The sequence below is a fragment of the Lepidochelys kempii genome, chromosome 4, assembly GCF_965140265.1.
Source record: "Lepidochelys kempii isolate rLepKem1 chromosome 4, rLepKem1.hap2, whole genome shotgun sequence".
Taxonomy (NCBI): domain Eukaryota; kingdom Metazoa; phylum Chordata; order Testudines; family Cheloniidae; genus Lepidochelys; species Lepidochelys kempii.
Genome location: NC_133259.1, coordinates 120,773,277 through 121,295,936, shown reverse-complemented (window position 1 = coordinate 121,295,936; position 522,660 = coordinate 120,773,277). Strand labels below are relative to the sequence as shown.

The window sequence follows — 522,660 nt, the reverse complement described above, 5'->3', positions numbered from 1 at the left end:
AAAAATTACCTAATTAAAAAATAAATTGAGACAACCCTTTAAATAGCATATCTTGAAATGCTTTTTTTCTTTAATTTTTACTTTTAAAATAAGTGTTAAGGGATTTTTGTCTCCTTTATTGCTAAGGGTCTCTTCAGCAAGTGAGAAACAAAGTACATAGGGAAAATGTTGAGCCTGTCTAACTATGTGGTGCTGTCAAATGCACAGAAAAATGAACTGCTAATAGACTTATTTGAGTTTCAGAAATCTCTGGTGTTACATGTAACAATAAGTACAAAGGTTTGGGGGTGGAAATGATATTCTAGTTGATAGTGTCTCTGTAGACATTTATTTTAATTCCTTTTCTGATTCTGTTACCACTGAAGAAGTGTATGAGTTAAGTGCTCTTGTAAATGAATAGAATGTAACCATTGATTCAGTTTTCTGCATTTATATATAACGCATGATCAATTGTTGCATAAATTTGCTGCTATTAATGTTCCTTGCCAATACAGCAATTCTGACTATTGAACTGTTCTTGGCATTGCAGTGGACTAAAGAGGATGGACATAGAACTTCCACCTCTGCTGTCCCTAACCTGTTTGTTCCATTGAACACTAACCCAAAGGAGGTCCAAGAAATGAGGAACAAGGTTTGTAACTGTTGTTAAATAATTTAATTTGCCATCACTTTTGTTTAAATTGCATACTTGTAAAAAGCTAATAATTTTGTTGTGATGAGGTCTTGCAGAAATCAAAAGCATGGCTTCTGCATTGTCCTCTCCATGATAACTAGAGGCAGAAACAGTTGCTATATATTCTTGAACTAAGCTCAGTAATCATTTGTCACCTGCTCCTTTTGACCCAAGGAGGGCTTTAAACTAGGTTCAAAGGGGGCATGTGATAAAAGCCCACAGGTAAGTGTATATATATATATATAAAAAAAAAGTGACAATACCACAGGGTTAGATGTTGGGGGGTGGGAGGACATGGAAAATTACAAGAGAGAAATTAGAGGGGGAATCTGCCCAACATCCGTAGATGTCTGTACTCAGATGTAAGAAGTATGGGGAATGAACAGGAAATATTAGTACATAAGCTAAATTATGACTTAATTGGCATCACAGGAACTTGGTGTGATAAGTTCCATGACTGGAATATTGGTATAGAGGGGTATAGCTTGATCAGGAAGGACAGGCAGGGTGAAAAGGGAGGAGGCTTTGCATTATACATCAAGAATATATAAGCTTGTTCTGTAGTCCAGAAGGAGGTGGGAGGCAGACAAGCTGAAAGCTTCTCGGTTAAGATAAAGGGGGTTAAAAATACGGGTGACATTCTGGTAATGGTCCACCATAGACCACCAGATCAGAAAGAGGAAGTGGATGAGGCATTTCTAGAACAAATAACAAAAATATCCAAAATACAAAACCTGGTACTAATGGGAGACTGTAAGTACCCTGACATCTGTTGAAAGAGTAATATGGCAAAAAATAAACTTTCCAATAAGTTCTTGGAATGCATTGGGGAACAACTTTTTGTTCCAGAAAGGAATTAACCAGGGAGCTAGACATTTTAGACTTGATTCTGACCAATAGGTCAGAATTGGCTGCGAATCTGAAGGTGGAAGGCAATTTGGGTGAAAGTTATCATTTCATAGTTCTAAAGAAAGAAAAGAGTGAGAGCAGCAGAATAAGGACAGGGGACTTTAAAAAAGGCAGACTTTAACAAATTCAGATAAATGGTAGGTAAGGTCCCATGAGAAGAAAATCTAATAGAAAAAGGAGTTCAGGAGAGCTGGCAGTTTCTCAAGGAGACAATATTAAACGCGCAACTGCAAACTGTTCCAATGTGAAGAAAAGATAGGAAGGATAATAAGAATCTAATATTGCTCCACCAGGAACTCTTTAATGACTTGAAAATCCAAAAAGGAATCCCACACAACGTGGAAACATGGACAAATTGATGAGGAGTACAAAAGTATAGCACAGCATGTAGGAACAAGATCAGAAAGGCTAAGGCACAAAATGAGGTACAACTAGAAAGGGACATAAAAGGCAATTAAGAAGACATTCTTTAAATACACTAGGAACAAGAGAAAGATGAAACAGTGTGTGTCTCTTCTACTCATTGGGGAAGGAGAGCTAATAACTTATGACATCAAGAAAAATGAGGTCTTTAATTCCTGTTTGCTTCAGTCTTTAGTAAAAAAAAAATTCATGGTGGCTAGATGCTCAGTACAGTTAATATTAAGAACAAGAGGGGAAGGAATGCAAGCCAAAATAAGGAAAGGTTAAAGAATATTTAAATAAGTTAGATGTGTTCAAGCTGATAGGATCTGATGAAATTCATCCCAGGTTACTTATTTAACTAGCTGAAGCCATCTTGGAACCATTAGCAATTATCTTTGAGAACTCCTGGAGGATGGGTGGGTTCCCAGAGGACTGGAGAAGGGCAAACGTAGTACCTATCTTTAAGAAGGGAGAAAAAGAGGCCATGGGGAATTACAAACTAATCAGCCTAACTTCAATACCTGGAAAGATACTGGAATAATTTATTAAACAATTGGTGTGTAAACACCTGGAGTTAGAATAGGGTTATAAGGAATAGCCAGCATTGCTCAGTTGGCGGGGGGGAGGGAGGTGCAGCGGCTAGGGCAGGCTCCCTACCCGGCTCCAGGGAAGTGGCAACCCCAGCTCCTAGCTCTATGTGCTGCCTCCGCTACGCCCTGCCCCACCCCAAGCCCTGGTTCTTCAGCTCCCATTAGCTGGGAACCGTGGCCAGTGGGAGCCACAGGGGCGGTGCGTCAGGGCGGTGGCAGCAGCAGCACATGGAGCTAGGAGCTGAGGGAGGGGAGTTGCTGTCTCCCTTCCAGGGATACCCCCACCCCCCCACGGTAAGCACCACCCCACACCCCCAGCCCTGAATCCACCCATACTCCTGCTGCTGGGGGGCGGAAGGGCCCGAGACTGTCGCAGCAGCGGCCAGTGCGCCTGGCATAGGGGCTGCATTAACTGCTCTGGCAACCCCCAGGCCAGGTGCACCAGCCTGTGCAGAAGTCACGGAAAGTCACAGAATCCGTGACCTCCGTGACAAACACAGAGCCTTACTTATTACTGCTTGGCCAGCTTCTATGTCTGATATTACGTTATACAGTTCCAGGCAGACTTTTTCAGGAGGTAGGGTCCAGAATTGAGCCACATACATGATGTGGCTGATTATTGTTAATTGTGATAGGGCCTGAGGGTGAACCAAGAACTTGAGCTAAGCAGTGTACAGTCCCTGCCCTGAAGAGTTCACAATTTAAATAGACAAGACAGAAAGAGTCAGGGGAAATGATCAATCATCATGGTAGTGCTGTGATTTTTTTGTTTTGAGGAATTTTTATTTAGATTTTAGGGATGGGATTAGCTAAATATGTATTCTAAAATGGCTTCTGCTCCTAATTAAAATTCTTTGCAAAATATCTCCAAACCTTTGTCAATTTAAAATTAAAGCACAGAAATATGGATCCACCAGTCTATGGACGTTGCTTTATAATTGGGCTGTGATTAGGCAAGGTGTGGTTCTCCCCCACTTCCCAGATCTGTTGAGCCAGATATTAACCATTTTAAAGTGGTTCAGTGGTTTGAATTCCAGTCTGTGTGAAATTAACTTTAGATGTTACCACTGATCTTCTGTGAGGAAGTAGTTGGATCATCTTATTTAGCTTCCATTCTTGCAAAAGTATAAACCATGTGTTGGCAACCTGTTAGCTAAAATTAGTAATGGCCTAACTTCCCTCCGATTGCTGCTGCTGGTGCTGTTAGTTGATGCCACTATCGGAAAAAGAGGAGTTTGTGCAGGTAAAATCTTTTAAAAGGTTGCTGGCATGAGCACTGTTTAGTGCTACGGGAGAGTCTGTCTGTTTTAAGGTTAAGGATAGAGCCATCATCTTTGTCCCAGCGGTGTTGTGAAATGGTCACTGTTTAATATGGAAAGTTCAGTGCAATTTAACCAATCCAAAAGGCAAAGATCTTGAAACTGAAATCTACACATGTGAAAGGTTCAAGTAGGCAGATGTTGATCCTTGTTATGTTGAGTTACTCACATTGATGGTATGTTGTTTTCTGTGTGAACATGCCTTCTTTTGAAAGCCCTGGGCTTGTTAAATGATAGCTGAACTTATCATGTAGAGTCCTTCACATACTTGCCTTTCCAGTTTTTATAATGTGCTCTTCCTGTGGGAGCTGCGTGGATTTTATTGGGTTTGGTATTTGGCTGCAATCTAGTCATCAAAAAATTGTACTTTAAGAACAATAATAAACATTTTTGTGTAGCAACATAGATGGTAGATTTGTTTGTCTTGTCCAAAACAAATAATTTATGGAAAGCCTGGTTTTGGGAGCAGTATTTCAGACAGAGGTAAAGGTCAGATGTAGACTAGATCGCACAGACAAAACTTTATTTAAGGAGCTCCAAATATCCCTGGCTCTTTTGAAGTATCTGCTCTGTAATGGTTCCCGTTCTACTAAATAATACAAAGAACTGTCAACACAAAGTTCAAGTAACTAGATGTCCGGTGCCAAACAAATTATATTCTAGCTTTTTTTTATAGCTTATACGATAAAATATATTTGGAGAAATAAAATTGCTAATAAACTTGCAACTGACAATAGAAAGGGTATGTTGAATAAGACTCATTCTTACCTTTTTGCAAAAACTGTCACGAGGAAACTGTCAACTTAAACTTGGTTTAAATTTATTTTTTTTATAAAAATTTTTTTTATAAAACCTAAGATCAGTAGAAGTGGAAAACAGTTGTTAAATAAACATTTCCACTGTGGTGCTAAAAGCCTGAAAGTGAAACCAACCAAAAACAGAAATAAAACTGATTTCAGGGGTTTTCATTGCCCCAGTCAAGATAAACGCAAGGAGTAAACCCAGAGTATAGAGTTGTGGGAATAAGATTTTTAATTTTTTCAGTTTTAATAATCTTAGGTGTTTGATAGTAAGATGGGTAGCTTCGTTTGTTTACAACATAATTTTAAGATGAATAGCCCTTTGCCATCCATGCAGCCACAAGTGAATCCCTCTAAATGCATCCTCTTCTGCAGCTTTAGAAACAGCGCTCCAAACTACTTTGAAATGTTGCATGCTGGGTCAGCAATTATGGTTTCATTGCCCTCTCAAGACATCCAGGTTCAGGAATTACTTTATTTCTATTCCCACATTGTGGAATGAGGAAAGAGTTTGCAAACATTGAAGACATAAAAGAGAACATTTGTGTTTAGATACACAGATGGATACTTCTTTATGCAGTTAACTGATTTTTGCATTCAAAAATATCCATTTGTGCACATGCAAATGAGGTATTTTGCATTCTCAAACAAATGTACTCATTAGCATCCACTTCAAAAGTATCGCCACCACTGTCAAAGTTTGGATGGTAAATTGAGGTGGTAAAGAGTATTGTTATTAAATAATCAATTTGTAAGTATCTAGAGGTTAGTAGAATTATAAGTAATAGCCACATGGATTTGTCAAGAACAAATCATGCCAAACCAATCTAATTTCCTTCTTTAACAGGGTTACTAGCCTATTGGATGGGGGAAAACTATAGATGTGATGTATCTTGATTTTAGTAACACTTTTGACATAATCCCACAACATTCTCATAAGTAAATTTGGGAAATGTGGTCTAGATTAAATTACTATCAGGTAAGTTCAAAACTGCTTGAAAGACCAAAGAGTAGTTATCAATGGTTTGCAGTCAAATGGGTGGGGAAAACATCTCTAGTGGGATCCAGCAGGGGTTTGTTCTGGGTCTGATACTGGTCAATATTTCCATTAATGACTTGAAAAGTGGAGTGGAGAGCGTGGTTACGGAATTTGTAGATAGCACCAAACTGGGACTGGCCGCAAGCACTTTGAAAGACAGTATCAAAATTCAAAACAACCTTGACAAATTTTAGAACTGCTCTGAAATCAACAAGATGAAATTCAGTGAGGACAAGTGTAAAGTACTACATCTAGGAAGGAAAAATGAAATTCACAACTACAAATGGGAAATAACTGGCTAAGTATTAGTACATCAGAAAAGGATCTGGGGATGATAATAGATCAGAAATTGAATGAGTCAATGTGATGCAGTTGCGAAAAAGGCTAATATCAATCTGGGGTATTAATATTAAAGGAATGTTGTATATAAGACATGGAAGGTAATTATCCCGGTCTACTCAGCCTCTGTGAGGCCTCAGCCAGAGTAGTGTGTCCACTTCTGGGCACCACGCTTTAGGAAAGGTGGATAACTTGGAGAGAGTTTAGAGGAGAGCAACAAAAATGATGAAAGGTTTAAAAAACCTGACATACGAGGAAATGTTTAGTCTAGAGAAAAGAAGATTGAGGAAGGAGCTAATAAGTCTTCCAACGTGTTACTGGCCATTATAAAGAGGATGGTGATCAGTTGTCTTTCATGTCCACTGAATATAGGACAAGATGTAATGGGCTTAATCTGCAGCGAGGGAGATTTAGGTTAGATTTTTTTATTTTTTTTTAGTGTTCATGCACACATACTTTCGAGCTACAAAGGTTAGTTAAGCCCTGCTTTAGGCTTCCAAGTAAGGTTGTGCATTCCCCGTCACTGGAGGATTTTAAGAACAGATCAGTGGTTCTTAACCTTTACTGCAGCCTGCACCCCTTTGGTTCTCAAAATATGTTCTCACACCCCTTATCAAAAATCGTGGAAGTAGGTCAGTTCTTTAAACCTAGATGTATTATTTGTGTATTATAGTCATCGTTTAAAATGTATAATGTTAATAAATACATAGATTTGATTAAACGTGCCTGTGCTTAATTTGTGTTTTCGATGATTTACCTTCTAAAAAAAATCTGGCACCCCCAGAAAGGGCATCTTGCATCCCGGGATAAGAACCACTGGGTTAGACGAACACCAGTCAGGAGATGGTCAAGGTTTACTTGGTTCTGCCTCAGCTGGACAAGATGACCTCTCAAGGTCCCTTCCGGCTCTACATTTCTATTATTCTATTTTAGTAGCACTTCCTGTTGGTTTTGGAATTACTCTCTGTGGGAGTGTGGTTATGGAATTTGTGGATGCTAAAAGGTTGAACATGGTAAAAGACTGATCTGGAATGTTCTGATGTCCCTCTGAAGTGGCTTTCTCTGCTACCTGATCAATCTACTTTTACAATGTAAAAGGAAAGCAAATGCATGCTGTGGTACCTGGATACCAAACTGATTGGCATGTAAGAAATAATCTGTATCAAATAGAATCCTGGGGGTACATCTTCAGCTAGTGTAAACTGTCACAGCTCCATTGACATCCATGGAGCTCTGATAATTTATACCAACTCAGGACCTGTCCTAAAACCTAACCAAAAAAGGGTTTGGTTTGGTTTGTCTCTTCCCCCTTCCCCCCCGGCCCCCCCAACTGAGTGGATAAAATGGGTTTGTCTACTGTTCACATGTATTTATCTTGCTGTTTTCTTCACAGATCCGGGAGCAAAACTTACAGGATATTAAAACCGCTGGTCCTCAGTCACAGGTTCTTTGTGGGGTAGTAGTGGACAGGAATCTTGTACAGGTGAGAACACAGAGTGCCATAAAACATAATCTTGAAGTTAATGTCTGGTGTCCTCTACTTTCACCTAATATGTCACTATAACATTATTCTTTAATTGGCAGAGAGTAACTATTTATAAGGTAAGTGTTAGAGATAACACACCATTGTCTTTGTGAGAGTGCTCAGGGTCAGAAATGTAAGAGGCTTTAGTAGTGCAGCTGAAGCATGTCTGTGAGAGATGCTCCTTGATTTATTTCTGAATGTAGTGCATGAAAATTTGAAAAGGCTATTTATATGGGTTAGAATCCTGCTCAAAACTAGTCAGGCTTTGTGACAACTTGGATATTTTTCAAGTTATTGTACTTTTAAAATATAAGATATTGGAAACAGAGTCAATGTTGTGTAATAGTGTGTATTGAATATATTCTGATAACTTGACAGTCATTTATTTGGAGATCAATTAAAAAATAAAAGGAAACTATTGGTTTTGTGCATCAACAATAAAATCATTAAGCTAAAAATACTGTATTTGGTGCACTAAGAAAATAGACTTCCTTTGAATTATTGTTCAAAATAAGAGTTTTAAGTGCTGTCTATACAGTTGCTCAGCCAAGTGCACACACTAGTAACTTAAAAACTTACATCTCGGTAAATGTGAGTGATATAATTGGCAGTAGATAAGTATTTTCTGATGCACTTTATGAAGTTTGACTAGTCATATCATGAACATAGCATTTTTCAGTCTGGGTGTGATATTTGTGTGCATGTCAATTCATTATCATTGCTACTTTATCTACCACTTACTGTTTCTCTGCATGTTTATAACTAGTGTCACATAATGCTCATGGTTGATGTGTTAAAGCCTGGGCTTGGTTTGCTCTGTTTACTCAATTTACTGTTGCAGGATGCTCCCCTGTCAGACTGTACGGAAACTATTGAAGGGCTCGATCTCACAGAGCAGGCCTTTAGTCCCGCTAAATCTCTCTCTGTTAGAAAGGTACTTACTGCCCTGTCATACTGCTCTAAATACTGTTGTTCACCCTTCACTTCTACCTCTCCCTACTCTGCCCTATTACCTGTAATAGCTAAAGAGTTGGCTTTAATGGAAAGACTAGATGGATGTACAAATTATGTATGTGCCATTCTACAAGCTGTTAAATTACCCTTCTAAAGTACCTCTTAAAGAAACTCAACATCTTTTTATATATTCAAACTGGTGAATAATATGAAAATGTGTGTGAAGTTAAGGGGCTCATCAGGAGTTCTGCATGTGGTGTTTGGTTTGTGCATGTCATCGGTGTTAAATAATCCTAATTTGAGATCCATTTTGAGCTAGCCTATTCTCAGCCCAATTGCTTCAGTGTAATTCCAAAGATAACCACAGGTCTAAGGTTTACCAAGCTGTTTAAAAAAAAACAAAAAAAAAACACCATCTTCTAATTTTAAGGCTCCTAAGATGCAAGGATGCCAGATGCCTCCTTCTGTATTCCTGAAATAAGAGTTGAGATGCAGGAGCTGCTCAGCACTCCACAGGGCTGAGTCCTAAATATACTAATTCTCAAATGGTTATGAATAAGCAATATCTATGGCATTTTATGCAGTATAATTAAGGCACAAGATAAATCTAAAATGTGTTTTGGGTTTGCTTGGAAGGCTAATTAAAATTGGAGTAATTTGCACAATGGAAATTCTTCAGTCTGCCCTTTGATGGAGTTCTTTGGTGGGAGTTCAATATGGAACTTCAGCAGGTAGATATGTATGACTCCCTTTCTTCTCTGTCCCTCACCTCCTCCATCAAATTCTCAAATCAACTGGAAGATAAATAAATTGTGCCTCAAATCTCCTTTCTCCATCACCATCTTTATCCTGTCAAGAATTGAGAACAATTTGAAATGTACAGTTGTTGCAAGTCCTGTGACTTTTTTTAGCATGCCATCTGTGATCAGCCAATCTGAATTGTAGATATATCATACACCATAATATTGTGAGCGTGGTAAACGCTGGTTTTCAGGCCAAGACTCATGTTCTTTTCAAAAGGTATCCATATTCTAAAGGGAAGGGTAATGAATTATTCTTTTCAGATTTAAGGCTAGAATATATAAACCCAAAAGCACACACTTCAAAAGAAGTGTCTGTCCTTCACTTTTCTATTTTCTTTGCTCAGTTATCATAATTTCAGCAGGGGGATTGGTGGTTTTAAATAATGTGTCATCACAATATACAGTAATAATTTTTACCAGTGAAATGCAAGATTTCATTTCAATTCTTATAAAGTGTTTGAATAATTGCAGTATGCTTGTAATGAAAGTATTCACACATATTTTACAAGGAATTTAAAGGTAGCAGAGGCCAGAAGTATGGGCAAAAGTATGTAATATGTTTTTAACAGTATATAATGTCAGAGAAAACCATCCAAATGAAGTGTTTTTTCCCCTCTTATTGGTGTCATTAAAATCCTAGGTTAACAGTGAAATGATGTCAAATTAGCTATCTTGACACAGAGTAGTAACCACCTACCTCATTATCTTTGTATAAAATGTGAATTGGGAATTTGGGACAGGAATATTTTGAAGAGTGAGGAATGACTGTATTGTGAAAAATGGCATTGATGGGATGGGTAAGCAAGTGATACAGGTAGATTGTGCTGAAAATCCAAACACAAATTATATATTTTCCTTTCCATTTAAGATTTTTTCAAAGCAAAAAAACCTATGGGAAATATAATGCACAACCAATCAGACTTTTTAAAATCAATTCCATTGTTAGGATTCTATAGAAACTCCTCTATATTGGAGCACTAGAGATTCTTCTGTTTTCAATTTCTTAGAAATTTGCACTCAAATATAGTAATAGCAAGAAATTGCTATCTGAATAGGATTTAAAATAAATAAATAAATTAACATTGGGATATACATCAATTAGTAACACATTCATTTAAGAGAGAAAATTCCAGTGTTACATACAAAATATGTAGGATAGCTCAGTGGTTTGAGCATTGGCCTGCTGAACCCTGGGTTGTGAGTTCAATCCTTGAAGGGGCCATTTGAGATCTTGGGCAAAAAAAATTGGGGATTGTGCCTGCTTTGAGCAGGGGGTTGGACTTAGATGATCTCCTGAGGTCCCTTCCAACCCTGATATTCTATGATTCTGTGATTTGAGTCCAGTCTTGCCTAGAGCTGCATCGATAAATTATCTATTTTGCCTCATCAAATGCTTTGATGCTCTGAGAAATTCTGGCCATGTTCCATCACAAGGTCCTCATGCATCACATAATTGTAATGACGTGAACCATATTAACTAAGTTTCTGCTGCAATCCTAACCAAATAGGGAATTTGGGTGGGTTTTTTTCATTGACATTCTGTGATGTAATAAAATTAACAAGATATGGGCCATTTCCCTATTCTTGAAATGGAGTAGCTATTCATGTCTCTTCCTAAAAACTGCTCCATAGCTTTGCTTTTGCTGAGTAAATTCTATGTTCTGCCCTATAAATGGCTGCATTTCAGTGGTGACCTCTGGCTGTTAAACACCTTGAGACCTGGTTCTTTTGGATAAAAAGCACAATATAAGCACAACATGTTAATGTGTATTATTATCTTCCTAAACTTTTAAATGAGTCAGTTATCTGTTAGCAAGACAAAGTGGGTAAGGTAATATCTTTTATTGGGCCAACTTCTGTTGGTGAGAGAGACAAGCTTTCAAGCTATCAGTTATCTATCGTATTTCATGCGCTTCATAAAGGGAAGACAGATGCTCATATTAGGTGCCAGTACTGTTCATGTTTACCCCTAAGATTAAGATGTGTTCTCAATTTACATTTATGAAAGCAAAATACAGTAGAAAGCTTACAAAGTGAGTTCATTTTGACCAGAATTTCTATACAGGAAATGTATAGAATCATAGAATATCAGGGTTGGAAGGGACCTCAGGAGGTCATCTAGTCCAACCCCCCTGCTCAAAGCAGGACCAATCCCCAACTAAATCATCCCAGCCAGGGCTTTGTCAAGCCTGACCTTAAAAACCTCTAAGGAAGGAGATTCTACCACTTCCCTAGGTAACGCATTCCAGTGTTTCACCACCCTCCTAGTGGAAAAAGTTTTTCCTAATATCCAACCTAAACCTCCCCCACTGCAACTTGAGACCATTACTCCTCGTTCTGTCATCTGCTACCACTGAGAACAGTCTAGATCCATCCTCTTTGGAACCCCCTTTCAGGTAGTTGAAAGCACCTACCAAATCCTCCCTCATTCTTCTTTTCCACAGACTAAACAATCCCAGTTCCCTCAGCCCTTCCTCATAAGTCATGTGTTCCAGTCCCCTAATCATTTTTGTTGCCCTCCGCTGGACTCTTTCCAATTTTTCCACATCCTTCTTGTAGTGTGGGGCCCAAAACTGAACACAGTACTCCAGATGAGACCTCACCAATGTCGAATAGAGGGGAACGATCACGTCCCTCAGTCTGCTGGCAGTGCCCCTACTTATACATCCCAAAATGCCATTGGCCTTCTTGGCAACAAGGGCACACTGTTGACTCCTATCCAGCTTCTCGTCCACTGTAACCCCTAGGTTCTTTTCTGCAGAACTGCTGCCTAGCCATTCGGTCCCTAGTCTGTAGCGGTGCATTGGATTCTTCCGTCCTAAGTGCAGGACTCTGCACTTGTCCTTGTTGAACCTCATCAGATTTCTTTTGGCCCAATCCTCTAATTTGTCTAGAGCCCTATGTATCCTATCCCTACCCTCCAGCGTATCTACCTCTCCTCCCAGTTTAGTGTCATCTGCAAACTTGCTGAGGGTGCAATCCACACCATCCTCCAGATCATTTATGAAGATATTGAACAAAACCAGCCCCAGGACCGACCCTTGGGGCACTCCACTTGATACCGGCTGCCAACTAGACATGGAGCCATTGATCACTACCTGTTGAGCCCGACAATCTAGCCAGCTTTCTGTCCACCTTATAGTCCATTCATCCAGCCCATACTTCTTTAACTTGCTGGCAAGAATACTGTGGGAGACCGTGTCTAAAGCTTTGCTAAAGTCAAGGAAAAACACGTCCACCGCTTTCCCCTCATCCACCGAGCCAGTTATCTCGACATAGAAGGCAATTAGATTAGTCAGGCCTTGGTGAATCCATGCTGACTGTTCCTGATCACTTTCCTCTCCTCTAAGTGCTTCAGAATTGATTCCTTGAGGACCTGCTCCATGATTTTTCCAGGGACTGAGGTGAGGCTGACTGGCCTGTAGTTCCCAGGATCCTCCTTCTTCCCTTTTTTAAAGATGGGCACGACATTAGCCTTTTTCCAGTCGTCTGGGACTTCCCCTGATCGCCATGAGTTTTCAAAGATAATGGCCAATGGCTCTGCAGTCACATCCACCAACTGCTTTAGCACTCTTGGATGCAGCGCATTCGGCCCCATGGACTTGTGGTCGTCCAGCTTTTCTAAATAGTCCCGAACCACTTCTTTCTCCACAGAGGGCTGGTCACCTCCTCCCCATGCTGCGCTGCCCAGTGCAGTAGTCTGGGAGCTGACTTTGTTCGTGAAGACAGAGGCAAAAAAAGCATTGAGTACATTAGCTTTTTCTACATCCTCTGTCACTAGGTTGCCTCCCTCATTCAGTAAGGGGCCCACATTTTCCTTGACTTTCTTCTTGTTGCTAACATACCTTCTTGTTACTCTTAATATCTCTTGCTAGCTGCAACTCCAGGTGTGATTTGGCCTTCGTAATTTCACTCCTGCATCCCCGAGCAATATTTTTATACTGTTCCCTGGTCATTTGTCCAATCTTCCACTTCTTGTAAGCTTCTTTTTTGTGTTCAAGATCAGCAAGGATTTCACTGTTAAGCCAAGCTGGTCGCCTGCCATATTTACTATTCTTTCTACACATCGGGATGGTTTGTCCCTGTAACCTCAATAAGGATCCTTTAAAATACAGCCAGCTCTCCTGGACTCCTTTCCCCCTCATGTTATTCTCCCAGGGGATCCTGCCCATCAGTTCCCTGAGGGAGTCAAAGTTTGCTTTTCTGAAGTCCAGGGTCCATATTCTGCTGCTCTCCTTTCTTACCTGTGTCAGGATCCTGAACTTGACCATCTCATGGTCACTGCCTCCCAGGTTCCCATCCACTTTAGCTTCCCCTACTAATTCTTCCTGATTTGTGAGCAGCAGGTCAAGAAGAGGTCTGCCCCTAGTTGGTTCCTCCAGCAGTTGCACCAGGAAATTGTCCCCTACACTTTCCAAAAACTTCCTGGATCGTCTGTGCACCGCTGTATTGCTCTCCCAGCAGATATCAGGGTGATTGAAGTCTCCCATGAGAACCAGGGCCTGCGATCTAGTAACTTCCGTGAGTTGGCAGAAGAAAGCCTCGTCCACCTCATCCCCCTGGTCCGGTGGTCTATAGCAGACTCCCACCACAACATCACCCTCGTTGCTCACACTTCTAAACTTAATCCAGAGACACTCAGGTTTTTCTGCAGTTTCATACCAGAGCTCTGAGCAGTCATACTGCTCTCTTACATACAATGCAACTCCCCCACCTTTTCTGCCCTGCCTGTCCTTCCTGAACAGTTTATATCCATCCATGGCAGTACTCCAGTCATGTGAGTTATCCCACCAAGTCTCTGTTATTCCAATCACATCATAATTCCTTGACTGTGCTAGGACTTCCAGTTCTCCTTACTTGTTTCCCAGGCTTCTTGCATTTGTGTATAGGCACTTGAGATAACTCGCTGATAGTCCCTCTTTCTCAGTATGAGGCAGGACCCCTGCCCTCTCGCGCGCTCCTGCTCGTGCTTCCTCCCGGTATCCCACTTCCCCATTTACCTCAGGGCTTTGCTCTCCTTCCCCCGGTGAACCTAGTTTAAAGCCCTCCTCACTAGGTTAGCTAGCCTACTCGCGAAGATGCTCTTCCCTCTCTTCGTTAGGTGGAGCCCGTCTCTGCCTAGCACTCCTCCTTCTTGGAACACCATCCCATGGTCAAAGAATCCAAAGCCTTCTCTCCGACACCACCTGCATAGCCATTCATTGACTTCCACAATTCAACGGTCTCTACCCAGGCCTTTTCCTTCTACGGGGAGGATGGACGAGAAGACCACTTGCGCCTCAAACTCCTTTATCCTTCTTCCCAGAGCCACGTAGTCCTCAGTGATCCGCTCAGGGTCATTCTTGGCAGTATCATTGGTGCCCACGTGGAGAAGCAGGAAGGGGTAGCGATCCGAGGGCTTGATGAGTCTCGGCAATCTCTCCGACACATCGTGAATCCTAGCTCCTGGCAAGCAGTAGACTTCTCGGTTTTCCCGGTTAGGGCGGCAGATAGATGACTCAGTCCCCCTGAGGAGAGAGACCACGACCACCGCCTCCTTCTCTTGGGAGCAGTGGTCATGGAACCCCCAACCCTAGGACAGTGCATCTCATGCCTTCCAATCGGTGGAGTCTCCTTCTGTTCCCTTCCCTCAGATGTATCCTCTAGTCCACTTTCCGCATTAGTACCTGTGGAGAGAACATGAAAACTGTTATCTCTATCTGCGTTGCTGGTACATGGACGCTCCCCTTTTTTCTTCTGGAGGTCACATGCTGCCAAATTGCTTCACCATCCTCCTGTCCCTGCTGCGCAGCCTGCTCTGAATCTTCAGAACATTGTGCCTGTAGAAGCATATCCTGACGTCTGTCCAGGAAATCTTCAGTTTCTCTTGTGCAATGCAGGGTCGATACCTGTTGTCCAGACCTTGAACCTTCTCTTCCAATATGGAGACCAGCTTGCACTTTGTACAGACAGTCACTTCTGACCTATGGAAGAATTATAGCATTATCCAGAGTTGGACATTTCTCTTGTTCATCCTCTGTGTGGGAGAAACTTACCCCTCAGACTTCTCAAGGGTGGAAAGAAATTGCATTAACGGTTACCAGTCTCTCCCATTGCTGTTTTGTTGTTAATATAGTAAAGAAAGCAGTCCTAATGCACAAGTCAGTCACACGTAGAGTCAGACAACCCTCAAATACTCTATTATAGCCTACTATAGCTATTATAGTCTATTATAGCTAAAAATAATATTAAATAATATTAAAATCAGATAATGGTCCAAGTGAAGGTTTCAGAGTAACAGCCGTGTTAGTCTGTATTCGCAAAAAGAAAAGGAGTACTTGTGGCACCTTAGAGACTAACCAATTTATTTGAGCATAAGCTTTCGTGAGCTACAGCTCACTTCATCGGATGCATACTGTGGAAAGTGTAGAAGATCTTTTTATATACACGCAAAGCATGAAAAAATACCTCCTCCCACCCCACTCTCCTGCTGGTAATAGCTTATCTAAAGTGATCACTCTTCTTACAATGTGTATGATAATCAAGTTGGGCCATTTCCAGCACAAATCCAGGTTTTCTCACCCTCCCCCCCCCACACACACAAACCCACTCTCCTGCTGGTAATAGCTTATCTAAAGTGACCACTCTCCTTTCAATGTGTATGATAATCAAGGTGGGCCATTTCCAGCACAAATCCAGGGTTTAACAAGAACGTCGGGGGGGCGGGGTAGGAAAAAACAAGGGGAAATAGGTTACCTTGCATAATGACTTAGCCACTCCCAATCTCTATTCAAGCCTAAGTTAATTGTATCCAATTTGCAAATGAATTCCAATTCAACAGTTTCTCTCTGGAGTCTGGATTTGAAGTGTTTTTGTTGTAATATAGCAACTTTCATGTCTGTAATCGCGTGACCAGAGAGATTGAAGTGTTCTCCAACTGGTTTATGAATGTTATAATTCTTGACATCTGATTTGTTCTTTTACGTAGAGACTGTCCAGTTTGACCAATGTACATGGCAGAGGGGCATTGCTGGCACATGATGGCATATATCACATTGGTGGATGTGCAGGTGAACGAGCCTCTGATAGTGTGGCTGATGTTATTAGGCCCTGTGATGGTGTCCCCTGAATAGATATGTGGGCACAGTTGGCAACGGGCTTTGTTGCAAGGATAGGTTCCTGGGTTAGTGGGTCTGTTGTGTGGTGTGTGGTTCCTGGTGAGTATTTGCTTCAGGTTGGGGGGCTGTCTGTAGGCAAGGACTGGCCTGTCTCCCAAGATTTGTGAGAGTGTTGGGTCATCCTTCAGGATAGGTTGTAAATCTTTAATAATGCGTTGGAGGGGTTTTAGTTGGGGGCTGAAGGTGACGGCTAGTGGCGTTCTGTTATTTTCTTTGTTAGGCCTGTCCTGTAGTAGGTGACTTCTGGGAACTCTTCTGGCTCTATCAATCTGTTTCTTCACTTCCGCAGGTGGGTACTGTAGTTCTAAGAATGCTTGATAGAGATCTTGTAGGTGTTGGTCTCGGTCTGAGGGGTTGGAGCAAATGCGGTTGTATCGCAGAGCTTGGCTGTAGACAATGGATCGTGTGGTGTGGTCAGGGTGAAAGCTGGAGGCATGTAGGTAGGAATAGCGGTCAGTAGGTTTCCAGTATAGGGTGGTGTTTATGTGACCATCGTTTATTTGCACTGTAGTGTCCAGGAAGTGGATCTCTTGTGTGGACTGGACCAGGCTGAGGTTGATGGTGGGATGAAAATTGTTGAAATCATGGTGGAATTCCTCAAGGGCTTCTTTTCCATGGGTCCAGATGATGAAGATGTCATCAATATAGCGCGAGTAGAGTAGAGGCGTTAGGGGACAAGAGCTGAGGAAGCGTTGTTCTAAGTCAGCCATAAGAATGTTGGCATACTGTGGGGCCATGCGGGTACCCATAGCAGTGCCGCTGATTTGAAGGTATACATTGTCCCCAAGTGTAAAATAGTTATGGGTAAGGACAAAGTCACAAAGTTCAGCCACCACGTTAGCCGTGACATTATCGGGGATAGTGTTTTTGACGGCTTGTAGTCCATCTTTGTGTGGAATGTTGGTGTAGAGGGCTTCTGCATCCATAACGGCCAGGATGGTGTTATCAGGAAGATCACCGATGGATTGTAGTTTCCTCAGGAAGTCAGTGGTGTCTCGAAGGTAGCTGGGAGTGCTGGTAGTGTAGGGCCTGAGGAGGGAGTCTACATAGCCAGACAATCCTGCTGTCAGGGTGCCAATGCCTGAGATGATGGGGCGCCCAGGATTTCCAGGTTTATGGCTCTTGGGTAGTAGATAGAATATCCCAGGTTGGGGTTCCAGGGGTGTGTCTGTGCGGATTTGATCTTGTGCTTTTTCAGGGAGTTTCTTGAGCAAATGCTGTAGTTTCTTTTGGTAATTCTCAGTGGGATCAGAGGGTAATGGTTTGTAGAAAGTGGTGTTGGAGAGCTGCCGAGCAGCCTCTTGTTCATATTCCGACCTATTCATGATGACAACAGCACCTCCTTTGAAGTGAAGACAATCAGTTTCTTCTATATCATCATATCGAGAGATCTCTTCCTTAAGGTCCTCGCTCAGTCTAGATGAAAACACAATAAATTACTGGATTCCGAGTTGATGCATAATCTCAAAAATATTTTGTGCCGTCTACTCTTTTTTTAAAACTATGTTATAGAAAACAAAAGTAAGATTTTTTTTTTTAAATTGGGGATCACATACGTGGTTTAGTGAAAGAACCCTGACTTCCTTCTGAAACATCAAAAACGTAGTGAAGAAATAGGGTGGTGGACCCTTCCTCTTGAATGTGCTGTTTATTAAAGTGTGTCCAGAATGAAGCAATTAGTAGCATATCTTCAGTAATTTCAACTCATTTGCGGTTTCTAATATGGCTACTATTATCAGTTAGGAAAGTCTGCTTCCTACTCTGAATTCAAGATAGTTTCATACTTGCATGTTTTGGAGACCTCATGAAGATTTTTATAAATTCCTGCCTTTTCATTGCAACCATATCTTTGGTCCTGATAATGCAGGTCTCCACCTAGTCTAATTATTTACCAAAAACTTACATTTTTTGTTTCATAATACCCATAGTAATTAAATCACATGTGTCTAAATGGACACACTTTACACTGTTCTTTTTTGGAGAAGGAAAGCAAAATAACTCCTGATCGAGTCAGCAGTACTGTCCTACTTCCAGTGGCCGTTCTTTAATTGTGGTGCATTTCATGCTGGGATCATCCAGGTTTTTAAGGCCGCAGGAGACTCTGGTGGAGATTTAAGCCTTTGTGAAATTTCTGTTTTTAATTTCTCTTCCAACTCCAATGAAGAGCTTTAGTTCTTGATGGGACAGAGCATCAGGCCTCTTACATGGGGATCTTCAGTCCCTTCCTATAGACTCTTACGAAGAACATCTTTCCTGTCAGGTAAACAGGGAGTGAAATCACACACAAACCTCCAAGTGGCAAGAGCTCCCTCTGCAATGCACCCAGTCTATATCTGCCTCAAGGAATAAGCATTTCGTGAGGTCCATGATATCAGATCATGGAAGTTTGAAGATGTAAAAGCTCATCAAGTCCTTCATGAATCCTGCTGCTCTCCTCCCCACGAGTCCATGTTGTTTATTTTTAGTGAAGTCTATAATGTTAATGTCTATCATGAGGTTTCCTCTCCTTCCACTGGGAGACTGTTCTACGGCCTAATCCGTTGGAATATTTCTTGATCAGCCTAATAAAATTTCCGTTCCTTAACTTTACCCCATCACTGCTAGTTATGTATCCCCTTCTGCTACAAGAGAAGCAATTCTTCTCTTTTCTTTGATTTTAAATCCTTTAGATGATTCACATTCCCAGTCCCCTAAATTATTTATCCAACCCTTTTACTTTTCTCTTTCCTTACACAGGAAGTCAATCCTTTCAACCCCCTAATTACTTACATTGCTCCTCTCTGAATTGTCTCCAGTTTTACATCTCTCTGGTATTGTCCAGATTGGTTGCAGTATTCCAGGTGTGGTTTCAGCGGAGCATGACTATCACCTTTCTAATCTGTGACATAATGCCTTTGCTTATGCAGCCCAAAACCTCATATCATATTTCTTTTGTTTTCCGCTATAGCCTGCGGTCTCTTTCAGTATTACTTCTCTCCAGGGGACAGATCTTCAGTGGATGTAAATTATTGTAGCTCCATTGAAGTCAAGGTGTTTCCCTTCAGACTGAATATCAGATTATTTTCCCACAGAAATATTAACTTGCGTTTTTTTAAGATGACACATCTCTCTCCATTTCCTGCCCAAATTTCCAAGTCCCTTTGTGTTATTTCCCTGGCCTCACTGTTTTACTTGCTAGATGATATGAGTCATGAACTTGATGTGCTTGTTTTACCCTCTTTTCCCGGTAAACAATAAAGATGTCCTCCAAAATAAGACAAAACAAAATACTGATCCATTACTCATCCCGCTCCAAACTGAATGTCTTGCTGTTTTTTGCTACCATTTGCTTACAATATTTTAGTCAACTTTCAATTCATGTGACAGTGCTCATATCAAATCATTGTGAATTACAAGTAAGGGTTAGAGACACATAATCATACTCTTCAGTGAAATCAATGTGCATTACATCTATTGCATTCCCTTTGTCTGCTAATTTTGTAATCCTATAAAAAACCACAAGCTTTGCCTGGCATGATTTCCTACTTTGCAAGCCTATACAGTGTATAGCTAATGCTTCAGTTATTCACTACATGTTTAGTTTGTAACCTTTTTGTAAGAAGACTCCAAAGTAGTTTTGGGCTTTGATTGTTTTTGCCCCTGCCCATCTTTTTTAGTGAAGTTCTAAGACTTGGGAGCTCACAAATCTCTGTTTTAAAAAAATGATTTCATGGCTCTTATGAAATGCTATTAAATTGCTTTTTGTGGTGTTCTTTTGTAGCCTTTAGTTGTCAAACTACATCAAATTTGAGGCCATCTGATGATAAAGCAGCTAACATCTTGTGGAAAACTTTAAAAACATCCTTTTTAGATATAATTATGCTATGTATTTATTCTGCAACTGGGAAAAGGGTTATTCTTATTTTACTGGTGACAATAAGACAGCGTCTTAGCTTCTTTGAAAGTTCATCTCCTGTTGTTTGTTCCCCACCAAAGGTTATAATCCTCTATCAAAGTCACTTCCAAAGAAATCAGTTGTGATGCTTGTAAATAGAAGTTTATGGATTCAGATGGGGGACCAAGCAACCAGAGCTCATTAGTTTTTAAAAACTGATATCCTGTTTTCATGCAAATATCTCTAGTGTTAGATTACAAAGAAATAATTAGAAAGCTTTAAAATCTGCGTTTTTTTTTAAATTTTAAGGGAAAAGTACTCAGATTGTCAATTAAAACTCAGAAGCAACTTTTCTACATACTGTGCTAGAAAATTAATATAGTCCCTGATCAGCAATGACAACATTAATTTCACTTGGTTTTATTTTTCATGTGGACATTTTTTCTCTAATGTAAAGATACAAATTGAATTTTGTGATGCTAGTCTTTCCTTTTTAAGGGACTTTGCTACTTTCTCCATTTGGAGGGGGAAGGGCCAAGAATATATTTCTATTAAAATATTTCCAGGGTGTTTTTTAGACTTAATTGTCTACAGGAGGACTTGCTTGCCAAAATCTGCTAAGGCAGTTTGTGAAGGATTTCAGTGGGTATTTTTTTTCATAGTAAGTATTTCATTTGGGCCAGAATGAGAGGGCTATGTATGCTTCTCCAGGCTTTTCAGAGGTGAGTGCATACAAAGTATGAGACATTACATTGGGCCACCATACAGTTTAACTACTAAATTGAGTTAGGAAAATCAGATTCTACTGAGCATTGGATAACTGGATGACTAGGAAAGAGGACACTTGATATGAATTCATCTCTAAACACTAGATTTTTTCAGTTTGTATTAAGTTCCTGAGGAGAGTACTTTCATTAATATCTTTGATTTCAATCACTACGAATCTACACTTACACAAGGGAAAGAGCCTGTTCAAATGGTTTTGAGGGCTTTTCACTTTAAGTGCCAGATATAATCTTCCTTCCTGTTGCTACTCTTTGGAGATGAAGCTGTATTTTTGTGGCAAACTTACATTAATTCAAATGGGATAACATTTTGAAACAAGTTGAGTTTAGTTTTAGTTCAGGAAAACAGAGACAACTTTCCTGTATGTAGCCTGGGCACCACCTTGCTGCTAATGTTGGCTGCTTGAGCTGGATGAAGACTGAGACGTTTAGCTACTCTGTGTCCCCTATGCAGGTGTCTGGAACTTTTCTGACGTTGTTTGACACCTGTATAACTGTGCTTCTCTGTCTCCGGTGGCTCATCCTCTACCGAGAGCTTCCTTTCTGTCCCTTAATGCAGTCTGGCTGAAGTCTTCTCCTCATCAGCTCCTTCTGTCCAGAACAATATTTCCGTCTCATCTATGCCAGTTTTTTTTAAATTTGCAGGAAAAACCCTTTTTGCCTGTAGCTCTTAATTTCTCTCTCTGGTTCTACTAATCATTTCCATTCTCTACACTTGACTTATATTTAGGCTTTTGATTATTAATACAAATAACAATTCAACGTGAAAAAAAGTTAGAGAAACAATCCAACATTTACAGCCACTCATACACTATACTTAATATCTTGCAGAATCTGATGACCTTTTCACATGGAATGCAGCTGTAATGTACCACTTCAATGCTTTCTGGATCACATGTGTACTCTTGTGAGGAATCTCTGATCATACGTAAGGCTTCTCGATTTATTCACAGGTAGTATAAGTCATGGACAGGTCACAAGCCGTGAATTTTTGTTTATTGCCTGTGACCTGTCCATGACTTTTACTAAAAATACCTGTGATTAAATCTTGGGAAGGGTTAAGGGGGCCACTGCTGGGGAGGGTGGCATCTACGGCAAGCAGCACCAGCTGCTAGGGGCTGCGGACCACGGCTGCTCCGGCTGGCCAGGGACCGCGGCCTGGGGCTCCTCCGGCCATCCACCTGGAGACTGCTGCTGGGACTGCCAGAGCAGCGGCTGGTGTGGCTGTCCCCAGGGCCACTCCAGCAGCGGCTGGTGTGGCTGTCCCAGGAGCCACCTGAGCAGCTGGCCCCAGAGCCAGCTGATTGAGCGGCCCTGGGGTCAGCCACACTGGCCCCTGCAAAGGTCATGGAAAGTCACAGAATCCGTGACTTCCACAATCTCCATGACAGACACAGATCCCTAATCATACGGAAGCACTTACGGCAAAGGCAGTTAATGCATCACAAACCCTTAACTAAAATCATCTTGAGGATCAGAGAATAATTTGTAGATATCTGTGCTGATAAGTGGTTCAGATCGGGCATCAGAGTAACTTTTAAACTAATGCTGTACGTCAGACCAATTAACAGAGAAACTCTTAAACAGACAAATGACCTGAAAGATCTGATCCATAACAGACAACCCAGGGAAGCATCTTCCATCTCAAAGGCAATATGAAGCCATTAGCTTCAATCCCCAGAAGGTGATAAGAAAATCTGCCATTAGTGGAGAGAGAGAGAGCCTCTTCCCTGTTCATCAGCAAGTTCTGTTCTTGTCCTTTGGACACAGAATATTAGCCGTGCTAATTATAATACTTAACTACATATAACATTTTGAATCCAGTTTGTATGAAAGACACTGTCTGAAAAGACATGGTAAAGTCTTTTTTAAGCTGTATTATTAAGCATTTTAATATAGTAAACAGATGAACACTTAATCTCATGTACATATAATATGTATAATAAACCATTTAGCATCTGTTAGATATTATATAACTGCTGGAAATCGCTTTTCCCCCTGAGCATTGAGTGTTTATAAATATTGAACCTGATCCTGGGAGTGTTCTGTGTAATAATACCAGGGATTTCTACTGCAGTTCTGCACGCAGAGCACTTACAGAATCAGGCCACAATATTCGATTTTCCCTATGGAAATAAGGAAACTTGCTACTTTCTTGAGAGCAAATGTATTCCAATAAAGCCTGTTTGGCTGCTGCTATTTGATATGGTGCTTGATAGTGGATGCGCCCTTGTAAAAACAGTGATGTCTATATAGCCATTTGCTCATGAGGGCTATTTTTTCTTTAATATAAAATATCCTGTAAATTAAAGTTTTTAAAGATTCCAAAATTGGGACTGTTGCTTATTTAACCTAAGAAAATAAAAGAATTTTTCCAGATTAATTTTTAATCAAACTTCTGTTTTGTTTTGGCTGCTTGTAGCCTCAGCCATTGTCAGAATTCTGTGAATTATTGTTTAGTGGCACACACATCTTAATTGTTTGTTTTGCCAGGGAGAACTGGTGACTGCATCGAAGGCAATCATTGAGAAGGAATATCAGCCACGAGTTATAGTAAGCACAGCAGGACCAAACCCGTTCAATAAACTCACTGATCGAGAACTGGAAGAGTATCGCAAAGAAGTGGAAAGGAAGCAGAAAGGTTCTGAAGGTTGGTTTGGTTTTAATCTGTAACCACATACATTGCTGTCATATACATCAAGGCTATGACCAAGCTGATATGAGCATAGGACTGGGAACCAGGATCTTGTGCGTTCTTAATCCTAGCTCTGACAATGATTCCTTCTGTGGCCATGGGCCAGTTACTTAACCTCTTGTTTCAATTTTTACAACTGTAAATTGAGGAAAATATTTGCAAAGCAATTTGGAGATAAAAACCGCCATTGAAATGCTAAGCAATATTAGGTCAAAATCTTGGTTCTTAATCAAACAAAACTTCACTGGAGTCAAAAGGGAATTGTGCTTAATTGCCAACCACAGAATTTGGCCAGTTTTTGTTGTCACATGAAGTTTCATATTTTATTGAACTTGGTATATTACAGATTGTTCAGTATTGTTTCATTTTAATACTGTGTAGGATAGCCCAGTGAATAAAAATCTGACATTGCTTTTAGGCAGTGAAATTTGCTTACTCACTGTTGCAAGTTGTAGATCTGGTAAGTATTTTGAGCTGGGAAAATGCAGATAAAAAATTATCAGTTGGTGCTTTGGAAAGGAATCACAAGGTAAGCAGAGACACGATTAGGGCACATCTCAGAATTCTCCCCAGGAACCACCAACCTATCAGAAAATGTAGTGAGAGCATCACGCTGCAATAAAGGAGAATTCACCCCAGCATTTGAAGAATCTCTTCTATGTGATTGTCATATTAAGTTTTACAGTGTAGCACCTATGATACATCCACTAAGCAGATGGTATTGTTTACGCTGGAATATTGCTGGCACAGTTTTACTAGTCTTTGCAAGAGTCTGGTCCAGTGGGTAGGGCACTGGACTGGGACTAAGGAGATGTGGTTCTATTCCTGACTTAGACTCTGCTGCATGACCTTGGGCAAGTCATGGCCTCTTTCTGTGCCTCTGATTCCCCGCTAAACCTTTGACTGTCTTGTCTGTTTAGATCGGGGTGGGTAAACTTTTTGGCCCGAGGGCCACATCGGGGTTGCGAAACGGTATGGAGGGCCAGGTAGGGAAGGCTGTGCCTCCCCAAACAGCCTGCCCCCTCCCACTTTCCACCCCCTGACTTCCCCCCTCAGAACCACCAACCCATCCAACCCCCCCTGCTCCTCGTCCCCTGACCACCCCTCTCGGGACCCCCTGCCCCTATCCAACGCCCCCGGGACCCCACACCCCCTGACAAACCCCCTGGGACCCCCAACCCATCCATCCCTCCCCCGCTTCTTGTCCCCTGACTGCCTCCTTCCAGGACCCCTGTCCCTAACTGCCCCACCCCAGGACCCCACCTCCATCCAACACCCCTCCCTGCTCCCTGTCCCCCCCGGGATCCCACCCCATATCCAACCCCCCTGCTCCCTGTCTCCTGACCGCGCCCCCCCACCCCATGCAACCATCCGCTGTCCCTTGACTGCCCCTCAGGACCTCCTGCCCTCCCCCCATCCCTTTACTCTTACCATGCCACTCAGAGCGGCAGGACAGGCTTATTTGAAAGCCTGGGAGGTGGGCAGGTGCAAGCTGTGCTGCCTGCACGGCAGCGTGGCTGCCGGGGAGGGGCCGGGGGCTCGCCTCCCGGCCAGGAGCTCAGGGGCTGGGTAGGACGGTCCTGTGGGCCGTAGTTTGTCCACCCCTGATTTAGATTATAAATCCTTTAGGGCATGTGTTTTCACAGCACATAGGGACCCCAGTCTCAGTTAGAGCTTCTAGGCAGCATAGGCGCTGACTTCCCTTTTACCCAGGGGATGCTCAACTCCTCCCTCCACCCAGATCCTGTCCCCACTCTATCCCTTCCCTCAAGCTTCCGGCCCTTACCCCCCCTTCCAGAGCTGACACTGCAAAACAGCTGTTCGCAGCGGGCAGAAGGCACTGGGAGGGAGGGGGAGGAGTGATCAGCGGGGCCACCAGTGCGGGACAGGCGCTGGGAGGGAGAGTTGGGAGCTTGGCTGCTGGCGGATGCTGAGCACCCACTAATTTTTCTCCATGTGTGCTCCAGCCCTGTACTAAGCGCTATTGTAATAAAAATAATAATTTACAGGGTGATGTACTAATTACATTTCCTCTAAAAACTGTATGGTGATTCGTCCCTTATTAGTGTGCATTGCTTTTGCTGTACCTTCTGATATCTTGACGTATGAAGAGTCACAAATTCTGCCTTTTTCATGTGTGACTTTCTCTGTACAGGTTTTAAAGCATTTTGTGGGACTGAGCTATTACGTTACTGTGTCTATGTAATTGCATACCCCTTTATTTTCTCTGTAACATTGCTACATCCTACATAGATAAGCTATCAAAATATGGAGAGACTGTGGTATTGAGACAGAAACCAGCTGGGAAGCCAAATGTTTTATTTAAAAGTCAGAGCTACAGGGAACAAAGTGCTTCTGGAAAAAAAACTCTGGAGTTGCAGAGCAGGTCAAAAACCTTTCAAGGAGCAGTGAAAGAAGCTGATCTGAAGATTTTGCAGACTCATGAAGGATCAACGCTATCTAAATCTTTAGATAATTCTGAGTTCTCTGCTGCACAAGTTTCTTGTCAGACCATGCAGCAAATCATCACAAATCTTAATCAGGAGGAGCCAGATGAGCAGAAGTCTCCACACGAGGAATTTCATACAGCAGTCATCAAAGCATTAAGCTCCAGTCCTGACCTTTTGGCTGAGGCCTCAGGTACTAATGAATATGGTACCGCTGAGTTTTCAATCTAGGGGAAGCCATCTCTTGCTTAATCTGCACTTACAGAGTCTCTGCTATCTCTGGACATCTTTCGTTGGCTTGGCTTATTACCTTGGGGGCTGATTTAATTTAATTGGTGGATTTTTCTCTTGTCTGGGTGAACTGTGTAGAACAGTGCTCTGGTACTGAGGAGATCTCTGTTCTAAATATTGAGGTGGCTTTTTGTTTTACATTAACATCTGCTCCTTTAGTATGCAAATATTGTTGAAGCTGGAAGGGAGTAGGGGGGATCCTTTTTAATTTGAAAAAAAATCAAAAACCACTGCAGAATCAGTTTGGAATAATTGCAGTTTATTGCATGTTACATTGTGATTATCTGTGCAACTTTTTCATTCTTTGCTTCGAGTAATGTACATTTTGTTTACACCAATGTTCTGCAAATAAACTCAAAGCAAGCAAAATAACTTTGTGTAACTTTAGTTTTGGTGCCCTTCTTCCATACGGTTATTTTTTCCTTTGGCTCTTCCCCAGCAAATTCCCCTCCCTTTAGATCAGTGTTTTCCAATGCTGGGCCCCAAACTAGTTTGCAAACTGTTGTATAATCATTTCAGTCCATTTTACTCAGAAATGTTTTGAGTTCAAATAGTTGGGTAACATAACTTCTGTGACAGGTAAGATCACAACAGTGTTGGTCTGCACCTTACTTTTGCTTGCTTTTGGAATTATTTGGCATTCAGACAGAATTTTCATTCAGAAAAACAATTTATTCAAAGATTTTTATGTGTGTAGCGGGATGTCTGTTTCCCTGCATCCCTACAGAAGAATCTTGTGTGCTGTTTTTAATTCCCATACTGATTCATCTGTAGAACCTTCAGAAGATGCCAGACAACAGAAAGAAAAGAGTGCTCCTGATCATACTTCAGCCCGTACTCCTCCCAGCACACCAGTTAAGCTAGAAGAAGGTATGTTACATTGAACTGGGGTGGGGAAGACTCCTGTAGCTGCACCTGTCTTGACTGAAGCATGAAAAAATAAGATTTAGTGAAGTAAAGAGGAATTATTTTGGTTTTTATTTTTTTACAATCTGTAGAACTGTGTAACTGAATGTAATAGTGGTTATGTTCACAATAATAAAGAAATGTGCATTGTCATTAGCCAGATTATCACCATTTCAAAATTGCTTAGTCATCTTGAGTTTCTGAATTGACTCACCCCTTTGAGCACTCTGAGCAAGATGTGGCTGCTGTTTTGTAGTGAAATGTTTTTTCTAATGATGGCACAGAGCTTCACTGAACTGAACATGAATAGATAGTTTGTTAAATCCTGCTCACTGGTTGCACATTTCTTAAACATTATTGTATTTGGATTACACCCCTGGGAATATGTTTCTCTCCCAGTTTAGATCTTAGTTTGATTTGTTAACGTGATGATGTAAAATTATCAGAAAAATGAGAAAAGGGCCGAGAAAATCTGTTATCCCTTTGGAGAAAAAGGATAAAAGTAACAGTCTATCTGTTAAACTGGTGTAATCTAATTTCTGTTTTGTGTTTCCTTTACCTTGTTCATTGGGATATATCACTTGTCTGTTATGAAGTCTTCCACGCACTATTTCATCTCATTCTGTTTTCTATAAGAATGGTTCCAACCATTCTTTTAATTTAACACAGTGGCTGTGATGAATGCATATATTCTCTACTTGTGCTTTTCTCTTCTTGTGGCTGCGTTACAAACAGGAGATGGATATGCTAAAGAGTACCTGTTACCATAGTAAGTATCATCCCATACTCTGACCTGTTTCTGCTGCTTTCCTGGAGTTCTCTGGGCTTTGCTTCATTCTCTTGCATCTTTGTTGTTTACTGAGTTTTGTTTTCTGTTTGTGGTTTGTTTATTTTATTTTTTTAAGACATTTTTACAGTCAGTGACAGACACTAATTCCTTCCATTGTTGCTTTCTTGGAATTCTAGGTCAGTTACATAAACTTTATGTTAAAGTGTGCTATACTGTTGAAAGGGACTGTGAACGTGTCGTTGTGGGTTCCATGTTCGTCTGTCTTTCAGTAACTCTGTAGCCAGCTGCCTCAATTTATGAGTAATAAGATGTTTGTCCAAAAGCCAGTGGTTCGTATTCCTCCTAGAACATGAAAATTGAGCTCTGTTCTGTGTGGCTCCGACACCACCAAGATTCTAAGACTGGAACTTAGTTTGAAATTGTGTTGCATGAGCTAGCTACGAATGAGCTCCCTCTTCAAGCTTTGTTGGCTTTACAGGGCTAACAAAAGTAAACTTCATGTATGTGTGTGTATTTCCCTAACCTAAGCAGCTGTGACTGAATGCGATGAGAGCTATGACTGACAGAGAGAGCCATTGAACGAAGGTGCCGTTCTTCTTAGAGTGCTTGCTCATGTCCGTTTCATATTAGGTGTGTGCGCTCGCCACATGCACCGGTGCTGGAAGTTTTTCCCTCAGCAGTATCCATAGGGGTCTGGCTCTGGCGCCCCCTAGAGTGGTGCCCGCATGGTACAGTATCAGTTCCTCCTTGCCACCAGTGACCGTGCTGGAACATCTGCTGCTTTGGCTGGGGTTGTTTCGTTTTCTGTTCTTGTGAACTTTGAAAAACTGTATTATAGTTAGTAGTTTCTTGGTTACCCTTAGAAGTAGTTCTCAACTTTTCATTACTCCCAAACAGGACTCAGCCGGGGGACAGGGCATGCCCTGGTCCCCAGACTTTAAGCCCTGCGGTCACTGTAAACAGCATATGCCTGTCAGTGATCCACATACCAGCTGCCTAAGGTGCTTAGGCGAAGGGCACATAAGTGACAAGTGCCGTATCTGCAAGTCCTTTAAACCTAGGATGAAGAAGGAGCACGATTTCCGTCAGAAAGTGCTCCTAATGGAGTCGGCACTCACTCTAGCACCGGAGCAGCAGTCTGACTACGCACCGACCACCACAGCCTCCGTGCACAGTGCTCCAGCGGTGCCGTCCACGAGCCGGCACTGGTCTCCCTCTGCAGCTCCGGTCATGAATCCGAGAAAGATCGGGAGGGGAAGATCTCCTACCTCCCATAAGGGAAAGGAGAGGTCTGGGGGCAAGCCATGACCCGTGCCGGGCAGCTCAACACCCCATTCGGGAAGTTGGGCCTCAGCTCAGCCCATCCCATGCTTTGTCTGCAACCCTGGATAGCAGTGCAGGCCCTAGCCAGCTTCAGGTGCCATTGCCACCCAAAGCACTTCGAGCAACTCAAAAGATCCTGACACTCCTGGTGCCACCTACATTGGCTCCCACAGTACCCCGATCTCGAGGAAAACCCTTGTTGGGACCTGTGCGTGAGTCCCCGCCTCAGCAGCACTGTTCCCCATCGAGAGGGACGTCCTGCCAGCGTTCACCCGCCCACAGCCATCATGCCTCAGGACTGGAGAGGCAGGATCAGTGGAGCCCTCTTCGGTCCCCTCACCGGGGGCACCAATTGAGGGACTCGATATGTACCACACCGGTTGATTGGCGCAGACCCTCTGAGGCATGCGCCCTCCAGCAAGAACTCCGGGACCAGCCCCAACCATCTCCAAGGCCCAGGACCGATCGGACACCAGAGACTGCCGATCACTGCGCCGTCATCGCCTGTCTCCAAGGAGGAGGTCATCCTACTCAGGACAATCTTCCCAGCAACCGGCCTGTAATAGCTCCCGGTCCTGTTCAACATCCCAGTATCGGTCGAGTAGCATGAGGCGAGGATCAAGCCCCTGTACCAGTGGTGCCGTCTACATTATCAGCACCAAAACCTGTCCCAGGGCCCCAAGCTCAGTGGCCGGCACCATGGTATCCATGGAACCCTTGGGGGTTCACCCAACCTTCCCAGGCTGCCCGATTGGTGTTGGGATCCTTGGAGAGGCCAGCGGCCTCAGTATCCCGTCCCCCCCTGGTGCTGGAGACTTCGGGGGATAAGACCCCACAGGTCCAGGAGGACCCAGGGGAGCAAGATGCGGGACCACCAATGGACATGGAGGTTCTCGCGGCACCGGCATTGTCGTCGCTGGACGAGGCTATCACTGGGCCCCCTCACCCAGTTCCTTAGGATGACGCCAAGGTGCACCAGGAACTTTTGAAGAGGGTCGATTCTAACCTGGGGCTTCAGGCAGAAGAATTGGAAGAGCCCTTCTGGTTGAGGCGGTTAACCACAAGCAGAGGCAAGGACAACCTGGGGCCACCCCCAAAAATAAAGACTCGAGGAGGCTGGATCTCTTTGGACATAAAGTTTATTCGTCTTCAGCCTTTAGCTGAGAGTGGCCAACCACCAAGCCCTCCTTGGCCGATATGTGGCAAGCCACGGCCAAGTTTGAAGGGTTGCTCCCCAAGATTTCCAAGAAGGTGTTCTAAGCTATCCTCGATGAGGGCACTACTGCGCCCTCCAGGCGGCGTCAGATGCTACTGACCGCACCATGACTTCTGCTATCTCCATGTGGCGAGTCTCCTGGTTGCTCCTCTCTGGGTGTCCATCGAGGCTCAGCAGTCATTGGAGGACCAGCCTTTCAACAGCGGGGCCCTATTTGCGGAGCAAACAGACAACAAGTTGCATGGCCTCAAAGACTCCTGCACCACCCTGAAAACCCTGGGTCTCTACGTCCCAGCCCCAACACGTAAGCAGTTCAAACTGCAGCAGCCTCAGGGCCAGGGGAGCCAGCCTTGGAGGGATCAGCCCCATAAACGAGCCACGAGTTACAAGCGCCGCCCAAGCCACCCACCTCCACTCTTGGCCCTGTCGGGCTCGACCCATAATAAGCAGGGGGCCAAATGGTCATTTTGAGGGTGCGCCTGAGGGGAACCTACCAGACTATTCCCTGGATCCATCTTTCCCAGTAGTCTCTGACCGCTATAACTTGCGACCGCTGGGTTCTCAGCACAGTGGAACAGGGTTATACCCTCCAGTTCCTTTCTACCCCCCTGTAGCGGGGAGTTTTGGAGGAACTGCCAGCAGGATGGGAAGTGGAGTGCCAATGCCAGGAAGCCTGTGGATGGGCGCAGGACTTGCTACGCCTGCGGATGGGTGGGGCATTTAAAACAAGACTGTCCCTATCGGAGTGGGGGCAAGGATCCGCAGCCCCAGAAGGGAGAAGAGGTCCCGTGTGTGGCTTGCCAGGTGAAGAAACCCAGGCGGCGGCTAAGTTGTTGGGCCTGTGGCCGATTGGGCCACGTGTGGAGGATATGTCCAGGCCCAACACAAGAGGTCCATGTTGGTCCTGGCAAGGGGATGGGACCCCAAAGGAACCATAGGATGCCCCGGGCAGCAAGGAGGCGGGGAGCCTGCTTTGGCTGCTGGGAGAGGGGCCACCTAAAGAAGGACTGCCCCCTTGGCAGTGGGCAAATGCAGAGGGAAATGCCTGCGAGCTTGGATGGGCTAAAAGTGGCGGCAGCATCCAGGGCGGGGGGAACCCCGTGAGGAGTCAGGACCCAGACCGTCGCCAGGCCAGTTGTCCACCAGGAGACCCAGATGGACTGGACCCCACAGGAGGCTGGGACCCAGGTGGGGGCAGAGAAGGTGGCCGTGGGAACCCAGACCCTAAAGGTAGAGGGCCTGGGGTACCCGGACCTGCAGGTCCGGCTAGAGGCCACGGAGCAGGCCTGCAGACAGGCTGAGGCCAAGACCCGGGAGATGACCTGTGGCTGGGAGGCTTCGGAGGTGAGACGGGTGACCCTGGAAGGGTGGCCCTGGAGGGGTGGCTCTGGGGGCCTGAAGACACGAGTGCCCCCTTGCCCCAAGCGGGGGATTTTGAGGGGGGGGTGTAGCGGGGTGGTTACCTGATCCAAGGACAGATGATGATCTCCCATAACATGATGGTCAGATTCTTGAGAGGGCTGGAGAGACTAGTCCCACAGTGGGATGTTAACTTAGTCCTCTCTAAGTCCACTGGCGAGCTCTTTGAGCCGCTGGGCTCCTGCTTCCTTTCCCATCCATCACGGAAGGTCATGTTCCTGGTGGTGGTGACGTCAGCAAGACAGATCTCAGAAATTAAAGCCTTGACCTCAGAACCACCATACATGGTCTTTTACAAAGATAAGGTTCAATTGCAGCCTGGCCTTCCTGCCAAAGGTGTCTCCACCTTCCATATGAATCAGGACATCTTCCTCCGAGTGTTCCATCCCAAACTGCACGAGACCAGTGAAAGGGAGGCATCTTCATGTTCTGGACATCCGGAGGGCCTTGGCTTTTTCCTTAGAACGTACCAAGCCTTTCCATAAATCCACTCAACTCTTCATTGCTACAGCAGATAGGATGAAGGGTCAGCTGGTGTCCTCGCAGAGGGTTTCCAATTGGATCACCTCATGCATAAGGACCTCTTACAATCTGGCAGGGGTTCTGCCACCACTGCCAATTGTCAGAGCCCACTTAATGAGAGCTCAGGCGTCTTCGGCAGCCATCCGGGCGCACATCCCTATCCAGGACATCTGTAGAGCTGCAACGTGATCCTCTGTCCACACATTTACCACTCATTACGCCATCACTCAGCAGGCCAGGGACAACGCTGGGTTTGGCAGAGCTGTGCTGCAACCTACATGTCCATGAACTGCTATCCACCTCCAGGGGTACTGCTTTGGAGTCACCTAATATGAAATGGACATGAGCAAGCACTAGAAGAAGAAAAGACAGTTACCTTTTCCATAACAGGTGTTCTTCAAGATGTGTTGCTCATGTCCATTCCATGACCCACCCTCCTTCCCCACTGTCGGAGTTTCCAGCAAGAAGGAACTGAGGGTGGGGGAGCTGGTGGCGCCCCTTATACTATGTCATGCTGGTGCAACTCCAGGAGGCACCAGAGCGAGTTCCCTACATATTCTGCTGGGGGGAAAACTTCCTGCACTGGTGCATATGGTGAGCGCACACACCTAATATGGAATGGACATGAGCAACATATCTCGAAGAACACCAGTTACAGAAAAGGTAACTGTCTATTTTTTACTTAGTCAATTTTCTGACTACAACCATACTTAAAGAATATAATTTTGAAAAGTGTATTTCCATGGTGGTAACTCTCTAGCATCTGTGTGTATAAAAAACCCCACTTTACCTCCAGAGTTCCATTCAGGCCAAAGCTGCAGACAGAAGGTTTCATGGTATTACTGCACATAGTATGTGTTTGTGCTATTAGTTCTAGAATAGATCTTTAAATTTCCAAGTATTGTCGTGTTGTTGTCTCTGAAATTGTTTTTGGTAGAAGATATAATTTGGAAAACCTCACCGATGGATGTACTAAAATCACTGAGCAAAATAACAAGTCTCTTACACGTTGTGTGATGTTCTCCTTTATCTGATGTAGAATTTGAGGAGTTCTCTATTCTGATTAAAAACTTGCCCATCCTTGAGCTAAATTCAGAGATCCATGTTTCATTCCAGTGTACAGTGATTCCATCTTACTAAACGATGTAGTGACAATTTCAGAGGCTGGATGGGATAACTGTCTTGGACAAACAGTTAAAATTATTTTTATGTAGCTGTAATGCTTCGTAGAGTGCCAGAGGCTGTTTAAATGCCAGTAGCTTCCTATGCTTTTGTTTCAGGAATAATCCAAACTATTGATGGTCCTTCCTTTTTTTTTTTTTTTTTTAATAAATAAAAGTCCAACTACATGAAAATCAGGTGCGGTACATGCACTAAGAAATTAGTCTGATTAATGCCTTCCACTTTAATCCCTGAAGAAATAAAAATCATGACTAGAAAGGTGGTAATGATGAAAAGAGCAATGCTGGTGATGGACTGTAAATGAACTTCTGTAAAATGGTCATAAAGGGTTAATCAGACTAACGCCTCATGAGGCAGCTCATAACATACCTAATGGCTTTGTCATTTACCCTGCTTTTAAATCCTGTCTGCATCATAACACAATTTCAAACTTCTAACTTTACCATTCTGAGCATTTGGCTTGATACTGAGTATTAAGTGGTTATTGTGGGTCTAACATAACAGAAGTTCACACTATTCTAGGCAAATATATATCACACATTCACAGAACAATGTCTTCTAAGACACAATGTGAGGAATTTCCAGTACAATCCTGCAGGAATAAAGGACACAATCTCATTAAAGAGACACTCGTACTTTCTGTAGATTGTTGTAATCACCTCTCAAAGCCTTGAACATAAAACTAATCCTCTGACCCAAATTGTTCTCTTGACTGTAACAGATCTTCAATTTTTGAATTTTTAAAAATTAAAAATTGTTGCCTCTGTTTTCTCGCAGCTCGCAAACCTCAATATGGTATATTTAAATATTTAATATTTAAAAGGAGAGTGTCACTAAATCTCACCAATGACTGAGGTCCACTGTAGATTAGCGAGTAATGTGGACAGGGCCATAGCAAGGCCTATGTACCACTTTAGCCCCATTTAAGCTATGGCTCATGCTTTGCACAGAGATGAATTCACCGAAAGTGAACCTATGTGATATAAAAGGCTGCATCACAAAACGTGCTTAGCTAATTTAATTTGACAGGTTATATTGATTTTATTTATAAGACCTCATAACACACTAATAAATCTGGTCAAGATAATGAAAACATTACAATAGCAGACCTCACTATGAAGCTGTCTCTTGTTAAATCTTCTCTGAGAAGCTCCATGGAAATACTGGGATTATTATAAGGCCTGGCAATATGAGAATTAGTGAGATTCTCATACATCAAGCCATAGGTCTGATGTTTATGTAATTTGCTCCATCCCAACAAATTAAAACTTTTAAAAATTGGCAGCCTAGTGACAATAGCTCATTAATGCCAATGAAAATTGTAGGTTTAATTCCCTGCTCACTGTGCTAAAAATCCTCAGCATCATTTTCAAATGTAGTTACATTACTGTTTTATTTATGAAGCCTTGATATTTATTCTCTTGGCACTTTAGACCATTATGGTTGGATTCAACTTTATCTGCTGTCTGGCAGGAAGTTGAAAATAACCTTTTGAATATTCCACCTACATCTCTGTGCCCAAAGGTAAAGTAGAATGGACAGATTCCAAAAGCATTACATAAGTTAAATGAGCTAGATTTTCACACAGAGCACTCACTGTACAGTAGCTTCACCTTAATGTGTCTGAGACAAGCACACTATTTAACTAAATATTTCATATCAATCCATCCATTAGAGACACTCCAGGAGCAGACTTACAAAGATGACAGTGATGCTGCAACTTTCAAGCAAACCCTCCCAGACCTCACCCCTGATGAGCCTTCAGAAGCACTCGGGTTCCCAACCTTCGGAAAGGAGGAGGAGGAAGAAGAAAGGTGCAGCGAAGATCTGACCAAAAGTCAGACTGAGTCACCTGCAACAGAAAATCAAGAGCTCCAGTCCCAACCTGCTGAAGAGGCAACAACACCAACAACTGAGGAGGGGACAGCAGCCGACCCAGGTAGTGACGAATCTCCAGGGAAATCCCCATCCAAAAAGAAAAAGAAGTTCCGCACTCCTTCCTTCCTGAAGAAGAACAAAAAGAAGAGTGACTCCTGAAGGCCTGATGCGCTGCAGAAACACTGTCATATTTTAAAATCTAAATTCATTAACCACTAGAATGTACCAGATTGTACTGAGTGTTTTGTCTTATGTAAAGGAATGCAACAAATCAACCAACCAACCCCTCAAGTTATAGCTTGATTGTTTAAGGTTATAACAGGAAATTAACGTGCAGAAAGGTGCTAAACCTCTGCTCTCAGCAGCAAATCATAGATTTGATCCTTAATTTGTAAACAAAATTAAATGGTTTCCATGTGGAAGACATTGAACCACTGTTTTTAATTTAAAGCCCACACTGCTTTATGTATGAACACAAGTATTTTTGACCAGACCACGTTCACAATGCAGTATCTGCTCACTCCAGAACGTGCTCTTTTCCAATGTTGTACTCATCGGTCACAAGTGGATTCTTTTTTAAATATTGCATTTTAGAGAGGATGCTTGTTTACATTTTAGAGGGGGCACATTCTTGAACTGAGCTGTATGCTTCTGCAATCTGTGCTTACAGATCACGTTATAGTAAGGCTTTGAGACTATCCATACCTTACCCCTCCTGTCTTCTCCCTGCCACCCCCACCCCTCCCAATAACAACAACAAGAAAAGCTGTCTTTCACCCATATTCTGTTTTGTGATATAGCTGGAACTTAAACTTAACCTTGTGGTTTCTGAGGACTGAACTGGTGATGGTGTTTCCTGCTGATACTGTGCATTCAGTTTTTCTAATAAATGCAGTATTGTGAAATATATGTTACAGACCCCAACCAAAATCAGAGACCATCAGAAATCACTTGCATAGCAGTTTGGTCTTTAGATACAGGTTGAAAACAATTGTGTGTTAGACTTTTGGGAAACTTTTAATTGGTGATCTAGAGCATGGACAGTTTTGGATTGGGTCTTCAGCGCACATTTCATTGTTTTGATAAAACTTCCCTGGGTGCAGATACGAATCTGTTGCATATAAGCCACATTTGCATCTTCACTCCCTCCCCTTATAAAAATGTAAACACATTACACTGAACGCTTAACATATGTTTTTATATTAACTCTTTTTGTTTTCACTTACTGTAGCTTGTGTTTCTTGCTTTGTGTTGCCAGCAGTAGTTAAGTCGGGAACAGAAATCCCTCCCAGAGTCCTTAGAGGTACTTTTACTACAGATTTCCATAAGCATTTAGCATGTAGCAAAGTCAGAAAAATCACTTTCACTTTTTATTTGCCATCCTCTTTTAGTTACGGTCATGATTCTCTGTCACTGAGCACATGTAGAGATCCACCTTCAGTTTATCTTTTTGAAAGCCAAAACATCTTCATTTGTTGCACATGTGAACTTTCCAGAAACCTTAATGAATTTTCACCCCAGTTATAAACCAAGATGCTCCAAGTGTCACTGTTCAAATGACACATTTCTATTTGTAACAGCAGAAAATATTCAAAGATTTCTCCATGAAAGGAAAAAGTTGGCTTACATGCAATGACTATAACTAAAATGAAATTCAATAATGGATGTATTGTTATAAGATTATATAAAATACCTGTTTTATAGTGAGAAAAATAGCAGACAGTGAATGCCTTGCAATTTGTGCAGTATGAAAGCATTGAGTAGCACAGTAGTCTCCAAAGTTTTTGGATCGCGCACCCTCACGGTGCTGCTGAAGAAAGGAGAGGGGAAGCCTCACCGCAGGCATGCTGCCGAAGAAAGAAGGGGGAAAGACCTGCCACAGGCGTGCAGAGCTGCTGCTGAAGAAAAAAAATGGTGGAGTGCCGTACAGTGGCGCTCCTCCTGCTGTGCACTCCCTGGGATCCTCTGGCGCACCCCTCTTTGGAGACCACTGGAGTAGTAGAACAGGTTCAGCTTTAATGCAAAAATAAAGCCTATATTAGGCCTCAGATGCATTGAAAACTTGGACCAAATTCAAGTGGTAAAAGGAAAACAAATTTACAAGATATGACAATAGCACTGTCAGGTAAGGAGGAAAAGGTTTAGTGGCAGTAATTAACACACCAGAAATGAGACTTCTGTTTTGGAATACATAGAGTAGGGTGGAATTAGATGCAACAGCAAATCACTGCTTCAGAGTGACACCTAAACAATAATGTCTAGTAAGGACTGCATGGCGCTAACGGCTTTGAGCTTGTATTCTAACCTTTTATGTCCTCTGTATACTAGGAAGCATCCAGTACTTATCTTACTTTGCTAAATTGTGTTTTATTGCCAGGGTCATAATTACATTACTAAGCAATTGCTACATGTTTCAGTTAATAATGGAGTCCTCCCTTTTATCTTTGACTATATATGCAATGATTTTGATTCTAATTTTGTAGTTTGTTCTTTCAATTCTTTGTATTACACTATGAAATCTAGCTGTGTAAGGTATGGTTACACACTGTGGGGGGAAAACAGTCATGTATTTTTCTTTCTTTGTTGTATCATTAAGTTTTACTCACAAATAAAATTCTTCTTTAAAAGAGTAAGTTTTTTTCCGTCTGTTTTGAAAGCTGTTGTACAGTTTTAGTTTCCAGAATCTCTTAGGGAATAGTGTTGAAACCCTTTTAATTGAATGGGTAAAAAAAAAATTCTTGAGAAAAGTACCTAGGATTTTGTTATAGTAAACTGGTTGCTGTTAAAGTTCCAGACCAGACTGTGATGTCTAATGTTCTGGCCAGAGACTGTAACAGTAAGCAGCGGAGACAAGCATTAAAAGCGATCCGTGTCTGAACATTAATTGCGGGAACATGTAGACAGAATACAAAAAGCCTCCTTCATGTTGCAGTTAGTGTCCTTCTGGAGGATTTGGTGTAGCTGAGAGAGCAACAGGAGGATCACTGGTCACTTCCAGGTTGGCATAATTCTGCCTGCTTTAATAACCTACTAGATTAACCTTGTTCATTAAACAGTTGTCCTTAAAGTGATAAAGCTAGGGTGGAATATGTGCTCAGGTGAAAAAGCTAAGAATCCTCATTTGAAGTCTCATTCATTAAATAGGGGATCACTGCTTAGTTCATTCTTTATATGAAGTTCATGCTCAATCTATATGCAGTAGTTTGGAGGTTTGAAATCTCTGAACAAATGCCACATAGTTTGCTGAAATGCCAGGGGGAGGGTACAGCTGCTTTTCACTCTTGTAAATTTACATTTTCTACTTTCTGAGTAGATTCACAAGCAACATAGTATCCTCATGTCCTTTAGAATTTGTTATTTTCCAAGGCAGGGGGAAAATGTTCTGCCTTTATCAATCACTCTTTAGGCTTTACCAGGAATACTATTTTAGTGAAAGTCACTAATTCTGTTTTTAACCAAGGCTCTAGGAATACAAAATAAAATTTTGGGACAAACAAGAAGCTGCAGAAACCTTTTTCTGGGGCTGTTAAAAAAAAAAATGGAATAAAACCTGCATAATAGGAAATGATAAAAAAAAAAAAAAGCTCAAATTGAGACATTTAATAAAAATGAGTCTTAAAACACTTACAAGAACTCTCTGGATTAGTTTTGTTTCCTATATTACATAAGAGTGTAAAACCTACCAAAAGATTCATTTTGGTACCCAAAGTTCTGTTCCTTGAGCAGATGCAATATGTGTTTGGGGCACCTCTCATATTGGTTTGGGTTCACATATTCATTTACTGGTTCAAGTTTTATGTCTGCAATAGCACCGCTTCAGGCTATGATCTTGTCAGAAGTCAAGCTAAGCACTGTCAGGCCTTGGATGGGAGACAGTTGAGAATAACTCAAGTGTGTTAGGATGTAATGTAGGCAGCACTCTTTCCTCTGAAACTGTATTGAACCAATTTCCTGCTATGGGTCAGTGTGTTTCTGAAGATCTTCTTGAAGAAAGACTGGCCATCACTGCTTATTGTCATCAAAATTCCCTTAACACTACTTATGAGTAGGGATGTTAGTTCTGTTATGTTACCCAAATTCTCAATTGGGTAACATTTAGCCAATCTAAATGTTCCCTTGCCTCCACTGACCAAGCTGTTCTTCACATCCCCTACTAAAAATGGTTGTGTAGTGTTAAGGAAGTAACTAGCTGGCAGTCTTCTCCCTGGTGGCTGTATTCCAAAGATCCTTCTATATGCAGTCTGAAGTGCTTCAGTTTCCTTCAGAATGAAAGATATGCATGTTATATTACTTACAGAGAGATCTACCATGTTTTTTCATTAATCTATGTGTTTAAAGCCAAGCAGACTGCACAGTGATGTGCAAGAGGAAGTAGAAACTACTCCACTGATAAGGAATTAGGTCCTCACTGTCCCACTCCCATGCTAAAGCAATCCCACTCTTCCCATGAGTTGTTTGAGGGTGAGCAAAATAGGGCAAAACAAGAGCCTAATAGACCCAAATCTTTAAGATACAAATAAGTACACCACCTCCACCCAAGCACTTGTGTGTCTCAGGTTTTTCTACTTTGATATCCTTTAGGAGTGAGCTTCTCTACCGTCAAACTTAGGGAACTATGGACTTCTGAGTCACAGATGAGCCCAGAATACACTGTATACCACAGAAACCTTCATTGCCTACAACATTTTAAGATCAGTTAGTTTTACCATATAGCCTGGGCTCCCATTGGGTTTAACAAAAACTAAGGTATCTGATGGGGAAGTAGGGTTAGGAAACCATCTCTGAAGTGACTGTACTTGGACAGAGTGACCCACTAGGTCTCTTTCATCCCATCTCCTGTGCAAGACAAGCAGAAGATGACAAAGACCTATTCGCGGATAGCTCTGGTTGCAGTGATTGAGATGGTACATGGAGAAGCGAGAAAGACACACTTTCTAAACCTCTGGTTACTTTCCTAAATGGATGGGGTTGTTCTACACTGCAAAGTTTTCCCTTGTTTGAACAATTAAGTTAACTAACGTGCGGCTGACCATAACACGGAAGCCCATGTAGACAAGGGCAAATCATGGTCAGCATTGTGCCAGTTAATCAGGTTCTTTACAATAGTGACCAATGAGTATAATTTTGCAGTGGAAACAAGCCCTAATTAAACCTTTTGGGGTTACCTAAGCAACAGGCTAAGAACTGTGAGTTAAGACTAAACAAAAAGGTCTCACTTCTCCTTTATTAATGGCTTTAGCATATTGCATGCCAACATGAAGTTGAACATAGGGAGACCCCTCCCCTCCCCCCCCCGCATTCCTGTGCAGTCAGCTAGAGCTTTATGTAGGGCAATGATTGACTAACAAAAGGACAATCTAAAAATATGCATCTTATTATGGTGCATCTTACTAACCACACTAACTGCAGTAGACCAGTTTGCAATGAACTGTTTGTAGTGCAAAATACAAATATTTGGTAAATGCTCAGTATTGAAATACCTGTTACACAAAATATTAGGCGTATAAAATGTAGCTAACACACTTTTCCAATGCTATTGTATATAACAGTCAGGCCACCTGTTCATTTATGCTCCCTCAGCAAAACCATAGGAATAGAGTCAAGATTGATAGCGGGCTCTCTCAGGTCTTATGAAACTCAGGATACTAACTCCTCCCCCCCCCCAAAAAAAACCACCCATAGCTTAAGGCACTAGATACAAATTCCACTAAAGGGGGCTGTGCAAAGGGTTTGGCAAAATAATCTCAATATGACCCTCACAAAATGGGGGAGGGGTTGTATTTTCTCACCATGAACCAATTCAGGTGGCTAGGGTCTTGATCAATTTCCCCATTATGTAGCTGCCTGAAAACTCTGCTAATCCATGTTCTGTCAGAGCAGCAGAATGAGCAGCCAGTGATTAAAATGAAAAGGGCACAGCAAGGAGATGTAAAAAAACATTATACTGTGCACATGAGTCTGTGAGAAATGATGGTGTTTTACATGCTGCATCTGATTGGGAACTGTAGTTAATTAAAGCACGAAATTCTGTTGTGGAGTGAGTCTCAGCTTGCTGAATTCAACCTTTTTCTGCCCATATAGCTGGTATGATCTCACCATTTGATGTAGCAGGAATACAATTTACTGAATGACACACACTTGCATCAGATATTTCTGATCTCAAACCTCGTCAAACTGGCTCACAGGCAGTGCTGGAGAGAATAACTTCAGCTGGGTCTCCATCTCCTTGAGAATTAAGGGGTGTGTGTAAGAAAAAATTTTGTGACAATGGTGTATATGCTGGTGAGTATTGCATAATGGAATTTGAGTTGGCCTTCCAGCAAATCAAAACACAGTGTTGTTCCATTTTAAATTGCTTCTTGCCAGCTGACTCTCCACCATTTTAGAAGTCCCTTGGACATGAGTAGTTCTGTAATAGCCATAATGTTGCTCCACTCTTTGGTTATTCCTCCTTTGTTTGCTGCTTCATGTAACCAAGAAGAATGAGGGGAAGCAGGAACAAAACTGCACAAACAGTGAAGCAAACCTCAGCTCCTGCCAGCCAATAAACTGCAAAACAAATAAGATATTTAGTTTTTGGGGGGCTATCTTTATTGTACACATTAAAAAGGTTTTTTCAAAGTGACTTCCTGTGCAGCCTTGGTACAAATTTGAGTAGTTGCATGTTATAGGTCATAAGACAGGGATGGATCACTTCAACTGCCCTGTTCTGTACATACCATCAGATGATTGGGCTAGATCTACCATTGGTCTGACCCAGTGTGGCCGTTCTTATGTAACTATGTTACACTATCTAGACAAACAATGATTTTCAAAAGGAAAGTTTTAAAATTAGGTAGATTCTTTTCACTTTCTACAGCCACAGACAATTGTTCTGCTGTTACCCAACCCACCCTCCCTTACTGTGTCTTGTTTAGATTTCACTGGAAGCCAATTAGTTAACTCAGTTCCAAACCATTTAATTCCACAGTCGGAGCTACCTCCACTCCTGCTGCACTTAGCAGGAACTTGAGGCTGGCAGATAGCCAGCAGCTGAGAGCCAGAAGGAACACATCAGCAAGAGCGTGAGGGGGTGCAGAAAGACATCAGTTATGAAAGAAGGCAATGGGGCCCATGTGAGAGAAGCAGGATCCATACATGCAAGCTGCTACTGTCAGCTTCTTCCTAACGAGCATCTGCTCCTAAACTCGTTTCTTCCCTTCACTATACACAGTCTGTATTTGTACCTGCATCCGAATCCCATCCTCCACCACTTGTTCCTGCTATCCCCTTCTCTCCACAACAACTGACCCTCAATTGCCACCACTTCAAGCCTTTACAATACCTATGTTTTAAGCTGAGATCAAGTAAGTATTAAATCTTCTACCTTCATGGTATCAGATGGTATATATGGATCTAGCCAGAACTGACTGATTTCCTTCTCCCTACTCTCCCACGGCCCCCGTCCCTCCCAAGGAAAAAATCTGAACATGGCAGAAGGGGATGAAAACTGCATGATTAGTAGCAAAGCACAGCTATACTTGCCCCAGTCACATCTCCGCCCTTCCCTTTGGGCTTTGACAGATGAGACACACTGTTTCTCGGTGGAAGCAAATGGAAGTACGCAATTGATACACTTAAGAAATTTGGAGCCGTACCATTCAAATAATTAGCTTGTCTGCTATTTGCTAAGTGCTCCTGTCAACTAAGGTGCCCCACACAGGATGTTCTTAGTCAAGCACCAGCCTAATTACTTATAGTAAGCAATATCTGTGGCCTCACTGCTTTTCCATATCTTATTCTTTTAGCCCTCAAGAGGTCATTGAGTCCAGGCCCCTGCACTCATGGAAGGACTCAGTATTAAATGTCACAAAGCCCAACGTTGAGGCTGGTAGAAAATCACAGGAACAACATGGCATTCCACGAAGCTGAGCTAGGCCCTGAGGCTCCCTGTACAATAACTAGGAAGAGACAGGCACTACAGACTATGATTCACAAGCACCAGCATGTCAGGTGGGGAGCTGCCTAAGCTAGCCAGTAGGAGATGCTGATTGGGGACATAGGTCACATAAAAACTTTTCTGTGCATTTAAACACTGGATGGGCGGAATCTGTCGTAGCCAGGCTTAGACCCAAGGCGCCTCTGCCTCCTACTCTGGACCTGTTAGACCTCCCTATACATTGACACTGCAGCTGGAAGCAAAAAACCCACAGCAGCGAGTCCAAACCACAGCTTAACTGACTCTGGCTCTTGCTTGCTCAGTGGGGCTAGGAGTAGCAGTGTTGACAGTCTTGCTTGGGCAGGACCCAGGGCTCTGCGACTAAGGTTACCATATCTCTGGGTTTCTTTTTGGGAGCTTAAATATGGGAACCCCTACGACCCTCTCCCCTCATTGGGTTTCAGACACCAGGTTCCACCCCAAGTGGCTGCACTGCATAGCCCAACCCTTAGTCAGCTGAACTTAGGGTTGCCAGGCATCTGGTTTTTCAACCGGAATGCCTGGTCGAAAATGGATCCTGACAGCTCTGGTCAGCACAGCTGACCGAGCCGTTAAAAGACTATCTTGAGTAGCTTGATCCATGTGTGAGCGATTCCTGTTAAAGTCAATGGGAGACCCCCATGTGGGGGTAACTTGGCCCTTAACTTGCAACAGTTAGGGATGTTCAGACATGCAATTTACTACTCAGTCATCTCGACATTCCCATTGTCATGTCCCACCTGTTTCTCCCTATGGCCCCTTCCCTGGAACTTTCTAAATGTTGCCAGGCTGAAAGAGCCAGAGAATTACATGTTATATTGCTTAGGGTGGTGCAGGAGCATGTACTGCTTACCTGCTGCTGACAAGATTGGTCCCAGAGCTCTTGCTAGGGCCCCCAGGCTCCTCAGAATTCCCATTACTGTTCCCTTCTGGCTGGCTGAGCCTGTGCAAGGAAAAGTGTCACACCAATTAGTTAGTTCTTTGAATAAGACCTTTTTTTCCCCTGCACTTGAATCCTGGTTTTTGTGCATGTCAGATTTGCTGTTTTATACCACTCACAGCCCACTCACTCCCCATCCACTGAGCACTCTGCTTCCTTAGTAGTTTTTCCTCGCCACTGAGGAGGTGACAGTAGTTGCTGAACATGACTTCTTCGTTGGGAAAATATAATTAATCGCTCTTGCTGTGAGTGCTTGTTCATCAGCTTTCACATACTGCAGCTCAGTGCCAAAACAGCATTTCATTGCACAGAGAATCTCACAGAAGCTAATACTGCTCTTCACTGTTCTCAACAGCTTCATGTTCTCCTTCTTAGAGAATGAATTTTTACATCTTCTTTGTTTTTAACAGATTTAGGTAGAGAAATTATAGGGATCAGTAAATATAAAAGACGAGGTTTTAAAAAGAAAGGTTAATGATACATGCACATGTCAATATGTAGATACACAGATATGAGTATAAACTGCACCAAGTCAATATAATAAGAAACAGCATTTTCTGTCTTATTATTATCCCTAAGCAACCATTACTAATACTGGAGGCTGTAATGGAACGAAGGGGTCAGTCTTCAGTGCGTGATACGGCAGCTATGGTTTCTTTGTGTATTTTGTGCAAGAGTATTATGAAACAAACAACCAGTGCTTTGAACCCATGTTTTTCCTTGCTGATCAAACCAGCGTGAAAGAACTCGTTCCACTGCTGGCAGAGATGGTCAGTGCTTCTCTTTAGAGAGATCAGCAGCCTGCTCTCCTTAAGGAGGCTTTTGTGCAGCCTTAGTTCAAGAAACCAACAATCAATTGTCCTCTTCCTGATCTTCTATTTTGGATTAGGATTAGAGAGAAGGTGGTGGTGAGTGAACTCTGCGGGAACCTAGATGCCTCAGATATCTTTAACCCTATCAATTTGGGTACAAGCCTGAGTACGCAGAAGATACAGCAATAGTGATGTTGGTAGGTGATTTCCTTGCAATGGATGAAGATGCCAGGAGTGTTAGATCTGACATCGCTGCTCACAAAGTGTTTGCGATTTGCCTACAGTAGAAGTGGGCAGACTTGCTCTCAGGTGACTTTGTTCCTTCCTTGCTCACTGTTTCCAGAGTTCCCAGTGTTGGGCATTTTCTCTTCCTGCTTGAGGGTGGTGTTCCATACTGTTCCATCTAGTATCCTCTTTATGCAATGAGTCCATGAGGCCTGCAGGGTGGTACGGGCAGAGGCACATTCAGCATGCCATTTGATAGCTAGGTTTGTATCTCTATCTCACCTGACCGAACCAGTGCTGTCAAACACCTGCACCAGGGTCTGAGAGGGAACAGGGCATGGATGAGAGCTAGCTAGCTGATGTTCAAGCCTGATAAGACCAAGGCAATGCTGGCAGGTTGAAGGAAGCAACCAAAAGATATGGAGTCCTTCTTACTTGATTGTCCCACCTGTTACAAGATACTGCATTTGAGGGTACCCGGATTGTTGGGTCCCCAGCTGCAGTTAAATTGTCACAGAGCATCAGTGTCTAGAAAGCCCCCCCCCAGGAGTTTGTAACCTTGCTACTGCTATTCATGCCTTTGTCACTTCGAGTAGATGAGAGCAGCATGGCTTGTGGGGATGCATTAGCTAATGCCTTTACTTTTAATTGATAGTATTTAGCTTTTGTCAAATGCACTTAGAGCTGAGGACAGGCTTTTGGTACATTATAAATCTAACTCGTGTAACCCCATGTCAGTTCTGAAAGTCCAGGTTCCAGCACCAAATGCATATTTTTGCAGCAGCAAATGGCTGTTAAGTGGAACTGAATTTTGTATTTGCACCGTTTCAGTTAAAGATAGCTTTGTACAGACAAGTGCTACCCCTCAGACAAGTGAGGAGCCACTTACCATAGCCTGACACCACTGCTGACAAACAAGGAACAACAATGGCAGCAGCTGGAAAAGATGGAAGAGTTGGTTAGAATAGCACTAAACAGCAGAGAGCTCAAAGCAGCAAGGATAGCTAGAAATGCAGCCACACTGGTTACTACTTCACAGAAAAATGTGGAGCCCTAGAGCATTATACCAACAATGAATCATAAGTTTTCATTCAATTTAATAATAAAAACACCCCCACAAAGCCAACCTACACAAACAACTCTTGAAGCCGTAAAGGCTATGAGCACTCAGCAGCTGTTTTATATTACAGTCTTTCTTCCTGAGAGCCCTAGAGGGAAGGGGCATAAAGGTCACAGTTACATTCTATTCAGCTAACTAGCAGTTTTCCAGATATCTATCATCTTGTCAGGTGTAGTGGGAGAGGGAATCTTTCATACATCACATGCACAGTGAGATTGCCATGTGTGGAATCATGAAGAGTCCTCTGAGACATATAAGTGTATAGTACTTGTGTATAAAGTTGATAAAAGCAACCATATTGTTCTACAATGCAGTATGCAGATGCCAAGTCTAGTGAGAAAATATGCTAGCTCACAGAGCCCAAACTACACACAACAGCCAAGATCTAACAATGAGAACTGCCCTCTTACTGAAACAGACTGTTTTTCTCCCAACAAGGAAGAGCTGTAGCATACAAAATACTTCCCAGCAAGGAAAGGACAATCAGATGGCAGAAGCTAGGCATCCTCCAGTGAATCTGAATGATTTGTTAATTTTTCATATACACTTGTCTCTAGACAAGCAAGCTGGCAAACAGACTCTTCCTAAAACAGGAAACCTTTTGTTTTAATTCAGGGATTTAAAATTTTGTACCCATTATAAAATGTATCCCTTCCACTCAAAAGAGAATATCCTGTTGTTGTAATAATGTTAACTCTTTTGGGAACATCTTATGGTGCCTGTCCAAGAAAAGATTTAAGGTGCTTAAGTCCCACTGAAGTCAAGCACGTGCTTACGTGCTTTTCCAAATAGGGACAGACCTAAGCTCATGCTTAATTGCTTTCCTGAATGGAGGCCTGAATCTGCAAAAATTACTTCCTTTTAAACATATATATGTCCATGCACACACACTTCTGCACTTTTCTTCATAAATGACAGATTGAGTTGTCCCAACCTTCCTCACCTGTGGTTAGCAAGGCAGTCAATAGTATAATTTTCTGCTCTTCTAAGTCCTCCCTTGACTGTGTTGTAGCATAAATCAGAGTGTTTATATACAGCGCTTCTCATTCCTGCTCCGACAGACAGTTATGCAGCTCTCCTCAGCCCAGCCTCCAAGGTGTAATAAATAATGCAGCTGTTGCAGTTCTGAACAGCAAAACTGCCTGCCTTTTACTAAGCTGGGGTATTTTTATTTAATGTACAAGTTGTCTCTAGGTCTGGGAGAGAAAAAGAATCTGAAATGCTCCCCAGTCAGCTGAGACAAGATGAGTGCTGGTGACATTTACAGACGGCACCATGACAACTTCTAGGGGTACAATTAGCATCAGAATAACCCAGAGCTGCGATTCCTTCCAGGTTTTATAAGCAAGAAAGTCAACTTTTATTACCTATTCCATGAAGCCTGAAGTACATCTTTATTAAACAGGGTGAGGAAATCTATGAAGTTGATTTGCCATACTTAGGCTTCAATATCTATTGGGAACTATCTGAATAGCTCACCAAAAGAATAGAGCAACAGTCCAGCGCTCAGCACCATCGCGTTACCAGCCCATCCAATTAACATGAAAGCAGGAATCAGCAGCATTATAGCCTAAAAAAAAATGCAAAATGAGTGTGTCTCTATTATATCTACAGCCATATTCATCAAAAGCCTAATCCTAGGTTTCTTGGCACTGCGCTGCTGCTGAGAGGGGCAATATTTAAGTTAAGGAGACTGTTCCCACGTTACCACGTTTCCCTTTCTAGGTTGGTCTGTTGTTTTTACTCATGGGAGATTTATTTCCTTTTCGGTGTTGGGGAAGTGGAGATTGTGTCACTGAGGATGCAGAGGTAGAGAATGCCCAGGCAAGATTGGCAGAACTGGGAAAGAAGCGTGTGTAGAATAGAGCAATAGGAGCATTTGTTCCCCTTCTCCTGGTAGTGCTGATGGATGCTAGGAGATGCTGCATCCACCCCTCATCAACTGGAGGGTTAGTCACCATGGTGCAGGGGAAGAAGATCCTTAGAGTTCAAAGAACACCATCCACCCCAAGGTAAAAAGAAACAGAACATGATTCTCCTCTTCCTGTTGTGCAGTAGATCTTTGTTCCCATATTGTCCTCTCTCCCTTCCTATTTGAAAGCACACTATCAGAGCCGGGCTCCACCATGTGATTCACAAAGGAGGACTTTAATTTTTCCCCAACTCTCACATTTTTACAATTCAAGGACAGCTGAATTGCTGCTTTCACTCTACTAAAGAGGAACCACACCCACAATACTGACCCAGATTCACGTCTGAGCTACTAGAGTTAACCATGACGGAAGGAAACACTCCCACCAGAGCCAGCAAAGTAGAATATTGAGTAAACATGGTACATGCAGGGCCAGTCAGTACTCTGTGTAGTGAAGGCAGGAGTGTTTACTGTACCTGAGTGGTCCATGCTAACTAAATAGGGTGCCCTGACTGCACACTATACATGCACCTGTGGTTGAGGATGAAGGGGCATAAAGATTAATGGGGTGTGTGACAGCAGATGTACTGCAATGAGCTTAAGTCAGTCACAGTAGGTGAGACAGGGAAGGAATGGGAGGAGAAGGTGGTCAGTATAAAGGACAGAGCAGTGCAAATACAGAGCACTGCCATGCAAAGACTTCTAAAACTCCTTGCACTGCTGTCTTTGGTACAGCAGAGGAACCATTCACATTCTCTTGCCAGGAAACATGATGGAGTTGGTTTCACCAGCAGAAATAGCATTTAAGAAAAGCTGAGTTAAACTTAACTAGTGTGAAGTGGAGCTTGTTAATCCTTCTGCTCTGTCATGATTCTATACTATGCTGGACTGGAAATTACATACAATAAATTGTCGGGCTCAACGGGTAGTGATCAATGGCTCCATGTCTAGTTGGCAGCCGGTGTCAAGTGGAGTGCCCCAGGGGTCGGTCCTGGGGCCGGTTTTGTTCAATATCTTCATAAATGATCTGGAGGATGGTGTGGATTGCACTCTCAGCAAATTTGCGGATGATACTAAACTGGGAGGAGTGGTAGATACGCTGGAGGGCAGGGATAGGATACAGAGGGACCTAGACAAATTGGAGGATTGGGCCAAAAGAAATCTGATGAGGTTCAATAAGGATAAGTGCAGGGTCCTGCACTTAGGACGGAAGAACCCAATGCACAGCTACAGACTAGGGACCGAATGGCTAGGCAGCAGTTCTGCGGAAAAGGACCTAGGGATGACAGTGGACGAGAAGCTGGATATGAGTCAGCAGTGTGCCCTTGTTGCCAAGAAGGCCAATGGCATTTTGGGATGTATAAGTAGGGGCATAGCGAGCAGATCGAGGGATGTAATCGTCCCCCTCTATTCGACATTGGTGAGGCCTCATCTGGAGTACTGTGTCCAGTTTTGGGCCCCACACTACAAGAAGGATGTGGATAAATTGGAAAGAGTCCAGCGAAGAGCAACAAAAATGATTAGGGGTCTGGAACACATGACTTATGAGGAGAGGCTGAGGGAACTGGGATTGTTTAGTCTGCAGAAGAGAAGAATGAGGGGGGATTTGATAGCTGCTTTCAACTACCTGAGAGGTGGTTCCAGAGAGGATGGTTCTGGACTATTCTCAGTGGTGGAAGAGGACAGGACAAGGAGTAATGGTCTCAAGTTGCAGTGGGGGAGGTTTAGGTTGGATATTAGGAAAAGCTTTTTCACTAAGAGGATGGTGAAACACTGGAATGCGTTGCCTAGGGAGGTGGTAGAATCTCCTTCCTTAGAAGTTTTTAAGGTCAGGCTTGACAAAGCCCTGGCTGGGATGATTTAATTGGGGATGGGTCCTGCTTTTGAGCAGGGGGTTGGACTAGATGACCTCCTGAGGTCCCTTCCAACCCTGATATTCTATGATTCTATGATAGTGGCTTAACAGTCCAAGTATACAGTATGTCACTGAGCAACCATGCAAAGAAATAATGCAAAACAGAAGAGACTATCACCAGGGAAAAGCAAGGATTCTAGAAACACTGAAAAGCTGTTTGGTCTAGTTTTGCACATTACAATGTACGAGGCAGCAATTTTCCTGGTCCAAATGCTTCACAAGCGTTAGGCAACATTCTCCCATCACACGCATGGAATTGCAGCTATTATCATCCCCATTCTATAGACGGGTAAAGAAAGGTAAAGAGATGTATGGGACGCTATCAACTTTAAAAAAATAACACGCCTTTGTCTGAACACTGAAGAGCACTATAATTGAAGGAGATTAGAGAAAAAGATTCTCTATTTTTCCCACATTGTTTAACTTATGCATTTGACAGCACTTGCTGTACAGTAAGTTTCACCGTTTCCCCATTTGCGCTTATTTTCATAGAAAGGAAAGCACCTTTGGAAAAAAACTTATATGATTATAAAACCCACCAATATTGGCAAGGGGATACAGGAGCAGGTGTAGTATCTGAAACTAATTAATTGTATTTTTATTGCACTAGGTGCTGTACAAACATACTTACTCTTTTTAATACTGACTAGATTTCAAAATTGATAGCATCCCTTAAAATGATTTACCCAGTGCCAGAAAGGCAGTCAGAGATGGGATTACAGGAGTTCTTGCCTCTTAGTCCTGCGTTCGCACCACTAAACCATACCAGAAATCACTGGAAAATATACTCCTCACATCACGTAGACTTGAGGCTGTGTGTGAACTGGGCTAACTCTCAGAAGTGTCAGCAGCTATGAAGAACTTAGATTACAGAAATTTTAAATAATATATTAGAGGGAAAGAAGCTACAGTATTGTGGGAGATGGTTCATATGTTTTAATGTTTTGTCTGCTTGAAAAATGTCACTACAGTGTTAATAGATAAAATATGCCCATTCAATTAGAAGCATGAGGAAATGGCCTAGAGAAGTCACTTAGATGTTCTGATAAAATCAAAACAAAGCTTACTCCATCCCTCTGATTTTAATCCCAGTACAGTTATATCCATAAAATGCCCTCTGGTTGCTTTATTAATTAAAAAGTAGCATGTCAGAGTCAAGAGGAAATGGAATAAATACAAATAATATATGTTTGAAAGAGAAATATACCCTTTTTACGGCTTTGATTTCACATCCTGGTCTGATTCGGCGAGTGTAGCCTCCCTGGATCACAGCCATTGTCATCCCAATAAAGAAAAACATCTTGCCCTGCTGCATACTAGAAGGGATTGGAGAGAGGGGAAAGCACAAATTAGACATGGCTAACACTCACACACAAGGTCTTCTCCTTGGATCTAGATTACTATTTCCTAAATTAAAGAGATGGATATTTTAGGTGCCCACATGGCAATAAAGGGGTCTTAACAGTCAGACAGAATTAGGCACCACCACCACCAGTCAAAATAAAAAAATAAAGGTAGATTGGGTTGCTCAGAAATATAGAGCTCTTCACTTTAGCCTGCTGCTATCTAAGGCATTCCTAGGGCAGCCCAAGGGTAGGCATTCAAGGACATTACTGACCAAAATAGCTTACTGTCTGATGGCTTTCTGGTGACCTATGTGAAATGAGTTGTTGGTTTCCAGTGTACAAGGTGTTTCACATCCTAGAAACCAACACCCCCATCAGCAGTCTCAGCAGAGAGGGGAAGGAAACTGAACAATTAACCCTGGCAGTGGCCCCTTGAGATGAGGGTAAAGGTACATTGATGGGGAATGTACTGCCGTTGCCCATGCTATTCCTCCTCTGTAGAAAATACAGCATCTTTAATAAACCACTTACAAATTTTAAATTAAAAAGATATAAATTTGGGCAAAACATAATTCCTGGACTGATCTTCTCTCATCACTATTGGCTACCAAAGTATTTGAATTGTATCAACTCTTACCTACATAACTAGCTTGTCCTCCTGGCCAGTTCATTCAAGGACGTCATAACACAGTCATAATCATGGTCATAAGAGGGACATATCCAAACAGCAGATAGTTATTATATTACTGAATGAATTGCGCAGAAGAAGCAGGATTATCACAAAGGAAAAGGCTTCCAGTGACGTACAAAGATCTTTAGAGACTAACAAATTTATTTGAGCATAAGCTTTCGTGAGCTACAGCGTCCGATGAAGTGAGCTGTAGCTCACAAAAGCTTATGCTCAAATAAATTTGTTAGTCTCTAAGGTGCCACAAGTACTCCTTTTCTTTTTGCGGATACAGACTAACACGGCTGCTACTCTGAAACATGTCACAAAGATCTTTGTAAATCATATTATGATGAGGGAAAGACAGAAATAGAAAGAATATCCAGAAACAAAACCAACCAGAGATAAGGACTACTCACAGGAGTAAATGCTGCTAGATCTGGTCCCAAGCTGGGACTCTCTCTACAAGCCAGCAATTAAACTGCTTTCAAGAAGAGAATAACAATATGAAAGAGTATGACAGGGTTTGATTAGAGGAATTCAGCGAACCAGAAGTTGCATTACATAAGGGTTTGCACACTGTATATAATACAGAACTCTGCTGAGCAAATATAATCACATAGCTAAACCCTATATCCATTCTGCTTTATTTAAGCCTTAAGATACATGCTGACACAGAAAAGCTCTTTGGGTAGCTTTACATGAATCAATACAGCCAGGCCAGTTAAGCACAAATTCACAGTACATTTTCCATTTGTTTTGATTCCATCAGAGTATTTGCTTTCCTGATAGATGTGTCTGTAGTCAACTATTCTTCCTGGCTTATAAAGAGAAAACTTGGAGCATTAGAAATCAATTTGTAACAGAATGCAGTTTTGTAGCACGTTAACATTTGTCATTAAAAGGCACCCTTGAAAATTAGGAGAAGCCTTGAGAGGGTCTCTTGGGAAAACAATGAGCAAAGAAACACTAGAGAGTACACAGTACATCTCTTCTAAGCACACTTTACCTGCTGAACTGGAATCGCTGATGGGTGAGAAAACTCAATGTGTATTCAAGACCAGAAAACAGGAAGAGATAGAGGAAATAAACTAGGCCCAGGACCTTGAGATTCTGAAGGTCTAAATAAAAAAAAAAAGAGAGAGAAGGAGACACTACACCATAAGTACCATTTTAAAAAAAGATAACAAAAGCAACATTTAGTACCACTGAAATAAAAAGGGTCCAGAACTTATTTCCGATGCTTCTGTATACTTCTGTGACTAGAGCATAACACTAGAGCAGTAACACTACTGTGCTACATTGGTGCAGACTGCACTGTTGTAGCATGTCTGGTGAAGACGCACTATGCTAATAGGAGGGCGCTCTCCCATCGGCATAATTACTCCACCTCTGCATGAGCCGGAAGCTATGTCGGCAGGAGAGCATCTCCCTCTGACATTGCACTGTGTGGACACCGCTTTAAGTCAATGTAACTTACATTGCTCGGGGGGTGTTGTTTTCACACCCCTGAGCAACGTATACATTACATCAATTTAAGTGATAGTGTAGACCAGCCCTTAGGAATTAAAGTGAAAAATAAAAGCAATAACTTCCAAGGAAGTGAACACTCAGTCACATCATTAAGGTTCTCTTCCTACTGGAAGGAAGCCAATGGGTAAAGACTTTCCCTCCACTACCCCCCAACATTTAGCCCTCAATGTTTTCTTTCATTTAATACCTCTGTTTTATAGGACGAATATGGATGCAAATGTTGTTGGTCTATCTCTTAGGCATTAGTGGAAGTGGTCAATTATAGAATGTAGGTGGTTTGTAATTGGCCTTGAAAATGGAGTCCTATGCTTTACAGAAGTAGATGGAGATGATTTTATATGGTTTTATGCTACACAGTTCAGAATAAGATGTTTCATGTGTCTAACACTATTCCTTTCCACCATTACAGTAGCTGGAAGGACAGATTAACTCACTGGTATGACTGGCAAATTCCAAATACCTTTACTCAGAGAAAGTCTCAGCCAAAGCCCTGTGTCTGAAAATCCCCAAACTTTGAGAGGGGAAGTTTGAAATCAAAATTCCAAATTCTCCAATTAGAGGAAAAATGCCTTAGACATAAGCACTGACTTCTAGTTTTTTCCTAGGGGTGCTCCATCCCCACTCTGCCCTTCCCCCTGAACCCCTGCCCTCACCTGCCTCTTCCTGCCCCTGCCACGCCCCCTCCCTGCCCCACCCCTGCTCTACCTCCTCCCTGAGGCCCCCGCCCACCACTGTCTCCCAAACTCCTCCCTGAGCTGCCAAACAGCTGTTTGGTAGTGTGGCCAAACAGCAGTGGCTGGTGGGTGCTTAGCACCCACTATTTTTTCCCATGGGTGCTCCAAGGCCAACAGAGTCTGCACCTATGCCTCAGGATCTGGCATTCCTGGTTTCCAGCCTGGCACTGTGGAAACAAGATTACCTAACTCATGGCTTGATCTGTCTCTTTAGGTCATTTAATTTGCTGTGACGTACCTACAGCTAATGCCCACGCAGAACGGAGAAGGAATGATGGAAAGGAGAGTGGCTCTAGACCCCTGACATAAACCTCAAAGCCATCCCTTGGAGATAACAAAGCCCTGGTCAACACCCAATGCAGCTTGCAACTCCCATTTTGTAAATAGTTAACATAGGTCTGAAAGATCAAGGGGAGGGGTGGGGTTGCTTCTGAAATGGTCAAGATAAAGGGAGAAAAAGTGTATTTAGAAATCACCGCCAGATCAAGGGAACACATATGGCATAACATGAAAAAACAAGCAGCACTTACTCTCCCTCGAAGGTGAGTCCTTTCCTCTGGTGACTGCAGAGAACTGAAACAAAGCCAGCGGACTAAGCAAGTCAATCCCTGCCTGAAATCCACACATCATGGAGGATACCTAAGAAGAGAGAGGCAACTGTGGCTAGCTTGTATGAACTAGAGCAGGATGAATTAGGTTTGCACAACCCACTGCCAACAATCCTAATGTTTTGAATGCATATAAATGTGCTTCAAAACTGGCCCTTGGTAGCCAAAAGGTGGAACATTTCTAACAAAAACAAAAAATACCAAAACCTTTCACAGAAAGCAGAATGCAAGGTTTTTACCTCTAACCAGACTTGACACCGGCCACATGAGCAAATGTTCTCCATACACAGGTGCATACACAAACTCTGCAATCAGCTAATGGCATGTCTACCAGATACACACATATAAACAACGGGTTTGTGTGCACAATTTTACCCCAAGCACCTACAGACTGATTTTGGCTGTTGGTTAGCTTATACCCATATCACCCTGAAGCCAGGATATGTCAGGGACCAAATAAAAATAACCAGCAGATAACAGCATTTCTCCGCTTTTACTTTACCTCTCTTAGTTTTGTTATTAAGAATGGACAGGACAAGTTTGCCTCTATTCCATTCACCAATCTTCACTTCCCTGTTGTCCAGATGGGCTCCACAGGCCTTGCATATTTATAAGGTATACATTATTATTTGTTTGTATTACACTAGCACATAGAAGCCCCAAAGATCAGGTCCCCTAGGGCTACTGAAATACATGCAACATGTGCAATCAGCTACACGATCTGTATCACATCCAATGACCCAATGTGTAGCATATAAGCAACTTCTTTGTTGTTTGCATTTGCAACCCTTTTAACCAGCCACTGACACCTACTGGGAAACCATGAGAAAAAAAAAATCCTTTCTAGAAACATTGTGCTAATGTGGTCTGTATTTTTTATCTGCTAATTTTTCACTGAGGGGAATCTCTGCTTTTTAAGAAAAGGAGTACTTGTGGCACCTTAGAGACTAACCAATTTACACACACAAACCCATACACACACAAACTCACTCTCCTGCATTACCAGCAGGAGATATGGGGGTGGGGGGGATGTGAGAAAACCTGGATTTGTGCAGGAAATAGCCCAACTTGATTGTCATGCACATTGTGTAAAGAGTTGTCACTTTGGATGGGCTATCACCAGCAGGAGAGTGAATCTGTGTGGGGGGGTGGAGGGTGAGAAAACCTGGATTTGTGCTGGAAATGGCCCACCTGATGATCACTTTAGATAAGCTATTACCAGCAGGACAGTGGGGTAGGAGGAGGTATTGTTTCATATTCTCTGTGTATATATAAAGCCTGCTGCAGTTTCCACGATATGCATCTGAAGAAGTGAGCTGTAGCTCACGAAAGCTTATGCTCTAATAAATTGGTTAGTCTCTAAGGTGCCACAAGTACTCCTTTTCTTTTTGCGAATACAGACTAACACGGCTGTTACTCTGAAACCTGCTTTTTAAGACTTCATCTACCCTTGCTGCTTATGCCTCACCTTAGCCAGAGCCTTCTGTGATCCCACAATAGATTGCTCTGTGGAGTCAATTACTATCTCACCATCAAAGCATTTGGATTTAAAAATCAAGGTGGGGCGAATTAGAGAAAACTATTAAATATATGAAATCACCATTGCTAAATGGAGTGGTTTCTTTAAGGCAGGTCTGAATCATAATTTCATGAGGCAGGCATGGGGGAGCCACAAGATGGATTGAAGATCCCTACATAATAATACGGATGCACTTTATATCTTCAAAGCACTGTCCAGACCTTAGCTAATGAACTCTCACACCATCTCTGTCTACAAAGAGAGTCCATAGCCCTAACAGACTGCCATAAACATGCAAAAGGAATAGTTTGAATTTTTAAAAGTACACAGGGAAAAAGTGTCAAAGTCTTTAGCTAGGATTTCAGACGACATGATGCATGAAAGAGCCATAAAAAATCACAGCGGGGGAATAAAGGAACCGCCATTTCACACAACACACCCTGCTGGCATCACTTAGGGAAGGTCTAAAGTTTTTGCCATGGCTGGAATAGCACAGGCAAACTTTCCTATGCTATTCTAAATGCCCAAATATAGAGACAGAGGGTTCTCCATTCCACAAGTGCCTTGTAAATGGAGGGTATGTTTGAAGGGCTGGGTGCTACTTAGCGGGAGGGACAGAGACAATGACACTGCATAAGCCCTGCTGCAAGCCCTAAAGTCAATGGAGTTTTACCTACTTACACCCAGGGCTGAATTTGGTCCAATGCTACAAGTTTCTGTCTCCAGGGACTTACAGAGGAACCTGTTTCAGGGCCGTCCTTAGGCATATGCAGCATACATGGCTGTGTAGGGCACCCAAAAATTTGGGGCATCATTGGGACCATAGGCGCTGACTTCTCATATTGCCAGGGGTGCTCGACTTCCCCACACTTCACTCCAGGCCTGTACCCACTCCACCCCTTCCCCCAAGCCCCGCCCTGCCTCTTCCCACCCCTGCTCCACCCTCACCCCTCCTCTTCCCCGCCTCCTCCCCTGAGCACGCCCCATGCCCGCTCCTCTCCCTCCCTCCTGGAGCTTGAACACAGGAAGCGCTGGAAGGGAAGGGGAGGAGTTGGTAAGTGCGGGGCCGCCGGCACACAAGAGGCACAGGGGGAGGGGGTCAGAGGGGAGGAGCTTGGTGCCAGCAGGTGCTCTGCACCCACTAAATTTTCCCCATGGCTGCTGTTGGTGCAGCAGTAATGGAGAATTAATAATGCACTCAAAGTTGGAGTTCTTGTTCATAGTTCGAGTGAGACACAGAAATTTCAATCCTTCCCACACCAAGTAGAGCATTCATGGTATTTTTAGTCCGGTACATTGCTTAGGTACTACAATGATGAGCACATTATAAATATTGACAATTAGAAAGAGATTCCCAGACTGTTATTGACAGCTGTATCCTGATTAGTTTAGATTAGACAACCAATTTATGGCCTGCTTTGGCTAATTGAAGAAATCATGTCTTAAAGAAATTTCACTGTATTTTCATGATTGAGTTAGAATGTTGTCTGAAATTTTCAAATTAGATTGGACCAGCTCAGGGTGACATAGTATTCTAGGGTTTATCTATTGGCCCCATCAGTTTCTGAAGAATTTGAAGTTTAGTGTAGCCAACAGAAATTCAGTGGTAACTATCTAAGCATTTTTGATGCAGTGCAGTACCTAGGACATGATTGCTAATCGCAATTGCTACTTTCTGTCATTGCCAGTTTAGGTGGGTTTAACTTCTGGTCTAAGGACTGAACCAAATCCCTGAGTTTGTGTCCCTCCCCATACATTTCCACTGTTTCAATAATTTTCAAGTCCTGCCCTTGCCTGTAGGAAATATGGATTTTCAGAGCCACTTTCAGCATATTTTACCCGTTTTTCTTTGGGGAGTGTCTCCGGAAGCAGGAAGAAGATGAAAATTAAGTCAGTAACAGCAAACATGAGCGCAAGCAAAGCTGACCGAAGATAGAAGACTTCTCCTTTCCCTGTTTCCATGGCAAGGTAAGCTCCAATCATAGGCCCCACGGTAAATCCAAGTGAGAAAGCAACACCAATCATTGCCTGTTGAGATATAGTAAACTTGCAGTTTTAGACATAGGTTTATTCATGACCAAGATTTTTTCTTTTTTCTTTTGTAAAACTGGATAACTGTTAAGTCTGTCATACTCTAATAGAAGCTAAATTGTAGTGCCAAATGCTAACACAACATCAAGCGTGATCAATTATGCAGGTAATGGAATTAAACACCTTTTGATCCATTTCAGAAAGACAGTTCTAAAGCGATTCTGTCTCTTGCTAAACATCCATGAAGCAAATGCCAAAAAACTCCACAACCACCTTGAGGGAAGGGGCAAGTGTGTGGCAAACAGCAATGAATGGCAAGGCAGAGATAACAGCAACAGAGCTGAAGCTTGTGAATTATGTGCTTATGCAGTTCAGGACTTATTCACCCTGTGATGTGCTTTTAGATTGTAAAGCTGCTCAGTGTAGGATGGTGTCAGGGCATCATGTGTACCACCTTGGTGGTAATAATGTTGTTTCTCATCCCTCATGGTTCTTTTGCAATTCCCAGCTACTGCCCTATAAATACAAGTTAGATAAAGGTGAGCAGGCTTGGGCCAGGGCAGAATTAGGATTGGTGGATTCTAAGAAAAACCCATGATGGTGCAGGAAATAGTAAAGGTGCCCCATAGGGGGAGGGATAGCTCAGTGGTTTGAGCATTGGCCTGCTAAACCCAGGGTTGTGAGTTCAATCCTTGAGGGGGCCATTTGGGATCTGTGGCAAAAATTGGGGATTGGTCCTGCTTTGAGCAGGAGGTTGGACTAGATGACCTCCTCAGGTCCCTTCCAACCCTGATATTCTATTCTGTGATTCATTAGGTAGCTGTCTTCTCTCCGGTTCAGCATTAAATCAATGCACCAGATTGGGGCTATAATGCTGGAGGAAGGAGGCTAAATACTGTGACGATTTATACCCTGTGCACGCATTCTGGCTTCAATAGAATTTAGCACAGAATTTAGTGCAGGGTCTTTAAGAGGAAACATTAAAAAAAAAAAAATCTAGGGCTTGACCACTTGCTGTCTGAATACAGGACTGAAACAGGAACACCAGAGTTCTAACCCTGTTTGCAATTGAATCCACCTTGGGCCTGAGACCAGCCTCTTAGTATTTCTGCCTCAAGTTCATAATCTGTAAAATAAGAATAGTATTACTGACTTGCTTACCACACAGAAGTATAGTGAGGATTATGGTGTGGAAAGTGCTTTGAAAATGAAAAGCACTGTATCAGCACTCAATATTATTGTTGAATTTAAAAATCTCCACATATTATCCCCATGTGCAAGTTAGCCAGAATACAGAGATTATAACATTCTGCCTACCAAAAATTCACCCTATAGTTTCAGTTAGATAAACATTATAGTACAGGAAGTGTACTGACACTTTAACAGTTGCTACAATGCTATACAAGTATTGCTTTCCACACCAGAGTTGGTTGCATTTCACCAGCGAGTGAAATGACTCCTAAATAAAGTTGGTAAGTCAATTTGTAAAGTGCTTTAGCATCCTTCTGGAAGAAAGACACTCTACAAATGTAAGTCATCATTATCACTTGATCAGTGAAAATATATCAGAACTAACAAAACATGCAACTCTTATGAAAAATTAACAAGAAATCCCATCCGTATAGCCAGCATTTGTAACTCACCATGCCCTTGCTCCTAGTTTTTGGAGAGTGCAGGTCAGCAATTACAGCAGTGGACAGGCTGACATTCCCTTTACTTATTCCACCTAGGACTCTGGAGAGAAGAAAAATACCAAAACTCCTAGAGATAGCCCAGAGTGCATACGATGCTATCAACCCCACCTGCAGAGAGAAGAGGAGATTTCTCTTACATAAAACAGTAAAATCAGCATCATTTTAGGATTATTTTCTAGCTAGACTAGTGTTTGAAAAGCAAAATCAATGTCTGCTCCATTAGTCATGAAACAACAAATGCTTTCTTGAATAAACTGGCATTTCACCAGACATGTACTACTCTGAATGTCAGACAGTAAAAATCCGATAAGGAGAACCCATCTGTAATCATTTCATATAATCCACTATTGTACATTATGTTAAGAGGAAGTTTGTCCGATACAAAATCTATTCTTTTTATGCATTGAAAGGTGTTTAGAACACCTTTGTACAACTTGCTCCATTTTGTTTACAAGACAGCCACTGAAATGGTTTCCAGTATAATTAAAATATTTAAATAAAATCTGCAACCCAGAAACATTCTAAGACAAAAAGAAGAGACAAAATCCACTGATCTGAAAGTCAATTTTAGCCCTCAGTTTTGGTGAATAATAATTGAACTCACACATGCTTAATGCATTAATCTGCAAAGACTTTATTGGATGATGGGTTGTGTATGTCGTTTGCTGCCGAGATCCCTTATGCATGTTCATACTTGCGCTGTATTATACCTATAATCAGAGCCCTAAATTTGAATTTGTAACAGCTACCAAAGAGAGAAACTGTTTGGTGAATGTTCATTAATACAATAAATAAATGATATGTTGCACTTCCATCAAATACTTTCCAGTCAAAGATCCCAAGGTACTTTACAAGGGGCTGGAGTACATAATATTATTATCCCTGTTATACAGATGGAGAACTCAGGGACAAAAAGATTAAGTCCAACATTTTCAGACTGAGTGCCTAAAGCCAAGCACCTAAATCCACATGTAGGCACTTGTACAGGTGGTGTGATCTTACATGTTAGAATGTCAATGGTATTGAGTTGCCTAAATAAGCGCTTTTGAAAATCCCACTAGGTGCCTATTTGCACCTTTAGGCACCTAAATACCTTTTAAAATCTGGCCCTAAGTACCTAATGTTAGACCCCCAAGTTTGATCAAGTGACTTGGCCAGAGGAGGCAGCAATGGCCAGGAGTAGTGCTGTGCACTAATCACACTGGCCTCCCTCTGTACATCTGATTTATGCTGATTCTAGTCAGGCTGCCAGACATACCACTGTCAACAACATGATCGGCCTTCTCCCCAAGCAGTCAGACGCAGCACCCGTGAGCGGAGAGGAAAAAAACTGCAGGATGGAAAAGATGGAGCCAATCAGACCTAGAAAAGATGATCATTAGACTTAATCATAAGACATGCTGCCTCAGTCTTAAACACAAAGGCAGCCTAACTGCTTAAGGCCTATCACTTCACTATGGCCCTTAAAAAAACCAACAACTCAAACACATATAAAAGATACGCAATTATAATGTCAGACTGTGGCCATGAACAGCAGTTATCTCCCTGGAATGCAAACACCCCCAAAATATTGGGGCTAAGTTCTTATTTAACTGAATTTAACTGGGTTTTCAAGGGAAACGGAAATGCAGACAAACCAGAACAAGATGGGAAAGCTCTGAGACTTATGGGGGAAGAAGGGGTGTGTCAGTAAAATGCAAATTCTCTGATATTTTCTATCTCTGACTGCAAACTCTTCCTGTTCATGGAGAGAGGATAATATAGGATTTAACAGCCAGTCAGTATAACACACCATTCTTTTAAGTAATTTTTTGATTAACTGAACTTGGATCTGTCACATTTAATTAGCTTATCTTTTCTGCCCTTGGTATCAAAGGCAGCAGTGAGACATATCGGGGATATGTGACTCCCTCACATAAATGGCAGTGAGTCTACATATCTGAGGAGATTCCTTGAAACCTACATTCTGTCCCTGTGATCTTCGGTTCCTCTCTTCTCTTGCCATCTCTAACTCAGTGCCCTCATTAATTTGTAATACCTTTGTGACAGACTGCCAAGAAAATGCTTTGTTGTTATAGCTTTTTTCTTTAAAGGAGAGAGCTGGCTTATATGTCTTACTTAGAGAACCTATCAAGGCTGAAAATGCACAGAGACCATGGGTTAAATTTTGTACCACTGAATAGTAAAACTGTAAAACTCCCCTTGACTTTAAAGTAGTCAGGATTTCACATCAAGTATTTGGGTATCTGGGGGAGAATAATTTCTTTGTGGTTGCTCAACAACAAAAAAGTAAAAAAATGAAACAAAAAAACAAAACAAAACAAAAGCCATACACCTACTTACAGCTTTAGCTCACAAATGAAGGCAGCAAGGTTAATTCTCATTTGGATGGACATTAATTATTAATTATTATTACTTGCATTGAAGGAGCAACTATGAGCTTCAATTCCATTATGCTAAGCACTGTACAAACATATTTCAAACAGTTGGTTCCTATCCTGAAGAGATTTACAATCCAAGTATGAGACAAGAGACAACAGGTGGGTACGAGGCAGGTGCAGGATGGAAGTACGAAGCAATAAGGAGATGATTACATTTGCTATGATAAGCAGTGGTCTCCACAGATGGCTGCCAACATCAGCTGTGGCAGCTGGTGCCCAAAATGATTGCTGTGCCTACAAGTGTGCCCCTTCCTCACTACCTCTGTCTCATACAGGGAAGGGAGGAAGAAGGCAGGGGAAAACAGTTGCTCCCCCTTCTCAGCCAGAATCCTGAAATGTTCACTCGTGTCTCTTGGATGTATGAAGTGTGAAGCATTAGTGAAGGGTACCGTAATGCAGATGGTGCAGCTTAAACCACAACATCATAGCCTATGCCAAGAATGTAAACTTGGTTGTTTACACATCTGGCCCAACACACAGGCCTCTTGCCTTCCCTTGCTCACTATTAACAAATCTGAATTAGCCTTTCACAGTCCTTGATTCACTGCTTTGCTGCCTGCAATGACTTATGGAGGAGCTGGAGAAGACCCAGTCACAACAGAAAAGGAGTCCTTGTGGCACCTTAGAGACTAACCAATTTATTTGAGCATAAAGCTTTCGTGAGCTACAGCTCACTTCATCGGATGCATTCATCGGAGTATACATCCAATGAAGTGAGCTGTAGCTCACGAAAGCTTATGCTCAAATAAATTGGTTAGTCTCTAAGGTGCCACAAGTACTCCTTTTTTTTTTTTTTGCAAATACAGACTAACACAGCTGATACTCTGAAACCAGTCACAACAGAAGTGCCTTGGTGGCAACAAAGAGTACTGCACTCTGCAGAACAGCTGCCACGTCCCTTCCATAGACACTGGAGTGTGGCTGCCGGCTGAGGTATAAATGGTGAGCCTCTAGTCACTCAACACCCCCTGCTGATTTGTCTCCATTCCTGGGAAACTCAGTGCTAAAGTAGTAAAGCACAGCAGGCCTGGCCTAGGAAGCATGACTGAGGAATAGGTTGAACTGCTTGCCTGACTAGTCAGAGCTATCAGTTCCATATAAGCAGTATCATTTACCAAATATTTATAATCTGCTTCTCTTGGGTACTTCTAGGGCATCTTTTACTGTGGTATCTAAGTCCAAATTTAATAATGGTGACATATGTTTACAAATAAAAATATTACCATAGAAGAGAGCCGGAAAACGACACTAGATTGCAGGTTCATTCATACCTCCAAACAAGACAGTGTTGTACTTCCTCTCCAGAGGTACCCCAACCACTGCAGCAAACCAGTCCACACCATGCTGAAGTGATAGATAGAAACCATCCTACAAAAGAGAGTCATAAGTCATACAGTTAATGGTTCTTAGGGAACAAACTCTCTCTTGCAGGCTTTGACTTTATTTGCAAAAATGTAGCATTGCTTTGTCTCTGAAATGCCACTTGAGACAACTTCCTTCCCCAGGTGTATGTATGGGGTATATGCCTGATGGATCAGTGTAGTCACAGATATATTTACTCTGCCCTTGACCTTTCCTCTCTCTCTCAAAATCTCTTCCACGGTGGCACAGACAGACTCCCATAGACCAATGCAGGGTTCTGAAGCATGAATGGGATGCAAAGCCCATGTGCTGGCTCCTAGCATCCAGTCCCTCCCTACACAGCAGAGCCAGGCTGGTTCCACTCCAGGTAGAGTCCTTGGCAACCATACAGCAGGGGTAGAATTTGCCCCATCATGCCCTATGGAAACATATGACTGGAACACAGAGCAGAAGATGGTGAATAAATGCTACTGAGCTAGGCACTAACTCTTACACTTGCTAAGCCTGGATTTTATACATAATAAAGCCGCAATTTGAGTTACAAACTCATATCTCATCCCGGCCAGGTCTTCTACATTCCTGTTAGAGTCCTGAGACTCTCCCTGTTTATCTTCCACATTGTACACCCACCCTAGAAACCATGTGTCTCCATCACCAGCCTCCTACCAAAGAGAAAGGGGCTATGAACAGCTTCACAGCCCCTCATTAAAGAGACTCAGTTAACCGGGAGGGATGCTGATGAACAACAGAACAGGCTCTGTGTCTCCTTCCCACCTCCTAGACTCAGGGACCAATAGACTGGGAGTAGGAAGGAGACCCAAGGTTTACACTTCACTATTCAAAGCACTAGGCCACCAGCCCAGCCCAAATTCCTCATATTTTACTTGAGTGAGGAACATGTTGCGACAAAGTAGGAACTTTTTGTAATATTTTTATGAGGCTTTGTGTGCCTCCGTTTTCTCCCATAATTTGCTTTGCTGCCCAATAGAGGGAAAAGGGATTAAGTTTGTTCTCAGGGAAGATTAAGAGACATGGGTCTGCGCGTCACCTTGCTGTCTGGGTGAACAGAACAGAGTTGTTAAGAAACTGACTGAAACTGACCCAGATCAACAGGGGGTCCAGAGAGACAATGCAAGCTCTACTCCCGGGGGAATTCTATGCCACTGCACATGCGCAGAATTCATGTGTCCCCCAGACTTTTTTTTCTCCTCAGAAAATACATTCTGCTGAAGAAGACCTGCAGTTACACCTTTTGGCTACCAGGGGCTGCTGTGGTGCCAGAACAGAGGCAGATGGCTCACTGCTCCCCAGCCATAGCAGTCAGCATCTGATAGGGAGAGAGCAGAGACTGTGTTCCTGACAGCACCCTGCCCATGGGGCCAGGTGAGAGAGCACTGGATGTGGAGAGGACAGAGAGAGCAGGACACACGGGGCTGCTGCGGGGTCACATACACTGGGGTTCAGAAGGGCTAGATAGACTGGAGTGGGGACTGAAAGGGAGTGGGTGTGCATGGCCACATGGGGATGGGTGTTGTTCAGTGGCGGTGCAGAGACACGTAGGAATGGAGGGTGGGGTGGCTGAAAGGTGCTTCAGGGACACATGGGGATGGGGGTGCATGGGGGGGGTTCAGAAACACATGGGGACAGGGAAGGGGGTGGCTGAGTAGGGGTACAGGGATACATGGGGATGGGGGAGGGATAGCTGAATGGGAGTGAAGAGACACATGGCGGAGAGGGGGCTGAGTGGGGGTGCAGGGACACATGGGGATGGAGAGAAGGGGGAGCAGGAACACATGGGGGCAGGAGGAGGAGGGGTGGCTGAGTGGGGGTGCAGGGATACATGGGGATAGGGGACAAGGGGTGGCTGAGTGGGAGTGTAAGGACACGGACATATGGGGAAAGGAGCAGATGTGCCTGACTGATTGGGAGAGGCTAGGAGTCAGCCACAGTCTGCATGGGGAAGATTCCCCAACTCCCTAACAATCCCCCCCCCCGCCCAAAAAAAAAACTGTTTCGTACTTCTCCCATCCACACCCAACAACCTTCCAGGTTCAATCCCAGGTGCCTTTGCAGCAATTATTTCCCTTTTCCTTGGCTCCTGCATTACCCCTGGCTCTCCCAGGCCTTTGTACTGCTTCTGAGGGATGTGGGAAATATGTTTCTATATTGTAGTTTAAATGAATTATTACTCAAAGTTCTATATGAATAAAATATGCCTAGTAAATAATCTATTTGTCAAAAAACATTTCCTGAATCTTTTTTTGTTGTCTGTATTGTTACAGACATACTTGTTGACAGGTAGTTTGAAATAAATTACCAAAATAATTGAAACTGGCATGATTATAATGTGTTATTTTGACAAATAAAATACGCAGAATTTTGCAGAATTTTAAAATATTGTGCACAGAATTTTTTTTGGTGCAGAATTCCCCACAGGAGTAAAGCGCCAATGACTCATGAATTGACATTCTCAGCAGAGAAGCTGAGCAGAGACCTGACCTTGAGAACAAAGGACAGAGACAGAGAATAAGTGTGGGCTTCTGGTTCTGAAGGAGGTGGGCTCTCCACTGGGACTGAGTGAGGAAATTAGAGAGAGTGAGCTGGAAAATGAAGTTCACTACAGTTTGGCCTGGTGAATTGCTCTGGCTTGATCAGAATGGACTATGCTTTAACCTTTATTTCTCCATGATAACCTAAGGAATTCCAGTGCTGTGTTCCAGTTGACTAATAACGCTTATCCTGTTTTGAAAATGTTGCTTAGGTGTCACTGCAAATACTTGCAAGGGTGTATTAGACCCTGAAGAGCGTACAAGTCTATTTCAATTGCACTTACTGGGCAGAGCTCAGTATAAAGCAGGAGTGCTGTAGGCCAGAGACTACAGTCTAGGAGGCAGTAAGACTGCAGGACCTCCCCTGAAGGAAAAGTGGGACTCCCTGGGGTCAGCCATGCTGAAGGAGTTCTTCCAAGAGACTGTTTAAAAGCTGGGGTGTAGCACAGATCCTGTGAATCTGTGACATGTTTCTTCATGACTCTGTCAATCAAGGCGTTGGTTTTTGACAGGTACAGACTGTCTAGCCATAGATGGCTTTGGGGGTTCATGAATCCTTCCTTCGGAGTGAGGGTGGGGGGAAGCAAAGCTTCAAGAGGGTCCCCAGTTTACACAAACAGTACCAAATTTGACATGGAATCATGGTGTTCAGTGCTACCTCAGCAGCATGCTGACTGGCATTTTGCTAGCTGTATCCAGATGCTCATTGCTCCATCAATGTGCTTTCTGCTAATCTGCTCTGAAGAAGACCCAGTAGTGGGGACTTCTCCCTCCTGCTGATCATAAGTGTGTGAGTGCTTGGGGACCAGGAGCACATGTCCCATCTCCACCCAAACAGCGCAGGGTAAGAGGGCAGCCACAGGAAAGGGAATTAGAATGGTGGAGATAGAGTAAGAGGGCTTAAGGCAATGACAGAATGAGGTGGGGGGACTATCTCAAAAAAAAGATCACCAGAAGAGCTAGCTCTGTGTATTGCTTTAATCAGAGGCATCTACTTACCCATAAAACCTACTGCCAACAAAGAATTCAATATTTTCCATTACAACCTAGTTGCTGGCACTGGTAATCGAGTAGTCATGTAAATAGATTTGAACATTGGGGAAGAGAGGAGAGTATAGCCGAGAGAGAAATGGCAAGTCAGCCAGACAGGTCGCAAGAGACGGAGGAGGAACAATGGATGCACAGCACCACACCTCGATGGGTTTGTGCTGTAAAGGACACTTAAGGCTGGATTAAGAAGCCAAAGTAAAGCTCCTTCTACCCTACAGAGCTTGAGAGACAGTTCTGGCCCCCTCACTCACACAGCCAAGAGAGACAGGGTAGAGACTGCAGACTTTGTTACCAAGAGATGGGCTTCACGCCTCATGGAGATTCACTCAGCTGGCTGAGCCACACAGCAGCAGGAAGCCCAGCGTTAGATCTGACTACTCATCACTGGAGACCAGGCAGCCACAGCCACATGTTAGTAAAAGAACAGCAAGGCGGAGGGCAAATTCAGGACAATTACAAGAAGTAGCCACTCAGTAATCTCTGGATTTCCCCAAACATAGACACCTGACTCAGTGGCAAAGGTGAGAAAGTCTTACTGAGCAGAGCAAAACAAACCAATCAAATCCATAAGAACAATCTAAATACACCCCAGATTTGCGGGTGGGGTTTATTCTGCATGTAGCTTTTGAGCTATGTCAGGGGAACGGGAACCCCACACATCCCCCCTCCCTCTGTATCCCCTTTTTTGAGATCACCTTGTGTCCAGATTGTATTTTCAGCAGGTAGAGTTTAGTTCTTACTTACATCATTCTTGCTGTAATACTCAAGGATTGAAGGAAGGAGTGGCAAAATGAGAGTGAATCCCAGCAGGTCTATAAGGAGTGCCAGGAAGACAATGGTGATCACCTGACCAGAGCTATCTTCAGCCTCTGACTTGCCCTTGGTGGGGCAGCTACTTTCCCCCGTTTCTGTGGCCATGTTGTCAGGCGTTGCACTTCTGAAACAGAATAACAGCACTCACTCTGAAGCATTTCAGGCACTGACGTTATTTCACCCAAAGGGGAAGAACTTGCTGACTCATTCTTACTCCATTTCCCCCAGTGCAACAATATAGCAATTGCTAGTTTAGAATCCTGGTTCACTAGGGAGGGGGCTGTTTTGTAAAACAGAACAGGCCCCCGGCCTCACAATTTCTGGTCCTTAGTCACGCAGCTCATTTGTTCTGGTAAAAGTGGGACATGATGGCAAGAACCACTGTTCAAAGAAAAACTTCAAGCATTCGGTACAATCAGTCCCAGATAAATGAATCTGTGTCTTAACAGGATAAAAGGTGCTAAGTCATAGTGTCACTAACTATACCTCTTTCATGTTTAAATACAAACAATTTTTCTGGACTTGTTTTGTAAAAATGTTTTCAATCCAGCATTAAAGTATAACCATGGAATGGAAATGTCTCCTCAGGCAGGTATCTAACAGCATTTATGTCTACAGTAGATACCACAGTGATTAGTGCTGTATAAACACCTACAACAGCATGACTCACTGATCACTTCAGGGAGGGTGTTATGCTCAGCAATGGCAGCTCAAGAAACACTGTAAAACAAAGTTCAATTTGAAATTACTAGTATGTCTTTAAATCTATACAAAACCATAGGAGGGGCATAACTGTAAGGCAACTGACACTTTTCAAGGATCTTATTTTAATTTCTTGTACTGCTAGCATAACTATCAGCAAAATATTTTTATTATTTGTATTCTGGGAGCACCTAAAGACCCCAGCCAGGGTTGGGGCCCCATTATGCTTGGTACTATAAAAACACAGAAGACCCTCCATGTCCTAAAGAATTTACAGTCTGTCTATATGTCTGTCTGCGATATAATACAAAAAGTTAGCAGTTTGTCAAACAAGGTGGAGTGTTTTAAATTAAAGCGTTTTAAATCAGCAAGCATGAAACATCAATTTAAATAATTGTTTTTAAACTTGTTTTGTATTTGTACTTTAGTTATTTCCCTAAAGTAAGTTTTTCTCATTAGTTGGTATAACCATTTAATTATGTTGATTTGCAAACAAATATAGTCTTTACACTAAATTTGGCACTTCTTTTTGGTAATGAGGAAAATATTGTGCATCTATATACATTCATTTAAGCAATTACATAGTTTTGCTTACATTTATTCATATTCTTAATGTTTACATTTATTCAGATTTTTAATATTTTAATATTAGAAAATGGTGACTAATGCATTTCTTATTTACTAGATAATAATTTTTTATTTGGGATTTGTGTCAAGCTGCATTTGGATGAAAATTGGGAATCAATAAAAATGTACAACAACATTTCAAAATTGTCTTTCTTAGTTAAATTACACTACCTTAAATGTGCTGAATATAAAATAATTAAAATGTATCATAACATGTTTTGCATTTAAATTATTTATTAAATAAAGATAGTATTAACTGATGTTAGTGAATTGACGGATTGTTTCTGGTAACTATGGACCAGATTTTTAAAAGGTATTTAGATGCATAAAGATGCAGATGGTCCCAAGTAGGATTTCAAGAGTACCAAAGCACTAGGTGCCTACTGGCATCTTTAGACACCTGGATATCTTTGAATATCTGACCGCATGTCTTTCAAGATATTAGAATGAACAGATCTCATCCTCTCGCACCTGGTTTTTCTTCAGAGGTTAGAAGAGGAAAACAAGCATTCCAGCTTTTTCAATTCCCAATCAGGGTTTTCAACTTTGCCTAAACTGATCCAAATGAAGAAAATATTCTCTCTGCTAGCTAAACTGAAATCAAACACAATTAAGGCAGAAGCTTTTCTGCACAACAGAAATGGAAAGTACTCACATTTGTGAAAATGCAAATACCATCATTCAATTGTAAAGGCTGAAAATAACATATACACTTAATACAGTTAATGACATTGTGACACATTTATAAAGCCTGAGTTGACCTCAAAAATTAAATAGGCTTCCTCTTATCCTGTAAATTTAAAGATATTCCCCTTGATTCTGTACATAGTTAAAAATGCAGCCCCTTTTAACATCTTTAAAATTTTAGGAGGCCTCATTGATGTAGCATTTTATTATTTTTATTTTAGTGAGTTTAATGGATTATAGTATGTTTAGGCCTTACCATAGGCTGCCACAATTTCAAATTTAATTTTAAAACAGGTTCATTTTTAAAAGGAAAAATGTATTTAATTTAAATAAGAAAAATTGTTAAATTAAGATATCCTTTAAAAAAATCTATTTTTATCCATGGTGTTGTCAAAACACTGCAGCACAATTTCTCTACACTCACATAACAATCTTCCCTCCCAAGGTCCCGACAACCCCAAAAAAAAAAAAAAAAAAAAAAACAAATTTAAATTCAGATTCTGTGTTTACTGAATCAAGCAGTAAAAATGGGAAAAACTACCTCTTTATCCTCCTTCAGTTAATAGCCAAACTACGATTGACTTCCATTGCTTAGGATCAGGCCCACTGAATAATGTCTGGCATAAATTCTATATTAAGGAGATAATCTGTATTCCAGGTACAAACCACTGGAGATATAAAATTGTGCTAAACCAAGTAACACTCACTGGAGATTTTAAAACTATTTGTGTTCACAGATAGATATTTTCTCTACAATTCTTTAGTACTGCGTTATTGATTATTGCAGCTAAATTAAAGAACTAACATTCTCGGGTAAACAAAAGAGGACACTTACAATCCATTTATTGTAACAACAATTGTTGCCATAATGCAGCTGAACCTATTGCTACATGTAACAGTTTATTTCTTTATGTATAAGAGTATATGACACTTTTTTAAAAAAATTGCAAGTCACTCTAATTATAAACTTTTAGCATTATTTGTAGGGGCTCTGTTTTCCCAGGTTTTTTATTCGCAACTTTTGAGTTTTGTGTAGATGAACAAAAAATCATAGGATTTATGGCTCTTTGAATATATTGTAACAAGTAATATATATATTGTAATGAGTAATCTCTTTGTAATGTTCTCTAGTGCACTTTAATGTAGCATTGTTTCAAATACTACTACACTTTAGGGAACACCGGCAGTGTTATCATGGACCAATTAATGTGCCACATTAGTGCACTTTAGAAATCACACCCCAGCAGTCCACATACTACTCCCCAAAGACAAACCCTTAGATACAAGTAACCATTACTGGTGTTTATTGGATAAATGCCAGTTTCAGGGTTTTTTTTTAAACAGGGATGTTTATCACATAAAGACAAAAATCAGGAGCCCTGATTATTTGTTTACCTAAAAGATAGCCGGGTAGTTGAAGTCAACTGTGAGCATTAGTTTAGGCCTTGAAACTTGGGCCAGGAATTTTTCATTCTCATTCTTCTCTGGTTAGTGGTCAGGAGAGGTTGTTGTTCAAGCCTTCACCTTCTTCTCCACAAGCAAGCCAAACTGCACTTTATAATACATAAACATACTGGCCTTCTTCATTCAATACAAGCAACACTGCATCTCTGCCATGGCAGCCCACCTTGCTTCCTGCAATGGCCATTCTATAGTAGAGGATATTTTAGTTCAAGGAAATAGTGATGGATGCAATGCTCTAGAAGCAAGGAACATTCAAAGACTGTTATGCGGAGATGTGACAGATAATATGAACACATGGAATAGTCAAAGACAATTGTATCAGCTTTTTATAAATGTTATATGTATCTTTATGGGCTAGCTAGTGATTGCATTTCTGGCTCCATGCAGGAACTCAAATCACTGAGGGGTAATCAGAGCCATAACCAGGGCAGCCAAACTGCAGGAGCGAAATAATGGGGCAGAAATAGAGGCATGCTGAGGGCTTGGTCGGGGGGGAAGGGACACCACCTCCACCCTCTGACTCACCTCAGCAGACCACCCAGCATGTCTGGGTTGAGGGGGGGGAAGGGGCGAAGCAACCAAAAAATCTGGGGGCGAAGGGCACGTAACCCTGCATTTCCCCCCCCCCATACATACATGTGTCACCTCTGGGTGGAAAAATGAAAAAAAAATGGTAGAGGACGCAAATATACTTGCTCGCCCCTGGCGCCACTATGCCTAGTTACAGCACTGGGGGTAATTAATGCAAATCTCTCATGCAGGTAAGAAGTCTGTGGAAGTTTTACCCCCTGAGGAAAGAGCATATAACGGTTCAAGAGGCCTGGCAAACAAAGAACTGAAAACTGTATAAAGAAACAACTCTGACCCGGGAGAGAGGTCAGTCACCCTTGATCCACAAATGGACATGAGACTGTGTGACCAAGAGGTACAGATCCTGTGCAGGACTAGAAGTACTTTGGAACTTGCCAGGGTCTTCATGGGGAAGATGGGTGACACCCGATAAGCTAGGCATGCCTATAAACTTTTTCTTTTCTTTAAAATATGCTTCCTCTATAAAGCCTTTGTTCTAAATAAACACTACTTCACTTTATGAGAGTAGGCTGGTCACTGTTCTTGTCTGAAGTGGGGGTGCTGAACTGAAGTCAGACCTGCTGAGAGAATCACAGTGAAGCAGGAGGAACTGCAGCTTGAGTCCCCTGTCTGGAGGGAACAGATGGTGGGATGCTGCCCCAAGAAAGGTGATGGCTAGAGGTCTCAGATCTCAGAGGCCTCCCCCATGAAGGGGTCCGAGGTGCAATTCCCTCAAGAACTGTGACAGAAATCTCTGCACTTACTGGAACCAATTTGTGTGCAGCCCACCTGAACCTCTCCCTCTTTGAGTTTCCTCACAAATCCCCTCTGTCTTCCCCTCTTTGTTGCTTGCTTCCTCCTTCCCTTTCCAGCCCTCATTACACCTATTCAGTCCCCTGCCAGGGACGCCAGCCTCCCGGGTCCAGTCAAAGAACTGACTTGGAAGCTGACCCGGTCCATCACTCACACCTAGGGCCTCAGTCATTTGTTAGCGGCCAGCCTCAATCTCACACCTCAGTGCCTTGCTGGGCTTCTGCTGGAGGAGGAAACCCCATATTTCCCACCTCAGGATTTGCCTGCCAGTCTGGAGAAGGCTTTTGGGACTCATTAAGAGACTGGGTTTGATTCTGGAGAGAGGAAGAGCAGCGGGGCCAGTTTCACAAACTACTTAACCTCCTCTGAGCCCCAGAGTGAAAAGAAAAGGAGGACTTGTGGCACCTTAGAGACTAACCCACTTATTTGCGCATAGATGCTAGCCAGCCCATACAGGCTCAAATAAATGGGTTAGTCTCTAAGGTGCCACAAGTCCTCCTTTTCTTTTTGCGCACACAGACTAACACGGCTGCTCCTCTGAAACCTGTCAGAGTGAAAAGAGACACAGGAGGGAAGGGAGCAGGGGGTCCGGGGGGGCGAGGGGAGGGGGACGCAGAGCCCGAAGCATCACTTACGGGGAAGTTATTCTGGCTTGGGCTGCTGGAGGCTGCGGTACTCGTCACTGTCCCCGACCCCAGGTGTGAGCGGTAGCCACCCCCACGTCCGGGACACACCCTCGGCAAACGGCCCCCCGCCCCATCCGAGGCAGCCCCACAGCCTGCTCGCTGTGCCCAGCCCGGATCCGCCCCGCGCGCGCGCCCCACCCACCCGGCACAGAGCCCTCCCCTGTCCCAGTCCCTCCGTCCCGCCCCGGCGCGCTCCTACCCGCCGCTTCCTCCCCGCGCGAGGCCGGCCGGCGAAGCGAGGGGGCGCCGCGAGCCGCCCGGGGCAGAGGGACCAGCGGCTGCTCAGCCGAAGAGCGCGCCACAGGGCCGCGGCGCTTCCTCTTCCGGGCTGCGGCGGCGGCGGCTGGGCTGGAGGGGGCTGAGTCCTGCTGAGGGAACATCTTCCATGGGTGCCACTGGGCCCCCAGCCTCACTCCCCGGGGAGGGAAACGCCCTCAGAGGAGAACTCTGCGGAGGGACGAGTTGGCAGTGTGTCAAGTCCCCCTCAGCAGCTCTTTTTTAGAGCCCCCGATTCATTCAGATAACCCCCCCCAAAAAAAACAAACAAAAAAAAGGAGACGCCCCACAAATTGCCCCAGCCTGTTAACTCACCAGCCAAACCCAAGACATCCACAAACTGGCCCCCAAAGCCGGGACAGCCCCACAAATTGCCCCAGCCTGTTAACTCACCAGCCAAACCCAAGACATCCACAAACTGGCCCCCAAAGCCGGGACAGCCCCACAAATTGCCCCAGCCTGTTAACTCACCAGCCAAACCCAAGACATCCACAAACTGGCCCCCAAAGCCGGGACAGCCCCACAAATTGCCCCAGCCTGTTAACTGCTCCTCCCCTGAGACGGCGGGGTAAACTGCCCTACCTTAAGCTTGAGACTGTAGCTTCAATCTAAGGTTAACGTTGGCCAAACATTTCAACATCCAGCAAAGAATTTATAAAGGTCTTGGTTAAAAATGTTGAGGTTACATCCTTATCTAAAAGGAAATGTTTCGATTTTTCATGTATGACTCACTGAGGGTATTAGGGTTGCCATACAACGTCAGCTGTACAAACACGTGAGTTATAGATGCCAAATGTAATGCAGGTCATATGAAAACCAATGATAATATAAAATCCCTGTAAGATAATTATTTTATCTCCTTTTTACAGCAGGAAAAACTGAGGCAGACAGTACCCTCAAGGCCATAGAGTTAGTATTAGAGCTGGAATACAAACAGAAGTTTCTGACTTCTAATTCTGTGCTCAGGCACATTTCTCTCTTGCAGTAGGCTTGTCTACATTAGGGAAAGTTTGCAGACATTTCCCTTTGTTGCCCACCAGTTCAGCTCCAACACCAGTAGCAATCTTGGAAGCCCTGGTATAAATGGGTCAGGGGCTGATGCTGGTGTTGGTGTTTAAGACACAGTACTTAAAATAACAACCTCCTGTCTACACAAGCCCTTCTGTTGCTACCACCCCTGTTAGCTTCAGCAGGAAATATTTGCAAAATTTCCCTAGTGTAATCAAGGCTAACAGAATGTGACTTTTTAGTGTGCGCACATGCTTGTTTTTATTAAGAAAAAGTTTAATCTCTTACAAATAAACTCTGGATTCTTGTGACAGAAAACCACAAGGAAAAAGAAATAAAATGAAGGTGGCTGAGTAACAGCAGCTCTTCAGCTGGTGTAATATAGCATAGCTGAATTGACTTCATTCACTGGAGCTGTGCTGGTTTACAGCAGCTGAAGATCTGGCCCAGTGTCCATTTCAGGGTTACATTTTAAATTTTTATATTTAATGTCTAGGAAAGTGAGAGAATTTTGGAACATAATTTTTCATATCTATACTGTCACAGCCAGCTCACTCAGCCTGTTCTCCATCAGTACATATTGTTACCAAACTTTGGCACCACTGCAGTGGTTCAGTCTATCTTCTGACCTAACATCTTACTCCCTTGCCCATTCATATAAATGCTGTGTGTCATTTGGTATTCGTATGGATAGTGGCTTTAAAAATTAGATTATGGATGGTCATGTGGTTAAAGCACAAGACTGAAAGTCAGGACTCCTGGATTCTATTTTCAGTTCTGCCTCAGACTTCCTGTGTGACCTTTGGCAAGTCACTTATTCTGTGTGTGTCTCCGTATCTCCTATTTGAAAAATGAAGATAATACCTACCTTAGGATGCTGTAAGATTTAATTCATTAATACTAATAAAGCACTTTGTGATCCTCAGACCAAGAAAAATTGGGCTTTCTACCACACCCTAGATTAGTTTCTGTTTTTGTTTCTCAGCATAAATTTCAGAATTCCCCATTCTCTTTTCAGAAGCACTTTTGTACCTCCATGTCAAACTGAGTTTCTCACAGGTAAATGAAAGTTGTACTGCTCCACCACTCAGCCTATAGGACACAGGAAAGTTACATAGCACAAGTCTTGCAGAAATGCACCTTGTTTAAATAAGAGAAAATAAAATAAGTGTAAGTTAGCAACATGCTAAAAACCAGCAGCAAGAAATTTTGATTTTATAGTAGCAATGTAAATTTAGCATGTTTTTAAGAAAGATGTTTTTAATTATTATTTTTGACTGACAACAAGTTTTAACACGATTTATTTTAAAGAAAACAGCAATAACAGCAGCACAGCAAAGTAGAGCCTGAGTTGCATTCTGCTTATCTGTATTTGAATGGAGACATCATAACTTGCAATTGGTACCTGAACTACATATTTCATAGCCCCTAAATCAGTGATACTCAGACTGAGGCACCTGCACCACAAGTGCCTCTTTAATGTGTCTCCTGCAACACATGATATTAACATTATTAACCAATCAGGATGTTATTACCCAATTAAGTTATCAATTTGCACTAAGTTATTAACATATGTGCTGTGAGAATAATATATATTATAAACTAAATATTTCACCTATCATACTGTTTAAATATGAATAGTACTATAGTAAATGAAAGAATGAAGTCGCACAACTGTGACTCTTTTGGATAATGTGAATCGCCAATTTGGCTCCTGAACCAGTGAGGTCTGCATATCACTGCCCTAAATTATATGAAGAGAATGCTAAGTTTTAGACAAACACCTTCCCCACACAGCATCCCCTCTGCCCATAGCTGGGCATTTGGAGAGCTGTAGCTCAGATTTCAGCCTTAAGTTATGATGTCACCATCCTGGTTCTCCAAAGTTTGCCAAAATCCTCAACGAAAGGAGGGAAGTTCTGGCCTGTAAGGTAAAAATAAGAAATTATATTTTAAATGTACAATTTATGAAGCTGTGGATGTAATCAATTATTTTTCATTGTTCATCATAATTATTACAGTAGAGCTTAGGGGTCCACCAAGAATAGAGCCTCATTGTGCTAGGGACAATAAGAGACAGCCCCTGCCCCCAAATCTTACCTTCTAACTAGACAAGACACATACAAGGTAGGAGAAATGGATAGACCATACAAGCAATATGAACAGTGCGATGACTCAATGGGCTCATGAGTCCAGGACTAAGCTCCAAATGTCATGTTGGTTGGTTTGGTTATTTAAATTCTTTCAGTGTGATTATGTCAGGAGGGAATTAGCTAGAAAGGGGGAAGGAAAGAAGGGGACTGGAGGAGGAGACAGGAGGGACTGGAGTAAACTGCCAAGCAGCACAGGCGTGAGAGAATGCTCTGAGTTCATGCTGCAGAAAGCACTCTGATGCTATCACCAGTGTCCATTGGACCCTGCTTGCACTGCTTTCTTCACCTGCTGTGCCAGCTTCCAGCAGTGTCTTTCCAAAAGGCCGCATTGCAGGGGAGAAGGTGGTATATCATATGGTTTCTGTTATCCCAGAGGGGGTCTCCCCAACAGAGTTCTGGGTCTGAAGAGTGCTGGATCAGAGGGGCAGCCGCAGCTGGGTCCCATTTTACCCTATCCCGCCCAGTGCAGCAGTAGTAGTAAAGAACGCAAACAGAAATGTTTATGATGGACAGTTCCTTTGAGAAGAAGGGAACTGTGGATCACTGATTGCTACACAACTTGCTGTGCTATGAGTTTGCTGCATAGCAGCAGTTAGTTGTGGCTTTAATAAACCAATCTCTCTCAGAGTCTGACGGACACCAGTACAAACATAAAAAGGTCCTTGTGAAAGACCAGTAAGCACCTGTCATAACATGCTCCTTTCTTTGAAAACGTTAAGTTATTGCTCCATTTCAGACTGAGAGGGTTTGGATAGGCTGATATCTACACCAGCTTGTTTAATCCTTGACAAAATCCAGCTATAGTATTTGGCCTGCCAAAATCAAACTGGGAGTGTGCAATTATGAATAGGCTTATAATGGTTTCTCATAGCATGGGCGATTTTAAATAAGAAGGGACTCAGGCACAAAGTGGAAGTCTAAATCAAGTCTAGCCGTATAGCCTTTGAAAGGATTTTTGTTCTCTTCAAAGGTAATACAATACCCTCTGTGGTCTGGATTTATGCCCATCAGAACTCTGGCAAGGTTTTCACATTCTCCCAACAATCGTATGCCTGGCATTTATTCCCCAGAAGATTAGTTTTGGAGGAATTAGTCTAAACATCAGGATTAATCTGTCAGGATATCACTGTCTCACACAGCATCTTGAGATTCAGTTGTTGAGATGCGTGGTTCATTACCAGGTTCAGTGTGTGTGAAAGAAAAAAGAGTGGACTTGCAAACCGCTATTGATCGTGGATATGGTTCCTTATTTTTGTTATTTATATTGGGTTAGCTCCTAAGACCCTAGTCATTGACCGGTACCCCATTGTACTAGGCAATGTACAGATGCAGAACAAAAAGATGGTCCCTGCCCCAAAAAGCTGACACTTAAAGACAAGAGACAAATGGATACAGACAAGTAGATGGGGAGCACAAGGAAACAAGGTCCTTCTAGGTTATTAGAGAATGAGGGGTACTGTGTAGAATAATTCTACAGGACCAAGCCCCAAGACATGAATTTCCCTTATTCATTTCAATGGAGTGTTCAGTTTGAAGCTAATCCAGTTCAAAGACCCTCTTGACAGAAATCTAATCAGAATCCAAATGATTCAGTGGGATTTGAATTCTATATCATTGCAAGTGTGTTACCTTGGGTAGCAAGATAAGGAGACATGATCCTACCTGTGACCCTGTTTGCTACTGGCTTCATAAACCTCCAAATCAATATAATCTGCAGTCCTGTTCTGCTGCTTGCAGCACTGCCTCTGTTCCTACAGTCTGGAACTTCTGGCCTGGTTCAGTTCCAACCCACCCTATATCCTACAGTGGCTTTTTCTTAAGTCCTGACCACTCCATTCAACACTCTTCTTGAATATTTCATTATTTCAGAGGAACTCCAGAACAATGCATGAGAATTTCCTCATGAGCAGAACCATCTATTCTAACAACTTAAATGTTAATTTTTGAGAGAAAAAAATTTTTTTACACAAAATGTTTAAATAGCTTCACTATACCACCAAACCTGGCCTCACTGCCATAGGTATTCAGATACTATGATGAAAATTTGGTATAATAGCCTAGATAGAATAGTATTCTAAAAATACCCCACCCTAACTACACATTGGTTGTTTCAATTTCTGTCCATGTTTGCTGAGCTCTGATAATACAATAGCGTTTACACTCTTGGATGGAGGTCAGGACTCCAGGGTTCTATTCCTGTCACTGTCACACTTGCCAGCAAGAGGCTGTTCTAAGAGTTAAACTTTTTAGTTAAAAAAGCTCTGAGACCTTAACTGAGGATGATCATGGAGAATTAAGTGTCATTGTGGTGAGTCAGATTCTGGGAGCCATCACAGGAATCTCACTGAAGGACTTCACTGATATGTATGCAAATAATCACTCAAAATGAACTACATTGGGGGAACATTAATCTTGCAACAGAGAATAAGAAAAACAAGGCAGTTCACAGCTTAATATGAAGCTCTCTGCATTGGCTGCAGCACACCATCCCCCCCAGCCCAAAAAAGCAGGCAAAGGGTTGATGTACAGTAGGTAATCCCCTTTCTCATTTTTTAAACAAAAGAGTAGCTGCATCAGTACTACCAATAATATAAGCTCTGGTGTAGATCAGGAGTAGGCATTTTGACTATGGTTTCATCTAGTTCTGTTCAAATGTTAGCAAAGGAATGCAGGGTCTGTGGGTCCTGTTGTACTGTCAGTTTGCAATAATGACCGCAGAACAACTCTGCTGTTGCTCCATAGCCTATGTGGCGTGCAGGAGGGGAATATTTGTCCCTCTCTAACCTCTGCTAAGCATAAAGCACAGAAATTGCATAGGGGAGCAGGTTTCACAGCATGGAGCACATTAACATATATTCTACTTGCACACGTTTCATAGCTGTCCAATGTGTTTTTCCCGCACTCATCAAATATATTTGAGTTTTTAAAAGGACTTGAGCCATTCATCCCATTTTTGCTTCCTCTCTGATCCTAAGGTGAAGTCACATTACCAAACTGTATTCTTTCCTCTGTGCATGAGGCTGCCATTGAAACAAATGCATTCAAATTCAGAATTTGGCCAGAAACATCCAGCATTCGCATGGTGACAAGATGCTGTCACAAAATCTTAGGAGTTTTCTGTAGAATCTGGTGAAAGAGAGGAGAAATCTCTTATTCACCCAGAGTTGTTGTAATATCAAAGGCATCACACAAAATGTCTGTCCCAGTAAACTGCTTTCTATAGAAATGTTCTGGTTCTGCAAGTATGTCCCCTCTTTAAATGTGCACTTCCTTCCTTCTATTGTTTTCTGCCTCAGCCTTAACTCTGGTTTAATCTGCATTTCTCAGCACTGTTCATACTGTGATAGAATTGCTTTAACCTAATCCAAATGTTGTCCCTGTTGAATGAATATTTACATGGTTCACAACAGAATCCAGTGAGGCTGCCAAACTCTGACTCATAAAAGTCCTCCCCCAGCGGTTCCTCCAACTCTCTGAACAACCCCTCCTGCTCTTCCTCAGAAACCTTTTCTTTTCTCACTGTCTCGGCAGCTCCTCCTGCTTCCCTTTAGTAACTTCCCGCTCCCCCACACTTAACTTCCTATATTTCTGCCTTCTTTCCTCACATCTCTACAGTTGATCTTGGTACAAGTTTGCCAACAAAACAAACACAACAACAACAAAAAGACCTGTGGCAGCAAGTCTCAGAGCACAGGTCAACTGACTTGGGTTTACACTATGGGGCTAAAAATAGCAGTGTACGTGTTTGCTGAAACCTAGGCTTTAGCCAGAGCCCAGACATCTACAGGTCAGTTGACTAGGGCTCTGAGACTGGCTTTGGGTTTTGCTTTTTTTTTTTTTTTGGCTGTATAAATGGACCCATATTTCAGAGTAGCAGCCGTGTTAGTTGTATTTGCAAAAAGAAAAGGAGTACTAGTGGCACCTTAGGGTATGTCTACACTACGGAATAAGGTCTAATTTATAGAAGTCGTTTTTTTAGAAATCAGTTTTATATATTCGAGTGTGTGTGTCCCCACAGAAAATGCTCTAAGTGCATTAACTCGGCGGAGCGCTTCCACAGTACCGAGGCTAGAGTCGACTTCCGGAGCATTGCACTGTGGATAGCTATCCCACAGTTCCCGCAGTCTCCGCTGCCCATTGGAATTCTGGGTTGAGATCCCAATGCCTGATGGGGCTAAAACATTGTTGCGGGTGGTTCTGGGTACATATCGTCAGGCCCCCCTTCCCTCCCTTCCTCCGTGAAAGCAAGAGCAGACAATCGTTTTGCGCCTTTTTTCCTGAGTTACCTGTGCAGACGCCATACCACGGCAAGCATGGAGCCCGCTCAGGTAACCATCACCCTATGTCTCCTGGATGCTGGCAGACGTGGTACTGCATTGCTACACAGCAGCAGCAACCCCTTGCCTTGTGGCAGCAGACGGTACAATACAACTGGTAGCTGTCATCGTCATGTCCGAGGTGCTCCTGGCCACGTTGGCTGGGAGTGCCTGGGCAGACATGGGCGCAGGGACTAAATTTGGAGTGACTTGACCAGGTCATTCTCTTTAGTCCTGCAATCAGTCCTATTGAACCGTCTTATGGTGAGCAGGCAGGCGATACGGATTGCTAGCAGTCGTACTGTACCATCTTCTGCCGGGCAGGCAAGAGATGAGGATGGCTAGCAGTCGTACTGTACCATCTTCTGCCGAGCAGCCATGAGATGTGGATGGCATGCAGTCCTTCTGTACCGTCTGCTGCTAGCCAAAGATGTACAAGATAGATGGAGTGGATCAAAACAAGAAATAGACCAGATTTGTTTTGTACTCATTTGCCTCCTCCCCTGTCTAGGGGAATCATTCCTGTAGGTCACACTGCAGTCACTCACAGAGAAGGTGCAGCGAGGTAAATCTAGCCATGTATCAATCAGAGGCCAGGCTAACCTCCTTGTTCCAATAAGAACAATAACTTAGGTGCACCATTTCTTATTGGAACCCTCCATGAAGTCCTGCCTGAAATACTCCTTGATGTAAAGCCACCCCCTTTGTTGATTTTAGCTCCCTGAAGCCAACCCTGTAAGCCGTGTCGTCAGTCGCCCCTCCCTCCGTCAGAGCAACGGCAGACAATCATTCCGCGCCTTTTTTCTGTGCGGACGCCATACCAAGGCAAGCATGGAGGCCGCTCAGTTCACTTTGGCAATTAGGAGCACATTAAACACCACACGCATTATCCAGCAGCATATGCAGCACCAGAACCTGGCAAAGCGATACCGGGCGAGGAGGCGACGTCAGCGTGGTCACATGAGTGATCAGGACATGGACACAGATTTCTCTGAAAGCATGGGCCCTGACAATGCATGCATCATGGTGCTAATGGGGCAGGTTCATGCTGTGGAACGCCTATTCTGGGCTCGGGAAACAAGCACAGACTGGTGGGACCGCATAGTGTTGCAGGTCTGGGACGATTCCCAGTGGCTACGAAACTTTCGCATGCCTAAGGGCACTTTCATGGAACTTTGTGACTTGCTTTCCCCTGCCCTGAGGCGCATAAATACCAAGCTGACAGCAGCCCTCACAGTTGAGAAGCGAGTGGCGATAGCCCTGTGGAAGCTTGCAACGCCAGACAGCTACCGGTCAGTTGGGAATCAATTTGGAGTGGGCAAATCTACTGTGGGGGCTGCTGTGATTCAAGTAGCCCACGCAATCAAAGATCTGCTGATATCAAGGGTAGTGACCCTGGGAAATGTGCAGGTCATAGTGGATGGCTTTGCTGCAATGGGATTCCCTAACTGTGGTGGGGCCATAGACGGAACCCATATCCCTATTTTGGCACCGGAGCACCAAGCCGCCGAGTACATAAACCGCAAGGGGTACTTTTCAATAGTGCTGCAAGCTCTGGTGGATCACAAGGGACGTTTCACCAACATCAACGTGGGATGGCCGGGAAAGGTACATGACGCTCGCATCTTCAGGAACTCTGGTCTGTTTCAAAAGCTGCAGGAAGGGACTTTATTCCCAGACCAGAAAATAACTGTTGGGGATGTTGAAATGCCTATATGTATCCTTGGGGATCCAGCCTACCCCTTAATGCCATGGCTCATGAAGCCGTACACAGGCAGCCTGGACAGTAGTCAGGAACTGTTCAACTACAGGCTGAGCAAGTGCAGAATGGTGGTAGAATGTGAATTTGGACATTTAAAGGCACGCTGGCGCAGTTTACTGACTCGCTTAGACCTCAGCGAAACCAATATTCCCACTGTTATTACTGCTTGCTGTGTGCTCCACAATATCTGTGAGAGTAAGGGGGAGACGTTTATGGCGGGGTGGGAGGTTGAGGCAAATCGCCTGGCTGCTGGTTACACGCAGCCAGACACCAAGGCAGTTAGAAGAGCACAGGAGGGCACGGTACGCATCAGAGAAGCTTTGAAAACCAGTTTCATGACTGGCCAGGCTACAGTGTGAAAGTTCTGTTTGTTTCTCCTTGATGAAATCCCCCACCCCTTGGTTCACTCTACTTCCCTGTAAGCTAACCACCCTCCCCTCCTCCCTTCAATCACCGCTTGCAGAGGCAATAAAGTTATTGTTGCTTCACATTCATGCATTCTTTATTCATTCATCACACAAATAGGGGGATGACTACCAAGGTAGCCCAGGAGGGGTGGTGGAGGAGGGAAGGAAAATGCCACACAACACTTTAAAAGATTACAACTTTAAAATTTATTGAATGACAGCCTTCTTTTTTTTGGGCAATCCTCTGTGGTGGAGTGGCGGGTTGGCTGGAGGCCCCCCCACCGCGTTCTTGGGCGTCTGGGTGTGGAGGCTATGGAACTTGGGGAGGAGGGTGGTTGGTTACACAGGGGCTATAGTGGCAGTCTGTGCTCTGGAGGGTGAGATGTGAAGAACCACCGGCACTGAAAGGTAAGGGAAATGTTCAGGCAATTCAGCATCCTTAGGGTTAGTGTTGCAAAATGCAGATAAGAAGTTCCCCTAAACTCAGAGGAAGGATCGAATGATTTGATTTGGGAATCATATTATTGTTTGCATAACAGTAATGGACAGAGGCCCCAATCAGAGCGCATGGCCTCATCAAAGTAGGTACTGGGCAGATATAGTAAAAATTTCTCTACTAAGGATATTACACAAATCACAATATGCACGGAGAGTATAGCTAGCCAAATTCTGCACCAGCTTTCATCTTCCCACTCTTGCTGAAGTCAATGAGGATGCCTGGGGTCAAAGGCAGCAAACTTTTAGACACTGTGATAAATGATAATGTGGTGCATAGGATCAAAACGGATTTCAAGCATTATCTCCAGCTCAAAGGGGTTTTATTTGTTGCTTACGGCCTCCATACGTGTGTGGTGGCTAATATCAAAGTCCTTCTGATGAATGGAGAACACACTTTATGAACTTCAATCTCAATGTGTAACAAAACATTTATTTATTTTCTGGGATGGGTTGACTTTGAGGGATGAACATTCAGCTGAACAAAGGGAAAGATTAGTTGTAACTCTGTTATTTTCCTTCCTGGAATCTCTCACACCAAGTTAGAAAACTAAAATGAATTGACCTTGTGTTAAGTGAATAATAGTCTGTCACTTAAGCCAGACTGTAATTTACATATTACAGCTAATATCTTCCATAACAGATAAGGCTGACAGGACCCCGAGAGAGTTCTGCCAGGATGTAGACAATGCACAGTGCAGAAACTTGACCTGGAGAGAGGGTGCAGCTGTTGGTGGATGAGACTGCATTTCTTAAGAAACTTCATGAGGATGAGATCACTGACCTTCAGAAACAGATCCAGGGATCCAAACTCTCTGTAGACCTGGAGTCCATCTGCCCAGACCATGCTGTTGCCCTGCATGATATCAGAGCCCAAATCAAGGAGCCCAAATCACAACCAACTCTAAAGCAGAGAAATGATATAAAGCAAAGTATGACACACTCAAGAGTCAAGCTTCCAAATATGAAGATATTAAGATCATGAGAAGAGGTCAACAAGTATTCATTTCCGGTAACTGACCTGGAAAACCACATTGTTTCTCCAAAGCTTCATTCTGGGCCCTCAGAGCATCAAACAACTTGAGGAGAAAGAGGCTCGTCACTTGGAGAAGGTGGCTGGGTTCCAGGCAATCACTGTCCAGTTAGAATGTGAGCTACTAGAGACCAAAACTCATTTGTCCATGTATCTGTAAGACTACCAGACCCTACTGAGTATCAAGCTGTAGTTGGATGCAGAGGTTGCAGTCTACAGGAAATTCCTGGAGAAGCAGCAGCAGAGACTGGATATTCCTGCTGACTGTGGTGATAGGTCCCATTAGAAATAAGATACCTATGAATACGATCCTGGCAGGTATTTAATGTATTCCCTAATAAGAGAAACAATCACTCTGCACAAGAAATTAGGTACTCATTTGTTACATTAGGACTATTCACACCAAGTTCTGCAGCCTAAAAATAACACTACTGTGGAGTAGTTTGCCTTAGATACATAGACGTGGAAGAAACTTTCCACAACTCAACTGCCCAAAACTGAGTGCACCCAAGAACACACCCCAACTTGATCTCTGTCCTCAGAGATCTGTGTTTTTAAACCATTGTTTACATATTATATTTTGTATGGTGTCTGGAGCTTTTTGGCAAATAGGTCCCAGACAGATACAATTTATGAGGAATTCTTCTACTGTACAGATGCCCTGTGGTGCAAAGGATATGACCAGGCAAGACAATTTTTCAGGAAACACTGCTTTATAATGGTTTAATGACCAAAGTAACTAAACAAACTCAACCTCAAGAGCCTGAAGGACAGACCGCAAATATAATACAGTATATTGTCAGTATAGTGTTGTACATGCATTATAATATCAGTGTAACAAGCAACAGTTTGAAACCTCCTGAATCTGGCATGCTTGGTCTGTGAAAGAGGACAACCTAAGAAAGTTATATGAACATGCTGACATTACAAGCTGCTTTTCTAAGCAGATGTATAGTCAACACTAATGTAAGAATATACAATGTATGTATAGCTTGCCCTGGAATGGTAATAAAGAGGACATGAATTCCTACTTGCTTGAGGAGCGGTACTGGACAAGTCACTTCTACACTGTTTCCTTGTCTGTAAAATGAGGGTATTTACTAGCCACTATCACAGTGTGTCCTGAGGATTGTTTAATGTCTGTACAGTGCTCTGTACATGTAAAGTGCCATATATATGTTGTGCTATTATTACTGACAGGTTTAAAATATTAGAATAATATAGTTATAACAGCACTGGTTGCTCCCTCTTACAAAATGACAAATCTGATCAGGGTTTAAAACAGCGTATTTTAATAAGAGCTAGTGCAGTGGTTACCATCCCAGCCTCTGCCTGTCAAGCACAATCTCCGGCCGCTAAATGTCCAGCGGTGCAGCAGGGTTAAGGCAAGCAAGTTAGTATGAAAAAAATTGTTCATTTTTAATTTTTTGCTGTCTTATACAAAATGTCTTGTTTTTAAAGATCAGGAGAATACAAAAAAGGAGAATTTCCATGATGCATCTGGTGGAAACACAAACATGTACACCAACTGCTTAAAATGCCTTTGAAGACTGCAGCCCTTGTTGATTCTTGGAATGGTTAACTAAACATTGACATTTCAAACAATGAAAAACTATTTCACATCAGGAAATCTTCATCTTTTATGCAGCATGAGTGCATGTACATATTATGCACTGGATTTTTAACACCGAATAAACTTTTTTAAATGCAGAAAATTGATGCATCATTATGCTACTTATATTATACTTATACTCATCAGTTATATTGCAACATTAATTTTGAGATTTAGTAAAAATTAACTTTCCCAAATAAGGTGACATCTCTTTTGTATCAGAAATCTTGATACACAAAAAAGTCTCATTTTGCAAAAATGAAGTATGCTTTTCTTGGCGTTAAAGGGAAAAATATAAGTATCATCACAGTTTTTCATTTGTACCCTGATATTTCAGGGTCTATTGGTGCTTTCATTGTAAATCTAATTCGAGAAGGTAAAAAGAAAACATTGTGGCTAGTTTGAAGCAGCTTAGTATAAATTTTGCATCTGGATTGATTGGAGTTACTTTGTTTTTCAAGAAAAAGTTAAAGTCAAAACCACCATTTTTCATTCACAAATTGGCCAAATTATAAAATGACAGTTCTCCAGAACTCTGTTTAAAAATGAACATGTGATTCCATTTCTAATTTGCGTGTACACTGTACACTTACACAATCACAGAAGTGAAGAGTTAGGAACTATATAGATGCACAATCATGGTAAATACATGTGCATATTAAAACTCTTGTTTTGACTATGCAATTACACAGTTCAGAAAACTATGTATTCAACTTTGAAATGGAAATTTAAATATGGCATTGTGAAGTTCTGTGTTTATATATCAAATCAAATCATCTTACTTTAAAAGTAAAAAGTTGTTTATTCTAACCACTAGCCTGGCAAACTCAACTTGGCATTTAAGGATAAGCTGTATTTTTTCTGGCTCATGGACGTCACCACCATTAATAAAAATCCTGCAGGACCGATGTTGACATCACCTGTGCAACACTGTCCTTATGTACAGGTATAGCTGAGTGCAGAATATTGGAAAAAATTAGTTTTCAGGTTTTTAAAAGGGGAGAAGAAAGTAGACTGTATATTTATGTGTAGGGAGATCCATCCTGGATTCTATATACCACTGTGACAACCGTTGTGACAAGCATGGTATAAATATGTAGACAGAAAAGAATGGGATTGCATAGAGGGATCTGAGGCTAGAATCCGTCCTTCGTACTGGAATTTAAACCCTGATCCAGCAAAAGCATTGCACATATGAGTAACTTCTCACATGAGTGGTCCTAGAGGAACAATTCTATGAATGATACATATAGAAAAGAATCCAACTCACTCTCCCACAGCTCTGCTGTCTCTGTAAGGCTACTAGTAAGTACAGTGTAAAACAGTAAATATTTAAAAAAAAAGGAGTACTTGTGGCACCTTAGAGACTAAAATTTATTTGAGCATAAGCTTTCGTGAGCTACAGCTCACTTCATCGGAGTGAGCTGTAGCTCACGAAAGCTGATGCTCAAATAAATTTGTTAGTCGCTAAGGTGCCACAAGTACTCCTTTTCTTTTTGCAGATACAGACTAACATGGCTGCTACTCTGAAACCAGTATATATTTACTGTCTCTGAAGTCATTAACTACACATGAGGAGCAGCAGGTTGAGGAAAAAGTTGCCATTTTTACATAGCTACTTTTCAAAGTAGAGCTGCACTTTAAGGGTTTTGTGTTTGTGCAGCTGTGAAGTAAAAATGGTTTCATTTTGCAGAGGTTCTTTAGAACCCTTATTAGCCTCTTCTTTAGAACAACTTTAAGCATTTTGAAACTGGAAAGTAATTATAGAGGGTATGTAGTTAAAAAGAAAATAGTTTTTGCGGGAAAAGTTACAATTATTTCTTCACTGCACATATAATTAGCCATGGATGGATTTAGGATATAGGCAGATTGGGATGAATGTTGGGATGTTGATCCAATTCAAGTGACCAACTTTACACAGTAAAGTGTTTCTCCACAAATGTAGCGGATGGAACATAGAGTACAAATATTTTCCAATGGTCATTCAGGTACCCATTGTCAGTAACTGAACTTGTTTTATGATGAAATATGTAAATATGATTTAAAGCTGGGAGAGTAATCAGATAGTTATGAAGGTGCTGAGCTAGTCTGTTTAACTGACCCATGTTACACAGAGTGTTAGAACAGTAAATTGAGGTCAACATTAAGATTCAGTACATATGAAGCAAATGTCAAGTTATTGAATTGATAAATGGATGTTGAGCTTTAACCAGGCACCAACTGTCAATAAACTAGTTCCATTAAGCCCTAGAGTACAGGAATCCTACTTTCCTGAAGCTAAATCCTAATTAAAACATTACTGCTTGAACTCCAAGTATTATATAGTTGTGATGCTAATTCAACGTCAGCAATTTTGCAATATCAAAAATACACAAAAAAGTCTATGCCTGTTACTTGATTTTTAGAATACCCATACAGTGCACCATAATATGGACACTCAGAATTGGTCAGAAGTTCCTGTCAAGAACGCACAATCTGTACAGTTTTCTGAACACCTATTCACCAAAATATTTCTCATGAATATGACAATAAGTACAACAAATACAAAAGGATGTTATCTTTATTTTTCACACGAAAAAAATACAGCCAGCTAACCAACTTATCAGAATCCTTTTTCAGACCGTTCTTGAAGGCACTTGTTTTCCACAAAAGGAATGCACCTAGATATAATGTCTCCTCGAAACCCATCAGTTTATATTTTACCTGAAAGTAAAAGTATAATGTCCCAGGGTTTCCTGTTGTAGAATGTCAATGTCTAATTTTTAAACTTCTTCCGCTTCATTGCCTTCCATTCACCTTCCTGTGTAGCAAGGCTATTGAAAAGATTTTTCACTTTTCTTTTTCTGTCAGAATCCCTATAAAAACAAACACATGTTTAAATCTTTATTCTGACATCAGATAAAATAGCAAAACAATATGTATTTTAATATTTATAAAAAGCTACATTTTTGAAACACTGCCTCTGCTACAGTTTAAATTACAAATATTATAGATATGATACTTAGAAATATACATTATGTGACTATATGAATGAAACAGCAACATTCAAACACATGCAAAATATATAGAGGTTGATGAGCAATACACATCAGGTAACTTTCATTGCAAGTCTTGTAGTGGTTGCTCCCAAGTTGTCAGACAACTGTTTGGACCTCAAAATATGGTTGACCAACATGCCAGTCCTGATAGGGACTAAGAGTGAACACTGGCCAGCATAGAGAGTAACTCAACTACCAGTAAGCATATATTATTACCTTTCCATAATTTCTGAAAGCTGCATTCTAGCCAGGAACTGGTTATCTTTGCGGATCTCCCGAACAGCTCCTTTAAATTCACGTTTGTGTTTGTGAATCAGCCTCTTTCTTTCCTGCTCCTCCTTGCTGCCTCCCTGTTTCCTCCCAAACTCCAGGCTGAAATTAGAATGCATGTATGAACAAGCATAAATTATTATGTCAAGCATACTCTTTTATACTTCACAGGAACTAGCTTTTATATAGATGTTACTTCTTGATATTCTACATCTTTGCACACTCCTATGGCAACTCTCAATACCAAGGGTTAACAGTCTCACTTATAATTACATATTTATAGGATACCATAGAAAAAAGTAACTGACTATATTACATAATTTAGATAAAGAGCAGACAACATTTTCCAGAGAGCAACCTTCCACATGTAGCACTATACTCAGAAGTATAGAGGCTGAGAAAACCATACTAGCTGGCTAAATCCAGTTGTCAGCATCTGTAGTTAGTGGGAAACCTGGACAAAAATGAAAAGGAGTACTTGTGGCACCTTAGAGACTAACCAATTTATTAGAGCATAAGCTTTCGTGAGCTACAGCTCACTTCATCAGCTGTAGCTCACGAAAGCTTATGCTCTAATAAATTGGTTAGTCTCTAAGGTGCCACAAGTACTCCTTTTCTTTTTGCGAATACAGACTAACACGGCTGTTACTCTGAAACTGGACAAAAATGGATTCTCACAATGTGTTCTAAGGTTAATATTTCTCACGATAAATTCTAAGGGGGGCGAGGGGGGGGGGGGGAAGAGGAGAGATGTGTCTGTGTGTGGGGGGGAACGGCGGATACCTGATTTGTTTCACCATTTCGGCAAATAGCCAGAGGGAATTTAGTATGAATGCAAATGGTGAAGCAAATGCAGTATCTTAACGGAGACCAACAAGTAAGATAATTTATGATAGTAACTAGTGCCTCTGTCTGGAAATGAAGCAGCAGCCAGTGAAGAGTATGTGTGTAATATGCCCTTGCCAGTCTACCTGAGTCAGAGTGTAACTGCATTCGGTATTAGTAAAAGCTACCAAATACCTTTCAAAGTTAATCCCATGTTGCTATAATCTAACCCAGAACACAAAAAGATACACATGATGTGTATATGGAAAGGTCTATATCTGATAGGAAGGGGTGATATTTCTTGGTCAGCCAAAGATAAAAAACGTGTTTCTGGCCATTGTGACAATCTGGGAATCTAGGAAAGCTGAGAAGTCTAGACAGACCCCCAAAATTAAGAACCAGTTTAAACAGATACCCAGATTGTGTTTTATGTTGTGCTGGAGGTCAGATCAAATGCTCATAATGGTCCTTTCTGGTGTTAAAGATCTATGAATCTATTATTGAGGGAGAAATGAATAAGAGAGTAGGAATAGCCTCCAGATCCCCTGATTTCCAGTCCTATACTCTAGCCATAAAACAAGACAATCCACCCTTAATTTCTCAGGATTCCTCCTTCCCTTTCTCTGGGTAGTCAATCCTTTGCAGTGTGTGCACCTAATGTAGGAGATGGCAATTCCATTCCCTACTCTGCTTGGAAATTTAGGAAAGAATGACCAAGAGCCTTTAGCTGAAGCCTCTCTCTATGCTCCTCAAAGCCTAACCTGCAGTTTTGCTTTCTTCACTTCTATAAGGATTACTGTACTTACACTTTCACTATTTTGGGTGTGTACAATTTCAATGGCACAGGCTTCTTTTTCTCACACACCAAGGGGGTATAGTGTTTTCCTTTGTCCTCTATCTCTTTCAGAGCATTTTGATGCAACTCCTGAAAATGCAGAGGTGGTTAGGATTTTAAAAGCTAATCAAAGATATCACGTTTTACAAACCAGTTATCGGCTGTCTCAGGAATAATGTTTTCCTGGCTAAGGCATCCTGAACAAGCTACTTTCTCTCTTAGTAAGATCACAATTAACCTTTAGGATATTTGCTAGTCCTGAAGAGTTTTAAACCTTCAGGTCTGGCTAGTTTCAAAAGGCTTTCCAAGGTCTATAGGGGGTGCTGCGATGGACAGCAGGAAGGGTCTGTGGCCAAAGAGAAAAGAGGCCAGGTTGGCATGACTGACAATTGATAAAACCTAGTTTAACTCAGCTCCTGTTTCTCAACTTAAAACTCTAAGGCTGAATATTCATTGCTCATTTTGTGACTAACATGGCCTTTCCATGCCATCTACATTACATCTTATTCTTTAACATATTTCATCCTGCCTCTTCTGCTAGAGAGGATGCTACTGCTAAATAGGAGGGTCCATCCTCATTGAATGCAAAAGAGAGTCAGGCTACACTCAGATCATCTTATTCTTCCATCTCTAGAAAAGAAAGAGCTAACTAACTTTAACTGGTGAAGCTGACAATACATATTTATACTGGTTTTATTAAGGCGCCCATGCCCATGGTATCTGTTACTTTATTTGATACATTTGTTTGACTGTACCAGTGACTTACAGATTCATACAAGATCCTCAGGAACAGCACTGCCAGAATGCTATTCCTATAAAACGAGCTACTTAAAGAGTTACCACAATGGAGATGCCTTAAATGTTACCCTCTCCACTTAAGTTCCCTCTAAGCTGTGCGACCGCGCAGCAGGCTATCAAGAGCTGTGTAGGCAGGGAGAGATGCCTCTCCCGCAGCCCCAGGCTTCTGCAGCAAGAGAGGGCTGGGGGGAGTCCCCTCCCCCTGCTGCAGCCCCGGGGCAGCCTGCACCCCAAAACCCTCATCCCCAGACCCACCCCAGAGCCCTCACCCCCCCATCCCCGCATCCCAACCCTCTGTCCTAGCCCTGAGCCCCCTCCTGCACCCTGAACCTCTCATCCCCGGCCCCACCTCAGAGCCTGCATCCCCCAAGCCAGAGCCCTCACCGCCCCCCAACCCTCTGATCTAGCCCTGAGCCCCCTCCAGTACCCTGAACCTCTCATCCCCGGCCCCACCCCAGAGCCCGGCCCTACACCCCCTTCTACACTTCAAAGCCCTCGGCCCTCACCCCTGCCACACATCACCTCCATATTGGTGCACATAACAAAATTCATTCTGCACATGGATGTAAAAAATTAGAGGTAACATTGCTCTTAAAAAGGTGGGTTTGGCTGCATCATGAAAAATGTCCATCCAAAACATTATGTACACATTCCAACTTTTCCACAGAAACACTCATCTAGTCTTCAAATTGTCTAAGGGCTTGTCTATACACCAACTTAGTGCACAGCAAGCTGAGGTTAGGATTTATAGTATAACAGTAGTAGATAATGTGCCTCACAGAATTTTTAGTGTGCAGCAGCAGCAACCTTAGGGCACTTAGGATGCGGCAGGCTAGTGCATCATAGATTCATACTCCAGATATCTGCACACCAAATCCTAAAAAGAGAACATGCTTGACCTTTGAAAAAATATTTCACTTTGTTTTTATTTTTAATTAGCTTTACGTTTTTTGTTAGCACATATTGAGATCCCAGAATTTACTAACTTTTACATCAGCAATTAGGTTTTTGGGGAACATTTACCTGCAGTTGTTTAGGGTATTCACTCACTGGTATATGTTCTGTAAGAAGTGCTCTGATAGGTTGCATTATTTCATGGAAGGATGACAAAGATTCATACAGAGCTGCACATTTCTTAATGAGATCCAAACACACAGCTAGACATGATAACCTGTTAGAGAGATATATACAGCCATGTTAAATTCGTATCTGCAATAATTTTACTGCATAATTAGAATATGCAGATGAAAGTTTCAAGAGTTTCAAACTAAACAAATTATAGGCAGTGTCGATAGTGCCACCTATTTTAATGCGAAGCGTAAGGCAACCTTAATCAGAAAACCTTGTTTTCTGCTGCTTATAACTTTGCCAAACTAACTGTTTGGGCTGAAATTTTCTCTTCTCATTTCTGCCTGCTTCAGGCTGATTTTTTTTTTATTTTGGAAAATTCTGGCCAAATATGTTCAGTCATTTTCACGACTAAGGCTAGAAAAAATAGCTTGTTTTGCCCATGGTAAAATATTCTTGCAACCTTTTATTTGAAGAGCTCTAGTGTCCTCATGTTTTGGAGGAGGCACTTAAAATTTAGCAGAGGTTGGCTTTTGTGTCAGGGTTGTGCTATTTGACATCTTTGTGAAAATCCACTCAAAACTGGCCAAGTTATAAGCCTCTGAACAATTTCAGTTTGCACATGCTCAGTAGAGACTTCAATTGTAGTAGCTAAATTTCTGAACATTCCGTCTTGACTGAGCATGGCCCAAGCTTCCTAGAACTGCTAGTGCTGACTACACTATGCACATACCATCCTCACACAGAGCAGGCTCCATCCCCTTACATCTTCTAATGCTGACAGGACTCCACATGTGCCATCCCCACAGAGTGGATGGGCATGCTCCAGCCTAGGGCTGTAAGTGGCAAAGCCCAACTTTCCCTACAATGACTGCTCCCAACCAGAGGGATGGCAAGGGCTGGAAGTGAGAGCAGAGAGTGTCTCTCTCCTAAACTCTCAATGTTCCCTAGCTCTCAGGCAGCTTGGAAGAGAAATCTGTCTAATTTGAATGCAGAGGGGACAACAACAGGACTGAGGGGAAGGAAAGAACTAGATAGGGGATAAGAGGTCTGGTGAGACAAGGACTGGAGAAATGGGGGAGGCTGGAACTGGTTGGCCAAGAAGACTGGTATTGGAAGTCAGAGAAGGAAAAATGGTGGCGGGCGGGGAGGAAGGGAGACAGATCCAACCAGGAGCCAGGTAAGAACTAAGACTTGCTGTGCAAAGAGACTGGGACAGGGAGACAGTGATGGGGGGGAGACATGGCCAAGGGGATGGTATGATGGGATACTAGATGGGGAGGCCTCTGAGTTACTACAGAGAATTATTTCCCAGGTATCTGCCTAGTAGGTCTTGCCCACATCTTCAGGGTCTAACTGACTGCCATATTTGGGGTTGGGAAGGAATTTCACCCAAGGTCAGATTGGCAGAGACCCTGTGGGTTTTTCACCTTCCTCTGTAGCATTAGGCACTTGCAGGTTTAAACTAGTGTAAATGGTGGATTCTCTGTAACAAAGTCTTTAAACCACTATTTGAGAACTTCAGTAACTCAGCCAGAGGTTAGGGCTCTAATTACAGAAGTGGGTGGGTGAGGTTCTGTGGCCTGCAATGTGCAGGTCAGACTAGATCAGTGATTTTCAAACTGTGAGTCGCAACCCTGTGAGACGCATACTGTGTCACAGAATGTAAGGCACTGGGTCACGGCAGCTCTGATCTATTCTGAGCCCTCACAGCTGCAACTGAAGTCAATAGGAGCTATGCTTTGAATATATAAAGTACTATAACTTACTCCAAACAGTCAGGTCCCAGGAATCTCAAATTGGCACAGAAAATTAGTGGAAGCTTTTGACCATAATCTCCGTGCCTTAGTTCCCTGCCTGTAAAATGGGGGTAATATCACTCCCTCACTTCACAAGGATTTTGTGAAGATACATTCATTGATGTTTGTGAAGCACTCAGATATAATAGTGATGAGTGTCACAGAAAAGCACAGGAGGAAATTAATAATTCTGTCTTCAGAGCAGGATTTGAATAATGTGCAGTAAATAAGGCCTATGGCCACACAAAGAACAACGAGGAGAAACTATTCAGTAGCTGCTCATTACATAAATATCATCCATTCTGTGCACTGAACGAGGCTCGGACTCTGTGGAAAAACAGAATGTGATCATGTAACTGAACACTGAATCACAATGCATACCCACAACTGGGTCAAATTAAGGTTCCACAGGCTCTCTTAACTCTCGTAACTTCTGAGCGCTTGACTTTGCAATCCTAATAATGTTCTTTTGATGTGGTTATTTTTTCATGTAATCAAGATTTATTTGCTGCTTAAGGATCTGACCCGTCAAAATGTTTAACAACTCCTGTGGGGTGCTGAGCATCCTCAAATCTCACTTAAGCCAAAAAGAGTTGGGGGTGCTTAGCCCCCACAGAAAGTGCTCTGCACTTTGCAGCATCAGACCCTAAGAATGGTATATTTCGTTATTTAATATGTTACAAGAACCATATGATGAAAATAATTTATTACACTTGTCCACCCTCAGCTTTTGTCCTAGAAGGTAACATGCTTGACAGAACATTGTCACCGAAGTTACACAAGAAATAACTTGGAGTTTCCCCTTACATATTCTTCACATACCTGAAATGATTCATTTCTGTTTTGCTGCTTTCCTTTAATTTAGTCATAATATTGAGTGGCAGATTTTGCTTTTGCCATGTCTCCATATCCTTCTTATCACAGACCAAGAGTAATTCTGAATTTTTTCCTGCTGGTCTGAAAGGATGCACTGGAGTATAGCCTAAAAACACAGTTACAACAGTTATATACAGATTAGTTCTCACAATTAAAACTTAGTCTTAAAACATGAAAAAGTTGATTTATAGAAAATTTATAGTTTTATAAAGATCCTTTATTAAAATTAGGCTATTTCAAATATACACAACGCTAATCTTTTTTACAGAAACATTAGCCCAGTAATCAAGTCAGCGGGGGGTAGGGGAGAAAGATGGTGGTACCTGTAGGGACCAGAATAAGAGATCAGCTGGACGAGGGAACTTGCAAAGCAGTAGGGACAGTGACGTCAGGAAAAGTTTCACAGCACCCTGTCCTAAACTAATTCTCCCTGGGAAATTGCCAACCCTGATAAAGAAAAATAAATCTGTGCAATGAACAGGTTTTTAAGCCCTGCAGGCTTAGAAAGGAGCTCATTTCAAAACCTTTTAGCAATGAAAATAAAAATAATTCTATTAAGTTATTTATATATTATATTGACATTGATGCAAATGGCTCTTTATATGTATGCAAGAAGAGTCTGTGCCCTGAAAGTACAAAGACGACTCGGGGGTAAAGACAGATGAGGTTTTGGCTTTAAGGCCCCAATGCTCATGCTTAACTTTACTACTGTAAGTAGTACCAGTAAGTCAATCTGACTACTCATGGTAGTGAAGTAAAGCATGTGCATAACTGTCCACAGGATCAGGGCCTGAATGTTTAAATTATACTCATCTGCTCTACTTCTAACAGAATGGCAGACAGTATTTATTCTACTCGTATGTTTGATCAATATATTACCAAAGGTTACCTGCCTAATAATGACATTTCTCCTACAAAGGAAGAACAATGGACTTTTTTTTTTTTTTTTTTTTTTTTTAAAAAAGGGGAACAATTTTTTCTAAAGCCTTAAGTACATCTGAATCTGCATTTGAGACATACTCTCTCAATCTTTTCTTAGGATCTGTTCCACATCTCTTCCTCACATGAAAGGCAGATGGATCAGGCCCTCAATGTTAAAATAATGGAGTTATATTAAATTATGTTACCAGCTGTTAAAAATAAATATCAAGGAATTTATTGGTATGATAGCATATCAATATGTATCACAAAATTAGGTGTGAACTCATTTTTAAATATCCTGTGTTAACAGACAACCAAGCTGCCAGGACAATCATATGAAGGAAGTATTTGGCAGGTACGTGTCAAAGCCATATTAAATTGCACAGCAAATATGTCAATAGTTCTAATGTGAATTTCTAAAATATGACTGGATTTTTATACATGCTTCAAATACCAAAGCTTTAAAATATCTCACACAAAAATGTTGATATTCTATGTGGAAGTAATTAATATCTATATAGATTAGTGTTGCTATACCACTAACAGACATTTTATTTAACTTTCCCTCACCACACACATAATTAGAAACCAGCACTACTTGTTGGGAAGTTTCACACTGGTAACAATTTACAGACCTATCGGCGATAAATCATATCAAAGTTTGAACAATGGAGAAAGTTTTGCAAGCAAGCATTTGATTTCCATGATTCGGCAACAACTCTCCTCTTCCCCTTATTGGTGAATTACTGTCACTAAATTCCCTGACAAAGAAAAAAACGTGTCATCTTTGCACTTCGAAATGGGGCACTGAGGAAGAGTGCCCAGAAAAAGAGAGAGGCTGGCACGGAAATCATGAGCAAGTAGAAAAGGCCAAATTAAAGAGACAGTCAGAGATGATGTGGTCGCAAAGTGTTAAATATGAAGATTGCTCTACATTACAGGCCAGATTTCTCACTCTGTTACTATGAGTGCAAGGGGAGGCAAATCCAGGCAGGTATGCAAGGAGGCAGAATCTCAGCTTTGTGGCATACACCTTTCTTGTATCCTGATTGCATGGAAGTCCCACTGCAGTTCTTCTGGCATTCTGGTTAACAGGTGAGGAGTGGGTAGCATCAGCTGCAGTCTGCAGCATCAATTGCTACACCCACAACTCCACAGAAATTAACTTTATCAGCATTAACTCACACTGGTTTCCTCACTACACCATGGTGCCCAAAGGGGAAGGAGCTGTTTTTCTATGGGGGCTGGGAAGCAGTGTGGAAGAAGGCGGTTTCCACACAGATGGCGCTTGTGTCTGGAGGATCTCCTGGGAACTGCAGCATTTGAGAGCTTAGTTTCCTGGTCAGCTCAGGAGATCTATCTAGGAGATGACTTGGCCTTTCATTTGTAACATGAAGCTCTGAAGGTGGAATTTTTAATTGCAAGGAAGCTTGAGGTATAAAAACAAATGCACATTCATATTTATCATTCCAAGCAAACTTACTCTGTAGTCGTTTTTGGGGTATAGCTATGTGAAGCATTCCAACGAGGAAATTGATAAGTTCTGGTATGAATCTTTGAGACAGTGATACATATTCCAGGAACAAACAGCACACAAACAATCCTTTAACAACATCTTGTAGTGTCATGACTTGGCACTAACAAAAAATAAAAAAAACCCTGCATTAACATATTAGTATGAAAATTAAGGCTTTATGCCATGAGCAAAAATAACCTCTGATAGATTTTAATAAGTTTCACAAAAAATGTATGATCTAAACCACCAGTCATTTTTAGCAGCTTTTAAAAAAGCTAGCTAATACATTTTTAACTGGGGTCATTTTTAATACATGTTGTGCCTCCCTAGGAAAATTTGACACCTTACCTCATTGAAGGGAGGATGTGCAGAATTCAGTAGAAACCTTGCCAAAACTACTTTAACCACTTTTAACCACTAGAGGGCACTAAAGCGCAACAAGAATTACTTCCATTTTATATCTTGCCTTGTTTCTGTGATACTTATTCTATTATTTGCTCGTCTGTTAAATTTCGGTCCTACAGTTTGCATCGCAAGGCTGTGATGTCCACTTTTAGAAAGGAACTAAAGAACAACCAGATTTCAAAGTAACTCTGCACTTCCTATGAGACAGGAGCAACTGAAACTGGACATTTCAATTATATAAATAGGGCTTTAAGATTGAAAAATGAGACACTTCTGTTCAATATATTTTAATGTAGTTAGGCAAGTTCTGGAGGGACAGAATAGATATTTTATAAATAAAATCAACTATCCCTCTTAAATAAGAGCTATTAGCATATATGGAAGATAGTATCACTAATGAATTGGATCATGTACCCACTATATTCCATGACTCTCACAGACTTTATATACTAACAGAAGAATGGCTTTAAACTGAATTGTTTGGGTAACTCCATTTAAAGTAGCCAACTGTTGGATATTGTTCTGTCATGAGGCAACAGACCTAAAATTTCTGAACTGTCCAGGAAAGAGCTGGACAAAGCACAACACACATTTTGGGGAAAAATTCAGGACTGGAAGTGTGTTGCAGTCACTCTATAAATGATAATCAAGACTGGTAAAGCCACAGCGTAACTGGAGCGTGCTGTGGCTATACATAGGCACTCAGGGTATGACCTCCGAGCTGTTTGGATGTTTGAGGGACCCAGGTTGCAAGCTACAATAGCAAATCACTGTGATGCATCGGAGGTTGCAGGGCAGGTGGGGAGACAACCTCCGACTGGTCTGGATTGTACCCTGAAATGTCATAGGGGTGTACATTTAGTTTGAGCATCTATTATGATGTTCTTAAATGGTTTCCATTCAGTTTGCAGGCATTTCACTCTTGTGACTGTTTCTTTTAATTTCCTTTTAACTAGCTTCCTCATCTTTGTGTAGTTACCTTTTTGAAATTAAATGCTATTTTGGTGGGTTTCTTTGGTATTTTCCCCCCTACAAAGAGGTTCAATTTAATTACATTATGGTCGCTTTTACCGAGTGGTTCAGCTATATTCACCTTGGACCAGATCCTGTGCTACACTTAGGACTAAATTAAGAATTGCCTCTCCTTGTAGGTTCCAAGACAAGCTGCTGCAAGAAGCAGTCATTAGTGATGTCTAGAAATTTTATCTCTGCATCCGTCTGGAGGTCATGTGCCTAGTCAATATGGGGATAGTAGAAATCCCCCATTATTACTGGGTTTTCTGTTTTTGTAGCCTCCCTAATCTTCCTGAGCATTTCATAATCACCATCCCGGTCAAGAGGTTGATATTATTCAAGTATGGAATTTCAAGCCATAACAGATTCTATGGTACAGTTTGATTCATTTGTGATTTTTCTATATTTAACTCTATACTTCCTTTCACACACAGTGCCACTCCCCCAAAAGCACGAACTATTCTGTCATATATATTTTGTTCCCGGCTTTACCGTGTCCCACTAATTATCATTGTTCCACCAAGTTTCTATGATGCCTGTTATAGCAACATCCTCATTTAATACCAGGCACTCAAGTTCAAGGGTGGAGTTTTTGTATGACAACTCAATGGATGTGATCTTGTCAGAGTAAGGCTTTACTCTAAGTGGGACTTTACTCCTCAACTAAAAATATTTTCCTGACAGTTACTGATATAACACACTACCAAAACATATTCCTAGCTATTCTTTCAAAAAAGTTCTAAATATCTCTCTTAATCTCATTGCATTTTAAATTGGAGTATAAGACAGAAATGGAAGGATTGAACTTTATACTGAAGTAAAATATTACAGACATACCTTAGTAAGTAACTGACTCATATATACCAATGCAGGTGTTACTACTGGGTGCCAGAAGTCAGAGGTAGGAAATAGTATTGCAGTAATTTTCAAATAAATGAGCTGAAAAAAGGATAAAACAGATTAAGAAGTTAGAATACAGTAAATAACTTTCTGAGTATCTTAATTGGTTTTACATATAATGTGACTCTTGACATGGACCTGCTATGTAGTAATCTCAAGAATACTGAGAAGTAATAATTGATATGTAACCTAGTTACCGAGAGACTGTACAACATACTGGAGCAGTAGAATGTTTATTGTGTGTCTATACTGCTTTACTTCAATGGGAGCTGTTGGAAGAATGAACAGGCAATACAATGGCTCCCCAGATAAGGACATCATGGCACAAATTTGAAAGACAATGTGGGTGATCAAAAGGACTAAACAGCTTTTAATGAGCACTCTCCTTGTAGCTGGACAGAGACCTGGTTGGTGAGTTAAGAGAAGAGACCACCACCCTGTTGGTCTTTGAAGGTTTGGAAGCTCAGACCTACCAGGATTCCTATATGGAAAATGGATAGTTTTCTCTATAATGCTTTTGTTCTAAATAAATAATACTTTGCTCTAATAAGGCTGTTTGGTTACTGGATCTCAGAGTAAAATGAACTGCAAGCACTGAAGATAAGTCAGGCCTGCTGAGGCAATGATGGTTGATCAGAGAGGACTTCAGCCTATGGCCCAGTCTAAGAATTCCATCCCAAAAGATGAGAAGAGGTCAGTGGTTCAGTTAACCTGGCAATTGTGACAGTGACATAGTAAACGTAGAAGCTAGAAGTGGACACAGTCTTCCTTGATGCATCCACAAGCACTGCCCAAACCACACTGGAATAACGACTCAAGTAAAACCAACCTACCCAATCTTAAAAATCTCTTGCGTCTGCTAATTGTCTCCTCTTAGTCTGTTTTACTCCAGTACACTAATTACAGTCTTCACTCTTATACTACTCCATTAAGCCTGGAGAGATGAGGCAAGCAGTTCCCTCTGAATCAAACATTGACTTATAGCTTGTCCTTTTAGCACGTTATCAAACAATAAGTTGTCACTATTTTAAATGCATCCCATCCTGAATTCCCAAATATCCAACTGCCTATAGTTGAAGAGTCTATTCATAGATTTAGAATAGCCAATAGAACTGTGAAGCACTAGTAAAGAGCGATGATCAACTATTTCATTCCAAGGTCCCTAGTTTATTGTCTATCATATCTACATCTCAAAATATTATTGTATTACATCCATAGTTCTGTTTCTTAATTATGCAGAAAAGTTTTTGCACTGTAGAATACTAAATCTCTGTGGAGACTTTTTATTTTAAACAGTTTATTTAACTGAGAAAAAAAATATTCATTGATCAAAGATAGGAAGGACAACCTTGCCTTGCTCTAGGTGGCAGTAATTTTAGCAATGTTATTAAGTGTTGCATGGAACACGCAGAATCCTACGCTCAAGTCTCAGGCAAAACAATGTTCAGTTATTTTAAGACTGGATAAGAAACCTGCAAATCAGTTCATTTAGAATCAAACAGGGTTTTCTCCTCTCAATATTTCTGCTGCCATGCTTCTGTTCTGTAATATTAATTTATTTCAGGACAGGCAATTCAGGGCATAGAAAACCCACAGAAGCTGCAATGTGTCATATCTTGAATTATAAGCTGTGAAATGCAAAACAAGATTTAATGTCACCCTGGTATTTTACACTAACAGAAAAGGCAACAGACTTTTTAAAACAAAAATGTGTTAATTACCATGTCTAGCCCTGGAAAAGTTGCACGGCCTTTGACTTCAATCATTTCTTCCATGTCATGTGCAGCATCTTGGAGGACAAACTTAACGCAGTTACTTGCAGCTTCAGGAAACATCTGGCAAAGACTGTACAACGGCCTATTAACAAGAAAACACAAGTCACCAGGAAAAGTTACACCATTTATATTAATAAAGAACTATGATTTTTATGCATCTTTGGAAATGTTATTTGTGCGAGGCTAAACACAAAATGTCAATTAATACTCTGAATTAAATTATTTCTGCAGAAGACAATTAATGGGTGCACACATGTGGCTGCTAGGCTTTTGATTTACTAGATTGACATTTTTCATTAGGGCTTGTGAAATATACCCTCACTTATAGGCTTGTGGGTTTTTAAATATGAATTTCTAATGCATAAATATACTGTTTTATTAAAAAACTATGTTAAGGTAGCATGATCTGAAGACTTATTTCTGAATTTCAGGACCCTTAGAGTTATTGTGTCTAGATATTGAAGTAAATGGAATGTGTGTTCAGAATGCTCTGATGCTTAGACTCTGCTCAATAGGCAATGGGACAGTTTCATCAGCTTTTTGTGTTTTCCCAGATGTGGCATTTTAAGGTCATATTGTTATAAGGAGAAGGTGATAGCAACCCTTGTATTTAGGTTGCCTTACACCTTCCATTACAAAAGATTTCTCCCCCCCAAAAAGCTTTAACTCCACCATTGTTTGCAGCAGGGTTTTGGAACTGAGTAGGGACAAAGTCCTCAGGCTAGAGAAGTGCTTTTTTTGTCCCATGAAATTCCATTCAGGTTAAGCGGAGATGTAAATTGCTAATAATCATCATTTCTTCTCTCTTGCTGGCATGCCTCAGGAAAAATTTGTAGCATGCCAAAACAACACTAAACATTCTAAATAGTCTAGCCCATGCCACCACCAAAGTGATGCCAGCAGCATGTATGCTGTACAGGAAGCATCTGGGAGTGCTCAGATCAACGGAGGTGGTGAGGTGACAGGAGAGCAGAGCCAGGCTCCCCCTTCCCTGACCACAAACTCCAGACCAAGAACATGGCTCTAGAATCCCATCTCTATCTTCTAGGGGCAGGAGCCCTCCATCTCCCAGGGAGAAGAGTGCTAGACCAGGCCAGGATTCTGCCACCATCGCCAGGACATGCACATGGTGCTAGAGGCCCACCCTCCCCTCTGCGATAACAACCTTCTCCTGCTGCAAGCTAACACACATAGTACTGTAGCTCAAGTCTGCACTGCAATGCTGACAGTTCAAGGTTCAAATCCTGCTTATGATGCATGATGGGGAGATTGTTTCAGCTGAATAAAATTTTTACTCTTTCCTTAAAAAAAAAAAAAAAAATAAAAGCACACACCAGGAAATTACGTACACAAAACCCACCTCTATGTTGAAAGAAAATTATTCAAGTTGAAAGATCAATCACTCAAAAGTTAGGTCATGCCAGATTTACATGAATGCATTATGATACAGTCTCTAATTACCTGATCACATTTTGCACTTGGTCCCCCGCCTCATTGAGTGCATAGAATGAACACAGGACAAAACTAATGTTGCATGGGCAACCATAAATCTGGCATTGCCTAACTTTCAAATGCTTGACTTAGTAATCTAAATAACTTTCCTTTACAATAGTTTGTGTGTGTGTAATTACATAATTCTATAGCTCTAATACCTATGGAAGGTCTCATGCAAACTGAGAATTCTATTAATTTCCTTCTGGAATGTTTGAAGCTTTTTAATACAATTAATGACTAAGGCACTAAAAGAAACAACGTTAAAACACAATGAAGTAAATAGAAAGCCAGTAGCTTTCAATGTTAGTAGGATAATTTAAATTAAGTAACGCACTATGTGTTTTATTACCAGGCAACTATTTTTTCCCTTCGGACCACCATGAAGGGGCCACAGTCAACATGTTTTATTACTTACAGAACCAATTTGTCAATTGTTCTGAGCTCTGGTGGCTCCACAGTTGCTAATTCCCCAATGTACTCCAGAAGGAAGCCAAACAGTTTCTGCAAGAAACATACCATTTTAAAACCATTACAGTTTTTTTTCTTTGTATGTGTGCAGATATGTATTTAAATATAGATATTTTTAAAAGCATAGAAAAATAATGAGACAGAACATAGCAAACAAACACTGTCTAGGTTCTCCCATATGTACAGTTTGGATAAAGTTTTCTTCAAATAATGTGAATACAAAACCAATATATTTCAAATGGCTCCTTAAATACTTAGCAAATTCACTTTAGCATTCAAAGTTCATTTAAAAACTCAAACATACTTCTAACTTTGCTTTGTTTCCCACTGCAAGACTTGGATGATTGCACTTCTGAATCCTCTCTAGAATAACTAGTTGTTCTTCTATTATTCTTCCAAACAGTAAAGATTTAAGTTTCTCATAGGATTCTGGAACTATGATAAAAATAAAAACAAAAATCAACCAATTGAACTTAAATATAAATTAGAAAATATTTACTATGTTAACAAACTTTTGGAAAATAATTATTTCAAATCAGAACAGAACAATAAAACTGCTGGAAACATTTTTAAGTTAACATATTTAAAACATTAATAAAAAATTAACATTCTGTTATTTGAGACATAGTATGCAAGCATATAGTTAAAGACTGGATTGCACCACACACACACACACACGAGCAGAGCTAAAGCTCAGTGTCCTTTTACCCATAATTCTATATATTCTGACTTGTGTTTTTATAATAGCACTAACTGTGTAATTTTAAAGTCACAATAACCAAGCATTCTCTATGGAACATATAAGAAATATAAGAGCCTACTCACTAATGGAAAAAAAAAATACACATATGCCAGTTATAGTGTTTTATAAAACCTTAACCATTTTATTTCCTTAGAGTTCTTTGCTGGATTCAATTTAAACTACTATATTCAATGTATGTTATTGTTTCACCTGCCATCAAATGGAAACTGCAAACACTCTGGCAAAGTGGTGTGAATGGTTGTCTAATTTCAGCATAGCTTGTTTAAATACTGTACTTCAGTATTCCCTACTGGCATACTAATTTGGTGAAATATTCAGTTAACAAGAATGAATATCCTGTACAGCATGCAGAATAGTTTCCTTTCTCCACAACCACAGATCTATTCTAAAGATAAGCCCCACAGTGTTCTATTACAGACACTATACGTTAAGAATGGGCAGCATACCACTTCTGTGAGCTTCTTCTGAGACGAGCAGACTTTATTTCAGACACAAAGCACACCTGTTCCTAGCTTTCAATACATACTAGAAAATTATTGTCTATTCTTTTCTGCAAGACAACACCACTCTGTGCAGGCTGTACGTTTGGTCTTGAGGCAACACTGGGCACAATCTTACATGAAACTTGATTTCAGTCAAGGCTTTTTGTCTTTCACTTCTAGGGATGAAAGGGGCAGTAGAAATAGCCTACTCAGCTCCTGGACAGAAAAGGATTTTCTCATGCTACTCAGAGAAATTCTGCTTGCTGACAACAAATCACGTTTTCAAGACATGAAGAGTCATGTCCAGTACTCGTTGGCCAGAAGGAGTACAATTAAGATGTGGAGCCTCAGATACATAATATCAGGGGTAGCTGTGTTAGTCTGTATCCACAAAAACAACAAGGAGTCTGATGGCACCAGATACATAGGGCTCCAACAAATTGACTGAACAGGTAGAGGGGGATTTTGTTTGTCGGAATCTTACCAGTAAATGTGTAAGGAAGCTCAGATCTGGCCGCTTCTATCTTAGCATTTTCTTCTTCCTCACTTTGCAATTTCTTTTCATTTCCTTTGTGTTTCTTCTTCTGTTCTTCATTTGCAGTGACCTCTTCCTCACTCCCCATGTCAGATTCAAGGTCAGAGGGACTATCTGTAGCATCATCTTCCTCAACAATTGCTTCTTCCTCATCTTCTCTACCAGGTTCTCCCTCATTTTCTTCTTCACACTCTCCCTCCTCTTCTTCATTCCCACCCTCTTCCTCTTCATTTCCAACATTTAGTTTTCCACCCTATTAACAGAGAAAAGAAACCATACAATAGCTTACAGGAATACCGTTGGGTTTAAAATTATAATTTAAAATAACGTCCTTACTTGTGTTACTAGAAATACATCAGATTATGACCCTCTCATCTCTGAATTTGATACAAGTTGAACCTTATTTAAAATCCACTGGTATATCAGGTGGATCAGTTGGTTATAGAAGGAAGTTTGGCTCAGACAGTACACAGAAGACAGGGTACCAGTTGTAGAGGGAAGATGGATCAGTAGAAACCAAGAGGAAGAAAGCTGGGGTGGATTGGGAGCAATTGAGCGACAAGCAGTCAGGTGACATGCAGGAAAAGCAGCGCTGGGGATGGAAAAGTTGGAAGATGGGCATCCAGGGAGCAGTGTGTGTAGCCGAAGAGTTGCACCACAAATGGAAGACTTCAACTCTACTTAAAAAGTGCCTTCTGTGGGACTTTTGTATGAATAGGACAAGGGGGATTTTGCCCTTAATATGGGTTTGATCCCAAGATGTCAGAAGCCCCAACAACTTGACCTGAATAAGAGCTGAGGGTGGGCCAAATTCTGTTCTGACTTGCACATTTTGTAACTCAACTGTTCTCAATGAGATTACAAAGGATGTAAGACAAGGAAAACTTTGCCCCTAGAATAAAGTTTTACTACCTTTTATTCCTGTTGGAAGTGTAGAACTAATATTGACCCTGGAGATGAATCTCTTTATAGTCTGCCTCATACACCATACCTAGTTACAGGATCTTTACTCCTGGTGATTATACATGAGGGTGTTTGTCAGATGCCATGTATAATTTGCAGCAACCGAGCCCTTTTTTTTTCTTGTTAACCAAGTATATTTGATGTTGAGAAAACGAAAGACAAACATGAAACGCCACTATGCTGTTTTTACAGGGTCATTTTTCAGAGAGTATAATCATTCAGCTAAACCAATGCACTCAAAACACAGTGATCCCTCCATATGAAGGACAAAGGTGACTTTATGAAAGCTCTGATCCTCTGCTGCAGCTAAGAGATACACAGCACAACTCAGGGGAAGGAGGAGGCGGCATTTAATAAAGTTTGCGTTGTCACTTTTATGATCTCCCAGAACTGTTGTGTACCAGTCCGTTCCTTCTGGGTGAAGGGAAACCACATCTATAGCCCTTATGCTGGTTGCATAGAAGTGGATGATATAGGAGCTACAATGCTGATTACACCACCAGATGACCTCCCTACACAGGGGTGGTTCTCTATGCTGGCCTTAGGCTGCTTTACATTGCCAGCATGACCAAACCAGCCCTACTTCAGGGAATGAAGTTCAGGTGGAAAGTGCAGCACCTAGATAAAAATAATAAAAAGTGAACAGAAAAGGGTTCTGTTTCATCTGAAATGATTTTCTCTTCATTTCAGTGATTTTGAAAGTCACTATAAAACAATCAAATTCTTACTTTATAAGAAAGTAAACGTCTGTCATCTTTATCCAGGATGAAGCCATCTGCTAAATCGTCAGCTGACATATGCTTGGGTTTCTTTTTGTTCTCCTGTTCATCTTTTCCATGCATTCGACGCAGTCTATCAGCCTGTGATTTAAAATAAATTCAGGGGAGGGACAATATAGTACACGACCTAAATTACTTTGTATGAAAATTTTGGAGAAAATACAGATAATTAAGAAAAGAAAATCAAAGAGAAAATAAATTCTTAACTACCACTATTCACCTAGCAGAAGGGAGGAAGGAACAATAAAAAGCAGAGACATGATAACATATTAGCCTGAACTCTTGAGTTTCCTTGTTTTGGTGGGTGGGACTAGTAAATTAGTCTGACTGTATATATTCTAAATTGTACTTGGAAGGTGTTGAAATAGATCATTTATCAAAAGCCTTGTGTATCTTTGGTAATGAAATATTTATTTATCTACATATATTATCTTAAATACATATTTCTGTTAATATATTATTTACCAGAAAATAGTAGCTTCTTTAGAGTTTTATGTTTCTGCAGTGTGCATGAGTATTTCCTGTATTTAAAATGGGTTTGAACAAAATATAAGCTTTGAAAGGAATTTTAACTCTCTGGGAAACTGATGCACAGGGAGCACTGAGCTCCATATTGTGTAAGGAACATGCAAACCTTCCCAAGCAAATCCTACCCCTCCACAGAGCAGAATCACGTCAGCGCAATTGCCAGGGGACCCTTTGCAGCTACAGGAGGGAAGCGTGCAGGATTTGCCCAGAAGTTAACTCAGCTCCTGTGCACCAAACAGGCTCATCTAACAAAGTTTAAGCACATCTTTGGTCTGAATGATATATAAAAGATAGTCAATGTGCTACTTGTTTTTAACTGGGGGGAAGGGGGAGGGAATTAGTTCTCTTGCTATGTAATCTCACAAGCAAAGTATTCAGCCCATTTTTTTTTAATAGTCAAATTAAAAATCCATGAAAAAAAGAAAGGGTAAATCACGAGATCAGTGTAGTGATGCAAATAGTGCCATTAGAATAGGGGACTTATTCTCAGATTTGTCTCCTGCAATTTTTAGTATGACTGCTTTCAAATTGAGGTTAAGCAATGTCAAAAAACTATAAGAGGTCACTAGCAATGGGAGGGCTACAATACAATCTGAAACACTCTGGTACCTCTAATTTCTGGAGTCTTTCTTGCTCCTCTTTCGCCAACTCTTCCTCGGTCTTCATCCTGTCAGAGGGTTGCGCCTTCATCTCAAACCCAAGTTCTCGAACAATCATATCATACTCATCAGGCTAAAGAAATACACAATTTCATAATTAATAAATATATTACTTTCTGTGCTTCTCCACAGAAAGCCCTCTGGCTCGTTCAGAAATGACTATGATTGGCTCTGGAGAAGGCAGGAAGGAAGGCCAACACAATACAAGGTTAAGGGAAAGACTAATGGGTGGCAATTGAAATTCATGAAGACTTCCCCCTCCAGGAAAATTCTCATTCTACAAAACATACATACTTCTCAAAATATGAAGTCATAAGAAAATATATCCCTTAAAAAATACAGACAAGATTTTTTAAATACAATTATAACTTACATAGCACTTTATATCTTCAAAGCATTGTACAAAACATGAGTTACATCTCTGTTATGAAGGCATTAACCTCATTTGACAGATAGGAAAACTGAGGTACAATTAATCAACATGCCTAAAGCCACACTGCAAAATCAGTGATAGAGATGAAACTGGAATTCAAAAATTCCTAGTTCCCAGTCACACTTGTAACCCACTGGACCATGCCACTTGTCTAAAAAATTAGAGAAATAAGTCTGACAAAATTTTCCTCTTATACTAAACCAGATTATGAATTATCTCCCAAACTGCATACGAATGCAACAGAACACCACTGATTTACATTTTCTCTAGATCCAACAGATCTCAAAACAAAATCCACAGGGGTCTCACATCTCAATTTAACACCCATTATGCCGGTCCCTAGCAAAAAACCTGATCAGTTATTCATGGAATAATAGATTTGTCTACCTGTTAGAATTTCTGGGTTCACTTTCACAATGAATCTACCCAAATCACTAGTATTTTCACCCTTTTTAAAGTCTCAAGAGGGATTTCATAGGCCAACTGAGGCAGAAGTGAAGTTACTGCCACAGAAAGCTATTGCTAAGTTAGAGAATTTGTGTATAAAAGACATATCAAAGGCATTTACAAAGTCAGCCAATGTCCTTTTCAAACAGATGTTAACTTGTCAGGAAAATGTTGGTCTTAAAAATAAACCAGAATATTGTTCGCCTTTTTATCCAACAAGGAATCTCTCTCAAATTCAACAGCTAATGAAAAAGGACAAAGGGCAGCCAGAGTTATGATGCACTTACTGGGAGTATAAGTCTTAAAATACTTAATATGAATCCTTTTATTTTTCTCTAAAATTAGTATCTACTAAGATCCTTCCCACCTCATAATTCTGACATGAAACTCCCTCAAAGGCTGTAGAATTCTTTCAATTTAACTAAAACACAGGGCATTTACACCTCTACCCTGATATAACACGGTCCTCGGGAGCCAAAAAAAACTTACCATGTTATAGGTGAAACTGCGTTATATCAAACTTGCTTTACCTCCTGAGACCCTCTGCCCCATATCCAACCCCTCGGCCCCGACCCGGCACCCATAACACACTGCTCAGAGCAGCGTGTGGGAGCCAGACATTCTAACGCGCTGATCCACCGGAGCGTGCAGCCCCGCCCCCCCAGAGCGCTGCTTTACAGTGTTATACCCAAATTCATGTTATATTGAGGCGTGTTATATCGGGGTAGAGGTGTATTTTTAATATTTTAAAAAGAAATGATCAGCTACAAATAACTAGTGATCAACTTCCCCCTTCACTCTCAATCACTACTTTGGTTCCAGTACTGGTGTCAAATCAGTTGCAACAAAACAAGCTGTATTGCCAAAACCTTACCTTGGGTTTCTCCTCTTTATCTTTCCTCTCTGACTTGGGGGTTTTGTGGGAGAGAAGGGTTTGGATTTCTTTCCAGTCAGTGTCAAGTTTTTCTGTGAGTTCCAAGGCATTCTCTCTCTGAGTTTGTCTCTCTCTCTAGAAAAATAAAAATATGTATACAACATAATTATTGTTCAATTGGTAATGTATGTAACTGAACAAGGAATACTCCTGAGGGCATTCTGCGCCAAAATAATTAAAAATTTTGCACACAATATTTTAAAATTCTGCAAATTTTATTTGTCAAATAAATGTGGAGGCTCCAGCATAGTATTGGGAAGCACAGGCCACTGGCTGCACAGAGGTGGGAGATCACTGTTCAGCTCCCCTCTGGCACACAGACTCAGCAATGAGGCTGCACCCAACCTAGACACAGTGCAAGCGCAAGGCCTGCCCCAGAAATACCCCAGGGCCCTGCCCCTCCGTGCCAGGTGCATCAGTTGTGGACAGGGAGGCTCAGCAAGGCAGGCTCCAAGTACGGAGGGGCTTAGTGTGGGGGGATCCAGGTGTGGGTTGAGAGGGTTCTGTATGGGGCAATCTGGGTCTGGGCAGGATCTGGATGCACAGGGGCTTGCTGGAGGTGTTCTGGGTGCAATGGTAATGCAACTCTGCATGGGGGTCCAAGTTAAGGTAATTGGGGCTCAGCGGGTGGGGGAAGGGTCTGAGTGGGGGAAGATAGAGTTCGGCAGGAGGGTCTTGGTGAGGGGGTCCAGATGCTGGGGGAGTGGGGCTCAGTGGGGCGGGAATCCAGGTGGCTGGGGCTCGGTAGGGTGTGGATCCAGGTGCGGGTGGCTCGCTGGCGTGGTCCAGGTGCAGGGGGAGTGAGGCTCAGCAGGAGGGTCTAGGTATGAGGGGGGTCTGGATGCATGGGGGTTGGGCGGATGGGGGAGCAGCTCCCTATACAGTGATCCTCCTGCAGCTGAAGAACAATGGGCGCAGGAAGCAAGAGAGTTTGCAGACCTTCCTACAGCCAGAGTAGAAATCTGGGGGTGGGTCTCACACGGCCCCAGATGCCGTGCAGGGGAAGAGGAAGTCCTGTCCTCCCCAGCCCAGCCAGGACTAACAGGTGAGCCTGGTGTAGGGTAGGGGTCTTCCTCAGTCCCACCCCATGCCCCACAGTGATTTACCCTTCTGCTGACTGCCCTGGGCACCCGAAACCTTACTGCTGGGGAGGGTTTCATGACCGCTCTTGGGGCTTTCCTTTGCTTCCCTGTCAGAAAGTCATTTTTCTGCGGGGAAGCAAAGAAACCTGCAGGGGACATAATTCTGTGCAAGTGCAGTGGCGCAGAATTCCTCTAAGAGTAAAGGAAGATCACCTGCAGCATCAAGAGCAAATGAGGTCCATATATAGTCAAAACCTACTATATAATAAAAAATTAGTTCATATCAACTCCTACTTTGCAGCGTTAAGCACCCTTGGCAAAGGAAGTAGCACAAACAGGCAATGGGTGACTCAAGGGCAGAGTATGGCAAACAAATCAGCCACACTAACAGAGTTCATCGGTGGAGGATTTGGGAACCTACAGAGAGGCAGACGCTCTATACAGTTTTCGCAAGGTAAACAGTGTCAGGTATATGATCTTTTGGCTATATATTTAAAAAGCCATATCCCCTCTGCTTACTGTGCCACCAATATTCTTCTCCTGTGAAGAGAGAGGAGTGGGTGGTTTCCAGGTCCTAAAGCGGATAATGGTTTTATTGAATGTTTTTTGTCTTCTGTAAGTTTTCACATGGAAAATGATGTGGTACTTAATGTTGTCTGTCCAGATTTTTTTATTCAAAGGCTATAAACTCACCTTCTCTTGCTTGGATTTGGCAATCAGCTCTTCAATGAGCTCCTTGCGAGATTTAGGTTTTTCCTCCTCTTCATCTTCTTCCCCAGTGAGTGCTTTCCTACGAAGAAGACCTCCACCCCCTCCAAAGTGAGCAGCAGTTAGCTCAGCTGAAAAAAAGAGAATTGAAAGGATTAATGAATCTATAGATTTATGCTCTCCTTAAGTTATTGGGTTGCTATTTCCTTATTATTAAAGGCACAGGAGCAAATGATGGATTCCATGTAAGAATAAAATAGCTAGTTAACCAAGGTTTAAACCCCATTTCTGCTGATAAAGCTTGATGTTTGGCCTAAGTTAAGATAAGACTTTTCAGAAAAGGATTCCCACCATGACCTTGGATTTCCAAACTTTGTTAAGTTTCCTTTCAAATACACACAGGCAAAAGATACTTTTTGATTTAAGACAACGATATAGCACTTTTTATCTGATGGCCTCAAAGCACTTTAATATATTAAATTAAACCACACAACACTAATTTTAAGATAAGCATTATTATTCCTATTTTACAGACAGAGCACAGAGAAGTCAAGTGACTTGACCAACATTCCAGAAAAGGGCTATACCAAGAATAGAATGTGCTTTAATCACCAGACATTGACTGTGTTTAATTTGTAAGAGCACATGAACTTAGGCTCCAGTCCCGCAGATATTTAGAAACAATTAATTTTAAGAACATGGGTAGTTCCACTGGACTACAAACAGGCAGACCAAGGCTTCAGCTATCACAAGGACATAAGCCCTATGAGAGGAACCTAGGATAGTATGTTAGTCTCAGCAATGGATTTTTTTGCTTGTGTTCACTGTCCTAACTTTCATGTAAGACAATTTGTGTGTTCAGTGGTTTTACTCAACGACTACCCCAAAAAGAAATAACCTGAAAACCTGTTTAAAACAAAAATTTTTATGTAACATGTTTATAATCTAGTGGGCTACAGAATTAAATATCTATTTTTTTCTTTAAAGCTATCTTTCATCAAGTTAAAAAGAAATCAGCTACTGTTTTAACACAACTAAGGCCATGATCCTGCAATTTGCTTTGCTCAGGTGCAGTAGTCCAATAGGGCCTACACTGCATGAACTCCTACCACTTACTCATTAGCATAACATTCACAAACACTATTGCAAGAGGTGTGCACATTTCTATTGATATTAAAGACATAGATAAACTAAAGGAAGTAAACAAAAAGCAGCCAGGTTGGCTTTTACCTATCTATCTAGTGAAACATAGCTGCAAACAACCTTTATTCAGTGAGCAATATTTATTGATATATGTAGACCTCTCCAAGTCAAGGGAGATACTTGCATAAATATAGATTACTCACATGACTAAGAGTTGCAGAAACTAGCTCTAGATTTGCCAAATAGAAAAGATAAAAATCAGTTTGGAAAGAATTTTAATTTACATTACCTATGAACAGCTATACCCAAATGACCAGATTGCAAACCCCTTTCTCACATTAGTGAGCACTTATTGACACAAGAAATCCCACTGACTATCTGTGTGAGTAACTGCTCACTATTGTAAGTAGAGGGTTCATAATCTGGTCCAAAGAAATGTAAGAAACAAAATGTTATTTGTTTTAACATGGACAAAACAATCTATTTTCCCCTAACTTTGTTCTGAGAAATGGCTGCCCTGTTTGTGCTGAAATTTCCCCCCAAAAACCAATTCAGCCCCAGGTGTGTGTGTGTAAAGTTATAAAGCAACTGAAAACATGGTCTTCTTATAATGGAATATATCAGGCAGCCTCAACTCCGGGTGTTCCTATTGGTGCCACCTATAATGTACCATACTTGCAAGCATCCTGGCATCTCTAAATAGTTGATTTTAAACCAGAGTTTATTTTAATTCTGAATGCACTTACTTTAAGGATAATCCATATGTGAAAAGTCAATTATGATGTGATGAAATATTATACACATTTCTTAAAATCGTGAATGGTTAAAAATTTCAACAATATTGGCACTTATCCAGTTCTAATCACCATTTTCTATCAGACTAAAGAAAACAGAAGGCTGATTTAAATCTGAACCTTTTCTTTACATTATTTTTCAATGAAAGCAGGGTACACAACAATTCACACAGCTATATTAACAATGAAAATTACATTGGATAAAAATGTATTAAGGTATCAGTTTGATTTTTCTTACCTGACAATATTCCTCTTTCTTCATTATCACTGTCGCTATCAATAACATCATTAAGTTTTTCAATATCTGCTAAAGATTGGCCATAATGGGTCAATTCTTCATCTTCATTGAGATTATAGATACTTTTCTTTTCATGAGTTTGCTGTGAAAAATAAACCAACCAATTTAGTAATGAGACATTTTTCAGATTAATATCAGTTAACGACAGCTAGTCAACAAAGATTTATTCCCCCCAAAAGCTAATATTTTCAGTTTAGACTAGAAGAACCCTATTTCATTTCTCTGTTACTTTAACAACATTAACAAGCCTTCAATTTCATTCAGATACATTAAAGCGAGTAACTGTGAGCATCTCACACCAGTTTTTACTCTCCATTAAATCCACCGTAGAAACTACAGAATTAAACCAGTGTAAGTAAGTGGTGAATCAGGCACAGTATTCTGGGGAAGGGCTTATTTTATTAGTTAAAAAATGGTAAAATTACTACAAAAGCAAGCTTAGATTTTGTATATGTTAAAAAAAACCACTTTTTTTAAAATAAAACATTTCAGACTTAATAACCACTAAAAAATTAGTTAACCTTTCCAATAACAATCTTATTCCTAGATTTTTCTGCACATGGAACCATGCTGCATAATTCAGGAGTCCAAACACGATATAGATGGAAGTAGTATTCCAAACCGATTCCACTTCTTAGAGCAGAGGTCCCCAAACTGTGGGGTGTGCTCCCAGAGGGGGGCACGGAGGAATGTTCAGGGGGTGCGGCTGAGGCCTGGGCCAGCCCCCACAGGGGGCAGGGAGGGAGCACCACTGAGCTTTGCTCCTGGCCCCAGCTGCTGGCCTTGGCTCCACTGTCGGCCCCGCCCTCAGCTGTGGCCCCAGTCTTAGCCCCCTTACCCTGTTCACGTCCTCCCCTCCCGGAGCACTGGCCCCACTCCTGGCGAGGGGGGAGAACAAGGGGAAGGGGGGAGCACGAGGTAAAAAGTTTGGGGATCACTGTCTTAGAGTGGTAAGATCATAAAATGAGCTTCATAGGCCATCAAGGGAAATGGCCTTTTTCAGGAGTGTCGGTAAGAACATGAAATAGTGTTTAATGACAATGAAAGAATTTACATTTTGTGGGAATGAAATTGAATTTTGTCTAGTTTAACCCCCCCCAAAAATCACAATTTTGTAAATGTTAAAATAATTCAGCTTTAAAATCTTTATTTTGGATTGGGCTGGTCAAAAATTTTCTGGGCAAAAACCTTTTTAATACAAAAATTGATTTTTGACAAAATATTTTTTTCCATGAAAAATGTCTCCTTTACATATGAAAAATCAAAATTTTCTAAAAGTCCCCAAATCCCCGACAACCAAACTTTTTCTTATTTCCACCAAAAATTCTGAAATTTTCTATAATTTTTTTTATGAGCTCTAATTCTGGAATTAATTTAGATCGAATAAAAGGTGCAGATAGGCTTTCAGAAAACAGAATGTATTGGAGTAAAAAAAATGAAAGTTAGGTATGGTTGACAGGTTATAGGTTTTGGTATAATCCTTAGGGGCCAAACAATGTATTATTTACAGAAAACTTTGTTTGGCAAATTAAAAATTTCTACATCTACTTTTTACAAATTATTTTTCATTCCTATACTTTACCTGTCGTTCCAAAGAGAACCTCTTCATCATCTTCTCCTCTGGGCTTATTTTGGTATTATATTCACCAAAACGCTTATCTTTAAATACATTGGACTTTTCCCGTTCTTTGTATTCTTTCAGCAAAGTTTGTGTACGCTGAAAAAGAGATCAAAGCATTAACTTAACAAAAGCACACCTGAAGCCAATGAATTAAGGCCTAATTTATTCAAACACAAACACATATACACACTGAATATGAGAACACTACTGTTGACTATAAAAAGACCAATTCTAATCAATCCTGTAAAATTATTTTTTTTACCCTTATTTAATTCAATGATTAGTATACTTTATTATACTCCTAAAACAACTATAAACAATACCAATGAAGAACAGTCATCTCAGTCCAGCTCATCGTGTAAAAGAAAGAATCTATCTATATATAAAAAACCTCAAGCAGAGTACTAGCTGCAACCATTGTCGGCAGCCTCAGAGGAGAGCTCAGTAATCGAACGGGTACAGATACTGAGCTACCTATTTCACCCTGAAAACAGACCCTCTAGGTCAGCAGTGAGGTATATTTGGCAGGTCAGAGGAGGGAAATTTGGCAAGCCGGTGTGGGGATGTCTATATTGTATCTGTTTTGCAGATAAACAGAGAGCTACACCTCTTTCTAGTGCTTTTAATACAGTATCTTATATTAGGACTTGATTTGTCTTTTTTCTTAAAGGAAAAAAAACCCACAAGTGCTTACTAAACAAGACATTTAGTTTACCAATATTAACCATTTTAAAGTTTTGTAAAACCCAGGCCAATATTAAAGGAGGTGGGAAACTAATTTACCATCTCTTGCTCTCACATTGCAATATCACAACCGATACATTTTCATCATCAAGCTGGTTACCTTCAATATTAGGTTCAAAAAGGTCAGTGGCAATATAAAACATTAAAAAAAAGTTTAGCTGATTCCTGGGGAGAAATACGATTGTTAATTATTATTATTATTGTGAACTCTCAAACTATTATGGGCAGCAAAATAGCTGAAGTTTCTAGCTACAGCCTTTTACGCTCATGTCACAGGTGCAGAATCTGCTGATGTAAGGATTACTAAATAATGAAAGTCTTACTTCATATGAGATACTGTAGAATTTATGTTCCCTTTCCATCCATTTATTTTATGTACATGTATATAATTTTCAAGGAATTTTTAACATGATGCAGTTTCTCTTTGTAATATTTTTGGCCAAAACCCCACACTTCTCCATCTTGACACATATTAGAATCATAGAATATCAGGGTTGGAAGGGACCTCAGGAGGTCATCTAGTCCAACCCCCGCTCAAAGCAGGAGCAATCCCCAATTAAATCATCCCAGCCAGGGCTTTGTCAAGCCTGACCTTAAAAACGTCTAAGGAAGGAGATTCTATCACCTCCCTAGGTAACGCATTCCAGTGTTTCACCACCCTCCTAGTGAAAAAGTTTTTCCTAATATCCAACCTAAACCTCCCCCGCTGCAACTTGAGACCATTACTCCTTGTCCTGTCACCTTCTACCACTGAGAATAGTCTAGAACCATCCTCTTTGGAACCACCTCTCAGGTAGCTGAAAGCAGCTATCAAATCCCCCCTCATTCTTCTCTTCCGCAGACTAAACAATCCCAGTTTTCTCAGCCTCTCCTCATAAGTCATGTGTTCCAGACCCCAAATCATTTTTGTTGCCCTTTGCTGGACTCCAATTTTTCCACATCCTTCTTGTAGTGTGGGGCCCAAAACTGGACACAGTACTCCAGATGAGGCCTCACCAATGTCGAATAGAGGGGAACGATTACGTCCCTTGATCTGCTGGCTATGCCCTTACTTATACATCCCAAAATGCCATTGGCCTTCTTGGCAACAAGGGCGCACTGTTGACTCATATCCAGCTTCTCATCCACTGTCACCCCTAGGTCCTTTTCCGCAGAACTGGTCCCTAGTCTGTAGCGGTGCATTAGGCACCCTTTCATTGATTACCTTTATTCACAGTAACTTTATCTCATACAGGGCTTCTCAAGGGTTTTCAAAGTATACACGATGATAAATTAAACAACAGTTTCCCTTGTGCTGAAGTATTTCTCAGATAGATTTGTTTTTCTTTTGAAGGAGATCTCTAAATTCTGTTTGCTGATGGATGGTATATACCAGGGGTGGCCAAACTTACTGACTCTTTGAGCTGCATACAACAATCATCAGAAGTTCAAAAGCTGGGGTGCACCTGCCGGGGTTCAGGGCTTCAGCGCTGCGCCTGCTGAAGCCCCAAGCTCTAGCAGGTGCCTCCTCCAGAACTGAAGTCCTGAGACCACCCCCATCCCTGATGGTGAGAAGCCTCTAGCCCAGGGGTGGGGAAACTACAGCCCGGGGGCCACATCTGGCCCTTGAGCTCCTGCTAGGGAGCAGGGTCGATGGCTTGCCCTGCTCCCGGAAACAGAAGCATGTCCCCGCTCCAGCTCCTACGCGTAGGGGCAGCCAGGGGGATCCGTATGTTGCCCCCACTCCAAGTGCCGCCCCCGCAGCTCCCATTGGCCTGAAACCACAGCCAATGGGAGCTGCAGGGGAAGCGCATGACGGGGCAGCATGCGGACCCGCCTGGCCACGTGTCCGCGTAGGATCCAGAGAGGGGGAAATGCCGCTGCTTCTGGGAGCTGCTTGAAGTAAGCACCGCCTAGACCCTGCACCCCGATACCCTCCAACACCCTAACCCCCAGCCCTGATCCCCCTCCCATCCTCTGAACTCCTTGGTCCCAGCCCAGCGCACCTTCCTGCACCCTGAACTCCTCATTTCTGGCCCCACTCCAGAGCCTGCATCCCCCAGCTGGAGCCCTCACCCCCTCCTGCACCCCAACCCCCAATTTCAGGAGCATTCATGGCCCACCATACAATTTCCATACCCAGATGTGGCCCTCGGGCCAAAAAACTGCCCATCCCTGCTCTAGCCCCATCACCCCTCACCGCAGGGCAGAAGCCCTGAGCTCCCCCAGTCTGGTAGGTGGAGAATGGGAGAGGGTGTGCAGGTTCCGCGAACCACACTTTAACTTTAAGAGAGCCATATGTGGCTCATGAGCTGTGGTTTGGCCACCACTGGTATATACATAGCAGTGAGAATGTGAAGAAAAAGAAATTTATTTTTTAACACAGCTTTAATACAATCCAGTACTGCACTTACGTCACTCATGCTGTATTTGCAGAGGCAGATTGGGAAGTACTTCTGGTGCCTTCAGTAAGGGATGCATCAGATTACTGGGCTCCCAGATATACAGTACGTATGTAGTCAAGATGCTCTCTAATGTGGTGGTGCTTATGGCTATGGACTTGGTGTCAAGTCAGAATAACCACTCTGATGCTGCAGTCGGTGATCTGTTATTTACATTACAATAGCACCATGGAATCCTAATCAAGGAACAGCACAATACAAAGAAGTAACAAAGACCATAGTCCCTTCCCCCAGAGCTCTCAATCTAGGATACAGAGAGTAGAGGATGCAGTTGACAGATGAAATAGACAAATTGGGTAAGGGTAGTTTGATAGATGAGATAACACAGAGTTTAAAAGAAAAGCAGAAGTCTTATCTCAGCACTTGCCTAACAATTTCCTTTCCAATGACGGGAAACTTTAAAGTAATATTTAAAAAAAACCCACAAAATACCAACGTTCACTTTGAGTACAGGTCCTTCGTAATTCAGGCTTATTCCTCTTGGTCTTCTCAGATAACTGTTTCCCATAAAGTAAAAAATGTCTAAGGCCCCGTAGCGCAAAGACTTAAGCACATCCTTAAACTGAAATCAAAGAGACTATAAATATTAATGAAGTTAACATTTGACAGGCTTGGGGCCTAAACTCCCACTACGACATAAACCAGTGTTTCTCAACCTTTTTGATACCAGGTACTGGCTATTACCAGCAGGAGAGTGGGGTGGGAGGAGGTATTGTTTCATGGTCTCTGTGTATATAATGTCTTCTGCAGTTTCCACAGTATGCATCCGATGAAGTGAGCTGTAGCTCACGAAAGCTTATGCTCAAATAAATTGGTTAGTCTCTAAGGTGCCACAAGTACTCCTTTTCTTTTTGTAGTAAGTGTCTACACTACACTGGCATAGCTGAATCTGTGGCACTGTAGCACAGACATACCCTCATCTGTACGTCCAGCAAGCTACAGTATTACTTTTCTTGGACAGTAAGCCCGAATCACTTATGAAGGAGTTTGGGGGCATTTATGTTACATCTCCCACACTTATTAGATGCTGACTATGATCCTTAGCAAGGTGAAAGGAAATGAAGGCTCATGTATTTTCACCATTCAACTAATGTGGCTGTAGTTTTCGGTGATTACTAAGTCACCTTATCCTGAAGGCAGAGCTCTGACCTTGATATCAACAGCAGGGACAGTCACTAACAGTGTTAGGAGCCAGTTTCAGAGATGGTCTCAGGGTGTGGGACATACAGAACTCACTGAGACATTCTGAGTTTTCATGAACACCCTTAAAGGGGCATTTTGAGGCATCATCACATTGCATCCTGACATTGTCTACTCCATACCACCAGTTCGACCAGTGTAGCTTGGATCAACATCATAATAATCACAAAAAAGTATTTTATATTTAAGAACAGTCATACTGGGTCAGATCAATGGTCCATCTAGCCCACTATCCTGTCTTCCAACAGTGGCTAATGCCAAGTGCTTCAGTGGAAATGAACAAAACAGGCAATCATCAAGTGACCCATCTCCTGTCGTTCACCCCCAGCTTCTGGCAGAAGCTAGGGACACTCAGAGCATGGTGTTGCATCCCTGCCCATCCTGGCTAATAGTCATTGAGAGACCTATCCTCCAGAAATTCTTTTTGAACCCTGCTATACTTTTGGCCTTCACAACATCCCCTGGCATGAAGTTCCACAGGTTGACTGTGCATTATGTGAAGAACTTCTGTTTGTTTTAAACCTGCTGCATTAATTTGAGTGATGCCAATTTCTTGTGTTATGTGAAGGAGTAAAATTTCTTATTCACCTACTCCACACCAGTCAAGATTTTATAGACTTCTATCATATTCCCACTTGTCATCTCTTTTCCAAGCTGAATAGTCCCTAGTCTTTTTGCTCTCTTCTCATACAGAAGTTGTTCCATACCCCTAATCATTTTTGTTGCCCTTCTCTGTACATTTTCCAATTCCAATATATCCTTTTTTGAAATGGGGGGGGGCGAACGGGGGACACAACAGAGCCGCATGTAGCATTCAAGATGTTAATGTATAAGATGTATAGTTCTTTAGACTATAGCATTTTTCATCTGGGGGGGTCTCAAAGGGCTTTATAACATTAAGTCTCACAATCCTTGAGTGAGGTAAATGCCATTTTCAAGTCAGATAAATCAAGGTACAGAACAATCGTTTTGCTTGACAATTTTCCAGAGCAGGGATGGTTTATCAACGTTTATCAACTAACCAAAATAGGCCTCCAGTCCTCTCTGGGCCCCTTAGATAATGTTCATTGTTATCAGAATAAAGTAGCTTATCAAAAGTCACAGAGCAAGTAAATAACAAAGGCTGGAAAAAAAATCCCTGCTCACTGGCCTATACTCTATTCCGGGGCTATAGAGTTTGAGACTGGGGTTGTACCCCAACATGACATAAGGGCAGCCTTGGTGAGGTTTGTACCATCAAACCCTTTGAGCCACGCTATAGAATCCTGAGTTAAGACAGTTCACGTGCCATCATTTGCACACTCTGTGGGTGTGCAACACCACTGCCCCCATCTGGCAGCGGGGGCTTGCTCCAGAGTGGTAGGATCCACGCACCTTGTCCTCATCTGATGAGTGGCCTCCCCCCAGTCTTACCTTCTTGACAGCCTTGGACCGCGACACGCCCGGCAGCCCCACGTCATGTTTGGTTCTCCTCCCCAAGATATTAAACTTCTGCTTGTTGACCTTCACCTCGAAAGGGTTGTTCTTGACCAACGCCATCCCTGCCCCACTCGAGCCCGTGGCCCTGGCAGCCACTTGGCCCTTTCTTCTCTGCTTAGTTGGTTTCCCCATCGTAACGCGCGGGTGGGATCAATACTCAGTCAGCAGCATAAAGAACCAGGGACCACAGTCTTGTACAGGCTCCTGGGAGGGTGGGGGAAGCCACGCTAAACAAAATGGCGACCAAGGGCGCCCGACCTTAAACGGCCCCAAGCTGCCCCCTGCTGTCTGGACGCACCACCTCGCGCGAGAGCTTCTAAGTAGCGTGAGATCTAAAGGGGCGACCGGGGTCCCTCACCTGCCTGTCCAGCTGCTCTACTGATTACCTCTCACATTACGTACAGAGCAAGCTAAGCAGGAACGCGGCCACACCTCTCGCGAGAGTTGACCCCGACATCCCGCGGGATTTAGTGGTAGTAGCGGCTAGGCTCTGTAGGAGAAGAGATCGGAGCGGTAGGAACTACATGACTATATATCCCGGCATGCAATGCTCCACCCTCGCAGGTGAGAGGCGAGGAATCCTCTGTCAATCCTAGCAGGGAACACTCCACCGAGCGCGCGTGCTTACTACTCTTAGCGACCAACGATCCAGCTTTGACGCAAGTTGCCGCCGGCCGGGGGAGTGCATTGCCTGCTGGGAGTTGTAGTCTTCGGGGCGGAGCTGTAAGGGCGAGAGGCGGGGGAGCGCGGCATAGTCCTGCCCAGTGTGGGCAGGCCTCGGCCCGCCCGTCCCCTTTCTCCGCCCCCCTGAGCAGAAGAGGGAGAGGGCGGTGAGTGAGGGACGGGTGGTAGGGGAGAGGCGAGCCCAGCACTAGCCCTCGGGGCCGGATGAGTGGAGTCCGGGTGTCCCGGCGGTGGCGGGGCAGGAGGAGGGGGCGAAGGAGGTGGTGGCTCTGAGGGGGCGGCTCTGAGGGGGCAGCGGGGTTGGAGCCCTGATCATGGAGATCGAGAACATCGTGGCCAACACGGTACTGCTGAAAGCCAGGGAAGGTGAGCGCAGGGGAGGGGACGAAGGAGGGATGTGCGTGCCGACGAGGGGCTCTGAGGGGACGGGGTGCTGGGGGAGGAGGGGGACACGAGGGGAGGACTTAGGGTGAGAAGAGAGGTGGGGGCGCGAGAGGGAGGCGGCAGAGGGGAGCACAGTGCCAGGGAAGGAGGAGAGATGGGGACTGAGGCGAGAGGGTTTGGGGAAGGGGGGACTCGAAGGGGGCAGGGAGCGGTGGGGTTGTAAAGAGAAGCAGGGGCTGCTGCTGGCTGGGTGCAAATGACTTTGCCGGCTGCTTCAGAAAGATATTTACCCTTATTTTTAATTCAAAAAGTGATTATGGGAAGGTGGGTTACTAGCAGGAGGACGCTATCTATTCATCTGAAATAGGGTCTAACTTTGTCAAAAACTTTAAGAAACTTTTGCCTTGTCCTCAAGATCCCTGACAACCTCAAAAGTAACTGACGAATGCCGCCTGCAGTTTCAGGTTGAGTGTCTTACATTGCTTGGTATGAAAGTGTCTGACTGTATAATTGCAGAGAGTCTCCTAACTTTGAGATGGCCTCTCCAATGAGCAACCGTATTTTAAAGAAGTCTGAAATATTGTTCTCTCAAAAAGTTTTTTTTTTTTTCCTGGATGCACGGTTGCATAAGTGGCTACATGAAAGCTTCCCCAGACTTGCATAAGTGGCTATGTGAAAGCTTTCAGACTACCCTCTTTGCCCTTAGTAGATCCTGGCTCTGAGCTCCACTGTTCTTGTTCTCTTTGGACCTGATCCTCCTACTTTTAATTGGGTAGCTTACTGAGTAGTCCCACTGATTTCAGTGGGATGAGTCAAAGTGAGTAAGGGTGGAGGAATCTGGCCCTATAAGTTTTGCAAGTCACTCCCACTCCAAATGGGTTTGGCATGTATACTGTATGTGTATCCGGTGAAATTTGTCTTAAGCAGCCTGAACCAAAAAAAAAAATAAATCAGTCTTCAGCTTTGAAATTGAGCTTAGAAAGTAGAATAATGATTACAATGTTGATACATCTCCCAATGTTAGTTAAAAAGACTGCCTCAGCCTAGATGAGTGATTAGTTCCTCTGAAAATGTACATCTGTGGTGTTGCAGCCTGGGTTTGGAGTTTGCATTGGAATGATCTAAGAAATGGGGAGCATGTGGACAGCACGTGGTCAGAGTAGAGCTTGGAGCCAGGTCCCACTAAGGATAGAGTGGTAACTGGGAATACTTTCAAGTGGCTGCTTAACATAGGGTTGCCTCCTTAGTTTAGATTCCACTAAATATAGAATAAATTATGATGGTATGACTGACCAGAATGAGAGTTTTTACTGTACTCTCAGATTTATAGTTCGACAGCAGCTGGCTTGATATGACCAGTCCTATCCAAGATTAAATTTATTGTGAGTAGTAATGACTGTGGGTAAACATTATGTTTGTATTTTTCTCCCTTTCCCCCTTATATAGAGATGAGCAAGCACAACATATTTTGGCTTGGAATCCTGATCACTGATCACTTATCTTCAGTCTCTTAGGTCTTTGTCCTGGAGGCATCCTGATGTGTCGTACATTTTTCAAAGTGCTGCTCAAACAGTAATGTATTTGCCACATGTGGAGTGCACTCATTGGTCCTGGGAAGATCTCTTTTGTTGCTTTCATCAGGAACACCCCACATTAGCTTAGTTGCTGTCCCCTTTATCCTGAGTTGGTGTGAGGGCTGCCAGTGCATGAAACTGACTCGGATACTGTGGTGATGGATGCATAAGAAATAGAGTAACTTTTCACTTGGAGAGAGCTGGACAGGTGGGGCAAAAACCATCCAGATCTCTGAGACATCTCCTCCTCCGGCTGTGGTTTGTCTCATCTCTCATTGCATAGTGTGAAGGGGCAGGAGAGACTAGGGACGTGCATAGTTGCTGCTTTTTACATAAAAGGTCAAATCCTCAGTTGGTCTAAAGTGGCATAGCTCCAACGATCTTTCAGATAATGTTGGAGTACATCAATAATTCATGCTATGAAATGGGGAAATTGCATGAAGTTGGATAGGAGCAGGTTACATTACTTTTATTAGAGCATAAATATTTCACTTGAATTTGCTAATTACTTTTCCTACTCTACTGTGCTCTTGCGAAAAGTTAAACCCATTTCCACTTCCCAAAGCCATGATAGAGGAAAAGGGACTATGTTCTTAATTATGGACTGCACAACTCTTCTAACTTGAGACTTTCTCATGACAGATAGGGATAGGCAAAACATTAATCTTAAAAGCACTTTATAGACACTAATCCTTCACACCCTTGTGAGGTAGATGGCTATTATCTGTGTTTCACAGATAAAGAAATTGAAACAGAGGTGTTGCATGTCTTGGTCAAATCCATAGAAAAGGTCTACTTCAAAGTATTTGTTAAAATTCAGGAGTTCCTGACTCTCAGGCTGTGTCTATACTAGCACTTTTGTCAGTCAGCGGTGTGAAGAAAACACACCCCTGACTGACACAAGTTTCATTGACAAAAGCACTGGTGTGGACATCACTATATCGGTGGGAGAGCATTTCCTGCAGACATAGCCACCACTGCTTGTTGGGGATGGTTCAGTTATGCTGGTGGGAATGATCTCTCCTGCTGGCATAGAGCGGCTGCACAGGAGACCCTACAGCGGTGCAGCTGCAGTGGTACAGCGGTGCCGCTGTAGGGTCCGTAGCATAGACATAGCCTTAGACTCTAAATCAGATCACTCGACCATGCTTCATGCTGGCTTGAAACTATCAGATTTTGCAAAAAGAAAAGGAGTACTTGTGGCACCTTAGAGACTAACCAATTTATTTGAGCATAAGCTTTCGTGAGCTACAGCTCACTTCATCGGATGAAGTGAGCTGTAGCTCACGAAAGCTTATGCTCAAATAAATTGGTTAGTCTCTAAGGTGCCACAAGTACTCCTTTTCTTTTTGCAAATACAGGCTAACATGGCTGTTACTCTGAAACCTATCAGATTTTGTGACTTCTAAGAATGACTTCAAACAAAATAACTTTTGAATTCTTTCCTCTTTTTTGTTTGGCTGGCTCTAATGATGTTCGCAGTTGATAGTACAAAAGTACTGCCAGTTGTTTGTCAAAATAAGTGTAAAGTGTTTCTGATGCTATGTTGACAATCTAGAAGAGATGTGTGGGTATGGAAACACTTGCTGCTTAAAGTATGGTTTGCTTTAGTGAATCAGAAGGAATAATTTAAAATATAAAATCAAATTAACTGAATTTTAGTTAAACTCACAATTATCCCAGTCACTGAATATCTAAAGACTTTGATTGTCTCCCGAGATCTTTGCATAATATGCCTTTACGTGTATCGCTAAATTTATAATTCAGTCTGCTTGACAATGATGCCAGTCTTTATTAATCCACTAGTCCAATTTTCCCCCTAGCACCTTCATGTTTTCACATTATATCCAAAAACAGCAGAGTCTAGAAACTCCAAATTTGTCTTCCAAATTTGTCATTGAGGACGAGTACCTTGGAACAGCATGGATCACATTTTAATAAAATATGGTCATGTGGACCACCTCTTCTGCATTCAGGATTATTTAACATCCCTGTAGCAACTACAGCAATTCCTTATATGGGGAAATTTTCACTGTAGTTTTTAACTTCTTTTAACATAACTTACAAGATGAGCTATTGCCTAGCTGCTATGTCTGGCCATTATGTCCAGATGGGACTTCCTATTACTCTACAGCACACAGTCAACCTGTGGAACTCCTTGCCTGAGGAGGTTGTGAAGGCTAGGACTATAACAGGGTTTAAAAGAGAACTGGATAAATTCATGGAGGCTAAGTCCATTAATGGCTATTAGCCAGGATGGGTAAGGAAAGGGGTCCCTAGCCTCTGTTTGTTGGAGGGTGGAGATGGATGGCAGGAGAGAGATCACTTGATCATTACACATTAGATCATTGTTAGGTTCACTGTCTCTGGGGCACCTGGCATTGGCCACTCTCTGTAGACTGGATATTGGTCTGGATGGACCTTTTGTCTGACCCAGTATGGCCATTCTTATGTTCTTTGGTCCTACCTCACATTCTGCCTGGCTTATATCTGTGTCAGTGATACTTATATTTATTTCTTTTAAAAATCAAACTGGGGTGTCATGGCTTTATACGTATGTGGGAGGGTAAGGAGATTTCCCCCCCAACCTCCCCCCTTTCACCCCCCCCCCCACATTAAGAATACTTAAATGATCATCAGAAGAAATAGAAATAACACTTCAGATATTTAGGGTTTGAGTTGTTTTTTTTTTCTGGAAAAAAAACCCCTTGTTTGGTGGAAGTAATGGGCTATTGAAAAGAGAAATTATAAAGAAAGTTGCTTTGAATGTAGTGGGCACTGCATTATGTACTATATAAGCAACTGAGGTAAAAGGCTGTACAAGTGTAAAATCAATTATGGGAGCTATGAGAGCAAAGCCAGAATGCTTGTAATTTCATGAGAAATTGTACATTTTTATACATAACTTTCCTATAGGGATTTTAATATTTAAAAGAAAAAAATAGTTGGATTACTTCTACCTTTACAATAAAGTGGGGAAATGAATACTTACACTTACACTGCTTTTTCTAGCAAAAATGTTTCATGAAATATTAGGTTTCCTGGAAGACGTGAAGAGGGAATCCAAGGGGGGGAAAATAATTTATCAAATATAAACTGATTATTCTGAAAGAATTTTGTAGAAGTTCAGAAAAGCCATTAGCTCTTGTTCTGTTACTGCTTTTTGTGTCGATAATTTGTTAGTTTTATGGGTCTTTCACTAGCTTGCTACATTTTTAAATATAAATATGTAGGCCTCGGATTCATTTCAGTCTCCCAAAAGGCAAATAAAAAGAAATGCTTTCCTTCATGACACTAATGTATATCTTCATCTTGCTCCTCTTTTCATTGCTTAAAGTAATATGGTGTATAAATACTCCAGAGGAGCAGATCCTCAGGTGGTGTAAATGGTCATAGCTCCATTGAAATCAATATCCATTTACACCAGCTGAGGTTCTGGCCCCCAGAGTGCCTCTTAAATGCATTGGGCCCATTTACACTCACTTCATACAGCCAAAGCAGTATGAAGAAAACTTAGATGTCTAAGGTGTTATCTACACTTGAAACGCTACAGTGGCACAGCAGCAGCCAGGGGTGGCAGGTTTATATAATTTTTGGTGGTGCCCAGAACGGGTCCAAGTCCCGCCCCCACCCCCACCTGCCTACGGCTCTGGGAGGGAGTTTGGGTGCAGGCTCTGGGCTGAGGCAGGGGGTTGGGGAACAGGAGGAGGTGCGGGGTGCAGGCTTTGGGAGGGAGTTTGGGTATGTGAGGGGATTTGGGGTGCGGGCTCTGGGCTGGGGCAGGGTTTTGGTGTGCGGGAGGGGGTGAGGGGTACAGGCTCTGGGAGGGAATTTGTGTGAGGGGTGTGGGCTCTGGGCTGGGGCAGGGGGTTCGCTTACCTCTAGTGGCTCCCGATAGTGACCTGCACACCCCTCTGGTAGCAGCTCCTAGGTGTGAGGGCCGGGGGGGGGGTCTCTGCTTACCGCTGCCAGCAGGCACTGCCCCTGGAGCTCCCATTGGCAGCAGTTGTAGAGTCGGCGCTTGGGGTGGGGGCAGTGCATGGAGACACTACTCCCCTCCAGGGTCTGCAGGGACGTGCCAGCTGCTTCTGGGAGTGGCGCGGAGCGATGGTGGTGGCGGTGGCCCCCAGGCCCTTTTAAATTGCCTGGGGGCAGCAGGCAGGGCCAGGAGATGCTCCAGGTCAGGCGCATGGGGGCGGCAGGCAGGGCCGGGGGAGAGACATTGGAGGAGGCCCTGAACATTGGTGGAGGCGTGCCCACAGGCTCTGAATATTCCTGGAGCACAGGCACCGCGGGCCCATATAACTCACCGCTCCGGCAGCAGTGTTGCAGCTGCGGTGCTGTAGTGCTTCAGTGTAGACGTTACCTATGCTGATGGGAGGTTATTGGCCTCTGAAGAGGCAGTAGCTAAGTCGATGGAAGAATTCTTCCCTCGATGTAGCGTTGTCTATGCAGGGATTTAGGTTGGCTTAATTATGTCATTCAGAAATGTGAATTTTTCACACCTGTCTTGAGCAACATAGCTGGTCAATCTAAGTATTGACCAGCTCTAAGTCTGACTGAACATAAGGCCAATTGTTAGGAAAGTATTAGTGTAGGAAGAGGTTAAAGGCTGTGCATTTCCTTGTTTTGATGTTGGAATTCTACCAGTTTAGGTGCTCTATTTCTGAAGACTAAATGACCTTCCTCCCTCCCCTGCCCCAGAGTACACATTTGATCTCCTATGCAAAAAGTGTCTTTGAAGTCAATTGGGCTACTCCTGTATTTAAGGCAAGCAGGATTTTGTCTCAGGTAAGCAGGTATTTCTTATTATCTCGAGATACTATAGGTGGTGATACCTGGGCAGACATCTTCTGACATGTACACACTACTAGACCTTGCAAGTAGGAAACAAATTCCAATGGGGAGGGTTTCTTCTAAGCCCCAATAACTGACAGAAAAATGAACAAAACCTTTCATATTATTTCTTGAGAGCATATGGGCAGGTGAGACTGGGGTATACACAAATTTGTGCTTTCAGGGACTGTAAATAAAGATTCATACACTCTAATCATCTGTATTATAAAAACATACAGGTCTTGAAAATCCACTTATCAGTGGTGAATTTCATCAGTTTCTGCAGAATCTAGTCTTTCATTTAAAAAAGACATTTTTAGCTCTTGTAAATACTGCTACCTTTTCCCTTTCCCCTTTTCCTTCTATAGTTTGGGGTATCCTAAGCTACCAAGTGCATCCCTCAGGTGATGGATGAGGATACTTGATACATAAAGTGGGCAGCTCTGAATATATTGAATAAGAACCTGTGGTCCCATGGTTGTGAGTCAGGCCATCTTATCCAAAGTATAATCTTCCTGAATAGAGTACTGAGATACCATCAGAAAGGTGTCTTCCAGACCCAGCCCATCTCAAGGTTATTTCCATAACTGACACATACATACATATTTTAAAATGTATATATGTCAGTTATGGAAATAACTGTAAGATGGGCTGGATGTGGAAGACTCCTTTCTGATGGTATCTCAGTACTCTATTCAGGAAGATTATACTCTCATAGAGGAGGTTAGCAGTGCTTCTCAAACTATCTGATGTGGCGGACTGCAATTTTTTTTCCAATGTGTCAGGGACTGTTACCATATTTGTGCCATATTATTATTGTATTTGGATAGGCACGTAGCACATCAGATCAGAAAAACTAACATTCTTCACTGTATGAATTGGAATGAGAGTGTGGCGTACTCGCAGAGATGTTCCCATTTAAATATATTGAAGACTGACTGAAAGGCGGTATGTCTGTGCGGATAGTATAAAATGACCATTATTCGTTTACGATCCAAGAAAATATTATTTGAGCATTCGTAGTAATATTAATTTATATTGGAAACAATATAATGAATATAATAAAAGTTTGCGGACATTTTTTAGGGGGCTTATCCGCTCCACCCGACAACCTGTCACAGTGTCTTTTTACTCCACCAGCTCCGCTGATCAGTGCAAATGCTGTCAAATTTCACGGAACAACAACACCACCAACAATAATAATTAATCCTCCTCTCCCCAAACCTGCACTAAACTGTCTTTCAGCATCAAGGGGCTACTTTATTTTATTATTTATTTATTTTATTTTTTGGAGTGGGGTGGAGGGGGTAAGGAAAGAGAGGGGGTGGCAGCCAAGCCCAAGAAATTGCTAGAGATTAACAAGTCTTCTCCTTATTTGTGTGTCCGTGGGCTTTGTCTGCTCGGGGCTGGGCGGGGGCAGCGTGAATGGATGGCACAGTGTGCAGGAAACACGCACCTACATTACACATGTTGCAGCTTAGGCAGCGCCTATTCCTCTCTGCGGCGTAAGGGTGAGAGAAAGGGGGTGACCCCGTCAATGGCAGCGGCCGCAGCAGAGTCGCTGGCAGCTGCTGCTGTGGTGGCTGGGGTCAAACTAGCATGAGCTGGGGCAGCGCGTGGGGAGCGGAGCCGGCGCAAGCAGAACGTGCTGCCTCGGGTCCCAGGCGCTGCAGACCACGACTTTGAGTAGCTAGCACTGGGTTAGAGTACTTCTCAACAAAAAGGCAGCACAAGCTCTACAAGAATGGGAACAAGTTGGCTCACAAATTATAAGAGCAAGCTATTGTGATACCCATATTGTTATGTTTCTGAAACTTGGCAAATGTTAGGAAACCCACAACAGAAAACTTAATGCATTCTATCTGAGATGCTTGTAAAGAAACCTTGGTGTCAGCTGGTGGGATAAAATAACCAATGCTGATATGTTATAAAGGACCGGCCAGTAGACTGCAGAGACAATGATTCAAGAAAGAAGGCTGAAGTGATTCGGACATGTGTAAATGTCAGAAAACTGCATTCCTAGGCAAGTACTTGATTGGCTATCACCTGGTGGAAGATGAGGGAAGCAGGGAAAGGACAACAGATGACATATAAGAAAACCATTGAGTAAGATGGAGCTGTCTATAAGTAAGAAACTTGGCATTTGACAGAAGGAGGTGGAAAGACTGGGTTGCCTTGTGTCAGAAGGCATAAGAGCATCTAATAATAATTGTTATACTCCCTTATTTGCATCTTATTTTAAAATAGACTGTAAGCTCTTTGTGGCAGAGAACCTGTCTTCCTGTGTTTGTACAGCACTATGCACAATGGGGCTGTCTTTACTTTTGCCCTTTTTTATGACAATAAGAGTAAGAAGAAATTACAAGGGCATAGTGGGGTCCAAATAAATATGTTTACTAAATATACACAATATACAAGGCCCAGTTACCTATGCACATTGCTGCTCTGGGTGTTCTCGTGGTGCTCACTGTGCTATATGTTTCAGAGAAGTCTCCCAATCTATTTAAAGAGATACTACCTTATTCTCTAAATCAGTGGTTTTCAACCAGGGGTTCATGTACCCCTGGGGGTATGCAGAGACCTTCCAGGGGTACAATAACTCATCTAGATATTTGCCTAGTTTTACAACAGGCTGTATAAAAAGCACTAGCGAAGTTACTACAAACTAAAATTTCTACTTGTTTATACTGCTCTACATACTATACACTGAAATGTAAGTACTTATATTTATATTGATTTTTTTAGAATCTGTATTCTATATTCTAATTTATTTTATAACTATATGGTAAAAATGAGGAAATAAGCAATTTTTCAGTAATAGTGTGCTGTGATACTTTTGTATTTTTATGTCTGATTTTGTAAGCAAGTGGTTTTGAAGTGAGGTGAAACTTAGGGTACACAAGACAAATCAGATTCCTGAAAGGGCTACTGTAGTCTGGAAAGCTTGAGAGCCATTGCTCTACATGACTGGCTCTAAGCCTGCTTGGGGCCTGCAATACTAGCATAATATAAATTATTATAAATGCCTGAGAGCGTAGGTACAGAATCAGATTTGGGATTTTAAAACACTTTTAAAAAAATAATTGGGAGGGTGAGAGATTATCTATATAAAGTTGAAATTGCGTCTGTTTTGTTCCACTTCATCCTGTTAATTAAATATCTCTACTGGATGCATTACAATAGAATGTGGTCCAAAGTTACGTTAGTTTATATCCTATTGTAAAATAACAATACTAAATTCTAGGTCAGATCAGCTAACCCTAGTTTCAACTTAAGTAAATTTACTGGATGAGCAGGTCTGAGGGAATATGGGAGAGTTGTAAATTATGTATAGTGGTTGCACAAACTAAAATGTTTATGCATTAGCATATCTAACTGTTCACATGATTAGTGAGATTGGACATGCAGTTGATGTAAAGGACCAATTACTTGTTCTCACGGCTTCAGCTGTGGGTTCTGTGAGTTATTGTGCACATCATTTTATACAAATTTTTTTGAAAATCTAATGCACTAAGTCTCTACAATCCAGATCGAAGATGGGATAAATTTTTTCTAGTTCTTTGTTTAAAAAAAAAAAAAATCAAATACAGCAGCCTTTCTACAGGCTGTCCCAAAAAGTTTGAGCCTAAAAAGGTCACTTCCTGATTTTTTTCTTTTTTTTTTTTTTTTCCCTTTCTGGCTTTTGTAAGGAAGTATCCGATTCACACAACTATTCCATCCTGTCAGTTCATCAAAGACCATACCGAGTAATGTGAAATAGAAAGAGAGAAATTAACTTGCCTTCCCTGATGCTTCTGTTTCTTTGGTGTTGGTTTCATTATTGCTTTTAACATATTCTGCTTCTAGCACACATTTTGCTTATACAAGAGGGACTGGTACATCTGCCAGTTTTTTGCCGTTCTTAACACTCAAATAGTCTCAAACTTGACGTCTACAAACAGAATAATTCTACAGTGTCTGTCTTAAATTGTGGCCTTGGTCATACTGTGGATTATCTCTATAGCTTCACAGCCTGCAGAAATCTTCTGGTCAAGGCAAGTGAATACCTATTGAATATTCTGAGATAAAAGATGTTAGAAAGTTTGATCAGTTGGAAAAAGCAATTTCACTCTCTTCTTTCTGTCCTTGTAAGGCAGGGGTGGGCAAACTACGGCCTGTGGGCCGGATCCGGTCCCTCAGGACTTTGGATCCGGCCCGCGGGATTGCCACCACCGTGGCACTGCGCCACTCTGGGAAGCGGCCACACCATGTCCCTGCAGCCCGTGGGAGTGGGGGGACAGAGAGTTCCGCATGCTGCTCTTGCCTGTGGGTACCTCCCCTAAAAGTTCCCATTGGCCAGGAACGGGTTACCGTGGCCAATGGGAGCTTCGGGGAGGTACCCACAGGCGAGGGAAACACGTGGAGCTCTCCGTGCTGCTCCCCCCACCCCCACCAGGGGCCGCGCAAGGACGTGGTGCTGGCCGCTTCCCAGAGTGGTGTGGTGCGGGGCCGGGGCAGGCAGGGAGCTGGCCCTGGCCGCAGTGCGCGCTGCTGCCACCCCGGAGTTGCTCTAGGTAAGCGGTGCTGGGCCGGAGCCTGAACCCCTCCTGCACCCTGCACCCCAACTCCCTGCCCTGAGTCCCCTGCCGCATCCCGCACCTCTCCTTCACGCCAACCCCCTGACCTGAGCCCCCTCATACCTCCTGCACCCCTCCTCTGTCCCAACCTCTTGCCCTAAGCCCCTTCTTGCACACCGCACCCGCACACCGCCCCCGCACCCCAACCTCCTGCCCTGGCCCTGCAATCAATTTTCTCACCCACATGTGGCCCTTGGGCCAAAAAGTTTGCCCACCCCTGTTGTAAGGGATTGTTGGGAGAAGTAGCTATTTCTCCGTTCTGAGGGGATAATAAGGAATTGATGTGTGAGATGAGTAAATTAATGTTAATCTAGGGCAGTGGTTTTCAAACTTTTTTTCTGGCGACCCAGTTGAAGAAAATTGTTGATGCCCGTGATGCAACGGAGCTGGGGATGAGGGGCTTGGGGTGTGGGAGGGGCTCAGGGCTGGGGCAGAGGGTTGGGGTGAGGGCTGTGGGGTGGGGCCAGGGATGAGGGCTTAGGGTGCAGGAGGGGGCTCTGGGTTGGGGGGGCTCAGGGCTGGGGCAGGGGGTTGGGGTGCAGGAGGGGGTCAGGGCTCTGAGTTGGCTTTGCAGGCTCTGGGGTGGGGATGAGAATGCGGTGTTTGGAGTACCGGAAGGGGCTCAGGGCTGGGGCAGGGGCAGGGGATTGGGGCGTAGGGTTGCAGCATAGTTTTACCTCGGGTGGCTCCTGGTCAGTGGCGCAGCGGGGGTGCTAAGGCAGGCTTCCTGCCTGTCCTGGCACTGTGGACCATGCTGTGCCCTGGAAGCAGCCAGTAGCAGGTCCGTCTCCTAGGCGGAAGTACGCAAGCGGCTCCACACGGCTCTTGTCTGCAGGCATCGCCCCCCGCACACACAAAAAAAGCGCGAAATGATTGTCTGCCATTGCTTTCACAGAGGAAGGGGCGACTGATGACATGTACCCAAAACCATCTGCGACAATGTTTTTGCCCCATCAGGCATTGGGAGCTTAACCCAGAATTCCAATAGGAGGTGGAGACTGCTGGAACTGTGGCATAGCTACCCACAGTGCAACGCTCTGAAAGTCGATGCTAGCCACGGTACTGTGGATGCACTCCACCGACTTAATGTGCTTAGTGGGGGGACACACAATCGACTGTATAAAATTGCTTGTATAAAAGTCGACTTCTGTAAATTGGACCTAATTTTGTAGTGTAGACATACCTTTAGAGACTAATAAATTTATTTGGGCATACGCTTTCGTGGGCTAAAACCCACTTCATCAGATGCATGGAGTGGAAAATACAGTAGGAAGATATATATACACAGTACATGAAAAGATGGGAGTTGCCTTACCAACTGGGGGGTAAGTTCTAAGGAGACAATTCAATTAAAGTGAGCTATTTTCAATAGGAGGAAAAATCTCTTTTGTAGTGGTAATCAGGGCGGCCCATTTCAAACAGTTGACAAGAAAGTGTGAGTAACAGTAGGGGGAAATTAGCATGGTGAAATTCGTTTTTAGTTTTTGAAGTGACCCATCCACTCCCAGTCTTTATTCAGGCCTAATTTGATGGTGTCCAGTTTGGAAATTAATTCCAGTTCTGCAGTTTCTCGTTGGAGTCTATTTTTGAAGTTTTTTTGTTGAAGAGTTGCCTCTTTCAAATCTGTTGTTGAGTGTCCACGGAGGATGAAGTGTTCTCTGACTGTTTTTTGAATGTTATAATTCTTGATGTCTGATTTGTGTCCATTTATTCTTTTGCGTAGAGAAAAATACGTACATGGCAGAGGGGCATTGCTGGCACATGATGGCATATATCACATCCATAGATGTGCAGGTGAATGAGTCCCTCATGGTGTGGCAGATGTGGTTAGGTCCTATTATGGTGTGCCTTGAATAGATATGTGGACAGAGTTGGCAACAGGGTTTGTTGCAGGGATAGGTTCCTAGGTTAGTGTTTTTGTTGTGTGATGTGTAGTTGCTGGTGAGTATTTGCTTCAGGTTGGGGGGCTGCCTGTATGCAATGACTGGCCTGTCTCCCAAGGTCTGTGAGAGTGAGGGATTGTTCTTCAGGATAGGTTGTAGATCCTTGATGATGTGCTGGAGAGGTTTTAGTTGGGGACTGAAGGTGATAGCTAGTGGTGTTCTGTTTTCTTTGTTGGGCCTGTCCTGTGGTAGGTGACTTCTCGGAACCCTTCTGGCTCTGTCAATCTGTTTCTTCACTTCAGCAGGTGGGTATTGTAGTTTTAAGAACGCTTGATAGAGATCCTGTAGGTGTTTGTCTCTCTCTGAGGGATTGGAACAAATGCGGTTGTATCTTTGACCTTGGCTGTAGACAATTAATCATGTGATGTAGTCTGGATGAAAGCTGGAGGCATGTAGGTAAGTATAGTGATCAGTAGGTTTCCAGTTTAGGGTGGTGTTTATGTGACCATCACTTATTTGCACTGTAGTGTCCAGGAAGTGGATCTCTTGTGTGGACTGGTCCAGGCTGAGGTTGATGGTGGGGTGGAAATTGTTGACATCCTGGTGGACTTCCTCAAGGGCCTCTTTCCCATGGATGATGAGGATGATGAAGATGTCATCAATATAGCGCAAGTAGAGTAGGGGCGTTAGGGGACGAGAGCTGAGGAAGCGTTGTTCTAAGTCAGCCATTAAATGTTGGCATGCTGTGGGGCCATGTGGGTACCCAAAGTGCTGTGTATTACTATATACTCTTGGGTTTGAGCCTGTAAATCATGTACTATGCAAGTTTATGGCTGATGGAGGGGAATTGTAACTCTGTATCTGTGTTCTCCTTATATCTCCTGTCACTGAACTTTTTCAAAAATGATGAAGACCAAGCCTTCGATCACATTCAGATAAAGGCACGTAGTGTGTTTTTGATACAGTTGTGTGCTTTCAGAGCTCTGCTGGGTGGGGCTGACTTGGCTTTCTCATCTAATGTTATCTGATTGTTTGGCTTTTGGAGTTAGTTGTGCAAGTATTTCTGTGGAAGCAAACATGAACCCATAGTATTGCACTTCCTGAGTGCTCTTGAACCATAGAGTTCAAGTATTTTTCAAAGGTGGATAGGATCTTTATCTGCAATATACAGGTGGCGAAACTAAGAGAGAAATAGATATTGTGACTTGCCCAAAGTCTTCTAGTGCTGTAATCCAGGGGTGGCCAACCTGTGGCTCCTGAGCTGCATGTGACTCTTCATAGGTTAATCTGTGGCTCCTTACCTAGGCAGTGATTCTGGGGCTGGAGCTATAGATGCTAACTTTCCAATGTGCTGAAGGGTGCTCGCTGTTCAACCCCCTGCTCTGCCCCAAGCCCTGCCCCTACTCTGCCCCTTCCCCTGAGCCTGCAATGCCCTCACTCCTCTCCCCTCCCTCCCCTTAGCCTCCTGCGCACGTGAAACAGCTGATTGTGGGGGGAGTAGGCGCTGATTGGTAGGGGCTGCCCGCAGGTGGGAGGTGCTGGGGGTTGGGAAGTGGATGTGGAGCTGCTGACGTATTACTGTGGCTCTTTGGCAATGTACATTGGTAAATTCTGGCACCTTCTCAGGCTTAGGTTGGCCACCCCTGCGCTAGTCACTGGATCCTATCGCATAGATCTTATGGATTTACTTAGGAGCATCTTACCATTACTTTGCTAATAAAGACTTTGATCATATAGTACAGAGTCCAATTTCTTTACTTCTGCCTATCACCAGAAAGGAGTAGTGTAATCACTGAAATAAATGCACATTAATGTGACCACCTTCTGGCTGACTATATAGAGGAAAATCATCTGCTGCTTTGAAAAATATGCTCAGCTTCCTAAACTTTATTTCCAAACAAGATTTCTTCATTGTCACATATAAGACTTCTTTGCAACAAACATGTTTGTTTTTTCACTGAGGACTCATATAAGGTAGGCAAAAAAACCAGCCATCTTTTCTTCAAAAAATGATTAGTTGAATGTTTAAAAAAACAGCTGGAAACATTTAATGTATCATGCCTTGATAACTCAAAAATGATCTAATGCAAGGGTGGGCAAACTGTGGCCCGGGGGCCGCATCTGGCCCTCCAGATGTTTTAATCCAGCTTTCAAGCTCCAGCTGGGGAGTAGGATTGGGGGCTTGCCCACTCCATGCAGCTTCTGGAAGCCGTGGCATGTCCCTCCTCCAGCTCCTATGCATGGGGGCAGTCAAGGGGCTCTGCACACTGCCCCCACCCCAAGTGGCACCCCCACAGCTCCCATTGGCTGGGAACCACAGCCAATGGGAGCTGCAGGGGCAACACCTGCGGACAGGGCAGCGCGCAGAGCTGCCTGGCTGCGCCTCTGTGTAGGAGCCGGAGGGGGGAGATGCCACTGCTTCTGGGAGCTGCTTGAGTTAAACACCGCCCAGAGCTTGCACCCCTGACCCCCTCCTGCACCCTGACCCCCCGCCCCAGCCCTGATCCCCCTCCCGCCTTCGGTTCCAACCCAAAGCACCCTCCTGTACCCACAACCCTTCAGCCCCAGCCGGAGCCCTCACCCCCCCCGCGACAACCCAACCCACTGCCCCAGCCTGGAGCCCCCTCCTGCACCCTGAACTCCTCATTTTTGGCCCCACCCCAGAGTCTGCACCCCCCTCTCTGCCTCTTTACGCTGAAAGTAAACATGAGAAATTTCATCCCAAGGGGTAATGTTTTTTGGGAAACTCTTAAGTGCTTGAAAACTTGTTCTTATTAAAGTGCCTTTTCAGTCATAACCATAGTGTCATTCTCACAACAGTTTCTCCCCTCTTTCCCCCCCATATGAAGGTGTATCACTTGCTGTTGGAGACCTATCTAGCCCATAGATACATCTGAGGGAGGCTAAACTAGTGGCTAATTAGAACAGAAGAATGGACATATTGGGTCAAACCAATAGTCCATGTAGCCCAGTATCCTGTCTTCTGACAGTGGCCAATGACAGGTGCTTCTGAGGCAATGAAAAGAACAGGGCAACTATTGAGTGAACAATTCCCCTGTCATCCAGTCTCAGCTTGTAGCAGTTGGAGGTTTAGGGGGAGACAGAGTGTGGGGTTGCGTCCCTGACCGTCTTGGTTAATAGCCATTGATGGACCTATCTTCCATGAATTTCTCATTCTTTTTTTAACCCAGTTATACTCTTCGCCTTCACAACATCCCTGGCAAATGCATTCCACGGGTTAATGGTATGATGTGTGGAATACTTCCACATGTTTGTTTTAAAACTGCTGCCTATTAATTTCCTTGGGTGACCTCTGGTTTGTGTTTTGTGTGAAGGGGTGAATAACACTTCCTTATCACTTTCTCCACTTCCTACTTCTGATATATTGAAAAAGTTTTGCTGTTAGTTTTTGTGTCCTTAGCTGGTTGGTCTTCATATTCTTTCCTGGCCTGCCTTTTTATACTTGACTTGCTAGAGTTTATGATCTTCTCTATTTTCCTCACTAGGATTTGACTTCCAATTTTTAAAGGATGCCTTTTTGCCTCTAACCATTTCTTTACTCTGTTTTGCCATTATGGCTTTTTTTTGTGGTCCTCTGACTCTGTGTATGCTTGTGTGTGTGGTGCTGGGTGGTTTTTTTTCTTTTTTCTTTTTGTGTGTGTGTGTGTGTGTGGTTTTTGTTTCATTGGGGCATACATAAGAACTGCCATACTGTGTCAGACCAAAGGTCCATCTAGTCCGGTATGCCGTCTTTTGACAGTGGCCAGTGCCAGGTGCTCCAGAGGGAATGAACAGAACAGGTTATCATGAAGTGATCCATTCACTGTCGCTCATTCCCAGCTTCTGGAAAACTGAGTCGGGGGACACCATCCCTGTCCATCCTGGCTAATAGCCATTAATGGACCTATCTTCCATGAATTTATCTAGTTTTTTTTTTTAACACTGTTATAGTCTTGGCCTTCACAACATCCTCTGGCAAAGAGTTCCACAGGTTGACTGCGTTGTGTGAAAAAATACTTTCTTTTGTTCATTTTAAATCTGCTGCCAATTAATTTCATTTGGTGACCCCTAGTTCTTGTGTTATGAGAAGGAGTAAATAACACTTCCTTATTTAATTTCTCCACAGCAGTCATGATTTTATAGACCTCAATCATATCCCCCCTTTGTTGTCTCTTTTCCAAGCTGAAAAGTCCCAGTCTTATTAATCTCTTCTCATATAGTAGCCATTCCATACCCCTAATAATTTTTGTTGCCCTTTTCTGAACCTTTTCCAAGTCCAATATATCTTTTTTGAGATGCGGCTACCACATCTGCATGCAGTATTCAAGATATGGGCATACCATGGATTTATATAGAGGCAATATGATATTTTCTGTCTTATCTATCCCTTTCTTAATGATTTCCAACATTCTGTTTATTTTTTTGACTGCCACTGCACATTGAGTGGATGTTTTCAGAGAACTAACCACGATGACTCCAACATCTTTCTTGAGTGGTGACAGCCAATTTAGACCCCATCATTGTATATGTATAGTTGGGATTATGTTTTCCAATGTGCATTACTTTGCATTTATCAACATTGAATTTCATCTCCTATTTTGTTGCCCTGACACCTAGCTTTGAGAGATCCTTTTGTAGTTCTTCGCAGACTGCCTCAGACTTAACTATCTTGAGTAGTTTTGTATCATCTGCAAATTTTGTCACTTCACTGTTTACCCCTTTTTCCAGATCATTTATGAATATGTTGAATAGGACTAGTCCCAGTATAGAGCCTAAGGGGACACCACTATTTACCTCTCTCCATTCTGAAAACTGACCATTTATTTCCTATCTTTTAACTAGTTACCGATCCATGAGAGGACCTTCCCTCTTATCCCATGACAGCTTACTTTGCTGAAGAAGCTTTGGTGAGGGACCTTGTCAAGGCTTTCTGAAAATCTAAGTACTCGATAGCCACTGGATGACCCTTGTCCACATGCTTGTTGACCCACCCCCTCAAAGAATTCTAGTAGACTGGTGAGGCACAATTTCCCTTTACACAAACGATGTTGACTTTTCCCCAACAAATTATGTTCATCTATATGTCTGACAATTTTGTTCTTTACTGTTGTTTCAACCAGTTTGCCCAATACTGAAGTCAGGTTTACCGGCCTGTAATTGCGGGATTACCTCTGGAGCCCTTTTAAAAAAATTGGCGTCACGTTAGCTATCCTCCAGTCATTTTGGTGCAGAAGCTGATTTAAATGATAGGTTACAGACTACAGTTAGTAGTTATTCAATTTCACATTTGAGTTCCTTCAGAACTTCTGGGTGAATACCATCTGGTCCTAGTGACTTATTACTGTTTAGTTTATCAATTTGTTCCAAAATCTCCTCTGACACTTCAATCTGGGACAGTTCCTCAGATGTGTCACCTAAAAGAATGGCTCAGGTTTGGGAATCTCCCTCATATCCTCAGTTGTGAAGACCAATGCAATTTCATTTCATTTGGGTCTCTAAGATATTTTTAAATAGTCTCCATACTATTGCAGGCATTTCACCGTTGTGACTGTTCCTTTTAATTTCCATTTAACCAGCTTTCTCATATTTGTGTGGTTTCCCTTTTTGAAGTTAAATGCTACTGTGATGGGCTTCTTTGGAATTTTTTGCCCCTACAAAGATGTTAAATTCAATTACATTACAGGTGAACTGCTCAGTAACAGCGATCATAGTCACCTCTTGTACCAGATCCTGTGCTACACTTAGGACTAGATCAAGAATGGCCTCTCTCCTTGTGGGTTGCAGGCAAAGCTTCTCCAAGAAGCTGTCACTTATTGTGTCTAGAAACCTTATTTCTGCATTCCATCCTGAGATGACACACATCCAGTTAATATGGGGTTATTTTGAAATCCTCCATTAGAGTGGCTACAAAGGCAGAAAATGCAATAATAATCTTGAGCATTTCACAGTCTCTGTCACAGTACTGGTCGTATCTGCAGTAGAATATTTCTACTGCTATCCTCTTATTGTTCAGGCATGGAATTTCTATCTGTAGAAATTCTGTGGTACTGTTGGATTCACTGAAGATGTTTTACTTATTTGACTCTGCTTTCTTTCACATATGGTGCCACTCTGTCATTCCTGTGTATTTTGTATCCTGGTATTACCATGCACCATTAATTATCCTCATTCCACCAAGTTTCCTTAATGCCTATTCTATCAATGTTCTCATTTAATGCCAGGCATTCTAGTTCGCCCATCTTAGTATTTAGACTCTGTATATAAGCACTTGCACATTTTGTCAGTATTCAGTTGCTTCCTTCATGTGTTATGTTTAACTAGGACTCTCTTACATTTGAAGCCTGTTGCTCAGCCATAAAGCAGAGATTTCAGAACCTGTCAGTTTCATCATTTCTGTTTGGCAAAGCAGAGCACATGTCTTTCTATAAGAATTTATCTGAAGCACCTCTCAGTGAGATTTCAGGGCAGGAGCTCTGGAATCAATAGATATTGTCACACACCATAATCATTGCAGCCTCAGTTATAGCTGGTTTTGAATTGCTACAGAAGTGTAACAAGATGCACAATAAGATGAGTCTTCAGCTGAAAAGTAAATTACTCTCCTGCACAATTTTTAACAGAAACAGCGTATTTAAGAGAGTTGTTTTTAAAAAATAAAACCAAAAAACCTTGTTGGATCCTCTGTTGATGCATTCGGCATTCTCAACACTGGATAGCCTGACTTGTTCTTTTCATGTTATTATAGATATGTTCCTAATTATAATAGGAACCAGAGCACATAGAACCAGGCTGGTTGCAGTGAATCAAATAAGCTGTTGACTGTAGTATATCATGAACAAGATATTCAACTTTATAAAAGAGGATGAATGTGACTGGATGGTGATCTTTAAAAAATTCCCTTTTTTGTAAACTGAGGAACAAAGGACTTACAAATTTCTCACAATATTTGGGGCAAAGTACCAGTAGGCATTCTTGATTATTTACCAGTATTGAGGCCTGAACTACGGTGATCAGTGCAATGGTCTTATTGGTCTTCTTTTTGCGGATACAGACTAACACTGCTGCTACTCTGAAACCTTACTTTTTTGTGTCTTTAGAAGCTGGTTTATTTAGCATACGTCCTAGATCAGAAGTTTTCTGCAACAAAATGTTGCAGTCACAAAGCATGTCTCCTCCCCATTTGCTATAGGTGGACAGTGTGCCATCAAACACACTAACTGGGTTGTTTGATACCTCATACAACATTGCCTGTTCAAAACTGCAATTGCAGTATCTTTGTCTTGTCAGTCCCACTTTAGAAAATTAACAATAGAATGCCAACAGAGAACTAGTTCAGCAGGACCCAAGACCAACGGGGCATTTGGGAACCTAGCGCATGCATGGCTGTTAGGGTTCCTAGACATGTTACTATACATAGTCTTGCCCCACTTGGCCCTTTTTTCTTCAAAGTTGACCTCCCCTGGATTCACAGGCCCCCCACTTCTCCCACTAGAGATGGGTCTCTTTCAAAGATCAGATTACACAGACAGACAGACATGTTAAACTTTTTTTACTGGAGCATTGAAGATATCCTCCTAAACTGGGATGGTTGGTAGGGAAGATACTTGTAAATATTGCACCTTTTTGTGGTGAATTTTGAGGCTGGGCAGAGCTAGAGAAAAACAGAACACTGCGGTAAATCTAATGCATCCTGTAACTGTGTTGTGCGCAGCTACCCTTCCTGTCTCCTCCCAAGTGTGGTTAATGGTATCTTGTGATATTTTCATTGCTAAAGGATATGGCTTCGAAAATGTCTCACTGTCTGCTTCTGCTCTGTCATGCGGATACACATTTGTATTGGTTCAGTATGTAAAATTAAATGCTTTTTAAAAACCTCTGTGAAGCATGAAATTTAATATCTGTGAAATATTTTGATATACCTAAACTGATACATTTCATAACAATCTTTTAAAATGATCATATCTATTGATCACTCAGCCTCTCCACAAAATGTATACATATACACATCTTCACTGTGTTAAGAAAATAGACATCTTAAGGTCTAAGTGTAGAGAAGTTAAAATCTCTTATATTGTTACCTTCATCTTACAATAAGTGAATTAAATATACCTTCATGAGATAATTAATAAAGAAATCCTGTTTGTATCTATGAAACATGAAAAACTACTCTTGATACAACAACAAAGTTGATAGCCTTCAAAAGGATCAGTTTCTACAGCGGTTAATTCTATCATGTTGGTTACCCTGTATATTATATAGTCTGTACGATAAAACATACAGTATGTATTTGTACAGTGGTGAACGAGATCCTGGTCCATGACTTGGGCCCCTGTGTGCTGTCATAATAGTGATAGTAGTAATGCTTATTCTTACATGGAAAATGGAATAGAAAAGGCTATTCATGTACAATTTGTTTTTTTAACATTGCAGTAAAACCTGAGTTTTGTGTGCTTAATTCCTTAACTTTAATGGTCATAATTTCTTGACTCCTTCAGTCTTGCATTGTTTCCTTATTCTGTAACTTTTTTGCTTCCTTTTTTTTAAAAAAAACAAAACAAAAATAAAACCAAAAACCATTTGGGAGGTAAAGGGAGCCAGATGCATTTGAGGACCCTTTGAAATTGCACCTTCAAGATGTTGATTGAACTCTGTATGGCATCAGAATATACATGTGGGATTATATTTACTTTAAAGATTAATGATAGAAACACACTTGTTAATATGATATTGAAATTGTGATGCTAATAAAGGAAGGAAATTCACTATAGACTTCTGGCCTATCCTAAACCTGCTGGATATACCTAGATATTTTCAGATTCTCCAAAGCTGTGAATTTTCTTATAAAATATGCACAGCTGGATAGATGGAAGTTTTTCTGATCTTGTGGGTGGGTCACAATCCTATGTCTAATTTTAAGAGTTAATTTGAATTATGGGTTCAGAAGGATGATGTTCTGCATGCAAGTACAAAGTGCCTGGATGCTAAACATTTTTGCACATTGTAGAAAATTGGAATACACCAGAGATATTAAAGACAATGAGGGAATTGTTATGAGACTCACATTTGCTTGTTTAAATCATCTTGCTTGCAGGAAAAAATAGTCCAATCCACTTGCAAAATATCTGGCACCTCTCTGTAGAAATGAGAATGACCCAAGATCACAATATATGCTCTGCAGAGGAAAGAGAGCATATTGTAGCATTGGATCGACCTGTAGACCACTCTTGTTTACATAGGGCTTTGTTTTCCTTTTAGGAGGGTGTGGCAAATGGAATGGACGCAGTAAGAAATGGAAGGAAATGCTAAAGTTACCACATCTCAGTTTCTGTGAAGATCTTAGACATTCAATCGGTAGGTGTGTGTGTGTGTGTGTGTGTGTATAATACACAAGTCTGATTTTTTGTGGGAGTATGTCATTATCCAATGAAGGTGTTTCTTCTTGCTTCTGAGTAGATATTTTGCTAGTTTGTAATCTTACCTCAAGTCCTCTAATTTAATTGAGAATTCTTGAGGGGAAACCAAACGTCACAGCTACTGTTGATTTGTGCCCAAGAAAACTGTTCCTGAAATCTCATTAACTTGTGATTTAAAGACATTGTTATGTTCTGGTTTAAATCACAAAAACGAAGCATCTTCATCAGAATGTTAAAATTGCAGATGCTAACGAGTTACTAGCAACAATGTTAGAGTGGCCTGTTCAAGGAAATCTGGGTATACTGCTGTGACTGTGACAACATGCCTTTCTGAAGCAATAACCTATAATTGCCTCAGATTGGATATTTCTTTTGTTTATGTTTTTAAAGCCTCTTTAAATCAGCTCTGAAGAACTGAAATTAAAATGTAAACCCCTTCAGTGGGAAACCTTTTGAACTGGAAAGCTTCTGTGTAAGCATCAAGCTACCATGAAAGTGCATTAATTCTTTCTTTGGACACAGATGTTGCAAATAAAACTATCAAGACAAAACTTCTTAATCAGCTTTGGCATCTGTAAGACAAACAGGAACTATCAGCTTTCTTTCCCCACCCACAAAATTTAACTATACTGTTTAATACTGTAATCCACATTTTCCCCCCCTCTTGTTCTGCTTTTGGTCTTTCTCTCTTTCCTTCTCTTGTCCTCCCTGCCTCCCTTTTCTCTCTTTGGTCTTTATTCCCTTGCCCACCAGAAAAACATACCAAACCCACTTTGGCAGGCTCCCAAATTCAAGATCCAGTTGTCCTTGGACATGCCTATTTAAAAAAACACACCCTTTTCCTTAATGTGCATCATTAGTGTGCATACACTCTGAAGGAAGGGTAGAGATGCTGATTTCGTATTTGTTCCAGGATGTTGGCCAACTGCTTGGTTTAGGAAGAAGCTTTCCGATGGACTTGTTGTTCATAATAGTTCATTATGGGGGTTTTTACACTTTCCTCCAAGCATTACTAAGAGTGTAAGACTGTTTTGACAGAGAAAATCTTTCTGTTCATTGATTGTACAGCACCTTGCACAATGGGGCCCTGGTCCATGGCTAGTGTTTCTAGCTGCTACAATAATACAAATAATTGTTGTTGATGATTTACTAATCCTATCTGATGTTGAATATATGGACCACAGGTATTTTGGTCAAATGATTATAGTGGAATTCAATAGGGAAGCTGATCCCACAGTACGTGGTCACATGAGTAGTGCTGTTTATGGTAATGAGACTCTTCATGTGAGTAAGGTCTACAGAATCAGCTTGCTTTTGTTTGCATTGTGGCTGGCACTCCACTATGTAATATACAGGACCTTAGTAAGTGTTTTTCCTTAATATATAGGCAACTAGCAGCTAATTTAATATAAAAGTGTTACACTATTTTGTGTGTGTGTGGTGGGATGTTGGAGGCAGCGGTGGTGGTAAGCAAGTCTCTGTCACTTTCCTTTGTGACCTTACAGGTGGTTTAGCCCTGCTCCTTTGACATGTTAATGATGATTGCATGAAATCTTGGTGGTCCTACCTGAATGGGAAGCTGCAATATAAATGCTCTAAATCAGTGTTTCTCAAACTTTTGTACTGGTGACCCCTTTTACATAGCAAGGCCCTGAGTGCGACCCCCTGCCCCTTATAAATTAAAAACACCGTTTTATATATTTATTTAACACCATTATAAATGCTGGAGGCAAAGCAGGGTTTGGGGTGGAGGCTGACAAGAACAGCACTCTGGCTTGTAATGATGTCATTTGTTTAATCTCTTCTTTTACCCAGAAAAAAACTATAACCAGCTCTGTGACAAGCAGCCAATAGGGAGACTTCTCTTCAGACAGTTCTGTGACACTAGGCCAGATCTGAAGACATGCATTGAATTCCTGGATGCGGTGGTAAGCAGTAGACTCTGCCAGAAGGCCTCCAGCCTTGTTCTTCTGAGGATTTAGGAACTGGTGCAAGTAGGGAATTTTTAAGTTTTATAAAATGTGCCTGCCACATTCTCTAGCTCCAAATGCATACTAATACCACAGCCATTAAAATGTAGCAAAACTTATTCAGTGTCAACTAAAGAGAGCTCAGCAAAAGAAACTCATTGCCCTTAAGGGCTACAACTTCTGAAAAAATCTGGAGTAAATTTGTACGTCTTGTAGTGTGCCTTAGAAGTCAATACATTTGGGCTCCATTGGGGGAAACCTTAAGTTCACTGAAAATGCTCTTCCTGTTTATGTACAGATCTAGGTTTCAGTATCTCACTTGATATCAGTTGAATTAGGTGCTCTCTGAAAGCTGATCAGCACTAAAAACTTACATTGACATATGCTTCTCTAAGGAGCGTGAAAAGTCCACACCTCTGAGAGACATATCTTAGCTGACCTAATCCCCAGCATAGACAGCGCTACGTCGATGGAAGAATTCTTCCGGTGACCTAGCTACTGCCTCTCAGGAAGATGGATTAACTGTGATAGGAGAATGCTTCCCATTGCTGTCGTGTCTACAGTTTAGCACTACAATTGCACAGCTGTATGTGTAGACATAGCCTAAAGGTAAGTCTACACTACAAACTTTTGCCGACCCCAGTTACCTTGACATAAAGCTTCCGCAGTTAGTATATTGCTGTGCGCACTTGTCTTCTTGCATTGGTACTGCATGTAGTCCCCAGGAATGATTGTGCTGATGCACAGTGCAATGCACCATGCCTAGGTAGCCCAGTGTTCAGCTCACTGTTCTCCAACACCGTGTCTTTCAGGAAGTTTTGGCAATGCATAGTGGAGCAGAAATGAGTCACACGGGGTGACTGGGACTGTGGGGGACAAGCTCCTATTATGCAACTTTCTCCACTGCATAATGTCATCTCTATCCTATAATTTTCATGCCTATTTTGAAAATCCCTCAAACCCATGTGGGACTTTTCACTCTCCACCATCACTGATAAAAGCAAGGAGCCTGCAGAGCTCTGAACTATTGCCATGAGTATTGCAAACACAGGACATTCAATTACTCTGGTATTTGCAGAGCTGCAAGAAGAGATGAGGGAACATGATAATTTCTTGAAGGGCAGATTGCTGTGGGACATAGCAAGAACCAATTCAAGATTGTTGGAGGCATTCATGGAGCAGCTGTAAATGATGGAGTGCCATTTCTGGGCCTGAGAAATGAGTACTGATTGGTGAGATTGTATTATAATGCAGGTTTGGGATGATAAGCAGTGGCTGCAGAACTTTTGGATGTGCAAGCCCACAGTCCTGGATCTGTATACTGAGTTTGCCCCAGAGCTGGAACACCAGAATGAGAGCTGTACTGACAGCTATTGTCGTTTACTTCTCCGCTGTGGAAACTTGCAATGCCAGGTTGCTACCGGTCAGTAGGAAGTCATTTTGGAGTTGCAAAATCCACTGTGGGGGGCCGTTGTGATGCAAGTGTGCAGGGCCATTAATCATCTCCTGCTATGTAGGATGGTGATTATTGGCAATGTGTGGGATATAGTGGATGGATTTGCAGCAGTGGGATTTCCAAACTGCGTGAAGTGATAGATGGCATGCATATTCCTATTTTGGCACCAGACCACGTTGCCACAAGAGTACAACAACAAAATGGCTACTTTTCTATGACTATTGAGAACTAGTGGATTTCTAGGGATGCTTCATCAACATCAAAGGTGGCTGGTCAAGCAAAGTGCATGACGCTTATATCTTTAAGAACACAGGACAGTTCAGAAAGCTACAAGCATGGACTTCCTTTCCCGACCGATAGATTACTGTTGGCGATGTTGAAATGCCAATAGTGATCTTGGGGGACCCAGTCTACCCCTTATTCCTCTAGCTCACGAAGCTGTATACTAGCACCTCAACAGCACCAAGGAAATATTCAACTGCTGGCTTAGCAGATGCAGAATGTTAAACATGCTTTTGATAGATTGAAGAGGTGCTGACGTTATTTACTCACAAGGTTGACTCGGATTGAGAAAAATCTCCCAACAGTTATAGCTGCTTGTTGTGTCCTGCATAATGTCCGTGAAGCAAAGGGGGGAAAGTTGCCATGAGGTTGAGGTGGAGTGGCTGTCCACTGAGTTTGAATAGGCACACAAGGGCTATTAGACATGCTCAACACAGAGCTATATGGCTCAGGGAGGCTTTGAAAGAACACTTTAACAGCGAGCCACAGTAATGTGTTGTGGTGTACTGTGCTGTATGTGGCCCTGCTGTTTGGGGGCCTGTTATGAATTGTGTGGTGCTTGAAGTACATCCTAAGCATATGACCTTGACAATGCACCTATTAATTTTGTGGTGCTTGGTGTACATTTATGATTATTACATGGTTCTGTCACTGATCCTATGAGTTCTCACATTGTACAGTAGCAAGAAAGTAAGTGGATTCGCTACTGCTAAGCATTCTGCAGCATATGTTGAGAACTAATGCCATGAATTATTTCCCAAACAATAGAATTTCATTGAGTAACATAAACACTTAAAAAAAAAATTCGGTGCAAGTTAAAAGCAGATACTTTAGAACCTTCATAAATATATGGAACTGAAGTTAAAGAAGGGGAAGGAACATTCATATCCATTTTAGCTACACATACATAAACTGTGGCTCTCACAGGTCAGTATATGTAAAGCTGTGATTGTCCTTAGTGCTCCCCTGAGTGTAGTGGCAGGGGTAGGAATGTAGTGCCTGATCCCACATGGAAGGTTGAGGTGGGGTGTAGTGAGGTGCTATACTGGAGTTCTCCATGGACTGCAAAGGAATGCTAGCCCATGATTGCTGAACCTGTAAATCCACAAGAATCTGTAGCATCTGTATTTTCTGCCAAAGAAGCCCATTATGTCTTGTTGCATCTCCCTCTCATTTTTCTGCTGGTACTCCTGTCCACTCTTTCCTCCTTTCCTCCTCCATACAGTATTCATCCTCCAGGCGCTCTGGTCATGGTCTGATGCATCACTGACTTGCAGAATCTTGCCGACTAAGTCATCCCAAATCGTTCTCTTCTTCAGGCATTCCACAGGTGTGGAGGGGAAACTCCTCAAGGCCGCAATGGCAGCAGCTATGGATAAAACATACAGAGGTATCATTGTCGGTATAGTTGCTATGGAAAATGGAAGTTAAGTTTCAGAACTCCCTTCCCTTGTTCCCCTAAAGGTTTAAGCAAGACATGCTTATTGGCACTTCTACTTTGGAGTGCTTGTACTTGGTGCCACTAATAGCACTAACTATGGCGAGGATGGCCTGCCGCGGGTGAGGGAGCTGAGGTGGGAATTGCTCAGTTGCATGAAACTATGAGAACAGGGCAATGGCACTGAAAATGGGCGCCATTTTACACAGGCAGTGGTAATTTTAGCTGATGTCATTCCTGAGGGTAACAAAGGCACAGAGAACACAGCTGCTGCTGACATCCTGGGGCCTCTGAGTAGGTAACAGCATATTGTAATTGTGCCTGCCGAAGTTCTCCAACTGATGTGGAAAAGCCTCCTACTGAGGAGAAAGAAAGAAGGGTGCCATCTCTAGAAACCTTCGGGAGAGGATTGCAGTGTACCTCATGAAAGTTTCATCAAGATATCTCAGGAAGATTCAAGGGCCATCCCTGTGTACATAAAGAAACTGCTCCTCATGGCCACTGTGCTTAACTCTACAAGGGAGTGAAAAGTAGATAGCTACTCTACCTCTTTTAGTATGAGTAAATTAACAAAAAATCAATAGCTGTTTCCTGCTAAATTGTGGGGCACCATCACTAATGGGAAATAAATGTACATTTGTTTTCCTGAGGTTTCTTGCCTTGCATTGGGCTCACCCATGTTCAACTGCTGGGACTGACTGGGCTGTGGTAGAGCCTCAAACAGGTCTTGGATCAGAGCCCCTCACCCCCCATTGGTCACATGTCCTACATCCTCCTCCTCTATCTCCTCCTTGCTGTTCATGCCAGGGGCCTGTGACTCGGAGGTGTGTGTGTGGGGGGGAGGGGTGTCTGTAAGTATGGCATGCAGCTCTTTGTAAATGTGGCAGCTCTGCAGCTCGGCACCAGATCAATCGTTGGCCTCCCTGGCCTTCTGATATGCCTGCCATAGTTCCTTTGCTTTCAAGTGGCACTGCTGCTGATTGCTGTCATACCCTTCTCCTACATCCCGTGTGCAATCTGCTCATAGTTGTACATGTTTCTATGTCTGGTCCGTAGCTGTGCTCGGAACAGCCTTTTCTCCCTCCAGGCCGAGAGCCAATATCTCCTGTCTACTCCAGGCTGGAGCGCATCTGGAGCGTGTAGTTGGTACAGCCAGCTGTGCAGTTGCATACAACAATGGAGAGTTGCCAGTTGTGTTCATCTTGATGAACACTTAGAAAAGGAAAGGAGGACTTGTGGCACCTTAGAGACTAACAAATTTATCTGACGAAGTGAGCTGTAGCTCATGAAAGCTTATGCTCAAATACATTTGTTAGTCTCTAAGGTGCCACAAGTCCTCCTTTTCATTTTGCAGATATAGACTAACATGGCTGCTACTCTGAAACCTGCAATTAGGAAAGGGCATTTCAAGAAAATGCAGGCTTTTAAAGGGGGTGGGTTGGGCTTCCAGTCTCCGTGTCTCCTGTGCAGTGGAGTTCACAATTGTGACCAGAGTGGTCAGTGTTGGGCGTTGTAGGACAGCTGCTGGAGGACTGTTAGGGTTGACATAGGTAATGCAGTGTCTACATTGGGCTTGTTGACCTCAGTAGATTGACCATGGCTCAATGCTGCTTGGGGAGGTGGTGTTACTTTGTCTGTGTAATGGAGAACTTACATCGATGGGAGACAAATTTGAAGTGTAGACACATGGATTCAAGGCAGTTTGTGTTGACCTAACTTTGTAGTATAGACGATACCTAAGATAACAGGAACAAAACCAATTCCTAGAAACTAACACTTTAAGGCAGTGCTGTCTTTGCCACACATGTCATCCTTCATGTGAGACCCATGCTGCTAATTAAGCACTAGCCATTTTCAGCACTAGCTGTATCTTCTGAGTGGTCTCGAAGTATATTTGTATAGCTTTGTATATATTGTTCCTATTAAATTAGTCTGGATCTCACAAAGGCATGGATAGCTGTTGTGAGCCCCTGATCTGAGGAGAGAGTTGGCAATTTTTTCCCCCAGTCGAAAAGTGGTGGAGAGGAAGTATTCTTGAGACTTGCTGTTGCCAGATAAAACCAGAAGCATCTCAGAATCTAACATGACCCCCAAATTATGAATCTTACAGTCTAAGGGCTGTCATATCTTCTTAGTCAAAGGGGTCAGTTATGATATCTTCCATCTCTTCCAGGGATTGAGCTTCAGCCAGCTAACTCAAGTTCTTAAAACAGACAAAAGTAATGGTATGAAGTAGACAAGCCAGTTCTCTTGTAGTCAAATAATGGCCTAATTTTCTATAAACTTTCTCCTTTGGCATATCATAATTACACAGAGTCCTGAGAACACAAGCTGTATCAAAGTTTTTCAGCATATGCTGTCCAGCATAGGATTTTAATTTTTCCTCATATTCAGGCAGGTACTACTTTTGAGACACAGAAATACAGTATAGAGTCAGGGAAGGAGGATCCTTGTTCAAAAAGAAAAAAAAAACTCTAAGAGCCTAATGCATCTCTCAATTTAGTGTATTCTCTGTTGTTATCCTAGGGACAACTTGATTTCTACAACATAAATATGTTGGGAGGATGAAATGGCAAGTACAAGGTAGTATTAAGCCATGCTACATAGTTTATGTATTGTTACAGTTTTAAGATGGATAATAGTCTGAAAAATCTTCAGGCAGTTGCAGGGGTGCTGGGACAGTTTTTACAGTGGGGATGCTGAGAGCCATTGAACCAAACTGTAAACCCTGCATATAATGGAAACCACTTCAAGCCAGGGGGTGCTACAGCATCCCTCGCACCCCTAGTTCCAGCACCTATGGCAGTTGTATGGCTTTAGAAAAGGAAGAGTTGAGAAAATGATTGAATAGGTTTTAGTCACCTCAAAAGTAGTCCTCACCTTACCATAAATCCATTCCAATATCCGGAGTGGGGGTTACTAAAGTGTGAAGAAATTGTACTTTGGGGTAGTGACTCAAACTTCCTTCTGAACTTTTTTGTTATGCAGAATATTTGAAATTAGATGACATTGAAGAAAGCTTTATTTAACTTCCTCTAAATTAAATGTAATGCTTGTCCCTGATTAGTGGAAATAAAATCATAAGGCTAAAAGTTTATGTGACTAACTTCTTTGGCATAATATAAAAATGTTAAGATACCAAATATGTTGCTGTAGTTGATCAATCATTGCTGCAGAATTTATTTCCACTCTAGGTATTATTTTAATTTCATGCAAAAGTACTGACTTACTTGTTTAATGGTTGAACTTTTTTGAAGTGATCAAGATCAAAATATTCAAGCAGAAAAGCTATGTCTTGAGGATAATTTATTAGATTGTTAATGGGACTGGATTCCAGGGAGTCTGGATTTCCAGTCCTGCTTGTGCTGCTGATTGTGACTTTAGATAAGTCATTTAGAACCAAATTTTAAAAAATAGCTTATAATTTTGGGTGTCTTAATATTTGGGTGCTCAACTTGAGACACTGAAGATCCTGGTGTATATTTATTCCAGAGAAGTGTAGCGCCTGTACACACTGACTTCATTTGAAGTCATAGGTATTAGTGCTTCTGAAAATGAGCCACCTAGATATTTCAAGTTAAGTGCACACAATTCAAACTTCCTTTGAAAATGTGACCCTTAGAGATACCACTGAACATGAAATAACACTTGTTTGAAAATGTACCTGCTATAGTCATTAATAACACCTAAGCTTTCAGTAACTGTATTGTTAGCAATTTTTTTTCTTTCCATGTTTTACCTTGTGCTTTTTAACTGCATTTTATATGTAGTCTTGATGTTTCCCTCACTCATTCACTCAGTTTCTCTTTTGCTGAATAGACCCTCATAAATGTCAACAGGAGAGCAGAAAATTATTTCAGAGATATTCATTTAGATATTAATTTGTTTTTAAATTCAAGATCTACTATTTAGTGGGTGCTGTATCAGAAATCTGAATTCTCTATTGTTGTTGTAGCCATATCGGTCCCAAGATATTACCTCACCCACCTTGTCTCTTTAATACCTTTTATTGGACCAACTTTTGTTGGTGAGAGAGACGAGAAGTTGGTCCAATAAAAGATATTACCTCACGCGGCTTGTTTCTCTATCATTAGTCAGTTGAACAAGATTCTTGTTGTGTGTCCCTTTAACTTTTATCTTGAGAAGTCCGTCTCTGTGTACGGTAGGGATAATACCTTCTTGTCTTACATGGAGTGATACCAGTTATCTTTGAACTGATTAAGCTCTGTATTCATAGTTTGGGGGAGGAGAGGTTTAAATGTCAAAAAGGACCATTAGCTCCTCTAGTCTGACCTTCTGTATATCACATGCCATTACATTTCTCCAAGTTACTCCAGTAACTTGTTTGACTAAAGAATACCTTCCAGAAAGCTATCCAGTCTAGATTTGCAGACCTCAAAAGAAGGGGAATCTACAAGTTCCTTTGGTAGTTGGTTCCAAGGAGTAATCATACTCCTTTTTTATAAAATTGTGCCGAGTATCTAGCATCAACTTTCAGCTACTGGTTCTTGTTAGGCCTTTCTCTGCTAGATTAAAGACTCCTTTATTACCTAATATTTTCTCCCCATGAAGGTACTGTAATGAAGTCACTTCTTATCTTTTTTGATAAACCAAACAGATTGAGAGATTTAAGCTCCCCATGTGAAAGACATTTTCTCTAGCCCTTGAATCAATTTTTTGTGGCTCTTTTCTGTACTCTCTCTCTCCAATTTTTCCCCATCCTTTTAAAAATGGGGACACCAGAACTGCATGCATTATTCTAGTATGTGTCCTCAGTGCTGTATACAGAGGTAAAGTCACCTCCCTATGCCTACTCATTATTCTCCTGTTTATACATCCAAGGATTGTGGTAGCTCTTTTTGCCATAGCATCACTCTGGGAGCTCATGTTCAATTGCTTGTCCATTGTCACCCCTAAATCTTTTTTTCAGAGTTATTGTTTTCCGGAATAGAGTCAACCATTCTGTAGGTATGTCCTATATATATATCTATATATATAGATTGGTTCCTATATGTGTGATCTTGCATTTGTCTGTATTAAAATACACTTTGTTTGAATGGAACTAATTTACTATGGAATCTTGATCACTTTGTATGATTGCCTTGTCCTAGCTAATATTTACCACTCCACCAATCTTTGTGTCAACCACAAATTTTATTGGCAGTGATTCTTATGTTTGCTTCTTGATTGCTGATCAAACATGTTGGGCCTAAGACCAATCTTGCAGAATCTCACTAGAAACATCTCCATTCAATGAGGTTGACGACTACCTTTTTAGATCCATCACTAAGCCAGTTTTTATTCCATTTAACATGTGCTTGGTTGATACTGCATAGTGCTAATTTTCCGTCAAAATGTTGTTGTGCAGTACTAAGTCAAATGCCTTACATAGTCTTATTATCTGTATGCAGTTACCTTTTATCAACCAAATTTGTAATCTCAAAAAGTGAAATCCGGTTGAAAACCTATTATCCATAAAACAGTGTTGACTGGTGTTGATTATAGTCCCATCCTTTAATTCTTTCTTAATTGAATCCCATATCAGCTTTTCCATTATTTTGCCCAGAAGTGATGTCAGACTAACCAGCCTAAGATTATGCATATCTTCCTCCTGCTGTGTAAGGCTTCCTATTATGTGAAATATAATTTCAGTGTAATTATGCATACTTCTAAGACACAGCTTCTGGGATTTTACAAATCAAATCTCCAGTTTCAGTATGTTTTAGGAAAGGTACAGTTTTGGCATACTTACCTTTTTATAAAATGGTGTGGATAATTATCCGTTTCAGTATGCATCCTAAAAAATCCCAAAATTCTTGAACTCCATAGATGAGAACATTTTATAATCCATAGGTGAGATGCCTCCCAATATTTGTGATAGAAATCACATGGCATCACAGTTACTATTGCAGTACTAGGTAACAATGGATCTAATTTAATTTTCATTCCTTTTCCCTAGGCCGAGTATGAAGTGTCTTCAGATGAAAAGCGTAAAGATTGTGGTCTGAAAGTTTTAGACGCATACTTCACTAACGGGGTAAATATATCCTGTTGCAAAATATTTTGTCAAACTGCATTGTAAGAGCTGACCAAATTAGAGCTCAAAACTGCAACAATTTCAGATGCTGTTTTCGTTTTCTATATACTAAGAAGTAAATCTCTTTCAAAATGAGAAACTCTAACAAAATTTTGCAAGTCATTCTGGAATGTGGACTAGCGCTTCCTTTCAAGATTGTTGTGAAACTTCATTAACTCAAGCACAAAGCCTGACTGCCCTCTACCATTATTTTTTCATTAGCACTATGACATTTAACGTTTCTCTATGTATGGTAATTTTTTTTTTTTTTTTAGATCACTAGTCCTGGGCAAGCAGAATTTTGTGAGATTGGACTAAAACCCATTGACATCTAAATGTCAAAAAGTAGCTAAATTGCTGTTTTAGCATATTACTTTAAAGTAGTGTGGTTTAGAGACATGAGAATCATCAGAATGCAAGGAGCTCTTGAGTTCTAGATCTGGCTTTGCAGCTGACATGTTGTGTGGCCTTGAGAAATTAGGTCTAAATTTTCAAAAGTGTTTCAGGTTTTGTCTGCCCAGCTTCAGAAACATAGGAGTTGATTTTTCAGAAGATGCTGGGCACCCACAGCTCCTACTGAGTTTATTAATATCTGATTACTGCCCTGGTAAATTAGATCTGCCTAGAGATGTCCCCAGTAGAATTCAAGGAGTCTCTGTTCTTCTCCCTATTCTGTCTATTGGAAGTTCTGCCCGGGATATAACTTGCATCCTCTTTTCTCCCTATCCCCTCCAGTTGTTCTGGTTATGTTGAGGAAGCTTTATCTTAAGGAAGATCTGGATCTTGCAGGTGTCCTAAAAATGCTCAGGCTCTGGATTAGTCTCATCTTCTCTGGAAACTTATTTAACAGCTGGCATGGTCTTTAAACCAGTGAAAACTGGTCAGGCCTCTTAAGCCACTTAACCACCATGTCCCTAACTGGTTTTAAAATTTATTTAGCTGAAGTTATTTGTTTTTTAAACCAGTTAGAAAACTTCCTCTGATGAAGAGAGCAGTATTGGTTTCGAATCTGAAGGTGAAAGGCAATTTGGGTGAAAATGATCATGAAATGATAGATTTAATGAACTCTAAGGAGAGGAAGGAATGAGAACAGCAGAATAAGCACAATGGACTTCAGAAAACATACTTTAACAAACTCAGAGCACTGGTAGGCAAGGTCCCATGGGAAGAAAATCTAAGGGATTAAGTAGATCAGGAAAGCTGGCAGTTTCTCAAAGAGAGAATATTGAAAGTACAACTGCAAACTATCCCAATTCAAAGAAAAGATAGGAAGAATAGTTAGAAGCCAATATGGCTGCATCAGGAACTCTTTAATAACCTGAAAGTGAAAAACTGTCTCACAAAAGTAGAAATATGGGTGAATTGCTAAGGAGTACAGAAAAAATGGCACAAGCATGAAGGGACAAAATCAGAAAAGCTAAGGCACAAAATGAGTTGTGCCTGGCAAGGGACATAAAAGGCCAATAAGAAGAGGTTCTTTAAATACATTAGGAATGAGAGAAAGATGAAGGAAAGTGTAGGTCCTCTGCTTAGCAGAAAAGGAGAGCTACAGATGATATCAAGAAGGCTGAGGTGTTTAATGCCTGTTTTGCTTCAGTCTTCGCTAAAAGGTTAATTGTGACCAGATGCATAACACAATTAATATTAACAACAAAGGGGAAGAAACCCAGCCAGATTAGGGAAAGATAAAGTTAAAGAATATTATTTAGATAAGTTAGATGTAGTCAAGTTGACAGGGCCTGATGAAATTCACCCTAGGGTACTTAGGAAACTAGCTGCAGCAGTCTCGTAACTCTTAGCAATTATCTTTGAGAACTTGTGGAGGATGGGTGAGGACTGGAGAAAGGCAAACACAGCACATCTCTTGTTCCCCTTTTTAAAGATGACTGGGGAATTATGGGCCAGTCAGCTTAACTTCAATTCCTGGAAAGATAGTGGAACAAATTATTAAACAATTCTCTACGTGCCTACAAAATGATAATAGGATAATAAGTAATAGCCAACATGAATTTGTCAAGAACAAATCATGCCAAACAAACCTGATACGGTTACCGGCCTAGTGGATGGGGGGAAGCAGCAGGCGTAATATATATTGATTTTTGGTAAGGCCTTTGACACAGTCCAACATGACATACTCATAAGCAAACTGGGGAAATGAGGTCTGGATGAAATAAATATAAGGTGGGTGCAAAACTGGTTGAAAGACCATACTGTTCTGGCATCCTGTCTGTACTCAACTCATCTAAGCAGTGCCTCACTTTCTACACTGCTATTTGTACCTGTGCTCAAGGGCATGCCGTGTATGTACACTGCACACTGTTGTAAATATAGACATAGCCTTAAGAAACAAAAATCAAATGTGCAAATAGAAAATGGAGAATAATTGGCTGGGAGGTACAGTAAAAGCTGTTTTATCCGGCACTTCACCAACTAGAAAGCTCTCTGAACCAGTGTGACCGGATTTCCAGGGGAGCCAACTGAGGTCATTCAATTAGGATGAACTGCAAAGAATGAGGGTGCTCCAACCCTCACCGCACCCCCTCCTGCACCCGAACTCCCTCCCTTTTTGTTAACTGGTATTTTTCACTTACTGGCACCCCCCATTTCCCCAACATTCCAGATAAAACAGCTTTTACTGTAGTCTACTGAAAAAGATCAGGGGAGTATAGTGTATCACAAATAAAACATGAGCCAACAATGTGATGCAGCTGGGGAAAAAAAAAACAACCTAATACCATGTATTAATAGGAGTGTCATGTGTAAGACATGGGTGGTAAATGTCCTGGCTATACTCAGCATTAGTGAGACCTTTGCTGGAATACTGTGTCCAGTTTTGGGTCCCACATGTTAGGAAGGATGTGGACAAATTGGAGATAGTCCAGAGCAACAAAAATGATATTATTAAAAACAAGTCTATGAGGAAAGGTTAAAAAAACTGGGCATATTTTACTCTTGAGGAAAGAAGACTGATTGGGGGACCTGATAAGCCTTCAAGTATTGTAAGGCCTGTTTATAAAGAGGATGGTGATCCATTGTTCTCCATGTCCACTGGAGACGGGCCAAGAAGCAATGGGCTTAATCTGTAGCAAAGGAGATATTAGGTTAGATATTAGGAAGAACTTTCTAATTATAAAGGCTAATTACCTACTGGGCTAGGTTACCAAAGGAGGTTGTGGAATCCCCATCAGTGAAGGTTTTTAAGAACCTGTTGGACAAAGACCTCAGGGATCGTCTATATATACTTGATCCTGCCTGGGTGCAGGGGGATGGACTAGTTGACCTCTGGAGGGTCCCTTAAAGCCCTACATTTTTATGATTCTTTATCTTTGTTAGATTACTAATTGTTTTTATTACTGTTTTTGGTTTGTATCATGTAAAGTCTGCAGCCCACTTACCAGAAATACCTCAGGATGCAGTGAATGAATGTAAAACAAGACTGGAGCAGAACCCTTGCAAAGATCTTTTTAATGACTGCACTAGGTACGTGATGAATGTTGACTAAAAATGTTGGCAAAAAGTACACTGAAAATTTGTATTTCCAGGGAGGTCACAGGGAAAGTTTAAAGGGACATATCAGATGAAATTCTGGTGAGGACACAACCAGCAATCTAGTGCTCTTTGTTTTCCTGTGTAGTGTATTCAGCACTCATGTTGCTCTTAGAATTGCTTTTGTGCTGTAACAGAAGTGAGATTATTACTGTGCCTTTGACTTTGATGGGAGTTGCACAAATGTGTCCAAAGACATAATCTGGGACACTAATACAATGCGAGAGCAGAATACATACAGACCAAAAACATATTTATCAAGCTAAAACTAGGTTTTTTGGTTTCTGGAAGTTCTGCAACTGTTGTTGTTTGCAGCCCCCTTTTAGTATTTATTGAGGATTCAGTAATGATTCCACTTTTAAAACTGATGAAATTCGCACTTAAAAACAGAGTTAAATCCCCTCTTTCGTTTTTTAAATTAGGAGTCATTTTTGGAGTCTCCATAATGACTTAGCACACTACGCTACCAGGCAAGTATTTTCACAAGTTCAAAAAGCTGAGTGTGGGAGAACTGTATATTTTTCCTCTTACAAGTCAGGATTTTAGATGTACAGAGACGTGTTGAGGGCAGTTTCCTTGTCTTGTTTTTAGACTGTGCTAGGAAATCCTTTATTGGAGCAGCCTGTTTATGAAAGAATTGCAGGCCCAATGCTTACACAGCAGGATGGTCCTACAATTTTCAGGACAGATGGCAATACTAATTACATTGCTAGCTCAAGAGTCATTAGGTTGTCCTTGAAGTGCTCTGATCTCAAGATAGCAGACAAATAGGACAAGATATGATTCTGGAAGCTGAGATTGTCACTTCAAGAACAGTAAAAACTATTGCTTCTTAAGAACCCACTAGTGCAGGGGTGGCCAACCTGTGGCTCCGGAGCCACATGCAGCTCTTCAGAAGTTAATATGCGGCTCCTTGTATAGGCACTGACTCCGGGTCTGGAGCTACAGGCACCAACTTTCCAATGTGCCGAGGGATGCTTACTGCTCAACCCCTGGCTCTGCCACAGGCTCTGCCCCCACTCCACCCCTTCCTGTCCCCTCCCCTGAGTCTGCTATGCCCTTGCTCCTCTCCCTCCCCATCCAAGCCTCCTGCATGCCACAAAACAGCTGATTGGGAGGTGCTGATTGGCAGCTGCCAGTGGGTGGAAGGTGCTGGGAGCAGGGTGGGGGAGCTGATCGGGGGCTGTTGACGTGTTACTGTGCCTCTTTGGCAATGTCCATTAGTAAATTCTGGCTCCTTCTCAGGCTCAGGTTGGCCACTCCTGCACTAGTGGCTGGCTGTGGGAAATGGTGGCAACTTACACCTCTATTGAAACAAAGCAGTATATCAGAATAAATTGGCTGGTGGAAGCTAGAAGACCTTTACCTAGGCAAATGTTCCTTTTGCAGACACAGTTGGTGAGGATCGAAGGCCTCCTCACTGTGCATCATGACTTGGGATCTGTCTGAGTTGCTGGTGGAAGGGGAGTCTGGAGGGGATGGAGTGCTCATCATTTAAAATAAAAAAAATCCTAAACATTTAAATGTGGTTTAGGACAAATTTCTTTGAACTTCAGGGGATGAATAACTACGTTTCTGGAATTTAGCTGTATGAATCCCATATATTTGTGGAAAAGGTGGGAAGGGATAAAGGCTCCTGTTCTTTAAAGTGATCTAATGGAGGCAGAGCATTCTGATTGCACAATGTCCAACTGAAGTCTTTAGGGCTGTTCATGGCAGCAGAGTTAACCTGCCTTTCTATTTCTCTTAATTCTTTTGTTCTTGTGAACCAATCAAATTGATAGGGAAATATTCTGATTTACTGCATTTAAAAAACCTCAGATTAAGAAAAAAATCACACTACTTCCTGAAATTTTGTACCCAAATGTTAATGGTAACAGCTAAGATTTTATATCTGAAATAGATGAGAAAAATATTTCTCTTTATTCCAGTTTTACTTTGTGTATAGTTTCATTTTCCGTCCCCCCCCCATTTGTAGGGGACTATTTTTTACTTCAGTAAAGGAGAGAAACTATTTTTCCTTTCCTTTAAAAAAAAAAAAGTATAAAATCATAAATCAAGACTTGTGTAATACCCAAACTTCTATTAAGTAATTTTTTTGGAAACTGTCTAGACTTCAAGTTGGCAGTGTCCAGGGATAAACAAAGGGATACCTATTTAGAATCCATGTGACTGTGGCCAACAACAGTATTTCAACATTGGGGTTGAAAATCCGTTTTAAATGAGCAATCATGATTAATATTACTGACTATTTACCACAACTTGTTTTGTTCTCAAGTAATACAGTGACACTGCAGATACCTACACCAGGCAAAGGACTCTTCTTGAAAGGATTGTACATATTTACAAATGTTCGGTCTCCTAGAGCCCTTACACTTCTAATATTACTGGTTCTTCTATGCATGCTTGATCATGTCTGCCTGAAAGCCTGCAACATTTGAGTCACAGCTTATGCAACTGAAAACTAAATACTCTACAAAATTTGAGAATAAAAAAAGACACAGAATACACACTACTAAGAAGTTAAACAGATGACCACCTCTTTTTTTGGACTTTGAGTGAATGTCTGTGTTCAGCAAGGAAGATGAAGCTTTCTCACCTTTTATCTTGTCTTGCATTGTGTTGCTTAGTTTGAGGGAAGTGGTGTAGAGGCCTAACCATCTGGTTTGGAAGGGTGGTTTTAATGATCCAAGTTCAAATCCCAGAAAAGGGTCCACTCAGCTCTATATTCTTCTGAGGCAGATAATTTGTATGCTAGGCAATTACTTTGTATTGGTCTTTAAAAATTGAGATCCTGTCTGCTCTGCATAGACACAGAGGGGCTTTTATTTTTTTCCCCGCCACGCAAAGGCATTTACTTCAGTGGGCACAATTACATGCATTCTGTAAATGAAAGATGTGGATGCAAAACTGTGCATTGCAACCCTGTCACCTTAGCAATGGAACTTGTATTCCAAAACCACTTAACAGTTTTGATAAAACCCATCTGAAACAATTGTCTAGTATTAATAAGTAACATTCTCAGCACACCCACTGCCTAGCAGGATTATTCTGGAAAAGAATTCGGGAAAAATCATTGAGTACTTAATCACATTTTAAAGATAATTTCTCTCTGTAATGTGGCAAACTGATCTTAAAAGGAGAATTTTGCCTTAAATCCATGTTTAAACTATTAACAATTAGTCCTTTAAGTGTACTTGTTTTGAATCAGTTAACTATGTCAAACCAGAGTCTGTGCTTTAAAGAGTGTTTCATCTCAAGGCACAAAATACTTTTGTTCCGTTTGAATCATTGACCTGCATCTGGGAATTCAAAGGCCTTGTTAACTGTGCTGCTTATAACTCTGATTTAAAAGGTGTTTGTCAGTTGTCCTGTGAGTCTTCAGAGATCTAATTTTGCAATGAAGTTTTTTGGCAGTTGTAATGTAACCTGATAGACTGTGTGTGTTTTTTTTTGTTATTCCCCCCCCCCCCCCTCCTGCTGGTAATAGCTCACCTTAACTGACCACTCTCATTATAGTGTGTATGGTAACACCCATTGTTTCATGTTCTCTGTGTATATAAAATGGTCCTACTGTATTTTCCACTGCATGCATTCGATGAAGTGGGCTGTAGCCCACGAAAGCTTATGCTCAAATAAATTTGTTAGTCTCTTAAGGTGCCACAAGTACTCCTGTTCTTTTTAATGTTGATGCTATCTCTGGTAAAGGTATAGGTGATGGAGACTTTCTGGGAAAGGAATGCATGTGGGTAAAAAATAGAAGCACAGTGGGAGCTCTTCAAGGATTTTTGATCTAGCTAAATTGCAATCTCATCCCTCTTTCAATAGTACCATGCTGTTGATGTACAGACATCTTTTAAAATCACTGCATCTGTACTCATGATAGGACAATGATACCAGCTCTCAGGGTGAGCCACATCCTCTGATCAGGCTTGCCTTGGAAAGCTGATCAGAAGTGCTTCTGTTTTTGTCTCCACACCTGACACCCTCACCTCTTGTCCCAAAATTGGATCTCCTTATGGTCAACGGGAAGGGAGTGCAGGCCTCTACGTGCAATCCCCAAACAGGACATGCTTATGCGGGGATGTCTCACCTCCCGTGCCACCTTAAAATTAGATCTACTGGTGCATCAGTCATTTTGATCTCTAATTCCTCAAGAATTATTTTAAATTTTCCTGCTAAAATAAGCAAGATCTGTTACTCTGCACTCACTAGTGACCCTACAGGCATAGTTCTCAATGGAATTGTACTAACTGCTCACTCTCTCTGAGGCAGGACCAGTAAACTCATTGTGTAGTGCAGTAATATGTTCACTCCACCTTCCTCCAGACTAATTGATACATCTAAATTGGTGTCTAATGAAGTGGTTAGCTTCTCATCCCTGATAGCGCCAGTCTACCAACATAAACATGGATTGTTTTTGCAGGGTTATCCAGGATTATTTAAGTGGAGCACCATTTGAAGCTTACCAACAAAGCATCTATTTCTCCCATTTTTTACAGTGGAAATGGTTGGAAAGGTAAGGTATTTTTATACGTAACACTTATTGCAGTAGTACGCAAAAGCTAGCCAACTTGGGGCCCCATTGTACAAATATAGTAAATGACAATCTCTGCCTCAAAGAACATACAGTGTAAAAGACAAGGTGTAATGGGCTGATGAGATGACAAACAAGTGGAGCTGTAGTAGACATTGTATTAATAATTAAAGCATCTGTTTAATGACCTCAAAGCATTTTACATTTAACTACTCTAAACTTTTAAAAATCTTTCTATGTGTTTGTATAGTGATAGCCCCCAATGGGGTTCTGAGCTTGATTGGTGCCTTGGGTGCTATTCTAATACAATTATATTAATCATTACAGACAACTGTACGATCAAATAATTAGCTGGTTTTACAGGTGGGTTAATTGAGGCACAGGTTAAGTGACTTGCCCAACCAAGATTTTTAAAAGAGGGGCCTATGTTTAGGATCCTATATCCATATTTTAAGCTATTAAATAAGTGGCCTGAATTTTTTCAGAAGAGCTGTCACCTAGAAGCTCCAGGGAGGTCAGTGGCAGTTGCTGAATGTCAAAAGTAGTGAACAATCAAGCCTGCTCCTTTAGGCTCCTAGGTGCCTAATCATAATTTTCACTGTAGGCTTCTATTACTGGAAAAACCTTAAGCAAGCTAGACGTAGATGCAGGAGGAAAACTAGACCAAATACCTCTGAAACATAGAACAAGCAAGGTGGTAAAAATTGTATTGGCTTCAGTGGGAACAGAATTGAGTCGGTGAACACTTGAAAATCCCAGCTTGAAACATTGTCTCCTCACAAACCATGCATGAGAAGAACAACTAACATGCATGGCGGTGGGGTGGCATAGATCCTAAATTTTCGTTCATTCTGCTTGTAGTGACTGCTTGCTTCCCACAAGGGGGAGCTAGTGTCCATGAGCAAAAGTACCTTTCCTTTGGTATTCAGTTTGTATTCTAATCCTTTCATCCACTCAGCTGAAGGAAAGGCATTGGGTAGTCTGGTGGTCATGGAAGTTATATAGGAAAAGAGGGAAGAAACAGAAACAAACAGGGCTCTGAAAGAAAAACAAAAAGAAATATAATTGGAAGTGAGACCAGTAATTATTCCATTCTGTCAATTAGGCAACCAGTAACCAAGAACACATTTAGACATTACCGAGTACTAGGCAAAGGAGGATTTGGAGAGGTGAGTACTGTGAGATCTCTACTTGTGTTTGCAACTCCTTGAACACGGGGAAAAGGTGACTTACACTCTTCGTTCCTTGAATAAATAACAGATTTGATTAGATCATTTGTAATTTGTCAATTTACCAAACCGAACAGGCAGCATTTTTACTTTTAAACACTTGCACCTAACAAGACAGTTGGTTTGTGTAGCAATTCTTTTTTCATGGTTATTACAAAAAAAACCCCCAAAAAACAAACAACCCAGTGTGTCCACCCATGAAACAGTTTAGTTGATTCTCCTGTATTTTACTTGTCCTCTGGCTCCAGAGGGGGTTTAGAAAAGAGAAAACTGTTTTTGTTCCAGTATTAAAATCTGATACATCTGACATATCTTTCCTCTTTCCATTAGGTATGTGCTTGCCAAGTGCGGGCAACAGGAAAAATGTATGCTTGTAAAAAGCTAGAAAAAAAGAGAATAAAGAAGAGAAAGGGAGAATCGATGGCATTAAATGAAAAAAGAATTTTAGAAAAAGTGAATAGTAGATTTGTAGTAAGTATATATTTCTGGCCTTGTGAAATATACAAGTTTGTCTCTCATAGGCCTGACTATATTCATATCTCTTCCAGTGGCAGCTGGTCAGCAATACTCTTCCATAATTAAAATCGGCTCAACTGTGCTTAATAGTTCAGTTACACAATTATCTTTGCAATGTTACCCTGTACCTTTTAGGTCTGCGTGGGATGTATGTGTTATTTCTGGCCTATCAGTTTTGTCTAGTCTACAGCCACGGTGCTTTGTCTTATGTTAATGTATATAATTCTGGTAAATTTCTCCCTATTTAAAAGAGGGCCAGACTGTGATCTGAATGAGGAATGTGATCCTACTTTTGCTGCAGCCAATGGTTGCTAATATGGCCACTCAATTTAGTAATGTTCTCCTTAGTCTTATTGCTCCACACCTCTCCCCAAATCTATACTTGCTTCTTCTGAATCCTACTGCTATTCCTGAGCAACTTGGGAGGTTAGACCTTTATTTTGACTTTCATTGGAATCATGGTTTCCATTCTATCAGTTTTTTCCCCAACAAAAATACACAACTTTTAACTTCTTAAGACTTTTGAATGCTGTGGGTGAATAGTATGGTAAGTGGATGAATACTGAGAGGTCATAATGGAGAGCTGCAGAGTTCAACCATAGACTGCATGGGAACCAGGAGGTCAATGACAACACAGTGGTAGTACAATATACTATACTAATGAGAACTATAATTCCCCGAAGGTCTATAAGATCACCTATTTAAGTTTTTAAATGTATATATTTGTTTCTTATATCTGTAGCTATTTCAATCACATTCATCACTATAATGCCATATACATGCTAAGAGAATTATGAAAAGTAGCTGCTCTACAGCAGTTTCGATGTCAGAAAGTTCTCACTGCCTATGCAATACAGTTGAAAGGGAGGTAAATTGAAAAGCTGCTGTGGGTATAAAATAAAAAGTATGAGTGCTGATGGTTTTTAACTCAACATCATTTCCATGTCTCAACTCTTTCACCATGACATTTCCCAATAAATTATGATCAACTCACAGCCCTGATCACTAAATAACAGATGTGATGGCCTAAAATACAAGGAATACATATGCTAAGAAAACTGTTTTTCCAGCTAGGATCATCTATCTTTATTAGTGAATTGCTATTATTTAAAGATTAGCTATCGGTAAATGTCTAGTTAAAATCCATTAATAGATGTATTTTGTTTTATGTTTCAGAGAGAGTTGTAAAGTGCTTGAGCTTCTAAGTTTTTGCTTTTATAGATTCTGCATAGGAGAAGATAAACTTTATTCTAAACAAACATAGAATTCTGGTAGCTTAGAGAAGGGAAACCAGGCTGGCCAAAGAAATCTCATTAGCATCTTAAGCCATGCGTAAATAGATTCCTGTATAAAGGATAATATTTTTCCGCCTGTGAAGACAAGGCTCACAATCCACAATCATTTTCCCGCAAGTATAAGTTATAAGGCTGCACTGGTTTCAGAGTAACAGCCGTGTTAGTCTGTATTCGCAAAAAGAAAAGGAGTACTTGTGGCACCTTAGAGACTAACCAATTTATTTGAGCATGAGCTTTCGTGAGCTGTGAGCTGTAGCTCACGAAAGCTCATGCTCAAATAAATTGGTTAGTCTCTAAGGTGCCACAAGGCTGCACTGGATATTAAAACTGAAACTTTATTTGATCTTGCTACATCCACCTATACCGTAACACTCTTCCCTGTATGAAAGTTTTAAAATGCTAATGTGACTTTAATTCATATAATCCTAGGACTGGAAGGGACCTCAAGAGGTCATCTAGTCCAGTCCCCTGCACTCATGGCAGGACTAAGTATTCTCTAGATCATCCCTGAGAGATGTTTATCTAACCTGTTCTCAAAAATCTCCAATGATGGAGATTCCACAACCTCCCTGGGCAATTTATTCCAGTGCTCAGCCACACTGACAGTTAAGAAGTTTTTCCTAATGTCCAACCTAAACCTTCCTTGCTGCAATTTAAGCTCATTGCTTCTTGTCCTATCCTCAGCAGTTAAGAAGAATGATTTTTCTCCTTCTTCCTTGTAACAACCTTTTATGTACTTGAAAACCTTTTATCATGTACCCTCTCAGTCTTCTCTTTTCCAGACTAAACAAACCCAACTGGATACAGTACTCCAGTTGGGGCCTAATCAGTGCAGAGTAAAGCAGAAGAATTACTTTTTGTGTCTTGTTTACAACACTCCTGCTAATACATCCCAGAATGATGTTTGCTTTTTTTGCAATAGTGTTACACTGTTGACCCATATTTAGCTTGTGGTCCACTATGACCCCCAGATCCCTTTCCGCAGTACTCCTTCCTACACAATCATTTCTTATTTTGTATGTGTGCAATTGATTGTTCCTTCCTAAATGGAGTATTTTGCATTTGTCCTTATTGAATTTCATCCTATTTACTTCAGACCATTTCGTCCAGATCATTTTGAATTATAATCCTATCCTCCAAAGCATTTGCAACTCCTCCCTCCCAGCTTGGTATTGTCCGCAAACTTTCAGTGTACTCTCTGTGCCATCTTCTAAATCATTGATGAAGATATTCAACAGAACTGGACTCAGAATTGATCCCTGTGGGACCCCACTCATTATGCCCTTCCAGCATGACTGTGAACCACTGATAACTACTCTTTGGGAACAGTTTTCCAACCAGTTATGCACCCACCTTATAGTAGCTCCATCTAGGTTGCATTTCCGTAGTTTGTTTCTGAGAAGGTCATGGGAGACAGTATTGACTGCTTCTCCCTGCCCCCATCCACAAGGTTTGTTACCCTGTCAAAGAAAGGTGTCGGGTTGGTTTGACACAATTTGTTCTTGACAAATCCATGCTGACTATTACTTACCACCGTATTATCTTCTAGATGTTTGCAAATTGATTGCTTAACTAATTGCTCCGTTATCTTCCTGGGTACAGAAGTTAAGCTGACTGGTCTGTAATTCCCTGGTTTGTCCTTATGTCCCTTTTTTTATAGATTGGCACTACATTTGCCCTTTTCCAGTCTTCTGGAATCTCTCCCATCATCCATGACTTTTCAAAGATAAGTATTATCTAGACCATCCTTGAGAGGTGGATGGCTACTCAGGATGAGGATGCAAAGGATTTAGCTTAATTAGGTGGCAGCTGTATTAATTTATGTGGGATTACTCAGCAATAAATCATTCAGTTCAGGTCTTCATTCTTTCCTCTATTTCCTTCTATTTGGGACTTCCCTTTCCCAACCTGGTCCCAGGCTATTGCTGGGACCCTGCTGCCTGCCCCTCATGTGAAAGTTAAGGGACGCTGGGAAAAGGGAGGGTTGTTTCCCCACTGTATCAGACTTTAGAAGCCCCAGGCTTCTTTACAGGAGACCTTCCCTTAAATCCCCTTCCAACTCTGGTTTATCAGCTAATTGGACACTGGATACCTGCTCCCTACTAAGATGTGACATCTTGACCTAACTTTCTTACCTACTCCACTGGGTCCCTAATGAGCTTTGGGGAAGGTGGAAAAAAAACCCAGGCCGCCTGGGCCAATCTGGCAGTGAGAGGAAAATTTCCTTCTCAGCCCCAAAATAAAAAAATGGGACTAGCACAGTGTGCCCAGTACCTCATAAGACTGGGTCCTAATTCCATGGGTGGGAGGATGGGTGCTGTTTGATGGCTAGAACATTAATCCGGGCTATTGAGTCATTCTTATACTGGTGCTTTTTTCTCTCTCTGTCTAGCCCAATTACTATTCAGTTGTTTATCCAAAGTACAACAGCTTCAATAGGAGAAACTGAGGGTGAGCCTCATCAGAATATCCTATAGCCCAGTGGTTAGGGCACTCACTTGAGAGGTAGCAGATCTCTGTTCAAATCCCTTCTCCTCAGATGTAGGGGTGACTTGAACCGGAGCGCTCCCACATCCCTGCTTCGACTAAAAGTTATAAGGGAGGTGCTCCTCCTTCTTTTCCTCTACCCTCTTTCCCCCTGGCTTCTTGCAAAAACAGGCCTTAGGTGCTTCCCTTCAGGAGAGGATTCACAGCTTAGAATCACAGATATAGACACCCTCCTACAGTCCTGACTTAGGTGCCTATCTCTGTGAGAGTGGCAGGGCTTAGCACACACCCCTCTCGCCAGCATCTTGCATTTGCTAGCTTAGGCAGCTCCCCACCTAGCAGGCTGACTTTTGTGAATCGTAGTCTAAGGCACTTCTCTCTCCCCATTCATTGTACTGGGAGCCTGGATGCCTAACTCAGGCTTTGTGGATTGCAGTGTTGTTCCTGTGGTTTTTCTAGGTGCCTAAGACCCTTTGTGAATCTAGCTTTAGATCTGTGAAGACCCATCATATGCATATGCGGCCCACAAAGTGTTACCTAGGCTGCAGGTTGAGAACCACAGTGCCCAGAGTCCCCTCCACAGAGTGGGGCCAGGAGCAAAGCGCTGGGTGCAGGGCAGGCGGCAGGGACCCTGACCCCACTATGCGGGGCCGGGAGACAGTGCAGGGTTGGGGACTCTGCTGCTGTGCAGGGCCGGGCGGGCAGCCCAGAGCCCACAGCCTGGACCCCGACCTTGGTGTGGTACTGTGTAGGGCAGGCAGGAGCCTGCAGCCTGGACCCTGAGCCTACCATGCAGAGCCAGAAAGCAGCCAGTGGACTGGCTGGGCCACAGCTGTGTGCTAATTGGGCCACGTGCAGTCTGCACGTTGAGAACCACTGCTTTACATAGGTACACATGTATTTAAGAAAGTATAATGCTTTAACATACATTTATGCAAATTCTTAATTGTGATTTTTTTTTTTTTACATTTTTATTATGTTAGAATAGTGAATGCCACCTTTGTTTTTACTAGATGACCTCTTTTACTCATTTGTGTCAAGATGGACATTGGAATTCAATTCAAATTGCACAGAGCCAACATTTAAAAGTGTGGTTTGCTTTTGTTTTTTTATGTTTAGGTGAACAGTTAGCGTGCAGTAGACTGGGGTATAAATCTATAGTCCTCCAATGTGTCATGCACTAACTGCCGTCATGCACCTGATGCTGTGTGCTAAAAGTTCCCTAGATATTTATATCTAGATAAATAAAACTACCTTAAATATGTTGGAAAATTAACTTATTACAGGGATGGCCAAACTTTATGACCCACCTCCCCCCCCCCACTCCACCCCCCCCCCCCGAGCCACATAAGACAATCTTCAGAAGTTGGAGAGCCGGGGCGTGCCTGCTGGGGCTTGGGGCTTCTGTCCCACTGGAGGTGCCTGCTGGGGCTCGGGGCTTCAGCTGCCCCCTGCTGAAGCCCTGAGCCCTGGCAGGGGTTTCCTGTGGGACAGAAGCCCCGACAATCCCCTTCCCACTGGGCAGAAGCCCATACCCCACTACCCTACTGCAAGGCAGAGGATCCAAGTTCCCCCTCCCTTTCCCAAGTCTGGTAGGTGGAGAATGGTGGGGGCATTGGGAGCTCCGCGAGCCGCACTTTAATTCTAAAAGAGCCGCATGCGGCTCCTGAGCCACAGTTTGATCACCCCTGTTATATTAAATGAAATATTTACAGTAGTTTAGTGAATTGACTGTTTCTGATCACAATGGGCCAGCTTTCAAAGGTATTTAGGTGCCTAAAAACTTAGCTGCGTAGTGGGCTTTTCAAAAGTGCCTAAACTGGGGGAGGTGCCTAACTACTATTGAAATCAATGGACATTAGGCACGTAATCTGTTCAGAGACTTTTGAAGATTTCATCAGGTACTTAAATATCTCTTTGAAAATTTGACCACATATCCATCAAGTTTTTAGAAGTAATAGATTTCATCCTCTTCCCACCTGATTTTTGTTTATAGGTTGGAAGAGGAAAACAAGCTTTCCTGCTTCATCATCTCTCAGTTGGTTACTTGACTTCAAAGGAAATAGTACAAATGAAGAAAACATTCTCTCTGCACCTACTAGCTAAACTGAAACCAAAAATAATTAAGGCAAAAGCTTTTGTACACAACAGAAACTGAAAGAACTTGCATTTGGAAAAGTGTAAATATCCAGATTCACTTCCATTTTAAAGACTGAAAATAATACAAATACTTACTTAATGCAGGCTGAGTTGACCTCAGAAGTTAGAGGTTTTCTCTGATGTGTATAACTAAAGAAGGGTGCATTAATGCAGTATATTTTTTTATTTGAATACATTATATTAAGTTTAGACCTTAACAGAGATTGTCATTTCAAATATAATTTTAAACAGGTTTATTTTTTAAAAATAAATTAATTTCATTTTAAACAAATCCAATTTTCAAATTAAAAAATATTTTTTATCTACTCTGATTATGTCCAGTCTGGTCTCAACACTTTTTAAAAACTATGTTGGCAAACTGGAAAAAAAAATTAAAAAGCAGCCTTAAAATGAGAGATTAAAGAAGCTCAATCAGTTTAGTTTATCCAATAAAAGGTTTTAAAGGTAATTTGATCACATTTTAAAAGTTTCTACATGGGGAAAAAAATTGCTCTTTAATTTAGTAGACCAGGTATAATATAATGGCTGGAAACCTGAAGCTAGACAACTTCAGACTAGAAATAAGGTGCACATTTTTAAGTGAGCATAATTTACTGTTAGAACAATTTACCTGGGGATGTGATAGATTATCCATCTTTTGACAAGAATAAATATGTCTTTAAAAAATATATGCTTTTGCTCAAACAGATGTTATTGGATTTGATACAAGAATCACAGGAAAAATTCTATGGTGTTTTTTATGCCGAAGAGTAAATTAGATAATGTTCCCTCTGCCTTTAATCTATTAATATTGACTCTCTTTCCATTCTGTGACCAATGCTAATCCCATCTGTTCATAGTAATGAGCATTTAGCTACCTATAAAAGCTAAAATGTTCAAGTCCTTTAAAATGAAGGCCAGTTAACTTTAAAGACTAACTCATGCATCATAGAATTTGTCAATATAGAATCCTGAAAAATTGATAAGGGTAGCCACCATTCTGTCTGTCTCTGAGAAATAAAATATGTAATATTGAATCTCCCTCTCATGGGATTTATACGTGAAAGAATTAGAGGGTAGTTCCAACTTCATTTCACTTGGGAGTTGCATTTGTCTAGTGGGAATAGCAGAGCACCGTAAAGACCTGTCTACATTGCAGATATAAGGTTATAAGATGACTGACTCTGCATTTGACTTTTGCCCTTATTTGACACACTATTTCTAATATGTGGTTGTATCACATGTCAACTCTACTTACAGTCAGGGCTAGAATGGGATTATCAGGCTGCAACTTGGTTCTAACCTAGTTTATCTGTTGCATAGATATATCAGCCTAACCATCTGTACCTCTGTTAGCCAGTCACCTTATTGCCCAGGTTTTTGTGTAGGAAGACATCTCAAAGTGTTTCGCACATGAAGCAAATAAAATCTTCTGACTTGCTGCACCTTGAGGAACTAAGGAATAGCTGAGTTTCCCAAACATGCACTAACATCAACACATATAGCACATGGGCAGGATGAGGAATATGAATGAGACACAGTTTTGATAGGAAAATTGCCACTGCACGTGTACATTGAATAGGATCCAGTTTAAAACTGCCTTCTGCATTTTTAAATATTTCCACAGACTTGCTTCACACACAGGCTATGTCTAGGCTAGAGATTTTACTGCAAGTTAATCAACTGCCAGTTATCTCTACTTTGTAAATGCTAATCAAGACCCACTGAATTCTAGGGTAAGCCACAATGTTCTGTTTACTGGAACAAATATTTGTGGTGTCAAGTCATTTAATTGCCAGTTAACTTGAGTACCAGCCTCAGCAAGAATTCTAGTCTAGAAATAGCCACAGGGTGTGTCTCTAGTTTTACCTCTTTTTCACACAATCTTGCCATAGATACTAGGCTTCCTTCTTCAGTTCTGTGGTCTGGAACAACGTCCCTATATTTCTTCATCTCATCAACTTTTTATCTCTGGAAAGATCTCTGAAAGCACATAATCTCTTCTTGTTTGTGGCTCTTAGGGTCTGTCTACACTGCAATTAGACACGTGCAGCTGGCCTGTGCCAGTTGACTCAGGCTTGCAGGGCTCGGGCCACAGGGCTGTTTCATTGTAGCGTAGATGTCATAAATATAAAGGGAAGGGTAAACCCCTTTTGAAATCCCTCCTGGCCAGGGGAAAGCTCCTCTCACCTGTAAAGGGTTAAGAAGCTAAAGGTAACCTCGCTGGCACCTGACCAAAATGACCAATGAGGAGACAAGATACTTTTAAAAGCTGGGAGGAGGGAGAGAAACAAAGGGTCTGTGTCTGTCTGTATGCTGGGTCTTTGCCGGGATAGACCAGGAATGGAGTCTTAGAACTTTTAGTAAGTAATCTAGCTAGGTATGTGTTAGATTATGATTTCTTTAAATGGCTGAGAAAAGAATTGTGCTGAATAGAATAACTATTTCTGTCTGTGTATCTTTTTTGTAACTTAAGGTTTTGCCTAGAGGGGTTCTCTATGTTTTTGAATCTAATTACCCTGTAAGATATCTACCATCCTGATTTTACAGGGGGGATTTCTTTATTTCTATTTACTTCTATTTTTTATTAAAAGTCTTCTTGTAAAACACTGAATGCTTTTTCATTGTTCTCAGATCCAAGGGTTTGGGTCTGTGGTCACCTATGCAAATTGGTGAGGCTTTTTATCCAACATTTCCCAGGAAAGGGGGGGTGCAAGTGTTGGGAGGATTGTTCATTGTTCTTAAGATCCAAGGGTCTGTAGTCACCTAGGCAAATTGGTGAGGCTTTTTACCAAACCTTGTCCAGGAAGTGGGGTGCAAGGTTTTGGGAAGTATTTTGGGGGGAAGGACGCGTCCAAACAGCTCTTCCCCAGTAACCAGTATTAGTTTGGTGGTGGTAGCGGCCAGTCCAAGGACAACGGGTGGAATATTTTGTACCTTGGGGAAGTTTTGACCTAAGCTGGTAAAGATAAGCTTAGGAGGTTTTTCATGCAGGTCCCCACATCTGTACCCTAGAGTTCAGAGTGGGGGAGGAACCTTGACAGTAGACTTCCGGGTTCAGGTTGGAGCCCAGGCTCTAGGACTCTCCCACCTTGCAGGGTCCTTGAGCCTGAACTCCAGCCTGAACCTGGAAGTCTACACTGCAATGAAACAGCCTTGCAGCACAAGCCCCATGAGCCTGAGTCAGCTGACACAGGCCAGCTGCGGGTTTTTAATTGCAGTGTAGACATACCTTAAGTGTCTGGCTTTATATTGGCTTTATAACTGAGTGTTTCACTTTTATTTACCATACTGTCCACACCTCACTTCTTGGACAATGTATGATGTGTGTTTCTGTTTGTACTGAATTTAAACAAACATTTTGAGATGTATTTTGTATGCAGGATGCTATACAGACTCCTGTGGCAGTTCTGATGTAGCTTTTTTCCACTTTTTGTATTTTTATTTTGTTTGTCTCCTCCTCCCCCTATGACTTTTTCACTTCTCTGTCTGCCCTGCTGGTGCCTCATTCTGGATACTGTGCCTCCAGCTAACCAATGAGAGGAGATACTATGCTTGGCTTCGTGCAGCTCTTCATTTCACGGTTAAAGGGTGCTGTTATCAAGAAAGGAAATTACTACTCTAGCCACTAGAGTAAGGGACTTGAAGTTGGGCATTCTGGGTTATATACCTTGGTCTGTCATTGACTCTGTCAGACTTGGGGCAATTTACAGCTCTCTGTGCTTCTCTAAGTCTCACTTTTTAGAAACAGTGATCACTCATTTCTGAGTGTACATGGAAAGGTATTCTGTGTGCAAGTTATTATCTTCATCCATGTGGACTGAAAACTGAAGAGCACTGTCAATAAGAGATCCAGTGTCTGGGTGGTGTTTCAGGGGGCATAAGCCATTCTCCTGTACAAGTTTTTAATCATACTGTCAGGTTTCAGAGTAACAGCCGTGTTAGTCTGTATTGGTCTTGGCTGATGATCAGCTTGGATTCTTTTGCCCCAAAATTAACAATGGTGATTGTTTGGGGTTTTTCCCATATTCTCTGGAAAATTAAAATGGCTGGTTGTCCAAAACGTAACATTGGCAGAGTTAACCTATTGCCTAATTGGTTGATTATAAAAGTACTATCTACTGACTGAATTAGAAAGAAGGGATGAAATTGGGGGTCATGAATGAACCAACAAGTATTTTTTGTCTTTAGGTTAGTTTATCCTACACCTATGAGACTAAAGATGCCCTTTGTTTAGTATTAACCATTATGAATGGAGGGGATTTGAAGTTTCACATTTACAACATGGGAAATCCTGGCTTTGATGAAGAAAGGGCTGTTTTCTATGCTGCAGAGCTGTGCTGCGGCTTGGAGGACTTACACAGAGAGAGAATTGTTTACAGGTAAGTGTTAACTGCAATAATGTATGCCTTGAAACTTGTCAACTCTGCATGTTTGCATATAGGATTAAATTGACTTTTCTTGCTTCAAAGCTGTTAAGTTATTTTGTATACCTATTCCTGTGTGCTAATGATCTAGTAGTTCCATTGAATTGTGCATTATTTTTTTTTCTGACTGTGGTGGGAATTGGAAATTCTGTTTCCTAATCCCTCTTCTGTTAAAATTCTTATCCAAAAAGTCTGTATACACTTAAAATAAGCATCAATCCATGGTTGACTATTATAAAATAATGGAAGAATTCTCCCTGGAAAATGATGCGTGTCAGGGACATAGCAATATTCAGATGTAGAGAGAGGAGATCCCTGCAAGTACAAATTCAGTGGTGGGGAATGCCACTTACCATGGCACCCATCTGAAATATCTCTTATATAATTCCTAGGCCAGGCTCTGTCTCACACAAAACATTGTTTTTATTAAATTAACTGAACCATCAAGATGTGCACCTAGCATAACTGAATAACCATGTGACTTTATTGCTATGATCTGTGTCTCTCATTAACCTCTGCTGTACTTCAGATGTGCTGCAATGAATGAGGATAAACTCAATTGTAAACACTTTGGATCAAGGCTCTTACTTTATTTGTTCTGTAAAGCACCTAGTATAACCTGTGATTGTGAATGTGTGCATAAAATTATAAAAAAGGGGGATCTTTTCCTCATAGATAAAGTGTTGGGAAAGGGGAAGACCACTGAGACATGCAAAGGTCAAATGACTTGCCCAAGGTATTACAGGAAGTCAATGGCAGAGTCAGAGATAAAATCCAGGTCTTTCAGACTTGTGGCTTCACTACAAAATCATCCTTCTTCCCTTAATATTACTTTTAATTTGAAAGTACTTCAACTTATTTTCTTTAATAGTATATAACTATTGAGGTTTCTTCCATACTGGGTTAGTTTATCCTAACAACGAGTAGGCTTTTCTACTGTCTATATCTATACTAGTGTGTTTCTCAGTTAATTAAGCAGTAGTCTGTCAATTATTCATAAACAGCATTTGAATCCTTTTCCTTTTTTAAATGGTTTGAGTGAAAAGAGCATTTATGGAAGTGGATGACAATTGCAATAGCTTTCATTAGATGCTGAGCAAGTTTTAAATTAAATGGTAATAAGTCACCAGGACCAAATGGTATTCTCTGAAGAGTTCTGAAGGAACTCATGCATGTAATTGAACTACTAACTGTGGTACGTACCCTATTATTAAATCAGCTTTGTGTACCAGATGACTGGCGGGTAACTAATGCAACACTGATTTTTTTTAAAAGGTTTGAGATGCAATCCTGGCAGTTACAGGCTAGTAAGCCTAACTTCATTGCCAGACAAACTGGTTGAAATGATCATAATGAACAGAATTATCAGACACATATTAACATGATATTTTGGGAAAGAGGCATGTAAAGAGAAATTATGCCTCACAAGTTCACGAGAATTCTTTCAGGGTATTGGTAAACATGTGAACAAGGTGATCCAGTTGATATAGTGTAATTGGAGTTTCAGAAAGCCTTTGACAAGGTCCCACATCAAAGGCTCTTAAGCAAAATAAGTAATCATGGCTAATAGGAAAGGTTCTCTCATGGATCACTAACTGATTAAAAGATAAGGTTAAAACAAATATTTGGTTAAAGTGAAGGAATAAATGGTCAGTTTTCACAATGGAGATTGGTAAATAGCGGGATCCCCCAAGGATCTGTACTGGAACCAGGGCAGATCAACATATTTATAAATGATCTGGAAAAGGGGGTAAACAGTGAAGTAGCAAATATGCAGATGATATCAAATTACTCAAGATAGTTCACTCCAAAGCTGACCAAAGGGTTACCCAGTTTTGTGAGATCCCTTTGTAACTGGGCAACAAAATGGCAGATGAAATTCAGTGTTGATAAATAAAAAGTAATTCACATTGGAAAACATAATCCCAACTATACATACAAGGTGGTGGGGTCTAAATTATGTTACTGCTCAAGAAAGAGATCTTGGAGTCATTGTGGATAGCTCTCTGAAAACATCTGCTCTATGTGCTGCAGCAGTCAAAAAAGCTAACAGAATGTTAGGAACCATTAGGAAAGGGATAGATAATAAGACTGAAAATATCATAATGCCACTATATAAATCCATGGTATACCCATACCTTGAATACTGCATGCCGTTCTGATCACCTCATCTCAAAAAAGATACGTTAGAAATGGAAAAAGTACAGAGAATGGCAACAAAAATTATTAGGAGTATGGAACAACTTCCCTATGAGGAGAGATTAAGAAGTTGTGGACTGTTTAGTTTAGAAAAGAGATGATTAAGGGGGATATGGTAGAGGTCCATAAAATCATGAGTATTGTGGAGAAAGTGAATAACATAACACAAGAACCGGGGTCACCTAATAAAATTAATAGACAGCAGGTTTAAAAAAACAAAATGAAGTACTTCACACAACGCTCAGGCAACTTGTGGAACTCATTGCTGGGGATGTTGTGAAGGCCAAAAGTATAACAGGGTGGAAAAAGAATGACATGTTCATGAAAGATATTAGCTATTGGCCAAGATGGTCAGGGATGCAACCCCGTGTTCTGGGTGTCCCGAAATCTTTGACTGCTAGAATCTGGGACAGAAGGACAGGGATCACTCTATAAATTTCCCTATTCTGTTCATTCCCTCTGAAACTTTTGTTACTGGCCACTGTCAGAAGGGAGGATACTAAGCTAGATGAACTAATGGTTTGACCCAGTAAGGCCACTGTTATGTTCTTTTCTACCCAAATCTGCAGATACATATTAATCCTAATCTACAGCACCCGGAGTCATAGATCGGGCACTGTTAATTGTGCGAAATTGTCTAGTGGTTTCTGAGATGACCATAAGAAGCGAGCTAGGTTGAGACTGCCAGACTCATTTCTGAAGTGCTGCCACCTCAACAGGGCCTGTGGCTGGATCCTTTAACTCAGGGTTAAATAAAAAGCTGTGATGAGTGTTTGAACCTAGTTTGTTAAATATTAACATAACCTGAAAGAGATTGAGCCTTACCTGCTTGTTGGATCCCTGTTTGTTATTTTCTGTTAAAAATTCTACAATCTTGTATGTTCTTGCTTGAGTCTGAGCCCTCTCCTTCCTTATGCAATATAATAAATGATGATAGAAATTGATGAAATAAGTGCTTCTCAGAGACATCAGTCTTGCAAAACTGTCCGATGTTTAACAACAATCTCATTCCTGTGCAGTACCTTCAGAATATCACTGCAAATAACTCAGGATAAAGTTATGTCCCAGTCAGAAACCAAAACTATTCTTATTGCTTTCTGCATTTCTTCATATGTAAGAGAACCAATGAGCAGAGATAAGTACACATCCATATATTGGATAATTTGCACACATTCAGGAAAACTACTTACGTTCAGTCCTAATACTTATACTATCTATGCAGCACAGTGTAAGACTTGGTAAAGCAGTGTAAATGGTCAACAAAGTAGGCATTTGGAAATAAGGTCTGACATTCAGTGATCCCTGTGGAATAAAACTAGAAAATGTCTGGATGATATTATGACTGCAATGTGGACTCTGTCAAATCTCTCTCCCTTTCTTCAATATAAAATGGTCAGTTTCATCTAAAGCAGAAAGAGGTTTGTTGTTTTGATATACTGTACCTGTCAGGGAAGAAGCTACCCCTAAAAAATGTTAATTGATTAGTGTTTTCAAATGCTTTTCTTTATAGAATCAGGAATATAGTAATTGTAAAATCTGATTATAGAAATCATGTAGAAAATATAATCCGTTTCCACAGCTATGTTCAGAACATAGGTCACTTGCATTTTGTGGTGATTAAAATCCTGTGTTTAATTCTTGAGCTTTCTGATTTCTTAATAGGAATCAATCTATGTGGAAATGGTAAAGCCTAAAACGTAAGGCAGTCAGTTTGAAGAAATTTATACAGATAATTTGACTTCCTCCACACAAGATTTGGTGGAAAAATCCATAATCCTCTTCATGTAACTTGACTTGGTTTTCAGTTGAGTCCAGTTTGTTTTTTACAAATTCGTTTTCTTCTCCAACTGCAATAATTAACATGCTCTACCTCTCTACACTTTCCTCCAGCACAGAAGGTCCTCTATTGCTGTTAACTTTTAAAATAATATCTGAGAGTAGATCGGGGTGGGCAAACTTTTTGGGCCGAGGGCCACATCTGGGTGGGGAAATTGTATGCAGGGCTGGGGCAGGGGGTTGGGGTGTGGGAGGGAGTGCAGGGTGTGGGAGGGGGTGCAGTGTGCAGGAATGAGCGCAGGGCAAGGGATTGGGGCAGAGAAGGGGTGTGGGGTGTATGAGGGTGCTCGGAGAAGGGGGTTGGGGTGCAGGAGGGGGCTCAGCAGGGGCACAGGAGAGGTGTGGACTGTGGGAGGGAACTCAGGGCAGGGGGTTGGGGTGCAGGAGGGGTGTGGGGTACAACGGGGCTCAGGGCAGGGAGTTGGGGTGCAGGGTGCGGTGGAACTCAGAGCAGGGAGTTGGGGTGCAGGGTGTGGCAGGGGGCTCAGGGCAGGGAGTTGGGGTGCAGGAGGGGTGCGAGGTGCAGGGAGTTGGGGGGCAGGGTGCACTTAAAATCTTCTGCTTACATTGATTATTATACACTAAGACATCCGTAGTCCAATTTCATAAAATCTATTTATCTTTCTTAATGCTTTTTCTGCCTTAAAGATGCCACAACTCTTCACAAACCATGATCCTGACCCTGAAAGAAACAGAGTGCCCTCAACTGCCATGGATTTAATTGGTAGTTCAGGATGCTCAGCACACTGTAGAATTGGACCATTTAATTCATAAATATTTTACTTCACTCATTTGTCATCTAGAATTGTGCTGACCATCTGAGAGAGCTTGAATCTTCTTGTGCATTGCCACTCTACATGTGAGTAATCCCTAATATGAATCAAATTGAAATCAGTAGCATTACCTTGTTTAGGCATACATACCTACACTGAAAAAATCATCCTCTTTTTAGATAGTGGACTGTGCCCACTTTATTTCAATAACCTATCACAAGAATTTTCCAGTGGTGACTTGTACTTGGTTGGGACGGGAGGAATGTTCATCAATAAATTTATGAAACAGTGCGCTCCTCCTTTAGCTACATGGAAAGCATTCTGGAGGCCATTAACTGTTAACTTCAGCTCCATTCTTAACACACAATAAAACTGCAACATTTTTCACTTCAAAAGCTTTTCAAGAACTGATCTGGAAAACTGGAACAAGATCAAGATTGTAATCTCTTTGGAACAGGGATTGTCATTTTGTTCTGTGTTCATACAGTGCCTAGCACAATGGGGCCTGATCCATGACTGGGACTTCTAGGCAGTCAGATAAGATGAATAATAATAATGTTATGTTGTAGTCCAGATTGGTTTTACTGCTGTTTATCTAGTATAATTATCTAAAGCCTGACTTTCCAGAGCTCGCAAACTCTTGTAGCTTCTATTCACTTTAAATGGAGTTCAGTGAGGGTGCTCAACACTCTTAAAATTGAGTTTCTCAGTACAGATGGGCCCGTAGTGTGCAATGGAAGAAAACTGAACTGATCTTAACACATTTTGCTTAACCAGAATTGCTCTTAGACCTATACAGCAACTTGCCGTGCCAAAATTCATTGTTGTATGTCCAGAATCAATGTCTACACACCTCTGGGAATGATTTTATCTTCAATTGCTAATGCAATTCCTTCAGGAGGAGCTGAAAGCATTGTGGTATTCTGTTCGTTTCTTAGTCTCTAAAGTGGCAGGATTAACTTGAACCAATATAATTTTCTTTATTAGGACACCTTGCTCATCACCAATGACAGAGTGAAACTTTTTGACTGAAAGTCATGGGTTTTTTTGTTTTGTTTTTTGGCAAAAAAAAAAAAAAAATGCAGATTCACTAACACTGAAACACAGCAAATTTCAATTTATTTTATTCAATTTCCAAATAACTTTATATTTTAAAATAAAATGTTAAATGGTCAAAATTACCATACACACTGTAACAAGAGTGATCAGGTCAGGTGAGCTATGACCAGCGGGAGGGGAGGAGAGGGGCAGGGAACCTCACTACAAAAGGTTTTTTCTCCCTCCGCTCTCCTGCTGCTAATAGCTAACCTTACCTGATCATTCTTGTTACAGTGTGTATGGTAACACCCATTATTTCATGTTCTCTATGTATATAAAATCTCCCCACTGTATTTTCCACTACATGCATCCGATGAAGTGAGCTGTAGCTCACGAAAGCTTATGCTCAGATAAATTTGTTAGTCACTCTAAGGTGCCACAAGTACTCCTTTTCTTTCTTTAGAGAGTGATAGTAATATTGTTGTCAAGCTACAGGGGCCCATTGTGTTTTAAAGGATAGCCCAGAGTTGGGAGGAGGGCACTACCTGCGTTGGGAATGAGCCTGCTTGGTGGCAGCTGTGAGACTCTCTGCATAGCATATCACCATAAGTTGTTGGCACGTAAAAGCAAGCTAACAGCCAAGATTAAGCAGTCGTGAAGCTGTTCTGACATCTCCTGACTAGATAAGGGTGACCAGATTTTTTCCAAGAGAAAAAGCTGTACTTATGAAAGAAAGGATTACAACTTGCTTCCCTTTCTCTCCTACAGTCCTGTTCCTGGTTCAGTGTAGTAGGGTTACGAGCATCTTTGAAATAGGATTATGTGCCTGGGAAGGAGGGGGAGAGAGAGCTTTTGTAAACAAGAGCAGGAAACTGCACTAGCCCTCAAAGAGTCCAGGATTTCAAGAGGATCTGTCTGTCATGCTCATGGAAGAGGAAGGAAACATGGCAGTATGTGGCCAGCCTGTTGGTAGCTGGTCCCTGCACTTGATAACCTCGTGTCCAGCCTTGCTGGCTAACAACTCCTGCAGCTGCTCAGAGTCTTCACGGGGTTACAAAAACTGGGACAGAACACTGCTTTGAAAAAACATACATGCACAGGCCCTGAAAACAAGGACATTCCTGGTTTTCCAGGATATGGGATCACTCTGTACACGTATCACAGCAAAGGAGGACTGAAAACTGCTTTTAGTGATGCTTATATCTTTACCATGTTTCTCATGCTAGTTCTGTCCTTTGCATATCACTAAATCACTGAAATGTGCCCCAATTAAGCAGGAATATTAACAATATTCTGTACTTACAGCACCTTTCATCCAGGGATTTTAATTCACTTATCCAACATAAAGGTGCAGCTGGGTTTTTGTGTAGTCTTTGTGATGGTTTGGGTTTTTATACGTGTGCTTCCATGTAGAACATAATGGCCACAGAACCAGCCCTTGTGTAATTTCTAGTATTTATTTTTTTAAAATCCAGTTTTACTTCTATGCCTCTTACGATCTTCTCACATTTCCCTGGCTGCAGAAAAAAGTCCAGTCATAAGGTCTCCATTCCCAATATTAAAGTTGCCTGCTGCGGCCCTGATCCTATATTGTGGTCCATTCAAGTGAAGTGTTACTTAGGGATCACAATGCAGGATTGGGGCCTGTGTTTCCAGCAAGGATGGTGACTGTTGCCACGGCATAAAAAAAAAAGCTGCTGTCTCAAATAAGAGCAGCCCAAGAAGAAAAAGCACCATCAGCTCCAAAGTCCAATATCTCATAAACCACCAGGCCTGGAAACTCATCTTAGGCACCATTCAACAGCTGGATTGTAGCTCCAGGAGTTCTTGAGCTAATGGCTGTCAAAATCGTGCCAGAAATTAATTACTATCCCCATTAAACAACAGTCCTTGCTATTAAGTATGGTTAGGTTTTAATCAGTTCCCTGGGAGTTGTCCCAATTAGGCAGAGAGTACTGTGTTTGTAGTACCATAGTGTAAACTATGGCATGTAAATTCTAAACAGATTCGAATTCTTAAAGGAGATTAGATTTTTCAGCCTAAAATTTATGCAGTCTTTAAAAAAATATTCTTAACTTTCTCTATGTGAAACAGAAATGCCTTCCAAATCACTACCGTCTGACCACCATTATCTTTGTAGTCTCTTAAATCTGTGGTTTTCAACCCTTTTTTTTTTCATTTGTTGACCCCTAAAAAAATTCCAAATCGAGGACCTCTTTGGAAATTCAACCAGTGGGGCATGGGCCCCGACCACAGAAGTCTTAGGGTTAAAACTGACTGAACCAACTGTAATTATAAATGTTGCATGTGCTAGGCCTGGCATTTGACACAGTGTGAGAAAAGGCACTAAACTGTGAGCTTCTATGGTAACGACAACACTTTTAGATTTTGACCGGTAGGTGGGGGTATTCATATACTTTTGATTGATCAGAAAAATTGAATGTCTTTTGTGGAATTTGAAACTTTATTTTCATCGTTACCTTTCATGGATCCCTTAGACATCGTCTGTGGAACCCCAGGTGTCCAAGGACCACAGGTTCAAAATCATGGTTTTAAATCACATTGTTTTAATCCTTTGCCATGTGTTTGTTTTTAATCTTCATTTACTTAGAGAAAAATATTGCACTGACTACACTGATTTGTTGATCTCGTAAATAATCTTCATCTATCTGATCTCACTGATTATATACTCAGTAAAACTTGAACATGAGCAAATGTACATCACCATTATTCTAAGAACAATGAAATGAAGATGTACTGCCGAGAAATGGGTTAATTTGTGAATATGAATCTTGAAGTGTTACCAGATTTAATTTGATCTAAATTGTTCAATGCATCATCTTCTTTTATTCAGAATTGTCCTTATTTATTACAATTTATTAAAAATTTGTGCTGTTGATATGGTTTTAGATATTATCTCTTAATGAGAATTATACCTATATTAAGTTTTCTGTTTTAGTTTGTGTGTTGTCTTTATGCTATGAAAAGTGGAATCAATTTAAAACATAACTTAACATTGTCATAAATATAAAGGGAAGGGTAACTACCTTGCTGTATACAGTGCTATAAAATCCCTCCTGGCCAGAGGCAACATCCTGTTACCTGTAAAGGGTTAAGAAGCTCAGCTAACCTGGCTGGCGCCTGACCCAAAGGATCAATAAGGGAACAAAATACTTTCAAATCTTGGGGTGGGGGGGAGAAGGCTTTTGTTTTGTGCTCTTTGTTTACGTGGTTGTTCTCTTGGGACTGAGAGAGGCCAGACAGAAATCCATCTTCTCCAACCCATCCTAATCCAAGTCTCCAATATTGCAACCAGTATAGGTAAGACAGGCAAGGCAGATTAGTTTATCTGTTGTTTTATGTGAATTTTCCCTGTGTTAAGAGGGAGGTTTATTCCTGGTTTCTGTAACTTTAAGTTTTGCCCAGAGGGGGATCCTCTGTGTTTTGAATCTGAATACCCTGTAAAGTATTTTCCATCCTGATTTTACAGAAATGATTTTTACCATTTTTTAAAAAAAATAAAATCCTTCTTTTAAGAACCTGACTGATTTTTCTATTGTTCCAAGATGCAGGAGTTTGGGCCTCTGATGATTTTGTAACAAATTGGTTAGGATATTATTCTCAAGCCTCTCCAGGAAAGGGGGTGTGTAGGGTTTGGGGGGGATATTCTGGGAGGAAGATGTCTCCAAGTGGTCTCTTTCCCCGTTCTTTGTTTAAAACGCTTGGTGGTGGCAGCATACGGTTCAAGGACAAGGCAAAATTTGTACCTTGGGGAAGTTTTTAACCTAAGCTGGTAAGAATAGGCTTAGGGGGTCTTTCATGCGGGTCCCCACATCTGTACCCTAAAGTTCAGAGTGGGGAAGGAACCCTGTCAAACATTTTATGCGTCTTTATAAATCTCTTTTTTTTTAATTGGGAAGATCTTTACATATGGTTTATCAATGGTATTTAAGGCAAGTGCAAAACATACTATGGTTAAGTACAGAATTGCAACACAAAATAGAATTCTTTGCTATTTTGTATACTCGGTAGGGATGTCGATTAATCTCCGTTAACTCACGCGATTAACTGAAAAAAATTAATCATGATTAATCACAGTTTTAATTGCATTGTTAAACAATAGAATACCAATTGAAATTTATTAAATATTTGTGGATGTTTTTCTACATTTTCAAATATATTGATTTCAATTACAACACAGAATACAAAGTGTACAGTGCTCACTTTATATTTTTTATTACAAATATTTGCACTGTAAAAATAAACAGTATTTTTCAATTCACTTCATACAAGTACTGTAGTGCAATCTCTTTATCGTGAAAGTGCAACTTACAAACATAGATTTATTTTGTTTTTGTTCCATAAGTGCACTCAGAAAGAAAACCATGCAAAACTTTAGACCCTACAAGTCCACTCAGTCCTGCTTGTTTAGCCAATTACTAAGACAAGCAAGTTTGTTTATATTTACGGGAGATAATGCTGCCAACTTCTTATTTGCAATGTCACCAGAAAGTGACAACAGGTGTGCATATGGGACTTTTGTAGCCGGCATTGCAAGGTATTTTTACATGCCAGTTATGCTAAACATTCGTATGCCCCTTCATGCTTTGGCCACCATTCCAGAGGACAGGCTTCCATGCTGATGACGCTCATTAAACAAATAATGCGTTAATTAAATTGGTGACTGAACTCCTTGGGGGAGAATTGTATGTCTCCAGCTCTATTTTATGCGCATTCTGCCATATATTTCATGTCATAGTAGTCTCAGAGGATGACTCTGCACATGTTGTTCATTTTAAGAACACTTTCACTGCAGATTTGACATAACACAAAGAAGGTATCAATGTAAGATTTCTAAAGATCGCTACAGCCCATGACCCAAGGTTTAAGAATCTGAAGTGCCTTCCAAAATCTGAGAGGGATGAGGTGTGGATCATGCATTCAGAAGTCTTAAAAGAGCAACACTCTGATGCAGAAACTAAAGACCCCGAACCACCAAAAAAGAAAATCAACCTTCTGCTGGTGGCATCTGACTCAGGTGATGAAAATGAACATGCTTCGGTCTGCACTGCTTTGGATTGTTATCGAGCAGAACCCATCATCAGCATGGACACATGTCCTCTGGAATCATAGTTGAAGCATGAAGGGACATATGAATCGCCAGCTACAACAGTGCTATGAGAACACGTGTTCTCACTTTCAGGTGACATTGTGAACAAGAAGCGGGCAGCATTATCTCCTGCAAATGTAAACAAACTTGTTTGTCTGAGCGATTAGCTGAACAAAAAATAGGGCAGAGTGGACTTTGTTTTATTTTTGAATGCAGTTATTTTTTTGTCCATAATTCTACATTTTTAAGTTCAACTTTCATGATAAAGAGATTGTACTACAGTACTTGTATTAGGTGAATTGAAAAATACTATCTCTTTTGTTTTTTACAGTGCAAATATTTGTAATCAAAATAAATATAAAGTGAGCACTGTACACTTTGTATTCTGTTATAATTGAAATCAGTATATTTGAAAATGTAGAAAACACCCAAAATATTTAAATAAATGGTATTTTATTATGTTTAACAGCGCGATTAATCACAATTTTTTTAATTGCTTGACATCCCTAATACTCAGTATTCTATGTTCTTAATTTAACAAACTGAAGTACATTTAATGCAAAACTTGCTAATACGTTCAGCAGAAAAAATCCTTCAGACATTTGTGTTAAGTAGAAAGTGAATGCAGATAAATCCAACATAACGGGAGTCATTGAGTAGGCTTTTGAAGTTGTATTTTGTCAATTTCCTCATTCTGTGTAATAGGCAGGAATCGGGGTTCTGATGATTGTCATCATCAGCATGTGCTCAGACATATTCTTTGGAATCTCTTCCTCCTCTAATGAAATTCAGACACCTTGAATAGCAACTACTTAACATTATAAAGCCACACTTCAGAACAGTGGTAGGACACAAACACACAGCTAACCCAGAAACTGCAAAGGGAGTTGAGGGGTATGTCTACACTGCAATTAGACACCGATAGCTGGAATTATTTTAAGCTCAGTACCAATGTGGACACAAGAACAAATGGATATAAACTGGCCACTAGGAAATTTAGACTAGAAATTAGATGAAGGTTTTTAACCATCAGAGGAGTGAAGTTTTGTTATAGCCTTCCAAGGGAAGCAGTGGGGGAAAAAGATCTATCTGGCTTCAAGATTAAACTCTATAAGTTTATGGAGGAGATGGTATGATAGGGTAACATGGTTTTGGTAATTAAATATTCATAAATAGCCCATCACAGGCCATTGGGCCTATTAGATGGGGTGAGATCCAAGTTACCCAGGAAAGAATTTTCTGTAGTATCTGGCTGATGAATCTTGCCCAGAGTTTAGCTGATCGCCATATTTGGGGTTGGGAAGGAATTTTCCTCCAGGGCAGATTGGAAGAGGCCCTGGAGGTTTTTCGCCTTCCTCTGTAGCATGGGGCACAGGTCACTTGCTGGAGGATTCTCAGCTCCTTGAAGTCTCTTAACTACGATTTTGAGGACTTCAATAGCACAGATATAGGTGTGAGGTTTTTTTTGTAGGAGTGGTGGGTGAAATTCTGTGGCCTGCGTTGTGCAGGAGGTCAGACTAGATGATCATAATGGTCCCTTCTGACCTAAATATCTATGAATCTATAAGAATGCTGTTTACAACAAATGTATTTTTAAAATGGTAGTAGCTGTCATGTATCTGATACCAATATAGGTAAAGAGATCTCTTGACTAGGGCTGGTTGAAAACTTTCCTCTCTACCTATATTGGGATCAGATTCAAGTTAAAAAAAATTAATGTAGCTGAAAACCCAATGTTTCATTGCAAATCAGCTACATTAAATTTTTCCTGAAGAATATCTGCTTTCCAAAGAAAAGTCAACTTTTCTGTCAAAACACTGAACACCAGGGTTTTGCCCAGTGTGTGTGTGTTGATGTGTTTAGATTTTCCTCCATCCCCCCGAAGTCAACATTTTCCAGGGAAATTTTGTTTTGGATTCATCTTCTGCAGGGAGGGAAGGGATCAGTTTCAGACAATTTCTACTGTTAAGCTTCTTAATCTATAGTTCATCAGGTTTTTGTTTAAATATGTATTATAAAAGATAAAGTTGCAAAACTTGAGATTCTTATAGTCTCTTCACACGCAAGTCCCGCTTTTGTAAGGAAAGCAATTTTGTAGTTTCTGCAAAAACTACACCTGATAGTGGCTATAATTTTCCTTTTTAGATAACTCGGTTTTTGTTTTGTTTGCTTTGTAGAGACTTGAAGCCTGAAAATATTCTCCTTGATGACCGTGGTAAATAAACATAAACTTCTTGGCATGTACACTAAAAACGTATAAATGTATTCTGAGTACAGTGCAAAGAAATTTAAGGGGGTTTAGCAATTTCTCTATAATACTAGACATAATCAATAAAATATTAGCATGCAAGTGTGCTTATATGAGTGGGAAAAAATTAGCTGTTCTTGCTTTACCGAAAGTAATAGAACACACTGCAATTTCATTCTTTGATTCTTTCAGACCGCTTTTAGTACTGGACCTAATGTAGCTAATTGAGGTCTTCACAGGGTTGACTGGAAGACAATTTTACCTGAATTCTGCAAACAAGGATTCATACAGGTGTGCACAGTAGCACAGATTTCCCCCAGGAGTAAAAGACTTAGTCTGAGACACTTACAAAATGGGACATCATCATTTATATAAAATCTATTTTTATCACTGTCTTCTCATTTACAAGAATTTTTTGTGAAAGACTAGTTTGTATCTAGGATCTTCCACTTGTGTGCTAATTTATATATGATATTCTTCATTTTTATCAGTTGCTTCTAAATGTTCTATGCAAAATTATGTAATATTCATACTGCAGTTGAGCTTAGAGACCTGTACTGAGATTGCCCTAATATTCTAGGCACTGTACAAACATGTATGAAGACACTGCCCCTGTCCTAAAAGCTATCAGAATGTGTTTTCTTTATCTTATTACTAAAGCTGGTTTGTATTTTCCACTGAAAAAATCATTTAAATGGAAAATTTCCAATTTCTACTGAACTGATTTTTTTGTGTGTGGCAAAATTTAGATTTTTGCCTGATTATTTTGATTTTTATCACCCAGCACAAAAATCAATTAGTTTGTTAGGAATAGATCCAACCCAAATAAAAATATTTTGGTTTGTTGAACTGAACTAAAATATTTAATTTTGAGTCAGTTCAACATTAAGCTGCAACTACCTATGGTGACACAGTATCTCGTGAAAGTAGTGGTTTGGGTAATTTGTGTTGCTCCCATTTTTCCCTATGGAATTGGCTCCGTGGGTGGACTCTCTCCGATGATGCACTGTGGTCTCCCCTCTCACCAAGCAACATGGTGCCTTATGGGAGTTAAATGAATGTAGTGTATCAAAGTAGCCGTAATCTGATTAGGGAGCCTGGCCTATGCAGAGGAATAAGGGCATGACGCATCTGAATTACAACTCCTTGAGGCATTGCAGAACCATTGGCTGATGCAGTTTAATGTTGAACTGACTTGAAAATATTTAATTTAATTTTACACTTTCAAAAATTTTTGATTTGGAACTTGTTCTTTGAAAAATTTTGATTCAGTATGTGAAACAAATGTTGAAATATCAGAATTTCCTGTGGGATGGATATTCTGGTTTTCACTCTGTTCTACTTATTACAATGTCTTTGAGAGGAAACTGGTAATTTTGCATAGTCTTTCTCATGTAAGGAATGAAATGGAGCAAGCTCCAGTGTTCTGCTAAGAAGTCAAGAAGCTTAATACAGTATAATAAGACTTAAATATGATACTATATTGCCATTCCTGTGGCTGCTGAATAAACATAGGAGTTGAAATGGAAACTCATAAAGCCTATTCAGCCTACAGTCATGTTTTCATGTGAAATATTCTGTTTCACGCTCAGCCACAAATTTCTTGTGTGAACTTGAGCATATTAGTTCTGTGCCTCATTATTTTCCAATTTGTTAAATGGAAGGAAAAGACCACACAAACGTGTTTTTTGATTAAATTGATTGAAGAGCTTATGGCTATGTCTCTTGGGGTGTGTGGAATTTACTTCAGGATCACGTAGTCTGTCAGGGGTGTGAAAAATCCATACCCCTCATAGATGTAGCCATACTAACCTAACCCCCCTTATAGACCAGCGCTAGGTATACCGAAGAATTCTTTGGTTGAACTAAATACCGCCTCTCGGGGAGATATACTATCTATGCCCATGGGAGAAGCCCTTCCATCGGTGTAGGTAATGTCTTAGGCCTAATAAGGGATTTTTTTTTTTTTTTTTTACTTTTTCAGGGGGGATGGAGGGTTAAGGATATTATGGAAATCCCATATATTTGAAAATGCTAATATTTCATTCCTTGTTGAATTTGTGCAATTAATTTCAATGTAAATAGGACACATCAGGATTTCAGATCTTGGATTAGCTGTGCAGATCCCAGAAAGAGAAACAGTCCGAGGGCGGGTTGGAACAGTTGGATACATGGGTATGTAAAATGTCTTTAACTAGCTAAACCATACTAGTGAGGTCGATTACACTTGCTTAATTATAGGTGACTCTAGAATACAGAATCATACTGGGTTTGATTTGGTTTTGGGACGTTCTTAGTGTGAAGAAAGGGTACAGTATGTGAATAGGTGTGTCATGCTGTCTGTAATGGTTCCAGCCTCTGGGCAGACTGTCAAAAAGCAGGGTAGACTGTATATTATATAATTAGATTTCACCAACCCGGTAACAAGTGTGAACTACTAGCACAATAACCAGTCTTACTATGCAGACACAGACAGTCCCCTTGGGCATTCCAGTCTATCTTGCCACCCAGGCAAGTATGTGATAGATGGTCATTTTATACCAAAAATCAGAATATTCAGGTTACTTCCAGTCTCAAAGGACTAGTCACTTACCTCAGGTCAGTAGTCTTTGGGCTGAGATCGGAGTACAATGCCTGTAGTTAATCCTGTAATAAACTAACTAAAGATTTATTAACTAAGAAAATAAGAGTTCTTTTTTTAACAAGGTTAAAAAACATGTACAGAAATGAGTTAGTCTTAGAGTTAAAAAGGTACTATAAGCTTCTATAATAAGCAGCTCTGCATGTCCTTTCAGGCTGACCCATGCCAGGCAGCATGGGGATCTCTTGCTTATGTTTAGGAATATTTGTCCCTGAGAGTCCAGACAGCATAAAAAAATCCAGTTTCTCCTTGTCAGGGATTTTTATCCCCCCTCACCACAGAATCCAAGCTGATAGGATGAGCGCTCCTGCACATAACCTCTTTGTGGGCGGGTGGGGGGACAATTGACAAAGTCTGTGTTCCGAAATGGCCCATATGGATTCAGTAGTCCTTCCAGATGGCCAGGAAATAACACCTCTTGGGGTAAACGAATATTTCACACGTGGTAATGCTTGTCTCCTGACTGTGGGAAATTTACAGTCCTAACAAATATTTTTATAGTTACAGAGAAAACGTTTAAACGTTACCTTATAACATGGGATACAGATATAAGTAGGATTAATGCATGCAGCATCCTACAAACATTCCATAAAGTCTAAACGCATTGTTATAACTCTAATATTTATTCTGATAGTGCTAACAAACAAGTAAGCAAGGCTGGTTTCCGGCGATGCACTTGAAAGTGTTCAGTGAGGCTTAGAGACCTTGGCATGAGCTGGCACCTGGTCTGCCAGCTTCACAAGGTCATGTCTGATAAAACTACAAAATTAAATTTTATATATAGCCATCTCAAAAAGTTAATTATTCTGGGTAAAATTTTCAAAAGCACCTAAATCTCATTGACATTCAGTTAGACTCTAGGCTCCTAAGTGCATAAGTCACTTTTGAAAATGTGGCTTGGACTCCTAAATCTTAGGTGCTTAGCTTGTGAAAATTTTATCTTCATTTAAAAAATGGCTTAAGGCTCATATTGATTTAGAAAAGAAGCAATTAAGGACCTACAGTTAGCTGAGCAAAAGAGCCCTTAATATGGGAATAAGGACTTTCTGTAATTCTGGATATCCACTATTACTGTACAGTCTGTTTTTAGGCAGAGTGCAATGTTAGCTTAGTGGATTTGTTTTACTGATCAAATAATGGAAAACAACTAAAACACATTAATCTTTCTATTTTTTTATTTTTGGTAGCTCCAGAAATCCTCAACAATGAAAGCTATACATTCAGCCCTGACTGGTGGGGTCTTGGCTGCTTAATTTATGAAATGATTCAGGGACAATCACCATTCAGGAAGCGTAAGGAAAAGATCAAACTGAATGAGATAGACCGAAGAGTGAAGGAAGACCAGGAAGTGTACTCGGACAAATTCACAGAGGAGACAAAATCCATCTGCAGGATGGTGGGTGAAGAGACGTAGAGGTTTGGAAATTAAATTTCTAACTCTTTAAAGAGCTGAAATTTTAAATTTTAGTGTCTTTATTATGTTGGAAATTTTTCATACTTCATGGCTTAGGTGACCTGCATAGGTTGTTTTCATCTCTTTTTGTGATTAGAAGTCCATAAACAATTCCATGCTGTTGTTGTCAGACTTAGGAACTGAGGACTTCTCTTAATGCTTGAAGGAAGATCATGTTTGTTGCAGCGTAACTTACAAAATGGTGCACTTTATAGTGTGGTAGTCCATATCCTCAAGCTAAACCACAGTTTGAACATAGCATAACCAAGGGCAGAGTTAAGCCTTCTCAAGACAAAAACCCTGGGATTTAATATGGGAAAGATGTGATAGAAAAGCAGCATATTAGTTCTCTTGTGTAAAGAAAAAGACCACATAATAGGACAGCTTGATTTTTTTTTAACCTTTATCGACTGAAGTAAAATCCAGTTAAATGTGGTAGATAACATGCAGTTACACAGTTGAAGAGTTCTTTAGAAAAATAATATTTATAATATATATCTGTTCTGGTTGATTTACAAAAATGTCTTGTCTAGAATTACTAAGATACTGTACCAATTTTAGATCTGTATTTGAGAAAAGCGAGATATGTGGCAAAGCATATATGATCACCAAGCATATAAACATAAGTATGTAGTTTAATGAGCTGCTAAGCCATCTCTATGGGTAGAATCTATAATAATTAAAAAACAGAATGTTTTTAATTTAAACTAGTCTAATGAAAATACTTTAATGCTCTTAAGCCACATATTTCAGATTTCCAGTTCTTTAAAAGTTAACATTTTGGTACAGCTTTCAATTGCAGATTTCAGTAAGCAAAGGAGCCAAATAAAACTAATATATATTTTTCTATTGAAAAATGCTGTAAAGATAACTTTTAAAAGGGCACGTATAAAGGACGAATTCAATGATCTGTTTACTATGTCTGTGCAGTTACTTGCCAAAGATCCAAAGGAACGATTGGGGTGCACTGGAGATGGAGCTGCTGCTGTAAAGCAGCATCCCATTTTCAAGAATATTAACTTCAAGAGACTGGAAGCAAACATGTTAGAACCTCCGTTTTTACCAGATGTAAGTAGATGAGACAGATGTGTCTAGTACTTAAATAGACACAATATACTTCTATGCTAATTAAATCAATTTGCACTGGAAAATAGGAAGGGTGCAGAAGCTAGTTATTATCTGCAAAAGGGGTTGAATAGGGAGGTGGCAATATTTGTAGATGATTGACCTGAATTTTGTGCAAAGACTTAGGAGAGCCCTATCTCAAGAGAGTCCTAACAAAATTATTTAAATGGGTAACACAATGCAAATGTAATTCAGTATTGTTTAATGATGATATTTAACTGTTTATATGGCACTTCCTTTAGTAAAGGGTTTTGAGATCCATGGAATAAAGTACAGCTCCAAGGGGCTGTGAAGTTGGTTCCCCAGCTCTTTAAATCACTACTTCCCCTATCCTGACAAATGAAGGTTGGGCACTGAGAAACATCTCTGGGATTGGGAGTGAGTGAGCAGAGCAGGAGTCAACTACCACAGCCTCAGGAAGTGAAAGGGAGCAAGCTGCTATATTACTTCCTTTGTCAGGGCTTCCCATGGGTCCTAGTGACCATTAATTTTGCTGCTCTTGGTTGCATGCAACTCACTGGGTGTCCTTTCATGACCCCCTACAGGTCTCACACCACTGGTTAAGCTGTACTAGTCTAGAGGGTGTAGTGGTATCCTTTCGGTGTTGAGGTAAATAAATAGTGAATAGGAAACAATGTGAACTGAAGATTTTTTTTTTTAATTGCCCAATTTTCTCTGAAAATAAAAATTATCTCAAAGAAGCAAACATTGTTTCATATTGCAGCCACGTGCGGTGTATTGTAAGGATGTCTTGGATATAGAGCAATTCTCCACAGTAAAAGGAGTGAACCTGGATAATACAGATGACGATTTCTATTCCAAATTTGTTACAGGCTGTGTCTCAATCCCTTGGCAAAATGAGGTACTGTACTTTGAACAAGTCCTGTTTGTGTTAGTGTAACAATAGTGAACATTTAAAAAATACAAAATGGTTTAACTTCCTTATCAGACTTTATAATGAAACTTCCTTTTTACTTCAAGCATTTGCTCCAGAATGTTCCCAACAGCCCCACTGATGATTTGACAGGAGTCCAAGAGCCACATGTAACTTGCATAAAATTGAACAGATGGAAGCTGCACCACCCTATGCTTTAGTGAATGCTGCCTAGAAAACAATAGCATCCGCTACAATGAGCACATTTCTTGTTTTTACCCTGTCTCTGAAAGATTTCTAATATTATCATTCAAAGCAGTGGGACCTGAAGGAGTGCCATTCAAAGTACAAAAAAATAAATGTACTCAACGTTAGCTGTTTTTACAGGCATCTCAAATAGATCTTACCTGTGTATTCATGTTGAGAACAGCCAAGAGCCACAGTGTAGAACTCTGTGGACTCTCCTTGCTCTAGGTTTTCAGAAAAGCAGTTATTACTTTAGTCAAACATTACTTGATATTGCTTCCTAAATAAGTATTCCAAACTGACTAATGAATGAATTCATTTAGGACCATATTTAGAGTTAATTCGCCCTACCAATGTGGTGGGCACACTGGATTGATTGTAATTAATGAGATTTCATATGCAGCTTCACCTGCTCCAGGTTAGGCTGCCCTGAAACAGGGAGAAAGAGAGATCCATGTTTATGTATCTGGCATGGATTAAATCCAGTTCCAGTTCAAGAAGTTGTACATGTTGCAGTTTGGGCAATGGAAATTCAGCAGCAAAGTGTAAGAGTGTGTGTGTGTGTGTTGGGGTGGGGGGATGTGGGGTACGCTTATATGAGTGCTTTTATGTTATGGTTCAAGCAAGAATTATAGAAAGCTGGTCTTAGTTTCTTCACATAAGGGCCCAGATATATGGTTATGCTGTGTCTGCTTTTTGCCTGATCACTGTCACAAAGGAGCCATAAATCCAGTGGACCGGCCTGTGCAATAGAGATCGTGCGGCAAGGAAAGCAGCTGTCTCCGGCTGATCCCTGGCAGCCGTGCTGGCTTTTGGGGACTGAGGATAGCTAATTGTAAAATAAAATACCTGTTAGGTTGAACAAAGGTGGTTAAAGCTACTTTGTGTCTTCCTCTATGTGGCCCTGGTTCAGCAAAGAATCCAGTTGTTATGCTGGCAACTTGCCATTAGCCCACCGGCCACTCTTAACTTACGTGAACTGGAATAATGTCTGGAGGTCTTTATATGACTGAGTTTTTCATTTGTATCTCTTCTCTTTCCATCTAGATGATTGAAACAGAATGCTTTCAAGAGCTCAATATATATGAAACTGATGTCACCTTGTCAACAGACCTAGATACGAGCAAAGATACTCCTAGACCAAAGAGAGGCTTCTTTCACAGACTTTTCAGGAGAGGGGTAAGAGTACTGCCTATGGCTTTTTGTTTTTCTTATAAAATACAAATAAATATATGTATATATTACATATTACTTTTTTGCCTTTGCTTTTTAAATTAATTTAAAATGTTTATCAAATTATCATCTATCACTATGCATAAAAAAGGCTTATAATGGAAAAAAATCATCAAAACTGTAGATTGGACTAAATGTCGATGTCTGATATGATCACTGAATGGACAGTGACCCCAAAGAAAAAAATGTTAGGAGACAAACATCAGGATATTTTAAGGGTGTGTAGATTTTGAGATAAGTTGTTGTTCACTGGGAAACCCATGTATAGCTACACCATCTCCCAAACAACAAGTTGACTCCACTTCTAAGACCTAATGTTTAATAAATATATTAAAATATCTTAAAATTGAGCAATCTTTAGGAATTGTACCCCAAAATATTTATCATAAAAGACATGAGAAACATAGTTTGTCTTAATATAGTCTGTTGCATATAGATTTGAACGATATAGGCTGTTTGTTAGTGTGTTCCACATGTAGACCAGCACATACAAATTTGGAGTGAAATTGTTTTGAGAAGGATGAGTTCATCCCAGTAAAAAACCATAGAAATAATGTTGGCTTTCAATAGAGATTTAGTTATTTTAAATTGCTAGGAACAAATCATGAAGCATCTACAATATAGCTGTGCAATATAATTGCATATTAAACATTTTTGTCATCCGTTGGGCATTTGAATGTTGGTGTGAACTGACTTTTTGGTTACAATAAAAAAGACACTTTAAGCAAGGAAAAACAACAGAGTACCATTTTTAGAAAATATATTTGATCTGTACCTATAAGAAAATTTCCAGTTTGTTTTTAATGTAGGAATGATGTGTTACCCGATTATACGTTATTCAGGAATCTAGTCTTCTTTGGATGCCTATGCATGAATCCCATTTAAGTTGAGAGCTAGATATCTACACTGAGGGAAGACTATACTTCTGCATTATTTTGATTTGAAACTGTTTCCACTGAATGTGAACATTCAGCTATTCATATGAAAAATATAAAAGAAGAAATATTTTAATACCTACACTGTCTGAGTATCAGAAAATCCACTGAGGCCTTAAAACATAGAACCAAAATACGTAGGCTAATTTACACAGTAATATGACATTTTGTTACTGATTCATCCAGTACATTTGTCTCTGGCTGATATACAGGAGACTACCTAACAAAATACTGTTTTCAGCTTTTGCAGGCACTGTGCTATCCCATCTGGTGAATGAAAACTAATTTGCAAATGTACCAATAGTTCCTAGGCTAGCATGGTTGCAGTCAAAATGTTGGTCTTTTGACCACAGTTTTACTTTGCATTTTTATTGCTGATTATAATTTTTCTTTTGCCTAAGCTATCCTCAAAAACTGGGCTTTGTATTGATGAAGAATGTTTGCAAATGTTTTATGGGTTGAGGTCCTTCAATTGGCTATGAAATACTGTTTATAAATCTTGTCTTCTATTACTGACTTCACAAGGAAAGAATTAAAATAAAGTTAGACTAAGTGAAAACGGTCTCAGCTTTGGTTTGAGGTGCCTGCTGCTTCCTTTTGATATCCACAAAACTACTTATTTAGCAGAAAAATTATATGGACTCTATTTAAAACAAACAAAAAAAAAACAAATAAGCCACAAAACGCCAGCTGTGCTACTTATTTAACTAAATGCAGCCATTTTGTCTTGTCTCTTTCTCAGGTCTGTTTTAAATCTGGTTACATTGATGATGAAGAGGAGTCCTCTAGACTCTAAATCAGAGAATTATAGTCCAAAAATAAAAGGATGAATGAACTCTGAATGTTTTTATCTATGTAAAGTGTATTATAAATTTAAAAAATTATGTATGGGCTTTCAGATATTGTATATTTGTACTTTAAAGTGTTAAGATGTATATTTTCACTAAATCTTTATTGTAAAAAAGCCATGAGTGCCACTTAAGTGTAAGTGTGTGATATATTATGTATTTTAACTGGAATGAATCTGGAAATACTTAAGGGTTTTAAAGTACAGAAACTTATGCTATCTGTGATATGGATGTTACTTGGCTTTGGGGATGATTTTGTTGTTGTTCCTGGCAACTCTACTGAATGGCACTATGTTTCTTATTCCTCAGAATATTATTTAGGTTTGTTCTCAACAGTAGACTTGTTATACTGATTAGTATTAATATTTCTGGTGTTAATAACCCTTCATTTCTGTTTGCTGTTAGATTGCACCCTAATGTAGTTCCCAAGTCATTTAAAATGAAACGGCAAGGAAAAGAAGGAATGAGTTCAGTGCACTGTGACCGGTTTCTGTAAAATACTTTTTAGAAGTTTGGATTTAAAGACTATTTGTTTGTCTCAAGTAGTTCTTGTTTTGTATATTGTGTGTAATATGTATTGCCTTGTTTTTGCAACAAACTTAATTTCTGCAAATGTTGATATCAGAAGTAGTAATAGATTTCTGACCTAAGTATGTGAATATATATATTCCCCCATTTATCAGAAAGATAAATCATTTCTCTGTATCTTGCCTTTCTATTCATATCTTTGTCACAGTGAACATAACAGGAATTCCAGATTTTTTTAGAAGTAGTAATTTATGATTTTGGTCCATAGCTTTCCCCTTCCCAACTTTAGATATAGCTTATCTGAGTAAGGCCTTTGTCTACACTGGAATCAGAACCATGCCAGCTATACAACTTGACTATGTTTTGAGTATTTCATGGTTATTGCTAACAGGATTTCCCTAAGCACTGTGGACAGAACTTTTTTTCCTGCAATTGTTAGCCAACTCCATGCTATAGGCTTTCATTTATAGCATGTGCTGGTAAGTCAGAATCACGAAATGGTATGATCTGATCTACCACACAATACCTCCTTGCTTATTGCTATTGTAGATTCTTACATTTTGATGACAGTGTTGACTGTGATCATGACTACTGAGTAAAAATAAAACTAATAATTAAGAATTTTTCTGTATGAATTCTTAAACACATCAAAAAAGAATAATTCCATAAGAAACAAGCCCCACTGATATTCTTTCATAAAGGTGGAATTGGTACTGCAGCCTGTAGATATGATTGTTCAAGACTTCCCATTCTAAGACACAGTATTTTTGTTGCTTATAACTTCGCCAACTTTTAACCTTCTTGGTTGAACATATCCAACTCAGATGTCTGCCTGACTCTTTCTATCTACCTACTAAAATTGTTCAGATGTTTCTAAGATCCAAACAACACATTTTGCCCATGTTATAAATATTCTTACAACTGTTTCATTGAGAGGCTGTAGTGTTTCCACACGTTGGATCAGGAACTTGAAATCTGGGCAGCGCAGTTTACCCCAGAGTCAGGAATGTGCCTTTGCCATCCCCAGAAAAACTTACCCACATTTGACCAAGTTATACGCCTTTGAAAAATTGAAGTTTGTGCATGCTCAGAGACTTCCTTGACAGCTAAATTTTCTGAAGATTCCATCTGCGCTGAGCATGCTCCATTCCCTTCACAGCTCCTGTGACAACTGGACTGCATATATGACATTTGCACAGAGTGACTGAGCATGCTTCAACCCAAGGCTCAGAACAGGACTTTTCCTGCAAATGCTGCTCCTGGCTGCTGGGGGTAGTTGTAACCCGTGGGCACATGAACTGAAATCAGGGACACTCTCCTTTGCTCTCAATACTCCCATTGCTGGCACCCAGTTAGTATGAGAAGTAGAAAATGGCCACATTGGAATGCACAGAAGTGGGAAATGGGGGCAAGAAGGAATGTGAGGGGGTTGCAGGAACCAGGGGCTTGGGGAAGCAGAGGACAAAGGGGACAGGAGCCAGGGGACTGGAGTGTGGATAGACTCAGATGGAGAATGAGCATGAGCTGGGATGGTGCACACAGGAGCAGAGGGAGACAGAGAGGCTAGGGGTATAGGAGTAAGGGCATAACCATTGGAGAATTTGGGACATTTACCAGATAGAGAACAGTGGTTTTGCTTCTCTGATTTGATTAATATAAATGTTACGTTAAAACTTCTGGTTTTTAGTGTAGTGATACAAAGGTATCATTAACAATGGTGGACGTATGGAGTGAGGTATGGACTTAATAGCAGTTTAGAGCAAGTTGGGTAAGAATACCACGGCCCCAGCCTGAGAGGTTTTAAATGATGAAACCACAGGTATCAGCTTTAAATAGAGTAAAGAAAATAGTATATTTTTATTTGCCATGCATGTCAAGCTCTCAAAATCAAATAAGATACTATCTTTTTTTATATAGACAATACCTTAATTAGGAAATCAACTACTATAACACCCTTACTCTATCTGATCTAAACAAAGTTATATTTCCATAACACAGGACAGCAGCTAAGGAAATAAGAGTGTTAAAAATGTTGGAGAACTGAAAGATTTGCAGAAAGTACAACAGTGACTTATAACTATCCATAGTAAATAGCAAGTGACATCAACATTCTCAATAATCTGAGTTCTTAGCCATTACTCACCTAAGTTGGGAAAACAAGGCAAGATGCATGCAAGGCTTCCATTGACTTCAGTGGGACCTGTGCTCAGGCACTCCTGCAGAATTTGGACCTTGTGGTGTAACTAAAAAAGTATCTGTATGAGCAAAGTTTCAAAATTAGGGCAATTGTAACCTAAACTGTGCTTCTGTTCTCTCAGTTCCACCAATTAAGAAAAAAAAAATTGCAGTTCCTCACTCAGACTGACAGTTAATGACACCAGTTGGCTGGGAGGATGCCCTGCCCACTCTTGGGCCTCCCTCAGAGAGAGAGGCTATGTTTACAAGCAACCTTTCAAAAGAATTGGCTGTCCTGTTCTAGTTTTTAACATCTCAATCAGATGAACATTACTGCTACTTCCTACTGCACTCCCACCCACTGATGTGTTCATTCTTAATATGGACCAACACATACCTACTGTAAATTTGCTCAGAAAAGGAAATATTGTTCACATTTGGGCAAACAAGGAAAATTTAGTTTTTAATCATAATTGTTTAAACCTTTGGCACCTGTGGAAATTTTAGGCCATTGGTAGAGAGGCATTCTTTTCAAGCAACAGCATGTTGTTTTTATAAATGGGAGTTTTATCTAAAGTCTAATGTTTTGAGCAAGGGTCTAACTGTCAAGATTCCTGGGTTTTATTCCTAACTATGTCAGAATCTAACCTTTAGCAAATGACTAATCTGTATAAACCTCTCTAAAATGTGCATGCTATCTACTGTAAAGTAGTGTTGAGGTCTAACATTGTAATGCTTGTGAGATCTGTGGATGGAAGATGCTATATCTCATTTTATCTGAAGTGAGAAGTACCATCTTTTTTTCCTTATCCCAAAGGCTGCTGTGTCTTGTCAGATAAATTGTCAAATTTTCATAGCTTTCCAAATGAGCATCTCTTTCATTTACCTTAGCAGTAAATTAAATTTATTTGAGCATTCATTAAATTTCTTTAACTTGTGTGTTGTTGCACTCTTATTGTTTGCAAGGTCCATTTTAAAATATATATTTATAGGGCCAAATTCACTAGTGCATTCTGGCTACTATACGCCATTCAAGCAATACAAAGCAGCTGAAAATCTGGTGTAACTGACCACTTAAATTGGGTTTGCAGCTGCTTTGCATTGCCAGAGTGGCATACAATGCACAATTGTACTAATGAATTTCACCTACAGTGAAGGCTGTATTTTTTGCCATGAGGCAGTCATAGGTTTTTAACATTATATCCATGATTTCTGAGGCTTGTGGATAGATGGATGTAACAATGAACAGTTGAATCAATTTTACTAAGAACTTAGAGTCATCAAATTTAAAACTTCATCTGTAAAGGGAGGTAGAGACAGATGGAAATCCAATACTATCGAGGAACCTGTACAGTGCTGCTGTCCCTCCTGCCTTTGCAGAGACTAGCAAATTGTGCCATAAAGGCAGCATTTAGAGTCTCTTGCCTGCCCATCTTTCCATGCTACTTCTGTGCACTGAGGGCCTGATCTTGTGCCATTTAAGTCAGTAGAAGTTTTATTGTTGACTTCAGTCGGAACAAGGTTGGGGCTCTAGTGGGCAAGCAAGGGGAAATGGTTCTAAACGGGTTTTACTCTTCTGTCCTGTTTCTATAAACACTTATGCATATGCTAAGCTTCATTACTCTGAATTTCCCCACTGGGACTGCTCAAAGCTGTAAAGTTAAACATAGGCATAAGTGTTGCCAAGATTAGGGCCTAAATCACTTTTCAGTGTGTTTAAATTGACATTTTGTGACAAAAGACATGAATTTGTCTTTTTGCCTCTTATGCAGAGAGCAGTCTGACTTTTGTATCATTTATCATGGCAGAGCACTAGCCTCAGCACTTTATATAAGGAATTAGTAAACTAAAACTGTCACCATTGCAAACATCTAAGATAGTAAAAGTAACTAAGACGACATAAAATATGACAAAATACTAGTGAACAGATATTGCCTAATATAATTCCATTCATGAATTAGAAAGTCACAAACCATAAGTATAAATGTAACCCATTTACATATGGTACACTGATATCATCTTCCTCTGTTTATCATTAGGTAGTAATATTGATTAATGTTCTCATTGAATTTCTTGTTTTAACACTTCTTGGAGGTAAATTTTGAAAAGCACTGAAGGCAGAATACTCATGGTGTGATAAATTACTATTTTTTTCTGTGAACTTTGCCTTGATTCACAGCTCACGCAGTAGGTAGAACTTCATGACGAAGGAAGGAAGGAAGGACTGAAGAATTCTGTTTGTTTATATGAACATGTCCCTTTAGCTTTTACTGTGAAGTTGTACAAAAGCCAAAGCAAATTCCAATCTTACACAGTTGTAGATTAGGAGTACTTCCATGTAAAGCTAGTATACGATCTCCAATTCAAAACCCCTGTGTTACCCCCAAGGCTATAACAATGGCAAGCTAAGGATCTAAAATACTGGGCCTGATCGTGCTCTTATATTGTGTAATTGATTTCAGTGGAGTTACACCAGTGTGAGAACACAATCAGTCTCCTTTTGTCTTTGTTTTGTGTTCTCTAGTGTTTGTTCCTGTATGCCCTTAATTTCTTAATGTCCATATGTTAATATACATGTTTAACTTGTATTTTCAAAGCAGTGAAATAATGTGCTAGTAACTCAGAAGTTTTCATTATCCCATTCTGTGACCAACAAAATGGAGTCTTCATGTCTCAGGCTGTTTTTGTTTCTATAAAGAGTTCTTCAGCTTCTTTGTTGTTAGTTGTTGATATAGCACTATATGTCTGTGTTCACAATATCTATACAAAACTCTCCATTTAAAAAGCACTTAAAATTACTGCACCACAGTATATGAAAAAATTGTGGTATTTCAGGCAACATAATGTAGTAGCTATTGGTGAATGCTGCGTATTTTCCTCAAGTTAGTTTTAAGCTTTAGTTATGCAGTCCTATTCCCATATATGAAAGAGAATTGCTTTAGTTGGCTAATTTGAGAAACCAGTTATAGACTTTCCAGAAAATTATACATACTGAAGGTGATTCTTAAAGGGTGCAACTAATTAAACTGTGCCAATTGGTTCCAGTGTGGTATTTGTTGTGACTGCATTATAAATGCTGAATCCAACTTTGCGCAGTGTAAAGAAATTTCTCATTGTGTCACTAATGAAATAAAAAAGTACTGTTCACAAGATTCTAGAAACATGTCAACAGAGACATTAGATCTTTGTTTTAGTTCTGTAACATGAACTTAATATTAAGCGAGCAACTGTATGAAGAGCTGTATTTGTTTCAGTTTCCAGAAAAACTAGAGTAACTTTCTTTTGTTACATACTTGACCAATCAGCACAACAGCTCCTTCTAATACGTTAATAGAAACAGCATTAAACTGAATTCTGGTTCTATCTGACTTGAATGATCTGGATGCTTTCTGATGGTAATGTTATCTCTTATGAATGTCTGCACAATGTCCATATTTATTGTATTGTCCACATGGAGTAACTTACTAAGTTTTCAGACTAGCAGCCGTGTTAGTCTATATTTGCAAAAAGAAAAGGAGTCCTTAGTGGCACCTTAGAGACTGACCAATTTATTTGAGCATAAGCTTTCGTGAGCTACAGCTCACTTCGTTGGATGCATTCGATGAAGTGAGCTGTAGCTCACGAAAGCTTATGCTCTGATAAATTGGTTAGTCTCTAAGGTGCCACTAGTACTCCTTTTCTTTTTACTAAGTTTTGAACACGTGTAGGTAGCTCTCCTTTCTTCTTTGCATAATGATGCTAATGTATCAGAATTATTGTTCAAAGTATAACCATTTTCATTGCTAAATGTGAGCAACGTAAGTTATAAAAGTGTCTTCCAACCACTAAAATGTTCTTATATCAGCAGCTTTATGTTCTATCAAGCATTTTTTATGACTGAAATAAAAGTAAAACACTGCTACATAAACAGATCATATGTCTTGTAGTCTCATCTTTTGATCTATGTAATGAGTCTTTCATGGGAACCAAGGTGGATAAAATAATAATTTTTAAATCAATTTTTATTTAAATCCATTTTAATATAATTAGATTTTTTTATTTACATATTGGTAGTTCTTTAGCAATTTAAGATATTAAACTGGGAAGAAAGTGAAGTGAATGCTGTGTACTTGTTTGGTTTCCAATTGTTAGTAGAATTTCAGATTTTAGATTTTTTTTTTTTTTACACTAAGGAAATTTCACACTTAAAATGCTCATTTATACTTAAAAAAAAAAAAAAACCTGGTCTTCATGAACAGCCTTGCTGTGATAACACTACATGTTCATACTTGCTATAGTTACAACTAATATCACCTTCCAATATATTAAACTTCCACAAGTCAAAAAAGTTAAAATTCTTCAAACAGGCTTTGCTTCTCCAGCAGGGTTTATAGTTTGAAGTCAGTGGGATGCATGCTCCTAAATTACTTATGTGCTCTTGAAAATACGGGTATAAAAGCCTTACTTTGAATATTTTGGCCAATTTATAAAAATGTTAACAATAATTTTGTTAATGGATTGAAAGTGTAAATAACCTTTTTGTTAAAAATTATGCAATGTTGGTCTGAAGTGACAAAAATTTTATGTCACTCTGAGTATGCCTAAACTGCAAATGAAGGTGCAATGATTGTAGTGCAAATACTCTCCCCTGCCGTAGCAGCCACAGATCTGAGGCTGAGAAGGAGTTGGGGGGTCTCTCCCCGGCAGCTGCAGCCCTAGATGTGGGAAAGTCGCCTCTTTCTCTGGCAGCCGCAGCCCTGCACGTCCCAAATTCCCCCAAACCCCTCTTCTCACCCCTCAGCCCCCTATTCCCCCCCAAGGCCACCACCTCACCTTACATGTGTGTCTTCTCCAGGGTCCAGGTACCTAATTAGTGGAGCCACGCCTGTGCAGCTCCACTAATTAGGTGGGTGGCCCTTCATTTTCTCGTGTGTGGCCATTCAGGTGTGCACCTTAGCGGGCACTATCTGCAGATCACCTAAGTGGAGCTTGCAGACCACAGTTTGAGAGCCTCTGGTCTACACATATCTATCTACAGGGAAGAAATATTTAATAAATGTCTCTTCAATCTAGCTGAGAAAGGTATAAAATGATCCAGTGAGTGGAAGTTGAAGCTAGACAAATTCATGCTAGACATAAAGCATATATTTTTAACGGAGAGTGTAATTAACCATTGGAACAATTTACCAGGTACCACAGTTCAGTGTGCACCTGCAGTAAATGAACACAAATTCCTTTCTAAAATTATCTGCACCTCTGAAAACCTTGCTTTGTAATGAAGAGAAGTTAAATAATGAATGGACAGAACTAAAGAAAATTTTATCCCTAACTTCAGATATAGTTCTAGAAAGACTCCCTGGAGAATCTTCAATCTTGTGTTAAACATCTTTCTCAGAGAAGATGAAAAGGCTTAACTTGTGTAGTGTGAAAATCTATTTAAAAATCTCTTTTCTTAGGAGGTGGAGCTTATATTAGCCATTTAGCTTTCCTAATCTAGGCAAACTTCAGCAGCTAGTTTTCCAAAAGCTGCATACAGCATTTCAGATTTTTATTATATTGATTAGTTTTTCCTTACTTTTTCTATCTACTTTAATTTGCATAATCAAAAGATTTCAGTTAATTGGGTTCAAGCAACCAGTTATATTAAAGCCAGCAGTTGTAACTGTATGGAAAATTTAGTGCAACAATACATTGATTTCTCCCCCAACCCCCAAATTAGATTTATATTGATAGAAGTATTGACTTAAAAAAACCTAGTTCACAACAGTAGGTTATAAAGTTAGTATTAATTAATTTTGCACAGAAGAACAAAGGTACCCTTGACACAGAAAATTATAGGAAGAAGAGGAGCGCCTTCATGTAAATCAGAGTACTTGGAACAAGTTTTAGCTTCGGAAAGCCCACGGCTGAAGCCCAAGTAACACTGAATATATACAAGGATGAATGATGCACAAGTAAATAGGTCTATATGAATGCAAAATGTCATGCTGGCGTGAAATACAGTTGTAAAGTCCAGTCTTAATATAAACCTAGTTTAACTCTAACCTACATCTGTCTCAAAACAAGAGGTTGGAAAACAGAAAAATGGGACCTAATTCAGATGAAAATATTCTGTGTGCCAATGGGTCACTGGTTCTTTTCAATCTTTTGAGTTCTTGTAATAAATGTCTCCTTTCAGCCTATGTCAATGTCTTTTTTTCTGTAGTGCATGTGCTATTAGAGTGGAAACGTGGAGAAACCTAATTGGTTTTTCCATTTCAACAGAATAAATATCAAGAGGGACTACTACTTGGGAAGTAAATGTATATTAAGTGCACTTATTGGAAATTTGTGTATTCGTTCTGTAAAAGCATTTTAAGTACTGATAGCACTGGTAGTGTTTGGCATGTATAATATGTAGTGTACAAGTTGTATATAAAATAACATTTGATCTTGTGGAGTTCTGAGTATATTCTTACAATTAAGTTTTTTTTTAATACCTGTGCCTGTTGATTCCAAAGAAAAACTGCTTTTCAGAAGTGTCTTTCTGAGATCAAACGATTGTTGTCTCTGTGGTCAAAGAGAAGTCAAGCCTCCCTTTCTCCCCACTCAGTTTCTGTAAGTGTTAAGCACAGTTTGGTCCTCTCTTCCAGCTACCTGAACCCTTAGAGGAGGAGACAAAGGACTGACATGATTGCATTTGGTGGGTGTAGTCCCACAGGAGCAGCTGCTTTCTCCTCTATGGCAATGTCTGAGCTCAGCTTGTCTGGTCCACCATAATCAGTAGAGTGTGCCCAGCTCCTGCTTTCAAGCAGGAAGCGAATGAAAGGATTGATGAAAAGTGAATCTGAAAAAAGTGAAAGGATTTTTAGGGATGTAGAATTTTTTACTTCATGGATATTTTCCTTTAAAGGGGAAGATAGAGCACAGAGCTCCGCTTATACTGCTATCCCTTATCTCCATCTCCTGGTCTGTTCTTAAAACTTAGGTCAACCTAGCTACGTCACTCACACCCCTCAGAGACCCAGTTAAGCTGTCCTAAGATCTGTTATTGATACCACTAGCTCAATGGAAGAATTATTCTATCAACTTAACTCCTGCCTTCCCTGGGGGTGGATTTACCGCAGTAACAGAAAACCCCCTTCCAGTGCTTTAGCAAGTGTCTACATTACAGTGCTACAGCGAAGTAGCTGCAGTTATGCCACTGTAGTGCTTATGGTGCAGATATACCCTGTGAGATGTCTATACCTTAGGCCTTGGGTGAATGTATGTTGTCCCAATTTAACTAAAACAGTTTAAAAACAGTTCGTCATACCTTACAAGGGTGGAACCAGTTTAGCTGCATTAGGGCTTGTTAATGGAGGGATACTCAGGACCTTAAAGATGATCTGAAGTTTCTGAAGAACATTAAACCTACAGGGATACTGTCACTCAATTCAACCTTAGGATATGTCTGCACTACAGCAGCACAGGTATGCCACTACAGTGCTGTAGCGTATATGCTTCCTCGATCCATGTAAATTTTTTTTTTTAAGAACCACTCACGAAGATAATTCACTTCTGCAAGAGATGGCAGAGCTTGGTTGATGGAAGAATCCTTCCACTGTCCTAGATGTGTCTAGACCAGGGGTTGGGTTGATCTAACTAAAAAGTTCAGAGCACAAAACTGTTCACAGCCCTGAGCAACATCACTAAGTTAACCTAAATTTTAGATGTAGACCAGACCTTAGTTTGCTTTATCTGAATCCCTTAAGTTAATGTGAATGAAGTCCACTTCACTTCTGAATGGGACTGTCCACACGCCCCACCAGGGTTTAATATCAGAGGGGTAGCCGTGTTAGTCGGGATCTATAAAAGCGGCACCTTATAGTGGCACCTTATAGATTACCAGACATATTGGCGCCTGAGCTTTCGTGGGTGAATACCCGCTTCATCGGATGCATGTAGTGGAAATTTCCAGAGGCAGGTATAAATATGCAAGCAAGAATGAGGCAAGGGATAACGAGGTTAGTTCAATCAGGCAGGATGAGGCCCTCTTCTAGCAGTTGAGGTGTGAACACCAACGGAGGAGAAACTGCTTTTGTAGTGGGCTAGCCAGACCCAGGGTTTAATATGCATTAACTTCACAGCTGTTGTCATTAATTCTCCTTACATGCTCTTGAGCGTTAACGGACAAAGCCTCGGGCCCGGAGCCCAAGTAGCAACTGTAGCCCAAGAGCTGGGAGTGGACAGACCTGGAGGTTGCTCTGCGTGCCCTGTTCCCACGGAGCTCGGGCCTGCTGCCCTATGGACCTGCTCTACGTGAGCCCGACCCTTCTGCAGGAGGCGCCCCCACCGTTCGACAGGCGGCAGCTGGCAGACCGGCCGGAGCTTGACAGCGACCCAAGGGGCACTAGGACCGGACAGCCATCTTCCCGAGGGGAGGCGGAGCGCGGTGAAGCGAGCGTGTGGATGAATTTGTGTTTCCTCAACCAAGCTTGTGTTTGTCTGAACGGTGACACCGCCCCAAAGCCTACTGCTTTGCTGGCTGGTTTGGGCAGCGGGCGGAACTCCTTTCTGATTGGTGCGTGAGGCTGTCGCTCTTTCATTTTCCACTCCCCCCCCCGCGGGTACGCCGGCCCCAGTCACCTGCGTAGGGAACTTTGCTCTCGGCCTGGCAGGGGGTAGCGTGGGGGATGATGGGAGGCTTCCAAGATGGCGGCGAGGCGGCTTCAGAGTGATCGCGGCCCCCTGCAGCGTCTTCTTCATTCATTGCAGTAACGAGCGGCGGCGCTGGGATCCCGACGGCGGCAGGGACAGTGCCGCGGCGGCCCGGGCGCGGCGAACGGGGAGTCTCCGGGGCTCCAGGAGCGGGCAGCTCGTGCGCGAAGACGGGAGGGGGGCCCCAGGCTCCCGGGCGCTGTGAGCGGCGAGGCGGCTCCGGGTCCAAGCGAGCGGCTCAGGCGCTGTGAGGAGAAGAGACGGAGTCCGGTCCCCGGGCGCTGCGGTCGACTGGCCCCTGCGGCGCGCGGCACGGACTGAGCGGACATGGCCACCATGGAGAAACTGATGAAGGCCTTCGAGTCCCTCCGCTCCTTTCAGCAGCAGCAGGGGCCGGCTGCCATCCCCGAGGAGCCGCTCCAGAGAGCGTGAGTGTCCGGCCGCGGGGCGGCGAGGCTGGGTCGGTAGCGAAGACTAGGAAGGGAACTTAGAGCTTCTGAGAAGCGGCTGCCCTCAGAGGGAGCGGGCTGGCGGGGACGCCCCTGGGCGCCCTGTCACGGGTGGGGTGGATGGGCCCCTGCTGCTGCCGCCTCTTCAGCTAAGGGTTGTCTGAAGGCGGGTTCCAGAAGCATTTGGTTTCGCTTAAAGACCACCAGCAAAATCCTTCCTCACCAGAAGCAAAAGCATTAACCTGCTCCGCAGTGAGCGAGGCGACTTCGTCTCCAGGCCGCTGCAACCGGTGATCCCTCGTGACGGCTAGAGAGCCTGTCGCACAAGCCCTGGTAAACTCCAGGAATAATAATAATCCACGTGTGTACCAGCAAAGCAAGGCTGGTGGTCTACTCTCAGCTGGCCCTTTCTCACTGGAAGAAGATACTTTATTAACGTGTCTCTTCTGGTAACTGTCTGGGTATCTATCTAGAAAATACTGAAAGCTTTTTTTTCCTCTTCAAAAAAGAAATGAGAAATAAACTGGGTAGGTGTGTTTTTTTTTTTTTTTTTTAAAAAGCACTAGTACGGTTAAAGAGCAGACAAATTATTATAGTACTTATGATAACCTAGACAAATAAGTGCAAAGAAAAAACTAACAGACAACCACTCCTTTATACAAACATCTACACTTTTTACTGGACTCAAATCTCTCTGAACACGGGCCTTCTGGATCTCATTACATTATATGGCGTTAGATACATATCTTATTAGAACCAGGTTTCAGAGTAACAGCTGTGTTAGTCTGTATTCGCAAAAAGAAAAGGAGTAGTTGTGGCACCTTAGAGACTAACCAATTTATTTGAGCATAAGCTTTCGTGAGCCACAGCTCATGCTCAGATAAATTGGTTAGTCTCTAAGGTGCCACAAGCACTCCTTTTTTTCTTATTAGAACCAGTTCTCTAGGGGGGTGCAAAAAGTTCAGTAGTTTATCACTCAGCTTTTACCAGAAGTGCTGACACTTATTTGTCCAGTATGTCAGAATCTGATTCTTTTAGGGGAACTTTTTTAATCTTGTAGAAGTAATAATTTATTGTTTGAATTATATGTAACAATTTCTTAAAAAACCTGAACAGTGAAAAGAGATTAGTTATTTCAGTTTTGTCAGTTTTATGTTCTTCTTCATGTTGCAATATTAAAAACTGCTAGAGAGTTTTTAAATCCCAAACAAAGCTAGTTCTTATTCAGGTGGAGTTTTATTAAAACATTATTTATTACATTGATTATTTAGATGATCCTCAAGTATATGTTTTTCACAAAACACAGAAGAAGAAAATCAGTGACCCCCTGTGTGTATTATACTACGTATTCCAATTAAAAAAAATGGTCTTGGGCATTAATACATGTAATTTTATACCTACAGTTACTGATAGTTTCCCTATAGTTTTAAATATTTTTACAATATGAACTCACAAACCCCAAAGGTCTCCATTCATTTACCTGTAATATTGCATAGCAAAATTCTTACTGGGAAGAAAAAGTTATTACTGCATCACATAAATGAATAATAAAAGGAGTATCCTGTGAATGTTAGCTGACCAATCATTTACACTGATGATAACAACTTAGATGATAAAAGATGACAGAGTTAAAACTTAAAAGGGCAATGGCAACATGGCCATTTAAAAGAAAATAGTAGTAGTAGTTTAGGGTGCTATTTCTTCCGTTTATAGGCTCTTCTATGATATCTCAACAAATTTATTCTCAAACACCTGGCAAATAATTAAGTACTATCCCCATTTTACAAATGGAAAAAGAGACAGGAATAAGAGATGATTTAGAGCAGGGTCACACAAGACCTCTCCTAAGCCCCAGTGGTCCAGTGCCGAAACCATGAGACCAATCTTCCTTCACCACATATGCCCAAGTCCCTCTGCCACTCTGTGGTTTTACCACATTTTCCTATTTTTAAGTGAAAGACACAAATGATTGAGGAAATTGACCAGCTGCAGAGCTGAGGTAGTGAAAGAGACCATACACAAATGTCTGTCAAATGCAAAGTGAACACACCAAACGAAACATTTTTTCTTTCGAGTCTCTAAATTATATTATTCTTAGATCAAAATATTGCAGGTAAAAGTATGATTTAAGTTGAGGATGTCTCTGCTTATGTTTTTAAATGCTTTTATGAATTTCCAAACAACGTCACCACATCCTATGTGGCCTTAGTGTGTTTTAGTTTTGCAACTGTATTTGTTTTGGGTGCCACCAGGAACTATCCAACCACTTACCTGGCATACCATAGAGCCTGTTTTTAAAAGCAGAGTCAATAAGGTTAGATCAGAAGCCTGAGTTTTCACTGTTCTTATTTTGCAAGTTTAAATTCAGACCCTTACATCATATTTTAATATCTACTTGTGGGTATTTGTATCCCATACTTTAACAGATCTTTTGTGAAAAAGCTACCATTATAAGAAACTATCTTATTAGTAGACTCTGTGGAGAAACTTAACTGGATATGTTAAAGTTTTCTGGACAGTGTTATTCAATGGTAAAATCAACTTTCAGTCTACTCTCCAGATAGTAAGAAACACCAGCGCAACAAATACACAAACACTGGGATCATGCCACTGCCACATGAGAAGGCAGCTAGGGACAAGATGCCCCAGGACAGGGTTATGGGCTAGCTTCTTCACAGACTTCCCTGGAAAAATGAAAATGGGTTGGGATCATTTGGTAAAACTCCCTCCAAATGTGAAAGATGATTGTTTACCTGGTCCCACATCAGGGTGTGTGCTAGGTTTGCAGACTGCCTTCTGGCAGTTCAGTGACTTTTGGCAAGTCAGAAATTAGAGAGACAAGATAGATGAGGTTATATCTTTTATTGGACAGAACAGAAGTTGGTTCAGTAAAAGAGATTACCTCACCCACTTTCTCTCTCATATCCTGGGAACAACACCAGCTACGACATCACTGCATACAAGTCAGAAATCACTTAACCCACAGCCCTTCTGTTTTCGCCAATGCTCTGGGAATCAGGAGAAAATTCTGTACATTCAGTGTTCAGACAATAAAGATTTTAATTTGGGGTCTTCTACACCTGCTCCATCAAGACCTTCACAGGAGACAATCACAGTGATGGGATGCTACAGCACTGTGACGCTGAACAGCTCCTTGCCCTCATCCTCCACCACAGCACTATGGTTAGACTTCAGAACAGTCATGATTAAGGTTAAGCTTTTGTCATGGTTATTTTTAACAAAAGTCCCGGGCAATAAACAAAAATTCACAGACGCCTGGGACCTGTCTGTTACTTCTACTAAAAATAATGGGCGTGTGGGGGAATGACGGAGAGATGACTGAAGCCCAAGGGGTGGAGGGAAGAGAGCCCAAGCCCTGCGGGGGGATGTCCGGCACCCACAGGCCCTGCTGGCTGACCGCTCTGGGGCCTCCTGCAACCCTAGGGTTGAAGCAGAAAATGTCACAGATGTCCCTGAAAGTCATGGAATCCTGTAACCCCGGTGACAAATGTTATCTTTCGTCATGCTGTAGATGTTGATAATGATAGTAACCACATCCAAGAGAAAGGTGATCTGATCTAAGAGATAAAAGTTCATGAGGGAGAACAATCCCTGAAATTTTTCCTGCATATTTCTCAAACGCACTTGATAATATTTAAGGAAAACAAAAAATGCTAGCTGTTTTAAAGTTATTCATTCCTCCATACTAGTACCTCCTAGCTCTCCTCATCACAATCCTTACTAAACAAGATTATGCACAGTGACACTTGTCATCAACAACTCAGGTTCCCAGAAAAGTAGTTCTTTAATAGAGATTCATCTTTAAACATCACACAAAGCTGTATTACAAACCAAGAAAATATTGTAAATTAGTGATGATGAATGAAGAAAGGGTTGGCAACTGGAAATGGCCCATAGTTCCAAGTTTTACATTAGTTAGATTACCCAAATGGTAGCTAGTGAAGTGTTAGCATTCTTTGCAGACTTTCTCCTTTTAAAATCTGAGCATAAACCAAAATACAGTATGAGTCATTCTTTTCAGGTAGATTGTTCCATTTTTAGCTCAACTCATTGATTGTAGATTTTTACAGTGGATTGACTTTCATAGAGATTGGATTAGCCTATGCTAGTTCAACTAACTTTGAAGCCGTGCTGAGTTTTGGTTGGGGCTGAAGTGTCTTTGGTTTAATAATTAAAATACAAAGGTAACCATATTCAGCAACTTAATTGGCATACTTTATATTTAGTGAGTCTACATGCATGTCCAAATGGAAGTTGATTCAATAAATTGCACTCTTCCTCTGTGTCAGTACTGAACCATTGGCTTCTATAGTGCTAAAAGGCACTGTGCTGCTGGAGATGTTTGGTAAAATTTTCAAAAGTACTTAAGGGGTTTAGGAGTTTGATTTAAGAGCTTGTTGACTTTAGCTGGGCTTAGACACTAAGTCACTTAAGTGATTCTGAGTATTTTAACCTGCTGTCTTAAGTGATGTGAAATGGAGATTCTGACAGTGGTCATTAAAGGTCCTTTCCAAGAGTTACTGGTGTTTACCATGGTCCTTTTGGCCAAATTTCAACTTGGTCACTCATTCTGCCTACTGTGTAATTTGGCCATGACATTTTTCGCTATTTTTGTCTTAAACTATTATGCAGTGTTGATGTTAATCTGCTGCTTTTTTATTCCATGTGTGGTTGCATTTAAGCGTGTGTGTGTGTGTGTGTGTGTAAAGGGCGCTTGAAATGATTTATGTAAATTTGTAAGATATTTTAGCATTCTGAAGAAAGTAAGGTGCTTTCAAAATAAGATTTTATTATTAACCCTCTTCTTTATTCACTCTTTCCTCAAAAAACCCCAAAACCTTGGGTTGAGATGAAATATGAGGAACTTCATCCCAAAAGGGAAGTTTTTTGAGAAATGTGAAAAAAATGGATTAACTATTTCAACCTATGTTTGTGGAAAATTGGATGTCACTGACAAGAAATAGGTAGCTGAAATTTTTGTGTCACTGTAGAAACTAATTGTTACAAATTTGGTTAGAGACATGCTGTCAACTTTAAAATCTTACCAAGGTAAAAGTAGTTTTTTAGGTACTACCTGCTTCTACCAATTTTTGTCATTCTCCATTCACAACTTCTCTTCTTCAAAATGCCACAGAAAACCTAACTTTGAATTTCCTGACCTTAATATCTAAAATCTCAACATAACGATTGCATCAGTATAACTTATTACATTTAATATAGTTTCTCTTTTTCAGTGAGGGGTTCAACTTTTGTATTGTGATTTACTTCAGTACATCTTAGTGGCAAGGCAATTACATTTTTATGCAAAAAGACAAATTAGTATTCTGAAAGTGAGAGCTTGCTCTTCGTGTGTATTTTATCTTTTAGCCTTGTTTGCGGTTTATATGAAAATCTACCAACGTCATATATGATTGGATGGGGAAGTAAGATGAATCTGGCTTTTTGGACTACAATTTCCTAGAATGTCTCTTGTTGGCAGTCTGTGCTTTCTCATTTTGATAGTGTTGTACTGAACTGCAAAAAATAGAAATATACTTCATTTTATATATCTATGAATCTGTTTTACTGAGACTTTCTGTCTACCCTTGCTTTCCAAATGCTTAATCAACCAATATAATTTTGCCTGAATTTTTGTCATTTGCTCAAACAGTTGTGTAATGTATGATCAGTGCAGCTAGCTTATAAACAAGGTGCGGGAAACTAGCAAGTCAGTGTGGCATACTAGATAGGAACACTGCACTGTGAGAGTTAGGGACTCAGGGTTACACTTTTTGATTCTGCAGCTAACTTTCTATGAGACCTTGTTTCCCTTACCACTCTTGATCTGTCTTGTCTCTTTATATTGTAAACTCTTTGGGGCTGGTAGAGGATTTCACGATAGAAAAAAGTAATTAACGCAATACTGTGCCTCAGTTTCTCATAATCCGGAAGTGCCAGTATGGTACAATGACTTCTATCTCCTTCAGGTAAAATGTGGTTGATTTTAATGCCACTTATGGGCTTCATAGGGAGTTCTGATCCGCTTTCTTTGGCTGGAATGGATGCTAGCTGTGATGCACGTCTGTAAGAGTGCTGTGTTTTAAAATAGAGACAAATTGAGGCTAAGGTGGCAGGGAGAGGGAGGAAGGGAGATCAGTCTTTGGGGTTGTTATAAGGCTATTGAATGACAAAACTTTTGTCTTTCAGAGGTGTTAAATACCCTTCTTCCCCCCCTCCGACCCCCCGAAAGATTTGCTGATGACAAGCGCCAGTGTGAACTGTGCGCTCCTGCTGACAACGCAAATGCCTCTCGTTGGGGGGTGGAAGTTTTTTATCGGCAGGAAAGCCGACAAACAGCAGCTACGCAGTACGACTTTTAGCGACACGGCTGTAGTGACACAGCCATGTCACTAAGAGCTGTGTAGTGTAGACATTACCGTATTCATTTAGGCTATGTTGGCAAATAAAATAGCTGACTGTGTATCTGTCAGACTTGAATTACAGTAAGGAATGCAGTATTTAAGTTGTCATACCACACAAACTAACAGTGATTGGTTTGACATGTTTGGATTTATTCAAAGTACATTCTCTTCTTAATTTTAGAAAAAAAGAACTTTCAACTACCAAGAAAGATCGAGTGAATCACTGCCTGACAATATGTGAAAACATAGTTGCTCAGTCTCTAAGGTAATAAAACGTTATTTCTGAACTCATTTTATTAATGTTGGTAAAGTTACTTTAACTTTTTATGGCTTTCTCATTTTAATTGATCTTTAATTCTAAATGTTGAACGTACTCTTTTAAACAGGACATTTAAGGGCTTGAAAAATTTACCAAGCAGACTCTCTGGAGGACCAAACCGATTATCCAAAGGTTGTTATGAGACCTTGCTATAACTGAGGTCCAGGAGAAATGCCCTGGTGAAAACCCTAGTCCTCCAGTTTTCTTCAGCTACTGGGAAGGTGCTGAGATTTCTACCTTGAGTTAGTCCCCAGATTCTGCTTGGGAGCTTAATCTTTCATATCACTCAGTTTGGCTTACTTACAATTTGAATTTGTTCCTGTATAGGTGCAAGCATGCAGAAATTACATCTCTTTTCTCTCCTTCAGGGCCTGCTGGCCTTGCAAGAACTACACTTTGCCCTTATTATATTCCTCCAACTTCCATCCTTTGTCTCATTCTCCCCAGTGTCTCTGTCTCAGCTGCATTTGGTGGCATTCTCAAGGAACAGCGTGAAAGTGACATGGTTCTTGACAGTTTCATTGTTTCCCAATGACTTCTTTATAGCAATATTTACTTAGGTTGTAAGCTGTTTGGAGAATATGCTGTCTCTTATTGCGTGTGCGGTCCTAGCATGATGACCACTGATTGGGGCCTCAAGCCTTTTCCACGGTATAAGTATGATTAATAATATAATAGTATAGGAATTGACCAGGTCTTTTTCATTCAGATGTTGCTTGGCAGGGGTAAGAGAGTAGTATGGGCACTGGAACTGTATATGTGCAGACTCCAAAGAAAACACTGCTTTAATTTACTTTCGTTTCCCGTTTAGTGACTTCATTTTTTAAAATGAAAGCTTAAGCTCTGCAATTAAGAAATTGGCTTAGGGCCCACACTTGTCAGACCCTTTTTAGTTGTCTCACATTGGACATCGAAAATTTGTAATTGCTCTGAAAAAATCTTGGCCCAAATATATACTTGTTTACTGTTTGTTTATTCGTTGCATTTCCCTAAGATCAGAGTGAAGCTATACTTTGGACCAGATCCTGCATGTGGTTCCAGTGACAGGATTTGGGTCTTCGTTTGTAGTTGGTGTTGACAAAACTGCAGGCAAAGTAAACTCCTTGGGGCAGGGATGGTCTTTCTGTTCTGGTTGTACAGCACCTAACACATTAGAAACCTGGTGCATAACTAGGGCTCATAGGTAGTACGGTAATAACATCCATGACAATCTTTTCAGTGTCTTTAAAAAAAAGTTCTGTGTAAATATTTTTGTTCACATTTAATTATTTTCGCAATTTGGTCCTACGCTATTTGACAGTACCCTTGAATGTTATACAGTAAGGTGAAATAAGTTTTATTTTTGAAACAATATCTTGTAAAAAAAAATACAGAATATTGATCAAAAGTATAGTTTCATCTTAAAGGATTACATTTTAAATATGAGTTTGGCAAATACATAACTTCTGTGTAATTTTTGCCATGCATTTCTGTTGCTTACAAACTTGGGCTAAAATTGTCTACTACATGTTAATATTCATTTAATAATTTAATAGAGAAGGTAGAGTTTAGTCTATTAACTTTAAATGCTGTATAGATTTTGTTTGAATTACCATGGTTTTTTGCCCTTCTGACTTTAACTTGATATGTTGCCTTCCCTGAGAAAGGTGGGGGGACAGATGAATATCTGCTTGTCAGCTAATGTTGCTAACAAGAGTTAGCTAAAGCCACTCTTGGTAAAATAATCCTAGCCATTGGTAAGCAGTTGACAAATCCCAAAGGAAGTATTTTTTGCCTATATTAGACTCATCTACAGCTCCCTTTACCATAATATCTGAGCAGCTCACAATCTCTCTCTCTTTTTTTTTTTTTTTAATGTGGTTATCCGTACAACATTTCTGTGAGGTAGAGAAGTACTTTTATCTCCATTTTAAAAATGAGGAACTGAGGCTTGAGTGACTTACCCCAGTTACACAGGCAGTCTGTGGTTGAGCATGGAAAAGAACCAGGACTGACATGTCCCAGGCAAATGGCCTTGATCAGTGAACTATCCTTCCTTTCACATTTTTGTGTGTGACTTATACACCTGCTTGGATTCTGAATGTAAGAGTCTTCATTGCTCTTTTATGGGGTTTTGGGGAATTATTCATTGAATTTAATGTGAAGAAAACATTTTTACAGAATCAGAAGAATTCTTTGAAAATATCCCATTAAAATTGCAGAATTCTAGAGAAGAATAAAAAGTACGCATGTTCTTAAATTTTCCAGAGTGGTTCAAATCCAAGTTTGATTTGTAAAATTATGATGAATACATCTGTTCCTGCACTACATCTACTAGCTTATCCTTACGATGAGGAATAGGGGAAAAAAAAAGTTTTGCTTGCCCCAGGTAATCTGTGTTGTATTTTGGAAGGCTGCTTTAAAGAAATTAGTCTCATGGAGGAATGCTCCCTGGATTCTAAATAATATGTCTTTGCAATTTAGAGTGAGCTTTGCAATCAATATGCTGGTTTTTGGGATGTACACCAAGTGCCGTGCTTTGTTGTTTATGCTGGTTCAGTAAGAGCAGTTTACACACACTTCTGATGTAGTGGGAGACTCTGGTGCAAGGACTGTGTCTTCTGAGCATTGGAATGCTGTATTGCTTTAACATATTGTATGTAAGATGCAGGGTCATCCTGGGGTGAAAAGAGAATGGGTGACAACTCCAGTTATAAGTAAACAATATGATGCTATATTGACCCGTCTCACATTCAGAATATTTGGCATGGGAAATTCAATTCAATTGCAAAAGGACATTTGTAATATTATTTTATTTCCAAACCATGTCAACAGGAAAAGTGAAAACTATAAATATGGACTCCAGTCTTCAGCCTGTCTTCACAAAGAGTAATATTCATTTAACTTTTCATAGTGTACTTTTTAACGTTAACTTTTTTTTTAAACTTAGGAATTCTCCGGAATTTCAGAAACTGCTTGGTATTGCTATGGAACTCTTTCTTCTCTGCAGTGATGATGCAGAGTCTGATGTCAGGATGGTTGCTGATGAATGTCTCAATAAAGTTATAAAAGTAAGAATTATGTAATGTATGTTTTTTATCATATATCTTTCTTTAATACATTGTTCTATATGAAGTTAAATTGATATTATTCATTTCATCATCTGTTTCCCTGGTTCTTGACATTTCTCTTAACACATTGAGAGCTCAAGTATGCTTGCTAACCTTGCTTATCACCAAGCTCAACACATTCCTTAAGAACAAAAGAAAAAAATCATTAGATGTAAGAGACTTTCTAATATACTGTTGGCACTGTTTCTTTACTTTGATCCTTTCAGGCCAAAAGGCTTCTAATGATAAGGGTAGTTAAGCTCTGGAATAGGCTTCCAAGGAAGGTTGTGGATTCCCCATCACTGGACAATTTAAGAACAGCTTTGATAAACACCTGTCAGGGATGATCTAGGTATACATGGTCCTGCCTCAGTGCAGGGGGTTGTACTTTGACCTCTCAAGGTCCCTTCTAGCCCTGTATGTATGTGATTCTGTGAAAGTGATGAAAAGCTGAGCTTCTGAGGAGGGAGAGGGTCTGCAGAGGAGAGGGTTGTTAACTTGGTCCCCAAGGCTAAGCTGGACCTGCCCAACTACTTGAAGGAAATACTAAGCTTAGCTAAAACTGTATATGTTGCGGTTTTTGTTGTTGACCTTTTTCTCTGTTGTGTCCTATGGGTAAATAAATGTTACTTGATTCTGAATAAGCTTCTTCTGTGACTGCATTCTTGGACTGGTCTAGACTCCCAGAGGAAAGTCTAAGCATGGGCTATAACCTAGCTAGCCCTGCTAAGACTACAGTTGGCAAATGAATACTGTAATTTGATGACCCAGTCAGAGTGGGGGGTGAATCATGGGATTCCACCATGAGAGAGGTGTGGATGTGTTATGCTATACAAAGTACATGGGATCTTTTATAAGAGAGAAGGCAAATATGCCATCTTTATTTAAAATACAACAGTTAGCATATGCTTTTCAGTCACATCGCTCGCACACATGCACACGCACCCCCACCCTGCAGATGGTCTTTATAGTTACTGGTCTGTTGTAGCTCAAGTCAATCTAATGGCCAGTTGGTGAGGAGCTCGGCTCTGTCTGTTGTGATCCGATGCTCCGAGGCTTTGCAGGACTGAACCCAGAGTTCCTTGGCAAAACATCCCAACTTTATAGTTGTAAATTTCCATTTGAGTCCATGCATTTTGCAATGTCATCCTGTAATCATTAGTCCTTAAGTGGTGTTAATCTTGGGGTTTTCTGCTGTTATCATTTTATGGTTATTGTCGGGCTTCCCATCGTTATCTCCTATTTGTTGCCTTGCCTTCAGGGGTGCCTGCCTCACCTCTGAGGTCCTCAGTGCTGCTAACATGTTTAGCCTTGGATACAATGGATATTTTCTGATTGTCTGCTGGTGTTTCCAAGTCTCTCACTTTTTCTTGACCATCTGGACATTTGTGATGGCTTTCACACCTTCTCTTTTCCTGATGCATGCATTCCTCATTCACACAAACAGTCTCTCACAGAAACCTTCAAAAGTATACAGAATACATTGTAAATTAAGTCTTGCTAAATCTTATAACTAAAACAGTTCACATTGGGGCTTTAGGCCCTCAACATTTCTCTAATTTATTTATCGTAGACACAATACCAAATCCTGTCTTTTACTTACTAAACCTTAAAACAAAGAAATGTATATTTAACTAGAATGCCTAATTTGTAATACATATAGGAAACCATAGTAGACATTATAACTTATCCTAAAACAAAAGGGTGACCATAATCAGTCATACAGATTGTTCTGGTCTCTCCCTGCCTTAACATCAGTACAGACACTGGCAATCTGTCAGATGCATTCCTACCAATGACCCAGAGGGTCATTTCTTTCTGCTATTCAAAAAGGGTGGCTGGTAAAATGAAATCAAGACATACATTAGTACCTCTACTCTTATAGTACAATTATAAAATCCTGCTCTTACAGATGTTGGCCTGTAACTTGGAAAGAATTGCGATGGAGAGCTTGAGTGGAGGGTCAAAAGTACATCTCACTCTGTAACCTTAACAGCAATTAAGTAGAATTTCTTTCTTATTGTTGTAATAAACTAAAAATAAGTCCTTTATCATGACCCTTGTTATAATGGGTTTATAAACTAATTATGATTTTGAAATGAATATATGGGTAAAACAGATTTAGAATTGGTGCCTCGTAATGTGTAATCTTTAATGGCAATGCCTTCAAGAATTAAGTTTTAATTTGTTTTATGCCTTGCAAAATCAGCCTGCTTCAGATAACTAGCATTGGATTTGATCTTGTAAGCTGCCAAACACTTTAGATTTCCATCTAAGTTGATAGAAGTTGAAGCAACTGTTCACTGTGTAGGATAGGGCTGCTGGCTTTTCCTTAAGATATTTGTCTTCAATAGCAAACATCCATCACGACTGTGTGTAAGCAGTTCCTAGATAAGTTAGGTTTTCATGACAAGGGAACTAATAGACTTGATGGAGTCTTCTACTCTTTTCCCTTCCTTTGTGTTGGAGACTCTTTTTGAGATGAATAGTGTTTTCCCCCTTTTGTCTCTTTCCTTCCCTCTTCCTCTTTGGCTGTGATACAAAGCTTTCTCAAAAAGGAGAGTCTTGCAGCATCTAACACTTGCTACTCTCCTCCTGCAAAACCCCCCCCCCCCCCCCCAATAAAAAATAAAAGAGCATTTGGTCAGATTGCCTAGTACTTTCAGAAGCTGTTCCAGTACAAAGGTAACCTTTTTGGCTGAAAATCACAGTCTGCTATGGTACAATAAACTCCGTTTGCATTTTGTTACAGGCTTTGATGGATTCTAACCTTCCTAGGTTACAGTTAGAACTCTATAAAGAAATTAAAAAGGTGAGTGTAGGTCTTCCCTTTTATCTTTTTGGACATGTCTGATATTTAATATTTTTAAGTATTCTGTTAGATTATTGTTATATATTGATCTGTGAAGTGATTTTTTGTTTTTAAAGTGTAAATTTCTCTTTGACATTTGAGCTGCTGCAAGAGCTGTGTTTACTGGCTTTTTAATGTATATTTTTGTATGTGTGGATGTTAAACATAAAAATGTCCCTTGTTAACAGCTGCTCAGGTGACGTGCATCTCCATATAGCATGGCAAACACGTTTCTTACCACTGAAGGCTACACTTGTATTATATATGCAAGCTAATTATTTTAGTCGGTGGTACCTTCTGTAGCAGGTGCTTGTAAAATAAGGAAGAAGAAATCAATCAAATGTTAAATGCAGAACACTGTATCATTGGGTGACTGCTTACAGCACCTGTGAAGACATACACATGAAGCGAATTTATAGCGGAACCAATATTATCATTAATCATTTCTAACACATTGTTAATGCTTTTTATATATTTCTTATGGGAGGAAGGGGAAATATAACTCACTGGAATAGTGTTCAGGAGAGACAGAAGTTCTATTCAGGACTTCAGCAGCTCTTCTCTGCTGAAGACTAAAACACCCTGTGGAACCCCATGCAAGTCTCTCATTATTGGCCATGTTATATGTAGGTGCTCTTGCATCTTGACCAGCACTATGAGTAAAAAATAAACCCTATTACCTTTATTAGTTTAAAAAAACCCCAAAAAACTTGAGATATTCCTTCTAAGGAGACTCTCCCAGTATGAAAGGATTTTATGTGTATTGAGATGTTGTTGTTCCACTTTCCTCCTAACCTATGCTATTAATGACGTGTGAATATCAATCTTGTCTACAGGGATAGATTATAGACACACAAAAAGAGAAGGGAAAAATGTGTTTAAACTGAAGTTTGAAACACTCCCATCTGTTCTTTGAGTAGATGCAGCCATGTATTACACTTGTACTTTCGTTGCACTGGAGCTGGAGAATTTTGACTAGCAGTACCCACGTACGTGTGTGTGTCTGTGTGTGCCGTAGCACCTTCCCCCACCCTCTCTGCGCGATATGAGGTGTTGCCGTCCCGACCCTCTTCAGTTCCTTCTTACTGCCTGTGGCTGGAGTTGGAGCTCTGTATGCTTTTCACCTCACAAGCCCTCGATTTTTAGTGACTTTTGCTAGTTGTATGTAGTTAATTAGTACCCTTAGTGTAGCACTTGTTAGATTGGTATTAGTTAGCTTAAGTATTTCTGTGGTGATCTCCTCATCAGGGTTTAAACATTGTCCATCGTGGGGGGGAGCGATCCCCACATGTGGTGCTTGTGCTTAGGAGAGAAGCCCATGTCAAGGAGTGGAGTTTAATTTGCAAATAGTTCACCAAATAGACTCAGGTGGCAAGGGATCTTTGTCTAAAGCAGCACGAACAGGCCGTGTAGTCTGCTTCAGCACCAACGCCTTCAACAGATTGGAGGTCACCCTGGGTTCTGAAAGTGCTGCTGCTTTGTCCTCTGGAGCTGGCACCTTTCTGAAGAGATGGAGGAGTTGTTCCCTGTCAAGTGTGCCAAGGAAAAGGTCACATCTAGTCTAGATCCTGTGGGGACCCATCTCTCTCCTCCAGAAGTGTGGATTGGCATAGTGTGAATGCCAGTGCGTGGGAGGGAGTGGGTCCTGTCAGCCACTCCCCAGTGCTATGTGGGGAGGTCAGAGCTTGACTCCGGTTCTGGTCCCAGGGTGTCAGTTGAGTTTGATCCTGATGAAGGTATCGGCTGTTTCTGTGCCATGAGTGTATCAGTGTGTGACATTGACATGAACTGGGATCGTATAGATCATTGTTGCAACCAAAGTCCTGTAGTGGCACCAAATCTTGTATAAAGGGGGTCAAATAGGGGGTGTAAGACAAGGTTATGGTTTGTTGGTTATGTTATATGTATATGTGTATCATTTTTGTAGTTGAAGTTATGAATATTGGCTCTATACTGTCTGTATTTCAAACATATGCTATGCTTCTGGGTGACACCCCAGACAAGTTGGTGTCAGCTCTGCCTAGCCTGCTTGATGGCCCATTAAGGACCATCAGCTATACAATTGACCAATTGAGAGAAGGCAGATACACCTTGTGACATGCAGGGGCATGCCTACGGACAGAACTCTGAGGTTTTTCCATGCCATTTGATGGACAGCTTGTCTGTGGGGGAAAAAGACCACCTGAAAAGAGAATATAAAAAGCTGCTGCAGCTCCTCCATCTTGTCTTCAATCCTGCTTCTTGCTTCTGGAGGCACTTCGCTACAAACAGAAGCTCTACACAAAGAACTGAAGACCCATCCCAGCTATGCATGTACTCCAGAGACTTGATTTGAACCTGCAGTTTATTCAATCACTGCTACAAGCCTGAACCAAGAATTTTGCCGTTACTGTATGTAATTGATTCCATTTAACCAATTTTAGCTCTCATCTATATCTGTTTCCTTTTATGAATAAACCTTTAGATTTTAGATTCTAAAGGATTGGCAACAGCATGATTTGTGGGTAAGATCTGATTTGTATATTGACCTGGGTCTGGGGCTTGGTCCTTTGGGATCGAGAGAACCTTTTTTCTTTTACTGGGGTATCGGTTTTCATAACCATTCATCCCCATTATGAGTGGCACTGGTGTGATACTGGGAAATTGGAGTGTCTAAGGGAATTGCTTGTGTGACTTGTGGTTAGCCAGTGGGGTAAAACCAAAGTCTCCTCTGGCTGGCTGGTTTGGTTTGCCTTGGTGTGCAGAAGAACCCCAGCCTTGGGCTGTAACTGGTCTGCTTGAAGAAATTTGGTCTGAATTGGCACTCTGTTTGGTCACACCAGAACCAGCATCGTTACACAGTGGCAACAGACTTTTTCTGCCTCTCTATTGTGACCTCTCCCTTGGTTCAGGAATTTTCCAGGGCTGTGTCCTTTATAGCCCCTTTGGCTGGGTGGGCTGCTGAACCTGTGGGTCAGTCAACACTATGCCCCGATGTTTCCCTTTTGCAGTTGGTGGAAGTGGGGCTCAGCACAAGGGATCTCCTCAGCACCAGGAGCTTCTTCAGCACCCCTATGGCCAGTGCCATCAGTGTTACCATGGAAGCACTCACCTGTTCTTTGGTATCATCAGCTACCTTTGTACCACTGCTGACTTTTGGTCAATACAGCTTTCAGCATCAGACCCGACAGTTCGCACCAGCTCCCTCTTCATTCTGGGCTACAGATCAGTCGGACTGGAGTCATGGTTGGCTCCAACATTATCCTCTGAAGTTCAGGATTCTTCAGTGTCTGGGTTGGAATCTTCCTTCTCTCACTCTCTACCTGACCCACATCGGGAGCTGTTCATGGAGCGCTGTGGGTACAAGGTTGGTGCCCGTCTCATGGTCAGGACAGGAGTCCTTGGCATGGCTCCCACTGACCACCAAAGTCCTATCCATACCATTGGCCTCCATGGGATGCTCCTCGGTCTCTGAGGTCCCACTCCACATCTTGCTTGAAGGCGAGATCACCGTCCAGGTCTGTGGCAGTGACTGTCAATCTATTACAGGCCCAGGCACTGGTGAGCCTTCCCTTCTCTCAGCCTCCACAATTGTCCGATCCAGGTCTGTCTGTCCTGGAAGAGGATCCGGCTCTGGCACAGTTAACCGCTTCATCTTCATCCCATGATTGGTTCTGTGGTTCCTGGCTCTTCCTCTCCTTGTACCAGAGATTTCAAGGCAACCAGAACCTTTTGCAGCACATGGTTGCGTCCCTGGGTATTCAAGTGGAGTTCCTGCAGGAGAACACCCATAAGTTATTGGATATCCTGCAGCTGTCTGCCGCTGGGAGAGTTGCCTTCCCTATTAACGATGTGCTCCTTGAGCCTGCTAAGGTCCTCTGGAGCATGCTGGATTTGGTATTGCCTGCAGCAAAGCACATGGATAAATGGTATTTGATTCCAGTGCAGAGATTTGAGAGATTCCATCCAGCCCCAAATTCCCTGATCGTAACTGGTGAACAGGTAGGGCCCAGTAGGGCAGATTTAAGTCCATTCCCGCAAGGATAGGGACTCAAAATGAATAGACCTGATGTGTAGGAAGATTTATTCCACATTTTCCTTGCAGATGCAGATTGCTATCCAGCAGGAATCAGGCTCCATTTGAGTCCCTGGCATCTTGTCCCTTTCTCCTTTTGTGTCAGACAGCTGCATTCCTGGTAGGGATAATATCCGCAAGAAGAGTGTGACACTCCTTATACAGAGTTCCCCAATGATAAAGTGACTTTACGACTACACCCAAAATTTTCAGTTTAATTTGAACTAGGTAGTATATTTACCTGTATTCTTTCTTCAGCCGCGTTCCTCTCCGGGGGAGCAGCATCTCCATATGTTAGATGTTGGGCGATGTCTAGCTTTCTATCTGGACAGGACTAAATTGTTTCATGATTTGCCTTGCCTGTTTGTCATATGAAGTTTGTATGACGGGGCAAGTGGTTTCTTCATAGACAGTCTCTAAATGGATAATGTCCTGTATCAAGACTGCATATGAAATAGCTTTGGCTAAGCCTCCTTAACGGGTGTGAGCTCATTCTACAAGAGCTTGAGGAATGTTAATAGCATTCCTCATTGACATCTCAGTACTCTACATTTTCAGGGCTGCTATGTGTTCGTTCCATACATGCATTAACGAATCATTATACCATTACTGCAGCTTCCAGGGTTGGATACAAGCTTTCCTAGGCAGTCCTGCAATCCTTGTTTAGGTAGACTCCAAGCCCTGCCTCCTGGGGTGGGTATTGCTTGTGAGTCACCTAAGTGGAATACACTACTTACTGTAACTGTGGTTCTTTGAGACACAATGTAAGTGGGTATTTCACAACCCAGCATCCATCCCCTCTGCATCGAGTATTGACTCTGGGTGTTAGGTGCAAAGGAACTTAAGGGGGTCAGGTCAGCGCCACCTCATATAGCCAGATGAAGGGCTATGGCCATGGGGTGTGAGCACCATCCCTCTTTGGGCACTGCTAGACAAAGTTATCTGGCTCTGGCATCCTGAGCATCCACACATCTAAGTGGAATACACATCTCCATCACACCTTGAAGAACCACAGTTACAGTAAATTACCATTTGTTACATTACTTTTAGACTCCAAATGCTATTTGGCAAAGGGTTTAACTTCCACTTCTAAAAAATAGAACAGATTTAAACCAATGTGTTCCCTTTATCCTGAGTCACAAGAAGCCCTGTCTAGCAGGGGCCTGTCTGCTTAAAAAAAAAAAAGCATATGGTACTCTCCCTATTTTCCATTGCTTGGTTCAGGACAATAACCCAAATTCCAAGAGGTACATAGTTTGGATTTCAGGTAAAGTTTTTACTACAGTTTTTTACAGGGTTAAGTATAATCTTGTTCCTTCAATACCACCATGATAGGCAGCTTGTATATATTCAGGAAGAATTCACACATGAGAAACCAATTCAAGAATTCTTCAGTTCAGTCTTTGATCTGTTTGGTTTCTAACATTATGGGATTCTCATGCAGTTGATATTCTTGAAAGCACTTGCTCTTAATGACCTGCTGAAGAAGAATATGAAACATCTACACATTTCAAGATGCATATAATGTAGGCATTTACTAATGTAGGCATTTATCTGTATTATTTACTAAATAATACAGATAACTTTGTCTGGAATTCTCTGGCATTTCCAGAATCCTAAGATTATATACCTTGTACTTTCAGTCTTGTCCATTTATGCTAAATTGTACTTCTGTCCTTGCAAAGAGCCCTGATTGTAGTGTCTCATATTATTAATTTAACATTGCTAAATAGTGATTTTTTTCCCCACAGTATTCAAAATTGCTTTAAAAGTTCTCCTATATGTCTTTTCTTGTGAGTTTACTGTTTTGAACCAATTCTCTTATGGATGAGGACCATACTTCAGTTAAGGTTTTGCTTTAAAAAAAAACAACAAACATACATCACCTCTCCCTCCAGCAACGTGCACATTGCAGGCTTAAATTTTAAACTGAAATGGCCCTGCCATCTTGGGCTGTGGAGTGAAGCCTGAATTTATGACTCTTGTCCCAGAGCTAGTAAATGTTGGCACTTTATCATTCTGCCGTTGTGCTGTGTGATGCAGGAGGGGAAACAAGGAGCAAGAACAATCTGCTGTTACCTGTGACTGGACGCTTTCTTATCACTGAAGTTGATCTTGGCAGAGCTATTCACTTGCATATGACTACCTCCTCTGGTCCCTATTTTTGACCACTTGATAAAACGCCAGGAAGAGACTAAAAAATTGTGCTTTTTAGAACACATTTTTATGTTCCTTTTCAGCAAGGCAAGAGTTTATTTTAATTTCACTTCCTGTCTGGAAGCCATAGTCAGATTTACAAGCATGAGATGTTAGGTAATTGAATCTCTTTTGTAGTTAAAATCCATATACAGTCAAAATCACTTTATCCAGTTTTAAAGGATGTTTGTGAGTGCTGATATGTAACAAACTGTACATTCGATCTATCTAGAATGGTGCTTCTCGAAGCCTACGTGCTGCAGTTTGGAGGTTTGCTGAGCTTGCCCATCTAGTTCGACCTCAGAAGTGCAGGTAGGTGATTCACATTTTTGGTATGTAGAAGCACTATCTGTCTACCATATACAAACATAAAACTGAAAAAGTAAATACAATGTCACTGGTGGCAGTGCTGCTTCATAATCCAAATGGACATGTTCATTTAATAAAGCTGTTGGCTGGGATTCAGTGGGATTCCTTTATGGTCCTTTGAAATTCTATATGTTGTGCATAATTCAGTGGTATCTATTTAGCTGTGTTTTTACCAGAGAATATAATTTTTAAGGTAATTTATTGACAACCCCTCCAGCCTTATTGTGTTTCACTGCATTAAATGTGTTAACTGAAAAAAATCTATGCAATATAGAGTCACACAAAATACTTTACAAAAATGATGATCCCCAGTTTTCAGATGAGGAATCCAAGTCACAGATCTGAAATAATTACTTGCCCGAGGTTACCTAAGCCACACATGGCAGAGTTATAAACTGAGGACCCAAGTCTCCTGACTTCCTGTCTTTCTGAAACTGCTAAACCACACTGCTTTCCATTCTTACCTTGTGAGCATCTTTCTATAGTTATTTCTAATAACTATTTATTATTGTATAACCCAAAGATCCCATTAAGGATTGGGGCTTTTAGCAATAATTGGGGCTTAGTAGTTGTGAGCCTACCCTAGTTGTGAGCCTAACTGAGGGAAAGTGGATGGAAGCTTATGAAATAGTCCAATCTCTATAATAACAAATGTTGATGGGGGGGCGGGGAAGTAACAAATCCAACTCAATCTGTTAAATAAAATTTGTTTAGAAAAATTTGTAAAGGTGAAAAACAGACTGACTTAATCTAAGCAAAAAGACTTAATCTAAACAAAAACTTAATCTGTGGGACTGGAAATTAATGTGCCAAAACTGGTGTGTTGGAAATTAGGCCTAATTGGTGGATATGTTAATGAAGGGATGGGTTATTACGCCCATCACTTCCTTTTGGGGTCCTTAAACAAAGAGACTTTGTGAGGAAGATTGGTGCATGCAGACATTGCCTGGCGGAGAGAAGGGGAAGGCGCGAGCTTCATCATTCTGGCTGCCACCTCCACCATTTCCTGGGACCTTGGGATCTACCATGGAACTGTTGGGCCTTCATTGTCCTGATCCTAAAAGATGCCCTGACCAGACCGGGCCAGATTACATGGCCACCCCCATTGGCTCTGATTTAAATCCCAAACACCGTCAGAGATCTGAGACTTTGTCACCCTCTTGTGTGTCGTTTTCTTCCCAACCTTATTTCTTTCTCTTCCCTATCCCTCTTCTTTTGCCTTCTGTATAAGAGTCTGGCTTAGCTGGCCAAGACGGCATATTTTACAACACTGCTGTAAGCCTGTGACCGAAAAGACAAGCAATGTCTAAACAGCCCAATGCTGGTACAAGTTTGCCAGGTCTCAAAGTAGCTAATAAAATGATGTGCATGTGTTTCTCCAGCAGTGAGGTAGCTAGTAAAAGTGAACACCAGAGATGGAAGCAGTAGTATTTTTCTATCTCTGCTGGGTTTTTTTCCTCTTCCCTTTTGTGTGCATTTGTCTTGTTTTGTCTTACAAAACAAACAAACAAAAAACAGGATTGGACTTTAATAACCGTTCCAGCCCATTGGAACTTAGTCTCTAACTTAGTCTCTTTTTTCTGGAAAGGACAGTTATTACCATCTTTGATACTATCGAAAGACTGTTAAAAAAGGTTTGTTCCTTATAAAAACTCTGTATAGCTAAAGAGAAAGGGAACAAGGGTTATGAAATGAAAGCCTTATTTAGCCCTTTACATTTCAAATGCTTTAACTGTTTTTCTTTCTTTTCTATATCTTCAATGAAATGTTAAAAAAAAAAAAAATTAATGGAGTGTTTGCCATGGTACTAAGCAGGCAGAGGTCTCTGTATACCAAAATCTGAAGCTTGTATGAAACTATTTAATGTTGGACAGTAACAGTTACGTTAACACCTTTAACACTTTGATTGTATGTAGTCTATTGAAATTAATACAACACGCCGCATTGTGTTTTGCTCTATACAAACCCTCATGAAGACAATGGTTCCTGCCCCAAAATTTTAGTTCATCGTTGTGTACTCTTTTTAATTCCTTCCACTTCTAATCACCATAATAGTGTATATGCTTGATTGCTGATATATTATATCTTTATGTATGTGTGTATATAGTATTGTTGTATAACATTCCAAGATTTAATGGGGGGTGCATTAGAAAGAATGTATCAAATGCTTATGATTAGATAATACGTTATTTGCCGAAAGAATTCTTCTTCCTGTGCTATAACTAGGCCATACTTAGTCAACCTATTGCCCTGTCTAACACGAATAAGTAAGCGGCCTGAAGAATCGGTACAAGAGACACTGGCTGCAGCAATACCAAAAATCATGGCAGCATTTGGCAACTTTGCAAATGACAATGAAATCAAGGTACAGCTGTTTTAAACTATTAAGAAACATTTATATTACACATGAGAACATAGTTAATCAACCATTAATCAGATGTTACAGACGGCAGTGTAACAGCTACCAGATTTGAATTATTAAAACATGCATTATTTATATTTTCCTCTACCCCTTGGATTGTTGATAGTAAATTTTAAATCAAAAATATTTTTTGGGTGGATGGAGGGGAATAATTTTCTTGTTTGCTTGCTTACTGACTTCTGCCTGTCTTTAAGTAACTTTTATGATTTTTTATTTTTTGTAACCTTTTAGGTTTTATTGAAGGCTTTCATTTCTAATCTTAAATCCAGTTCTCCTACCATCCGTAGAACAGCAGCTGGATCAGCAGTGAGCATCTGTCAACACTCACGCAGAACACAGTATTTTTATACCTGGTTACTGAATGTGCTTTTAGGTAAGTTTCAGGAAACTGCCAATTCTGTTTTTTCCAATATTACTCATGCCTTGAGGAAGTAGAAGCAATCTAAATTATAGTAATTCCTATGTTAGGTAGCTTTGCTTGCCAGCTTCTATCGTGCATGTTAGGTGTCACCAATGCTTGGTCTATGGTAGTGGTTCTCAGCTAGGGGTACACGTACCCCGGGGGTACGCAGAGGTATTCTAGGGAGTACATCAACTCATTTAGACAGTTACCTAGTTTTACAACAGACTACCTATAAAGCACCAACAAAGTCAGTACAAACTAAAATTTCATACAGACAATGACTTGTTTATACTGTGCTCTATATACTACGCACTGACATGCAAGTACAATATTTATATTCTAATCAATTTATTTTATAATTATATGGTAAAAATGAGAAAGTAAGCAATTTTTCAGTACTAGTATGTTTGTCAGTTTTTTTTATTTTTATGACTGATTTTATAAGCAAGTAGTTTTTAAGTGAGGTGAAACTTGGGGAGTACACAAGACAAACCAGACTCCTGAAAGGGGTACAATAGTCTGGAAAGGTTGAGAACCACTGCTCTGTGGTATTGTCGCATTTAATCAACATAATGAACAATTAGGTCTGTCCCAATTTTTGCCTTTTGTTAAGGGGACTTTACCGATACATAATGCCATATTTCTATGGTACTTAACACCTCTTCCTAAATCAGATAAATGCTATATCAAAACTATGGATAGATAATCTAGAAGCATAGATTAATGAAAAAGCATAGTCCACAAAATAAAATGACACAGCATTACTACTTAAAACATGTATATAATGAAAAAAGAAAAGTTGGAATAATCCAGTAAATCAGAACTTCCAGTGTGCTTGGAGGATCAACAGTTTCATTAGTCTGTTAACTATGAAAATGTCCTTCTAATTCTAGTTCTGTTAATGGAATAAGCATGTGGATTTATTGCTAAAAGAATAAGACTTGGCAATGAAATAGTTGTATTTTTAAACTTTTATCAAGAGTTAAAAAAAACTGAAATCAAATCAATGTTATGATTATTTCAGTGTTTAGGCTGGGCAAGATGGACACTGCCCAGTGCAGGTGTTAAGTGACTGTTCTCTAAAGTTGAAAGATAATAGTCAAAGAAGGGGAGCATGCAATTGGGGCATTGGGAAGGGTCGTTCTGGGATCGTTCCTAGATCTCTTCTCCATTTGGGAGCCCTCTTCTCCATTTGGGAGCTATAGAAGAGGTTCACCCTTTCCACCAAGTGAAGGGTTTCTGTTCATATTACGTTCTGATTCCAAAGAGAAAAGGAGATCTCAGACCACTCCTAGACTTGCAACATTTGGCCTCTGTCATCCCCTCCGAGGATCCAGGCAACTGGTACACTGCTCTCGACATGAAGGATGCATATTTTCATGTTGCTATACATCAGAGCCATAGAAGATTCCCAAGATTTCTGGTCAGCAACACCCATTATCAGTTTGTGGTCCTATCCTTCAGTGGGCGTGTATGCAAAATACATGGTGGCTGTAGCTGCATTCCTAATTAAAACACGGATGCAAATATTTCCATCCCTGGACGATTGGCTGATATGAGGTCTGGTCAAGCTCCAAGCAGAAGTCATTCTATCCTGGATCTGTCCCTTTTCAGTGTTCTGGTCTGTTGATCAATGGGGACAAGTCAGTACTCTCCCCAGCGCAGAGAACAGAATTTATAGGGGGGATTCTGACTTCTATAGTTGCCAGAGCATTTCTGCCTGAAGCCAGATTCCGGACAATGTTAAACATTTCCATAGATCTGAAAGCCCATCCACTTACAACAGTAAGAAATTGCTTCAGACTACTGGGACACATGGCCTCTTGCGTGTATGTGATTCGGCATGCCAGACTTTGTCTCAAAAAGTTGCAGGCCTGGTTCAAGTTGGTTTACTCCTCCATCATCACTCGTTGGACGTGCTGATTCAAGTACTAACCTCCTTGGACTGGTGGTAGATGGATCTGGCCAACGTATGTAATGGGAATTTCCTTTGCCCATATTGACTCTGCTTACAGATACTTCCTCTCTAGGTTGTGGAGCTCACCTACCACACTACCAACTCAAGCTGTGTGTTCTCAACAAGATTTGACCTTCCACATAAACATGAAGGAGTTGTGGGGTATTCATCTGGTTTATTGATCTTTACTCCTTCAGATGAAGGGAGAGAATCTACAAGTCCTCATGGACAACGTTGTGGCAATATTCTATATGAATGGGCAGGGAGGGTTCAGATCAGATTGTCTCTGTGAAGAGGCGTTGTATCTGAGTTTTGTATTGCCAATGCAGTACATCTCAAAGCCTCCTGGGAGTTCAGTAAGCGGATTGTTCAACAGAGATCACAAGCAGACTCTCAAGCTGAATGTGGTGAGATTAATTTTTCAAACCTGGGGGGATCTCTCACATAGACCTATTTGCTACTCTTCCTAACAGAATGTAGTAGGTCTTTTGTTCCAGGGCAGCGCACAGTCAGGGATCTCTGATAGATGCTTTCCTACTGTCTTGGAATGGCGATGTGATGTATGCCTAACCTTCCATTCCGCTCCTTCCCAGGGTGTTGCTCAAGCAGGATCATGCTTGTATGATCCTGATAGCCCTGGTGTGGCCACACCAGTGTTGTTTCTCCAGTTTGCTGAGTCTCTTGGCAGGGCTCCTTTGACACTACCTCCAGAACTGTACCTGATCTCCCAAGACTGCGACCTGCTACATCCCAACTTGGCTGCTCTCCATCTCATGGCCTGGATGCTCCATGTTTAATGCCTTAGGAAGCAGTGTGTTCAAGGAAATGAACAAAAAATTCTCCTGAATATCAGAAAGCTACCCACTAGATATACTTACCTGTTAAAGTGAAAATGATTCTCCTTATGGTCAAAACAGACGGGTGTTTCACTAATCCTAGGAAAAAGAAAAGGAGTACTTGTGGCACCTTAGAGACTAACCAATTTATTTGAGCATAAGCTTTCGTGAGCTACAGCTCACTTCATCTCAGATAAATTGGTTAGTCTCTAAGGTGCCACAAGCACTCCTTTTCTTTTTGCGAATACAGACTAATCCTAGGCTCTCTCCAACGTATTTTGGATTAGTTGTTCACCGAAAACGAGGCCTATGAGTTAGTTCCATCAGGGTTTACCTGGCAGCTGTCTCTGCTTTCTACCCTCCAAATGTGAGCTGCTTCATATTTTCTGGTCCGATGTCAGATTCTTAAAGGGTCTGGACAGGTTATATCCCCATGTCATAGATCCCTTCCCTCTCTGGGTCTTAAATCTGGTGCCAGAAAGGGTGATGGGATTGCCCTTTGAACTGGTTGCTGCCTGCTCTTCGCTGCATCTCTCTAAGAAAGTAGCATTTTTGATAGCTATTACCTCAGCGAGAAGGGTGGTGGAGTTATGAGTGTTGGGAGCTGACCCTCCTTATGTATTTTTTTTATACATTTGTGTCTGCACCTCAAATTCCTGACTAAGGTAGTATCAGAATTCCACCTCAGCCAGGGCATATCATTACCAGTGTTCATAAGGATGAGGCGTGGCTCCATACCTTGGATATTAGAAGGGCCATTGGCCTTTTATGTGGACAGGACTAGATCTTTTATGTTGTCATCCCAGCTGTTCATCATAGTTGCAGATAGGATGAAAAGCCTTTCAATCTTGACGCAGAAGATTTCATCCATGATTTTTTCCTGCATACGCCTATGCTATGAAATTGCCAATATACCTCTCTTTGCCAGGGTGGTAGCTCTGCAAGAGGTCAGGCAGCTACCACAGCTTTTTTTGTGGGGAAGGGGGCGGGGGCTCAAATACCCATTGCAGACATTTTGTAGAGCTGCAGCTTGGTCATTGGTACATACAACATAAGTAGCAGTAGAAGTATCTTAGCTTTCCAGAGATGTAGCAAGTTTGAACAAATAGCTCTTCAGTCCTTGTTCAAGTAGACTCCGAATCCCACCTCCCAGTTTGAACTGCTTGTGATTCACCTGAAGTGGAATGGGCATGTGCAATCACTTGAAGAAAAATACCTTTTCTGTAACAGTTCTTAAAGATGTTGCACATGTCCATTCCATGGTCTGCTCTCCTTCCTCTGTATGGAATCTGGTGCTAAGAAACTGAGTGGGGTCTGGTACGACTCTGACTTTTGTACCATGGTGCAGCAGCAGAAGACAGTAGATGCTGCCTGTGCTGCCCCAGTTGGTACCGCCAAGGGAAACATCTCTGACTTGGGTGCACACATTCCTGAAGTGGAATGGACATGTGCAACACATCTTGAAGAACAATTACAGAGCAGGTTAGTAAACCTTTTTAGTTCTCTACTACTCTTGCTTTTTTAGTGACACTTCTGCCATAGTATTTTTTTGGGGTAAGTAAAAGAACTGATGATGATGTCTTGAGTTAATGCATAGTACTTGTACTACTAGTAAGACAAGAGTCACGATAACTTTTTTACAGGTTTGTTGGTTCCTGTGGAAGATGAACACCCTACTCTTTTAATTCTTGGAGTACTGCTCACACTAAGGTATCTAATGCCATTACTGCAGCAGCAAGTAAAGGATACCAGCCTGAAAGGCAGTTTTGGTGTAACACGAAAAGAAACAGAGATTTCACCTTCTCCAGATCAACTTATACAGGTGAGAGTTGAATGGTAACTCTTTCAAAGTACTAATTGGCTTGTGAACCAGCAAACATCCTTGTAATGTACAGTATAATGGATTTCTCATATTTGTTAACTATTTTAGTTGTGAGTTGGGAGGGGTTCAGAGTTCACTTTTTGTCAGTATTATTCATTATTTGATTATATGTTTGCCCAGTGACTGGCAAAATATAAATATCACTGCAAAGCAAAGTGCAATGGCAATATTATGAATTAGTAGTCCTGCAGGAGCAAAGGACCATCACAAACCTTGCCACCTTCCGCTTCAAGTGCAAAGCACACTTATTTGACTTGCCTTCTCTAATATAGCAGTGTGTACCTTTTTAAAAATAAAAATCCTACCAAAACAAAACACACTGCACACAGAGTTTTCTCTGTGGGGAGAGGATGAGAGAAAACAAACTGCATGTGACAGATGTTAGTCACGTCACTTAGTGCACTACTGAAAGTTGCTTAGAACCTGTGGCTGCAAGGGTGGTATAAGCCTATTTAGAAAAGGAGATAGTTATAAATATTTACTACTAAGGATTCTTTGATTTATAGGTCTATGAATTGACTTTGCATTACACTCAGCACCAGGACCACAATGTTGTGACTGGAGCTTTAGAACTATTACAGCAACTTTTTAGAACACCACCGCCTGATCTTCTTCATGCCCTGACCACTTCAGGAGGCATTACACAGGTCAGTGTATCCAAAGACGAGTCTATCAGCAGAAGCCGCAGTGGAAGCATAGTGGAGCTTCTAGGTAAGCAATATTTTTGGCGTTTTAGCTGAGAGATCAACACACACTTTGCAGGCTCTTTAAATTCCTTAGTTAGCCAAAATGATTAAAAAAAATGTGTGTTTAAAACCTGTGTGTGGAAATGTCAGGCTTTTTCAGAAGCAAGTGTGTAGATTCTTTATGCATATAGAGGAAATTGGAAAAGATTGGAGTTTGGGACAATATTTCTAATATAAATATCTTAGTTCAGTCTTATGTTTTGTACTTGTATCTCCTTTCGTTTAACCAAAAGTTGTAAGACCACCATTCTAATTGATAACTTTATGAGAAAATTAATACCCTTCTTACCAATCTTTTGACCAGGCAGTGGTGCGTGGAAAGCTGATCTAATAAAAATGTACATTAACTATGAAAGCTCATTGCCAATTGTCTAGTTTATGACCAACAATGATCATAAATTCTCAGTGTAACTATTAAGCTTGTCTATAATTTTCTTTTAGGTTTTGATGCTCTTGTCTATGAAGTACATGTTCTTATAAATAAAATATTGTCTTAACTCTTTAAATTTCTGAAATGAAAATCTTCTTTTCCTATTGGATTTTTTAAAAAAACTTCACTTTTATGGTAAACTCATTTTTTTATATTAGACGGAAGAATGAATATTCCAATTGCTCTGATTTACAAGTTTGTTGCGAATAGATAGTAATTCAGCAGCCAGGCAAAAAAAGACCACAACGCTGCAATGGTAAATGAATAGTATATTTTTAAAAGTGAAAAACTTCAGTTGAGTTCTCCCCTTCCCCCCCTAGAGTGCAAAGAAGTGTCTGAGCACAACATTTTAGAGCTGCTCTACCTGACAAGGTTTGAAACCTTAAAGGAAACACATTTTTCTATTTAATTTCTAATCTTTGTCTAATGGCCTTATGAGGCTGTTAGAATTCCTTCTTAATTTTAGCAGCTCTGTTCTTTTCCCTGATTTTGTTACTTTGTGATTTGCAGCTAGAGGGGGGTCTTCGTGCAGCCCTGTTCTGTCAAGAAAACTAAAAGGTGACTATCTTCAGAATCACAATTGCTTAATCACATTATTTTCTGATTTTTCACTTGATTGTCTTGCTAAATTTTGATTTCCATTCAGTAATGCGTTCCTCTTTGCAACTGGGATTGAAGAGTATAAATCTAATTTTTGTCAGAGTTTGACATTACAACCAAGATATAGTGAAGTAATTCAAAAAGCAGAAACGTTATTACTATTTTTTTCTTTGCTTTGCTGACAGAATTATCCTGATCATTACTGATGCAGCTTTCACATTTTCAGCACCATTTCTAAAAATTAATCTCTGAACAGGGCCCGGTTACCTTTTTTTACAACAATATTTGACCTGTAATGAAACAAACACAACAGTTAAGAGACAAATTGGAAAATTATGCTTTTTGATCTTTCTCACTGTTTCATTCCTTCACTAATGCATGTGTATGTCTTGCATGTTTTAAAATGCCACTCGTGGTCTGATCTGATTTGTCTGTCCTGTGATGACTAACACTGCTCACTTATGACTTAAAATGCCACTATCATTTTGATTTTTTTCTCTGTCACTGAGGTTTGTCAAAATCTTAGTTTGAGCTCTCATCCTTAAACATTCTGTGCACGGTTTGACCATAATAACGTACTTCATGTTTAGTCATACTTGTGTAGCTTTCTAAAGAAGCTCGATAGCAGGAATGGAGCCATTATAAACCGCACCCTAGGTCAGGATTCATTAGTTCTGACTCCTGCTGTGCCTGTGCAAAATCCCATTGGCTTCTGTGGCATTCTGTGTGGGAACAGGGGTCTGTGCTAGTGAATTCCAGTATAGGATTTGGGGTAGAGAAGGCAGTATAAGGGAGAAAAATACCTTTATTTGGATTAACAGTTTAGAAGTAGAATGGGGATTCAACAAGCATGTGTTGCCTCTACAGCAATTAGGACCTCTACAGCACCTAATTTACATTGTTCCGAATATGCTCTTTTCCCCCTCTAATTGGTGATTTTGTGTGTTTGAAAATAAATAAAAAATAAACTAGCCTTGACCTTAGTGTGATAAGAAAGTAGCTTAATGTGATTAAACTCTGATATTGCTGAATGAGGTGGATGTTTGCGAGCTACAGCGATAGGTCTATATAAGACTCTTTTTAGGAAAGATAAAGGAAGAGATCGTGTTGATAAAGTAGAACCTATTTCTATATGAATCTGGAAGCCAGTTTACTATGCAACAAAATTAGTGCAACGTGGTGTTCACTTTATACTAATAAAGGTATAATCTTTGTTTTTCATGTTTGGTTTAAATGTTTTGAATATAGCAGTAGGTCTTTAATAAAATACGTTTATACGTTACTAATTATAGATTAAACAGTCGTTAAATTCAGAAACATTAAACTCTCTACAATTAATGAATGAATATAATCCTCATTTGATAAAACACATTTTCACAGCTTGTATCATTGCTTAATGTCATGGTCCTGCCTGTTAGATGATCGTGAAATGAGAGCTGATATTGTAGTTTACATGTAGTTGCATGTGGCAAACTTTGAGGTCTGAAGGGACCATTGTGATCATCTAGTCTGGGGCCTGCAATGTGCAGGACATCAGAACCTTAGCCACCCACTCCTGAAATAGATCCCTGACCTCTAGCTGAGTTACTAAAGTCCTCAAATCATGCTTAAAGACTTCAATTTACAGAGAATTCACCATTTACCATAGTTTAAACCTGCAAATGACCCATGCTCCCATACTGCAGAGGAAAGCAAAAACCCCCCAGGGTTTCTGCCAGTCTGTCCCAGGGGGAAATTCCTTCCTGACTGCAAATATGGCAGTCAGACCCTGAGCACGTGGGCAAGATCAACCAGGCAGATACCTGAGAGAGAATTCTCTGTACTAACTCAGAGCTCTCCCCATCTAGTGTCCCGTCTCCAGCCACTGGAGAGTTTTGCTACTGGCAGTTGCCAATGGGCCGCATGCCATTATAGGCAGTCCCATCACACCTTCCCCTCCATAAGCTTATCAAGCTCATTCTTGAAGCCAGTTAGGTTTTTTGCCCCCACTGTTTCCCTTGGAAGGCTGTTCCAGAACTTCACTCCTCTGTTGGTTAGGAACCTTCACATAATTTTGAGCCTAATCTTGTTGACGGTCATTTGTTCTTGTGTCCACATTGAGGCTTAACTGAAATAACTCCTCTCCTTCCCTGTTGGTTGTCCCTCTGATGTGTATATATAGAGAGAGATAATATCTCCCCTAAGCCTTTTTTTGGTTAGGCTAAACAAGCCAAGGGTTGAACTACGGTTATTGTAGTATCCTAACTGAATTTCTTTACTTATGCATGTTTTAATCCCATACTTCATGTTTATTCCTGCATTTTTCAGTATAAATGAATAGCATATTCAGTGTAATTATCCCAGTTCTTCCTATGAATTTCAAAGATGCATTCCTCTTTTAGAGAAGACTTTAAAAGTTAGCAGAAGTAGATAGTTGCATTGAAGTGGATTTCAAATTTTGCCATTTACTGGCATATAGAGCATTGGGGTTCTTCTCTTTCTGCTGGGAGTGGGGCTATTGGACTTCTAATATGCTCCCCATGGGTCAGTGGGTGGAGAGGTGAGGAAAGGGAGGGAGAAACACAGCAGCATTTGATTCCACTCCCAGCACTCTGTAATATCCTGTACTCACCCTGAAGCAATAGCACCAAGAATCTGGTTTTAGCTTTGGTTCATGTTTGGGCTATATTTTGAAGGCTGTCTTGTCAACCATAAGACTAAAAGACATATTTTCTAAATGAATGCTTACATATTGGACCACAACTGTACAGCATCTTAAAAACAAAAGGGCAATTATCTGGTCATTAACATGGCCACATAATCATATTATACAAAGGGTCCTGAACAGAGCTAAAGTTGACATCAGCTTTTGTTCATAACCTACTTTGCACTTAATCTTAAAGGTTACCTTCTTGGGAAACTGAAAACTGTTCCTTTTGGTTTCTTTAAAATGTCTAAATGCATGAAAGATTGGAAAATGAAATATCGTCTTCCCTAGTTTTGGTGGAGGAAATTCTAGTAGGAGTTTTCTCATCCCTTCATGGGTATAGGTGCGTGTATGTATGATTTATCATTGATAGTGTGACTGGCCTGCACACAAAGTACAGCGTCTGTCCTGAGGACCTTGAAAATCCAGAATATGTGGATTATAAAAAATGCGAGGAAGCTTGGAGCAGTGGGCAAATTAGTAGCATGCTACTTGTAGTATCAGAGAAGTAGTGGTTTTTAGGAAGGATTTGAATGAGGAGAAAGTGTTGAATCTTTCCAGGAAAGTGTTTATTTTCCTAGTTTGTCCAGGTTTGAATTAAATAAGTGTTACAATTTTTGGATTGTAAAATTTTTTTTCCAGAAAAACCCACTCTCTTGGTAGTTCGGTCTTCACTTATCTGTTTTGAGATCATCCCACTATTCCATTTTTTGCTAGCGGAGTGGAGAATTCAAGACTTTACATTTCAGTTGTAAAAACCAAGCCAAAAATGACCATTCCTTTATCCATCAAGGAGAAATAAAAAGGGCAAAAACCCACTTATTTTCCCTTTGTTGGTCACCTTTAATGATCACATACTGAGTCTTCTATGCTTGAGGTTCAGAACAAAGTATGACCTTAAGTATACTCAACCATTTTCAGCATGATTTAAATGACCTGTAACTTATATCACTTAATTATTTTAAAAAAATGTTCTTATGCTTTTACAGCGTAAAAAATAAAAAAGAGAAGCCTAAACATTTGTTGTAGAATAGATTTTTTTAGTTGTCTTTTTTTTTGCATTATTTTTCCTGAGTACTGTAGAATTGCACAATTCCATAATGCCACAACTACATTTTTCCTTATAGTGCTCTGCATAAAGACAATTCTGCAACTCTGTATTATCAGAGCTGTGTTTCATTTTTTTTCTTCACATGAAAAATACAAAACCAAGAATGTTAAATGCAAATGTCTGTGTTGATGCAGCCTTGTGGCTGCATCATAAAAGAAAACAAAATTGGAAATGCAAAACAGAATTCTCTGCCACACATTTTGGATTACTGGTTAGTCTTTCTAAATATGTAGTTTAGTTTACTGTATAGTATGTGTCACATAAGCTGCTAATACCATTATCACAGTAACTCTTGTTTCCTGGATCTTTTTAAATGTTTTATCTTATTGCATTAGGTGGGGTTTTGCATCTTTGTGTAACCTATACACACTTTTTTTAAAAGCCCTGGTTGAGCACCCCATTATGGGATTTATTAGGCTGCTTTATTAAACTCAGACTTTGCATCCCCCACATGCTTTTGAATTTACTGAGTGTGAGCAGCATCCAGCCATGGACTTGCTCTGGCCTTTCAGGCTCACTCCTGGGGTGCAGACTGCAATGCTGGTTACCCCTTCTCGGGATGTGGAGCCCAGCAGCTGAACTCGCCTCGATCCCAAGACTAGTGTGGACATCCCAAGTCTCACCAGGAGCTCATGCATGCCTTCTTCAGAGCTCCATCCTCGTGGGTACTCTGGATTACTGTTTCACCCTTTGGGGATTTTGTGACAATTAAAACCAGTAACACACAGACTTTGCAAACACACTTCTAAACCACACACACTTCCTTGGCCAGGTCTATATTTTGAGTGCTTTGCTGGTATATCTATATTGGTACGTGTATGCTGGCAGAAGGCTCCTAGTGTGGATGCAAGTTGTACCAGCAAAACTGTGCTTTTACTGGAATAACTGCATCTACATGAGAGGCTTTTGGTGAGACAGCTGTCAGTCAGGGATCACACCTCTTTACACCCCTGACTGACAGAGCTATGCTGGCAAAAGTCTGTAGTGTAGACCTGGCCATAGACAAAGCATACGGGATATACAGATCTATGAAAAAATATCAAACACCCTCCTTCTTTTTCTCAGCCCTTCTGAGAGCCCTTCGGGTCTTAATCAACATCTTCCAGCAAGTCCAGAATTCTCCAGCCCTTCTACTCCTGCCCAGTCTTGTCTTCTAGTTTTGATATGCTACCTCCTTGTTGGAGAGTTTCCCTTTTAACAACAGAATCCAGTACTCTTCCTGTCCTTTCCTTGGAGTATTTCCACTCTGTAATTCTTTATGGCCTGCTGTCTCCAACCCTCAGTCTTTGTTACTGGGGATAAGAGACATTTGCAAGCCAAACATTTGTGGCTGGTAGAATTTAATACCCTGATAAGGCAAGGTTATTGCAATGCTCATGGTCCTTAATGTCTGCTCTATTCAGGGGAGACACCCAGACCTTCTCCCTTTAAAACAAGAGAATTGATGCAGGGATACAATGAAAGCTATCAGTAAGGGTTTAAACATACAGGGAATTCATAAAAGACTGGAATTCATAAGTTCACATAAACAGATCCCCAAACTGTCACAAAATAATCAGCTTTCGTTTTGTCCTTTTGTCATTGTCCACTTCTCTCCTGACTACATAGTAAGATGCTGTCTGCTCTTTCTCTTATTCATTTTCCCAATATTCATTATTTTATAATAACTTGGATATTTTTTCAGTGCAATGATAGATAATTTACTTCAAAAAGGGTAGAAATTTTACATCAGACACTTTTCATGTGTGCAGTGTTGTAGCCGTGTTGGTTCCGGGATATTCAACAAGGTGAGTGAGGTAATATCTTTAATTGGATCAACTTCTGTGGATGAGAGAGAAGCTTTTGAACTTAAACGGAGCTCTTCTTCAGGTCTGGGAAATGTACTCAAGAGTGTCACACCTAAATACAAGATGGAACAGATTGTTTAGCTCTGTGATACTCTTGAGTACGTTTCCCAGCCCTGAAGAAGAGCTTTGTGTAGCTTGAAAGCTTGTCTCTCTTGCCAACAGAAGTTGGTCCAATAATATTACCTAACCTACCTTGTCTCTTTTTTTAAAAAAAAGAATTTAGACTGTTTCCAGGGCATAGGATAGCATTTTTAGCGAACTTAAAAATTCCATTGCTGCATCATTTATCAGGTAAAGTACTTTTTGGCGAAGAAGAAGGCTTGGAGGATGACCCTGAAACGCGGTCAGAAGTCAGCACTGCAACTTTTGCAGGTAGGACTGCATTCTTTTTAGCACTTCTGCCTTTCTATAATGTGTTCGCCTTGAATAGCAAATAAGTGTCTGTTCTTAAAATATGATCGACTAAAAATGGAATAGCCCAACGCTACATACAGTTATATTTTACCATCACCTTTACGATTTATCTTTTGTTGGTTTATGAAGTGTGGAGATTGTTAAAAATTTAATTCAACTGTGATTATGGAATTTACATAGTTGAGGATTAAAGGGGAAACAACATAAAAGGTGTTTAATGTGGCATCATGTTTTTAAAAGAATCATTATTTCAAAACTTAATTTAAAGGGATAAAAATGAATTTAAAATCTAAAAAGAGTTGAAAGTAGTTTTAAGTACTACACATGTTCCTGAGTAGTCCTGCCAATCTTTCTCTTTACAATTATATTTTTCCTATTTTAACAAAATGTTTCTATTCATTATTGTTGTGTTGAAATACCTGAAAATGAGAGAGACTGCCTATACACAGTGTGCTGTGAAATACACTAAGTAAACAAATTGAAATCTATAGAATTTTTTTGTAATCTTTGTGTTTCTTGTGACAGTAAGTAAATAAGCTTTCACAAGGTGTTTTTATCACACAATTTCCCTTTAAAATATCTGCCTACCTTCTCATCTTCCTCATTCTAGTCTTTTGCAACAGTTTCTTGCTGTTATTTTAAAATGTTGTTTTTAAAGTGCTGTTAGCAATCATCGTAACAGAAGATGAACAAATAATATTTTGTTTAAAATAGAAGATGCGTACTGTTTAGAAACTCAGACTCATGTCCAAATTTGCATATATTTTCTTCCTGAACTTTAAAACCCTGCTTCTGGCATCTTTAACCCAGAGTTAAAAAAGATGGTTCTTGGACTGCAGTGTTCAAATCCAAAAGGACTAAATATGGGCCTTGAGGTGCTGGTTATACAGCCTTCATAGAAGAAGCAATGAAAAGTTAAAAAGGCTGTACTATACCTAAATGGCTTACAGGCATTTATGTCCCTAGCAATATTTTATTGCTTCATTCACTGCTTCCTTCTAAATCTTTTCCCTTAATCCAGTTTTATATCGGGATGCAAAACTGAATTTGATTATTTTATTTTTCTTTGGTGTTCTAATCTTTTCCTTAAAGTGTATACAGATAATATTTTCTTGATAGATGACTTTGGATCACTAATTGCTTTTTGTTTCAGCCTCTATGAAGAGTGAGATAACCAGTGAATTAGCTTCTTCATCAGGAGTATCAACAGCTGGATCAATAGTAAGTTCTGCAGCTGATCCCACAGGACATGACATCATCACTGAGCAGCCACGTTCACAACATACTTTGCAATCAGACTCTGTAGACGTGACCAGTTGTGATTTGGCCAGCACAACTACTGAAGGGGAAGAGGATGACATGCTTAGTCGGAGCTCCAGCCAAATCAGCACTGTCCAGTCAGACCCCACTATGGACATGAATGATGGCACGCAGGCTTCTTCACCAGTTAGTGATAGCTCTCAGACTACCACAGAAGGTCCAGATTCAGCTGTGACCCCTTCGGACAGTTCTGAAATTGTAAGTGTGCAACTGGCAGAGCGGGTATCCCAGTCTTCTACTCAGGGGCCTGACATATCTCAGAGCTCCTCCATGGAGGGCCCAGTCTTGGACACATCTACTTATTCATCTTCTGCTTTTCCGTCCTCAGTTAATAGCACTGAAAAGGTCAGCAGCTCATAGCTTTAACTGAGAGCTTGACCTCATTTTAACACTTTCACTGCAGCTTTAAAAAATGAATTGCTGTTTATAAAATGTGTTTGAACACAAGGCTTTAAACTTGACCTCTAAGTATTAAACACACTATAAAATTACTCTTCTCACTAAAAGAATGAAAATATTAATGGGTTTTCATGAGAAACTTTCTAAATATTACATGCTTCTTTTTTAATAGTATGTTAACCCTTAAAACTAACTAAATTGTAAACCTTCAGTTTAAAAAGGCTAGTGAAAGTGTTAAAGGGTGAACCTTCCATTTGGAATAATAGATAATACCCCTCAAGTCTGAGTGTTTCAACCTCATGCTTTCATGTTTCATATTCTGTGGCTTATTGCCTGTGCTTTCTCCCTTGGAAATTGTTTTAATACCTCTTGTTATACCCTCTTGGAATTTCTGTTACACCTCCTATCCCAATATAACGGTCCTCGGGAGCCAAAAAATCTTACCTCGTTATAGGTGAAACTGCATTATATCAAACTTGCTTTGGCCTCGAGCATTTCTGTTATTCATAGTCACTTCCCGCCCCCTGAGCCCTCAGAACCCCAGACCCATCAAATCCCCCCCCCCCCCCGCTCCCTGTCCCCTGACTGCCCTAACCCCTATCCACACCCCTGACCCATGACAGGCCCCCCGGGATTCCCACGCCCTATTCAATGCCCCTGACCGCCCCGCCCCCAGAACTTCTGAACCATCCAACCCCCGCTTGCTCCCTGTCCCCTGACCGTCCCCCGAGACCCTCTGCCCCTTATCCAACCCCTTGGCCCCAGCCCTGCACTCTTAACACATTGCTCAGAGCAGCATGTCGGAGCCAGACATGCTGATCCGCTGGAGTGCGCAGCCCCACCCCCCAGAGCGCTGCTTTACCGCATTATATCCAAATTCGTGTTATATTGGGGTAGAGGTGTATATCGTTTGAACATTGCATAACTTCATATATACCACATATTGATGCTTTTATGCTTGCTTCAAGCATTTATTCAGTAGTGTACTCTACAGATATTTCAGCAAGCCCGTCTCTTTTTGGTGAAGATGTCATGTAGTTGAAAAAGAACAGTTCAAAAGACACTAATGCTTTTTTTGGTTTTTGTTTTAAAAAAAGTTTTTTTTTCAATGGATTTGGCAAACGACAATCAAATGCAGATATGTAGCATATCAACCCTCAATTCAGGCTTCCAAATGTGGTGTCAGTGCTTGACCTAAAAGCAGCTCTGTGAACTTATTGAAGATAAGTTGGGAAGAATAAATGACCTATTGAGTTATTTTTAAAAATGGTTATTTTACAAGTATGGCAAACAGGTACTCTTGCACAAAAGTGGGGTCAGACTGTGCAGGAGAGGAATGGTAATATTTTCTCAAACTCTGACCAGCACTTAAATGCTCATGATGCAAAAATGACCTGGTGTTCACAGTAGATAGTACAGATCTCAGTAATAGGATTGACCCTCTCCTTTCTTGGAAGCTCCTAGTAGTGAGATAGTTAACATTGTTGATGTTTAAGTGGTCATCCTCAAGCTTCAGAGTGAATACTATATTCAGAAGAATTGGAGAGTTCCCACTTCCCTTAAAGCTGTTGCTTCAGGCTGTCTGCATGTTTGGGCTAATATAACTGCATTGGTTTAGACTTGTTCAGATTTTGACAGTTATCTTTGCAATCATAAAGACTGGAGTCTTAAGCTTTTTTAAATTCATAAATATTAAGACCAGAAAGGACAATTAGGATCATAGTCTGACCTTCTGCATCACACAGGCCATAGACTCTCACCGAGTACTTTCTGCATCAAGCCTGTAATTTCTGTTTGAGCTATAGCATAGTTTTTAGAAAGATACCCAGTCTTGATTTACAACTTCAAGCGATGAAGAATACAAGATATCCATAAGTAATTAAATAAAGTTTAAATCGTAAAGCCCAAGATTCCGCTTTAACGGAGAAGTACCAATTTGCTGAGCTGGATGATCACAGTTTACAAATACGTCCTTCACTGGCAGTTTTTAACACTTACATATCTTTTATTTCCTCCTTTCAGTGTTTAGTATGCTCGCTTAGCACATAACCATTGCTCTAATGTACTGGGATTGTGAACTCTGGAAATGAACAGTTAAGTTTGGACACACAAGGTTGTACATAGTTCTTTTCAACATGAGTTGCAATCTAAAATTATCGAAGGCTTTCATATTTTCTTGGTACAGTAACTGCTTGCTTAATATTGTAGTTATGTTCCTGAAAAATGTTATTTTAAGTGAAATGATGTTAAGCAAATCCAATTTCCCCATAAGAATTAATGTAAATGGGGGGGTTAGGTTCCAGGGACATTTTTTTTGCCAGACAAGAGACTATATTTTACATGTGTACACACACACACACACACACACACACACACACACACACACACACACACACACACACACACACACACACACACACACACACACACACACACACACACACACACACACACACATATTTGTGTGTGTGTATAAAATATTTTTTGTGTGTACATATACACGGTATAAGTTTTAAACAATTTAATACAGTATGCAGCAATGATTGATTGTGAAGCTTGGTTGAGGAGGTGAAATTAGAGGATGGGATGTTTCCCAGGGTGATTTAGCACTGGCTGAGCCCTCAAGGGTTAACGCATTGTTGTTAATGTAGCCTCACACTCTACAAGGCAGCCTGAATGGAAGGAGGGGAGACAGCATGTCAGAAAGAGACCGAGAGACACACATACCCTCTGTGTGTGTGTGTGTGTGTGTGTGTGTGTGTGAGAGAGATAGAGACTAGCATTGCCCCTTTAAGAATGCTGACCCCTTTCTAAGTACGCTGTCTTTTTAAGAAGACCAGCAAGTTGAGACAGCTGCTGCTGCCAGCAAGCTTCCTCCATCCTGAGCCCTGTTCTCCCCCCCCCACCCCCCCGTGGAGATGGGGTAAAGGAGTGGGGGGGAGGAGAGGGACACCCTGACATTAGCACCCTTCTCCCCTCGCTCTCCCTCCTGCTCCCCCTCTCCCCCCCTCAGCAAGCAGGAGGCTCCTGGGAACAGCTCCAAGGCAGAGGATAGGAGCAGCACACACAGTGTGCCAGAGGGATGGCTGAATTGCCTGGCAATTGATAGGCTGCTGCACAGGGAACTTAGGGGAGCAGGGAGCTGATGGGGGGGTCCACCCTGTTTCCAAGCCCCCACCAACTACCTTCAGCTGGCTGCTCTTTCTGCAAGTAGTGGACAAAGCAGATGGCTGCCAAACAACTTTATAAGGGAGCATTGCACAACTTTAAACGAGCATGTTCCCTAATTGATCAGCAATGTAACAACGAAACAATGTTAACCGGGACGACGTTAAGTGAGGAGTTGCTGTACCTGCTTGGGAAATCCAGTACATACCATCTTCAGTGAGGTTTAGTGATGCTTAATACATACATAAATTGCCTCTGAAAGGCATCTTGTACTGTAAGTTGATAATTATTTAAACAATGAACTTGGAAATACCCAGAGGTCACCTGGTATTTAGCAAACAGGTTAAGAGTTAACCATTTTAGATGCAATCATAAATACTTGGGTAAATAGCTGATGTGTGCATTAAAATGCTTGAACTACAAATCATAACTAAGCAGCTCCAATTCAAACCCAGTGAAAATGACCTTTAATTAAATGGGCAATTGAGAGTGAAGAGCTTATAGTTGCAGATCACATTCAGTCTTGCAAATGATCATTATAACAATTATTAAGCTTTATTAAAATTGCATGAAAAATTAACTGGAATTTTTATGAAGCAAACAAATTGCTTAATATTCAGATCTTTAATTCAGTACATGTAAATTCATTCAGAACAGAATTTGATGATGGTATTGCAACAAATGTAACTGAAGTTAGAATTTGTCCTGGTGAATCTTATTGCGGTTTCCATTTGCTTTGGAAATCATGTTCAGTCATTATGGAACCCTACAATGCCATTTCTAGTCACTTTTATTGTAAAACCATAGTGTAAAATACAAATGCATTTTAAAAACCAGTGTTTGAAAGAGTTTTTATTTATCTGCCAAAACCTGAGTTCAGGGTTTGGAATCTTCTCTGCAACAGCTAATCAAAACAGTTATCTAAAATCGTACTTCCTACATTGTCATAAGCTTTCCCCCGGGTAATGTGGAACACTGAACTTGAGTTTTGGCAGGTAAGCAAAAGAGAAACTGCTTCACAATTACTGTTCAAAAATATTTATTTTAAACACACATTAATGTAATGATTTGGCCTTTAAAATATTTTAATCTTTGTCTATTTGTATTATTTTATTATATAATATTTTGTATTTGTTTATTTTTAACCAATTTTTAACCATGGTAATAATAAAGCAGAGTATTAGTGTATAAATCTAAATCTCTTATAGGTTTAGACAAGTAAGGAGAGAAGTTAAACTAAACATATACACAATAGGATTTTGAAACCCAAATAAGTGGAGTGAAAATTCTGAAAGTGGTTATATCCTATATGATCAGGTGTGCCAGGCTTGCCTTTTTTGTGTTAAATTTGTTATCCTTTGGGCTGTGGGCTTTTTCTGCCTGTTTTTGTTTGTGCAGCTTCCTGCCATTATGAAATCCAAGAATGCTACCTCTTCTTCTCTTGAAGATATGTCATTTTAATTTGGTATTTTGTTAGATATTTTAAATGCTTTCCGACTTAACTGTGTTTTTTTTTTTTAAATTTATAGGCTGCTTTTTATTTGCATTGTATAGAGGATTGAGGTCATAAAAACAGTGAAGGGTGTTTCTAGCTAGTTTGTTGTTGGAATGGGAGTTGAGGTGTCACTGCGTCTTTCTGCATGCTTATTTAATTTTTGTAAGTCTGGGATTTGCTGTATGCAGAAGAGGACCTTTTCAGGTCCTTTTAATATTTTAAAGAGAAATATTATTAAATGATAAAGATTTGTTCCATAATTATATGGTTGGATCTTAGACTTTCATAAATTAAAGACAAGAGACTGTCCATAGTCGTGTCCTGGCCAGTGCATGATAGGAATGTTAAAGGTAACTGACTCAATCAGCATACTGTTTGTGTATTTATTTGCATATCATAGTCTAAGCAGCTAAAATTTCTTGACAGCTTAATTGCTATCTTTCACTTTAATGATTTACATGGCATTTTGCAGCTAGGAAATTAACAGTTGCCTTCTGATAGTATAGCTGTGAAATGTTGTTTTGCTACCTTTTTGGTGGTGGTCTCTTTACATTTAATTAAATAAGCAGCAGGTCCATAACATTAGTGTCAGGGGTTGGATTTTTTAAAAAAACTCATTTCCATTGGAATTTGAGTTAGAATGAAGGGATAAAATGAGAATGTCTTGAAGATGTCCAGGCTATGTTTTGTGGTGCCCAGTGGGATCACTGCTAGATTTCCATTACCCACATATTACATCTGAGGTCATTGGAGGGTTTGGCAGCTGGACTGTTCAGGTCAAGTTGAGGCCTTAAAAGGGGGTGGTGGAGGTTGATAACAGCTGGGATGGAGGGTCAGTTTGTGTCACACCAATGAGAAAGGCCCAAGCAGTACTACAGAGGCAGGCTCCAATCTAAATCAGGCCTGTGAGCTATCGAGATCACAATTGCATCTTGAAAAAATGAGGAATCTGAGAAGTGTGGGGCTAGCTCGTAGCTGCACGCTCATGCTAACATGCATCAGACTGACTTTGGCTTGGAACTAGTTCTGAATTACTAACATTGCATGCTTGTGCTCTGACTTGTGCACTCAGTTAGTCTACTCTAAAAGTCCACTTCTTGTTTATCTTAGGTTTTAGAGGGTACTGAAAGCCAGTATTCTGGAATGCAGATTGGACAGCTGCAAGATGAGGAAGATGAAGCTGCAAATGTTCTCCATGATGAATCCTCAGATCCTTTCAGAAATTCTTCCCTTGGTATGTTGATAAATAGGAAAAATCAACTACAAAAATAGTAGCATCTTTCATCTGATTTCCAGCAGGACTGATTACTGTTTTATGTGTACCAGAAACAAATATAAGAACATTCTGATAAAAGTATAAGATGAATTTTCATATTTTACTTGTTCAAGTTTTAACTGTTTGGCAATAAACTTCAGTTAAAAGTCTGTGATTTGCATTTATGTTAATTTACATCTTAAATGTGCTATGTATTGCTTTTTTTCTGAAGCCCTTCAGCACCCACGCTTATTGAAAAACACGGGCCATAGCAGGCAGCCTTCTGACAGCAGTGTAGATAGATTCATGGCAAAAGAAGAAGCAGTAGAATCTGGTGATCATGAAAATAAGGTAAGACACATTCTCTCACTCGAGGTGGGTTTTTAAGTTAGGTGTGTGTTTGTTAAATTTTCAAAACAAGCATACATGAAACAGAACGAGTGGAATTCTGCATTATAAGCAGATAATTTGGTAATATGTACAATAGTTGGTATACTTTACAGTGTATGTCCCAGCTTAAAAAAAGTGCATTTCAGTCATCAACTTTCCAACTTGTAATTAAAACTTCCTAGATCACATAAATACACTATCTTGACAACTTACTTATACAAAAGATGGTATACTATTAGGCAAACATAAATAGACAAGTCATGCAATTAAGGGTGTTAAAACTGTAGAGAGAAAAAGAATTCCCCCTTGCTGTGTGCATGAAGAGTAGCAAAGAGGAGATGCTCAAATATCATTGAGCTGACCACCATCTGCGATGAACATATACAACGAAGAACTTCCAAGGAGTTCAAGTTGAATGCAATGAGTTTTATATGGAAAAAAAAAAATTAATCCCCAATACTGAAAAAGTATGCTAGATGCTTGGTCATACAGTTTAAGATAATAAAACAAATTTGGCAGCTTCCAGAAGGAAGTTAATCTTGAGCTGGGTTTCCATATTCTGTTTCCAGAAAGCATAACTTTGTAGTCGAAGGAGTCTCCTGGACAGTCTTTTGTCAAACAGCAAGTCTAGATAAATAACTATCTACCAGAACTGTCATATTATAGTTTTCATTGTGAAATAAGAACAATTCTAGTGCTGGTGGTGGCATCTTTGCAAAAATATTTGGTTTTAGGGTATTCTCATAGAAGATGTATTTAATGTGCCTCTGATTTATTACCAGGGATCCTAGTTTTTTGTGATTAAAAAAAACCAAAATTCTCTGATTAAACCCCTGCCTCCCATAAAATCCATGTTTTTCCACGTTTAAAATAAAATGCTGAACTTTAATTTCCGTAGCCGTAATATAAATAGGTGTCAGTTGAACACAATGTTTAATGGATATATTCACAATTTTTAAGCTGGCAGCCCAAGCCCTGCCCATTTCCCCGATTATGCTACTGTACATGATTCTATTTTTTTCAAAAAATATAAATTAAAGAATCTCTGTAAAAATGCAAATTCTGTGTGTTTTCCATGGCAAATAGATTTATAGGATCCTTGTTTATTACTTAATGTTTCTAAATTGTGTTCCCTTTTATGATTTTTTAATTTAAACGTAATCTTAAAAGCATACATAAGATCTGTGATTTGCTTTTTGTAACAGCCTTCCAGAATAAAGGGAGATATAGGTCACTACACAGATGGAAATTCTGCTCCTCTGGTTCACTGTGTTCGTCTCCTATCTGCTTCTTTTCTACTTACTGGGGAGAAAGGTGGTAAGTTGCTCTCAAAAACAGTGATGGCTTACTGTCTGCCTCAATATACAAAACAAAGTGTGATCACTTCATCTAGTTGTTTGACAGCTCTTCATCGGCTGAGTGTATTGTTTTTTCATGACAGGACTTTAAAGTATGACAGCAGCTTGTAAAGAGCTTTGAAAGGATTTCTAGCCTATTTCATAATTGCTGAACCTAGTTTTGACCTGCTCGTTCCTGGTAAAATTATTATATTACTGTAAACTTGCTAGTCAAATATTACGTTAAAAAAAAAAAGTATTTTAAAGGATGTTTTAAATGGTAAAATAACCAGATAACTTGTTGTAACTCCTCCTTAAGACTGCAATTCTTGAATTGTAATCAGTGGGGAGCTGGCAGGTCACATGATGATGATGATGCCAGGTGCTCCTCCATTTTACTAGTGGTTTACATAGGTGTCTAGATTTTATGTAGCATAGTTAAGCCTGGGATACTAGTAAAAGCAACTAGAAACAAGGAGGTGGAGCTTGCTTAGACTGCTGTTGCATAGGCGAAGGAAATGGATTTTTCTGTCTTGTACCAGAGCCATCAGCAGGAGTGGAACTGCCTGCTATCAGTGAAGCCACCCTCCTCCCCCCACCTTTGTTATTTGCTATACTACTGTCAGCTGTGTTCTCATAAGTTCTCTTATAAGCTTAGTGTGGAGACTGGAAGGGGAAGTCTTCAAGGAAAACCTAGGTTGTTCTGTTGTTCTAGGAGGTGGTGTTTATAATTTATAGCAACTCTCCTCACAAGATATCAAAGCACTCTAGAAATAAACAACTGGTTTATGCATCTGTGAAATCAGCATACTTACATCAAAAGAGTGATATGAGGCTGAAGTGATTCACCCAAAGTCACACACTGTCTTTGGCAAATCTAAGTACTATTTCCCAGGCTCTTGATTTCCATATCTTTGTACTTAAAAAAAACAAAACCCAGACCTTCCTCCTATGCTCTGCCTGGGAGGAACTGGTTCATGAGGGGTACCTTATTTTCATTTTGTTCTTGAGCATCCTATGGGACTCCCAGAAATAAGACCTAGCTCCTGTCCTGAAAAGCTTATAATCTAGTTGTGTCTATAAACATTAACAATTAAGGCTACGATTTAGTCATGGAAGTCACAGAATCTGTGACTTCCGAAGATCTCTGTGACTTCAGCCCTGGCGGCTGGGAGCTGCAGGGTCCAGCAGCCTCTCACAACAACAGGGAGCTGTGAGGTCCCCTGCCACCTAGGGCAGCGGTGCCCCCAAGCTCCCAGCTGCCGCAGGCAGGGAACATTCCCTGCAGCTCCCTGGCTGCCAGCGGCGGCATGCAGGACACCAGCAGCAGAATGGGGGACCCCTGCGGCTCCCCGGCGGCTTCTGCTGCTGATCATAGGGGGACCCCAGTGACTCCCCACCACTGTGGGGGTAGAGGGAACCCTGCAGCTCCCAGCTGCAGGTGGTGGTGTAGGGGCCTGGAGCTTCCAGCCACCTGGCATCTGCCCACCCCTTCTCATTTTATCATGGATATTTTTAGTAAAAGTCAGGGACAGGTCACAGGCTTCCATGAATTTTTCTTTATTGCACGTGACCTGTCTGTGATTTTTACTAAAAGTATCTGTGATAAAATCTTAGCCTTATTAGTAATCACTAGTACCACTCTGCTCTCTGTCAGAACCTAAACCAATACCCCAGCATTATATGAGGGATGTTTTTAGAGGTGGCCTCTTTCAGATGAGATGTAGCGCACACAATTCCTGATCATTTGTGGATAGTAAAACCTCCATAGCACTTCTGCAAGGGTAGGAGAGTTTCTCAACCTCACTGTCCCAGTCACATTCCAATTTGGGTAAATAATTTCTGCACAGTGGAAATTCTCCTTACAGTTTCAATTGGATGTGGCTGTGTTAGACCTGAGTGACTGATTTGTTTTTCCTCATTCTTGTCCGCTTGACCTCAGAATGTAAGAATACTAACAAAGGCAAAAGGAATCTTTCCTCACCCACATTTGCTTACTATTATTACTATTTACATTACCATAGCACTTAGGAGCCCTAGTCATGGACGAGGACTTCAATGTGTTCGGGTGCTGTACTAACTCAGAACAAAATGGCGGTCCCTGCCCCAATGACCTTACAGACCAAGTATATGACAAGAGATACCAGATGGATACAGACAGACATGGAAGTACCAGGAAAAGTTGAGATATAATTTATCAGCATGACATGTAGTGGTCCCTGGTAACAAACCTAACCATTGTCAAATTTATTTTGTTTTTTTTTGTTTTTTGGTTTTTTGGTCAAGTTTTCACGGCAAAGGAGAGTTTTGAGGTGGGTAATGAGAAAGCTTTGCAGATGCTTATGGGAAGGAACTCCCAAGTGTGTAGGGCAGCATGGGAGAAAGCACAGCAGTGCTTGTTTGAAAATTTAACACATGAACAGCACAGGCTGGCATCATGAGCTGATTGAAAGTGAGCATCGACAGCTCAATAGCAAGTGAGAGATGATAGGTAGTGTGTATATTGATAGTGGAAGGCCTTGAAAGTGAATTAAAACAGTTTGTTTGAGGAGATGGAGAAGAGAGCTAATGACGGGATTCAAAGAGGGGTGACCAGGTCAAAGCGAACAGTCTAGGAAAATGATCTTTGCAGCAGCATTCTGAATGGATATGAGTGGGGAAAGCTTGCATTTGTCAAGGCGAGAGACGAGATGAGAGCTTTGACTAGTGTTTTAGTTGCTTGGCTGGATAAGAGAGGCCATATTTGAGAGAAGTTGTGCAGAAAGAATCAGCAGTATTTAGATATAGATTGGATGGGAGCACCTAAAGAGAGATGGTGCCCAGATTACAGGCTTGGGTGACAAGCAGACATTCTTTCATTTTTATGCCTTTAATAAAAGTTCTTATGGGTTTCTTAATTTCCTGTACAAATTAACACAGTTTAGATAATCTAGGATACTGTATTTTGAAACAGCAATTATTTTGCCTTTTGGAATGCACCATGCTGCAATAAAATGTCAGGGAGCTATTTTCAAAAATGCTTTCTGGCGCAGTATGCCCATTCCTTCTTTTTACATGGATTTTGTCTGCTTCTGCAGTGGGGATAGCTGTAGTTTTGAAACTTAGATAAGCGTGTCACACTGTCATTTGATATATTCTTTCCTGTCCTAAACTATCTAATATTGTGTACTGCTAATGCATCTCCCACATTCTCAGTGAACGGAGAAAGCTAATGTTTAGCAATCGGAAATTTTTTAGGAAGGAAGTGCTGTATAAATGATGCTAATAATTAGATGCAATTATTGGGTCTGCATTAATACCTCGTCAATAGTATTTGTCCAGGTTAAGTTGTAACAGGATATTAATTTTTCTCTTTAATAATCGAAAGTAGTTACTTACGTTCAACATTTTTTTTTCTTTTTTACAGCTTTAGTTCCTGATAGGGATGTGAGGGTCAGTGTAAAAGCGTTGGCAGTAAGCTGTGTTGGAGCAGCTGTTGCCCTTCATCCTGAATCTTTTTTCAGCAAACTGTATAAGACACCTCTTGAAACCATGGGAGAAGAGTATGGTATGTTGAGGTTACATTATAGTTCCCTACTCTTTTTTGCGAAACATTTTAACTTGTTGACTTTTTAATACATAATTGAATCCTTGTCTAAACCAGTTCAGTTCTTTAGGGTACACAGAGCTCACTCAGTACATGTATACTAGCCACGTCACATCAGTTTAAGTATTACTCTGTGCACACTACTAGTGTCTTAGACTATTTCAGTTACAATGCTCACATTTCCCAACTTAACTATGAGAAGCGATGAACACCGAGAATTTGCAGCAGTACCAGTGCACTATGGGACAGTAGCAGGAGAACTAATTAAAACATCTCTGCTTGTCCTCAGCTATGCTGGCACTAAACCAATTAGTTTAATCAGATTTGAATATGCTAACGGTAATCTGTTCTAAATGATTAGCCCCTTTCTCAACTGTTTGTAAACCATTTGGTGCGTCTGTGTGGATGCAGTGTATTCTACAAATGTTCTAGGGTTTTTAACAGGTTTTAATTTTTCTAAGTGTCGACCAAGCCTTAGTGTTACACTTCAAGAATCCTATTTTAGATCTCACCATTACTATACTCAGTGCAAAATTATATGTCTAGGAACAAAGAATATAGATCAGACTTAGGATGGGAGACTATCCTGCAAAAATAGTGACTCTGTAAAGAAGTTAGGGGACTTAGTTGATAATCAGTTTAAAATGAGCTCCCAGTAAGATGCAGTGGCTAAGAGGGCTGATGCTATCCTTTGATGTATAAATGTAAATATCAAATGGTATTACCTCTGTATGTGGCATTAATGAGACCATTACTTAAAATGCTATCTACAATTTAAGAAAGGATGCTGAAAAATTAGAAAGGGATCAGAAAAGACCTACAAGAAATATGAGAGATCTGGAAAATGTGCCTTATAGTGAAAGACTTTAAGCTCAGTCTATTTAGTTTATCAAAGAGGAGTTTAAGGGTTAGGTGACTTGATCATAATCTAAGTACCTACATGGGGAAAAGAAAAGGTGTACTTGTGGCACCTTAGAGACTAACCAATTTATTTGAGCATGAGCTTTCGTGAGCTACAAAAGCTCATGCTCAAATAAATTGGTTAGTCTCTAAGGTGCCACAAGTACTCCTTTTCTTTTTGCGAATACAGACTAACACGGCTGTTACTCTGATACATGGGGAAAAGATTTCTGATGATGATTTTGGACTCTTTAATCTGGGAGACAAAAGAATAACCAGATCCAATGGCTGAAAGTTGAGACTACACAAATTCAGACAGAATATAGGATACAGATTTTTAAGGGTATAATTAATCAGTGGAATGACTTACCTAGGGACGTCGTGGATTCTGCTCCACTTCAAGTTAAACCATGGTAGGATGTCTTTCTAAAAGAGATACTCTAGCCAGCCAGAAATCAGGGGTTTGATGCAGGAGTTGGGTGAAATTCTATGGCCGGTGTTATGCAGAAGGTCAGACTAGGTGATCATAATTGTGGTATTTCTATTTTTTGAAAAGTTAGTTTCTGCAGCCTACTGTCTCTCACTTTCTGGGTATCTGGGCTGCGCTCCTCTATCTGTAGCTCATGGAGGAGGGTCACTGTTCTGGTGCTGTGTGGTCTGGTCACCAGATTGTCTGTCTGTCTCTGCAGCAGCAGACAATGGTGGGTTTTTTTTGCTGCCTCCCTTATTCCTTCTATTTTAACTTTACTGCCCAGTTTTTTGGGCAGTGGAGAGCTGTTCCTCCTCCTTAGTCTTTGTCCTCCTCCTCCTTCTTGGGTTGGTTAACCCCCTGTGGGCTCAATTCTCCCTGAGCCTCTACTGCAGCTTCTCTGTGAAGGCTCCTCTGTCCCTTAAAGGCATGGAAGCGCAGCGGCAAAAGCACTAGAGCAAATCCAGGCAGTGCTCTATATGTAAGGTAGCCTTCCCAGGCTCAGCAGATGAAGAGTTGTGCTGAGCCTGCACCCAGCCGTCCACCCCGAACTCCGTTAGGTCTTGGGGCAATGAGTCAGATAGGTCCCTACCCACTGAGGCAGCTGTAACTCCAGCTGGGGAAAAATGGATCAGAAACCCCAGTGCAGAGCAGGGAGAGGTTCCAAAAGCAAGGATCCTGACCACTTGATTTGGGGTAAGTCCGAGGGGACCTCAGCAAAAGAAAGAAGGGAAGTCCATGGGGCCATAAATCCCCCCACTTTCCAAGTGGGCACTGAGCACCCTGAGGAAAGAAACCGGGCTTCTAATCAGCCCCTTCCAACCAGAAAGACTGTGACAATGAGTTACATCCCTCCCCTGTCCCAGGGGGAATGGGACCCTGTGGCTGAGGATTCTGAGACAGACTGCTGAAGAGGGTTCCAGGCCCTAGGGAAGGTAAGCTGCAAAAGGTCTCACCAAAGCTACATCAGAACTTCTATGCTCTCAAAATGTGTGCAAAAAGGTTAAACAAAAAAAATGTGAAAAGCTAAAATGGGAAAGACAGAGCACAAAAAATACAGGAGAGGGGAGTCTTCCTTTTGCCCACCAGCCCTCCTCCACTGAGGAAAGTGAGCTGTCTGGCTATGAAACCTGAGTAGGCTCCAGTGAGTAAGCCTCAGAGTAAATTTCTCTGTTTCAAAATCCTCCCCTGATGCTGCAGTACCCCTTTGCTCCTCCTTTGAGGAAGTGATTAGGGATGAATGGAACAAGCCTAATAAGGGCCAGCATGTTAACGAGAGCAACCTTAGGACTATATAACATTCAGGAACCAAAGGGCTGTATTGCTGAGGTCGATGTTGCTGTTATGTCCCTCTCCAGGGATAAGGTTATTCCCTCAGAAGGTGAGTTCTTCCCTGAAGAGCCCACAGATAGAAAACTGGAGGCTGCTCTCAAAAAGGGCTTTGAACCCTCTTTGGTTTCTTTAATTTATGGTATTAGCAATAATCTAACCAAACATCTTAATTTGCTCACTAAAGGGCTTTATAACTTAACTTTAAATCACAATGACCTGAAACTTACGGATATGATTTTTTTTTAAAAAAAATCCAGGTTGGTGCTTTTTAGGTATCTTTGTAGTTAGGTAGTGGGTTTCTAAATAGCAGCTTTACTTAAATTTGAAGAACTGCTGAATTTGCACAGCACTTGGTCTTGAACATTTTTACTATTTTTTGTTTAACACTTACTGTGATAGCATTTAAAGGCCTTAATCAACTTCCCTCTGTCAGGAGCCATTAAAAGCTTACTCTGCCATAGTTAGGAAGGACCTCTGCAATTATTGTGAAGACCCTGTGATGCAAACTGATTACCCAGAGTACCCAATTTATGGTATAAAATTACTCAAGAGTTCCCATCACATCCTGTCTGTGATAACATCATGTTATGATGGCAAAACTATCTTGATGCAAGTCTGTGGGTAACCGGATTACGACCCAGAAACTAGATCAAAACATGTAATTGGATGTTGCAGAACTATTTTCTGCCAATATGGTGTATTTGTTAGTCTCCTGTTTTAAATATAAATAAATAAAAATAATCAGAAAACGTTAAGTTTGACATAAGTCCACGAAGAGCAGACAAGGAAAACCAAGTGGAAATGTTGCAGCACACACTATACAGGTTTCAGAGTAGCCCCTGTGTTAGTCTGTATCTGCAAAAAGAAAAGGAGTACTTGTGGCACCTTAGAGACTAACCAATTTGAGCATAAGCTTTCGTGAGCTACGGCTCACTTCATCGGATGCATTCAGTGGAAAATACAGTGGGGAGATTTATATACATAGGGAACATGAAACAATGGGTATTACCGTACACACTGTAATGAGAGTGATCACTGAAGGTGAGCTATTACCAGCAGGGGGTGGGGGGACGACGACGGTGCGGAACCTTTTGTAGAGATAATCAAGGTGGGCCATTTCCAGCAGTTGACAAGAATGTCTGAGGAACAGTGGAGGGTGGGGGGTATCTCATTCTCTTACATGGCATTTTTCAGTAAAACCTTTGGAGGCCATCTTTCAGGAATGCTTTAACTAGAACTAGGCATGAAGCATTTATTTCCCTGCAAAAAAATTTTCCATGAAAATATTAATTTTTTTTCATTTTAATTAAAAAAAAATTCTACGGAATTTCAGATGTTAATCAAAAACAAAAGTTATCAGTTTTCAGGAAAAAAAATGAAATTTTCAAACAATGGAAATCCAAATAACTTTTGGTTTTTGAAGTTTTCATTTTTGATGAAAAACCTGAATTTTTCTGTCAGAAATGGATGTTTCCAATGAAAAGTGTTGTTTTGATGGGAAAAGTCATTTTTCACTGAAAAACTGTTTTGAATGAAAAATTTCTCCCAGCTCTGGCTTTAACCACTTAACTCTTGAAGATTCTTGTTGCTATTGGCTTCTACTTGGAATCTTGGTGTGTGTGTGCGTGTCTGACTTTTGGTGCTGGGTTGTTACAGTAGAATCAGATAGTAATTACAGTATTTGTTAAACGTCGTTTGTACTTGCAGGCCTAGTATGGAACAAATTTTTGCATTTGGTTAGAAAGTTTACGTGAAATTGAAAGATAAATGGGGGAAGAAATGAATAATTTAGTAAACTGGTGTATCTCATATCTATATTAAAAAAACAAAATTCTTCACTATGAAGATTTAAAAGCAGTCCTTTGAAGGTTTGGTGGTGGTAATGCGTACAGCCACGCTAGAATATTATACGATTGGAGGTGGAGAAGAGCAAGGACTCTTCTACTAGATCCTGCAAGGACAAAATTTTCATAGATTTTAAAAGTCTGAGGGGCCCATTCTGACCATTTAGTCTGACCTCCTGCATAATGCAGAGCATAGAACTTCACCAAGTAATTCTTGTATCAGATCCAATAACTTCTAGTTGAACTAGATTTTTATATATTTTATATACATAATTTTTTCTTTAAATCAAGATTGGGTGGTTTTTTTTTTTAAGATTTCTAGTCATGGAATAAATTGTTCGAGTGGTCTTCTAACACAATACCTGTTCTATACTATGTTAGATATTAATTGGGCCACAATTATCATTCTAAAACTGCTGCTTCATTATGCATTTAGTGCATGCTTGGATGATGCTTTCATTTTATTTGTTTTTGATGAAGCTTTGTGTCTTGTTTATTATAGCTGATTTAATGCAGTCTATTTTACATTCTTTGTAAGCAATGTCAGTAGAAGGCTTGTTAAATCCTAGAACTAATATTTTTAAAATAAAGTAGTTGTTGTAACTTGTTTTCTCAGAAGAGCAGTATGTATCGGATGTTTTGAACTATATTGATCATGGAGATCCCCAGATTAGAGGAGCTACTGCCATTCTCTGTGGAACCATTGTCTATTCCATTCTCAATAAATCACGGTTTGATGTGGAAAACTGGCTAGCAAATGTCAGAAGTTCAACAGGTAACAGTTGAGTTATTTTGAGGGGGTTGTTTTGGTGCATGTAGTGAAAACATTGCCCTTATTGTTTCATTATTCTTTCTTTCTTTCAGGAAATCTCTTTTCTCTGGTAGACTGTATACCTCTCTTACAGAAAACTCTGAAAGATGAATCCTCAGTTACATGCAAACTGGCTTGTGCAGCTGTGAGGGTAAACAAAATTTCTATTGTTGTTTTTTGTTTATATTACCATAGAGCCCTTGTCATGGACCAGGATTCTGTTGTGCTAGGTGCTGTAAAAACACAGAATGAAAAGATGGTCCCAGCCCCAAAGAGCGTACAGTCAAAGTATGAGAGGAGAAAGCACATGGATACAGACTGATGGAAGAATACAGGGAAATAATTTTGCTTAGCATGATAGGCAGTAGTTATTAATGCACCCAGTGGCCTAATCATTCTCCAATTTTTTGTAAGCATCATAGTCAAGGAGAATTCAGAGGATAATGAGAGAGCTTTGTAGGGGTTCACTGGGAGCTGCTCCCAAGCATGAGGGACAGCATAAGAGAAAATTTTTTAGTAAGTGGGCAGTGGAGGCTGACATGATTAGTTGGTTGATAATAGGTGGGAGTTAACATTTGGTAGTGAAAGAAAGATTGTGGAGAGTCTTGGAAGTCAAGACAAGCAACTTATGTTTGATGCACTAAAAAGGGGGAAACCATCTTAAGGATTAAAAGAGAGGGGTGATATGGTTAAAGTGGCAAGTCAGAAGAATGATCTTTGCAGCAGCATTCTGAATGAATATAAGTGGCACAAGATTGCATTTGTCAGGGCCAGTGAAAGGGCATTGCAGTAAGCGAGATGATGAGAGCAGAGTTTTAGCTGTGTGGATGGATAGGACAGGTCCTAGCTTAGAGATGCTATGCAGAAGATTCTGCAAGATTTATACATACCTTGGATTTGGGGACCGAGAGAGAGAGAGGTCAGAGTCAAAGATAATCCCACGTTTGTGGGGAAAGATTAAGAGCTCTATTTAAACCATGTTGAGCTTGAGTTGATGGCTAGACACCAATGAAGAAAAATCAGACAAGCAGAAATTTTAGGTTAGACAAACGGCGACAGGTCTGGAGTAGAGGTAATTTCTAAGTCGTCAGCATAGAGATGGTAGTTGAATATGTGTTTGTGGGTCTGATTACCTAGCAATAAGGTGTGGAGGGAGAAGAGGAAGAGAACAAAGACTTTTTGGAACCTCACAGAAAGTTGTAGAGCAGCAATGATACACTGATGGAACGATTAGAGAGGTAGGAGAATCCGGAGAGGGCAGAATCACAGAAGCCAAGGAGGACAAGATTTCAAGAATAGGAGTATGGTTCCCTGTGTTGAAGGTGGCTGACAGATCAAGGAAAATGAGGTTGGATTACTGATTTGGAGCTTTGGCTAGGCAGAGGTCACTAGACTTTGGCGAGAGCACTTTAATTGGAGCACAAGAAGTCACATTAGAGAGTGTCTAGGATGGAATTGGAGGAGAGGAACTCCGGTCAATGAAATGTAGTAGTTTAAATGTGTGAAAACGTTCACATTTTATGGAAGCTGGGCTCTTTACCCGGTAATCCATGATGTTTTTGTGTGTATATGTATACAGTGATTGCACTTAAAATTCATTCTATTTTTTAGAGATTTACTGGTTCCAGTGGCATTCCCCATTTTAAATTTAGGCAATGTTGCTCAAAGTGTGGTGTAGAGTCTTTTAAAACAGGAAAATTTAGGGAGGTGCAGGGATGGCCGGATGTGACTTTGGACACTTAAATTTGGATAGTCCTCAATTAAGCATATTCTGCTATTATAACACTTAGTCTCCTTCAGCATAAGTAATTCAAAGCACTTTACAGCTATTCATTCTCAGAGAGAAGTATATTACAGTACTTTTGTAGGCAGGTAAAGTGAGGCATAGAGGTAGAAGAATCCAGAAAGTTTACATGACTTGCCCAAGAACACCTAGTGAGTCAGCGCATAACTGGGGATAAAACCAAGGAGGTATGACTCAGTCTTTTGCTTTGACATTTAAATTTACTATTACTCCTGCGCGTGCGCCCCCCCCACCCTCCCCCGTAGGAATCACTTCACTAGGGAAGAGGTTTTTGAGTAGTTAGAGGTAACCCTCAAGCCCTATAGACCGTGGCCCCTCAGGACCTGTCTTGCTGAGTCTTGAAGTCTCTTTCCAGAGTTTGGAGCCTTCAGACTTTCCTAGCAGCTGACTAAGCTCCGTGCCGAGCCCCTGTAGAGGCTTTTATTTTATTTTAATACCTCTGCCACACTGACTCTTATTTGTCTCTTTTGAGAGCTAAACGTTCCCAGCCTTTTCACTCTCTTCGTATCTAAGTTTGTTCATTCTTTGAACCATTTTCATCATACATCTCTGGATCCCTTCTATTATTCCCATGTTTTTTGAGATAGGGTACATTTAGGCCACAAAAACAGATTTTTCAAGTTTCATGAAACCTACAATAATATGAGTGTTTTAATTAAAATGTAAAAATAATTCTTAATTCTAGTTTGCTTAACAGTTTCCTTAAAGTGTTAGCAATAGGTTGGTTTTAGGTTTTTATATGTGTAAGCACAAAGTTTGTGCAAGAAGAGACTCTCTCTAAATCCATAAAAGGTAGCATAATAATTAAAAACTTGTTTCTACCTTTTTAGCATTGCATCATGAGCTTGTGCAGTAGCAGTTATAGTGAACTAGGTTTACAGTTAATCATCGACCTCCTTACTCTGAAGAATAGTTCTTATTGGCTAGTAAGGACAGAGCTTCTGGAAACTCTTGCTGAGATAGATTTCCGGTAAGTGTGCATATTTCAATAAGTTGTATTGTGGCTGTGCATACAGTACCTAGTATGGGAGACCTAGCTTGTGAATTGAAGTTTAAATAGCTTGAAAAATTAATGAACCTCTTATAAAACAAATCCTCAAGACTGACAAGAAAGCTGCCATTAACATCAGAGATTACAGGATTGGGCACATTAGCAACTTCTCTGTGTTCTTTTAATCGCTTGAATCTGTCTTCTAAGAAACTGTGAACAGATAAATATGACCCAGTGTTCAAAATAACTGGGGATTCCTGTGAAATCTATTGAAGTCCCAGATATGCAGCACAATTTTTAAGCTCCTTCTGTTAGTCTTTTGTCAACTATTTCCCACTTTTCACTTATTCCAAAACACTGTTTGGGTAAATAATACTGCACTTATGCCTTTGCTTTTACATCCCCTTACTCTCCAAAGGCTTTTTGAGATAGAAGTCTTATTTTAAAAAATAAATTAATAAAAAATTGCCCTAGTTCAGCATGCTGGAAACTTTAGAATGTTGTTTCAATATATTGTTTCTTGAAACAGATTAACTAAAATGTGCTAATTCTGACTTTTTTGCCTAAATTAATAAAAGTAAATTTTAATTCTTTTAAAAATTAATTACACTGTGTAATACTTAAGAAAAATTCTTGTGACTTTAATGATGGTTAGTAACGTGGTCTGCCTTTGTCCGTTTTACCTATTAAGATTAGTCAGCTTTTTGGAAGGAAAAGCAGACAACTTGCACAGAGGTGTTCATCATTATACTGGGGTAAGAAGCATTGTTCCCTCTAATTTTTCCACCCATATGCGGAATGAATTTTGTTATGTGCGCCGATATGGAGGTGATGTGTGACACACCACCTCCATATTGGTGCACATAACAAAATTCATGTGGTGTGGGTGGGGCCGAAGGGTTCGGGGTGTAGGAAGGGGCCTCAGGGCTGGGGTGGGAGTGCAGGGATGTGAGGGCTCTGGCTGGGGGTGTGCGCTCTTGGTTGGGGCTAGGGATGAGGGGCTCAGGGCTGGGGCAGAGGGTTGGAGTGCGGGCTCTGGCATGGGGCTGGGGCAGAGGGTTGGGTGCAGTGGATGAGGGCTTTGCCTAGGGATGCGAGCTCTGGGGTGGGGCTGGGGATGAGGCATTTGGGGTGCAGGAGGGTGCTCCAGGGCTGTGACAGGGGGAGAGGATTCCCCCCAGCTGTCTCTCCCTGCAGCAGCACTTGGGCTTAGTGGGAGAGGCGTCACTCCCTTCCGCGGCAGCTCCGGGGCTGGGGCTGCAGGATGGGCGCCCCTCCTCTGGCCGTGGCAGAATTGGGACCAGTGTAGGGGGGCTATGGTACATCTGGGCTGCCTCAGCCGCTGCTGAGTTCAGGCCGGGGTAGGGGTGTCCCTCCCCTATCTGCAGCAGGTCCCCTGGCAGGTTTCCTGAGCACCTGCGCAGTGCTAAATAGGCTGCTGCGTGCCCATGTGGCAGCGCACCTTACAGGGAATTTAGGTAAGAAGCCTATCTTTTGTATATTATATCAAAGCATTATGGTTGGGGGCTAAGGCACTGATCCAGTAAAACACTTTGTTGTATGATTAATTTTAATCAGGTGCTTAAGACCTGCTGAAGCCAATGGTTCATGCATGTGCTTTGCTGAATCATGGCCTAATTCTTAGTACTGGGCGTAAAGTTCCTTTTCTACTGAAATACAGAGCTTTATAGTATGATTTTAAAAAGTTATAATCAGATTATTTCCCTAGGTAAATAAACAGTTTGTTCAGCAATGTAGAAGTAAAACTGTTATATTGGTAACTTCTATCTACAAAGGAAACATACTTTTACATGTTGGCTCTACAAAATACATCTTTAATAATCTGTAAAGTTCGTCAGAGCAGTTAAAATGTGCTATGATGTTTCATCTTTGCTTATACTAATCTATTCCCATAGCTATTAAAACTTCAGGACAGAGTGCTCAACAGTGTTGTAATTTACCTTCTTGGTGATGAAGACCCCAGAGTGAGACACATAGCTGCAGCTTCTTTGATGAGGTATAAGCTAAAACAAAGGTTTTTAATAATATGCTAGCCTAATACACCATGTACCTGCAACTAAATAATACTTACCACTTACTTAACACTATACATTTTAATTGTTTTTTATATATATATATATATCTATATATATATAGATATATATATATCTATACACACACATACACTACTTGTGATGGAAGGAATACATTATTTCTGAACCACTTTTTGTTTTGAATTATCACACAGTACTTTCCATTTTTTAAAGCATTGCATAAACATTTAATCGTCACAATACTCCTGAGGTGTTAATTCTGCGCCAAAAAATTCTGCACACAGTATTTTAAAATTCTGCATGTTTTATTTATCATAATAACACTCTATAATCACACTAGTTTCAATTATTTTGGTAATTTATTTCAAAATACCTTACAGTATCTACGTCTGTATTGTTACAGACACAAAAAACTCCCCCAGGAGCAGAGAGTTAAAGAAACCCCTATGACAACCCCGTTCCTGTCTCTGTCCCATTGCCTTCAGAGCCCAGCTGTGGGGCCAGACTCCCACCCCCCCTCCTCCCGAGCCCAATTGCAGATTGCCCCCACAGCCCAGACACTTGCACTCCTTCCTCCCTCAGAGCCCAGCTGTGGGGTGCTCCCCAGCTGAGACACTTGCACCTCCTCCCCGCCAGAGCCTAGCTGTGGCCCTCTTCCCCTCTCCCCCCCGCCACCTCCCATCCCGGACACTCTCACCCCATCCTCCCCCAGGGATCCAGAGGGAGAAATAGCCTGATACTGGGTACCAGGTTTGTATGGAGTTGCCTGCACTTTGCTTCCTTACTTCAGGGCATGCTGGGAACTGCAACTGCTGGGACCATCCAGCTCCCTCTTCTTCCCCCTCCCCTCAGCAGTGTCTTCTATTCGGAGCTGGGAACCTGGGCTCTGCTGGGTTCAGCGGCCACTAGTGGCAGCCAGCAGCCCATTTCTGTGAGGGGGGAAAAGGAAATTTTGCGCAGAACATTAATTCTGCACAAATTCTGCATTACGCAGTGGTACAGAATTCCCCCAGGCATAAGGTGTATTATCTCCACTGTACGGATGAGGAAACTGTGACTCCAGTAAGTTGTGATTTATTTAATGACATGGAGGGAGTTGGTGGTTAAGCTTGGACTAAAGTTCAGGTACTGTACTGATTTTTCAGTCTTGTGAAAGGAATTATAGCAGCCAATCCTGTAGCAGATCATCTATGGCTACCATATTCAAGAATGGCATTTGGAAATGAAGGAGTTACATGATTAATCCTTGGGGTGCCACTCTTCAGTATCTCCCATGTCCATGTCTGATTCAGTGGTGTAGCACATAAGCTAGTGTCACAAAAGACTGTTTGTCTGCCTTTGTCTTTTGAATGAAGGGAAAGTTGCCAGAATAGTGGGTGACAATGGAGAGGGCAGGGATTGGGAAAGAATTGTTGTCAGAAGTTGAAGTGGTTTATACAAGCCTGCAAAAGAGAGATCCTCAAAATCCAGGGTGAACAATCAGGAAGTATTGGTCAATGGGTTATCCTGTCACTAAATTATATTGTCTAGTGCTTTTAAATTCCATCTATGTTAACAAAAATGAATTGTAACATCCCACTATAGTTTACACAAGAAATCTGACTCAACATTCAGTTTTCAGTGCACTACGGCTTTTCTAACATGGTAAAATTAGTCAGTTGACTTGCCAGAGTGTGTGTATGTGTCACTCTGTGAATTATTTGGAGTCAGAAGCTAAAGATCTTCTTGGCATGTGTTCTCACTCTGGAAGTGAGATCAGTCTTAGAGAGGGAAAGAGGCAGGGGAAGAAAATTGTTTGTTACTCAGCACCAATCACTGCTGCAGATATTTTTAAATTACTTTGTTTCCAGTGTAAATCTGTTATATTCCTGACTGGAATGCTAGTGGCCACAATAGAGGACAGTGAGGGTAAAGGTAAAATTGGAAAAGAAGGTGGTCTTCAAGTCTCCAGTAAAGATATAAATGATTCCTTTGAGGTAAATGTTTGAGGAGAAAGTGAGTTTGAGTTTAGAGTAACAATTGTCATTTTAAAAATCAACACAGATTTACCCACATGTCTGCCTAAATTGTACATTAGATCAGTTTTTGTGATATCTATCTTTGTAAAAAGGGATTTGCTTACTATTTTACTTGTTTTCTGCTTTATTTAAGACTTGTTCCAAAGCTGTTTTATAATTGTGACCAAGGACAGGCTGATCCAGTAGTGGCAGTGGCAAGAGACCAAAGCAGTGTCTACTTGAAACTCCTAATGCATGAGACTCAGCCTCCATCTCACTTCGCAGTGAGCACTATCACCAGGTACAGTATTTGCAGAATTGCATTTGCCTTGCTCTAGTTCGAGAAACACTGGCCACAGTTAAGTGTGTAAATTCTGTTAAGTGCTCTGTTGTTGCCACAAAGACTTAAGCATGTGCTTAATTTTATGCACTGTGAGTATCTTCATTTACTTCAGTATCTCTTTTCAGGATTGAGGTCTTAGGCTTGATTTTTTTTTCAAGGGTGCAGACCCTTTAGAGTCAATCAGAGCTGCGAATCCTCAGCACTTTGAAAATTAAGCCTTTTATACATAAGAGCCTAAAATTAGCATCAAAACTTAGGAGATTTTATCCACTGCAGTGATGGTTTTAAAAAAATCTTCCCTTTGCTCCTAATCCATTAGAATTATTAAAAGTTAATACTAGAAATCTAATTATTTGTCAGTCATTTTTGCTGTTTGTTTACATTTTGCACTTCATTTAGCTTGAGCTGTGAAATTAGACCGGTCTATTTAGTGAACTGAACCTTTAGTTTTCATCCACAAGCACATTGCTGTTGTGCCTAGAATGCTAACGGGTTGTGAGTTCAATCCCTGAGGGGGCCATTTAGGGATCTGGGGCAAAAATTGGGGATTGGTCCTGCTTTGAGCAGGGGGTTGGACTAGATGACCTCCTGAGGTCGCTTCCAACCCTTATATTCTATGATTCTAACACCAGAAGGAAATAGTTAAGTAAATTGTTTTAATTAAAATTTAAAAATAATTCTTAATTCTATTCATATTATTGTAGGTTTCATGAAACTTGAAAAATCTGTTTTTGTGGCCTAAATGTACTGGTCACCCTATCTCAAAAAACATGGGAATAATAGAAGGGATCCAGAGATGTATGATGAAAATGGTTAGAAGAATGAACAAACTTAGAGTGAAAAGGCTGGGAATGTTTAGCTCTCAAAAGAGACAAAGAAGAGGCAGTGTGGCAGAGGTATTAAAATAAGGAATGGCATAAGATAATCTGGAGCACCCAATGTCACATCTGTCTTTCATTTAACCTTACTGCCATTGGACACTCAATGAAAGTGAAAGGCAATAAATTTAAAACTGATAAAAGGGAATACTTTTTAACACAAAATTCAAATCCGTGAAACTCATTACTCCATGGCAGTGGCATTTTATATTAATGAAACCACCCATAAGTAAATTAGTATATGTTTTTAAAAAGGGATATAAACATCATGTTTCAAGACATAATTCAACCATCAACTGATGAGATCAGGAAGAAACTTTCTGTATTGGGAGGATGGTAATTCCATAAATGGCACAATAGGTTTTCCAAAAACTTTTCTGAAGCATCAGGCTCTGATCAGTCTCTGACAAAATACTGAATTATATGGATCACCGTTCTCATTAGGTAAGGCAGCTCCCATGAATTGCTGTCTTTTTTTGTATATGACCTGTTCATATATACCAAATCAATCCCTTTTTTCTGGTCATTCTGTCTATTAAAATAATTTGTGTTTTCAAGTGCATCTCTTTTCCCTCTTACATTTAAAACCAAACCTCTTATATGTAATGGAATAATATAAAATAAGTCAAATGTATTCTAATCTGGAGGAAAAGGTTTTTCGTCCTTAAAACTATTGCATGTTGTGTTAACGTAGTAGGGTGTTTTGCTGCATTAGAGCTTTCTTCTGTTTAACCTTTAAGTGATAGTTATTTTAATTCTATGCTTATATTATTTTCTCCAATATTAAAGTTTACCAAATGCTATGAAATTAAACATTCAGTGATGAAAGATGTAATCTCATATAATGAGGTGCAAAATGTGCTTTATGAAAGAGCATTTTTTTGATTTTACATGAGTATATTAGACTGATTAAAGCATGGTAATAGTCTTAAAAGGGTCTATAAAATGAAATTTTGAGTGGTTCTTTGTGTGATTTCCCATGGCAATTCCACTGTAGATGTGTGTGTGCCTCGTGCAAAGATGTCAGATTTTTTTTTCCCACCTCAGCAGTATCAGTCAGCCTGGCTTGAGTGCCCTCTGCTGCCACAAGCGCTGTGTGCTGGTATAAGAGAGTTGTCCCCAACTTCCCCCTCCCCTTCCTTCTTACTGCCAGTGATGGTTGTCAGAGCAATCTCAGACTTGTTTATTCGTTTGCATTTCTCACTCATCATAAATAGTTGTTATTTATTGTTAGTTGTTAGTTTCTCAAGTGAATTAGTGTTAGGTTTCTGTTTGTGTCCTTTTGGATCATTTCTTTTCATTCAGTACTGGGCTGACATTAGTGACAAGTGTCACATCTGCAAAGGCTTCAAACCACAGTAAGGATAGAGCAGCGAAACGCAAGCGCTTGCTTATGGAAGCAGTACCTCAACCCTCCAGCTGAAACAGTGCGAGGGGAGAGTGCCCCAAATACTTCACCATCTGTACACAGCGCTCCATCACATGTATCTTCAGCTCCGTGTTCCTGATCCTTGGTACTGTAGAAGAGACCCAGACCTTCCTTGGGTTCAGTATCTTGTTCTTCCACATTGGTGTTGAGATGAGATAGGAGCAAGGACTCTAAGCATGTAGCAGAGAGAGCTGCGCCAGGAGCCTCGCCTATTAAGAGGGGCTTGATGCCTCTGGGCCTGTGCTAGGTCTGTGAGGCTGTTCCCTAAGAAGCATTTGAGGAGCCAACGGTCGATGCTGTTCCCATCTACGCAAGAGGCATATGCAGTGTCTCGGTGCAGGTTTCACCAGCATTGGAAACCATCCAACTGCTTCCTGCACCTACGGCTCAACCCTCACCGCATTGAGAAGCCCCCAGTACCACTATCTAGTCCTCTTCTCAAACCAGTTCTATCAAGAGGGAGGCTCCCTTTCTTCCTTTGGTATCGCCATCCCCAGGTTCAGGTTACCTCTTTTTGGTAGAGTCAGCATCAGTGTCTCCATTATGTGAAGCTTCTGACTGCTCGGACTTGGAAGTGCAACCCTCTGTATCTCACCTGGGGCACAGTGCACTTACCTTCCTTCAAGATCGTCAGGGCCATGAATAATGCAGCAACCCAAACATTGGCCTTTCCCTAAAGAGCAATGGCCTGGATAAAGATGGGTCCTGGGTCCATACCAGTAGCCACTCTGGGCTGCATGGGGCATCCCTCTTCTAGTCAGGACCTCATTTCAACCATCTTGTCAGTTGTGGGGACTGCATCAGATGTGACAGTACCAGGAACATTGTTCTCCAATATCTGACGTTGAAATGGGTACTGGGCCCCAAGAGCATCTCTCCAGTGTCCAGTATTCTGACTGGTCCTGGCCAGCCAGCCTTCTTGGGTAGCTCCTCCACCATAGATTATGGAGTTGCCACCACTTCAGATGCTGGCTGCATCCTTGTCTTTGTCACCAGATGAAGCAGTGGGAGATTGATCTCCTCCGAAGACCACAGGACCCACTGAAACTGGTTTCAGTTTTGGCACTGAAGAATTCTCACAAGTTGGTGAACATTCTAATATTTGCCACCCTTTCTAAGATTGATCTGCCAGTCAATGAAGCAGTCGTGGAACTGGTCAAGACTCTGTGGCAGACACCCTCTTCCCTAGCTCTTACAGTGAAATGAGCTGACTGGAGGTATTTTGTTCCCTCTAAAGGGTATACACATGTTTTCTATCACCAGCTCTGTGTTCTGTTGTAGTAGGAGTTGCTAATGAGTGGGAAAGGCAGGGTTACCAAGCCTCCACAGGTAAGAGCAAAGACTAGACTCGTTTGGTCATAAACTTTATTCCTTAGGAGGCCTGCAGTTTGGGATTGCAAACCAGCAGACGCTCCTGAGTCGATAAGAATACATACTCTGGGAGAATATTGCTAAATTGAGGACAAAGGGGCATAGCGAGCAGATCGAGGGACGTGATCGTTCCCCTCTATTCGACATTGGTGAGGCCTCATCTGGAGTACTGTGTCCAGTTTTGGGCCCCACACTTCAAGAAGGATGTGGATAAATTGGAGAGAGTCCAGCGAAGGGCAACAAAAATGATTAGGGGACTGGAACACATGAGTTATGAGGAGAGGCTGAGGGAGCTGGGATTGTTTAGCCTGCAGAAGAGAAGAATGAGGGGGGATTTGATAGCTGCTTTCAACTACCTGAAAGGGGGTTCCAAAGAGGATGGCTCTAGACTGTTCTCAATGGTAGCAGATGACAGAACGAAGAGTAATGGTCTCAAGTTGCAGTGGGGAAGGTTTAGATTGGATATTAGGAAAAACTTTTTCACTAAGAGGGTGGTGAAACACTGGAATGCGTTACCTAGGGAGGTGGTAGAATCTCCTTCCTTAGAGGTTTTTAAGGTCAGGCTTGACAAAGCCCTGGCTGGGATGATTTAACTGGGAATTGGTCCTGCTTTGAGCAGGGGGTTGGACTAGATGACCTTCTGGGGTCCCTTCCAACCCTGATATTCTATGATTCAAATTACCAGAGGATTTCAAGCAAGAGTTCTCTGTGGTGGAGGAGAAGGGCTAACTAGTCGCTGAGACTGCCGTCCAGGACAGTCTGGATAGTGAAGATTCAGCAGTGCCAGGAGAAGGCGGTCATGATTACAGTCCTCTGGATGACCCACAGAAGTACAGCAGATCATACAGAACCTTCTGTTTGAAGGCCTTACCCTGTTCTCTGAGGGAAATGACAGGCTTCAAAGTCTTTAAGATTCCAGGGCAACAGTGACCACTCCAGTGACTAAAAGAAAGCATTTTCATCAACAACAACCCTTAGGATACCATAGCGTTGGTGTCCCCAAGATCTGCCTAGGAAAAGGAGAAGGAGCTATAAAAGGCGCCCTTCTCTTTAGTGTCAGTGAGCTCATCCCATCCAGCTACCTCTTCCAGGCAGGCATTTTGATGGGGTTGTTGAGGACTGTATACCAGTCTCCTCACTTCCGTCCCACCTTTTTTGTTTTCAATTTTTTTTTGTCCTGATTTCTAGGTGCCAGGACGCACACAACATCAGAGCAGAGGATCTTAAGCACAGTGGAACAGGTGTGTGCCATCCAATGTACTTCAGACTCCCTCCCCCCCCCCCCCCGGTCTCTGTTCAGGAACCACTTTCATAAGACTGCCCCTCAGCAGGAGGTCCAGTCTCTTCTCCAGACAGGGGCCAGAGAGGAAGTACTGTTGGACCTTAGGAGAAAAGGTTTCTATTCATGTTACTTCTTGACCCTCAAGACAAAAGGAGGTCTCAGGCCCATATTAGCTCTAAGGGAGTTGAACAAATTCCTGAACAAAGTAAAACTTCACATGGTTACCCTAGCATCAATTATCCCTTCCCTGGGACCAGGAGACTGGGACAAGGAGCGCCAAGATCAGCTCTGTACACTGCAGCCCAGTATGGCTGGGGTTGGTTAATTTCAGCCGAGCCTCCCTTTCTTCCAGCCTGGATTTGAGCCAATAGGTTTGTAAAAGGGAGAGCCAGAGCCGGGGAAGAAGACATTTGCCTGACCTGAGCTGCAGGGAGCCAAGAAAGTAGATTTAAAACCAAAAATCAGCTAGCAGGACCCCTTTCCAATCACCCAGCTTCCAGGGTTTGATTTCTGAAAACAGCTGTGTAGCTAACCCCAAGCCAACCCCGGGGAAGAAGTAAAGGGGAGCTGAAATCAAGCCAACTTCACCTTTGATCCTGTAGTACGGGCTTCATCCCTGGAGGCATGGTGCTCCGTGCCCCATTGGGCACATGGCCCTGTCTCATCCCACCCCACCTTTTATCCGTGCGGCTCTCCTCACCGACTAACCTGCCTCCCCCACCCTGCCCACTTCGTTAACCATCTTTCCCTGCATCATAGGGTGCACTACCTACTATGGAACAGTGAGAAAGAACACATTTGGGCAAAAAGAAACCCTGGCTAATGTGCTGCTCTCTCCAAAGTGCCCCTGGCTTTCGCTAAGTATCTTATTAGCTTCCACAAACTACTTTTCCTTGCCTGCAGATTATGGTGATCGAAGCCCAAGAAGCCTTGGAATGCAATTTCTTCCAAGGACATGCTCAGTTGAGAAATGACATTGACTTAGTGTGCAAAAGAATGTAGTAAGAAGAGCATGGAATAGATTTGATTAACTCTATTGAGCTACTTGTGAATGACATTATATATATGTACATATAATTGTTTGGAATATTTGTTTAGTGACTTTTTTTTATTCCTTTTGAGTGCTTAAACAGCTACATCTCGCGAATAGTTGACACTATCAGTTCACAATGCTTCCCTTCAGCCTGGCAGGTGCTCATTGGGTATTCACAAATTGCTTGGTGGTGGTAGCAGCTCATCTTTGAAAATTAGGTATCTGTCTTCTCCATACCTGGATGACTAGTTGATCAGAGGCTGATCAGAATCGCTGGTCATTTCTAGGATATCCACCCCTTTATCCATATTCAATGCTCTGGGGCTCCTAGTGAATCGAGAAAAATCAATATTGAAACCTGTATAGACAATCAAATTCATTGGAACAGTCCTCATCTCTACAGAGGCCAGAGCTTTTCTACTACAAAACAAGTTTGAAAGCATTTGAGATCTAGGATTTCCAATGAAAGCTTGTTTGCTCACAACAGCACACGTGTCTCAGGCTGCTGGATTACATGGAAACATGTACTTACACAGTGCAAAAGGCCAGACTGCAGTTCAGTAAGCTGCAAGCATGGCTAACATAAGTATATGCCCCGAGTTGTCACCATTTGGACAAGTGGTACGAGTGACAGAGCTAGTCTTGGTGTTTCTAGTCTGGTGGATAGATTCTCTAAAGGTGTGCATGGGCATTCCCTCCCTTCCCGCGCTACTAATACTCACTCTAGTCACGGACACATCATCTTTAGGTTGGGGAGCTCACATTGGGTCCCTGAAGACACAAGGTCTTTGGTCATCTCAAGACCTAGAAACTCACATAAATGTGAGGGAGTTAAGAGCAGTACATCTGCCTGCTCAATCTTCCTTCCCCACAGAGTGGGGAAAAATATCTTAGAGGAAACTGGATTGCCCTATCATTTACACCATCATCTGTCAGTCCAGAGATGATGCCAGTTTTGGACGGGTGATCCTGCAATCACTGTTCAGATAGACTCTGAATCCACCTCCTCTGCCACTTGCTTGTGAGTCACCTACAGTGGAATTCTGATGTGGAATCACTCAAAGAAGAAACGGTTACCTATTTTTCTGTACCTGTGGTTCTTCAAGATGTCCATTTCACAACCTGCCCACCTTCACTTCTGCATTGGAGTCACAATGGCACAAAGGAACTGAGGGGGATGTGGGGTGGCTCCCCCTCTTAGACCACCACACAGTGAGACTCACCAAGCCCTCGGATTGCTACCCCTTCCTGCTTCTCCATGTGGGCACCAATGATACTGCCAAGAATGACCTTGAGCAGATCACTTCAGACTTCGTGGCTCTGGGAAGAAGCATAAAGGAGTTTGAGGTACAAGTGGTGGTCTCGTCCATCCTCCCTGTGGAAGGAAAAGGCCCGGGTAGAGACCGTCGAATCACGGAAGTCAACAAATGGCTACACAGGTGGTGTCGGAGAGAAGGCTTTGGATTCTTCGACCATGGGATGGTGTTCCAAGGAGGAGTGCTAGGCAGAGACGGGCTCCGCCTAACAAAGAGAGGGAAGAGCATCTTCACAAGCAGGCTGGCTAACCTAGTGAGGAGGGCTTTAAACTAGGTTCACCGGGGGAAGGAGACCAAAGCCCTGAGGTAAGTAGGGAAGTGGGATACTGGGAGGAAGCAGGAGCGTGTGAGCAGGGAGGGCTCCTGCCTCATACTGAGAAAGATGGATGATCAGCGAGTTACCTTAAGTGCCTATACACACATACAAGAAGCTTGGGAAACAAGCAGGGAGAACTGGAAGTCCTGGCACAGTCAAGGAATTATGATGTGATTGGAATAACAGAGACTTGGTGGGATAACTCACATGATTGGAGTACTGTCATGGATGGACAGGCAGGGCAGAAAAGGTGGGGGAGTTGCATTGTATGTAAGAGAGCAGTATGACTGCTCAGAGCTCCGATATGAAACTGCAGAAAAACCTGAGTGTCTCTGGATTAAGTTTAGAAGCGTGAGCAACAAGGGTGATCTAATGGTGGGAGTCTGCTATAGACCACCGGACCAGGGGGATGAGGTGTACGAGGCTTTCTTCCGGCATCTAATGGAAGTTACTAAATCGCAGGCCCTGGTTCTCATGGGAGACTTCAATCACACTGATATTTGCTAGGAGAGCAATACAGAGGTGCACAGACAATCCAGGAAATGTAGGAGACAATTTCCTGGTGCAAGTGCTGGAGGAACCAACAAGGAGCAGAGCTCTTCTTGACCTGCTGCTCACAAACCGGGAAGAATTGTAGGGGAAGCAAAAGTGGAGGGGAACCTGGGAGGCAGTGACCATGAGATGGTCAAGTTCAGGATCCTGACACAAGGAAGAAAGGAGAGCAGCAGAATACGGACCCTGGACTTCAGAAAAGCAGACTTTGACTCCCTCAGGGAACGGATGGGCAAGATCCCCTGGGAGAATAACATGAAGGGGAAGGGAGTCCAGGAGAGCTGGCTGTATTTTAAAGAATCCTTATTGAGGTTACAGGGACAAACCACCCCGATGTGTAGAAAGAATAGTAAATATGGCAGGTGACCAGCTTGGCTTAACAGTGAAATCCTTGCTGATCTTAAACACAAAAAAGCTTACAAGAAGTGGATGATTAGACAAGTGACCAGGGAGGAGTATAAAAATATTGCTCAGGCATACAGGAGTGAAATCAGGAAGGCCAAATCACACCTGGAGTTGCAGCTAGCAAGAGATGTTAAGAGTAACAAGAAGGGTTTCTTCAGGTGTATTAGCAACACGAAGAAAGTCAAGGAAAGCGTGGGCCCATTACTGAATGAGGGAGGCAACCTAGTGACAGAGGATGTGGAAAAAGCTAATGTACTCAATGCTTTTTTTGCCTCTGTCTTCACGAACAAGGTCAGCTCCCAGACTACTGCACTGGGCAGCACAGCATGGGGAGGAGGTGACCAGCCCTCTGTGAAGAAAGAAGTGGTTCTGGATGATTTAGAAAAGCTGGACGAGCACAAATCCATGGGGCCGGATGCACTGCATCCGAGACTGCTGAAGGAGTTGGTTGATGTGATTGCAGAGCCATTGGCCATTATCTTTGAAAACTCATGGTGATCGGGGGAGGTCCTGGACGACTGGAAAAAGGCTAATGTAGTGCCCATCTTTTAAAAAAGGAAGGAGGAGGATCTGGAGAACTACAGGCCAGTCAGCCTCACCTCAGTTCCTGGAAAAATCATGGAGCAGGTCCTTAAGGAACCAATTTTGAAGCACTTAGAGGAGAGGAAAGGGATCAGGAACAGTCAGCATGGATTCACAAAGGGCAAGTCATGCCTGACTGACCTAATGGCCTCCTATGACGAGATAACTGGCTCTGTGGATGAGGGGAAAGCAGTGGACGTGTTATTCCTTGACTTTAGCAAAGCTTTTGACGCGGTCTCCCACAGTATTCTTGCCAGCAAGTTAAAGTAGTATGGGTGGAGGAATGGACTATAAGGTGGATAGAAAGTTGGCTAGATCATCGGGCTCAACAGGTAGTGATCAATGGCTCCATGTCTAGTTGGCAGCCGGTATCAAGTGGAGTGCCCCAAGGGTCGGTCCTGGGGCCGGTTTTGTTCAGTATCTTCATTAATGATCTGGAGGGTGCATGGATTGCACCCTCGGCAAGTTTGCAGATGACACTAAACAGGGAGGAGAGGTAGATATGATGGAGGGTAGGGATAGGATACAGAGCGCCCTAGACAAATTAGAGGATTGGGCCAAAAGAAATCTGATGAGGTTCAACAAGGACAAGTGCAGAGTCCTGCACTTAGGACGGAAGAATCCCATACATTGCTACAGATTAGCCATTCGGTCCCTAGGCAGCAGTTCTGCAGAAAAGGACCTAGGGGTGACAGTGGACGAGAAGCTGGATATGAGTCACCAGTGTGCTGCTGTTGCCAAGAAGGCTCGTGGCATTTTGGGCTGTATAAATAGGGGCATTGCCAGCAGATCGAGGGACATGATCGTTCCCCTCTGTTCGACATCGGTGAGGCCTTACCGATGTCGTACTGTGTCCAGTTTTGGGCCCCACACTACAAGAAGGATGTGAAAAAATTGGAAAGCGTCCAGCGGAGGGCAGAAAAAATGATTAGGGGACTGGAACACATGACTTATGAGGAGAGGCTGAGGGAACTGGGTTTGTTTAGTCTACGGAAGAGAAGAATGAGGGGGGATTTGATAGCTGCTTTCAGCTTCCTGAAAGGGGGTTCCAAAGAGGATGGATCTAGACTGTTCTCATTGGTAGCAGATGACAGAATGAGGAGTAATGGTCTCAAGTTGCAGTGGGGGAGGTTTAGGTTGGATATTAGGAAAAACTTTTTCACTAGGAGGGTGGTGAAACACTGGAATGCGTTACCTAGGGAGGTGGTGGAATCCCCTTCCTTAGAAGTTTTTAAGGTCAGGCTTGACAAAGCCCTGGCTGGGATGATTTAGTTGGAGATTGGTCCTGCTTTGAGCAGGGGGTTGGACTAGATGACCTCCTGAGGTCCCTTCCAACTCTGATATTCTATGATTCTATGAATGGTGACTGTGCGTGCTCAAATCACCCTTATGTGTACTGCTGTGGGGGGGGGGGGAGGGATCTGATATCTGTGCACTAGCCATACACACACCTGCAGTGGAATGGGCATGTGCAACACATCTTCAAGAAAAACAGTTACAGAAAGGTAGGTAACTGTCTCTTTCCATATTCTTGATGCCTAGATCAGCAAATCAATCTGGGAATTCTGCCTGTGTCATCACCACCAGCAATGAGTCAGCTAGGCAGAAAAAAATCCAGTTTGTGCTCTCATAGCTATGAGCATTCAAAATCAATCAATCAGTCAACCAAGCATTTGTTGGTGAAGTAGGAAACAGATCTTATTTGACATGTCTACACTCACATTGCCTTTCACTTAAGGTGCTGTAATTTACAGTCATTTTTATCATCTTTCTTACACTTCAAAACAAAAACTGATGTAAAAATGTAAATCCATTTTGTACATTTCCAAGGATGGGAGAAGCCACCTGCATTACATGATTCAATATTAAAGTATTTCATTATAACCTCAAACTCTCCCTTTATAAAACATGAGGATCAGAGTGACTTAGAAGTGAATTATTGTGTTTAAGGTTTTTAATTTTTAATATGATAGTGTGTCCCCCATTACTCTCCCTTACTGCCAACTATGTTCTTAATAATATACCTTTACAGTTTCTCTTGAGTCTGGAGACAGCCTGAGCCATACAGTTATAAGAGCCTACTGTGTGGATTAAGTTGCAGGGTTCAGGTCTTAGGTTGTAAACTCTTTGAGGGCAGGGACTTGATTATCTTATTTGTAAAATGTCATGTGTGCACAGTGCTACAGAAACAATAAAGCTAAAACAAATTAAGAAATAGTATAAAATACAGATTGCAAAGCTTTTAAGCTTTTCATTTAATACTCGAAGGAAGCAATTTCACTACTTTGTGGTCTGAAACAGTTAGATATGTTTAAGCAGAAACTAAGAGCCAATGCTAGAAGGGGATAACTTATAAAGAGCTTAGTTAGGTATTGAAAATCAGTCTGTTGCTATGCACTGGCAGTGCAATGAGATCAGCTATTTTAAAAAAAAAAACTGCTTTAGTGCATCCATCAGTAATACCATTAGAGCTTGTAGTTTAAAATGTAATTCTATAAAGATGAAGTTAATTGGGATTTAGAATGTGGGTATGATTGTGTTGCATTTCATTGTTTCATCTTGTTTGTTAATATCTGGTGGACATTTAGTGCAATTATCTCCTCAACCATCATTCATGTTTAATTTTAACGATTTTTAACAAGATACAGTTTGACTTTTATATACTCATGTTTTAGTTAGTTAATTATGTTTGATTCAGAACGTACAGGGGTTACAACATGGTGCAAAGTCCAACAGATGTCACTATGGAAAACAACCTTTCCAGGATTATCTCAGCAGTTTCCCAGGCATTGACAACATCAACTACAAGAGCACTTACAGTGAGTATTTTTATAATCTATAAATAACATACTTTTAATAAAGGGCTATATATAAATAAATTCAGTACTTTCTTGCTGTATGTATGTGCCTTTAGTGTCATATAGCATGTAATGAAGAAATGATAAAGATGGAAATACAATATATTTTGCTGCTATCTCCTATACTGTTAACATTGTACCATCTTCCTTAATTTTTTCAGTTTGGCTGCTGTGAAGCTTTGTGTCTTCTCTCCACAACATTTCCAGTCTGCACATGGACTGTAGGATGGCACTGTGGGTATGTTTCTTCATCCAGTATACAAGCTTCTAGAATTCATAGATATTAAGGTCAGAAGGGACCATTATGATCATCTCGTCTGACCTCCTGCACAATGCAGGCCACAGAATCTCACCCACCCACTCTTGCGAAAAACCTCACCTATGTCTGAGCTATTGAAGTCCTCAAATCATGGTTTAAAGACTTCAAGGAGCAGAGAATCCTCCAGCAAGTGACCCATGATACAGAGGAAGGTGAAAAATACAGCCCCATGATACAGCCCCATGATACAGAGGAAGGTGAAAAAACCCCAGGGCCTCTTCCAATCTGCCCTGGAGGAAACTTCCTTCCCGACCCCAAATATGGCAATGAGCTGAACCCTGAGCATGTGGGCAAGATTCACCAGCCAGATAACCACAAGAATTCTCTGTAGTAATTCAGATCCCGCCCCATCTAACATCCCATTTGGCCTATTTTTCATGAATATTTAAAGATCAATTAATTGCCAAAATCATGTTATCCCATCATACCATCCCCTCCATAAACTTACTGAGTTTAATCTTGAAGCCAAATAGGATGTTTGCGCCCACTGCTTCCCTTGGAAGACTATTCCAGAACTTCACTCCTCTGATGGTGAGAAACCTTCATCTAATTTCAAGTCTAAACTTCCCGATGGCCAGTTTATATCCATTTGTTCTTGTGTCCACATTGGTACTGAGCTTAAATAATTCCTCTCCGATATTTATCCCTCTGATATATTTATAGAGAGCAATCCCCTCAACCTTCTTTTGGTTAGGCTAAACAAGCCAAGCTCTTTGAGTCTCCCTTCATAAGGCAGGTTTTCCATTCCTCGGATCATCCTAGTAGCCCTTCTCTGTACCTGTTCCAGTTTGAATTCATCCTTCTTAAACGTGGGAGACCAGAACTGCACACAGTATTCCAAGTGAGGTCTTACCAGTGCCTTGTATAACGGTACTAAAACCTCCTTATCTCTACTGGAAATACCTCGCCTAACGTATCCGAAGACCTCATTAGTTTTTTTCACGGCCATATCACGTTGGCGGCTCATAGTTATCCTGTGGTCAACCAGTACTCCAAGGTCCTTCTCCTCCTCCATTACTTCTAATTGATGCGTCCCCAGCTTATAACTAAAATTCTTGTTATTAGCAAAGCCCTCTAGTTCCTTGCTGATCCCTCCCATCTTCCACTCCCTGTATGCTTCCTGCTTTTTTTAATCACCTCTCTGAGATGCTTGCTCATCCAGCTTGGTTAACAAAAACAGAGGACACTCATTCAGGTATCAGAAGCCCTGCTTTAATTATTTCCCGTTAAGCCTCACTTAGCAGTTGTTTAAAGATTTCATTTAGACAGGCCTAAAATTATTAGGCTCATCACAGGCTGGCATTGAACCAAATAACAGCACTTTCCGCAATCTTAAATAATACAGTCGAAATTCTTTGGTATTGGTTGTAACTGTTAGAAAAAATCGTTTTTTGTGAGTCAAATGGAAATGGACAAAATGTTGTGGTGGTAGAGGGGGAGCGGAAGTATTTTTCAAGCTTTTGAAGGAATGTTATAAACTCTGGAGTGGTAAATAAAAATATGTAGAGGGGGAAAAAAAGCCTTATGGGGTGGGGGGGGGTCTGAATTTTTCACGTGGCCTATTCCTTGGGTCTGTGTTGTAAGTGTTTGGCAATGGAAACTGGTGTATAGCTGTTTTTCTAAAAGGGACTGGCAGATGCTTCCTAGTTGCTTTTATTGGGAAGTCTGTGAGAAATGGAACACACTAGTTGAAGTGCATACTTCCACTTATGTGGCTAAAATGATTTTGAAAGTCCTAAGATACTGTCTGTCTTCCGAAGAGATCTGTTACTGTAGCCTTGTTAATGTTAGGGTTTGATCCTGTCTTTGGATACCAGTGTGTGTATTGCTGCATGTCCACTAAAAATCAGTTACTGCACAGGTGTAAATATTGTAGCTGATTTTAGATGTTGCGTGGCTGTGCATCTGCTTGGTTTGTGGGATTTTTTGTTTTGGTCAAACCTTGTTGTTCCAAGTGTTCTTATTTATATTTGTGTGTGTGTGTGTTTCTGCTGCATCTGCTATTTTCAGTTAACCAAATATACAGTAATAAACTAGTGCGATCATCTGTTTGTACTTCCCATGCCGACTGTGCTTCTTTTGCTTGTGTTTGGTGCTCCTCCTAGGGCCGGGTCTAAGGCTGGCAACAGGAGGCCAGGACAGGGACCGCCCTGGGCCGGGACCCCTGCGTTGAACCCGCTGCCCCGCCTCACACAGGGGCTCATTGGTTGACTGAGAGGGGCTGGGGGAAAAAAAAGGATGGCCGGAATATCGCCCCTGGAAGTGTGCCGCTCCACGCATGTGCTTGCTTTGCTGGTGCCTAGAGCCAGTCCTGGCTGCTCCTCCCTTACATTAGGCTTCTGTTCAAGTCCTTCAAGTTCACATGTTTGCTTGGGTACTGGTTTCTCTCCCTATTTTCACATATACAGAATTAGTCTCTCACATGCTTTCTCATGTTTTTGACTTCAGCGTTTTTTCTCCCTTTCTGGTGGCTGAATCGCAAGGGGAATTTGTGCCTTAATTTCATTACTTATGGTAAAATTTCAAAATCTTGCTGCTTCTCTGGTTGCCTGAAGTTGTGTTGTGAAGTCTAATCTCTTTAAAGATGGTGTATCTTTTTAGTTCATCTTGCTCTATCTTTCTATACCAGGCTCCATTTTGCAATACTGTTGCAATTAGCAGTCAATCCATTCAGTTTACTATGTGCGACGTTTGTGTGCTGAAAGCCAATCTTTTTGAGCTACAGTCTTCTCGTTTTACAGGTGGAATAGGTTCAGACCTGATCAATATTTGACCAGGAAGAAGGATGGATAAAAATCTATAGTTTTTTTGGGGTTGGGGTTTTTTGTTTTTATTTTTGAAAAATTAAAAAGTGTTTTTTAATTGGATTTTTTATTTTAAGTTATATTTTTTTACTTTTTAAAAATAAACCTGTTTAAAATGAAATCCGAATTTAATACAAAATATGTTGAGTCCTAAACTTGTTATAGTTTAGTTGTAAATGTGAAACATATTTATAGGAGATGTTTATGTACCAAAGCATTTAAAGTTGTTTTGTTTAATAAAAATAAATTTATATGCTGTTTTGGGTCTAATTAAATTCCAGTTACCATCCTAATGCAGCTTGACGCAAATGAGCAAAAGGTTAATTATCTAGTAAATAAGCAACATATCATTCACCATTTGCTAGTATACTAATATAAAAATATACAGCCAATAAGAACCTGAAAATATTAAACTATATAATTGCTTCAATAAATGTATATAGTTATAGTAAACCTTCCTAGGTAGCAAAAAGATTTACCAAATCTAGTGCAAAAGCTTTATTTAGTTGGAAATCAACATGTTTGAATGGTTATATCAACCAACAAAAACTCACCTTTCTTTAGAAAATAACTGAAGTACAAATGGAAATGCTGATTAAAATTGATAATTTAAATAAAAATAAATAAAACCAAAACCACCCTCAAATAAAAACCACCCTCAAGATGCATGCAGTACTCCTCCATGATTTCATGGTCATGTTATTGTCTTTTTGGCTTTCTCTTTTCCCAAGCTCTCCGAATGGTTGTTTCCTCTTGTTGTTCTTGTATTAATTTAGATTGTAAACTCTGTGGAGTAGAAACTCATTTTGGTAACATGTTGTGTGCATTGATGGTGGGAGGGGGCTCCAGGTAGGGTGTTGGGGTGCAGGAGGGTGCTCTGGGTTGGGGCAGGGTGTTGGGGTGTGGGAGGGGGCTTCGGGCTGGACAGGGAGTTGGGATGTGTTAGGGGGAGCGGGCTCTTGGGCGGTGCTTACATCAGGCGGCTCCTGGGAAGCAGTGGCATGTCATCATCCCCCGTCTTAGGCAGAAGTGCAGCCAGGCGGCTCTGCGTGCTGCAGGTGCCTCCCCTGCAGCTCCCATTGGGCGCAGTTCCTGGCCACTGGGAGCTGCGCAGTTGGCACTCAGGGTGGGGGCAGTGCACAGAGGCACCTTAGCCATCCCTCCACCTAAGAGCCAGAGAGACATGTCGCTACTTCCTGGGAGCTGCGCGGAGCCTGCCAGCCCCGCGCCAACCGGACTTTTAAGAGCTGCCAGGGTCCCTTTTCCACTGAATGTTCCGGTCGAAAACTGGACACCTGGCTAGCCCCTAATCTTAACTGGTGTCCCTCAATACGTCTAGAACTAAGGGAAACCGTTTCTGTGCTGTGTTTGAGCTTAACTTTTGAAACATTTAAATCTACATCCTTTTCCATTGTTATTCTTAGTATGTGCCTATTTCTAAACATCTTTAACAGAGCATCCAAACACGTATTACGTATTTGCAAGCATTTTAATTCGATAGTTCATTATAACAAACCATTGTTTTGTGTTCCATCATGCCTTAATATTGAAATATGCAAATTAGCAAATTGTTATTTAATTGTTGTCCACCCATAGGTTCCCTAAGTAGTGGTGGTGATCACTGCAGTAGCAAAGCCCTCTAGTTCTTCATTGGATGCACAACAGCTTCCATGTTAATCTTTGCTGAAACTTTTTGTGTGTATACTTAATCAAGATACTAAAGGTAGTTCAGCCATACAGATAGATCAGTAGTTTCTAATTAATAAGAAATATAAAGTTAAAACTATGTACCACACTGTTCTTAGTTTCCATAAGACTGAAAATTTGCCTAGGAAGACATGTATGACAATTTCATAATTAAACTTTCAGTGCTTCCCAGCTGAGTCCTTTGGAGGAATCTCGGAAGAGCTGTACCATTGGAATGGCTGGAATGGCTTTGTCCCTTCTTTCAACGGCCTGGTTCCCACTGGATCTTTCTGCACATCAAGATGCTTTGATTTTGGCTGGAAACTTGCTTGCAGGTAGACAAAAATTGTTGGGCTGTGTCAGTGTGTGCTCAGTGTTATAATCTACATTATGTAGTCAGAATGCCCCAACATCATTTCACTCTAAGCGATAAAATACTTGCAAGCTTCAGAGCTGAAGAAATGCAGGGCAAAAAAAAAAGAAGTTGTTATACCCATGGGGTTTTGGATTATCTTTCAAGTCTAATGGTTTCTCCTTGTTGGGCTGGGCTGATGCTCCTGCTAGATCTGTGGGCCTTCTCAAATTTTAATAATATTTGTACAGTTGGCTTTCCTTATATATGACCTGATATTATTGTAAGGATATTAAGTATCAGAGGAGTAGCCACGTTAGTTTGTATCCACAAAAACAGCAAGGAGTCTGTGACACCTTAAAGACTAACAGATTTATTTGGGCATAAGGTTTCATGGGTAAAATACCCCACTTCTGTAATTTTCACTCCATGCATCTGAAGAGACAGGCATAAATATACTGGCACATGAAGAGAAGGGAGTTACTTTACAAGTGGAGAACTAGTGTTGACAAGGCCAATTCAGTCAGAGTGGATGTGGTCCACTACCACTAAATGATGAGGAGGGGTCAATACTAAGAGAGGGAAAATTGCTTTTGTAGGGAGCCAGCCACTCCCAGTCCCTATTCAAGCCCAAATGAATGGTGTTAAGCTTGCAAATGAATTGTAGCTCTGCAGTTTCTCTTTGAAGTTCGTTTTTGAAGTTTTTTTGTTGAAGGATGGCTACTTTTAAATCTGTTGTTGAATGCCTAGGGAGACGGAAATATTCTCCTACTGGCTTTTGTATATTTTATATGTTGTATGCTACATTCCTGATGTCTGATTTGTGTCAATTTATTCTTTTATGTAGAGACTGTCTGTCTGGTTAGGCCAATGTACATGGCAGAGGGGCATTGCTAGCACATGTTGGCATATATCACATTAGTGGATGTGCAGGTGACTGAACCCCTGATGGTGTGGCTGATGTGGCTGGGTCCTGTGATGGTGTCACTAGAGTAGATATGGGGACAGAGTAGGCAACAGGGTTTGTTCCAAGGATTGGTTCCTGGGTTAGTCTTTCCGTGGTATGGTGTGTAGTTGCTGGTGAGTATTTGCTTCAGGTTGGGGGGCTGTCTGTAAGTGAGGACTGGCCTGCCTCCCAAGGTCTGTGAGAGTAAGGGATCGTTTTCCAGGATAGGCTGTTGATCATTGATGATGTGCTGGAGAGGTTTTAGCTGGGGGCTGTACGTGATGGCCAGTGGTGTTCTGTTGTTTTCCTTGTTGGGCTTGTCCTGTAGTAGGTGATTTCTGGGTATCCATCTCACTCTGTCAATCTGTTTCCTCACTTCCTCACATGGGTATTGTAGTTTTAAGAATGCTTGATAAAGATCTTGTAGGTGTTTGTCTTTGAGGGATTGGAGCAAATTTGGTTGTATCTTAGGGCTTGGCTGTAGACAATGGATTATGTGATGTGTCCTGGGTGGAAGCTGGAGGCATGTAGGTAAGTATAGTGTGACAGATTTATGTTACCAATCTGCCTGAGGCGTCAGATGATCAGGCTGAGGCCACAGGAACATTAGGAGAGGAGATGAAGGAGCACACCAAGTGACTAAGTTTTAAAGCTTTATTAATAAAATAACAATGGTGAGTGCTGGATCCACCCCCACGTCACTCAGAGGAAGGAAAAAAGCGTTAGTGCCCGAGCCCTAACCCACTTTCATATTCACAAATGCACAACCCAAGGCTGGCCAAGCCTGGGTGTAACGTAAGAAGAAGAGGGGGAAGGGTAGACGAGAGTTCTGTCCTGTGCACAGGCCATCCAGGGTCCGCTGTTAGTGTCCGACTTGCTTTGGCTCTTGAGAGGATTTTTAAGTCCTGGGTTCTTCTGGGGTGTTTTGTTCAGGGACCTCTGTCCACCGTGCTGTTTGTACCAGTCAAAACTGGCTTTCTGTGGCTTCCTCAGCCTTCCCAAAACACACCAGCTTCAGGGATGTGAAACTGTTAGTTTTTCCCCTCGCTGGCCTTCACCATCTCACTAGTTTTTGCAATCCCCTGCAGTCTTGTTCAGTTTACTTCTCTTTTCTCACGGCTGGTTGGGGTTGGAATCCAGGCTCCTGTTTTTCTTGGCATCAGAGAGTCTGCTTGTGTGCATTGGCCTTGGGTGGCTGGAGTCAGCTTCTTATCTTTGGATCGAGCTAGATGGTCAAGTTAACCCGTTCCTTTCTCCCTTCCTCCCCCTTTGGCCTCTCGCAACCTGCAAAGGAATCTTTCGCTCCACACTCACACCTTCAACCCCTCCCAAAATCCTTTCCCATGCATATGCATATATAGGCGTTAGCAATATACAATGCTGGTGCTTACCCAGAGGACCCCCTGGGGGGCAATTTTACTGTGACTGGAACATTCCCATGGGGCAGTTTTACTGTGAGAATAGCAATCAGTATGTTTCCAGAATAGGCTGATGTTTGTGATCATCGCTTATTTGCACTGTACTGTCCAGGAAGTGGATCTCTTGTGTGGACTGGTCCAGGCTGAGGTTGATGGTGAGGTGGAAATTGTTGAAATCCAGGTGGAATTCCTCAAGGGCCTCCTTCCTGTGGATCCATATGATGAAGATGTCATCAGTGTAGAGCAAGTTGAGGAGGGGCACTAGGGGACGAGAGCCGAGGAAGCGTTGTTCTAAGTCAGCCATAAAAATGTTGGTGTACTTTGGGGCCATGCAGGTACCCATAGTAGTGATACTGACTTGAAGGTATAAGTTGTCCCCAAATCTGAAATGGTTGTGGGTTAGGACAGTGTCACAAAGCTGAGCTACTGGGTGTGCCATGGCCTCATCAGGGATACTATTTCTGACTGTTTGTAGTCCATCCTCATGTGGAATATTGGTGTAAAGAGCTTCTACATCCATGGTGGCCAGGATGGTGTTTTCAGGAAGATCACCAATGCATTGTTGTTTCCTCAGGAAGTCGGTGGTGTTTCAAAGATAGGTAGGAGTGCTGGTAGTGTATGGTCTGAGGAGAGAGTCCAAATAGTCACATAATCCTGCTGTAAGAGTGCCAATGCCTGAGATGATGGAGCGTCCAGGATTTCCAGGTTTATGGATCTTGGGAAGCCGATAGAATACCCCTGGTCGGGTCTCTAGGGGGGTGTGTCTGTGTAGATTTGTTCCTGTGCTATAGCGGGGAGTTTCTTGAGCAGATGGTGTAGTTTCTTTTGGTACTCCTCAGTGGGATCGGAGGATAGTGGCCTGTAGAATGTGATGTTAGAGAGTTGCCTGGCAGCCTCCTATTCATATTAGCCAAACCGGACAGTCTCTGCGGAAAAGGACACTAATCAGACGTCAGGAATGGTAACATACAACAGCCAGTAGGAGAACACTTCAGTCTCCTTGGACGTTCAATAACAGATTTAAAAGTAACCATCCTTCAACAAGAAAACTTCAAAAACAGATTTCAAAGAGAAACTGCAGAGCTACAATTATTTGCAAACTTAACACCATTCATTTGGGCTTGAATTGAGACAGGGAGTGGCTGGCTCCCTACAAAAGCTCCCCCTCGCTCTCTCAATATTGACCCCTCCTCATCAATTATGGGGAGTGGACCACATCCACTCTGACTAAATTGGCCTTGTCAACACTGGTTCTCCACTTGTAAAGTAACTCCCTTCTCTTCTTGTGCCTATGTCTGTAATTTTCACTCCATGCATCTGAAGAAGTGGGGTTTTTTACCCACGAAAGCTTATGCCCAAATAAATCTGGTAAGGATATTGTCCTTCTTTCTAATACCACTTTACAGCGCTCTACAGGATGACTACCAGATGGCTTTTGGAGTCGGTCCTGCTGGATTTTAATTGGCTAAAGGATCCACTGTTAACACAAGGCACAATCCTCTCTTGACATCGGGCCAATAGTTTACTAGCCAACACATGACTTTAGCGAAAACCTAAAGCAAGGCCTTTTGCTTGCTAATCATAACTGTGGTTTTAAGGCTGGAATAGTCACATAAAGCCCAGGTTTCCACGTGGTCTGTGCTTTTTTGAACCTTTTGAGATCTCTCCATTTTTAAATAAGTGAGGAGAAGAGACCTGTGTGTGGAATGGCCCATATATGATTTGTAGGTAGCAGAACATATTTCTCAAGTTACTTTTAGATTTCTTTAGGCACAGACTTCATGCCTAAAACAACTTGGTTTTTGATACTTGACTTACTAATGCATATTGTGTGCATGTAGCTATATACTACTACTGTCTGTATAGACATAAGACATAATGTGTGGGTGTATATATATTTACAATTCAAATAAAATGTAATTTTATTTAAAGTAGTGTGGAGAAAGTGTGTGCAAGCATCTTATCTCTAAACTGTTTAAGATTTTATTTTTCCTTGTCTTGTAATCTCTGCTCATATGGAGAATATAATTGACTTAAAGATGCAACTTTTAAAATAGTTTCTGCTAACATTTCTTAAATACCAATTTTCTTAAATAATGGGCTTTTTATTTCAGCAAGTGCCCCCAAATCTTTGAAAACCCCCTGGACTACTGAAGAAGATATGAATCCAGGTGCTGCTAGACAAGAGGAGCCATGGCCAGCTTTGGCTGACCGAACTCTTGTTAGTTTGGTAGAACAACTCTTTTCTCATTTGCTGAAGACCATTAATATTTGTGCTCATGTGGTGGATGATGTTGCTCCTGGCCCAGCAATAAAGGTATGATTTTTATTACGTTTTATGACTCCAAAATGCTTGTGATATAAAGAGCTGTCGTTGAGTTGTGCACCTTGTTGGAGATGATTTAGACAGCAAAATATATTTATTTTGGTGGGGTGTTCAGGGATGAGCGTGGGTGTACATGAGGAAAGCTAGTGATGTTAAAGAGGCACTAACAGTTGTCTTCTGATTTACAGTTTTTTGTTGAACTCCATTGTTCTAAGTTTCAACCTTTTTATAAGATATTATCTTTCTCTCTCAGATATTTTTCCTTGTAGCAAATATCCCGCCAGCTCTGGCCTTTGTTTCATAGGGTTAAGAATGTGTTGGTCGTCTTCAGTCACTGAGAGTTAGTTTGCACTGTGATCAGATGTGCGATTGCAGCATGGCCTGGCATACCTACACTATTATTAATCTAGCTAGTACAGCTAAAAATAGCAGTGAAGACGTGGCAGCATGGGCCTCAGTGAGGGTTAGCAACACGAATAAGTGGCTAGCGTCTCATGCTGCCTTTTCTTCACTCCGATTTTTAGCCATGCTAGCTAGCACGGATATGCCATCCCATGCTGCCACCAGACCTCCAAGTGCAGGGTGGATGTATCCTGAGTGGTAGCATCATTATTGCTGCTGTTGCAGCTCTCCAGAGGGTTTATTAATATTTATCCCTTCTCTCTCATTTATCAGTAACCATAACATTTTAATGCCTCCCAGGAATATAGAAATAACAACCTTCTCCTGCATGAGAAATAGTTTGATTAGTTAACACGGTTTTAAAATTTATTTTTATTTGCTTATTGGAAGAACTGACTGAGGATGTGAAGGCAAAGAAACAAACAAGTTTTGCATTTAGTTTAGAAAATATTGAAGTACATGGTCATTCCTACCTCTGGGGGAGCAAGTTTATTTTCTGTCTACTGCATTCATGAGCCTCCCCCTTGTTGGTGGACAGTTTCATTTTTCTTGTAGAATTTAGCTCTCATGGAGTTAGGTCATGGAAGGAGAGATGATCTCTCAAGTCACCAAGGTTAATCCCATGGAAGACTTTGAGCATCAGAGGAGAAACCTTGACATATACTCTGTACTATGGAGGAGCCAGTAGAGAGGTCAAAGCACTGGGGTCATGCACTTATGGTAAATTGTTGCCAAGTGCTACTTTCAGTCTGGTTGGCTGGCTTGTTATGCAGCCCCAAACACATTTTAAATTGAAAGAGGCTGTTTTTCAGTGGGAGGTTTGTTTTATGGAATGTAGCTTGAAAGGTATTGCTCGCCACATTTTTTTAATGTAGACTAAATTCTGAGACTTAACTGCATAATGTCCATTAAGGGTGTCAGGCTGCTAAGGATATAGTAGAATGCTTTTGATATTCCTTTACCTGTTTTGAACCCAGAGAAATTTAGTAATAAAACTTAATCTGTGTCCTTGGTCTTTGTAGTTCTTATGCTCAAATTGAGACTTAAAATATTACTGTATTCTCCTCTCCTCTCCAACACAATTGCATCCTGGCCGCCTGTCACCGTGCCTCAGGGGGTCACAGCTGAGAATACCAGATTCTGGACAAACTGTTGAGAAATGGGGCAGACCCACCCCAAACTGGTGATTATTCTTCCATAAGATATATCAAGCCAGTAACAAAAGCAAACTTCTGTCTCATCAGACCAGATAACAAGAAGTCAGAAATGCAGTGTCCTTAGGCATTCCAGCACTTATTTTACCACCCAGACACTAGACTATATGAAGAGTGGTTATCTAAAACCAATTTAATCAAACACGGGGTTCTTCTAATTCCAAGAGATCAGCCACATAGCCAGGTCTTACCCAATAATCACTTTGTTTCCAATCCTTTAGTATCTAATATCTAAAGGTTTATAAGAGAAAAGGATGAGAGAGTCAAAATGGTCAAAGGAATCAAATACAAAAATTTTGCAGTGGTTGTATGTATCAGGTTTGAAGCAGTGATGGAATAAATTGCTGGTTTATCAAGTCTCTGGTAGCTTCCAAAAGATTGGAAGGTCTCCAGTCCATTGGTTATAATGCTTCTGTTAGTGTAAGTTCATAGTCCAGAGTTCAGAGCAGGAAAGAGGCAAAATAGATATGCTTCCAGGGTTTTTTATAGATCCTCCCATGTGGAATGGACGCTCTCAGTCTTCATTTGTGGAAAAGTACAGGCACCAGATAGAGTCCAGGGTCACATGAGCTAATCACATGCCCTTGCATGCTTTGAGTCACAGAAGTAGCCATTATGTATATTCTGGCTAAAAGGTCCTCAGGCAAACCAGTTGGATGGGGATAAACTTTTATGACCCATTGTGTTAGTTGATGGGCTATCAACTTGAATGGTCAATTCAGTGTGCTGGCTAGACTGGGTGTAAACTACCTGATGGGTGTTAATCCAGGAGCGCAAACACTTGGAATACAGGTGTATAGTCAATATTCATAACTTTAGATACAAAGATGATACATGCATACAAACAGGATAATCATATTTGATAGATTGTAACTTTTCCATTGATACCTTACATGACATACTTTGTATAATATTTGTTGCAGTTATATAACAATGGTAGCAACAAGGATCTGCGTGGTCATATTTTAATCATACAGCGTCACATCCCCAAACTAATAAGATTAGGTGCAACCATTGTTGAAAAAGGCAGGTGTAATTAAACGTGTGTATCCCTATAAATGTATTCTATGTTTAGTTGAAAGAAAAAGTGCTGATATTTAAGCTGTCACACTGTTTCAAACGTTGTTATTTCAGGCAACATTACCTTCTCTCTCAAACCCACCTTCTCTAAGTCCAATTCGTCGGAAAGGGAAAGAGAGAGAACCTGTGGAACAAACATCTGTACCAATGAGCCCTAAAAAGGGTAGTGAAACTAATCCAGGTAAGGAGATATTGTGTGTATGTACGTACATGGTGTATTGGGAAGAAATACTGATTTGCATAATTCACTTTACTGTGAAGTTCCAATGTTAATTCTGAAGAAGGTTGCATATAGTCAGAAGAAGGTCAAATTATTCTCAGTACTAAATCTTGAGTGGCAATACTTTTTCATAAAGAACCCATGAACTCTTTGGTAGCAGTATGGATTTGTGCCTCTTGCTATTACAATCATGCTTTCAAATCCCATAAACTGGTGACTAAAACCAAAAATAGTTTGTATATATGCTTTGCAAATGGAAGCTCTGCTCCTATTCAGAGCACTGAGTGGGTGATTCTGGAAAGCAAAAATCTAAATACTGAAAATATAAGAGCTTGCAGGTTTTTCTGTAGCTATTGCAGAAATAGTCAGGAGTAAAAGGAGAAAAAGTTCTGCTTTAAAATAATTCTTGGGAACTTCAGTAATGAATTCTGTATGGGTTAGTGGTCTTATTTTGTAGCTGATTTGCATAGAATGTATTGTTATATAATACTGTAAATGCCGGTCCCCTGAGTCATTCTATGAGCTTAAACACAGTTCTAATCATTCAAATATATATGTTGACTCATATTACAGTGCATTTCAAAGTGGTTAAATTAAATATTCAAGAACACCATGGAATATAGTTAATGTGCTAATTGATCAGGATTATTTTTCTCTTTTCATAAGCTACTAGGCAAACCGATACTTCAGGGCCTGCTCCAACAAGCAAATCGTCGTCACTGGGCAGTTTCTATCATCTTCCATCGTATCTCAAGTTATATGATGTCTTGAAAGCTACCCATGCTAACTATAAGGTACAATACCATGTCCTTCAGGTGAAATACAAGAAAACTCTTTTCTGCCAGTGTTACACTACCCCGTGTTGTAAGTTTCATTCTTAGAATCCTAGAATATCAGGGTTGGAAGGGACCCCAGAAGGTCATCTAGTCCAACCCCCTGCTCGAAGCAGGACCAATTCCCAGTTAAATCATCCCAGCCAGGGCTTTGTCAAGCCTGACCTTAAAAACCTCTAAGGAAGGAGATTCTACCACCTCCCTAGGTAACGCATTCCAGTGTTTCACCACCCTCTTAGTGAAAAAGTTTTTCCTAATATCCAATCTAAACCTCCCCCACTGCAACTTGAGACCATTACTCCTCGTTCTGTCATCTGCTACCATTGAGAACAGTCTAGAGCCATCCTCTTTGGAACCCCCTTTCAGGTAGTTGAAAGCAGCTATCAAATCCCCCCTCATTCTTCTCTTCTGCAGGCTAAACAATCCCAGCTCCCTCAGCCTCTCCTCATAACTCATGTGTTCTAGACCCCTAATCATTTTTGTTGCCCTTCGCTGGACTCTCTCCAATTTATCCACATCCTTCTTGTAGTGTGGGGCCCAAAACTGGACACAGTACTCCAGATGAGGCCTCACCAATGTCGAATAGAGGGGAACGATCACGTCCCTCGATCTGCTGGCTATGCCCCTACTTATACATCCCAAAATGCCATTGGCCTTCTTGGCAACAAGGGCACACTGCTGACTCATATCCAGCTTCTCGTCCACTGTCACCCCTAGGTCCTTTTCCGCAGAACTGCTGCCTAGCCTTTCGGTCCCGAGTCTGTAGCGGTGCATTGGATTCTTCCATCCTAAGTGCAGGACCCTGCACTTATCCTTATTGAACCTCATCAGATTTCTTTTGGCCCAATCCTCCAATTTGTCTAGGTCCTTCTGTATCCCATCCCTCCCTCCAGCGTATCTACCACTCCTCCCAGTTTAGTATCATCCGCAAATTTGCTGAGAGTGCAATCCACACCATCCTCCAGATCATTTATGAAGATATTGAACAAAACCGGCCCCGGGACCGACCCCTGGGGCACTCCACTTGACACCGGCTGCCAACTAGACATGGAGCCATTGATCACTACCTGTTGAGCCCGACAATCTAGCCAGCTTTCTACCCACCTTATAGTGCATTCATCCAGCCCATACTTCCTTAACTTGCTGACAAGAATACTGTGGGAGACCGTGTCAAAAGCTTTGCTAAAGTCAAGAAACAATACATCCACTGCTTTCCCTTCATCCACAGAACCAGTAATCTCATCATAAAAGGCGATTAGATTAGTCAGGCATGACCTTCCCTTGGTGAATCCATGCTGGCTGTTCCTGATCACTTTCCTCTCATGCAAGTGCTTCAGGATTGATTCTTTGAGGACCTGCTCCATGATTTTTTCCAGGGACTGAGGTGAGGCTGACTGGCCTGTAGTTCCCAGGATCCTCCTTCTTCCCTTTTTTAAAGATTGGCACTACATTAGCCTTTTTCCAGTCGTCCGGGACTTCCTCCTTTCGTCAAGAGTTTTCAAAGATAATGGCCAATGGCTCTGCAATCACAGCCGCCAATTCCTTCAGCACTCTCGGATGCAACTAGTCCGGCCCCATGGACTTGTGCACGTCCAGCTTTTCTAAATAGTCCCTAACCACCTCTATCTCCACAGAGGGCTGGCCATCTCTTCCCCATTTTGTGATGCCCAGCGCAGCAGTCTGGGAGCTGACCTTGTTAGTGAAGACAGAGGCAAAAAAAGCATTGAGTACATTAGCTTTTTCCACATCCTCTGTCACTAGGTTGCCTCCCTCATTCAGTAAGGGGCCCACACTTTCCTTCGCTTTCTTCTTGTTGCCAACATACCTGAAGAAACCCTTCTTGTTACTCTTGACATCTCTTGCTAGCTGCAGTTCCAGGTGCGATTTGGCCCTCCTGATATCATTCCTACATGCCCGAGCAATATTTTTATACTCTTCCCTGGTCATATGTCCAACCTTCCACTTCTTGTAAGCTTTTTTATGTTTAAGATCCGCTAGGATTTCACCATTAAGCCAAGCTGGTCGCCTGCCATATTTACTATTCTTTCAGCTCATCGGGATGGTTTGTCCCTGTAACCTCAACAGGGATTCCTTGAAATACAGCCAGCTCTCCTGGACTCCTTTCCCCTTCATGTTAGTCCCCCAGAGGATCCTGGCCATCCGTTCCCTGAGGGAGTCGAAGTCTGCTTTCCTGAAGTCCAGGGTCCGTATCCTGCTGCTTACCTTTCTTCCCTGCGTCAGGATCCTGAACTCAACCAACTCATGGTCACTGCCTCCCAGATTCCCATCCACTTTTGCTTCCCCCACTAATTCTAGCTGGTTTGTGAGCAGCAGGTCAAGAAAAGCGCCCCCCCTAGTTGGCTTCTCTTTGAGTGCTTGTCCGTATTGTCCACTGGTGATGTGAATTTGCCCTTAGAACTGAAATTCATATTCTTTTGGCCAGCAGTATCCTTTGTGGCAATACCAGCACCCTCAGTGTCTTTGTCCCTCCAACCCGAAGGCATATAAAGGGCGGGCCAACCCCAGCCATCCCTCGATTCCTTCTCAGTGTACGTGGCTAGTAGTTGGAACTTGCAGTGTCTACACTTCTCGCTCACTGTGTAGCCTGTCCATTGTGTAGTAAATAGATACACACTTAGCAGTTCTTATGTTCAAATAAATTTGTTAGTCTTAAGGTGCCACAAGTACTCCTTTTCTTTTTGTGTATACGGACTAACACAGCTGCTACTCAGAAACCTGTCATTTTTGATAGTGTTTCCTTTCCTCATTTGAGGAGACAAAACTTTCCTTTGGCTGTAGGACTTTCCCAGTACCTGGTCCAGTCATTATGATTGAACACAAATCTCTAGGCTTTAAAAGTTTCCTTGCATGCGAGGCGGTAGTTCCCCCTAATAATGGGCACACATGGTGCTTAATGTTCCTTGGTAAGGGGTACATACTATGTACTATTGTAAATCATTTTCAAAGAACTCAAAAGGCAAGAATCCCACCTGAAATAGCTTCTAAATAGACACTGAGGCATCCTTCTTCATATCCTGCAGTGGCTAGGGCTGAAAATCTTGAGCAATCGTCCTCAGTGCTTCCACCAGCTCCTGTGCTCACAGATCTGAAATGGGCACCTCTAAAAATTCATCCTCCTCAACTGGTAAAACCTTTGGGGCTGGGGGAAGAAAAGAGTACAGAGCCTCTAAGGGAAAGAGATGTAGGTCTCCTTCACCAGATCCTACTCCAGGAAGCCAGAAATCCTCTCAAATTGCCTTTGAAAAGAGTAGATCAATGCTCCAGAAGGGTCCCTCTGGCACTCACTAAGTCACCAGGCACTGTGTTCAAGGACTGGCCTCTTTGGTACCTTGGAAATTGCCCAATACTGACACCTTGGTACCAATATAGCCAGTAACGACGACTATGGTTCTGATGCCCCCCATTTGCTTGCCTCCAGCACTGGCACCCTCAGTACTGAAACCCTACATGGTGTAAAGGATTCCCGTGATACTGGACTCAACGCTGTTTGGAGTGAAAGTACCTTTACCAGTTCTGAGAGCATTAGCAGTACCAATTGGGATATGGCCTGAGTGCTTGTCTCTACAGTGAGTTAGTGAGCATCAAGCTGGGATGCAAATCTGCAGAGATCCAGTGTGCCGCTCACTAACTGTCCATACAGAGCCTTTTGCTGTGCACTAAAATTTCCTGAGTGTGCTTTGACTTTCTGTAATACATTTGACCCAGTAGGGAACTTCTAGTGTGCAGCAGCAGGGTCCACACACAGTTTCTGTGCAGCACACTGCAGTGCTATAGGTTAATATTGAAGCTTGCTGCTTACTAAATGATTGTATATACAAGTCATGAGTGTGTTCCCCTTATTCTGTCTGGTACTTCTCTCTCTTTGCAAGAGGAATACTCCTCTTCTTGCTCAGATAATAGCAGGGAGGTGTCACCGGTGCATTCCCTAAGGCCTAGGTATTCAGATCCGTACATCTTAGAGAGGGAGTTGAGGGCTCATTTTTATTACCCCAGACATAAAGCTCTGAGACCTACTCCTTGGTATTTGCCCCCATGACCCTTGCATCATATAGGCACCATGGGAATTACATCAGGCCAGAAGACCAGGTCTGTAACCCAGTCCACAAAGGGACATTACAGTCAACTCAAACTGCAGCTCTTTCAATAACAACAATCAGGCCTCTGATGAGGACTTAGAGGTGGAGGTCTATTCTGTCCCAGCACCCATTTTTTCTTTCTCTAACTTCCACCTGACTGTGTAATAACTTTGCTGGGTTAAAACCTTTACTCTTCTAACGATTTTGACCAGGTTACACTGGATCTTCAGAACAACATCGAAAAATTTGGAGGTTTCCTGCGATCTGCTCTGGATGTCCTCTCTCAAATTTTGGAACTTGCAACTCTTCAAGACATTGGAAAGGTGAGTTGCTTTATTTAATATAATGTGAAATGAGCCATATTTATAACGTGCATAGGGAAGCAAGTATTTAACGAAATTTTAGTTCATCCTTCCAGTATTAGTGCTTGGAAAGGCTGACAGATCTTGGAGACAATGACAAAATATTAGGTTACATAGTAAGTGAACTTTAAAGCATGGGTGTCATATCTTCTTTTTTCATATGGCATTTGAAAAGCAATGTGCTGGGATTATAATTGAATTTTAAGGTTTGAAAGGCATTCTAATCCTTCTGGGGCAGCTAGATGGATCCCCCCTTGTGCAACCACTGTAAGCATGAATGGGACAGTTGTCCATGATGAGTTGTGTCATTTGTACCTCACCACAGTCAGAATTTGGTGATTCTTTCATTTTTGATTTATGGAGAAAATATCCACACTTAACTACACAGTAAACCTACTGATGATGTTTTAATTAAAGTTAACTACTGAAAAGCTGAATAATTCTGCATAATTTCATAGAATCATAGAATATCAGGATTGGAAAGGACCTCAGGAGGTCATCTAGTCCAACCCCCTGCTCAAAGCAGGACCAATCCCCAATTTTTGCCCGAGATCCCAAACGGTCCCCGCAAGGATTGAACTCACAACCTTGGGTTTAGCAGGCCAATGCTCAAACCACTGAGCTATCCCTCCCCCCAAATCTTAATTATTTAAGATACAGTGCTTTCATTTTTCAAGAAAGTTAGAGATCTTTTGAGTCTTACTCTTATTATAGTCACATAATTATACTATATTTATATTAAATGAAGAAAATAATCAGGTTTTGCTCTTTTTTCCCCCTGAGTTTGATATTTTCAGACCTTAATTTAATTGGGCTGTTCAACTTGGTGGTCTTTAACATACCTTAAAAAGTTTGTATGTAAGTGTAGATTTAAACTGTAACTTTCTGGGTTTCTTTCTGGTACATATTTCTGGTTTTAAAGCCTACAGTTTTGCATTTTTTTTGTCTGAGAATTATGTAATAATAGCTTCTCTTTTACTTCATGAAGAAATTTTGATTAAATGACTGTTAAACTTGTGCCTAGTGCGTTGAAGAGATTTTGGGATATCTGAAATCGTGTTTCAGTAGAGAACCAATGATGGCAACCGTTTGTGTCCAGCAGGTAAGGAAGTGACTTTTGTTTGTATTTGGGGGATGGCAGTGTTAGCACTGAGTTAGCACAACTATTCTCATTCTGAAGGAAGGGAGTGTAGGGGAAGGGAGCTTCATGTGAGAAACAACCTGGTAGTGGCCAGGGAGGATAGAATAGATAAATTCTTTTAGGTCACTTTAAATCATTTGTGTGATTTTGTTCTGGAACCCCTTGTGCCATCTGAATAATTTCTCTTGACACGCTAACCCTTATTAAAGGAGCTTTATTATTAAGTGTCAGGAGACAAATTATTCCAGTTATCTGGTTACAGAGTGCATTTAAGAGAGGGTAGGAAGCACAGTTTAAAGGTCTGGTAGGGAGTTGAGAGATCTGGGTACTATTCTTGACTTTCCCATAGAGTTCTTATGTGACCTCTGGGATACTTAATATGCCTGTTCTCATCCTCCCTCTTCCCTCCTGACCTGATGAGCCTCCCATTGAGGTGGTGAGGCTTAATTCATTGAGGTTCATAAATTATTTGATTCTTGAATTAAAGGTGCAATAGAATCACTGTATTATTTTTATATAATTCTTAATTTTATGGGTTTCTTTTATCCCTCAGCATGATGAGTTTCTGGCAGTTTATTGTTGAGGTTTATCTAGCACCTATTTTAGGCTCTAATTTAAAAAAAATACAGAAGTAAACTAGCTATTTTACTGTAAAGTTAATCAAATACTTAATTACAAAATTAGTACGTTTTTAGAGTAACCTACTAAACACAAAGACTTCCAACTATACCCACTCTTCATGGATTCAGTAGTGTTGTCTATGATGTCCTAGCATGACCTAGAAGGTAGGCACAAGTCAAATATGCATGCTCCCTATAACATTCCTTTGTAAAGGCTACCACAAGGAAAACTCTAGTTATGACTTTGGTCGTAGATGACCTGGGCCATATAGGAACCAGTGATGGGATTGAAAGATAAAAAACTGGTGAAAACGCAAAAAACAATTTATATATATATATATTAAAAAAAAAATTATAGACAGTAGTCTTCATCAGAATCAAATTCAGTGCAAGTGATCAAGTTTCTTCTCAATTTTGCCTGCTTTCATGGTTGGCTTAGTTCCAACAGCAAATAAAGAAGCTTCTTGTTCAAGGTAAACAACAAGCCATAAGATTCCATTCATATTTAAGTAAAAGCTTATTAAAAGGTATTTTAAAAAGGTAGAAACAAAATCCAGTTTTCATAGGATGGCATACCAGACTGATTATATATAGACATTTGGGGTGGACTTGCATAGTTGAGTATTTTGTGCTGGTAGCTTGTAATTCAGCCAGGGTAAGATACAGTATGAAGCTGCACTGTCCCAGGAGCAAGGCTGGGACGGAGTCTCTCCCAGTTCAGTCCTTCCTCTTCCCCCTTTGCTGAATGGGGGGAAGTATGCTGCGCTATCTCTTTTTTTTTTTCCCGTGCTGCACTGGCACTATAAAGCTTTCTCTAGTACTGAAAGATTGAGTCAGTCTGGGATTATTATCTTAAGCAGTGGCTTGTTCCAGCCTTGGAAGACTGAGCTTAGTTTGGAAGCCTGTCAGAGGGCTGTACCAGCCTGAAAAGATTTTGTTTAGCCTGGACAAAATATTGCTTTAATTCCAAGGGTGGGGCTTGCTTTAGCAGGTCACTATATTGTTTTGAAGATGCCATGGGAATTTTTGTCCATATCTATGGGAACTAAAAGTGTTTAGTGTATTTTTTCTTTATTTTTAAGGCTCCTGAGTTTATGAAGGGGAAAGAACCAGAAATAGTATTTGAGTCCATGACGCACAGTTGGCACATTAGACTACCGTGTGACAGCCTCATTCATAAAATGCTTTTTGGGAGGGTGGGGATTCAAGTCAAGTTGTTTCAGAAATGTTCATTTTTTTTCACATCTTTCCTTAGTTGCTGAAGACTTTATTTGGAACCAACTTGGCATCTCAATATGATGGCTTATCATCAAACCCCAGCAAATCTCAAGGCAAAGCCCAGCGTTTAGGCTCTTCTAATTTGAGGCCTGGTCTTTATCATTACTGCTTCATGGCCCCTTATACGCACTTTACACAGGCACTTGCTGATGCGAGTCTAAGGAACATGGTACAGGCAGAGCAGGAACATGATGCTTCAGGGTAACTGTTACTGTTTTTCACGTGTATGTGGTATAGTGTGTTAACTTTCATCAGACTAATCAAAACATTCTAGCTGAAAACAATAAATCATAACATCATTAAAGGTACTGAACAGGGCTGTTACGAAGTTTTAAATTATTGAAGTCTCTTACATATTGAAATTATAATATATTGTTCAGTTGTCAATAGCAGGAATTTTTCTTTTATAGTCTTTTGAAATAACATATTTTATCTTGCCTTTACTAATTTGATCTCTGGGACCATACTATATTATGGATAGAACAAACGTGCTTCACAAAGCAAAGTGGAAAATAAGTTTAATGCAAAAATATAGCCTTTGTATATATCTATATTTAGAAGAAAATGTTAAGGTTATATGTGTGCTATTTAATAAATATTAATACTGGTGTGTTAAACTCTCTTTATTTTTCACTAATTGGCATTCGTGTTGAGAGTCTTGAGAGGCAAAGGAATGGAGACTAAATTCTCCTCTCAAGCCTGCAATTAGTCAGGCTACAAATATATTAGTAGGACAATGTGCAGAAGTTTGCTTTGTTTCTACCCTTGCTATACAGTAGATGTTCCAGTGAATTTGTACTCTCCAATTATCTGGTTACTAAAATACTTGAAGCGAAGTAAATTTTTACTTTCTAATTTTCTCTTAGCTTACTAAAATACTTGAAGCAATCAAACCCTATCACAAAACTAATGTTAGATAAATAAAATATTAGTAGGGAGTGTGCACGTAAGAGTTTTCTCAAATGTATTCCTTTGTTTTAATTTTTTTATTTTGACAGATGGTTTGATGTGCTGCAGAAAGTTTCTACCCAATTGAAAACTAGCCTTACAAGTGTAACAAAACATCGTGCTGACAAGGTATTTAAAATACGTTCTTAAAGAAAGAGTAAAATAAAAGGAGGGGAAAGATTTATCTTTTTATCCACATGAAGTTGTATTTTTAACAGTTTGGTTTTGAACTGGAATCTAGTGTAGACAATATGTGGCTTTAAACTGTTTTTTCTTTTTTGTAGAATGCTATTCACAATCACATTCGCTTGTTTGAACCCCTTGTTATAAAAGCTTTAAAACAATATACTACAACAACGTCGGTACAACTACAGAGGCAGGTTTTAGATCTACTAGCACAGCTGGTTCAGCTACGGGTTAACTACTGTCTTCTAGATTCGGATCAGGTTAGTCACACTGTATTCTCATTTTGTCAGTTTATAGCAGATTCGAGAACTCTAGTTCTTAGAGGGACGCTGCCAAGCTAAAATATTTTATTGTAAAAATAATTACCTTCCTTGTCCTACTAATAGCACCGTAAATGAGAGCTGTGATTTAAAATTGAAATTACAGAAATTGTATTTCACTCTTCAGGGCTATGAAGATCATGATCATTTCTAGTTAGGTTCATATTTTTTGGTTGTCTTGCACTATGTAGCATATGGGTGAATGTATAAATCCACAAAACCATTCATTTAGAAATAATAATTTCTAAATTATCAGAACTTCATTTGGAAATGTAACAGCCTATCTCACTGCCAAACCATTTTATTACTATGAAGATTATTAAACAGGAATATGTTATAATTACAAGTAGGGAAAAGGTGGTTTGGTTGTCAGAATCATTCTGATTACTACTTAATCAAAGTAGGCAAAGACAGAGATCTTAATTTTATATTCCCAATATGTGACATTGCGAGACTAGATTAAATTGTAGGTTATCTGGCTGGCTGCCATTTGCATACATTATCAACTTGAGAATTTTCTCCAAAGCATACTTAATGAGGATCTGGGGACATGAATCTGCAAGTTTTATACCGACTAGCAGTTATTAATCACCATCTAACTCAGTGGTTCTCAAACTTTTGTACTGGTGACCCCTTTCACATAGTAAGCTTCTGAGTGTAACCCCCCACCCCTTATAAATTTAAAAACACTTTTAAAATATATTTAGCACTATTATAAAAGCTGGAGGAAAAGCGGGGTTTGGGGTGGAGGCTGACAGTTCGCAACCCCTCATGTAATAACCTTGCGACCCCCAAGGGGTCCTGACCCCAAGTTTGAGAACCCCTGATCTATCTTGTACACTGAATAAGTAGGGATCCTCTGGAAATAAAATTACTCTGGATTCTCATTGGTGTAAAGGTGCAGAATTTGTCCCTTTGAGTAAGGATATTTTCAGTTTTCAAAGGTTACTTCAAGCTTTCTGATGTCTCTGGGGTTCCTCATATGAGAATAGGGCAAGGTAGAGCACTGATAGCAGAGGTGGGGGGTGGGTGGGCTGGGGGAGTTGCCCATCCTGTGGTGAGGAGTTCCCCTAGGCTTCTCCTAGTGTAGTGGGTTTCAGTAGCACCCAGATAGGGCCAAATGCTGGGCACGGGGAGATTCATAGATTCATAGATATTTAGGTCAGAAGGGACCATTATGATCATCTAGTCTGACCTCCTGCACAATGCAGGCCACAGAATTTCACCCACCACTCCTAAAAAAGACCTCACACCTATATCTGTGCTATTGAAGTCCTCAAATTGTAGTTTGAAGACCTCAAGGAGCAGAGAATCCTCCAGCAAGTGACCCGTGCCCCATGCTACAGAGGAAGGCGAAAAACCTCCAGGGCCTTCCAATCTGCCCTGGAGGAAAATTCCTTCCCGACCCCAAATATGGCGATCAGCTAAACCCTGAGCATATGGGCAAGATTCATCAGCCAGATACTACAGAAAATTCAGAGATGTCGGCCCTATGCCAAGGAGCACCGGATGCAAGTTGGGCTCCTGCTCCATGACTTGGGCTCTTTGGCACTAGTGTAATACAAATAATAATAATAATAAAAAAATCACATGATCATATACTTTGATGTAGTACATAATGTATAAAGGACTAGGGGGCTGAGTTAAGGATGCATGACAACAAGCATTTTGGCATTTGCTGATATTTGCATGCTTTGCTTTGCAACCTTCATGGTCTTTTAACGTACCTTATCAAATTATTTTTTCTGTGTTAATTAAAGCACAGATGTTTCTGGTACTGACTGGTCCATAGGGGAGACTGTCCCAAGGAATTTAGACTTTAAATATTATGGCTATTAGTAAGTACCATAGCATGGCTACATGGCAATACATCTAACTGGTTTCAAGACTGAGCTTTATGGAGAATATGGTATGGTGAGATTGCCTACTATGGCATGTGGCCCATCTGTAACTGCTAGTAGCAAAATATCTCCAGCTGCTGTTCTGCCAAATGGCCGGGGCTCTGAGTTACTACAGTGAATTCTTTCTCAGGTGTCTGACAGGTGGGTCTCATTGATTGCCATATGTGAGGTCAGGAAGGAATTTTTCCCCAGGTCAGATTGGCAAAGACCTTCGGAGTTTTCACCTTCCTCTGCTGTGTGGGGCATGGGTTACTTGCTGGTTTGAACTGGAGTAAATGGTGGATTCTCTGTATCTTGATGTCTTTTAAATCATGATTTGAGAATGTCAGTAACTGAGCCTGAGGTTATGGGTGTATTACAGGAGTGGCTGGGAGTGATTCTGTAGCCTGCGATGTTCAGGAAGTCAGACTAGTTGATCACAATGGTCCCTGCTGGTCTTAAAGTCTGAGTCTGTGGCTGACTAGCACTACATTTTTTTTAACTACAAGGCAAAAAGTAACACTTACATATTTGTACAGCAGTATCCACAGAAAAAGCCTGTGTGATATCCATATATAATGAGTATTAAAACATCTGTATATAGCAAGTTTTAACATCCAGCCAGCCCTGAAGACTATTAATGCTGTCCTGCACCATCCTATAATTAAGGTTATATATTGTTATATATTACCGGCTGGAATTGTCTGTAAATGTTACTCCTGTGGGAATTCTGCACAGAAGATACATTCTGCCTGAGAAGTGCTGCAGTTCTGCCTTTCGCCCACCAGAGTCTGCTGTGGCGCCAGGACAGCTAGCAGTCTAGTGAGCCTTGCAGAACTAGTACAGCTAAAGTTATTACGGAAGGGGCTAAAGGTTACTCATTAAGTCTCACTGGTCATTGTTGTTACGCACTGTAAGAACCTCCATAGAAAGCAGTGATGTCATACAATCCTGCACCTGGTTATTAACAGTACAGGTGCCAGCAACAGCCAGTGGGCAGCTGCGTTCATCACAGCACCCTGCCCACGGAGCCAGGTTAGGAGGCATGGGGATATTGGGGGGATGAGGGGGACAGATAGAGTGGGGTACACGGGGCTACTGGGTGGTCACAGACAGGGGTTCTGCAGGGCTAGTGGGGCATGGGCTTAGGAGCTAATAGGGCGACCGCATTGAGCCAGGGTCTGAGTGGGAGACTGCAGGGCCACATGGGGATGTGTGGGGAGGGGTGGCAGGGCCACACGGGGACGGGGAAGGTGGACTGCAGGGACACACTGGGACAGAGACAGACGTGCCTGACAATGAGACTGTCTATGAGTCAGTGAGGTTCTGCGTGGGGGAGGCTCCCCAACTCCCTAACAATCCCTCCGTCTGTTTCTCTCTTCCCCCCCCCCCCCCACTCCCCCCCCAATGTTCCGTACTTCTCCCATTCACACCCAACAACCCTCCAGGTTCACTCCCAGGCTCCTTCCCTCTCCCTCAGCTCTTCCATTACTTCTGACTTCCCCAAGCCTTTGCACTGTTTCTGAGGGGTGCAGGAAATATGTTTCTGTGTTGTAGTTTAAATGAATTATTACTCAAAGTTCTGTATTAATTTGCCTATTTGTCAAACATTTCCCGAATTTTTTTTTTTTGGGGGGTGGGGTGGGGGGGAGTCTGTATTGTTACAGACATACTTGCTGACAAGTATTTTGAAATAAATTATCAAAAATAGTTGAAACTGGCGTAATTATATTGTGTTATTTTGATGAATAAAATATGCAGAATTTTGCAGTATTCTTAATTTTTTTGTCACAGAATTCATCCAGGAGTAAAATTTATATATGAAAGGAAAAACCTTATTTGGATGCGCAAGTACAAGGGATCAGAGTTAAATTTGAAGTTTCAATATTAAATCTGCATTAGCTAATTTAAGCTCATGTTTTCTCAACCATAACACTTCATTAAATGTTAGATTTTTGTATAAAATATATAATGTTGTCATGTAAATATATGTAAATTATAAAGTTGCAACACAGACTCAGATTCTCTTTTAAGCGTTCATGTATTGTCGTAGGTAAGGCTCTGATTTTGTCACGGATATTTTTAGTAAAAGTCTGGAACAGGTCATGGGCAATAATGAAAAATTCACGGAAACTTGTGACCTGTCCCTGATTTTTACTAAAATATCCGTGCTAAAATGAGGAGCCTGAGCAGCTGCGGGTGGGCTGGGAGCTGCAGGGTCCCCCTCCACTGGTGGTTCTGGTCTCTGGGGGCGGCAGGAAGTAGCGGGGGTCCCCGTGCCGCCCCAAATGGCGGGGAGCTCTAGGGGTCCCCCCCACCCGGTGGCACTGGCAGCTGGGAGCTGTGGGAGGTCTGCCTGCCGCTGGCGGCAGAGGACCCTGCAGCTCCCAGCTGGACCTGGCTGAAGTCACGGAATCCGTGACCTCTGTGACTAAATTGCAGCCTTAGCCATAGGTAGGGCCCTACCAAATTCATGGCCATGAAAAACGCGTCATGGATCCGTGAAATCTGGTCTTTTGTGCTTTTACACTACACTATACAGATTTCATGGGGGAGACCAACATTTCTCAAATTGGGGGTGCTGACCCAAAAGTGAGTTGCTGTGGGGTTGCAAGGCTATTTTAGGGGGGTTGTGGTATTGCCTCCCTTATTTCTACACTGCCTTCAGATCTGAGTGGCTGGAGAGCAGCAGCTGTTAGCCAGGTGCCCAACTCTGAAGGCAGCGCTGCACCAGCAGCAGTGTAGAAGTAAGGGTAGCAGTACCACAACCGCACCTACACTGATCTTGCGGTTTCCCCCCACATCAAACTCCTTTTTGGTTCAGGACTCCTACGATTACAGCGCTGTGAAATTTCAGATTTAAATAGCTGAAATAATGAAATTTACTATTTTTAAAATCCTGGGGCCATGAAATTGACCAAAATGGATCCTGAATTTGGTAGGACCCTAGCCATAGGAAACTTTTCCAAACATCTTATAGCAAAGTATGGGAAACCGTGCTTTTCATCTGTTTACCCATAGATGTACTTTTAAATATTCATCTGCCAGTTGAGTTTTAGATGAAAAATTAATATTGACAATATTATGCCACTCTGAATGTGTACAGTTCTTAACGCTTATTTTTATCCTGTTTTCAGGTGTTTATTGGATTTGTGCTAAAGCAGTTTGAATACATTGAAGTGGGACAGTTCAGGTAAAATCAGACATATAAAATCTCTTCCTTCTATAGTAAGATTATGGGATATAATCACACAGGTCAATTGAAGAGTTTGGGTTAATCTCTTGTTGAATTTTACTGTTTCTTTGGAATGTCTGTTTTAAGAAGGGGAATGGATCTAGAGGAAATAACTCGCTGCTTTGAACTATCCCCTGTCCCACTACCCCTATTATTTCTTTTTTTCCAAAAACCTGCAGTGATTAATTCTGACACCTTTAAGGCCCCACATTTCCATTTACATCCATCCAGAGTGTAGTGTCTGTCCACCAAAGGAGGAGAGTTCCATTGTAGGTCATGTGTTTTCCACTTTCCCTAATCCCATAGCAGCTTCTTCAAGGGGTTTGGGCACTATGTAATGGGAGGGTTTGGGGAGCAAAGTGCAAGAAATACAATCCTAATCTATATTAATTTGTACTACTTCTGCTGTACTGAAAAACTCTCTCTCTCTCTGTGTTTGGGTAATTTCAGAGGGAATCTGTAATTTGGGGGAGTCTCTGGATCCATGCATTCTGGTAGTGAAAACTCTGTATTGCCAGCTTTTGGCTAGCAAACACCATAAATTTTATATTGAAAAAATAACATTGGGAATGTTGTTTAGATTTTTAGTGGGACACGAGAGCTGTGTGTGTTCTTGAGCCACATACTACTTTTGAAAGGGGAGGTAGGAAGGAACGGAGTAGGGGGATGTCTCAAGTCTAGAGGAGCTTTAAAAAATTGGATTTTAATAAAAATAAAAACTAGCAAATATACTCAGAATAGTAGAGAGAAGAAAATAAGCACGGAATCATTATATTAGGAACTATTTTTGTACTCCCCTAAATTCATTTTAAAAAAGCAGTTAAAATAAATGGGACATGCTGTAACAGCATTAAGCTACTCCAGGGCATGTATTATTAGGCTATTTATGCACTGTTTTGGTGCCTGAAGACAGGATGCCTCCAAAGCGCCTTCTCTTAATGCATGTTTTATTGCTTACTGCCATTGCTTTCCATAATGAATTTTAAAAATATCACTGTTGTCTCCAAACGATGCTTTGTTTCCGAACTGCCATTCCATTTTGATTGTTCAGCAGGAGTTCCAGTTTGATGTAGATTAGGAATGTTGCTTGCTGCCTAAGTGGATAATAGCCAACAGATGATCATTATTGTTCTAAGCAGAGTGGTTAATTAATAGTAACTTGTTTGTTTTTAAGTACTGCAGTTTTCCCTACAGCTTTGACAAGCCGTCAGCTTTAGTCACTCATACATATGGTAGTTTGTAATCCATGTTTTATTCCATTTTGTTAAACTGTCCATCAAGATTGTAACTTCCCCATTTTACATTTTAAAATTTATATTTAAGAGAACTTTTTTTAAAAATGGCACCTTGCTCTCATTTGTAACTAGTTACACTGGTTTTGAGGAACTAGCATTATGATATGTTGCAATTTTCACATTTTAGTTACAAGCAATTTTTAGCTATTTTTTTCCCTTCCCTTGTTTTTAATAGAGACACTGCATGCAAGCAGGATCTGTTTCTTAATTTGTCAATTTAATCCCCACCTAAAAGTATGATGCCTCCATCCTTTCCTTCAAATCTTTCCTTAAAACATACTTCTTTCTTTAAGCCTACAAAATCCAGTCCCTCCCTTCTGGCCTTAAAACCTGAGTCAATTACCAAAATAAGCAATAAAAACACTAAGCCAGTCTTTTAAAAAAAAAAATCACAACTAAAAAAATCACAACTAAAGTGGAATTAAGGTATAAACTTCACTTTGCTTGCTTTGTATTATATCTCATCCTCCAATCTTCATCTACATGCTGGATATCAGGTTATAAGCTTCTCAGCACAGGGTCTTTGCCTTCCTGCTGCTTTGTAAAGCACCTAGCACACTTTTGATGTTTATATAAACGTGATCTGAATGGGTGTTTCAGTGTTTCTGCTGCTTAACCTTTACATCCATTTAAACAGATCTTGTTTTCATGTAAATAAATCCTTTATAATGAGGCTGGTGGTACTATTCTTTTTTGCATTGTAATCCTTGGTTTGCATTATTTCTAGTTCATATGAACAAAAATGTTAGTAAGTAAGCTAGTATTGAGAAATTCAATAAACTCAACTTTTAAATAAGATCTTGTAGTAAAAAATGGGGCACAGAAATGCCTGAAATACTATATAGAAGTAGAAGAGTATGTTCATGAATTTTCCAAGAAACATAAGCAGGTTATTTTTCCTCTTTATAGAACTGACCTGTATGTTTAATAAAGGGAAGGTTGTGTGTATTGACATTTTTCTTTTGTTCCAGGGAATCCGAGGCAATTATCCCTAATATCTTTTTCTTCCTCGTATTGTTGTCTTATGAGCGATATCACTCCAAACAGATAATTGGAATTCCTAAGATTATTCAGCTGTGTGATGGTATCATGGCCAGTGGAAGGAAAGCTGTTACACATGGTAACTTAAAAACCAAAACAGTGAAACTACTAACAATTTGCAGAATACTAAAAAGAATATACAGTGCTGTGCTAAGGAATGCTGGGCTCATGCTGATCAGCCCAGAAAACACTTACTTGTATGGTTTTTTTGTATTTTTTCAAACTACATTTTGCATATATTAAACCTAGTTCAAAGGTATGAACCTACTCCCGACAGAAAATATTATTTATCCCATTTACACTACTGCCACAATTATGCATAATTAGCTATTTTTGTTCAGAGCAATTAGGAGATTTGAGTGTAGAAGAAAAGCTATAAATTATGTATGTTTGAGCTGCTTAGGTAAGATTGTATACTGTCTGCCTGGTTCTACCCAGTGATATCTGTCCCTTGCTTTCTCATAAAACGTATGACCAAAAAAACCAGTTGCTTTAAATTTGCAGTTACCAGTTTGTGACAGTTGCTGAATTGATATTTAACAAGGCAACATAACACCCTCTGCTACCTTTATACAATACATTGCTAGCACAGAAAAAAGGAGACTTAGATTTTGATCTAAATGTCTGATATCTAATTTTAAAACATTCCAAAATGTTGCATGTGTGTATGTATGTGTATGTAAAATCACTAAAAATTATTTGCATGCTATAACCGTGACGAAATTTCTGTTTGTAATGAGGATCTTTAGGAATTTTCTGTCTAATTTTAAAAGTAAAATAATCGTTAAAATGGTGGTTAAACAATATTTAATAGCAACATAATTATGTTATTAGGGCTTGTTAGCTATTTGAATAGTAGGTTAACACAGCTGTATTTTTGAAAGGTTTTGATGAATCTATTTTGATATTACCTTTATTTGCCTTCCTTTTGGAAAAAGAACATTGGAAGCCTTCCTTATTCCAGAACTGTTGGTGTAAGAAATGCATAAATTGTACTGAGAAAGGCATGTCTTTTGAAAAATGTGTAAAATCCTGAAGGGGTAAAGGTCAACTGTCTCTAACAGTGACTTAGACCGTGCTTTAGTAGGGATGAAGGAACAACAGAGATGGAAATGACTTAAGTTTTCCGCAAGTATTCATAGAAACCTCACAATTTAAGTGCTAATTTTCAGTAATAAAATTGCTGGGAGTTAGAACCTTTTTGTACTATTCAAAACTAACCTGCATTTAATATTGAAATATAAAACATCTTGATTTTAGCTATACCAGCTCTGCAACCCATTGTCCATGATCTCTTTGTATTACGAGGAACAAATAAAGCTGATGCTGGAAAAGAACTGGAAACACAAAAAGAGGTGGTGGTTTCAATGCTGCTAAGACTTATACAGTATCATCAGGTAAGATAAGTGGACAGATTAGTGTGTCTGTGTATGTTTTATAATGTGAATTATTTGTTGGACTGTCCACACTTAAAACATTTCAGGTGACATTTATCCCTCTCTGAACAAATGCTGATTAGTCAGACTTTGTTCTGAGAGCTTTCTTGGTGTGCAGGACAAAAAATTTAGTGCTTTCTGGCCCTTCCCGTAATTGGTAGGCATAAGAGTACAAACTCAAGTGTTCAAAAGCAAACAATAAAAGCATTCATTATTTCATACATTTATATAATAGGGCAGAGAGGTAGATTTCATATATAGTGCAAAATATTGTCCTTTGTTTATTATCTATATTAGAGTAGCACTGAAAGGCTACAGTCAGATTCAGGACCTGCATTGTGTCAGGGCCTGTATGAATACATAGTGAGACAGTAGTTTCCCTGAGTGATAGTCTAATTTAAGACAAGATGCAATAGGTGGGTGTAACTAAAAATAAGAGAAAATGGGGGAGAGAGTACATAGGTAATTAAGGCTAAGATTTTGTCATAGTTTTTTTTTTAAGTAAAAGTCACAGACGGGTCTCGGGGAGTGGCCAACACCTCCAGTGCTCCACTGTCTCAGAGCTCCGGGTGGCCCTTGCTGGCTGACAGCTCCAGCCCTGCCACCCCAGGGCTGACCAGAAAATGTCATGGCGGTCTCTAAAAGTCATGGAATCCACGACCTCCATGACATAATCTTATCCATAGTAACAATCATAGGAATGCTTAGTTACATTGGCTTTTATGGAAACAACTAGATGATTGCTAGTCATTTACTTTTTGTAAGATATAACTACAGACAAGTAAAAAACAAACAGTAACTTATGACTGTTCACCTAGCCATTGACAGATGTCATTTTATCAATAGCCTCACTGTTAAGATGGGTCTTGAAGGATTTTTTGGAGAACAGTGTAGAGGTCATATGGACAAGTACAGAGAAAACCTTCCAGGCATATTGGGAGACAGAGGGGGGAAAAAGCATAAAGGTGCTTGTGAAAGAATTGATCTGGAATCTTTTTGCTTATTCTAGACACTTAACAGAAGCGTAATACTTTCTTTTATTGAACTTCGTCCAGTTGTGGAATGCTGCGCTCGTGTGTATTAATGAGAGGAATGTGCCTTTTTGAATACAATTGAAGAGGCAACTCTTTATTTATTTTTTATTTTTTTCTAATTTAGTTATAACATCCAAATTTCTAGCAAACCTTATTTTTTATGTGTCAAAGTTCAGACTGAAATTAATTTCTGCAACTAAAATTTTATAGGTTGATAGTGAATTTATAGTTTTACATAATTAGTCATAAAGTAGTGTTTGGATACATTTTTTGACGTGACATTAAACTGTTATTCACATAAAGTGTTCTGACATTAACTGTGTATTCACATGTAGGTTATTTTTAACCTTTAGTGTTATCTAGACTACAGGAGTTTCTAGTAGACATCGGGAATAGCCAGTATTAGGACCTGATCTTGCAAACTGCTCTACACAAGCATACCCTGCGTCTGTGCAGAACTCCATTGACTTTAGTTCCACTCATATAGAACAGCTTGCAAGATCAGAGTTTTAATGTATGTCTCATTTCCATTCTTCCTTTCATTAAGACAGGAGCAAATACAGATACCCTTCTAATATATGAAGACTTTTACTTGCCAGCTACCAATGTTTTGCTTTTCTTCCCACTCCCCATGCATTTCATCTCATACTCTATTCTTCCAACTGTTGGACTAATCACTTGTAAATTTTGGCTTTACAAAGCACAGAAAATTTTGCTTTTATTTGTTTAAAAAAATGGTCTGGGAAATACCAGGTATTTTGGTTGTCATAAATGACCATATCTGAGAGAGAAACTTGTTCTTTTTATAAATTCTAGCCTGAAGTGAATTTTTTACTATTGTACATAGACGTATATTTCATTTCTTCTCCTGGATTTACGTAGTTTTATTTCTTGTATGCCTGAATGTGTAAAAATGTTATCTCAGTGGAGCAGAATAGGAATACTGTCTCTCTTACTCTGTTACATGAAAGGCCAGGTTAAACAAGAGAACAGTATATATTTGATAGTTTAAGATGATCTTAAATCATCTTTGTGAAACACCTTGCATAACTTTTTGGTTTTGGGGAAAATGATAGTTTTATTAACTGTTCACTCCCTCAACTATACTATTTAAATATGCCATTTTCTAAAGTGCAGGTGTGTTTGTTTTGGGGCGGGGCGTTGGGATATTTTCTTTAGGTGCTGGAGATGTTCATCCTAGTACTGCAACAGTGTCACAAAGAGAATGAAGACAAATGGAAAAGATTGTCCCGACAGATAGCAGATATCATTCTACCAATGTTAGCAAAACAACAGGTTAGTATCTAACTTTATTGATTTTATCTTTATGTATCAATTTTGCTTTTATTACATGAAAGCAATATTCTGCCTACAGTCTGCAAGTAAATATAAATACTGGAAACTATTTTACTAAAATAGGTTTATATATATGAAAGACTTTGTAAATATAATGTTCAAGATAAGGCATCCCATTCATTCTTAATGGGGCTGATAATGAAGAATAATTTCTGTATAATTTCATATGTACTTATAGATTAATGTCATTTTTAAATAATTTTAAAATCACAAAAGACTAATTTTGTAGATAAAAACTATTTGTACTGTCTTCTAATATATCTCAGCTTAGAGTTAAGTCCATAACTGCTCTAAGACTTTATAGCTAATACAGCTCACGGTGCTTACTATATGGTATCAAGTCTTTTTTCTTCTTTACATACAGAATGTCGTTATTATTTGGCATTATAATCAGACAATATAATCGTTGGTCAGTGACCTTATTTTACAACCTATTTTAATGAACAAAATAAAAATTGTAATGAAATTTGTTTACTTGAAACTGGTTTGGTCATCTGTAATTGCCTGTTAACTTTATTTTTAATGTTTTTAAGTTACATTTTTAGGTGTCTTTATTTTCTCTATTAAATAACTTAGTCTGACAAAATTGCACTTCTGTAAATCCTGTGACGTAGCTGAATATGGGAGAAGTTAAGTGTTGTCAGGACCTGGATCACAGGCAAAACTGGCGTTATCTGGACTTCATTGCACATTACTCCACTTAGGCAGATCCCAGCTTCTGTGTGAACCCTCATTGAAGTCCATGGGTGCAGAGTAATTTACAGGGTTGGAGACCTCATGAGCTGCATATAAGTTTGTAGCCAAACCTGAGATCTGTGTGCAAATTGAAGATGGCCAGCAAATGAAGCTCAGTTGAGTGCTGGTCCCTTTGTGTATCCCACACGTGGGTGCACATGTTTGCTGTGCGTGTGAATCTGGAATTCTAACAAGTAGTGTCGGTTGGTCTGCACATGCGCAGTAGTTCTTGTGCTCCAGACTGATGGCATAAAGGGCAGTGTGGGCTGAACACCTCTCCGGTTCCTCCTTATCACCGCATGGCCTGAGTCAGAATCTGTGTCCAGTTTCTCCAGATTTTCTCTTTGATGCCCTGTAAATGGCTATTCTAAATAGTTTTACATTAGCATAGTTAGTTTTATAGTATAGTGTAGCTTGTTCTTTCTGTGCACTGGGGACTCCCTGCCTGTGGCCTGGGACTGTGCCCAGGGGTTCAGTAATACGCTTCCTGCCTTTGCTCCTTCTCTGTGAGCAACAGTCACCAACACTGTCTCTATTGCTTGGGTGAGACACATATTGGGATACCACTGGTGGAGTTCCAGGATTCCCAGCACTGGATCCTGAATATTTTGCTGCTTACAAGTCCAGGCAACGTGGTGCTCCCTTGTAATGAGGCCATCGTGGAGCCAGCCGTAGTGGTCTGGCATACTTCAGCTCCTGTGCCCCCAGGTGTAAGAGGGCTGAGAGATGTTATTTCATCCACACCAAAGGGGCTGGATTTCTTTTCTCCCATCCAGATCCAAACTCCCTGATGGTACAGGCAGCCATCGGGAGAGCATGGTCACAACTTCCCGAGATCACCACAGCTGACAAGGGCTCAAAGAGGTTGGACCTCTTGGGCGGAGGCAGGGGGTAAAGGGTCTTCCTTGACAAGTCTGAAATTTTGTATTGCTAACTATCAGACCTTGTTAGTCAAATTATGATTTTAACAGTTACTTCAGGCTGGCTGACTTTAAAGACAAGCTACCCTCTGAGGACAGAGCCCAATTTTAGTCCTTCATAGAGGAGTGCAAGTTAGTGGCTAAGACTTCTCTTTAAGCTGCAGTGGATGCAGCGGATACAGCATCCAGTGGCTTGGTCACTGACATAGTTACGAGGTGTGAGTCTTGGCTTCCCTCTTTGGGGCTACTCAGGAAGGTCTAGAACACCATACAGAACCTCTCTTTAGACAAGTCAGATTCGTTTAACGAGAAAATGGATGAGTCCCTATACTTGTTGGAAGACTCAAGGTCGACTCACCGGTCACTGGGAATTTACACCCTAATCCCCAGGAGAAAACAGCAGAAGCAGGTGTATAGGCCAAAGCCACCCCCTCTACAGATGTTGTACCACCTTTGTCCAGATGAGGCTCTGTTTAAACATCAGAAGGTTCAGAGGCCTCAATTTTCAGCCTCCTCTGTTACCATGACCTGTGCCCATTCCCAGCCACCCACTAAGGGCTACTTTTGATGCCTCGGTAGAGATCCACCCATCACTATTGATGCCACCCACTTCTACCTCCCCCTTATCTGTGGGGATCATCTCTCACTTTTTGCCTGCAATTGGGACTGCGTCACGGTATACAGTTGGGTCCTGGAATATTCTTGATGGATAATTTCTAGGTTTCTCACTCTCCCTCCCCACAAACCCACTTCCTGGTCCATCTTCAGGAACCACTCTCACTAGGTGATTCTTCAACAGGAGGCAGACTCCCTCTTTCAACGAGGGGCAACAGAAATAGTGTCACCTTGGTATCAAGGGAGAATGTTCTATTTTAGTCCCCAAAAAGATAAGGTGGAGACCCATTCTGGACCTTCAACAACTCATAGTATCATAGAATATCAGGGTTGGAAGGGACCTCAGGAGGTCATCTAGTCCAACCCCCTGCTCAAAGCAGGACCAATCCCCAGTTAAATCATCCCAGCCAGGGCTTTGTCAAGCCTGACCTTAAAAACTTCTAAGGAAGGAGATTCTACCACCTCCCTAGGTAACGCATTCCAGTGTTTCACCACCCTCCTAGTGAAAAAGTTTTTCCTAATATCCAACCTAAACCTCCCCCACTGCAACTTGAGACCATTACTCCTTGTCCTGTCATCTTCTACCACTGAGAATAGTCTAGAACCATCCTCTTTGGAACCACCTCTCAGGTAGTTGAAAGCAGCTATCAAATCCCCCCTCATTCTTCTCTTCTGCAGACTAAACAATCCCAGTTCCCTCAGCCTCTCCTCATAAGTCATGTGTTCCAGACCCCTAATCATTTTTCTTGTCCTTCGCTGGACTCTCTCCAATTTTTCCACATCCTTCTTGTAGTGTGGGGCGCAAAACTGGACACAGTACTCCAGATGAGGCCTCACCAATGTCGAATAGAGGGGAACGATCACGTCCCTCAATCTGCTGGCTATGCCCCTATTTATACATCCCAAGATGCCGTTGGCCTTCTTGGCAACAAGGGCACACTGTTGACTCATATCCAGCTTCTCGTCCAATGTCACCCCAGGTCCTTTTCCGCAGAACTGCTGCCTAGTCATTCGGTCCCTAGTCTGTAGCGGTGCATTGGATTCTTCCATCCTAAGTGCAGGACCCTGTACTTACCCTTGTTGAACCTCATCAGATTTCTTTTGGCCCAATCCTCCAATTTGCCTAGGTCCCTCTGTATCCTATCCCTCCCCTCCAGCGTATCTACCACTCCTCCCAGTTTAGTATCATCCGCAAATTTGCTGAGTGTACAATCCACACCATCCTCCAGATCATTTATGAAGATATTGAACAACACCAGCCCCAGGACCGACCCTTGGGGCACTCCACTTGATACCGACTGCCATCTAGACATGGAGCCATTGATCACTACCCGTTGAGCCTGGCAATCTAGCCAACTTTCTACCCACCTTATAGTGCATTCATCCAGCCCATACTTCTTTAACTTGCTGACAAGAATACTGTGGGAGACCGTGTCAAAAGCTTTGCTAAAGTCAAGAAACAATACATCCACTGCTTTCCCTTCATCCACAGAACCAGTAATCTCATCATAGAAGACGATTAGATTAGTCAGGCATGACCTTCCCTTGGTGAACCCATGCTGACTGTTCCTGATCACTTTCCTCTCATGTAAGTGCTTCAGGATTGACTCTTTGAGGACCTGCTCCATGATTTTTCCGGGGACTGAGGTGAGGCTGACTGGCCTGTAGTTCCCAGGATCCTCCTTCTTCCCTTTTTTAAAGATTGGCACTACATTAGCCTTTTTCCAGTCATCTGGGACTTCCCCCATTCGCCACGAGTTTTCAAAGATAATGGCCAATGGCTCTGCAATCACAGCCGCCAGTTCCTTTAGCGCTCTCGGATGCAACTTGTCCGGCCCCATGGACTTGTGCACGTCCAGCTTTTCTAAATAGTCCCTAACCACTTCTTTCTCCACAGAGGGCTAGCCACCTACTCCTCATGCTGTGTTGCCCAGCGCAGCAGTCTGGGAGCTGACCTTGAGCTGACCTTTCATCTTTATTGAAAAGCCAAAATTCAGATTGTTACTCTAGCATTGATAGTCTTTGATCTGTGAGTTATCTGTACAATGGTCAGCGTATGCCTTGCTCTTCTAGGCCACATAGCCTTGATCACTTATGTGGGCACTATTCTCCAGGCTTAATTTATGATGCTTGCAGGCCTGGCTTCAGTCAGTCTTCTCACAAGACAAGGGTCACATCAACACCAGAATGACTGTCGAATTTGGAACGAGTGAGAGTAGGCATCCTGTGCAACACTCCCACCCTCCATGTCACCATTGTAGCACATGCATCCCTTCTGGTTCAGGGTGCTGACCTGAACAATGACACCAGACAAGGTACCTGGACCCCATCAGAGGCCAGACTGCTTTTCATTCTACTGGATGTCGGACAACTGTCTTTTACATAAAGATCTCTTCTCCTCTGTCTAGAAGCAGTAAGGCTTTGGGACTGGTGCGTCAGAAACTGCATCACCATCTGTCAGGGTTCCTTCCCCACTCTGAACTCTGGGGTACAGATGTGGGGACCCGCATGAAAGACCCCCTAAGGTTATTCTTACCAACTTAAGTTAAAACTTCCCCAAGGCACAGATTTCTTTCTTGCCTTGGGATTGCTGCCACCACCAAGTGATTTTAACAATCAGGGAAAGGAACACTTGGAGTCCTATTCATCCCAAAATATTCCCCCAAGCCTACACCCCCTTTCCTGGGGAAGGCTTGAGCATATATCCTCACCAATTGGTTACAAAGGGACTACAGACCCAAACCTTTGGGTCTTAGAACAATTGAAAAATCAGTCAGGTTCTTAAAAAGAAGGATTTTATTTAAAGAGAAAAAGATAAATAACCAAGACACAGAGGTGTTTGTTTTTGTTGTTGTGTTCAATGGTGAATATAAAATTTGTTCCTTTCTTTTAAACAGATGCATATAGATTCCCATGAAGCTCTGGGAGTACTGAACACTTTATTTGAAATTTTGGCTCCTTCATCCCTCCGTCCTGTGGACATGCTTTTAAGAAGTATGTTTGTTACTCCCAGTACAATGGTAAGTGACCAGTGAAGGAGATTACACTACCTGTTCGATGTTGAGGCCTTCAACGCATTTTTGGCCATATACTATACATTTCTGACCTATCCTCCACTCTGATTGTCTGTCTGTCAAGACAATTCAGCATTTTCATACATGGCAAAACAGTAGTGAGTGTTCTCTTACTCCTTTGCAAGGTGTATATTTCTGTTCCTAAATCCTGCTGAAGTTAGTTTGGTAACATGTTCAGAAATAGGGAAGAACTCAGTAGGAGGACTAGTTTGCCTTTGGGTAGGTCATTTTACTTGTAATGCGATGGTGAAGAATGGGGAGCCTCCTGATGTAAGAGAAATTCCATAACCTGGTTTATGAATAGGGCCCTACCAAATTCACAGCTGTGAAAAACACGTCACAGACCATGAACTCTGGTCTTGTGTGCTTTTACGCTATACTATACCAATTTCATGGGGGAGACCAGTTTCTCAAACTGGGGGGTTGTGACCCAAAAGGGAGTTGCAGGGGGGTCACAAGGTTATTTTAGAGTGGATCATAGTATTGCCACCCTTATTTCTATGCTGCCTTCATAGCTGGGTGGCCGGAGAGCAGCGGCTGTTGGCTGGGTGCCCAGTTCTGCAGGCAGCGCCCCGCCAGCAGCAGTGCAAAATTAAGGGTGGCAATGCCATACCATGCCACCTTACTTCTGCATTGCTGCCATCAGAGCTGAGCTGCCAGAGAGTGATGGCTGCTGACTGAGAGCCCAGCTTTGCAGACAGCAGCACAGAAGTAAGGGTGGCAATACCATACCATGCTGTCCTTATTTTTGCAGTGTTGCTGGCAGCAGCTCTGCCTTCAGAACTGGGCTCCCAGCCAGCAGACGCTGCTCTCTGGCCACCCAGTTCTGAAGGCAGGGCCACTGCCAGCAGCAGCGCAGAAGGGTAGTAGTACCACAATCCCCCCTACAATAACCTTGCAACACCCCCCTCCTCCTCCCTCTTCCCTTTTTTTTAGTTGAAATGTTGAGGAGTAACAAAGATTCCCCCCTAGTATTTCATTTTTGAGACAGTATGGAAGTTTTTTATGAGAACTTTTATTCACAAAAGTGTTGTAGAAGTACCCATTCCCCAGATCACACAGCATTGAGTGCTCTCAAAGCCAAACTGATTTCCAGGAGCTGCTATGGACATTCAGCTCCTGGGAGCCATGATAGCAGAAGAGAAGGTAGAAAAGTTTACCTCATTCATAAAGATGTTTGTTCAAAGAAGTGAACATATACGATCTTTTATAAGGTCTAATATGTTGTCAGTTCTCCATGACGTTATTGCAGTTTTCAGTCTCTTAATCTGCTGCATTTTTCTGTTGTTTTTTTTTAAGACATCAGTGAGCACTGTTCAGTTATGGATATCTGGTATCCTAGCTATCCTTAGAGTTCTGATTTCACAATCAACAGAGGATATAGTTCTATCTCGTATTCAAGAGCTTTCTTTCTCCCCTTACTTATTGTCATGTCAAACAATTAACAAGCTAAGGGATGGGGAAAATAATGTACCAACACCTGAAGAACAAATTGAGCTGAAACAGGCTAAATATCTGCCTGAAGAGACATTTTCCAGGTACGTTGTCTTCTGTATCTATCGTTTTTTTGTAAAACTTTTGGTGAAGTATTAAAAGAGTGTCAAGTGATATGGAAACATAAGATTTATATTTACCTGGATGTTACCTGAAATGGACATGGGGGGGTGGATTTAAGGTTGGATGCAAGTTTGAGGGATAGAATGAGCTGTGGTGCTGTTGGATGTATTACATGGGATGGAGGTGTGTATTTTTGTTTAACAATTTTTGACTGTTCTGGTTTCTTTTCCCATGCTGAAGTGAAAAGTACCACTGACTTCTCTGGGACCAGGATTTCACCCTGGGAATTGACTCTTCCTTCTCCCTTTACTTTAGCCTGTACTCTGCATTGTTGCCTCAGTGGCATATGGGTGGGATGAGTTGGGTGACTTCACCTTTTCACGTGCACAGGAGGGGAAGAACATGTAAGGGGAAGATCAGCTTTCTTTTTCAAAGGATAGGTTGTAACCTAGAGCCTTCTGAGGGTGAGACACTTATGCAAAGTAATTCAAGAGAGATTTTGGATGTGGTTGAGTTGGAAATACCCTACTACTGTAGGGGGAAGGAATTAGGGTAGGATTTTATCCCTCCAGGTGAGGGTTGAGACCCTTATGAGAAGAACTTTTTATCTACAAATTCATTCGGCGGAGGGGGGAGTAGTTGTGATTTGGCAGAACTTTTGGACTGGGAATCCTACTGGATCTGAGACTTGCTAAGAGAAGGATTGGGGAATGGTTGTGGGATGGATTGTTAGTGTGATTCAGGTTGTTGGGTGGGTTTTTTAGCTTTCCTTGGTGGCCTTTATTTGGGTAACTATATTCCTGTGGCCACTTTCTGGTGGCACAATGATGCCCTTTGCTAGGAATATGTATACCTGATAGAGAAAGGGGAGTCTTTGGTTATGAAGACTTGGGGTCTTTCGTGTCTAGGGTGGTCAGTGGGAAAGATTTTGTGTAAGGTGGAAACCTGTTTTGAGTGGCTTAGTCTTGATGCCCTTCATTTTGTCTGTTGTCTCTTGGAAGGATAGCACGTTGGGTAGGGTTTTAGGTGTTTGATTCATGTTGATTGCAAGGGTGGTGATTAGTGAAACAGTGACCATCTGTGATTTGATGGCAGATGAGGTTTTGCATAACTGAGACCTGGACGCTTAAACACACTGCAAATACTCTGCTTTAATCAATTTTTACACTAGAAAATGAGTCTGAAAGCTGGAGCTGAGATTTTTCCTTGTGGGTAGAGGAAGCAAGAAGAACTTTATGGGGAAAATTTTAAAGTGAGGCACTGTTAAGCAGGTCAACCTGCTGAAACCTGTTAACTCAGTAGTAAAAACCTTAGTTGGGACAGATAGGAAATAAGCTGATGTGTTTATTTTCCTGACTGTGTTGTGTGGGATTTTTTTTAGGTTCTTGTTACAATTAGTGGGCATTCTATTGGAAGACATTGCTACTAAACAGTTGAAAGTGGACATGAATGAACAGCAGCACACTTTCTATTGCCAAGAGTTGGGCACATTGCTTATGTGTTTAATACATATCTTCAAATCAGGTAATAATCTCAAAATGAGTTGTATTGTGCCATGATGACGATCAAAGAGTTCTTTTCAGTTCTGAATCAGTTGTTTAATGAGTTTAAAATCTGTTTAGGTTGAGAATATTGGCTGCATATAAAATATCGTTTCTTCTCCCAAGTTTGTGTCCATGTCAGAAGCCAGAGTCAGAAAAGTCGTCTTTTCCTTTAGACTTTTTTTATTGAACACACAGCTTCAAGACCTGTTTTCATACTCTGCCCTTTTAGCAGAGTAGACTATAATTGATGACCTTTCATTCGTTAAACATTGTCCTTTTAAATGTCCAAAAGAACTGCAGTTGAGAAATGCAGTGCGCATCATTACTCTTGAGTTGGATTTCCTCTCACCTTCCCCAAATGCAGGGGTCTCGAACTCAATTTACCTTCGGGCCAGTGCCAGTCCTCAAATCTTCCCAGCGGGCCAATAATGTCACTGAAGATGGTGTTCAGAAAAGAAAATGTTTATATTGTACTTTTATTTCAAATTTCTTCGAAATAATAAAACTTGTCATACAACTTTATACAATTCTTCGCTTGCCAGACAGTTTTTAGTGTTTGCCAGACAAAAAAGAAACATACTGTTCGCCTCATAGAGAGCAGACCAGCAGAAAATGGTCCCTGGCTAAATCGCTCTCATTGGTGCTGGCCGCAGCACGGTTCAGCACTTATGACTAAGGCTACGTTTTAGTCACGGGTATTTTTAGTAAAAGACATGGACAGGTCATGGGCAGTAAACAAAAATTCACGGCCCGTAACCTGTCCATGATTTTTACTATATACTCCTGACTAAAACTTTTGCGGGGGGAGCTCGGGGAGTTCTGTGGTGGGTGGGTGGGGAGTTTTGGCGGGGGTGGAGGGAGAGGGAGGTTCCCTTCCCTGGCTCCTGGGAGTCGGCAACCTCCAGCTCTTAGCACCAAATGCTACCGCCCCAAGCCCCAGTTCTGCAGCTCCCATTGGCTGGGAACCGCGGCCAGTGGAAGCTGTGAGGGTGGTGCCTGCGAGCAGAGGCAGCATGTGGAGCTAGGAGCTGAGGGAGGGAAGTTCCTGTCACCTTTCTGGGGAACCCCCCCCCAGGTACGCACTGCCCACACCCCAGCTCTGAGGCCCCCACGCACCCAAACTCTTGCTGCGAGGGGGCCTGAGACTGCCCCAGCAGCAGCCGGTGCAGCTGGCCCAGGGGTTGCCCAAGCTGCTCAGGCGGCTCCCAGGCCAGCCACATGGGCCGCTGCAGAAGTCATGGAGGTGACGGAAAGTCACGGAATCTGTGACTTTTGTGACAAACACTGAACCTTACTTACGATACTCCAGACACCTCCAGCAGCACCTTCATGGTAGCTGCTGCCAGAACCCCGCGCTCTGCTGCGGAGTCTAAGGGCTCTAAAAACTGCCCCTCTCCACCACAGCGCCATCGACCGTGCTAAAGGAGACAGCACCAACAACTGCTCAGATTATAAGGCAGCCGAATGCTGCTAGCACAATAGCGCCAACACAGACAGCACTGGCTCAGCACACCGCACTCCCGATACAATTGGCACCTCACTCTTTGGCACCGAAGCACTGGTGCCGCACCATTTTCTGCACCAGAAGGATCTGTTGACCCTGGAGTTCCCTCTTTTGGGCACTGATGTCTCACGGGGGCCGTCTGTACCAGAGCAACTGTTATCTCCGATAGCACCACCGTTCTTGAGTGATGAAGATGAGGAGGTTGAAGGGGTATTCTCCCCTCACCATTCCTCCCCGATCAGAACACTTACGGCAGCTGGACCATTACGACCACAGTCCACATATGGGACCATCCATGACCTTCCTTGAGCACTAGCTGTACTGGGATCCTTGGAGGTCTTACAGAAGGTGCTACAGCAGGTGGCCCAGCCCATGTAGGGAAGATGCTGGATCCTCACCTCCACCCTTGGAGACTGAAGCTACCGAGACAAGGGATGAACTCATGGCAGAGCAGGAAGAGGACACTGCTCCTGACACCTTGCCAACCAACAATAATTCATCCTCCTCACCAGATGAGACAGTTATGCCTTCCACCCCCAACCACTGCGGATGACTTTAACCACTTCCAAGATTTATTTAAAATAGCGGCCAATGGGCTCAAAATTGGTCTGGAGGAAGTGCCAGTAACAAACTAACAGACATCTTACAGACATCTTCCTCCTCAAAGATAGCATTGCCAATCAGTGGGACTATAATAGAATCCGCCAAAACAGTCTGGCAAACTCCAGCGACCATACCTCCAACCAGTAAAAGAGCAGAGAAAAAGTGTTATGTTCCCTTGAAGGGATCAGAGTTTTTTTTCCCCACACACTCAGTACCCAACTTGCTGGTAGTGGAAGCAGCCAACCAGAGAGGCAAACAACAACACTTTCCACCACGCCCTTTGATAAGGATAGTAAGAGGTTGGACCTATTCGGCCACAAAGTATATTTCTCCTCCACACTTCAATTCAGAGTGGTAAATTATGTAGCACTACTTGCCAAATACAACCACAGGAGCTATGGAAAGTTTATGGACTTTTTCCCCTCTGGAATATCATTAATAGAGAACAATTCAAATTGCTGGTCTCTGAAGGGCAAATGATTGCATGCATGGCTCTTCAGGCCTCATTAGACATTGCTAACACCCCTACAGCTGTGGTTATGTGATGGGCCTCATGGTTGAACTCCTCAGAATTCCCATGTGAAATACAAAATATAGTCGAAGACCTTCTCTTCGATGGAGAGAGATTATTTGCAGCCAATACCAATGAGGTACTGCACACTGTGAAAGGCTCACTGGCAACTCTTCAATTGCTCGGCATTCATACACCTGCCACAAAAAGGAGACAATATAGGTATCTACCATACCAGAGAAATAGATATTCAAAATATACACAGCAACACCAGAGGCCTTAAGAATAACGACAGAGACCACAACGATGCCGACTTCCACCAGCTGCAGTGTCCCAAGCCCCTTCCTCTAAATAACAAATTTGAAGGCTTGGGTGAGGGTCTGGAAGACCTTTCCCACATTCCAGAGCTAACACCCTCCATCCTTCTGTTTTTGGAGACCATTTACTTCCATTCTACCTGAAATAGGCTGCCATCACCATGGACAAATGGGCTCTAGAAGTCATCCATAAGGGCTATACCATCTCTTTCCTTTCTATCCATCTCCCCCCCCACACACACACACACCCTCCCTCTCCATCCTACTTCAGGTATCCCTCTCATGAACATCTGATATGACAAGAGGTAGATCATGTCCTAGAACTCTGGGAAGTGGAAACTGTTCCCATGCAACACAGGGGAAGGGTTTTTATTCCCACTATTTTTTTTTAACACACAAGAAAAATGGGAGATGGCGACCTATGCTGGATCTAAGGCGACTGAAGAAGTTTGTGAGAAAAAAATAATTCAAGATGGTCACAACTATAATTCCAGTGCTGGAGCAGGGGGACTGGTTCTCAGCCCTCAACCTGCAGGATGCCTATTTTCAAGTTACGATACATCCTGCCCACAGGCAGTTTCTGAGATTTACTTTGGGCAAAGACCACTATCAATACAAAATTCTACCTTTTGGCCTGTCAACAGCACCTTGCATTTTCTCAAAGATCCTCGTGGTAGCAATGGTGCATATGAGAAAACAAGGAATAATAATATTCCCTTGCCTGGACAACTGTCTTCTGAAGTCACACACTCGAATAGATGCCATTCGGACTACCCAAATGACGATAGATTGCTTCCAGAATCTGGGTCTACAAATAAACAAAAAGAAATTGACAGTAGAACCAGTTCAACAGTTAGAATTCATCAGCACTTACCTTGACTCCGTGGCAGTGAAAGTGTCACTTCCATGAGACAGATTCGACACGATAAAGACACTCATATCCAATGTGGAACAGCCCACACATGCCTCCAACTTCTGGGCCACATGGCAGCATGCACATTTTTGGTTTACATATGCGCTGCCTACAAGGGTGGTTAGGAACTATCTACAGACCAAATAAACACGGAGTAAACAGACTATTAATGATGCCTCCCAAAGTCAAGGAATCACTAACCTAATGGACTCAACCACACAACAGGTGCTCAGGGATCCTATTTACACAAGACCCTCCATCACAGATGATCGCAACGGATGCTTCCCTCGTAGGTTGGGGAGTACATATGCAACATCACACAATTCAAGGGTTATGATCTGCAGCCAAGACGAGGCTACACTTAAACCTGCTAGAACTCTGTGCTGTCTGCAATGCCTTCCTCCACTTCCTACCATTCATGAAGAACCAGAACATAAGAGTAATGACCAACAACATTGCTTGCATTTTCTACATAATCAGGCAAGGGGGAGCCATATCACACTCGTTATGCACCAAGCCTATGAGACTCTGGAATTGGTCCATCCAACACAATATCCATATTTCTGCTTCCTAGCTACCCAGATGCCAGAACACCATGGCAGACGAGCTCAGCAGACATTTCCTCCACTACCAAGAATGGGAATTGAACGACGTGATACTAGAACACACATTCCGAAAATGGGATCACCCACAAATAGACGTATTTGCGACAGCCCAGAACACACAATGTCCGAGATTCTGTTCCAGAGCAGCTCTGGGAAAGTAATCAATGGGGGACGTGTTCCTGACCAAGTGGGGCACAGATCTCCTCTTTGCATTCCTACCTATACCATTACTACCCAGAGTAATACTGAAAATAAGGACCTGATAAAGCCAGAGTCATCCTAATAGCCCCCACATGGCCAAGACAAGCATGGTATACATACATAACACGGATGTCAGCATGTGCTGCAGTCACTCTCCCGCCTCGGATGGACCTGTTAACACAACGCGAGGATTATGTGCACCATCTGAACATAGAACTTCTACATCTGAAGGCATGGCTCCTCTGTGGTTCTCTAATGATGAACTAGGTTGCTCTAAACGGAGGAAGTGGGTGCTACTTCACAGTAGAAAACGTTCTCCACGTAAGACCTACCTACAAAAGTGAAAGATTTACAGCCTGGTGCACCGCCAGACAAACAACTGCAACATCGGCACCTCTTCCATTGATATTAGACTACCTCCTGGAATTAAAACAATTGGGCCTCTCTATCAGTTCAACAAAAGGACAACTTAAGTTGCTGACATCTATACTTTTAATTTAGCTGCATTTTAATGTAGTTTATGTCTGGGAATATAAAAATGTACTGTCAAACTTGTGTATTATCATGGTGTAGCCGGATATTGTCCTTACCCCACTTCCATAGCCTCTGTGCTATATTGGTTCAGAATGTGAGCTCTTCGGGATTGCAGAACTGTATTTTTCTTTGTGTACAGCTATTAACACACTGAGTACTACTGAAACTAACAGATTACAGTTTCAAGTTTTCGGTAGATTATTTTAAACAGCTTTGTCCTCTATTTAGCCTACCTAAGGTAGATATCTTTAATAGCTATGTGCATCACCATGTCCAGTCACTAGATGTCACACTTGCTTCGCATGCAAGTAGCTAAAACGGATTGGAAGTAGTTCAGGGATGATATTACTAATAGAAAGTAGGTACAACATGCATTTCTGGATTCTGATATTGTCCCCTTGCAAGACATTTGCACTGTTCCTCTCTTCCTCCAAATACCAGAAGCAGTTCAGACTTGTCCACATGGCTCTGGGATGTGGCGTATGGCCCCTATGGCTTCACTCTGATGCTCTGATTCTGACCATGCAAAACAAAGCAGCACTGCAGAGCTCCTTTGTTATCCATGCTATTCTAGAATTTATAGTTGATTCTGCAGCAGCTGTAAGAAATCTGTTCTCCCTCCCCCACCCTTCTCTAAGGGTACCAAAGGAGCTTTGTTACATGAATAGAGTTGTTCTCTGAGCTCCTCCCATCTATTTATTCCCCTTCCCCAGTTGTGGCAAAAGGGATAAAAGGAGCAAGCTGAAGGACAAGAGGTCACAGAAGGAGAGCTCTGCCATAACTGCTTCCACCCTGCAGACCATCACTCAGCATACATAGCAAAGATTTTTTTCCTCATTTAGTAGTTTTGCTTGTTGCACAAAGCTTTACATTCAAGTCCTGTAGCCACTGCATTATTACAACAGAATATATCTGAGGCCTGGTCTGCATCTGAAACATGGGTCGACCTAGCTGCATCGCTCAAGGATATGAAAAATTCAAATGCCTGGGAGATGTAGTTAAGCTGACCTAAGCTCCGGTATTGGCACCAAAAGAATGGAAGAATTCTTCTGTCAACCTACCTGTCACCTCTCCAGGGGCTGAATTTACTGCAGCAATGGAAAACCCTCTTCCTTTGCTATAGGGAGTGTCTATGCTACAATGCTACAGGACCATAGCTGCGACACTTCAGCTGTGCTGCTTAACCACTTGTAGTATCGGTATAGCCTGAGGAACACCCTCAGTAGCTATCTAGGCAGAGAAGTCTACCAACCTCCCACTTTAGTCCCTACCCTAAGGAGCCTACATTCTGTCTGCCTTTGTAAGTATAGTACCTAACACAGTGAGGTTCTGATTTTGATTGGGGCCTCGAGCACTACCTCACTAAAAAAAATAATCTACCCTGGCCAATAATACAACAATTTCAGGAAGAATAAAATATTGATATATGTGACTCCCATAACTTTTACTATAACTAAGATGTGCATCTGTGGTATAATTTGATTACTTTAGTGTTATGGTTTTAGACTGAGGTCTAGAGGATTGAATCTGAGGCTAAGAGCCAAGAAGTCCTTAGTTTAATTCCAGTTCTTGTCACTGATTTGCCCTGTGACCCTGGACAGTCATTTAACATTTCTGCTTCTATATCCCCATTTATAAATGGAGATAATCTAATTTATCTACCTCCCCAGAATGCTAAGGGTTAGGTTGCTTGGTTGAGAATGAGACAATTTAAATTTTCCAAATGCTGTGTAACTGATGAGGGTTTTTTAAAAATTCTCAGTACAAATGGTAACATACATGGTTCCCCTTAATGTATGTGTGTGTTTGTTTCCAGGGATGTTCAGAAGAATCACAGCTGCTGCCAGCAGGCTTTTTACAGGAGATGGTTCTGATGGTAGTTTTTATACCCTTGAGAGTCTGAGTGATCTTGTTCAGTTCATGATTCCCACACACCCTTCTTTAGTGCTTCTCTGGTGTCAAATCCTACTTCTTGTCAATTACACTAACTACAGCTGGTGGTCAGAGGTGCATCAAACACCAAAGTAAGGTTTTTTAATTTCTACAGTTAATTAAGTTTTGTTTTTTAATGTAGCTTATATGATTTCTTAGCTGTTAAGAATTTGAGTACTATATGTGTTAGAACCACTTAAAGAAATTATTGTACTTATAAAGGAGTCTGTACAGTCTTTGCAGTGTTCCATAAGGTCAGTAAAATCTGACTACTTTAGACCAAGAGAAAGAGTGTGTTCCACACATGATGGCATGTCAGGTAGAACTCCATGCCAGTTGTTGTTTCCCCTTTTAAAGGGAGGGAATTCTACCTTGAGTGCCTCTGATTACAACTGTGGAAATACTACATAAGGGAAAGGGTGGTCTTGTCAGATCCCAGGATGCTTATGGCTTTATAGGTCAATATCAACATCTTATTTCACCCTCCAACTGCTACGCAACCAGTGCAGATCATGGAGCACTGGTGAGGTATATTAATGGAAAGATCTGTTCACTAAGCAGCCATTGCGTAACAAATCCTCCCTTTTGAAATGGTCTGCTTCCAAAGGGTCTTAAAATATAGTATCTGGTAGACAGAGTACAAGCATTGCATTGTCTAGACTCTGAGTGACAATGGATGACAGTTTTGAGATCTGTATCTGAAAGAAAAGACCCCAAACGTAGTCAGATCTAGATTAGAAAAAGTGGTCCTGGGCCTAGCTGCAACTTGATTGTCTGAAAGCTGCTGTTAAATAAAGAACCAAATTATAAATTTGAATAACAAGCTGTGGGACATACTGTATCAGTTAAGGGGGCTAATAGAATTTCTGTCAGTTCTTCCTGTTGTTTCCCCCAGTTTACCAGCAACAGCTCCCTTTTATCTGGATTGGGTGTCTTTCTTACCCCAACACTGGATTAGATGCTCAATCACCGTAGCTGGATGGAGAGAAGTGCTGGGTTTTATCATTACATGGAAGGCTCTGTAGCCCATGTCTCCTTGCAGGCATCTCTGTCAGCCACATTGTAATACGTATTGAACAAGAGGGGTGATGAGTACAGCTATGTTTATGTCACAGAGGTCACAGAATCCATGACTTTCAGAGACCTCTGTGACATTCTCTACTTCAGCCCCAGTGGGTGTGGGACTCTGGAGTTGGCAGCTAGTGGGGCCCTGGCAGGATTCCAGTGACAGGGGGCCCCTGCAAGGTTCCAGCGACATGTGACAGACTCCTGAGGGGGCCCTCCTCAGGGTTCCAGCGATGGGCGATAGCCTCGCATGGGAGCGGTGGTGGAGGGACCACTGGGAGTTGGAAGGGGGGGACGCCTCAGGCGAGCGGCTGGGGGTGTCCTGTTTTCTGTTTGGGAAATATGGTCACCCTGCAGCTCCTAGCCATCGTGGGCAGAGGGGGGCCCCCCTACAGCTTCCAGCTGCCATGGGCAGAGGGGGAACCTCACAGCTCCCCGCCACCATGGTTTTGGGGAAAACCATGGTGCCACAACAGCAAATGTCACAGATGGGTCACGACAGCTGTGAATTTGTTTATTACCCATGACCTGTCCGTGACTTTTACTAAAAATAGCAATGACAAAACCTTAGCCTTAGTAATGAGATGTAATCCACAACACCCCACAAGAGACTAAAGAACTAATGACAAAGCAGTTCAAATTGAGGAATGCTTAAAATGGGTTCCTTTACAATGTACATTGAGTATCTACTTTGACTGAAATATTAGCAATAAAACATGTTTTTCTTACAGGAGGCACAGTCTTTCCAGTACTAAATTGCTGAGCCCTCAGATAACTGGAGACAGTGATGAATTTGATTCAGAATCCAAATTTGGCATGTGCAATCGAGAGATAGTACGAAGAGGCGCGCTCATTCTTTTTTGTGACTATGTTGTAAGTTTAGAACTGTGAATTTTAAACCTATAAGTGTTTGTTTTTTGGATTTTGCTTGGGTGCTTTATCTTTGAAGTACAGAGTGTGATCACAATAAGGGAAAAGTGAGAGATCTTAGTCATATTTACTTCCATGGGGAACTACATGGAATTTTTATATATCAATTTTCACTTCTGGAAGCGGATGCTCTTTTTTTTCTTTCTATGCATATGTCTTATTAGTGTGATTATTTTAGATACTTGTGCATTATCTTAGGCATTCTCTCTACACTGAATCTTAGTTGTCCTCAAAATTATTCTTTGTAAATAACAATGATGTCTTGAATGTTGTATTCTTACATATGTGATCTCAGGAGAAGACTAAGAAGCTTATGAAAGTTTAGACCCTGCTCTGAGGCTGAGTGTTTCTGCATGTCATAATTAGAATAAACTCTTTTCACCTTAAACCCTCCTACATATATTTACTCTGCTACTGCATTCCCCAGTTCTGTTCAGGCTCTCAGGAATAGGGCAACTCCCATGGCTTCAGATTTCGTAGGCTCTCAAACACAGTGTTACAGGAGTCAGTCTCTGTACTGATATTAGTACACACTTTCTAGAAGATTGTTCTGCCTCAAGTGAGAAACATTAACTGTTGAAGACATAAATAGTTAACTGCCATGAAAGAGATGGAGTGTTCACTTTAAAAGGAAACAAAAACTACAGACAAACATTGAGACTTTGCAGAAACAATTCTGATACATATTAAGTGTGTATCAATTCATTCATTACTAAAAATGTTGCATAAAAGCAGGGTCTTTGAGTTTACTAGTTCTTTCCATTTGTTCTCTACCAGTATTCATTGTCTTTCTAATTACAACATAATGGATGTTGAAATAATTTGTTGCAAATAAAGGATTATGACTTCAGGTGTATTTGCAACAGGATCAAATGAAGTTGAAAGAAAAGATCTGGTGGTTATGCAAATGATCATAGTAATAAAGCTTAGAAGGAAATGAAACGTGCACACTTGTAAACAGAATATTTTTAACATAATGTGGTTCAGTTTTTCCAGTGGAAAATTACTTGCTTTTAATTGTGTATAAATAGTATTGCATTGTTTGTTATTTTTTTAATAATGAAATGCTTACACGGGTGGTAGTAATGGTAATTTTAGAATTATGGAATCCATAATTTTTACCTTTTTTTTCCCCATAGTGTCAAAACCTACATGATTCAGAACACTTGACGTGGCTTATAGTGAATCATGTTCAAGATCTGATTAATCTGTCTCATGAGCCTCCAGTACAAGACTTTATTAGTGCTGTTCATAGGAATTCAGCAGCCAGCGGTCTCTTCATCCAGGCTATTCAGTCTCGGTGTGAGAACCTCGCAACTGTAAGTTTGACCTGAACCTTTTAGTAATGAAGTTTAGGCCTTTCTTGTTAACTGTATTTGGAAACACTTTGAGTGCTTTTTCCTTTCTGGGTCTTTTACAGCACCAAATGTGGTGTTGGTGCAAAACTTATTATATGTATTACACTGGTGCAAAAGACAACTCTTGGCATCTGAACTACATTGTGCTTAGTACTACTCAGACACACAGGTAGGTAGATGTGATTATCCCCAAAGAGCTTACAAGCTAATACTAACAAATACAAAGAAACTCTAGACATTGGGTAACTAAAAACTTTGTGTTCACTTCCCCACATGTTTACAACCCTTTGGAGAGAAATTAATTTATGATCTTAAGCCTCTTTATTTACAAACTCAAATTTTTCATCTTCATAGCCTTTCTGTTGCCTCACAGAGTGCAAACATACTTTGTCAGTTGCTGTGTTATAGATTAATCAAATCATAAATGCAACATGGATCTTGTTTATCTTCTAGGAGCCTCTGCACTGATGTGTATTCGCTACAAATTGTACTCCTGAATGGAAAACACACTAATTAAAAAGTATAGAAGTAACTCTGTAGAAAGCATCCATGTTTGTTTCATAATTTGAGCATATTTGATATGGAAAGTATTAAGACTTTTTTGCTCAACTGCCAGTCCTATAAATTCAACTGGGGTCAGTCAATCTACGTTCCTTCCTTGCTATGCATCATCACAAGTAATAAAGTGCTGAAATGCAAATTAAGTCCTTTGTGACATTTTTGTAGCACCTTTGCCTTCAATAGCTGTGTACAGATATTTGGAAATCAGTAGATGATTCTGCTGCTAATGCCTAAGAACAAGTAGGATTCAGTTCACTGCCATGTTGACCCTAACAAGACTAAAGAGTAATAAAAGAGCAATGCTGGTTTGTGCCCTCTTCCCTAATCCTACACTAATGGGTTGTGCATTCTCCATGAAGATTTCTGAACTTGTTGCCGTTTCCCTTGTCTGCATATTCATCTCTTTCAAGTCATAAGCAGGGGAAGGCTTCATAGGAAGTAGGTTTATGTGCATATATTTGGGAGTGAGGGAACTAAACAATGCTAAACTTTATTTTAAGACAGGTTCATTCACTCAAGTTTCTCTTTTAAAAGTGAACATTGGTGACAGCTGTGCTTTAATTGACAAGTTGTTTTACTAGACTTTTCACAAACTGCTTGAAAATTAAAATAAACAGCATTGAACACTTATCATCTTTTTCTCTGCACCTCCTCATTCAAATCTCTAGTGGTGAAGTATCCTTTCTGTTCTTTATCAACCGCATTATCTGCCACTATAATCTCCTTGCTCCTCGTATTCTCATTTTCTTACCTCACTTTTCCTCTACCTCTGCACAGGCATTATCCCTTCCACGGTTAAACATGCCTTTTTGTTGTCTCCCATCCTGAAAAACTCTGCAGATGCTATTTTCCTTTCCCAGGGCTCCTTTTAAGGTCTGCTTCATTTCCTTTTCACCTTAAATTCAAGCTGTCTGTAACTTTCAAAGCTCTTTAATTCCACCCCAGACCCTCTGTCTTCACTTTCTCCTACTACTACACTAACTCTTGCTCCCTAAATTCTATGCCACTTCTAATCACATGGTTTGTTCATTCATCACTTCAGACTTCATGTCTTCTGTCTAGCTGCTTTGTACAATTGAACAGCACCCCAGTTACTGTTCACCAACCCCTGTTCTGCACTTCCTTAATTTAAAAAAATAATTAAAAATCCACCTACCCTCAAACCTGTTTAAATAGTAATTTTTACACAACATTCAATTAGTCGTCTGCTCTACTGTCTTTGTAACCACTGTTCCTTTAGTCTGTAAACTCTTAAGCGTTGGAACCAGTTGCTTGTTTAGCGCAGTCCGTCTGTTGTTCCAGCACCTTTTATATTTAACTGTGTTACAGTATGTACAAAATAAATAAGATGAGAAAAAAAATGTAACAGTTGTTTTTTCTAATATTTAGCCAACAACACTAAAGAAGACCCTGCAATGCTTAGAGGGCATTCATCTCAGCCAGTCTGGTGCTGTGTTAATGTTGTATGTGGACAAGCTTTTGTGTACTCCATTCCGTGTGCTGGCTCGCATGGTTGACACACTTGCTTGTCGTCGAGTAGAAATGCTTTTGGCTGCAACTTTCCAGGTAGGGAAAAAAAGTAAATATATGTCTCTAAATTAGAGTTGCTAATACCAGCAAATAATTGAATGTGATGTAAGTTAAAGCACATTTTAATTACTTGACCGTGATGTTTAGTGCTTTGTGAAAAACAGAATGTCAGTTTGTTTAGCATGCATGTCTGAGTAATTCAGTTTCATCCTGTGTTATGGTCTCCAGATTGTTTAATAATTTTTACTTGCTGCTCTTAGTCTGCTAATATACATATGAATGGTTTTATTCCTGTTGGTGCTTCATATCTATTGTTTTGTCACTGTTTTCTACAGAACAGCATTTCTCAGTTACCAGTTGAAGAACTGGATAGAATTCAGGAATATCTTCAAAACAGTGGATTAGCACCAAGGTAAAATATTAGTAATAGGTCCCTGTTGTCATAACATAGTATGTAATAAGTACAAACCATGCATGGTTTTTAATGAGGTGACACTGCTTTTTAAAGTTATGTCTATAAAAGTGGAAGTATGCCCAGATTTGCCATGACTTGAGTACCCAATTAAAACATGATTAGGCCCTCTCTGTACTGCAAGATGGAAACCATATTGTAGCTCTCTCAGGAACAACCATTTGTTGTAACTAGTTGCCTTGACAGAGTAGAATTTTTAGTGTAGATGAATTTTAAAACAACAACTCAACCTGGACATCTGCAAGGATATTTTCTGCTGGCCTGCTATAATTGGGGCATGGAGGGAACCCTCTATAAGACTCTAAATTCTTGGGAAAAGACTATAAATTCTTAATGGCGATTTTAATTTTCATAAGTATTTCAAAGACGAATAGTTCAGACCAAGTCCAGGTCATGTTGTCACATGAGCACAGTAGTCTCTCACCTATGTTATAGCAAAGTTTAATCTTGCTTGTGTAGAAGGATTCAAACTGTTACTATTGTTTATTTTGATACAGCCTTGTAAAGATCAGGAGCCTGATTAACCTGGCTCCTCACAACTGCTGGTTAAGAATAACCCTGTTGTCTTCAGTAGGAGTTTATTGTATCCTGTGGGAAAGAGCTGGTGGGGAGGAAAGAATCTAAGGCTCAAGACTGTAAAATGGTTTGGTAAAAAGAATATAATATTATCTCTTGCCTGCATCCCTGGGATAAGCTTAGTTAACAAGACTTGTTCCATCATACAACTCCCAACATAACTTGTGGAGTAGACTTTTTATTGATAATAGTAACAAAAGTCAAGAAACAATAGTAAGAGCAAGAAATGTCTAAGTTGAATCTTGAAAAGGTTTGTAAGAGGCTCATGACCAGTATTATCAGTGATGTGCTTTCCGCCAGTATGGTCTCTCTTTAAGAATATTTGGGTACGTTTGTAGACCATTTTTGAATTTCTTCTTTCGGGGACAAAGTGTATGCCAGAAAAATTATCTGATTGACAGATTAAAAAAAGGTCAGACCTGTTGTTGCAACACACCATAACCTATGCCTTTCTCATATTGCTGGGCATGCCATATATAGCATTCAGTGCATTAGCTAGTAGAAGGTAAACTAGTTTCTACATATTTTGGAGGTGGAATGTCTATCAAAAGAACTATGCATTTAAACTTCTTATGAAGAAAATAGATTTTTTTTTAAAGGTCTGCTAATTTGAAACCCTATTTGAGTTGTAAGAGCTGTGACTTCAAATTCCATACAGAGCACTGCAAAATGTCAGTGTCAATGTGATTTCGTAGAATTAGTGGAAATCAGTCATAAGGGCAGGCTCTGAACTTAAATCAGCAGTTTTGGTTCACTCACTTTTGATTGAACAACATAAGTAGCTCAGTGAAGAAAACAACATCTTTTAGTGCTAATGCAGATTAATGTCTCCTACGTTTTGGTAACAAAGCAAATTTATTGTTTTTTGTTTTCCTACCAAAACACAAAGTTCTTTGAGTGTTTGTCCATATGTATTCCACTGTTGGTGCGCATATGCCTAATGCACTTGAATTTGGATTTTCTGACCAGCAGTGTCTGTTGCAGTCCATGCATGCACCCTGAGTGTCTTCATGCCTCCAACAGAGGATATCAAAAGCAGGGTGACCCTAGCCACCTCTCATTTCTTTCTCGCCATCTGTGGGTATGAGTTGGAATTTACAGTTTTCAAGCCTCTTTGCTCACTGTACAGTTTCCCCCTTTGTTTTGTAGTTACCAATCAGTTAATTGAAGTTCCTGAATTTTTACCCAAAACCACATGCAAATAGAGATGAGCAACAGCTATGCACATTGGACGTTAGATGGGCACTGGCATTCTCCATATACAGGACCAAACCATTTTGGTGGTCTACCCAACTGTTTGTGACTATTGCAGACACAATGAAAGCTCTTCCAATCTCAGAGAATTTCATCTTGGGTTACTTCTCGTATGCAAGCATGTTCTGATCTGGCAGGCATTTCACCACCTGGCTAGCTGTGTGCTCTCTTCACAAGATGACAAGCATCCTCACTGTCCTTCCTTGCACACATCCCTATCCTGCACATTTGTAAAGCATCAGGGGGTAGCCGTGTTAATCTGTATCCACAGAAACAACAAGAAATCTGGTGGCACCTTAAAAACTAACAGATTTATTTGGGCATAAGCTTTCGTGGGTAAAAAACCACTTCAGATGCATGGAGTGAAAATTACAGATGCAGTCATTATTATACCGACACATGAAGAGAAGAGAGTTACCTCACAGGTGGAGAACCAGTGTTGACAGGGCCAATTCAATCAGTGTGGATGTAGTCCACTTCCAATAATTGAGGAGGAGGTGTCAATTCCAGGAGAGGTAAAGTTGCTTTTGTAGTGAGCCAGCCACTCCCAGTCCCTATTCAAGCCCAAATTAATGGTGTTAGCTAACTATTGTAAAGCGCTTTGATATAACCGCTATATTAAAAAAACCCCAATAATAAACGTTTTTACGTGGCACAAATAAAAGCACACAACTCATATTTTAATATCAGTAGTCTTACCTTTCTAGTGCAGTAGATGTGCCCTCCCCCCCAAGCTGGGGCTGGAAAGGAGGTGGGGGTCTCTCACCCACCACACCAGCCACAGAGCTGAGGCTGGGAAGGAGGGCCATCTGTCCCCAGCAGCCACAGCTCTGGAGCTGGGGAAAGTCACCTCTTTGGCCGCCTCAGCCCTGCACATCCCAAATTCCCCCCCAGCCCCTCTTCTCATCCCACTTCCCCCTCCCATCTACCCCCTATACTACCGAAGGCTAGCACCTCACCTTATATGTGCGTCTTTTCCAGAGTCCAGGCACCTAATTAGTGGAGCCATGTCTGTGCGGCTCCACTGATTAAGTGGGTGGCCCTTCATTCTCTCGTGTGTGGCTGTCCAGGTGTGCACCGTAGAGGGAACTATCTGCGAACCAAGTGAATGGAGCTCGCGGACCACTGGTGGTTCACGGACCACAGTTTGAGAACCTCTACTGTAGTGCAATCTCCTTATTGTGAAAGTGCAACTTACAAATTTAGATTTATTTTTTTTGTTACATAACTGCACTCAAAAACAAAACAATGTAAAACTTTAGAGCCTACAAGTCCACTCAGTCCTACTTCTTGTTCAGCCAATCACTAAGACAAACAAGTTTGTTTACATTCACAGAAGATAATGATGCCTGCTTCTTATTTACAATGTCACCTGAAAGTGAGGTGAAAAGTGAAAGTGAGGTAAAAATTGGGGGTTGGACTAGATGACCTTCTGGGGTCCCTTCCAACCCTGATATTCTGTGATATTCTATGAGAACAGGAATTCGCATGGCACTTTTTAACTGGCATTGCAAGGTATTTATGTGACAGATAAGCTAAACATTTGTATGACCCTTCGTGCTTTGGCCACCATTCTGGAGGACATGCTTATGACACTTGTTAAGAAATAATGCATTAATTACATTTGTGACTGAACTCCTTGGGGGAGAATTGTATGTCTCCTGCTCTGTGTTTTACTTGCATTCTGCCATATATTTCATGTTATAATAGTCTCAGATGATGACCCAGCATGTTGTTCGCTTGAAGAACACTTTCACTGCAGGTTTGACAAAATGCAAAGCAGGTACTAATGTGAGATTTCTGAAGATAGCTACAGTACTCGACCCAAGGTTTAAGAATCTGAAATGCCTTTCAAAATTTGAGAGGGACGAGGAGTGCAGCATGCTTTCAGAAGTCTTAAAAGAGCAACACTCTGATGCGGAAACTACAGAACCCGAGCCACCAGAAAAGAAAAATAAGTTTTCTGCTGGTGACATCTGACTGAGGTGATGAAAATGAACATAAGTCAGTTTGCACTGCTTTGGATCGTTATTGAGCAGAACCCATCATCAACATGGACGCACGTCCTCTGGAATGGTGGTTGAAGTATGAAGGGACATATGAATCTTTAGCGCATCTGGCATGTGAATATCTTGCAATGCCAGCTGCAGCAGTGCCATGTAAACACCTGTTCTCACTTTTAGGTAACATCGTAAAAAAGAAGCGGGCAGCATTATCTCCTGCACATGTAAACAAACTTGTTTGTCTGAGCGATTGGCTGAATAAGAAGTATGACTTAGTGGACTTGTAGGCTCTAAAGTTTGACATGGTTTTATTTTTGAGTGCAGTTATTTTTTTGTGCATAATTCTACTTTCATGATTGCACTACAGTACTTGTATTAAGTGAACTGATAAATACTGTTTCTTTTATTTTTACAGTACAAATATTTATAATAAAAATAAATAAAAAGTGAGCACTGTACACTTTGTATTTTGTGTTGAAATTGAAATCAATATATTTGAAAATGTGGAAAACATCAAAAATATTTAAATTGTAGTCTATTATTGTTTAACAGCACAGTTAATTGCAGTTTTTTTTAATTGCTTGACAACCCTAATTAAAACCTAAATTAAAACCTGTTGGCAAAGGAACTGAAGGGCAGTTGAGGTTGCCCTGCCCTTTAAGCCCTTGGTTGAAGGCATGAGGATGCTCTGGGCACATACCCCAACAGACAAATGATGTTCAAAAGAATGTAAACTTGAGTTCACTGGGTGTATGCACACTAACAATGGAAAATGTGTATATATAGACAATACATCACAAAGAACCACAGTTACTGTAAGGTGAGTAACTGTTTATCTTCCTTCAAATTCAATTTGTGATAGGTAGCTGCTGGAGGACAATGTAGAAAAGTGGAAAAATTAGTTTTAGTGATAAGAATGGAATATCAGTACTAGGTAATTAGCACAGGTATATTAAATGTAGCATAATGTAAAATAGGTATTCCTCATAAAAAAAACTTTTTTTGGTATTGGTTAACTTTATTTATAGAACATATTATCCTTGTCCTCTTTTAAAGAAATAAATAAATATAATTTATTTTTTTTTGTGGGGAAAGGGGGATGGGACTCCAAAGCATACTGCACTGTAAGGCATAATGCAATTCTGAATAAAAACTAATCTAAAATAAACAATGACTTTCAGTAAAATATATCTCTTTACTCCTGACCAACTTCTAAAGACAACTTGATTTGAAGGTAGTGTATTAAAATTTTGGATTAAATATATAACTCCTTGATCTCATGTAAAGCTCACTTGAAAAATTCACTCTCTCTGGCATGTTGAACTAGTAATTATCTTTCTTACTCTAAATACTTTTAACAAATAATAGTTAGTATGTACCTTACCTGTATTTCCCATATCTCTCTCCTTTTAAAATTCGAATTTTCTGATGTGTGTATCTGTTTTCAGACACCAAAGACTTTACTCGCTATTGGACAGGTTTCGTCTTACAGTAGCACCAGAAACAACTAGCCCTTCACCTTTGGTTACTTCACACCCACTGGATGGGGAAAACCAACCAGCCTTAGAGAATGTAATTCCAGACAAAGTAAGGCCATATTTAGAATATTTCATAGGAAAATACATCTGCTATCTGTGCTATAACAAGCTTTTCTATTAGTAAAAGATATCTATGAATGAAGCTTTTTTTAATCCCCATATAGTGCTCTGTGCACAAATCTGAATAATGTGGTAAATAAACATCAGCTGCCTATTTCTTCTTAAATTCTGCAGCTAACCAAATATCATGCACATACATTTATATCTAACTGTGATAAACTTGTCCATTTGCTACTTCAGAACTGTTCACTGGTTCCTTAAGAGACTTATAGGTACCATCTTTCTTATCTCTGACCACCTCGGTCTGTTCAGCAATCCTGTGTGTTCTTTCTTGCTTTGTGTTTTTCTTATTCTTGTTTACTAACCCCCTTATGCTTTGAAAGTTTTGCCTAGATGATATGACACCTAATAGTCTCTTAGAGGACCTAATTTCAGTGCTTAAATTGAAATATATACAGCTCTGTGTCCACAGATAGAAATAGGCATGGTTAATCCAGTAATTCTGGATTGGCAAAGGGACAGTCTCTTTGAGAAGACTAATTAGTGGGTAAAACAAAATTGAACTATTTTCTAGCTCTGTCAAAAGTAAATGTATAGTAAATTTCATTTTATTTATTTATTTATTTTAAAGGACTGGTATGTATCACTAGTCAGATCACAGTGCTGGGTCAGGTCAGACTCTGCACTGCTGGAAGGTGCAGAGCTGGTGAATAGGATACCTCAGCCTGAACTGAACTCCTTCATGACCAGTAAGGTAATGTCTCTCATAATGAGAAGAGGAGAATTTAAGATGACACTTCCTAAATATTTTAAAATTTTAAAGTGTCCCTATTCATATTACTGTTAATGACCAAATTAGACTGTTAAAAAAGAAATTAAAACTTCTTTAAATTTTACTTAGTTTTTTTTGACTTTTTGTGTTTTACTAACTTTGGACAACTAAAATAGTACTTTGAGCTTCCAATTGAAAGGTGCTCTAGATAGCCAAGTGCATTAATTATTGTTAAGGCTGTGAGTCTGTCATGGACGTCATGGATTCTGTGACTTTCCAGGACCTCCATGACTTCGGCAGCAGCTGGTGCAGTGTCGCAGCGGCGCCTGGGGTCACTGCCCCCACCCCTCCTGAGCACCAGCAGTGTCCTGGGCCTTTCCCCCCTCGAGCACCAGTGGAATCCCAGGCCACCGCCCCATCCCCCCGCCCATACGTGCACACAGAGCAATCAGTTAAAACTCATAGAAAACTCTAGTTTTATGCAAATTAGGTGCTGCAAATTTGGGACAGATGGCATTTTCCAAACAAAATAAAGTTGGAATCCAGTTTTAAGTATGAAACGGAACACAACCTTAACTGTGGCAATCACAGTGGCTCTTCCATAATGTTGATCTATTAATTTGCATAGTATTACCCAACTGCTTTAATTTCCTTTCTCCATGGAAATGTGTCCTTTCTAAACTTTTATGTACCATTTGTGATTTCAGGAGTTCAACTTAAGCTTGTTAGCTCCCTGTTTAAGTCTTGGCATGAACAAAATCTCAGAAGATCAAAAGAGCAGCCTCTTTGAAACTGCCCATAGGGTAACCCTAGACCATGTGTGTAACATTGTTCAAAAACTTCCTGCCAGCCATCAAGTTTTTCAGCCATTGCAGCCAGTTGAGACTTCAGCCTATTGGAGCAAGCTAAGCGATATTTTTGGTAATACAAAATAAAGGTCTTATTCTCTTTATTGTACTGTATAACAGTGTTGTCACAATAAGTCAGTTCTCTAATGGGATCAAAGATTCTCAGCAGTAAAATATTTTGCCCAAAATTTTTTGTCTGTTAAAGAAAATGTTAACTGTGATGATTTTTATTTCAAGCCTCTAGATTTTACCCTGACATTTTATTTTATAGGAGACACAATGGTGTATCAGACTGTGATGAAACTCTCTCGTGCACTGGCTCAGTATTTGTTATTACTCTCTAAATTACCAGCATCTCTCTGTATTCCACCTGACAAAGAGAGTGACATCCTGAAGTTTGTAGTAATGTCATTAGAGGTAAGAGAGTGAGTGTAATAAAAAGTGCAACAGAATGTTTACAAATATGTTCCATTTCCCTCTAACTTTGAAGATTCAATGCGAGTTCTGCAGGTCTAGAAGCATTTCTGGGCTCTAGGTTTATGTATAAGCGTCAGTTTCCAATATTAGTTCATTCAGTGCTTACTCTTTTGTGTATATTGTACACATCAGGTAGAATTTAGCAGAGGATATGGGACAAGAAAAACTAATTTTTTAAAAAAAATTTTTTAAGGGAGACTTCTCACCGCAGTCTGGCTGAGGGACAGGAAGGTCTTGGCAGTTCGGAGAGCGGCACTGTGGGGCTTGTTGGGAAGATGAATAAACATGATAGTTTACTCAATATAGTGCTTATAATTTTTTTTTTTCCCTAGCTGGAACTTTTTGAACTAGTGCCATGCTAATTTACTGTAACTAGCAGAATTAATTTTTCTTGTTTTGGTAGCTGCAAATATATGTAATTATGTGGATAAAAATAATTTGATCTCATATTTTTGCATATGGGGACAATTTGATATAATGGAAAACTTTTTCTTGTACAGGCACTGTCATGGCATTTAATACATGAACAGATTCCACTAAGTGTAGATCTTCAAGCTGCTTTGGAATGCTGCTGCCTGACATTACAGCAACCTGGTCTCTGGAATTTGCTGGCTTCTGCAGTGTATGTGACACAGGCTTGCTCCCTAATTAATTGTGTCAGATTTATAATAGAGGCAGGTGAGTTAAATTTTCACAAATATGGGAGATGCTTCTGAATAAACCAGCAAACCTCACTGATCCTATGCTAAGAATCCTGAAGAAATGCAGAATTTTCTCTAACTGTCCTTAGAATTTTTTATTTTTCCAAATGTGTTTCCACCATGGAAGTTAACTTTTTATTTTTTATTTACCTTTGAACTTGTCAAATATCTTGCCAATACAAGTGCTGCTTTGACAATTTTGTGAAAGGATTAAAACTGAGAAATATAATTAAAAACCTATAATTAAAATGTTTCTCTGTATTTATCTAATTTAGTTGCAATTGAACCTGGAAACCAGCTTCTTAGTCCAGAAAGGAAGAAGAATACTTCAAAAGGGGTCAATGGGGATGAAGTTGATTCAAATGTTCAGAGTAAGTAAACAGTGAAGTTCTAGTTTCCATGCAGTTTTACATAGTTTGTAGAAAATTTGCCAGATTTTCCTCCTTATTTCCAGTTTAAAGCAATTTAACTGACAGTGTGTCAATGGAACACTATTTGAAAAGTGTTATGAGAACCTTAAGTTGCATAGTGTAAAAACTATTAACTTGTCATTTGAAGGGTGCACTGTATTGGGAATGAGTACAAGTCTGGGTGTGGGAAGAGGATTTACTGTGATGATATGGCTCATCTGACATTGAGACTCCACTTCAGTTGGTTAGAAATATGCTTATTGGAGTTTTTGTGTCCTCTTGCATCTTTAGATCTGTATGCGTTTTGTATATATTCACAATATTTTACACTGAACTTTTGTTTTTCTCTCAACTCAGAAGCAAAATATATTACAGCATCTTGTGAAATGGTGGCTGAAATGGTGGAGTGTTTACAGACTGTCTTGGCTTTGGGACATAAGAGAAACAACAGTATCCCAGCATTTCTCACTCCTGTCCTTAAGAACATAATCGTCAGCTTGGGTAGACTGCCTCTAGTAAACAGTTACACAAGAGTACCTCCCTTGGTACGTGCATTATGGTTTGTTTTCATAGTAGATGAAAAATACTGGCCATTTTTGGATAAAATGAATATAATAATTTGCTAGATCTTCAGTCTTTACTCTCAGATTTGGTTGTCCCCTTTTGTCCTTTTTTTAAATAGCGCCTGGCAATACTAGTTGTAAAAATATTTTCAAATATGAATATCTTCTGTGGAGTGGGATGTTTGGTTAGAATTATGGAATCCTTTGAGAGTTCTTTGTTTGTTTGTTTGAAACGGTTCCAGTAGTTAGAAAAAATCAGGACTCTTGGATTCTGTTCATATTTGCTGCTAGCTAACTGAACTGGGCAAGGTAGTTAGCCCTGCTAGTGCATAGTTAATATACCTGTAAAATGGCTTGATAAATATTTCAGAGTTGTTGCAAGATTTCTTAATATTTTTAAAGCACTTTAAAATCCTCTGATTAAAAGTACAAAGCAGAATTATCAGAAGCGTTTTGAGCTGTTGTGGGGGAGAGTGTTTCTGAATCTGCATATACTGGTGTTTGACAACCTGGATGCCACAAAGTGTTGAGAGAACACTTTTTTTCCTCTTGAGTCAAAAGTTTTTGTTCACTTTGTGCTTTTTTTTATACCCTTTGCATGTGGAATACCTTCCCTTAATTTAGTCTGAGAGGCCACAACCTCTCCTTCAAATCCTTCCCTCAAAAGCATTTACATTCTACTGTCAACTAATAGTGGGTAGGTAAAGGGCTTATTTTAAAAGTATATGATTTCTGTGAAGGATTGGGGGAGAGTGGTGGTGTTTGACTTTTATAATCTGTCTTTTGGGGCAAAGCGTTAGTTATACGGGAGTCCTCGGACTTACGAAACAGTTCGTTCCTCAGAATTGCATTGTAAGACGAAATCGCTTTTCCCAAGGAATCAATGGTGTGAAGGGCGGATTGGTTCCTGAACCAAGGCTTGATGCACTATTTTTACCACAATAACCCAGATTTTTGTGCTAAATGAATGATAGATGACTAATGTTGTAACATCAATGTATTTACTGTACACTGTATTTTGTAAGCAGCATTCAAATCAACACACAAACTCACATATGCTCTGAATGCCGGCAACACAGGCTCAGAAAGCCAGGGAGAAGGGCACAGCCAATCACTCTTCAAGCTTTCTGATTGGCTGAGCTTAGGGCTGGGAGCCGATCAAAAACAAGTGGCAACCCTATCCAGCAACAAGCTACCCCTCTGCCTCGAAGCCAATCAGAAGTGACCCCTTCTAGCTCCATACCAGTATAGCGCAACCAGGAAGTATGTCAAGCAAACTTTATGCAAATGGGGTGCCATAAGGGCGAAACAAGCATTATAGGGACGAAACAGGCAGTCAGTTGAAACGTGTCGTAAGTGGTGTCCGACCTAAATTGGGCATCGTAAGTCCGAGGACTCCCTTTATTTGGAAAGCACCTTGCACATTGTTGGCACCACTGTAATCCAGATTAATAATGTGAGATTTGTCTGATGTCAGTTCGGTGTGTGAAACATGGAACTTCCAAGTTTTACTTATTTCCATTAAATTTAACATCTCATTTTAAAATGCTGCCTTAGGGGGAGTAAGGTTGCATTGATTTTTGGGTCCTCTGAGACTAGATGGGCTTCTAGCCATTAAATATAGGTTTTGTGCATAATGTCTTAATAACACAGTTCAGGTTTTAAGGCAAACATGGAATCCTTTAAATGTCAAACTAATTTAATTGGCTATTACAAGGCACTACCTCTTTCTTTTTACTGGCCTAGTGTCAGTACTATGCGCTATTACTCAGGTAGACCAAATTCATAATTGATGTAATAACTTCTGAAACTCAGTCCAGTATGGAGAGAGAGAGATGTGCTGTATGGTCTCTAAGTGAAGAGTATGGGATTTACCACATTCAGATACTTACTTCTGAAATGATGTAAGGGTAGAAAAGAAACCTTGGCTTTTTTATTTACCAAAAGTTTCCCTGTCTGACAACTTTCAGTAAAGAGGAAGAAGGATAATAAGTCTGTTACTAGAAACGGTCACAAAAAAAAAGTTTTTAAACGCTTTTTAGTAACAAGATTATCCACTTGTTTTTGTTACTGTTGGAAGAGTTGAGTGATTTTCATTGCGTTATTAGCAGGTTGTGTAACACATGCTTAAAATACCATGAAAAAGACTGTCAAATATGTAGTAGGCACATAAAAGTACTGTTTGAATTTAGAATCTTTTTACAAATCCATTGTGCATTAGGATGGATTATCTTTACTATTGGTATCTTGCTATTTTTAATTCCAAATGTGATGATCATAGCTGTTAGATTAATATAACATTTACTATTTTAAAATAATTAGTATCCTTTTTATATTCCAACAGGTCTGGAAACTAGGCTGGTCACCAAAACCTGCAGGTGATTTTGGCACAGCTTTTCCAGAAATCCCTGTAGAATTTCTTCAAGAAAAAGAAATCTTTAAAGAGTTCATCTATCGCATTAATACACTGGGTAGGTAGACAACATGTTTATGGTTCTTTCGAATACTTATTCTTTCTAGCTATCAGAAGTATGTAAATTCATCGTTTGGAATGTAGATCTGGGAACAACCTATGTTTGATAGACCATCACTGTTTACTCAAATGTGTTGGAGGACAGAAAGAAATCTGGATAAGTGGTGGGACATTTTTGGTGTCTTTGATACATGATGGAGGACTTGACCTTGTGTCAGATACATAACTTTTGAGTATATGAGCTTCAGATAAACTAGGTTTGATTATAAAAGCAAAAATGAAGTATAGGAAAACCTTACTCTGGGTTGAAACTAAATCAAAATATCCTGTGATCATGATTTCGTCTTTCCCTTTCGGAGAGCAGGGAAATACTGCTTAATTCCCAAACTAAAATGAATCCACTGGTCTCTTTCTAATTGGGGGTGAGGGAGCGAGGTGGGGGGTATGTATGTATATCAGTGTTATGAAAAAAACACGCAAACAATTCAGTTTTGGTACTTCTACACAGAGAATGATAGTCAGTGAAGTGGAATAGTGGGTATTGCAGAGCAGGATAGAATTACTGTAATTCAGTGAGCACTAAATTGAGCTCAGAATTGTAATACATAACTCGTTCTTAGCTAGTACATTTCATAGAATCATAGAATCATAGAATATCAGGGTTGGAAGGGACCCCAGAAGGTCATCTAGTCCAACCCCCTGCTCAAAGCAGGACCAATTCCCAGTTAAATCATCCCAGCCAGGGCTTTGTCAAGCCTGACCTTAAAAACCTCTAAGGAAGGAGATTCTACCACCTCCCTAGGTAACGCATTCCAGTGTTTCACCACCCTCTTAGTGAAAAAGTTTTTCCTAATATCCAATCTAAACCTCCCCCACTGCAACTTGAGACCATTACTCCTCGTTCTGTCATCTGCTACCATTGAGAACAGTCTAGAGCCATCCTCTTTGGAACCCCCTTTCAGGTAGTTGAAAGCAGCTATCAAATCCCCCCTCATTCTTCTCTTCTGCAGGCTAAACAATCCCAGCTCCCTCAGCCTCTCCTCATAACTCATGTGTTCCAGTCCCCTAATCATTTTTGTTGCCCTTCGCTGGACTCTCTCCAATTTATCCACATCCTTCTTGAAGTGTGGGGCCCAAAACTGGACACAGTACTCCAGATGAGGCCTCACCAATGTCGAATAGAGGGGAACGATCACGTCCCTCGATCTGCTGGCTATGCCCCTACTTATACATCCCAAAATGCCATTGGCCTTCTTGGCAACAAGGGCACACTGCTGACTCATATCCAGCTTCTCGTCCACTGTCACCCCTAGGTCCTTTTCTGCAGAACTGCTGCCTAGCCATTCGGTCCCTAGTCTGTAGCTGTGCATTGGGTTCTTCCGTCCTAAGTGCAGGACCCTGCACTTATCCTTATTGAACCTCATCAGATTCCTTTTGGCCCAATCTTCCAATTGGTCTAGGTCCTTCTGTATCCTATCCCTCCCCTCCAGCGTATCTACCACTCCTCCCAGTTTAGTATCATCCGCAAATTTGCTGAGAGTGCAATCCACACCATCCTCCAGATCATTTATGAAGATATTGAATAAAACCGGCCCCAGGACCGACCCTTGGGGCACTCCACTTGATACCGGCTGCCAACTAGACATGGAGCCATTGATCACTATCATTTATTCTTAAGGTGAAAGCATTGCAACATATTAAAACACGAAAAGAACCTGCACACTGCTAATAAGCTTACTGGCCCCCGTGAATGTGAAAGTGTCGTCTTTATATTGTTTGGGTCTTTAATCTGTCGTCCTATAACCGGGGATCAGCAGATAAAGGGTCCCCTCCTCACAGCATAGCTTCCAAAGTGTGAGTTTTGAAGTAGGAAACTTGCATTCTTCTTCGAGTGCTGTCCCTGCGGGTGCTCCACTGTAGGTGTCGTTGCATCCCGGCGTCACTGATCAGAGACTTTTGGTACCAGTGCCAAAGCCAGAGCTAGGAGAGAGAGTGATCTGAGACTAAAAATGATTTTGATGGAAAAATCTCTTACTCCTCCATCAGACAGTAATAAGAACCAGAGAGAAAACTCTCCAGGAACCTCCTCCCTGGATAGGGAACCACCCTAACCTCCAGAAAATCGAGGAAAAGGGATGCCTCACCCTTGCAGAAAGAGCTGTTAAAGAGAAAACTGTCTCTGGCAAGATCATTACCCTTGGTGCCAGTGGCTAGCAGAGTTAGAACGTTGGATGCTCTGGGCACATCCAGCACGAGCCGCACCGTGAGCACAAATGATAAAGAGAAGGAGTCGAGTGGAAGGTATAAGACTACCTCCTCCTTCACAGCATCATCCACCCCAAGGAAGGACCCGGTGCCACCGATACCTAAAGCGGTGATGTAACCTTCCTGTACAGACTCCACTGGAGCAGTTATCAATAAAGATGAAATCAGCCACATCGGCACCGATTAAAGAGACACACAAGAGGTCGGTACCAAAGCAAGTGTCTGAACAGATATATACAGCACCAATGATCCCGGCCCCGATCAGACCAATAACATCAACACCAGGGGCTTCTATACCTGGTACTGACAACTCCCCGGTATCGTTTAGGCCAATAAACCAAGACCTTCTCTAGCGAGGAGGAAGACGATATGGAGGAGGGAGTATTCTACTCAGGTCACTCCTCCCCCTCCGGTGCCAAACCTCAACCATCACTTAGAAATACTAAAACATGCCTGCGCAGAGAGATGCCACCATGGTTGACCAACCCATGGATGTGCCCACCCTTACCATTCCCAATGCAATGGGCACACTGGGATCCAGGGGTGACATAAAGCACGCAAATGCAAGGGACCCACGTCCCTCAAAGGAAGGAAATATGACCTCCTATAGAGACAGCCACAGATCCATCGGAGGTACCTGAGGAAGCTATAGAGAAGTTGGATGATACACAAGAACTGTCGCTGAAACGCAGTTCCTCTTCATCATCAGATGAGGCAGTCATGTTCCCTTCAACCACGGTGATAGATGATCCAAAACAATTCCAAGAATTGCAGAATTCACCACAAGATAGAAGGATTTGTAGCCTTCACGCATCCAATCACCAAACGATTCCTTACAGGAATTCAAAACATGTACCCTGTGGTCCGCAAACCAACACCAGCATGGGATCTTAACTTCGTACTTAAGAGCCTCACCAAAACCCTGTTCAGACCACTTGCTACCTGCTCGCTACTACATTTATCAATGAAGGTAGTGTTCCTCTTAGTGATCACATCAGCACTCAGAGTGGGCAAGATTGGGGCCCTTATGGCCCATCCGCCTTACACTGTATTCTTTAAAGACAAAGTGACTTTGAGACCACACATAAGTTAACTTCATCATTCCACATCAATCAACCTGCGCTCTACTCTAAACCACATCGGTCTACTCAGGAATCCGTGCTACACGCACTAGATGTTAGACAAGCACTAACATTCTACCTAGATAGAACAAAACGTTTCCGTAAGTCACCAAGACTCTTCATATCCACCACAGAACGATCAAAAGGCACAGCCATCTCAAAACAGAGATTGTCGAAATGGATTTCAAATTGCGTACAAATATTACCAACAATACAAATATTACCAACAACAGACGATAGCATCCCCACAGAGGATTAGGGCCCATTCAACGAGAGCCTTTTCTGCCTCAACAGCATTTCTACATAATATACCAATCAAAGAAATATGCCAGGCTGCAACCTGGGCCTCAGTACACACGTTCACAAACCACTCCGCAATCACAAAAGATTCTGAGGCAGATGCAATACTAGATCTTACGGTACTATCATCGACTATCCAACCTACTCCGGAACCCAACTGGCCATAATGGGGCACTGCTTTACAGTCCCCTACACTGGAGCACCCACAGGGACAGCACTCAAAGAAGAGAGGGTTACTCGCCTTGTGCAGTAACTGAGGTTCTACAAGATGTGTATCCCTGCGGGTGCTCCACTACCCACCCTCTTCCCCTCTATTCCGGAGTTCTAAATAGGAGGGTTATAGTAGAGAAGGAACGGGGAGGGCCAGGATGCGCAAGCACTAACAGCACCACAAGGCAGCACAACTGTGCATGCGCGCCCCGACCACACACAGCTACCAAAAATCTCCAGTCGGCGGCGCTGGGACACACCAACACCTACAGTGGAGCACCCACAGGGATGCACACCTCGAAGAACCTCAGTTACTGCGCAAGGTGAGTGACCCTCTCTTCCCTCCCCTCCAGGTATTTCCTAGGAAACCCACTTAACTTGAAAAGTTCAAATTATTTCAATAGTTTGCAAATTAATTCCAGTTCTGCAGTTTCTTTGTTAAAGTCTGTTTTTTGAAGTTTTTTTGTTGAAAAAACTTCAAAAACAGACTTCAATGAGAAACTGCAGAAATGGAATTAATTTGCAAACTGGACACCATCAAATTAGGCCCGAATAAAGACTGGGTGTGGATGGGTCACTACAAAAAGTAATTTTCCCTCTGCTGATACTCACATCTTCTTGTCAACTGTTAAAAATGGGCAACATCCATCTTGATTGCATTGGCCTCGTTAGCACTACAAAAGTAATTTTCCCCTTCTTGATATTCACCCCTTCTTGTCAACTGAGAATAGGCCACTTCCACCTTAATTGAATTGGCCTCATTAGCACTGACCCCCCCCACTTGTTAAGGCAACTCCCATCTTTTCATATGGTGTGATATATATACTGCTTACTGTATTTTTCACTCCATGCATCTGATGAAGTGGGTTTTAGCCCACGAAAGCTTATGCCCAAATAAATTTGAAATACAGGTACATAGTTAATATTCATAACTTCAGATACAAAAATGATACATGCATACAAATAGCCTAATCCTATTCAGCAATTCATAACCTTTCCATAGACACCTTACTTGACATACTTTGTACAAGATTTGTTGCAATTATATAGCAGTGGTAGCAACAATGATCTTCATAGTCATATTTTAATCAGATAATATCACACAAGGCTCATTAAAAAGAGCAATGGAGGCGGTAAGTAAAATGGATGGGTCTTTCCCACCAAATGAGATTTGCAAGGCTGCACCATAAAATTCTCTGTGTACTTAAAATAGATCATTGTTTTGATAACACATCACAGAAGAGGATGTATTTGACTAATCTACGATGTAAGTCTGTATCCTGCTTGATTACTCTGTATGCTTAGTTGGAAGAATGTTCTCAGATTTTATTTATTTTATATGTAAACTTTAGTAGTCAGGGATCTATTTTTGGATGCTTTTGGTGTGTAGTATTATGAAAACCCTGTTCTCAAATTTTTGTGCCTTGAGGTTTTATTGCTTTTAAACTAGAAGATCAAAAACTATAATTGTGTCTGAAAAACAAATCAGAATAGGATCATTTAAGTACGCATGTTCAGAATCCAGTTTAGGTAAGAGATTGACATTTTTTAAAATAGAATTGGAGAAACTTAGGTTACGACAATTATAAAAATGACTTAAATTGGAAGGGAACCAGTGTGAAATTATATCTGTGGAAATTACATCTCATTTTAAAATGTTGTTTCATGTTTGTAATAAAAGCTAGTTTATAGTTGCATTGAAGTAGTAAATAGCCTTATACCTTTGAATACATTCATAGGGTGGACCAGCCGTACTCAGTTTGAAGAGACCTGGGCTACTCTCCTTGGTGTGCTTGTAACTCAACCAATTGTAATGGACCAAGAAGAAAGTCAACAAGAGGTAAAGCCATTCAGTAACATGTTTATGTAGTATAAATGCTTTTCCTTATTGGTAATTTTTTACTCTGTTAGGCGGACCCTTGCCCACTGTAATACTGCAAGATGATTTCCTTTATATTTAACATTTACCTTCTGGGCTAAAGTCTCTGCCTGTAGGTGAATGGTTTTGGAAAGTTTGAGAAAAAAAATTCAACCATTTTTGAGTTACAGAAGAATGAAAGAAATACACGTCAAACCCTAATTGTGATAATACAGATGCTTAATTTTATTAAAAGATTACAGGAAACCTCTTATTGCATCAGAAAAAGGCTGCATCTTTATAATCAGACTCAGGAAATGCACTAAGGTTCCAACAGCAACAATAATTTGGTCAGATTGCACATGATATTTTCTATTCCTATTTTAGTATTAAAAAGTAGCTTGATACAATACTGTTTGTTGTAAGATTTATATCACAAAGTGAGCAGGATGTGTAATGTAGCTTCGTCTCTGTTGCTGTTGTATCCTGAACTAACCCATAGAAGTCATAGATGGAAAAACCCGCTCTGTGGTCCATCTCCCTGCACTTGCTTGAAAGTACTGTATCAATAAGACCCTTAAATATGTTTTACCTCAGCATATTTAACAGACAAGGTTATTGAAATTGAACATTTACAAAGTGCTGCAATGGAAACAATGTATTGGAAAATAAATATAAACTAAAAAGAATAAATATGAATGAATTAGGAGAGGCTTTGTGTAGGCAGAATGGGGAGAAAGGATGGGCCAGTGGCTAGGTCACTAGCCTGGGACTTTGAGTGATCTAGGTTCAGTTTGCTGCCCACCACAGACTTCCTTTGTGATCTTGGGCAAGTCATGTGGTCTCTCTGTGCTTCAGTTCCCATCTATAAAATGGGGACATGTTTACCTACTTCACAGACGGTAAATACATTAAAGATTGGGGATGCTCTGATACTATGGCAGTGGTAGCCATATAATTTTTTTAAAATTGAAGAAATGAGTACCTAAGAGAAATGTATAGAATGGCAAAGATTGCTGAATACAGCAAAAATTGGAAAAAATTGTTAATGTCTTAAGTAACAGTTTTCTTAAGGTGAAAGCATTACAGAGGAAATGTTAAAAACAATAAAAGAACCTACATGATTGTTAGCTAATAAGCTTACCAGAGATCACCTCTCTTCCCCAGTCTCCAACAAGGGCTCTGATTGCTGTCAGACCTTCCAACCCTTCCCTAAGGATTGGGGCCTTCCCTTTGGATAGAACGTCCTGTCCATTTGTAGGATCAGAAAGACTGCCCTAAGTCAATTTAAACTCATTTGTACAAAAGTCCTTTTCTGGTCTGCTGTTCTCTAGAGAATCCAGTTGTAACTGGCATATGCAAGTCTCCCAAGGTGATGGTCCCTCTTAGCAAATGTTATAGCCTGAGTGAATTTGCTTAATTACAGTTCTTAGTTCCTGGAGGGCTGTGGTCTCCTCCCCAATGAAATTATATACAATCTTTGGCCCACAGTGATATATAAACTTAATACAGTAAAATTTCACATAATTCAATAAGGTTTGACAAGGATATTGCAGGAAATTGTCATATTTGTCATAGTAGTTATTGACTCGAGCACAAATGTATATCATTTGGTTATGATGGATTATATTGTTGCGACTTAATCAGGATCTAAGAAATGATCACAAAAACTTGGGAATGGATCCATTTGAACTTAGACGCAACATGAAAGTAGGTGGATGGTTCTGGAAATATGAAAAAATATCTGTCACGAGATTGTAGGTTAAATCCTTATAATTATATTTAGTTCCCAAAGAGTATGAGGCATCATGCAAACTACGACATAGATCAGGAGATTGATGTGGTGGCCAGATTTCTGGTCAGGAAGTAATCTACACTCTCACCAGAAACATTGCCAAAGTCCTTGTGGTGTTGCTTTCCACTGGAGTATTGAGAGAACATCTGTAGCATCAAGTGATATATTACATTGGTTTTGGTGGAACTTATGATTTTCCAATTTCACTTTCACATAGAGTATGATCACTTTACAGGAAGACACAGAGAGGACTCAAATTAATGTTCTTGCTGTACAAGCAATAACCTCCTTGGTGCTGAGTGCAATGACGATACCAGTTGCAGGCAATCCAGCAGTTAGCTGCTTGGAACAGCAGCCGCGCAATAAAGCTTTAAAAGTTCTGGATACAAGGTATTATTTCACCTGTTCTGAAAGCACATTAATGTATATTGATAACTCTCTATCAAGCTCTGTACAAGATAGGATATTCTAGTAACATGTAGACATGTGGTGTATAATATAGATATATATGTGTGTACGTATACATACACACGCTATATTTTGTAAACCCCAAAATGAAACACTACACTACAAGTACATTTATTTTTAAATATAGCTAAATCTCTTTTGTTGGCATAGCAGTTGCCTGATGAAAGCTCTTCATGTTTTTCTAAGCTAAATATGGAAGGAATCCTAATCACAGTAAACCCTAAGCTCAGGCAAAATTTCAGACTTGTTTAAAAACAACTAAGTGAATATGCAGCTAGAATAGTAAACTAGTAATTTTCATACTTAATTTTATAGGCAAATATTGAAAAAACATCATCTTAAACCATTAATGTGCTTTCTTCTGAGCTTTCAGGTTTGGGAGGAAGTTAAGTGTTATCAGAGGAATTGTGGAACAAGAAATCCAAGCAATGATATCTAAAAGGGATAATATTGCCACTCACCATTTTTATCAAGCATGGGACCCTGTTCCATCACTTTCTCCTGCTACCACAGGTATGTGTGCAATGGTCATTTATACCAATAATTCTTCAGTCCTGCAGTGAATGAAATGATGACTGCTTGCTGAAAAAAGTAACTTTTCTTATATGTGATAGAAAAACATTTACAGGAATTACCATATACACTATTCTGAACAAATAATGTAGAAAAAAAGTAGTTTTCAGGTTTATTGGGCATTTGTTTAAAAAGTCCTTTGTCTTTTTATTTTAGGTGGTCTTATCAGCCATGAAAAACTTTTACTGCAGATCAATACTGAGCGAGAAATGGGAAACATGGGCTATAAACTAGGACAGGTTTGTTCAAGTTAATACATCAAGCCCAAACTTTTTAAAACTTTCTTGTCTTTATTCTCAAAAATCCAGTTTAAGAAGCATTGCTTAACATCCAATTTAGATTTAGTAAACTAAGGACAATCTTAAATCCTGACTGAAAACAAAACAAGTGAAGTTTTTTTTTGAGTTGTAAATAAATTTCCTAGCTAGGGAGCACAAGTTCTCCACCACGATTCGTTAAATACTTGTTAGCACCAAGTATAATGCCTTATCAATAATTCTGATGTTTAAATGCATAATTTAAATATTTCATTCCATGACTAAATTTAAACTCCATTTGGAAAAATAGTATTCCATTTTAAAAAGGCACATATGCATTAGCAAAAACTTTTCAATTTCAAATACTATATTTGAATAAGGTTTCTGTCACTGTTAAAAGATCTAAATTGCCCAAGTTAGTATTTCCAAGTAAGATATGGAAAATATCAGACTTATGTTGTCTGTCTCTAGGACCCGTTTCCCCCTTTATTAGTTGAGAATATTTTAACTTGCTGGATGTCATATTACTGTCCATTAGCAAGGCATTTGTATTTCCTACAAGAAAATCATTACAGCTATGACAATACCAACATTTTTATTGAAGGACTAGCAATGCAAAAGTTCTGATTGAGAAGGAACTTCTATTACAAAATACCATTTTTAGGTACTTTTTGTCACTGTTCAGGGCAACTGCACCCGTATTCCACCTCCATGGTCCCTTGAGGACACCCACTCTAGTCTCATAGCTCCACAGTCATTACCTCTCTTGAGAAGAGACCTACATGTCTCTCCCTCCTGACCTGGGTTTTTCCAGGCTACACAGTTCCCTGCCTCCATTTTGGCCAGTGTCTGTGCTTTGCTTTCTCTCCAGAAGCTACTAACAGCATAATTGCTATAGTTACAAGTTACCACACAGCTCTTTCTATGCAAGTACATTTTATACTTAAGGTGAAACCATTACAAATAAAGCACATTTAAAAACAAAAAATAACCTGCATGCATGCTAAAAAGCTTACAAGAGGTTACCCCAACTCCAGCCTCAGGCTCTCATAGAAGTCAGTCCTTCAAAACCCACAATTGAGTTCACCCCATTGCTATAAGTTCATAACTGTCTCAGATTCAGAATAAGAACTACCATGAATAGTTCAGCCTTTCATTGATGCTGCTTGGTCATTTGATCTTGGCCTCATGTAACAGGTGATAGCAAACAATAGTCCACTTCTAAGGGCATAGCTTCAAAAGGCTGGGTTTTGTGTAACCAGGAATTTGCATTCACCTCCCCGAGATAGTCTCCAGGAAAACCACTTAACACTTTTTGTTCCAAAAGTCCATTATTATCTGGCACATTATGCAACATAATCCTTTGTACCCCCAAGTCTGACATCTGTCACATTTCCCCACTGCAGATGTTACATACATTCCTGGCCCATGATAATAGATAAATCATTCATTTAAAATAATGGACCCCAAAGATACATAAACTTAATTCAGTAAGGTGTATCAAGGATATTGCTGAAAAATGCCATGTCTGCCACACTTACGTCCAAAAATATTACTGCCCAAGGTGAGTTTATTTGGCCAGGAAAGCTTTTTGTGTGCGTGTGCGCTATGGAGTGAAAATTAAGTTTATTCACAAGTTAACTTTTCTGATTTTTTTTTTCTTCAACTCCTCCAATTTAATTTCTTTTGTAAAATCTTCAAATATGTCATTGGCTCACTCCTTAATGACATGCCTTTGACGTGTTTCAAGTAATTTTGTCAACAAAGCTGAGCATTACAATATTTTTCATTGTATAAACACATTATACAAACTTCTGGTGTTTAGCACTGTACCAGAGATGCAATATAGACAATTTAGCCTCACACATTGAAATAAATGATCTTCTGGAGTAGGGTGTTTGTGTGTTGAATTTCCTTTCAGTTTTTTTAATTGAAGTGACTCCATCATTAGACTAATATGCAGCTGTGAAATTAAGTTTAGCTTGCAGTCTAAAATATGACCCTGCCAAAATGCACCATGCACATTTGTGAATATTCTGGCAATTAGGATTTGTTGCTCATGATGAGTAACTTTATTTTTAAAATAACTTAATATTAGTCTTATTTTTCTTTCTCAAAATAACAAAAACATTTAATCCTTATCCAGAGATTAATCATTGGAGAGAATCATTTTTTACATCCGTAAAAATTAAAATGGCCAAATGGATTTTTTTCACATTCTTTATTCATTTCCTCACTCACCTATGTGCCTTTACTCCAAATCAGAAACCCAAACAAAACATTTTGCTATTTAGCTTGTGGACTGAGATCTTGTACCACTTTTTCTGCCTGGATTGAATTTTATTTCCAATTTGCAAGCCCCTGAAAACATGACATAAATATCCTTGATTGTTGTGTGTATAATGCTATATGTGGGTATTGTGTGTATAATATATATAAATATAAAATATTTATAAATATTAAAAAGGTTAGACTAAGGGAAAGTATGTATGTGTTGTGCTCCTATCTAGCTTTATATAATGCCAGCTAATTTAACTAAAATCATAACCTCAGTATAGTTGAATATCTTGGATGGACGTTGTGGTGTACACATCATCATTACAGCTGCTGCTTGCACAATATAGAGCAAACAAGAATGCAACATTTTAAGCCTATTTTATTTTTAAAAGGAGGAAGCAAATCTGTATTTTTTCTGAATAATTTTAGGGAAGGGATGGAAGAACATAAACATACACTTAGGAAAGATAAAGCTGGTTTAGCTAGACTAATTATTTGTGTAGAAACTTTTTTTTTCAAGTTAGAATTCATAGAAATAACTTCATTCCCTGATTAAAGCAACTTTTTATATAGATAACTGGAGTAAAACCATGTTTTGTAGTCTAGGTTGAGACCAGAAATCCTCTCTCTAATTGTGATCCATGTAAGATTTTTAACTCCTTAGTCTCCCTCTCTTCCTTTAGAGCACTTAAACATACTTTAAAAATGTATTATATTTTGCTTTAAAATTCAGAATTGTGACTCAGCTTCTTACATAAAATGTAGTTATTGTAAGAAATGATATTTTGAACTTAAATTAGAAAAATTGGAGCTGCTCTGTGGTGGTCAAGAGATGGTTTCTCAGATGACTTGCAAACACAAGTTTTTACTGCAGTCTGCATTGCAGAACCAATGTATCTGAATCTTCAAGCTATATTGTACTCGGCTTATGCAGCAACAACAACAACAAAATTCCATCTAATTTCTGGTTTCATAAACTTATCAATGATAAGATAAGCAAGGGCACAACTTGCTTTTTGGAAACTGGTCTCAGCTTACTGTACTCGGGGAAAAATATCACTTTGACTTGTTATTGAGCAAACTGATACAAACATTCTTATTGTGTGCCAGATATGAATGTAATGCTTTACAGAAGTGTAACTAAGCAGTGCTATAAATATTTAACACTTGAGGCCAATATTTCCAATGAGTGCCTACTAAATTCATATCTTGGTACCCAAATGAAATCGTCCCATTTTTTCAGAGACAATGAACAATCCCAGTGATGATGATTTTTTTGAACAAAACTACTAGTGACCTTCTTACAGTTACCCTGGGAAGTATATTGAAGGATGTTCCAAAACATAGGTTTTTAAGGAGTTTACTTTTCTTGCTTAGTTTTCAAAGAACAGTAGAGCATGAAAGGTTTTAAAAATGCATCATAGAAATGAAATACACACTCAGTCTGACTCAGTGAGATTACACACACACAGACTTGCAAATCTGAAAATCATCATTACTTAATTTTTCTGCCCAATGCTGCAAACTGATAGCACAATGGAAATTAGCAAAACTGGCTGGGGATAATTGTTTTAGTGTAGATTGTGTTTCCTTCAACTTCAGTTTCACTATGGAATATTTGAAATGTTAGTAAATTACAGTAATAGATGAGCAGAAGATGGAAAGTTCTGGATCCAGATTTTTTTAAAAAAGTCACATTTAAAGTAATATTTTCAGTCAGAAGTTAGACGTAAAAATTGTAATATTAACCTGTACACGAGCAGGAATAATATAACATATAAAATTTAGGAGAGCCCTCAAAATCTTTTATACTAAATGGTGTTTTTCTAGAGTTGTGTGAAACTTTCATAGTGAAACCTGCAACAAAAGAAAACCTGGCTGGTTCTGGACTTAGTTATAAGCTCAACATTTTCATCAGGTTTTCTAAGATTCATTAACCGTTCAGCCAACTTGTCCCAGCTTTCATTAGCATTGGCCAGATTGATTTTAGTTTTGTCTGATTTTTTTTCATAGTTTCAACGCAACAGTGAGGCCATGTCAGCTAACTGGCACTTTGAGTTTGGGATTTATTTAGCCCCAAAAATTAGGGTGCAAAATCCAGTTATGCAAACTGGATGGGATTCACACACATTCAGATGTTCCCACAAAACCCTGTGGAATGATATCAGGGTTTCATGCTGATCTATTTTTTTTCCCCTCCTCCAGACATATCTAAGGGAAGGCAGCAATGTCACTGCATATATCTCATAGTAGAAGTCCTCTAATATTGCATATTACTTGAGCCTTGGCTGTTTTAAACATGACTGTTCAAACTCTGACCTTCCAATTCCCTTTCCTCACAAGCATTTTTCTGAAATTAGCATAGGAGTTGCGATTAGCTAAACCCAGTTAAGTTTCTAAACTTTTGCAAATGGCAGTAGACCCAGCAGTCACTAACCGTCCCATGTCCTCTTTAATTTTACAGTAGTAGCACTTTCTGAATTGTTTCTAGTTTGACACTAGAATATAAATAAAGGAAACATTTTTGAAAGTATTTTTGGCTAGAAAATTCAGGGTTGGGACTTGCTCATACATATATTGGTTCCCAGATAAGATACAGTTGGTTATAGCTATAGCTTAATGGGTCTGTGCTAATGTACTGTAAGTGTAGTGGTATGATCGATGCCTGTAAAACTCACTGTTGTGCCTGTAAACTCAATATGCCATACGTTTTTAGAAACAAGTTCAGTATTTGCAGTGAAGTGATAGGGTGCACAGCATAATCTTATTGCTGCCATATAAGCACAACACATATGCAACATAAAATACTATAAAAATAATGGTATAAAGGTTTTATAAACCTATCTTGATACTGTACAGTATTTTTGCTCCTCTTTTAAATAGAAAAGTTTGTTATAGCTTTTTTGTTCTAGCAACTTCTAATTTGATTATGAAAAAGCTAAATATTTTTCAAGTTAATGTTTTCTGATATTTAAGGTTTCTATACACTCCGTGTGGCTAGGAAATAACATCACTCCATTGAGAGAAGAGGAGTGGGATGAAGATGAAGAAGATGAGAATGATATGCCTGCTCCTTCTTCACCACCAACCTCTCCTATTAACTCCAGGTCACTTGTGTTGCTTTTTTTTCGTTTGCCACTTTGAAAAGACTTCAGTGCTAATAGTTCTTGCGTTTTGAAGTCATTAAAAGAGAATTATATGTTGCTTTTTATAAAATGGATGCTGTGTAAGGATTGCTTTTCTAATTACTTTGAAAAGAAACATGAATATAGTGATTGTAATCTTTGCTCATTGTACATTGCAGGAAACACCGGGCTGGGGTTGATATACATTCTTGCTCTCAGTTCTTGCTTGAACTGTACAGTCAATGGATATTGCCATCAAATCCTAGCAAGAGAACACCAGTCATTCTGATTAGTGAAGTGGTGCGATCAGTAAGTCTAAAAAATAAATTCTGTGTCATAATTGAGTGCACTTTCATGGTATGTTTGAGTTTACAGAGAGTTTATAAAGTAGCTTTTCCTAATATACAGAAAAACTGACTTCTGTAGGCATTGTCATTGATGTAATGATACATCCTTCATCCGTAATGGTAACTTAAATTTCAATGGGAAAGCTTTTGATTAAAATATATTAAGCTGTTTTAAGCACTCATTAATAGTAGAATATGTGTAAAATTGAGTTACAAATAAATATTTTATAAAAGAATAAATTTGAGAATAAATTCTTCCTTTACTTGCCTACCTATTAAGACTAGAGTTCATGATTCTGTGTTTACCCTGTAATATAATGAGGAAGAAAATATAAAAGCAGAGGAACAAATGATGTAAGTAGGCACTAAGATTATTATTGAAACATCTGATAAAATCTAGGATTCTTGAGGGATGGAGCACCTGGGAGTGATTGCCACTGAAATTTTTAAGATAATATAAATTGAAAGGCAATTATTCATAGACTTAGAAAATCTTAGGATGGGACACCCTTGCTACAAAGATAATGTATTGTGCATTTTTGGAAATCTGGGTTCATAATGTTGCTAAACAGTAACCTTCATTTGGACCCCAAAACTACTTATTTTACTTCAGTTGTTGGTTTTGTAAGCCAAAAGGGTAAGTAAAGAGAAGTTATTTTTTGAGTGCTTGTCTGTATGTTTTCCATGTCTGGTGCACGTTTGCCCCATGAACTTAATGGAAGTCTTTTGGCTAGCACTGTCGGTTAGGCTGCACCTACCTCTTTCATGCCCTTGAGCCCCCCAGCCTGAGAGCATAAGGGGGTGTGGAATGACCAACAGACCCTCAATTCCTTCTCACCACCCATGGCTGTAAGACTGAGCAAAGTTAGTGGTGTCTGATCTCTTGCACTTGCGGTCCCTGTTCTTCTGTTAGTTATTTGGCTAAGCTTTTGCAAAGGTCTTATGTAACCCACTGGTGAGTGTGTTACAGTCCACTTCTATGTTGGTCAACAGAGCATATGAGTTGTTACAACCCCAGTTTACAGAACCCTTGGCTTGTAGCTCAAGCAGTTGCAAGCACCTCATGGCTTTTAGTTCTGTAGATCCCTGGTCTGTTGGCCAGGAGGGCGGCCATCGTGTTTACACTCAACTTGATGGGATTTCTGTGTATGTATGTAAAACATAACTTTTGAATGCTGCAACAGACCATTCTCTGAGATTCTGGAATTGATCAAGGCATCAGTGGCCAGAGCCCTGTTGATTTTGGGGGATATCAGAAAAGGGGATATGAGAGACACCTGAAGCCCTGACATCTCTTTAGCACAGCCACAGCCTCAAGCTGTGTTCCAGTTGTCTATAGATTAATGCCTTCCATCATAACTATACTCCTATCACAGGTCTGCCTATCCTCCCAATTGAGTTTAATATGTTGTCACCATTGCCATGATACTGTTACCTTCCTCGAAGCAGTTAATTTGACGGTCACTTCTAGAGCCGTCAGCCAGTTTTGGGAGATCCTTACCCTTTCCCCACCCTTTTTGGGAACCATTTCTTTAGTTTTCAGGAAGCCTGAAACCATATTTCCATTGACCAATGAGTGCTGGAGGTAATAGGGGAAAAGTTACTCCATTCAGCTTCAAGACTTTCCTACCGTCCATCTGTCTTCACCATCCCTTTTCTGGACCCCGTTCTTATGAGAGTCTATTACATTGGGAGGCACAATCCCTCCTGAAATTAGGAGCAATGTGAGGCGGCTCCTCCTCGGTTTGTAAGAAAGGGCTTTTATTCCCATTATTTTCTGGTCCCCCCAAAAATCAATAGGCTGCCTCATCCTAGACCTAAAAACCTAAACACATTCATCGGCCAATTCAAGTTCTGGATTGTGACCCTGTCCTCAGTAATCACCACCTTGGATCCTCTAGACTGATTTGCAGCTGTTGAGCTCCAGGATGCATGTTTTCATCCATCCAGCGCACAGGAAATCTCTACATTTTTGTGGTCAGCAACACACACGTTCAGTACAAAGTGTGTCTTTTGGTTTGTCAAAAGCCCCAAGAACTTTTGTGAAATGTTTGGTTGCAGTAGCAGCTCATTTAATGTACTTTGATGTCTGGTTGGTTCAAGGAACTTCTCCCTAGCAAGTCATGGACAGGATTCAGTATATTGTCTCCTTGTGTGGTTGAGTATATTCTACAGGTTTAGGGCTCAATATAAACAAGGACTAATCCTCCCTAACTCATGCTCAGAAAATGTAATTTATCAGAGCCCAGATACACTTTTGCTGTGGTGTAGTCTGTCTACCTTGAGCCAAATTTGACATGTCTCTACTAATCAACCAACATCAAGAAAATCCTCAAACGACTGTAAGGACATATCTGTCTGGTAGGACGTGGTCTTATGCGCATTTGTGACTGCAATCGCCAGACTCCATCAATGTTGTCAGAGGAATGGTTGTAGTCCTCTTATAGCCCACACCTTCATAATAAAGACATGAAGATTCAAATCCCCCAAGTCTTGAGGTGGTTAAACTGGTAGAAGGACCACATCAAGTATGTAAGGGTGTTGCTTTCTACCCATCACTTCCTGTGAAGTGTACAGTGACCGATGTTTCGATGCCTAGATGAGCTCCCCATCCTAGCTATCTCAGAGCACAGGGTTGGTGGTCCAAAGAGAAGATTGTTACATATAAGTGTTCTAGAATACAGAGCAGTGTCTTGCTTATATGGCTTTTCTCAGCCACATCAGGGGACAAAGCATCTGAATAATGACACACTATAACTGCAACATTTTATGTAAATAAGCAGGGAAGGACCAGATCCATTTGTCTATGCAAGAAAGCCATTACCTGTGGAAAGGCATATCCAACACCAAATAACTGTTTTGATAATCCACTTGCCATGTCTTCAGAATATGCCAGCAGATATTTCTAATAGAACCACAAGTGGTTTGTGAAGGACTCTGTCATTGGGTCAGTGTTTGACCAGTGGGATTTTCCTTGCACAGATTTGTTTGCAATCAAGAACAAGAAGTACAAAAATTTCTGCTCCACCAGAGGACTGAGTCCCAGTTCACAGTCAGATGCTTTTCCAATTCTGTGGACTCAAGGTCTATATTATGACTGCCTATCCATCCATCTGATCCCATGAATAATGAAAAAGATCACGCAGGATTTGGGATTAATCACTCTGTTAGCCTTACCTGGCCAGGTGGTAGAGCTCAACAGGTTGTCCATATAGTCCCCCAATAACTTTTTCTTTCCCTTAGGACTTAATCAGCCAGGACAAGGGAAGAAAACTTCATTCAGACCTGGCATCTCTACATGTCATGACATGGAAGCTGTGTTGTTGGTGTATGTAGAGAGAACCTTCTCTACATATGGACCTCCAGGGGAGATTAGCACGTCATACAACACAAGAGCACATGCAGCTTCTGGAGTTTGTTTCAGAAACATTCCATAACTAACATATATACGACAGCTAGTTGGAAGATGATATGTATCTTTCTTAAGCTTTATTCCATGGCAGAGGCATCTCTATCTGGTGCTTGATTTGGTAGAGCTGTGCTACAGTCATTATTTTAGTTAGAATCCAAGCACCTGTCTCTGTTATCTTGTCCACTGCTTGTGAGTCACCAGATGAGGAATACATATAGACAAGCACTTGAAGAAGAAAGGGAAGTTACTTAACTTGTATAGTGACTGGAGCTCTTCCAGATATATTATCTATATGTAGTCCTCAACCCACCCTCCTTTCCCAGCTACTGCAAGGTCTAACAACACTGGAATTCCATATTGGTGAAGGAAATGAGGGTTGGTTGGTCACTTCGCCCACTTTATGCCCTCAAGCGAGGGGGCTTAAGGGCATGAAAGGCACAGGCATGGTCCAGTGGGCACTACTGATTCCAATCTTGGCCTGGGGCAGAAGTGCCCCAGACGTGGAATACGTATTGAGAACACATCTTAGATCCAAGTTACTGTGCAATCCAAGTGGTTTTGGGTTTTTTTGACTCCTGTTCAGGGGTCAAGTGATAGTAAAAATACCTGGGTGGTAGAAAAGAGCATTGAGGAATATGTTTGGGGCGCCACCCCGATACATATTCAAGACTGAGTTAGCTAACACATTGATTAAGATAGTAAGCAATTCAGCCATAATTCCTAAAACAAAGCAGGGAGCATTTTCTGATGTTTTGTGTTATTGTTATTTAAGAGATACAGAATCCTAAACTCTGCTTTCAGAAGGTATGTAAGAAGAACTGGCTTTAAATATTTTCTTTTAAAATGTGTGTAAATGTCATTCTACCATCTTGGGTTCTTTGTCTTTTTAAAGTTTGACTGTTTCTTTTTAAGCCAGTGTCTGATTAGGCTATATCTGATTTTACTGTAGTTTTTAAATTAAAACTTTTTATAGCCCATGTTACAATAAAAGGAGTTTAATTTTTTTTTTTTCTGGTAGTTATATTAAGCGGGGACAGTCTGTTTGTGACTTGATAATTACAGATTTTTCTACTCCATTTTTATCATGTTCACAGCTTCTGGCAGTGTCTGACTTGTTTACAGAAAGGAATCAATTTGAGATGATGTACACCACACTGACAGAATTGCGGAAGGTGCATCCATCAGAAGATGAGATTCTCATTCAGTATTTGGTACCAGCCACATGTAAAGCAGCTGCTGTTCTTGGAATGGTAAGAAATTGTCACTTAAAAGTTGTGGCAAGTCTGTGAATGTACTGCTATTTTGGTCTATTTGATACTGGAATTGCTGCACTTCTGCCACAAAGAACTGGCATACTTTCAGAGGTTTTTAGGGAGCACCTGTCATAGTGGCAGCTTCATATTTTTAATACATTTTTAATTACTTCTCATCCATCCATTTTTTTTATAATTTTAATAATTAATTTAACTTAATCAAAGCTAGACCCAGTGTCTTTGTGTCCTGAAGTCTGCTATATTTGTGGCTTGGAGTGTTCTGGGGAATGAATTCCAGAGGGGAGGACCTTAAATGGCAGAGTAGTAAATAAAGATGAGGACAGGGCAGTCATACAGAGCGATTTGGATCACTTGGTAAGCTGGGCCCATTCAAACAGAGTTTTAATATAGCCAAATGCAAAGTTATACTTCTAGGAACTAGGAATGCAAGCAATATGTATAGAATGGGGGATGTATGCTGGAAAGCCATTACTTTAGGAAAGATCTAGAGGTTATGGTGAACAAGTAAGTCAATATTAGCTCCCAGTGCAATGCTGTGGCAAATAGAACTAATGTGATCCGTAGATGTATGAACAGGGAAGTAGGGATGTGATTTTGACTCTGTATATGGCATTGGTAAGACTGACTTTGTAATTCTGTGTCCAATTCTGGTGTCCCTAGTTTAAAAACTATGTTGAAAAATTAGGGAGGGTGTAGAAAAGAGCCAGAAACATTATTCAAGGGCTGGAGAAAATGCCTTACAGCGAGAGGTTTAAAGAGCTCAAACTGTGTAGCCTAGCATAAAGAAAATTGAGAAGTACTGGATTACTGTATTGAAGTACTTTCATGGGGAGAAGAGACTGGGTACCAACAGGCTCTTTAATGTAGTGGAGAAAGGCACAAGATGTTTAGAAAGTGAAATCAGACATATTCAAATTGGAAATAGGCACAAATTTTTAGCAGTTAAGGTGGGGAAAAAACTGGAACAACCAACCAAGGAAAATGGTGGATTCTCCACCTCCTGATGTCTTCAAATCAAAACTGGCTACCTTCCTGGAAGATATACTGTAGTCAAACACAAGTAATTGGGCTCAATACAGGGGTAACTGCATGAAATTTAAGGTCCTGTGATATGCAAGAGGTTAGCCTAGATCAGGAGTGGCCAACCTGAGCCTGAGAAGGAGCCAGAATTCACCAATGTACAATGCCAGAGAGCCACAGTAATACGTCAGCAGGCCCCCATCAGCTCCTCCCACCCATCGGCAGCCCTGCAGATCAGCACCTCCCCTTCCCTCCCAGTCAGCTGTTTCGTGGCATGCAGGAGGCTCTGGGGAAGAAGAGGAGGAGCGAAGGCACTGCAGGTTCAGGGGAGGGGGCAGGAAGGGGTGGAGTGGGGGTGGGGCCTGTGGCAGAGCCAGGGGTTGAGCAGTGAGCACCCCCCAGCACACTGGGAAATTGGCACCTGTAGCTGCAGCCCTGGAATCGGTGCCTATACAAGGAGCCGCATATTAACTTCTAAAGATATGCATGTGGCTCTGGAGCCACAGGTTGGCCACCCGTGGCCTAGATGATCTAATGTTGCCTTCTGGCTTTAAATTCTGTGAAGCTGAGAGCCTTCCTCTGGTCCAGCAAGAGCCTTCATTTGATTTTTAACTGCTATGACAAGGGATATGATAAGAGGCCATCTCCCCGATAGCCAGGTACCAGATTATTCAGCGCTTTAAAGATAAGCAGCAGCCCCTTCAATTACCCCCCCAAAACCAGACAGGAAACCTTTGTAGAGACTTGAACACAGGTCTGTCTATGTAGTGGTTCATGCCACTCAGAAGTTGGGTAGTTGCATTGCGAGCTAGATTGTAGATTAGGATGGACGTTTTGTAGTCCTAAAAAGAGTGCATTTTAGTATTCTAGCAAAGGCATGGAGGCCCATTGCTGGGTCCACACTAGGAGTGAGTGGCCATAATCTTATGATCAGTTGTAGATAGTGAATGTTACCGTTGAGCTGCTGCTGTTACCAGAGAGAGCCTGAGCAGTGATAGATCCACTAAGACTCCAATCCTGAAAGTCATTGTAGTGAAATACATTTTCCAATATATGGTGCAGAAACCACCTTCACTCACACCCAACCACTTCCACTAAAAATTCTCATTCCATTCATGAAGCTCATAGAAAGCAAAGCTGTTGCCATCAACATCTCCCTGTAAACTTTCATAAAGCCACTTGGTTACCCTCCTTAAAATCTTCTTTGCTGTGATGTGTACAAAAAGGTTGACAATGGTTAGGCAGCTAGTGTGCTGTGCTTAACTGTTGTCTCATTATGTCCTTGAATGGGTGCCCCTCCTCCACCTGCTGTCTCTTGGCTTTGGGGCAAGGGCCGTCTTGTTACGTTTATAAGTGCTTAGCATAGTGAGGCCCTGAGCCCTGATTGGGATTCCAGGTGCTACTGCAATATAAATAACCTGCATTCCAGCCTTCTCAGCTTCTGCTTCTTCTGTTACAATCCTCTAATACCATGTTCGCCCTCGAGGACTAAACATACAGGTGGTGGGGAGGAAGTGGTGTCCAGATGTGACTGTCAGTGGCCATGGGTAACAGACTATTAACAGTGTGTCCAAATGACTGAGGCTCCATGGTAATGTTTACCATAGATGCCGTTTAGAGTGCTTACGTGCCAAGCATCCTTATATGCAGATCTTGGGCATATAGCAATCTGTTCCATATATTAGCGTTCTTCCTCACACATCCACCAGTTTGGAGGACCATGGACAGATTAGAAACTTCTCGGAGCTCAAGGCCTACATATAAGGATGCTTAGTATGTAAATATCCTAATCTGCATCCATGGCATCCCTTACCTATCAGTAGTATTAGTGCTTCCCCTAAACTGATGATATATTATCACAGAACTTCTTTTCCAAATGTGACATTATCATCTTGGTGCAGTGGTTTACCATTTCACTTGCAAAAAGTTGATAAAATACTTACACTGATTTAATGTTATGATCTCTCTGAGGAGAATGCTTTTACACTGAGAATTAGATGCAACCTCTTTAGTTTAACTAAATTTGCAAGCCAGAATATACCAGTTTTCCAACTTACTCCAATCTCCCTTAGTACATTATTCAGATATCTAAGCACTTGTTTTGTGTAAACCTCTGATTCATGGTACATTTTCTAGTCTTTAGTTCACCATCAAAAACTTTTCCACTTTTAATGAGTCATCAGAATGCTGCATTGGTCCAGTGATGCTTTTAGTGCATCGTTTTGTTTATGTGCATTAGGATAAAGCTGTAGCCGAGCCAGTAAGCCGTCTGTTGGAATCAACACTACGCAGCACCCATATGCCAAGTCGGATTGGAGCTCTGCATGGAATTCTTTACATCCTTGAATGTGACCTGCTTGATGAAACAGCAAAGCAACTCATTCCAATTATCAGCGAGTATTTGCTTTCCAATCTGAGAGGGATAGCACAGTAGGTGTTATGTATTAGAAATTTTGCAGTGTTTTAATGCAAAGAACAATTTGAACTGTAGAATAAGCATCTAGAAATATGCTGATTTATACAGATCTCTTGATCCTGTAAAACAAGCTTTTTTTAGAAGATTCTGAGGACTTCAGGTTGAGAATATGCTAATTAAATTTCTTGCAATGTTACTATTTTTGCTTCTGATTCCAATTGAAAATAGAGTGCATAGTAATGAGCAAAAAGCTTTTACATTTCAGGTTTGAACCTCAAAAAGATAGTTGGTTTCAAGATTGAGGTGAATAGTCAATTTTTATTTTTATATGGACGTTGTTTGCCTGTCCCCTAGCCATTTTGAAATGTAACAGCCTCTCAGACTGGAAACTAAAGGTTTCTATCATAGTAGCTGATACATACTAGTGTTCCTTGCCACCACTTTCAGCTTTGATTTGCAGAAGTGACGTGCTTGAAGGAAGAGTGAGAAATAAGTGTTCCCTGAGGGGGTCCACAGAATTTCTTACATTTCCAAGGGGGTCTGTACCTCCATCTGAAATTTTTTAAGGATCCACAAATGAAAAAAGATTGAAAACCATTGTCATAAAGGGTTTAAACTTTCTTCTTCGAGTGCTTGCACATTTTGATCCCACTGTAGGTGTGTGCTGAGCACAATCGCCAGAAAATTTTCCCTCGGTGGTACCCGTCAGGGTGGCTCGAGCATCCTCTGGGGTGCTCATAGCATTGGGTGTGCTCGTTGCACCGGTATAGAGGGTCCAGCTCACTCCGTGTCCCCACAGTTCTTTCTTACTGCCTATGATCGTTGCTGGAACTGTTCCTCTTGCTTTGACCAGTGTTCTCAGTGAACTTTGTTTCCTCTGATTATTGTATATAGTTGGCATAGTTGTTAGTCAGTTAGTATAGTTTGCATATCTTGGTTAGTTAGCGGAGTTTTGTCCTTATCTGTTGCCTAGGCATGCCTAGGTCGCTGGGCTTCAAACCTTGTACCTCCTGCAACAAGACTTTGTCCCTGTGTGACCCTGAAGTGCTTGGATGAGGCTCACGTCGGGGACCACTGCCAGATTTGAAGGGATTTTAAGCCCCATACAAAGAGAGAGGTTGAAGTTCCTGATTATGGAGGTGGCACTGAGACCTTCCTCTGAGTTCAGCCAGTCGGACTCAGTATCAAGCACCTCGGCATCAGTGCGCTCCTCCTACCATGCGGGAGTCCCAGCACTGTTCACCATCCCCAGTGCAGAGGAAGAGACATAAGAAGCAGCCAGCTGAGAGGGGATGTTCCCTGACACCTAAGAAGGCCAGGCATGTGGAGCATATCAGAGTGTGATCTAAGCCAGGCCACTGCTCTGCCGCAGCAGTCAGCGTCACTGACTCCGGCCCATATACGGACGCCATTGAGTCCAGTACCAGATTAACAGTCCGCACTGGAGGGACAGTGCAGTACCAGTGCTATTGCAATGTTGTCCATGCTGGCTTCACTCACTGCCACCAGGCACCTGCTATTGGTACTGGTGTCATTGACAGTGCAAGAGCCAGTGGTATGGGTGCTGGCGGGCAGGAGAGAGCTTGTGGCCACCAGTTACTGTTCTGTACCAGGCCGTCCGGTACTGTCTAAGGGGAAACTGACCATGCTGGCCCCGACGCTGGCTTCCCCACTTTGGCACTGCTCTCCATCACCGGTGGGAGCCACTCCTCCGTGGTCATCAGATAGACACACCTCATTGTCGGAGTCAGAGGTTGGGTCGTACTACTCTCATCTGCTGCGGATCAGGGCACAGGAATGCCATCGAGTGCTTCGCCTAGTGGTCACTGGAGACCTATGCTGATGCAGTGTCCCTTTTGGAATCCATGGGGATTTCCCCCAATCCTGGGGCCCCATTTGAGGTGCTCTTATTCAGTGGCCTCTGAGAGAAGGGCACTGCTCCCCATCAGGCAGCATCTGATCCAGATTCTGGTACCGAGTCCAGTGCTGAGTTTCAGGAACCAGTCTGTGGGATCTGGTCGGCGCAGAAGGGGAAGAGGAGTGCCCTCAGCCGCCGCTTCTTCTCCTGATGAGGCTATGTCAGGAACAGGAGTGTTGCTGCCCCAAGATGACTGTAAGCTCCACCAGGAACAGCTAAGATGGTGGCCCAAAATTTGGGCATTCAGGTGGAGATAGTAAGAGTCCTCTCATTGTCTGGTGGACATTTTGGCTGCAGCAGTTGCTCTGCCTCTCAGTGAGGTCATCATGAAACTGGTGAAAGCCTTGTAGTAAACTTCCACCTTCCTGCCCAGGGTTATGAATTCTTGTACACTAATCCCAATCTTACCCTCCCACTCCCCGCCCCCCCCAATCCCCGGTGGTCTCCATTGCCAACAAAAAAGAAAGGCAGGGTCTGTAAGGTGCAACACCTAAAGAAAAATACTCTTAAAAAGTTGGACCTATTCGAAAGAAAGGTCTACTCTACCAGGGGTCTGCAACTCAGGATCACTAACCAGCAGGTGCTGCTGGGCAGATACGTCGTCTTCATGTGGGACTCCATGTTGAAGTTCACAGACTTGCTGCCACAAGAGGCCGTATTGGAGTTCTCCACGCTGGTAGATGAGGGGAAATCCATAGCGTGGGCTTCTGTGCAAGCTTCCCTGATTGCAGCAGATTCAGTGGTCATGTCCATGGCTTCCACAGTAGCCATGCATAAGAGTTCACTGCTATAGTCCTCCGGTCTCCTGTGGGAGGTCCAGCAAACCCTCCAGGATCTTCCCTTCGAGGGGGCTTTGCTCTGTTTGGAGCAGACTGACTAGAAGCTTCATGGGCTGAAGGACTCCAGGGCTACCCAGTGACTTCAAGAAAGCACTACAGACCTCAGCAGTCCTCCTGGTATTCCGCCTCACCAGCCCATCAAGACATGCAGAGGAAAAGGAGCAGGGGCTTTAGGCGTAGACCACCATCCCCTTCTAGCTCTAAGTCAATATCTGCTCCACCCAGACAGCAAGAAGGCTCCAAGCAGCTTTTGATGGGACGCTCAAGGATATTTTACCAGTTCTCATGTTTCTTTATCATATTTCCCCCTTTATTTGCAGACTGCCTGTCCCACTTCAGCTGTGCATGATCCAGTATCACTACAGACTGGGTGCTGAAAACAATGGAAGTGGGATGTATCCTCCAGTTCAGTTCTACCCCTCCTTTTCACTCTTCCTCCCCATGCCTCTTCAGGGATTCCTCTCATGAGCAACTTCTGACCCAGGAAGTTCAATCTCTCCTTTGGGTGGGGACCATGGAAGAGGTTCCACAAAATCTAAGGGGGACAGCATTCTACTCCCGTTATTTCCTAATTCTGAAGGTGCAGACCTATTCTAGACCTGCGCCAGCTCAACAGCTATCTCATGAAATTAAAGTTCCGCATGGTCTCCCTGGCTTCCATTATTTCTTCTCTGGATCCCGGGGGCTGGTATACCATCTTCCATTTAAGAGATGCCTACTTTCACATATCAATCTTTCAAGGCCACAGAAGATTCTTCAGGTTCGTTGTGAACCAAATGCACTGCTGATTCGCAGTATTCCTCTTTGGCCTGTTGGCAGCTCTATGGGTATTTAGAAAATGCATGGTGGTAGTGGCAGCCTTCCTGAGGAAGCTAGGAGTGCAAGTCTACCTGCATCTGGATGACTGGCTAGGCCAGTGGTTTTCAACCTGTGACCTGTGGGCCACTTGCGGCCCAATCAGCACAAAGGTGCAGCCCATGTGACATCCTCAGGGCCATAGAGGTAGTATTGGGTCCGGCCCACAATGGTAAATAGGTTGAGAACCACTGGGCTAGGCAGATGCATGTCAAGAGCTCAGATGGAGTCCGGCATCCTCGCATCCTCCTCATCCAGTTGACATTCCAGGCCCTAGGCCTGCTAATAAATGTACAGAAGTCCATTCTCACTGCAGTACAGAGGACAGAGATTATTGGAGCTGTGCTCGACTACCCAGGCCAGAGCCTTCCTTCCAGAAGATTGGTTTCAGACAATGATGTCCCTGATATTGTCCTTGAAGTGCACTATAGTTACAACAGCCCAAAATTGTCTGAGGCTTTTGGGTCACATGGCTTCCTGTACGTACGTAGTGCAGCACACAAGAGTATATCTGAAACCCCTTCTGGCATGGCTGGCCTCGATGTACTCACCAAACTGCCACCACCCAGACTTGGTTCTTATGGTACTTTCCCCAGACCTCACCTCCCTCAACTGGTGGCTGGACCTGCTGGTGGTTTGTGCTGGTGTTCCCTTTTCACGACCCCAACTGTAGATATCCCTGGTATCAGACACATCAGCGTTAGGCTGGGGGCTCACCTGGGGCACCTCAGGACTCAAGGCCTTTGGCCTTCAGAAGAGCTCTTGCTACGCATCACTGAAGAGCTCAGGGCAGTTCATCTGGCCTGTCAGGCATTCCCACCTCACATTACAGGCAAGTGTGTGTTGATTCTTATAGTCAGTCATGTTCTTTCTCAGCAGGCAGGGAGGAGCTCACTCTTCTCCTCTGTGTAGTGAAGCAGTTCAGCTGTGGGAGTTCTGCATAGCCCATTCAATCTAACTGGAGGCTTCTCATCTTCCAGGAGCATAAAAGGAGCTGGAAGATCGCCTCACCAAGTCTTTCTCCAGTCACCACAAGTGGTCTTTTCACCTGGACATCATGAGGGGCATTTACCAGCAGTATGGGACTCCCCAGGCAGGCCTGTTTGAAACCAGGCACAACAGTGGAAGTGTCACCACTGAGACACTTCCTCTGAGTTGAGCCCTGCGAGGTCTCAGCCTGAGATCACTCACGGACGCCTTCCTACTACCATGGACAGGTCACCTGTACTACGCTTTCCCATCCTGCTCATGCACAAGATTCTGCTCTAGATCAAATAGGACCGGGTGTGGGTCGTTCTAATAGCCTCAGCTTGGCCCCACCAACATCAGTTTGCCACACTGCTAGGCCTTTCTGTGGCTGCTCCATTCCTGCTTCCTCTACGTCTGTCAGGACCATGGTTAGCTACTGCACCCGAACCTCAGCTTCCTCCACTTGACGGCCTGGAAGCTCCATGGCTAAATCCCAGAGAGCTGGCTTACTCAGATCAGGGCTGTCATGTCTTACTGGTATCAGGAAGCCCTCCATCCACTAGGGCTACTTACCTCGCAAAGTGGAAGTCGTTCTTCATCTGGGCTGCTCAGTGTGGAGTCTCGCCTGCATGGTCATTATTTCAGGACAATCTCAAGTCCTTGTTACACCTGAAACAGCAAGGTTTAACTATCTGCTTAATGAAGGTTCACCTTGCAGCACTATCAGCTTTCCATCCTCGGGTGGATAACCGGTCTGTTTTTTCACAAGAGATGTCTATCCGTTTCCTCAACATCGAGAAAGATTATACCACCAGGTGCAAGAGCCCATCCCTCCCTAGATCTAAACCTGGTCTTATCGGAACGTATGGTTCCCCCGTTGGAATGGTTAGCAAAGTGACATTGCTGTCGCACCTGAAATTTGTGTCTAAGGTGGTCTCTCTGTTTCATTAAAAGTAGGAGGCAAATTCTTGGTTTTTTTCCCCCTAAGCTGCATTCAATTCCAGAGGAGCAGTGTCTTCACACATTGAACATCAGACAATGTCTGACCTTTTTCTCTGGACAGGGCTAAACCCTTTTGGGCTTTGCCTTATCTGTGTCATATGCAGACTGTATGAAGGGACTGGCAGTCTTCTCATGGATAATTTCCTCCATCAAGACTGCATACAGAACAGCTTCGGCTACACACCGTCTATGGGTGCAAGCTCACACTACAAGAGTGCAAGGTACGTCAATAGCATTCTTAAGTGACGTCTCAATATTGGATATTTGAAGGACTGCTACATGGTCATCGATACGTATATTTATGAACCACTGTGCCATTACCACAGCATCCAGAGTGGCTACAAACTTCTGGAACACAGTCCTGCAGTCCTTGTTTAAATAGACTCTGAGCCCCTCTCCGTGGGGGTACTGCTTGTGGGTCACCTAAGTGGAATGCACGGCTGCATCTACTCGAGAAAAAGAAATGGTTACTTACTGTAACTGGTTCTTTGAGATGTGATGCAGAGGTGTATTTCACAACCCACCTGCTGTCTTTTCTGCATTAGAGTCTAGTCTCTGGTCGTTCAGTGCAAAGGAACTGAGGGGGGTCAAGGGAGCATAGCTTTGTATAGCCAGGGAGGGGGCTATGGATACTATAGGCAAAATTCTTCGGGTCTGGCATGGTGGGCACGCACACACCTACATGGAATACACGTCTGCATCACATCTCAAAGAATCACAGTTTACAGTAAGTAACCAATTCTTTACTGATATATAACCATTTGCTTTCTTGCTTATTTACAGCTCTGTAAATGTCCATAACCAACAGCATATTTTAGTGATGTGTGCTGCAGCATTCTACTTGATAGAGAATTACCCACTTGATGTAGGGCCTGAATTCTCTGCAGGAATTATACAGGTATGTATTGCACAGTGCTCCAGATTACAGAAGATTGATGCAATCTTGAATCAATGCAGATTTTTTTAAAAACTTTTAGGTGGATTATTATTGATAAGCTTTATGAAAGAAATGTTTTCTTCTTTGCATATATATTTCTATGGATGCTCCACCCTAGGATTTGCCTGTGCTCCCTGAGGGCCCACACCTGCACAGAGCAGCACTTTGTGCCTCCAAATGAGGTCATATAGGATACTTACCCGCCGCTACTCAGTTCCTTCTCAGCTCCCTGCAACTTGATACAGAGCAATTGTGTATCCCCTGATTCTTGGCTTCCTGCCTACCTTAACATAGTGACTTATTCTAAATTTTTCTTTTATTTGTTTAGTTATTTTATTTCTCTTTATAGCTTTAATACAGATGGGTATAGAAGGAGCTTGCCGCCCCCCCACCCTACACACACACCTTTTTCTTTGTCCTCTGAGTTACTCCAAAGACCCTGGGGATTAAACCCTGCCAAAGGTCTTTTCCTTGTAGTTGACAGGCATTCAGTCTACCTCTGCTGCTTCTGAGACACCCATGTCCCATCAAAGTGTATAGTCTGTATGGGATTTAAACGCAGGTTGCAGACAGACAGGTAGGTTAGGCTGAAGCTCCTTCTAATGGAATACTCACTTGCCCCAGCTCCAGCCACACCTTCAGAGGCTAGGACTTCTTAGAAATAGAAGACTCTTTCCCCTGTTAGGGAAATAAGGAAGAGGGGTAGGTCATCCGTAAATCCCACTCTGAGACTTCACATCTGTCAAGGGGAATGGTTGAGGTTCCCATACAATTCCAGTACTGAGCTGTCAGTACCACATAAGAAGCAGCATGTGGAGAATTCTTCTAACAGATAGCACAGAGAGCCATCTGCCTCTCGGTACCGAGATGCACACAGGCTCCTACTCGTGCTCTGGTACTGTTGTCTTCTCTGCACTGGAGTTCTTTGGTCAGAGAAGTTCCTCTACAAGCCTCTCTAGTACCATCACTGCACTGACCAGTCTCCTGTACCAACTTCAGGATATCATAGCCCTCCAGCACCCTTCAGATTTCTCTCTTGGAGACCCTTTTCATACTGGAGGAACCGGAGTCCCCTCTATTATGGACTTCTATGAAAACCCCTTCCCTGGTACTGCTCAGTCACCTGCAACCGCAATCATCCTGGATTGAACTCCAATCAGGCCTCTGATACCAGCACCTTTATCTGATGCTTCCCATTTCAGTCAAGGGGTGACACTTCTTCAGAATCTAAGGTCTTGGTATAGGGCTCTTTTTTGGCACCATACTATCACACCCCACTGAGCTGTCATTCTGAGGAGGATCTTCTGGACCTCACCAGATTCCGTACATCCAAGGGTTGTGAATATCCTTGGGGAAAACCTTCTCTCTCCGCCCCCTCAGGGGACTCACTGGAATCCCTGGAGTCAGCTTGGTGAACAGTTTTATAGGGGACCAGCTAAAAAGAGATCCCAATATCTATTGGTACCGCATCACTGACAGGCACCACCTGACCTACCTTCCGTACTGCAGGATCATCCTTCGGTACCTTATGCCCCTTTGGCCCTGGTATGCACTGAAGAAAAGTAGGACCCACAGATGGAGGGAAACTCGCCCCATCAGCTAAGTTCTCTTCATCCCCCAAGTAAGCCCCCACCACCCTTTTTTGCTGACAACTTTCCAGCCTTCCAAGACCTCATTAAATATCTGACAGAATTCCCCCAGATCCCAGTAGAGGAGGTTCAGGAGTCTCAGTGCTCCTTGATGAACATTCTAAATATCACTCCTCAGGGCAAAATTACCCTCCCAATCAATGGAGCTCTGTTATCATCTACTTGCCCAATCTAGCGAACATCTGCCAATATCCAGCCCACCTGCTAAGTGGGCAGATAAAGTATAGTATAATAACCAAGCGAATGGAACATTTGTTTTCCCACCCCACTCCCAATTCCCTGGTGGTGAATGCAGGTAAAGACAGAAAATGACAAATCTGCTCCAGATCTTCTCCTTATGATGAGTCCAAATGTTTAGACCTCCTGGGTTGAAAAAGCTACTCCTCAGTAGCTCTCCAATTTCAAGTGGTAAACTACCAAGCCCGGGTGGCAGATTTTAACACACATTCTAAGTTCACACATTTTATTGGACATCTGCAACAGGACCCGAGGGAACAATTTCAGGCCATCATTTTGAAAGGTCAGTTAATAGCTAACACCTCTTTCCAAGCTGCCTTAGGTGCCACAGACATGGCTTCTAGAGCCTTAGCTATGGCTGTAGGTATGCAAAGAGCATCCTAGCTCTAGTCTTCTGGCCTCCCAAGAGAGGTGCAGAAATATGGTTGAAGACCTTCCCTTTGAAGGACCCAACTCCTCAGTGCTGACAGACTTCCCCCTCCACACCCTGAGGGATTGAGGTCAACTTTAAGGTCTCTGGGAGTTTACATTCCTGCAAGAAAGAAACAGTTTAGTCCCAAACATCACAGTGCTCTATATGGTATCAGTACCATTCTCAGCAAACTTTTCCCAGACCTTTGGACTTTCAGAGGAGGATATCTAGATCTCCAAAAAGAGACCACCCCTTTTTACAATATCTGCTCCTTCCTCTAAGAAACAATTTTACATCTTGGTCAAGGGCATCAAGCAACCTACTTTCCTGGATCCAGTGCTGTGCAATTCGATCCATTACCACCCCCTTAGGATAGCGTCTATCCCACTTCCTGCCTGCCTGGAGCAGGTTACCTCAGGCTAATGGATTTTGAAGTCATCAATGGGGGATGTTCCATCCACTTTCACACTATTTCCCTCCCTCCCCCCAACCTGCCTTCCCCATCCGTCTTCAGAGACACATTTCATGAAGATCTCTTAAAACAAGAGATCCAGTCTCTCTTACTCTTGGGGCAATCAAACTGGTTAGTCCAGAGTTTGTTGGGAGAGGGGCAGAGGATAGAGACTGATGCTCAACCTCAGAAACCTGAACGCCTACATCCTTTCCAAGCACTTCAGAACGGTGACACTAGCCATTATAAAGCCCATCCTTAGATATGGGAGATTGCCTCATCCATCTTGACCTGCAGGATGCCTTCTTTTATATAGCTTTCTACCCATCCCACAAACATTTCCTATGTTTCATAAAAGGCTCAGAATGCTGCCAGTACTGAGTCCCCAAAGGTCTTCACAAATCTCCTCGCATTAGCCTATTTATGACAGTGGGCCATAGCAGTATTCCCCTTACCTGAACGATTGACGTTTCGGGAGGTCCAGTTGGCAACCTCCAGGGTTCTAGCACTGTTTCAGTCTCTAGGACTTCGAATTAATCGGAAGACATTTACACTGACTCCCGTCCAAACAGTAGATTTAATCAGAACCACTGTAGACTCCCTAACTCCACAAAGAGAGTTTATCCAGTCTAATCTCAACAATACAACACAGTCTGCAAACAACTGCAAGGACCTGCCTACAACTCTTGGGCCACATGTTGGCATCCATCTTTGTCACACCTCACATGAGACTACATGTTGGGTGCCTTCACACAGACCTAAGCCATGTGTGCACCCCAGCATCCTCAAATGTATCACAGTACCTCAGAAAGTTCTGGACTCTTTCAGGTGGTGGAATGACCCACTGAAGGTCTGAGTGGGAACCCCAGTCTCATATACCCTACCCTCAAAGATCCTCACAACCGATATTTCTCTTTTGGGATGCATGGCTTACCTCCAAGGGGACACTGCGCAGGGCAAGTGGTCCACATAAAGGTCACACTCCGCATCCACGTTCTGGACTGGAGTCATTCGATAGGCCTATCAACACTTCCTTCACACCGTAAAGGGCCACTCCTTCAGGGTAAAGCTGGACAACAGGGCAATGATGTATTACATCAATTGACAGGGAAGAGAAAGATCCCAGCCCTTAAACATGCAGTCACCAAACTTGTGGAACCGATGCATTTCCCATGAGATAGGAATCTCAAGATTGTAGACTTTCTGAGCAGAAATTTCCTTCAAGATTACAAATGGGAGTTCAGTGATTCTGTCTTCCTTGGCATCTGCCAGATGTGGGGTCTCCCAGAAGCAGACCTCTTTAACACCCCAAACAATGCAAAATGTTGTCTTTTCTGCTCCAAGGGACTATAAGGCTGCAACTCATTGGGAGATGTCCTGATAACACCAGGGCCCTGTACCTGCTTTATGTTTACCAGCCTCTACTTCTAATTCTCAAGACCTTACTCAAACTGCATCAGGAAAGAGGGAGGGTTATCCTCACAGCACTGTCCTGGCCAAGACAAGTGTGGTAGTCAAACCTCCATCACCTCTCTGTGGCAACGTCCCTCCAACTAGGTCCTATCAGGAAAAAATCTCCTGTCACAGAACTCTGGGACCCTGATCAATCCCAACCCTTCCTCCTTTAACTTGAGAGCATGGTTCCTGGATGGCTCTCAAGGTAGAGTTAACCTGTTCAGAAAAGGACCAATCAGTTCTCCTATCTAGCAGGAAATCTAGTACTTGCAAAATTTACCTTCAGAAGTGGAAACACTTCCATTCCTGCTGTTCTTTTCACTCTTCTCTAGCATCAGAGGTTCTGCTTTCCAAAATTTTAGACTATCTTTTGGATTTGAAGACACAAGGTCGATCAATGAGCTCAGTCAGAATACATTTGGCCACTCTCACAGCTTTCCACTCACACATCAAGGGCTTCTCAGTTTTTGCCAACCCCAGTATGGCCAGATTCCTCAAGGGCCCCCAACTTCCCAGTGGGACCATAATTTGGTCCTAAGTGCCCTGAGGAAACCCTCCTTTGAACCTACATACTTGTTCTTTCCTCCACCTTTCCCTCAGGACTTTGTTCCTTATAGCCATAATTTCACTCCATGCTTTTATGGCAGACCTGTCATTTACTAGCTTCTGTAGAGATACGGTTACACTGTATCCCCGTCCTCGTTTCTTCCCTAAGGTCTCTTCGGAATTATTTTAATCAAGAGATCCACCTACCAATGTTTTATCCAAAGCCTCATGTCTCCAAGAGATCTGCCTACATACGCTCCAGGGATGGTATGTTTCCAGGTATGATACTACCTTTGGTGATGCAGTCTTCTGGACTATTTTGGACTTGCCTCCTTAGCACCCACCTCCTTGCTGAGTTACTGCTTGGGAGTCTCCCACAACAGAGCATCCATAGGAACATATACTCAAAGGAGGAGCGGTTACTTACCATACAGTAACTTGAGTCCTTCAAGATGTTTTGTCCCTCTGAGTCCTCTGTCTTGTCTGTGGTGGCTCTGCTTCACAGCAAGAAGGAACTGAGTGGTGGAGGGTCCACGCCATCTTTTGTGCCCTCATTTTGAGACACAAGGTGCTGTTCTGTGCAGGCATGTACCCTTGGATACTGCTTTGCATTCTCCGGTCAAGGGTACCCACGCATCCTATAGCAGAGCACCCTGAGGGAAAAAAGATCTCAAAGGACTCAAATTACGATAAGATGAGTAACCTCTTCTTTCTTTCTTTCTCTCTTCTCCCCCCCCCCCCCCAAAAAAAATGATTTGATTGAGGAGATTAAATCAATTCTCCGTGTATGTTAGTTATTTTCTGATATATTGGTGTCGGAATTTAGTTAAATATAATCAATTGTTTTAGATTTCGTTCTTGCTTATTTCAGGTGTGTGGAGTAATGGTGTCTGGAAGTGATGAATCAACTCCATCCATTATTTACCATTGCGTCCTCAGAGGATTAGAACGACTCCTCCTTTCAGAGCAACTTTCTAGGCTCGATAGTGAATCTTTAGTTAAACTAAGTGTTGACAGAGTGAACATACACAGTCCCCACAGAGCTATGGCAGCCTTGGGGTTAATGCTGACTTGCATGTATTCAGGTGTGGATTTATTATTCAATTATTTATGCTCTGTTTTAAGTACATCTTTTTAGTAGAGTAATATCTAGCTCTTCTAGAGCTCTTTCCAGAAAATTAAACAAATGTTTACAGCTTACTGACAAATGAATTTTTTTCAGTTATAGTGAACTTACTACAAGATATCTTGTTTCTGTTTAGGAAAAGAGAAAATCAGCCCAAGTCGAGCAACAGATGCAAATCCCACAGCTCCAGACAGCGAGTCTGTTATTGTAGCTATGGAACGGGTGTCTGTTCTTTTTGATAGGTAAGAAAGGGAAAAAAAAACCAACCTCAGCATAAACTGCAATAAAAGTTTTGGCATTGGCTCAGTTTGTTGGTCACTATTCTGTTCGTGATTTTAAAATGTCATTGCTGATAGTTACTGTGCTGTTGATTAAAAATACTGTACCAATAAGGTACACAGCAATGTCGTTGCAGTGGTTGGGTCCAACACAGACATACAAGAATGTAAATAGGAAACAGATTTCTAATCAGTATTTAGTGTTACACAAAACAAATGCCTCTGCTTACCTAAAATACATGCCTCAGCACGTGGTGATTACGTGTGTAAAATATTTGAATGATCACAACAAAGTAAGAATTAAGAATACTATGATCCTATTTACTGACACTTACAATGTAGTCAGAAAAGTGTCATTTCCAGTCATGATGAAAATCGTAGTTTTGACACTGGCTGCATAAAATAATGGCAGTGTATGCCACCGTGAAGGGTTGAAATGCCCATTTTGAGGGTTGAGAACATGTGAACTGCAAGAACTATTAAAAAGTACTTTTCTTTTATAAAATGCTTTTTTTTAAAGCATAATAAAACCACTTTCAGAATTTCTTTTAACACAATAAAGAAACAGAGCATAAGCCCAGGTTTTTTTAAAGTAGTATCTTTAAAAGACAACTTAAAATACATTAATTTTTTTTCATGTGATCAGCTTCTGTAGTCACAAGGATTATAAGCAATTGCAAAATGGAGGGTCCATAATACAGTTTGGTCCACAGTGGTCCACACTGCAGAAGATTTGAGAACTCCTGCTCTAACCTGATGATCTCTAGCTGTATTAGGTGCTGTAGCACAAAGGGTCAAATGGGGATTTTCAAAAACATTCAACGATTTAACTGTTCCCATTAACTTCAACGGGAGTTATACCAATGCTAAATGCTTTAGAAAATACCGCCTTTTAAGACTTCATAAGTCAGTCCTGAAAGGCATTATGGAGCACTCCATAAGATCAACCCTCATGAAGCAGAGAGAGCGTACCTTTGCAGAGGAAATCAGTGGTATGGTAGTTCATATCTGCTTTTCCCAAGACACCATGAGCTTGATCTGCAAGCATCAACAGATCCAGCCTTTGACCGAAAGACTCTCCAGTTGGTGGTGGTTCATTAAAAGTATCCTTAAAGAAAATGACTTTCATTTCCTTGCCATCTAGCTCTGTTTCTCTTCATCTACAACATAACATTCTTCTTGCTATTTCCCTTTTGTTCAACCAGCAGGGATGGTATGAATGAAAATGAAAAAAATTTACTTGTGAATTTTCTTTCTCAGATTGCCAGCAGTGCTAATGCATTCCCCCACATGCATAGACACACTGTCTTTTTAGCATGCATCTCAGACATAGTGTGGTACTCTCAGGTGTAGAGTTAGTTGTGTTTTTTTCTCTCTCTCTCTAGAGTTTCACTTATTCCCAGCCTATCATTTGAAGAAAAAAAAAAAAAACCATTAGCAGTCATAAGTTGAATGTCATACAGCTGTGGAAGAACTGGATTGTCAGTTGGGTCAGTGTTAGATCTGTGGGCTCTTCAGCATTGAGATCTATCTACATATAAAAGAAAAGAATTATTCTCCTATCCCTCTTGACTCTGGAAAAACAGGAAAAAATTTCATAGGGACTAAATCAGCATGAATGTTCTGCTGAATTAAAATGGTCAAATGTATGCATTCTTTTTTGTTTTAGGATCCGGAAAGGATTTCCTTTTGAAGCTAGAGTAGTGGCACGGATCCTCCCTCAGTTCCTAGATGACTTTTTCCCTCCACAGGATGTAATGAATAAAGTTATTGGAGAATTCTTATCCAACCAGCAGCCATACCCACAATTCATGGCCACAGTAGTTTATAAGGTAGTGTATTTTAAACTGAATTTCATAAATGTACTTTTGGTGCAAGGCTGTTCACTCTCGGTAACTAGGACTCCTGGCAAACATACTATTACTGGTATTCTGTCGAGCATATAATCTGGCAAAAATTATTTTAAACCTCTTCACTCTGAAGATATCCACTACTGACATTTAAAAATTCCATTTGTGACATTGAGCTGAATATGTGAAAAGGGCAAAAAAAAATTTTTAATGCTGTTCATACTAAATTTCATGACATAATACATATAATTCTGGTACAGAACTTCATAAAAGTGACTAGCAAAATAAACCAGCATGTGGTTCTGTTTTAGTAAACAAACTACATGCTTGTGCTATTACACTGAAGAGTGAAATTAGAAATTCCAAAGATAGACCTGAACATGTTTTGTTTTCTCACATTTACTTGCACAAGTTGAAATAAATAAAACCTGTAATTAGGAAATAATAACATTCAGAGAAGACTACATTCTTACAATACTAAATTCATAACAGAAAGCAGGGAAATTTTATTTTAAGAGCCAGGAAATCAAAGAAAAAGTTTATACGCTCTTATTCACGTTATACCCTGTTGAGGAGAAAATTAGTTGGTATGCAAATCTCTTTTTAGATCCCATTTAAAGGTTTAGATGTACCATGACATTCCAAAGAGGGCAAAGTCCATGGTCATAGTATTACATGACTAAACTGGCACTTACCAAATCAGTGAACAGAAAGTAGACAGTTATGAATCTAGGTGTAACTGGGTGGGGCACTCTGAAGTGTCTCAGATCATTTGAGATGGATTGGGAAGAATAGCCCCCTCAGTTGTATCACTAGTCTGGATATGCTATTTTGGCATAGTCTCTTGGGATCTGTTTTCTGTTTCTGAAGCAGAAATTAATCATACAAAAATTATTTGACAGGCTCAGATATTTAATTTGATATTTTAATTATATTTAGATACAGCTATCTGTCACAATGTACCCAAATGGAATTTTGTAGGCAATCTCATGTACGTAATGAACATTTTTGACTGACAGCCCGATCACTAAAATCTGACTGCCACATGTAATGTCATAAAGATTTAATAAATATTCTTATGCTTACATGAATCACCCATCTTAGTGGGTAAAATGCCTCCAGGGTTTGGAGTAGCAGGAGGACATTCATCGAGGCTTACATGTTTGCAGTATGTTTTATGTCTGGCCATTAGTGTTCTAACAGGTCTTTTCCCACATGAAATATTTACTATAATTTTTGCAGGTTTTTCAGACACTACATACCACTGGACAGTCACCAATGGTCCGTGATTGGGTGATGCTCTCTCTCTCCAACTTCACACAGAGAACGCCTGTTGCAATGGCCATGTGGAGTCTTTCCTGTTTTTTTGTCAGTGCTTCCACCACTCAGTGGGTTTCAGCAATGTATCCTAAACCATTTTTATGTGGGTTTAGCACTTCTGTAAAGTGGATTGATAACATTGGAGACTGAAATCCTCCGTTCATGTATCTAATGAATACACCATGGGCAGCAGTACTTCTCCACAATGCCCTACCAGGGCATCAGATTTCACCAAGTGGGTCCACTTCCAGAAGCGAAGACATAGTTCGCTCTCCATGTCTATTTAGTGGTTAATATTCAATTATTGGGTTAAATGTATTACCTGTATTATGCAGGAGATCAGACTAGATGGTCATGGTGGTCCCTTCTGGTCTTAATCTACAACTCGGTTGTTTGAATTGCCAAGAGTGGATGCCAGTGGGTACAAGCTGTAGTAGTTCAACATTGGTACCATAATGGTTTATAACTTTACTATCAGATAAGGGTGAATTTTTAGCAGTATGTCAGGTTCAGCCATATGGCTTACATCTATGTTAAGGGGAGTCTTGCATCTCAACCCCTACATTACTATGGAAAATCTTTTATTTTAGTGGTATAAGCTTTTAATGTAAAGAATTGAGGCATTGACAAGTAATTTATTGCAGGGAACAAATGATCAATGATCCTATAATGTTTAGAACTTTTTACCAGATATTTTCAAGGTGACTTTTTATTATTTTCCTTTTAAAAATAAGTCATAAGCATTGTGCCATGCTCTAGGGAAAAACACTCTCAAAAGAACATCCTCATCTACTTTCTTTCCCCTCCTTGCAGCTCTGTCTTTCCTCCACTTCTCCCAAAAAATTGTATTTGGCAAACATTCCTCTGCAAGGCAGCAAATCACAATAATCTTAAACTGGCAATAGGATAACATTCCCCAAAATAGTTGGAACAACTAATTGAAGGATGCAGTGGCATTGCCCAATGAATGTATAATTTTAAAAAAGAGAAAAGAAAAAAAAAATCGTCTCCCCTTAAAAAGAACCGCTGCTCAGGAAAATCAGCCCTGAATAGGACATTTGATAGCAGTCTAAAAATGGAAATTTCTCCATTGTGTTTTCCATTTCCTTGACTATTATTTTTGAGGCTCTGTGCATTGGCATTTCTGTTTATCTTTAAGCAGTGCAGAACTGTCTTGTTGATGCGGGTTTGTTTCTCCTAATATATAATCTAACAAGTGGAAAGTATTCCTACCAACTCATTTTAAGCTAACAATAATGGGGAAATTGCATTAAGTTATTCAGAGAAATACAGCTAAGAAATAAAGCTTCTGCAACGGCAGTTTAATTGCTATCTGCAGATGTCTTGCACTTACAATTACACAGTGGTAAAGCAAAAATATTTAATTTATCTGGGAATGCTTTTTAAGTCAGTGATATTTTGTATAAAACTTTAAAGTTTGTCTCTTACCTCATTATTATGCCCTTAACTACTTTCTCAGTCTTCCACATATTATCAGCAGAATGGGAAAATCGGAGCAAGTGGACATTAACCTCTTCTGTTTGGTGGCCATAGACTTTTACAGACACCAGATAGATGAGGAACTAGATCGAAGGGCCTTTCAGTCTGTGTTTGAGATGGTAGCATCACCAGGAAGCCCTTATCATCGCCTACTAACTTGCTTGCAAAATGTTCACAAGATCACAGCGTGCTGAAAATCTTGATGTTGGTTAATGAAACTCGGTGGCTTGATTTGGAATCTGGTATGAACGTTTAGATAAATATTAAGGTGCAGAAAGCAGCTGGGATTTGCTTCTGCAATGAATCTGCGTCTGTCAGTTTTATACTTCATGCTTGTTTGAATGGAGAACACTCTGCACCACAGAGAATCACATGAAAGGTGTAATAGTAACATTCTTGTTAGCAGTGGGTAGCTGTGCTAAATGGAAATATGTATATGTTTTAAATAACGTTTGGGACTAACCTGAGGCTGAGTTACTAACTGTAAAATATATGGGCATATACTTCTATGCAGGAAAGCCAAGTATTACTCTTCTTCCTGATGTTCAACTTAAGTCACCGTGTTGCATCTGGTATTGAAACTCTGACAGAAATACTCTCTCAGTGCAAGTTTGCAGTCATTACAAAGTTTATGTAGATATATATGTATATACACACACACTGTGGGGTAGTATAGATCAGAAATTGTTTCCTACTGTCTCTCCCAAACAAAGAAAAGAGAAACCAGTTTTCAGGGGTAACACTCCCAGCATGTAATTTCTTCTATCTCTGGACTTTCTAATATACTGTGGTGTATGTGTTGGTGGCATGGGACATGTAGTGCACATACATAACCACACTTTTCTTTTTTTCTTCTCAGGATTTAAAATTTGAGTACAATATATCAGTAAAAGAAATTTTAACTTAAATATTTCTATATCATGTAAAGTATGTAAAATTGTAAAATGTGTGGTGCATGAGATGTGCTGTAATTTGAAATGAACAAAAAGCCCACTCTGCTGAATGTCTTGACATCTGTATTGTCCTCATTTTTTCATTGTGTGCTCAAGTTCCTGTTCATTTTTAAAATCCATCTTAATGTACGGGTTACATTTTATGTTCTACATTTCACGTTTTTGTATGTTAACACTTTAAAAACAGGAATATATAGGCTTGTTTTTGTTGATATGTTAAGAAGGCATTTTTGTGATCCACTTGACTGTAGCTTGTTTTGAGTTTTCTTTATTTTGAGATGTAAAGGAGAGGGGACTAGATATCCTGGATCAGCACTTTGTATACTAAGCTGCTCTCACTTGTTGCAGAGGTGGGGGGTGTTTTTGTTTAAGAGAGAAAAATGATGCAAGTTCCCAGTAGCCAATAACTACTGGTAGTTATCTGTATCTGGCTTTTTCATTTATACTAACAGAAACCATGGAGTCATTTGGATATAAACCACTCTCACTTTACTCTAAGCAAATTTATGCTGACAGTTATGAATCAGAAGTCTAATGTGGTCTACTCTGGGGCTGGCTAAGGTGTTAGATTATACAACCTCTTCTATTAGTTGTCAACAATGTTATGTTTATACACAAACACAGCGTAAACATCCACAAATTCCAAAATTCTCCAGTTCCACACAGGGCCAGTTTCTGATTACACCTCATGCAAGCCTTTGATTTTAGTTGGTTGCACATGGGGAAATCTCGGGCAGTATTTTTCCTATAACTGTATCTAAGTCTTCAATATAGAAAAGCAATGCCTTGGTTCTGAGCTACATTGCTATATTTAACCTCATTACATTTTCCATTAACACCTGTTGCTAACACTCAGAATATCTAAGTAGTGTTATCAAGAGGAACATATACTGTATGTATTTGTGTATATAATGTATATGTAATTATACACATGTGACTACATTTAATGTATACAAATGTGTATATTTGTATTTATTAAACCCATGGATTTAAACTAATTCCAATTCTTAGAACAAAAATGGTTGCTTTTGCCCATAACTTGATTATAAAAGAATTGCCCAGTGTGATATGGGCAGCAGAAATAACTGTAGACTTTGCTGTATCTAGCTGTTTGACGGACTTTATAATTTAGAGTTATTTCTGCCTCTGAGTTGGCTTATTCTTCTTTCTTGGGCAACAGCACTGTGGTGTCTTTTTTTAAAAAAGAAACTGAAGTTCAGAAAGGGTTTAAAAAAATAGATATTGTTAAAGATTTTGGTTATACTGGAAATCTTACAGTTCTGGTAAGAGACTACTTGCCAGGGCAGTGAGCTATAATGCAATTAATTGCATTGCAATTAAGGGTAACATACATCACTAGTTCCTTTTATAGCCCCCAGTAATAGTTTTCTACTATAAACCCACACACCAGTCAGTTTTTGTATGGTATACTATAAGTGAAGATATTTTTGTAAGCTATTTTCCAAAATTTAAAATAGATTTTAATATATTTTCTGAAGCATTTGGTAGTTACATCTTAACCATAGATCACTATACTTTCTGTTTCACGAACAGATAAATCTTACATATTTTTAACCTCATAAATAACCACTGCATGGTTGGTCAGTATGCCTCCAGATAATGGAGGCTGGCCATCCCAACTTCTGAAGTTTTCTAAACAGATCAACTGGGACTTGCCATAGAAACTTTCCAGACAATAAAAAGAGCATACTAAGCTAAGGAGTCAACAGGTGACAGAAATGAACTTCTAGCCAACATGTGATAAATTCCCTCTTGTCAGTACTATTCTTGGCATTTGATAGGATATTCAGGTTTCCCACTTCTAATTGTCACCCAAAAGCAATGCAGCCAGGTCTGTCTTCAGATAAATTCAAGGATAATCAGAATAGTTGTGTGTGTCGGTCTTATCTCCATGAAGATTTGTCATACATAGAAAACAGGTTTGCTGTCTGTAGATCTTTAATGTCTCTAGATTTTTCTTCCCCAGAATAATTAACTGAATACAAATACACATTCATTTTCAGGTATATGAATGTCTCGAAGGGGACATGTTTGTTATTCTCCATAGTTTGTAATTATACATTTATAAGGCTAAAATTTAACATCTCTTTCCTTTGATGTACATTTTTGTCCTTTGTTTCTTTTGGAATGAAAATTATAATTTTTGTATTTGTAAAAATCATAACTAATATCTACACAATTCTGGTAACACCCATCAGTAGTTACGTTGTGCTTTATGGCTTAATTTCTGCCGCTGACAGCAGAACAGAATATCACGTCATGTTTTCTGTGTCTATTTAAAAAAAATCTTAAGGTTAGATTTTATTTTTAATTACCATCTGTAAGATTTGTTACTCCAGTTTACGATTTTTTTATATTTGACCAAGATTAACTGTTTCCCTATTTAATATGCTATCAGTAGCATAAAACCAGATCCATGCTTGACATCAAATTGGTTTTGGAAATTAAACTATTGAGGTTTTTTTCACTGAGACCCGAGGTATAAATATTGTTAGATGTGTATCTGATTTCCCAAATAATTAAAACAAGCAATATTTAACATATTCTATATAAATATAATGTGAATTGATAAATCAAATTTTTCATTTAGAGGGTCTTGAAATAGTTTGTAGCACAGCTAAGAAAATACATCTGTGAACAAGCAAATTGATAACTTATTGAAATCTAAAAGAGGTCTGACCTAGAGGACCTGCTTTTTTTCATAAAAGTGCTGCCTCCTGAGACACTCTCTAACTCTCCTCTGAATTTTTAAAAAGTCTCAGGCAGATATCACTTGGCCAGTAAAGTTTGGCACAGTAACTTCCTTTCTTTTCAGTGAAGTTTTATTTTCTTCCTTTGCACGGAGTGCAACAGCAGAAAAATTTGAACTACCTTATGTTTGATACTAAAACAAGTTGTATTAATGCAAATAATTTCTATTTGCAATTTAAGACTGGCAGTTGAGGTTTTATTAAAGATCCTTCATTTTAGTCCTTTGTGCCCACTTTGGGATGTCCCCCTCAGTCAAAAAATAAATACAAACACCTGGTACTCATGAATTCTACATTATATTACTTCCCATTGGGGAAAATCCCTTCTCAGCATGAAAGGATAAAATCTGAGATTCTCAAATTGACATAAAGAAAAGGAGGACTTGTGGCACCTTAGAGACTAACAAATTTATTTGAGCATAAGCTTTCGTGAGCTACAGCTCACTTCATCGGATGCATTCACTGTATTTTCCACTGAATGCATCCGATGAAGTGAGCTGTAGCTAATGAAAGCTTATGCTCAGATAAATTTGTTAGTCTCTAAGGTGGGTGCCACAAATACTCCTTTTCTTTTTGCAAATACAGACTAACATGGCTGCTACTCTGAAACAAATGCACATGAACATTGATTAAACCTGTGAATCCCTAATGAGTAGCTTTCAATCAAACTTGAAAAAAAAGTCAACCTTCAAGTTAAGTGAATTCCAATCTAATATTTCTTAATTCTATTTTAAGAGTATTTCATCATGTCATTCTCTTTTAATTAGTTAGCTTTGTATAGCAAATAAGGAGGTTGTGTCAAAAACCCTGCAAAGGCAATCCTCCAAGAGCAGTCTTCAAGAGCAGACTCTAAGTCTTCATTTGGTATTTCAGAGCTGTCATGACTAAACACTATCCATGTATCATGCCTCCTGAATGCAAGAAACATTCAGGTGTAATGAGCAATAAATATAGCAATAAGCAGTCTAAAGAGATTGTTAGTCATTCAGTATTTTACCCATTGGTTCTTTGTGGGGGCAGCTGAGTTATTGCATTAAATAAGGTTTAGTTTTCTTATAAAGACCCCAAGAATACTATGCACTAAAACCAGGAGCCAACTGAGAATAACAAGGGATATATTTTTAAACTGACACCAGTATGTAACAGTAAAAAGAAGGCAATTTTAAAGGTTATAAAACAGCAAAGAAAGTATTTAGGTAATTCCCTTATTCTAAATAAAAAGTTATCTGTAGTAAAACTGAGAATCTGAGATGCCTACCTACTGTTAGGATAAACACTGCGCCAAAGAATCTGGAAAGGGTGCTGAAAACCAGTGTGCTAATTTACCTCATTTTGAGAATTCAGGTGGAAATTTTTGTGCCTGTTACTTTAAAGTATCCATTAAATAACTTCAAAAACACTGCTAACATTCCTACCCGGAGAGCTTCTATGGTATGTCAAGTTATTAAAGTTAGCTGGACATGAATGCTGTGGAAACACACTTTAGGGATGCATGTACAGCTTTGTCACATGCATGTTGTTTGGACTTGTCATCATTCACATCAGTCTTTGTCTACACTTGATGTCAAATTAGACCAGCCTGACAAAGGAAGGATAAGGTAATCGGCATACCACACAGTCCTATGATGTTGTCTCATATGGTTTAAGGGCTATGATGGGCAAGGCTTGGAGCCCCAACACCAACAGTAGCTGTATTCAGAGTAAAAGGAAGGAATATAATTTTAGATGTATGTTTAAATTTAAAGACATTTGCTGAAAATATTGCACATTAAAATTAGAGAAAATAAACTATACATTGTTGCTGTACGTGATTTTCTGTTTATTTAAAAAATAAGTTCTGAATACACTTTAACAGGATGCAATCAAATGTGTTTATGCTCTCTACACTGATCCAAATGTAGGGGGTGTTGAGAAAATGTGAAAACATTTGAACTCTACACTGCTGCGTGTAAACTCTAGTACTATTTACATGTTAAATAAGGAAGAACACAGTGAAGATTTGTTTACTGCTTCTGCTAGACTTGCATTCCAGAACTTACAGGATAAGGGCTTGTCTACACAGGGACACTGAGGGCAGGTCTACATTACAAACTTTCTTCAGTGCAGCTGCTGTAGCGCTTCCGGTGAAGACACGCTAGTCAACAGGAGAGCGCTCTCCTGGCTTAATAACCCCACCTCTGTGAGAGGCAGTAGCTATATCCGCGGGAGAAGCTCTCCCACCAACGTAGCACTGTCTACAAGGGTTAAGGTTGGTATAACTCTGTCGCTCGGGTGTGGATTTTTCGCACTCCGATGTAGTTATACCAAAGTGTGATGTAGACCTGGCCTCAAGGAAATTAAATTCACACCTTTAGTTAATTTGGATTAAAGTGTTCCTATTCAGCATTAAAGTGGATTTAATTGGATTTATCTTAATTCACTTCCAAGAGTTTCCAGATGGGTTTAATGCAGTTTAACTAACCCACTTTAAAAGTTCATTCAGATTAATTTTCTTGAGTGTGCCCATGTTTTAAAAAACCCAAAAGGTTTTGGAGGAGAACAAAGAAAAATCTAGCCAAACACAAAATTTAAAAGTGTACAACTGCATTTGTAAATGAGAATGTTTTTATCTACTGGAGCCCTACATGATGGATTACATTATACAGGAGAAGGAAAGATTTAGCTTGTGTGTGGTTTCACAGTTTAGGCTTTCTGTTGGGTTAACTTGTTTTGTTTTTAAAGAAAATTCTGGAAAGTCCTACTGCACAATAGCAATGATCTCTTGCAGTACTTTGCTGTTAGTTAATCAAAACAAGATGTCTTATGTGATACTCAATGTTTTCTGGAAATTTTGGAAGAAGCTTACAGTAGTAGCTCAATACACAAGGCAGGTGCTGGATTCATTCACATCCAAAATATTTTTACATGTTTAAATGCTTTGTCAGGGATAGTAGCAAATGATAAGCCACTACTGCCACGTCTGATAGACAGATATAAAATAAAAATATAAAGATTATAGAATTAAAATCCAGAACCATACTGTGGTAGGACTGCTACTTGAGTTTTTTTGTTTATTTTTTGCTGTTACATTTTTTTAATTATTGGAGAGCCCTTTGAGTGATTGTCTCCTTTACTTCCCTTCCTCTTCTTTCAGCCATGAAAGAATGACAGAGGAGTCTAGTCTTTAAAAGGACAAATCTTAAATGTTCAATATCAGACAGCTAGTATTAGGGAATGAAATGTTATCCTTGTAAGAACTGACAATTACCCAAATTATCATAATTGCCCAATTTGCACCCATTCTCTTTCCTCTCCCTTAAATTGTGTTCTAGTTCGTTTAGGTATGAGAGCATTTCAGCCATATCTTTAGCACTGGGCCTTCATGGCCTCTTGTAGTATTAACACGCTACCCAAACAAATTGCCAATACACTTTTCCTGTTACATCTGTTAATGGGAGCCCTACACAGCTGTCCTTTTGATTACATGGAGGGGCCCTAACAAATCTCTTGTCTTAAACTGGTATGCCTGAACCCTTAAATCACTGGTAGATCTACACTACTGTAGATCTATACCAATTTCAAGATATGAAGAGTTTCCAACTGTTAATATATTGCAAAAGGGGGAACATAAAAAGGAGGTATATGTGAGTTTTAATCATACGCTGCAGCTCTTCCATGTTGGACATAATCATAGATTTTACCTTGAGCTACAGAAGATCTTTCTTTTCCTTCAGATGTACCTCCAAGTATGGTAAGGTAATAAATCTCACACCAGATACTGGTTTCACATCCTTCAAATCGGAAAATGTAATCTGTGGATTTTGCCAAGATGCAAGGGGTACACAAAAATTTTGTTATCTGATGATTTACTTTCTGGGGCTCTCCTCTCCGTCCAGTATTCAGTCTGTTTCTCGTTTAAGAATATAAAAATGGCCATAGTGGGTTAGACCAAAGGTCCATCTAGCCCTCTGACTTCACCACCTCAACCAAGCTTCACAATCATCATTGCTGTGTACAGTATTAAATTGTTTAAAACTTATACTGTGTGTATATGTGTGTGTGTGTACACACACATTAGTATAGTATTTTGGTGAAAAAAAATTCCCTGGAACCTCATCTCTCCCCCCGCCCCCATTTACATTAATTCTTATGGGGAAAATTGGATTCGCTTAACATCATTTCACTTAAAGTAGCGTTTTTCAGGAACATAACTACAACGTTAAGCGAGAAGTAACTGAAACAACAGGGGCCTCCACCCAAGAGATAGTCACATGCAAGACTAGAGTAGGAGTTAGCCATGCAGCTCAAAGTCGGTTCCACTGATCTGATAAACTCGGGTAGAGGATTGGTTGGACTGGAACAACGTGTCTGTGCATGTGAGAAGGAAACAGTGAGAAACACCATGGGAAAGGAGCAGAAAGCGAAGAACACAACTAGAAGAAGCCCCTGTAACATGGGCCTAAGAAAAGCCTTGAAAGAACTTTGGGGCTAAGTGCTGGGACCTCCACATACAGTTTTCTACAAAGATAAAGTTAAGGCCTCATCCGCAATTCATATTGAATCCATCTGAATCATACAATTCATCTATTAATCTTCTCTCTGAATTCATACAACTACAACGATGAAAAGAGACTGCACCCACTTAGTAAACAAGGTCTAAGTAAAAGATGAGACACAATGAACATATACAACATCCCTGCAGAGGAGAGCTTGAAGGAGGACAATGTAATGGATTTGTAGATTTTTGCATTCACTTTTATGTGTATTTTAGTGACTGATTTTTTTTTTTAAAGATTCCAAAACGTTGATTAATTTTGTTTAAAGTCTGGGATAAGAATTTTGCTGTCATTTGTCCTAAGAAAAGTATTGAGTTTTGAAAGTGAATTTAATCATTCAATTATATGCTAGCGTCCTATTCACGAACTTTCATGAAATAAACAATCATTTGTTCTTATCTGGTGCCTGTCATCTAAGAATTTCAGAGTGCTTTGGAACTGTAATACTGATCCAGAAAACCCAATAAAAAGCAATTTTTTTTTAAAAATGAGAACATTGAAGGGGAAAAAACATCAGGAGCATTGTACTTGCTATACTGTGAATTCTGTGCAGAGTTATGGATGAGGCCAGCTGTAAACTTAGCTCTGAATCTTTCACTCCCCAAATTTGGGGACTGTTTGGATCTTGAATTTTGGCTCAAGCCCACCTGTCAAATAGATGCATAGGTATATTATGTGTCCATCAACCCGGGAGGGTCCAAAAAATAAAGGTGTTTTTTTAACATAATTTACAATGAAAGCCAAAGACTGCACAGTCTAAACTTAGCCCCAAACGTAAGGTCAGTCTTCTATGTCCTGCCATGCACAGAGCACCCTGCTTGCTGTCTGGACTGGACTCGTTCAAAGTGGAGTCTTTTCTGCACTTATGCCCATTAGAGCTTTCAGATGTGGGTAGGGGTAAAGCTTTGAGGGAACTATTCCTAGCAGATAAAAACTAGAATTCACAGCCAGCTTCTGAAGTGATCCTTCCTGATGTAAAGGTTTTTGCAGAATTTTCACTTAGCTTTGAGCACCTCTCATTTCCCTCACAATGTGTAGCTTTGACTTCCTTCTCCTTACGTGTCACAGTAAAATAATTGTCCCTTTCATAGACACCTTGCCTAACCTTGAACAGCAGTTACTCTGGCACCTGATGTGCCATAGTGCTACACATACTGAAGAAAGAAAGAGGTGCAAGTTTAATGTTCTCTCTAATCTCTCTTTTTAAAAAAATTAAAGTTTTCCCAGATTCCTTTGCAGAATGACATGAAAGTTTTTCTCAAAAGCTTAAAAAGTTTTGCACATTGGTACAGCTTTATTTAGAACAGTGCAAAAATGCTGTCTCACTTTCATTGGGCCTAAGCTGCAATACTCTGTATTGACTGGATCTCTAGTTAGTTTGGTCCTGTTCAAGATGTATCAAAATGTGTGTGAAATGAGTATTTCATTATTAAATGTGTAAAAGGCCTTTAATTCTGAAGGATCCCCGCAAACACTTTGTAAACTATGTGCTGGACATATCACACTGCTGCAATGCAGCCAACATTTGTGTAGAGGGTAGAAACTGTTCCCAATAAGGGACGCTACAGTGTTGTTATATATAGGAATTTAAAGAACTCTACTTTCAGGAAGTGCTTATTGAGGAAGAACAATGTATATGGCAGAAGAAATAAAACCTGAATGTTGCACTGTCTTCTCTCTTTTTATGCTTGAGCACTGAATGTACTGTCAGAAGGGAGTCTGCTCCTGCAACTATGTGAAATCAGAAACTAAGATGATTGAAAATAATAATAATGGCAGCATACCAGATTTCTGTCCCTGAGCAGATGGACATGAAAGGAAAAGTGTTTAGCAACTGGATATTCTTTATATCACAATGGGAAACTATGAAATTGCAATTGGGCTAGTTAAAAAGGAAAACAAAATTTAGGGCAGCACATTATTAGAAGTAATGGGCAAAGGCTGCTACATGCTCCAACAGCATCTGGATGTGTCAGCAGCACAAGAGAAAGCTACTCAACTTGTGCAGTAAAGTAGGTTCTTCAAGATGTGTGTCCACTTTAGGTGTGTTTGCGCCCCTGCACTCGTAAGTGGAAATTTGAGGTAGCAGTGCCCGATTGGGTTGCATAGGCACAGTCCCCGTCTCGTGCTGCTTCAGACGGTTAACTGGCTCTATGCGACCAACCCCCCCTCAGTTCCTTCTCTACTGCAGAGAGTAAGTGATCAACTCTGAAGTAGAGGGGAGGAGGGAGGTTCATGGAGCACACACAGGGGGAGAACCTCTCCATCTCGAAGAACCTACGTTAGTGCACAAGGTGGGTAACTTTCTCTTCTTCAAGTACTGTCCCTGTGGGTGCTCCACTTTAGGTGACTTCAGAGCAGTACCCTCGGGTGGAAGGAAGGGGCTTCAGAGTTGAAGTTGTGGCGGAAGACAGTACAGTGAGCCTGGAAGAGGCACCAGAGGTTGCCTGATGCTCTAATGCATAATGCTGCATAAAGGTATGGGCTGAGGCCCAGGTTGCAGCCCTACAGATGTCTGTGATGGGTACATTGTTAAGGAAAGCAACGGAGGTTGATAGGGCTCTGGTGGAATACGTGCAAATCCCCATAAGGGGTTGTCGTTTACACTGATGGTAGCATAGTTTTATGCAATCAGAGATCCACTTGGAGAGCTTCTGTTTGGATATGGCACTCCCTTTGGAGCATTCAGTGATGACAAACAGTTTGGGTGATTTACGTAATGGTCTTGTTCTGCCTATATAAAAGGCCAATGTCCTCTGTACGTCGAGAGTATGAAGTGTGGGGTTTGGGGCAGAATGTCGGTAGGTAAATGGGCGGATTAAGGTGGGAGGCTAAGACGACTTTAGGTAAAAACTTGGGGTGCGATTGCAGGGATACTTGCTTTTAAAAAGTGTACGTGGAGTCTGCCATGAGAGCACCCAACTTTCCTACACATCTGGCAGATGTAATGGCCACTAGAAGCACTACCTTCATGGAAAGGTATAGTACTGAGCACATAGCCATGGGTTCAAATGGGGGACCGGTGAGGGCCCGAAGGACTAGGCTGAGATCCCATGGTGTAGTAGGATCATGTAGTTCTTGGTAGACAGTGAGGCCTTTGAAGAAACATTTGGTGAGCGGGTGAGCGAAGACAAAGTTGATCTGCTTTGTGGTGAAAAGCTGCAATAGCAGAGAGGTGAACTCTTATTGAACTCATGGGTATGCCTGACCTTCTAAGTTCTAAGAGGTGGTCTCATATTTAAGGGTAAGAAGGCTGAAATTGATGCCATCTGTTTTTGCTGGCACCAGGCATTGAATCGCTGCCACTTGTGTAGGTACATGCGACAGGTAGTTGCTCTATGACTGTTTAATAATATGTTTTGTACGTCTTCTGAACAGGTCATCTCAGATCCCTTGAGCCATGAAGGAGCCACGCTCTGAGATGGAGTCTTTGCGGATCCAGATGCAGAGTGTGACCTGCGTCCTGGGACAGCAGATGAGGCAGAAGCAGGAGTGTGTGTGGTGGATGCACTGACATCCTGAGAAGGTAAAGATTCCAGATTTGTCAGGGCCATGTACGGGCTATTAGGATTACTGTGGCTCTGTCCTGTCTGATCTTGTGGATCACTCGGGTCAGGAGAGGGGATGGGAGGGAGGGCATATAGGAGGGGAGTGTTCCACTTGATGAGAAAAGTGTCGCCCATAGAATGTGTGCCAATACCTGCCCTGGAGCAAAAGCTGGGGCATTTGGTATTTTGTGCAGTTGCAAAGAGGTCTATCATTGGGACCCTCTACTGTTGGAATATGTGTAGGAGCATGTGGTTCTCGAGCTCCCACTCGTGGTCCTGAGAAAAGTGTCTGCTTAGGGTATCCACTGTGGTGTTCTGGCATCAAGGTAGGTATGATGCTGTGCTGTGGATATTGTGTCTGATGCACCATTGCCAGAGTCTCATGGCTTCCACACATAGGGAATGCGATGGTGTTTCCCCCTTGTCTGTTTATGTAAGACATACAAGCCACGTTGTCCGTAAGGATCTGAATGGTCTTGTCTTTGATGATTGGCAGGAAGTGGGAGCAGGCTTTGTGGACAGCTTTCAGTTCTAACAGATTTATGTGGAGAAGGGATTCTGCAGGGGATCAGCAGCCTTGGATAAAATGCAGATCCAGGTGTACTCCTCAGCCCAACAGTGAAGCATCTGTGGTGATGTTCGTGTTGGTGCCTTCTGAACAAAGGCCATCCCCATGCAGACGTTGTCTGGTTGTGTCCACCAGAGTAGGGAGTCTTTTATTTTGTCCAGCATAGTGAGGCATTTACTTATGCTGTGTCTGTGTGGGACATAGTTTATACGGAGCCACGCTTGCAGGCAACGCATGTCTGATGACGAAGATCGTGGCAGCCATATGGCCAAAAAGTCGAAGGCAAGTCCTGGCAGATACCTGTGTACTGTTTCATGCTGTGGATATGAGGTTGGTTAGAGTGATAAAGTGTTGCCTTGGTATAGAGGCTGTGGCCTTGCGAGAAATGAGATGGGCCCCAATGAACTCTAGCTCTTGCACAGATGTTAGAGTGGATTTTTGTCCATTTATTTGGAGGCCCTCATAGAAAGGGTCACCATCTGTTCGGTGGCATGTAAGGTTTCTTGCCATGTTGGTGCTTTCAGTAGGCAGTCATCCAAGTACGGAAATATCATGATTCCATTTCTGTGGAGGTCGGCTGCAACCGCTGCTAAGTGCTCCAACTCGAAGCCAAAGGTGGTAAAGAAGGAACTGAGGTCGCAGTTGGTTGCACAGTGCCAGTTAATTAATTAAGTGACATTGGTACGTTCAGTAAAATTTAGTTAGTAGTTAATATATGGGTTTTTTTTAAACAAAATGTAAAAACTAAAGATTCTCTGTAAAAACACAAAATCTGTGTTTTTCCATTGCAAACAGATTTCTAGGATCCCTGCTCATCAGCCTGTGTTCTTTCCATGTCTTGCTGATCAAGTCCCAACAGGGTACATATTTCCCCATCCTCAACTTAATTGTCACATATTAATGGTATATTTTCAACACTTGTGATCAAGAGTCTAAATGTACAGAAATGTACAAAGCTATTAAGCAAGCTTGCATCCAAATACAGAGAATAGATGGAACAGACACACAATTCACAGAATAGCACAGGTGAAGAACAAAAATACAAGGAAAAATACACCAAAATGTATGCAAAAGCATATGCACAAATATAAGGCACACAAGATGAGCAAAACACAAAGGAACACTGGTTGGTATTGTGTAGGAAAAACATGATAGTGGAAAATGCCCTGCATATGGGTTCACATGCCACAATTGTGGCAAGGAAAATCATTATGCTAAAGTTTACAGACAAGAAAAACACCATATCAAGGAAGCAAGCAGTAATTCAGAGGATAAGATTTTGCATGCATATGACATTAATGCAGTGCAGATCAGAAAAAATAAATGGTTTCTACAGCTCAGACTAGCACCAGATAGAAAAATGAAGCTGCAGTGCATAAACTGGAAACTGAATGCCAAACAGACAGTGGGACATTAGTGAATGTACTAGGCTACAAAGACTTCTCTAGTATGTGCAAGAGAAACAAAAAACAAACAAAAAAATTACCACTAAACCAAAGCCAAATTAAAACTATACAGTGGCACAATCATAATACCACTAGGATAATATAAATTACAAGTAGTGTACCAAGAAAAAGTATACAGGCTTAAGTCTCAGATCGTATAGACAGTACAGGAGCCACTGCTTTCCGCTGAAACAGATGAATTAATGAACCTAGTGATACTAAACCTCAGATAAATGATTCATACAGTAGCCACGCAAGCAAACAAGACATCTGTCTAGAGCAGACAATGTACTATGGTGTCCCTGCAGTAAAGCAGCTAAAATATTACCATGATGTTTTTGAAGACTGTGATGTCTTCCAGGCATTTTATTCCTGGAAATAGATTCGATTCAGCCAATACAGCACCTGCCTTGCAAAGAACCACTGCATTAAGAGGAAAAACTAATGGGAGCAATACAGGATACAGAGGGACCTAGACAAATTGGAGGACTGGGCCAAAAGAAATCTGATGAGGTTCAACAAGGACAAGGCCAGAGTCCTGCACTTGGGACGGAAGAATCCCATGCATTGCTACAGACTAGGGACCAAGTGGCTAGGCAGGAGTTCTGCAGAAAAGGACCTAGGGGTTACAGTGGACGAGAAGCTGGATATGAGTCAACAGTATGCCCTTGTTGCCAAGAAGGCTAATGACATTTTGGGCTGTATAAGTAGGAGCATTGCCAGCAGACTGAGGGACATGATCGTTCCCCTCTATTCAGCATTAGCGAGGCCTCATCTGGAGTAGTGTGTCCAGTTTTGGGCCCCACACTACAAGAAGGGTGTGGAAAAATTGGAAAGAGTCCAGTGGAGGGCAACAAAAATTATTAGGGGGCTGAAGCACCTGATTTATGAGGAGAGGCTGAGGGAACTGGGATTGTTTAGTCTGCAGAAGAGAAGAATGAGGGGGGATTTGATAGCTGCTTTCAACTACCTGAAAGGGGGTTCCAAAGAGGATGGATCTAGACTGTTCTCAGCGGTACCAGATGACAGAACAAGGAGTAATGGTCTCAAGTTGTAGTGGGGGAGGTTTAGGTTGGATATTGGGAAAAACTTTTTCACTAGGAGTGTGGTGAAGCACTGGAATGGGTTAGCCAGGGAGGTGGTGAAATCTCTTTCCTTAGAGGTTTTTAAGGTCAGGCTTGACAAAGCCCTGGCTGGGATGATTTAGTTGGGGATTGGTCCTGCTTTGAGCAGGGGGTTGGACTAGATGACCTCCTGAGGTCCCTTCCAACCCCGATATTGTATGATTCTATGAATAAAGCAAATGGAAAAAAGAAGGTGGCATTACTAAAGGCAAAGAGCCCACAAATTAGATAAGCAGCGTGGTAGCGATTGAGAACCCGGACAAGCTGCGTGTCTGTCTAAACACAAGAAACTTAAAGTACTAAAAAGAACTCCGTACCAAATTAAGAAATATTACCTGATTTGGCAAAAGGAAAAATATTCTCAGTACTTGAGGCCAAAGATGGATATTTACAAGTGCTACTGGTTAAAGTAAACAGCTACCTCACCGTATTTTGGACACCAGCAGATAGGTGCAGATGGTTGAAAATGCCATTTGGGATCAAACCTGCAACAGAAGAATATTCTGTTAACAAGATGTACCAACAGTGCTTGCAGGGATCAGTATCATAGCTGATGTCATTCTGGTATATGGACACTGAGGCAGCATGGCAGAAACCGTGGCAGCTCATCTGTCTCCTAAAAAAAGACAGGGAATTAAATCTAAAATTGAGTAGAAGCAAGATGAAATTGTGATTGACTGTAGTTCCATTTATGGGACACTGCTGACCTCCCAAGGACTACAACCTGACCCCGAAAAGGTAAAAATAATACAGTAGATGCCCACACACCAAAATATTAAATCAGTTCAGAGACTATTGGGATTTGTAAACTATCTGACAATTTCTTCCAAGCCTACAAGATGTGTGCGAACCCCTGATGTGACTACTGGACAAAGATGCAGTTTGGCCATGGTCACCTCAACATGATGTAGCTATCACATATATCAAGCAGTTGGTGACCAACTATCTCATTTTGAAATACTACTATGAGAACAAAGAGGCAACAATACCAGCAATGCTAGAGAGAGAGTGCTTGGATCATCATTCTTACAAAAGGGATAGCCAGTAGCTTTTGCATCATTGTATCATTTTGCATTATTGCCAACAGAACCAAAGATAAGCCCAAATTGTGAGTGTTCACATGTGAAAAGTTTGAACAGCAGAAAGTGAAAATAAATTACCAGAGAGCCATTTTTAAGTCACTGCTAGAGACCCTAAAATGCCTTCAGCACATGCTACTGAAACTGCAATTTTACAACTTAAAATATACCACAAGAAAGGGACTGAGATGTACATAGCTGACTTCTTATCCAGAGTAACGTTGCAGCATTAAAATATGGTAACTGAATGAAATACAGAAAACACAGAAAGACACAGAAAGCCTCAAGCAAGCCAGTTGTGTACCAAGCTAGAAAGAATCTGAGAACTAAACTGTACAACACAACTTAAAAGAAAAGGAGTACTTGTGGCACCTTAGAGACTAACCAATTTATTTGAGCATAAGCTTTTGTGAGCTACAGCTCACTTCATCGGATGCATACTCATCCGATGAAGTGAGCTGTAGCTCACGAAAGCTTATGCTCAAATAAATTGGTTCGTCTCTAAGGTGCCACAAGTACTCCTTTTCTTTTTGTGAATACAGACTAACACGGCTGTTTCTCTGAAACAACTTAGAAGTGCTCACGTCTATCATTTTGGCAGGATGGCCAGACACTGAGGACATGCTCCCCCCCCTCCCCCCGCCACCACCTCCCAACAATACAGGCCCTATGGAGACAAGCTGAGCATACAAAATAGCATCATATATAAAGGCAGTCAAATCATAATACCCAGATCATTGAACACAGAAATTGTCTCAAGAATACACTGGAGTCATCTACCGGCTAAAGGTGACCAAGGATATCAGAGACCTGGTGAGCAGTTCTGATATATCTGGGGGGAGGCCAAGCAGCAAAAGGAAATAACAGACCTTGGAGAAAAGTAAGAAATCACAAAAACTACTTCATTACTGTAGACTGTTATATAGACTTTTGGAAACTAGATGAACTGTCAGACCCTATTGCAGAGACCTCCCTAGACAAAGCAATGCTTCATTGAAGCAGGCCTGGTACCCAGAATTCAGACAATAGATCCCAGTTTACTTGCGAGTGAGTTTGTACAATTCAACTGGGAAGGGGAATTCAATTATATTGTATCACCACCATACTACAGTCAGTCAAATGGCAATGCAAATTTGGCAGTTAAAATAGTTAAACTGTAGTAAAGAAAATATATGGCAAACTATCCTGGAACGGAACTGAGCTGCTATTAATGCCTTCTGTGAGGGCAACACTTGAAGTCAAGATGCAAAGTGTACCTTGGTGCCTACAGCCCCAGCATTAATACAGCTAGCAGTGATAGAAGAAGCACCAGACAAAAACAAAGAGACATGCAAAGGCCAAAGCCTACTATCCAGGGTAACCACCCAGAACTACAACCAGGTAGACCCTGTCATGAAATCTTCCGTTTTCTTCAGCATAAATCGTGCATTTTGGAAGCAAGCTACATGCGTTGAACAGCTAAATCCTCACTCTCATAACATAGTGGATAGGCATATATTTCACAGAAACTGCAAATACCTTTGGCCACTATGAACACAAGACAAAAACATGGACTTGGAGGATGGGGAAATATGTACCCTGTTGGGACTTGATCAGCAAGACATGGAAAGAACACAGGCTGATGAGCAGGGATCCTAGAAATCTGTTTGCAATGGAAAAACACAGATTTTGTGTTTTTACAGAGAATCTTTAGTTTTTACATTTTGTTTAAAAAAAAAAACCCCATATATTAACTACTAACTAAATTTTACTGAATGTACCAATGTCACTTATTCATTGCGTGCGACCTCCCTGTCTTGTGGTTGATTTTTGAATGCTGTTTAAATTTACATAGCTAAACATACTCCAACAAACTGCTTCCAGTGTATAGAAGTTATTTAAAGGGGTTCATGTTTTAATACATCTCAAATTTCACTTCAGCCTTCAGATGTGAGTAATTACATTTGTGAAAAGATGTCAAACACTTTAAAAATCACCCCTAAAGACCGTGTCACTGCATTTGGCAAGAACAAATTTCACGTTGATGGTAATGTGGTATTCTGTACTATATGCAGCAAGGCTGTAGATTACTTTCAAAGGCAGACAATTGTAGAATACATGGAAAGTGCTAAACATAAGCAGAATGAAAAGAAACTAAAATAAGAGGCTGAAACAGCAGGGCCATCGACAACAGTAAAGAAACAGTCTGTAAGGCAGTGCTTTGTACTGAAAATGATCAGTCCTGTGAGCGAATTACAGAAATCTGTGTGGGTCGTGAACTGACATATGAAAATAGGCCTCTTTCATATGGACTGATTGTAATGTAATTTCCCTGGCAGATTGCTGCCACTGTCAACTTCCAGGTCTCTATCTTGAATCTGGTCTTTTTTTATGGATTTGTTTGGGTGTTTTAAGTGCACCATTGCTTTGTTCTCCTCAGATCTCAAGGGTACTAGAAACAAGATTGAGTAGTGGATGGAGAACATCTCTGCCTCATGAACACTCTATATATACTGGAGAAGTGAGAAAAAAACAATTTGGAATTTTTGAAAATTCTGTGTCACACATCCTCTCATTTAACCATATCCAGGACTCATGTGTTTTATGTTGAGAGAGGCCATTGGTCTTTGAATTTTAATAGTCCTCCTTCCCTTCAGTATAGATTGTTGGAGCTCTCCTGACAATAGTCAGGAGTTGTTTCTAGTGTTAGAATTTGCACTGCAGGAAGACTGCTCTCTCCCCTTTCTGGTCTTAAACTTATTCCTTTTGCTTTTACTATAGTGTCACCTTCTGTACTTAGAGGAGCAGCCATGAAAAAGATATAATAAGGCAGGCAGTCCCTCTTTCCAGATTTGAAGTCAGGAGAATTCTGTAAGGCCTTACTTTGTCTCCACCACCACTTTGTTTAATAGCTCCCTGAATAACTGACCTCCTGAATATTTTAAAGCTGCTAACATGGTTTTGACCTGTGTCAACTTCCAGGTTTGTAATCAGAGATGCTATCTGGTTGCCACATGGGAAGCCATGGCACTTGCTGAAAACTCCCTGCTCACACTTTTTTTTGGCCGTCTTGTTGTCAAATTGTCAGTCCAGTCCAGTACTGCTCTTGCAAAAACATGTTGCTGCAGCAGAAGCCCTCAGAGAAGATGACGCAGCCTTAAATGTACAGCAAAGTGATATTCCATTTTATGGTCATTGGGGTTTTTTGGGAAACAGTTCCCTTCTGTTGGGATAGTAGTGTCTTTGACTAGTGCTGAAACTGTCCCATCTACTTTGGGAAGAGATATAAAGTGTCTGCTTTGATCTGGTGTACATTGTAGAACTTTTTTTGGCACTTATGGACAGTCTCTTAGACTTTGCATTGTCTCCCATTCAGCTTTAATTACTTTCCCAAACACACATGAAGGAGAATGTGTGGTTCAGATTTTGAACAGGTTGGAAATGGTTTTTTTTGTAATTTCTCTACCAATCCTCTCTGCTTCCTCCATAGAATCTTTTTTTAAAATTGGCTCATGTGAAGAACTACTCAAGTACCTAATCGTACCTTTTGTACTGTCTTCTCAAATGACTCAGCTGGAAAAAGATCTGCCTGCTTCACTTCATCCTTCACTCCAGACTGAGTCTGACAGTTCACCTTCCTCTTGTGGAGAAGATCCTTCTGTTCAATTTTCCCTTCTTTTTTCTTCTGTTGGACTTAGGCTAGGAAATATGTTTAATCTTCTTTTTCTTTGTTGATGCTCATGAAGGTGGTGACGTAAACAAAGATGAAGAAGAAACAGACACAAACCATTCTATTCCGTTTATTAGGCTTTTTCTATGGGTGAAAACCGACTAAGAACATAAGAACAAATCCTTTAGCTCTAGTGCCCTCTGGTGATGAGTCAGAGAAACTGCTATCCCCAGAAGAACAGGCCAGTTTTCTCCAAATTTTTCTTGGGCAATTTCTTGAACACCTTTCTTCTTTTTCTTAATGTACTCCTTAGAGAGGTGGGGATTAGGAACTTGAGCCAGATGAGGAGTCCTCTTCTGCTAACAGACATCTCTTCATCTCTGCCCTTTTCAGAGCGGATAGAATACGCTGCAGCTACTGGCTGGGGATCGCAAGACCACTTTTCACACCAAATTCAAAAGGTCCCTGCCCTAGCCCAAGAGGAAAGGTCTTCCTTTGAGGGGGATTCCCTTCTCTCCTTCATGCACAATTCCTGATTTCCCATGGGGATAAGGGATGGAGGCTGAATTGTCTGAGGGAGGATTATGAAACCTCTGCTGCAGGGGACGCACAACCTGAACAGTCCCTACCCGCTGCTCTTTTGTTCCATCTCTGGCAGATTCGGCCAGTCATGCTTATGTGCCCTTTGATGTAACAGCCTCCAGTGCTTGAACAATCTCTGTTTTTAAAATGCCCTTCAAGACATTCACTGCCTGGTTGTCAGACACCCTGCTGGTGGGGAGCACCTAGAAAACTGGCCCCTTTGTCTGGGGAAGGCAGCTGAAGCAAAGCCTTTCTGAGCCGGTGGATGAGGAGACTGGAGTGCACAAGTCACAAACATTTCCTTCTGCACCGTCTGACAAGGATACAGAACATGAGGAACACAACCTTGGCCTCCTCTTTGAACCTTTCTCAGCCATCCTCCTAGACTGTTACCTGAGCAGTGTGTGTGTTCGGAGGGGGGGGATTGTCCAGGGTTACAATTAGGTTTGCCAACTCTGACTGAAGCTATTTCTGGAGATTATGCTCCCCAACATGATGTAATGTTATTTTCTTAAAATATCCTGTTAAAACCTCCCAGATTGCTTTCAATAGTCACCGGGAGATCAATACCAATTCCAGGAGACTCCAGGTCAATCCTGGAGGGTTGGCAACCCTAGTTATACTCCCCCTCCAAGTTTGGCCTGCAAGGCCTCTTGGCTGGGGACGTCTCCCTGTGCTGGGCCCACTGCCCAGGATCCCGCCTTGCTCTCCCCAGCTGCTCCCTGCACCTGGCTACGGACTGCTCCAGCTCCACTCTGCCTCAACACTTATGTTGCTGCTCTGCCTCCATCCCCCTGGGCTGCTTTTTTCTGGCTCTGGTTGCTATTGCTCTTCTCCCAGCACAGGTCTGCTCCCTGGGCTGCTTCTGTGGCTCTGCTCCCAGCACTGACCTGCTCCCTGGGCTGCTTCTCTGATTCTCTCTGACTGGCACAGCTCTGCTCCCCAGCTTAGCTCAGGCCCCTGCTCTCTCCTTAGCTCGGCCCCACTCTGTCTGACCCAGGCAATTCCAGCTCACATGGAGAACAGGACTCCCCTGCCCTCCTGACTCTCTCATTGGCCTGTCCACCTTTTCAATCAGGCTGACCTGGAGCACTAGCCTCTATCTATTGTTCCTGAGGACTGTGAGTCTCAGAGTCCTGATTTCCTATCGACCCTTCCCCTTTCTTTTGGTACTGGGAGCTAGCCAACCAAAACACCCCCATTGAGTTTTAGTAAGGGGCCAACAGTCCCCTTACATATGTTATAAGTCACATTTGGTTAACTTGGTGTGTTTTTAAATCAATGTAATTAAACTGGTGCAAAACCCTATGTGGATGCTCTTACACACTCTGACTTAAATCTGATTTACATTGATTTTACGTTCAATTTGGTTGCTACTGAATTAAGCTAAACCAATTGAAGAGTCTCCATACGGCTGTGCATTGGCTTTAATAAACAGATTTAAAAAGAGATTTTTGGTTAAAGTGGTGCAAGTTTTAATACAGTATAGACAAGGCCATAGTGACATTGAAAATTCCAGTAACTATTTTAATCTGTTCATTCTCCCCAACAGTACTTGAATATTTTCCTGTATTTAAGTTCTCTACAAACCAGTGTTCAGGTTCTACAGTATCAATCTGTGTTCTTGAAACAATCAGCCTACTTTAGTTTAGCCAGACCTCACCCCTGCCCTGTGACTAGCTATTGCTCTTCCAATCAGACACAGAGGAAACATTTAAACACACACTTCTCTGCCTTCCTCCCAGTGTTCTGTTTATAGCAGGAATCAGCCATGCAACTCAGCCCAGGTAAGGCCACACTTCACAATTCACATTGCTGGAATTACATTTTACATATTTTTCCATTGAAGATTATTGATTTTTTTACTCCCTAATTATACAAAGGCAAGGGTGGAGGGGGAAGAGAGAGTAATACAATCCAGTGAACAGAGATAACAGGAGGCATGGTGGAAGCAACTTGCACACAGCTGTTGTTTCACCCTGTTACATCTGACAACAGCAATCTTCCCCTTGCTGAGATTTGAAAAATGAGAGGCTTGTGGGTGGGATGGAAGGTATGCCAAGGGCTGTTCACTGGGTCCAAGTCGTTGTCCCATTTCCAAACCACACCCACGTTAGTTATTTGGGATATGCAGCAGTCTTTTGAGCACATTGCTCTTGTGCAATTTGTTATATTAATAATTTATTAACAGGGCTACATAAACTGCAGACTGTTCCAGCATATGAATTCATCACAAATGGACAAAATTACCCCAGAAAATATGTGGGAGTACCTACTTCACCATTAACCTGGTGCTCTTTACCTTTCTCACATGCCGCAAAATTACTATGATTTCTTAGCACAATTTTTTTTTGCTACTTCCAAGAACACGCTGACCATGAGTTACCCAACATCATATACTGGATCCTTAGCTAGCAGGACAGTTTTTCTAGTTGTTTTTTTCAAAAGCTCTTAAGAGTAATATGCCATCAGTTGAGGTTTCTAATTAACTCTGAATAGCTAGTCTGCTGCCACTCAAATATAATTCTCATTATCATCTCAGCTAACAAGCTTCAGTGTTTGCCCTCCTAATTAGCTTGTAGTTAGAACTCCCTCCTTTCCTAGGCTATGCGGTTGCTAATTGCAGTTCCAATTGCTTTTACAGCAAACTCCTAAGAGACTGCTCATACTTCTGTTTTTAACAGCTTGATATAGATCAATATCTAGAATATGACTATAGGTTCTTTTTTATGCTTTACCCTTGTGTATCTGTGTGTGTGTATGTGTAATGTATATGTGTGAGGGGCAGAGAGGTTCAGCTCCTAAAATAAATCATAAACTGTTTTGCCTTTTAAACAGGTGGTGAGACTATGAAATGTCTCTTACCTAACACAAAGTATAACTCTCACAGCTCATACAGCATGGATTACTTTTGTGAAGACATCTGTAAAAAAAAGAAAAAAAAAGTGTTAACATTATCCAACTATGGTTTCTAACTGGTCATAATTGTGCCCTGTAATGTGAGCGATTGATGCTGAATTTAAAAAGAAAGTGTATTTTTCTGTTGCCTAGGTAGAACATACATAGGGTTTGCTATTCATTCTACACTCCTGGCTTCAGAATGGTATTCCTGTGGAATGCTCTTAGTATGATTTAATGTACGCCTGAGAGTTGAATTAACCCCTTAACTGCTGTGGCTTTTAGGCCTGGAGGCACTTGATAAAATACTTCATTCTTAGAGAAACAAACTGGTTGAGCTATTCTTGAAGAGCAGGCTATATTTAGCTAGTCTGGACAATTCAATATAGTGGGCAGCAGATATCAAGATTCCAATGGAACAGAATGAGGCATATGGAGAAAAAGGAAAACCTTACCAATAAAGGGATATTTTAAATCACTTCACCCATGTCCTGGAAAGGTAATTCTGTTACATGCAGGTTCTAAAAGCACACTCATTTCCACAAGCAAGCAAGATTAGCTGAGTTGTCCTTGCTGTCCTGAGCATTATTATACTTAGGCAATGCCTTACCTATCGAACTCCTTTTCTGAAGGTGTCAAGTATCAGAGGGGTAGCTGTGTTAGTCTGGATCTGTAAAAGTGGCAAAGAGTCCTGTGGCACCTTATAGACTAACAGACGTATTGGAGCATAAGCTTTCTTGGGTGAATACCCACTTCGTTGGATGCAATACGTCTGTTAGTCTATAAGGTGTCACAGGACTCTTTGTCGCTTTTTCTGAAGGTGTCCAGAGTCATCCTGTGGTTGTTTTCTGCAATGAGCCCTTTCTTTTTTAGTCAGGCTGGCCATAGTCATTTAGGCCATGTCCCCTAATTCCATCTATCCTATTCTTCTGTGCAAGGTAAGCAGACAATGGCCAAGTGTATTTGGGTTATTGTACATACTTTATGATTTTAAACCTACGTCCGGGTGTCTGCATCTTGAGGGGGTGCCTCATAAATTATTGTACATTTTTTTTAAAAAGCTTAAACCTAAGACTAAGCTCAGATCATAAGATACTGGTGCAAATGAACTTTGAGTATAAATCAACACTGGGAGAATTTTGATTCTATTCCTGTCTCCTCCACTAACTTGCTGTGACTTTGAGCAAAGCACTTAGGGTAAAATGTTCAAAAGCCCCTACGTCACTCAGGGAACTAATTCCCACTGACTGTCAATGAGGCTTATGCTCCTAAGTCACTGACGGCCTTTTCAAAATTTGACCCTTAATGTCTGAGTCTCAGTTTCTCCATCCGTAAAAGAGGGATAATGATACTTACAGAACTCGCCATTGTACAATGATTTGTGATTCTCTGAGGAGCAGCAAATGAAGTGTTATTTATTTTATTTATTAATGGGAAAGACCTGGCAGCTCAGAAGTGAGGAAGAGGTATGTATGTGAGGCAGAGCCCCATAGTTAGGAGAGTTGGATGAGCTGGGGTATTTTTAAAGGAGGTATCTGTAGCAGGAGGTGGTAGGGCAGTTGAATCAGGGCATTTGTCACTTGTTTTGGTGTGGTGGGAGAAGGATTGCAGGAGGTTTAGGCAGCTGAGCTTGGCATTTACAGAGGGACCTTCTTACATCATAGGGAGTGTATTTGTCCACATTATTCTAAAAACTAAATTATTTGCACACTCAATGTAATTAAGCCCACCTCAGCCAAACCTTTAAAAAATAACTTCCATTTGGGCTCTTTTCCCCCTCCCCTCAATGGTTTTGAACTGTTTCCTTTTTTCTCCTCTCCACATGTTGATTTGTCCTGTCAAACTCTGTTGTTCTCACCCAGATTTTAAATTCTGCTCCAGCTCTGTGGTCTGCTGTGAGGATTCCTGCACTGATTTCCTGGCCCATGGGAGGGATCCTCTGCTCCCAGGGGACCAGCTACAAAATCTTTTCTTTTACAAAAGAATCTAAAGAGTTGTAGACGTGTATCCGAAAAGAGAGGTCACTCTGTTTCCTGAATGTTTGAATACAGTGGAACAGTATAAGATGAAGTGTATACTGCAGTCATTCAAATGTATATAAAGAGCTGCCATTTTATTTTCAGTTCAGATGAGGGATGTTAGTTAAGTCACTGTTTTCACTCTTTCCTACAGAATAATCCAGATTGTTTTGCTCTGTGTATATGGAAAAACATAATACACACATGATGTGTTCAAATGAATTTGATTTGGGTTCACATAACGTCTTAGTGCTGGATTTCTCCCAGACAACTTGCTCTCTTTCTCCCACTGTGCTGTCTCAGAGGCTGTTGAGTGACTATAACACTAGTTACTCTCAGACAAGTGAGCTATAACTCCTCAAGGCTTATAGTTTTGAAAAATTGTTGATTTTAAATTTCGTTACGGTGCAGAGATTCCAGCATCTTTTCCTGTGTTCAGATGGTTGGCCTTGCTGCAGTCCCCTTCTTTCTTTTGGGCCAAGAATATCACTTCTGCTCTCCCCTCAGGCAAAATACAACTCTTTGTCCTCTCCTCTTCCCACCAGAATTTTCTGGAAAGGATGTTCTTTTACAGGAAAACAAAACAAAACAGATTTTCTATGTGCAGTTGTAAATAGAAACTATTAACATGAGGAGACGTTAGTTTGTCCCATTTGGCGTCCAAAGATATTTTGATTTCAGCAGCATCTTAGATGATAGGTTTCAGAGTAACATGCACATTGTAGGGAGAGTGGTCACTTTGGATAAGCTATTACCAGCAGGAGAGTGAGTTTGTGTGTGTGGTTTTTGGAGGGGGGTGAGGGAGTGAGAGAACCTGGATTTGTGCAGGAAATGGCCCACCCTGATTATCATACACATTGTGAAGAGAGTTGTCACTTTGGATGGGCTATTACCAGCAGGAGAGTGAGTTTGGGGCGGGGGGGGGGCGGAGGGTGAGAAAACCTGGATTTGTGCTGGAAATGGCCCAACTTGATGATCACTTTAGATAAGCTATTACCAGCAGGACAGTGGGGTGGGAGGAGGTATTGTTTCATGGTCTCTGTGCGTATATAATGTCTTCTGCAGTTTCCACGGTATGCATCCGATGAAGTGAGCTGTAGCTCACGAAAGCTCATGCTCAAATAAATTGGTTAGTCTCTAAGGTGCCACAAGTACTCCTTTTCATCTTAGATGATGTGTCCCAAGATTGTTCAGATAGAATGTCTAGAATCTGTGGAGCAAGCCATGCACCCTGGAGCTTTTTGGGGTGAGAAGATGGCACGATATTGCTTCCCAGCTGTGTAAAGCCACATTCTTCCTCTAAATTCCTACTCATGAGTCACACTGCCATGATGTCTATTAGAAATCAGCTGTTTAATGATGGATAGGTAGAGGGGTAGATGGAAACAGCTGATTAATTATTAATTCAAAATTTAAATGTATATAAAACTTGATCATGGCCCATCTCTCCACTCCCCGACCCTTTATAAGTTTTGTCTCTTTAGATTGTAAGCTTCAAGGCATGGACAGTGGGTACAATTTTCAAAAATGCCCAAGTTATATTGGTGTTAAATGAGTCCCTTTTTCAAAAGTGACATAGGCATTCAGGAGCACACTGACTTTCAATGAGACTTAGACTTGTGAAAATGGGATTTAGGCTCTGGATTCACAGGCACTTTTGAAAATTTTACCCAATGTCTTAATGTGTTTAATATCTCTGGGTGCTACTGCAATTTAATTATTAAATAATAATAGTCATAATCTTTAAAAGTGATGCTGATCTTGTTTTTTTCTGAATACCGGCCTGTTAAATATAATGGAAGGCACCTACAGTAGTAAAATAGTTGGCCCAAGTTATTTTAAAAATGACAGTCAAAAAATGATTAATGTTGATTATTTCTGGTGATACCCACAACTTGCTAGGCACTTTACAAATAGAAAAGTAGACATGATCCTTGCCCTGAGGAACTCTCAATCTTAAGACAGACAAAAAGAGGATGGACAAAGGGAAGAACACAATTAGGTTAACAAAATATTGAACGTAAACCGGACTTATTAAATACTCCCCAATTACTCCTTAAAATTGTCATGGTCAGTCCTCAGGTTTCCCTCTGGCACCACAGCAGAGGTGAACTTTCCAGAGGGACTTGAAAGTGTATATTTTTTCTGTTCTGAACCAGAAACTTGGCTTAAATAGATCTGATTCACTCATCTTGCAAGGTCTCTCACCCCTTTTAGTCTCAATGTAGACTATGTAGCTGTGTCGGTCACAGGATATTAGAGAGACAAGGTGGGTGAGGCAGTATCTTTACTGGATCAACTTCTATTGGTGAGAGAGACACCAACAGAAGTTGGCCCAATAAAAGATATGACCTCATCCACCTTATCTTTCAATGTAGAATAGGCAGCTTTTCCTAGACTTGTTGTTGGTTTTGATCTTCTGGTAATCGCCTTCAGACATTATACTTGTTCATGGTACTCATCTCTAATTCAGTGACTTCTCAGCCCTCCAAGATACAGAAATGCCATCTTCATGCAGTTTCTGGTTTCTCTCATGGCTGCCAAGGTCCCACAGTACTGCCTTTGTCTATAAGGCAATGAGTACCTGGACACTGATCCATCTGATCCCTTATGAGGCATAGTACAGTTCATAGATCAGGAACTGGATTGAAGATTGATGGCCAAGAGAAATTGGTTTCCATGGAAGCTGGTTGCAACAGGAATCCACATGTGTGCTTGCAGGTGGCTTTGTAGTGGTGAGATCGCTTTCAGCAGGCACCCCTAGGCAGTGGATGTTACATAGGTCAATTTTGCAAAGGGTAGTGAACTGTGCAACAGCCCTTGGAGGACTAATTGCTTTGTTTGTTGTCAGTGACACTCTGCTTTCTCTACAACACATAATGATTGAAGCTGAGTCAATTGAGGCTTAATCAAGGTTAATTCAAGATAAAGTCTAGTCCGTCAAGCACAAGTCAGCATGACTGAAACACAACTGAGAGTTTTGCGTTTAGACAGAGCACTTACAATCATGCTATAGGAAACACCTGATGTTAATTTCTTCTAATTTCCTCAGTGGTGAAAAGGCCTCTGGGGAGTATTTTTAACACTACCAGCAGATCAGGTATACCAGTGGTTTTTGTCCCTTGGTGAACTTACTTGGTGTGTTGATGTGCAGGAACTTTACCAAAGTATCCTCTGCAAACTACCACAATATTTGCTTACTTTATTTTGCAATCATAGAAATGTAGGGATGGAAGTGACCTTCAGAGGCCATCTAGTCCATTCCCTCTGTGCTGAGCAGGATTAAGTATACCTACACCATCCCTGGCAGGTGTTTATCTAACCTGTTCTTAAAACCCTCCAGTGAACAGGGATTCTACAACCTCCCTAGGTAACATGTTCCAGTGCTTAACAATCCTTATTGTTAGAAAGTTTTTCCTAATAGCCAACCTAAATCTCCTAAAATCTATGTTGCAAAGCAGCTTGCTTAGGGATGCCAAGTTAACCATGTAAGGGAGGAAACCTGGTAACAGGCAGGGCCTTAACAATGAAAAAGAGGGTGATTTACTGTGAGAGTCAGTTACTTAACTTAATGACAAACAAGCCAGCTGTGCAAATACCGAAGAACAAAACAGGCAAAAGATGTGACTCACAAGCCAGAGTGAGTCATTAAAATTGCTGGGTCTCTAAGGCTGTGTCTATACTATATTTTTATGATGTATTTTACAACTGTTGTCTCTCAGCTCAAATTTCACAATGAAGGTTGAAATAAATGAAGTTAAAATAGATGTGGAATTTGTCCTGTCCACAACAGCAGAACATCTGCTGGATTACTGCAGAAAGGGATCTGGGGGTCATAATGGCCCACAAGCTAAATATGAGTCAACCGTGTGGAACACTGTTGCAAAAGAAAGCGAACATCATTCTGGGATGTATTAGCAGGAGTGTTGTAAGCAAGACACAAGAAATAAGGCCTCAACTGGAGTACTGTGTCTGTTCTGGATGCCACATTTCAGGAAAAATGTGGATAATATAGAGAAAGTCCAGAGGAGAGCAACAAAAATGATTAAAGGTCTAGAAAACATGACCTATGAGGGAAGATTGAAAAAAAAATGGGTTTGTTGAGTCCAGAAAAGAGAGGACTGAGAGGGGACGTAAGTTTTCAAGTACATAAAAGGTTGTTACAAGGAGGAGGGAGAAAAAATGTTGTTCTTAACCTCTGAGGATAGGACAAGAAGCAATAGGCTTAAATTGCAGCAAGGGAGGTTTAGGTTGGACATTAGGAAAAACGTCCTAACTGTCAGAGTGGTTAAGCACTGGAATAACTTGTCTAGGGAGGTTGTGGAATCTCCATCAATGGAGATTTTTAAGAGCAGGTTAGACAAACACCTGTCAGGGATGGTCTAGATAATACTTAGTGCTGCCTTGAGTGCAGGAGACTGGACTAGATGACCTCTCGAGGTCCTTTCCAGTTCTGTGATTCTATTACTTAAGTTCAACACCACATGAGGATGGGAGTCATGTTGGATGCCCAAATATGGCCGACAAAACTAGTGTTGACACAGTCTAATTACACAGTACATAGCAAGTAAGGCAATTACTGTGGCAGAAACTCCTAGACAATGAGAGGAACAAAGGTCAAGCTGGAAAGTAAAGAAACATATGGTCAGACCAGAAAACAGGTCTAGGAAGGGCATTCAGAACATTGTAGGGCTCAGACGGGTTGTTATAAGACACTGACTGAACACGGAGCTTAATATATAATTAGTCATCTGGGAGTGTTGTTAATGGGCAAAACTACTGTAAAGAGTACTCCCATTGTGTGTCCCTTTTCTACCTATCCTGTCCTGCTGGTATTACACTCCCAGACAAGGAACAGTTTTAAAACTGGAGTTCTATTAGACTTAAAAAAGAAACAAATATAAAAAAGAAGCAAATATAGCTTGCACAAGCCCCATTGCTACTCAGTCCTTTTGGTGTGCACACAACTCTGCGGCTGCATGTCCTTCAATCCTTAAAGGGAAAAGGAATGTCAGAATTAGATTTATTTGTGCCCGTAGGAGTGCTACACTGGTGTGCATGCGCATTGTGTTGAAGGAGTTTAACTGAGTGACATGACCAATTGCAGTGAGATGCACCAATTTCTTGAGCTAGACTTTATTTAAATTACCTAAGTTACCCTGATTATTTTTTTTTACAGTGCAACACTGACGCAAACTCACAGTGAAGATGTGCTGTACAGTTGAGACTTACCCAGTTTTAAACCAAATGGAGGATGGGGCAAGGGGCAGAACATACATACTGTTTGAAATCAAAGTAACTCTCCTCTGTTCAAGATTTAACTTTTGCAGATCATCTGTGCTGGGAGTTTGCACCGATGTAACTACACCAGTGTAAAAATACCTAAAGTGCATAAATAAACATTTGGTGCCAATTCCTCCTGCTGGCTATGCCCTCCTTTGGCTCTCGTGTAAGTGTCCCTTCTAGCAGCCCCTAATTGTTAAGTGAGCTCTTCCTCCATCTCTCACCTGATTCAATCTCCACCCTCTTGTGAGTGCATTGTATTCTGAAGCCTTCAGAACTCTCCCTTCCATTCAAGAGGCTTTGGTGCTTCTGCACCACTCTTAACCTGTTACTTCTTCAATAACTCCCCTGTGATATCTGCAGTATTGCCAACTCCAAGCATTAAAAAAATCGTGAATGACACCCCTCCCACAAATCTCATGATGTTTAAGCCAATAATAAATGTTGGGTACTTTTTGTCTTTTGGTTTCTGAACCTTTAGGATGCACTTCGTTCATGTTTCCAAGCGTTTCTCTGCAATCATGAGGGCCAGAGTTTTAACAAAAACACCAAATATAGCAAGACTTGTATAACCCTTCTGCCAGTCAGAGTTGGTAGCAACAAGGGCTGGGTTCAGTATCTAGGGGTTCCTTTTCAACAATACAAAACAAAACAGGCTCGAGCCCCAACCCAGTAACCTGGGACAATTACACCCCATCTCCAGACACCTCTAAGAGGCAATACTTCCCCTCTTGCAAGCACAGAGTCTGAGTGTATCAAAAAAACCTTTTAATAAAAGGAGGGACCTAATCTGGCATTAATTTGGGAAAACACTTCAAACAGGGTTCATAAATATAAACCATGAGCAAAAGACCTACCCCCAAGTAAGTTGGGCAGCGTCCTTTTTCCCTCAGGTTCATAAATCCAGCAACCCAAAAGTCCCTTTAACGTGCCCCACCCTTCTCTGCACCCCACTCACAGTTGCTGCCCTTAGTCAGTGCAGACCCAGAGTATAGAGGGGGGAAGTAAGGATGCACCTTACTCACGCTGCTGCTTGGGCACTCGCTCGCTGCCCATCTCTGCCCTGCCTGCCAATCACCATGCCTCTCTGCCAGGCTCTACTCTGTCTCTCTCCACCAGCCACCCTACTGGCTGCTCACTGCGCCTTTCCATGGGACTGTACTCCAATCCTCTCCACCAGCCACCTGATCACCAAGATGTCTTCAGGGCCCACCACTTAACACAGCTTTCAGTGATTTTTAGCTGCTAGTGGGTGATCCTCACTGCTGGTGCACACTGGGCAGTCTCTTGCATCAGAGACAGTGCCCCAAAGCAGGTCTAATACTTAGACCTGGGTATCAGTGATTTCACCTCTGTAGTATGTAACAAGACTCTCAATTGAGTCTAAATTAACTCTATTACACAGTGGAGAGAGAAAGGGTCAAATGTTGTCTACAACCCTTAAGCAGGGCCCACACCACCAGGTACACATACCTGTCCCCACCATCTCTCAAGTCACTAGGCTTTGGAACCCATGTCCCCTGCTTAGCGAGTGCTATTTAGTTGAGGGTGAGTGTCTCCATTGGGGTATGCCAGGTACAGTTCTGCTGCCATTGATTCACACAACAAGGATAACAACCCTTTATTACTCCTGCCCAAATAAAAAGGAGACTGGGGATCCAACACCAGAAGTGATCATTTGGGCAAGCAATCCCATCATGCTGAGCACTAGGCAGGATGGGAATTCCCATACAAACAAGATCAGCTCCTGAGGTCCTCTTCCACAGCTCATCACTAGATATCAGGGGAGAGCTCATTCAGACTCTGCTTACATTTGCATTAAAATTGTGAGTTGGCAACACTATTTGAGTAGTGTCCCTATGGGTGCACTGTTGATGTATCCACGTCTCTATGTATCAGATTGGAGATTTAAGGTAGCAATGTGCATTTGGCCCACACATGTGCTCTCTCTGTTTCGTGCTCTGCCTCGAGGTTATCTAGCATTGTGTGGGCAAACCACCCTCAGTTCCTTCTCAACTGCCTTTGGCCTAAAACAGAGCATTAGCAGAATCTGAGGAATGATTTATTTAGAACTTCATTTCTAGTTAATAGGGTAGCTAGCAGTTTCTGTTAGTTAGATTAATATTATCCCCTTTACTTTTCTTTTTTTCTTGGAAAAATATTTTTTGTGGGGAGGGGATGTTTCAAAAATCTTTCAGTCCTTGGTTGATTTTCATTATCTCTTCCTCCTTGGGGAAATGAAACCTGAAAAGGGGCATGCCCAGCTCTCCTGTGTTTAAACACGGTCTCTCCTGCAGAGAAGCTATTCCAGTCAGTGACAGCCATTCATGCTTCATTCACTGCTTAGGAGACTCTCGCATACCATAGAAGTGTACTTGCTGCCTGAAATTAAAACGAAGGACAAGAAAAAACCATGAACTTAAGTTCAGACGCCTTGTAATAGAAAGTTCAGTTAGACCCGCCTCCGACTCTGGACCTAGGATCCCATGGAGCAACAGTCCCCAACACGACTGTCAACGTCATCGGGACATTATAGTCGGGTGGAAACCTGAAAAGGGGTATGCCCAGCTCTACTGTGTTTAAATGCTGTCTCTCCTGCAGAAAAGCTATTCCAGTCAGTGACAGCCATTCATGCTTCATTCACTGCCTAGGAGACTCACATACCATAGAAGTGTACTTTCTGCCTGAAATTAAAATCAAGGACAAGAAAAAAACATGAACTTCAGTTCAGACTCCTTGTATTAGAAAGTTCAGTTAGGCCAGCCTCTGACTCTGGACCTGGGATCCCCTGGAGCAACAGTCCCCAACATGACTGTCAGTGTCATCGGGACGTCATACTCAGATGGATTCAAAGAGGAAACATGGTGATTCCTCTCTGAAAACCTCAAAAAGAGGGCTACAAGTCCCCAAACTAAAGACCTGACTGGGGAAAAAAAGTTCCGCAGCAACATCGCCCACCTCGGTACTGACCAAACTGCAACAGTGTGCCCATGAAGCTTTAGGCTTCTCAGGTACTGGTACCACCAGTACCTAAAGGTACCATCAGAGGAAAGGAGCAATAGAGATCGTACTAGCTCCTCTAAAATGGTACTGCTGTAGACAAGGAGAGCCTCACTACCACGCATTTTCACCACACAAAAGACTAGAGTACCATCTTCTGGTCACTCATCGGACCACAGTAGAATGCAGGTACTGTTGGTTCCCTCAGCATTGAAGGGCCCCTCTCAGCAGACTTTATCGATACACCCAATATTTACAAATTTTTTAAGAGATAAGGTTACACTGAGACCACGCCCCAAGTTCCTCACAAAAATCTCATCTGCCTTCTACAAAACCAATATATACACCTCCCAACCTTCTTCCCCAAGCCACTCTGGGACAAGAGAGAGGCAGTATTACACATACTTGATGATTGGAGAGTACTGGCATTCTATTTGGCTAGAACTAAATCAGACTCCTAGACTATTCCTTTTTATTGCAGAGATATCTAAAGGATCCTCAGTCTCTATACAGAGACTCTCTAGATGGCTATCGAACTGTATTATTTATTGCTATCATACCCGCAATCTCCAGCCTACATCTGGAGTTTGAACTCATTTCATCTGTTTCCACTTCTGTAGCCTTTGTCAAAAACATTCCCAACACAGAAATATGCAGAGCAGCAGCTTGGGCATCTGCTTATACTTTTGTTGAACATTATACAATTATACAGCACCCATGACTCAGCATCTAATGCCATGTTTGTCTCCACCATATTATCATCAATATTATACTCTACTCTGAAGCCCCACCCTTCCTTCAGGGGTACTGCTGTAGTCGCCTATGGTGAAGCACTGCTACGGACACTACTCGAAGAAGAAGAAATGGTTACTCACCTTGTGCAGTAACTATGGTTCTTTGAGATGTGTGTGCTCCACTACCTACCCTTCTCCCCTCTACTTCAGAGTTCTAAACAATGGGCTCTGAGGTAGAGAAGAAATTGAGGAGCAGTTGACCTGCGCAGCGCTAGAGAGTCTCAAGGCAGAGCATGAGTCAGGGAGAACGCATGTGAGGGTCGAATGGACACTGCCACTTAAAAACTCCAATTTGAGATGCAGAGACACGTATATACCTACAGTCGAGCACCCAGAGGAGGCGACATCTCGAAGAACCCCAGTTACTGCTCAAGGTGAGTAATCCCCTTCTTCTAGCTTTTTGTGTCTTGAAGTGCTGTTTTGAAAACATCGACACCTTTCTGTTCAGCATACTAGACCTGTTCAGAGTGATGAATCTTCAGTTTGTTTTTTTGGAACAGGATCACCACCACCTATATTGGATCTGGGCTTGATGAGCTAGGCATATTTTTGATCTGTACTTGGAAGAGATGGACGTGTAGATACTCTTGAAAACAACATGCTGAGCACTTTTTTGGTCTGCTCTGGTCCCCACCATTGACCTCAGTGTGGTGTGGTGGCCTTTCTTACATTATTACTGTGTAACCTGTCATCTCCATCTATAAATTTCTACTTTAATTTAAATACAAAACTTAAATGTAACTATTAGGGGTGGACTCAGTCCAAAACCTTGACTCAAACTCCACTGAACTTTGAGGGAGTTTAAATTCTGCATACGGGTTTGCAACTGACTGCTTTCTCTCCATGGTCAACCCCAATCTCAGTTGTGAAAGTCTGAAATGCAGGAAAGTTCAGATCCAGATTCAAGCTTTGCAGCTCAGGTCCAACAATATAGCAAAAGGTATATAGCAAAAGTGACCAACATCCTCAGTTATTTATTACTGAAGTCTTGTGTAGAGGTTTCTATCTAAGCTATCAGATTTGTTGAAATAAAAATATTTTTAAAAAAGGGAAGTGCACGCACACACAATACTCATGTTTATATGCTACAGGATTTGCTGAGACCATCTCTTCTCTCAGAATCCTCTCCTTCCCCATGCTGTTTTCTATTTCCACATGAAAGTAACCAGACATCAAGAGAAACTGTTTCAGTGTAAGAAAAAAAAATCAGACAGTTGATAGAGAGCTTGTTGTCTATAATCTCACAACTGAGAGGTTATTGCTCTTTTGTTTCAATTAACATTTACTATACCATATGATATGATGAAACAGAAACAATGACTATCATTAACACTTGATTTTATTAAAGCTTATAGTATAAACACTTTCAAAATTAAATTAAACTCTGCATATTAATGGAATTAAACTCTGGTGTCCCTAGCCTCTGTTTGCCAGAAGCTGGGAATGAGTGACAGGGGATGAATCTCTTGATGATTATCTGTTCAGTTCATTCCCTCTGGGGCACCTGGCACTGGCCACTGTTGGAAGACAGGATACTGGGCTAGATGGACCTTTGGTCTGACCCAGTAGGGTTGTTCTTATGTTATATTAAAATATGGAGGGTGGAAAAATCATTCCAATTGTTGGGGAGAAAAATAAACATGAAGCTGTTATTGGCTTACTGAATATATTGGCTAAATGTACATAAACCCCAGCATTTCTTCTTCTGCTCAGTTAAGATTCAGTCTGAACTAAATTCAGTGTCCTGATCTTTGTGTTTATGATTTTACTAAGAGCTTCAAGCAACTGCATATTTATGTAACATTAATAAATACTCTGGCTGAATAAAACTATATTTTAGCTTACAAAGCTATATTCAACAGGCCTATTCAGATAATGAAATGAGCAGCTAAGAACTCTCTTGTGATCTACATTTGAGAATATTTAGTACACATGTCCACATTTAAAGATTTAATTGGTCTGAACTGGGTCTTATGTCACACAGCACCTCAGTAATCTGGTTGGCTTTGGTAGGCCTCCAGCAACCGTTTGGTGGCAACCTTTATAGCTGCCATAACCTGCGAACTGGCTGGAATCAGAGGCCAGGTCTATAGTACTAAGTTTTGTCAGGATAGCTATGTTGGTCAGGGGTTGGGGCCCGCACTCTGCTAGGCCTTTCCTTTCCCAGGCACTACTGCCTGTTTGCAGGTTCTTCCTGCTACCTGACTGGTCCCATGGAGTCTTCAGTAAGTATTTTACATAATAAACTTTATTAAAGAAATGAAAGTAAAACCATAAGCACCGGAGCTCTGTTGGTCAGGCAGAGTTACAATGGGGTAATCACACACATTCGCTCTCCAGATTGCCTGCCTGCTTGCCAAATAATTGATAAAAATGTATAGTGTGTGTGTGTGATACATATGGTCTATATAGAGAGACACCAATGAATATGGAGAAACAGGTTACCAAATCAGAAACTGCTGCTGGGTAAGGTAAGAAATTGGTGCTAGGCAGGACTAGTAACCTTCCCCTGAGTCACAATCACAACAGGAGCTGGAGACCTACACTCCTCAGGCCAGGAGCCATTTCTGTACATGTAAAGATCCGCAGACACCTTGATTGACAGCTCCTAGGCTGTACTCACTCTACTGGCCCTATGCTGTTAGTGCAGCCTCCGCCTCTGACCAATGTGCTAGCAACTCCTGTGTAGATGCAGTTAAGAGTCTTTTGACAGTATAGCTTATGCCATCAAAGGAGATCAGCAAAATAACTCCTTTTGCTGGTATAAACTGCATCTCCACTAGGGAGCTATGCCACTATATCTATACCAGTGGTTCCCAAACTTTAACAACCTGTGAACTCCTTTCACTAAAATGTCAAGTCTTGCGAACCTCCTCCTAAAAATGAGTATTTCTAGGGCTTTTCTCCTTTACCTGAATATAATTTAGAAAAGCAGTGATCTTGCAAACATTAAATTTGTTTTTATGACATGCTTATTACACACTATTTATTATTATTATCATTACAGTATTTGTATTACATTATGAAAATGGCAACTCTTCCAGGATCTCACTTTTGTAGCTTGTCTCATTTTGAATAAGGCTGTTATAAGCCAAGGCTCCTATGTTTCATCAAGGAGCATCAGATGTGAAACGGCATGCATGTATATAAGAAGTCAACTCAAAGAGTTCCTCCTACACAAGCATTCAGCTCTTGAGCAGTCCAGGCAAACAACGCACATTACAACAAAGCTTAAACTTGTTTTTCATAATAATTTTAAAAACAATACTAGCTGCCTATTTAATTTTAAAAACAGCAAAAAAAAAATCCACCTCCCTTTCCATTTCTTATAAGGAGTCTTGAAGTTTAAATCTCCTCAGTATGATAAATATGCTTGCTTTGATCTGCTTAGCTCTTGGAAGTCCAGGAGCTCCAGGCAGCTGGCCCCATGCTGCCTGGGGTCCCTAGGGACACCTCTGTCCACCATTAGGGAATTTTTTCCCGGGAACCCCCTGTAACATTTTGCAAACACCGGTTTGGGAACCACTGATCTATACCAATATAGCTATATCAGCAATGCCTCTGTAGCATAGACTAGCTCTGAGATGTCAAAGGCAGACTTGGGCTAAACTCACTTTTCTAAGAAGCAAGGAAAAAATAGAAGTTATGGGATGGTCTGGGATTTACTGCAGTCTCATATCAATCAAAGGAAATACTTTTATAAAAAATATTGTCTTCCAGCATAGCTATTGAAAGTGAAGTTCAAAAGTTCACTTAGTTCAGAGACTTTAATCATAGACTGCAAAGTACATAAGTCCTATCAGCTGACACTTGCCCCTGAGAAGAATGACTTTACAAGTCAAAATACCAGTGTGTCTCTTACAAAGAAAATTATATCAGTGTTTGAATTCATTTCAAACCATGTCCACAATGCAGCTTTGAATCATGCTATCCACAATATGTTTAAATTAGGGCTGTCAATTAATTGCAGTTAACTCATGTGATTAACTTAAAAAAATTAATAGCGATTCATTGCCGTTTTAATCACACTGTTAAACAATAGAATACCAATTGAAATTTATTAAATATTTTGGATGTTTTTCTACGTTTTCAAATATATTGATTTCAATTACAACACAGAATACAAAGTGTACAGTACTCACTTCATATTATTTTAATTACAAATATTTGCACTGTAAAAATCATAAACAAGAAATATTTTTCAATTAATCTCATACAAGTACCATATAGCAATATCTTTATTGTGAAAGCGCAATTTACAAATGTAGATTTTTTTTGTTACATAACTCCACTCAAAAACAAAACAAAATGTAAAACTTTAGAGCCTACAAGGCCACTCAGTCCTATTTCTTGTTCAGCCAATCACTAAGACAAGCATGAAGGAATGTATGAATCTTTAGTGCATCTGGCATGTAAATATCTTGCAATGCCGGCTACAACAGTGCCATGCAAATGCCTGTTCTCACTTTTAGGTGACATTGTAAAAAAGAAGCGGGCAGTATTATCTCCTGCAAATGTAAACAAACTTGTTTGAGCAATTGGCTGAATAAGAAGTAGGACTGAGTGGGCTCTGTAGGCTCTAAAGTTTTTCATTGTTTTATTTTGAATGCAGCTATTTTTTGTACATAATTCTACGTTTGTAAGTTCAACTTTCATGATAAAGAGATTTCACTAGAGTACTTGTATTAAGTGACTTGAAAAATACTATCTTATTTTTACAGTGCAAATATTTATAATAAAAAATAAATATAAAATGAGCACTGTACACTTTGTATAAGCTATTACCAGCAGGACAGTGGGGTGGGAGGAGGTATTGTTTCATGGTCTCTGTGTGTATATAATGTCTTCTGCAGTTTCCACGGTATGCATCCGATGAAGTGAGCTGTAGCTCATGAAAGCTCATGCTCAAATAAATTGGTTAGTCTCTAAGGTGCCACAAGTACTCCTTTTCTTTTTGTGTTGCAATTGAAATCAACATATTTGAAAAATGTAGACAACATCCACAAATATTTATATAAATAGTATTCTATTATTGTTTAACAGCACAATTAATTGCAATTCATTTTTTTAAGTGCTTGTCAGCCCTAGTTTTAAATGTTTTCTAACATGCTATATCATGGTTTTCCTTTCTGCTGTAGACAGGATTTTTCTTAAAACACTATCTTAGCCGAACCACAACAATAAGCAGTCCATGCATGAAAAAATTACTTTATTAAGTAACTTTTGTTCTTCAAATGTATTGTCTCTGCAGAGCTACACAGAGTGTTAATGTGTAGAGCAAGTCAGAAAACTGAATTTGCATTCTGTGGGAAATTCCAACATTTTGATTTTATTTTCAATCCAAAAAAAAAAAAAAAAAGGAAATTTCCTGTGGAACATGAATTCCCAAATATTTCAATTCAGACCATCAGAAATTTTGTTTTGATAATGTCAAATCTTTATAAAATATTAAATAAGACATACAAATATATAATATAATGAATATTTTAACGTGCGTTTAAACTACATCAAAATGATAGTCAAAAGGAAATGTTCAGTATTATCGAAATGAAACAAGAATGCTGAATTTTTCCCCATCAACAGTTCTGTCAAAATTAAAACATTCCTGTGAAACATTTAGATTTCAATTAAGCTGCATTTTCTGATGATAAACTGTTTCGTCAAAAAATTTTCAACCGCTACTAATTATGTGCCACGGTATGTGATGACATAACCTGAACTGGGTTCTTTTCAAAACAGTTGAGTGGGTGTGTGCATGCTGCTCTGTTCCAGCTTTCTAGAACCAAGAACATAAAGCCCCCCCCCCATTCAACTTTCCCTCATTTCCTCTCGAACTTAGGCAAATCCTGTAAATCTCTTAAGTGCAGGGGCAGTAGAAGAGGCTAGTGCACATCTGTGGATGCAATACATTTAGATAACAGAAGTTAGTTAGGTATGCAACCACTTGTTCTTCTTTGAGTGATGGTCCCTATATGTATTCCAAATACGGGTGCAATTGCGCGTCATGTGCTGGAGCTGAAAGTTTTCAGCAACAGTGTCTGTTGACCCACACACATGTCGTATGTTGTCTTGTGCTCCAGGCAAGGTTATAAGAGGCCATGCGAAGCGATGCACCCTCAGTTCCCTCTTACCGCCACATAGTTTGAGTTAGAATCCTCTCTTCCCCATGCTCGTAGTTTCTACGAGAATGACTGTCCATTGTATATAGTTAGCTTGTTTGTTTGTTTGTTAATTGTGTACAAAGTCTGTTGTTAGTTAGTGTAGTTAGTTGCCCTGCTCGGGGCCCACACAACTTTGTCGGGGGTCTGTGCCCTGTATTCCAGGGTTTAAGAACTGCACCTCATGCCCTAACTGGTTCTCCAAGAGCACCACAGTTGCTTATACTGCCTGGGAGATGTGCATTTGCTGTGCACTCTGACATCTGTAAGTCCTTTCCACTGCTCCTGGGATGGAGACCGCATCCAAAGGTTGCGGGATCACCTGCAGTGACTGCTCCACTGCTACCAAAGGTCTCTTTGGACTCCAAGGCTTTTCAGCAGGGGCTTTTTCTCCCCAGTGTTCGGGTGTAGCTCGGACGCCTGGGAACAACCGCTGCACCAGGCAAGGTATGCAGGATCCCTGCAGTATTCCCAGGACTTGACTCATGGGCACACTGGTCACCTGGGACCCATACTACTACCCATATCCACCTTAGCAGGCCTCACCCCTTCCACTTGGGCCTGTGACATTATCTGATTAGAGTATGACCATGCAAATCATTGTTGCTACGACTGTTATATAACTGCAATGAATCTTATACAAAGTGTGACACCTGGCCAGAAAGGGTTAAGCAGCTTGCAAGCTAACTGACCCAAATTCAACTCTTAGAGAAATTTTGGTAGATAATGTTTGTGTTTTTATGTGTTTACATATATATTGTTGGAGGTTAACAATGTAATCAAACAGTCCCTGTCTATGCTGTATTCTGTTAATTCAGAGATCAAAAGGACATCTTAACACTTAAATGAACTGTAAACATAGTAATATCACTGTATTCATCTCTTTGAAATGTATAGCAAATCACCAGCGAATGGTAGAAAAACAGCCAACTGCCTTATGTTAATCTGAGTAGCTAATTACCGGTGATGCTTAGGAAATAGGTCTACTTCAAAGTCTCCATGATTGCCTATTGTTCATCTAAGGACTCCGATCTGTCAAGAGGAGGCCTGGAACTGTATAAAAACCCCTTTGGTCCTGATCCTTTTTATCTCAGATCTGCTTGATGCTTTATGCTGTGGAAGCTTAAGTCAGAAGACTGAGATCTCCAGTTCTAACTGGATCACCCTGAATATGGACATTGGACTATAACCTATGGACTAATTCTGAAAGAACTCTTTGCAACTACAAAGTTCATCATCTCTATTATGAATCTGATCTCAGAACTGTACTCATGTCTGTATGTATATTGATCTTTTAACCAATACTTTCTCTCTCTCTCTTCTTTTTAAACAAATTTTAGTTTAGTTAATAAGAATTGGCTGTAAGCGTGTATTTGGGTAAGATCTGAAATATTCATTAACCTGATCCTTTGGGATTAGTAGAACTTTCTTATATGGTGAATAAGATTTTTAGTAATCCTTATCATATTTGACATAGGTGTCTGGGTGGAGGCCCAAGGCTGGGTTGCTTTAAGGGAACTGTGTTTTGGCTTCTAGGTAACCAGTAGGTATTATAGAAACTGTTTTGTGCTTGTTTGGCAAATCTCAATATTGGAATATCCACCAGTTTTGGGGATTATCTGTCCCATTCTTTGAAGTTCACACTAATTGAGTGACCTCAGCGTGGGTCCTCTGGGACTCTGGTCACAGGGTCCCTGCACCAGACCCAGAGGCAGAGATGGAGCAAGAGCCAGTAACGCCGGTCCTCTGTGGTCTCAAGAGTGGCCTCCTTCTCTCCAAACAAAGCACTGATTTCCCCCAACCCTCTCACCTCCTGATGATCACTACCAATTCAAGGAGCTGCTGAAGATGGTGGCCCTGGATTTGGGGATCTCTTTGGAAGAAGTCCAGGACCAACACGATCAGCTGCTGGATATCCTCCAGCCTAGCATAACATCCTGCATTGCATTGCCCATAAACGACGCAATCCTTCAACCTTCACGGGTGGTCTGGCACGTACCAGCGTCCTGTGACCCCACACCTAAGAAGGTAGAATGCAGGTATTTTGTGCCATCCAAAGGGGCTGATTTCCCTTTTGCTCACCCCTGCTTCGCTGGTGGTGCACATGGTGACTGAATAGGCGAGGCAGCACTCACACACCTCTACTCCTCCTGATAGGGCAGCAAAGCGCCTAGACCTCCTGGGATGCAAAATTTACTCCTCCATGGCCCTGCAGTTCTGCATATCCAACTATCAGGCTCTGCTAGTGAAGTATGATTTCAATAACTATGCCAAGCTAGCGGAGTTCTTGGAGGATCTATGCAGGACAAACAACAACATTTCAAGGCATGGTTGATTGCCCTGGTTAGTCTTCAAGTGGTGGTGGATGTGGCAGATGCATCCTCCTGCTCCCTGGCCACTGGCATCGTCATGCAGCGAGAGGCCTGGCTGCAATCCTCCAGCTTCCCCAGGGAGGTTCAGATCAACATCCAGGACTTCCCCTTTGACAAGGACAAGTTATTCTTGGAGAAGACAGATGAGTCTCTCCACTTCCTGAAGGACTCGAGAGTGACTCTCCAGTCTCTTGGGATTTACACCCCGGCGCAAGCAACAGAAGCCACCCTTCCGGCCGTACCCCTATGCACTGTACTAGCCCATGTACACACAGTATCAGGAGCCTGCCCAACAGCACCCCAGATCACAGCGTCCACGACAGTCAGCCAAAATTTTGTTTTGATAATGTCAAATCTTTATAAAATATTAAATAAGACATACAAATATATAATATAATGAATATTTTAATGTGCGTTTAAACTACATCAAAATGATAGTCAAAAGGAAATGTTCAGTATTATCGAAATGAAACAAGAATGCTGAATTTTTCTCCATGAACAGTTCTGTCAAAATTAAAACCATTCCAACGCACCAACTAAAGGCCCAGTTTTGACATGCCTGTTGTGAACCCCCCTCATCATCATTTCCGGCCCCCATTACCACCTTTGGGGGCCATCTTGCTCTCTTCACCCACCCTAGGGGCAAGATCACCATGCATCATTGGGTATTCGAGATTGTAAAACATGGCTACTCTATTGAGTTTCTTACCTTCCCCTCCCACTGGGCCCACCCCCCCGGTGCTTCATGAGAGTCTCTCTCATCGCAACCTCCTACAATATAAGGCAGACGCCCTCCTAACGAAGGGTGTGATTGAACCCATGCCCACTCTTTGTCAGCAAGAGCTTCTATTTCCTGTACTTTCTCATCCCAAAGAAGAGAGGCGGGCTCTGCCCTATCCTCGATCTCCACCTACTCAACACCTTCATCAGAAAGACCAAATTCCTTATGGTGAGGCTCAGATCAATCATCCGCTCCCTTCCCCAAGGGGCATGGTTCTCAGCTCTCAACATGAAGGATGCATATTTCTATATTGATATACATCTGGCCCACCACAAGTTTCTTCACTTCCATGTGGGTGACAAACACTACCAGTTCAGAGTTCTCCCCTTCAGCATCATCATAGCCCCAAGAGTCTTCACCAAGGTCGTTGTGGTCATCGCAGCCCAACTACGATGACTAGGGTACTCTGTGTTCCCTTACTTAGACGACTGGTTTGTAGTGGCGCCAACCCTCACCGAAATGTTGGCCATCCTCACTCTCCACTCACTCATTGCTTCTGTAGGTGTCTGTGTGAACAAGGAGAAATCTGTGCTTGTCCTGACACAGACAATCCATTTCATCAGGGCACACTTAGATTCCATGGCAGCTCAAGCCTTCCTCCTGGCAGATTATTTCACTGCCCTGATGGCCCACTTAGTGACCCTAAGCCACAGCCCCCACACCACACTGCGTCACTGTCTCTGCTTCCTCAACCACATGGTGGCCTGCACTTATGATGCTGCATGCCCACCTGCACATGTGCTGTCTACAACTGTGGCTCCTGTTAGTTTGAAAGCCCCACATCAATCACCTGGACACTGCCCAGACTGTCCTGAGGCTGGTCAGCACCTTCTTCTCCTGGTAGATGAATTCTGCCAAGGTGCTAGCATTTGGCACTCCCGACCCCACCATCACCCTTACCATGGACGCTGCCTTTGTTCGTTGTGGTGCCCACCTAGATGGCCATGCTGCACAAGGGGCTTGGACTCATTGCAAGGCATGCATGCATATCACCATCCTAAAGCTCCGGACAGTTCAGTTAGCCTGCCGTGCATTCTTGCCTCTTATCCACAACCTACACATTCAGCTCCTCTCAGCCAATACCACAGCAGTAGCATACATAAACAGACAGGGAGGAACCAGATCCCAGTCACTTTGCACAGAATCCATCTGCCTCTGGAATTGGTGGCTGTGCCATGTAACTCCACATGGCATACCTCCCAGGGGGGTAGAACTCCCTGGCAGACATACTCAGGCAGACTTGGTACCTCAATCACAAGTGGGAGCTCCACGACCCCACTCTCCGTTCCATCTGACATGGTTGGGGCACCCCTCACTGGGACCATTTCGCCACTTGCGAAAACCACAAGTTCCCCCTTTATTGTTCCAGGGGTGCCAAAGGCCGAGACTTCCAGGGCAATGCTCTTCTCATTCCATGGCAAGGCAGCCTCCTATACGCCTTTTCCCCATTCCCCTTCTCCCCCAAATTCTGTGCAAGATCCGCCGCGACTGGGCCACAATCCTCCTAGGAGTCCTGTTCTGGCCCCAACAGTTCCAGATCTACTCAGACTCTCTGCCCACTCCCTAATCCATCTCCCTGATCTGCCCGATCTCATCACCCAGGACCAGGGCAGAGCCCAACTATCCCAGGAGAGGCCCACTTCAACTGATGGCCTGGTTTTTGGATGGGGATCACACGTAGACAATGCCTGTTTGACACCAGTGTGGCACATGCTTATGCACAGCAGACAAGCTTCCTCATGGGTGTACTACGCAGTATAATGGAAGCGCTTCACTTCTGGGCACAATGCCAGCATCTCCCCCTCAAGGACATCTCTGTCCCCATCATTCTGGACTACCTCTTAGAACTTAAGACCTCAGGCATCATCCTTAGCTCTGTCTGTGTCCACCTGGTGGCTCTTAGTGCCTTCCTCCTGCCGATGGACAGACAATTGATGTTTGGGAAGAGTTTCCCACCGGTTCTTAAACCTACCCCTTCTTAGGACCTAAATCTTGTGCTCTCTGCCCTCACCAGACCTCCCTTCATGCCTCTGGCCATGTGCTCCCTCTCTCTTTCTCACTTATCCATGAAGTTCATCTCCCTTGTGGCCATCACTTCCACTAGGCAGGTCAGCGAATTGGCAATCATGATGGCTGATCCCGCATATTCTGTGTTCCATAAGGACAAGATCTCGTTATGCCTTCGCCCTAAGTTTCTTCCAAAAGTAGTCTTAGAGTTTCACCTCAACCAATCCATCCATCTCTCCATCTTCCACCCTAAACCGCACGCCTTTCCCCCAGACAGGACCCTGCATTCCATGGTCATCTACCACGCACTCATGTTCTACCTAGACATGACTTACACTTTCCACACCTCTTCATAGTCATTGAGGAAGGGCCTGGCCCTCTCCTCACAGCTCATATCCAAGTAGATCTCTATTGCATCACGGAGTTCTATGCGCAGTTCAATGCCACACTACCTCGCAGAATTATGGCCCACTTCACGAAGGTGAAAGCAACAACTTCTGCCTACCTAGCGGATGTCCCCTGGTATGACATCTGCTGAGTGGTGACCTGGTGCTTTTGTACATTTTTCACCACCCACTATACCATTGACTGAGGGGCAGCCGAAGACACGACTGTGGGCTGCGGTGTTCTGCAGATGGCTATACCTCTGGCATCCCCATACCCACCTCCGAGCTGATCACTGCTTGGTACTCACCTGTGTTTGGACTACATATATGGATCACCTTTCAAAGAAGAAGAGGAGGTTACTTACCAGTAACTGGAGGTTCTTCGAGATGTGTGGTCTCTATTTATATTCCAATACACACCCACCATCCCCTCTGCTGTGCGCAGCCCTATTTAGTGACAAGAGGGTAAAGAGTGCATCACCCCGCACAGTCTCTTATAAACTTACCTGGAGCACAAGGTAATGAACGACTTGCATGCAGGTTAGTGGACACTGCTGCCGAAAATTTCTGGCTCCGGCACATGGTGTGCATGTCCATCCACATTTGGAATACAAATAGGGACCATGCATCTTGAAGAACCTCCAGTTACAGGTAAGTAACCTCCTCTTCTCCTTCATCATGTTGCCTTCACAATTCCCCACTGAGAGAGACTAGCTAGTGGTTACAGTTGTGTGGAAGAGGGTTGAGGAAAACTACTAACTAAACATGTTTGAAACATTGGGTGCTCCAAACAAGAGAACAATCTGTTCTGCACTTGGTATTGAGAGAATAGCTCTTTGTAAAGTTACAACAATAAGCAAATAAATAAGCTTGACATAGATCACAAGACTTGATCTTTCACCAGTGGAGAACAAGATGATTGCAATTGTCAGGTCATGTACAGTGTGCAGAAGAAGGTACACTTTGGTAGAAGGTTTACAGACCTGAAGTAGAAGGAAGTAGAACAAAAGGTTGACCACGACTGAGGTTGGAAGATACAATTTTGAGTGAGTTAAGAAACCTAAATCCTCCCATACTGACTCTTGTGAAAGAAAGAAGTCTTGAAAGGGACTGTTCAAGGTGGAAGTCCATTATACACACTACCACAGCTATAACATAGCCACGTGAATCTGCTGCTGTGAGATGTAACCATAGGGCCAAAATGTTAAAAAAGATATTAATTTTTTTAAAACTGTGTTTAAAAAGCCTGCTCTGCTCTATGCAGGTCCTTACATTGCTGCCATCTGAGCATTTTAATGGTGCTATAAAACACCTAGTGGATAGTATTGTCCTGTATATACCAAGAAATATTTTGTAAAATTCCTACTGTTACTACCACTGACTGAGCTGAGGTGAAAGTACTAGCACTGACAAGGCGTGAGCATTTTAAGCACAGTATCAGGTGCAGACTTGCTCTAAGCAAGGTTATGTAACAAGGCATTTAAAATGCCAGCATCCTGGATCCCTATCTAAACTGGTGATCCCCCTGGTGGAGCTGCTTCATGTATGCTGGAGAAGTGGGAAGCCTTAAAGGAAAAGGGCTAATGTAGATGAACCCACAGATGCTTGTCTACAAATACATGAATAATGAGAATAACCAAAGTTACATTACTTAGGATATTTAAAATTAGCAAAAAATCCCAATAGTTTAGAAGGGATAAAAACCTTTATGCTTCAGGAACTAAACTAGCCTTCTGATGGGGTTAGTAAGAAACTTCCTCCTGGGGAAGGTTATTCCATAATTGCCCATTTCAGGTTTTATTTCACTTTTCTCTGAAGCATCTGGTAATGGTCACAGTCAGTGACAAGATACTGAAATAGGTGGACCACTTGTTTGATCAACTATGGCAATTCCTATTGAGTCATGTTATTGAAACCCGCTATAACACTCTCCTCTGATTTGTTTATAATATTGTTCCATTGTGTAGTGTAAACTGTAACTTAATCCCCATGTTAATGACCTGTGCTAAAGCTCTGGACTGTTAAAACATTTAGTATAGCTTGTGAACGTTAAGTTCCTGCCTGCGCTAAAAATGGAACCACGTTGTAGCAATGGCTATCATTGTGGGCACTATCCTATTTATGTATAGGAGGGCTTTAGTTTACTTGGTACAGCAAAGATCATTTTGGCTTGAGCTTACTTGGTAAAAAGCAATGATGATTTTTTTTCATACTGAAAAAATTATTTGTTCTTATTCTATTCAAATACATGCTCAGTGTGTGTGTGAGAGAGATTTTATACATAATCAATATATAAGGTCGTCTTGGCTGTTCTATACTTTTTTTAAAAGATTAATAATTGATGATGGTTTAAACCAACTTTAATGTGACCTATATCCGTAATGTACAAATGTTCATGAGTGTAGTTTTTCAGAGGAGAATATTTCTTCTTCTTCCACTACAAAACAAATTTTAACTGGGCTGGGTATGCCATTGCTATAGGGAAAAGCGATTGTTCAAAGACAAACCTCCCTCCCCCACCCCCCAACAATTTGTGTGTGCGTCTAGCATGGATGACAGGATTGGCTTCTGCCATCCCCATCCCCTAGCGGATATTATGTGTTTTACAGAAATGTTCCCGGTATCTTAGCAATCACTGTATAAACGTGATTTAATAGACTGAACTGTTCTCATTACTGCACTAGACCTTAAAAAATTTACTCAAGACTGTCTTGGGGTGGTATAGAAGTTTCAGTCCTAGACTTGGTGACTCAGTGTGCTGTGGTACCTGTGCGCTAGTCAGTGATCACTTGAAACATTTGTGTTAGCTACAGCAATGGTTTGACATATATTCAATGGCCCTGCCAGGTCAGTACTTCACTGAAGTAGCTCTTCCTGGTATATTGACAAAAACATACCACTCAAATGGGATTGTTGGTGATTAGGTTAGTCTTCCATTACTTCACACTGACACCTGATGAAGAGGTTTGGTTTTTTTCCTTAAAAGCTATGAGTTGGGCTTGGTTTAATCCTCCGAGCCAGTTGATGTGAGGTGTAGTATGCAGAAAAGGGGAATGTTAAATAAACTGACAAAACTATAACTTTAGGATGCCATAGCTAAGATTGGGACATCTTGAGCCACTACTTGAGGCCTCAGTCTTTGGGTATGTGTACACTTGTAATTAAACACCTGCAGTTAGCCTGTGTCAGCTGACTTGCAGGACTTGGGTTGTGAGGCTATAGCTACAGTGTAGATAACCAGCTCAGGCTGGAGCCTCGGCTCTGGGATTCCACAAGCGGGGAGGGTCCCATAGCCTGGGCTCCACCTTGAGTCCGGATATCTACACTGCAGTTTTATAGCCCCTCAACCTGACCCCCCATGAGCCTGAGTCAACTGACACAAGCCAGCTGTGGATTGTTTAACTGCAGTGTAGACATACCCTTTGTGCCATGTTACAACAGAGAATGGAGCTAGCTTGGAATATGTCAGAAGAGATGAACACTTTCTCTTATGTTGCTAATGAGATCCTAGCAGAAAACATTTACTGATTAGTTGGACAGTCTTGAAGGTTATCAGAATAGGATGCAGAACTCTTCTGAATTCCATATCAAAACAGGAACTAAAGTTAACTCAAGCTGTGTCAAGGTTCCTTCCCCACTCTGAACGCTAGGGTACAGATGTGGGGATCTGCATGAAAACCTTCTAAGCTTATCTTTACCAGCTTAGGTCAAAACTTCCCCAAGGTACAAAATATTCCACCCTTTGTCCTTGGATTGGCCGCTACCACCACCAAACAAATACTGGTTACTGGGGAAGAGCTGTTTGGAAACGTCTTTCCTCACAAATACTTCCCAAAACCTTGCACCCCACTTCCTGGACAAGGTTTGGTAAAAAGCCTCACCAATTTGCATAGGTGACCACAGACCCAAGCCCTTGGATCTGAGAACAATGAAAAAGCATTCAGTTTTCTTACAAGAAGACTTTTAATAGAAATAGGAGTAAACAGAAGTAAAGAAATCCCCTCTGTAAAATCAGGATGGTAGATACCTTACAGGGTAATTAGATGCAAAATATAGAGAATTCCTCTAGGCAAAACCTTAAGTTACAAAAAAGATGCACAGACAGAAATAGTTATTCTATTCAGCACAATTCTTTTCTCAGCCATTTAAAGAAATCATAATCTAATGCATACCTAGCTAGATTACTTACTAAAAGTTCTAAGACTCCATTCCTGTTCTACCCCCGACAAAAGCAGCATATAGACAGACACACAGACCCTTTGTTTCTCTCCCTCCTCCCAGCTTTTGAAAGTATCTTGTCTCCTCATTGGTCATTTTGGTCAGGTGCCAGTGAGGTTACCTTTAGCTTCTTAACCCTTTACAGGTGAGAGGAGTTTTCCTCTGGCCAGGAGGGATTTTAAAGGGGTTTACCCTTCCCTTTATATTTATGACAGGCTGTTTTAAACAGTTACACAGACTGCCCCCCTTGGGTAACACACTGTTGCTTTCATTTTGCACAGTAAATAAAAACACTGGCCACTTTTATAACTTAGAACACATTATTTTAAACATGGTGTGTTTTTGTTTGTAAGCTGCTTAGTTTTGAGTCTCTGCAGTCAGATTTAGTGTTTTCCTTTGTTTTCTTTAAGAATATTCCTGGCTATGCTATCACTATGGCTATTTTAAATATGAAAATCTTCTGAGCAGCTAGAGGTTTGCTTATGAACACTGGGGCCCCTTGGCAGTTCCACGTGGTTCTGAAGAAAACAATGTCCTTGAGTGTTTAGTAATGTGACTGACAAGTGGAATTCCTGAGCTCTATTCATGTCTACCAGTGACTCACTTGGAGCAAAATTTTCATAGCACCCACTGACTTCACTTAGAGTTGTGGAAGCTCAGTACCTCTGAAAATCAGTCCATCGGCATCTCAGTTTGGACAATCCAAAATTAAGGTACCCAGAATTAGTGGGCTCTTTTGAAAAATCTGCCCAAAGCCTGTGTCTCAGCGTATCCATTTGTAAATAAATTATATTATCTTCCAGAGACAGAATCCTTGACCGTTCCCACCATTGAAACCATTTCCCTGATCTGGTAAAGTGGTGCATGTCTTCTGAATCTTACTTGATAACCAATTGCAATGATCTGACCTATATTGTTCCATCTTTTTGGCAAGGAAAGTGCATGCAGTCCCTTCTTACAGACACATTCCTGCCTTGGTGAGACATGCCTTTGCAATCTCTACATAGGAATACTGAACATTTAGATTGAATGAATAATGACAGGAAGATAAATCTTAATTTCAGAGTCCCTGCCAGAGCTGAGGCTTTCACACCTGCCCAAGATCCAGCCCGAACTGCAACATCTACTAGCTCATGCCCCACTAGAGCAAGTCTGTCTATCCGGGCTGGGAGACTCGCTCCCAGCTGCTGTGTAGACATACCCTTATGCTTTTGGCAGCAACCTCTAACCTCAGATAGGGCAAGAAGAATCCCTTCTCTGCCTCTGTCATAAATATAAAGGGAAGAGTAAACACCTTTCTGTATACAGTGCCTGGCCAGAGGCAAAGTCCTTTTACCTGTAAAGGGTTAAGAAGCTCAGGTAACCTGGCTGGCACCTGACCCAAAATGACGAATGAGGGGACAAGATACTTTCAAATCTGGAGGGGGGGGGGGGAAGGCTTTTGTCTGTCTGTGTGATACCTCTGCCGGGAACAGATCAAGGATGCAAGCCCTCCAACTCCTGTAAAGTTAGTAAGTAATCTAGCTAGAAAATGCATTAGGTTTTCTTTGTTTTGGCTTGTGAAATTTGCTGTGCTGGAGGAAATGTGTATTCCCATTTTTGTAACTTAAGGTTTTCCCAAGAGAGAGTCTCTATTTTTAAATCTGACTGCCTGTAAGATTATCTTCCATTCTGATCTTAGAGTTGTTCTCTTATCTTTTTTTGTTCTTCGAATAAAGTTCTGTTTTTTAAGAATCTGATTGGGTTTTTTGGGTCTTAAAAATCCAAGGCTGGTCTGGGCTCATCTTGTTTATTCTCAAGCCTCCCCAGGAAAGGGGGTGTAAGGGGTTGGGGGGGGATAGGGATATTTTAGGGAAATAGGAACTCCAAGTGGTCCTCTCCCTGGTTGTTTGTTAAATCACTTGGTGGTGGCAGCGTTTTACCTAATCCAAGGGCAAAGAATTTGTCCCTTGGGGAAGTTTTAACCTAAACTGGTAGAAATAAGCTTAGGGGGTCTTTCATGCGGGTCCCCACATCTGTACCCTAGAGTTCAGAGTGGGGAAGGAACCCTGACAGCCTCTCATGTGGATAGAGAAGTGGAATAACTTTTCTGCTTCCCTTCGCACTTGGAAAAGTGTTTGGTGGTGGTCCCATCAGAAGCAGAGACACTGCCCATGGTTTTCCTTCCATGTGGTCTGGAGAGAAAGAGAGTGTACGAACATCCTGGTCTCTATGTGGTAACTAGAAATAAGCACTTCAAAGTAGGAGCTTCCTTGCTTCTCAGAAGATGCCAAGGGAGATTAGTTATCTGACAGTTTGCCAGCTGATAATGCCAATATACAAGATGGAGCTGATTGGTGCTGAGGAGGGAAGTTTTTGAGAGGTTAGTGTATGCTGGTGGAGTGGCAGATAAAAGGCAGCTGTGGACAGGTAGAGCAACAGAGAGGGGATGGTTGTGGTGGGGAGTGTTGGGGGACAGGAGGACAGGTCAATGAAGACTTCTACTCAGTATACAGCAGTGGTCAAAAATACAAACCAAATATTATGATGGATAAATAATGGAACAGAAAATAATATTATTAAAATAACATGGTGACCTAAATCAATAGCGTTCTTTCACCTGAAATACTGTGATCAATTCTGGTCACTCAGCATAATATAGGAGTCCAAAAAAGGATGATTAAAATTATTATAGGTATGAAAAGATGTCAGTGTCAGGAGAGACTGAAAATATTGGGAGCATATAGTTTAGAGAGATGATTGAGGGAAAACAAAACAATAGATTATACTAGATAATGGAAAATATAGATGGATGTTCTTATTTACCTTTATTTTATTTTACAAGAGCAAAGGTGTCATCCAAGGAAACTAAAAGGCAACATATTTAAAACTGATGTAGAAACTTCTTTTTTTACACAAGGCATAACTGACCTGTGAAACTCTCTGCCACAGGATATTGAGACTAAAAGATTCATAGGATTTTTTTAAAGAAGACATTTGTATGGACAATTAGAACATCCATAATTACATTAAATAAGATGGGAAAAAAGAAGACATGCCATCTTAACAATTATTTCGGCATCTAAGAATACTGATCTTTGGTGTATTTGATGGTTGAATTAGAGAAGTTTGGCTCCTAAATCTGGAGGTGGCTCATAAGTTTGCATTGGTTTTGGAGACCGAATGAATTCCTTGAGCTTTGTCTCTGTCTTGAGTGATAAAATTGGTGAGGATGTTGGTAACTGCTAGTAGGTATGTCTTTGATCTGTGGGCAACCACAGACCTCATTTAAGCTGATAGGTGTGCTAGCCACCTTTCATTCACCCTAAATGAGGGAGCAATTAAGAGCCGTTTTGTTTAGTGATAGAAGCTACCAACCAAATCATGGACCAGCATGTCAAGGCTGGAATAATGACAGGTTTCAGAGTAGCAGCCATGTTAGTCTGTATTCACAAAAAGAAAAGGAGTACTTGTGGCACCTTAGAGACTAACAAATTTATTTGAGCATAAGCTTTTGTGAGCAACAGCTGCATGCATCAGATGAAGTGAGCTGTAGCTCACGAAAGCTTATGCTCAAATAAATTTGTTGGTCTCTAAGGTGCCACAAGTACTCCTTTTTTTTTTTTTAAGGCTGGAGTAGAAACTGAACCATGCGGTCTGGGGACTGACTGGATTGCAGCTATGTATGTGTGTGTCTGGGTGTAAGAAGCGGAAAGCTAGAAGAAAAAGGAGCTAGAGGAAGTCAGGGACAGCCAGAGAAGCACTGCTAATATGGCCCTCAGAAGCCAAGAGAGAGAGTGAGCTTCTGTTGGGCAGAGTGCTGACTGGAAAGACAGATTTGGGTCTGAGAGCAATGAACTGTCTCTTGCTGTTTATTCCTGCTGTGTTCAAGGAAACAGGACTTTGTGCACTTTGAACAGGATTTTGTAAATAAACAGGAATACACCAAAGAAATACCTGACTCCATATAATTAATTCCTCCTCATAATGGAAACAGTCTGTAACGCCCTGAATGCTGGCTAACTGCTTCAGCTAACAGGGTCAACAATATCTTAAACTCTTCTCCCACCTTTGGAAGGTTTGTTATCTCTCCTTTGCATTGTAGGAGATGCTAAGTTAATGTTGAGGGTTCTAGCCTTGGCTTTATCTTGAAGTTGCAACTTGGTGTCTAATTGCCTAAAAATTTTGTCTAGAACCTCTTAAAAAAATCAGTGAAAGACCATTTAAGCAATCCTGAGGTTAATAATGACAGACCATAATTTAAGCAACAGGGCTTCATAGGCCATGGTACAGCATGCCATACTATGGGATGACACAGAGAGAGTATCTGCCGGAAACGCATGCTATTCCGATCTGGGGAGAATAGTTTTTTTCTATCCAGTTCTCTGATGGGAATGCTAAAAGCTCCTATATCCATTACAGTATGGCTTTGGAAACAAAGTCAGGACAAACTGACACCTGCAGTGCACATCCTGCCACTTCAACGGTTCTTGGGAGATATGCATATCTCCCATTATAAAAGATTTTGAGGCTTTTTGAGATGACTGGAATTGTTTGGCAACCCATTTCAGAAATGACAGAATTCACTTTGGGGTTACTGCTGTCATGGCCACAGCTTCAGATGGAACCATGCCAGCCAAATGTATTGCTGCTGTAAGTCATTCGAAGTCTAAATGGCACTGGTGAATTTGGCTCTTAATTTTTGGAGAGTCTTAGGAGTGGGCAGACTGCAATAAGTATTAATTATTACTGTCTTAATTTTATGCATTAGGAATATTTTCAAGAATTTGGATTTCTGATACAACTTTACCACCAGCCAATGATACCTGAATGTTCTCTACATTTCAGTATTTGGCTTCTTAATTAACTAAAATGGAAGTATCCTGTGCCTTAAATATTCTTTATGAAATGTTTTCATCCTTATAAATTTCTCCATCAGCACTGGACAACTGAACAGAATTTTGCAAGAGGAAAAGGGTGGATGCCTGGGAGCCTCTAGGCAGAACAGCAAACTAGAGCTGGGGGCACACTTGTGCTTCTCTCTTGGATTTTTTGGCAGACATCTTTAATTTCTATTTTTTTAAATTTGTGGCTGATTAAATTGTAGAATAGAAGCATCCCCCTAGCTATCCTCATTGAGATGGAGTCTGAGAGAAACTTCTTCCTTACCACTTTTAGGTGATTTAGGTGACCTACTCTGCTTCAGTTTTCTCTCAAAAAATAAAATGTAACCGGACGACTAGCAAAGTTACCATGGACAATAAAGGGGAAGGGATGCAGATCGGGATAAGTAAAGAACACATCAGAGATCTTCTGACCAATCTGAATGAATTCAAATCAGTGGGGCCGGATGCTATTCACCCAAAGATACTGAAGGAATTAGCCGAAGAAATCTCAGAGCCACTGGCAATAATATGTGCAAACTCATGGATGACAGGAGAGGTCCCAGAAGACTGAAGAAGGGCTAACATTGTGCCCATCTTTAAAAAGAGGGAAAAGGAGGAGCTGGGAAACCATAGACCAGTCAGCCTAGCTCGATACCTGGGAAGCTAGAGCAAAGTATAAAACATTCAATTCGCAAATACCTGGAGGATGAAGGGGTAATCATTAGCAGCCAGCCCGGATTTACCAGCCAAACCAGCTTGATTTCCTTCTTTGACAGGGTAACTGGTTTGGTGGATGGGGGAATGCGGTAGACATAATATACCTGGACTTCAGCAAGGCTTTTGACACAGTCCCACATGACATTCTGATAAGTAAGCTGGAGAAATGCGGGCTTGACAGAACTACCATTAAGTAGACACACAATTGGTTAAACAACAGCAAACAAAAGTAACTATTAATGGAATGATGTCAGATTAGAGAAAGGTCTCAAGTGGGGTTCCACAGGAATCTGTTAGGCGTCTGGTAACATCTTTGTTAATTACCTGAATGCAGGTATAGAGAGCACAGTTTGCAGGTGACACAAAGCTAGTGGGGGGGTTGCCAATATGTTGGAGGATAGAGCTAAAATTCAGAGGGATCTTGATAAATTGGAGCCCTGGGCTATAGACGACAAAAGGAAATTCAAAAAGACAAGGTATTACACTTAGGGAAGAAAAACCAAATAGAATGGGGGAAAACTGGGTTGGCAGCAGCACGGCTGAGAAGGATCTGGGATCACAACCTCAACATGAGTCAGCAATGCAATGTTGTTAGAAAAAAGGAAAATGGGATTGTAGATTGTATTAATAGAGGCATAGCATGCAAGTCACAAGAGGTGACTGTAACGCTCTGCGTGGCACTGGTTAGATCTCAGCTGGAGTACTATGCCCAATTTTGGTACCAATTTTTAGAAAGGATGTAGAGAAGCCAGAGGTGAGCAACAAAGATGATCAAAGGGATAGAATGCATGCCATATGAGCAAAAGCTGAAGGAACTGGGTATGTTTAGTTTGGCAAAAAAGGAGATTAAGGGGGATATGATAGTGGTCTTCAGATACTTGAAAGGATGCCATAAAAAAGATGGAGAAAAGTTGTTCTCTTCTGCCACAGACGGCAGGACAAGAGCCAATGGGTTCAAACTACAGCATAGCAGATTTAGATTAAATCTCAGGGAAAACTTCCTAACTGTAAGAACAGTAGGACAATAGAACAGACTGCCTCAGGAGGCTGTGGAAGCTCCTTCACTGGAGGTTTTCAAACAGGCATCTGTCTTGGATGGCTTAGACACAATAAATCCTGCATCTTGGCAGGAGGTTAGATTAGATGACCCTTGCAGTCCCTTCTAACCCTACGGTTCCATGATTGCTGTCTTTCATCTGGAGTATGCCTGTCAGCTGAAGAGGCACTGTAGTTAAAGGAGCTGTGAACTTTCCTATGTTGTGCTTCCATAGTGTTTTTTGGCAGAGAATCAGGAACTCCGCATGTGGCTACAAACAGCTGCTAGGTGGATTTAGCAGGCTGCCAAGCTAGTAGCACACTCTGAAGAGTAAGACTGGTGTTCTGGCACAAAACGGCCAGAGATTCTTACTGTAGCTTCTCCAAGCCTAGTGGTTTTTGATATTGGGCCAAAAGCACTCTCCTTCTGGAACAAAAACAAGCTAGAACCATTTATTCAACATGGCTCTAATACTTGCCACCCAAACTGTGTTAAAATTGTTTTAGCTGGAATCATGTGTAAGTTTCAAACTCTTTTCTTGGCCTAATGGTGTTTGAATCAGGTTAGGATGAGTTATGTTTGATAGGGCCTAAAAGCTTCTTTAAAGTATTTTTCTAACTATTGTTTAATTACCAATCCTCAAAGGACCACAATGGCACTGTTACTCTTACTACAGAAACAAGACTGAAAAAAAAGGGTGTCATGAAAGCAGTGCAAAACCTCTGTTTTTTTCCTCTTTCCTGTCTAGCAAGGATGTTTTTCTTACACACTCTGATGTACAGAAACAGTACAGAATACAAACATGGCATAAACTCTCAAATGCAGATTTCTGAGTGAAAGTGATTCTTTTCAAATTTCTTAGATTCAAACACACAGTTTCTTAGTCAAACATATCTCTGAAGAATTATTTGAGTTAGCATTATATTGACAGTTTAAAATGCACTATAGATATACTAATATTTAGTGTCCTAAAATGTAGTAAAGATACAAACATAAGCAGTATTACTTACACCAGTAAGCAATCAGGATCAAGGTCAACCCTCTTGAGCCTGGATTCAGGAAACCATCAACTAGGGAAGTGGTTGGTTTTCACTGAAATTGTATTTATTGCTCACTTTTCAGGAAAAGAACACAGCAAACCCCCTTAGATTGTTCCATACTGTTAGAGCTTGCAAACAGTTGTCAGGAGTCAGCGAAACTCTGAGATACACTAGACTCTTTATCTACAAATTCAAGCAGGAAAGTGTGGTATTTGTGTCTATGTAACTATGTCTTTGTTCTCTGTGTACCACACATTTAAATTTCCAGAAACTCTGCCTGTCTGTCCCCCATAGTTTCTACAGCCTGTTACAGAGCCCCTGTGATCTCTTATGGACACTTTACTACTACTTTTTTTTCTTGTCTAAAATAAGGAATTTTACAATGAAAGTATATGGTTGGTGATGTATGCCTCGATTCAGCAAAATGCTTTAAGGACAGACATGCTTACATCAATCCCTATCCAGCTCAGCACTTAAGAAAATGTTTAAATTTAAGCATTTACTTAAGTTCCATTGATTTAGGTCTGGTCTACACTTAAAAAGTGTTATCAGCATAACTATTTCATTAAGGGGTGTGATTTTTTTACTGACATAGTTATGCTGATAAAAGCTCTAGTGTGGACACAGTTATATTGGTAGAAGGTGCGTCACACCAGCATAGCTTACTTTGCTTCACTGAGTACACATATTGTTTCAGAATATATACTATACACTTCATTGAGTATACATATTGCTTCAGAATATACTATACCTCAATAAGCACTTTCATAGCAGTGTACCTGTGTCTAGCTAGAGGGCTTTGACAATTTAACTAAAGTTAAAAGTGGCAAAATGTTCAAGTGTAGACAAGGCCTTAAATTGGATTAAATCATGTACTTAAAGTTAAGCACATGCTTCGGTGCTTTGCTGAATCAAGGAATGAATATGCAAGGGAGTCTATGCCAGGGCAAAAGGAGTTAGTGTATTAGATGCATTCCCATTTTGCTGATGGAGGCAGTTAACATTTAAAACATGAGGGATGCACAGAGACTTAAATAAATTAAACCAAGACTTTGTCTGTAGGTACTATTAAAAAAAACAAAACAAAACACAGCAGTTTTATGACAACAGTGTACCTAATACATCATTTACAGAATCCAAGCACTTAAAAGAAATAGTTAAGGACACTAGACTGACATTCTTCACTTATGAAGCAAACATTATTATTATTATTTATTAAAGAGACTAGAGGAAAACATATTTAGTCACAAAGCCCTTAACTCTAACACAGACTGTTGGATTATTTTAAGGAATATTTGTTATTTATCTTTTAATATTAAAATAGTTTGTTTTCATTATCTACCTGAATAGAAAATACCAGTAAAGATATTGATAAATTAACAATGGACTCTTTTGCCAAGTACTTATAGCTGTTTCTGGAAAATAATGTCGTATAAATTATGGTAACTTGCAATTGAGGCTGGTCAGTTTGTCTTTAATCTATCTATATAATTTTTGTTTCTCTTCCTGAAAGGTACTGTGTTGTTGTTTTTTTACTGATGAAGAAATAGTACTTATTTGGGGTCAGAGTTAAGGTTATTGTGTTGTGGAGATTTTGTACTGCCTCCCATCACCATAGCATGTGAGCATCATTTTGTTACAGTGAAGTAGATTAGCAATAGTGAAGTTCCTTGTGGGGACTTGGAACTTTGAGTCTTCAGCTCTGCTCACTTTTTGAGTTATATAAAGTTTTTGTTTTGGATAGATGTGTGTGTGGGGAGAAAGAGAGGTGCAACTGATGCTTTCAATATTTTAGTTACTGTAGAAAAGATTTATCAAATAGGAAGATTTTGCACCATTTCTAAAAGGTGGTCACATTCTGGATTCATAGCTCTTCAATTGAGCTTTGCCACCAGCTCAAGTGCCCATAAATCCCCAATATATCTGTTGTTTAGTTCAATTCCACTGCAAGTTCTCTCTCTCTCATATGTCTTGTACATTTGTTAACACAAAGCCCATATATTCCAATACAGATAATAAACACAGCTGCTAAATCATATTCACAGCCCATTAATCTAATCACATTGCTGGTGCTATGAATTCCTCTACTAGCTCTTTGTCTGCATAGCAACATGTTTAATTATCCTAGGAACACATGAGACTAATGGTCCATCTAGTCCAGTATCCTGTCTTTGACAATGGCTGACACTAGATGCTTCCAAAGCAATCAGTCATGGAATATAACCAGCACATAGGGATGTTTCTTCCTAACCGTATTTGTTATACCCTGAAGCATAGGGATTATATTCCTTCCAAACTTTTAAAAATCCTTAATGTAATTCTGAATCTAATAATTACTAATACAAACATCTACTTCTCAATGATATCTTGTGGCAATGAGTTCCATAGACTAACTTCAAGGCTAAGTACAATTTTGACCCTTCTTACATATCTGATCTAGTCTTTCATCACATTGATCTCTCCTTTAGACAATGGTGGTACACTGATGCACCGTTTGTCCACTTCTCTGATATCTATCTCTGCATCTTTTTCCATTCTTCTCTCTCAGACGGAATGACTGCAAGACCAGAGCTGGTTGGAAAAATTCTGATTAAATGTTTTTTTGTTGGAATTTGCCACTTGGGCAAAATTGAAATGTCTCACAAAGACCGTTCAATTTCAACAAAGTTCCAGGGAAACTCTGCCTTCCCTCAGCAACCTGCCTGCTTTCCTGCCACCTCAGCAGTACATTTGGCAGACTGATGGGGAGCCCAGAGCCTGAAAGCTCTAGGAGCCCCAGCTCCCAGGCTCCAAGGCTTGTGGTTCCTTTTTAGAAGGGTGGATTGACTGAAATAAAAGAGATTTAAATAACTTGTTTTAATCATGATTTAAATCAGCACGCAGGAAACCTTGATTTGAAATCATCTGTTTTAATTGTATTTTGCATTTGCATTTTAAATTATTTTCCTCAAGAAAGATTCATTCTCATTACTTGGAAACAATGAAAACATATTTGAAATTAAATATAGCCTTACACTAAACTTGGTGCTTCTTATCAGAGGGCTACACTATAACTATACACATTTATTTAAGCAATTATATAGTTTAACTTACATAACTTACAGTTGGCAGCCGGTATCAAGCGGAGTGCCCAAGGGTTGGCCCTGGGGCCGGTTTTGTTCAATATCTTCATTAATGATTTGGAGGATGGCGTGGATTGCACCCTCAGCAAGTTTGCGGATGACACTAAACTGGGAAGAGTGCTAGATATGCTGGAGGGTAGGGATAGGATACAGAGGGACCTAGACAAATTAGAGGATTGGGCCAAAAGAAATCTGATGAGGTTCAACAAGGACAAGTGCAGAGTCCTGCACTTAGGACGGAAGAATCCCATGCACTGCTACAGACTAGGGACCGAGTGACTAGGCAGCATTTCTGCAGAAAAGGACTTAGGGGTTACAGTGGACAAGAAGCTGGATATGAGTCAACAGTGTGCCCTTGTTGCCAAGAAGGCCAATGGCATTTTGGGCTGTATAAGTAGAAGCATTGCCAGCAGATTGAGGGACGTGATCATTCCCCTCTATTCGGCATTGGTGAGGCCTCATCTGGAGTACTGTGTCCAGTTTTGGGCCTCACACTACAAGAAGGATGTGGAAAAATTGGAAAGCGTGCAGCAGAGGGCAACAAAAATGATTAGGGGACTGGAACATGTGACTTATGAGGAGAGGCTGAGAGAACTGGGTATGTTTAGTCTTCAGAAGAGAAGAATGAGGGGGGATTTGATAGCTGCTTTCAGCTACCTGAAAGGGGGTTCCAAAGAGGATGGATCTAGGCTGTTCTCAGTGGTACCAGATGACAGAACAAGGAGTAATGGTCTCAAGGTGCAGTGGGGGAGGTTTAGGTTGGATATTAGGAAAAAAAATTTCACTAGGTGTGTAGTGAAGCACTGGAATGGGTTACCTAGGGAGGTGGTGGAATCTCCTTCCTTAGAGGTTTTTATGGCCCTGCTTGACAAAGCCCTGGCTGGGATAATTTAGTTGCGGATTGGTCCCGCTTTGAGCAGAGGGTTGGACTAGATGACCTCCTGCGGTCCCTTCCAACCCTGATATTCTATGATTTAATCCAATTCTTAATTTTACTACGTATAAATGGTGAATGATGCATTTCTTATTTACTAGATGACGATTAATTTTTCACTTGTGATGTGTGTCAAGCTCTAATTGCATGGAAATTCAATTAAAATGCACATAAACAGCATTTTTATTTTTTATTAAATAAAACAAAAACAAAACCCCAAGGTCTCTGTTAGTCTGACCTGTAGTAAAATTCCTTTCTGACACCAAATATGGTTAGATCTTGAGCATGTGAGCAAGATCCACCAGCCAAGTATCTGAGAGAAAATTCTCAGTGCCATCTCAGAGCACTGGCCCACCCCGTCCAATATTCCATCTCCAGCCATGGCCATCTCCGATGCTTCAGATGAAGGAGACAAAAGAAAAAAACCTCACACCACCATAGAATACACTGGGGGAAAAACTTTCCTTTCTGACCTCCTAAAGATGACCAGCTGAAATCCTGAAGCATGAGATTTTAGGAACATAAGACATGTACTGGACTGCTGAGCCAAGCCCAGCCCCCCACTACTGCAGGCTGCCCCATCATACAATCCCACTCAAAAATGTATCAAGGTCTATCTTAAAACTAATTAGTTTGTTTGCCCCACAACACCTACTGGGAGGCTGTTCCAGAACCTCACTCCTCTGATATTTAGAAACCTTATTTCCAGCTTAAATTTATTCATGGCCAGTTTATACCCATTTGGTTTTGTGCCAGCATTGTACTTAAACTTTAATAGATTTTCACCCCCTGATTTTACTCCCTGATTTATTTATAGAGAACAATTATATCCTCTCTCACACATTTTGTTTTGCTAAGCTAAACATGCCAATCTTTTTAAATATCTCCTCTTGTAAAATAGTCCCTCTATTCCACTGATCATCCTAGTAGCTCTTCTCTGAACCTGTTCCTGTCTGACTTCATCTTTCTTGAACGTAGATGTACACAGTATTCTTACTCGGGCCTTGTACAAGGGCACCAATACTTCGCTATTTCTACTGGAAATACCTTGCCTAATAAATCCTAAGTCTACATTTGTCTTTTCTACAGCCACGTTACATTGGTGGCTCATGGTCATCCTGCTATCGACCAATGCACCTATGTCTCCACTGTCACTTTCAGCTGATGAGCCCACAGCTTATAGCAGAAATTCTTGCTGTTAATTCCTAATTGCATGACCTTGTACTTTGGTACTATTAAATTTCATCCCGTTTCTATTACTATTTGTATTACTCCTGTCCTCGAGGTCATCCAGTTCCTCCTGTATAATAATGCATCCTTCCCTGTATTGAGAGTGCCTCCCAACTTTGTGTCGTCAGTAGATTTCCATCATTAATAAAAATTAGGGCTGTCAAGAGATTAAAATATTAATTGTGATTAATTGTGCGATTAAAAAAATTATCGTGGGATTAATCGCGCTGTTAAACAATAACAGAATACTATTTATATAAATATTTTTGGATGTTGTCCACATTTTCAAATATATTGCTTTCATTTACAACACAGAATACGAAGTGTACAGTGCTTACTTTATATTTATTTTGAATTATAAATATTTGCACTGTAAAATAAAAGAAATAGTATTTGTCAATTCACTTAATACAAGTACTGTGGTGCAATCTCTTTATCATGAAAGTCGAATTTACAAATGTAGACTTGTGTACAAAAAAAACTGTGTTCAAAAATAAAATGTAAATGTAAATCTAAAAATTTAGAGCTTACAAGTCCACTGAGTCCTGCTTCTTGACCAGCCAATCACTCAGACAAACAAATATGTCTATATTTGCAGGAGATAATACTGCCCGTTTTTTGTTCACAATGTCACAATGCTTCAACCACCATTCCAGAGGACATGCATCCATGCTGATGATGGGTTCTGCTTGACAACAATCCAAAGCAGTGCAGACCAATGCATGTTCATTTTCATCATCTGAGTCAGATGCCACCAGCAGAAGGCTGATTTTCTTTTCTGCTGGTTTGAGTTCTATACTCTCCGCGTCGGAGTGTTGCCCTTTAAAGACTTCTGAAAGCATGCTCCACACCCTGTCCCAATCAGATTTTGGAAGGCACTTCAAATTCTTAAATCTTGGGTTGAGTGCTGTAGCTATCTTTAGAAATTTCATAGAATCATAGAATAATAGAGTTGGAAGGGACCTCTGGAGGCCATCTAGTCCCACCCCCTGCCCAGAGCAGGACCAATCCCAACTAAATCATCCCAGCCAGGGCTTTGTCAAGCCTGATCTTAAAAACTTCTAAGGAAGGGGATTCCACTACCTCCCTAGGTAACGCATTCCAGTGTTTCACCACCCTCCTAGTGAAAAAGTTTTTCCTAATATCCAACCTAAATCTCCCCCACTGCAACTTGAGACCATTATTCCTTGTCCTGTCATCTGCTATCACTGAGAATAGTCTAGATCCATCCTCTTTGGATCCACCTTTCAGGTAGTTAAAAGCAGCTATCAAATCCCCCCTCATTCTTCTCTTCCGTAGACTAAACAATCCCAGTTCCCTCAGCCTCTCCACATAAGTCATGTGTTCCAGACCCCTAATCATTTTTGTTGCCCTTCGCTGGACTCTCTCCAATTTATCCACATCCTTCTTGTAGTGTGGGGCCCAAAACTGGACACAGTACTCCAGATGAGGCCTCACCAGTGTCGAATAGAGGGGAACGATCATGTCCCTCGATCTGCTGGCTATGCCCCTACTTATACACCCCAAAATGCCATTGGCCTTCTTGGCAACAAGGGCACACTGTTGACTCATATCCAGCTTCTCATCCACTGTCACCCCTAAGTCCTTTTCTGCAGAACTGCTGCCTAGCCATTCGGTCCCTAGTCTGTAGCGGTGCATTGGATTCTTCCGTCCTAAGTGCAGGACTCTGCACTTGTCCTTGTTGAACCTCATAAGATTTCTTTTGGCCCAATCCTCCAATTTGTCTAGGTCCCTCTGTATCCTATCCCTACCCTCCTACCCTCCAGTGATATCTACCACTCCTCCGAGTTTAGTGTCATCCGCAAACTTGCTGAGGGTGCAATCCACACCATCCTCCAGATAATTAATGAAGATATTGAACAAAACCGGCCCCAGGACTGACCCTTGGGGCACTCTGCTAGATACCGGCTGCCAACTAGACATGGAGCCATTGATCGCTACCCGTTGAGCCCAACAATCTAGCCAACTTTATACCCACCTTGTAGTGCATCCATCCAGCCCATACTTCTTTAACTTGCTGACAAGAGATGGGAGACCGCGTCAAAAGCTTTGCTAAAGTCGAGGAATAACACGTCCACTGCTTTCCCTTCATCCACAGAACCAGTTATCTCATCATAGAAGGCAATTAGATTAGTCAGGCATGACTTTCCCTTGGTGAATCCATGCTGACTCTTCCTGATCACTTTCCTCTCATCTAAGTGCTTCAGAATTGATTCTTTGAGGACATGCTCCATGATTTTTCCGGGGACTGAGGTGAGGCTGACTGGCCTGTAGTTCCCAGGATCCTCCTTCTTCCCTTTTTTAAAGATTGGCACTACATTAGCCTTTTTCCAGTCTTCTGGGACTTTCCCCAATCGCCATGAGTTTTCAAAGATAATGGCCAATGGCTCTGCAATCACATCCGCCAATTCCTTTAGCACTCTCAGATGCAATGCATCCAGCCCCATGGACTTGTGCACGTCCAGTTTTTCTAAATAGTCCCGAACCACTTCTTCCTTCACAGAGGGCTGGCCACCTCCTCCCCATGCTGTGCTGCCCAGTGCAGTAGTCTGGGAGCTGATCTTGTTCGTGAAGACAGAGGCAAAAAAAGCATTGAGTACATTAGCTTTTTGCACATCCTCTGTCACTAGGTTGCCTCCCTCATTCAGTAAGGGGCCCACACTCTCCTTGGCTTTCTTCTTATTGCCAACATACCTGAAGAAACCCTTCTTGTTACTCTTAACATCCCTCACTAGCTGCAACTCCAGGTGTGATTTAGCCTTCCTGATTTCATTCCTACATGCCCGAGCAATATTTATATACTCATCCCTGGTCATTTGTCCAATCTTCCACTTCTTGTAAGCCTCTTTTTTGTGTTTAAGATCAGCAAGGATTTCACTCTTAAGACAAGCTGGTTGCCTGCCATATTTACTATTCTTTCTACACATCGGGATGGTTTGTCCCTGTAACCTCAATAAGGATTCTTTAAAATACAGCCAGCTCTCCTTGACTCCTTTCCCCCTCATGTTATTTTCCCAGGGGATCTTGCCCGTCAGTTCCCTGAGGGAGTCAAAGTCTGCTTTTCTGAAGTCCAGGGTCCGTATTCTGCTGCTTTCCTTTCTTCCTTGTGTCAGGATCCGGAACTTGACCATCTCATGGTCACTGCCTCCCAGGTTCCCATCCACTTTTGCTTCCCCTACTAATTCTTCCCGGTTTGTGAGCAGCAGGTCAAGAAGAGCTCCGCCCCTAGTTGGTTCCTCCAGCACTTGCACCAGGAAATTGTCCCCTACATTTTCCAAAAACTTCCTGGATTGTGTGTGCACCGCTGTATTGCTCTCCCAGCAGATATCAGGATGATTGAAGTTGCCCATGAGAACCAGGGCATGCGATCTAGTAGCTTCTGCGAGTTGCCGGAAGAAAGCCTCGTCCACCTCATCCCCCTGGTCCGGTGGTCTATAGCAGACTCCCACCATGAGATCACCCTTGTTGCTCACGCTTCTAAACTTAATCCAGAGACTCTCAGGTTTTTCTGTAGTTTCATACTTGAGCTCTGAGTAGTCATACTGCTCCCTTACATACAGTGCAACTCCCCCACCTTTTCTGGCCTCCCTATCCTTCCTGAACAGTTTATACCCATCCATGACAGTACTCCAGTCATGTGAATTATCCCACCAAGTCTCTGTTATTCCAATCACATCATAATTCCCTGACTTTGCCAGGACCTCCAGTTCTCCCTGCTTGTTTCCCAGGCTTTGTGCATTTGTATATAGGCACTTGAGATAACCCGCTGATTGCCCCTCATTCTCAGTATGAGGCAGGACCCCTGCCCTCTCACACGCTCCTGCTCATGCTTCCTCCCGGTATCCCGCTTCCCCACTTACCTCAGGGCTTTGGTCTCCTTCCCCCGGTGAACCTAGTTTAAAGCCCTCCTCATTAGGTTAGCCAGCCTGCTCGCGAAGATGCTCTCTTCGTTAAGTGGAGCCCGTCTCTGCCTAGCACTCCTCCTTCTTGGAACACCATCCCATGGTCGAAGAATCCAAAGCCTTCTCTCCTACACCACCTGTGTAGCCATTCATTGACTTCCACAATTCGACGATCCCTAGCCCGCCCTTTTCCTTCCATGGGGAGGATGGACGAGAACACCACTTGTGCCTCATACTCCTTTATCCTTCTTCCCAGAGCCACGTAGTCTGCAGTGATCCGCTCAAGGTCATTCTTGGCAGTATCATTGGTGCCCACGTGTAAAAGCAGGAAGGGGTAGAGGTCCGAGGGCTTGATGAGTCTCGGCAGACTCTCTGTCACATCGTGAATCTTAGCCCCTGGCAAGTAGCAGACTTCTCTGTTTTCCTGGTCAGGGTGGCAGATAGATGACTCAGTCCCCCGAGGAGAGAGTCCCTGACCACCACCACCCGCCTCCTTCTCTTGGGAGTGGTGGTCGTGGAACCCCCAACCTTAGGACAGTGCATCTCATGCCTTTCAACTGGTGGGATCTCCTTCTGCTCCCTTCCCCCAGATGTATCATCTGTGCCACCTCCCGCAGTGGTACCTGTGGAGAGAACATGAAAACGGTTACTTACCTGTATCTGCATTGCTGGTACATGGACGTTTCCCCTTCTTCTTCTGGAGGTCACATGTTGCCAAATTTCTTCACCGTCCTCCTGTCCCCGCTGCGCAGCCTGCTCTGAATCTTCAGAACCTCGTGCCTGTAGAAGCATATCCTGACGTCTGTCCAGGAAATCTTCAGTTTCTCTTATGCAACGCAGGGGGTCGATACCTGTTGCTCCAGACCTTGAACCTTCTCTTCCAATATGGAGACCAGCTTGCACTTTGTACACACAAAGTCGCTTCTGTCCTGTGGAAGAAAGACAAACATGGCTCATCCAGTGCAGGTCACAACAGCTGAACACTCCCCATCCATATTACCGTCCTACTACGAGCTTCCTCAGGAGATGCAGTAATTACTCAGACAAGTCGTTAGGGTGTAAGCCTCAGTGGGCTCACCCTAGGTGAACTCCCAGGCAAACTCCTGCTGTTTGCTGCTCAGCTGGTCCCCCGCTGCTCAGCTGGTTCGCGGAGCACCGGCTTTTTTAAACAGCCAGGCTCACCTGAAACAAAACACTCCCAACTCCCGCCCTTTTCAGCCAACCAATCAAGCACTCGCTCAAACTTTCAAGCTGCCCTCGCTACAAACACTCCGATCCTCTCATCAAACACACACTCAGATACCAGATACTCACCAACACAGATCCCAGGCAAACTCCTGCTGTTTGCTGCTCTGCTGTCCCCCGCTGCTCAGCTGGTTCCCCGCTGTTCCGCTGGTTCACATTGGTACCTTCTTTGCGTTTTGTCAAATCTGCAGTGAGTGTGTTCTGAAAACGAACAACGTGCTGGGTGATCATCTGAGAATGCTGTAACATGAAATATATGGCAGAATGCGGGTAAAACACAGAACAGGAGACATACAGTTCTCCCCCAAGGAGTTCAGTCACAAATTTAATTAACACTTTTTTTTTTTTTAACAAGCGTCATCAGTATGGAAGCATGTCCTCTTGAATGCTTGCCGAAGCATGAAGGGGCATACAAATGTTTAGCAGATCTGGCATGTAAATACTTTGCAATGCCAGCTACAAAAGTGCCTTGCGAATGCCTGTTTTCACTTTCAGGTGACATTGTAAATAAGAAGCAGGCAATATTATCTCCAATAAATGTAAACAAACTTGTTTGTTTTAGCGATTGGCTGAACAAGTAGGACTGAGTGGACTTGTAGGCTCTAAAGTTTTACATTGTTTGGTTTTGAGTGCAGTTATGTAACAAAAAAATTCTACATTTGTAAGTTGTGCCTTCACGATAAAGAGATTGTTCTATGGAACTTGCATTAGGTGAATTGAAAAATACTACTTTTGTTTATCATTTTCACAGTGCAAATATTTGTAATAAAAATAATATAAATTGAGCACTGTACACTTGGTATTCTATGTTGTAACTGAAATCAATATATTTGAAAATGTAGAAAAACATCCAAAATATTTAATAAATTTCAACTGGTTTTCTATTGTTTAACAGTATGATTAAAACTGCGATGAATCACTATTAATTTTTTTAATCACTATTAATTTTTTGAGTTAATAGCGTGAGTTGCTCTTCATGACTCAGAAGTTGGAGAGTGCAGCATTTCTGATGAAGAATGAATCTTGGAGCCTGGAGTAGATCTGAAACTTACCAGACCACTAGCATAGATGGTCTAGTCTTTTTCCCTCAGGCTCAAATGGAGTGTTCCAGGAGGAAAAGCCTGAGGTGGGATTTGCTCGCTTTTTGTGTCCTCCTATGACAAGAGCAATGTATCAAGCACTTATCTGGAATGTGTGCTTCACCAAGCAGAAGAGGCACTTATAATATTCATAATGAATAGGAATGGCTTCCTTACAGAAGGGACAGGACCTGAACCCTGGAGACTTGGATTCCGCCACTGCAGCGAAGTTCTGGTACTGGGATAAAATCTTTCAATTTTTAAGTGTCTCTTTCTTTAAACACATGTTAAACTTTACTAAACTAACAACTATACTAATTAATTTAAAAAAACAGTAACTGGAAGAGAAATAGGCACTGCGGGGGTAAGATCTGGCTGCCATGAGAAATTAAAAAGGAACAGAGGGATGGTTGGGCCCACTCTGCCCCTTATGCCCTCAGATGCAGCCGGGGTGGGAGAGGGGAGAAAGCACAAGAGCATCTGGAGCACAGGTGTGGCCCCAGCATGCTGCTATTTAAAATAATTGTAACTCATGCACACAGGGCACCTGTAGATCAGAAGTGAAATACATGTGGACAATCACTCAAAGAAGTTACTGCTGCTGTCCTTGTTCCCTTCCATCCCCGCTCCTTCCTCCTGTTTCTTACCCTTGCTAGTTGTGTCCTGTCTAAAACTAGACTGTAAACTCTTCAAAGCAGGGACCATATCATTCTCTCTTTTTATGTAAAGTGTCTAATACATGATTGGTTGCAATAAAAATAATACAAAACATTTTCAGAGCCCTAGTGGATGAATGTCAGGGTAAAACAATTCCTATAATTTCTTAATAAAGTCTGAAAAGCAATCTGGGGTCAATTTGGATAGAGGTTTCTGCAAGATCGTTATTTGGTCCCAGATCAGACACTCAATATTCTAGCAATAGCTTAAGGACCATTTTTTCTGAGCCAGCTTCTTAGTTCCTTAAGTTTCTCCTGCAGGGCCTCTGTCATTGGCTTCAAAACTATTCAGTTGAATTTGGTATTGTTTTTATTAATAATGTGCATGCAACTCATTATGGTGTGCTGGATATATAAAAATTAATAAAATGAACCTGTCACAAATTGATCCGTTTCTGACCACCATCTGTCTACCAATCATGTGATGTCTCCAGCTGGGCACTCAAGAGACAAACCATGCAAGATCATTGTGACAGCATATGGTGCTATTTACAAATTTTAAAAGGGTAATAGGTGTTAGGCTGTCATATTAGCAGTTAAAAAGTAATGTTGTTTGGAGGCTAGGTTTTGTTAAGGAAGCCTGTCACTCAGTAGGTATATTTCTCACATGGAGATTTTTCAGTGGGTTTGGAGTAAAAATTACTAAATAGAGAAATTCTGATTTTTTTTCATCACATATTCCACAGTTCCTTTGTTTGTGCAATTTGGAATGAACAATAAAATACATAACATGGAGACCAGGCAGTGATGAGTTAAAGGTTTTATTTCATGTGCCTTTTATGGGCATTGTGGGCTCCCCTCACCCTTTCCAGGATGCAAACTAATCTGTGTAGTTTTTAAACTACTGTTAAGATCAAGGATGTGGTTATGAAAAGACTTACGATTTATAGGATACTTAAGCATTAAGGATTGAGGTACAGAACATTTCCTAGGGATTAAGGACTGGCTGGGTGAGCCTCAGGCCATTAACCCCCGCCTGTCATTAATCTCCAGGAAATACCCTGCAGTGAGGTCGTTATTGCTGTTATATGCTGAAATTGAAAACAAACAATGATGTGTGTTTTTATACAAGATGCTGTTTAATTTGGAATATAGAGAATTAATGCCTTGTGCATTAACCAGTCATATTGCTAGAACTGATCGATTCCATGAATCTTATTCTTTTATGATAGACATTATGGGATTACGTGGGTGTAAGAAAGGGCAAAATCTGACCCATAGTGTGTGTCATACAGTTTAATATGATGAATCAATGGTGTTTCACTGGTGTAAATGTGAACAGAATTTAGCTCTGTACATAGAAAACTACCATAAAATGCTTACTTCACAACAAAGCAATTTATTTACCATCTAAGTATCTTGCAGCCTTTTTTTTTTTAAATTCAATGAATAATCCTTTTAGGTTCTCCATAAAGCGGGTGAAATGCCTCTGCTACAGTCCTGAGGCAGCACACAGGCTGCATAAAATAGCATAAATAGCATCTAAATTACTGGGAATACAAAATACACATACAGTTATAGATACTTACAAAAGGCAAATTCATATTGACAGGACTACAGTATGTGCTTAGCAGCAGGAAAGCATCTTAGGAAAAAAAGTGGCTATATATATATATAAAAATATAAATATACATATGTATATGTGTGTCTGTGTGTGTGTGTAAGTAATAAACACTGAAAAGCTATTTTTGTGTGTGTTCCTAAAAAATGATGCAGGCACTTTTTTAAGGAGACTGGCTGCTTAAACATTTATTATTTTGTAGATACACAGATATATTTTCGTGAAGGTGTGTGAAGCTTTTTACAAAAAATCTTTGTAAAAAGCTGTGTGTGTGTTTGTGTGTGTGCACATGGCCTCAGTCCTTGCAACCTCCTAGAGAGTCTGTCAAGGCACAACTTAAAAGCTCATTCAGGCAACCAGGACCCCCTGCTAGCAGATTGTCTGCCTAAAAGGTAAGAGAAAGCTAAAAAGAAGTAGAAACTTAAAAGTAGGTTCTCAAAGGCTGCATAGATCTTTTTTTGTTAAACCTAAAGTGTTTAAAAGCTTTAATATTGATGGCCTGTCAACTTTGTCCTGATTCTTTGGCTTTCAGTTAAAAGGTTTTTGTTGTTGTAGCTTATGCAGTTGCTCTGTTGCTATGGTAACGTGACATCAAAATGACGTTTCTCTGTTTAAAAGCTTTTAACTAAATTCCTGCCTGTCAGATGTAGGCCCCATTTTGTGCACTCAAGCTTCAAGCTGTTGCAAAAAGGTTTCATATGTTCTGTTGTCATTCAAATTCTTTATCCACATATGCATGTCTTGCACTACAAAAACCTAAACTAAAAACTCAATCTATATTAAGTGTCCTCTTTTAAAACCCTTTTAGGTCAATCAGCAATGGCTGCAGCAGAAATTCCCAGTTACATTGTTTCTTCTCAGACTGAGAAACACAGAAGGGCCAGAAACTGGACTGATGCAGAAATGAGAGGTTTAATGCTGGTTTGGGAAGAATTTTTTGATGAACTGAAACAAACTAAAAGGAATGCCAAAGTTTATGAGAAAATGGCTAACAAACTCTTTGAAATGACTGGAGAAATTCGCCACGGAGAGGAAATAAAGATAAAAATTACAAATATGACATTCCAGTACAGGTAAGCTTCAGTTAATTCTTTTTATTTCGAGAGATTTTAGCAGGGACGACGCAGAGTTATTTGCCTTTCAGAAAAAGTCTCATACAGGAAATCTATAGATAAAAGATTAAAGATTGTTCATATCGCTTTTAAAAATCTCTCCTGCCAGTACTATTACATCTTTATTATTTTCTCTCCCATTTATTTTCAAACTCTGGCACAACTTTGTTTCTTTATAGTTAATTAATGGTGCTATGAAATATTGGAATGAAAATGTATTTGGTGTTAAAACAGATTTTCTTGTTTAGTGGAGTGATAATGTTAGCTTGTCAGCAGTTCCTGGCAGTTAAACTACTGCAGTTTGAAGTGGCCAGTTAGAATCAGTGTTACAAGTAAAAGTTCAAATACAAAATAATTTATTTAGGAATGAAGTTCCCAATTTTTGGCATTGCAAGAAGAAGGGTAATACTTCATAGGGCCAAAAATAATTGGATGTCTTATTACTGAGTGACACACACTGCTATAAGCAGCTCTAGCGAAACAACTATTCTATCTGCAGAGAGAGAATCAATGTCCTCTGTAAATACTGCTCTAAGAGAGTGGGGGAAGGGGGAAGCGGTGTCTAGAACATAAAGACGAGGCAATGTCAGTCATGAGGGAAAGTTGGCTTGAAAGATTGAGACCTTCACACATTTGTTGTTTAGAAAAAATCAGAACTTAGCAGAAATATTTGAATATATCTGCTTTAAAAAAAAATCTTACCGCTGAGAGACACAAACTGCCACATACTGGAAATCCTGAGTGGTCATATAGTTATGTGTTTGTGATGCAAGAAAATCAAATATATGGTTCTTTTATTTCATCTCCACACAAAGCTAGTTTTAATAATAAAAAAGGTTATTACAGCAGCAGATCATGTTAAAATTGCTTGCTTTTCTTTGGGGGCACACTTGCTGTATTTCATGCAGCTATCACTCATCAAATAGAAAACTAGGGTGAATGCTGTAAGCCCCTTTAACTTTGAATTTCCCCTTTCTCAGTTTGTCAGATCCATTAATATTGTCTTTAAGGTATTTTCTGTAATGTGAAAGCTGGTATTTTATACTCAGCACTTAACATCTTCAAAGTGCTTTACAAACACCTACTTAATCCTCACAACAGGTCTCTGAGGAAGGTGTGAAAGTATTATCCACCCCCATTTTACAGATAGGGAGACTGGAACTGAGGTCATTATTTCCCCAAGGTTACAAAGCAAGTCACCCTCAAACCCAGAATTAGAACTCAGTAGTTCTTGACTACCAGGCCTTTGCTTAGCTCACTAAATCATGAAGCCTCTCTGCTAACAGATACATCTCATTGTACCTAGGTTTTACAGGTGTCCAGAAATACTGCATGATATTTCGAGTACTGTAATGGCTATGTGCAGTGGTTGTTTCTGTAAGCCTTTGTTCTGAATTTTCTTTCTTTTATTATCAATCACACAGTCTCAATTTTTTCAAATTAATATTTTCTGTTAAGCAGCATTGGGAGGGGAGGGAGTAAAACATACAAACTATGGAGGAAAATTTACTTTTTCATTCCTGTATGTTTTCATTAACTTCCAGAAGCACTTTCAATGCATGCTGTGAGGTGTATCAAATTGCACTGAGCTGCAGTGCTCATTAAGATGCCAACTTTGGAGGGCTTGAAGACTTCCCTGTGTTGGCATGTTACTGTTTTAATATATTCTGGAGTCAGAAATACACTTATAAACATCAGATGGTTTTTTTGTTGTATAATGTAGACTTAAGTTTCCTAATATTATTTGAAGACAATGTGATGTAAAGTAAACAGACAAGCAAAAGAGATTACTCCCAATTTGTTGTGTTTTCTAATTATTTCTCATTAATATGTGAAGAAGGGAAACATTACAGTGGAACTACTGGTTACTATTCTGCTGTCTGCTTTGCTTTTGGACACCTGAGTTTCAATTCATGTTATGGGTGTCTGGAGGATACTTGGAGATCACATCATGCATCACATTTTAATGCATTGTGGTGTGAACTGAAATGGAGGGCATGGAAGTGTGAAAAATGCTCTGTATTCAGACAGTATTTTGTAACAACTATATGGAGTTGTTAAAATGGATCTACAAGTATTTAGCAAAAGTAGCAGGATAACCAGGTCATTTAGCATGTAAATCATTATTTCCCTCCACCATCCCAGTCACAAATTGCAGACTTTTATTTCATGAGATATCTGTCTATCATCTGTCTGTGGTATTACTAAGATGCTTATCACATAATAATAGTTTGCCAGTGATGTCACCATCAAAAGGAATCAGGTTAGAGCATGGAGCCAGAAAATTCTGATGTTTATCCACGTATTACGAGTTCAGAAAGAAAAATATTAACCCCCCCCCCCCCCAAATCGAGCCAAAACAACCCTACAGTGTAAAAAGGCAGCCACTTACCTGAGCACCTCTGCTGGTTCTATGATACAGGCATATTTAATGGTGAATGTGATGTTGCTGGTGCACTGCGTGCTGGGACATCGCATGGAGCGGTTAATGGTTACTTGCAGCTTCAGGGATCTAAAATGGAAAATAGGTAAATTTGTAATTAATAATCCTCTTACATATTTATATAATGACTTTCAACCTGAAGGATTCCATAGCACTTTATGGCTGATCCTGCAAATGTTGCTACTGAATGTAGTACTCATGGTTCTCAATGGAAGTCTTTGTTCATTATGCAGCAGCAGTCTAAAAAGCAGACAAAATGTTAGAATACATAAGGAATGGGTTTTAAAAATAATACTACAATATAATAATATTGTTATATAAATCAACAGTAAGCCCTCCCCTTGAAAAAAATTCCATATGGGGAAATACTGAAAAGTTTGGGACTTTTAGTTTAAAAAGGAGACAAATCAATAAAAGGCAACATGACAGAGGCATACAAAGTAACAAATGGTATAGCGAAGGTAAACCAGGTGCTTCCCTTTCCCTATAATAACAAAGTTATTCAATTAAATTTAAAACCAATTACGGAAGATACTTTTTACAAAACACATAATTAGCAGGTGGAACTCATTGCAACTAGATATCATTGAGACCAAGAGCGAAGTAGTATTTTTTAAAAGATGAGACGTTTTGTAAGATAATGAGAACATTGGTCGTTTAAATTAGATATAATTTTAAAAACATATAAAGTATATAATTCCTCATGCACCATGAATTGTCTGGGGCTAGGAAGAAACTTTCCCTATGAGCAGTCTATTCCACAATTGTCCACGAAGAGGTTCCTTGCATCTTCCTGTGACGCATTTGGTATTTGCCACTGTCAGAAATAGGAGATTGGAATAGATGGTCTGATCTGGTAGGCAGTTTAGGTACTACTATGGATAGTCCCAGCGACTTCATGGTAATAAGCACCTTGCCTAAAATAAATGTTTGCTTGTCTGCAATATATAAAGGAATCACTTCATTCACCACAGCAACCAAGGGCCTAACCTAAAATGTAGTGCAGATACTGCTGGGCAAAATCCTACTATAACAAAAAGTGCAATGGAAACTTATGTATCTATTTAGGACAGATAGGACACTGGTTTTTAATGTTCTGTGTGAAAGGCATCTGTGCAGTAAACTGCATGTACTCCCATTTATCTATCTTGGGAGGTGAAGGGCTGAGTCAAGCGTGCTGCAATTGAAAGTTAAGGTTTCTGATACAGTGAGTATCAAGAGTTCTGCTTACATTACTAACTCGTCTCCTGCAGTTTAGAATCGCTTAGAATATGTCCTGAAGTTCTTTCTATTGTGTTGGCTACTTGGGCATTCAGCACCCGCAAACCTACAATTAGTCCTTCTAAAAGAAAATACATTCCTATCATCACTAATATATTGATCTTAATGTGTGCCAATGTACAGTATTAGAGAGAGACAAGGGTGTGTGTCTCTTTCATTGGACCCACTTATGTTGGTGAAAGAGACAAGCTTTAGAGCTGCTATTATTATATTACTACTGATATAATATGTAATGTCTTGTAAAACAAAAGACAAGGTTTATAGAATATGCACACTAAACAATATTATAGTTTTGACTAATTCGTTTTGATGCTTTAAAAATAAAGGCTGTGAGAATGCAAATTCATAATTTTTTTTTTAAACCGGCTCCTCTCTCCTTCCCCCAAACATTTGTGGAAACAGGATGTAGCTGTTACATTTTAATTTGAATTGCAGTCAATTAATGTTAATCACTAGTAAATCTGAATCAGTCTCATGATCTTAATCGTAGATTATTATTTTTATTTTCATGTGTACATGATAGCAATTAAACATAGTGCCTTGTGTAATTCTTCACCATATTCCATGATATTAAATGACTGGAATCTTTGACCATTGCTGCAGCAAATGACCAAAGATAAGTGCAGCAAATTACTGCAGAAAGTTAAATTTGAATATTTTACCAGCTTTCTCTTCAGTATCAATAATTCATAGCAGACCCACAATTTAAGTATTGTGCTTTCCTACATTTTTCTCTCCTGTGTCATTGATTGGTGCATGAGCAGTGTTATTTATTATTTATTTTGAAAGCTTTTTTCAGAAACCCCAGGAGATGAAGCTTGTTTCCATTCCTCCAGGCTAGTAGTAATATCAAACAAATACTATAATAATAATTAATTCTCCCCACAACCCAGCAATAGTGTGTTGAACAGAGAGAGTAAAAAAACCAAATTATAGATTATAAGTATTTGTTCTAAGTAGAACTCCCCACTCTGAACTCTAGGGTACAGACATGGGGACCCACATGAGAGGACCCCCTAAGCTTATTTCTACCAGCTTAGGTTAAACACTCCCCAAGGCACAAATTCTCCCTTGTACCTTGGATTAGCTAACGCTGCCACCACCAAGTGATTTAACAAAGTATCAGGGAAAGGACTACTTGGAGTTCCTACTCCCCCCTAATATTCCCCAAGCCCCCCACACCCCCTTTCCTAGGGAGGCTTGAGAATAAATAAGATGAGCACAGATCAACCTTGGGGTTTTTTAGGACACTAAAAAAAAAACCCAATCAGATTCTAAAAGAAACAGAAATTTATTATAAAGAAAAAAGGTAAAAGAAGCACCTCTGTAAAATTATAGCGGAAGATAATCTTACAGGGCAATCAGATTCAAAAACAGGATTTCCCTCTGGGCCAAACTTTAAGTTACAAAAAGAAAACCAGGAATACACCTTCCTCTCAGCACAGAGAAAATCACAAGCCAAAACAAAAATAAGCTAACACATTCCCTTGCTAGTACTTACTAATTCTAATGGAGTTGGATTGCTTGCTTCCTTGATCTGTGTCCGGCAAGCACACAGAACAGACAGACCAAAACCTTTCTCTCCCACCCCTGATTTGAAAGTATCTTGTCCCCTTATTGGTCCTTTTGGTCAAGTGCCAGCCAGGTTACCTGAGCTTCTCAACCCTTTACAGGTAAAAGGATTTTTTGCCTCTGGCCAGGAGGGATTTTATAGTACTGTATATAGGAAGGTTGTTACCCTTCCCTTTATATTTATGACAGATGGTCTTTAAAAACTTTCTAAATTTTAATGTTTTAGTAATTTTATTTTAAAGGTATTTTAATACTCATGAAATTGCTGGATTAATTGATATAGAGAATACAGTCCTTGTTATCCACAAAACAGGCAATATAAATACAATTTGCTCCACCAGTGTGCCTCAACCCAGATGACAGAAGGTCCTGGAAAGTGGTTAATTAGATATCAGTGCTCATTTAGCTGTTGATTCCTCTGTAATAACATGGCCAACAAGATTGCCAGTTGTGGTGGTAATGTTTTTTGTACTTTGAATTTCTGTCCACTGGAAACTGGACTGAGATCACGAACTCATTTGACATAATTTTCAGTGACTTCTGATCTGGGCTGGATTTAAACTAGTGTCTTAGAGATGAAAAAATCTGTATTTTATTAAACAGTTCCTAAGCCTATTTAGTTTATATACGTGTAAGCGGGGGAATGGTCCCACTCTTGTGGGGAACTTCCCTGGCTTCTGCACTACCCCTGTGGAATCGGACAGTGAAAGGATCTCTGTCCTCTCTCCAAGGTCAGGCAGGCATCTGGGTACAGGGAGTTGAAGACTCCTCTTCCATGCGGCAGAGTCCTTGTAACCCCAGTTAAGGTGGTCCCAGAATTACTGGGAGGCTTAACCCCCAGTCTTGTCATGGCCACTTAGGACAGGAACTAGGGTGTCCCCAGCCCGCAGTACTCTCTCCACAACCGCCACTACCCTGGCCCACTGAGCACTACATTAAGTTCAAATCAAATACAATTTACTGAACAGCAAGACAGTAAGAAAAATAAGGAAAAAATCAGACTGGCTAAAGGAAACAAGTAATCCTGCCCTTTTGGCATGGGGAAACCACAAACAGCAGTCTCTGGGATATAAGGGAAGTTCACAGTTTATTCTTCACATGTCCCAGGACTCCTTCTCAAGCCCTGGCTATGCTGTGGTGACACTGTGGGTCAGACACCTGCTCTGGCGGTTGCCACATGCCCTCAGGCTCTAGCTGGCAGGAACCCTTCTCCCAAGCATTGGCCCTCCCATCGGGGTCATGGTCCCCCCATCAAGTCCAGCCTGCAAGACCTCTTGTTTGACGATGTCTCCTTGCACTGGGCCCTCTGCCTGGGGTCCCTCCCCCCACTCTTCCCAGCTGCTCACCGCACTCGGCTCTAGTGTTACTTGTGGCACAGAGGGCGTTCAGTGCCCAGCTCTAGGCCCACAGCTCCCGACTGTAGCTCAACCCTGGCTCCCTGTCAGCACGGCTGGTCTGCGCTGCTCCTGGCTCTGGACTGCTCTGCCTCCATGCTGCTGCTGCTCTGCCTCCAGCCCAGCTCTGCCTTCTGGGCTGCTTTTCCGGCCACTCTGGTTCTGGCTGCTGCTGCTCTCCCCTTAGTTCTGCCCTACTCTGGTTCAGTTAACTCCAGCTCACACGGAGGACAGGACCCTGGGCTCCTGACTCCCTCATTGGCCTACCTGCCCTGTCAATTGGGCTGACTAGGAGCATTTGCCTCTCCCCGTTGGCCCTGGGGACTGTCAGGCTCAGGATCTTGATTTCTCATTGGCCATTCCCCTTTCTTTTGGTACAGGGAGAAGGCAAACCAAAAAACCCCACTAAAGTTTCAGTAAAGGGCCAACAGTCCTGTTAGATAAGCCTCAAAACATGTAAAGTTCCTTTACTAGGCCCTTCAGCCCTCTCACACCCACCTGCCTTCTCTTCAGTATAGGGTGTGGTTCCCCTATTTGCTGTCTTGGGTAGACCGAGTGCCTAATACCCTGTCTTTTCTCAAGAGGCAGATACTAGGTTTACTTCCTTCTATTTTTTCATTGGTAAAGCTACGATTATGTCATGGAAGTCACAGAATCTGTGACTTTCAGAGACCTCTGACATTTTCTGCCCTGGGGCTGGAGCTGTCAGCAGGCAGCCCACCAGATCTCAGCCGCTGCTGGCGGCGGGCCCCCAGCAGCTCCCAGCCCCCGCAGGTGGTGGGGAAACTCCAGAGCTCCCAGCTCCCACATGCAGTGGGGAGACCCCAGAGCTCCCGCTAGCGGTATGGGGACCCTGAACTTCCAGCCACTGCTGGGGAAGAGGTGGCAAGAGGACCCCAGGGCCCCCAGCCACTGTGGGTGCTGGATCTTCCTCCCTCTCCATTTTGTCCAGGATATTTTTAGTAAAAACCACAGACAGGTTATGAGCATCCATTAATTTTTGTTTATTGCCTGTGACTGTCTGTGGTTTTTACTAAAAATATCCATGGCAAAATCTGAGCCTTATTCACGGGTCCTATCACCCCTCTACTGCCTCTGGGTTTAGACTAAGTAGGTAGGTGATAACACGCTAAACTAGCATTACTCTGGTCCTGTCCATTTCTATAGAATTTAATATTTCATTAAAAAGAATCTTGCCTTTAGTTGCAAAAAAAATCCTCCAATGACTTGATCCTATGTTGATTCACTAAGTTGGGAGACTAGCAGTGAGCTTAATTCCTCCCGTCTGTTGATTTCAATTGAGCTATGTTAGGGATAAATTTGGTCTGATAGAGGTGAGAGGCCTCAGCTGTCCCACTCTTCTCCTCAGACTCCACTTCCAATCTCAGCAAAAGATTCTAAAATGAGAGGAGTGAACTCTGAAACCAGTGATGACCATTTATCACTAACATTCTTAGCAATTTTATGGTTGATCATTTTATCAGAAAGCTTATGTGCATAGAACATAAGAACAACCATACTGGGTCAGACTAAAGGTCCATCTAGCCCAGTATTCTGTCTTCCAACAGTGGCCAATGCCAGGTGTCCCAGAGGGAAAGAACAGAACAGGAAATCATCAAGTGATCCATTCCCACTTTCTGGCAAAATCATAATAATGGATGTCTGTGATACAGGGGGAGTAATTTGAGTGCTGTTGTAGAGACAAAGAGTTGGAATAAATGGATATTGTTTCACCCAGTATGACCTTTGTTTGCCTCTATCTGCCATGTTCCCACTTCTTTTCCATTGTTCTGAACTCCCCCTCCCTATCTTTTCCTCTCCCCTCTGTATCATCCCTTTTGTCTTTCTCCACCCCAGAGTCCAGACTGCATCAGCTTCACTGTTGCCCCTTTTAAGTCAGCAGAGTGCTTCCCCCCAGTTTGCAGTGGGGATCAATATTCCCAGTCTGTTGCTGTAGTAAGCAGCAAAGGCAGCAAGACAGAAATCCACACACTGCATTTAGAGCAAGAGGAGTGTTCGGACACCCTCTAGTTCTGAATAATAGCATCCTCTAGCAGCTGATGGACAAATCTGCGGATATTTCTTCAAAAGTGTGATAGTACTACATAAACGGAGGGCCATGGTGCATAGCTGAACTTAAGCATAAAGAATAAAATCCTTACACATTTACTCAAGCAAAACTCCTGCTCCCTTTAATGGGAATTTTGCTGGAGTAAGGATATGAGATTTAGCTCAAAATCATAATAATGGATGACTGAGATACAGGGGGAGTAATTTGAGTGCTGTTGTAGAGACAGGTTTCAGAGTAACAGCCGTGTTAGTCTGTATTCGCAAAAAGGAGTACTTGTGGCACCTTAGAGACTAACCAATTTATTTGAGCATGAGCTTTCGTGAGCTACAGCATCCGATGAAGGTGCCACAAGTACTCCTTTTCTTGTTGTAGAGACAAAGAGACTGATGACATCTGAAAGCAGAGCCGTAGTTGGCAAAGATTCTACTGAATCTGATTCAGAACAGGATAGTCCTACCCTTAAAAGTTTCTACTCAGTCAAAAAGAGCCCGGTGTTCCTAATTTAGACTTTGAAGCTCAATAAACAGCAGCTCCCACTGAAAACCCAGATTTTAATTATCATTATAGTCTTTATTTAGTGTTAAGATTGTGAGTTTATTGATAATACAATTTGAGATTTTCTGCATTAAAACAATGAAATCTGAGCACATGAGGCCTTGCCAATACATAGTACTGAGCTGCTGTAACTTGCATGGGGAAACCCTTGTGAAGTATGTAGCGGTGATCAGTGTGTACCTAGCAATGTATAGCAATAGAAGAAAAATACTTTTATTGCAAAGAATTTTAAAAACTAAACAAAAAGTATTTGATATTAAGTTGATCATTTACAGTCAGTCCTATAGTTAAGTATTCTGTAACAAAGAAGCTATAATATTGTCAGTGATCTGATCTGATTGTGAAATCACAGCAGCAGTTTGTAAAGCATGTATGAAATTAAAATTTGGAATGCATAGAGAGAATAAGAACACAGACTGTGCTGTGCAGGCTTTGCTATGCATTGCTATAATATGCAGCTCACCACTAGCTGGAAAACCTCATCAGACTTTGAAAGTTCAGAGAAGAACACAAACTACTTAAAAACCCAAACAAACTAATTTGTTGTTCCTAACTTCTGTCCCGCCAGTAGTTGTCACTTCACCCTAGTTTGCGAGCCACATGCTGGACCATTGGAAAGGAAGAACTTCAATCTTTCCACATTCACATCTCTATTTGTCACCATTGTTATCATGTTGTTAAAGTTTATTTTCCTCTAATGGTCCTAGTGGCAGCTGAAGCAGTAGGTGTTATATCTTCCTACCAGCAGATGGACCCAGGAAAAAATGTGTTGTGGTATTCCCCAATAAAAGGACTGTATCAGCTATCCAAGCCCAGTACTCTTCCTGTTTCCGGAAGGTGGAAATCTCTTTGTTTGGCAGAACCAGCTTGGAATTCAATTAAAAATATACAAAAGCAGCATTTTAAAATTTTTTATTAGTTAAAAACTTTAAATGTACAGGAAACATGTTTTTCAGGTTGGTCTGAAGTAAACAGGAAGAAATTCAATAAGGACAAATGCAAGAAGGAACAATCATTTGCACATATACAAAATGAGAAATGACTGCCTAGGGAGGAGTACTGCGGAAAGTGATCTGGGGGTCATAGTGGATCACAAGCAACATATGAGTCAACAGTGTAACACTGTTGCAAAAAAAGCAAGCACCATTCTGGGATTTATTTGCAGGAGTATTGTAAGCAAGACACAAGAAGTAATTCTTCCGCTCTACTCTGTGCTGATTAGGCCTCCGCTGGAGTATTGTGTCCAGTTCTGGGCACCACACTTCAGAAAAAATGTGGACAAATTGGACAAAGTCCAGAGATAAGAGCCACAAAAATGATTAAAGGTCTAGAAAACATGACATCGGGGGAAGATTGAAAAGATTGTTTAGTCTGGAGAAGAGAAGACTGACGGGGGACATAACAGTTTACATGTATATAAAAGGTTATTACAAGGAGAAGTGAGAAATTGTTCTTTAACCTCTAACATTAGGAGAAACTTTCTAATTGTCAGGGTGGTTAAGCACTGGAATAAATTGCCTACAGAAGTTGTGGAATCTCCATCACTGGAGATTTTTAAGAGCAAGTTAGACAAACTCCTGTCAGAGATGGTCTAGATAATACTTAGTCCAGCCTTGAGTGCAGAGGACTGGACTAGGAGACCTCCTGAGGTCCCTTCCAGTCCTACGATTCTATGCTTCTATGTAAAATCAACTGATTTATTAAATTAAGGAAGTATTAAGTGTATTTAGTGATTAGACAAATTGGTTCTGGTCACCATGGGCCAGATTTTCAAAGGTATTTAGATGCCTAAAGATGTAGATAGATGCCTAGTGGGGTTTCCAAAAGTGCATAAGTAGGGTAGGTTCCCAATTCCCATTGAAATCAATAGGAATTAAAGAAATAATCAACATAGGCATTTTTGAAAAACCCTTTAGACAGCTATCTGCATCTTTAGGAGCCTAAATCTGAAAATTGTGAAACTCCGGCCTCATGTTCTTCATGTTTTTAGAATTAGTGGATCTTATTTTCTCCCACCTGGCTTTTAATAGATTGGAAGAAGAAACAAGCATTTATGCCTTTTCAACTTCCAGTCAGTTTCTCGACTTTAAATGAACTAGTCCAAATGAAGGAAATATTCTCTCTCCGATTTCTATCTTAACTGAAACCAAAAATAATTAAAGCAAAAGTTTTTCTGCACAACAGAATCTAAAAGTACAACATTCGGAAAATCTAAATACCAATATTCGGTCCATTATAAAGACTGAGAACAATATGGATCCTTAGTAATGCAGCACATGACATTGACACACATTTTAAAGCTTGATTTTAACCTCAGAAATTAAAGATGTTTCTGCCCTAATTCTGTATATATTTAAAAAAGCAGCACGCTTTAATTCATTAAAATTTGAGGAGGGCTTACTGATCTTCTTTTTATTTATATAAATTATTTTAATGGATTATAGTGAGTTTAGGTCTTGACATAGGGTGTCATAATTTCAAATTTAATTTTAAACAGATTTATTTTAAAAAAAACCTGATTTAAATAATATTCAATTGTGTGTGTGTGTGTGTGTGTGTGTGTGTGTATATATATATATATATGTGTGTGTGTGTGTGTGTGTGTGTGTGTGTGTATATATATATATATATATATATATATATATATATATATATATATATATATTTTAAAAAAAAACATTGATTTATATCCACTCTGGGCATTATGATAATCATCGTAGTCATTCAGAACTTTCCAGCATCTTCAGATCCTCCTTCTCCAGATTCTCCTGCCACTTCACCTAAGGGAGAATTTCCATTATCTGTTAGAGTAAAGCCTATGACATAGTTGGTCAGTTCTAATTCCATTTACAGGGGGCTGGGGTACTCTCACTAGCTCAGTAGTCTCCAACCTTTTTAGGCACAAGATCACTTTTTGAGTTTAAGTGCAACTCAGGATCTACCCCACCCTTTCCCTGAGGCCCCGCCCCACTCACTTCACCCCCCTGTCCCTCCATTGCTCTGTCTCCTCTCTTACTCACTGTCACCAGGCTGGGGCAGGGGGTTGGGGTGTGAGAGGGGGTGTAAGCTCTGGGCTGGGGCTTAGGGCAGAGTGTTGGGATGCAGGAGAGGGTACGGGGTGCTGGCTGTGGGAGGAAGCTCAGGTCTGGGGCAGGGGGTTGGAGTGCAGAAGGGGGTTCAGGGTGCAGGAGTGAGTATGGGGTGCTGGCTCAGGGGAAGGGTACAGGTTCCCGCAGAGCAGCACATACCTCGGGCGGCTCCCGGTCGGTGGCGCAGTAGGACTAAGGCAGGCTCCCTGCCTGCCCTAGCCCTACACCACTCCGAGAAGTGGCCATCGCACCCATGCGGCCCTTCTGGGGGGAAGGCACATGGCTCCATGCACTCTCTGCAAGCACTGCCCCCACAGCTCCCATTTCTGGCCAATGGGAGCTGTGGGGGTGGTGCTTGTAGGCAGGAGCAGCGCGTGGAGACCCCTGCCCTTCCCTCCCCCAAGGCCTCAGGGGTGTGCTGACTACTTCTGGGAGCAGCATGGGGCCAGGGCAGGCAGGGAGCCTGCCTTAACCCTGCTGTGCCGCTGGACATTTAGCGGCCGGAGATCATGGTTGACTGGCAGAGGCTCCAGGATCGACCAGTTGATCGCGATCTACTGTTTGGTAACTCTTATTAAAATATGCTGTTTTAAACCCTGATCAGATTTGTCATTTTGTAAGAGGGAGCAACCAGCACTGTTATAACAAGCGTATTCATTATTAAATTATTTAAATGAATTCTCTTCGCTAGTAGAAGCTGTTATTTTTCAGTACTGGTATTGAACTCAACTTGGGGTAACGTGCACCTTTTCACCACTGGACAAAATCATGAAAATAAACTGATGATCTCACTTGATATCAAAGGCCAAAAACTGCTGTCTAATGTTATTCTTATTAAGGATTTTCAGTTTGCCTGTCAAATGATCAGAGTTATCTTTTGTGACTGAAACAGATTTTTGAGATAGAAGTTTAAGATCTGTATGAAATGCTTGTTTCTGTGTTTTCAGACCTTTCTCTTGTATGCCTTTACAGGAAATTAAAATGCATGACTGATAGTGAAACCGTCGCACCTGACTGGCCTTATTATAAAACCATTGATAGAATCCTGTCTAAAGTATCAGACCACAGTGATGTGAAAATGCATGAAAGTCAGCAACCAGGCCCTTCTACATCACAGACTGAGGCCTCGCAGTCTCCATCAGCTAAGTCTACACCTCTGTACTTGCCGTATAACCAGTTTACGTACGAAGGAAGGGAAGAATGTTTTGAAGATGAACATTCAGAGAGCTCATCAAGCTTACTTTCTTATAAGTTGAGGTGGAATTTTTTCTTTTCTTTTCTCATATTTCACACATTAGACTAGTTCTGTTGTGTTATTGGAAAACTGTAGAATGTTTACATTAATCACTCTTGCCATTGCTTTTCTTAAGTCACAAGTGAGATGAGTTTGCTGGTCTTTACCTAAACAGCTAGACTAAGGGTTTTGTTTTTGTTTGTTTTTGTCTGTGGGGATAGGTCAGCACCACAAAACACCACGCAGCATTGTCAAAATTTAGCATGGGTCCCTCTGCTTATGAGAGGCATAGCATTTCTACCAAGGTAGGAGTGGCCCAGGCTAGTACTGCAGTGCATATGTATAACAATGTAGGAAGCTTCAGAGTAGGAAGTATAACATGTTTCTTAGCTGTATTTTGCCTTGCTCTAGCCATTGCTATTTCCCTCAATATGAGTATGATATTTCAATAGAGTCAACTATTATTAAAGTGTGTATGTGTGTGAGAGAGAGAGCTTTAAAAATGCAAATCGAGTATTTGTTCAGACTTGATGTAATTGTCAGTTATGCTTCAGTTTTCCATCAAGCATCTTTTAAAGTGCATTGCAGCCACTTTTAAATATAATTAAATTAAATATAATTTAAAATGTTAGTTCTTTCAAGTAATAGTTAGTATGAGGAATGCAAACATGCTTTTCTGTTGTTGATAACACTTGAATCCCCTGGACAGCATGATTTTAGCCTAAAGCAGTGCTGTAGACACGACTCACATTTCAGACTTCACTGCTTTCAGTTTTCATCCCAAAACGTGGTGGAAATAAGAACTGATTGCAGTCTTCTGTCAGAAGAAAATATTAAGTTCATCCTAGAGATCCTTATCATGAGTCTGTGCAATAGGAAGATTTTATGGATAACAGTAAAATTACAAATCAGTCATCCAATAGTGAAACTGTTGAACTAGAATCAAAACCACACGAACTAGTCTGGGTTAATGGGCTTTCAGGCCTGCATTTGAGTAGTTTGAGAGCTGAGGGAGTAGAGCTGAGACTACTTCTTTCAATGAGTGTAGCTGTCCCTAAGCAGCTGATGATTTTAAATGTATTTCCTGTTTACAAGTATTTACGGAGTAATGTCTGTGACTAACTCTTGGTCTGTAGCCATATATCAATTCACAAGTAATTCTTGTACAATTACCAGTTCATTGTAAGTATTTGATGTCTGATATTCAAACTTTCTTGACTGGATCAGCATAACTCCTAGAATCATGTTTCTTCTGCAAATTCAAAATTTGATTTCTGCAAATATTCTATAATAACATAAAATTCATTGTCTGCAAACACATCTACCTGTAAACACAATCAGTAGAATATTTGCTGATACAAACAAGGTATTTTTAAAAAATGTTTGAGGTATTCGTCCATCTGGCTTGAGGAAAAACTGCAGGATGTTTGAACCTTGGACTGCCAGCAGCTAAAAGTGATACTTGTGATAGGTATTACAGCCTTTTGTATCTGGGAATACAATGAGCCTCATTTTGCACTAGAAGTATTTCTGGGTGGGTTATAAGAGCATAATGTAAAAGATGCCACTATCTGAAAGGGAGTCAGGAAAGAAATGGTGACTTATTTTAACTATAAAAGAAAAGGAGTACTTGTGGCACCTTAGAGACTAACCAATTTATTTGAGCATAAGCTTTCGTGAGCTACAGCTCACTTCATCGGATGCATACTGTAGAAACTGCAGAAGGCATTATATACACAGAGACCAGTCTCTAAGGTGCCACAAGTACTCCTTTTCTTTTTGCGAATACAGACTAACACGGCTGTTCCTCTGAAACCTGTCATTATTTTAACTATGGTTCTTTGAGATATGGTGCCAATGTGTATTCCACTTAGGTGTGTGCAATACCAGCACATTTGAGCAAGAGAAATTTGCCTAGCAGTACCCACAGAGGGGCGGCATTTGCACCTCATGGCCATCACTCCTCCTTTGGTTATGTGATTTAGTGTCGTTCCCCACCCCCCAGTTCCTTCTCACCAAATGCCCAGACACAAGATTCCGATGCAGAGGGGATGGAGCGTGGGTTGTGGAATACATATCTGATTCAAAGAACACGTAACAGTAAGTAACAGTTTCTTCTTCTTCAAGTAGATACAGATGTATATTCCACTTAGGTGACTCACAAGTAGTATCCCTCGCCAGGAAGTAGCGCTCATAGTCTACCTAAATAAGGACTACAGGCCCATGGTACTAAAGCTTGCATCCGCCCTGGAAGATGTGGTTATGGTGTAATGGTTTGTGAATGTATGTATCAATGACACACAGCAGCCCTGAAAATGTCCAATATGGAAATGTCACTGAGGCGTGCTATGGATGTTGCTTATGCCCTCGTAGAATGAACTCACATCTGCTGAAGGGGCATAGCTGAGGCTATTTCATATGCATTTTTGATGCAGGATGTTATCCATTTGGAGATCATCTGCAAAGAGACCACATGACCTTTCATGTGATCTGCCTATGTCACAAACAAATGAGGTAAAGCATGAAACGATTTAGTCCTGTCCAAATAAAAGATGTCCGTCACTGGACGTCTAAGGTATGGAGATGCTGCTTCTCCAGAGATGAGTGCGGCTTAGAAAAGAACACAAGTAAATATACCATGTGGTTCAAATGAAACTGAGAGACCACTTTAGACAAAAATTGTGGGTGGATAATAGAGTCACCTTGTCTTTGGAAAATTGTGTATAGGAGGCTCTGCTATAAGAGTCTGCAACTCTCTCACACTCTTTGCAGAGGTTATCGCTGCCAGGAATGCAGTTTTCTGACACAATACAGAACGGGACAAGACACCAGGGGCTCGAGCAGAGATCCCAGTAAGGACGCTATGACTGTGTTAAGGTTCCCATAGAGGAACTGGCTCTCAGACTGGGTGGATGTAGACAGAGGAGCCCTTTTAAGAATCTTGTTACCATGGTATTGGAGAAGACTGATTTTTTTTCCCCCTGAATGAGGGGATAAAATGCTGATATCGCTGCCAGATGCACTTTCAATGAACTAAACACTAGCCCCAACAACTGAAGGTGGAGCAGGTATTCCAAAATGTCCTAGATATAGGCCAGTATTGGTTGGCTTCTGTTGGCTTAATGACCACACTGAAAATCATTTCCATTTTGCTGGATAGGCCATCCTAGTGGATGCTTTTTTACTGTTAAGGAGGACCTGTTGGACAGCTGCTGAACACTGCTCTTACTCCTCATTCAGCAGACACACTGTGAGATGCAGGGAGCTGAGTGAAGGATGCAAGGTGCTGCGTTGGTTCTGAGTGACTAGGTTGGGATAGGGAGGAAGCGGTGGTATGGGAAGCTGAATAGAGAGTGCGAAAATTTGGAGAACCAGCACTGTCTTGGCCATGCTGGGGCGATGAGAATGAGCCTGGCCCAATCTGCCTTGAGCTTGAGGTATGATCAGGATTGTGGAAAAGGCATGCAAAACAGCCAACTGACAGGTGAGGTGGAAAGCTTCAGACAGGGAATCTAACAGGACCCCAATAAACTCAGTTTTTGAGTGTGGGCTAAGGTTGACTTTCCAGTGTTTAGGATTGAGACCCAGATGGTCGAGAAAGCACAGTATGGTGCCAACATGAGCAAAAACTTCATCTCTGGATCTGCCTCTCAGTTGTTCAGATGTGAATTCCCTTCTTCCTGACATACACCATAACAACGACCATGCATTCAGTAAAAATATGGGGGCTGAAGAGAGGCCGAATTTGAAGTACCTGTGTACTCAAAGTGGTGTTCTGCCACAACAAATCAAAGGAACTTTCTGTGGCTCAGCAAAATCACCACATGAAAGTAGTTGTCCTGAACAATACAGTTGTACTGTATAAGTACGGGCATAGCGAGCAGATCGAGGGACGTGATCGTTCCCCTCTATTCGACATTGGTGAGGCCTCATCTGGAGTACTGTGTCCAGTTTTGGGCCCCACACTACAAGAAGGATGTGGATAAATTGGAGAGAGTCCAGCGAAGGGCAACAAAAATGATTAGGGGTCTAGAACATATGAGTTATGAGGAGAGGCTGAGGGAGCTGGGATTGTTTAGCCTGCAGAAGAGAAGAATGAGGGGGGATTTGATAGCTGCTTTCAACTACCTGAAAGGGGGTTCCAAAGAGGATGGCTCTAGACTGTTCTCAATGGTAGCAGATGACAGAACGAGGAGTAATGGTCTCAAGTTGCAGTGGGGGAGGTTTAGATTGGATATTAGGAAAAACTTTTTCACTAAGAGGGTGGTGAAACACTGGAATGCGTTACCTAGGGAGGTGGTAGAATCTCCTTCCTTAGAGGTTTTTAAGGTCAGGCTTGACAAAGCCCTGGCTGGGATGATTTAACTGGGAATTGGTCCTACTTCGAGCAGGGGGTTGGACTAGATGACCTTCTGGGGTCCCTTCCAACCCTGATATTCTATGATTCTATGAAGGTCCAGAGCAGCAAACCAGTCTTTCTGAGACAATGCAGGAAGAACAGTAGATAGAGTGACCATTGAGAACCTCATGTACCTGATATATTTGTTGAGGCTGTGAAGGTTGAGGATGGGTCTTACTCCTCCCTTGCATTTTGGTATCCGGAGTAGAAGCCATGACCCTGGTGTTTTGGTGGAACCTCCTCCACTGCTCCTAAAGCCAGCAGAAAACAGACCTGCTCAAGGAACAGTATCTCATGAGAGGGGGTTCCTGAAGAGGGAGGGAGGGGAAGCAGGTGTGGAGAGGAACTGAATGGCATAACCCAAACTGATGGTGCTTTGGAACCAGCTGTCAGTGGTGACTGAGCCCCAAGCACTGTGAAAGCAGGCCAGCTTGTCCCCAGTGGGGAGAGATGAGGAGGGAGGAGCAATGACTGGAACAGTACTCTGACCAAGGAGTCAAAATGGGCACTTGAAGGGTGCCAGGGGAAGTCATGTGGACTGGCCGAACCCCAAGCCCAACTGATTTCTGATCTATCCCTCTTTCTGGAGTAGTGTGGTGCCTCGGAACAGGGAAAGGCTGATCAAATGGGCACTGAGGACAATATTGCTGCTGCTGTGGAAGACAATAGTGTTGCCTCTGCAGTGTTTTTTAATGTGACCACTCAGTAATCAGGCAGTCAGATTCCAGATGCTGGGTTGCCATGGAACAGATTGCCCTGTGATAATAAATCTGGAATGAATTGTAGTGGTAGTGGAGGGGCTGCAGACAGCAACTTGAGGTCTGAAAAAACAAGGTTGTCTGGGCCAATGGTGCGTGGTCAAAATCATTGTAGCTTGTCGTTGCTGTGACGGTTGGATCTTGCATGTTATCATGGGAAAAGGAGGGAATGCAAAAATGAAGAGCCTTTGGCCACATGTGGGAGAAGATGTTAATTCTCCTGGCCCAAAGATCTCTGCTCCTTCTATAGAAGCTATTTGTCTTGGTGTCGGAACTGGATGCAAAGAAATCCCATATTAGTTTCCCAAAAGTCTTGATTATGTCATTGAACTCCCTCTGGTGGAGACATCACACCCCTTGGACTGCTCTTCTGTGGCTGAGGCAATCTGCCATGGAATTCAGTTTCCCTTTGATATGCATGGTTCGAACTGACAATGTATCTCTCAGCCTAACTGAAAAAGGTTATGGTTTCTGTTTGTAATCAGCATGACTGTGTGCCCCCTTGTCCATTCATGTATGTCATGGCAGTGGTATTGTCTGTGAATACAAGTATGTGTCTGGAGTTTTAAGTGGGAAAGAGTGCTGGAAGAGCTAGACAAATCACTCACAGTTCCAAATGATTAATGACATATGAGATTCTGTCCCTGACCACTGACCTTGTACAATGTGTTGGGTTCTGTGAACTCCCATCCCCTCAATCTAGCATCCATCATTATGGTGTCCCTCTTCAGATGTAACCACCATCTGAGAGACCATTTACTATGGAGGGGAGTCTTACAGAGAGTAGAGGAGATCAGTATGTAGTAGTGTAAACAATTGAAATGAAAATTTGCCCATGAGGCTAGGTATATGCACGAAAACAAACATAATACTATGTAGCAGTAAGTCCTTCATGCAGGAGTGTGGGCTTATATGTTTGCTCCAGAATCCATGCCTGCCTGTCTCTGGAGAGGAAAGCCCTGTGGAGTGTGGTATTCAGCAAAACCCCCAGGTGTTCTATGGTCTGTGTAGGGATGATCTGGCTTTTCTTTGGATTGATTATAAACCCATGCTGTTGAAAGGTATGTACTGTCAATTGAGCATCCCTGACTGACTTCTGTAGGGAAGGGACTCTTACAGGATAACATCAAAATGTAGGGATGCCACTATTACCACCAGGACCACTGTGAATACCATAGAGGTGGTGGCATGCCAAAAAGAAGGGCATTGTATGTATGTGCAGGGTGTACTATGCAAACTGGAGGTACTGTTTGTGGGTTGGAAAGATGGGGGTGAAGAAATATGTGCACATCAAGTCCATGGAGGTTAGGAAATCCCCCTGTGTGATGGCTGCCAGGGTGGACTAAGCGGTCTCCTTTTGGACTTGAGAGTGGATTGACTTGTTGAGTCTTTAAATCTAGGACAGCTTCTTGATTATTGAGAGAGAAGACATCTGGGGCAGAAGGTCTTTCTAAGTTCTATGGCATAACCCTGGGAAATGATCTCTCTTCCACATTTGTCTGTGGTGGAGGCAAACCAGGTGAGAACAAAAAGAGATAGATTGCCTCCGAGGGGAAGGTTGTGGAGCCCTTGATTATTCTTAAGAACATTCATGGAGAAGGTGTCACAAAGTTTATTGGAGCTGGCTTTCCCCCAACCATTCTTAGACAATATGTTGTGTCTCCAACCATATCTGTATAAAGCTCCATAACCTTGAATGGACAGCCTAGAGTGAAAAGATGGGTTAAAAACTATTCTGAGTTTGTTGCCATTAACAGAGGAGACAGATTTTTTTGGTTTGTCCTGTGATTTGCAGCAGGTCTTTCCGCTGGTTCCCTGATGAGGTTTTTTCCCCCAGGGACATGGAAACTGAAACCTGTTCTGTGGAAATATCTGCCTTCCGTGTCAGTGGCCAAATACACCCTCTTGCCACTGCATTGGACACGATTGATCAGGTGGAGAACCTGAAAGCATCTGAAACTAGAGCATATGTTAGAGGTTTTCTTTGAGGAGCCCAATCCCTTGGATCTTTTCACTTTTTTGAGAATGTCTGAGAGGACTCAATATAAGCAAGTACTGCTCTGGCAAAAATAGGTGTCTGTTGCTGAGGCTCTGAGTGGTGCTGAGGCCAATTCATAGTCTCTGCATACGACTGATTCCACCTTCTGTCAGTAGGAAGTCCCCTTCAGTGTGGAAGACAGTGTCCTTGATGAGAGTTGACAAGACTGTGTCCATTTTAGGTAAAACCACCAAGAACACTTTTTGATTGGTGGACGTTATAGATTTTTGCTCTTTTTGTCAAACTCTTTGACTTAGCCAGGTTTTCCCATTCCACTTTTACAGCCTTAAGGTATAAGGCCAGGGTGAGAATGTAAGTGTCACCTGTAGAGTTCACTGGAACTTATTTATGGGTATTTTGTCTCTCTGACATCCTCCTCATCCTCAACCCCTTTTTTACCCTTTTTGGCTGAGTATCAGGGAAGATAAGCAATTGCCTTATTGGTTTTCTCAGAATAGATTTATAATACTGTTCAGGGAAAAAGAGTTCCTGGTGATCCTCTTGGATTTCCTTCACCTCAGATTCTTTATTATCTGCTTTCTGGTCCCTTTTTCCCACCACCTAGACACCAGGAAGAAAGATGGGGAAATGGATAAAGAGTGGCCTGTATGTTTGTCTCCTCCTGTGCTCATTTCTTCTGTGAGATGAGGGCCCTAAGATGGCTGCTGCTGAGGCTCTGCCAAGAGCGTGTTCTAAAATGGCCACCTGGGTCCAAAATGGCCACATCAACCCCACTGTAAAGGGAAAAAGGGGCAATGGTGAGATACTGGTTTCTCTGTGACACTGTTGGTTCTTGGGACCCCTGAGGATCAGAGGGGGTGCAGCACGGCCTGTGGCAGAATGAGGGAGGTCCCTGGCTATATGTACTGCCCCTTGTCATGGTGCTTTGTCTGCTGGAGTGGTGACTGGAGCCCCAGGGAGTTACCCTAAGCCAGTTCTGTTGGCTGGAGCTCCTGGATCCTTCCTGGTCTGTCCTCTTGGGATGGGACATCTGGTGATGGAGCCAGTTTACATTAGTGGCCGTGGATTGAGCCCCTGGTGTCCAGGGTGCTTTTTTCCATAGCACCTTGTTTTTCTGGGCCCTTCACTTGTCTGTAGCTGTCACTGTGCTGTCCTGTCAGGCCAGGCTGACTGCCTGCTTTCACCTGGTGATGGGGCCTAGTCTGCATCAGTGACCATGGTATGAGCCCCCGGTGTCCAGGGCACTTTTGTCAATATTTTGTCTTTCTGGACCCCTCGTCTGTCCACAGCTGCCACCATGCTATCCTGTTGGGGTGGGCTGGTGGCCTGCTTCGTAACCATGGTATCACCAAGGTTAAGGGTGCAAAAGGAACACTTTCCCTTTTAATATACTTGGCCAAGGGTGCTGAGCACAGGGTACTGACTCTGCCCTTTCCCTTCTTTTTTGCTTTTTCATCCATTGCCAGGAGCTAATTTGAGAGGCGGAGCTTGGCAAAAAGTTCCCAAAGCCCTGTAAAGTAAATTTAAATGACCTTTAAAAAGCGAGTAACCCCAAACTAAAAGAGTGGAGAGCTGAAGGAAAGAGGCCCTAGAACAAAAAGGAAAAAGAAGAAAAGATTAATCAGGTTATGGACAGTCTACAGAAGACCAGACTCCTAGGCTACTTTACCTTTGGAGGCAGTGGAAATTCTGGAGGGGATCTTCAGTGGTAGGAATCATCTGGAGTGTCAACCCAGCCAATCAAAACATCTGCCTCCTACAGTCTGGGGAACTGAAGAACCCATCCCCTGCAGTGAGAATACTGGTGGCTGTTTTTTATTTGCTCCAGTGCCAGTGCAATAGTGGAAGATTTCTCTAAAACAGTTGGTGTAGAAAAGGCCACTCAAAGCAAGATTTCATGATACACTGGTAACTACAGTTTCTACTATTTCTACTACTAGTAGAGCTGCACCGGTAGTGAATTTTGTCCATAAAATTTGCAAATGTAGATGCAGTCCTAGGTTGTCTGTGGCATGTGGTGTAATAGCAGGTTTAGAGCACAGTTCTTGTTCCAACTGATTAGGAAAACCATGTGACAAGTTGCATGAAAGCACTAGCTAAGTTTCATTGTAGTGTGGTCAGGCCAAAAATGATGATAAAAGATTTTGGTTTTCTGAGGTGGATGTTGTCCTGATTTATACAGGCCTTACAACAGGTTTACACTCTGCTGTGGCTGAACAGGAGTTAACCGGTTTGGCCAGCAAGTGTTGAGGTGTTAAAAGCTGTGCTCTCGCTAAGAGACCTAGGTTAAAATATGTTTCGAACTTGCTTCTAAATGATTTGGTTTCATTCTCACTAGTTGGCCAAATAGTGTTAGAATCTGGTTCAGTCAAAAACAGTTTAAGCTGTGCTTACCCAGTTGGTAAACTCAAAGGACTGTGTGCAGTCCAAATTATTCTAACTTCAAAGAGTATGTAACTGCTTAATTACATAGGTGGCTATAAATGTGCTGTATGTCCATGTGGCAGTTAACCATGTTTTGCTTTTGCCATCAGCCTAAACTTACTGTCTTCCTGTAACTGTGGCTATTTGACTAGATTGGCTGGTCTGACTTTCTCCCACCAATCTGGGTGGTAGGACCTCCCAAATATATTACTCCACAAAATACTAATGTGCATGCCCTCTGGACACTTTATCCCTTGCTGCAGTAGTATAAGAGGGCTACCCAGATTTTCCCACAATGCAGTACTACAGACCCCCTTTAAACAAATATGGTAGATGTGGATGTGCACAAGTTGGACACACAGTTGTGCTGTGAAAAAAGTTGCTCTGTAGACACAACTTGATGGTTTTGAATAACTATGTCAGATGAGTGACATGGCCTGCTTGTACAAGCAGTTGTTGTCCTTCATGACCAAAGGTGACACAAACATGCAGCATAAATGGTACCTATATTTGGAAGGGGATAAAAAGAGGGAGTTATTGTCATAAGGTATTTTTTTAAAAGCTATATAGATTGACCTCTTTAGAGAAGCCTGAATCCTACAATTCCATCAGTTCTCTTGATAATAATTTAAACTGAAAAGGGTGGAGATTCTTATATTTTGACTGACATGAAATGCTGCTAATGACAACTGCTGGATTAAAGTCACTGGCAGTTGCCATGTTGAGAGAGAAGCTATTTGTTTTAGCGGTAGTATGGAAAATACTGAGCTAAGAAGTGATTTCATCTTGAGGAATTAACATATCATCCTATATATCAGCAACAGTTGGGAATGAGTAGCAAGGGAGAGAAGTATTAGCTATAGAATTTGGATCCATTCTGATTTTTTGCATATGTCCTTTTCACTAAAGGGACAATGTCAGTTTAATCTATTTAGTTTTTTAAAAATGAATTAAAAGCAGTATTGGGTCCTTGAGTGAAAAATCGCTTGCGTCCATCCCTAAGTCCTCCCCTCAACTTTGGTATTTTTATCCCTGTATGTTTCTATTTTTTAAATGTTTATCTCTCTCCTGTTGGTTTCCGAAACACACAGAAGCAGGAGAAACTAACTATAGTGAAACTATAGATAGCTATACACAGAGTTGTCAAATGTACAAAGTAAACTGAAAATAATTTTCTCTTCTTTAGTTATAGTTATCTTAAGTGTTACTTGCAACAATGAATGAGTAAAAAATTTCAAACAGGTGTTTCTTAAGTTGACCTTTAAACCTTTGAAAACTTTTAAGTTCCCCAAAATAGCTTTGTGCCAGCTTTGTCAGCTTCCCAAATATTTTTTAATGCAGCAGAAGGCAGTTGTGTATCTTATGACAATTTTTTTAAAATACTGGATTTAATATTCAACTCTCATAATATTAGAAAGTGCCAAGATTTACATTTTGATCAGTATAAATATATGTTCTCTTTTTTAAAGCAAAAAGTAGTTTAAGCTAGATGTGTGCATTTTGTCTGAATTCCTTAATCTGAGACCCTCTTGTAAAAAAAAAACCAAAACAACTTACATTTTGCTGCTGAGCTGTAATGTGACTAACATGAGAACAAATGAATTTTCTAGTATTTTGTAGATGAGATGAAATAGTTGGAATCTGTTTTCTTTTAATGGGGTACCTATTTTTATTTGAGTCTTGCTCTTGGGAACTAACAGAACTTGCATTATATTGCAATAACCATAAAACATCTGACAGCTTTATGTAATAGTGTATTCTAGTGACCCCCCCCCCCAAATCAAACTGCCAACTACACTATAAATAGATTTCATCTGATTGAAAACATTTTTTCTCTCTGAGGAAGAATTTATATGCCTGACAATTGTTAAAATAGTGACAGAACACAATTTATAGACTTGTTTATGTCACTGAGGTGCCATCTATATTGCCATTTCTCTCATATTGGGAGCGGGTGGGGAAGGGAAATATTTTAATAGATTAATAGATTTTAACACCAGGAAGGGCCATTATATCATCTAATCTGACCTATTGTATAACACAGATCATATAATTTCACTCAGTTATTCCAGTACTGAGCCCAATGACTTGTTTTTATCCAGGGGTGAAAGTAAGTTAGAAGACTTACCGGTACGCCGGAGTCCTGAGCAAGGGGCGTGGCCTCAACCGGAAGAGGCAGGGCCTTAAATCCCCGGGCCCTTTAAATCTTGATTTAAAGGGCCAGGGCTCCAGCTACAGTAGCGGCAGCTGGGAGCCTGGGGCCCTTTAAATCACCCCCGAGCTACCAGCTGCAGAGGTGGCTGGGAGCCCCATGGTTCGGGGGCGATTTAAAGGGCCCAGGGCTCCAGCTGCCGCTACTGCAGCGGAGCCCTGGGCCCTTTAAATCACTGAGGAGCCCTGGGGGCTCCCGGCTGCCACTGCTACCCTGGGGCTATGGGCTCTGGCAGAGCTTTAAAGGGCCTGGGGCTCTGCTGTGGTAGCAGCTGCCGGAGCCCCGAGCCCTTTAAATCCCCGCCTGAGCCCTGCTGCAGTGGTGACCGGGCTCCATTGGGGATTTAAAGGGCCCCAGAGCTCCAGCTGTTGCTAGCGCCCTGGCCCTTTAAATGCTCGCCAGAGCCCCACCGCCGCTACCCCAGGGCTTCGGCAGCAGGGGTCCGGCGGGGATTTAAAGGGCCGGGGCAGTAGCGGTGGCTGGAGCTCCGGGGCTCTTTATATCCCCGCCAGAGCCCCCCTATCCCTACCCCAGGGCTCAGGCAGCAGGGCTCAGGCCGGGATTTAAAGGGCCCTGGGGGTGGGGGGTTAGCAGCGGCTGGAGCTCTGGGGCCCTTTAAATCCCCGCCACAGCCCCGCTGCTGCTACCCCAGGGCTTTAAATTGCCCTCTCGGAAAGCCGGTCCTGGTACGGCGCACCGGCTCTTACCGGTACACCGTACCGGTGCATACTGGCTTACTTTCACCTCTGTTTTTGTCTAAATCATGTATTCCACAGAGGTATTCAGTCTTGATTTGAAGACATCAAGAGCTAGATAATGCACCATTTCCCTGGTAGTCCGTTCTAATGCTTAATCACAAGTATTTCTATTTTGAATTTGCCTGGCTTTAACTTCCAGCCACTGGTTCTTGTTATGCCTTTCTGCACTAGACCGAAGAGCCCTTTAGTGCCCAGTATTTTCTCCCCTTGAAGGTTCTTATTCATTAGGATCAAGTCAGCTCTTTATCTTCTTTTTGATAAACTAACCAGATTGAGCTCTTTAAGGCATTTTCTCCAGCCCACAAATAATTTTTCTGGCTCTTCTCTTCACCCTCTCCAATTTTTCAGCATCTTTTAAAAAATATGCACACCAGAAATGGACACAATATTCTAGTACTGGTCTCACCAATGCCATACACACAAGTAAAATCACCTTCCTACTCACTACTCCCCTGTTAATACATCCAATGAATTAGCCCTTTTTTTGCCACAGCATCACCTTTGGAACTCATGTTGAGGAGTTTGTCCACTATGAAACCTAAATCTATTTCCGTCACTATTTTCCAGGATACAGACCCTGTCAAGGTTCCTTCCCAAATATGAACTCTAGGGTACAGATGTGGGGACCTGCACGAAAGACCCCCTAAGCTTATTCTTACCAGTTTAGGTTTAAAACTTCCCCAAGGTACAAACTTGTCCTTGTCCTTGAACAGTATGCTGCCACCACCAAGTGTTTTAAACAAAGAACAGGAAAAGAGATCACTTGGAGACGTCTTCCCCAAAAGTATCCCCCCCCCAAACCCTACACCCCCTTTCCTGGGGAAGGTTTGATAATAATCCTCACCAATTGGTACAGGTGAACACAGACCCAAACGCTTGGCTCTTAAGAACAATGAAAAATCAATCAGGTTCTTAAAAGAAGAATTTTAATTAAAGAAAAGGGAAAAGAATCACCTCTGTAAAATCAGGGTGGTAAATACCTTACAGGGTAATCAGATTCAAAACATAGAGAATCCTTCTAGGCAAAACCTTAAGTTACAAAAAGACACAAAAACAGGAATATAGATTCCCTCCAGCACAGCTTATTTTACAAACCATTAAACAAAAGAAAATCTAATGCATTTTCTAGCTACATTACTTACTAACTTTACAGGAGTTGTAAGGCTGCGTTCCTGATCTGTTCCTGGCAAAAGCATCACACAGACTGACAGAACCCTTTGTTCCCCGCCCCCCCTCCAGATTTGAAAGTATCTTGTCCCCTCATTGGTCATTTTGCATCAGGTGCCAGCAAGGTTACCTTAGCTTCTTAACCCTTTACAGGTGAAAGGGTTTTGCCTCTGGCCAGGAGGGATTTTATAGCACTGTATACAGAAAGGTGGTTACCCTTCCCTTTATATTTATGACATACCACCCAAATCACAGATAGGGTGAAACGCTGGCTATGATTTCGTCCTAGAGCTCTAGGAGAAAACAGAGTTAATAAGACACATGCACCTCTAAATATACTACTAACTGTATAAAGACTAACAATATTTTCCACATCTCAAGGATGATTTTAACCAGTTGATTATGAGAAACTTTTACGGAAGAGTGCATCAGCTGCTTTGTTGGAAGCTCCTGAGATGTGTTGGATGTCAAAATCAAAATCTTGGAGAGCTAAACTCCACTGAATAAGCTTTTTGTTATTTCCCTTGGCGGTATGAAGCCACTGTAACGCAGCATGGTCAGTTTGCAGGTGAAAACACTGTACCCAAATGTATGGGCATAGCTTTTCCAGAGCGTAGACAATGGCGTAACATTCCTTTTCACTGATTGACCAGTGGCTTTCCCTCTCAGACAGGTCCTTTCTGAGAAACACAACAGGATGGAACTCTTGATTCAGTCCTTCCTGCATTAAGACTCCTCCCACACCACGCTTAGACACGCATCTGTGGTTACTAGGAACGGTTTGTCAAAGTCTGGGGTCCTTAGCACAGGGTCAGACATGAGTGTCGCTTTAAACTGGTTAAAGGCCTTCTGACACTCTTCAGTCCACTGAACGGTATTTGGCTGTTTCTTTTTGGTTAGGTCTGTCAGTGGGGCGGCGATTTGGCTGTATTACAGTACAAATCGCCTATAATATCCGGCCAAGGCTAAGAAGGATTGGACCTGTTTCTTTGACTTTGGGACAGGCCATTTTTGGATAGCATCCACTTTGGCCTGTAGGGGGTTGATAGTTCCTTGACCCACCTGGTGTCCAAGTTAAGTCACTCTGTTTAGGCCTATTTGACACTTCTTAGCCTTAACAGTTAGTCCTGCCTCCCTTATGTGCTCGAAGACTTTTTGTAGATGTTCCAGGTGTTCTGCCCAGAAATCCAAAAATATGGCCACATTGTCAAGGTAGGTGACTGCATATTCTCCCAATCCTGCTAGGAGACCATCTACAAGTTTTTGGAAGGTGGTGGGTGCATTCCACAGCCTGAAAGGGAGCATATTAAATTCATACAGCCCGACATGTGTCATGAAGGCTGACCTTTCCTTGGTGGATTCATCTAGCGGTATCTGCAAGTACCCCTTGGTGAAGTCCAAGGTAGAGATGAACTGGGCCCGTCCCAGTTTCTCTAAAAGTTCATCTGTGCGTGGCATTGGATAGTTATCTGGGCGAGTTAAGTTTTTGCGTGGACTACCATAAGCTAAATGGTGTATCTCCCCATCTGGTTTGGGAACTAGAGATGCCCATGCACTGCCAGAGGGGCGGATTACACCCATCTGTAGCATATCCTGGATCTCCCGTTCTATAGCAGTTTTAGCTTGAGGAGACACCCGGTAAGGTTGGGCTCTAATTGGGTGAGCATTACCTGTGTCAATGGAGTGGTATGCCTGATCAGTCAGTCCTGGGGTGGCTGAGAATGTCGGCGCGTAGATATTGAAGAGCTGAGAAGCAGTGGGTTGCTTCGTGCCACCGTCCAAGCTCTCTGGAGGCTTTCATCTGCTTCCTGTTCGATCTGGAACTGTTCCCCTGATGCCAGAGACATCAGTTCCTCATTGGATTGCGGACCTGGGCTTGGTCCCTCTGGAAGCGATGCAGGTGATGGGACTGTTTCCGTTGACTGTGAACCGCTCTCCACTGGTGTACTATGTTGGGGATCAGGCTCCAGCTGAGCCTCTTGTGTAGGGTTATCTGCTGCTGCCAGTGCAGGTTCGGTGGGGCCCTCTGATGTTGGGGTTGCAAGTACTGGATTCAGTGCTGGCAATGGTTCTGGTGCTGGTTGTTCCGCTGGTTCCGGTTCTGGGACTGGCTCTGTCTGGGTGTCTGTGACTGGATCCACTACTGCTGTTGCAGACGTTGGCATGGGGTCCGGTTCCATCACCTCTGACCGGGTCTTGGTAGAAGTTTCTGGAACAGAGCTAGGTGTGACAGCTTGCTTACCCTGGCTGCGGGTGACCATTCCTACCCTCTTGGCTAGCTTCACATGATTGGCCAAGTCTTCCCCCAACAGCATGGGGATGGGATAATCATCATAGGCTGCAAAAGTCCATGTTCCTGACCAGCCCTTGTACTGGACAGGCAACTTGGCTGTAGGCAAGTCAAAAGAGTTTGACTTGAAGGGTTGAATCGTCACTTGGACCTCTGGGTCGATTAAATTAGGGTCCACTAAGGAAGCACGGTTAGCCAACACTTATACTCCGATGTCCCTCCATGCTGTGACCTTCTTCCCGTTCACACTCACAGTTTCCCTCCGCTCTGAGGGTATCTGGGAGGCATCTGGGCCTGAGGCCCTCTGGCGTGATTCCGGTGCAATGATCTGTAGTCTGTTGGGGTTCTTGAGGCAGTTGGCCTTTACATGCCCTGGCTCGTTACATTTAAAACATCATCCAGCTGACGGGTCACTGGGGCGAGGTGGGTTGATGGAGAACGGTGTGATGGGACGATAAGGTGTCTGTTCCTTGGTGTGTAGTTGGGGCCTTGAGCTGCCCCCGGTAGTAGGGTGTGGTGTGAGGGTGTCCCTTCTGGTATCCGCTCCAACTGCGACCAGGGTTGTTTCTCTCTCCTCACTCCACCCATTTTGTTCTGGTTTGGCCCACTTCTCTGGCAGTCTGGGACTGCTCGTATTGATCAGCATAAGAAGCCAGACTTCCTGCTGAGTCCATTTTCTTATCCTATAAACACTGTTTTATATCCTCCTTGGACGTATTCAGGAATTGCTCCTATATCATCAAATCCCGCATTCCTCCAAAGTTAGTTACAGCCCGTCCGTTGAGCCATTTATCAAATAGATCTGTCATCTGGTTTACATAAGCCACATTACTTAGTCCAGGCCCTCTCATAAGGGTTTGAAATTTTACTCTGTTAGTTTCAGGTGTAACTTGAAATTGCTTTAAAATCAAATCCTTGAATATATTATAGTCAGAAGCCTCATCAATAGGAATCTTATTGAATATGTCCAGAGCTCTTCCAGTCAATTTTGCGACCAATGTGGTCATCTTGTGAGTTTCAGGAATTTTATGGAGTGTGCACAGTCTCTCAAAGGTGAGAAAATATTCAGCAATATCACTGGATTCATCATACTGTGGACTTAGTCGCTCCCATTTGTGGATTGTTGGGGAAGGATTGTTAGGGTTATCTGGAATATTCTGCTGAGCCTTTGCCTTTTCTATCTCCAGTGCATGCTTCCTCTCTTTTTCCCTCTCCTCCATTTCTTTTTCGTTTGCCTCCATAGCTCTCCTGTAGGCAACCTCCATTTCTTTTTCTTTTGCCTCCCCCCTGGTTTTGTCTTTGGCTGCTTGTGCATCAATCTCCATTAGTTTGAGTTCTACCCATCTTTCATATTCCTTCTATCTTTCCTCAGCTTCTGTTGAACATTGCATTCTGACATCGTAACCTCTCTGTTTTTAACTAACTTTACACCCGAGAGTTAGAAAGAAAAAAAACCTGGCTTGTAAAATTTGGTGTGCTGTAACCTGAGAACAGCTATCAGAAAAAAAGGTCTCATCTTAGAGAAAAATCCTTTTGTTATGGAGATGCTCTGTCTCCAGGCAAAGAGACAGAAAAACTCTAACTGCTTTCAACTTAAAAGCTGCTTCCAAGCAGCCCAAAGGAAAAAAAAATGTCCTTTTAAAATCCTACTGTGCTTCTGGTTCAAAATAATCTCTGGTTCAAAATGATGCCACCGCTCTGCCACCATGTCAAAGTTCCTTCCCCACTCTGAACTCTAGGGTACAGATGTGGGGACCTGCATGAAAGACCGCCTAAGCTTACTCTTACCAGCTTAGGTTAAAAACTTCCCCAAGGTACAAACTTTGCTTTGTCCTTGAACAGTATGCTGCCACCACCAAACGTTTTAAACAAAGAACAGGGAAAGAGATCACTTGGAGACATCTTCCCCCAAAATATCCCTCCCCAAGCCCACACCCCCTTTCCTGGGGAAGGCTTGATAATAATCCTCACCAATTGGTACAGATGAACACAGACCCAAACGCTTGGCTCTTAAGAACAATGAAAAATCAATCAGGTTCTTAAAAGAAGAATTTTAATTAAAGAAAAGGGAAAAGAATCACCTCTGTAAAATCAGGGTGGTAAATACCTTACAGGGTAATCAGATTCAAAACATAGAGAATCCCTCTAGGCAAAACCTTAAGTTACAAAAAGACACAAAAACAGGAATATAGATTCCCTCCAGCACAGCTTATTTTACAAACCATTAAACAAAAGAAAATCTAATGCATTTTCTAGCTACATTACTTACTAACTTTACAGGAGTTGTAAGGCTGCATTCCTGATCTGTTCCTGGCAAAAGCATCACACAGACTGACAGAACCCTTTGTTCCCCGCCCCCCCTCCAGATTTGAAAGTATCTTGTCCCCTCATTGGTCATTTTGCATCAGGTGCCAGCAAGGTTACCTTAGCTTCTTAACCCTTTACAGGTGAAAGGGTTTTGCCTCTGGTCAGGAGGGATTTTATAGCACTGTATACAGAAAGGTGGTTACCCTTCCCTTTATATTTATTACAGACCCCTATTATGTATTGCATTCGTCATTTCTAGATGTCTGACCTTGCATTTGGCTGTATTAAAACACATTTTGTTTGATTGGGCCTACCTTACTAGGAGAACACAGATCACTCTAAATGACTGCCCTGTCCTCATCATTTACTATTCTGCCAATCATGATCTCCAAATTTTATCAGCAATTATTTTCTCTGTTTCCTTCCAGATCATCATGTCAGTAGTTGCTCTTGTTCTCCAGCAGTATTGCCTCTACAGAACCACACGCTAGGAGATTTGTGCTTAGCCATATGGTCACAGAAACCTTTTGAGCAGTGATTGACTGTAGAGAGGCACACACAATTTTCTTGATCCCTACTTTCCATAGACTGAGGATGCAAATACCCCTTTCACTCCCTCCCTTAACAGTCTCCCAATTTTTCTCCACTTATTGAAGCACTGTTTACAAGTAGGCTCTGAAGTAGAATGAACAAGGGTGAAGGTCAGTGTCGTTCTTTGGTAGCAATACATTTGGGGAACAAGAGTTACTGTTTGTCTGTTACCCCTCTTTCTTCTTCATTACATTGCTGCTGCAAAGCCCTAGTGTAGAAGACTGACTAGTACTGACCATTCAGAGGTGGTGCACTGAGTGAGGACCCTTGCTAATTGAGTAACAATTTGAGCACTATATTCCAAAACCCAGAAACTGATCTTGATGCACCATTGAGCAAATAGCAATTTGTGAAGATGTGACATCCCCCCACCCCAAAAGAAAAAAAAAAGTAACAGTCATACAGATTTCAGATAAGGACATACAGCAGGTGCATGCTATTAAAGATGCTATTTCCCTAGTTGAGGGAGCTCTGACACATCCAGGCAGAGGCACATCAGCTAATTTATAACATGGCTGGATGTGTAGTCTTATCCACCTATGTAGCCTTTGAGTTGAGCTGACTTAACTCATAGATTTTTCTCCAAAGATCAGAAATAGTCTATTTGATTTTCTTAAGAACTTTATTTTGTCTAGTAGTAGTTAATTTCTCTTACCAGACACCTCCCTATATGGTGGTAGGTCTCTGGGCAAATTACAGGCAGCAATTTAAGGACTGATTGAGAGACACAAAGAGAAAGTACTGCAAGGACACAATTTGAGATTTGGCTTACACCACAGTGGGAACAGCCTCATTGGTGCAGAGCTCTGCAGGATCTGTAACAATGGGCTACAATCTTGCCCTAAAGTAGCAGTGCCTGGTGATGAGATGTTTACTGTAGCTATGGAGTTAGAATTCCAAGTCCAGTATAAATATATTTTTAACAAGATGGGTTCTTCAAAGACAGTAACCAACCTCTCACAATAAAACTTTGGTGCTTAAAGGGTAAGAAAATCCGATAAAAGGCGAATATTCTGACTTGCATTATGTAAAGTAAACCCTTGTTAAAAACAAGGAAATTCCTGGCTCTTTTCCAGAAGCTCAGTAGTAACTTTTTCTAAATGATATAACTGTAAAAATGCACTTTTAAAAAGCTATAGTAGGATAAAGTTGGTTTTTATCAGCCCTAGTAGACATAACTTGATCAAGAAAGGGCTATAAAATTTTAGGCCCTACTTATAGTTTACCAGATATATGAGTTTAATGTTTAAAAAATATTTGTATTTCAGAGCTGAAGAAAGACCAGTTAAGAAAAGAAAGCTTCAAAGCTGTAGTTTCCAAAAGAAGAAACTAAAACTAATGGAAGCCATGTTGGAAGAACAAAAGAAGTTAAGCAGAGCTATGGAAGAAACCTGTAGGGAGGTGCGCAGGATTCTAGATCAGCAAAACATCATTCAAGTTCAAAGCCTGCAGCTACAGGAGAGAATGATGAACCTACTGGAGAAAATGATCTCCAAGTCTAATGTGTAGTTTCCTTTGTGAATGCTGCTAAACTACACTATTTAACAATGTTATAGAAATCCACTATCACACAACTTATGTGTGTCTGTTGCCCTTTTCCCATGTTTTCTATGGAAATTAATATCTTAGTGTAATCCTAGTGAAACAAAGAGAACAGTTAATGCAGGGTGAGAACTATCCAGGATCTTGTGGAGTTAAGTAATAACAGTGAGGAAATTGGTGCAATATATACCTAATTGTAACTATTTTTGTACTGAATGGTTAAGGGACGAATAGCTCTGGGAAATGAAATTTACTGTACTATTTATGCTAAGGTCAGGTATTATTTTACAAGCAGCAGTCTTGTGTACTGCTTCATACCAAGGTCTGCAACCTGACCTACTGTGGAAGAATACAGTAGTGTATTTTCCAGACACATTCACTGCATTTCTGACTTTGTCCAAGCCAGACTCAGTTTTGAAACACATGCAGAGGTTGTGTGGCGTGAACTATAATTCTTGTGAAGAGCTAGTTGAGATCACCAAACACAGGACATTTTAAACTCCATGCAAAAATGAACAGTACTCAAAAATGAAATATTAAATAATCTCCCAAATACACTTTTGATAAAAAAAATAAAAACTATATACTGAATACTAAACTGTATTGAAAGTACTTGAAGTTGCTTTTCATATTAAATGTATAATTTTTTTCATTACTAACTGGAATCTGTTGACTTTATGATCAACGAACAATTAGAAAACTCCATTTATTCTCTATCACAAAAGAAACATATTGTACTGTGTGTATACATTTTATATTTAGATATAGATCTCCCTCAAGTGAAATAAAGACAAAGATAACCTTATTTATTATTTGCTGGACAGATAGTGTGCTTGGGACAGTGCAAAACAGTGGAAGACATTGCTACTGCCTCAAGGAGTTTTCATTCTAAAACACAATACAGAGATATAATAGCCACATATTTGGGTCATCCAGGGTATCTCAAAGTGTGGTATAACATTTATTTTTAATAACACTTTTCCAGAACAATCTCTCTTGCTGGTGAAATAATTTTGATACGGTACATGGAAGTAGTATATTATAAGGAGTGGTTTAAATGAAGGGAGGGTGGTCAACATTAATATACCACAAGAGGCAGCTGAAATCCTAAAGGATGGTATAGAAGTCATCAAGATGAAGTACTAGCAGCATTCTTGTTGTCTTTATTTATAGAGTATTTCATTAAAAATCATCTTGAACAAATAACTCTGATCTAGATTATCTGAACTGCTGATATGCTATCTCTTTGAGAAACAAATATTTCTACTGTCAAGTTCACACTGCTCCTGCTGTATTTGTGAAGCAAGAGTTGCCCATCTAAGGGCTGATTAGACTCAATCATAAGAGAGTATTCTTCTTAGTGGCTACAGACCAGAATTCTCAAATGGTGCTTTGCATTTATATAATAGTACTTGGCATCCAAGCATTTCAAAGCACTTGACATTTAATTTAACCCTCAAAACACCTTTGTCATGTAGGTAATATTGATCATGTACACAGGTTAAATATAAGGTAACTATTGTTCATATACCCATGTTAAATACAGAGAAACTAAAGATATGTCCACACTGCATGCTTCTTTAGATTACATACTTTGATAGCCCCCTTTCACCATGAGTGTAAATAGCTGTGTAGACAGTGAGGCACAGCTTAGGTGAGTAGAGTAAAGACACATCTGAAGAGTGTGGGTGTGTACCCGAGCACAGATGCTACACAGCTCTTGACTTGCCTAAGCCATACTGCCATGTCTACATTGCTATTTTTAGCAATGTATTGTTCCTGCTACTTTCCTGTTGCTAGAGCCTTTCCTTTCCACAGGAAAACCACTCACAGCAGGGAGAGGATCTGGCAGTTCCCTGCTGCTAGAGTCTTTCTCTGCAGTAGGTACTCCTGGGGGAATTCTGTGCAAAAAATTAAAAATTCTGCGCACTATATTTTTAAATTCTGCAAAATTCTGCATATTTTATTCGTCAAAATAATGCAATATAATCACGCCAGTTTCAGTTATTTTGGTAATTTATTTAAGCTACAATACACTAGATGGAGAATGGCAAGAGAATGGTAGTGGGGAGCATTGGCAGAAATCCCCAACCCCCCTTTCTCTAATAGTAATGTACCTAGGTTTGACCATTTATTTCTAGTTATTAGTCAACAAATATAAGCAATCATATGCTCAGTATGTATATCATAGGCAAGTGAATGCTGAGGAATCAAACTCACAATTTATATTAGCTATTGACCATCTTCAGAAAGGTCAGTAGTAAACAGTTCATAAAGCACATTTTGATAGGAAAATTTTTCAGTTCAAAAATTTTGACTAGTTCTGATCACTTATAAATGCATACCGTCATTTACAATAAGGCTCCTTTACACCATTCTGGCAATGTAAATGGGACTTAAAAATGTTTACACCTGTTTTATGTTCCTGGGGGAATTGATGAGAACAATTCACTAACAACAATGGGAACAACTAAGCAGGCAGGCTGCAACATTATGCTCTGCTGAGGGGACAGAGCCTGCCTCACCCTTACCTCCAAACACCCCAAAGCCCTGCCCCTCCACACCAAGCATGCTGCAATAGCAAGCCAGAGAGACAGTCTGTTTTGTTCACTCATTTACATGCCTGAGCAGCCTCACACCCCGGTGGTGATTGACGTCTTCCCATGCCCAGTTCCCTCCCATGCTGGTTTATGTCTCTGCCAGCTGCCCTGGTCTGCCTGAGAGGAGCAAGTGACCTCTCTTGCAGCTTCCCTTTGTTTCTCCTGAGAAGTCATTTTTTTGTGGGGAAGCAAAGAAATCTGTGGATGACATGAATTCTGCACCTGTGCAGTGCTGCAGAATTCCCCTGGGAGTAGCTGCAGGGGAAGGCTCTGCCAGCTCCTGGCTGCTTGAATCTTTCCCTGCTGACTTCCTGCTTTGCCAACTCCCTACTGCTGGTACCTTCCCCGGCTACAGGGAAAGACTCTGGCTGGGGGAGGCAGTTGGGAAAGCCCACTGCCTCCCCTCTCCCAGAGCCATTCCTCACCATAGTGAAAGGGTCTGGCAGTGGGGAGCTGCTGAAGCTTTTCACTGATACAAGTAGCTATACACCACAGTGTGGACACAGCTTGCTTTTCTCACTGCAGCATGTAGCTACATAGACCTTACATGTCACTGCCATCAGTGTGTAATGTAGATGTCGCCTAAGGGTATGTCTATACAGCAGCTGGGAAGGTTATTCCCAGCATGGGTAGTCAGACATGCTAGTTCTGCTCAAACTGCTAAAATTAGCAGTGTGACCATGGTGACACACACTGTGCCTCAGGCTAACTGAGTACAAACTCACCTTACCTCCTGGGTATGTCCTCAGGTGGCTAGCCCAAGCCACTGCCAATGCCGCCACAATCACACTGCTATTTTCACAGTGATAGCTCAACTCAAACTAATGTGTTTGTCTACCTGTTCTCGGAAGCATCCTCCCACCTGCTGTGTAAACATACCCTAGGCCATAGCTAGTGGCAAGAACTGTGCCATTTTCCAATTTATTCACTAGACTACATCCCCTCTCTGAATTTATCTTAGAAGTTGTTTGTACAGTCTATTTTATTTAGCATAAAGCTAGCTGTGCTACTGCTCTTTCTATATACATATATACCTATTTATATCTTTCTGATACCAACATCCTGTGAGATGAAGATACACTAATGCTTACTTCAAAGATATATTTGGTCAGTGTAATGTATTAGTTCATATTATTTTATTTTTGAGCACTTTGGTTCTGGCAAAATTATAACTGGCCTTGGGTGCATAACCACTCTGGTTCCATCCCTGGTCAAACTTTAAGTGGGCTGATGCATTCAGACAACGCTCCCTATTTGTCAAATTCAGATAATTTCACTTCGGTACCTATTGTCTGTGCTATCTATTATTAAAGAAACTCCTACCTCACTCCACAATGGAAGCAATAACTAAATAAATAAATGTATTTAAAGTAGCTGTTTGAACCTTAAAATAATTAAATTCCATCACTTGGCAACAACAGGCCCAACCCATCTTTGAACTTTGTGCAGTAAACTGCATAGCCCTCAGCCTGACTTACGTGCTGTTTGACTTTTACCTCCATAGTTATACTGGAAGGTTTTACTCTGTCACTAAGAAGTAGGTTTTCTCATTCAAAAATAAGCTACTTTTTTAGTGGTTTAATTTAGTTAACGAACAGTCGAATCTTCCTCTGAGAAACATTCATACTCTGTCCAAATTCCTTTGTGCTCAATCTGTGCCACACTGGCTGCTGTCTCCCTCAGTTTAAGAAATTATTTTAAAACTGCTGATTTAGGGTTTGTCTACACTGCAATCATGGAATATGAATTGTGACGGGGTCAGGCCAGTGGCTACAGGACTAGTGATCAAAGGTAGATATATTAGCCCCAGATTAAGCAGGTCCCTTTTCCCTGAGTAAGATAATGGGTTGTTCCAGAACTATCAGGGAGTTGCTGGAACCAATTAAGGCAGGCTAATTAGGACACCTGGAGCAATTTAAGAAGTTACCAGAATCAATTAGGACAGGCAGGCTAATCAGGGCACCTGGTTTTAAAAAGGACCTCACTTCAGTCAGTGAGGCACAGGTGAGGAGCTGGGAGCAAGAAGCTGAGAGTGAGTAGGCGTACTGCTGGAGGACTGTGAAGTACAAGTGTTACCAGACATCAGGAGGAAGGTCCTGTGTTGAGGATAAAGAAGGTGTTGGGAGGAAGCCATGGGGAAGTAGCCCAGGGAGCTGGAGCTGTCATGGAGCTGGAGCTGTCATGCAGCTGTTACAAGAGATACTATATACGGTTGGAATCCACAGGGCCCTGGGCTGGAACCCAGAGTAGAGGGCGGGCCGGGGTTCCCCCACATTCCCCTCAACTCCCTATTTGAGACAAGAGGCGGTGACCTGGACTGACAGTCCCACCAGAGAGGAAGGTCCCTGGCCTATCCCCTGACCCACTAGGTGGGTCAGCAGAGACTGTGGGGATTGTTCTTCTCCCTTTCCCCATGCTGGCTAGTGATGAGGCTAGCCGAGTGAATGGCACATTTGAGCCACTAGCAAAAGTGGCCAAACTGAGGGCTGCCGTGAATCTCTGAAGTGAGCAAATCCGCCAATAAGTGCAGGACCCACCAAGGTAGAGAAGGAACTTTGTCACAGAATGTACTTTGAGTGGACATACCTAAGGTAGCTTTCATCTAGCTATCTTGGGTATCAGAAGAGTGAAGCCATGGCAGCTCATGCTTCAGCCCGGGAGGTACAAGCCTGCCTGGAACCCTGGGCAATCAGCATGGACTAGCCACCTGAGTAAAGCAAGCGGTGTCTGCTTCTGGTATCCAAGCTAACTAGATTAAAGCTATCTTGGATACAGGGGTGGCCCTTCCATATAGGCAAACTAGGCTGTCACTTAGGGTGCCAAGTTAAATGGGGCACCAAATTTGATGAAAAAAATCAAATTTAAAAAAAAAATGAAAGATGGAAAGAAACACATAAAACAATAAAGATGTCATTATTTCAATTCCCATGTGTGTACAAGGGAATATGAATTATAGTTCATTTCTCTACATTTCTGAGAATTTATGTCAAAATCTTTTATTTACTGCAAAAATAAATATTTTAGCAAATTCTTTTTTCAATTTGTGACGTAGCATCAAGATGACCCACTCCACAATTTTGATAAGCAATAAGTCAACCACAACGAAACGCATCCACCAGCGGCAAGAGCTGCAATGCTAGTGATACCTAACTCAAATACACAGCAAGGTCACACAGCCGGAAATTCATGTAGAGTGGAGATATCGCGAGTTGATGCATGTCAAACGGTCATTTTAACACATGTCGCAGGCAACACCGGGTTCACAATGGTGCCAGTGGCACCATGGAACTGGGCCCATGCTCAGAAGGGGCCCTGGCCTGCTCTACTTGCACTGTGCCCTGAGGTCCCATCAGCCCACAGGCTCCCCCCCCCCCGCCACTCCTTGCTTCTCTCAGCCTGTCTGCCAGCCAACGGCCCCTCTTCAACCCCTGGCCCCACCTGCTGGCTCCTTTCTGCCCCCTGGCCAGACCCCAGTGCACCTCCAGTCTGGACAGTCTCTGCTTCCCATCACCTGTGGGGCCCACCTGTCTCCCCGGAGCTGAGCTGCCTGGGACTGGTGCAGAAACCTGGCCAGTCTCAGCCAGTTGTGGGGGAGGGACAGTGTGGGGGGCTTGGCTGGGTCCCTCCAGGTAAGTGGGTCCTGAGGGAGCTCGTCTGGGACAGGCCTTGACCTGGCTGATCGCACCACTCCCGAGGGGCTGGAGCAATTCCACACTCCGGGACCAGCCCTGGCTGCAGCTGGCGGCTTGAGTCGCCTCCCAGAGGGCCGGTGAGTGCGGCGGGGAGGGGGGTCTCTGGAGGGTTGGGAGGCGGGGGAAGATCTGTGTGTCTTGGGGCACTAGGGAGTGGGGCTTCTGGGCAGTTGTGGTGGGGCTGTGGGCAAGGGTGATGTTGGCCAGGGAGATGTGCATTTGTGGCAGGATCTGAGTGGGGGGTGATGGGCATAGTGGGTCCGGGGAGGCTCTGGTCTTAGGGAATTGGCGGGGGGGGTGTGGCATGGCATAGCCTGCCCCGAGGGGAAGGGGCACGCTGGCAGCACAGGGCCAAGCAGGCCACTGTGCGTCTGGCAACTGCTGATTTGTAACTAGTGCTCTTCCACTGGGCTGGGCGGAGCAGGGTCACCCAGGCCATGTCCCTGGCCAGCCCCTCACTCTGGGGACTGACGCCCCCAACACCATGCTCCATTGCCCCCATGGGGGCCCACAAATACGTCTGGTGCCAGGCCCAAAAAAGTTTAATCTGGCCCTGGTCGCAGGTAGATGGTTAAGAATCAAGCGAATACTGTGCAAAATTGTGTTTCTTGTCACCAAAGAATAACGTCTTTCAGCATTATAAATCCAAAATGTGAGTATCTTTAGTTATTAAACCTTAGCGTTATTATCGGGCTGTATAATTATTAACTTTTCTTTGTTATAACTGGTTCACATGTAATAAATAAGCTCCATAAAAGAAAAGTAACAGTGTTAAAGCTTAATAGACTACGAAAGTGATGACGTCACGCTCCAAGCAGGTAACCATGAGGAAGGGGATTACTTTCAAACAAACAGTGTCGGATTATAACGTTGAAAAAAGTAATTTTTGTTTCTGTGTAAATGCTATAACTAACTGTTTTAATAGGTAAGTGAGTGTATGTTACTAATCATTGATCCTTTAAGCAGTGAAAAGATGTGTTGGGATGGCTACAATGTGGTTTAAATCACCAACCATGAGGTCAGCCATCCTTAACGCTTTAATGCTTGCAGTTGGGAGCACAGTACATAACAATATTCAAATGCCCCATGGCAGAAAAAGGGAAACCCTCAGGAGCTGAGTATCGTAAACGAAAGGTTGAGAAGGAAAAGGACCAAGCAAAACAGCAGGGATCCTTCCTGAAATATCTTTTCTTTAAGCAGTTCACAGCATCCAGATACAGGAATTTTACTTGGAGAGGAGGTTAACTCACATCCAAAAAAAACAGTTTGGAAACTCAAGATGATGGAAACTTACTTCTAGATGAAGGCAGCTCACAGCATCAGACTGATCTGGAACTGGAGAAAATGTAGTCACCTTCAGAGACACGTGCAGAAATGGAAGTAAATGAAGTAGAAGGAAGAAAGGATGAGGAAGTTACAAACAAGTTATAGTATGGGGATCCAGCTTCATGATGTGATGACTGTGCGGCAAATATTTGTGGAACATGAACTCAAACAAGTTCATGAATTTCCCTTCCCTAAGGATGGAAAAAAAAGAAAATTCTCTGCTTAGCATTACAAGAGGAAACTCATTAATGGGGAAGAAATTAATCAAAACTGGTTATAATATTCAGTGTTGAAGGACTCTGTGTTTTGCTTTTGCTGCAAGTTGTTTAGAAATCAAGTAATTGGTACATCACTTACTGAAAATGGTTCGAAGGACTGGAAAAACATCTTCAATTCTCTCTTCACATGAAAGAAGTATAGAACATTTGGAATGTTTTCAAAATTGGACAGAACTTGAATTACGATAGTTTTTCCTTTTTTCTATTGATGAAGAAAATTTGTGTGATCAAGCAAAACAGATAAGAGAATTTTGTATAAAACTGGAGTCGGCATTGACTCACGAAAATTCAAAAGACACTGATGCTACAGATTCGTGTATTGAGCTTCAGGCTTTTTCAAGACGACTTAAGAAACATTCCACTCCTGAAGAAGTAGTGAAGTTTGTTTGTGAAAATAAACTGTTTTCCAAACTTTGTTATAGCTCTACGCATTCTTTTAACTTTGCCAGTGCCTGTAGCTAGAGGGGAAGGTAGTAGCTTAAAAGTTAAAATTTGATAAAAACATATCTGCGTTCAACAATGGTGCAAGAGAGACTTGTTGGACCTGCCACAATGTCAATAGAGCATAAAATAGCTGGAAAACTGGATCTAAAAGAACCAGTGAATTTTCAAAACTTAAAGCAAGAAAAGCCATGTTTTAAGAGCAAAGAATGTTTTTTATTTGGGGTGTTTTGTATATACAGGTTATATATAGGTATATTGGTATATATAGGTTAAGGTTTATTGAAGAGTTTTCTTATTTCTTTCTATATTGGATGTGGTGGTAATGGCAGTTAAAGCAGGATAGCATAATGGATGATTTTAGATTTGTAATAAAAATTATAATTAACATTTTTAATGCATCATTGGACTGAAATATCATCTCTGTCGTGTACAAATCTATTCTGAAAATTTCGTGTCTCTATTTTATCTGATCTCAGAAACACTGGATGGATGGACGGACAGACAAACTGAATAATTAAGCTTCTGTTTAATGTTTTTTAAGTTTAAAAGGAAAAAAAGGGACAAAATGTTTCCCAGTTTACAAAAAACCTCAGCCCTTGGGATTTGCCCTTGGGGTTGCGATTGCATGGTTTGCCTAGGGCACCAGTTGCTGGCAGCTAGTCTAGGGCCACCCCTGCTTGGATATGTCCGCATGAGCTGCTATCACACTCTATGACTGCAAATGTAGACATTCCCTACGTAAACAGAAAGCACAGTGGGATGGTGATAAGTTCTAGCCTGGGGTATATGCGCATAGGGATAGCCCACAGCCTTGTTGTAATTTCTCCAATTTTGTTTTCAAATGTAAGAACAAATTTTACACCCTTTATGTGAGTTGGCTGCAGGTAAAGATTGTTAAGCTTTTGAGAGATTCAGTTAGCCCCAATTATATGTTGAACACCTTGTTCTAACATTAAAATGTCTGGTAGTCTTTACAAGATTGAGATATTGCTTCTGTGCACATATGTGATTTAGGGGAAAGAAAACTGTGTGCATGGTGGTGGAAGAGAAGTTAAAGAAGGCTAAGGGGAGACATGAGAAAGTGAGAAATTTGGAAAGAAGTAAGCAATTAAGGAGAAAGGAAAGGTGAAGGAAGGAGAGACTGAAAGAGAACATAGCAGAAGGAGGGAGCAAACAAAAACTGGTAAGGAGAGAGAGGGTGGGAGAGAAAACTAGACTTAAAAACAACAAAATGGAGAAAGACACCCAGATACAATGTTGAAGGAGAGAAAATATGAATAACAAGGAATAAAAGAACAAATGCAAGACAAATTCAGTATGATAACATCTACTTTATGCAGTCCTGTTCTGAAATGTTAGTCAAATAATTAATGGTGTACACAAAGTGGTATTACTATTTTTATTCTACAAGACTCTGAGCATGGCAGCACAAGTATTTTTTTACCCCAGAAAGATGTTAGGTAATTTTTTCCAAGCCCCACTTATAACAGGATTCCATTGTAAGTAGAAAAGATTTTCCTATGTTGATGATAGCAACTAGAGAGACAAGGTAAGTGAGGTAATATTTTTTATTGTACCAACTTATGTTGATGAGATTAGAGTGTCAAGCTTTTGAGCATACAGAGAACTCTTCATCTCTTGTTTTTGCTCATGCACACACAGCCTAAAACTTTAAAAAAACAGGGAAGGGGGGGAATTTCCTTGTAGTGTCTCCCAGTCAAATTAATCTAAATATGGGAAAATGGAAGCCTTATCTTCTCTTCCAAGTCCTCTGCTCCCTCCTTTCTCTGTAACTACTGATAGCACCATCATCCTCTAAAACATTCATCTTTGATTCTGTTCTCTAGCCCCACAAATCCAGGCTATTTACAAGTCTTGCCATTTCTTCCTCCAGTATTTCTGAGGTCTGGCCTTCTTTTCCTGTTCACATAGCTAAAACTCATTCAGGTTCTCATCTCGATGTCTCTTCTTTTACCCACCTTGTTGTTGTTCTCTGGATGCATAGGAAACACCAACTGACCAGAACAGAGTTTCAAAGGCGTAAGCTGACATACCGATTCTGTGAGCACTTTTGCACTGATCAATGAGAGTATTCAGGTGAGTACATTACTAAGCTATGTACATGTTTCCAGGATCAGATCCTATGATGGTAATGCAATTGACAGGAAAATTTGAAAAATAAGTTTGTGAACATTTGGTGTTATTGTGTCAGCAAGCAAACACAAACCATCTGTCCTCTAAATTACTAAATCAATTTCCCCAAGTTTTATGGGTAGCATACTTCCTGTGTGTATATGCCTGAGGATACATCTTCAAATTAGTGTTCATTTTTTTTATAATGTTTTGACAAAAAGTTTCAAACATGTTGCCCCCCCCTTTTTTTTTTTTGCAATTTGATTTATTCATAATTTTTTCAGGTTAACACACTTTCATTTTCCCACAGATTTTTTTCTGCGGCAGTCAGACCAAGTGCTTTATCAGAACAAACATTCATAATGAGAATGAGTAATTCTAAGTGTGTTCATTAACAAAAGTGAAAAAGTATCCAAATTAGCTACAGATGGCTAATTTCTAAAGACAGATTCTTAACTTGCTTAGGCCAGATTTTGAACCAACCTTAAAATTGTTGTTTTAATGGAGAATGTGGTTGGAATTCTAAATCCATTTCTCTAAATCAATCACTGTGCTGCAAAATTTTTAAATAGATAATAAGACTCCTGTGTGAGAAGGTACTGTGGTATTTGTTAACACGTGATATTCAAAATGGAATAGAATTATGTTAAAACTAAGTTATCAACATCTACAAGCTCAATTGTTAAATGCATGAAGAGAGAGATATAGAATGGATGTCATCTGGTAGACCAGGGTCTGTTTGCAAGGCCAGGAAGTTAAACCTTTGAAAAGAGGTTAATTAGCATCTCTAAAACACCACTATCAGAGGGTGGTTGGCCTCAATACATGAAGGAGGTTCAGTGCTCCTGTGCCAGAGCAGGTGCTCCCATTTGGCCAATTAAAAGGGTGAGGCAGCTCCTGGACACTAAAAAAGGATCAGCAAGAAATCCAATGAGTCAGAGTAGATGGGTTCAGTCAGGAAGGGCAGGTGAGAGCTGCCATAGGCCAGCCCCAGCGACTGGAGGAGTTCTGGAAGGAAGCAGAAGGTGGCTGCTGGCGGAAGGCAGGAGATCAGCAAGATGGGTTTGCTGTCTGGTGTCCCTAAGTCAGGGCCAAAGGACTAGAGAGGGCTAAAGGCAGGAGGAGAATCAGCTAAGGGAGTTGCCTGCTGGCTGTCATCTGCAAAGCTGGCGTTAAGGGCTGAGGAGGGCTGGAAACAGGGGAGAAGCTGACATCTCCAGGGCTGGAAACAGTCAGCGGTCCCAAAAGAATGAGGGATGCTCCCCCGGCAAAGATGCTTCCAGCATAGAGGCTATGGAGGGTCCTACTGGGAAGACAGGGATTGCACTCCAGTTGGAAGGGCTGGAGCGGCTGTCCTGGTAGGACAGAAGAGGACTGACAGACTGTCCAGATGTGGGCACGGATGCCAGTGTGCGGTATATGGGGCATTGAGGGATGAGATGTCCAGAAGAGGTAAGCGGAATGTCCGGGTTCCAGCAACGCAGACACAGGTAACTAACCGCTTTCATGTTCTCTCCACAGGTATCGTTGCGGAGAGTGGACCAAATGATATGTCTGGGGCGAGAAAGCAGAAGGAGACTCCGCTGGTTGGAAGGCTTGAGATGCGCTGTCCTGAGGTTGGGGGTTCCACGACCACCACTCCCAAGAGGAGAAGGCGGGTGGTGGTGGTCGGGGACTCTCTCCTCCGGGGAACTGAGTCATCTATCTGCCGCCCTGACCGGGAAAACCAAGAAGTCTGCTGCTTGCCAGGGTCTAAGATTTGCGATGTGACGGAGAGACTGCCGAGACTCATCAAGCCCTCGGATCGCTACCCCTTCCTGCTTCTCCACGTGGGCACCAATGATACTGCCAAGAATGATCTTGAGCGGATCACTGCGGACTATGTGGCTCTAGGAAGAAGGATAAAGGAGTTGGAGGCGCAAGTGGTGTTCTCGTCCATCCTCCCCGTGGAAGGAAAAGGCCTAGGTAGGGAGCGTCGAATCGTGGAAGTCAACGAATGGCTACGCAGGTGGTGTCGGAGAGAAGGCTTTGGTTTCTTTGACCATGGGATGGTGTTCCATGAAGGAGGAGTGCTGGGCAGAGACGGGCTCCATCTTACGAAGAGAGGGAAGAGCATCCTTGCCAGCAGGCTGGCTAACCTAGTGAGGAGGGCTTTAAACTAGGTTCACCGGGGGAAGGAGACCAAAGCCCTGAGGTAAGTGGGAAAGCGGGATACCGGGAGGAAGCACAGGCAGGAATGTCTGTGAGGGGAGGGCTCCTGCCTCATACTGGCAATGAGGGGCGATCAACAGGTTATCTCAAGTGCTTATATACAAATGCACAAAGCCTTGGAAACAAGCAGGGAGAACTGGAGGTCCTGGTGATGTCAAGGAACTATGACGTGATCGGAATAACAGAGACTTGGTGGGATAACTCACATGACTGGAGTACTGTCATGGATGGTTATAAACTGTTCAGGAAGGACAGGCAGGGCAGAAAAGGTGGGGGAGTAGCACTGTATGTAAGGGAGCAGTATGACTGCTCAGAGCTCCGGTACGAAACTGCAGAAAAACCTGAGTGTCTCTGGATTAAGTTTAGAAGTGTGTGCAACAAGAGTGATGTAGTGGTGGGAGTCTGCTATAGACCACCGGACCAGGGGGATGAGGTGGATGAGGCTTTCTTCCGGCAGCTCACGGAAGCTACTAGATCGCATGCCCTGATTCTCATGGGTGACTTTAATTTTCCTGATATCTGCTGGGAGAGCAATACAGCGGTGCATAGACAATCCAGGAAGTTTTTGGAAAGCGTAGGGGACAATTTCCTGGCGCAAGTGCTAGGGGGGGCGCTTTTCTTGACCTGCTGCTCACAAACCGGGTAGAATTAGTGGGGGAAGCAAAAGTGGATGGGAATCTGGGAGGCAGTGACCATGAGTTGGTTGAGTTCAGGATCCTGACGCAGGGAAGAAAGGTAAGCAGCAGGATAAGGACCCTGGACTTCAGGAAAGCAGACTTCGACTCCCTCAGGGAATGGATGGCCAGGATCCCCTGGGGGACTAACTTGAAGGGGAAAGGAGTCCAGGAGAGCTGGCTGTATTTCAAGGAATCCCTGTTGAGGTTACAGGGACAAACCATCCCAATGAGTCGAAAGAATAGTAAATATGGCAGGCGACCAGCTTGGCTTAATGGTGAAACCCTAGCGGATCTTAAACATAAAAAAGAAGCTTACAAGAAGTGGAAGGTTGGACATATGACCAGGGAAGAGTATAAAAATATTGCTCGGGCATGTAGGAATGAAATCAGGAGGGCCAAATCGCACCTGGAGCTGCAGCTAGCGAGAGATGTCAAGAGTAACAAGAAGGGTTTCTTCAGGTATGTTGGCAACAAGAAGAAAGCCAAGGAAAGTGTGGGCCCCTTACTGAATGAAGGAGGCAACCTAGTGACAGAGGATGTGGAAAAAGCTAATGTACTCAATGCTTTTTTTGCCTCTGTTTTCACTAACAAGGTCAGCTCCCAGACTGCTGCGCTGGGCATCACAAAATGCAGAAGAGATGGCCAGCCCTCTGTGGAGATAGAGGCAGTTAGGGACTATTTAGAAAAGCTGGACGTGCACAAGTCCATGGGGCCGGACGAGTTGCATCCGAGAGTGCTGAAGGAATTGGCGGCTGTGATTGCAGAGCCACTGGCCATTATCTTTGAAAACTCGTGGCGAACCGGGGAAGTCCCGGATGACTGGAAAAAGGCTAATGTAGTGCCAATCTTTAAAAAAGGGAAGAAGGAAGATCCTGGGAACTACAGGCCAGTCAGCCTCACCTCAGTCCCTGGAAAAATCATGGAGCAGGTCCTCAAAGAATCAATCCTGAAGCACTTGCATGAGAGGAAAGTGATCAGGAACAGTCAGCATGGATTCACCAAGGGAAGGTCATGCCTGACTAATCTAATCGCCTTTTATGATGAGATTATTGGTTCTGTGGATGAAGGGAAAGCAGTGGATGTATTGTTTCTTGACTTTAGCAAAGCTTTTGACACGGTCTCCCATAGTATTCTTGTCAGCAAGTTAAGGAAGTATGGGCTGGATGAATGCACTATAAGGTGGGTAGAAAGCTGGCTAGATTGTCGGGCTCAACGGGTCGTGATCAATGGCTCCATGTCTAGTTGGCAGCCGGTATCAAGTGGAGTGCCCCAAGGGTTGGTCCTGGGGCCGGTTTTATTCAATATCTTCATAAATGATCTGGAGGATGGTGTGGATTGCACTCTCAGCAAATTTGCGGATGATACTACACTGGGAGGAGTGGTAGATACGCTGGAGGGGAGGGATAGGATACAGAAGGACCTAGACCAATTGGAAGATTGGGCCAAAAGGAATCTGATGAGGTTCAATAAGGATAAGTGCAGGGTCCTGCACTTAGGACGGAAGAACCCAATGCACAGCTACAGACTAGGGACCGAATGGCTAGGCAGCAGTTCTGCGGAAAAGGACCTAGGGGTGACAGTGGACGAGAAGCTGGATATGAGTCAGCAGTGTGCCCTTGTTGCCAAGAAGGCCAATGGCATTTTGGGATGTATAAGTAGGGGCATAGCGAGCAGATCGAGGGATGTGATCGTTCCCCTCTATTCGACATTGGTGAGGCCTCATCTGGAGTACTGTGTCCAGTTTTGGGCCCCACACTTCAAGAAGGATGTGGATAAATTGGAGAGAGTCCAGCGAAGGGCAACAAAAATGATTAGGGGACTGGAACACATGAGTTATGAGGAGAGGCTGAGGGAGCTGGGATTGTTTAGTCTGCAGAAGAGAAGAATGAGGGGGGATTTGATAGCTGCTTTCAACTACCTGAAAGGGGGTTCCAAAGAGGATGGCTCTAGACTGTTCTCAATGGTAGCAGATGACAGAACGAGGAGTAATGGTCTCAAGTTGCAGTGGGGGAGGTTTAGATTGGATATTAGGAAAAACTTTTTCACTAAGAGGGTGGTGAAACACTGGAATGCGTTACCTAGGGAGGTGGTAGAATCTCCTTCCTTAGAGGTTTTTAAGGTCAGGCTTGACAAAGCCCTGGCTGGGATTATTTAACTGGGAATTGGTCCTGCTTTGAGCAGGGGGTTGGACTAGATGACCTTCTGGGGTCCCTTCCAACCCTGATATTCTATGATTCTATGACTTTTAACAACTGCTTGCACTGACATGAGAAATGGATGACGTCTTTGGAACTTTTGTTATAGATTATTTGGACTATATTGTTGTAAGAAACCAGCCCCAAGGACGAGTAAGATTGAGACAAGAAATCTTGAAATGAAGTTATTGGGTCATCTGAGGAGAAACTGAGGCAGGCATGCCTGTCATGCTGCAACCTGCCCCAGAAGGGCACTCCAAGTGGGGCTGCCCTATAACAGCTACCTTCCCCCACATCTGAACAACCAACTTGAAGACTGTCTTAGGAATGCAAACTGTAGGCTACATCTAGACTAGGAAAATATGACAGGTTTCAGAGTAACAGCCGTGTTAGTCTGTATTCGCAAAAAGAAAAGGAGTACTTGTGGCACCTTAGAGACTAACCAATTTATTTGAGCATGAGCTTTGCTCACTTCATCGGATGCCCGATGAAGTGAGCTGTAGCTCACGAAAGCTCATGCTCAAATAAATTGGTTAGTCTCTAAGGTGCCACAAGTACTCCTTTTCTTTTTACTAGGAAAATAGATTGTTTAAAATTTTGTTCAGGGTTTTTTTTGTTTCGTTTACATGCTACTAGATCAATCCTCAGGCTAGTAAGTATCAGGTACTTTTTTTGAGACTTGACTGTTAAATTTGAAACCTCTAAGGACCAATTAACTATATGTACAATAGAAAACTTAACATCTTACTATACTATTTGGAATATCGTTGTCTTACGATGATGTCTTTTACAAAAGTGCTGTGTTCAGTTTTTTGAAAAATAATCCTTTTTATATTTCCTTTAATACAAAACTACGAGACTCATAAAAAGACCTACTTCAAGATGTGATAATTTACCATGGCTACAGTACATCAGATGCATAAAGTCAAGTAGTAACGAATCAATTGTTTTTTAATAAAGCTTATACCAAGATTTAGAATGTGTTCCTGACAGAGCAAGTAAGCTGTAAGCAGTCTGTATGAGCTCTTCCCTGACATCTAGTGGTGAGCTGTGGAAAAAGACTTCAGAAGCTGATCTTGTTTGCATGGACACACCCACCCTGCCTAGACACTCAGCATGACGGGGTTGCTTGCCCAAATGATCACTTGTGGCTGGTGTTGGATCCCCAGTCTCCTTGTTATTGGGGCAGGAGTAATAAAGGGTGGTTATCCTTGTTGTGTGAACTAATGGCAGCAGAACAGGACCTGGCCTACCCCAATGGAGGGACTCAACTGAACGGCACTCACTAGATAGGGAACATGGGTTCCAAAGCCCAATGAGTTGAGAGAGGTACTTGTAGGTGTGGGCCCTGTTTAAGGGTCCTAGACACCATTTGACCCTTCCTCTCTCCATTGTATAATAAAAGAGCTAATTTAGATGCAATTGAGAGTCTTGTTACATGCTGCAGAGGTGATATCATTATGCTTCTAAGAAGCACATGGAATCTTGTAAAGGGTTATCCCCTTTATTATATTTATATAAATGCCATATTTATTGAGAGTACAATTTAAGCATTGAAATCAGCATATGCTTCCACACACCTACCCCAAAAAGGTTCTGCAGCTGGATCTTAGTTACTAGTCCTTAGTGTTGTGCAGTCAGTTTCAGTGGCCAGGTGAAACTGCACTGCACTGTGCGTGAGGGAGGGGGAGCTGGGCCTCTGTCGAATGCATTCGAAGTCCCAGTGTTGATGCAGAACTAACCCAAAGTCCCCTGGCAATAAAACCTTTTTTTATAGTGATAAGTTCCCATACAAGTCTATGGACCTTGCTGTGTCACACTGGAGCTGTCAATCACGAGTTATTCAAGGTTGCTCTTAATTAGCATTATTTTGAGTTGGTGCTGGGAGGATCCACAGCTGTTTATCATCTGTCCCTTTGGCTCAACTCCTTATCTCATCCTTGGGGTGTATGCCTTTGCTTTAGGGTCATTAATCTGCCATCCAGGTGATTGATGATAAAGTTGGTGCCTCTTGACCCCTCCACTCCCTTCTTCACCATTTGGCCCTGTTGTCCTTTCTCAGTTAATTACCATACATTCTTCACTCACTCGCAAGCGGCCAGCAGAGCAGAGAAGCTGGTGGAGAGGGCCAGAGCAGAGCGAGTGCCTGAGCAGTGCAGCATGTAAGGTGCCTCCTTACCCCACTCCCTGCTTTCCACACAGTGTGGGAGGTGAACTCTGCAGATGAACTCCTGAACTCTGGGGCTGCACTGGCCAAGGACAGCAACTGTGAGTGGGGTATAGAGAAGGGACAGGCATGTTAAAGGGACTTTTGAGTTGCTTGACTTAAGACCCTGAGGGGAAAAGGACATTGCTCAACTTACTTGGGGGTGGGTCTTTCGCTCATGGTTTGTGTTTATGAACCTTAGTTGCAGTGTTTTCCCAAATAAATGCTGAGTTAATTCCCTCCTTTTATTAAAAGTTTTTGCTACACTCCCCCTCTCGCAAGCTCAGAGTCTAAGTATTGCCTCTTAGAGGTGCCCAGGGGGTGGTGTGTAATTATCCCAGGTCACTGGGAGGGGGCTCAAGCCAGTTTTGTGTTGTATTATTGAAAAGGAGACCCTAGATACTGAACCCGGCCCTTGTTACTGCTGGCTTCACCTGGCAGAAGGGTTACAACACAATGCATTTCAATTTACATTAATAACAAAGTACTCATTCATTTGAAAATGGCAATCCAAAAACCATTTTTATATATATGGATATCCATTGTGTTGATTACTAAACAATGTAAATAGACTCACCCAATTCACTTGCACTCCATTCCCAGTCTCTCACCCTCCTCTATGGCGCTAAGCAGGTTTTGGGCGGTGCAGGGGAAGGTTGTCATCCTGTTTAGTGGAACTCTTGTTGCAAGTCTAAAAATAAATTTCTCTCTCTCTCTCTCTCTACTGTGTGTGTGTTTATGAATGCCTCTATATAAATGCAAGCTTAAAAGCAAAAATATTTGAACTAGAATGCCTGGTAATGGAAGAGGATCTTATTATAATTACTAATGAAACATGGTGGAATGTTAATCAATGGGTATTGTAATTCCTGAAACTATACAAAAGCAGATTAGGCCAAAGAGATGGGGGAGTACTGATCTATTCAAAAGACACCATAGCATTTATCAAGATTAAAAATTCTAAGTGGTTGACAGTTGACTCTGTATGGATAAAAAGCCCAAATGGAAAGAACACAAACATGCTACTAAGGCACTACTAACCTCCTGATCAAGAAAAGGATATTGCGTGCACAATGCTGAGTGAAATCAAAAAGGAAGCAAAGTCAAACAATATAATAATAATGGGGGACTTCAACTAGCTGCTTATAAATTGGTCAAATATTACAAAGGACAAAATGTAGAGAAGCAATCTGTTGATGTGTTAAACGACTGCTTCTTGGCCCTGGTCTACACGGCGAGGTTAGGTCAAATTTAGCCGTGTTAGGTTGATTTTATAAGCAATACGGCTACACAACCAATTCCATTCCGTCGACCTAAAGGGCTCTTAAAATCGACTGCTGCACTCCTCCCTGGCGAGGGAAGGAGCACTAAAATCAACCTTCCTGGGTTGTGCAGATGCAACATTGTGCAATTCAATGGTATTGGCCTCTGGGGGCTATCCCAGAGTGCTCCAATGTGATCCCTCTGGACAGCACTTTCAACTCCGATGCACTAGCCAGGTACACAGGAAAAGCCCCAGGAACTTTTGAATTTCGTTTCCTGTTTGGTCAGCATGGGAAGTTCAGCAGCATAGGTGACTATGCAGTCCCAGAATTGCAAACAAGCTCCAGCATGGACCGAACTGGAGACACTGGATCTGATTGCTGTATGGGGAGAAGAATCTGTGCAGGCAGAACTTCGATCAAAAAGAAGAAATGCTAATATATATATGCCAAAATCACACAGGGTATGGTGGGGAAAGGCTACACCAGGGAAACTTGCTGGGTGAAAGTTAAGGAGCTCAGGCAAGCCTACCAAAAGACAAAGGAGGCAAATGGTTGCTCCGGGTCAGAGCCCCATACATGCTGCTTCTACGATCAGCTGCATGCCACACTACCCCACCAGTGTCCGTGGACACCTACAAGGGGGGAGTCTGATGCAACATGGAGAAGGATTTTGTGGATGAGGAAAAGGAGGAGAATGTGCAGCAGGCAAGTGGAGAATCCATTCTCCCCAGCAGCCAGGACGTTTTCATTATCCTGGAGACAATACCCTCCCAAGGCGGGTTCCCGGAACCTGAAGGTGGAGAAGGTACCTCTGGTGAGTGCACATTTGTAACTACACTACAGGGGTTAAAAGCAATTGTGTTGAATGTTTGATTTGCCCTGAAGAATTGGGATGCATTCGCGGCCAGTACAGCCTGTTAACGTGTCTGGAGATGGAGCAGGAATCCTCCATGAAGCTCCTGTTCTGTTACTTTCTTTCTTCGGCCTGTCTTGTAGTAGGTGACTTCTGGGTACCCTTCTGTCTCTGTCAATCTGTTTCTTCACTTCACTACAAGACAGGCCCAACAAAGAAAGAAACCGAATGCCACTAGCCGTCACCTACAGCCCCCGACTAAAACCTCTCCAGCGCATCATCAAGGACCTATAACCTATCCTGAAGCACAGTCCCTCACTCTCACAGACCTTGGGAGACAGGCCAGTCCTCGCTTACAGGCAGCCCCCCAACTTGAAGCAAATACTTACCAGCAACTACACACTACACAACAAACACACCAACCCAGGAACCAAACCCTGCAACAAAGCCTGGTGCCAACTCTGTCCATATATCTATTCAAGGGACACCATCATAAGACCTAACCACATCAGCCACACCATCAGGGGCTCGTTCACCTGCACATCTACCAACGTGATATATGCCATCATGTGCCAGCAATGCCCCTCTGCTATGTACATTGGCCAAACCGGACAGTCTCTATGCAAAAGAATAAATGGACACACATCTGACATCAGGCACTATAACATTCAAAAACCATTCGGAGAACACTTCAATCTCCCTGGTCACTCAATAATATACCTAATACTGGCAATTTTTCAACAAAAAAACTTCAAAAACAGACTCCAACGTGAAACTGCAGAACTGGAATTAATTTGCAAACTGGACACCATCAAATTAGGCCTGAATAAAGACTGGGAGTGGTTGGGTCATTACAAAACCTAATTTCCCCCATACTAACTTCCCCCTACTCACACCTTCTTGTTAACTGTTCGAAATGGGTCACTCTCATTACCACTACAAAAGTGATTTTTCCTCCCTTGGTATGCTACTGTTAATTGAATTGTCTCATTAGACTGACCTCCCACTTGGTAAGGCACTCCCATCTTTTCATTTGCTGTGTATTTATATCTGCTCCTGTAATTTCCACTCCATGCATCTCATGAAGTGGGTTCTAGCCCACGAAAGCTTATGTCCAAATAAAGTTGTTAGTCTCCAAGGTGCCACAAGGATTCCGTTGTTTTTACTTCTTCATGTTTACGTTAACTATTCTTTTCTTCCAACACAATCCCTTCCATAATTCCCTTCATCGGAATAGACGTTATCAATCTCTCCATTAAAAGCTATGGTTAGGTTGCACTTTGTTGAGGCAACAGCAGACGAACTACTGCCCATCTTGCATTCCTATGACAATGACCTGCATCATATAGCCCAGTGGCTCTCAACCTTTCCAGACTACAGTATCCCTTTCAAGAGTCTGATTTGTCTTAGAATCATAGAATATCAGAGTTGGAAGGGACCTCTGGAGGTCATCTAGTCCAACCCCCTGCTCAGAGCAGGACCAATCCCCAATTAAATCATCCCAGCCAGGGCTTTATCAAGCCTGACCTTAAAAACTTCTAAGGAAGGGGATTCCACCACCTCCCTAGGTAACGCATTCCAGTGTTTCACCACCCTCCTAGTGAAAAAGTTTTTCCTAATATCCAACCTAAATCTCCCCCACTGCAACTTGAGACCATTACTCCTTGTCCTGTGCTCTTCTACCACTGAGAATAGTCTAGATCCATCCTCTTTGGAACCCCCTTTCAGGTAGTTGAAAGCAGCTATCAAATCCCCCCTCATTCTTCTCTTCCGTAGACTAAACAATCCCAGTTCCCTCAGCCTCTCCTCATAAGTTATGTGTTCCAGACCCCTAATCATTTTTGTTGCCCTTCGCTGGACTCTCTCCAGTTTTTCCACATCCTTCTTGTAGTGTGGGGCGCAAAACTGGACACAGTACTCCAGATGAGACCTCACCAATGTCGAATAGAGAGGAACGATCACGTCCCTCGATCTGCTGGCAATGCCCCTACTTATACATCCCAAAATGCCATTGGCCTTCTTGGCAACAAGGGCACACTGTTGACTCATATCCAGCTTCTCGTCCACTGTCCCTTGTGTACCCCCAAGTTTCACCTCACTTAAAAACTATTTGCTTACAAAATCAGACATAAAAATACAAAAGTGTCACAGCACACTTACTGAAAAATTGCTTATTTTCTCATTTTTACGTACAATTATAAAATAAATCAATTGGAATATAAATACTGTACTTACATTTCAGTGTATAGAGCAGTATAAACAAGTCATTGTCTATATGATATTTTAGTTTGTACTGACTTTCCTAGTGTAGTCTGTTGTAAAACTAGGCAAATATCTAGATGTGTTGGTTTACCCCCAGAGGTACATATACCCCTGGTTGAGAAACAGTGGTACAGCCCACCTGTTTCTTGATCTCCTTGCATACTAACCGCTACTTGAGGCCCCATAATCTGTATTGCCAATTCCACAATTCAAAAAGCATGAGATTTTTTTAAAAATAAGTTTGGGTTCTTTTTATTTGCCATTTGGTTTCTGAGCATTTAAGGTGCTCTCACTGCAAGCTCATTTACAAGCTTTTCTCTGCAACCAGGAAGTCTAGAAGTTTACTTTTTTTTTTTTTTTTTTAATGAAAGCAGATGAGATTCTCATGCTGTCCTGATTTCTGTAATTTGGCTGTAAGAAAACCTCAAATATAATGCACTTTGTGATAAAATTGTAGAAGCTGGCAATATTGCCTAACCATTTGGGTCTTAGCTCCTGCTACACTTGCTCTGCCCCGATGGGCACTTCTTGTCTCCTCTTCCACTGAGCTACCCTCTGCCTGCTCAAGCCTCGCGCTACCTCCTCCACTCTCTATTTTCACTTCCCCAATGGCATCTGCCTTGTATCCCATCTGATTTGCTCCTCTGAGTCTGCTGGTGCTCCCTGCCTCCTGCCCCCTTCACTTTGCACTACCACCCAAGTATAACACTTTCCCTCTCCCCCTGCCTTGTGCTCCTTCCAAGCCCTCCAGGTTCCTGTCTCACATTCCAAATGACATGTCAGGTCCCTGTCTCAGGATGGACTGATTTAAATCACCAATTTTTATCATGATTTCAATCAGCAAGTAGGACACCTTGATTAAAATAATCAATTTTAATCTTGCTTTGCATTAATATATTTGTTATTTTCCTAAAGTGAGGTTAATTCTCTTTGGTTGGTATAATTTGGTACTTGTTTTTCCAACTATAAGGATACATTATATTTATACATCTCTATTTAAACAATTATATAGCTTTCCATACATTTAGCCTGATTCTTAATTTTTACATTTTTTGTTAGAAAATGTGAATGACATCTCTTATTTATGAGATGATTAATTTTTAGTCAAGTTGCATTTGGATGGCAATAGGAATTCAATTAAAATTCATAAAAACTGTATTTTACAATTTTTCTTACTTAAAATTAAACTAAATTGTGCTGAATACATAAGAAAAATATCAAAACTTGTTTTGTATTTATAACTAATGGATGCATTAAACAATGGAAGTATTACGTTAGTGAATTGAACTGACTTTAGAACTAGAAAATCTCACCCTCTCACACCCATGTTTTATTCATAGATTGAAAGAGGAAACAAGCTTTCCTGCTTTTTCAACTCCTAATTGGTTTCTTAACTTCCAATGAGCTAGTCATTGAACTGAGCTAGTTGGAAAAAAATGAAGAAAATAGTCTCTCTCAGCACCTGTAGAAGAGGCTCTTGCTTTTAAAAGCCAGCTAAGCACTTCAACAGACTGGCTTCAAGGGCTTCCAGGAGTTCAGTATTTCCACTTTCTTTAAAACTAGAACCTGATTCTAAGCATGTATGGCTTAATATTTTTTGCATATATTGTTAA

At 41.3% G+C, this 522,660-nt stretch overlaps 6 protein-coding genes and 1 long non-coding RNA gene across 55 annotated transcripts in view; 4 read left to right on the top strand and 3 right to left on the bottom strand.

Moving 5' to 3' along the window:
* ADD1 (adducin 1) overlaps nt 1-38,474 on the top strand; it is a 136,152-nt gene extending 97,678 nt beyond the window's left edge. For 3 of the 17 annotated variants that reach the window (XM_073342668.1, XM_073342665.1, XM_073342666.1), the window contains exons 11-17: nt 530-631; nt 7,468-7,557; nt 8,441-8,533; nt 23,666-23,822; nt 26,121-26,507; nt 27,380-27,475; nt 35,639-38,474. In XM_073342668.1, the coding sequence (XP_073198769.1) occupies nt 530-631; nt 7,468-7,557; nt 8,441-8,533; nt 23,666-23,822; nt 26,121-26,507; nt 27,380-27,475; nt 35,639-36,000 (1,287 nt within the window). In that variant the 3' untranslated portion in view covers nt 36,001-38,474. Of the gene's footprint in view, nt 1-529; nt 632-7,467; nt 7,558-8,440; nt 8,534-23,665; nt 23,823-26,120; nt 26,508-27,379; nt 27,476-28,107; nt 28,282-35,638 lie in introns of those variants that run through there. The other 14 variants (XM_073342669.1, XM_073342667.1, XM_073342677.1 and 11 more) reach the window with 9 other exon arrangements.
* Nucleotides 35,642-75,269, bottom strand: MFSD10 (major facilitator superfamily domain containing 10). 16 transcript variants are annotated; one of them, XM_073342691.1, is made up of 14 exons: nt 75,210-75,269; nt 72,481-72,638; nt 69,001-69,193; nt 64,567-64,663; nt 62,113-62,216; nt 60,804-60,962; nt 58,969-59,157; nt 55,533-55,641; nt 53,745-53,856; nt 51,930-52,038; nt 48,375-48,465; nt 46,665-46,712; nt 44,652-44,741; nt 35,642-42,390 (listed from the first exon to the last, which is right to left on the bottom strand). In XM_073342691.1, exons 3-14 carry the CDS (start codon nt 69,172-69,174, stop codon nt 42,284-42,286), a joined length of 1,389 nt encoding a protein of 462 aa, XP_073198792.1. In that variant the 5' UTR covers nt 69,175-69,193; nt 72,481-72,638; nt 75,210-75,269; the 3' UTR covers nt 35,642-42,283. The 16 variants fall into 16 exon arrangements, 15 of the variants coding, with proteins under 15 accessions (XP_073198792.1, XP_073198789.1, XP_073198790.1 ...); XM_073342688.1 differs by lacking the exon at nt 75,210-75,269 and adding an exon at nt 74,818-75,062 and having other exon boundaries at nt 72,481-72,784; XM_073342689.1 differs by lacking the exon at nt 75,210-75,269 and adding an exon at nt 74,818-75,062 and having other exon boundaries at nt 72,481-72,734.
* A 14,953-nt stretch (nt 75,270-90,222) lies between these two features.
* NOP14 (NOP14 nucleolar protein) lies at nt 90,223-124,295 on the bottom strand. Of its 3 annotated transcripts, XM_073342656.1 has the most exons (19): nt 123,650-123,713; nt 120,989-121,212; nt 117,813-117,947; nt 116,171-116,312; nt 113,981-114,126; nt 112,146-112,280; nt 110,342-110,464; nt 109,154-109,285; nt 107,412-107,715; nt 105,987-106,117; nt 105,630-105,715; nt 103,667-103,802; nt 101,883-101,984; nt 99,594-99,747; nt 97,136-97,295; nt 94,470-94,617; nt 92,620-92,738; nt 90,935-91,090; nt 90,223-90,535 (listed from the first exon to the last, which is right to left on the bottom strand). In XM_073342656.1, the coding sequence occupies exons 2-19, from the start codon at nt 120,995-120,997 to the stop codon at nt 90,436-90,438; spliced, it is 2,418 nt and encodes an 805-aa protein (XP_073198757.1). In that variant the 5' UTR covers nt 120,998-121,212; nt 123,650-123,713; the 3' UTR covers nt 90,223-90,435. The 3 variants fall into 3 exon arrangements, with proteins under 3 accessions (XP_073198757.1, XP_073198756.1, XP_073198758.1); XM_073342655.1 differs by lacking the exon at nt 120,989-121,212 and having other exon boundaries at nt 123,650-124,291; XM_073342657.1 differs by lacking the exons at nt 90,223-90,535; nt 90,935-91,090; nt 92,620-92,738; nt 97,136-97,295; nt 120,989-121,212 and having other exon boundaries at nt 94,510-94,617; nt 123,650-124,295.
* On the top strand, nt 124,243-207,264 carry GRK4 (G protein-coupled receptor kinase 4). 6 transcript variants are annotated; one of them, XM_073342660.1, is made up of 16 exons: nt 124,243-124,279; nt 146,948-147,043; nt 148,921-149,033; nt 158,211-158,288; nt 161,707-161,807; nt 166,300-166,392; nt 167,516-167,579; nt 167,970-168,110; nt 178,268-178,458; nt 191,637-191,674; nt 193,793-193,882; nt 195,536-195,744; nt 196,732-196,869; nt 197,651-197,788; nt 199,094-199,225; nt 200,957-207,264. In XM_073342660.1, exons 1-16 carry the CDS (start codon nt 124,258-124,260, stop codon nt 201,008-201,010), a joined length of 1,698 nt encoding a protein of 565 aa, XP_073198761.1. In that variant the 5' UTR covers nt 124,243-124,257; the 3' UTR covers nt 201,011-207,264. The 6 variants fall into 6 exon arrangements, with proteins under 6 accessions (XP_073198761.1, XP_073198763.1, XP_073198759.1 ...); XM_073342662.1 differs by lacking the exon at nt 124,243-124,279 and adding an exon at nt 124,493-124,545; XM_073342658.1 differs by lacking the exon at nt 124,243-124,279 and adding an exon at nt 124,673-124,765.
* LOC140910802 (uncharacterized) lies at nt 148,794-213,167 on the bottom strand. 2 transcript variants are annotated; one of them, XR_012158739.1, is made up of 7 exons: nt 211,612-213,167; nt 210,224-210,570; nt 203,734-203,845; nt 170,804-170,910; nt 167,550-167,654; nt 167,322-167,448; nt 148,794-152,182 (listed from the first exon to the last, which is right to left on the bottom strand). It is a non-coding gene; the product is annotated as an uncharacterized lncRNA (long non-coding RNA). The 2 variants fall into 2 exon arrangements; XR_012158738.1 differs by having other exon boundaries at nt 211,958-213,167.
* HTT (huntingtin) lies at nt 212,362-394,866 on the top strand. Of its 8 annotated transcripts, none has more exons than XM_073342648.1 (67): nt 212,362-212,851; nt 219,476-219,559; nt 222,543-222,663; nt 225,455-225,514; nt 232,036-232,115; nt 234,399-234,537; nt 234,826-234,967; nt 239,434-239,612; nt 240,179-240,383; nt 241,359-241,406; nt 247,384-247,464; nt 248,660-249,024; nt 254,999-255,122; nt 255,376-255,494; nt 256,739-256,850; nt 260,277-260,417; nt 265,618-265,776; nt 265,866-265,963; nt 268,447-268,586; nt 269,299-269,362; nt 270,524-270,624; nt 272,813-272,959; nt 284,864-284,984; nt 285,185-285,261; nt 290,016-290,167; nt 294,663-294,865; nt 297,625-297,751; nt 298,457-298,584; nt 302,933-303,043; nt 304,107-304,184; nt 306,099-306,322; nt 307,120-307,198; nt 307,354-307,515; nt 312,593-312,648; nt 314,957-315,105; nt 316,287-316,423; nt 318,676-318,792; nt 324,020-324,142; nt 325,496-325,734; nt 327,135-327,277; nt 334,302-334,509; nt 336,214-336,355; nt 337,552-337,731; nt 339,721-339,897; nt 340,197-340,273; nt 345,615-345,753; nt 346,396-346,518; nt 347,244-347,457; nt 347,656-347,801; nt 348,362-348,539; nt 348,838-348,933; nt 349,330-349,517; nt 351,880-352,006; nt 357,644-357,744; nt 359,793-359,947; nt 360,399-360,538; nt 360,755-360,837; nt 366,109-366,239; nt 366,437-366,566; nt 371,111-371,266; nt 374,550-374,740; nt 381,093-381,207; nt 386,868-387,081; nt 387,259-387,364; nt 389,070-389,232; nt 390,493-390,653; nt 392,051-394,866. In XM_073342648.1, exons 1-67 carry the CDS (start codon nt 212,751-212,753, stop codon nt 392,262-392,264), a joined length of 9,291 nt encoding a protein of 3,096 aa, XP_073198749.1. In that variant the 5' UTR covers nt 212,362-212,750; the 3' UTR covers nt 392,265-394,866. The 8 variants fall into 8 exon arrangements, with proteins under 8 accessions (XP_073198749.1, XP_073198748.1, XP_073198751.1 ...); XM_073342647.1 differs by having other exon boundaries at nt 359,775-359,947; XM_073342650.1 differs by lacking the exon at nt 225,455-225,514 and having other exon boundaries at nt 359,775-359,947.
* Nucleotides 394,867-403,728: 8,862 nt separating this feature from the next.
* Nucleotides 403,729-499,450, top strand: MSANTD1 (Myb/SANT DNA binding domain containing 1). 3 transcript variants are annotated; one of them, XM_073340143.1, is made up of 4 exons: nt 403,729-403,855; nt 464,516-464,780; nt 478,197-478,481; nt 498,632-499,450. In XM_073340143.1, exons 2-4 carry the CDS (start codon nt 464,527-464,529, stop codon nt 498,870-498,872), a joined length of 780 nt encoding a protein of 259 aa, XP_073196244.1. In that variant the 5' UTR covers nt 403,729-403,855; nt 464,516-464,526; the 3' UTR covers nt 498,873-499,450. The 3 variants fall into 3 exon arrangements, with proteins under 3 accessions (XP_073196244.1, XP_073196246.1, XP_073196245.1); XM_073340145.1 differs by lacking the exon at nt 403,729-403,855 and adding an exon at nt 464,014-464,099; XM_073340144.1 differs by lacking the exon at nt 403,729-403,855 and adding an exon at nt 464,380-464,398.
* Nucleotides 499,451-522,660: the final 23,210 nt, after the last annotated feature.

What these genes read in the sequence shown, in the direction of transcription:
- MFSD10 (XM_073342691.1), bottom strand. Translation starts at nt 69,174, where the DNA reads ATGGCCACAGAAACGGGGGAAAGTAGCTGCCCCACCAAGGGCAAGTCA. An exon ending in AGTATTACAGCAAGAATGAT is followed by an intron (nt 64,664 to 69,000) that starts GTAAGTAAGAAC and finishes TCTCTTTTGTAG; the next exon opens with GATGGTTTCTATCTATCACT. An exon ending in CAGCGATTCCAGTTCAGCAG is followed by an intron (nt 52,039 to 53,744) that starts GTAAAGTGTGCT and finishes AATCCCTTCTAG; the next exon opens with TATGCAGCAGGGCAAGATGT.
- NOP14 (XM_073342655.1), bottom strand. Translation starts at nt 123,847, where the DNA reads ATGGGGAAACCAACTAAGCAGAGAAGAAAGGGCCAAGTGGCTGCCAGG. An exon ending in CCAAATCCAAGCAAGAGAAG is followed by an intron (nt 112,281 to 113,980) that starts GTGAGTTTATAG and finishes TTATTTTTCTAG; the next exon opens with AGAGAGAGACAAACTCAGAG. An exon ending in ATAAAGAGGAGAAACCCAAG is followed by an intron (nt 110,465 to 112,145) that starts GTAAGGTTTTGG and finishes GTATTTCTTTAG; the next exon opens with CCTGATGAGTATGATATGAT.
- GRK4 (XM_073342658.1), top strand. Translation starts at nt 124,714, where the DNA reads ATGGAGATCGAGAACATCGTGGCCAACACGGTACTGCTGAAAGCCAGG. An exon ending in AAGTGAATAGTAGATTTGTA is followed by an intron (nt 168,111 to 178,267) that starts GTAAGTATATAT and finishes TTTTGTCTTTAG; the next exon opens with GTTAGTTTATCCTACACCTA. An exon ending in TGGAACAGTTGGATACATGG is followed by an intron (nt 193,883 to 195,535) that starts GTATGTAAAATG and finishes TATTTTTGGTAG; the next exon opens with CTCCAGAAATCCTCAACAAT.
- HTT (XM_073342647.1), top strand. Translation starts at nt 212,751, where the DNA reads ATGGCCACCATGGAGAAACTGATGAAGGCCTTCGAGTCCCTCCGCTCC. An exon ending in AAATGTCAGAAGTTCAACAG is followed by an intron (nt 265,777 to 265,865) that starts GTAACAGTTGAG and finishes TCTTTCTTTCAG; the next exon opens with GAAATCTCTTTTCTCTGGTA. An exon ending in CAATGTTAGCAAAACAACAG is followed by an intron (nt 318,793 to 324,019) that starts GTTAGTATCTAA and finishes TCTTTTAAACAG; the next exon opens with ATGCATATAGATTCCCATGA.
- MSANTD1 (XM_073340143.1), top strand. Translation starts at nt 464,527, where the DNA reads ATGGCTGCAGCAGAAATTCCCAGTTACATTGTTTCTTCTCAGACTGAG. An exon ending in AATATGACATTCCAGTACAG is followed by an intron (nt 464,781 to 478,196) that starts GTAAGCTTCAGT and finishes ATGCCTTTACAG; the next exon opens with GAAATTAAAATGCATGACTG. An exon ending in TTACTTTCTTATAAGTTGAG is followed by an intron (nt 478,482 to 498,631) that starts GTGGAATTTTTT and finishes TTTGTATTTCAG; the next exon opens with AGCTGAAGAAAGACCAGTTA.